The sequence below is a fragment of the Diplotaxodon limnothrissa genome, linkage group LG22 (assembly GCF_057381915.1).
Source record: "Diplotaxodon limnothrissa isolate DT_005_m linkage group LG22, D_limnothrissa_male_GT1.1, whole genome shotgun sequence".
NCBI classification, from domain to species: Eukaryota; Metazoa; Chordata; class Actinopteri; order Cichliformes; family Cichlidae; genus Diplotaxodon; species Diplotaxodon limnothrissa.
In genome coordinates, this window is record NC_140616.1 from 26650573 (window position 1) to 27227288 (window position 576716).

At 40.7% G+C, this 576716-nt stretch overlaps 6 protein-coding genes, 1 long non-coding RNA gene, 4 other non-coding genes and 1 pseudogene across 13 annotated transcripts; 6 read left to right on the top strand and 6 right to left on the bottom strand.

Annotated features, from left to right (window-relative positions):
* The first annotated feature begins 69066 nt into the window (after nt 1-69066).
* Nucleotides 69067-79204, top strand: ctps1a (CTP synthase 1a). 2 transcript variants are annotated; one of them, XM_085345773.1, is made up of 18 exons: nt 69067-69227; nt 71799-71981; nt 72060-72230; nt 72322-72422; nt 73692-73808; nt 74091-74174; nt 75090-75170; nt 75254-75405; nt 75505-75637; nt 75964-76052; nt 76156-76250; nt 76363-76425; nt 77305-77348; nt 77438-77534; nt 77614-77669; nt 77857-77953; nt 78052-78196; nt 78275-79204. In XM_085345773.1, the coding sequence occupies exons 2-18, from the start codon at nt 71813-71815 to the stop codon at nt 78357-78359; spliced, it is 1779 nt and encodes a 592-aa protein (XP_085201899.1). In that variant the 5' UTR covers nt 69067-69227; nt 71799-71812; the 3' UTR covers nt 78360-79204. The 2 variants fall into 2 exon arrangements, with proteins under 2 accessions (XP_085201899.1, XP_085201900.1); XM_085345774.1 differs by lacking the exon at nt 69067-69227 and adding an exon at nt 71654-71714.
* Nucleotides 79205-79260: 56 nt separating this feature from the next.
* LOC146610066 (uncharacterized) lies at nt 79261-81197 on the bottom strand. The gene is made up of 6 exons (XR_014905068.1): nt 81151-81197; nt 80466-80516; nt 80160-80218; nt 79941-79984; nt 79617-79685; nt 79261-79450 (listed from the first exon to the last, which is right to left on the bottom strand). It is a non-coding gene; the product is annotated as an uncharacterized LOC146610066 (long non-coding RNA).
* On the bottom strand, nt 79513-79584 carry LOC146610067 (small nucleolar RNA SNORD99). The gene has a single exon (XR_014905100.1). It is a non-coding gene; the product is annotated as a small nucleolar RNA SNORD99 (small nucleolar RNA).
* Nucleotides 79753-79883, bottom strand: LOC146610068 (small nucleolar RNA SNORA44). Its single transcript, XR_014905099.1, has one exon. It is a non-coding gene; the product is annotated as a small nucleolar RNA SNORA44 (small nucleolar RNA).
* LOC146610069 (small nucleolar RNA SNORA16B/SNORA16A family) lies at nt 80291-80428 on the bottom strand. Its single transcript, XR_014905095.1, has one exon. It is a non-coding gene; the product is annotated as a small nucleolar RNA SNORA16B/SNORA16A family (small nucleolar RNA).
* Nucleotides 81198-81833: 636 nt separating the features above from the next.
* On the top strand, nt 81834-84670 carry rab42a (RAB42, member RAS oncogene family a). The gene is made up of 2 exons (XM_085346030.1): nt 81834-82131; nt 83983-84670. The coding sequence occupies exons 1-2, from the start codon at nt 81917-81919 to the stop codon at nt 84419-84421; spliced, it is 654 nt and encodes a 217-aa protein (XP_085202156.1). The 5' UTR covers nt 81834-81916; the 3' UTR covers nt 84422-84670.
* Nucleotides 84671-90189: 5519 nt separating this feature from the next.
* Nucleotides 90190-90322, top strand: LOC146610071 (U11 spliceosomal RNA). The gene has a single exon (XR_014905104.1). It is a non-coding gene; the product is annotated as a U11 spliceosomal RNA (small nuclear RNA).
* Nucleotides 90323-90673: 351 nt separating this feature from the next.
* On the top strand, nt 90674-106748 carry gmeb1 (glucocorticoid modulatory element binding protein 1). 2 transcript variants are annotated; one of them, XM_085346308.1, is made up of 10 exons: nt 90674-90713; nt 94288-94487; nt 94627-94679; nt 95721-95836; nt 96578-96681; nt 99507-99655; nt 100743-100874; nt 101010-101147; nt 101427-101564; nt 104505-106748. In XM_085346308.1, exons 2-10 carry the CDS (start codon nt 94348-94350, stop codon nt 105359-105361), a joined length of 1827 nt encoding a protein of 608 aa, XP_085202434.1. In that variant the 5' UTR covers nt 90674-90713; nt 94288-94347; the 3' UTR covers nt 105362-106748. The 2 variants fall into 2 exon arrangements, with proteins under 2 accessions (XP_085202434.1, XP_085202435.1); XM_085346309.1 differs by having other exon boundaries at nt 100749-100874.
* Nucleotides 106749-136737: 29989 nt separating this feature from the next.
* LOC146610073 (receptor-type tyrosine-protein phosphatase U-like) lies at nt 136738-396381 on the top strand. The gene is made up of 30 exons (XM_085346904.1): nt 136738-136989; nt 217080-217208; nt 272369-272640; nt 287462-287543; nt 293718-293833; nt 299224-299395; nt 302938-303231; nt 312822-313142; nt 317816-317925; nt 327336-327537; nt 330858-330960; nt 333342-333621; nt 338797-338833; nt 345935-346073; nt 350028-350057; nt 350495-350655; nt 350989-351176; nt 355731-355803; nt 357524-357600; nt 363215-363251; nt 369717-369814; nt 375377-375493; nt 375654-375808; nt 378365-378500; nt 379989-380138; nt 381264-381578; nt 385250-385375; nt 393531-393688; nt 394861-394996; nt 395990-396381. Exons 1-30 carry the CDS (start codon nt 136920-136922, stop codon nt 396050-396052), a joined length of 4347 nt encoding a protein of 1448 aa, XP_085203030.1. The 5' UTR covers nt 136738-136919; the 3' UTR covers nt 396053-396381.
* LOC146610074 (uncharacterized) lies at nt 179773-182965 on the bottom strand. Its single transcript, XM_085346496.1, has 5 exons — nt 182687-182965; nt 181545-181795; nt 181210-181377; nt 180994-181089; nt 179773-180543 (listed from the first exon to the last, which is right to left on the bottom strand). Exons 2-5 carry the CDS (start codon nt 181686-181688, stop codon nt 180226-180228), a joined length of 726 nt encoding a protein of 241 aa, XP_085202622.1. The 5' UTR covers nt 181689-181795; nt 182687-182965; the 3' UTR covers nt 179773-180225.
* Nucleotides 396382-499896: 103515 nt separating the features above from the next.
* LOC146610075 (protein CFDP2-like) lies at nt 499897-501156 on the bottom strand (annotated as a pseudogene).
* A 37088-nt stretch (nt 501157-538244) lies between these two features.
* On the top strand, nt 538245-541368 carry LOC146610076 (zinc finger BED domain-containing protein 4-like). The gene is made up of 3 exons (XM_085346172.1): nt 538245-538417; nt 539429-540813; nt 540950-541368. Exons 1-3 carry the CDS (start codon nt 538245-538247, stop codon nt 541366-541368), a joined length of 1977 nt encoding a protein of 658 aa, XP_085202298.1.
* Nucleotides 541369-576716: the final 35348 nt, after the last annotated feature.

Sequence of the window (576716 nt, forward strand, 5' to 3'; positions counted from 1 at the left end):
GTTTAGTTGGGATCATTGAGAATAAATAGTTTCTTTTTGGTAAGACCATCATTTTTATAGCGGCAACCCTTCCTATGAGTGATATGGGTAGACATTTCCATCTAGCCAGATCATCTTCTACCTTCTTTAAAAGTGGGATATGGTTTAATTTAGTTAGATCTGCAAGCTTGGGAGAAACATTAATACCTAAATATTTTATATTTCCCGATTGCAGTGGTGTAGAAGAGGAATTATGGAGGGAGCAATTAATCAGAAGGACTGTAGATTTTGACCAGTTAATTGAGTAATCTGATATTCTTCCAAAAGAGTTTATCAATTCAATCACCTCAGAGATATTGGTTTGTGAATTTTGGAGAAAGAGTAACACATCATCCGCATAAAGGCTGATTTTATGTTCCACGTTCTTGCATTTTATGCCCTTAATTACTGAATTCTGTCTAATTGCTGCTGCTAGTGGCTCAATAAAAATTGCAAACAGTGAAGGGGAGAGTGGGCATCCCTGCCTGGTGCCCCTCAAGAGACAGAAGCTGGAGGATGTCTGGTCATTTTTTCTGACACAAGCTGTTGGGGAATTATATACTATTTTAACCAGTTTATGAAAGAGGATCCAAAACCAAATTTGTGTAAAGTTGCAAATAGAAATTTCCAGTTAACTCTGTCAAATGCTTTTTCTGCGTCTAAAGAGAATATTGTAGTTTCTAGGTTTTTACTGTATGAGTAGTCTATCAAATTAATTAATCTATGTGTATTTGTTGATGAGTGCCTACCTTTTATGAAACCAGTTTGGTCAGGATGAATAAAGAGGGGGGTTATTTTCTCCAGTCTCTTTGAGAGAGCAGATTATTTTAAGGTCTACATTTATAAGGGATATTGGACGATAGCTTGAGGGATATACAGGGTCTTTGCCTGATTTTAGCAGGAGATTAATGTTTGCAGATTTCATATTTGATGGAAGTCTGCTCTTTTCTTTAATTTCCAACAACGTTCTGTAGAAAACTGGTGCTAGAATCGACCAGAATTCTTTGTAGAATTCTGCAGGAAAGCCATCTGGACCTGGAGCCTTATTATTGTGCATACTTATCAGGGCTTCCTGGAGTTCACCTGGTGTCAGTGGTGAATCCAGTGCCATTGCTTGAGTGTCTAATAATTTTGGAAGAGTTATGTTGTCCAAAAACTAATCAATTTCTTCTTTAGATGGGTTTATTTGTGGTGAATACAATCTTTTATAGAAATCCCTGAAAATGTTGTTTATTTGTATCGGTTCATATATTGTGTTCCCAGATGAATCTTGAACAGCACATATAGTTGTTTTTTCTTTATTTATTTTTAGCTGGTTTGCTAGAAATTGACCGGATTTATTACCATGTTCATAATTTTGTAAGCGTAGTCTTTGTACTAAGAATTTTGTTTTTGTTTTTTATCAATTATCTCATTTAATTCTAGTTTTGTTTTGCGTATTTTGTTCAATGTTTCCTGATCTTGGTCGCACGCGTAGGCTTCTTCTAGTGATTTGATGTTTTTTTCTAATTCCTGAATATTTTTGTTTACTTTTTTCTTTTTATGTGATGAGAAAGAAATTATTTTACCTCTCATCACAGCTTTCCCTGCTTCCCATAGAACAGAAGCTGATGTTTCGGGAGTGTCATTATAGTCCAAATATGAAGTCCAAATTGAGCCTATCCATGTCTTCATTTAGTCCAAGGTTGAGGTTGCCTCCAAGAACAAGTGTGCCATCTAAGTGTTCAGAGAGTGCACTGAAAAAACCGTGAAAGAATGAGGGATCATCAACATTTGGACCATATACACTTGCAATACATAGCTTTTTATCAAGTATAGATAGTTTAATGATTAAGATTAACATTGCTTACCTTAGCAGTATAGTATTGCAACATGGGATTTGGGTTTTCTAACTAAAAAAGGAAAATAGGAACCTTTTAGCTGCCTCTTTTGTGCCATTTTTTAAAATTAATCAATTCATTTTTTATGATACCTACCTCTGGGGGAGTATAGCTACATTATACTCCCCAGATTTCTCGTAACCCTCAGAAAGCAATTCTTAGCTTCTGATAGTTCTTCACTTATCCAGTGAGCTCCTGTTGACATCTCACTGAACACTGAACTTTTCTTCCAAAAATTACAAGTTATAATGGTTTGAATAGTTTTTTTGTTTTGCTTCCTATAAACTAACCTCTTAAAACCTAGCCTGCCTGCTTCTTAATATCCCCTAAGCTTCTGCAGTAACATGACACACCATTTATTCTAGAAAAGTGAAGTTATCATGTCATACCCTACAAAGTCACAGTACTCAAATTAAGTCATTGCCATTTGAACAAGTTTATTGACTAAACCATAATGGAAGGGTTTGTTTTCTTGCCAGCCAATTGAATCTGGCTGGAAACAGACAGAAGGGATAGAGCAGATGCTGCTGAATAAAAGCCCTGTCAAAAACAGAAGTTTCAGACAGTCTCTCCTTTCTTATGTAGTCTCTGTGTTTCTTTGAGAGCCCTTCAGCCACACACAGTCTCTTCCACATCATCTGTTGGTAGCAGGCGCCAGGTCAGGCAGCAGGTGGTCTTTAGTGATCAACCTCAACTCCTCTGACTGCAAGAGTTGGCTTGACCCAAATTTTAAAAATCGGTTTATTGCAGTTAGCCTTTTTTCCTGTACTGCCACTGTAACAATAGTTAATCTAATTTGACAGCAGAAAGTCAATTGTCTTCAGTTAAACCAGCAAGAATGTTGTTAGTCATTAGAAACTAAAGCTGAGATTTTGCACTGAGATCTGAGTTTCATCACTCACAAAATATTCTGGGGTTTGTTTTTTTTTTTTGGTCCTATTGTGTGATTGGGCATTCAACTCAATTTCAACTGCAGATCGATTTCCTTTAAATGATCTTTTTGGAACAAAGAACCTATGGGAGAAGCTCGAAATTTTAAATGACAAGATCTGCTGCATCGATGAAACAGCATTTATGGTCATAATCAGAGATGGGCAGTAATGCGTTACTTGTAACACGTTACTGTAATATGATTACTTTTTTAAGTAACGAGTAAAGTAAGGGATTACTTTTGGCAAAAACGGTAATTAGATTGCCGTTACTTTCCCATAGGAACGCTGCGTTACTGCGTTACTAAAACCGTGATTTTTTTTTTTTTGCGAGAATGTCTCATGACAGTGACGTAAGCGAGTGCGACGTTCGTGACGACAGCTGTGTGCAGATCAAAAATGGATCATATATCGAGTGCGGGAGAGAGTATAAGCGTGCAGCGTTTAAAGCGTGGAAGTACTGACCTTATTTTGAATTTGATTCCATAAAGAGATACAAAAACATTAGTGTCCATTGTGCGTGGGAAGAAAACTTCTTTTTACACTGAAAAAAAACCCCTAAACAATGTAATGGGAAACTCACAGAGAAACTCGCGGATCCTTCCACTGACCGCTGCGGCACACCTGCACCAGGCAAACCTCCGCCTACCCCACTCCTGCTTTACAGGTGAAACTAGAGCAAAAGGACCGCTGAGTCTTTGACTTAATTTATTTTCTGCTGTGTTTCACTTGCATCTATTTGAAAGAGTGAGTGTAAACACAAAAAATATTTTATTTTATGTGCTGGAATGTGCAGAAAATAGCTTTAAATGTTAAACTAATTTCTTCAAGTCAGAGAATGGTGCATATAATTTAATTTTTACTTGATGCATAAAGTTAAAAGATTAAAACTGATAAAACAAGTTTAAAAAAGAGACTTTTCCATTTGATTACATTTTGTATGATGGATTATGCAGAAAAAGTAGAATTGGGCTGAAAGATCTATCGCTTTATCACCTATTCAGGTTGTAAAACGTGCTTTTAAAAAGTAACTAAGTAACTAAGTAATTAATTACTTTTGAAAATAAGTAATCAGTAAACTAACGGGATTACTTTTTTGGGGAAGTAATCAGTAATTAGTTACTGATTACTTTTTTCAAGTAACTTGACCAACACTGGTCATAATATACATCTATAGTCATAACCTTAAATCTATTGCCTAAAGGTCCAATCTCAGAGAATGAAACACTGATTCAGCAGGAAGAACTGTAATCTATTATTCTATGTAGACCCTATTGTTTATTCATGTTGGCACACTGTTGTTGATGAAGCCTTTGTCAGACACTACATTTATCGATACATCCATCTTCTTCCACTTATCCGAGGCCAGGTCGCTGGGGCAGCAGCCTAAGCAGAGAGCCCAGACCTCCCTCTCCCCAGCCACCTACTTCAGCTTATCTGGTTGAACACTAAGTCCTTCCCAGGCCAGCCGAGAGATATAATCTCTCCAGCAGGTCCTGGGTCTGCCCCATCCTTGTCAGATGCCTGAACCACCTCAACTTGTCAGGGATCTGGGTCTGAGTGACCTAGAGTCCCTGAACAGTTGTGGACTTATTATATTATATGTATGTGTTCTGTGCTGCTGCTGTCCTGTGTTCCATGGTTGTGTATTGGCAGGTGTGTGTGTGTGTGTGTGTGTGTGGGTGCGGTCATGACAGGCACCTTCAGGCCTGGTGGGTGTGGCCCTGCCACCTGACCGGTCACACCCAAGGATCTTCACACACACCTGGCGCTGATCAAGCCTCGTCGGAGGAGCTACAAAGCAGTGTGGGTGAGAGCTCCTTGACGCTGGATCGTTGAGTAACTAACTACCCGTCAGTATTTCCAGCAAAGTCAGTGCATGCTAAAGTCTATCGCTGTTGAGTTGTGGGTTAACGGCTGCCTTTGTGGTTTTCCAGCAGGAGTGCGGGAACGGGAGAGCAGCGAGCACAAGTTTCACGGGAGCAGAGACGTGGAGCACGGGCACTGAGAGGGAGACACAGCACGGGAGTTGGAGACACACGGGGAATTTATTGTGTACTATTTACTACACCGTAAATAAACGCACTGTTTGCATCATTTGAGTCCTGCATCTTGGGTCGTCCTTCCCCCCACACCCATGGTCTGCCACACAGACCATGACACAACGGGCTCCTTTCGATGTGGAGGAGCAGCAGCTCTACTCTGAGACCCTCTCGCATGACTAAACTTCTCACCTTATCTGTAAGGGCGAGGCCAGCCACCCAGCCAGGAAGCTCATTTTGTTCTTGTGGTCACTACAAACAGCTTGTGACCATAGGTGAGGGTAGGGATGTAGATCGACCGGTAAATTGAGAGCTTTGCTTTTACACTTAGCTCCCTCTTCACCATGAGAGAGAGTGCACTGCAGCCACAGCACCAATCTGTCTGTCAATCTCGTGCTCCCTTCTCTATTCAGTCGGAGTGACAACACATTTATTACCTTTATTTAATTGAACTTGTTCTTATTGGGATTTAAAAAGTCGTGTTTAATGTGTCTACAACCAAATAGCAAAGTTTGAGGTTTGCTCAATACTAAAGTAAGAATAACTTGAGTGTGCCAATATCCACAAACTCCAATCTCCCTAACTCTCTGCAAGCTGAAATAAATCTTCCTATTTTTCTTTTGGCTGGTCACTTTAGGTACTGCCACAGCAGATCAAGTCCTTCTATCTCACCCTATCCCTAGCATCTTCTTTCAAACCAACCATCTACTCTCCTACTTCCATCTACTACTTCTGACTTCCTCCTGTCTTTATCAGTGCCACTGTCTCTAAACCATAGATCATCGCAGCTCTCAGGACCAACTCGTAAACCTTCCTTTTACTCTTGCTGCTATCCTTCTGTCACAAATAACCCCTGATATTTGTCTCTATCCACTCCATCCTGCCTGAACTCTCTTCTTCCCTGCTCGTGTGCACTGTCCATTGCTTTGGATGACTGACCTCATCTACCTTCTCTGTTTCTATTTCTTGCATGTTTACCTTCCTACCTGCCTCCATCTCATTCACACACATATATTCTGTCTTGCTTCTGACCTTCATCCCTCTTTTCTCCAGTGTGTACCTCCAGGTCTCCTGACTCTCTTCCACCTGCTCGCTAATCTCACCACAGATCGCAATATTATCTGTAGGCATCATAGTCCACTGAGACTTCCTCCTGTCTTCCTCTGTTATCCTGTCCATTACCATAGCAAACAAGACTTTTAAATGCCTTTTAAAATTCTGTCTAGGCTCACAGTTGTCATTATTAGACAACTTCATTCAGTGAGTAGGTTTAACGACATCAGGATGGTTAACTGGATTGCTTGTCCATGTCTGTGGTGCTGGAGTCTTTTGGAGCATCATTAATGTAACTTCCTGACAAAGAATATGATGTGGCTTACTCTGTGATTAATTATCCTGGCAGGCTTATCTCACATGGAATGGCAGATATTTGTGTCTGTGGAATTCACCCATACGCACACTATATACTGCATTATTGAGCGACACCTCTGTTGATTTAGCAACTTACAGTTACAGACCCCTGTCTGTGACAGACTGGCAACCCGTTCAGGGTGTACCCTGCTTCTCACCATCTTCGGCAGATGGAATTGGCTCCAGCACTCCTTTCACAGTCAACAAGTAGATAATATGTGGGGGATGAATATCCAACTGACTCCCAAAAACAGAAAAAGGTGTGTCTTTTTTTTGCCCTTATTACCTGTCTCACATCAGGAGACAGGACAGGACAATCAGTATCACTGCAAACGCTGTCAGACATGAGATCCAAGGACAGATTCAACGTGAACACTAAATCACGTGAAATTAGTTTATTTACAGCAAACATGAGGGTTATATACAGTGACGGTGAAGAAGTGTGGGCTATATACAGAGGGGAGAACAGAAGGGTTTTTAACTATGCAGAGCACAAGCTGATTGGTGTAAAAGAATGATTAGACTAGTATGATTGTGTCAGTATTTAGTTTAACAGTTTGGGAAAGTGGTAGTGATGTAAAGAACAGACTATTAGGCCAATGAGTGATTACAGAGCTTCCTTTTTGAACTTACACATAAGCTGAATTTATACAGTGAGAATCTTGGTTTACTCAAATTCAAAATGAAACATTCAAAGAATCTGAGATATTGAAATGTCATGAATACACAACAGATCCACTGGTTGAGCTATGTATGTTCTAAATGCAATTTCTAAGGCTGAATTGGTGCCACAATTAAGTTCATGGCAAATTCTTTTAATTTTATTCCCAGCAAGTGTTCTTCTCACAAATACAAGGAGTGGGAACAATGTCAGCAGCCTATGGATAAGATATTGTGTATTGTAGTAGGTAGTCCACTGCCTGAGAGAAAAGAAAGTATTTGAGAGACTGTTGGATATGAGCTTCTTATCGTTATTCGATGGAAAGATTTGCTGGAGAAAGATTCTATTTCCTTTTGTTCCCTTGTAGGTGTCTGTTAAGCAGAGATACTTTAAGAAGGCTTATAGACAGCTTTCTTTTCTTCTTTGGTTATATTAGCAAATGAAGGCACGGCAGCTGGGAAGTTTGTAACCTAAGAAGAGGTGGATCCCTTGGGTGTTAAGTTTAGAAAGAGAACAAGATTAAAAGAGTAAAATGCAAGCATAGAGGGAGAGAGAGCATCTGAGGAAGAGCCAGAGAAAATTATCTGACTGGGTTTAAATGACAATGAGAAACTAGAACAAAAAGAGATGCTTAGCAAAACTCTGGCTAGACTTGAGGATTGGCTCTAAATCAATGATTACATTTCACACATATAATTACATGCAAATCTTAACCATGCAAGTCTTGCACAAATTGATGAGTATATCATGTCTGTACTAATACAGGGAGTGCAGAATTATTAGGCAAATGAGTATTTTGTCCACATCATCCTCTTCATGCATGTTGTCTTACTCCAAGCTGTATAGGCTCGAAAGCCTACTACCAATTAAGCATATTAGGTGATGTGCATCTCTGTAATGAGAAGGGGTGTGGTCTAATGACATCAACACCCTATATCAGGTGTGCATAATTATTAGGCAACGTCCTTTCCTTTGGCAAAATGGGTCAAAAGAAGGACTTGACAGGCTCAGAAAAGTCAAAAAAAGCTTCTGAAGCGTGATCATCGAACAATCAAGCGTTTCATTCAAAATAGTCAACAGGGTCGCAAGAAGCGTGTGGAAAAACCAAGGCGCAAAATAACTGCCCATGAACTGAGAAAAGTCAAGCATGCAGCTGCCAAGATGCCACTTGCCACCAGTTTGGCCATATTTCAGAGCTGCAACATCACTGGAGTGCCCAAAAGCACAAGGTGTGCAATACTCAGAGACATGGCCAAGGTAAGAAAGGCTGAAAGACGACCACCACTGAACAAGACACACAAGCTGAAACGTCAAGACTGGGCCAAGAAATATCTCAAGACTGGTTTTTCTAAGGTTTTATGGACTGATGAAATGAGAGTGAGTCTTGATGGGCCAGATGGATGGGCCCGTGGCTGGATTGGTAAAGGGCAGAGAGCTCCAGTACGACTCAGACGCCAGCAAGGTGGAGGTGGAGTACTGGTTTGGGCTGGTATCATCAAAGATGAGCTTGTGGGGCCTTTTCGGGTTGAGGATGGAGTCAAGCTCAACTCCCAGTCCTACTGCCAGTTTCTGGAAGACACCTTCTTCAAGCAGTGGTACAGGAAGAAGTCTGCATCCTTCAAGAAAAACATGATTTTCATGCAGGACAATGCTCCATCACACGCGTCCAAGTACTCCACAGCGTGGCTGGCAAGAAAGGGTATAAAAGAAGAAAAACTAATGACATGGCCACCTTGTTCACCTGATCTGAACCCCATTGAGAACCTGTGGTCCATCATCAAATGTGAGATTTACAAGGAGGGAAAACAGTACACCTCTCTGAACAGTGTCTGGGAGGCTGTGGTTGCTGCTGCATGCAATGTTGATGGTGAACAGATCAAAACACTGACAGAATCCATGGATGGCAGGCTTTTGAGTGTCCTTGCAAAGAAAGGTGGCTATATTGGTCGCTGGTTTGTTTTTGTTTTGTTTTTGAATGTCAGAAATGTATATTTGTGAATGTGGAGATGTTATATTGGTGTCACTGGTAAAAATAAATAATTGAAATGGGTATATATTTGTTTTTTGTTAAGTTGCCTAATAATCATGCACAGTAATAGCCACCTGCACACACAGATATCCCCCTAAAATAGCTAAAACTAAAAACAAACTAAAAACTACTTCCAAAAACATTCAGCTTTGATATTAATGAATTTTTTGGGTTCATTGAGAACATGGTTGTTGTTCAATAATAAAATTATTCCTCAGAAATACAACTTGCCTAATAATTCTGCACTCCCTGTACTGATCTCTCCAGAAATTAATCCCACTCAGGGCATTATACCATATTACAAAAGTAGGATTTAGTTAGCTTTCAGATTGTTCTAATAATTAATTTAATAAGAATTTACATTTTCTTTAGGGGGAATCGTGTATTGATCACATAGTATTAGTTAATGCCAACCAATGGGTTGACAAACCCTTAGCAGTCGAGCCCTTAATGAAAGTGGTATGTTGTTCTCTGTACATCCACATAATAATGCTACAGTCAAAATAGCAAGTGCATTCAGTCTATGAATCATTAACCATATTCTTGAGGAGGAGGGATGGCAGTGAGAAAGATGGAACACAGAACAAAGTCTGCTTTATTTTATTGCATCTTGAAGACACTAATCAAATAATCTGTTTAGTTGCAGCACCACAAGAATATCGAAAGGCATGAGTGTATATATATCATTTTTAACACCCTTTTACACCCTCCAGAAAAAGGAAAATCAGAGATGTCTTTAGTGACTAGCTGGATATAATTTAATATGCCAGGAGGAGAAGGGTTGGTGTGTAAACATGTAGTTTGGAAATGTTTAATTTAACACAAATCCTTAGAAAGAGAAAAAAAACACCTAAAATATGGCGTGCAAGTATTGGTGCATGGGATGCAGCCATCACATGGACCAATAACTGAAGTGACTTTACAACTACCATATGATGGAAATGTAAACCTTAAATTCATGAACCCTTAATAAACATGTCAAGCTCTAACAAAGTAAGTAAAGAGTCTGTTATTAAGATCAGGATATTCTGTAGAAATGGCTTGTAGGATGCACCCAGACAGCAGTAGTGATTGCAGTGGTAACACGATGCTAGACATGCAGCAGACGACATTCTGGAGGAAGAAGGATAAAGCTATCATCATAGCAGACTTAGAAATCTTTTTTAGTGGATTGATGTGTTGATTTGGCTTCTAAATTTCAGAAATCTCAATCCAGTCAAACATCTGTGGAATAATAATGTTGTGCCTAAGATCATTGAGAAGTTCCTCCCAAGTAGTTCTGGTTTCACACTATTCTCATTATGATTGAAACTCCACGAGGTGGGATCTTGCTTGGAGCTCCAGACCACTGGAGATCGCCAGATATTTTATGGTTCTTCCATTTGCAAATAATTGCACCAACTGTTGTCACCTTCAAATCCAGCTGCTTGCAGATAGTCTTGTAGCCCATTCCAGCCTTGTGTAGGTCCACAATGTCATCCCGGTCATCCTTGGAAAGCTCATTGGTCTTGGCCATGGTGCAGAGTGTGAAATCTGAATAGTTTGATTGCTTTTGTAGACAGCTCTCTTTAATGCAGGTAACAAGTTGAGAAGGCTCCCAATATCTGCTGGTTACCTATATAAAAGACACATGGGAGCCAGAAATCTTGCTGACTGATAGGGGATCAAATACCTATTTTCTTCATGAAAATGCAAATTAATTTCTTACTTTTTTTAAATGTATTTTTCTGGATTTTTGGTTATTTTTCTGTCTCTCACTGTTCAAATAAACCTACCACTGAAATTATAGATGGAACATTTTTCTGTCAGTGGACAAACTTACAAAATCTACAGGGGTTGAAATACATATTTTCCCTGACTGTACAACTGTGTAGAATTTTTTTTAAGTGTTGAGCTTTCAGTCGCAGCTGAGAGAAGCTTCAGTGAAAAAAACCTATTGATTCAGTTAGTGATAGTGATGATTCAGAATACTCCAAATTAAGACTCATTCATGTACTGAATCCCTCCAACTGCTATTCATTGAACTGAAGGTGTCATGATCCTGGGTCCTTTTGACCCAGCGTTTTGTGTTTTCTCTTCGCGATTTTGGTTCTGTTCTCTAATTGGTATTTACCCTGTTACCCCCCGTGTGTTCCTGTTTTATTGTGAAGGTCTGCGTCTTATGTGAGTGTTTTCAGTTTGCCTCCCTGGTCTCGTCATTTTAATCACTCCCAGCTGTGTCTCCCACCTGTGTGTAATCTCCCTGTGTTCTGAGTGTATTTAAGTTGTATTTTCTGTCTTAGTAATCGCTGGTTCGTCTGTGTTGTTTCCCCTCGGTCTCCCTGCGTCTTCCCGTATGTATTTCCCCGGACCTCCCTGCATCCTCGTTTCTGGTTTGTGTTATTAGTTCTACCCAGTTTAGGTTTTCCTGTTTCATGGTACCCACACCATTGCTGTTTGTATTTTCGGTTGTCAAATAAACACTCATCTGCACCAGAGCTGCCGCATTTTGGGTCCTATTTCATATTCCACACGGCTTGCCCCGGCAAACCGTGACAGTACGAACCAGCCACCATGGACCCAGCGGCAGTGAATCCGTCCGAGGAGCTCCAGGACGACATTGCGTACAATGTGGAGATTCTCCTCGGGCTATGGCTGGAGAACCCTCCAGAGGAGCTTCGTCGTGCCGTGGAAAGTCGGCTACAACGGCTCTTTTCTGGCCTGCCATGGCTTCTGCAGTCGCTTCCTCCGACCATGCAGGCTTTTCTCCGGCTCACACCGCACCTTCTCTCAGCCACTCCTGCCTCGCTGCCCGACTCGCCGGATGTGATCTTGCCCGGCCCGTCGGAGCCGTCTGCGGGGAGGAAACGCCGATCGCGCCGCAAGCGCGCCACCCCACAGCTGGACGTTCGGGCTTCTAAATCGCCGGCTGTGGTGAGTGAGGACTCTTTTTCATTTTCGGACTGCATGACTGTTCATGCAGGGGCTGCGTTTTGTGTGGCGGATGTCAACGCGAGCTGCTTATCGCCTGTGCAGCTACCGGCAGCTCAGTTAGCTCCCCCGCAGCCACTCTCAGCTCGGTTAGCTCCCCCGCAGCCACTCTCAGCTCGGTTAGCTCCCCCGCAGCCACTCTCAGCTCGGTTAGCTCCCCCGCAGCCACTCTCAGCTCGGTTAGCTCCCCCGCAGCCATTCTCAGCTCAGTTAGCTCCCCCGCAGCCATTCTCAGCTCAGTTAGCTCCCCCGCAGCCATTCTCAGCTCAGTTAGCTCCCCCGCAGCCATTCTCAGCTCAGTTAGCTCCCCCGCAGCCATTCTCAGCTCAGTTAGCTCCCCCGCAGCCATTCTCAGCTCAGTTAGCTCCCCCGCAGCCATTCTCAGCTCAGTTAGCTCCCCCGCAGCCATTCTCAGCTCAGTTAGCTCCCCCGCAGCCATTCTCAGCTCAGTCTCCTGTGCCCCCTTCAGTTCAGTCTCCAGTGCCACCCTCAGTTCAGTCTCCAGTAGCTCCAGTGCCGCCTGTAGCGCAGGCCCCAGTAGCTCCAGTGCCGCCTGTAGCGCAGGCCCCAGTAGCTCCAGTGCCCCCGCTACCCGTAGCTCTGGCTCCAGTATCACCGGTTTCACTCATTCACTCCATGCAGGGAGAAAGTCTAATTTCACCTCAAGGTGCTTTTCATGGTTCAGCCGCCATTGGCACAGTTTGCTGCTCCAGGGCTTCCCCAGAGGCTAGGTCTCAGTCCCCGGCTGATTCTGGACCCCTGAAGTTTATGCAGCCACCTGAGAACTGCACCATGTCAGCGTTGCCTGGGCAGAGCCAGTGCTCAGTGCATCGCCAGTTGCCTTCGTGTTTGCCAGAGGACTCCATGACTGCTGGCTTAGTGGTGACTTCTGCTGGAGGGTCCGTAGGACCGCTCCGGCCTTCGTCTCTAGTCTCCGCTGGAGGGTCCGAGGGACCGCTCCGGCCTTCGTCTCCTGTCTCCGCTGGAGGGTCCGAGGGGCCCGTTCAGCCTCCTGCCTCCGCTGGAGGGTCCGAGGGGCCCGTTCAGCCTCCTGCCTCCGCTGGAGGGTCCGAGGGGCCCGTTCAGCCTCCTGCCTCCGCTGGAGGGTCCGAGGGGCCCGTTCAGCCTCCTGCCTCCGCTGGAGGGTCCGAGGGGCCCGTTCAGCCCGTCCAGCCGCCTGCTGTAGCTCCATCATCATCCTCGCCTGCTGCAGCCTCCGTGCCTTCAGCCTCGCCTGGTCCAGCCTCAGAGCCTTCAGCCTCGCCTGGTCCGGCCTCTGCCTCCGTGCTTCGCCTGGTCCGGCCTGTGCTTCGCCTGGTCCGGCCTGTGCTTCGCCTGGTCCGGCCTGTGCTTCGCCTGGTCCGGCTTCAGCCTGTGCTTCGCCTAGTCCAGCCTCTGCAGCCTCGCCTGGTCCGGATCGCCATCGCCTGAGTCGCCGCCGTTGCCTTCCGCGCGGTCGGCCCCCTGAACTGCTCCGTCGTCTCCCTCGTCGCCGCCGTTGCCTTCCGCACGGCCGGCCCCCGGACCCTCTTCGCCTGAGTGGCCGCCGTTGCCTTCCGCACGGCCGGCCCCCGGACCGCCATCGCCTGAGTGGCCGCCGTTGCCTTCCGCACGGCCGGCCCCCGGACCGCCATCGCCTGAGTGGCCGCCGTTGCCGTCCGCACGGGCGGCCCCCCGAACTGTGTCCACGTCGCCGCCGTTGCCGTCCGCACGGTCGGCCCCCCGAACTGTGTCCACGTCGCCGCCGTCGCCGCCGTTGACGTCCGCACGGGCGGCCCCCCGAACTGTTTGGACTCCTGTGCTGTCGGCCCCCTGGCCGGCCCCCCGGACTGCTTGGACTCCTGTGCTGTCGGCCCCCTGGCCGGCCCCCTGCACTGTTTGGACTCCTGTGCTGTCGGGCCCTGGCCGGCCCCCTGGACTCTTCTATTTTGGACTCTGTTTTTCCTTTGTTCTGGTGTGCTTCGTTTCTTTTGGGTTTGGGCTCGTTTTTTGTTTTTGTCTTTTGGCCTTCTGGGGCCCGTTCTTCGTACGTCGCTTACTACATCCAAGATCAAATGACACATCCAAGATCAAATCATCGCGCTAACTCTGAGCTCGCTATTCCGGTTCCCCGAACACACCTGTTGTTGACGATTAGTATAGCTGGATGAAGTAATGTGAGATCACTGGGTGGCCCAACAGGGGCTACGCATCGATAGTAGAAACATTGATCGGCAACCCTTTGATTGGTCGGCGAAAATGTCGACGGAGCGCGCTCGGTATTCTTCGGCAGCAGAGCAAGAACTCTTGAGTGAGGGATTTCAGGAGTTTCAGAGTCTAATTAAAACGCAAGGGAACACTGCAAAGGCTGCAAAAGCAAGGAGAGAGGGCTGGCAGAAAGTTGCTGACAAATTAAACTCGTAAGTAATTTAATAATAACAATAATAATGGAGTGGATCTATATAGCGCTCTTCAAGGCACCCAAAGCGTTTTACAATGCCACTATTCAGTCACTCTCACATTCACACACTGGTAGCTGTCACAGCTGCCCTGGGACAGAAGCCAGGCTGCCATATTGCGCCATCGGCCCCTCTGGCCAACACCAGTAGGTGGTAGGGTAGATTTATCATATCACACCATATTATCCAATATTATATTACATTACATTATGTTATATTATATCCCCTTTCACATTAGAGCCACAACAGGACCCACTAGAACATGGGAACAAGTAAAAGTGAAATATAAGAATATTCTACAGAATGGTAATATTGATCACTTATATTGCTTTTCGTCTCTTGGACAGAGACCCTGAAATAATCTGTTTGTTTGTTTATAACAGCAACCAAGAAAAGGGGCAGCGCAAAAAAAGACAGGTGGTGGTCCTGCACCCCCTCGTCAACAAGTTGGTTAAGTGAATAATACCCTCACGGGAAAATCGATATCTCTCTATGAGCACACTGTCGCGCTGAGCTAAAGGATCCTGTCTATCCCGCAATATACGCTGAATTCTGAGGACTCTCCTTATCAATCTTGCACCTTCCGCAATGGGTGGCTCGCGTATACGGACAGGACATGGCTGCAACAGGCTTCCCAAATCCACCTTCGCTTTTATAGCCGTGGTCTCTCATCTTGATTACACGAAGTAATTTACAATTACTACTCTGAAATATGAATTACATCTGTAATAATCACATACATGTAATAGAATGTTAATAGTACATTTCCCTTTTTTAGGGAATGACCTGTATGTATCTGTGTGACATCAATAAAAGGATCAAGTGCTGCATTATCTTTAGTTACATTGATGTTATTTATTTATGGTACAACAGTGGTAAAATATCGCTGTTGCTTTCGTATACATGAAGCGGAAATACCTGAGTGGCCGCGATCTAATCCTGTTTACATAAAGTAAACCTGCTCCCGAGCAGGTTTACGCTTACGGCTCTGTTGCTATGACAGCAAGTCCCGGATGGGCTTCGAAGAACCGAACGATCCAGGATCACGCGAAATCGTCAACAGTCAAATCCGGCTAACTTACTTAGCGAGGTACGAAGAACGGGCCCCTGGTGCTCCGGTTTTGTTTTGCTTCATTGTTTTGCAAGTCTCAAGTAAGTCTCAAGTCTTTATCCTCAAGTCAAGTCTCAAGTAATGTCAGGCAAGTCAGAGTCGAGTCTCAAGTCACTGGTGTAAAAGTCCGAGTAAAGTCACAAGTCTGAAACTTTGAATCTCAAGTCCTTTCGAGTCTTAAAAAAAAAAAAAGAACAATGTTGCAGTTATATGCTAAATGTAAATATTAGACCATGTGATTTTTAAATCTGTGTTTTTCTCAACACATGACGAAATATACACAAATTATGAAATTGCACCTCTATAAAACCCAGCTCAATTAAACTTAGCTCCAAGAATAATTTTCACTGACAGTTCTGAGATAAGCTGCATGTTATTCTTGGATGCGCTTGTAGGACCGGCTTTAAAATCGCAGGACAAAAATATCATACACGTTAAAAAAAAAAACTGTATCGCCAACGGAACCTGGACAAGATTTGCTAGTTAGATGAAGTCAGCTATCTCATTGTAGCAAAAGAGAAGCACCACCTACTGTTCTTTATGCAACTTCAACTGTCGGAGAAAGTTGGAAGTTGTTCCATCTCTGTCTGTGATTCTCTTCTTGCATGTTTTGCATATTGCATTTTGGTTTTTTATTGACTACTTCATAGTTTATGTATCTGAAAAAAATAACTCCTTGCAGCATTTTTGAGCGTTTTTTTTTTTTTTTTTAGATCTGGTTAATTTGATTGGCTGTGCTACAGCTCACGCACACATACGTACAGAGTGTGGTTTGAATAAATGAATGAATGAATTGAATTAATGGTGCACACTTTCTATATAATATGCGTGTTAAATTTTATATTTGGGGTGAAATATCAAGTCTTTTCAAGTAAACCGGTTCAAGTCCAATTCAAGTCCCAGGTCATTGGTGTAAAAGTCCAAGTCAAGTCACAAGTCTTAGAACATTTTTTCAAGTCAAGTCTAAAGTCATAAAATTAATGACTCGAGTCTGACTCGAGTCCAAGTCATGTGACTCGAGTCCACACCTCTGGATCACAGACTACATTTATTTGATTTAGCCTGTATTGGGCAGGCTAAACGACTGTTAAGCTCTATGGTTAAATGTAAAAAACTATCATTTTTTCCAGACAGTCATGCAGTTACCACATACTGAAAACTGTGCAAAGTGCAGAAAAAAAAACATTTTAAAAAGCCACTAAAAATATGTTAATAACAAATGTAAAACACTCTTGGTGGTTTTGTTTGTCTGTGTGTCATTGTGCATGAGACACGGCATTCAAACTGTGTGCGTGTGTGTTACAACAAACAGCACTGTGTGGACGTAATGGCAGGGGGCAAGGATCGAGCATAGCTGCAAGCTGTCACACTCTTGACTTAAAGAGACAGTGTGCTAATTCCACATAAACACAGACAGCCAGTCGAAGACCAGCTACTATATCTGGGCAGCAAGTCTGAAGGAAATGAAGCACCACTGTTATATGAAAGCATACACACACATTACAGTTTTAAGTCTTTTCTTTTGTGGAATAGGACGACAAAAGAGTGGGGAACAATGAGAGGAGGTGATGGCTACCTTGGAGAAAAGAAATGAATGAAAGGAGAAGAGAAGGAGAAAGAGAACAGAGGCAGTGATAATGTGATGGACAGGTGAAGGCAGGCAGGGAAATGGATGAGCAAACGCTGTAAACATTTTCCACTGGCCTCTGTGTTAGTGTCGTTGTGTAGGGAATATTAAAGGAATACAAAATTTGGATATGCATAAGGTTACTTGCATGAAAGTAGCAGATGGCCATACAATAACCTTGTCTTTTTTTTTTTTTTTAATTGCTGATTTTTTTTTTAAGTTAACATCATTCAAATAAAGCCAGAGAGAGAATCTGTACCACAACAGCCATATTTCTTGGCTTTATCACAGCACAAGGTCATTAATATATCCTTCACTTTTAAGTCCCAGCATCCCCACTGAGATAGACTAAACATTCACGTCACACCAACATCTTTTAACCACCTGACGCACACAGCTGTGCATGTCCAGATACTGCTCCCTACCCACACACCATAGAAGAGCAGAGAGTATCTGTGGATGCCTGATAGCTCACTGTCAGTCAGAGCCCCGTGGCAGGAAAGTGGCTGATTGCATGTGCAAGGATGGGGGGTGGGACTACAGCTATTTAAAACTGTACGTGTCCATCTCTCTAGTCTTCAGCAGTGCCTGAACCGGCACCACTACCACTTTCTTTGATTTTCCTTTTTTCCACAGAAAGCATCCCACTCCCTACTGTGGCTCGGTAAAGCAGATGAACAGGCCTCTGTTCTTGGGTTCAGACAAATTATGTAACATCACCATTGGTTGAGAAGGAGCACTATCTGGGTCTGAGGCTACTGTACTCACTGTCCTTGATCTGTATGCATGACTTGGTGAGTTTGTGTAAAGTTGAGAGAAAATGTGTTGCTTCTAATAATCTGGTTTTGCAGTCAAATAATAAACAATGAAATATATCAATGTAATGCTACTTGTTTGTGTCAATGGCATGACAGGAGACAGTCAAGATGAATAGTGTTTCAATAGAAGAACAACTTAACAACAACTTTAGCAACTTTAACAACCACAACATTGCACATACCTGCACAGAATGTGAAGTTGTTGGTGATCAATATTTATTTTTGTGATGGACCAGCCTGGACTTGGGAACTGGAATAGCCTTCAGCCCTGAAAATGTATTATAGTGCTAAATAGTATATGACATAAAATAATGTAAAAATATAAAAATAATATATAAATAATATTATAATATTCATTCTAGTATTTCAGGGCTATGTATGTCACTTGACAGCATTAAAAAAGTGAAATTAAATGTTTAATAATTTTTTTAAAAAGTGGTCAACCAAACGGTTGATTTGTCACTTTATGGTGCTTCTGCTAACATAACCCAAATGTTATTAAAATTGATTATTTGCCATAGAATCAGACCACTAGACCCATTTTGTTTATCCATTGCTGTTGATAAATCACATTAAATGTTAGCACAGCAAGAATATGCTGAAATCAGTTCCTCAGTACGTCATTTTTGTAACTTTCTGAGTTAATATTAGTAAATATTGTAAAAATCAAGAATAACATGTGGAAATCACAAATATTACAACTGATTACCTTTTAATCAAATTACAGTAGCTGGTAAATTAATATTACTAAGTTGACAAAATTATATTATAATTTCATGTTTAACAAGTACGATATGGATGCTAAACAATTATATGGCTAAAAATCACATGGTCCTGTGTCATGATACTCATGATACCATCCACCTTCAACCACATTGTGTTTGAGGTCATGGTTTCATATGAAGCCACAAGGGCTGGCACTCTCCATCAGTATATTGCCAACAAACCAGATGAGTGGGGCTTTAAATTGTTCAGCCAAGCAAGTTCATCTGGCATCATCCACGACTTGCTGCTGTATCAAGGGGGATTGACATTCTTCAATGCTCCCCACAGTGAAAAGGAACAGAAGCTACCTCTAGGGGCCAAAGTTGTAAAAAACAAAACAAAAAAACACACTATGCAACCCCACAAAAGAACCTCAGCTCTTCACAAGTTTCAGCTTGGGCCAGAACTTGCACACCTCCTTGGGTGTCAGGTGCATTGGTACTGTATGACCAAACTGCACCGGTGGAGCTCCCCTGATAGCAGACAAAGACCTGATGAAGAAGGGCCATGGAGCCTGTAATCACAGGCTCCATGGCCCTTGACATCCTTGACTTGAATACCTGGTCTACGAGAGGGACTGTGCCCTACTGGACCAGAAACCGATGGCTCTCAAAAGGTTTCCACCTGGCTGTGTCTGAACCAAGTTAACAAGCCAGCATCTAGAGTTGGACAACCATGATTCAGCTCTCCAAGACCACGCTTATCCTTTTCAGGGTTGCGGGGGGCGCTGGAGCCTATCCCAGCTGTCATAGGGCGAGAGGCGGGGTACACCCTGGACAGGTCGCCAGTCTGTCGCAGGGCTAACACATAGGGACAGACAACCATTCACACTCACATTCACTCGCACATTCACACCTAGTGACAATTTGGATTAATCAATTAACCTATCCCCACAAGCTGCATGTCTTTGGACGGTGGGGGGAAGCCGGAGTACCCGGAGAGAACCCACGCAAACACGGGGAGAACATGCAAACTCCACACAGAAAGACCCCGGCCTGATGGTGGAATTGAACTCAGGACCTTCTTGCTGTGCGGCAACAGTGCTAACCACCGTGCTGTCCTATTTCAGAATAACATAAAAAGTCTTTTTTATTTTAATATCACTTACACATTTTATTATTAGATTATTGTGGTCTGATCTATCATTGATGTCACCTTGATGTGCCATTGATCAGTCAAGGCACCTGGTCTATAGTTGTCAATATATGAAGTCTGAGAGAGGTCCTGAAATTTTATGTGTCAGAAGTAAGAAAAATGAGTAAGGATTTGAGTGAATTTGATAAGGGCCAAATATGCAGCTTATGTGGGATGTATCTGATTTGCAGTGCTCAGTATCGGATAAAAGTGATCCAAGGAAGGAACAGTGGCAAATGAGTGGGCCACCAAGGCTCACTGATGCATAGGGAGCAAAGCAAAGGCTGGCCTGTGTGGTCTGAGCCAACAGACGAGCTACTGTAGCTCAAATTGCTATTGGTCCTGATAGAAAGATGCCAGAACACATAGTGCATAGTTTGCTTCATATGGGGATCCATAGCAGTAGACCAGTCAGGGTGCCTCTGTGGGATATGCTAGACAAACAGGTCCTATCCATGGAGGCCCCACCTCACAACTTGCAGGACCTAGAGGATTTGTTGCTAATGTGTTGGTGCTGTTATGACAGCAGTACAGCTTCCAACACTATATTATTGAGGTGGACAAAATGTTATGTCTGATCAGTGTACAGTACTGTGTAAAAGTCTTGAGAAACCACTCTATTTTTGCTTGGAAAATGGGAAATAGCTGGTGATTCATTGGAAAACATGCAAAGTTCCTATAAGTTGATATTTGGTATGATCACCTTTATTCTTTAACAGAGTGTAAAGTCTCTTAGTCTCTCTCCTCTGCAGCTCGCCTGGGATTACAGACCTCAAACCAGGCAGTAGAACTATCAGTGCTGATGAAGATTCTCCAATATCAAGAGAACGATAACCACTGCTGATGAAAAACTACTAGCTGATTTGTAAAACATGTCCTTATAAGACTTACACAAAAACAAAAAGTAATCATTTCTGTCTTCACATTAATCAGAGCGAGCAAGAAAAGTCAGAGTAATGAGATGGACATTAAAATTAAAACAAATCAAAAACAACTGCATATAGCTGCCACACAACATAGTGCCAAGCAACATAAGGATTGACCTGATGAACTTAGGAGAGATAATGTTTCATTTAGTGATCTGAAATGTTTGTTTGACCTTCTGAGTGTGAGACAAACTACATCACCACATTAAATGTTCTGAAAGCACCACTCATTGCCATTTATCCTGTAGTTGAAAGTTTTCCTTATGGAGAGGGAAAATGTGGCTTGTCATTAAATATTACCATCTTTTAAACTATATAATGTTTGATGCTGGGAAAACTTAGAGGCAGTGGAGCATGTCCTGCTAGGCTGCCACTAGACTGCAGCTGTGGCTCTAGTGACAAGAAAAATTAAATATATTTTATTAAACCCACAGTCACTTAAACATAAGTTTGAGAGAAAAATTCTCAACTGCAGACAAATAGTCCCTCTGGTTGTTTTTCTTAAATGTTGTTTTTTTATTTGCTCTGTTGAAGTTAATAATTTTTGCTCTGACTGCTGGACTATCAGTGTTAAATTCAAAAACATTAAAATATACTGGTGAGAACACACTTACATATATGGATGAGCTACAGTATAATTAGAGAAACTTTTAAACTTACAACAACTAAAATGCAATTATTGAGTATTTTTAGTATTTACATTTACAAGTATTCCAACTATCAATCAATCTAAACCTTGCCAGACTGAGAATTGAAATATCAGCTAGCAAAGATTGGTCATTGTATCCCTGTCCTTTTTATTTGTTGCATTTCTAGTTCTTATTCTGTTCTCTTTCCTTTTGACTGCGACCTACTCCCTTTAGCTCTCTGGATTTGTTTGTGTATTTGACCTACTTTTACACTGGTTTTTTTTTTGTTTGTTTGTTTGTTTTTTTCAGGGTCTTTTTTGATGAGAAGATCACTAATTCAGTGTCACATCTGCAGCTTTTAGCATGACTGTCATCATTCTTTGCTTATATGTATGATCAATTTAGATGGATGCAACAGCAGGAACTACTTCAAAGTTGTTGGTTTTTTGTTTTGTTTTTGCTTTGTTTTTACCTGAGACAGGAGGCCAGAGTACCCAAAGAGAATCCACACAGACATATGGAGAACATGCAAACTCCACACTGTTGACATGAAAGTGGAAATCCAAAAAAAGGAAAAGAAAACAGAAAGTAAATATTAATGAAATCTCTAGGTCTGTAACAGTTTGATAGTTAGATTTCCTGGTGTGCTTCGGATCATTGATCAACAGGATGATCATTAATCAAGCTAAGGTTTGACCCAATTTCAGTCAAGCTTTAGCTGTCAGGAAGATGGCCTCAGAATTTACAATATTTAAGTATACAGAGGAATTCACGGCTGACTCAGTGACTGCAAGGTACCAAGGTCTTGTGGTCACAAAACAAGCCCAAATCGTCACTTCTCCACCTTAACAGCTCGTATGAGGTATTTGTAAGTTGTGTTTGTTTTTTGGTTTGGTCAATTGTACTCTGCAACTGTGCAAATCTAAGCCATACCATGTTCTTGTTAGAGAAAGAAAACTTTCTCTTGGCAACCCTTCTGAACAAACCATCTTTTGTGTCTTTTTCAAACTGTACAGTGTGCACAAGGTGCGATAATAATAAAGCCCCACTTGTAACTGTAATTTGGCCTCCAAAACCCCAAAGCTCACATTGAAAATCTAAACATTATCCTGTGGACTCTTCACTGATAAATATAGTAGAAATAGCAAGATACTTAGTTTATTGTAGTAAAGCATACACACACAGTGGTCCCGCATAGGATCTGCATTAGCGTATTTCATTTGCAATCTTTCAGAGGCATTTAGAGCACAGGTCAAGCTGGTCATCTTCTCTCCAGTTTGCAAATATTTCCCCCCTGAGTTTTCTGTCTATGTTATTTTATGCCTCAGCAACTAAATGGCCTCACAGTTGATCTGCTGCAGGTTAAAAAAAAACTCTCAATAAGTGGTTTTAACAGAGGAAAGGGGCTACCAGAGAAGAAGTACTGTGTGAAACCCCTGTAGCCTCTATGCCCCTGCCCACCACTCACTCTATGATTCCTCCTCTTGTGCAGCCCAGCAGTAATGACCTCCCTCTGCTCTGCAGAGCACCTTCAGCCTGTCCATGGGCTGAGGCAATCTGTCGCTTGTTTGTGCTGGTGACATCTGCTCCCACAGGGACCCAGGAATATGCTTCTGTTCTCTTGCGAAGCTTGCGAATGTGAACTGTGTGTTTTTTTATCATATGCGGGGGTGTGATGGGTGAGACTGAGAAGAGCACTTACAGATATATTGCTGTTGTTGAGTGGAAATTATAGTTCGACCAGGATGGCTTTACTGATTTACTGCTTTACTGAATACTGATACTTTCACACTCATTTGAAAAACTAAATATCTGTTTACAAATTAGGATTCCATGCATAATTTAATAATTTCATTTCTTGACATGTGGAAAATTACAATTGCAGTTGCACTGCCCAAAAGTAGCAAGTTAATTTTTGTTGCTACTGTATAATGATAGTAAAGACATCCTTAAACTGTAAGAGATTGTTTGTATGTGCATCTTGTTGAATGCATTAGTTTAAAGATTAGTGTGTTGATACACAACACACTACAAACTACTTTAAACTACAAACCAAGTTTTACACACCATTTCAGTAGGAGCGTTTGCATACATTCTTATGAGTTGAATATAGCAGAAGTCAAGTCAGGCAAGACCAGATATGAGTAGGGATGGGTATCGTTTAGGTTTTATCCGATACCGGTGCCAAACCGGTACTTTTGAAACGGTGCCGGTGCTTAAACGGTGCTCAAACCGGTGCTTAAAGAATGGAGAACACAAACTTTGTCCAAAAACCTCTCATGTTTAACTGTTTTCCACTTTTTCTTTGGTCATTTTAGCCTTTTTGGCCAAGGTGAAGGGAGTATCTGCCATCAAACAAGAAGACAGCAGCATGTAGCTATGATGATGTTTGCTAGTTCACCTTACATGCATTAATGTAATAACGTGGTTAGCCTACTCAACGTAAATTACACACGAACAACATTAAGCTACTCACGCAGAGAAGAACGGCTGCTGGAATATTTCTAACATTTTGAGTTATTTTCCAGTGTTAGAAAATCAGCACTGCTCAGTGTTAGTCTTTGTTAATCTTCAAAACTGACTGGGTTACTTTTAAACATATAACACTGTCAAAAGTGTTAATTTAACACTCAACAGTGTTGTATTTAACACTCAGAGGTGTGGACCCATATAGACACTCTCTAGTGTTAATTTAACACTGGAGATTTTGTTGTGTATCTTCCCCAAGAATATTTGGCATGCTGACTGGAGCAGCCAGGGAACAAACTACCAAACTCCATCTTTATTTCACATCTTTAGCCTCTACTCTTAAAATTGTGAAAATAGTGACTGAGCTCATAAATTCATTAGGAGATTCTACTGAGGTCATAGAGAATCAAGACTACTTTTCCATATGTCTTTTTGTATCCCCAGAAAACACAATCAAGTAGGGGTGTCTATCCCTGCAGTAGCCCTAAACTGGTTCTGACTGATATTTTTATAACAATAAAAACCTCCTAATGTATCACTAAAAACAATATCATCTAAAGCAAACACAGTGAGGAGGAGGAAGACACTGAGCTACAATGTTACAACATTTGTCAGGGTGGGAAGGATAAATGTGTGAGTATGTATTAAAGTGTTTCGTATTCTTTGCAGAAATAAACACCAGCGTTCTGGACCTGAGAGCAACTCATTCTTAGTCAGCATTCTAACAACTCAACTGCTCCCTGCACAGCACATTCAAGCCGTCGGCTTATTGTGAATCAGAACCAATTATGTCTGATCACTGACGCAAATGGGAACCAAAGAGAGAGAGGGGAAATTGGGAGGAAAAGAGCATTTTAAAGGATCATTTAAGATTGTGACATTAAGCAACGATGCACTGTTAAGTCAAAGGTGGGTAAACCATTATCTCCAGTCAGTATTTATCTTGAATCCTAGACATTTATCAACCCAGGCTTTTCTCAGCAGGTGCGTCATTACACCCAAAACTGGGTCACAAATTGGAAAGCAATCAAAAACAAAGTCCCACAGTTCTGCAGAGTGCAGCCAGGTGCAGATGCAAATTATTGCTTCGACATGCTGGTACAGTCATTTTCCAGAAAAAGATAATACTATTTTTTTTGTAAAACTTTTTATTTTTGAATGGCCTTGTTTATAACATACTACATTTTAAAAAATAACTCTTGCCCTGTAATGGTAATCTCGTCCAAATGTAGCAGTCATGCTACATTTGGTATCTCTGCATTATTTGCAAAACCTAAGGTCACCATCTCAACAATTGTCAACACGATAATAGTTGAGCAATTTTTCTTTGTCAGTTACTGTCTTCTAGCATGTTAACTTGCTAACATTTGTTAATTAGCACAGAACTCAAATACAGCTGAGGGTGACTGGAACATCACTGGATCTGCAGGTATTTAGTCAGGAAAGTTAGATAAAGAAGTCAAGACATTACTAGTATTCACTTGTTTTCAAGGTGTCCCCAGGAGGCATTTAACCAGATACCTAAAAGAGCTGGCTCACAGAAGAAAGAGTATCTACTTCAAGATCATTCCAGATGTCTAAGCTTCACACCATGTGTCTCCTGGGCTGAGCCCATCAACCCTACACAGGAAACTCATTTTGGCTGCTTGCATTCAAAGGTTACTCTTTCATATGTTACTCTTCACCATAGATGAGCGTTGGGATGTTGAATGACTAGTGGTCCATGGTGGGAGTTACCTCAAGTATTCAGGCTCTGTCGTCTTCACATAGGATGCTTTGGTCAGGCTTAGGGGTTCCAAAGTGCTCTTTCCCCAAAAGTATCCCGACTCTAAATCAGTATTTCTCCTCCCAAACCGAGCACAATCAGAGCAATACCCTGCTTTTCCTTTTTGAGTTGCTGGATGCCTTGCCATAACTTCTTTGATGCCTTCCCAAACGTCTCTCACACCCAGCTTTTTGCTTCTCTAACTGGTAAAACCCCAGCCCTTTTGCCCCTTTTGTCCAAGCCCACCAAGCCTGGAAAGTATCCTTCTTCAGTTTGACAGGCTCCTTCACCACTGGTATTCACTAGTGTCCCTGTCATCATGACAGGGACTGGAGGGTCAATTACCAGGGTTTTTGAGCCTTTTGCATTGTATTCTGTGTTTGGTGTTCGTTGTTTTGTTTATTGATGTTTGTTTTAGTCAGCATTTTAGTGACTTCAGTTATTGATATAACCCAATCCTAGTTTTAGTGCTTGTTTTGTTCCCTCAGTGTTTCCTGTCAATTTCCCTAGCTTAAGTTCATTTATGTGTCTACATGGTCTCACTCATGATAGTTTCTCTACAGTTTTATTTTTCTTCTTGTCTCATTGTATCATACAGTAGGCAGGACTGGGTCCAGATACAGTTCTTGGGGGACAGAATGTGAACTCAAAACTCAGCTTTTATTTCTGGTAACTCACAGTAGAAAACAAAATATAATGCAGAGGAGGGCAGAAGCCAATTGGAAACACAGGAAACAGAACAGAGGAGGACACAGCATTCAAATTAAACCATGTAATTCTTTTCCCCCCTTTTTTGTTCATAATATATTTACATATCTTTTATTTACTAGTTTTATGCATTCTGTATTGTTCTATTGTAATAAAATAAAAAGAAAAGACTAGGCTTTTTATTAAACAAAAAAAAGCTTAGATATTACATTTCACAACTCACTGGAACTCTCCTCAGGCGGAGGAGTGTGTTTTTCTCTGCTGCTCTCATGCTGTGTATTTGTTTTCCCCTATTTTGATGACACAAGATTTACAGGAATTTGTATCGGAAGTAGAAAAGGAATACAACAGCATAATGAGTGTTTTTACATGCAAACCCAAAGCTTTATCAGCAGGCTCTGTGTGTTCCAAGTTAATGAAACATTTTGTTCTACAGAGTCATGTTGGGAGAAACAACTTGTCATCGTTTGGTACACAAAGTAGATTTGGAACCAATAGATCTGTCTGCCCATATCAAGCTAATGGTGACCTTTTAATAATTCACATGTGGCATGCCAGAAGCAGTCTTGACCAGTTTTTGTTTGTGCTTTAGTTACTGAGCCTTTGATGAGGATTGTCCTCACTTGAACTTAAAATGATTTTGTCAAACAAGCAGTCAGACATGTTCCAAGGAAAACCAGTGATGAGTCAGTTCAGCTCCCCACTTAGTTTACTGTAAACTATTATCTCATTCATATTCAGTTACAGAGATGTCAGGCCTTTCACTTGTAACTACTGGCCAATCAGAAGCTAGTTTCATTGATAAGATGTACTATAAGGCATCAGACAACTCTGTTTATCTTCTATCAGCAGTACATGTCATTGTCTTGATACAAAATGCATCCAGCACATGAACAAATGTTCTCAGGAGAATTTGTTATGTGCAATAACCACAGTGATTCTGATATGAAAGAGATCCTTATAAGTAAGGATGGGAATTGATAAGAATTTAGCGATTCCGATCCCGTTATCAATTCCCCTATTCATTCTCATTGGCTCTTCTTTGAGAGTCACCACCCTAAGCAGCATATCCAAGACATCACATTCATGCAAAATAATTAGATGCATCAAATGTTTGTGCATGTTGGAGGAATTTCCCCTCTTTCTTGTGATCAGTGTTGGGGTCATTACTCAAATAAAGTAATTATTACACATATTACACAGAACACTTTTCTTAAAAGTAATGCAATATGTTACTTAATTACAACCAGGAGAAAGACATTTGTTATACTACTTGTTATGTTACTTTCATGTTACTCTGTAAAATGATCTGAAACACACTGTCTCATAATTACCTTTTAACAATATAAACCTGAAGCTACAGCCCCACACACCAACACAAATCCCTATCCTAATGAGGACACACATGATCTTTCTCTTAGTCTTTAGGTATGAGCACAAAGTTGATAACACAAAGCAAAGGTGAAAACCAGTGCAAAGAGACTTTAACGTGGTGATTCTGCTTGAAATGGTAGAAATGGAGGCTTCGGTCTGACTGCTCATCGGTTTGTTACCTGTTGAAGTTCAGCGGCAGCTGACTTCACCACAAATGAGGGCTCTTTATTACGATGCTGGGCTGGTGTCAGCATTTATTCAGGTTTAGCATCACTCTGGGTTCTTGGCTTGCTTAGTGTTAGCTTGCTGTCTGTGCTTGCGAAGAGCTGAGTTGTGTTAACAGTATGATGCAGTTGTTTCTGTCCCTGAGCAGTCTTGACTTTATCATCATGCTCATGATCTTTTGTGCAACAGCGTCCATATCCACACTGCAGACTGCGCCAGTATTTTCCTCCTCCGGCAACAAACTGAAATCAGCTGACTGTAGCGAGAGTGTAAGAACAATAAGCAGATAGGCAGGTAGACTAACGATTCCAAGGAACTGGACTGCTGTGAGCGCATCCCTAATTATAAGTGGACAACTAGATCACATCATGTTTAAAATCACAGAGCTATGGGTTATCTCTAGTACATAATGGTCAAAAGAAGCCATAAATCTGATGTTGGTCTGATCTAGAGCAGTTTAAACTGTAAATGCCAATGTAGTAATAAGGCAGGAACATCCTAATTTTTGTGCTAATAGAACAAAGCTCAGTTGTTGTTTTTTTAATCAGCATTTAAAATGCTCAAATTCTTTGTCAAATTTTAATAAAATGACGGCAATGAGTGGATTTGGTTTTGGGAGGAAAAAAGAAAACTTAAACAGCACCATAGCTGAGTTAGGCTGCTGGTTAAATTTGTTATATGAATCAAGGTTAAGAAGTTGAATTCAAAAAAAAATTAAGCTTGATATGCAGTTGTTTGCTACCAAGATGGCAACAGTAGAAAACGGGTGAGAGATATTACATGTCCATCTTTTATGCTGTCTATGTTCTCAGCTGTCTGGAGTGGCCCACTATGTGGTCTCTGGTTGCTTCAGTCTGTCTTGCTCAAGGTTTGATTTAGAGATGCTCCTCTGATGCCCTAACTCTTAATTAAACTTAAAATTTGTTTTATGCCAAATATTTGGTTCTCTCCATCTGGACGTAGTGTTTTCAATGGGAGAAACGTTTCATCACTTATCAAGTGATGAAACGATATCAAGTGACTCCTTCAGGTTTCCCCAAACTTATGTCGCCCAGTCATAGGGAATGAGACAGGACACAGGAAATACTCTGCTGTGGGCTTTTTTATTCTCCGACTGTACTTGGAGGAGCACAGTTTTAATTGAAACGGCAAAATTTAACTATTCCACTGGCTCAGCCTAAAACTGTATTTCAGGGTCTGAGACAACTGTAACTATCATATGTACACGTTAAATTCAAACAGTATAGACAACAGTAGTGACCTGTCAAGAAACAAATACAAAAAAAAGAGAAAACAAAACAAATAAACACATTGTTTACATCCCACAACTTCACAGTTCAACTGGCAATAAAGTGCACTGTAAACTCTCCTTTAAACATACATTTCTATGGGAGAACATCATGAACTCACTTTGGTTTCTCCACACAACTACTTTGCTAGGACAAGTACACATGCAGGAATCACACAGCAAGCGATCTCCACTCTGAATCAAACAGAAACATACAGAGTTATGCAAAGTGAATAACAGTATAAACTTAACAACTTTGAAATCTGTTAGGACACTGTCACTACTCACACCAACCCGCTCTTCAGTCCCTTTCACAGCACGTGACCATTAAACATACACCCTAAGAACCTTAAGAACTCTACAGAAATGGTGACAAACATGGAGTCATCGCTAAAGAAACTTAGCTAATTACAGTCTACTACAACACTGGTGACAATATTTTGCAGTATGCTACACTTTTTAGCACATTTACCTCGTGTGTAGCTAGCCACAGAATCTTTTGCAGTGCTCCCGCTCACAACGCTCAGTGTGTGACGCAAACTTGAGTGCATGTGTACTCTGGCTTACGGCGGCTCTTAAAGGGACAGTATACCCCCAAAACACGAGGTCTAGTTATCACCATGGCAACTCTACAAAAGACCTGTGGTAGACAGGCGACCAGTAAAAAAAAAAAAATCCCCTCTTTTTAAACCCTTTCCATGCGTAGTATTAATTCACTTGGCTACACTTATAAACAGTACAAACAAATCAGGGATAACAAGACAAATGAAGTTACACTAAATACAAAGCACAAGAGACAAATGACCACCAAAGTAACACAGGAAGTAGCTAAACAGGAAACAGGACAACAAATAATAAAATTCCTGGGATCCAAACATGATGCGGAAAGACAACCAAGGAGAAAAGGCTAGGGAAACAGTGTTGGATCATAAAAGGGAACTAACAAACCTAATCTCATCAATAAGCTAGCAAAAAAAAACTACAGGCCACATGAAATACCATTAACATTAATGTGTAAAATCTATGCAAATATTTTGTGCATTAAAAATGTTTTTCAGACTCAATAGCTGTGTCACAATTCAGGGACTGCATCCTTTGGAGGACCCGGCCTTCGTGGTCTCCACATGGGCTGGGTTCTCCGAAGACCACGAAGGCCAGAAGTGCGAGACTGTGAAATTAGACGGTCTAGCCTTCAGATTTGCGTCACCAGCTGTCTCAGTGGAGTTTAATAAACTCAGCCGTCTGCTCTGTGCTATCTAAAATATAACAGGACACTGGAGTAAATTCTCTACCATCTCACACTTCTGTTTAATCAGTTTTCTGTTTGACGTTTATTCAGCTGTAATCTCAGCCCAACCGATTTACTCAGGAACAAATAAAACACTGAGAAAAGCCAAACAATATTTTTAAGTTATCTAAGTGACTTATTTATCATGTTTAACCTGAGTAGCGAAAGACTGTGGGGGGGTTGAAAACAATGTGCTAGGAGTTCGCTGTTCTAACCGGCTCTAGTGAGCCTTGATCTCCCAGCCAGCTATCGAGCTGGTGGGTAACAGACGTCTCCAAAAACATGGAAGCACTTTTGCAAATATGTGGTGATGTCTTGATAAATCGAGCAGATATTTGAAGTTTACACAGCTACAATCTTGCTTGAAAACTTGAAAAAGTTTCTTTTGTAACCCAGAAAGAGTAATATTAAAACTAGGTAGCTGCCGCCATAGTTGGAAACTGGAATTGGCTGGGCCGTGCTATGAATTCTGGAATAGGTTGGGCCACAAAGGATACACCCGACCCATCCATCAAATCTGGAGAAAAGGAGGACGCAGTTATCGGCTGCATTTGGAGGAGACTTTGAATTTGGACAGCCTTCGTCACGTCGCTGTGACATAATCAGCCTACAATTTGGACACAGCTAATGACTAAAAAATGGGCTGTGAGGTCAGTTTAACCAGTTTAACCAGAACAAAAGATATTTGTGACATCAGCAAATAATGTAAATAATATAAATAATATGAAATTGCTGCCTGTTTCTTAATTAGCTCATCAGCCAATTCAGTTCACCCCTCTGATACTATACCTTTCCAAATTGTTGAATAGTGATTTATGATCAACAATGTCAAAAGTTTCTTAGATCTATAAATAGTTTTGCTTGCATACCTTTTTTTTTTTTTTTTTTTTGCCTCAACAGTGTTAGATTTCAGCAATTAATTCCAGTAAAAGCTGAAGGTTTTCTAAATCCTTCCTGGCTGACAGTGAGCAGTTGTTGTTTTTTTAATTAAGTCATCTTATATGACTCTTTTCCAGTATCTTGGCTCTCTCTCAAGACAGAGTGAAATAAAAAAAGAGGCCTGTAATTGTAAAATGATGTCTGTAACCTGCTTTATATAAAAGTATTACTTTTACTATTTCGATTTTTGTTTGGAAATGTTCTTGGGTATAACGATTGGGCATTTGAGCTACTGGCCTTTTCTGTCAGTTCAAACCAGTGTGGTCAGTCTTCTCTAACTTCTGGGATTAATAAAGCATTTTCACCTAGTGAACTGCCACTCACTAGATATTTTCACTTTACTTTTCTGAACCATTCTCTCCCTAGACATGGTTGTGTGGGAAAGTCCCAGTAGATCAGCAATTACCCATATACTCATCAGCAGTTTCTGAAATACTCAAGTCTGTCTGGCATTGATCTTCCCCATTTTGATGCATGGTTTGATATTTCCATTAATGAACTGCTGAGCAAATGAACCTAATAAAGTCACTGGTGCGTGCGTGTTTGTGTGTGTTTGTGTGTGTGTGTGCGCGCGCGCGCATGTGTGTGTGTGTGCATGTGTGTGTGTTTCACGGGCTAAAAAACTGGTGGATGCAACTGTTTTTGTGAATCTGCACTATATAAATGAAACTGAATTAAATAAATTGCTTTAAAACGTGAAAATAATTTGAAAACATAGATTTCAGGGAGTTTTTTCTGGATCGTATTAGTAGTATTTTCAATTATTTTCACTCCTTAAATACAAAAGTGATGAACAATAGCTTGAATTGTATCAGCAGACATAAGAAATCATTTTTCTATGAGAATTATACAATCAATTAGTTTTCTATGAGGGAAATCTTCTCTTCCTTTGGTTTAAGTATGCATTCAGTTCTGCTGGGGAAATTAAACATTCTGGGCTCATTTACAACAACTATTAGCTACAGCATCATCATCATTATTATTCCCCCAACAAGACAGCCAGAAGTAGAACAGATGAGTCAACAGAACACTCACACATCTGGTGATAGGGTTACATCACCACACTGCATCATTTGCTCTTTAGTAATATGGGCTTGCTGATTTCAGAAATAATACCCGTTTTGCTCTACCAGCTGTAAACATGATGTGTCCAGATGTTTTTTGCTATACCTGTGAATGCTTTTCTACATCCAAGCAGCAGCAAAACAAAACACATTTGCTCATTTTGTTATGAAATTGGGCAACCAAGATAACCCATAATACGGGGCGATCGTGGCTCAAGAGTTGGGTGTTTGTCTTGTAATTGGAAGGTTGCCGGTTCGAGCCCCGACTCGGACAGTCTCGGTTGTTGTGTCCTTGGGCAAGACACTTCACCTACTGCCTACTGGTGATGGCCAGAGGGGCCGATGGCACAATATGGCAGCCTCGCTTCTGTCAGTCTGCCCCAAGGCAGCTGTGGCTACAACTGTAGCTGCCTTGGGGCAGTGTATGAATGTGAGAGTGAATGAATAGTGGAATTGTAAAGCGCTTTGAGGGGTCCCGAAAAGCGCTATATAAATGCAATCCATTATTATTATTATAAGTTTCCTGAATTCATCTAAAGCATGGACTAAGGGAAAGAGAAAGAGCTTGGGCTCTTGGGTATTTCAGTGGTATTGAGGGAGCCACAGAATAACATTGATGACACTTCATGTCACTATTTAGTCAGTATTTCTGGATACAGTTCCAGAAGTGAAATAGTGAAATGCTACCTTTTCCTGGCTTAGCTGATGATAGCGAACAGTCTGATGATGTTTTATCTCCAGATGCACAATGTTCTAGTGATCAGGACTTTGAAGAGCCATCTTCAATTGGTTCTGGGGCCCCCAATAATTTACTCAGCCAGAGTTAAGACTTAGTATTAGATTTAGGTCTGCCAAAGGAAGCACCTGAGTTGCGCCAGTCTAGGCTCAGTAAGAAAACCCTCCTGCCTTCAGGAACCAGATTTTCTTTTTATAGGCATCACAAGAAGGATCTTTTTCCATTCATTGCAGTGGGTCATGCCTTTGTCTTTTGTGTTGGTATTAAAGGTGTTTTTGATGCAATGGTTTGTGTGTACCAGTCAGCTCCAAAGCCAGCCATTGACCTCTGGGTGCACTATTTACTACAATGGAGTTTTTTCTTTTCTCATCTTGTTTTTTCGGAGGCCTACTGTGTACCCAGTGTAATTCTGTGGTTATTTTTGTTTGTTTTTTTGGTGATCTGTGTTGGGATATTCTGTTTTAGATGGGCAGTTTGGTAGGGACTCTCTGTCATTTTCTTTAAACTAGTTTTCTCCTAGTTAGGGCATTGTACTTTTGCTTTGTGGGATAAGAATTGTTTTTATTTTTTTAATCAGACAATGCTGAGCTGGATTTTGTTCAGTAGATTGAAGTTGTGGGTTGCTAGATTTACTTTATAGATTTTCTGTCACACCTTGTACCTCTTAGACTTCCACACTAAGGGTTTTAACGTAAGCGGGGGCTTATCCAAGATTGTTCTATTGAACATGGCAGAGTTTAATTTGGGGAATTTTGTTGTGAATCCTGCCAAAGAACAGGTTAATGTTTGTGGGAAGGATGATTTCTGTGCAATTGCTGCTCATTATAAAATTCTTATGTTGAAATAATTGCCCAAAAGAGAACTTAAATCTGTTGTGTTAAAGGGGTTGACTGAAAAAGGAGTGCTCTCTCTGGAAAGGGAAAATGAAGAAGCTGCTACCACCTCTGCTGCAGAAGCTCCTGCTCATCCTGATGTTACATCTGGGGATAGGATGAGTACACCCATTGTTGCCAAACCTGATGAGATAAAGCTACCTTCTGCTCTTCCTCGGTTTGAGCCATTTTATTCTGAAACTAGCAATCCATCTGCTGGAGCACCCCTAAAGGTACGCCTGTGTAACCCATGGTTATTTTATTGCCAATGGTATTTTATTTTAACATTTATTTTAGTGTTACTGTTTTGTTAAGTGTTGAGTTTTCCCATGTACCGTAAATACACCATAGCACTGCTCAAGGTGTGCAAAGCTGTTGTGGAACTTTCAGTCCTGTAACATGCTGAGCCACGGAGTTAATATATTCTGTGAAGAATATCCTGGCTGTTGGTTTTTTTTTATGCGGTAGAAATCTGCTGTTAAGGACAGAGTAGTGCCATCTAAGGACTGGATGCCATTGGAGATGCCTAGAAGGATGCTCTCAGTCTTAAGTCTCCAAGTATGCCGTAAGGTGGACAGCTACTGCCTTCTCAAGGAGTTTTGACATAAATGGGAGTTTGGAGATAGGTCTTAAATTTTGAAGTAGTGTTGGGTCCAGGTTGGGTTTTTTGAGCCTTGGTTCCACAATGGCATGTTTTTAAAAGCTGTTATTCGTCTCCTTTTTCTTATGTTGCGGCTTTTGAGCCGGGTCGTAACATAAGTGGGGGCTCGTCCGGGATCTTTGGACATTTTAGTGGAGACTGAATGTCAGTTTGTTTTGCTTTTAAGTGGGTGAGTGATGGTGGTCACTGTAATTGTGCAAACTCCCTTTAGTAAGTGTGTTTCAGCTGGGTGGCTGTGCTGCCCTTCCATCGAAGCACTTGTTTGTTGTTTTGCTTTATTGTTTTAGTTTATTGTGTTTGGTGGCTATCCTGGGTGGGGGTACGCTTCAGAGTTTGGTAGGAGACTGTATCTCTGGTCTGCTGCCTGCTCTCGAGTTCGCGTTTAAAGTTGCCTCGAGCCTGGTACACCACTGAAGACTAGGGTAGGAAAAGTAAGGGTTTTGTTGTTTTTAGTGTTTTAGGCTGGGAGTTGCACATAGTAAATCAGTGGCACCAAACTTGGTAGGAGGTTTGAGACTATTCATGATTATGGTCTGTAGCTGAGGCAGGTAGGCTGTTTTTAAGTTGGCATTGTGTGCACACCCTGTGTGTGCATATGTCAGTGTGGATGGATGCTAATGAGATCCTTGTGAGGTGAGTGTTTTGTGCTGTGACCTTTAGTGTTGTGGGGAATATGGCTATTTTGTTGGATCACTTGTGAGTGTTGTTGGCCAGGTGATGGCAATAACACTGTGGGGTGCTGAGCCACCCTTGATGTGATCATTGTGTGGCCATAGCTCTCCATTTTGCGGTTGGTCACTAGTATGCTTGATTTACTGAACTTTTTGGATTAAAGTAACTTGTTGTGGTATAGGGCCACTTGTATGTGACTGTTTGTGTGGTGGAGACAACAGATCACTTGTGATTATTTGTTGCTACATTTGGTTTTGTGTTGTAGCAGATCAGGTAATCATTTTGGGTTTGTGACTGTTGTGCTCCTTTGTGTTGGTCACATGTTACTTTTTGTCTGTTCAGTGTGGCAACTTCAAATCCTCATGCCCATCCATGCTTAGAGATGCCAACTATAACGTGAATACTGTGCTTCTGTTAGCTTTAACTTTTATTCCAGGTTTGTGGGTCAAGGAACTGAAGGCTTCAGAGGGGCTTTTAATAAATTTAAGGGTCCTAGAGGAACCCTTTTAAGGGAGGAGGTGTTACGTCCCTCTGCAGCTTCTAATCGTCTCAGTGTTTTCAGCTGGTGCTAATTGGCCACACCTAGTCAGGTGTGGATAAAAGCATACCTGAGGCAAGCTTTCCGGAGTGCACTAGTCTTTGCCTTGGTGGCACCAGCCATTTTAGCCAACCTGGTTTTCCATTTTAGGATGAAACCTCTTCTCACCCACACTCTGTTATTCGTCTCCTTTTTCTTATGTTGCGGCTTTTGAGCCGGGTCGTAACACACCCCAGTCTGAAGAGAAACATTAAAAAGGTTCACAACCCAAGGACCAATGGTGTCAAAGGCATTAATAAAAAGCTTAGTGGGGATAATGTCTGAGGGGCTTGAGGACGGCTTCATTTTGTCAACCAGGGCTGCTATTTCATCATATGTTACAGTTGCAAAAGTCGACCAGGAGTACAAAGGGAGTGCCTGACTCGGAGAACAAGAAAGCTTTGGGGAGATTTTAGCATTGATGTCATTAATCTTATCAACAAAAAATCGGAGGAGTTTATTACTATCTACTTTAGAGTGTACATCTAAAGGTACCACATCTGGGAAGACAATAGCACTAACTTTGTCAAAAAGAAACTTGGGATTTCTCTTGTTTTTTGTTATGAGTCTAGAAAAATTTTCAGATCTAACAGTTTTCACCGTGCCATTTAAGGAGAACATGAGATCTCGAAGATGGAGCCTGTGTACTTCAAGTTTGGTTTTCTTCCATAGTCGTTCTATTTTGCAGCATATTCTCCTTAAGTTTAAGATAGACTCATTTATTCAAGGGCATGTCTTCTTTTGTAAAGCCGAGCTTGTTTTAATAGGTGCCACTTGATCCAAAATGGATGTGCATTCCCTATTAAAAGACTGAATAAGAACATTTACATCGTTTCCAGTAAAAAGTGGAGACCTGTCAAACATAATGGAGAACCTCTCAGCAGTAGTCTCAGTTATTATGCGTCTATGAGTTTTTAACTTCACAGGCATCTGTTTAGAGCTAAAATTAAGTTCAACAAAGATACAGTTATGATCACTCAAATGTACATCCTCAGCAAACACATTGCCAATGTTGAGGCCCAAGGAAAAAACAAGGTCCAAGGTATGGCCAAGAATTAAAACTTTCTCCAACTTGATAATAGAAGATAAGAAGTCCATAAAATCCTTTAAGAACTCAGTAGCAGGGCCAGGAGGGCGATAGACTAAAACATAATAAAAGATGTTCGTAGAACCCACCTTAATTGTTTGCAACTCAAAGGAAGAATAGTTTTCAGTTTGCATACCTCTGCAGGTGAAACTGTCCTTAAAGACAACAGCAAGACCTCCACCACGGCGACCTAAACGGGGGGCGCCCAAGTAAGAGCAGTCTGCAGGACGCAATTCGTTTAGGTGAATAAATTCGCCATCCCTCTGCCATGTTTCGGTGAGAAACAGAAAGTCCAGGCTTTTCCTTGCGAAGAGCTCATTCAGAGAGAAGGATTTGTTTGCGATGGAGCGGGCATTCAAGAGTGCAATCCAATTAAAAGCTGGCAGCGCAGGTTTCCCATCAGCTTGTCGGAGTGGAATTGACAGCAAACACCGTGTCCGCACGCGAGATCTCCAGCAGCGCCACGGAACCAGCGGGGCCAACCACCGGTTGTGCGATGCGGGCTGTGAGGGCGCAGCAGTGGGGAGATAATCTGCAAAATCCAGAGCATCAGATGGGCAGGATCCACGCTGTAGTGGCTGCAAGTACATGTTTCCAATCAAATCCGGAAGGGTAACTGGCAGCAGAAACCGGGAACACCTCCAGACGAGTCGGGAGATCTTCGATCTGTAGGCTCGTCTGATGTGTACCTGGATGTCGGCCCTACAGCCTCTTTTCCTCGATTTCTTCTTGGAATTGCTTAGGGCACGTTTCGCCGGTAGCAAGAAGTAATCCGGTGAGGTGGAAGAGTGCACAAATGGTGGGGGGAAAGTTTTTCTATAACTGTCCCAGTCATCATAAAGATGTTCCATAGACTCTTTGATGTGGAGCAAGGCAGAACGATCTAATCTGATCATCGAACCCCTATTTCAGTAGCGGCCAGGCCGGAGAGGAGGACAGAGTGGCTGCAGCAGAGAACGGGAGCAGTAAGCACTGCAAAGTGTCAATGAGAAAAGTGAAATGAAAAACTGACAACACAGTCATTGTGAATAAAATAAAGAGCCAAAAGTGAGCATTCTGGGCTGTGTCAGGTCCTTCGAGGTTACAAGCAGAAATTGTGTGTTTGAAGTGCAATCTTCCAGCAGCCTGAAAGAGTTCCTTTACTCATTAGATGTACTCCTCTATTAAGGTAAGTTGTGTCATGGTCCTGGGCCATGTTGGCCCAGTGTTCTTAGTTTCCTTGTATGTTTGTATTTTGTTCCTTGCTTAGGCCATGTTTTCTGAGTTGCCCTGTTGTGTTGTTCCCTAAGTGTTTTCCCTTCATGACTCTTCCCCCTGTGTGCCCTCTATGTATTTATGAGCCCTCGTCTCCCTTTGTGGTTGTTTCATGTTTCCCCAGCCCGTTATGTCTGTGTTTTCCCCGTGCTCTCTCTCCTCCTGTCTGAACCTCTGTGCACTTCCTGTTTACTTTGTGACTCTCACGCCCGTACATGTCATGTTCAGTTCACCCCGCCCTGTCTCGTTATGATTATCAGTGTCACCTGTGTTCCCCGTGTGTTCCCACTTTCCTCGTTAACCCTCTGTGTATTTCTGTCTGCGTCTCCCTCTGTTCAGCGTGACGTCGTCCCTCATGCCGTGTGTGGATCTCCCTGTGTCTCTCTGTGAGTTCTTAGTTTGTGGTTTCCCAGTTTAGTTTAAGTTTGTATATTTGTTCTGCCAGCAAATAAAGCTGAGTTTTGAGTTCATTCCCTCGTGCCTGTGAGTCCTGCATTTTGGGTCCTACTCCTGCCTGCCGCACGGCGATTCGTGACAGTACGACGTCACCACAACATGGACCCAGCAGACTTACCCGGGGAGAGCGATCTGATACGTGTCCAACGCCTAGTCGAGTGGATAACCCACACTTCCAACACAAGGGCAAAGATTGTGGGGATAAATGCTATCGAAGCAATCCTCAAAGGAAATTCTCATCTCCACCAGGTCAGAGGATGTTTGGACTTATTGGCCAATTTGAATGAAGCCCGGGAGGCGGCGCGAACTCAGGAAATATCAGACTTGGCCCAGCAGCAACAGACAACAGCCACCCTGGAGCAGCCGCGTCAGTTTCACCGGCCGGATGAGGTTTTGCCCGGCCCTTTGGAGCTATCTGCGGGGAAGAAACGGCATTCACGCCGCCGACGCGCCACCCCACAGCCGGACATTCGGCCTTCTAATTCACCTGCTGTGCTACCAGAAGCTCAGTCGGCTCCCTCGCAGCTACTCACAGCTCAGTCAGCTCCCTCGCAGCCCTTCACAGCTCAGTCAGCTCCCTCGCAGCCCTTCACAGCTCAGCCATTAGCCTCACCAACCCCTGCTCAGCCATTAGCTTCGCCAGCCCAGTCAGTTAACTCTCCTACTGTTCAGTTTGCAGTCCAGTCTCCAGTCCTCCAGTCCCCTGTAGCTCCGTCGCCCTCAGTTCAGTGTGCCACTCTGTCGCCCATATCCCACTCTCCTCCCGTCCGGTCAGCCCAGTCTCCTCTTTCACCACCACCACCACTAGCTCAGTTTCCTGTGTCTCAGCTCCCTGTAGCACAGCCGTTTGCTCCATCATCAGCAGCTACGTTTGCAACAGAACCATTAGCTCGGTGTTCTGTGCAGTCACCTCTAGTTCATTCTCCTGTGCAGTCACCTACTCCACTCTCACCACAACCATTGCTACAACCATCAGTGCAGCCCCCTGTGCAGACTTCAGTGCAGCCCCCTGTGCAGACTTCAGTGCAGTCCCCTGTAGTAGTTCAGCACCGCAGTACAGCTGAGCTGGCTGCACCTGTAGGAGAGAGTGACTGTGAGTCACACACTCAGCCCAAGTTGTCTGGTCCCGGACCCCATGACTGTTCCACCACTGTGAGTAACTCTGTTTTGCCTGCCATTGTGTTACCTGACTTGGATAACTCCGCCACTGTGTGTTTGGACTCTAAAGACGTTATTCCGAGTGACACCTTGGTGCCAAATTATTCACCGACCGCCCTACCTAGCGATCTTTGTGTTCCAGAGCAATCAGGTTCTTGTAACGCTCGCAGCATTTCCTCTGAGTTAGCCAGTATGAACGTTTCACCCGTAGAGTTAGCGGAACCAAAGACTGTTATTCTACACCAGACTCACCGACATACTGCTACTAGCATTGCAGCACCGCAGAACCATTTTACTCAGCCTGTACGTTCTGAGGTTTCTCAGTCTGAGCTCAGCCACACACCCCCATCATCAGCTCAGGATGTAACAGTGCATGCTGAGGAGCACAAACCCCCTGAAACTGTGTGTTCCATTGCTGATGCTCCTTCTAGTGACTGTTTCATGTTCCAGCCTGTTTTGTCTTTAGACATTTCTGACGTTCCCCAGCCAACTCCTCAACCAGCCATTGCTCTCTCGGCTTCTCAAATAGTTACTGAGAACGAGACCTGTGTTGCTGAGCAAGCCAATGTAACATCCACTCCTAGTGTTCTGCCTGAGCCAGGCGACACAGAGACCATTATCCATTCCTCTGCTATGAACAGTTTAATCATTACACCAGCTCCTGTACCTGTGACTCCCAATGTTGCTTCGTCACTTTCTCAGGCTGTGGTTTTTTCTGTGCCACAACTCGAAAGAGCTAACTCAGACGCTGCCTGTGTAAACTCTGCTTTGCCCTTGCCTGCTAAACATAAGACTGCTTGCCCTGTGCAGCCACAGTTAGGGTCCCCTCAGCCAGAAGTCTCCGCACCTGCTGGCTCTGCATCCGTCTCCACTGTGGGTTCAGGAGAACCTCTCCAGCCACTCCTCGTCTCCGCTGGAGGGTCCGAGGGGCCCGTTCAGCCTCCTGTCTCCGCTGGAGGGTCCGAGGGGCCCGTTCAGCCTCCTGTCTCCGCTGGAGGGCCCGAGGAGCCCGTTCAGCCTCCTGTCTCCGCTGGAGGGCCCCAGGGGCCCGTTCAGCCTCCTGTCTCCGCTGGAGGGTCCGAGGGGCCCGTTCAGCCTCACGCCGCATCAGCTGGAGGGCCCGAGGAGCCTGTCCAGCCGCCATCTGCGACCGCTTCGTCATCGCCTGGTCCGGCTGCATCCGCCTGTGCTTCCGCTACGCCTGGGCCAGCCTCTGCCTGCGCTTCCGCTACGCCTGGGCCAGCCTCTGCCTGCGCTTCCGCTACGCCTGGGCCGGCCTCTGCCTGTGCTTCCGCTCCGCCTGGGCCGGCCTCTGCCTGTGCTTCCGCTCCGCCTGGTCCGGCCTCTGCCTGTGCTTCTGCTCCGCCTGGTCCGGCCTCGGCCTCTGCAGCTCCGCCTGGTCCGGCCTCGGCCTCTGCAGCTCCGTCTGGTCCTGCCTCCGAGTCTTCGTCCTCGTCTGGTCCTGCCTCCGAGTCTTCGTCCTCGTCTGGTCCTGCCTCGTCTGGTCCTGTGCCCACCAGGCCATGGCCAGCACGCCTGGGACTGGAGGGCCGCCGCCGCCTTCCGCGCGGTCGGCCCCCTGAACTGCTCCGTCGTCTCCTTCGGCGCCGCCGCCGCCGCCTTCCGCGCGGTCGGCCCCCTGAACTGCTCCGTCGTCTCCTTCGCCGCCGCCGTTGCCTTGCGCACGGCCGGCCTCCTGAACTGTTTCCACGTCGCCGCCGTTGCCTTGCGCACGGCCGGCCTCCTGAACTGTTTCCACGTCGCCGCCGTTGCCTTGCGCACGGCCGGCCTCCTGAATTGTTTCCACGTCTCCGCCGTTGCCTTCCGCATGGTCGGCCCCCTGAACTGCTCTGTGTTTGGGTTATTTTCTTGGGCTCCGGTGTTTGCTGTGCTCTTCTTTTGTTTTCTGTTCCGAGCCCTCCGTCCTGGGCCCCCGCCGCCCGCCCTGGGTTGTTTTCTGTTTGGTTTTGTTTTTCTGTGTTTGGGCTGTCTGGAGCCAGCCCTTGAGGGGGGGGTACTGTCATGGTCCTGGGCCATGTTGGCCCAGTGTTCTTAGTTTCCTTGTATGTTTGTATTTTGTTCCTTGCTTAGGCCATGTTTTCTGAGTTGCCCTGTTGTGTTGTTCCCTAAGTGTTTTCCCTTCATGACTCTTCCCCCTGTGTGCCCTCTATGTATTTATGAGCCCTCGTCTCCCTTTGTGGTTGTTTCATGTTTCCCCAGCCCGTTATGTCTGTGTTTTCCCCGTGCTCTCTCTCCTCCTGTCTGAACCTCTGTGCACTTCCTGTTTACTTTGTGACTCTCACGCCCGTACATGTCATGTTCAGTTCACCCCGCCCTGTCTCGTTATGATTATCAGTGTCACCTGTGTTCCCCGTGTGTTCCCACTTTCCTCGTTAACCCTCTGTGTATTTCTGTCTGCGTCTCCCTCTGTTCAGCGTGACGTCGTCCCTCATGCCGTGTGTGGATCTCCCTGTGTCTCTCTGTGAGTTCTTAGTTTGTGGTTTCCCAGTTTAGTTTAAGTTTGTATATTTGTTCTGCCAGCAAATAAAGCTGAGTTTTGAGTTCATTCCCTCGTGCCTGTGAGTCCTGCATTTTGGGTCCTACTCCTGCCTGCCGCACGGCGATTCGTGACAAGTTGTATGACAAAACCCATGCTTAGTTCTGATTAGACCATGAAGAGCACTTACTGATCTTCCTCTAGTACTTTGCAATCAGTATACAATCAGGATGAAGCATCCCAACTCTTCACTGACAGGTCTCATATTAGTAAGTGGCAGCTAAAATTCTCACATTACTTTACAACTTAATTTATGTATACTTTATTGATCCCCGTGGGGAAATTCCTCTCTGCATTTAACCCATTCACTCAGTGAAGCAGTGGGAAGCCTTTGGGCGCCCGGGGAGCAGTGTGTAGGGACAGTACCTTGCTCAGGGTACCTCAGGGTAGCTGTTCAGGGGAATCGAACCCCCGACCTTCTGATCATGGGGGGCCATCACGCTACCTACTGAGCTATCCCTGCCCTTCTGTATCTTGGGGTCTTGTTCATGAGAGAAGAGAGAGTGGACCGGGAGATCGACAGATGGAGTGGTGCTTCAGCTGCGGTAATGCAGACACTGTACCGATATGGCGTTTTTGTGCCACTATTCTGAGCACACGTCAAAATATTTTGAGCGCACGTAAAAAAAAAAATTGCAGGTGCAAGTGCGCATTCAACTCTTTCTGTACACTGTTATATTTGTGCCACAAAACCAGCCAATCACAGACTTGGATGCAAAAAAATCTGATTGGCTGTTTTGGTCTCCAATTAGCACGAAATGACACATTGCGAGCGAGCGCAAATGCAAAAACTGAGCGAGAGGGGCTCCTATTGTGTGTGTGTATCGATAATAGCAAACACTGAAATATATTTTTTGCACGCAGCAATGAATTTTGTTCACTCAAATTTAGCTTTTCTTCGCTGAAAATAAATTTCTCCTCAAAATGCAACACTTGCACCTGCAAATTTTTTTTTTTACGTGCGCTCAAAATTAGACCAAAAAGCAAAGCGTATAAGCAAAGCTCTTAATTTACTGGTCAATCTACATCCCTACCCTCAACTATAGTGACAGTCTTTGGTTTGTGACCGAAAGAACGAGATTGTGGATACAACTGTTGGAAGTGAGCTTTCTCCAAATGGTAGCTGCTGGTTGAGTAGTTGGGTCATCCGGGAGCGGCTCAGAGTAGAGTCGCTACTCCACATCAAAAGGAGCCAGCTGAGGTGGTTTGGGCATCTGACAAGGATACGTCTTGGCTGTGTTCCATGCATGTCCTACCAGGACAAGGCCCCGAGGCAGGACATGCTGGAGGAGGTGGCCAGGAAGAGAGAGGTCTGGGCTTCTCTGCTTAGGCTGCTTCTCCGACGACCTAGCCCCAGATAAGCGGAGGAAAATGGATGGATGTTAGAAAAACAGATTTAATTATATTTCCCTCTAACAGAAACTAGAAAAATGATGCACATGTAAGTATCCACATAACTGTTTAGGTTATTAAGTGAGTAAAATTTGCAAAAAAGAAATTCTGGGGGGGAGTTCACATGAATGAATTTCTGAATTTTGAGAGGCATATTGAAACTAAAGCAGCAATTATCTAAATATATTGGTTTATTTTTTTTAAATACAGACATTTTCTTCAGTGAGAAGCACTACCAACCTTATACTGGTCGCTCTTTGAACTTTATTTAAATTATTGTAATGTTAAATTGTGTAATACTTTTCCTGCTTACTGTTAGAGATTACAGACTTTACAAATGGAAGATTTATGAGCCATATCATCCCACACTCCATATTATCCATTATTGATCTACACACGTCTGCTGCTGCCACAGACGTCACACCCTTGTACATCATTGTCATGAGACACTCTCACAAACAAAATAACGCAGCGTTCTTATGGGAAAGTAACAGTAATCTAATTACTTTTTTTGCAATAGTAATACCTTACTTTACTTGTTACTTGAAAAAAATAATCGGATTAAGAAGTTTGCTTAGCAAGCAGTTGAAGAGGTTTGATGATGATGATCAATCTCTGTCTCTCTTCCACAGCATGTCTTTTGTCCTGTCTTCCTTCTCTCACTCTAACCAGTCACAGCAGATGGCCGCCCCTCCCTGAGCCTGGTTCTGCTGGTTTCTTCCTGTTACTACGGAGTTTTTCCTTCCCACTGTTGCCAAAGGGCTTGCTCATATGGGGTTTGTAAGATTGTTGGGTTTTTCTCTGTATGTATTATTTTAGGCTCTGCCTTACAGTATAAAGCGCCTTGAGGTGACTGTTGTTCTGATTTGGCACTTTATAAATAAAATTGAATTGATTTGAACGAGGAATAGCAAATTTGAGGAACAGCACATTTAACATACAGTCTTTTTGAGCCCCTGTGCCTCATGAACATACACTAAATTACAGCATGAGTAATAAAAACTCCAGTATGCAGTACACAATCCTACAGCTACTTTGACTGACAAGTGATCTTTAAGGATTAAAAAAAATCTAGGATTACCACTTTAAACAGTTTAACAGTAAAAGGTTCAGATACGCAGTCGGTTTGAGGGAGAGGGGCCTCTTCAGATTCAGGCCACACGTCCATCAGCTAAGTTGTGATGACTCATGCTGTTACACCATGCCTACGCATCTATGCCTCTGCTGCACTCCGCTTTATCTGTTTCTGCCTTTCCCTCCCCATCCTTCTCTGCTATTGTCTCTCTCACACACACGCACATTGACAGTGTATGTGTGTATGTGTTCAAACACAAACACACACATTTATGGACTAACCTTCCACCCCCTTTATACTGTGAGGCAAAAAGCTAGAACACAGTATTCTTCACTGCCACCAATCCATGCCCTCATTTTAAACATATCTCCTGCCTAATTCACCCAGTTACATAACAGACAATTACACAACCAATTCAGCACTTCTCAAAGACTAGCCTCACAAGGGCACTCCAAGCATAGCAGTAAGCAAAGCGCTGGCGATATGGGGAAGAGGAGAAAATGTGTAAGTAATTTTAATAAAGAGACGGAATACAGTTAAGACCCATCAAGCACTAATGATAGTAAATGAAAAATGGGGGAGGGAATGAACCAGTGTGAAATTGTCAATTAGGATTTTCTTCCTGTTGTGACTAGAGGGAATTTGATAAGCCAGAGGCAATAGAAAACTTCTTGTATATATGACGATCACGGAGGGCCTTTTCTCATTCTGTATATGAGCTGAAACTCTACAAGCTGAAGATTAGACAATCTTTTTCAGTGAATACAAAGTTATCACTGTAGAGGAAATGTCAATGTATAGGTAATTATCGCCCAAGTGATATCATCCACCTGTGCAGATTAAATGATAATATACTTATTTTTTTTATTAACCCTTTAAGACCTACTATAGAACCAAGTCCGCCAGAGCTTATATTATATTTTTACATGTTGCGGTGCCATTTTTGGGAGCATTTCAAGTTGCTATACATCAATACAACCATTACAGCCTAAATTTCAATAATATATATGCATTAAGTGCATAGTAATTACATAAATTGCAAAAAAGTGCAATAAACTACAAAAAAATTGAAAATCGTTTTTGTTTTTTTAACATATATTTCTAGTTAGAGAAATTTAAGAGGCTTACCCTCAAAACTGTGAATACAAAAAAGTTGCACAAAATAGTTTCCCACCACAGGAAATTTATTTTAAGTGTCTTCATAGTTTTATTTTTGAAATACACCAATTTTTATCTATAGGCTCATGAGGCCCTGTTGGTAAAAAACTACATTTCCGCGAAAATGACGTCACTTACGGTTCCAGGCAGGTAATGGCGGACATGCGATAGTTCGCGCTGACTTCTATTCCAACGTAGGAAGTGTTATGAACAGCTGATTGGATCGGCAAAGCGTGTTTCTGGAATATTATGTTTTTGTTGCTGCAAGTGCTTTTTATGCAGTTTTTGCAAAGCTATATGTGGAAGGAAACCGTGACCTAGGACAAGCTGATGGCATAAGGTGTAAGTACAACTTCTCCGGTTTCATATGCAAAAAAAATTATTGCGCTAGCTTACGTGGTTGCAGCGCTACCGGGATTTAAAAGTAGTTGCGCAAAACGGAGCGTGCCCGCTCTGACCGGTTTTAAAGGGTTAACCTTTTGCGTCTTTATACATATAAATTGACTCTAAAAAGAGTTTACATGTGATTATATTTTATAAAATGTAGCAGTCTTAGGTTACTCCATGTACATAGGAACCTAACCCTGAGGGTGAAAAGCTCTTTTGTGCTTTTTGAAATAAAGTATAGGTCAAAACATAAAAGCTTATTGCAGGGGAATTTGCCTTGCCACCCTTGACCACTGTTTCTGCGCTTGTGTTTGCTGCTCTTTTGTGATGAAGAGAAAACCAACTGAAGGTGAAGCTGACTACTTTACATTCCTAGCCTTACATATGATCAAGAGATGTGGGTAGTGACCAGAATAATAAGATTACAAATTGCTTCTTGTATCTTGTAAAGGGGTCCTGGCTCACCTTAGTGATAGAGTGAGGAACTCAGTCATTCAGGAGGGACGATAACAGCTACAAAAAAAACCAGTTAAGGTGGTTCAGGCATCTGATCAAGATGCCTCTTGAATGCCTTGAATGTCTTAAGGTAAGGAGTTGGTACGGACCCTTGACAAAGGAGCGTTTATGTGTCTTAGCTGACTTGGGAATGCCTCAGTATTCCCCGAGAGGAGAGTTGGCTCTCAATGCTTAGAGGTGTAGGAAGCAGGCAATGATGAAGGAGGCTGGCCAGTAACAAAGGACATTGACCCCCTTCTGGGGGCCAGAAAGGTGGCAGTTAATAGAAGATTGGATCCTTCCAGAGGCTTACCTTAAAGCCAGTAGTGGATGCTTACAAGGTGAGCAGAGGCAAAGGAGGCAGAGTTTCTCCGAAGACTTGGTTGGCAGCCAGCATTGACAGAGGGGATGGGATCCCCTCAAGAGGCTTGGCTAGAGGCCAGCAACAACAAAACTTTTCAAAGGGGCAGAAGTGTGGCACTGGAGAGGAATCTTAGGATTAGCATCTTGCCCAAAGGATATTTTGGCATGCAGGCTGAAATAGCCAGGGATCGAACCACCAAACCTTCCAATTAGTGGATGACCCGCTCTACCCATGAGGTACAGCCGGAAATGGTCTCTGTGATGTTCAAGCAGGACAGACTAGCGAAGTTGGAAGTGGAGGCCATCTGACTCAGAAGACAAGGGACTGTCAGAGGGTCTGTATATATTTTTTAACCTGTGGAATGATCAATTTGCTTGATAAGAAAAGATTATTTCTCCCACTCGTTAGAACCTTCAAGTTCGTTCAACCGATTGCCCTTGACAGTGGTACAACTTACATTTTCAAATAATATTAAATCATAATTTTGATATTTTGATTTACCATTTAGGCAGTGGTTATCCAACTTGTTAATGTTTGCTGGAATTCTTCAGAGACATGCTCCACCCTGTGTGCTGCATATTTTGTACAGAATGATTCATACGGAGTAACAATAATAAGTCTATTAGACCTCAGAACCAAGCAAGAACTACTATTATTGTATCTTTATTTCAGACATATACAGATGTCATAGACTTTCTACCACAGTTGCCTGACCTTACTGATTAAAGACTGAGAAAGTCAAGTATAGTAGACATCAACCCATATTGTTTTAAGCAGTGTGTGGGATGCTGTCATTACTGCAAAAGATGGTTAAAAGAAATTCCATATTAGATATTGTGAATGCCAGCTCTCTCCATTGTTTAGAACATTTTTGTGAGTGTGGCAACACAAATGGGGGAAATGATGAGGAAAACAGAAAGGGGAACCAAGGATGATGTCACACATGCAAAGATTGTAGTGTGTTGATTGGGAGCTTTTCAATTACAAGGAAAACCCAACAATGTCACCCTGGGAATTTCACCCAGATAATATCTAGTTTAAAACTATGCTAATTACCAAGAAGGCACTCAAGTCTGGTATACTTGAGACAGAGACGTGATATATAAAACATACATCAAATAGAAGACTCTGTAATTTAATTGCACATATACTGTTAAAATATATGCCAAAAAGGAAGACAAGTCCAGAGAATCACCAATTCTCATCTGCAGCTCACCTTTAAATACACTCATATTAAGGTGCCGCTCAAACCGGGGGTGTAAACCATTGACACACGGAAGATCCCACCACCAAGGCACCCAGCCACCTCCACTTTTGGCATTTAGCTGCTGAATAAAGTAAACGTATGTAATTAATAGATCCAAACCATGTAAACAATCAAATGCAGCCTCTGTAGTTACACCATAAAAAACACACTGGTGATCTGAAGCTACTGCTGTAGCCTATCCAAGCTGCCATAAGTTGAAAGGTCACCAGTCTGGTCGGCAATCTGACACAGGATTAACAAGAGAAACACAGACAAGCATTCACACTTATGGTCCATTTAGAGTCACTAATTTACCTGACTCCACTAACTGCACTACTTTGGATTGTGGGAGGAAGCCGAAGTACCTGGAGAGAACACACTCAAACACAGGAAGAACATGTAAAACTGTTCCTTTTGAAAACTGTTCCTGTTCCTCCATCCCAGATGGTGGAGTTGCACTCAGGACCTTCTTGCTGTGATGTAACAGTGCTAACCACTATATCACTGTGCTGCCCTATATTGGACTTGTATGTCTAATCATGAAAAATCATGTTCAGAGTACCCAGCCTTCTTGAAGTCATTCAGTGTGGTGCTCAAGCGTGCTCCATTTAGTGACTTCTTCTGGAACACTTCAGTGCTCATGTGGGCAATAACAGGAATAGAATAGCCTTTTATTGTCATTGTACAGAGTACAACGAAATTGGAGTGCCACTCCCTTGGTGCAAGTTTCAATAATAAATATAAATGTAAAATATAAAAAGTACAAAAAAAACAATCGTAAGTACTCAAACAATAGTATGTACAATATATACAGGATAGCAGCATTAATATGATGACAGTATGAATAGCAGCATAATATAATGACAGTGACGGTATGGAATAGGTTCAGTTGTTTTTGTGCTTATTTACTACGGTGATAGCTCTGGGAAAGAAGCTATCCCTGAATCTGTTTGTCCTGGTTTTATGTGACCTGTACCGTCGGCCTGACGGTAATAGTTCAAACAGTTGGTTGCTGGGGTGAGAGTGGTCCTTGATGATATTGCCAGCTCTGCTGAGGTACCGAGAGTTTGCAGTGACCTCCAGGCTGGGCAGAGAGCAGCCAGTGATCTTCTGGGCTGTGTTGATGACCCTCTGAAGACCTGGAGAGACTGGATTGGGAATAACGGCCTGCCTGATCTGAAGTGGTGTTCTACTATTGGACTTCTGTGCAAAACAACTTATCAATAACAAATGCCATGTTCGAATATAAGGATATTCATAAGCAGAGATGGGCAGTAACGCGTTACTGTAATCTGATTACTTTTTTCGAGTAACGAGTAAAGTAAGGGATTACTATTGCAAAAACGGTAATTAGATTACCGTTACTTTCCCGTAGGAACGCTGCGTTACTGCGTTACTAAAACCGTGATTTTTTGCGAGAATGGCTCACGACAGTGACGTAAGCGAGTGCGCCGTTAGTGACAACAGCTGTGTGCAGATCAACAATGGATCACATATCGATTGTGGGAGAGAGTATGAGCGTGCAGCGTGGAAGTACTGACCTTACTTTGAGTTTGATTCCATAAAAAGTGACAAAAACATTAGCGTCCATCGTGCGTGGGAAGAAAACTTCTTTTTACAGCGAAAAAAACCCCTAAACTTCCAAGCAAGCACCGAGTGCGCAACGACGTAATGGGAAACTCACAGAGACACTGCCGTATCCTTCCACTGACCGCTGCACACCTGCACCAGGGTAAACCTCCGCCTACCGCAGTCCTGCTTTACAGGTGAAAATAGAGCAACAGGACCGCTGAGTCTTTGACTTTATTTATGTTCTGCTGTGTTTTACTTGCATCTATTTGAAAGAGTGAGTGTAAACAAAAAAATATTTTATTTTATGTGCTGGAATGTGCAGAAAATAGGTTTAAATGTTAAACTCATTTATTCAACTCAGAGAATGTTGCATATAATTACATTTTTGCTTGATGCATAAAGTTAAAAGATTAAAACTGATAAAACAAGTTAAAAAAAAGAGACTTTTCCATTTGATTACATTTTGTATGATGGATTATGTAGAATTGGGCTGAAAGATCTATCGCTTTATCACCTCTTCAGGTTGTAAATCGTGTTTTTAAAAAGTAACTAAGTAACTAAGTAATTAATTACTTTTGAAAATAAGTAATCAGTAAACTAACGGGATTACTTTTTTGGGGAAGTAATCAGTAATTAGTTACTGATTACTTTTTTCAAGTAACTTGACCAAGTGCATGTTGCACCAGGAGACCCTATATCACAGGTCAGAGATCGATTTTGTAGTCATATCAGGTGATCTATGCAACCCATTTCTATTTTATTTATCCAGCGCCAAATCACAACAACAGTCGCCTCAAGGTGCTTTATATTGTAAGGTAGACCCTACAATAATAATAATGATCAATAAAAATGATCTGCAGCCATATGTTATGTTCTGGACCCTCAAGTGCATACAGGAGCTGAGCTATCAACTGATCACCGCCTGGTTAAGTGTTGAATCATTTGATAGGAGAAGATACTGGATAGACCTGGCACATCTAAATGTATTCTGACTATGCGCTGTGAATGCCTGGCAGAGGCCCTGGTCAGTTAGATCTTTATCTCCCACCATGACAGGGCTTCAACAGCATTCCAAGAGAGGCTTGGGACATTGAGTCCAAATGGACCATGTTTCACATCTCCATTGCTAAAGCTGCTGCAAGAAGCTGCAGCTGCAAGGTGGTTGGTGCCTGTTATAGTGTTAATCCCTGAACCAGGGAGTTGAAGGGAGATATCAAGCTGAAGAAGGTGTCCTTTCCAGCTTCTTTGGCCTGTTGTACTTTGAAAGCAGCTGATGTGTACCACGAGGCCAAGCACTATGCAGCCCTGGTGGTAGTTAAAGCAAAAACTGTGGTGTGGGAGCAGATAGGTGACATAGTTATTCAGTGTAAGGAATACTTCAAGGACCTCTGTTGGATGCCAGGGCGATCTGGGTACAACATCTGTCACTCAATTGATCACGAGGGCTGATTTGGCTAACTATGCGGATGTTCCCTTCTGAATCCCACTGACACATCTTCTGTAGAGGAAACAGGATCTAGGGACGAGGGGGGCAGCTTGCCCATCAGTGGGGTGAGGTCACCTGTTTGCTCTTTAAGAAGAGGTGCTGGAGGTTTATTCCAACTACCGAGCGATCGCACTTCACAGGCCAGGTAGCCAGGTGGAAGAAGGCTTCCACTTCAGGGAAAATGTGGAGGGCCTACTCCAGGTCAGGGGTCTGTACATGAGTGAGGAGAGAAAAATGGAGCTGCATCAGTCTGTTGTGGTAAAAGGAGAGCTGAGCATTAAAGCAAAGCTTTCAATTTACTGGTTGATGTATGTTCCTGCCCTGACCTATGGTCACAAGCTCTGGAATAACCTTGTGTTTTTAACTGATGTGTAGTTACAGCCTGTTGTTTTATGGTAAGATTTCATATGTTATAATCAGTATCATTATTCATCTTGCTGTGGATAAACAAGTACAATATTTCAATTAATATTAGCATTTTGCTATTTTTTATATCAGTAAAAACATTACTGTCCAGTTGATCTTTGCATGAATTTCCACATTGTATCGATATTAACCAAGGGTTAAAAAATAATCAAGAATCAATATCAAGAAATCAAGATACATAGCAGGATACATACAGGTCACCAATATCTTAAAGGCTAACACATGGAGTCGGATAATGTCTAATTCAGCTATCCATTCACATTGACAGCTACATTTTGTTTCAGTTTTGAGCATAAAAGCTGTTTATTTGTTTATCAAACAGCTAACTGATCATCTGCAGAGGAATGGTTTATTTGAAGAGTTTCAGTCAGGTTTCAGAGCTCATCACAGCACAGAAACAGCTTTAGTGAAGGTTACAAATGATCTTCTTATGGCCTCTGACAGTGGACTCATCTCTGTGCTTGTCCTGCTAGACCTCAGTGCAGCGTTCGATACTGTCGACCATAATATCCTATTAGAGCGATTAGAACATGCTGTAGGTATTACAGGTACTGTGCTGCAGTGGTTTGTATCATATCTATCTAATAGACTCCAATTTGTACATGTAAATGGAGATTCATCTTCACCCACTAAAGTTAATTATGGAGTTCCACAGGGTTCAGTGCTAGGACCAATTCTGTTTACACTATACATGCTTCCCCTAGGCAGCATCATTAGAAGACATAGCATACATTTTCACTGCTATGCAGATGACACGCAGCTCTATCTGTCCATGAAGCCAGATAACACACACCAATTAGTTAAACTGCAGGAATGTCTTAAAGACATAAAGACCTGAATGGCCGCTAACTTACTGCTTCTTAATTCAGATAAAACTGAGGTTATTGTATTCGGCCCTGAAAATCTTAGAAATATGGTATCTAACCAGATTCTTACTCTGGATGGCATTACCTTGGCCTCCAGTAACGCTGTGAGGAACCTTGGAGTCATTTTTGACCAGGATATGTCCTTCAACGCACATATTAAACAAATTTGTAAGACTGCTTTCTTCCATTTGCGCAACATCTCTAAAATTAGAAATATTAGCAGTCTCAGAGTGATGCTGAAAAACTAGTTCATGCATTTATTACTTCCAGGCTGGACTACTGCAATTCATTATTATCAGGATGTCCAAAAAACTCACTGAAAAGCCTTCAGCTAATCCAAAATGCTGCAGCAAGAGTGCTGACAGGGACTAGAAAGAGAGAGCATATTTCTCCTGTTTTGGCTTCCCTTCATTGGCTTCCTGTTAAATTCAGAATTGAATTCAAAATCCTGCTCCTCACATACAAGGTCTTAAATAATCAGGCCCCATCTTATCTTAATGACCTTGTAGTACCATATCGCCCTATTAGAGCACTTCGCTCTCGCTCTGCAGAACTACTTATTGTTCCTAGAGTATTTAAAAATAGAATGGGAGGGAGTGCATTGAATCATATCTGTTATTAACCTCTGTCTCTCTTCCACAGCATGTCTTTTATCCTGTCTTCCTTCTATCACCCCAAGCGATCCTAGCAGATTGCCGCCCCTCCCTGAGCCTGGTTCTGCCGGAGGTTTCTTCCTGTTAAAAGGGAGTTTTTCCTTCCCACTGTCGCCAAAGTGCTTGCTTAAAAGGGGTCATATGATTGTTGGGTTTTCCTCTGTATCTATGAAGCGCCTTGAGGCGACTTTTGTTGTGATTTGACGCTATATAAATAAAATTGAATTGAATTGAATTATTTTGCAATATGTATGAATCTCACAAACAACAACACTAATAACATATGATTTTAGAGAATATAATTGTAGATTAAACATAATATATAGTTTTGGGGGGTTTTTTTGTTTGGTTTTTTTGCCTGTCCCATTTGGTTCTTTAGCCGTCAGAATTGTTGTCTGAAGGCCAACAAGGATACCCAATGGATTAGTGATGGGATTTCCGGCTCTTTTTAGAAAACCGGCTCTTTCGGCTCGGCTCACTAAAAAGAGCCGGCTCTTCAGGTTGTTTTGTTGCTTTAATTAATTTATTATTAACAATAATATAAAATTATGCACAAAAGGAATCAGTAATGTAAAAAAAAGACGTGGTTTTATTTATATATGCTTATATATAAACATATGCGGTGGCCCCTAGAGACAAAGCACGTACAAACTCCAAAACACATTCCTAGAGTTAACTGAACTTCCAAAACAGAGCTACCTAGATCACTTAAATTACACAACTGAAAGCATATGTGTATTGTTTGTGTATTTATACACAAGCACTCATATATATTCAAATAATTTAAAAAAAAATGTTCATTTACCTGTTACTACCACACACCAAATCTGGTCGTTGGTACTTGCTGGCTTGTGTAGCCACTAGGTAACAAAAGCTCAACACTGCGTCCTAGCATCCTGGAGCACTTCTGTTGTGTTTTGGAGTTTGTACGTGCTTTGTCTCTAGGGGCCACCGTAAATATACTTTTATTTATTCACTCCACATAAAATGTAATAAATAAATCATATAATACAAAAGCCAACTATTCACATTTCAACTTTTAACTATTTAAATTTTCAGCTTTTTCCTTTTAAACAAATTTAAAGTGAAACAACACAAAACACTGCAAACCACAACACAATTAAATATAAATTCCATCCATCCATCCATCTTCATCCGCTTTATCCGAGGCCGGGTCGCGGGGGCAGCAGCCTAAGCAAAGAGGCCCAGACCTCCCTCTCCCCAGCCACCTCCTCCAGCTTATCCGGGGGAACGCCAAGGCGTTCCCAGGCCAGCCGAAAGATATAATCTCTCCAGCGTGTCCTGGGTCTGCCCCGGGGCCTCCTCCCGGTGGGACATGCCTGGAACACCTCACCCAGGAGGCGCCCAGGAGGCATCCTTGTCAGATGCCCGAACCACCTCAGCTGGCTCCTTTCGATGTGGAGCAGCAGCTGCTCTACTCTGAGCCCCTCCCGGATGGCCGAACTTCTCACCCTATCTCTAAGGGAGAGGCCAGCCACCCTTCGGAGGAAGCTCATTTCTGCCGCTTGTATCCGCAATCTCGTTCTTTCGGTCACTACCCACAGCTCGTGGCCATAGGTGAGGGTAGGGACGTAGATCGACCGGTAAATTGAGAGCTTCACTTTTACACTCAGCTCCCTCTTCACCACGACGGACCGGTGCAGCGTCTGCATTACTGCAGCTGCAGCCCCAATCCGTCTGTCGATCTCCGGCTCCCTTCTCCCATCACTCGCGAACAAGACCCCGAGATATTTGAACTCCTCCACTTGGGGCAGGAACTCATCCCCGACCCGGAGTGGGCACTCCACCCTTTTCCGACTGAGAACCATGGCCTCAGATTTGGAGGTGCTGATCCTCAGTCCCGCTGCTTCACACTCGGCTGCGAACCGTTCCAGTGCAAGCTGGAGGCCCTCACCCGATGAAGCCAACAGAACCACATCATCCGCAAAAATCAGAGATGAGATTCTGAGGCCACCAAAGCGAAAGCCCTCTGCCACTTGGCTGCACCTAGAAATCCTGTCCATAAAAATTATGAACAGAACCAGAGACAAAGGGCAGCCCTGGCGGAGCCCATCACCCACCGGGAACGAGTCCGACTTATTGCCGGCAATGCGAACCAAGCTCTTACAATGGTTGTATAGGGATCGAATGGCCCGTAGTAATGGGCCAGATACCCCATACTCCCGCAACACTTCCCACAGGACACCCCGAGGGACACGGTCGAATGCCTTCTCCAAGTCCACAAAACACATGTAGACTGGTTGGGCAAACTCCCATGCACCCTCAAGTATCCTCGAGAGGATAAAGAGCTGGTCCAGTGTTCCGCAACCAGGACGAAAACCGCATTGTTCCTCCTGTATCCGAGGTTCGACTAGCGGACGAACTCTCCTTTCCAGCACCCTGGCATAGACTTTCCCAGGGAGGCTGAGGAGTGTGATCCCCCTGTAGTTGGAACACACCCTCCGGTCCCCCTTCTTAAAGATGGGGACCACCACCCCGGTCTGCCAGTCCACAGGTACTGCCCCTGATCTCCACGCAACATTGCAGAGGCGTGTCAACCAGGACAGCCCTACAACGTCCAGAGCCTTCAGGAACTCGGGGCGGACCTCATCAACACCAGGGGCTCTGCCACCAAGGAGTTGTTTAACTGCCTCAGTGACCTCGCCCCCGGAAATTGGCGGGTCATTCCCCTCATCCCCAGACTCTGCTTCCTCCTCGGAAGACGTGTCAGTGGGATTAAGGAGGTCCTCGAAGTATTCCTTCCACCACCTGACAATTTTCTCAGTCGACGTCAGCAGCGCTCCGCCAGCACTATACACAGTGCAGGTAGAGCACCGCTTTCCCCTCCTGAGACGCCTGACGGTTTGCCAGAATCTTTTCGAGGCAGTCCGAAAGTCTTTTTCCATGGCCTCTCCGAACTCCTCCCACACCCGAGTTTTTGCTTCAGCCACTGCCCGAGCCGCATTTCGCTTGGCCTGTCGATACCTGTCGGCTGCCTCCGGAGTCCCACAGGCTAACCAAGCCCGATAGGACTCCTTCTTCAGCTTGGTGGCTCCCTTCACCTCTGGTGTCCACCATTTGGTTCGGGGATTACCACCACGGCAGGCACCAACCACCTTGCGGCCGCATAAATATAAATATAAATTAAAATATGAAAACAAAAAGAAGATGCATATTCTCTGTCATATGGGCATAATGATTTCCCCGTCCCCCAGGGCATGAAGCAGGCATGGAGGAGATCCAGGCCCCAGACATCCAGAGGCCCCAGAGTGCGAGAGCCCAAGGAGGACCCCCGGAGGGGCATCCGTGCCACCCTCCTGGGAAGCCTGACTGAGCAACAGGCGCCAGGCCCTGCCAAGTAGCCACCGGGAGTGAGCTGGTACATACATGAGCGCCCAGCCCTGGACACCAAGAACCACAAACGCACCGACCCCTGAGGGCATCAGCCACCGGCAGGGAGTGTGGTGAGGGGAGATAGGCCTCCGTACTTTGGAGGGCCTGGGAGTTCCCAGAGAGGTGGAGTCTAAGACCCGACCTGACATATAGACACATACAAACAGGCACACACAGACACAAACATGCATTCCCACCCTCATGCACACATATACAAATACTCAGCACTCACCCAACGTAAAGATAGACACAAATGGACATTGTACACACAATCACGCTCCCCAAACATACTCTATACCCCGGGTCCAGTTACCCTCTCCTCCAGAGGGGGAAACGGCACCTAGACCCAGGAGATGTTACCCTTTCCCCCGGGGTGGAGGCAAGCAGACCGCCCTGGCTCCACAGCAGAAGGGAGGCCCCACATCCCATATCCCAATCGGACGGCCAACACCTCCTCCCAGCCCCCCCATCCCGATGGCCAGCAGAGAACGGGGGTGTGTGAAGACCCCATACCTCTTATTGGTATGGGAGCTTAGTTAAAATATATAGTATTTTAAATAAGCTCAACCTTAAACACCTACAGCAGTAATATTAATCGACTTAACACTGGCGGAGAACATTTTTTTCATAATAATTACTTTTTGTTTTATTGATTTATGTAAAATTAGTGGGGTCTTTTCAAAATGATTTACTGGCACTTTTGCTAAAGCATTATTTTATTATTCCTCTACTACTCGTCATAGTCAGGAAGGAGTTTAAAAAGGTGTAGAAGATAAAGGACTAACACACAAGCAGCACAAAATGGTACGTTTTAATCTGCTCCGATCTGTCTTGAACACATTTAAGATTATTTTTAGGATGGCTTCAGATCGGAACAGGCAGTTTTGCATTTGTCAGCCCTGATTCCTGTTATTACACTGGAACCACCACTTGTGTTTCCAGGTAATCATCACATTACTTGAAGTTTGCTGTAATAGGTTATTTGCATCGAGCATGACTTTGATGTAGTTTTCACTTAGCTAGCCCTTGTATATTTCAAAATAATATGGTCTCAAATTATATATATATTTAAATCAATTTCTTAAGAGTAATAGTATGAGTGTAAAATTTGCATGACTTCATTAACTATGCTAAAGTCTGTTCATTCTTAGCAGACTGTAAACCTATCATCAGTGAGTCAAAGACAATACAGTATATTATCAAGACACAAATGTTGCTGCATTGGCAGCTTATTTTTAAGCATAGTGAAAAGTTCAGCAACATTATCCCTTTTTTTCAGCCTCAGCTTAACTGAGCTCCTCTCCTTTATTCTAATGGCTATGTGCTTCCTGCTGCTCATCCACAACAGAGCCGAACATTCCAGGGACCATGTGATTTTCCCCTCTGCTTCCCTCCCCCAATCTCTCAAAACCACCAAGCTATGTGACCACAGGGCTATGTCTCCCAGGGAAAATATAACAAACAGGCACTTAGGTGGTCTGCAGCAGCAGGAAGAACAACTCAGTGTGTTAAACAAGGGCCCGATTATACCTGCCGCATCACTTGTGATATCAGCAGGCACCTGCTGCACTTTTCTCCTGAATGATAGGTGTTGACACCCAGACAAAACCTCCACATCAGCAAGGGTACAGGAGGAAAAGAAGAAGTCCAGAAGCAAAGAATTCGTTTTTTCAACAAAGTCTCATCTTTACAAACTGTTTTTTTTTCTCCAAGTAGATGTGTTAGAAGCAGGAAAAATGGGTGCGTGTGACTCACTTACCTGGGGAACACCTGACACCTGGTCACTTTATACACTCTGGGCTTACTGATGTGCAAGTTTATGCTCTGAAGTGTAAATATTTTCTCAACATCCAGAGTCCTAACTGAAGTGTGAATTTGCCAAGAAGAAAGTATCTAATATCCTTTAAAACAATACAGTTTATTCTGAACCAGTAAAAATCTCTACACCTTTGCCAACTTGTCTTTTTATTACATGGAAGACCTGTGTGTGCTGCTACATACAAGAAAGTCCTGTTTTTCCGTAAATGACTTGGATTGAGCTAATAAACAGTGGTTTATGGAATATGGCTTGATGATTTCTGGCTTTTGCTTTTTAATGGTCAATAATGCTGGCACTGAACACTACACTGAGTATCTTCCCATTGCTTTCTCAGCACGCTATGATGCTAACAAGTGGGAACATAGCTCAACAGCTCAAATGGTACTGATCTTATTCTGATTGGCATACCATGGTCATCGTCATTCCTGTCCTCACAACTATAATACTTGATGACAAAATTCTTGAATTTTACTTTTTTCGGTTATGCCTAAGCCAGGTGTACATATGTGTATGTGCTCAATTCATGCACTGGCTACTAAGAAAGTCATAAGGGCAGTTCATAGAATAAAGACTGCTGGTTTTCTGACCAAGCATTGTGTAAAAAGATATAAAAGGCACAATTTATGCCACAAGACTTTATTGTAATTGATGAACAAGACTGATCCAATTTTGTGAGACAAATTAAAAAGTTTGCATTCATAAGTAAATAACAGTTCTTGTCAGGTGTTGTCAGGGCTGGACTAGGACAAACAATCCACCAAACAGACAAGCAAACAGGTTTTAATCAGGTTGGTAGTCGCTGATGGGTTAATCTTTAGTGTAGCATTTGACGAATATTAAAAGCTAAACTTTTGCTATCATCACTGGATCATGGTCAAAGCAGCTATTCATTTTACCTGAATCCTTGAATTTGTGACTTCCTAATTACTTCTTGTACTTGTATTTTCTTACCAAGTGAATTTCCCCTTCTTAGTTTCTTCCTCTCTTCTCCGCAGCTGGTGCCAGCAGCAACAGCCTCCTGTGACTGGGAGGCCCGGTTACTAATTGCTGCTGGTACTACTGTTCACAGTGCAGGAGCACTGACAGCTAACCTGTCGGTTAATTTTGTACATTTTGCTACATCTATTATTAGTTTCTTTTTATTGCTTTCTCTCAGCTTTCCAGCTCCACCTTTTCACCACTTCTTCCACACTAAACTTTTTCCCCAATCTACATGACGCACAACAAAGATAGGGTAGGGGCCAATCTCATTAAGAGATCTGATTGGGAAATCCAGCATCAGTCATGAAAATGAATGAAGGGGCTGCTGTCAATGCTTGCACACCCCGTTTGCAGTGGCCCTTCAGGCTGGCCCGTCAGTCCAAAAGTGTGTCAACCCACCAGAAAATTGCCCGGTATGCCAGATTATCAGTCCAGCCCTGAGTGCTGTGCTGGATCTGGTACCTTTGTTGTCTAAACAATGATATGACCAAATGTAGTATAAAATGGTCACAGTCAGGAGAGTCAAAATGAGATGTGATTAATAGACACTAACCCTTCTCTAAGCCAAGTTTAAAAAAAAAAAAAGTAATAAGACAATCAAGGACAGCATGTATGACTTGTTAACTATTCTCTCAATTTCTTTGAGGTCCTAAAATATAAGAAAAGATAACAAGAGGAGTGCTCACTTTTCCCTTCCCTGGGTCTTAGTTGATGGCAGCAGGAGAGGTTTTGATTTATGATTCCTAGGATTGGTGCTCTAGGAACAACCCCAGCTGTTTCATTGACACAGCTGAGGCCAGGAGAGAGATGAGTAATGTAATTAACAAGTGAATGAACGGAGGAAGATGGAGAAAGATCAGTCTGCATGAGAGGGGGGTATCGTTGCCCACTGATGTTCCCACACGACAGAGCTATATCTCAGTGTGTACTAATGTCCCACTCTGATGTCATCCTCTCAGCATAATTAAATGAGATAAATGTGAAAGAGAAGCAATAAGCCTTAAAGGGCAACAACCGCATCAGTGTGGTGCTGCTCTGTGGCTGGGCTTGTGTTTTCGTGGTACAAATATATTCTGTTACATCTCTGCTAGAGCAGCTCCACAGATTATGCGCATATTAAAGACAGGGATGGAGGAAGAAGAACATCTATATCTCCTTTTACCATGACTCTGGTCACCGTTTCATTTACAGTACTTAAATAAATTAAAGCTGACACAAACATGAAGGTGCAAGCTATGAGACGGACACTGCAAGCCCACGTGTAGCTACACCACAAAATAGCATAAATAAATCTAGTGGAATGACTGAATTTTATTCTCATAGACAGTATAGAATTATTGTGACTTTTAAGCTCAACGTTTCTAGGTTTAACTTTCACACTAGTTTAGATATAACAGTGGATTGTCTTCCAATTTTAAATAACCAGAATGAATAAACTCTGAGAACTTTAACAGCTGATAAATGTAATCACAACTGTTTCTTTACATAGCAATGAAACCGTGATTTTATATAGATAGATAGATAGTAGGGGTGCAACGATACACAAAATTCACGGTTCGGTTCGGTTCGATACTCTGGTGTCACGGTTCGATATTTTTTCGATACAAAAAAAAATGTTCATGCCTTTTTAATTTGTCATTTATGAAATTTTCACGGCACATTCCGCACCACATCTCTGTGCGTTCATCATTTGTTTGAAGCCAGCTCACCTCCTGCAACTACTTTTCCGAGAATACGCGCTTCTTTTGTGGTTCGGACTCCTAACATTTCTTTGGAGGTGGAGGAACACCAAAGTAATTGCTTAAAGGAGCTTCTTCGACATCTTTAAGAGTTCTAAACAAATGTCTGTCCTCCTCCTGAAAATCTTATGTACGCAAACACGCGTTGCAACTTCTTATCTTGTGCGCATTTTTTATTTTGACAGCGAATGCGCACCTGCGGACCACTTATGTGCAGCCCCGGTTATATAGCTCGTCATATTGCAGCCACAGAAATTCTTTTGTCCATGAAACCATAAAGATGCACTTTCTTTTTGCCTTATAGTCTGATTTGTCATAACTTTTCTGTTTTGTGGTAAGCTTTTCTTTGGCTGTCACTTCTTCACCCTGACCTGTCTTATTTGGCTCAGCAGAACTAAAATATATATCCTGCTGCTTTTACACACTCACTCACATAATGCTCAGCGATTCTCTGCGTGATCAACCTCTCACATGTTTAAGCTTGCTGCGGGAGATTTCACTTGTCATGTTAGCATAGTAAGCTAACGATTGATAAGACGATGTCAGAGGAATTGGTGCGCAAATGATCGTCACTCACCAATCAGTGCTGTCACTCTCTATACACAGTTCGCGCGATTGCAAAGTGAAAGCAAAAAAACAAGCGCAAATTCAAACGCGATTTCAATATGTCACATATTGACAGTGGCTCACCGATGCCAATGACATAATTACCCAGCTACATTTCTGAAAGAATGCAAAAGCATTGACATATATTTTTCCTTCCTACGATAGGCCGACGGGCAGGGGAGAGATAGATTTTGGTAGCCCGACTGGAAAAAATTTGCGAGCCCTGTATCTGATTGAGGAATCACTCATCTTTGGAAAAGAGAGTTTATTACAGAGAAATGTCCCTTTCCAAAATAAAAGCTATACTATACGCTTCTTCTGAGCTATATTCTCAGCAGCATATTAAACATATCAGGTCCCCATAAGGAGGATCATGTGCTAACGGCTGTCTAAATGACTCGGGTAAAGTTTGTAGCATGTGTGCTTGTTGTTTTTGTCGGCTTCCACTTGTCTTTGCACTAGGATGATGTCGGAGTAAATGTGCAGTCATATTCGTTGTGTTCCCCCTAGTGCTGTCAGCGTAAATCTCGTTGAAATGACGTTAACGCCACAACACGGCAAATCTCCGTTAACGAGCTACCGCGGATCGCCCTGAGCGTGGGGCTGGACGGCCAACACGTTAACGAGCTAACTGCGCTAACACACTAGCTCCCACCCATGTAATTGAGCATTGCGTGGCACATCCAACATACTGTTTTACTTTAGTCCATGACGCGCTTACCTTCAGGGTCATACGTCACATGAAAACCAAAATAATTCCAAACGCCAGATCTGAATGAGGGTGGGGGAGGTTCAATTTGCCATGTTGCAAGGAGAGCTTAACTTCTGTCTCGCTATATATATATATATAGCGATATATATATATATATATATATATATATATATATATATATATATATATATATCTTTGTTATCATCCGACTACATTTCTCCAGTCGGAATGACATCCCGACGTGCCTCAGGTATGGACAGCTTGCTGTATTTGTTATGCACCTTCTTTGTCGCACCTTTCTGCAACTCTGATAGATGGCTAACCTCCCTCCATGCTACTTTGATCTTGCCCTTATAACGAAATGTGCACAAAAATGTGAGGGCTGTACTAATTTTTGTGATATACTGTATCAGATTGATTGTACATATTTAAATTAGAAATCAGTTATGTGCAAACCCTAATAATAAGAGAGAAAAGTGTAGGACCAACAAGGAAAGTATCGATAGTATGTTAAAATATACACAATAAGTATTAAAAAATTTGCAGACAAAATGTTTTACATTTGTTAAATTGACTCAAAGTAACTGGGTAATTGCTAAATATCAATTAACTGGTATGAAATTATAAGCTGTAAATGCAACCAAGACAGAACAACCACAGAAAACTGCTTAACCACTGCAAATAGCAGAATAGAAAAGGTTGGTCTTCATAGATAATTCAGAGACACTCCACAATATAACACAGTACAACACACAAAACATGTGATCAGTATTTTAAATTGGCGGTAAATATCTGATTAAATGTTATTGATTTTGTTATGAAAAAATGTTATGTTCTTTGTGCCTCAGTGGACAATGCCTGGGAAACAAGTCAGCAATCAATATACAGTTTAAAATTCAGTGTATTCTAATTGGCAACATGTCTTTGCAAACAATTCAAAACAGTACAATGGAACACTGATCTCTGCAGTGTACACAAACTGGCTTGGAAACAGCCTCCACAGCAAGTCTCCACTGCACCTAAAGCAGTAAATTATTTTGATAATTAATGTTTACTCAATGTGATGGTGACAAATTGCATTAAATAAATAAATACTGCAAATTTACTATTAGTCTTGTTAACCTTAATAAATCACTTTTTAAGTATACACTCACTTCATGGGCATAAGTTGCTAGTGCTGTGTTGGCCCCTATTTTGCCTTGAGAACTCCCTTAATTCCTCATGGCATAGATTCGGCAAGGTGCTGGAAAGCTTCCTCAGAGACACAGGTCCATATTGATATCATAGCATCGCGCAGTTGCTGTAGTTATGTTGGCTGCATATGAGGTGACTCTACTGTTCCACCACAAACTCAAAGTTGTTCTGATGGATTGAGAACTGATGATTGCAGAGGCCATTTGAATGCAATGAAGTTACTTTTGTTATGTTCCAGAAGCCAGTTTAAGATGACTGGAACTTGTGACAAGATACATTATCACCCTGGAAGCACCCATCAGAAGATGTGTACACTGTAATAACAAAGGGATGGACACGGTCAGCAACAATACTCAGGTAGGTTGTGGTATTTAAAAGATGCGCAAAGCCTCGATTATACTAAAGCCTTGATTATGCTCCACTGCAGACATAGAAAGCTGGACTTACCTGATGACCAAATAATCATTCCTGTTAGACTGCCATCTGGAGTGCATGCTCAGTTGGTACACTGCAATGTAAATTCTTGGTGGACAAGTCTGGTCTGTGCAGTCAAAAAAAAAAAAATGGCCAGATACATGGATGTCCGCACAGATCGTCACACTCACTGCCTGATGGCAAAATTTAAGCCACTCAGACATGGGCACATCCAAGCAGAGTTATCGATGCTGAAAGTATAGTTGAGGCTTAAACAGTTCAAAATGTCCCAAGAAAATATTTCCCACGCCATTACACCATCACTACCAGCTTGAACCATTGATACAAGGCAGGATCAGTCCATGTTTTCATGTTACCAAATTCTACCCCAACCATCCGAATGTTGCAGCAGAAATTTAAAGGACTGGCAACATTTTATAATTTTCTGTTATCTAATTTGATGAGGATGTGTGAATTATGGCCAATGTTTCCTGTTTTAGCTGACTGTTGTGTAGCCCATATGGTTTAATGTTCAATGTGTTTTGCATTATGAAATACATTTCTACATACTTTGTAACAAGTAGTTATTGGAGTTATTGTTGTCATTCTATCAGCTTGAAGTAGTTTGACCATACTCCTCTGACTCCTGACATCAACAATGCATTTTTTCCCCCAATTAACTGCTGTTTACTGAATATTTTCACTTTTTTGAACCACTCTCTGTAAGCCCTAAAGATGGTTGCGCAGGAAAAACCCAATACATCAGCAGTTTCTCAAATATTCAGTCCAGTCCAGCTGACATCAAAAAACAAGTCACTTAAATAAGAATTTTCCATTATTCTAAGGCTCGGATTGAATTTCAGCAGCTCATCTTGACCATGTCTATATTTCTAAAGGCTTGGAGTTGCTGCAATGTGACTGGCTGATCAGATATTTCCATTAACACGCAAATGATCTGGTGTACCCAATAAAGTGACCTGTAATTGGATATATTTGAGGTAATAATCTATTACACGCAAGTGTTTTTTATTTGTTACATCAGATTTTTTCCCCCCATTGTTGAACTAGTCATAGAATGGTTTTTAATTAGCATTTTAACTAATGATTCTTCTTTTCTGAAGTAAAACTGGTTGGAAGGCTCTTAAGATGCTCATGAGTTTCTTAAGCAAAGCAGGAAGCGGAGCAGCAGGAAGATATGAAGTAGGAGAAATATTCTTGTGTGCCGAAAAGCAGTAAGTTAATAAAACATGACAGATTTTGAAAGGATAATGATTACGGCTGACCTTATTTGAGATACCCGGTAATATTGCTATATGGAAGAAATGAAAGTGGACATGGAAAAATTCAGCAGTGGAGCAAAAATAAAGGTGTGTCAACCTTCTATGAAACAAAGTAGTATAGATTTTTATATTTTTTTTCACCACAGACCCTAGTTTTACAGCAGATTCAGTATGACTTAATACTTTTAGTGAAGAAATTTTGTCTAATATTCCCACACTCAAATTTGTCAGCAGAAGAAATATCCCTCTCAGGTATAAGTACACAGTTGTAGGAATCACAACTTTAAAATTAAAGGTCATACATAGCCACGTAGTTTTGACTAGACATCTGTTTAGGTCACACATGAAGGTTAAGCAAAGAAAACACACAGTAATTAGTGATCTTCAATGTGATATACATTTTCACTTTGCACAAAGCAAGGTTGCTTGCCCCTTCTTCTACTCTTTATGTTATGTAATTACTGCTTGTATAACATAAAAATATATATTTCCTTCTTGGTGCAAAATTGCTCCAAGAACGGATGGAAGTCACAAAAAATAGCAAGCTAAACCTTAATATCCACCATCATAGAATAAGTGTGACTATATACATGGAGCACTAAAGAGAGTACAGAGTTGGAGTTTGTGTTGAGGCTAGCCTAGAGAAATGTGAACAGCTAGTCTGACTATGTTGGACTACAAAATACAACTGAAAGCACATTTTAAATGCAATGCTTTGGGCTTTGGGCAAATCAGAGTAGCTGTTAGACATTAAGAATGTGAAACAAGAAGACACAGGTCAGCTCTCTTTTCAGTAGAAACATGACCTCCTGGTCTTGGAGAAAAAAATCTAAATGGTTTTAAAATCTATGTATCTGTTCTGCCCTAATTATGTTACTGGTTGTATTTATTTAATTTCAACCACATTTAATTGTACCTGAGAGCAATAGCATGACGCTATTGAAGCTAATTCTGGTTAAGCTAACCTGGGCTAACCTGGGCAATATTTTGACAGAGGTTCAGTGATACATGTGGGGCAAACTAAATATTACAGCACTGTGCAAAAATCTTTAGCTATCTCTCATTTTGAGGTCTGGAGTCTCGAGGAGGCCAGTCCATGACTGATAGTCTCCCATTGTATGTTATGCTAGCTAGGTGTGGTTTTACTATATTTCCAGTGAGTTTTGGATCATTTTCATGCTGACAACTTAAGTTGTTGCCCATCACATTCTTTCCAGATGGTATTGCGTGGTGAATCAAACTCTGATGGTACTTCTCTATGCTCATAATTCCATCAGTTTTGGAAACATGTTTGGAAAGACAGAACTGACTGAAATACAACTCCAAACCATGCTAAGACATGCCAAGTTATAGGCTAACAGCTCTTTGACAGTAACTTTGTTGGTACAAAAATATTATTTTCTGCCTGTAAAAGAGTATAATCTTCAGTATTTTTGTGATTTGAAATGCAAATTATAAGGCATATTGAGAAAATATTAAAAGCTCAAAAAAGAGGGACAAAATTAAAATATTTAATCTTTTAAAAAATTACAAGATTAAAGATTAAAAGACCTTTAGAAAGCCCAGAGAACTATTGCTATTGTCAAACATGAAGATATGAGAGGTGGTTTTAGACTTTTGGACAGTATTGTATATTTAATATAATATTTGTGATGAAAACATTGGTCATTTCTTTTCCCGCATAATGAAAAGGTTCCTTAAAAATGTACAACAGAACACCATGCAGCTGCATCAACACATTAGCAGACCACAAGGTGAAGCTAGCAGCAGACACGTAAGCCCTGTTATATGTTTCCATAAAACACTACCCCCCAAAAAATACAGTCATATCAGACTGACCTGCCTCCCTGCCTGCTGCTTCTGTTACATCTCTAATAGGAGGAAATGGCTTGTGGTGAGGAGAGGATCCAGCCCTTCTGTGGGAGTTTAATTCAATCACAGCGCTGGTCAAAAATGAATTAAAACTCTCATTAAGCCCCCCTCCTGTGTTCCAGAGACTAAGCTGGCTGCTAAGGCTCACAAGTATGATTTGGGTGTTACACAGAAGCATCAGTCAGCTCTGGAGCTATCTGTCTGTGAGTCAGCCATCAGTCACTAAGTCCCTCATTTTTGTTATTTTAATTTGCAGCACTCACCCACACAGTGCACCCAATGAACCTAGTTGTGGATGATCCAAACAAGCTGTGGACATCTTGTTGTTCAACCTGAGTGAGTCACAGTGTGGCAAAATTGAGACTTCATATCTCATTGAGCACAATGAAGATTATACACCACGATTTACACCACAAGATCGTTGACCTTTCTGCAGCACACTGTAACTAACCACTTTGCACTCTGGCCATTTATTGTATAAAGTCTCATTCTGTGTCAGTGGGAGAAGGGGGAGCTGGTGTGCTGTAACCTCAACTCTGCCTCGAGCCATTTATGTGTTTCTGCTCCAGGACCAATTGAGCTTTGCTTTGTTGCTTCTGTGAAACATCCATTATCACTGGATTCACACTGATACACTGTTACGTCTATTGTCAGGACACCATAGCTTATTCTATTATTGAACAATGATTGTGCTGTACTTATTCTGGTGTAGTGTGCACTTAAAAGAATGAATGCGGTGTGAACAAATTTGTTTTCACATAAATTGTGCAAGACATTGAGATTCTCAGCTACTTAAAATATGCACAATGCAAGGGGACTCCAAGCAAGATGATATAAGGCAGATAGATGCCTGGTGTGTGTGAGGGGGGTGGGGGTGCCATCTTTTCCCTCTCCGCCCATTAACCATGAAACATGAGCTCCCCCTGCTGATCTAAAAATACAAACGGTGTTGCCTTCAAGGGCCAATGATATAAAACAACAACAAAGAACAAAAAGGTCATTGTAAATCTGAGGAATTGGACTTAATAAACATAAATACATTTTTTTAATCGCACAAAAAAAAACGACAAAAAAGTGGTTCTATAGACAATGTGATTAACAATTATTCTGTCTGGCCTCTCAGAAATAAAGTCCCCATTTTATTAATTAATTTGCATCAGGTAGGTTTTCTGTTTATTTTTCTTTTTTATTTAAGTATCAGCATTTTTCTATGATAATAGGTGTTTGTCTTTTGTCAGCTAGTCAGATTCCTCTGTGCTGAACTGCATACAGGGATGCATACAGGCTTTTATTTGGTCAACCTCGTGGAAACCAAAAACTCCCCCGAAGGCCGCAGTAGTTTCCGAGGCGTACCTGAAGGTAACATATCGTTGTCGTAAGTGTGTTGAATGACGTAGAACAGCCCTCAGTCGTGCTTCATACACGTGTGGGGCTAGTTTGTGGATAGATAGGATTTTAGGGAATCACAGTACCAAAATTCGAAATTTCGAAAGGTCCTGCTAACTGTTTGCGTCGCTGACGATCCTTTTACAGAGGAGTCTTTGGTTGCGGAATATTTCGGTGAGTTGAAATCTGATAGAGATACAGAGGTTGTGGTTGGCTAGGTAGAAAATTATGTCAAGGTAAACGAATACGTCTCGCTTCCGGTAAGAATAAAACAAAATAAAATTCTACTCGGAATTTCTTCTTAATATTATTGTAGAAATGATTGGTTATATTACGACTCACATTCTCGTAACAAGAAACATAGGGCTTAGTTTAGACTTGGATGGCAACGTTTAGAAATTTGAGAATATAAATTGTTATGTGCGCGTTTTTAAATACCCAACTTCGCTTTTATTTTGAAAGCCTTGTTGGGTATCGTAACAATTTGGCAGGCTTGATAGAAATGGAACATTAGCCACCCTTTGTAGTTAAAGAAACTAACGAAATTGGTACCTTGTTTAGCAAATCTTAAGCATCTCCTTTGTCTATGTTAGATACTAACGACCGCCTTGGTCTGCTGTAGCTGAAAATAACTCCCGTAACGATGTTGACCATTAGCTAAAAGCTAGTTGTACCGGCTGGTTTTCTTCAATTTGCAACTGTGCCGCGCGGTCTGCTCGTGCTCCCTAAGAGCCATGCTTCATGTATAAAAAAACCCGAAGTTTTTCAGGGTTGTAATACGACACAGTATGTTTTTAGACATACTTTGAAACACATTTAGTTGTCGACCTTCGAGCCTATGTAACGTTACTTTTATTTTTACTTAAGTTCTATTTACCTGAAAACAACAAAAGTGTGTTAGTGTGGGGTCCATTTTTTTGTACAAGGAGGAGGACATACGTGGTCTGGTCTGTTAACTTTACTGAGTTTTTCTTTGCTGAATACTGATTTGTTCATATTTAGCTTTCCTGTTAAACATTTGCACATCATACGTATATTGCAATGTAACGCAGCTCAATAGGCAGTATGACAATGTATGATAATGGCCGCAAAACTTTCTAACTCGAGGTTCACCAAATTCCAAAGCTTTTAACTACTTCATTCTTTAGCAAGTTGGCCTTTCCTTCATTCCAGTATTATTTTAATACACAATCAAGTTGAGTTTGGTATGAAAATGAAGAAAATGTTTTAAAATAGTTCTTATTTTTAGCAATGTATCTTGTTTTGACCAGCCACATGTCCCACATGGTTAAAGTTTACCTAAAAAGACAAAACCTTTTTTTTCCACTAAATTATTAGAACACAGACACACAACTGGTCTTATATATCAAAAACATTAAAATGGTACCATTAGATTATTCACTGTCATATATCCCACTGTATTAAGACTCAAGTTGAGGAAGAAAACAAAAAGGATTTTGCCATTAACTTGCAATATGGAAGTGACATCAGTTATTTTCATCCATTTTGCTCTGCATGTGGTATGTAATGTAACAAGTGCTTCAGCGACTCCCAGTGGAGTCATTTGTTTACAATGGGGTTACAATTATAATACACCAGCTACTAGCATCCCAGACTTTGCTGCCTGGTTGCACTTTATGTGTGATTGATGATTTTGCTATACCAATAATTTTTCAATACAACATTGTTATATAGCATAAAAATTTGTACAATATGATACAACACAGCCCTAGGAGGAAGGTAGCAATTTGCTTCACTTTATTTGATATGCTAAAGTTATTCTACAAAGAAGCCACACAGACGCACGCACACAAGTGAAGACACTCAGTGATTTTTTTGTTTTTGGTCATAGACTGAACAAAGGAGAATTTGGCTTGGTCACATGATAACTGTTTAAGGGAAACAAGATTGTAGTCACTCATGCTCAAAAGTAATGGCTAACCGCAACTAGAGGTTGAAGCCAATATATGCTAATACGCTACATCAGAATCAGAATACTTTATTGATCCCTGGGGGAAATTATTTTTTGTTACAGTGCTCCATTTTAAACCAACATTAAGACAAGACAGACAATACGCTAACTAAGAATAGTACAATATATACATATATATACATACATACATACATAAGTCACTTATAAATAAATAGTTGGAAAAGAAACATGTGTAGCTGTAGCAGCAAACAGTGTGTTAAGTGGATGCGTTGTACAGGGAGATGGCCACAGGCAGGAATGATTTCCTGTGTCGTTCAGTGGTGCTTTTCGGTAATCTCAGTCTCTCACTGAACGAGCTCCTGTGACTGACCAACATGTCATGGAGTGGGTGGGAGGTGTTATCCAACATTGTCTTTATCTTGGACAGCATCCGCCTCTCCGACACCACCTTGAGGGAGTCCAGCTCCATCCCATACATTGTTATAATCGTATCTTATCTTTGTTTTTGTCTGGCAATTCTGGTATTTCATCTTATCGCATGATATGATAATAGCCTATCTAGGAACCTTTACTTTGATAAGGTCTTAAGAGGAACAATGGTCAGTGAATGCATCAATAAGACCAAAGTGCCTGGAGAAAAGTGAACAGCAACTACAACTGAACAAATATGTTATCACAAACAAAGAATTATTAATTCACATTTAATGTGGGCCAATAAGTTACTGCAGGTAAGCTTCTGAAAATGACTATTTTAAATGTCTGACTAGTTATTAGTGGTTTCTGTTGCTTTCTAATCACTCATTTACCTCCAGGTATCAGAGCAACAATGATGAAGTACATCCTAGTAACTGGAGGAGTCATCTCAGGTATCGGCAAAGGCATCATTGCAAGCAGTGTGGGCACGATCCTCAAGTCATGTGGCCTGCATGTGACTGCAATTAAGATTGACCCTTACATCAACATAGATGCAGGCACTTTTTCGCCCTATGAGCACGGTATGTCAGCAGAGATATTCAGTATAAATGAACACGTGCAGGCTTGTCATCTAATTGTTTACCCCTCACTCTGTGCAGGTGAAGTATTTGTGCTGGATGATGGGGGCGAGGTTGATTTGGATCTGGGGAATTATGAACGCTTCCTCGACATCCGGCTGACAAGAGACAACAACCTAACCACGGGCAAGATCTACCAGTCAGTCATCAACAAGGAGAGGAGGGGAGACTACTTGGGCAAGACTGTGCAGGGTATGCAACGGTCAGGTCATTTAGAGAAGGATGGTAATGTCAAAGATGAGTCATTAACCGAACACGCATTTTATGCTTTGCTCTTTTCCAGTGGTGCCACACATCACAGATGCAATCCAGGAATGGGTTATGAAACAGGCACAAGTGCCAGTTGATGATGACGATATAGAACCTCAAGTGTGTGTAATTGAGGTAGGCTGGCTGCTCGAATGAAGTATGATTATATGAAAAAAGCATTTTTTTTCTATGCTGATTTGATTTCTTAATCCTAAAAACAGGTTTCTTTTCAATAACATGTATTATTACATTTGCATAATTACACGTTAGAATGGCGTGGTGGGTAATGCTAGCTAGCCAGGTAGGATAACCCGTGAAATACAGTGGCTTGCAAAAGTATTCGGCCCCCTTGAACTTTCCCACATTTTGTCACATTACAGCCATAAACATGAATCAATTTTATTGGAATTCCACGTGAAAGACCAATACAAAGTGGTGTTGGTCTTTCACGTTTGCACGTGAAAGCTAAACCAGTTCCACACCACTGAAGCTGCAGCATTTTTACAAACCAATTCTGGTTCATCCGTTTCATTCAACGATCCGCTTTCACTCTTCTCATTCTGCGTGCGTATGTAAACAAAGGCACTGCGCATGCGCATTTTACCCATATTCTATCGCGATATTTCATTTTCCTATCATTGCCCAAAATTACACCGGTATTACCGTGAACGGTATGATATAGCTCAGCCCTACTTCTGAGTATAAAACCACCACAACAACATCCAGTGTATTTTAGGGTTAACAGCTGGGAAGACCTCGTCTGCTACAGAACGTCCAAGAAGAGAAAATAGTAGCCGTGACGCATCAATCAGACTTTATGTTGCTTGGTGTTTGTTTACATAACTGTTTGGCTATACAGAGGGATGGATTGTGGGAATACAACTTGCTCAGGTGGTTGGGGGGGGTTTCAAATAGTTACGCAATCTCCCTCTGTATATCTCTGAGCTTCTGTGCTGGAATGTAATTAAAATGGCAGTAAAAACTGGCATGATAATACATTCGTGTCTTCAGCCCAGCTACGACAGCTCCAGCCAAATGTGCCAGGTTTCAAAAATCGAGAGGTGCACGACATATGCGTCAGGGATCACACTGTGAGCATAAAAAAAAACACCCTTACTATTCAGTATTGAAAGCCAATTATAGTCCACACCATCGGTCTGCAGGAGGGAAAACTCATGAGTGTGGTAGGATAACCTGCTCTGTTATAGTGTCTCACTTGGTACATTTTCAGGAGTGTGGTATGCCATAAAGCGTAATATCAATAGGCTGTTAAGGGCTGAATAACTGTCATTGATCACCAGAGATTCCCTGTATTTTGATTAAATGTCATTAGGGTCTAGCTCTATTATTTTGTGTAACCCCCCCCCGCCTTGATGGTCACTGCCAGTGTTTGTGTGTTTGTAGCTGGGAGGGACTGTCGGAGACATAGAGAGCATGCCATTCATCGAGGCCTTCAGGCAGTTCCAGTTTAAAGTGAAGAGGGAGAATTTCTGTAACATTCATGTCAGTTTGATACCACAGGTAAGACAGCCATACTTTTATATCTCACCTTACATTTAACGAACATGTGAAACTGCTGCATACCTGAATGTGGCTTTAATGCAAATATGCACTCTTATTCAGCCCTGTTCAAAAAAGGTGAGTATTTAGTAAGAAAAATACTGAAAGTTGTGCCCAGATTTTTGTTCTGCTTTAATGAGGTGTTGCTTAGATACTTCTAAGAAATGAAACTAGCTTTTAGAGGGTGATTGTTGTAGACTGTCTCATTATGTACCGGTTTGTTGTTTGCATGGTTGTGTCCAGCCCAGCGCAACAGGAGAGCAAAAGACCAAACCGACACAGAACAGTGTGAGAGAGCTGAGAGGCCTAGGCTTGTCTCCTGATCTGGTGAGTGAGTTGCTATTACATAAACATGTTTGATGCCTCATTTGCATTTAAATTACATTTCTGAATTAAAATGGATTTTTGAGTGGCATATTTTACATGTTGAAACCCAGATGTTTTATGTGCAAAAGATTCTTTGACTCCTAATTCATAATTTCACTATAGGCAACCAGGGATTGGAGTGCCATGAAAGTATTTGCCCTCTTTCCTGATTATCTGGGGTTTTTTGTTTTGTTTTTTGCATATTTGACACACTTCAGGTGCCTGAACTTTAAATGCTGCTCCAATCTGCTTCTTCAAATGAAAAATGGATTAACCATTTATTACCGCTGTATGGAAAAATTGTGCAAACTCTTTGTACAGTCACCATCAACCAACCACGGACCCTTAACTGTGATTAGTAATTGGAGTGCTAGCATTCTGATAATATTGCAAGCAGTTTTGTGTTTGTACATGATGTATTTGCACTAAAACATGACCCCGTTAAAGGATAAAGCAAGACTATTAGATCACTGGTATAGTGGGGTGATGCGTTCATGCTGGTACTCTGCATTGATGATATGATGGTTTTAACTTCCTGGGAAGCTTTTCTGAAACAGAATGGACATGATCCTGCTGAAACATTAAATCAAGGAAAAATTAAAGCCTCTTTGCCTACAAGTCACAGTACAAAAAAGAGAAATTTAGTCAGAATGGAGATGGAGGCCATTGCCAGCTTGCACATAATCAGGACTGTAAGATTAAGAAAGGTGCTCACACAGATTTCTATAAATTTAAAAAGAGAAGTCATGCAAGAGGACACATATTTTCTTACTTGAACCCAGCCTCATGTGTGCTACATGTGGCGAAGTTCAAATTTGGACAAACTCGGAATTGGATCTTTAAAGGTTTTTCTGATTGTTTGTTTTTCACTGGCAGATCATGTGCCGCTGTACAACTGCGCTGGAGAACTCTGTCAAGGAAAAGATCTCAATGTTCTGCCACGTGGAGCCTCAGCAGGTAGGTGAAGCACCTGTCAGGCTCGATTAAGCCATAAAGCTCTCTCCATAAACATCTAAAATGGATTACCTGTCTTCTTCCAGGTCATCTGTGTGCACGATGTGTCATCTATCTACAGAGTGCCATTACTGCTGGAAGATCAGGGTGTGGTGAGCTACTTGAGCAGGAGACTGAATATGCCAATAGAGACCAGACCAAGGAAGATGCTGACTAAATGGAAGGAGATGTCTGACAGGTGAGTGAGCACCTTTGTGGGTTGAACCTTTCCCATGAGAAGTCATTGTCCTCCAGAGAAGACCGAGAAATAAATGGATGCCCATATTTTTCCTCACAGGTCAGACAGACTGCTAGAGCACTGCTCTATCGCACTGGTGGGGAAGTACACAAAGTTCTCAGACTCCTATGCTTCTGTTATAAAGGCTCTCGAACACTCTGCACTCGCCATCAGCCACAAGTTGGAGGTTAAGGTATGTACACAGAATCATAGTCTTTAGTCTCAAATGATCTAGACATGGTTCAAAGTGAAGCCAGCTCCTCCTAGATTTAGTCCTTCCTCATTGTATTCCATGGCTATGACAGTCTTTGCAGTACCCTGAAGTTTAAAGGTATTACGGCTCTAGAGTAGGGGAAAGTGTTGATAGTTATGATTAGTGATTAAATAGTTGATTTTAGTTTGGGGTTTTTGTTTGGTTGTTTGTTTGTTTTTGGGAGGGGGGGGGGGGGGGTTGTTTTAAACAACTTGACTTGTGCCTTTAGACCAATCATGTAAGCTGTGAACATCTCTTCTTCTCAGTATATAGACTCTGCTAATTTGGAGCCAAGCACTCTGCAGGAGGACCCAGTGAAATACCACGAGGCGTGGCAAAAACTCTGCAGCTCTGAGTGAGTGCCCTGTAGGAGCACAATGTCCTGTCTCACTAGATAATCTAGCCTGAATATTAAAATGGAACTTTTATCAACATGACAATGTTTCCACTGTCCTCAGTGGCATCCTGGTTCCTGGAGGTTTTGGTGTGAGGGGAACTGAAGGAAAGATTCATGCCATCAACTGGGCCAGGAAACAGAAAAAACCCTTCCTCGGTACAAGAGTTTCTGTGGATCACATTACATGTTTTATTATCTTACTCCATATTTAATGTCAGTAAGTAGCAGCATCAGAAACACTACTTGACTGGTGTTCATATTTCTGCAGGTGTGTGTCTTGGAATGCAGCTGGCTGTATGCGAGTTTGCCAGGAACGTGCTCGGCTGGACAGGTAATGTTTTTGATATTATCTTCACAGTAAAGAAGAAGAAACAAAGCAGCATTACCTTTTAATGTGAATGCTGAGTGATGTAGGTAATTAATAAATGATTGAAATTTCATAGATGAAAAGTGTATATTGTTCCATGTATACAATAATTTTGGATGGATAGGTAATGAACATAGGATCTATATCTATGCTAAGTTTCATCATTGAGATTGTTTGTGGGTACGTATAGGTAGATCCAAAGAGGACCATTATAATCTGATTGTGTGTCCTTGTGTGTGGAGGAATAAAAAAGAACCACATTGCCTACTTCGTTTTTCAGTCAAAAGTCCCGATTTTCCTGCAATACCCTCGATCTCAATTGTTAAGGTTCGCCTGGAATTGGGCAAATTTTTTGTGCCAGTTGTGCCTGGAAATGTATTTGGGGGGGGGGGAAAAACAAGTACTTGTTTCTTTAGCAGCTTAACCAGCAAAGGTTCAGATGTCTGTTCCCGCTGTGCATCAGTCCAGTTCTTGTACATTTAGTTTTGTAAAGGCGGTTCCTATAATACTTAAACCTAGCCTTCTGATCTTCAAAAACGTTACTGCTAACTTCAATAAATTAATAAACTCACGCCATAAACACTGGTTCCAGCCAGTGTCCGCCTTCTTGTCAACTTTGCAGCAGCCGTAATGCTAACATTGAACCTTGAAAATACAGAAGATAGTCTGTCAAAACGTGTTTGTTACAGCATAGTTATTTGAGAGAGGTGTGGGAATGGGAGCTTTCTTCAAAGCATAGTCAGTTTTCAGCTTGAAATGCATCTCCTACTCATAAAAGGTGGGCACTGGTGGCTGACTGTTGATTAAAATAACTAATGGCATATTGTTCCGTTTCATACTTAGATGCCAACTCGACTGAATTTGACCCGGAAACAAAGCATCCTGTGGTAAGTTTTATGCATTGCACAAACAACCTGACTCCTGCATGCACTGTAACTGTATATTAAAATCCATCCTTTCATTTTAATCTTTGCAGGTGATTGATATGCCAGAACACAACCCCGGACAGATGGGTGGCACCATGAGGCTTGGGAAAAGACGGACCATTTTCCAAACCACCAACAGCACACTGCGTAAGAAAAGCTTTTAGTTCAACCTGGACCAGCCGGTGATGAACTGTTGCTCTGTGCTTACAGCGCTTCTGTATTCCAGGAAAGCTCTATGGAGATGCAGAGTATGTGGATGAAAGGCACAGACATCGATTTGAGGTAATGCTGAACTAATATTTCATCATCATTAAGTGTTCAGTGCAGAAACAGGAAATTGGATAGAGAGTTAGTGGGGGACAGACGTATAAGCAAAGGGCCAATCCGGGGTTGAACCCAAAGCGCCGCATTTAATCTTGGTCACCTGCTCAACCTGTGATCCAAATGTATACCTTGTTTTTGTGAACAGGTCAACCCTGAGCTTAAGAGCCACTTTGATGAGAAGGGCTTCCGGTTCGTAGGTCAGGATGTGGAAGGAGAGAGGATGGAGGTCATTGAGCTTGATGGTACAGAAAAGCAAACAGAATTATTTTCAGTTTTAATATATCAACCTTTTCTGTGAAACCTTCAACAGACTGTTTAAAATTGTTTTCTCCACTTCCAGATCACCCATATTTTATTGGTGTGCAGTACCATCCCGAGTTCACTTCACGTCCCATCAAGCCATCACCCCCCTACCTTGGTTTGTTGCTTGCTGCTGCGGGGAAGCTGCAGAGCTACTTACAGAAAGGCTGCCGTCTATCTCCACGGTAAATAGAGTGTATGTCTCAGTTTACTCATTTTCTAAAGGTATGCATACTAATTGAGACTGCTTCTGTGCCACACAGGGACACATACAGCGATCGGAGCGGCAGCAGCACACCAGACTCAGAGATATCAGAACTGAAACTTCCTTCACTCTCCAATGAATGACCCATCTGTGGAAGATATCTTAATTAAGTGTCCTACCATCAGTTGTCTCAAGTGTTGGAAAACTGTACTGTTCACAGATAGGGCTGGCATTTCCTAGAGTACAGAAGTGACTACAGGCAGCTGCAGATTAAGTTATGGGACTTTCAGCTCTAAACTACGCTCATGAAACAAACACCACTGAAAACCATAGTGTTTAAATAAAATTTAAACTGTTACTATTCATTTTTGCTCTTCCTATAAATGTTACAGAACTATGAATTGGAGTGGTTAACTTCAGTTGTCACTCATTTTCTACAACAGCACTTTAGAAACTGGTTTAACATGGGAGTTATGGGTTTCCAGATTATCTTGTAAGTTTAATTTACTTTAATGGATCATAGCTGAAGTTTAGCTTAACGTCGTCACATTTATTGCAACAAGTAAGCAATAATTGTGACTTTAGTCTACCTATTTTGCTTTTTGTACAACTCAAAGTCGAGAGGTCTCCAATTAGGTCACCTACTGCAGGCATACAACATGGTTTGTGATTAGCTTTCTACTCCTGCTTCATTGACTTTCACAGGGTTTGTCACCTGTGGCATACTGTTGTAAAGAAACTGTTACTTTTGTTTCTGATGCCACTCTACCACCACAGTACTGTTGTGGCCTTAATGTAAATAAATGTGCTACAAACGGTTTGTAGCATAGTTCAATGTCTCCATTCTTTTGATCATGTTACAGACAAGTTTCCAGAGGTAGTCAAGTCAGTTTTATTACAATCTGCAATTGTCACACACAGGGTTCATTTTCTTAGGTTCAGCCCTTAACCTCTTAGGACCTGGCGTCCACATATGTGGATTTCACATTTTTGGCTTATTTAGACCATTTAAAAAAAAAAAAAAAAAAAAAAAAAAAAAAAAAAAAACACGCATGCCATGGAAGAGTTCAGGTCTTAGGAGGTTAAAGAGCCAGGTCAACTCATTCATGCATTTCACAGCTGCAAGAAAGCTCCGATCCAAGTTGGTTTTCTTCAGTAGTGTTTGTGCCTAGCCGGAAAGTTGGCAGCAATTCTCTCATGGAAATATCACGTCACTCCCAACGTAGCACCATACCTGAAAAATAAACACCTCAGGTTAGCCAAATTCAGAAACTTTTTGTAAACATTCTCATTATGCACTGATCTCAGTCCCATATCCGCAAGCTTCATCCAGAAGTCAACAATGTATTAAGGTCATCATAGATCAAAATAACCACTGACCAATTTCAGCATCAACATACCTGTAAATTACAGATGTGAATGTACTTTGTTACAGCTCTGCAACACCAAGAGGTCAAGCGGATAGACGCCTAAAATTTAATAAAAAAAAGTGAGATCACAAGTTGCATGTTAGCTTAGTCTATTTTTCTAGCAGATGTCTGTTGGACAGCTGAGTGGCTGCTGATGGCACAGAGTGGCCACAGCAGTCAAAGACCACCCTGTTTTCTTGCATGCACTTGGAGAGCATGGAGCTACAAACAAGCACCGACCCTTAGGATAGCATGCTGGAACAGGGACATAAGTGGCCTTTTAATATTTAAAAAAAAAAAAAAGTGAACTCTTACCTGAATGAGCAGTTTTCATTTACAAATGACAGATCTCCATTCACCTAACAAGAAAATTTGGTTAGTCGTTTTGCCCCAACAAACATTGATTAAAGTCAGTCAATCCCATCAAGTTTTAATAAATGTGGCTCAGGAAGAATAAGTCTCAATCAAGACTAGATCAGTGAGGGCAAGTTTGTCATCACAGCCAGGATTGTCTGAATTATTTTGAAGAGTTACCTGCATGTTGTGTTCTCATTTGATGGTTTTGGTCTTGCACCTTTGGTGTCACCCAGTACCTATTGGAAGACAAGGCAAATCACTTACATTTCTTTGAAAGTTTGCATTTAATCCTGGGATAACTCACTGATCAATGTCCTTCCCCTAAATGTTGCTGTAGCAGTCATTTTCAAAACCGAACAGCGACCGTCGGTGAAAGTCTTCATGTCGGCTTCCTTTTGACCGTTCACTGCTACATGGGAGCATGAACGGCTTCGATAGGAGCCTTTTCACGATGGGACAGCTAGTTTTAATTTAAAGACTCACCTGCATTCTGCATATTGGGAAGCAAGGTTGAACTGCCATTTCAAATAGACCCTAGAGACAAAATAAAGATTAAAGATTAGTTATGTTGAAAACAGTTGCCTGTGCCATCACCTTTTATAACAAACTGCATTTAGTCTAATTTTGATTCTAAAGGTAGTTTAAGTTTGTTACAATGACATCAATGCTATTAACGTCAGAGGCCTTAAAGGCTAATGTTTATTAAAATGAGCTAGCATAAATGGCTTTGATTTTACCACCTAGTCTGATTTCCATGCCACCCTAAGAAAATTTCTCAAGATCCACCCCTGGCCACGTGGTACAAACCCATTAGCGTCCAAGCTAAGCTATCAGCAAGCTAAGCTATAGCTAACCCTTAGCATGGTCACTAAAGCCTAGGTATATCTACTGTCGAGTTCCCAGTTATATGACAAGTCAGCAAGAAGTGTTGATTATAAAAACAAGACTATACTACATACCCCAAAGTATTAACTAGTCAAGCATTATGGCTGTAGATACAAGCTAACGTAAGGTCGTTCACTCACTTACGCTAAAAGCACTATATTAATGTTATAAAAAAAATAATGAGTTCTGTGTCAAGGTGGACTGGATTTAAAAGCTGCGCATAATTAATGTAAATACCTGGACACATGACCTTAGTAATCGACAACACCAGCATAAAGCTTACCATAGCTCTTTCTTGGGGACTTCAGCTCACATGGAAGACTGCAGGAGGAAGAGAGAAAGCGGCAAGGCCCGCTGTTCTTATATACTCACTCTGATGTCCGGCAGCGGTGCGCTGATTGGCTCGCGTTACTCACGCGGACCGGTTGAATAGTGGGATATGTAGTATCACACTCCTCCTCCTTCTTCTGTTTTTTTAAGCAATGCCTGCTGTATTTATTGAAGTTTACTGAGACTCAGGCAATAGGGTTTTACACTTAACTAGCCACGCATTTTTCACAGAGTACAACGGCACAGAATAAACTGTGTGCAATTAGAGAAATATGCTGTAAATCCAGACCATCGTCGGAAGTGAATATAGGCTACTTCAGAACCACGGACAGCAACACACTGCGTGTTTTAGGTTTTGTGATATCAATAGCGGACGATATATTAAATAAATGGGGGTGGTTAAGGAAACTCTGTGCAAAACATGCCCAAGACGGACCTCATATAGATATATTGTTCTGTTTTTGCTGCTTTTAAACCCCCTATATGATTCTTTTACAACATACACAGGCCAGATGAGGTTGTAGCGGGTTTATTGGAGTGATATTCGACTAGTAGAGCATAGGTAAATCTATCACATGACTGCTGCGGCCGCTCTGTGCTCCGCGTCTCTTCCTGAACAGAAGGCAGTAGCAGCAGCTGGGGCTCCATGTAAACACGCCGCGCGCAGGGCTTTGTTTCACACACACTCACTCCGCAGGTATCTTCCCTCTAGTCATGCCATGGATATTTTGTGGCAATATCAGTTTCGAATCATTCTACTCGGGGATTCCACAGTGGGCAAGTCCTCGCTGTTGAAGCGTTTCACGGATGGAATTTACAGCGATGTGGCGGACCCGACGGTCGGGGTAGATTTTTATGCCCGCTCGCTTGACATCGAACCCGGGGTGAAAATAAAGCTCCAGCTCTGGGATACGGCTGGCCAGGAACGATTCAGGTATAGTGAGGTGAAATGTATCTTATATAGAATCTATCTGAGCTAAATATGTATACAACCATAGTCCTTCAAAGAGATTTTTAAATAAATAATTGCGAGCCCTCGGTTTAATGTCGTGTTTGGCTACTATTCTCAGTCCCTTTAAATTGAATATGGGCCATTTCCCCGTCTCGTTAGCATGTAATGAAATGAGTTTAGACAGCGGAGAAAGGAGGCCAATAGAAGATATTACGATGTCCTGACCTGTATAACAACAGGACACGGCGACTTACATCATGCTTTCATGGATGATGGGCAGCCTCCTCATATTTAGGCCCCAGTTTGATTCCCTCATATACAATTTCCAGGCCTTCGCGGGGATGACAAGTCCCGATCCAAATCTATTTGTTGTTGTTTTCATTCATCTATCCTGTTGCTTGCTCTGCTTTTCATGCCCACTGTCACGGATCATTTCCTTTAAAGAACTCCTGTGTCTGGAGAAGCTCTTAGATCTGCTTTCCCGTTTGAAGCCTCTGAGGGTGTTTTCCTCCAGGCTTCACTTCACTTGTCTTTCACTTCTGCCTATCTGCCTGTAGAATCTGTGGTTTTTAAAGCATCAAATGCAGAGATCAGAGTCTGTATGTGCATATATTTTTATAAATAGAATAGTATCATGCACCAGATGTTATGACCCAAAGGATCCTTTGTGTTTTTGTATTTTATTTCACTTGATGGCATTGTTTAGTTTCCATTTAATTAAGCACATTAATGTATGAAACGTTAAAAAAAAAAAGCATTCGCATTGCAAGTTTTGACTTCATAAAATTACAGAAATTGTTTTAAGAAGCCAAGAGAGACAGATCTTCCATAGCAATATGACTTGAATATATTTATTAGACCTGTACATTTCACAGACTTTGATCACAAAAAAGTACCAAATGTTGGGTGAGGTCCAACTTTATTATCAAATTATGTATTATGCCATTCAGTGATATATTACCATCATAAATGAGGTCCTGACACAATTCACTTAAGTACACAATTTACACAATTTATTAAGTATGCTTCAGTTTTAACATATTTAACTCCCCTCATATTGAGCACACTGTCTCAATAAGTAGTTTCATCTGAATGGCAAGGCCAGCTAAAGCACAGATGTAACTCCATGAGTCTTACTAATGTAAAACACCAGTAACACAGCTTTGAAAGGAAATTCTTGTGTCATTTAAGTGGTTAGCTTGCAAATAGACAGTTGAAAGACTTAAAAGAGAGCATGCAACCACATTCCTTGACTGACTTGGAAAACAGTGTGAAAATTGATTTGGGATTGTGTCAAATGGGACTTGATCTTATCTTAGTTTCCGCTGTCTTGACATTTGAGCTTCACTTTGGCTATAATATTTAAGTTTGTTTTCTATAAACTGATTAATGGGAACTATGACTACTCTTCTATTGTAACTGAGCACTCAAAGCGCTTTTTTATACATGTCCCATTCACCTACACACACTCACACACCGAAAAACGCATCAGGCAAGTTGGGTACAGTATCTTGCTCAACAATACTTTGACATGGAGACTGGAAGACCTGCTCTACCTCCTGAGCTACAGCCACCCCTTTTCTTCAAAGACTTGATTTGACTCAGGGTTTGACTTGACTTGCTTTGGCAGAGAGGACTTGGACTTACCTCAAGTGATATGAATTTTCCACCACAAAAATTAAACTCATATTGTGATGTTACAAACAGCAGTATAAGGGTAGTGAACTGGTAGGAACCATCCAAGTTCATAGAGCTGTCCAAGACATTTAGAAGTTATAAGTCTAGAGATGTTTGTCTTTGGTTTCTAACACCAGTAATGTGTCTTTCCACCAGGTCTATCACAACATCATATTACCGCAACTCTGTAGGTGGCCTGCTTGTCTTTGATCTCACCAATCGTAAAACCTTCGACCATGTGAGGGAATGGCACAAGGAGGTGAGTGAGCACATCCTGCCTCACCACATGGTCTACATCCTCATCGGCCATAAAAGTGATCTCAACAAGGACCGGAAGGTGAGCAGGGATGAGGCAGAGCAGCTGGCCGCTGAGCTGGGCATTCGCTATGTGGAGACATCAGCCAAGTGCAACAGCAATGTGGACCGGGCCTTTGAGCTGCTGACCAGGGACATCTACGAGCTGATGAAGATGGGGGAGATCGTCACCCGTGATGGGTGGGATGGCGTGAAGAGCGGCCTGACTGCCAAGGTTCTCTACTCTGCAGAGGATGAAGAGTTGGCCCCTCCATCAGCTGAAAAAAGCTGCCACTGCTGACTGAGAAGTCTTTGTGTTCCAACACTATCCTATCACACCAAGAGCTCACTTTGTCTCACAGCCGATCATCAAAACCAAATCACTGAGGCTTAGCACCCTGTGATATCACCATCCATCACTTCCTCACCTTGTGTTTTGTGACCTTTCTGTGTTGATTTTTCAGACCACTGGGATTATTTTCAATCAGGATGCGAGAGTAAATACCAATGTGTACCTGTTGGGAAAGTATTGTATTGTTAATTTGATATGATGTAGCATGAGTCGAGCTGTTTTGAGCCTCATCTTGCTCAAGAAAAAAAAAAGAAAGCATGCCAATGTGATCAGGTGTTGTTGCTTAAAGTGTAGCCAGTACTCCTTTTCATAGCAATGGAGCTAAAGGACTACTGAGCATACGAAAGTACAAATGGACTATTATGGTCTGGCATCATCCACATTTCATATGGTACTATTATGGGTTTCTACTTGTCAAAAGTTTGTGCAATGCTTTGCCTGCAGTCTTAAGTGGCTGTAACATTGTAAATAATAGTTAAATCTATAAAGATGAGAGCTAAAGGTGACTGAAAGCTATTTAATTCATAGTGTGAACAGTGCACTCTGCAATAAGTGTCACCATATTAAATCAATGTGCTCCTCCTGCTACTGTAAGCTGTGTGTGCACTTATGCCAAATTGACCTTTGACCATTCTGTGAATAGATTAATAATGTGTTTTTTTTTGTAAAAAAGTAGAGATTATTTGTAGTAAAAGTGTATACATAAACATAGATTATTGTAATTAGACTAAGTGTAACATACAACATTCACAATAGCAGTAAGTGGCAATGTGAGAAAAGGAAGTTTAAGGTCTAAATATGCCCCATTGATATAGACATAGATGATATGCACAGCAAAACCTAATGAGCTTTGATATGTTTATTGCAGGCCTCTAAACTGGCTTTAATTCAGCTTATCCGGGCCATCAGCCCAACAAATGTCATGTCATGAAACCATGACAAAGGATTTAGCTGCATTTTCTGCCTTTTTTGCTTTCATTTTCTTTTTGCTGTACAAATGAACCTGATAAAATTCTTTGTAGGGCCTTAAAAGTGCTTAGAGAATTAGAGAAAAGCTCCAGCTTAGCTTAGCATAAAGAATTGAGAGTAGTAACATGTTTAAGCAAATTAATTTTATGTTTACATTCATGGTTGCCAAAGTGCGGCCTGTGGGACAGTGGTGGCCCTTGGTAATGTTCTGTAGCTGGATCAAAACAGAATCAAACAAAGGGAGCATTTGTTGTCTGTTTTTGTTCTGGACAGCTTTATAAAACACAGTTACAGTTGTCAAAAAATGTAACAGACAAAATTGCAATTAACAACTTATAACCCCTCCCTCTGAACACCAACTAAAAGGGTTTGTGTGTATTTTTCCTGTACCTGTATCACTTGCCTACTGGTTCCCTAAACTGGCACTTTCTTGTTTAAACCATGTCTGAAAAGCCACTAAAACCTGTAGTTACCAAGTTTATCTATTACTCTTCAACAGCTGGAGGCACTCAACCAGTTAAGTTGTTAATACGCAACTGTTTTCCAAAGTCACTAATGTAAGTGTTCTGTTGTTATTGTGTTTTTTATGATGTTTTTAGACCTGTTATATAAATGTGACAAAGGAATTTCCCATTATTAATTTTCTCACGCTGATTTTACGCACATAAATATAATTCTAAAACAACAGTTTGGAGCTGCAATATACCTACACCCAAAGTCACTAAAATCCCTTGTTAGCTAACAAATGTGATAAAATCTTTGTTGTGACTTTAGTTTTTCTTTGCTGGCTGGAGACACTCAAAAACTCTCTCCAGAATCCCTGCTGAATTATTAATAAGAAAAATGATTTAGACTTTTTTAAACCACAGATTCAACAAGGAAGATAAGCTGTGCATTTTAGAGGCGCTAGTATCGCTAGCTATTGTGATAGCTGTCACTCCTGCTTCCAGTCTTCATGCTGAGTTAGCCTAGTTTGCCTCTTTGGCCCCCACATATCAGTATCTTTTCAGCAAAATCCTAAAGAATATTAAATGTTTTTTGTTTTTTTTAAGGGCTACAGTAGTAGGCTATTGTATTTTAGACCTGTTATATAAGTATAACAGAAGAAATCCCTTTTATCAGTGTTCAAAAGCAGAATTTTTACCAACCTATATATAGTTAAGAAGTGCAAGTTAATCTTGCTCACATTGTTTGTTAACTAACTAATGTACTGTAGATTTTATTCAGCTGTAATGGAGAATGATTGGGTGTCTGCACACATGACTTCCAAAACCTGCAGTGAATACCTTTAACAAAGAGGATCATGAATTCCTTTAAGGCTCTAGAGGCTAATAATTTGCTGCTTGCAAGCCTGGATCTTGTTGCGTACAGTTTGCTTTCCCTGGGGCTTCTACAACACACACTACACTGTAAACAGTAAGAAAATATGCATTCTAATGTTTTTACTTAGCATTCATGTGACCAGTCTGACACTTTTTTTTCATTTGTCTGAACCAGTTAATAAAATGTACATCATGTGGTTGCAGCTTAGTATTTGACAAGGAATGTATTCTAACTCATTTCTGCAATCCCTTTTCGTTTTTCATTTATTGTTTTGCACTAATTCAAACTGCATTTTTTCCCCTGGTGAAAGTCTGTGTTTGTTTGACAATCAAATGTTATCATTTTGAGTTCTTGGTATAGGTGAGGAATACAGTGTTGGGGTGGCAAGCCTTGAAAACGTGCTGAATGAAAACTAACAAGTCTGTACAACTACCTTTCTCACTTTTGCCTCTAAGGGTTACATTGTATTGTATGATACTGTGTGTTAGCACTGTGCTGTGAGCGTTACTGACGACTACAGACTCATGTAGTCGGGAGGAAAACACTGGAAAGACAGGAAGAAGTATTATTTTGAAAGATTGAATCTATGGGATAAAAAGACCAATTGAAAACTTATATATACATCAATCAACAACAGCACAAAAAATATGATTCATTTCCATCTTATTTGTAATCTTACAAGCTATACCAATACATCTGCAGTGACTGTAAGTAGTAATATTACTACAATGAAGGTGAATGACTAACTTTCAGTCCAACTCTAGCTTCTCTCTGTGTTCTTTGAAAACAATTTGTGGAAATATTCTTATTTGCTTTCTTTCCAATCTCTCTTTCCCAGTGAGATGACAAGACTGATGCGACATTATCTTCTAGTGTTCTGGAGTCAGGAGGCAGTTAGCATAGCTTAGGATAAGGACTGCCTCCATCTGACTTATTTCAACAAATGAACTGCAAAAACACCAAGCAGCGAACACTTCTGAGCAAACAGACTTCATAGTTTGAACACATTAAGCTGAATCGTGTAGCAGACATGCACTTAGTTTACAAAATCTTAATTTTTGTCTTTGACTTTTTCCAAACCCTGAAAAATGATTTAAATATTGGACTTTTGGTGCCAACCTAACGTGTTCCAGGGGATACACATGTAGACAAATAATCTTTAATTATTCTATCTTCAAATAGATATATTTCACTCTGCCAGTTTTGTTGAACGTATGATTTAAATGTAGCTTTGCTGTAAAAAATATACTTCCTATCGTTCCTTAAGCATCACTAGTTTATTGGTTTAGTATCACTTTTTACTATATTACACTTGGATTCAGCTTCAGCATTATTTGTATGATATAATAAACCGAAATCCAAAGCTATTCTAGCATCTTTTTTAATGCAAAAAGGAAAACGGTAGCTCTATTCAGTTTATCAAAACCTGTGTTACTAGTTTGTCTTGCTTTACAAACTGTGCATACCCTTGGCTGTGCTGTTTAACTCCTGTTTACTTTCCACAAATTATTTTTATGTTTTAAACATATCACCAAAATTCTGTTTAATTTTTCTATATAGGAACATAAATAGTAAAAGATCATTATTCAATTCTGGCCCAATAATTTAGCTTCATAAAGTTCACCAATATGTAAATGTTTCAGTTTGTATATGTAAGTGGAGTTATCGTTCTGGAACTATTTTTTGGTCAATCAAGCCAAAACCTAACATTTTTATATTTTAGTTTGTGAGCAGCTTTTTGGAATACAATATAAAGAGTACCTTTTTGAGCTAACAGCATGGCAGTTCAATCTCTTTACTGACCACAGAGAATGTGTATATCTGTGCTTTAGATTTTAACACCTGTAGAAAGAAAAGGTAAAAAGAAAATAACCTTTTTTTCTCCAGTATACACTTTTTCTTCTAACTGACTTAACCACTGCTGCTTTCTCTCTCTCGTCCCTCAAACTGGGCTTTAGAATCTGTAACCAACTATTTCCGTGGAACATAATAAACAAACATCTATTGCCAAGAGGAGCCAGAGGTGATTAACAGCATGATATGCTCCAAATATTCTATTTAACCAATCAGAAATGTCCTGCTCTAAAAGCCCGACCCCCTTGTAGCCCACTGAAACTTTGAAAAGTACTACCAAAGCTTTTTACATGCCTCTGTGTATGGACTTTTTGGTCGGTCAAATAATTCTTCCCTTTTCCTTACTTTGACAGCATAGCGAGTCCATCCAAAGGTCATAGTCACTGTTGTTCCTGTTGTGGAAAAGCAGCTATTGATACCAATTATCTCTCATCAGTCTTAGAAAGAAAACAAATAAGAACATTTAAAAAAAGAAAGAAAAAAGAAACAAATCACCCATGTAATTAATAGTGTCATATCCAGTGAACTGATCAAAATAATCACAGGTAGGGTTTCTCTACCATGTAACATCAACAGTACAGCTTCTGATCCCCCGATGGTCATGTTCCACAGTATTACTGAATAAATGTTATTTATTTTTATGTTATGTATAAGGGATATTGGTTATTAAATGAATAAATAGATGTACGTTGAATATTGTTTGGACTGGATGGTCTTCTTAACAAAGATTTGGCGCCCTCTTCTGACAGATTTAAGAAACATAATCGTTGCCTGGATTTGATTGATTTATGGTAGTTAGGTAAAAATTTGGACAAATGTTGTTGGTGAGGCCGATCCAAACCAAGAATTAGGACCTGTATTACACTAGGTTAGCTTTAGAATATTACTGATTTTCTTCAGCTATGAGAACATCATAAAAGATCATTGCAATACTTAAATGTATATGATCGTATATGCTACTATTCAGATAACTTAGTAAATGTCCTCAAGTTGCGCCTGGGAATCTGAGCAACAGAGAACACGAACACCGCACACACACACCACAGTATTATGATCTTTCTATTGATGTGTAATTCACTTTTAATTCAGCGTAAACAGTATATAATAAAATTAAATATAACAAAGTTTTATTTTTCAATTAAATTCGGTAATCTATGTAAGGCTCAGGGAGAGGTCGAAAAACTATCAAGATTCTGTAATCGCTCTTAAAGAATCTCACAGAATCTCACGATTACGATTGTAACCATGTAATCGACTTTCCCACATTGCCTGAATGCAACATTAATTCGAGTGCATGTAGCATCCAATGGCAGCATTCAATGTCAATTGCCCCGCCCTCTTTACCCATCATGCTTTTCGGTGTCCAAAACTAAATAGCCAAATACGGTCAAGTTTTTATTCCCGTTGACTATATAAATATATAAATGAAAGATAAAGGGTTGATTTGCCGTATTTAGTTATACAAAATATTGTGAAACTTTTCTGTGCCGACTTGAGGTTTATACATCATGAACCCTGAGTGAAGAACAGGTTACCTCTGGTCAGCTTGCAGGATGTCCGGCGTACATGGTAAAAAGGGCTTCTGCCATGCTTGGCACAGGAGAGGTGGGGTCTCCACTTCTCTTGCGGAATCGCCATCAAGAGATTTCGGAAGCATAATTTTTACTTCTTGGGCTGCCGATGATCACATATCTTGGCGCCCTAATTTCTATTGTCAACAAAAAGACCAGCCATGTCGGAATACACATAACTCCTGCGTTGCAGAAATAAGCATTTGTCTTCTTAAGTTTAATGCAAGTATAATAGTGCCAAAATGATCTATGTAGAGTACACACTGTCATAAATTAACATACAATTCTTTGAGATATGACCAGATAAAACATATATCAAGGTAATACCCACTTATTCTCGCCTGCATATATAGGTTCGCTAATAAGGAGTCACAGTGGTGGTTAAAAACCTGCGGTTTACACAGGGTTTACACGAGAGTGAAAACAGGGCGAGCGCTGTTCAGCAGGAAGTCGAACTATAGCTACTGAGTGCGCATGCTCCGCAGCTCTCCTCTATCTAGGGATGCGTTTGGCTTCTTAAAACGGTAAGAACGAGCTATTTTTTTTACTGTGTTTTTAAATATACACAACTGTAAAATAGCGACCGCTCTCGCCACACAAGCTGTAGTTTTAGCGGGGTGGTTTGGGTACATTGCGGAGGGGGTTCAGTCAGCCAGGCTCGAACTGAATGGAGGGGCAACGCCGTCGCCGTGCCGTTGTTTGCTGTACGTGCCGCCGCACAGGGAGACGTCATTTTGAGGGGGAGCGGAGAGTTAAAATGCAGAGTTACGAAGGGACGTACGGTTCATAGACAAGCGGCACGTAGCCGTCACACTGTAAATGCAAAGCTTTACCCGTCTCGGGCAGTGGAGTTCACGCTATTGTTTGGATTCCCACACATCAAGTTACGCCCTTGTGTTAGCCGTAATGGCTACCGTCGAGCCTGGTCTGAGGAGCTCCGACAGCGAAAAGTAGTCAGCTGGCTACAGCGGTAGCGATAACCAAGCCAACTTAGTAAAAGTAATTTATCTGCAGCAAAACGTAAAGGTGTAGTTTTAATTGAGCTGCGAATGGTTTTGTAGCCACTTGTTGGTTAGTAGCCCCCAAAACACGTAAAACTGCGGTTTCTAATGCCTAATGCGCGTGGGAAAAACCCACTCTTGCTGTATTCTACTAAGAAAATGTATCCGTTTAAAAAAATAAAAGCTTGCTTTTCTGGCTATCGTGGTTTCACATTTCGGCAAAACACAGCTTCTGAAAATTTACTAGCCTATATAATCTCGCGTGTAACCCTTACGTGCACACTAGCAAACCGTTACGTAAAAATGACTTATATTAATCCAGTTAATATTAGTCTCAAACAAGTGGACCAGTCAGGCCATTTACAAAACGCGGCATTCTTTGGTTTGAATTAGCTAAGCTCACCTTACTTGGAAACAGCACCTCAACATTGAAATAAGATTTATATTTTAATCTTGGCAGATATTTTTCCAATCCAATTTAAAGTAACATGAGTTCAACTAATGTCAATAGCAGAGTTTCGCAAAGAGTGGGCCATGAAGCCAGGAGCTCTCCTTCAAGAAGTGGTCTCTAAGAAGTCACTAACAATGAAGTAAAAGGAAACGAGTAGTTTTGTGTAATTTAGTTTTTAAATTGCATCAAATATTTACATTTAAACAAAGAGTTATTAATAATAATAATAACAGGATTTGAAAATTTCACATTACTCATCTTATGAGTATTCCTTGGGGCACAATTGTCAGATTTTGAAGCAGGCTACAATTTTCTGGATAATATATACAGGGTGAAACAAATAGTGTTAGGTTGTTTTTGTTGTTTATTTTTTAATCAGCTTGTATATAGCTGCAGAAATATTAGAGATGGCACGATACCACTTTTTTTTATGTCCGATACTATACCCTAAATTTGGATATCTGCGATCCCGATATAAATCCGATATAGCATATTTTATAATCAATAAAATGTTTTTTTTAAATATCTTGTTGCATTTTGTATAAGTTCATACTCAAGTTTAAAAAAACAAAACAAAACTAAAGCTATTCTGTTATACCTGTATGCAAAAAATACACTGTACCCCAAATATGTCATAGATCAGCAATACTGATCAATCTAATAAACTTAAACCCACACCATCCTCCCTATTCTGGTATTTTAAAGAGTACTTAGTGGAAATATTAAGCAACCTAACTAATAAGGTTGCCAACTCCGAACAAAAAAGGAAAAAAAAAATAGGGAACCACCCCCCACCCTCTGCCCTATAATGCTTAATTGATATAATCAACTCTAATTTAATGCACATGTAAAAGAAAACGCACAGAAATCAATAATTTTTCTATAATAATTAAATAGATTCAACATCCTCCTTCAGCAGAATTGCAGACTGCACAGATGGTACCTTCCCAAAGGAAAAAGTACTATAGCTTAGTAGGTTATAAATTTGACTTTATAGTTAATAATGGATTTCTATACATTTTACATCAGATGAAAACTTTGGTTGTAAGATTCAGATAATTATTTATTAAAAGCTAGACATGACAATAAGAAAGAAAAGTATGTCTTTGTGCCCTCCTTTTCCCTGTTAATGCCCTACCTGGCCCCCCTGGCAAAACTTTGCTAGACCCGCCCCTGCACAGTTACCAGCCGTCAGCTACGTAGAAAAGGATCCTGGTGTAGAAAGTAATATTAAATAAATTCTAACAACAGCTTGTCTTTGTGGCGCAAAGTGGGCGATACACTAACAAGAGAGACGGACTCGCGACAGAAAAGCCGATCAGCTGATCATTGATCAGTTTCATGATTGAAGTAGCAGCAGGAGAGGGAGAGAATGAGAGGCAGTCGCTCCCAGCATTCGCTGGGAATGCTTCACAAACATTCAGAGATGAACTTACACACATGCTTTACTCATCTGGGATAACTTTCTCGGAGATTAAATTCCGGTTTGGTAGCGAGGCTCCAAATCCTCAGCCAGACCACCGACAGGTCTCGCATGCCATAGCCGCTCTATCACAACGCATACTCCTCCGACGTGCTAAGGTTATGAGCTGGGTTACGCTATGTCGCAGGTTTTGTGAGGTGCTTTTGAGTGGATCGGATTACATTTTTTATTTCTCTCCGATATCCGATCCAGTAATTTAGGTCAGTATCGGACCGATACGTAATATCGGATCAGTCCATCTCTAATAAATATTTGAAACTTACCAGGATTTCTTTTATCTAAGCCACTACAATACAAAAACACAGCTGAAAGTGATGACTGACAAAAGCTTATTAGGATCTGGCCTTACACAGTAGTCAGCCACAGTAAAGAAGTCGATTGTAGTAACTAAGAAAATCTTTTTAGTTGGGTCAAACTTCATCAGGCGTTTCCTGTTCTCCAAGCACAGTGGTAAAGTTTTATGGAAAGAACAATGAAGGCCCCACAGTTCCTGTCAAAATAAATAAAGGTAGTCCAAATCTTCAGGTACAACTTCTGCTGTTTTAGCCAATACAGCTGACTAAATCTGAGTAAATCCAGCTGATGCCAATAAATGTCACATAACTAGTCTTTATTTGTAGGCACGTGTGCACTTACATTCTTATCTCAGCTGGAACGCCTCAATGAATTGAATGTAATCAGTGCAGAGGCTCACTAAATATTCAGGCTTTTTCTTTGTCCTTTGAGGACAAAGTTCGCTAACTCATCAGTCATCTTGGGATGCCTAGAGATACTTCAAGATGGGTTATCAAAGTTTTCTGACTTTAGCTCAAAAAAAGCTTTAAAATATTTTATCCCCTTGAGGTTATTTTGCTCCCACCCTCTTTGAGCTTTTTTTGGAATTCTGCTATAAATTGCATCTTAGTATTTTTGGAGTGTCATGTCTCTTTCTTATAATGTTATACAAGTCAGTTAGCTCACCCAATGTTAGCTAGCAGAAGTTAACTAATAATACCTATGGTGGGCTTTTAAAGATGAGTTAAGGGCTCAGATATTCAGCTATTTGTAGGTGAAGCATTTTTTTCTTAATTTCAGTTTGAACTGAAATGCAAACAATCAGAAAAATGTACAGCCTTTTATAACCATCATCTGCCTTTCTTTTTAATATATTTATGGCTTTTCAGATGAACAAACCCCTAGGTAGCTGTTGCACAGAAGTGGCCCCCTCCCTCTAGTCTACTTCAATGAGTGTGATGGCGACCACTGATGAGGTCACTGTACCTATGGGGGAAGTGGTGATGGTAAAGGACGACAGTGGTGAAGGTGACCCCGATGACCCTAATAAGACTCAGGTCATCCTCCAGCTCCAGCCAATCACCACTGGGTATGTACTGAGAAACTACAATTCACTTCAAAGTTGTATAACACCACAATCAGAGCTACAGAGATTCCAGATGGTCAGTCATTTCCCATGCTTACTCTGCTGTACCAGGAGAAAATGTCCCAACTATCTATCCTTTCAGAGACGAGTCTGCTGAAACAGATGCGGCTGTCATGGCTGTTGAATCTCATTCAGGTAAGTGGTTGTCACTAGAGCAGGGAGATGTGACCAAAAATATTTATCACAATATACATTTGAAAATTTGCGATAACGATATAACTGACGATATAATTGACACTAGACAAAATACTTTACAACTCCACAACTTTATTAGTGCAAAAAAAAAACATCACTGTATTTTCACATAAACAAGCAGCTGTTTTTATGTGCATTAAAGTTATATAAAGACGTAACAGTGCAAATTCCTTGCTGACAGTTTAACCAAAAGACATTTCCAGTGGAAATTGGCTGACATATCCTCAGCATAACCATGTATAATATCCACAACACTTAAAAAGAGGTTATACACACACAATACGGTAATATTATGTTGAAGCACAGTACGTATCACTCCGCGAGGCGCCTGCCTACAATAGCTGTAATGCTCCGACAATCCATCAAGCGGTGCGGGTTCGTAGCTTAGCAAAGTCGTACTAAAACATTTGACAGATTTTCGAGCGTCGTGTACGACATAAAATCGTTTCGAGGTCAGTAAACACAACCAGAATTCATACATAAGGCACACAGGATAATAAGGGGAACTGTCGATTTTCAGAAAAATCAAAGGATTGATTTCAAGTGTACCGTATTTTCCAACAAACACGGTAATAACGACGGCCCGCTAGCATGCTGTACCAAAAATAGTGCTTTGTTGTGTATCTGACGGACGAAAGCTAAACCTGTTCCACACCACTGAAGTTGCAGCATTTTTACAAACAAATTCTGGTTCATTTCCTTCAACGATCCGCTTTCGCCCTCCTCATTCTGCTTTTTCCTCCATGTGCGTATGAAAACAAAATCACTGCACATGCGCGTTTTACCCATATTCTATTGCGATATTTCATTTTCTTATCGTTGCCCAACATTATACCGGTGTTACCGTGAACGGTATGATATGTCCCAGCCCTAGTTGTCACAATGATTCAGACAACTTGAGGGATGTAACGATCCATGAGTTTTGCAGATTGCATTACATAAAGCTTGTTGGTAAATGTTGCATACATTTATTCCCTGTAGAGCAAACTGAGGGAGACGACGTTGAAATTGGCTGCCCTATAACGTGTGGTGACTGTAAAGCTGTGTTGCTAGTGAAAAAGTTTGTGTGCCCAGGAATCAATGTGAAATGTGTGAAGGTTAGTATCCCTTTTTTTCTTTTGGCTCACATGGAGTAAAATGACAAGTCATTAAAACATTGCCAAATATAGCAACGTGACAACTAGGTCATTCAATAGACTCTGAGCAGGAAATAAACATGTAGCACTGACAAGTGTCCCACTATATCTACAGAGTCATCCAGTTCATTTCTTCTCACTGCAAGTAGCAGGTTTCAAATAACCATGCTCCAAGCAGACATGGATGAAACGACCGAGCAGTTATGAGATAAATGTTCTCGTTCATGCTTTCACAACAATGCTCATTTTTTGATCGCAGTGTTATGAGTTGAATTACATAGGTCAGACTGTATTTGTAATGAACTACTAAGTCCATTCAATCTTCTGATCCACATGAAATTCTTTGTTGTCTTGTGAGCATCGAGCATACACTTCCATTAAATAGGAAGTGTAGCACTGAAAAAACAGAATTCAGTACATCACATGAAAATTATTATTTAAAGTTGAGAAAACTTATGCATATTTTATATTTTTTTCTCCTGATATAACACAGTAAAAAAATATTTCGCTATTCCACCTGCTACAATTGCTCATGGTTAGAAGTCTACCATGATTCTAGAACCACAGCATATCTATTACATTTTCATATTAAAGGCCAAAGACAAGACATATGATACTGTAATGTGTTGCTTTTAGTTATTTCTGTTGTTTCATCATTGCACTTATTGAACATATTTACTAAACTGGCAATCTCTCCACTAGTATGAAGACCAGTTGATCAGTCCCAAGCAGTTTGTGCACATTTCTGGAAAAGCTACTCTGAAAGACTGGAAGAGAGCCATCAGGATGGGGGGAGTCATGCTGAGGTGAGGGGATTTATTTTTGAGACAGAACACTGACATTCTATGGCCCTTAGATGAGCAAGTGCTGGTTGGTTGTGCTGCACCACATGGTAATGAGCTGAGATGTGACTCATCCATCTAGAATAAATATTCAAATGTTCTTCTGTGGCTCTGTGACAGGAAACTAACAAGCCACTGTTGCCTCACTTCTGAGTGTGAGTGAGATGATAACGATAAACCACGGGCCTTCCTGTCTCTTTGACTGGTCGAAATAGATTTTTCTATATCACGTTTAAGCTGCGCTAATCAGTATTACAATGAAATGTATGTTGCCTGTAGTGGAAAACCTGACTGTGATCATTGTGTCTTGCAGATAAATTCATGGATAATTATTTAGTTTCAGGGATACACTACCGTTTGGATGAGTAAAGTAGACTTATTTTATTAATGTAAAAAACCCTCTGTGTGTGCTGTGACTTAGCCGTATATTGCTTCAGTGATCACATGGCTTTTGGAAGACTGCACTGCAAATAATACAGTTTGCGTTATTATACACACTTTTCAGTTTCTTGGATTTATTTGACATCATTTGACAACAATATTTCATCTATGCTTTACATCTTGTGTAGTGATCAACTCAGTTTGACAGATATTGAATCATTTTCATGCCTTTGACATTTGTGTCTGGACTTGGATAAAATTAGTTGTTGGTTTCTAGCAGTGAAAGAATGAGCAAAGTGGGGTTTTTTCACATTGAGTTTTCTATTTCAAATTGATGAATTGTGTCACAGCTATTTTCAATCTCTCTTGCAGTCTAAAGGTTACTAGTCTGTCACCAACAATGTGCAGGGTTAAGATTCTCTTTACTGGGTAGAACATCTGTATATGCGCCTCTAATTAAAAGCACAGGAGAAGCAGAGGATTTTGACTATCCAAAAAAAAAAACTGCAGCTTTACATAGATGCAACAGTGTCTCCTTCTGACCAGTGACTCTTATATGGTTACTGGCAATGGCACAGCATCTCCTGTCATGTGGACGCACTGCAGGCAGTCAGAGCCAGAAGGTAGTAGCACTGGGTGATCCTAAGTCTCAAAAGCAAGAAAGCTGTGAGCCAACAGATTCTTTTTTTTTTTCTAGGTTTGAAGTGTTTGAGAAGTAATATAGCTTCTATAATATAGTTAATAATAAATTGTTTACTAAAAATAATCCCAAAATAGACATCCATAAAGAAATTACCCTTACTTTAAGCCCTGTACACATTTCAGGGGACCTGTTGTTTTCTGATCCAAACGAACTATTTGTCTCAACCTTGGTTCCAGAAATGGCAGATGTCCAAAGCTAAAGCTGTACATTATTTGCTGCATGTGAGAAGGCTAACTCTGAAGAACGTCTTAAACATTTAGGAGTGAAGATATTTTTCCTCATGTACCGGAGGAGAGCAGAAACAATCCAGATAAATGTTTCTACCTTCATCACAACAACAGCTTAGGCTAAAGTAACACGTGCCAGACGCTGAAGTGTATATGACAGTAAATATGTCATTTATAAGGATTTAAAATATGATTTTACATTTGACCTTTCGCCTCTGGTTCAAGAGCAAAATGTTAATCTGAAGGTCAAAGTGATAGTTACACTACATAGAGCTATTTAAACTCATTCTTACTGCCACTGTGTGTACTGACAAGATGTATGTATATAGGAAATATAAATATATGATATAAAACACATTATTTTATTATAACATTACAGTAACAGGTTAGATAACCACTGAAATATAAAACATGTGTATAATATTCCTTGTTGAGTATTGTTTTGTTTTGTTTGTTTTTTTTTTTGGGGGGGGGGATAAACTTGTGATCAAAACCTTTTTTTTTTATTTGGGTTTTTTTATTGAACATTTAAATAAATTTACTAAACAATGAAATGAAAGCTACACATTCGAAATAATACCAAAATAAGATTTCATTATATTAAGTAAATACAGAGAGTGAGCTGCCTTGGTAGAGGGTTGTGCTCTCGCAGTGCTTGTTGTTTTACAACTGTTTTGGCTGTAGATCAGTGAAATAATGCAGTCCAGCAAAACTGGCAACAATCAGCACTAAAACACAGCATTAAATTAACATGTGGAATAGCCCTGCAGCAATGTTAAAATAAGAAAGTGGAAATAAATGCAGGAATATGCACACACTTAAACCAAGACCAACATTTTTCATGTTCTTGTCTCATGTTCTTGTCTCATGTTCTTGGCATGAGACAAAATAGTTGGGACACATTTTATGAAGTGTCTTAAAGCAGTGGGCATAAAACTCCCTTTTTTTTTTTTTTTTTGAACTGTTGTCGTTCAACCAGGAAATACTTTTGAGAGATACACAAAGACAGAGAGACTGTCACACTAAAAAGCAGCAGCTTTAAAACATGCACCTTCTAAAGCTTCTATCAGCTGCACAGTAACTCTAGAATACAGGTTTGCACAGAACACCAACTGTGGATTTTGCCCTGCCAGTATGGAAAGGACTGCTGTAAGCAAAACTTGATTTAAATGCATACAGATATTGCATGTATTGCAGACGCACTGCTTAAGTCTGTTGCACATTTTATGTAAACCTCTTCTAATATTCTCTCCAGGATATCTGTGTGGGCAACTCTCAGACACGACTTAGTTGTTGCACTTTACACAGTTGCTCCTGTGGTTATTAGTTCCAAACAGAATAAGTGTACTGAAAGAAAGGCACTGCACTGGATCTTCACTTCTAAAAGATGCAAATGTTTTTGACAACGATGATAGCATCTCTGGTCAAACAAACATGTTTTCCCCTTTTTTATATATTTCCTCATTTCTGTTCTCCAGAAAAATGATGGATTCCGGTCAGCTGGACTTCTACCAGCACAGCACTCTGTGCACTAACACATGTCGCAGCACCAAGTTTGACCTTTTAATAAACAACACACGCTTCCCTCCTGATGGCACCGGACTTACCACACCTACATCCTCTCAAGGTAAAAATCTGAATATAGTGTATTATTGTGCCTTACAATATAAAGCGCCTTGAGGCAACTGTTGTTGTGATTTCATGCTGTATAAATACATTTGAATTGAACTGACTAGAAGGTGCAGTGAGTCCAGATTTGCTCATTTAAACAGCAGTGATGTTATAGTCCATAACTGAGTATTTTGTTATATTTGTTGTGTTTTTCAGTCAAAAGATAGGTTTAACATAAGGGCCACTGACTGTTTCTACTAGGCACAGTTACAAGTTTACTTCTAAACCCTTATTTAAAAGTCCTTTATGCGGTCTGCGTTTTTACAGAAAAGAAACATATGAGCTTGCTGAAAGAATGTGGAGGTTTTTTAGTGTCATGGAAAACAAAGCAGGAGGATGATGCTGGTGGTGGAGCTCTCCACAATACAAGCGTTTCTCTAGACTGAAAATAAATGTGTGCAAACTGCACAATGTGTTTAGGTGCACCTGTGCTCATGTAAACTATTATAAGAGTCAACAAAAGCTGCTTCTGCTTTTCTAAACAAAAATCTGATAACACAACAACAGTGAAGATGACATTGTCATTGCTGTTACCTTCATGGCTACAGAGCCAACAGCAGTATTATCAAACCACCTGTTCAACAAGCTTAGTGGTGAAGAAAAGCAATATTTTCACCTGCTTTCATCCAACACTGACATGTTTTACAGTGACAGCGCAGCTGAATGAAAGAATAATTAAAAAAAGAAAATCTGTCTGTCTGCAGACAAATTGCTTATTTAGTTTGGCTTGATCTTCTAAGTTTTTATAATTTCCTGCAAACTACTGCTGGGTGTTTAATACACTGCATATCATTTAATGCTTTAGGTGATAATTATTCAGCCCACACAGAGAAATGATATGATACAGAAAACTGCTAATTAACTGTGAGACATGATGAAAGCTTCCCAGCAGGATATAAGGTAAAATTAACAACAACAAAAAAAAGATCACTAAAGATAAAGAAGTGTGGTGGGGGAATGTGACACTGAAGTTTGGCTCCCTCTTAAATCCAGAATTGCATTTAAAATTCTTCTCCTCAGTCATGTCTGTTGTCTTGTACAAGTTACAGGTCAGGTGATCCTGGGTAATGGTGGGGCAGCTGCAGAAGACCGAGCAAAGGTCCTGAGCGGGAAGTTGGACTGGAGCTCAAGTTCATCGGAGTCTGCAGACAAAAAGGGATCAGCTGAGATCTCTGGTAACACTGAGCACACATCCAAACACAGATTAAGAGTATAATAACAGCACGGAGATGGAAATCATCTCCAACAGCATGGATATATGTAACACTGTGTGTGAGTAAGATTGCTCTGTGTTGTCTGTTTGTCTGCAGAGGACACACTGAACTTTTGGAAGGGCATTGCAGATGTGGGTTTGTTGGGTGAAGTGGTGACCAACATCAACACGGAGCTTGTGGAGCTGTTAAACAGCGTGCAGCAGCGCATGGATCCGGCCAGCCTACAGGACACAGGTGCAGAACGACGCCAACATGCACTGGGAAACTGCATCGCCAAAACAGAGGCGTTGTGTGGGACACACTCTGACCTATGTGAATAAGAAATGCATGGAAAGAAAGAGCAAATTCAGCTGCTGTTGGAAACTGAAAATGACTGTCCAACAGCAGAAAGCTTTTTAGAAAAGCTTCTTTTAGAGTAATACCACACTGATTTACTGTGCAAACAGCTGAATCTGTTCCTCCTTTCTGACTGACCAAGTAATTTTTTTTGATTGCTTGCTGCACTGATCCCAGATTCCTGTCTGGTAGAGGTGGCCGTGCTCAGTAACCTCGCCCAGGTCTTCGATCTGCTCGATGTGGTCAAGAAGATTGTGGAGAGGAGAAAGCAGCAGACGGATCCCAGTCAGGAGCAGGTGCTCAGCATGCTCACCAGTGAGTACAGAACACAAACAAGGCTCTACTTCAGGAGCTGCCACATAGAGCCGCTAAATTCATACGAATTTTATTTAAATCATTTTTATAGAGCCAATTGTTAAAAACAATCATGGCTTTACGTAATAAAGTAAAGGGAAATTGAATTAAACTGCAGTAATCATGTGAGTCTCAGTTAGCAAGCACTTTTGCAAGAGTGGGAAGGAAGATTTCTCTTTTAACGGGAAAGGAGGGGCAGCCTTCTGCTGATGGGGATTGAGGAGAGGAAGAAGGCAAAAAAAAAGAAAGAGCACAGAGAGTGACCCTGAATAGCTTATAGAAGACATGCTTAGCGGATCCTAGGAAATCCCCTAGCAGCCTGAGCCCAAAGTAGCATAACTAAGTGATGGTTAAGTGACAGTTGAGGTTTGAGGCTAAATTCAAAACCATCGAAAGATTGAATTTGTCTCCTGAATCCAAACTGGCAGCTGGTTCCACAGGGAGGGGCTTAACAGCTGAAGGCTCTGCCTTTCATTCTACTTTTGGAAATTAGGAAGTGTAAGTGTTGTACTGGGATAAATTGGTACTGTGAGGTCTTCGGGATATTTAAGGACAATCTTTTAGGACTTTGCACATGCCAATGAGAATGATCTTGAAGTAATTTCTGGTTGGAAGACATGTGGTCATATGGTACACTTGTGCTGGTGTCCTGGATGAATTGTAGCCTTTTCAGGGACCTTTTAGAGCACCCTGATAATCAGTAGTTACACTAGTCCAACCTCTATGTAACAAATGCATGAACTAGCATCCCTCTGAGTCAGGATGTTGTCATAGTGCAGAGATAAGTGAAGGTAATCCTAGATGTCTGTTTAATGTGTCAGTTAAAGAAAAACCCAATCAAAGATGACTCCAAGGCTCCTGACAGTGCTATTGAAGGTCAAGATAATGCCAATCATAGTAAATAGTTGTTTAGGCATGTTTCATGCATCAAATCTAGCAGCTTGGGTTTGAGTCCAACCTGCAGCCCCTTGCTGCATGTCTCCCCATGTGCACGCTCCCCATTTTTCCTGTCTACTCCTCAAAAAGGCAAAAAGCCAAAAGTCAATGGCTTTATTGTTACATATATGTGGGAAAACAAGTTACTTTTGTTTGTTATTGGTGAGAGACATGAGGTTTAAAAGAAAAAGACAAAAATAGAGAATCAAAATTTGGTTTCAGTCCATCTTGAGTTCCACTCTTTGATTAAGCAAAATTCTTCAGACAGTTGTTCTAATTTGCAATCTTTCAGTTCCTGATTGTGAGGCTTTTGCTCCCAAATGCACTACACCAGCGGTCCCCAACCCCCGGGCCTCGGACCGGTACCGGTCCGTGAGTCGTTTGGTGCCGGGCCGCGAGAGTTGATGCTCAGGTGTGAAATGTATAGTTTTCAGGGTTTTTATCGGTTTTCAGCGTTATTTTGTTATCCTTTTTATCGTTAACTCGGTTTTCCTGGGTCTTTTCACGTGTGTTATGAACAACTCTTCTATTTTTCAGTACCGGTACTAGTTTTATTTTGTTGTATTTATCCGCGACACCTTAAAGGCCGGTCCGTGAAAATATTGTCGGGCATAAACTGGTCCGTGGCCCAAAAAAGGTTGGAGACCGCTGCACTACACCATTACCCAGCAATAATTAAAAGGTTGTGTGCTGCAGATCATCATTATTATCACTATATCATTTTAAAAAATAAAATGCAGCCACAGTCACACTATAACTGTTCTCTTTACACATTTTTCTGATAAAATGAGCAGTGACACAGGTCAGTGACAGCAGCTGTGCTTTGAGTCTGACTATATTGATAATGAAAAAGAGTGATGACTCCCACTGCTCCCATCCGAGGTAATAACAGTCAAGATCATTTTCCCAGATGGTGTACAGTCTTGCTTCCTCCATGACTGGATATCATTTTTGGGTTCTTATTTTTTTATTTATTTACCTCTGTGTCCAACCTCCCTCCAAGGCATTTTTTATTTGTCAATTATGGTCCAAGTTTACGGAGAATTTAGGGGTATTTGTTTTAGTATTTTTTATTTTTTTATTTTTTTTACAAACAAGGTAGGATCATCGCTGTATAGAAATTAAATTAGATTTATCATTTGCCTGAACCAAGACAGTGATGGTCTCGGTTGGCCCTCCTTGAACCCAGAGGGAAGCAAATGGAAGCTTTGCTTTTATGCTGAACACTGATGGAGAGTTAACTGGCTACATAGAAAATAAGGAAAAAAAATAATTACGTGAATGCAGAAAGACGCAGACACAGTTTGTATAAAGGATCCAGAGAACACATAAGAGGTTTGGATATCTGGTTAATATTAGTCACTTTAGAATCACCAGTTAACCCAACTCCATATGTTCTCTTTGGACTGTGTGAGGAAGCCAAAGTCCCAGCAGACATGGAGGGAACATCCACACAGAAAGTCCGCGACTAGCTGGTGGATTAGAACCCAGTACCTTCATGCTGTGAGGCAACAGTGTTAACCACTACACCACTGTGTCACCCAATGTGACAAAGTTCACACTAAATACTTTCTGTTGCCAGTCAAAGTTAACAAATAACAGCTCTGGTGCGTAACGTCGTAAATCAATTCAGAATCCTAACAGATAGTTCATGACTTTTGACTCATAACAGTCAAAATTTCCGTGTGAATATATTTTTATTTCACACATCTATCATGTTACTCAAAACTGTTTTTGAATACTTAAAATGAAGAATGACGTTTTTATTGAGTTAGGGTTTTTGTTGTGAAATTAGATTTGACATTTGCTGGATTATACATGCCTAGCCTGTCTGACGAATATTGATATTAGAGATCAATATAAGAACGTGCACGTTGTAATCTTGTAAAAATCTGCCCGGCTGAAAATGAATGCATTCTTGTGGTTGACTCAGCCCTCACTGTCAGTCCTGTCATGTCTCTGCAGACCTGGAGGTGCAGCTGGAAGAACAGAAGAAGCAGCAGCAAGTACGAGCTCTTCTCACCTGCCCCCAGCCTGCCAAAAACAAAACTTCCACTAAACGCCCGACCAAGCGGCCTCGACTCCAGAGACCTGCCTCCACCACCACCCTCCTGACCACCCCTATAAACCAGCAAGCCACTCTGCAGCCTCAGCAATTCACCGTTCTTTCACCCATCTCTCTGTCCTCAGTGGGGCAGCCATTCACCGTGGCAGGCCTACCTATTGCCTCGCTGTCCCAGTCCTCCAACACAGTCACATTACTCCCTGCCGGCTCGCAGGTCTTCACCCGCTACATGGTGGCTGGAGATGGTAAGACAGAAACCATCACCCTGCATCCGTCCTCAGGTTTGACACTGGTTGGCACCACCGCTTTGCAGGACTCCAGCCAACTGGGCACAGTAATGAGCCCCATGGAGCTGGTGCAGCTAAGCCAGCAGGCCAGCGGTGCAGAGGTGGTGCCCATAGAAGGCCAAGTGGTAGACGGCACCATGCTAGTGCAACAGGAGGTGATGCAGGGGGAAGTGGAGGGCAGCCAGGAACACACGGTCATTGAGATCAATCCAACTCCTGTGGAGCAGGCAGTGGGAGTGATGGAGCTCCAGCTGACCGGGGAGTCAGGCAGAGAAGGGGCCACCATGGTGGTCCAGAGTGGGGTGGAGATGACCATGTCGGCAGAGACGGAGGAGGAGACTCAGCACCAGCTGCAGGAGGCACACACTGAAAGGGTTCAGGAGGTGCAACTGGATGCTAGCGGACACCTGTCGCACGTACAGATAGTGGTGATAGGAGAAAACACTCAGGAAGAAAACAAGGTCAAATAAGACACAACCATCTTTATCCAGCACAGCAGGTATGAACTCATGGACTGAGCCATCACGGACTCGACAAACTGTAAATACACAGGATTTCCAAATCCACAAATTGCCTTGGACTAAAACCAAGCTTTAGGGTAGCCATTTTTCCTTTTTTGTGTCTTTGTACATGCTCCGCTAAGCTTGTTCATTTTTATTGAAGCAAAGAGGGATCTGCAATATATGAAATGCTTATGTTTGTTTTCCAGTTGAAGGTTCGAGCATATAATGACTTGGCTCTAAAATTTATAGTTTTGGCCATTATTTCTGTTCTTTTTTTTATTTTAACCCTGTACTCACCAAAGTAACTGCTACTGAAATCTGGGAACACTGGGACTGTGACTTCAAAGAAACTTGTACGCTTTAAAATCCACAAATTTTTGATGTGATAATTATGAAGTTAAAGATAAATGTATTTAGAAGCTTAACACACACAGCAAAACATGACGCCTGCATGTGTTAGATGATGTTGAAGTGAAGCAAATGCTGTGTGAAATCCCCGCTTTTACTTTGATTACAATGTCTACATAGAGTTTGGGACAGCACATACTTTGATCTTAAATCGGTGCACATGTTTTGTTTATGAGCTGTTCCACACCATCAGTCCAGTTCACATCAAACTGTTTCACACAATGTCTTCATGTCTCTTTTTTCCCGATTAACCAGACAGGCACAGTAAAATATCCATCAAACATTGTTTTTCCTCAGTAAAAAGAAAAGTTAAATATTTCAAATCCTGACAGATAAGATAAGAGAATACTTGGATGTTTTACTTGAAAATGACCTGAATTATAAATATATTTATTCAATTTTCTGCTGATGGACTGATGGTCCCTGGGGGTCTAATAATAAGGAAAATAATGGCCAAAAGTATACAAATGGGATCATGTCTTTATGAACTATAATTTTACTTCAAGCCTCTGCGAACAACCTGAGGTCAGGAGAAAGCACTGTAACAGTAAAGTCAACATGGACGGCTTTAGAAAAGGTGCTGATGATCAGTCAGATTGGGCAGCGGCAGTCTGCAAGTCCCTTCTGTTCATCAGACTCGTTACCAGTAACAGTGTTGGTGTTACCTGAGGCTAGGAGGAATTGCACTCTGTTTTGCGTGGTAGTTTTGCAAACTGTTTTTGTTTTTGCACTGTGTGACATCCTCGTGGGACTATAGGAGGATGTTGGCAGTGATGCCTGCTCTCGCTCTCAACACTTCAGAGGAAACAGACTGAACTCCTTACTGGAGCGGTATCATTTATCCACATACTGTATTCTCATCAGTTTCATGCTGCCTGATAAATCTTCTCCACTCTTATCTTGGATAGTGTGAGCTACTGGACTGATTGTTCAACTGAGGATATAAAAGAACATAATATACTCAATGTCAGACTTGCCTGTATTTTACACTTGTCAAGTAGTATTTTATTTATTAGCTTTCAAAACTGAAGTTTAAGGAGCAGATATGGGTTCATTTGAGCTCTTGGTTAAAGCTCACATCAACAAAAACCTGTTCATGACTTGTGCTTTTTCCAATAATTTAATTTAAAAAGATAAGAGTATTTGCATACTGACTTTGTAATGTGTTTTAATATCAGATTAAAACAAACCAAAAAAAGATAAGTAGTATTTTTTTTTATTTCACCACCAGAGTGCGCTGTTTGATCACTCCACTACGGGCTTTAGACGATCTGCATTAGTAGATGGTGGAAATGGTCTGCTGCTATAATCTCCAACTCCATGTGTCAGACTTATTGTGGAGCATGACTTAATCTGGGCTGCTATGGACTGATGTGCAGGCCTTCTGGAGGATGAGTCGTGCTGACAGGGCACAGGGCTTCACTGGTTATTACGTTTCGCTGCTCTTGTAGCCCTTAACGCTCTCCGACAGGCTACATAAGGGGAAGGCGTGAGGATTTTGGTTGAGCGCAAAGACAGACAAATACACAACCACGAGGCTGAGAAAGACCTAGACGAACTTATTATATGTGGAGTACAAAAAGAGAAAAGGCATCAGTGGTTTGATTGTCGAGCAGCTGGGGGGCCCGGTTAATGCTAAAAGGCTGAGACACTGAAACAGTATAAACACTGTGTGGTGTGGAAAAGGAATAATCATGAAGTGTTCAACAGACTGCGTTGCATGTTTTGCACAAGACAAAGAAATCAGGCTGAGCGCAGGCATCAGTTGCATGTCTGAAATGTCTTAACGTCTCTGGAGGCGATAAAAGGTTGTTAAAAGAGAGGTTACCACGGCTGACATGTTGTCGGTATCACCTCGGCCTTAACAGCTTTAGCTGAGAATAAATCCTTGAACTTGACATCTGGTAGTCAGTGTGCCCTACAGGCAAGGTGGCTTCAAGCTATATCTATAACACCAGGGGAGGAAAAATCTGCCAGAACATATCGGACTTGGAATTTTGTAAAAATTTATTTATATGTGTTCTTAGTCATGAACAGGAATTTGTAACAAATATGTAACTGATGTAATTCAATATATTTCACACCATCAGCACATATTTTGACCAGAAAAGGGGAAAGATACATTGAGATCTTGAAAAAAATACATTAATTCGTAAAGTATTGAAAAAGTGACTGAACTGAAGTGTGACATGTGTTATCCAAACCTGGGTCTCTGGGTTAAGTGGCAAATTGAATAACCCCACCACTAAACCGTCCTTCAGACCTCCAAATGTCAGCTTTCTCGCCCTGTAAAAGAAAATCTGAATTACATGGACACAAATCAGTACGCATGAGACCAGAGAGATGAAAAATCATGTTCCAGGATAAGAATCAATAGATCAGAGGTCATTACTGCCTTGAGCCTATGTTGCGCAGTCTGTGTTTACATGTTAAAAAGAAGCTGACACTCGAGAATGAGAATCAGTTATACTGGAAAAGTACACTTAAGCCATAATAGCCCCCCAAAAATCTGTAAGATTCTCACCAGGAAGCCTGTTTAAAAAAATGTTTTAAATAATTTTTTAGGAGAGTCCACAGAGTCAACAAAGTGGTAGTACTGTTTTGTAAGAAGCTAAAGCCTGGCCATTTAGTATGTTAATACAAGAATTCTAAAACTAAAATATATCGGGGGAAAATTATAACAAGTAGAAGTAGAAAATAGAAGTGATTTGAGCTCACTTGCTAGAATGTTTTAATTGTCTGGCTGCAGCATTTTCTATAGCTTAGAGGCGTAAAAGAGACGATTTGTCCAACACAGTAAATACAGCACTGCAATAATCTAGACGCAATGACACAAATGTATGAGTAATTTTTTCCAGTTCAGTTGAGGAGACCATATATCACAATATAGAAATGTTCCTTTAATAAAAGACACACAAGTGAGACCCAGAGAAATATCAAATATTACACCAAGTAACAATAGGTATTGCTAGAGAGCCAGTTACTAACTTGGGTGAAAATAGTGGGCTAGGGCAGATAACCTATCCGCCTGAGGCTTAAAAGACATATACAGCTGAATGTCTTCACCATAGAAATGATAAAAAATGGCATTCAACGAAGGAATGATGCCAGATAAAGAAAGCATATAGAAGGAAAATAATATTGAACCCAAGACAGAACCTTGTGGAACCCCACAGGTTAAAGGGTTGGAGGCGAACTTGCTTGTTCTAACAGATAAAATCCTACCAGATAAGTAAGAAAACCAATCTAACGTAGAGCCAGCGATACCAGCTAAAACCGTAAGACTGTTAAGCACAATGTTATGTTCAATGGTATCAAAGGCTCCACTGAGATCAAGTATTTACCTATTTATTTAGGTAAATACAAGGTGAAACAAGTTTAATAGGCTGTAATTGTATCTAAACGTCTCTACCAGATTCTTTTCCAACAAGAGTTGTTTTTTTTCCACAAGCAAAACTTGACCAACTAGAAATTTTAAGGTTACAGGAAGTGTTTCCATTTCTCTTTCCACTGGATCTTTTCATAGTGTTGTAGTTATCTGGTCATCTTTGAAAAGCAAATTTCTGTTATTCCAAGGTTATGTGGGATTACTGGACAGCAAGTGCAGGCTAAATTGTGTTGCTAGCAGTACTGTAGTAAAGTTCACAGCAATGGAGTCTGCTGTACTGGTGTAGGACAAGCTGCAGTGATAATGGTCTCTAGTCTCACTTGCTATATTTATCATTGTACTAGCTTGCTAGCTACAGCAGGTTAACATACAGTAGAATGTAAACCCACAAAGAGAAGTCAACCTCAGAGCCAGCAACAGCAAATCTCAACAAAATATCTAACGGACAATCATTTTTCATTATTTTGTAAAAATATATTGTGACTTATTTCTAAACTAGTAATTTTCCAACACCGCATTGCTAGACAGGATCTTAGAACCCCCAAATTAGTAATTACCACTTTAACTATTGCTTACAAGTGACAAACATTTGGAGTCAATCCAGATCTGAACCAGAAATATTTATTCATTACCTTATTTAGATATGTTATATCTTGATTAAAACAAAACACATCACATTGGAAAAAGAACAAATGGGAGGCACTCTCTTGATGTTTTCAAAAATAAATATGACTAAATAATCCAGATGCAAATATTGTTTTGCATTCAGGCACCAATTTCATGTATGAAACCAATTTTCAGCATTTACAGAGGTATTCTGAGCCTTGTACCATCCCTCAGTGTCAAGATCCTCTGTTGGGTTGTTGTGATTGATATTTTATTGAATGCTATTTTATTTATCATACTTTATTGTTTATTTAGACAAAAAAGAAATAAGAAGACATCACCTAGGGCTGTGTGAACTTTCTGTGGGTATTTTTGCAGTTTGCTAATGTTTTAAAGAAAAACATTTACATGATTACTTGAAAACTAATCTTCAAACTGAGAATTTAACAAAAATAATTAGTTGCAGCTCTCATTTAAAGCCTACAAATTGAGCATTGTGGCTCGCAGCCTCGGCCTTCTTAAGCAGCACTTTAAAGCTTAACTAAGCAGGATTTAAACCTCCCTTATCAGCCTCAAGCCTCTTTCTATGCTGTGGTGTGCTGGGGGAGCAGCACAGCAAAGAAGGACTCATCCAGGCTGGAGAAACTGATCAGGAGGGCTAGCTCTGTGGTCGGCATGAAGCTGGACACTCTGGTGACAGTGGCAGAGAAAAGGACATTAAAGAAACTGATGGACATTATGGACAATGCCAGGCATCCTCTGCACACGGCCATAAACAATCAGAAGAGTCTGTTCAGTGACAGGTTGCTTCTCCCCAAGACAAGAACTAACAGACTTAAAAACTCCTTTGTCCCACACGCCATCAAACTGTTTAACTCCTCTCTGGAGGGGAGAGGGAGGGGAAACAGGAGGACAAAGGAGGGGGGGACAACTAAGCTGTAGTGCCTCTTCACCTCACTGTGCAATACCTTTTGTGCAATACTTTTGTAAATAGTCAACGGTGCAATAGACTCAATACTTGAAATGTGCAATTCACTTGTATTTTTATTTTTATTCCTATTTATTCTATTTATCCCCTTCGTATATTTTATTTATATTGTCTCTGTATTTATATATATGTGTGTGTGTATAACTCTGTAACTTCTGTCGGTGCTGTGCTTTTTTTGGAAATCGAATTTCCCAGAGGAACCCACCCGAGGGATTAATAAAGTTCTATCTTATCTTATCTTATCTTATCAAGTGGCAATTATGCAGACGAAGTGATGGCTGTTGCTGCTGCCAAAAGACTTGACAGAGCATCTTCACCCCTACTTTTGCTGCTTGTAGTATACAATTTAATAATGTCACATTAGCTCTATGTTTTCTGAGTGACATATTTTAAAAAAATCCTCATGAGGATCGGCCTTTCAGGACAGCCAGGTACAGCTCTGGGGGTAAGGTGAGGCGAGTGTCACAAGAATCTCAAGAGTTAAAAATTCATATCTGAACCAAGCTTTAGATGATGAAGTGCTCTGTATTCTAAAACGAATCCTGATCAAGCATGCTGTACCCAAAATCTCCTTGCTATTGTCTTGGTTGATGCAGATTGCTGCAGTGTCTTGTAAATGCATTGCTTACACCAGGGGTGTCCAAACTTACATAAAAATATAGGAGGGGCTGGGCCACTTACTAGAAATTAGGTATATAACCTTAACTTTACTGTATTAAAGTTAGAAAAATCACTTAAAAGTGGTCAAATGTGTTATATTGTTGAATATAATTAAAGACAAAACTGCCTTCATCACAGCTTTCCATAAATGGATCTTTATTGATTTATTCAGAAAAAGCTTTGGTTGCTCATTCTCAGAACAGCAGCCTCAGATTTCTTCTTAGAAGATTTACAGAGAAAAAACAATAAAGGGGAAAATGGGACGAGTACATTTCAAGCTTGTTATTTAAGTTATTAGGCTTAGCAAAACATCTATTAACGTCCGTTTGAAACAATTATCAACATTAGACTCCACCACACCTCTCACCCCCTTTTCCTCCTCCCTGAAACTCAGAATACACACTGAGGATGTGAGCCGACTATTCCAGAAACAGAAGCCCAGGAAAGCCCCCGGACCAGACGGCGTCTCACCCTCCTGCCTCAAAACCTGTGCTGAACAGCTGGCTCCCATCTTTACTCGCATCTTCAACAGATCCCTGGAGCTGTGTGAAGTTCCCTCCTGCTTCAAACGCTCCACCATCATCCCTGTTCCCAAGAAATCCACCATCACAGGACTGAATGACTACAGACCTGTCGCCTTGACGTCTGTGGTCATGAAATCCTTCGAACGACTGGTGTTAGCCCATCTGAAAGACATTACAGGCCACCAGCTGGACCCTCTGCAGTTTGCCTACCGGGCAAACAGGTCAGTGGATGATGCAGTGAACATGGGGCTGCATTACATCCTGCAACACCTTGACCGCCCGGGAACGTATGCCAGGGTCCTGTTTGTGGACTTTAGTTCGGCTTTTAACACCATTGTGCCTGAACTTCTCTCCTCCAAACTCTCCCAGCTCAGCATGTCACCAGCTACCTGACAGACAGAAAGCAACAAGTGAGACTGGGGGAGAGCACCTCTGAAACTCGGTCCCTCAGTATTGGTGCCCCTCATGGATGTGTCCTCTCGCCACTACTGTTCTCCCCCTACACTAACGATTGCACCTCCAAGAACTCGGCTGTTAAACTCCTGAAGTTTGCAGATGACACCACTGTCATTGGCCTCATTCAAGATGGTGATGAGTCTGCAGGAAGTTGAGCGGCTGGTGCAGTCAGCACAATCTCGAGCTGAACACTCTTAAAACTGTAGAGATGACAGTGGACTTCAGGAGACATCCCTCAACTCTGCTCCCCCTCACCATATCAGACAGCCCTGTGTCGACTGTGAAGATCTTCAAGTTCCTTGGTACCACCATCTCCCAGAACCTGAAGTGGGAGACCAACATCAACTCCATCCTCAAAAAGACCCAGCAGAGGATGTACTTCCTGAGACAACTGGGGAAGTACAGTCTTCCACAGGAGCTGCTGATCCAGTTCTACACTGCGGTCATTGAGTCTGTCCTGTGCTCCTCCATCACAGTCTGGTATGGAGCAGCCACTAAACAGGACAGGAGCAGACTGCAGCGGACTGTACGGGCAGCAGAAAGGATCATCGGCACGCCCCTGCCCTCCATCCAGGATCTGTACCTCTCAAGAACCAGGAAACGGGCAGGGAAAATCATCACAGACCCCTCACACCCTGGACACAGACTTTTTGATCTGCTGCCCTCTGGCAGACGGTACAGAAGCCTGCAGACCAGGACCACCCGACACAGGAATAGTTTCTTTCCCCTCGCCATCTCCCTCCTAAACAGTTGACCTGTCACACTGCTCCCACTGCCAGACTGCAGCTGCACCTTATGTACATTTTGTAGTATTCATTCCACCTCATTCATTTCTGTATTTTATGTATATAAGTTTAGATTCGTTATTTATAGTTGGTTTACACAACTTTGTGTATGTATGTGTATGCATGTGTAATGTGTGTGTGTGTGTGTGTGTGTGTGTGTGTGTGTGTGTGTGTGTGTGTGTGAGATTTACATTGCTGTGCTTGAGAGCCACCATCTACCGGAACCAAATTCCCTGTATGTGTCTGCACATATACTTGGCCAATAAACACGATTCTGATTCTGATTCTGATTAACAGCCTGAACTGGACTTAATAACAGGAGTCCATATAATTTTAGTAAATTATTCTGGTGAGTATCAGCTGCGCTGGGTATGTAAATCGGGCCATCCAGCTGCGGTGCTGATCGCCACTCGTGGCAAAAATCCAGACAAATGTCACTTGATCAAGGAGCAGATCTGCATCAGATGAGATCAGCTGACTACGTGTGCGTGCGCTGTGCATATAAAGAAAGTGGTGCGAAAAAGCAGGTTAGTGACATAATTGATGCGCATTATTGATATTTGAAGCATGTGTACCTGCACATGCATGCTTATTAACACATCGCATGCGATGGAGTAAAAATCGAAAGCACAGCTTTATCAGACAGTTGCAGTTTAATGTTGGCTGACAAGTCTTCAGTGCGTCGCACAACTGTATCTCTGGACATGCTGACCTTGTTGAAGTCCTGCACCGGGCACATTATTTCGGTGACTTTAACGAGGTCTCCATCTGAAAAAGGCTTGCCATGTCTTGCGATGAGTTGGGCGACCTCATAGCTGGCTATTGGAGCCTTTTCCTGGACAATTTGAGCACGAAAAAAAATACTGTTGAAGAATGTAACCCGCCTTAGGAGAAAACAAAAGCTTAAAGGTACAGTCAGTCAGTTTTTATTGTACTCACAAATATACATTGATTAGTGTGTAATTATGTCGTCCCAGAAACTGATGCATTCTCATAAACTTCGATTTAATCTATTAGAAATACATAGGAGTGGGTGCGGGTCTGTGAAACCTGCCATCATAAATGTATTGTGGCCAAGATGGACATCACCGTTCTGCCTAATTACGTTTTATGTATTTGAACCAGTAACAAGTCTAGGTAGTGTTTACGTGCCATAGAGGCAAATTTAAATTAATCAAGAGTTCTAAAAATCTGATAAACAGTTTGATTATAGTCTCACATCTTATGACAGTTTATTTACTAAGCATCCAAGTCCTCCACTTCAAAGAAAATTTCACTAACAGTGATTATCAGCAGCAAAAATAGCAGCACTTACTGAAAGTTTAAGACATCCTCAACCACCATAACCCCCCCAAAGAAATATCTAAGTCCTGATGTAGGTCGTAAGCAGGTCCACTTTTTTTTACAGCTGGGATTTAAGTTTCAGCCATAGCCGCTCTGAATTCTCTTTATGTGTTACTGGAACATAAGAAACCTCGTCTGAATCTTTTTTTGGAGTCGGGGGAACTAATAAAACTGTGGCAGCCTGTTCTGCCACATCGTTTCACTCTGGTTGGCACACGCCTTCAGCACAGGGTGCGACTTCTCTTCTCTCGACGAGGAGACGGGAGGGCCCCGGTGAGCGATGATGGCTGATGGACAGAGGTGTTAACCCCGTGGTCAGGCAGGGAGAGATAGTGGCGTTCTTGTTTACACAAACTGAGGCCGGATTGTCACCTTGTCTGTCAGTGAAAGAGCCTATCTGCCTCCTCTTATCTCGCTGTGAGACAGCCAGCAACTCAGCTGCAGAGACCTGATGTAGCTTCATCACCATAAATTATTTCCCTTAGCCATACCATTGCTGTTTTTCCTGTTATTTTTCTGTCCAGTCCGCTCAGCTCCTTTCAGCTCGTGGATTGTTTTCATATTTGGTTCATTACCACATGTTTTAGCCGACCATGACCCTTTGTTCCCGTGTGCCCATTGTGCATTGTGAGATTACAAAAATAATCAACAGCAACGACATGAACGACAAAACTTGTGGGATCACAGATATTTGTCTGATTCAAAAATTCTATGGAGCATTTATTTCAATGTTGAACATCAGCAAAAGTGAAAGGACATTGACAGTATGCTTTTCTTGTCCAATTAACATATACAGCTATTTGTCAGATTCAACATGGCCACTCAGGGAGAGTGATATCATCTGCAAGAAGTACGCTGGGCAGGTTAAAATGAATGACAAATAAAGCTCTACAGGAAGGAAGCACACAAGAGTAATGAAGCGCACACTGCATGAGAAGAGTTCAAAAAGCCTGAGGACATGAAGAGGCTGTGCGGATGTGCCATTTTAGTGATGGACAGCTACTCTAGATATAAATTTCAAGGACTGAGGGGGCGAGAGCAGCAGAGAGAGGAGAGAAGAGTAGTCCCAGGAGGTGAACATTTTCATAAATTGATGACTGCTATTGTAGGAAGCAAAAAGTAGAGGAGGAAAGTGTTGAGTAGAGAAAGATGAGGATTTTGCAAAATTGCTGAGGATTTTCCCTCTTATTTGTCCATTAAAAGAAACACAAGAAAAAATGTTGTCAACCACAGAGTGGGACTTCCCATTTGAAATTGAAAAGCTGTGTGCGTGTTTGTGTGCACATAGTGTCAAAAGATAAGACAGCAACACAATGCAGAAAGCAGAGAACAAGAAGAGTGTGCAGTCGAGCTTGTTTTGTTTGCGTTTCACAGGTGCTGGTTCGTCACTATGAAACTACTCAAACAAATATCGCAGCTTGCCTGTATATCACTAACAGCATACACCTATTATTTTGCTGTCACTTAAAAAGAATTTAAAAACAGAAGCAAAGACTGAGTTAGATACATACCTTCGTATGTCTTACTGACTAAAACTCAGTAAAAATAAAAATAAAAAATCAATTTTATGTCTTTTTCAAACATGAAGAGAAGCTGTATTGATTCTTGTTAGGAAAGCAGGACACAAACAGCAAATCGTTCAGCATGTTGCATTCTGACAGATTCAGCAAAGCAGACAAATGTAATGTGCCAAACTCCAGGTGTTCAAACTCTAGAGACAGCAACGCTTGCACCTCTGAGATTGTACATGTGGCTTGGAGCGAATGCAAACAACAGCATGGTAAAACAAATTTGCTAAAAATGCTAACGTGGGATTTCTGGAGCCACATAATGCAAATTCTCATGACCATTGATCAACAACCACTGACCACTGGTTGTTGATCAATAGTCATGAGAATTTGCATAATTACGATTAAGGAACTGACCTCCCAGCCCATTGTTCCTTCAGTGGGCTGGTTTCAGTCATTATGCAAATGTACTGTTTATAAGATTGGGGAAACCTGCAGTCAGCTGAGACTGAAGAAGTCACTTGGATGAGTGATGAAACGTTTCTCCCACAAAACGCTACGTCCAGATGAACAGAATCAAGATTTACTTTCCTGGATGATTGAGAATGCATCAAGACGTAATGTTAGAGACAAACTTTTAAAGACAAATCTCTATTTCAAACCTACACAATGCATAAGCTCTCCATCCCCAACTCTGTGAACTACAGTGCTATGATGAACACAAAAGTAGCAACCATGAGAGGCACCTACATAATTTATTTCTACTGGACATGGATTTAGAGTCTGAGTCAACAAAAAAGATGTATGCCTTTTACTACTTGTACTTATTTACGGATATAGTTTTCATTATGGCCTCCTACTAATATTTGGTGTTTCCCCATCGATGCTGTAACGCGGAATGGAACAAAAGGAAAGTTGATTTTGAGAAGGGAAACTGAGATTGAGAAGAACAATGGTCACACGGGTTGGATGCTTCTCTACCACTCTTCCATGTTTTCAAAAACTTCCACAGTGACTTTGAGCATGTCAGGTCTAAACCAGGTGCATCCATCAAAACCAACGTCAATGTCAGTCATTTGTCAGCTACGTGAAATATAAAATGATGTGCTGTTTTAAGTGGAAAAGATATGATTTACTGCCTGACACCCTGATGTGCTGCCTGATGTTTGAGCACAATGAATGTTGTTGGGCCTGAAATAGAGAATCCCGTCCACTTTCATTTAGTGAAACATTGGTATGTGGTGATCAGTAGGAAACGCTCTCCTCACACAGAACATGACAGTGACTTGAATGGAATTCCACCCGCTGTGGCTGACAATACACACCACGAACCAGCTTCCTACTGCTCCAGTCAAAGAACTCTACCTTCCAAAATAATTAAAATCAAATAAAATAGTGCCACTAGCTTAGAGGTAGGTATAATGTTAAAAGTCTGCCCCACCCCCCCACTGATATAAACCTGTGCTGGTGGTAGTTTAAAATCTTCAAAGTGCAAGTGAATGTACCATAATTTTAGTATGGCATTTCAAAGCATGAATTGATCTAGCCTCAACTCAAGATTGAACTTTGACATGTAAAATATAAAAAACTGTTAATGTCTGGCTGACTTTAAAACAAGGATGTGACCTGTTGTTCAAGAACTATTGATTGTAAGGAAGGTACAGGGAGTTAACAATATCCTTGTATAAGAAACAAAAACGCTATAGTGGAGCTTACCAGGTACAGTATTGTCTTTATCAGCTTCTTTTCACAACTAGCAGAAGTAAAATTACCATTGCCAATTTCTCCGTAAAGTTGCTTTCAGTTACTATTACATTTGCCACCTGGTCAGTCAGTGTTCTCAATTTAAAATGGGTCTATAAAAATCCAGTCATGTGATCATGTTTTAAATGTGACATTTAGAACGTTTTTGCTCAGAATGATAGAAAATGCTATGACTGCAGACTACGGAAAATGTGATGGTGGTAAAAAGCTTGATTGGCCTGTAATAGTCACTAATGATGCTGTAATTTGGCTCTTTTACAAACGAATTTACAAATATGTATAAAATTACTTTTCATGTTCCCAAGACCCTCAGAACATACCAACTCTGCTTTTTAAACTCTGCAACCTGAGTCTCGCTACTGAATACAGTAGGCCTAATATAGGAATTAGGTAATGGTTTAGCTAATTTAAATATGTAATTATATGGGCCAGATCATAAAGATCAGAATTTGTAAAGATGTGAAAAGTTTTGATCTGAAATATTGCGTGAGCAGAAAGTAACCTATCAAATAAGTAGGCTTTACAGTTTGAGATGAATAAATTATAGAAGTGCAAGCTTAAACCTTACATTAGTTTGATTAAAAAGAAAAAACAAGATAGGGATAATCAATTAAAGTTATGAGGAACTAAATGGAAGGCATTCTAAATAGAAAATAGAATGTGTTTGAATAGTGGGTCATATTAGAAAGGAGTAAAGCATCATAGGTCTGAAACCAAACATAGGATTCAAATGCAAAACTCACTCAGTTGAGTGCTTTTATTTACAGTGGAAAAACACTTCAAACAGAAGATCAACACTAGTGAAGGTCCTGGGATTTCTGCATGATAGAGTCATCCACAAATCCACACAGATCCAATGGTTCACTCCCAAGAACACAAAACAACTCAGTGTTCTTTGGTCAGGGTCTCTTCAGCAGAAGGAAACAACAGGTAAGACAAGAAGCACATACACAGAGATAAAAGAGCCACACTCACTGTTTTTAACCACAATGATCCAGGGAAGACTGAAGGTCTGCCCGTAGTTACCACAAATGAGAATATCGGGAACAGGTGTGTGATTGCACAAAGTGCGTGGAAGCAGAAGATGGGAACCAGTGGAAGGCCCTGCTTCTGAACCAAAACCAACACACACACACATGGTAGAGGAGAGAGAGACTGCTGAGAGGAGTGAAACACACAGAAAACGGTGAGCCAGCATGCTGAGGACAGAGGGATGATGACAGGCTGCCTGAATGACTGGACAACCAATTAGTTAGAAGAGAGGTTTTTGACGGGAAACTAAAACGAGTGTCTTTGCACACTGTCTTCCAGAAAGTTTTTTTTTTCTTTTGGTCCATGGCTATGTCAAAATAAACCTCTCTCCTCTTGACCACTGCCCCGTCTCTCTACAGCCTAGCTGTGAGCAGTGCAACACTGCAAAACACACACAGATACTGTTTTTACCTGTGGGCCAATGTGCATCATGTTTTAGCTGAGATGGCATTTACCCAGGTCCACAGGGTACTTGTGTTCTTGTTGCATGCTTCATGCCATCTCCATCACAAAACACAAGTGGGAGTTTTTCCCTGCTGCTCACCTGGGCACAACACTGGCCAATGAATACTTTCTGTCTTTGTCGACACTGCCCACTAAAGCCACAGGTGGGCAGTTAGACTCACCTTTTCCCAGCTGAGTGTCGAGGTGGCTGTTAATACATATGCCTCAAATGCCAACAAGTAGTATTTGGTGTATTATAGCTCTTAGTTTTAATCTTCAAAGTCTCCATCCAGTCCTTTTTTTTGTTGTTGTTTATTGCCCACAAACTTCCTGGCAGTTTAATAGCAGAATTTTTATTTTTCTCCCATCTTATTTTATCTCAAAAGCATAACCTTACATTACTGGGTAGTGTGAAACAGTTTCACCTTGTTACCTTGTTTACTTAGAAACTGTTTCACACAAGACAGTTTCCTTTAGCTTCTTGATGTACTACCTATAGATTTTTAGTTATGAATTGGGCTCAGTCAGCTGAGGATATGTCGGCCAATTTCCACTGGAAACTTTTGGTTAAACTGTCAGCAAGGAATTTGCATTTGCACTGTAAAATTTTTACATAACTTTAATGCACATAAAAAAATAGCTGCTTGTTTGTAAAGTTGTAAAGTAAAGTAATTTGTCTAGTGTCAATTACATCATCAGTTATATCGTTATCGCAAATTTTCAAATGTATATCGTGATAAATATTTTTGGTCATATCGCCCTGCTCTAATCTTGTGTACATTAGAAGTAACTGCCAGTAACTCTGGGATTACACCAGACACAGAGCAGGAGATCTTTTGTACTGAAAATCGACCTGATTCTCTATAGTGTCCCTTTTCATTTGCTCTATAAAATCTGGTGTGGCTTCCAAAAAAATGTTATCCTGAGACATTTTAACAACACGAAATGCACAGACAATTCTGTGATGTATCTGTAAAAACCATGTGATGCATGCAGTTTTATGCCAGCTCCAGTTCTGCACTGGCATCTGAGGACAGCACAGCCATGTTTGGTGTATTCCTAAGAGAAGCATATTTAAGTCACACCAAGTCCATGACTGACACATGGGCCACAAGCTGCAGCTTTAACAGTACTGCAGATTTAAAGGAGCTGCAGTATTTGTGATCTTGTTTTATATTTACCAGGAAAGTGTCAAACACTTCATCTTAAAATGAAAAATTGACAGAGATTTAAGGTGGAGGTGAAATTAAACAAATCACTTCAACCCCACAATATAATCCACATCTGTGTATTATGAGTGATTATTCGTGTACTATGTGAGAAAGACATACACCTGGTGTTCCCTCCACACACATACATACACATACACTGCCACAAGCAATTGATATTTTTAGTCATGCTATTCGATCAGCTTGGCTGGCCACTATAATGAGGCGAGGGAGATGGAGACTGATTCCTTTCATAGGTCAGCAGACTGACAAAACCCAGTGTCCCGGTCTGGAACTGGGGAACTGTCTGCTTGCTGTGGCTTGTGTGGGCTGCCTCTGCCTGTCTGGAAGTGATCTGTATTCACCTCGACGTTGCTGTGGCCGCTTCTGTTTAATATGGGCCTGCTGTAGTCTCCCCGCCATCACCTGGCATTGTAGAGTTGATTCTCAGCGTGTGTTTTTATCAACACCCCGAGGGGGACACGTAATTGCTCAGTGCTGATGAGAACAGCCCTGGCTCAGAGAACCATCTCATACCACAATTATGCCCATGGAAGTGCAGCTAAAAAAACAAAAACAAAAAAACAGTGAATATAAAGAAACTAACAGTGCGACATGGTGGGAGAAAGTCTATGGCCTTACCTCCTCCTGCTGAGCTGAGCCACGGCTGAAAGACGACAAAGTCAAACTCTTAAAAACTCTTGGGGATAAAGAGTTTTTAAGCTGCTAATCCTCTGTCTGTGGATGATTGAGGTGAATATCTGACATTTGAAGCCTTTTATGTTAAAGTTACCAAAGCTTACAGTTGTATGTGCATGTGTTCTGTGGCAGTGTAGCATTAACAAGACAATAAAGGTAGCAAACTTTCAAAGTGGAACTTCCTGTGTCCCGTGTGTTTGTGTGAGAGCTTTACACACATAAGGAGAAATGCGAGGGGCGCTCTCGCCAGGACAGTGACAGCTTGGCGCTCCTCTGCTTATGAAAATAAATGCTGACGAGTGTTGAACTGGCTGAGACACTGGGATGTCGGGCAGGGAAGAGAGATAGCTCTCTGGGCTGACAGGCCGACGCGCCTGGTTTGCATTGAGATGCATGACGCAGCCCTACGTCTCAGCCTTCCTATTCAGCTTCAGTGTCCCCCCCCAAAAGTTGCTCCCTCCTGGGGGGAGGTGACTGGTTCTTGGATCAGAGCTGAGGCCAGGGCAGACGAGGCTCAGAGCCAAGGCAACATGTCCCTAGTATTCCACTTTGACAACTGCTGATTTTCGGCCTCATGGTGGCTTTGCCTCCCTGTGAAGCTTCAGTCCATCTTTGTTTTGGTCAGTAATAGCATTTTCATCTGACATCTGTCGCTTTTGCTTTAAGGCTGTCTTTGCATGAGAGTGATGTTTTTTTCTATGTGACCTCAGCATTTGAATATTATGGAATATTTTAAGCGGCACACTGCCTGCTAGCTTCCTTAACATTCCCTTGAAATTTTGTTGACCCCTGGTAGTATTTATGTAAAACATAAAGTTATGCTACTAGTTCACAATCCAATTCTGCTGTTAACCAGTGATACAGTAAATATCACATTTAAAAACAAGAACACTGTTTAGCCTTTGTATCAGCAGAAACTGAACTATTTTAACAAAATGCATTATCTTATGAAGTCAGATACAGAGAAGCACTGTACTTTACTTTTGATTTGTATTTTTGCTTATATTTATTTATGGTTTATCAAGATTGTTTCATTGAAAGCATGCTGACTTAGTTATTTGCGGTTCGTGTTAGTACATACACATGGGTGAATGAATACGTAGGTCAGTGGATTGCTTTAACATTATCATTATGATTATTATGATTATTATGATTATTTTTATTACTACTTGCAAGTTTATTTCCAATCAAAAGACACCATTTCATAGTTTGCTTTTTTTTTTAGACTTCTTTAAAGTAGCTGTTTTATGACGATTGTGTTTATGTGGTTAATCATTCAAAGTGAGATCAAATTCACTTATGTAGAGAAAATAGTGGGTTTAAAGTTACTGGTCACTACAAGGTCCTTTTCTTTGACAGCACTGCACTTCTTTCAGGACTCATGCTATCTTTGGATTGCTACCTGGTGCATTCCAGTATCTGTAATGAGTGCTGAATGTCAAAAAACTCCCAAACAAAATTTCCAGTATCTAAAATTGTGACGTAGGCATAACAAAAATGTATGTTTTATCATGTCTCATTATGAATCCTGGTTGGAAAATTTGCATTCTTCTTGGGAGTCTCTCCTGCTCGTTGCTAATGCAGTTAAATTGGACTGCTGAAGGGTATTATCCTGATTTTACTGCATATTGTGCTTAAATGTATCCTGACAATTGTTGCCAATTCCTCATTGCAATATGGTAAAACTTTTATCATACTTTAGTGCATGTATGATTGTATCTTTTTCCAATACCCCTGGTTTAACCTTTGCTTTTCTGTTACTGGTTGGTTGGTTTAGCATCTAGAAATATTTGTTTGGGTTTTAAATGTCATAATTACTTGACGAAAAGAACTAAAAATCAGGAAAAGAGTGCCTGGGATTTAGGTAAGTATAAGCTGTGAGGCTTTTCAGCACAGACACTGAACAGTGGGGCACCAGAGGACTGGTTGGTGCAGTTTCACTTGAGTACTTGGCCACATATAAGGAACCTAATTACCACCACAAGGGTGACAACAACCTGCCAAAGAATGGGGATTTTAAATCCTGAGAGGTGTTGAGCTAATGGATAACAGGTGAGCTGGCTGGACCAGGAGGCTGGACCAGGAGGCAGGAGCGACGCCACCTGTGGGTGGGCCAGAGAGCCAGAGTCCTCCCTACTGTGGGAGTGTACAAATGCAGCCAACAGAAAATGTGGGAACAGGGAAAAGCTTCTTAGTGTGAGGCAACAGTGTACCACATTTTTCACCATTGATTTAGCAACAATTAGACACCAGGATAGCGCACCCATGAGCTAACTGCAGAGATTAGGATAACAACTGTGCATGCAGTAAATATTTTATTGACTGGTTTTGTTCATTCTTTCAAAATGTGTCACTCAGATCACCCCTATACACCCTGACATGTGCAACGCCTGCTTTACTCAAGCACCAATAAGCATCAGTACTCTTCTCACAGTGACTGCCTTTAACGCGTCATTCCCACCGCGTTTGTTTCCTGGCACAGCAGTTCCATTTCTTTTTTTCTTCCCCCTCAAATCTCTGTCAGGTTAATTGGAAAATTGATGCATGGGAATAAAAAACGTTGTCCACCAAATGCTCCATAATTACAGTGTTGAATCAATACAACAGAGTAATGAGAGGCTTTTTTTTACTTCTCACTAACTGAACTACACGACAAAAGGTTGGAATTGTGCCACACTCAAAAAAACCTCTACTACTTACTTTTAAATGTCCTCTTGACTTGGCCGTGATCTGAACTGAAGGCTGAGCGAAAGGTCAGCTCAGAGATGTCAGTTGTATTTGGAACTTTAAGAGCTTTGCTGGAGAAAAATCAAACATTTTTGGTGTAAAAGATCAAACTACAAGCATGTATTCTGAGGGCTACAGTAGACTGTGTTGAGTATGATAACACAGCTTTAGTGCAACAGCTATTGAACGTACACACTCTGCTACTATAAAAACATAAAAAACCAAAAATTATCTGTATAACATATTTCAGAATCTAACCAATGGATGTGACTTTTGACTTGTTTATGTAGGCCCGTTTACATCTGGACTCATGTGGTCATTTGCTATGACTTATATACACATTAAGGCTTAACAATTCACCAGACTGTTTATCCATTGAGACTTTGTACTGTTTAAAGAGTTTTGAGTCACCACATCCGTTTGGAATATGTAACTTGTGTATTTGTACTACCTGTATTCAAACACATACTGAGTGCAATCACTCTCAGACAGATTGACTAATGTTTGCAGGTAATTAGCGTCTAATTTAAAAATGCAGAGAGATTGCCAGTACGTTGTAATCAATGCCACTATGTGCAGATGATCCCAAGTCATCTGCCGGGCCTCTGTTTACCGTCACTATTTGTGGAGATATTTCACAATTTCATTCAAATTTCTGAATTTATATTTAAAGTGTATTTTTGTGTGTGTTGACAGCAACGTATTTGCAAAAAACTGCACCAAATTAGCAATTTTTGCTAATATATCAACATTTTATCATAAACAGATTGTATACATTTGTCAACTTGATCCCATTCAATTCCAAACTCATAGCAGACTGATCACAGGCAGACTTCATCTTATTGGACTAAAGTCGCTTTGAAGACCTCAACTGACTGTAAGTAGTTGCAGACTTGTCCTGCAAAGAAACCATTTCAGAGGCAATGAGACCGAGACTGCAACTTTTTTGCACATAGCTGCAATAATTTTGGTTTTGCCAAAATCTGCAACCATTGTTTTTCCGTAGTGTGACTGTTGCAAAGCCAGCAAGGCAAAAGATTATAATAGCAAAACGCAATTTTTTTTTCATAAATCAATACTAACTTGGGTTTATTCATCTGAATTATTTTAACAGCAAACATGTTCCATCTTTTTGCATCTTTGACAACAAAAGAAAAGCAAAGAACAAGCTGACTACCTTTAAAGCATGTTATGTTTAACTTGTTTTACTGTATCATTAGGATGATACTAGCATATAGTATAGATGCTGGATCCTCAGAGAAGTGTTGATCTTTAAACATGGCTGTTGTTTTAGTGTGTGTGTGTGTGTGTGTGTGTGTGTGTGTGTGTGTGTGTGTGTGTGTGTGTGTGTGTGTGTGTGTACATGTTTAGACATTTTTGTGAGGACAGAAAATTGGCATGTCACTATACTTGTGGGCACCAACAGTCACTTGTGGAGACAGACGTTTTGTCCCCACGAGTTTGTTTGTAGTCTAACTATAAAGATTTGTATGTTAAACAGAGGTTCTTTTAATGTATGCCAAGTTTGCCTTTGCCAGAATGCCGACTCTTCTATGTTGTTGTTGTTACAATTAAAAACGAGCAACAAGAGAAGTTACCAAATCACAGACTGAGAACATGAATGAGACATTTTGTAATTGGGTTCTATGGAAAATTCAACACATAAGAAACACTTTCACTGTTGTTGTTTTCAGGCACTGAAGGCTGATGCTAATGTAGCTGAAGGCCATGCTGCACAACACGACAAAGAAATAAGCTGTTTATATACGGGAAATCATGTGGGTCTCTTGACTGGTCATTGTTGCTCAGCTGGAGAAATGGAGGAGCCGGGTGACGCAGTGGCCATGAAAATGGAAAACAGATTATACTGTTTAATATCAAGCGCTAAACTCTATCAGCCCTTATTATTTGTGCTGGGTAAGTGCTACATTCAAAATAAATAAGTGGACGACTGTATTTTAAGGGTGTTTTGTTTTTGTTTTTTTTACTGCAGGGAATATTAGGATTTTAAAGGCCTGTAAATTGGGCCTTGGAAACTGCTGCTTTTATTACAAAAGATAAATTGTGTCTGTCTGACACTAACTTGATGAAATTGTCAGAATGCTTGTAGTGATGAAAATGAATACACTAGGACCAGTTTGTGGTTATTGACCTGCCTGATATGGGAAATTGAGAAACTGCTTTTGAAACTGTTTTTGGCATTTTTATGTTTTGTTTTGTTTTTAATTCTTATTTTTATATTTTACTTCTTTACTGTTGCCTTTTGATAGGCTCAACAAAATTTGTCATTGTGTTTATAGGTTTGTTTGCTGCCTTCATGTAGCCAAAGCTAATACTGCTAAACTAAGACTACACCTTTGAGGTTTCCTATTCTTTTCCTTAAGAATAAAAGATTTTGGAAACTGTTTTCAAAGCTTTTTCAACCACCTCAGTTTTTACAGCATGGATCAATTTTCTGTTGACTCTCTTTCTAACCTCTCTTGCTTTCTCTTTCCTGTCAGTTCTGACTGTAATAACTGAAAATAAAGAAAAATAAAAAATAAAGTTGGGGAAAGTAATAATTGGGGAAACTAAATTGCCCATAAGTGTGAATGTGAATGGTTGTCTGTGTCTGTGTTAGCCCTGCGATAGACTGGTGACCTGTCCAGCTATACTCTGCCTCCCCCCCCACTCCACTCTCCTCTGCAGCCTCTCGCGCACAGGGTAGGGTTTGCAGGTTTGCAGGGACAGATCCAGGAAAGATGCAGATTGCTCAATGATCCAGCGATGAGTAGCGTAGGACCGCTGTTTTAAGTAATGACAGCAAATTGTATCTATGAAGCACCTTGAGGCGACTTTTGTTGTGATTTGGTGCTATATAAATAAAATTGAATTAAATTGAATTGAAATTATTTCTCAAATCTCATCATGAGTCATAAGCATAACTCAAAACTCTTATTCAACACAGTGTCACAACTTACAGAGAGTAAGTCAACTCTCTGCTGCTCTAATTTGACAGCTCACGACTTTCTTATGTTTTTCAGAAACAGGGCTGAAACAGTTAGGACTCAGATTACTCCCTCCTCAAGCTGTTCGTCAGACTACTCAGCTGCTTTGCCTGTTGGTACTGATGAACTGTTCTCTGATTTCAAGGTTGTTTCCCTGTCCGTATTAACTAAGGTTGTAAAAGCAGCTCGATGTACAACCTGTTCTTTGGATCCTCTACCAGCCTGGGCTATAAAGAAGTTGTGGTCAGTATTGGGCACATCACCTGTTCTGAGATCTCTTCACTCAGGTTCGAGCAGATTTTAAGGTCCTGCTGCTCACCTACAAGGCTTTAAATGGATTGGCATTTTACACCTTTATGTTCCATCCCGTGCTCTACGATCTCAGGACTCTGGCCTTCTAGAGGTTCCTAGAGCCAGAAAAAAGACAGATGGAGAGCGTGCTTTTTCTTTTCGTGCCCCATTCTTGTGGAACAACCTCCCTCAAAATATTAGGCAGGCATGTTCTGTGGAGGCTTTTAAAACTAAGTTGAAGACACATCTGTTCACCCTGTCTTACATGTCTTAATTCTACGTCTTTTAGTTTTCAAATTCTTTTTGTTTTTAACTTGTATTGTGTTTTTACTTGTACTGCTATTTATCCCTTTTATTTATTCCTCTTTTTAGTTTCAAATAGCTGTACAGCACTTTGTTTAAAAGCGCTTTATAAATAAAGTTATTATTATTATTAAGTAGGACTTAGGAGTACTGGGGATCATCAGCAGGTGTGGTGACTGAACAAAGGGGCTTGGGCCATGGGCGGGAGCCAGTAATGAGCACTGCCCCAGCAGAGGAGAGAGAGACAGGGAGCAGAAAACAAAACATGTCACCTAGCGTGGGGTCAGCCGGCGAGACACGGGGACCATGACACTCTTTCTCTCTCTCTTTTTTTTTTTATTGAGCACATTAACCAATGCGTAGAGAGTATTGCATACACATTTTGTAAATGTTGCAGGTGTTGCTTACATTCCATTAGCAGAACAGCGGTTAAAATGTCAACCCACTGTAGACACTGTGATGTGACTGCAGTTAACGCTCCAAACTTTACTTCCCTGCATACCACCCCAGGCATTTGCATTGGTATTTCCCTCGCTAAAAACAGGTGCATGCAGAACTGTGCTGAATACCCAGTGCTTACATAACTGAGCCTATAATTTGTCACCATGCACTATAATAACTGTGAAAAATGAGTGGTCAAACTTTTTAAATGCATGAAAGTAAGTACTGTTTTTGTGGTGTGTTCTGTACCAATTCAGATTTGTCAAGCAGGCCGCTCTAAATAAAAAATCTGTTGGCTGTGGAGGAAAGCACAATCTGGTGTGAATATTTGACCACATGGCTGATTAAAAATAGGCCACCCTAACATTAAAAACAGGCTGTTTATACTAAAACGTTAGATGTAATTTATGCAGCGCAGTAACAAGTGGAAACACAGGCTATCTGCTCTGCTGCTCAGATAAATTATGAAACAGCCGAGACCTCATGTTGACCAGTGACTTATATCTACTGAGCTACTTGTATACAGAACATATTGTGAATAATAAGACCACAGCTAAAGGTCTGACTCAGGAAGCGTGTGATAAAAAGTGCTACCGCAGCAGCTTAGCATCCGCTTGCTCAAAAGCTTCCTCTGCAACCCTTCGTTTACCTTTCCATTCATATTAAATCACTTCAAATGTAACACAAACACCACAACAGCAGCAGCAGTGCACTCCTGGTAGGGTGTCCGTAGCTTTGTGCACCCAAACTAGAACACCATACACCAGGAGTGCACTGGTCTCGATGTACGATAGGATTTAATCTGTGTAATATGGTCCGGTGTTTAAGTAAAATTATAGGAAAACTGGCCAAGAATTCAGTATATACAGACGATCCTTGGTGTTTGTTTTGATTACTTATTATTTAGAACTAATTGACAAAAAACAGGATTTTAAAAGAATATTTTGCTCTGGCATAATAGTATGTAAGTGTTCTCCTGGGAGAATTTTCTATATCAACTTAAAATAATATTGCCACGATAACCAAAGTAGTAAATTGCATGCATATATGTTGCTGTGTGGTATTAAAGTCACCTTCCTTTTATTTCATAAATTCTTAGAGTAGTCACAAAACAACTACATGATCATCTGCAGAGAAATGGCTTATCTGAAGAGTTTCTGACAGGTTTCAGAGCTTGTCACAGAACAAAAACAGTGAAGGTTACAAATGATCTTCTAGCACTTTATATAGCCTCTGTAGGAATTATATCTCACTTATCTTAACTGCACTACTGTATAGCTCTGTATAAATAATCATTCTGTACATTCGATAATTTTTAATCCTACAACTGTTTACAACTTGCATAGTTCCCATTTCTGTATAGCTGTATATCTCAGATTCTGTAAAGTTATTTATTTCATATTCTGTATAGTTTTTCATATTTATATCCTGTACATAGCTTGTACTCACTACAGTCTGTACATACCTAGAGTTATAGAATATTCACAACATACCTCATACCGTGTACATTATATCATAATAGACCCATTTCTGTAATATACTTACATATCTATATTATTGCTAATATATATTGTAATATATCTATATCACTAAAGCACTTCTGGATGGATGCAAACTGCATTTCGTTGCCCTGTACCTGTGCATGTGCAATGACAATAAAGTTGAATTCTATTCTATTCTATTCTATTCTATTATGGCCCCTGACAGTAGACTTATCTCTGTGCTTGTCATTCTTAACCTCAGTGCAGCCTTCAGTACTGTTGACCACCTGTGATCAGTGCATGTTGTAGGTATTAAAGGTACTACGCTGCAGTGGTTTGAATCATATCTGTGTAGACTCCAATTTGTTCATGTAAATGGAGAGTTCCACATATGGAGCTCCACAGGGTTCAGTGCCAGGACCACTTCTCTTTACATTATACATGCTTGCCTTAGTATCATTAGAAGGCATGGCATACATTTTCACTTCTTTACAGATGATACCCAACTTTATCTATCCATGAAGGCAGTTATCTTCTTTATGCTGCAATAGGCCTAGGTTTCTGGGGGCTTCTCATGACGGACTGAGTGTTTCTTCCTTATTCACAGTTTTTCACTCACTACTTGTTTATACACGACTCTGCATTTAATCATTGGTTATTATTAATTTATGGCTCTCTTCCGCAGCAGGTCTTTGTCCAAGCCTGGTTCTGCCAGAGGTTTCCGTCCTGTTTAAAGAGAGTATTTCTTTCCCACTGTTGCCACAGCACTTGCTCATATTGAATCATCTGATTGTTAAGGTTTTCTCTGTATTATTGGTGGGTCTTTACCTAACTATATAAAGCACCTTGAGGTAAGTGATGCTGTGATTTGGTGCAAGAGAAATAAAATTGCATTATTAAATACTTTATTTATTAAAAAATGAAATTGTAAAATTGAATTGAATTGAAATTAAAGTTTCTCTTCACCAGCTAACATATTAAAGCTTGCACCTGTAAGAGTATATATAGCTAAAAAGAAACTTCTGAAATGTGTAGCCTGAGCATGTCAGGTAGAAACGGTGTTAACTCATTCACTGCCATTGACGTCTATAGACGTCAATTGAAAAACTTACGTTGACTGCCATTGACGTCTATAGACGTCAATGGCAGTCAACGTAAGTTGAACTGAAGCCCACCAGCAGTAAAAGTAGACCTGCAAGGAGGTGCAGGGTTTGCGCACGTAAGGGATTGCGCAGTGAGACAAAAATGTGGTGCAAGTCTTGTTTTGTTTCACTGCCAGCCATTTGAAAATGGCTGGCAGTGAATGAGTTAATAGCTGTCCCTAATGGCTCTCCATAAAAAATGAAAAAGAATATCTTACATGAACCAACCCATAGTTACATTTTATTAAGTGACCTCTACTGGTCTTAGCAGACATCATCAGTTATTTCACAAATTGCCTCAAAAATATGTTTGCCTTCAAGAAGGTCAGGGTCAATGGATAGGTCAATAAAATGTTGATGTAGAGGAAGAAAGATGTTCCTGTTGATCATTAGTTTTGTGTCTTAATTATGACTTATGATTAGTAGGTCACCACCACTGTAAATGATCCTCTGTATTGAAAGCACCCCTCTGAGGATTCTGGTGTTCAGTCAGGTCTGCTTTTGGCACCGATGATCATCACAGTAAAATATTTAAATGTTATATAACAGATGCTTTCCATCTCTACTGAAGACATTTTCCCCTTTAAAACTCTATTCAGAGGTTTAGTAAAAAACTAAACCAAACCAAAATGTAGGTAAGGACTGGAAACATATTATGTACTGATATGTAAAATCTTAAAATTAAGAGAATGTGTAGTCAAGCACCAACTCAAGGTGTTCATGCATATTCAAAGATGGTTTTATCCACTCTTTGAAAATCAAATATTATGCACAAAAATGGTGCAGAGTCACAGAAACTGTTTTCAAAAATCATCCCTTAGACTCCATCTACTTTACTGAGTTGAATAATTTGTCTAAACACGATACCCAAGTCCAGCGAGTGCCGTAGGAAGACAAACAATTAGCCAGTCAACACAATGTTTGGGACCAACAGTGTCATCAAGTTGTTTACAAGCTTTAGTCAGTGGTTAGGGGAAATCACATACTCTTCCCCACAGAAATTAAAGTGGAGACAATGTCTGGGAATGACTGGGAATACTCTGTAACAAGTAGACAATTCTCTCTGATAGAAGAAAAGTTCAAATTAAAATCAATTCATGTTTAAGCCCGACATGAGACTGCAACAGGCCGGAAGAAAGAAAGTGATGTAAACCCTAAAAATAGGTACTTTGGGCCATGTAAGAAGAATAACTCTGTGCTTCTCTGCAGATGTAACAAATTGCTATTTCTGCTGGTGGGTGTTTGCCTAATCATGATCACCAGCTGGGGCTCTGAGCTTACCGCCTTTATAGTTTCCAAGCTACAATACAGGTGACACAGCTGACATGAAATATAGCAGAATTACTGTGAACAAATTAACTGGTTATATAACATGTAATATAAGTACTTTATTGGCGAGCTGTTAACATGAACATGGAGGAAGTTATTAGACTTGAAGGGCATGTGGACCACTATATCACTCACACCAATATATCAATCTCTCCCAATAGTATAAAAAATTACATTGAATTATTACAGCCTAGCAAATGAAGCAGCTCCCCCGTCCTCCCTTCTCCTACTCTCGTCTTAAAATAAATATCTCCTAGACACAAGTTAAAAGCCTTGAGGCCACAAAATCAATTTTTCATAGGCAGGGGTAATAAAGAGTCTTGATCCTGCTTTTCCTGTCTTTGGAGCAGCAACATGGCTCACTACCATCTGAAGCTACAGCCAAGTGGATATGGGCCAGTGCACAAATCTAACAGGTATAGGGAAGAGTTGGCTGCACTTCGGCCTGCAGTTGGTTGGTAATTTTTCAAAATAAAAGGCTGAGTGACCATCACAGAGTTTGCATGGCTATTTATCCACCGACTCCCAAACTATGGCCCTGTCACTTTGGAATGGTCCTGCAGAGAATCAAAGACCAGAGGATAAAAGTACCTTTCACAGTCTGGGTCATTGCATTACTACTCAGCCTTTCTAGCTGTAAGGGCTTAGGACTACTTTACCCGAGCTCAAATCAATAAAAGGACCAACAGTCCATTTCACTTTCAGACCAAAAAATGTGAAGACAAGCAGGTATTATATTGTATGCTGTATATTGGGATCATTTTCTTGATGTTGCTACAAGGGTGGTACAACACCAGGTAATGTGAGTGTTTTTTCTAACTCATTTGTGTGGTTCTACTTAACACTGTTGGTAAATCTCGGTGCTGGCTTTATTGGCGATCCACGATGCTCCTGTGAGCAGGTTTTCAGAGTTTGTCTCAGAGACTTATGGACTGTGATGTGCTGAATTAAAATAGCAAGTTGTGGTTTCCAAGCTATTATATTATTCACATTTTACTTCTATGTATACACTTTAGATGTTTTAGTCTGTATTCTATTTTTTAAAATAATTTATAAATCAGAAAAGTCATATATAGAAAAACGTAATATTATATTAGAAACCGTAGTAGGATTATTCACAATAAAATAACTGTGGTGAACTTATTTTGAGAGCAGCCTTCAGAGCCATGTGCCCATTTTTAGCTTTGTGGCCTCTAAATGCTAGCTTCAGCTTGAAGAACTCTAGGGCTGCAAGAAAGGTCTACAGACTCTTCCAGTAGCCCTGTTGGTCTTTCCTCCTAAACTAGAGTGAACAAAGGGAGAAGTTTTCATGTACTTGGTAACTAAATGAAAGGATTATAGTCTGTCACACTTCGGGAATTGAATCCTCCGTGTACATCAAAAAAGAAAAGGGAACCCTCCCAAACAACCTGTAGGCTAAAACGGCATGTCAGCTATCACCACTGGGTTTTTTTTTTTGCCAGGTTCATCTAAAGCTCCATCTCACAGAGTGACCCTGCCTCAAAATCTGGGTATTATTCCAGCTGATATTACGTCTACTTCAGCAGTTTTCACCTGTTTTGTTCTGTTGGCTTGCAGAGCATAAAAGCCTGTCTGATTTTTTCTTTCATTCAATGGAAAGGGTCACAGGTAGTTCAGCAGTTAGATAAATTACTTATCTTGACATGAATTGCTGTTTTAAATCTGATTGGCCAAATCATATATCAAGCTTTGTATGTTGCTCGCTGAAAGCTATATGCACAAAATATTGGAATGAGCGTCCCCCCTCCCCTTCCATTGGATACTTGTGAAAAAATGAATTGCCATATCTCTACTTCTTCTTCTTCTTCTTCTTCTTTTTCTGACAGGTCCCTTTAGGTATTGCCACAGTTGATCATCCATCTACCTAGCATCCTCCTCTGTCACATCGAGCCCCTACATGTCCTCATTCACTACATCCATTCACCTTCTAGTTGGTCTTCCTCTTTTCCTCCCTCCTGGCAGCTTCATAGTCACCATTTTTTCACCTCTGCACACAAATCATCTCAACTTTGCCTGAAAACTGCTCAACCTGAGCTGCCCACCTGATATACTTGTTTCTAATCCTGGTCATGCCGAGTGAAAATCAAACCATCTTTAAATCTGTACCTCCAGCTCTTTCTATCTTAAAAGTCATAATGTAGATGAATGACAGTTTCAAGAAAAAAACGTGTCAGAACATTTTCAGTACACTTCTTTCTACAAGACTCTAAAATGCTGCTAAAGGCAATAATCATTTGCTCTCCAAAAGGCAGTCCCTCATTTGGTGTTTTGCTGATGGCAGTGGTTTAAATCTCACTTGTCAACACTATCAAGATCTGATTACTGTGACAGCGCTATCATCCTCCAATGGATCACTCCAAAGTGGGTAGAAATCTTGCCTTATAGGACAAACTTCAGAACTACTGGCCTAATTTCCAGTGACCCTTGCCATCAAATGGCACAAGTGGACCAAAACCATACCACAAAAATGCTTCTCAAAAACTGAGGAACTCATTGTTTGGGTTAAGAGTTGTTGTTTCTGACTTAAGTTGACTTAAATCTGAAAAGTGAGACTGGATCAAATCATCAAGACCAAAAAGACAAGAAGCAGAATGCATTCATAAAGAATGATCATTTATTTGTATCTAATATTTCAAAAATATTTCAAACAAGAAGCCGGTGATGTCTGCTAAGCAAACATTAATTAAAACAAACCCCAGAGGCAAAGTCAGAGGTCACCTGCAGAATGGCACTGCTGGAGCTGGAAAATGAGAATCAGCAGCTGACTTTGCCATCGGCTTTTCATCGGTGGCTTGAAACCAAGCTGTCCAGGTACAACACACTCACTTCATCACATCGCCACCCTGCTGCCACAAAGCAGCATGCTAGATATTGACAGAGAGAACAGCTCTTCCACATCATATTAATACACAATATATACAACCGCAGAGAGCAGACAGTGCTCGGGCAGCCTTTGGCAAGGTGTTAGTGCTTAAATATCTCACCACAAGTGAGTCAGAATTTAATCTGTTGCTTTTTAGCATAATAATGGAGAGCAAGGGCCAAGCTGGAATAAAGCTGCTTGGAAGCCAAAAATGCACTTAAAGGGAAGACTGAGGAAAAATATCCCCCTGAAATGTATGTTTAATATTGTGCTGATACAGCTCGCCCCCACAAACTTTGGAGGCTATGCTTTTTTTTTTTTAAAAAAAGAAAAGAAAGTCATATTCAAAACTGCAGTAAGAGCTGGAATTATTATTTAATATTTTAAACAATAACTTATGTATAAACTTTTTTTATATTTTTAAACTTGGACACCTGGACAAACCCTGACTCCCTTGACCAGCTGTTCTCTCCTGTTTGACTAAATGGCCATTGTAGCTTCAGATTTCATTTCACTTTTTAATCTCAAATAATCATTTTCCATTACCTGAAAATTTTCTTATTCAGAATTCAGATTTAATCGAAAATTGAATTTATTTTCATTTACACTAGCTCATGACTTTGACTTTTAAATCTGATATTTCTAGTATTTATCTTATCATTTCATCATCTGGGATTCCTAAAAATGAATTCTGCCTTTTATAATATTATATATAAAAACATCATGACTTTATTTTCTTTGTTTTCTTCATGGCTTATCTCCTTATTTTTGCATTCTTTTATTGAGTTAAACGTGATTCTTGAAGAAACTGACTGCCTCCGCGCAATTACAGTTTTTTCTGATTGCTTAAGCCCTTTTTTTGCAACTATTGGCTAATTTTGCAAAACTCTTCACACAAATAAGAAAACCTGTCACCCAATTATCAAAACATTGTAGTTCTCTTGCAAAAGCAAACACAGCTAGATTAACTCTACACACCTTCGTAAAAATGGTGTTTCTGTATCAAACAGTACACACAAGCCATCATCTACTAAGCACACAATGCGCCAACTGCACACTGATGGTATGAATACAAAACACATCTGGCTTTTGCTTTCTCTGTGCACAAGGTAGGCTATGTCAGTTTGAGCTCATACTTCTGTCATAGATCCATAAGCATAGAGGGATCCAAACTTCAAGTACTGGTGTTTATTCAAACACATCAAAACAAACACAAGTGTTTATTTCCAAGTATAGGATTATTTGCAATCGCCATAATGACTATATGGGTTACTTGGTCTGCAGTGAACATGCTTCCTCTGCCCCCTCCTCGTCTACCTCTTGCTCCTCCTTGTCCTTGTCGTCCTCTTCATCCTACTTCTTCACCTCCACGTCCTCTTCCTCGGCCTCCTCTACTTCTCACTCTTTCTGCTCCCTCCATTGTACTCCGCACACACAGCTTACCTGTATTATAGTGCTTAGGCTGATTGCAAATTGAACTAATTATCTAAGAAAGTCTTCACATGTGAAAGTGTGCCAGACAGTTGGCAAATTAGTGTTAATGATAGCCATACATGTGTGTACTTTTGCTAGGAGTGTGTTGGAAATTTGGAAATTGAGTGTTGTGCAGTGAATTGTGCCTACAGTTTTGCAAAGTGTGTGTTACGAAATTGCAAACTGAGTGCAAAGCAGTTTTTGTGCTTTTAGTTTTGCAAACTCAGTGAGTGGTTTTGCTATATGTCTGCATAGTTTTAGGAATTGTGCTACAGGAATCACAGTTTGGGTTTAAGCATTCAGAAAAAACTGTAAAACCAAGCGCTTGGCTTCGTGTGGCTCTCCGGCCGTGAGCTCCCCTTCCTCGCCACATGGAGGCGCCGCAGACCCGCATTCCTGCGTCCCGCTTGCTCGCAGTGCACACAGAAAAAAAAAGTAGCGGAGCCGTTACAGGAAAGGGGGGCTCTTTTGAACGCTTTAGCTTGAAATCAGATGCTCCCTGTGCGGGATGTGGAGGGATCAGTGCAGGCGGCGATGAATGGAGCTGAGCGCGCAACTTCTCTCCAGTCCTGCCGCTGTTGTTGCTCCTGCTGCTGGAGTTTCCTCTAGGATTTGCTTCTTGTGACGAGCTGGACTTTACTTCTTCTGCCAACATGTATTCAGCAGCATTGCTACTGATGCTGGCCATCAGGATCTACGCAGATAGCATGGAGGGACCAACAGGTAAAAGAAGAGAAAAGAGAAATACTTAGTTTGGGTATGGCGAGGCATAGTCCGAAGGCAAGAGTTACAGTCTTAAAGTTGACTGTGAGGGGTTAAAACCGCCATGTCCCTGCAATTTACAGATTTATGCTGAAGTCAAATTGTCTTCTGCTCCGACTGTGGTTCCCTAACTTGAAAAAAAAGTTGCCTCTGAGTGCGCGTTCAACTGTTTAAACGCGCTCCCGTCTCGCTTTCGGTGCTGTGAACTTTGTCCTTTGTCTAAACAGTGGCACGTTAATATTTCACTGGACATTAAACGTGACATTGCCTGCATCCTCACAGCATCATTTTATGACAGTGCTCAGTGGTGTGTGTGTGTGTGTGTGTGTGTGTGTGTGTGTTTTCAAGATCAAATATAAAAAGTCAAAAAGCTCGAAAACGAAAGAGGATTCAGCAGTGTCTGCCTGCGTTTGACGTTTACTGCTATTTTTCCAGTTGTTCAGGCTTCATTGGGTGTTTTTTTTTTCTAAACCAATGTGTCATCTCACAGAAAGTAAATCTCCTCTCAGTAATAAGTCATCCCTCATTGGATCTTATATTGCAGATGTTTAACTTTCTTGTGTGTTAATAGCTCTGATGGAACATCTTGCATGATTATGTTGCGGATGCATCGGGTGATTTGTTCACTTTGTAACACAGTCATCCCTCAGAGCTGTTTTGGAGTGTGTTGCCTGCTGCTACAAAGCAGCAACCATAGAGATGAATTAGTAATGTCAGTGTTTGTGCTCGGAATAACCGCACTGACAGCTGGTCCAGATATTCTCTGTGTGGATCAGTCAAACTCTTGATAGACAGTTTTGAAGTGTTCTCAGAGAGGAAAACACATTTTGAAGCTATATTACCTGAAAGCCACAGAGCCTGTCTGAGCTGTGAGTTCAAATCCTTTTCATTTTGCCTGTGGCTAGTTTAACACTTAAATGGCTGAAGTAGTGTGTGAAGACTCCTAAAGGCCGTGGGACGTTATCTTTTAAAGAATTTTGTGGAATAAGATTAGAAAGAGAAAAAAAACAGCCCGCAGTCAGCCCCTTATCAAGTTTGTCTCATGTGAAAGTGCAAGTTGACTTTTCTCAAATGCTTTTCAGCTTGTGTGAATGTTGGCAGTGCGATATAAATACTTTGGTACGTAGGTATCAGTTACACGATCACCAGAGCCAGTTGCTGAACAGCCGTGCACCGAGCCACTCCCTGCTCTCTAGGATCGAGTGGATTCTGTGGGCAAGATTTATTGTAATAAGCCACCTGTCTTCTGATCTCGCATGAAATAGCAGACAAAATGTTTCAACACCACTGATTCACATTCTTTTTATTCATATCACCAAGATTAGACACTGATTTCCATGGAGAAAGTCAAAGCTAGTTCTAATTGCATATGTCTTGGGTCATTGCGGTGGACCTCGGCCCTTTCTGTGACAGACTGAAGGCTGTTGTCACACAGTAGGAGTGAAAAAGTGTGTAAATTCACATTTAAATCAGATTCTGCTAAGTGCATTTTCACCTGCTGCTTCTCTTTTAAGTATATCCGTCAAAGAACGCTGTCATTGCAAAACTGCAATGCAGTATAGATGAATTTGTGAATTTCTATGGTGTGACTTTGTCATAAAATTGCAAAAAATGTCCAACGTGATTTTCTACAGCTCAATACATTTTCTTCAAATGTCAGTTCACTTCCAAACCCCAAAGATGATTGGACCCATATATCGAACAATATCAGTTATTTGCTGATCTATCGGCTTTAATAACAGTTGATACATGAAAAATGTAAAAAGTTATACGTTATGAGTAGTGGTTTGTCCACCAGAGGGCACTGAGCAGATTCTCTGTCGACAGCGTTCGTATTTGGAATGCCATCACCAAATGCGGATAAATCTTTTTTTAAAAATCCAACATTTTGAATATCTATATATGGATGTATATCAGAAAGAGTACCTACTTCTTGCTTCTGTCCAGATTGTTTGCAAATCCTTGATGTCCCTTGTTTAAGTCATTCTCATGCACTCTTAGACCTTCTGATTGGGTGCTGGAATTTTAAATCTTATCATTACTTGCCAACATTTTTTCCATGTGTTTATAACCTCGTTAAAGCATTTCGCACTACTGCATCATAACTTGAGATACTGCTCATGTTGTTTCACTGCTAAAGACAGCTCACCACCCATGATATTCACCGATTAGTTATCTTTGGATCAGATAATCAAATGATTGTCGCAAATTTTGCTGTTTTTTTCTATTGATACAAAAATCACGGTAGCAGCAACCTTAGCATGTTGAATAGCATCAGAAATAAAGACCTCTACATGTTGTTTAAAGTTGTCAACAATAGTATTAGAAAACACTGCATACATTTTCATTGCAGTGCAGATGAGACGCATCTTTATGTATCCATGAAGCCAGATAACTGCACCAATTAGTTAAACTGCAGAAAAGTAATAAAGACATAAAGACCTGGATGACCTCTACTTTTCCAATTCTAGATTCACACTAAACTACGGTTACTGTACTGCTGGCCTCCAGTAACACTGTGAAGAATTCAGAAGTCATTTTTGTCCAAGATATGTCCTTCAAAGTGCTCATTAAACAAATATGTTGGACTGTTTTCATCCATTCGTGCAATAAATCAAAAATTACCAACATCACGTGTCAGAGTGATGCTGAAAAGTTAGACTGGGACTGGCTTGAGAGACCATTTTTTTCCCCATATTAGCTTCTTCTCCTCATTGGCTTTAAAATCTTTATCCTTAAGAAGAAAATCTTGAATAATCAGGCTCTGTCATAACTTAACAACCTCATAGTATCTAATCATCCTAAAAGAGGGCTTCAGAGTCAGACTGCAGGCTTACTTTTGGTTCCTAGAGTTTTCAAAATTAGAACAGGTGTCAGGGCCCTCTACTCTGGAAACAGCTCCAAGTTTATATTCAGGAGACAGACTCTGTCTCTGCTTTCAAGATGAGGCTTAAAACTTTCCTTTTGATAAAGCGTATGGTTAGGGCTGGATCAGGTGACCCTGACGTTAGTTATGCTGCAATAGGCTTAGGCTGCTGGGGGACTTGCCATGATACACTGAGCATTCATTTTTCCCTCATCTCTTTTTGCTCTCTGTGTGTTTATACACCACTACTGCATTTAATCATTAGGAATTCTTAAATGCAGACTCTCTCTTCCACAGTTTGCCTGTTTTGTCCCATCTTTCTTTGCTTTCTTCTCTTTCCCTTCATCCCCAACTAGTCGTGGCAGATGGCCGCCCCTCCCTGAGCTCGGTCCTGCTAGAGGTTTCTTCCTGTTAAATGGGAGTTGTTCCTCCAACTGTCACCAAGTGCTTGCTCATAGTGGGCCATGTGATTGTTGAATTTTCTTTCTAATATTGTAAGTATATTGAGGTAGAAAGCTGAATTGAACTGAATGAAATGCAAGCAGAAGCGAACTTGGTAACATGCCTGTTCATTTTGAAATGTATTTTGGAGTATTTTATGCTTAAGACTCGAGGGGAGTGAAAGACTGTGAATTAATTCCCCAGCTGGATTCAAGTTAAGAGCCGTTATAGTTTGGGGTCAGCAACTTAATCTCTCAGTGACAACAGTGACCTAAAGATTAGGTGTCTGCGTGACAGGCTGCCTATGTGTTGCTAAGACACTAATGCTTTAACGTTTGGAAATAGGACTGTAATGCATCATCACGGTTACCACTTGTGGGTACACATTGAGATTTACATATAAATCAGATTGTTTCTATTTATGCCTCCTTGATATTCACAACTAGGCTTTGCAATCTACAGTAGATTCACACGAGGAAAGATTCTTCGAGAAAATTCTTTAAGGTGGAAGGAAAATGATTTGAGTTGTGTTTTACAGAGTTCGTTTGTCATTCATCTGACCAAGCTGTCACTGCAAACTTTTGCCAATTGTAGTTATGTGATGCTAAGAACACTTTTGGTTGGTACTTAAGGTTCCCCACACAGCTCTTGGAATAAATCATCAAAGACTGAGCCTGGCAGTTTGTTGTCGGATTTGCAGGTACTGAAGTTTTAACATATCCCTTTTGCTGCCTTTTTGAGGCTGCCAAGAAGTTGTGTCATGCAGCTTTAATGTTGATCGGAGCAAAAACACAAGAAGGTGCAGTGGCAGCACCACTTTATAATTCTGCCGAGTGTAGCTGTGTTTGCACCTCAGCTCCAAAGTCTGGCCTAGAGAACGTGTGATCGCTGAGGTGACACCTGGCGTGTTGTTTAAAGGTGCCCGGCCCCCTGTTAGCGGGGGCTCTGAGGAATAAAAGCAAGAATGTAATTTAATCTTGAAACGAAACCACGTGAGTGAGCTCCGACACTAAGCAGCGCTGACATGCGGCTCCAAGGATTCTGATATTGGAGGAAGTAAGCTGGAAAAGATCGCAACGAAAGTGAGCGCTGACACGAGAAGGTGCGCTTTCATGGTCTGTTGGGAGGATGTAAAGAGGGGAGTTCTTGGTGTGTAGTGGCGTGAATCCAGCTCAGTGCTAAAATAGTCCAACACACACACACAGCTCTCCTGGGGCAAATGTGAGGGCTGTAAATAGAGAAAATGGCGTGTGTGTTCACACAAAAAGCAATAATGAGATGTGATTTTTTACTGGGGGAAATAACAAAAGATTTTTTAATACAAAAGTTGTGAATTCCATAATAGCTGCACGTTTTTAAAGAAAATGAGTACAGCATAATTGCAGCTTGCAATAATGAGATGACAAAAGAGCAAGTGCTGTTTCAAACTGAAGAAGAAAAACCCAATGAATGTAGGGTATAGATTTAGTATAACCCATCCGCATATTCTACTGGACATTTAGAAGCCTTTTCAATTATGACCGTTAGATAGTTTGACTTTAATTATGTGTTTGGCTGAATAAAATGGATACAATGGCAAAAAAGATCAATTTGAAATGATAAAGCACAGCCAATGTTTCACTCTTAACCTTTCTGATGAGCACTATAGCATTAAGTGGGATAAATATTACAGAACACATGAGGGCTTCTTTTCCATTCAAATGGATAGGTCAAGCATCAGATGTGTAGACATATTCAGACAGTCAGTAGCAGGCTGACAGACAAATGAGTGCTAGCTAAGGAGCCCTGAATGAGGTGGAAGTCAGTGCAATCCTCCACTTTGATGGCTTTTGAGAAATTTTAATTGCCTTGGCTGTTAGTTATCACTCATGCTGTTCGTCTCTCAGACTTTCATTGGCAGCGTGGCGAAAGCAAACTTGTAAAGGTGTTTCACCAAATTAAAATTTTAGTTGTAATCATCACAGTGTGAAGACTTCATGGGCTTTTTGGAAGTTCTCAGACCTGCGAATGGCAGACCGAGTTCACAAACTTCAGTGGTTTTTTATACATATATAACTGCAGCATGATTACTTCAGTTTATCTCAAAATGATTTCCTCTTATCATGAAGGGAGAAGTCAGGCCTGCTGCTGTGGTACTGAAGGCAATTTTCTCTATGGAATTGGAGTTGATGAAATGCAGTTTCGCCGTCAACAAACTTCATTGTGCCCGTCTCGGTTGAACTCCGAGTTCTTGTGCTCCATCTATCTTTCAGTATGATGTATCTTCAGTAGTCATCAGTTGTATACAGTATTTTAGTCTTTTGCCACTTTGCTTTCTGTTTTAACACCGGACTACTCTTGGTGAATGTTTGAGCTGTTAACATATTAATAGGGGTGCAACGATACACAAAATTCACGGTTCGGTTCGGTTCGATACTTTGGTGTCACGGTTCGATATTTTTTCGATACAAAAAAATGTTCAAGCATTTTTAATTTGTCATTTATTAAAATTATAAATATATATTTTAACTCAAAAGTACAGTTTTTAAATTTAACCCTAACCCTTGTGCGTGTTTTTTATTTTGACAGCGAATGCGCACCTGCGGACCACTTATGTGCAGCCCTGGTTATTTAGCTCGTCATATTGCAGCCACAGAAATTCTTTTGTCCATGAAACCATAAAGCTGCACTTTCTTTTTGCCTTATAGTCTGATTTGTCATAACTTCTCCGTTTTGTGGTAAGCTTTTCTTTGGCTGTCACTTCTTCACCCTGACCTGTCTTATTTGGCTCAGCAGAACTGAAATGCTTTTACACACGGACTCACATAAGCTCAGCGATTCTCTGCGCGATCAACCTCTCACATGTTTAAGCTTGCTGCGGGAGATTTCACTTGTCATGTTTGCATAGTAAGCTAACGATTAATAAGACGATGTCAGAGGAATTGGTGCACAAATTATCATCACTCACAGATCAGTGCTGTCGCTCTCTATACACAGTTCGCACGATTGCAAAGTGAAAGCAAAAAAACAAGCGCAAATTCAAACGCGACTTCAATATGTCACATATTGACAGTGGCTCACCGATGCCAATGACATAATTACCCAGCTACATTTCCGAAAGAATGCAAAAGCATTGACATATATTTTTCCTACAATAGCCCGACGGGCAGGGAAGAGATAGATTTTGGTAGCCCGACTGAAAAAATCGCTAGCTCCGGGACGTCGGGCTAGCGATATTGCAAGCCCTGTATCTGATTGAGGAATCACTCATCTTTGGAAAAGAGAGTTTATTACAGAGAAATGTCTCTTTCCAAAATAAAAGCTATACTATCCGCTTCTTCTGGGCTATATTCTCAGCAGCATAAGGAGAATCATGTGCTAACAGCTGTCTAAATGACTCGGCTAAAGTTAGTAGCATGCTTGCTTTTTTTTGTCTGCTTCCACTTGTCTTTGCACTAGGACGATGTCGGCGTAAATGTGCAGTCATATTCGTTGTGTTCCCACTAGTGCTTTCAGGTTAATCTCGTTGAAATGACCATAACGCCACAACACGGCAAATCTCCGTTAACGAGCTACCGCCGATCGCTCCGTGCATGGGGCTAGACGGCCAACACGTTAACGAGCTAACTGCGCTAACACACTAGTTCACACCAATGTAATTGAGCATTGCATGGCACATCCAACATACTGTTTTACTTTAGTCCATGACTCGCTTACCTTCAGGGTCATACGTCACATGAAAACCAAAATAATTCCAAACGCCAGATCTGAATGAGAGTGCGGGAGGTCCATGTTAAAAGGAGAGCTTAACTTCTGTCTCGCTAGCTTGCCCTGCGCTCTTCCTTCTGATGATACTGTCTGTGTTGAGCGCTCAGTGGATCTGCGCTGGACAGTGCAGCCTAGGCGGAGTAGTCGAACACAGATTCACTGAGCGCTCAACACAGACAGCATCGTCAGAAGGAAAATTGATAAAATAAATTACAAATGTTGTATTGTTCGATACATATGCGTACCGAACCGAAAGCACTGTATCGAACGGTTCAATATCGATACGAATATCGTTGCACCCCTACATATTAACTAAGTTGGATAAAGCGTTCACATCACCCTCCAATTCATTAGAATTGCTATTAGTTGGCAGAATTGCTGCAGACTCACTATGCAGATGAATCTAAATCCAACTAGGGCTGGGCCATATCATACCGTTCACGGTAACACCGGTATAATGTTGGGCAACGATAAGAAAATGAAATATCGCAATAGAATATGGGTAAAACGCGCATGTGCAGTGCCTTTGTTTTCATACGCACATGGCGGAAAAAGCATGGCGGCGACGGAGAATGAGAAGGGTGAAAGCGGATCGTTGAATGAAACAGATGAATCAGAATTGGTTTGTAAAAATGCTGCAACTTCAGTGGTGTGGAACTGGTTTAGCTTTCGTCCGTCAGATACACAACAAAGCACTATTTTTGGTACAGCATGCTAGCGGGCCGTCGTTATTACCGTGTTTGTTGGAAAATACAACACACTTAAAATCAATCCTTTAAGCAGCATGTCTCTTTTCATTCCTTCTTTTCCAATCAACTACTGTCAGTGGTGACACACTACCTAATTCAAAGTGTGACTCTATTGCATCAAAGTGCCAGCAGCAGCACTATAGTGCAATAGTAGTGACTCCGCAATATATCCAGTGACACTGCATAAATCAGATGCAAGCACGAAGGTATCCTAGAAATCTTAAGTAAACAACAATAATAATAATAATAATAATAATAATAATAATAATAATAATAATAATAATAATAATAATAATAATAATAATAATAATAATATTAGCAGCTCGGTGGCACGGTGGTTAGCACTGTTCCCGCACAGCAAGAAGGTCCTGAGTTCAATTCCACCATCAGGCCGGGGTCTTTCTGTGTGGAGTTTGCATGTTCTCCCCGTGTTTGCGTGGGTTCCCTCCGGGTACTCCGGCTTCCTCCCACAGTCCAAAGACATGCAGTTTGTGGGGATAGGTTAACTGATTAATCCAAATTGTCCATAGGTCTGAATGTGTGAGTGAATGTGAGCGCAAATGGTTGTCTGTCTCTGTATGTTAGCCCTGCGACAGACTGGCGACCTGTCCAGGGTGTACCCTGCCTCTTGCCCTATGACAGGCTCCAGCATGTTTGCCTTTATTTATTGCAGAGAACTACCTGTGCAGTCTCATACCAACCTAGCTTTTTTTTAAAATATATAATCAGGCAGGGTTGTTTTATGTCAATGTAATGGGCAACTGCCTTTGCTAGTAATGAATCTGTACAGTAACCCTGTAGATTTTCAAACACACTTTTAAGCACATTTCACAACACAGGGTATCGTTTTTGTTAAATATGGTTCATTGGTGGTATGTAGACCATGGAAATATTATTGGCTGTTGCAGAAACCCTTAAGACAACAACCTACAATAAGCTGGCTCATGCCGGTAACTCCTGCATGTTATTATTGAAGCTGATACTGCTACCAGCCGGCCTTAGACTGGACCTGGGAGGCGTCATTGTGGAGAGATACGAGGCCAACTTCGACTCTCCAGGTGTTACAGTTGTGTTGAGTTTTTTCCCCATCTACAACAAATCATTATTGAGCAGATGAAGGAATGCCAGCAGGCACCATGCTGTCTGTCAAGCTGATCTCTAAACATGTTTAGACGCTGAAGTTAATTTGCTTACTTTTCTACGTCAGTAATGAATGCCTGCATTGGAGTTCACTTTAGATGACTTCAAAGGAAGCTGCTGGGTTTCTGATTGCCGTTGCTCAGTTTTTCCTCAGTGACTCATTTTACTGCATCTATATAATGATGCGCTAGATGAAATGTTTTGTGAAATCAGTAAAAGGTTGAAGATAATAAATCCGCATAGCATGAACACCTCAGCTGTGGGTGGAACGTGGATATTGGAGGCTGTTGTGTGTCACAGGTATGTAAAGTGATGTTAATTGTACAATTATTGAGTCTCAGGAGACTGAACTGTTGCCTGGGGCAACAAAAGCCAAGAAGCGTAAAGCATCCTGACTTTCTTACCTTCAGATGATAGACGTCAGTTTGTTTGTTTGCCAAATTTTGGGAAGTTCCAAGCACTGAGGATAATTTCTCTGCACTCCTCCAACCCCTCTTTTCTCCTGAGAGGCTGAGAGCTCGTCATTTGCCACAGATCATGTCTCAAATTGTCCACTAAGCATTGAGAGTGTGGCACTGATGGTTTGAAAGCAGTTGCAGAGGCAGCTTACCAGATCACGGTGCAGCAATTGCACTGACAACAATATCTGTCTCTGAAAACTTGACTACATTTTATGTCAGCAAAAGTGTCTCTTAATTCCTCAAACAGCCTTCAGAAAGGAAACATCACGCCAGGCAGCGACACTTACCTCGTCAAAAGTGACGAGTGAGCCTCGAACACTTGAAACCTTTTAAACACTGTTGGGTATCCCTTGATGGTGAGGCTTTTTTATGTTATTGCTTTTGTGATACGAAATGGAATTGGGCCATGCAAGTTAAGTATAACCAGTGATGGGTGGGTGCCAATTTTCAGGTTATTATTTTGACATCTTTCCAGTACTAGAGAACTTTTTCGGTTAAGTAAAAGAAGATCCTGTAACTCGCTGTAGTAACAAATTGTAATGTTATTTATTTTGTTCTGAAAATGAAATTATAGCATTGAAGAAAAGTTCAGTTTTGTTTTTAAACGCTGTCAGAGAAAAAACTCCGTATCGTCAGGTCACACTTAAATAATTGTAAATTGGAATCACCCAAGAATCTTGCAATTGGTGGAGCTCTAAAAAAAAATCTAAATTATACAGATGATGATTGACTCAATAAAAAACGCAAAAAAAAATTAAGAAGTAGCCTTAGCCATATATTTTCAAGAAAAAAATATTTCAATTAACTCAATAATTATTATTTTTTTATAGGTCAGTTATAATATTTCTTGTCTGTTGAATGTCAAAACTTGAGAGAACATTCTTTAAAGTAAAAAATGTACATATTATGATATTATAGAGGTGAGCACAGGTTTTAAAGCACATCAATCTACTCAGCAGACCTGGATGGAAATTATAAACAAGAGCACAATTGTTTTTTTGTTTTTTTTAAAATTTCAGCTTTAAACTTTGATATTCGTCCCAGAATTCCAAGCAATACCCAGCCCTACAAAGAGGAAGTAAAAAACAAATGTGAGGGAAAGTGGGTATAGCAGAAAAGTAAATTAGAGCACTTCGTCAAAAGTTAAACCCTAGAACGCTCTCACCATCACAGATTGATGGTGATAACATTGTGGAGAATTTGAGGGAGGATTTTTTTTCCTTTCAAGGATAATTTACCCCCTGGTTCTGGAAGCATTTGCTCTCAGCACACAGACGTGGCCAACTTGTTGGGAATGGCAGTTGAGACTGATGATGCAGTTGTTGCTACGACTGGGCACATGTATTAGGGATGAGGTGCACACAGAGAAGACATATGCAGGAGCATGACTGTTCTGCAGTGATGGCTGCCTGTCCATTTAGTCCAGTCCTGCTCTCCGTCAGATTTGGCTGCTGCTGCCATTACCTCCCAGATTTGTCACCGCTGCTGACAGCCAGCCATGAATAATCTTTATGAATATTCCTCTGTCACTTGTTCTGCCTAGCTGACAGTGTGTTTACTCTCTGCGGCTGAACCAATTGTCCAAGCTATTCCCCGGCCATGAAACCTCTGGTTGGAACTGTCAAGTCTGATGACAGGTCGATGCCAGCGGTGGTGCTGGCAGCAGAGTGGAAACTGTCGCTCGGTTATCGCTGCAGCGCGAGATGACCGAACAGCAGATTCAGCAGACGGGGTCAGAGTTCGGCTGCAGGATGATTTTGTGTCGGTGCTATCAGCAAATGTCACTTTAGATTGAAATGACATCTGAGGGCAAACTGCAGGAATGGCATTCCTCATGCTTCCTTTCCTTTCTGAAGCTTCTGGAGAAAAATAACCACATGATGCCAAAAGCTATTTCTTTTCAGCTCGGCTACCTTCTCCTCCAGCTCCTTATCTCCCACAGTTTTCCCTCTCGGGCTCACATGTTTAGTCCTCCGTGTCGTTAATGTAGTAAACCACAGCGCTGATAAACTCAAGTTAGATTAACTGCCAAACCACAAACTCACTTCTTCTTATATCTTACCCCTCACTTTTTGTAAGATAGCAAAAAAGAAAAAAGAAAATCACTGATATGGAGCAAGGTCCCAAGGTAGCTGTAGATATTACACTTTAAAAAGTAGGCATTTAAAGTTATCAAACTGGTGGGCCTCCCAGTGTCCCTGTGGCACATGAGAGATATTAAAAGTTGAAAGGAAACTTGTAAGGAAAAAAAAGTCAAATTATTAAATAAATAATATAACATGCCCTCACTGGAGCAAACAAGGGCATTGTGGCAATGCCTGCTCACCCCTGTCAGGGTTCCTGTGCACAGCATGGGAGGTTATGCAGTATGAGCAGCAACACCTGTGCACCTGCTATCACTGCGGGACGTCTTGGTCACCAGCTTCTTATTTCCTTCTCTGTCAGTAAAGCTTTAGCGTTGCCACGTTGTGTCTTGGTGTTGCTGTTTTCCATACATCTTTCCTCCTGTTGCACATGAAGCGTGAGACCCTCAAAGTGCAGGTCAAGGTAATGCTTTACCATTCAAATCCAGGTACGCCTCACATGCTTCATAAAACCAGACAAACTAGTTTGGCAGTTATAAGAAATAATTGCACCTGGGCCAGCATCTGCTGCGTGTGCCTTTCAAATGGCGTATGCATCAGTAGCAAGTACAGTGGGCTGCAGCCCCCCGTGACCTCCGAACTCAGAGAGATAAACATAAAGGATTACATTCATGCTCTGCATGGAAATGAGCAAGCTAAAGCATCTTTACATTCACAGAAGAACATGTTACTAAAGCCAAGGATGATTGGAAGCATATACCGCTAAAATCCTCATTCTGTTTTATGAGGATGTTTCGCTGCCAGCACACAGAGTGCGGTGTTGTGGGTTTTATAAGCTTGCCGTTCCAGGAGGCCCCGAATCATCGATTCAGTAAGCAAGGCCGTCAAGTGTTGGTACTGCATCTCAGGTGGAGGTGGTGGAAAATGAACCAGACAGTGAAGTGAAGGAAGTGGGAGAGGAGAGGAGCGTGTGGAGTACAGGAAGGGGGTATTGATTACACTGGTAGAAGCTGTATGGGGGAAAACAGCATGGAAATCAGCTGGTGGTTGGATTTCTGTCTGTGTCAAAACTTTGCGTATTAGCTTTCATCTTCCTACCACCTGATCTAACAGAGCAGCGCCTAGAAGAGGCATCTCAGCAACTAAACATGTGTGTCCCCTTACCCTCCTCTGGCCTGCACCCCTAATCTGAGCATCAGTAGACTCTGAGCAGATGGCTCTGTAGCTGGGGTCACTGAGCCCATACACAATAATAATAGGGCATTTGAGGATGATAGCGCTGGCCCAGACACTAGAGGGATAATTCAGGGATGACCCGAGTAGACATTAAAAACAGATCTACTTTGTTTGCCCTTGCATAAGGCAACAGTTGACATATGTTGTTTGTGAGTTGGTTTAAACACAGCATCCTGTACGCTGACCTAGAAAAGTGATGAGAATAGCAGAACGCTTGCCTTCAAAAAGCTTCACTGGGTGATTTTTTTCTGTTTCATGTGGAAGTTCTGTGCTAGTGTTAATGTATTATGAAACTAAAGAAGAATCTCTGCCAAGGGTGGAGCACTGGCTCTGTGCAGGAAATAGGTTACTCGTGAAGTTTAGCTGATATGGGTCTTTTGAAGATGACTCGCTCATTTAGGACAGATTGTTACTGGTCCATTCAGCTTCAATTCCAAAGTTGAAAGTTCAGCCTTGAGTAAATCCCTTTAAGGTAAATAAATTTTTTCTTAATTTAGAGAACAAAGAAAACGTTAACCACAGTTAATTCTTTAAGGTGAGAAGCTAATATGTTGCTCAAACTGATGATTTATGTCAAAAGTATTCACATACTATTAGGGTAGTTCAAGATAGTAATGTTTTTGCAGTCACAGAGCTAGTAAATAAAGCTTGGTGCTTTACTGTTGTATCAAGCTTTGTTATACATGGAATGCAAAAGCTTTGCTTTAGCCTTGAAGCAGGAGATTAGTAGATTGTTCAGATACAGCTACCAGAAAAAATTATCTTTTCAATTTAAAAAAAAAATGTTTTTACAATTCTTTACATACCATGTGCCCTGGTCTCTACAATTTTAACTTGTTGCTGAAGTGCAGGGAAGAGCTACAGAGACCCCCGTGTGGTTAGCTGAGTGGAGGGACACTCATGTAGAACAATGTGTGACATGTTCATTGTTCATTGTCATTCCTAAGAGATGATTTGGACATAATTTGCTCCTGCTTGAGTCTGTACCACGCCCACTGGGTTCTACAGCAAGCCCCAGACATCTCTAATTATATGCACACAAAAGTAGGCTATGCATTGTTTTCATATTTTCACCCCCCCCCTCCCCCAAACTCTGTCACCCACTTTCAGCGAGGACACTAGATTGTTAATTAAAGCTGCCAATCATAGTGACAGAAAGTGAGAACTGGGGAGGAAGAGGAAATGGAGAGTCCCTCACTTTTCCTAAGATTGTTTTATAGCGCTGACTACTTTTAGAGGTCGTGGTCAAGGATGGTAACAGTTCACTTAAAAAGTGATTGTGTATGAAGGCACGAGTGTGTTTTGGGAGGGTGGAACAATTAACAGAGGGTGCAGATCAGGACTCCTGTCAGAAGTGACGTCTCATTTTTAGCCCGTTTAAAGAGAAAGGCATACATTTTGGCTAATGAGCTCTGTTTACTTTGACATAGGTACAAGTCTCCTTTTGCCTCTATGTCCTTGCCTGGCAGCTGTCTTTGACCCACATGTGTTGTCTGTGTTTAATTAAAAATCCGCTGGAGAGGGATTACAGTACAAGGCAGGGTGAATCTGTGAAGGCGAAGAAATGAGAGCCTTAAGTCGATTCACTAATAGAAGGTTTAGTGTGGCTGGTTGGCTGGGCACAGAATTGATGGTGTTGGGTTTGGTTTGGGTTAGTATTGCAGACATCCTTTCCTGTGTGACTGAAGCCTAACAAGTTTGTGCTTTACATGGGTAGACCAGCATGCAAATCCTTACTTAAGTCCCCTGTCTAATTCTGTTGATTTGTTTGTATTCAACTAGGTTAGAGGCATGCTTGAATAGCTCACCTACTGGACTGCTTAATGTAGCACACATGTGAGAATGGCCTGCAACAATACTGCCCTCTCAGGAACAAATGGGGATAGACATGTTTAAAATGTGTCCTTTCGACATGTCACACAATAAACATTTTCTCACTTTTCACTTTTTAGGCCTAAATACAAAGTCTATTACTACTCCTGCTACATATGTGCACTGTGACTATTACTACTATTGACAAGCAGAAGGAATACGTGCTTTTAGTAATAGTTATTGCAATGCTGCTGCTGCTGCTGCTGCTAATGACTTAATTGCACTAATTTGCTTTATTACTGCTGACACAAAGCATTGACACCATTGCTACTGCTCCAACAAATATATGTTACCTAATGCTACTACTGCTTAGCAGTAAAGCTACTTTCAATGCTGCCAAATAGTCTCAGCTTTAACTAATGTTTCAGCTGTTGCTTACAACTAATCTGTCAAGGGATGTAATGGATCAGTGTAAAAAGAGGAAGAAATTCCCATCACAGCTTTGCTGAACCAAAGCTGGCATCAACTAAACGTGCAAAATCCAGCAGTTTATACAACATTTATTTTTTAGTGTTATATGAAAGCCATAAACAGTAGCCAATTGTCTTTGTTTTGCTTTCTTGTTTTTGTGAGATTGGGCAGTGCTCTGTCTTTGTTGACTGTTCTGTCCCTATTCCTGCTCACCTGGTACACCTGAGAATTTCAGTATAGCCCGTGATCCTGACATCTACATAAACAATTCTGCTGTGTTTGGGTAGAAGGACGGGAAAACTAAAGTGTGATATTGTTGAGTGGTCTGGGGAAAATATTCTGTTTCTGAATGTAAGTAAGACTAAAGGGATGGTCATGGACTTCAGAATAACATGGCCCGTGTCTATCTTGGAATAGTACAGATAGCCGGGTCCCCACATTGACAGGAGGCTGAACAGGAAGACAACACACAGGCTGTATCTAAGAAAGGGATAAGCAGGCTTTGTTTTCAAAGGAAGTCGAGAAAAATCTTGGAGCTTTTCTATCAGTCTGTTGGGGCAAATGCAGTGTGCTTTGCGGTGGTCTGCTCTGTGCGTAGCATTGGGTTCAGCTCCTCAACTTGTAGTGAGTCAGATGAGCACCTTCTCTAACAGATTGATTCTGCTTTGTTCCCTTAAGGACAAATCCAGAAAATCTTCACTACCACTTCCACTAACTCTTTATGACACTTTTATCATTATTTTGGCTTCAGAAATTATTTCATTAGCAAGCAATATTTTCTGCACTGAAACTAAGAGTAATTCAAAAGAAGAATCAAAAAATAATATTTACAATTTCTTATTTATGAAAAAGTAAAAAGGTTCAGGTTGGTATAACTATGCTAAGGCTACAGTTGATAATGCTGCTGACAGTGCTACTCATGTTTACTATCAGTAATCAGTCAACAACAGGGGGACTTTTGTGTTATTAAGTCTTCAGTTAATTTAAAACACTGTTTCATATTTTTGCCATAAATAGATTAAGATGGAAAATTTGGGTGCCTGTGATTGAAATTCCTGTTAGTGAAGTGTTCAGAATAAAAGAAAGGAAAGAAAAGCACCAGGATTCGTTGTGGCAAATAAGGACCAGAGCCTCCATTTTAATCCAGTGGACCGAGGAATATGAGCATGTCTCACTGCTGGCCATGATATTTAATGTGGAAATAAAGGAGCGGGGGAAGATGAGTCATTTTAATTAGCTGTGCCACCCTGCCATCATCACAGGCTGAACACATTTTGATAGAAAATATATAATTGTTTTTAATAATGTCTGTGTGAGCAGGAACAAACAGGGAACTGATCGAGGAATTCCAAAATGCTAGAAATGACCAGGAAGTGGATTAACAGGTAAACTGGGAGCAGGAGAACACAAAGTTCAAACAGTTATGTGGGACAATGAACAAGGGGAGGCCAAGACAATATACACACTCACATTATATCATGGAGAGAGAAAACAGATGGGATGGCTGGAGACAACAGACATAATGAGACGGGGAAGTAAACTCAACACAAAACACAGAGAACAACCATTACCAAATAAAACAGGAACGGCAGAAACAAGGATTAACCTGACACAGGGAAACCTGGAAAGACAAGTCAATACAGAAACTGAAGGGAAACACAAAAAGGAAAATAAACCAAACTAAAGGGGATAGGATTAGTAAAACCTTTATAAAATAAACAAGACTTGTAAACGCATGAGGACAAGACCTAACCAGGAAACTAAATACTGGCTAATCAAGAAATATTATCTGAAGGACTTCAGATAATAAGCAAAATACAAAAAGGCAGCAAACCCCTCCCTCCAAACTTGAACATGTATCACTTCAGAAAATCCAAAAGAAATAATAAACAGAAAACTCCAAACCCAGAGTCACGGCCATGAGAGTCTCCTGTCATCATTTACTCAACTTGAATTTTTAATAGACGAAGCTATTTTCATGTTTAACCTCCTAGGACCTGGCGTCCACATATGTGGACATCACGTTTTGGGACTTCTAGACCAAAATACTTAATTTTTCTCTACAAGGGCCTGATATCCACTTACGAGGACGTTATACTGCCACTGTTCTATCAAAATTTGAAACAAATGTCCTCATGTGTGGATCTCATTTTTCTCAAAAAACAAAAATGAGGTAAAAAATGTGGCAACATGAGCTGAAGATGAAATTGTAGAGATCAGACACAGTTTACCGATGGCCCCGTGATATCAGTCACCCAGACAGCAATAAACCCGGAGCGGATCTGCCCTCAAGAGAGTTTTTTATTAAATAAAATGTGTTTTTGCTACAGTTTATGATCATTTCATTGCTTGAATAATTATTCACTTAAAATGTAATCTAATGATGTGGAATGTAACAATCTTATTTTTTATAGAGGTTATTACTGCCATTACTGAATAAAAATCCTTAATGACATTTACGGAAAAACTCTGCTTTAATATTCCACTTTAAACATTTTAATCTGATTAATCTCAGCCTTTACTGATACATGATTGCTCTCTTACAGCCATAGCAGGGATTTTTTACTCATCTTCACTCAAACATCTGCAAAATGTCAGTTGTGACCAGTATTGGTCAAGTTACTTGAAAAAAGTAATCAGTAACTAATTACTGATTACTTCCCCAAAAAAGTAATCCCGTTACTTTACTGATTACTTATTTTCATAAGTAATTAATTACTTAGTTACTTAGTTACTTTTTAAAAACACGATTTACAATCTGAATAGGTGATAAAGTGATAGATCTTTCAGCCCAATTCTACTTTTTCTGCATAATCCATCATACAAAATGTAATCAAATGGAAAAGTCTCTTTTTAAAACTTGTTTTGTTAGTTTTAATCTTTTAACTTTATGCATCAAGCAAAAATGTAATTATATGCAACATTCTCTGACTTGAATAAATTAGTTTAACATTTAAACCTATTTTCTGCACATTCCAGCACATAAAATAAAATATTTTTTGTGTTTACACTCAGTCTTTCAAATAGATGCAAGTAAAACACAGCAGAAAATAAATAAAGTCAAAGACTCAGCGGTCCTGTTGCTCTATTTTCACCTGTAAAGCAGAAGTAGGGCAGGCGGAGGTTTACCCTGGTGCAGGTGTGCCGCAGCGGTCAGTGGAAGAATCCGCGAGTTTCTCTGTGAGTTTCCCATTACGTCATAGCGCACTCGGTGCTTGCTCGGAAGTTTAGGGGTTTTTTTCGCTGTAAAAAGAAGTTTTCTTCCCACGCACAACGGACACTAATGTGTTTGTCACTTTTTATGGAATCAAACTCAAAGTAAGGTCAGTACTTCCAAGCTTTAAACGCTGCATGCTCATACTCTCTCCCGCACTCGATATATGATCCATTGTTGATCTGCACACAGCTGTTGTCACGAACGTCGTACTCGCTTACGTCACTGTCATGAGACATTCTTGCAAAAAATCACGGTTTTAGTAACGCAGTAACGCAGCGTTCCTACGGGAAAGTAACGGTAATCTAATTACCGTTTTTGCAATAGTAATCCCTTACTTTACTCGTTACTTGAAAAAAGTAATCGGATTACTCTGGTTGTGACAGACATTCTGTCATCTGTGTGATTGATTACAGCACGACAGCTGATTGGTCACTGTGTTCTGTGTCTAAAGCTCCACACAGATCATTTTTATTTAAATAGTAATTAAAATAATTTTTGTCTTTATTTAAACTGTGATATCTAGTAACTGTTTGCAGTGTAGCTTTCAGCTGACAGGCTGACAGGTGCATCGCTGTCCACAGAATCACAGAGTAAGAAAGATGGAGAATATAGGTTTTCTTCTGAGCTCATTTTATGTCTGTTACATAATCTCCATCTTTCCCATGTAAAGTGCAAAAAATAGGAAACCAATATTTAACTGGCATTTCAGTGTTTGTAAAAATGTAACTGAATAAACGTGGAAATTAGTGGCAGGAGAGGAGGAGTCGTAGAGAAACTGTTGCCAGTGTAGTTCACTGAGTCGGTTACCCTGGTTACTGCTGAGAAAAGAAGTTAACTCTGTTTTGGGAACAGACAATCCAGGGTTAACAAACTCAGAGATGTTAGCTAAACCTGGCAACCTACTGAGGCACTTCCCAAATAGGTCCTTTGTAGACAACCTATTCAACATCAACACTCATGGTTCAACATGGTTGAAGGGTGTTTCTTCCATCCCTGCTTTACTTGCTTAGCTTTATTTTCATTTGTTGGCTGATAAATGAAATTATCAGCCGATACTGACGTATCTAATATCAGCTGATAATATTGGTCGGGCTCTAGCTGCTACCAGCAATACAGGAATCATTTCACTGATTGAGCCAAGAATTAGCTTAATTACAGCATCTGTTAAAATGCTGTAAAGAGGATGACTTCACCTCAAAAACCACAGGAGGTGTAGGCTTTCGTAGTCCCAGAATATACATATCTTTGAAAATATGAAACCTCAAACGAAAGAGTGCCTAAAATATTGCAGAACTAAAGGAACGGGCAAAATATCTTTAAGAACTGAAACTTACCAAAGAGGGTGTTACTACCTAACCTGACATTGCAGTGAGCCTAATCCTTTTTAAAATGTTAAGTCTGTAATAAATGGAAGAATTGCAAAGAACTGTGGCATCTTTAACTTTATTCCTTTATGAAATCAGGCCATATTTGTAGTAGCAGAAATTTTGAAAAAAACGTTTGCATGCTACTGTACCTTTCTAACCATAGTTTGAGGCCACAACTTTATATAAAAGTGTGTGCTGCTGTGTTAACACCCCTGTGGCTTCCCTCAGCTTTGACCTTAGCTATAAAGTCCTGTCAACGCCACCGAGTTGACAGGGGTACTGAACACCTGATTCAGGCCTGACCTCTAAGTTTTGCTGGCGCAACACAAAACTGCTGGGCTCAGGGGGATTTTGGCGATTGGATTTGCCCGAGGGCGCCGCGGCTGTACGCTCTGCCCAAAATCTCGTATCTCCTGCCGAAAAGAAAAGGGAATCTGCAAACGTGTGGGTGTATGTGCGCGTGTGAGTTCTGACCTAGCCAGGGGCGTGAATAAAATTGTCCAGTAATTGCCTGATTCTGTCACCGAGATCATTACCACAGGTGTTTGAGCCCTTGCAGGTGGAGGAGGGGATGTAAGCCTGCAGAGCTTTGACAGAAAAAAAACAACCTTTTTCTCCAGATTTTAAAAAAAAAAGACCTGGCATAAGGTTGTAATGATTGGGTAGGTAGAGGCCCTTTCACTGTCACTGACTTTGACAGTTGGTCTTAATGATGTTGGCATTTCAAATATGCTTGGGAGAAAATGTTGTTCAGAGCAATCGCCCTCTCCCTTCATGTAATGAAAAACAAAATCACTGGCATGTGAAATTTGCGTGGTAAAGGAGGAAGGGAGGGGAAGACGGGGGGAAGTGGTTGTAGCAGGAACTGGAAAGAGGGCACAAGTTTTTTTCTAGTTGATTAGGCAGCTGAAATCATCCTTTGTGAAAGCATGATTGGGAAGTGAGGGAGGGAAGCATAACCTCCCAAAGGAAGGCCTTTTGGGTTCATTGCTGTCGGATTGATGCGGGTGGATGTTTTGTTCTGGGCTCGGTTTCAGGGGTGTGGACCCATTCAGAGGCGAGACTGGAGGCTCCTGGATTTATTCCGGCCCAGTGGGCAGCTGCAGCAGCGCTGGTGGGCCCTGCCGGAGGATTTAAACCACTTTTGCGATGGCATAACAGCATGCAACTCACAGAGAAAATGAGAGCAGGGAAGCAAAACCATACACTCATTATCAGAGTCTACAGGAAACTGCAACATTGGGGATGGATGGAGAGAAAAGGCTCCGGAATAAAAACTGAAAGAACAAAGAGTCAAAATGATAGAAAAAGACTGAGAGCAGAATGTCAGGAAAGAGTAAAAGAGGTTAAGAAAGGAGGAATGTGAGAGGGCTGTCAGTGGAAAGGATAGAGAGCCTGTTGTCCACTGTTTGAACACAGCAGAGCCCCTGTTTGCAGCTGCATGGGCCCTGTGGCGGAGCTCCATTTCTGGGACGCCGTATCCAAACAAACAAGCTCACACACAAACGCACACACACAGAAAGAGGTTTCTCATTAATGTGCACAATGGCACAAGGCTCATTTTGGAGACCATTACGTCCTGCTAAGAACTGCTCGTTTATCAAGATAGTGCAGGGATTACGCCTTATTCGTCTTCTCCGTTGCGCTACACTTGATGCAAAGTCAGTCCACTGATAGTTTAAAACTGGGACTGGGACAATTTCCCTTGTGGAAAATAGTCACACTGAGTGCATTTACATAGACACACAGAACATCAAACTTGGTATATTTGTTCTCCTGGCCTTCTTTCAAAAGTGCGAAAAACCCAAGGGAGAATCTTCATTTTTGTAAAGCAGGTGTAAGAGACAGGGAGCAGTTCATGTGGTGTAACAGACTCTATCTGTAGCTGAAAATGCAGTTAACAACACTCCTACTTGGGGATGAGCTCAGCAGCTTTCTGGGGCATCTTCACTAAAGTATTGTCCTTCAAATAGCAGTGTGCCAAAAGTCAGTTTTAACTGTGGAAATGATGCAACAGTTGGGCTGTTTCACGGGGCTGTCTGCCTGCCTGTTACAGGGTTGGAGATGATGAATGTACAAACTCATCCTGACCTTGGGTCGAACGTGAAGAAGCTACCCAACTCCAGACTGATTGATGGTCTGTGGATGTGATCTGTTGCTTCCACTTTCACTAGATGCAATGAAGGGTGACATGCAGCAACTATTAGGGTGATGAATTGGCTCGCTTATACATACCTGTTATTAAAAGTATATTAGAGAGCTAGTGTCTCTTGTGGCATCCTGGATGCAATTCAATGCAAATCTCAATCCAGTGTCAAATCTCTTTTAGGTCTGCATCCTTTCAAAGTCCCTTTTTAACCTAATTTATTTCATAGAGAGGTGTATATTAAATTCTGCTGTTGTTTGTTTTGAAGAGAAAAGCCATACTTAAAGAATTTTACGGTCCTAACAAAATCGTTGTACCGTAGGTTCACCGTAGTTTGTTTAAATCTCATTTTTCATGAGATACTTTATTATATTTCCATCCTAGTAGCTTGACTTGAACCTTCTCATGAAAGAAATAAGTGTGGTCAGCTCATTGATGTTAGTTAGCCAATTAAACCACAGTCTATTTACAGCTATATATTGGTCTTTTTATCTAACTCTTAAACTCCCCTTAGACTTACTACCCAGTGGTGTTTTTAATTTGTTTAGCCATTGTAGTTAACAGATTGCACTTATAACGACAGATATAATCAGATCTAGTGGCAGCCGCTCTAGTCAGTGGTTAATAGATGGTGAAATTGTGAAATGATGAACAGCAGTGAATAGATGCAGAGTTTTTTCAGGGTTTGAATACTCTGATAATTTAGCAGGAAGTAGAAACTCATGCCATACCAGATGTAGCCACCATTCCATACCACTCAATGACTGCTTCCATTGTGTCTTTGATGCCAGTCTGTGTGCACATGGAATAAATGTAAGCTGTCACAACTGACAGCCTCGTGCATTATATATGAGCAGGAGGCTGAAAATATATCAGACAGGTTTATGTTGCATACGTGTCAGATTGGATTTACCGTAAATATAGACAAAAAGGTTGCTGGCAGTTCCATGGCAACGTCTGCTACACAAATGCTTCTAAATCAGAGCGCTGATGTCTCAGGTTCCCATTCTTTTGAATCAACCAAACCTTTTATAGCTTTGTTCATTTTCACAGGTTTTGCTGTGTTTCACTTGGCCAGCACAGGACGTTTTTTTTCCTGTAGATTTTCCATCATACCTGCTGCTGTGTCACTAACCAGACTCTGCTGATCACGGTGCAATAGGCTTGATTGCTGAAGCCAGTTACCACAAGCAGCGCTGATTGCAAAGACCCTCGGCCATGAATAAGAGTTATTACTGAAAACTTGTAAAACTGCTTTTGTTGGAGACGATATAATTCTTGGCTGTGATGCTTCATGTCATGTGCTGCTGATTGCCAAGTTTCTAGACTTGTGTTGAAATGGATCTTAATGCTGATAACGCTGCTTTGATGTAATATAGACTTTGCTTTATTGAGTGGAGAGTACAAAATAAGAAAATTGATGGTGTTTAGTTCCAAACAGCAGATTGTATTCCCCTAAAAATCATAAAATTTGCACTAGCAATCATTAACAAACCAATGATCAAGGCTTCTGTCAGAAGAGGTTACAGGAAAAGTTAGCATATCATCCGTCTTAGAAATAAATTACCCACTTTCCTGATGACTCATATACAATAGACTATGATTATAATCATTCTCAAGGGTTCAGAGAAATGTGTTATATGGCTAAGTGGGTTGGCTTTGCTGAGAAATGTCCTTAGACTCTTCATCAGTGAATGTTGCCTGTTGCTCTAGAGGCACTATGCATTGTTCGCTTTATTCGATTTATTCTAGTCAGTACTTTAAAGTAAAGACAGGTTTATGGGGAGGGGGGGGGGGGTGTTACTCCCTCTGATCTTCAAGTAAATTCAGCTGAATATCTTTAGAGTAGCTCCTCCTCTGAGGAACATGCTCCTCCACAGGGAGACTGGTGTATTTGTAGAAGCAATCTGTCTACTTGAAGAATGTGTCTCCAGAGTGTCTTAACTCTCATTTCTTCTTACTGCCAACGTGAAAGAAGACACACAGCACTGTCTGCCCATTATCCTCAGGGTTTAGACTCTCCTGTCTTTTTAGATGAGAAAGGATGTGAGTGTACACGTCTATCTTTTTGTCTGTAAGCAGTGCATGTTCCTGGCACTGAGATGGCATTCACACTCTGTGGATGTCTCAGAAAATCCCATTTCAAAACATTAATAAATAAAATAAAATAAGATTCATCCCGTTGGTGGATATTGGATGATATAAGTTAGAACCTGATGGGTACACTGACCTGCCCACCAGGTCAGCTTCATCACAGACATGTTGGTATACAGGAATTAAAATATGTTGGTTTATTCTGTAATCTTTTTTTTTTAATCTGTGAAAATCTGTTTAACTACTAATTAACAAGTAACATAAAAGAAATTATGAAACATGAAGAATGTGCAAAGAATGAAATTAATGCTTCAGTGCAGTAAAAATATTATTTTCAGTTCATTATAAATGTAAATGGGCCCATTAAAAAAATAATCAAGTATCTATTTTCAATCTATTGATGAAAAGCCATTCAGAGCTGACACGGCTGCCGTAGGTTGAGAGGCGGGTAACACTCTGAAGAGGTCAAGACAGAGACAGATTACAGTTCACCCTCGCATTCACTGTAGAATCACCAGTTAGCGTAATACACGGCTTCGAGCTGTGGGATGAAGCTGGAGGAACTGAAGAGACGACACGTAGACTCAATGAAAACATGTGGACAGATGACGTTCAAACCAGAGGCCAGGGAATGTTTGGAAATAATACAAACAAAAATAAGTAAACAATCAAATAGTAAATAAAACAGGTTGCTTCAGGAGATACATTTACTTAAAAATTTAAGGGATCTATAGTTTCATGGAAAAGGACAGAAAATTCATACAGAAAATTGAAACTGACAACTGTTTTTCTGCCTGTGAATAAAAGTTGTTGAGCATGAGATACATGAGATTAAAAAGGACAACTCTCCAGTGGATATACCACTGACACTGAGTGACATATCCGTCATACAGTGCAAGCTGCTGCAATGACACATCATATTTCATTTTATAAACTGTTTAATGCTTGTCAGGTAAGGGTCATAGTGTAACATTTAGCTACATTTTAAATGTGCTGTTTACAAAATATATATCCTTGCCGTGTCTTAACCTCATTGTAAAGGTCTGCAAAATGTTATTGAATATGATATGCAAAAACCCCCACCAAAAACATACATGCACTGAATCCAACCCCAGGAGCCGGGAAGTCCCAGATTTGATTTGTGTCACATGGTCTGCACAGGTATCGATTGGTCCTACGTTTCCACTTGTAAATGGTCTCAGTGTCAAAATGTTACCTTCTTTTAGGTCATTTATTGTAAAGTTTGTGTTGCTATATTGTGTTTCTGTGTTTCAAGTGATTCAAAGGTAAACTTCATGTTGTCATATTGTGTCGAACAAATATTTTCTTTGTTGCCAATTTAGAATTCAGTGTGTTAGTTCGGTTCAAGTGTTTAGGGAAATGATAAAAGTAATAAAAATGGTCAAATTCAGGGGCCCAGCAATAGTAGCTGAGTTTAGTAGCAGTAGTAGTTTATTCTGCGTGTAGCACACACAGCTGGATGCTTTGATTTACTCCTTTTTGGCAAACAAAGAAAACCCTTAACGGATACATCCATGGATACTTGCATTAGTCTCTGCTCAACACTTAATTATAATAACAATATTATAGTAAAATATAAATGAAATAACGTAAAAGGCTTACATAGTCTAGAGCCTCATAGTTCACAAATAAAAAAGGGGGCATGCTTATATTCAAATGAGCTAAAGTAAGGTGTATAAGATAATACATACAAAGCCAAAAAAAACAACATTTTTCAGCTCTATTGTAAAAAGCTGAATTTGTATATATTTTTAGGAGCTAGATTATTTTACTCTAACAGGATTAAGGTGCCACAAACTCTCTTACTGCTAATAGCAGTGACTTATTTTGAACATGTAAGCAGTATTCACAAACTCATTTAGGAGCGATTAAAAAAAGATGAAAGAATATATAACATGAAGCTAAGTATACTACAATATTGCCGCACATTTGTTGATTTAGTTCCCATACCTGAAAAGGAGTGGGAAGAAGCACACACTTATTTTATCTCACCCTTTCTCCATAAGTCATAAACTCTTTATAAATCTTTACATGCACTCATCAAAGACAAGTACCTCCAATTGTAGAATGTGGGTTGCAGAACTTTAATATACATAAAATAACAAATAAAGAGAGAAATTCATCAAAATGTAATATCTTTGTTTCTTCTTTATTCCTCTTTTTGAATTGCTTTACGTTTGTACTTCAGCCCCACTCTTAAACTATTCCACAATTTCACTCCACACACCAAACCTGTTCCTCTGAATATGCACATTATTAACAGTTTTGAAGTTGCAAAAACCCCTTAAATTATAATTTCCCCTCTTACCAAAAACTTGCTTTGAATATGTCCTATAGTTTATTTGTGCTTTTTGGAAATTCCCTGGATGTGTAAATTTCTATATTTCAAGATTTAGGAATAGTCAGTATGTACTGTATGATCCCTGTAACCCTCACTGTAAACGAACCAAGCTGAGTTTTTTGTTAAGAATTAACACATATAGCACTGACAATGTCCAGGATACTTTTCTGCTGTAGCATGATAGCAGACATTTCTTCTGCTTGGAATTCCAGTGACTTTTTAATGTCTTCAACTTCCTCAGCTGTTGGAATCCTCTTTGGCTCCATGCACGCAACTTGTTTTCACTGGTAAGCAAATTTAGTCAGCTGTTAACTGGTCAGCTGTCTGTTCTGCCAACTGTTAACTGCTTTTTGACTGGTGGGCAGTGAGCTCCGCTACTGTTTTTAGTCCAGTGTCCGATGTCAGAGTCGTAATCCAGGCGGGATCGTATCAAAGGTTTTCAGCAATTAATCCAATGCCTTTTTTTGTTCAATAATTTCAGAAAAAGCAGGGGAAAAAAATCAAAGTAGCCAAGCTTAACTCTTCACAGCTCCTCCAGCATTGATTGTGTTATGTGTGAGATTCAGTCATGAAGGTTACATTTCTTGTTCTTAAAGCTCAGAATTGTATCACAGTATTTATCCCAGTATTTTCAATATATACTCTTAAATGAGATGATTTCTTTTTATTTAATCTCAGCCAAAACTAGTTAGGGAACATATTGTTACATTGTTACTGGACTAATAGCACCTAGAGACACACTTTCCTTGCTTGACTTTGAGTCTTTCAACTATCAAACTCTTGTACAGAGTGGCTGTAAAACCTAATGTATAAGCGCTTTTTAGTTTTGAAAAGTGCAATATATTCTTTTTCACACATACAAATCCAGCAAATATGAAGTGCTAGTGCCCTGTATGTATGAAAAACACATGAACTCAGTGCTGGCTGTGCTGTATCCCACGCACGGCCCTCTGCTGCCAGTTTCCTCAAGGTTCAGCTGCTCATTAGAAGTGTGTTACTGCTAATTGTTCAGGGGCCTGGATGACCATGTCTCCCTGAAACCATATCTGGGTTTTGTTTTTTGTTTTTTTGGAAATCTGGCTGAAGTTGCAACATGATTCGAATCTCATGAAGTCTCAGAACTATGAGCCACAGAAGCAGACAAACAGGAATAGCTAAAGGCATCTCTCTTCCTCCCTTACATGCACAATCGCTGTGCTTCTACAAAGACTTTTTTCTTTCCTCTCTGTGCTTTCTAATGCACACATTGACAAATACGTGGGGGGTTTTTCTGCTCAGCTTTGCTTCTTACCCACTCACCAGCCCACACCTCTTACCTGTTTTGGCCATCAGTCAGCCTTCCTGCTGTTCTGCCGATGTGACAGAGGAGCCGTCAGAGCATCTCAGTCAGAGGCTCTGATGCTGAATCAGAGTGACAGAGCGACAGGGAGAAATGCGCCAAACAAACAGCAAGTAAGATTGCCCTGTCCTTTCACTAGCAGCGCTGTCATACCAAAGTGTTGACAGAGTGGGAAAAAGTACAAATACCCTTAAACATACAGACACCCAAGCAATATGTACCTTCCCACACACACGTATACATATAAGAGCAGCAAACACACAACTGTTTGCATTATAAATGGATCATTTCAAAACACTTTCTCACTGATGCATATTGAGTGACTTTCAATAGCTTTTTTCTGCAAAGCCTAACACAAGGATTCATGAATGCCAAAACTGTATCCCCCTCACTCAGTATGTGACTTTGCCGTCGTAGCCCCCCTCTGAGCCGAGCTGAGTTATTTACACAGCTTCGGGTAAGGATTATGTCCATGGGCCCTGATTGATTCCCATGCATGACTGGCATTAATGCATCTGGGTAGCTAAACAGGATGGGCGATGCACAGAGACACGGCTGGCTCTTACCTCAATCAGGGCCTGGATGATCCGGGATTATGGAGATCGCATCCATTCATTCCCTATGGACTGCGGTTTGGTGTGTCTCCAAGTTGCCCGCCTAGTGCTACATGCTAATCACTGCTGAGACACAGCATCTGCAAAACACTGTGTCTAGAGATTGTAGTAATGCTTACAAATGTACAGTCTTCTCACAGCGCTGTGTAAAAGCCTTGAGCCACCCCTCTTTTCTTTACATTTTGCGAGGAAAGTATTTTGCAGCGATTAATTAAAACATGCCCAAAAAACAAATAAAAATATAATATATGAGGCTAAATTCTAACATCCTCGAAGGCCAATATTTGGCAAGATCACCATTGTTCTTCAACACTCTCTTAAACTCTTAGGCAAGCTTTCTGTTAATTTCTTGACGCAGTCTCCAGGCTTCTTGGAGGATATTCCAAAGCTTGTCATTGGAATTTTCTTCCCTTTTGTTCCATTTTCTTTCAATGATCCCACACTGCTTCAAAAATGTCCAATAACGGTCCGGGCTCTGGGGAGGCCAATCCACGACTGATTGTCTTCCATTATTAGTCAAGTGTGTGTAGCATCGTTGTCATGCTTAAAAATGAAGCCATGCCAATTAGATGCTTTCTAGCTGAAACAGCAGGGAGGATCAGAAGGTGATACACTTCCCTACATTTGAAATGCCATCAGTTTTGATAAGATGTCCAACACTGCTGGCTGAAAACAGCCTCCAATGTTCATACTGACAGTGATTTTAACATGAAAGTTTACATTAGGATTCATCACCCCATGAAAGCTGTTGCTGCAGATGTACCTCAGCCTTTTCTTCCAGTTTCCCTGCCTTATTATCTGATTTTTGACAACCACCCTTCTACTGAAACCATTTTTGATGAGGCTTCAGTGTACAGTAGATGGATCAAGCAAAGGGCCAAATACATCTCTCAGGTCTTTTGTTGCATTTTTTTCCTATTTCTTCAGAAAGTTATTTTCTGATACTTTTCATCTGCTGTAGGTAGTTTTTTCTCTCGGCCGTCCATTTTTCTTTTGCCCTCCACTTCTCCAGTTACCTCAACTTTTTTAAGGACACGCTGGACAGATGTGCCAAGGTTTCCTCTAATAGCTCTTTGGGAATCACATTGTTGGTGGAAAAATACTATTTTATGCCTGTCAGACTCTGTTTTCTTTGGTATTTTTCACACATTCAACCAAAGAAATGGAAACAAATTGTGTGATTTTTGTGACAGGCTGCTTGGGCCTAAAGATACAATGTAAAAATGAGTCTTTGCTAAGTTGTCTATTATGTGTAAACACAAACTGGTTCATGCCTGAAGTTGGCTGCCTTTTTTTTTTTTTGCTTGAATGATTCATAGGTCAGTGTTAAGAGGCTTCACAAAAAAATTCCTCTGAAAATCATCAGGTACAAGAATTAGACTGCAAGTGATTGAAAATGAGGGCAGTATCTAAAGAAATACACCTGGAGCACTTTAAAAAGTCTGACTTTTTGGAAGCAAAAATACAAGCCTATGAGGGGTGGCTCAATACTTTTGCACACTATTGTATATCGGCAATAAAAGTAAAAAAAAAAAAAGGATTCGATTTGGTGCTTTTACATTCACTCCTAATGTTGCTGCAGAATAAATCTAAAAGCTTTGGTCATGTTTATGCATGTTTAGATTAAATGACAGATCTGCCCACTTACATTCAAACGTACCCTTTAATAAGCATATACTGCAGGATATGTGAGAACATTTTATCCTGTGTCCTCCTTGCCAGCTTTGACACTGGTTCATTTTTCTATCATTTAGGGCCCAAAATAATCAAACCATGGAGTACCATTATTGTATTTAATGTGGAAAATCAGTCCCTTTTTTCTCTGAAATAGTCATTGTCTCTTGGCTGAGTTCAGTGGAACAGTGACAAAAGAGATTAAGAGGCCCTAATTCTCCCTACTAGAGAATCTAGCCTGAGGGCTGCAGAAGGCTTTATAGCCCCTATCACCAGACTGGGCTCTTCTTAGCTTTATGTGTCCCTGGTCTCACTTTTGTTCAGCGATGACAGACACACCTGATCACCGGTGGCAAATAAGTGGCATTACCTCCTGGATTCTTGAAGACCTTTTGACCTTCAGTTGGACCCAGTGGGTTCTTGCTCATGAACAACACTTTTTATTTTTACACACACACACACACACACACACACACACATATATATATATATATATATATATATATATATATATATATATATATATATATATATATATATATATATATATATATATATATATATATATATATATATATATATATATATAGCGTAGCTGGATAGCGTAGTGGTTAAACTACATGCCTTTGGAACAGAGGATCGCAAGTTCGATTCCTGCCTGGGGCGTCTGTATCCAGTAAGGGTCCTAAGGCTAGACCCCCTATGCTAAGCAAGCCTACCGCAGACATGAGCGAGACAGATAAATATGAAGGCATGCCGGCTCGGACGTCGCCCGGATCAACAAGGTCCGCGTCAGGTGTTGAGGAACCAGGGCACCCTGACGAAAAGTGGGCTACTGGAACAAGAAGGCATCGGTGGGCAAGGGACGAAAACAGGGCGTTGTTGGAATGCTACTACGCAAGTAACCCCGGCGGAAGGGGCTACATGAATAGGATGAGGGACCTATGGATTCTTCGATACCCAACATCCACAATGACGGCGAAACAACTAGTAGCTCAGTGTTCCAACATTCGAAAGAAGGGACTGCTCTCACAGCTAGAGATTGACGAGGTACAACACAAATGCTACGGCAAGGAGGAGTCAGGACGCCAGGTCAGGGGGGAGATATCATCACCCCCACCCGAGATTGGGTACATAGCCCCAAGTGCGATAGGAGAAGGATCGTTGAGTGCGAGAGGAACTGACCTGAAAAATAGGATCATGGCCAAGCTTGAAACCTGGATCCCCCGTAGCCGGTTACCAAGATTACGTGAAGTACCCTCAGAAGGTCTGCTAGATGATGTTAATGCAGCACTACGGGCAATACCTACAACCACAATTACCGACACTAACAAGCTGATCTACAATACGGCAGCAGTGATCAGTGAGATGCTTGGTTACAAGTTGAACAGCCACAAGGGGCAGTACCCTCCATGGAGAAGGAGGCTAGAGGGCAAGATCAAAGTAGCACGGAGGGAGGTTAGCCAACTAACAGAGTTGCAGAAAGGTGCGACAAATAAGGTGCCTAAGAAATACAGCAAGCTGTCCATACCTGAGGCCTTGGAAACTGCCAAGCAAAGACTCACAGCCTTGGCCAGCCGCTTGAGGAGGTACACCAGAGAGATAGAAGGCAGGAGAATAAACCAGCTGTTCTCCACAGAACCAGCAAAGGTGTACTCTCAGTGGCAAGGGAACAATAAGAGAACAGCACCACCAAGGCTGGAGACGGAGCAATACTGGAAGAGCATATGGGAGAAGGATGCAACCCATAATGGCAATGCTCAGTGGCTAGTGGATCTGAGGGCAGACCACAGCGACCTCCCTGAACAGGGTCCAGTAACCATCACAGTGGCAGATATCCAAGAAAGGGTCTCCAGTATGAAGAGTTGGACAGCACCAGGGCCCGACATGGTTCACGCCTACTGGCTGAAGAAGCTGACTGCACTCCACGAGCGTCTGGCAGCACAAATGAACCAGCTGCTAGTTAACGAGAGACACCCGGAATGGCTAACTGAAGGCCGGACGGTCCTGATCCCCAAGGACCCCAAGAAGGGACCGGTCCCCTCCAACTACCGACCAATAACCTGCCTCAGTACTACATGGAAGCTCCTGTCAGGCATCATATCGGCTAAGATGAACAGGCACATGGGTCAATACATGAGCGGGACACAGAAAGGAATTGGCAAGAATACCAGAGGTGCAAAACACCAGCTACTGGTAGACAGAACAATCAGCCGAGACTGCAAGACCAGACTGACCAACCTGTGCACTGCCTGGATTGATTACAAGAAGGCCTATGACTCAATGCCCCACAGCTGGATACTGGAATGCCTAGAATTGTACAAGATCAATGGGACCCTAAGAGCCTTCATCAGGAACTCAATGGGGATGTGGCGTACAACACTAGAGGCCAACTCCAAGCCCATAGCACAAGTTACCATCAAGTGCGGGATCTACCAAGGAGATGCTCTGTCCCCACTGCTGTTCTGCATAGGCCTGAACCCCCTCAGTGAGATCATTAACAAGACTGGCTACGGATACCGACTACGGAACGGAGCAGTTGTCAGCCACCTCCTGTACATGGATGACATCAAGCTGTATGCCAAGAGTGAACGAGACATCGATTCACTGATCCACACTACCAGGCTATACAGCAATGACATTGGAATGTCGTTCGGACTGGAGAAGTGTAGTCGGATGGTAACAAAGAGAGGGAAGGTAGTCAGAACTGAGGGGATTGAACTACCAGAAGGCAACATTGCAGACATAGAGGACAGTTACAAGTACCTGGGGATCCCGCAGGCAAATGGGAACCATGAAGAGGCCGCTAGAAAGGCTGCAACCACCAAGTACCTGCAGAGGGTCAGGCAAGTCCTGAGGAGTCAGCTGAATGGTAAGAACAAGATCCGGGCCATCAACACATACGCCCTGCCCGTGATCAGGTACCCTGCTGGGGTAATAGGCTGGCCAAAGGAGGAGATAGAAGCCACTGACATAAAGACAAGAAAGCTCCTGACCATGCATGGAGGGTTTCACCCCAAGTCCAGCACCCTGAGGCTGTACGCTAAGCGGAAGGAAGGGGGCCGGGGACTGGTGAGTGTCAGCACCACAGTCCAGGATGAGACAAGGAACATCCAAGAATACATTGGGAAGATGGCCCCAACTGACCGAGTGCTCAGTGAATACCTCAGGCAGCAGAAACCCAAGAAAGAGGAGGGAGACGAGGAACCATCATGGAAGGACAGGCCCCTGCACGGTATGTACCACCGGCAGATAGAGGAGGTGGCTGATATCCAGAAATCCTACCAGTGGCTGGACAAAGCTGGACTGAAAGACAGCACAGAGGCACTAATCATGGCAGCACAAGAACAAGCTCTGAGTACAAGATCCATAGAGGCTGGGGTCTATCACACCAGGCAAGACCCCAGGTGCAGGCTGTGTAAAGATGCCCCAGAGACAATCCAGCACATAACAGCAGGGTGCAAGATGCTAGCAGGCAAGGCATACATGGAACGCCATAACCAAGTGGCCGGCATAGTGTACAGGAACATCTGTGCCGAGTATAACCTAGAAGTCCCGAGGTCAAAATGGGAGATGCCCCCAAGGGTGGTGGAGAATGACCGAGCTAAGATCCTGTGGGACTTCCAGATACAGACGGACAAAATGGTGGTGGCTAACCAACCGGACATAGTGGTGGTAGACAAACAGAAGAAGACGGCGGTAGTGATCGATGTAGCGGTTCCGAATGACAGCAATATCAGGAAGAAGGAACACGAGAAGCTGGAGAAATACCAAGGGCTCAGAGAAGAGCTCGAGAGGATGTGGAGGGTGAAGGTAACGGTGGTCCCCGTGGTAATCGGAGCACTAGGTGCGGTGACTCCCAAGCTAGGCGAGTGGCTCCAGCAGATCCCGGGAATAACATCGGAGATCTCTGTCCAGAAGAGCGCAGTCCTGGGAACAGCTAAGATACTGCGCAGGACCCTCAAGCTCCCAGGCCTCTGGTAGAGGACCCGAGCTTGAAGGATAAACCGCCCGCAGGGGCGTGCTGGAAAAAAAAAAAAAAAAAAAAAAAAAAAAAAAAATGTATATATATGACAGCACTAGTGGGAACACAACGAATATGACTGCACATTTACTCCGACATCATCCGAGTGCAAAGACAAGTGGGAGCAGACAAAACAACAAGCACGCATGCTACAAACTTTACACGAGTCATTTAGACAGCCGTTAGCACATGATTCTCCTTATGGGGACCTGATATGTTTAATATGCTGCTGAGAATATAGCCCAGAAGAAGCGGATAGTATAGCTTTTATTTTGGAAAGAGACATTTCTCCGTAATAAACTCTCTTTTCTCGATCAGATAGGTTTATTTATTTTTTTTACTTTGTTGTTTCAGCAACATTAAATTTAAAAACTTTACTTTTGACTTAAAATATATATTTATAATTTTAATAAATGACAAATTAAAAAGGCATGAACATTTTTTTGTATCGAAAAAATATCAAACTGTGACACCAAAGTATCGAACCGAACCGTGAATTTTGTGTATCGTTGCACCCCTAATGTGTGTATAAGTGTGTGGTGTAACTGGACCACATTCTTCTCAGTCCATTGTGGGGTGACCTTTAACCTGCACACCCAAGCAGATCTGGCAGCCAAAAGTTCAGCTAATAAGCTCTGACGACGCACTCCCAACCTGTCTTTGAAGAATTGTGCTTGTGTAAGTGAAAGTGTAATGCTAATGTCTTGCTCTCCAGAAAGTGACTCCCATGTTCATTGAATTAGAAATGAATTATTCTCCACTTAGCCTGGACAGAAAAGATGCTGCCCATCTTCAAATGGGATACACGGCTTGTGTCAACAGCGTCAGGGAGTGTCATAAATCACCTCTCAGATTTAGCTGCAAGTATGAATCTATCAATGATCTTGCTGCTCTTTGGGGCTTTTGGCCAGATGGAGCAGTTAACAGGTAGTTAATTTAGTCTGTGGCTACAGAACCTTGCTTGAGGTGAAGCAGCTGCTGGACATCCTGCAGCTAAAGTCATCTCCTTTTATTTCCTCCTCATCCTTGAACCTATGGATTTCAACACTGTGACCAATCTTGTTAGAGCCATGGTTGGTCAAGATGTATTTATGTGTTCCACCTCTCCCAGAATGAATGATTCATTTTGTTGTGTCAGTGCTCTCTGCCTGAATAAAGCATTAGCTGGCAGGTTAGCCTAATTCAGTGCTCCCTTCTGGAACTTCACTCTGTGATAGCCTAAGGGTGCAAACATAAGTGGATTAGAAAACTCACACATACAGAATCGACTGTCTGTTTTACAAAAACTGCACGTCCCTGCTTCTCTTTCTTTAACGCACACCAAACATGAGCTGTGAGTACCCGCATAAGCACGAAGGGACCCACATGCTGGAACATTATTCTGCACTTGCATCGATGATGGCTTTGCCCAGCTATGCCTCTTGTTTAAATGTTGCTGTGATGGTAACGCGAGATGAAGTGTGGCTTGCCCTCTGCAGGGTGGCGCAGCACCAACTGTGCAAACATGGACAGTGGGCGCAACCTCGAGCAAGGCACCAGGAGAGAGCACAATCCATAGACAGGAAGAGCGTTGTGTGTTGCCTCCATTTTTTAAATATATAATAATTATTTTTTTCTTTGCCATAGTTATGCTGCCTGCCTTGTGGCCTTTTGTACAGGCTGACCATTAGTGGGATGTGATGCTGTCCTAAGCATTCCTCAAGTCACAAACATGACTAAATTCTACTTTGTGTTGTATTTCCATTTGAAGAAAGGACTTTGTATTGATATGTCGCTACACTGCTGAAATGTGTGAGTGAAGTGTCCTCTGTTTGTCCTTGGCTGAGTTTCCACTGAGCTCCCAAGGGTCTATGTGATGTGTGAATTAGTTTAGAGCTGTAGTATACCTTCCACACACAAGGAAAGGAATATTCATTACTAAATAATTGCCAATGCGTACCATAAAACATGCAAAATATTTTAAAAGGTAAGCTGTCTTGTTTTTGTTAAAGCATGGGCTGAGCTGAAGATATTTAGACGGCATTAGAAAATGTAAGAACAACATGGGCTTCCTTTAATTCAGTGACCTCGTGTCTTGAGCTTATTTGTGTTTTTCCAGCTGTTTATAAGGCCACTTTAACGATGGCGGGGTGGTAGTATCGCACGGCATCTCGTGCTAATGTCTCTCAGAGGGTGGACGTGCCTGCTTTGAGGCTCAGGGAGATGAAGAGAAGAAAAAAATGTCGGGTTATTAAATTATTTCAAACATTATTTCAGCTCTCCTTTTCATCCTTGGCAGAGAAGAGACAGCGAAGCAGAAGAGTAATAGACTTTTAAACTAATTCTGTGAATGGCTGATGTAATGCATGTATTTCTGAAGGCTAAATCAATACTTTGCTCCACCTTCAGGCTCAGCACTGCAGCCTGCTATAGGATATCCATAAATTGAGTGGATGATGGCAACCACAGCAAAGCCACCTACACCCATTAAACTCCATCATGAGGTGGGACAGGTATAGGTCACATTGTCCAAGGACTGACAGAGATTAATTGAGGTCGTGTGACTTTGTGCATTCGCGGGGCCTCAGTGGGGGGCCTCTGCCTCCACCCTCAAATAACCTGGCGATGCCCAGCCACCTTCCCAATAGTAACAGGTTAATATTTTATGAACCGCAGGGATTTAAGAGAAACTGCTGCTGTTCTGCTGTAAGGTCTGAAATGTGGGATAGGGCAAGGATTGGTGTTTACCTTCACTCAAGTTGATTTGAAGATTTGACAGTCTTTTCCACAGACGGAGGCAGCCTTGATTGCATGGCACTGTCATTTTTTTTCCTGGGCGCTTTTCATTTTTGTTTTTAAAGCAAAGGCCAAAACTGCGTTAGGACATCTAGACGACACTTTGCAGGGAAGTGCTGAATTTAAGAATGGAACAGGAAGGAGAAGTAACGACACATTGCGATGAAGACTCTAGCTGTCATTTGTTTTTCAAATCTTCAGCTGCTTTCGACTGTCCCCATCTGCTAATGTTAACCTGTCTGGCTGGTACAAATGCGTGATTTCAACCACTTTTCGTATATTGGGTCTGTTTTGTTGTATGTGGGCACAAAGCATGCAGGACACTCATGATTGGACCGGTGATTTTCAGTCACTGGCTCATTTCTGAATACCTTCCTTCCACAGTGCACACACTGTGTGGTTTTAGTCTTGAAGATTCACAGTACTCCTCTTACAGCAATAATGCTCAAGACTTCTTCTTCTTTTTTTCGATTTACATTATTTTTGACTGCAGTTCCCTGAGATCAGCGTTCAGTTGTGTAATCGTTTTTTTCTCTTCCTTTGATTTTCTCTTGTAGGCGGTTTTATATTTAGTACAACTTAGGTTTTGACTTGTGCCTTATGCATTGCCAAAGCATAAATGAAGAAAGAGAATCAGTCTGAATTTTGCCAATGTGATGCAGAAATGCAAAAGAAAAAACAATCTTTATTAGTGGTAAAGATCTCTTCAAATGTCTTACTTAATACCACCACACAATTTCAGGTTGCAAACATGGAACCACTAAAATTAAGTTAAAGATTATTTGCATTCTGTATTTACTTCCAAGAAAATTCCTTCAACTTCCATGTCCTCACATCCTTCCTAACACATCCTTCTCAGACCTCTCAAACTTGTGGACAGGTTTAGTCACACTAAAGTAAAAATAGGCCACCAACCTCCTGGTGATTACAAAAAATTGATTGTAGTGATTTTTTTCATCAGGTAGTTGTGGAGACCAACTAGTTGGCCCGTGGTTGAGCATGCAAAACCCTCAATTTCACGAGGAGCGATACCTGTCTCAAAGCAATCATCTGCAATTGTTCTGTGTGCAATCACCAATTTCACAGATAAATCACTGATAATCAGAGATTTTTCAGTTAAGCACTCTGATTTAAAATTAATTGCTTCAACCAATTCCAGACTAACTACAAACACTTTTGGAGAAAGTTAGCAAATAATTACCTTTTATTGTAGCACACTGACAGCAGGTTGATTTTAGCATTTTGCCATTTTTATGTCTCGATGGACCAAAGTTCCTTTGAAGGTGGCAGCTGACTGTTAGTGGTTGCATACCCGGTCGTTGTCTTATGAGCAGCTATTTCAAAGACATTGGCATTAGTCTCCAGCCAATCTTTTCCCTAGTGTGACTGTGGCATAAGGCAGAACAGGCTCTGCACTGGCACCACCACCACCAACTGTGGAAAAAAGGTACTGGAGATCTTGCCACAACCGGTGTCATTGCCCTTTTCATGTAATGCCAGGTTGAATTAAGGCGATGTGGGGGCAGGAGCCTCTGTTGTTGGAGTCCTAGATGTTTTCTTGATCTTATTACATGTGTGATGAAAAACTAAACCTTCCTCTCTTCTGTAGCTTTAATTGCTAGTTCAATATGTTGAGGAAGTTGGACTGAAATGCATAAATGTTTGGTATTCCACACAAGCAATGCTCCAAAGTTTGACAACAATACTGTCCACTGCAGTAACGTCACTTAACTTGGTCATGTGTTCAGGAATTAGAGCACAACACATTTGTATTGTAGACCCTGCAGATCTGGATGTTAGTCTTTACTATTGCCTTGTCCTGGGACTTGATGATTTGATGACCTTGATGCTTGGGAATTGCTTGTTTTGATTCTACCCTGTGTGGTTTCACACAATAGCTCACATTATCGTTCCCGATTAACATCTACAGCTAAACTGAATAAACACGCACACATGTAACTGCAGCTGTATCAAAAGCCGAGTCAGCATACTGCATGTGACAGTAATCAGTAATCATGTAACAGTAAAGGTGATTAAATAGGCGTAGTACATGTTTCAAGCGGAACACATGCTATATATTAGGCACAATATATTAGGGGCAGGGATAGCTCAGTAGGTAGAGTGGTTGCCCCATGATCGGAAGGTCGGGGGTTCGATTCCCCTTAACAGCTACCCTGAGGTACCCCTGAGCAAGGTACCGTCCCTACACACTGCTCCCCGGGCACCCAATGGCTGCCCACTGCTTCACTGAGTGAATGGGTTAAATGCAGAGAGCAATTTCCCCACGGGGCTCAATAAAGTACAATAATGTACAAAGCAGCAAACACGCCTAAGAATTTACTGCATATTGGGAAAGCTCATAATGTTTTTGTAATGTAGTTGTGTCTGTGTTCCCAAAACAAAAGAAAACCCCTTACATTATGTCCTGTGAGGTCATCTCTGATCCCATCTCCAACTGAGCCTTAATTAATGCTGGAATATTAAAGTGACAGTTGTCACTTCTCAACTTTGTGTTGAGCGTTGCGCTTTTGTATTGTTTCAACTTGATGAGCAACTGAGAAGACATATGATGGTGACTTGCAAATTATAAGAGAGCTACACTGTATCATGCCCTGCTTTATTGTCTGTTTTACTGTAAATATGCCCGTAACTTACAAAATGAACATAATGCTTTAATCAGTGAGAAGTGAAACTACTACTGTGACAATAAACTAATCAGAAAAGTAATTACTGAGGAGCAGGTTCATTTTTTTTGTGCTGCCTCTTTAGAAAAAATGGCGACATCCATCTATTATATGGATGATATGTATTCAAATCACAACCCAGATTTTGATATATTTTGCATGAAACGTAAAATTAGGAGAGGCATGTGAGTATCTGCTGGAGTGCACAAAGAAAACTATGTCACGTGTTCCAATTATCCCCAAACTGTTATGTGCATTGTGAAAAATGAGCTGTAGAGTAAATGTAAGTTTACATCCTAGATGTCATTAGCAGGTAGTGATAAATTAGGCATGAGTTGGTTACCGTAACTCACTGGGCACCGCATATCATGTCCAAGAGCTGGGATTGGCACAACAATGACTTCCTCCTACCTCTGGATAAGAACACGAGCAGAATTATAATGGAGCAGAATCCTCCTTAAATCTCTGGGCCCTGGGTATTTACCGAGATCTATTTATTTTAAACATGAATTAAAATACACCGCTTCCTTTGGAACAGAGAATTTTCCCAGGAAAAAGCAGCCAGAAGCCAAGTGTTTGTTTTTTTTTATACAGAGCAGCATTGTTACCTTAATGAACCCGCTGTGAGCAATCTAAACCCGCCTTGATGTGGCTCACCCAGGTTTTTATTGAGCTCCATTAATGTTTGGACACAGGCTGCTCTTTTAGTTTGTTTTTTCCCCTCCGCGCTTTCTGGAAATGACTTGACACAGTAACTACAGCTATGGATTGTTTGCTTCATTTGGAAACCTTTTCAAAGTATCATCAGATCAATAGTTGCACAGTTTGAACATCCTCTTGCCATCTGAGGCTGCCAGACACTTGTATAATTTTGTGTGATACCGCGACACAGTTATGAACACATAAAATACTGTGGATTACTGCTTGTATTTATGTGTCAGTGCGCATATTAGCTGCCGAGTATTTTCAGTCTCTCCATGAAGGTGTATGAACACTCTTGCGTAGGTGATGATGTGCACATATGTGCCAATAAACAGCGCACGCTCTCACATTTTTGCTGTGCAGAAGTGTTGCTGTGTGATTCCATCTGTCTCTGCGTTTGGATAAATGCATGCTTTTTCAAATTGCTCTCCATACACGTCAAAGCAGAGTACATCAAAAGCCCCATTGCCTCCCCTCGCGGCCCTACCTGCTGAAATTGCATACCCTCCAAATTGTCAAAGGCTAAATTGCCTTTTGTACACAAAGATGCGGCGCGCCATTGCATGAAAAACATCTCAGGTTTCATCACTCTTTCCGACATCTCTGGTGCTCATCCTCACTCCTATCTTTTCCTGTTTTTTTTTTTTTTTTAATCTTCCCTTGTTCTGCTTGGATGCAGGGTGATGAAATCCGGAAGAAGAAAGTGGGTGGCTGGGTGTTGTCTAGATGCGCTGTTTTACAGTTGGGATGGGAGATGGTTTGGATAATTCTTCCACTGTGGGGGGTACAAGGGAAAGGAAGCCTCTGCTAGGCCTACAGGGATTTGTGGGGGGTAAATGGAGATAATTAGAGACTTTTGGAGGCGCAGAGGGGGTGCTGAATCATCAGAGGCTGCTCCTCCCCTTCATCCTTCTATTCCCTCACACATGTGATGAAATGTGGTGTTCGCCACCGAGAATTGTAACTTAAATGATAGCAGTGCAAATGCAAATAAGCCTGTGAAGCAAACACCTGCATCCTTGTGGGGCTGCTTTTTCAACTTGTCACATGACTAATTACCACTTGTGACTTAGACGAATGCTGCAGTGACGATAAGGAGTAAGTAAGGACGCGTCTCCTCCAGCAGGGGCAGTGTGAACTCCTGCGAGAGCAAAAAAGCAGGCAAGAACAGAAAACCTCAGAAGAACGAATAATGCTGTGTTTAGAGGACGCAGGAAATGGCAGCTTCTAAAACATAAGCAGTGTTTTGTTGAGGCAAATTACTAATACTCTTTAATTTTCTGCTCGATGTTAGTTTCTAATTAAAAGAAGTGCCAGCTTAGCAATGAGTGCAGGGTTGTGCAGTTTGTCTTTCCAATCTAATGCATAAATATAACTTACCCCAAAAGTAGGCCTGCAGCTCATGTGTATCAATTTATCTGCTGAAGAAAAGCAAACTATTACAGTCGTCCAGGTCCCAAAGTGATGCCTCCAGATTTCCTGCTTTTTCCCCAACCAACAGTCCAATATCCTGACAAATGATTAAATTTGCAGGCAGGAAAAAGAAAAGCTGCATGTTCTTCAGTAATTATGTTCTTTTTTTTTTTTACCATGATAATAATTTATAATATTCAGAGTTAATAAATTGTAAATTGATAAGTAATTAGTATTTTAGTAGTTAGTGAATTGAAATTTTACTGATGTTTACAAGTCATTAGAATGAATTTATATTTTTAAGTTCTGTAATAGATTACTAGTTTGTGATGGTGTTATGGAAAACACATCATTACTTTCTGTCTGATTACATGTTTGACACATGATAACAATTGTTGCTCTGATTTTTACTAATTGATGACAACATTCTCATTCCAAATGGATCAAATACCATTGTTCATTAAAAGTAAATTAAGTTAAACTAAACATTTGTTAGTGATTCTACCACACCACCTCTCTTATGTGAATCTAATGATGATTTATTATCCAGATTAATCCAAATGTGTTAAGAAATACACTGTAAAACCCAATAAGTTAATTTTACTCAAAACTTTTGGTGAAACTGATTACATAAAATATTTTAAGTAACTAAAACTTAAAAATAAAAGTTAAATAAACACACTTTATTTATTAGCTTTAGATAAATATTTTTAAGTACCATTGATAAATGTTTTTATGTTATATCCACATTTTTGGTTTAGTACTCTCTACTTGATATTTTGAGTTTCAAGTACAAATCTAGCTCAAGTAACTTTAAGGAATTAATTTTTAGTTTCAAAATGTTAACCATTTTAAGCTAATACAACTCAAAAATTTTAAATACAAATGCTTGTAATATCCAAATCTACTGTGTTTTGAATTTGATTAAAAAAAAAAAAGTGCCCAAAATAATTACACTTGTAAAAACATAAGACAGAAAATATAAATTCAAGTTACAGATTTATTGAGTTACTTTGACACAAAAAGCCCAAAGACATAAATCCACCACATTTTATAGGGAATAATGTCAGAAATTTTGGCACAAGGTTACAATATTAGAAATAAAGAATTTCACAACATGTTTTAAGAGCATTCAAATTTGATTAACACATGAGTATGGCCTTTTTATTAAAAAAACAAACAAAAGGAAAAGAAAATCCTGCATTATTAGGTGGGAAAACCGAATGAAAGTAATAGTATAGTGCAGCTAATACACTGAAATATAATTGGTAACCTTTTTAATATGCCAGTACTGTGGTTATGCAAAATGCACATTTGTAGAGTGCAATCACAGTCTCAACAACAAAGCAATAAAATTTTAAATAGAAAAATACTTCTTTAGAGACATAAACAAAGTGTTATAAACCTCCTTAGCGCCTTATGTCAGTTATGAGTAGTTCAGGAGGAACGTTCCTTAAGTGACATTCAAGATCCCACCTAGAAGCCAGAAATGAGATTGTCCTTCATTTTCTCTATAGATTTACAGTTATCTGACTAAAAACACAATCAAAATCAACTAAAACACAAGTGATGATGGGGGGAAAAAAATAAATAAAAATAATAAAATCACCCCTTTTACTTTGGATGTGGCTTTTAGATAATGAAGTATGAAACAGAGTCTGCAAAGATTTCTTTATTCTATTCTCTCTTTTTATAAAAAACTTATCCAGACTTGGAAACATGATAAACTGAATTACTTGCTTTAACAGGCACTTGAGGGCTGTGTAGGAATCCTGGACATTATTCTGCTGCCAAAAGATCATTTTTAAGACTCAGCACTTTGGGCTTCAACTTCCCACCCTTCAGACCCATCAAAACTTTCTGAATAAAGTCAAAAATGTTGGCCAAACATTTTGGGTAGCTTAGGTGCAGGACGTCAGTCAGTCCAAATATTACTAGAAATGCATCAGCCAGGGTGGTGAAAACAATGATCATGTTACCCTCGACCAAAACTGCAGTCTTCTCAGGGCAGAAGAATGTTGCATCGCTGGAATTGGCTCTGATCAGGAGGAGTCCAAGTGGCACTTCACTAATATCTGGTCTATCAGAATGCATCATCTACAGAAAACAAAATTACTACATGTTAGTGCATTCCTATTTCTCTTAGTTTCATCTATACAAGTCACATTTCTGGATTATTACTAGCTCAGAAATCAATTGTTTGAACAACAAAAAAGCCACAACACACCAAGATTTGAGAAAACAAACTGACAAAAATAGTACTTTTAGTAAAGCAAAGTCATACCTCTTCGTAGCAATAACAACAGAAAGTCAATAGGAGTTATATATTTTTTTCATTTGTACAGTGATGTATGGTTGGGCTAGGAACATTATAGAAGGTCTACGCACATTAAAAACATGTAGTGTTTCCATTATGTGACATGGACACTGTTGTAGACAGATCCAAGCATGGAGATGCTTCTCAAACTCTCAAAGTGTCATAATGTTTTGAGAAATCTAAACAAGGATGCTACTAAGATATTGTTCACAACTTTGTCCAAAACTTACATCCCATGTTTTGATGAAGGTAGAGGTGTCTTCGTACAAATAGGCAGAGAGGGCATGAAGCACACCAGCACTTTGGGCATGGATATCAGCTTGTTCCTACATCACAAGAAAATTTTTATTTTAAATTATTGGCTAACCTAGTCAAGAATGGTAATTAAAATTGAAAAATTGATCAAATCAAATGAAGCTCAAAAAACAAGACAAAAACTCACTAACCTGGAGATTATAGCTTCTGAAGAGCTGAGACAGGACATCAGACACGTTCCCTGTGCAAACAGCTTTCTTTCTGAATAAGCTCTGGAGCCGGGGAGCATGTTGGTCCAGCACAGCATAAAAGTGGTTCTTCAGGTGGAGGTTTGTAATCCTGTGGAATTCTGCACAGATCTGAACACACAGGATACATTTGTGTTTACAAGTTTCAATTAGTCTATAAATCTTTGCAAAATACATCAAAATCCTTACACTCCAAAGGCATAATTTGTTCAGACAGGCCAGATAACAGGGGTTGATATAAAATACATCTTGTTAGATACATCTATATACATTCTTACCTGGGACTGGGATTTCAGAGTAGGCCAGCAATCCAGGATCTGACCTACTGGTAGGTCATCATTGATGATCTCTTTGCATTGCAAGGCCAAAGTTGTGAGCATCAGCTTTGTAATCAGGATTCTTTTCACTTTTCTCGACTTCATCTACAATCTGTAGTCTTAGCTGGTCAAGGTAAACAGCATCTTCACCCCTGAAAATTTACTTCTGCCCTGGCATGGACATAACAGTAAAACACAGAAGACAAGACAGACTACACAGAGAACAGAAAAGACACACAACCAAGGAGACACAGATGAAACATAACCAGCCCAGAACTCAACTAAACCTTAACTAATAATAACAACAATACAAGAACTTCACCTCATTTCAATATAACATAAGAAAGCAAAACTACAAAATAAACTCAAAATGCTGGTTCACAGACCCAGCCCCTGACAGATAAAAAAAACTAAGTCTTTCACTAATGAACACTGGGCATCAGAATAAAATAAAACGAAAAAATAACTGTTTGGTAAATATATTATTGATGGATTCACCCTTAAGCTAACCTAAAATAGACCAGGCACAACAATTTTACAGTTCAGAAGATTCTACATTTCAACTTGGTATACATAACTATTTGCAATGTAAACCAAGTTCTACCGCGTAATTATGTAATGATTATTCACTGCTTTTGTAAGTATGTCCTGTGCCTACAATTTTGCTGCCCCAGTTTTAATATGTACAACTCCAGAGAACTAAACGTAAGTTTTAAGTTCCACTAGTTAGCAAATGGGCTAGCCAATATCAATATCCACGTATGCGCTAAGTGTGAAGCAGCGCAGCAGTGCATATTGATTCAACAATTTAACCACAAGGCAGTTTATAATCTGCAAATCCAGAAATGCCTTCTAAAGACTTCTTTTAAAATAGTAAGAGATTAGAAAAGTTATTAACACATTATTAGTCCCAGGGACTAATAATGTGTTATACTAAATATGAGCGTATTAGCATAATTCATGCAAACACTTTGGGGCCAAGCCGACATGGATAAAACGACGCATGCATGTAATTCTTAAATGCCTGCTAGAGTTGTACATTTATGACGATAAAAACCCATATTACAACGGAGAACTATAGTTTCAGAAAAAATAAAACTTACCACAAAGCGCTCCTGAAGATGCCGCGAAGGCGGTAAATGCAGCTAGCCAAGTGCAGAGGGTTAGCTGTTCCAGTTCAAAAGTCCGTAACATACCATAGCATGCCCTCCTTTATCCAGCGTCAAAGGCAATGCCGCAAAAAACCCGTTGACAAATGTTTTTATTTCTGTTCGGATATTAACGTTCCACAAGTTTCTTTCGGGGTAATGAGCGGGCATTCGCACTCGAAGCGAGGAATCCAAGATGGTTGCCAGCACTTCATAAAGAAACAGGTGGCGCACGTAGGTACGTACGTAGGCACGTAAGTGACGTCAGTGTTAAAACTCAAATTATTTGAGCGCAATGCTAGAAACTAATCAATATATTCAAGTACTGATAACTTGAAAAAACAAAATTGTTCAAACTACTCAAAAAAATAAAGGTGTATGAACTTATAACAGGTTTTTAAGTAGTTGGAACTCATTTCATTTATCAAACTATTACTATTCGGTCTTACAGTGTATATTAAAAATATCAAGTGTCATGAGTTGCAGCTCAAACAAATATGGTAGAAATATAATAGGTTGCTATATTAATCAAACTCAGACATAATATAATATAATATAATATAATATAATATGATATAAACAGATTGTTTATAAAAAGTTGCTGCTTCTTCACTCCTTGTGGTGGCTCTTATTGAATGAAGGTGAAGGAGAAGACACAAAGGGTAAACATATGATTTAAATTACATTAAGCACTGTTAATACAGCAGTACATCAACACCTCAGTTTATGTTCCTGCAGTTTTCATGCTGGTATGTTTTGACTTTGCATGCATATTGTGATATATTGTGCAGAATTGTCTTGCAGTGAATTACACAGTTTATTTAGTTGTCATATCATTGTTCTATATCCATCCATCCACCCATTCGCGTCCGCTTATCCTTTTCAGGGTCGCGGGGGGCGCTGGAGCCTATCCCAGCTGTCATAGGGCGAGAGGCAGGGTACACCCTGGACAGGTCGCCAGTCTGTCGCAGGGCCATTGTTCTATATGTTATACCGTATTTCCCGGACTACAAAGCGCACCTGAATATTAGCCGCACAAGCTAAAATCAGGGGAAAATCCTGTTTTGTACATACATTAGCCGCACCTGACTAAAAGCCGCAGGTGTTTCAATGTTGACTTATCATATGTAAGAGAATGTGCACAAAGGGAAAGAGATGGCTGTTTGGAGACACACCCCTTTTATTAATATTTTGAAAAACAAGTTATGGGTACATATTTGCACATGTAGTACATAACAGTAACCTACAGCACACCAGAAAAATAGATTCGGACTACCTTTTAGGCTCAGGTGCAGTGACACAGCTTTAACAAGAAGAAAAGTCAGTCATTCACCATCTTTCTCTTCTTCCTGTGCTCTAAAACCACCAAAGTCCTCTCCTCCAGTGTCGGAAACAAACAGGCTCAGGATGGCTTCGTCATCCACTCTCCGCTTCTCTCCTTCGTTGTCACTTTCAAAACCAAAGATAATCCTCATTGTCATTGTCAGTGTCAGAGTCGAACACCCTCAGAAGGGCCGTGGCGGTGTCCTCCTCTCCATCATGCAGCAGTCCAGCCCTTCAAAATCCGTTGGTGATCGTGGATGTTTTCGCACTTTTCCACGCTGTCAGAATCCACCGGTGGAGTTGGGCATAACTTGCTTTTCGCAAGTTTATCGCCGCTCGTCATCCACGCCTCCCGCTGAATGCGGAGCGCTACTTTGAAGTTTGTTTTTCGCGCTACTTCGTACGGCACTACGTTGCCTGGCGGACGGACATGTGACTAACATACCACTCTTGAACCCCGATCCTTCCGCCAGGCAACGTAGTGCCGTACAACAGCGGAACAAACAAAACAAATCGTCTTACGATATCACAAAAATCATGGAAAATCCATAGAAAAGCCGCACCTGACTAAAAGCCGCAGGGTTCAAAGCTTGTGCAAAAAGTAGCGGCTTATAGCCCGACAATTACGGTATATAAAATTTCTGGAACAAGAAATCTTGAGCATATTTGGTTGAAAATTACCCCAACACCTAATCAGTACTGATTTGTATCTCTGTATTTTTACACCAGGATGTTTCACCCATTCCCTGTTATTAAACTGAGCTGACTAATTGTAGTTTCACCTATTTGACAATCTGTAATTTTTTAATAGCCTTCAAATAAGCTTTGACTCTCAGCATCTGCAGGGCTGTAAAAACTGCTGGGAACAAAGGATAAAAGAGAAAAATGAGAGAAATGTGACCGGCAGGTGTTTTCTCTTTTTTTTTTTTTTTTTTTGCTGAGAGAGTTTTACTTTATAGCATCTAAAAAACCACCAGGTGTTTTCACTTTTCCTGCTGAACGAGGTGTTTAAATGTGCATAAGCACCATGGTGCATTATATTGCCACCTACTCTGCTCACAGAGTGTTGTGTTTTATGTGACAGAGCTGCTCTAAAAGCTGAACTAGAACTTGCATGTGCCACTTCAGAAGTGAAATGTTAAAAAACTGGGCAAGCAAGCTCTAGAGAACCCTTCACTCGGTGGCACTACAAACACACTTAAACACTTTTGTGGTGTTGTTTTTAACAATCAGGCCTTTCCAACAGAGATTCCCACATGAATGCAGCTTAGCTATGTTTCTTTCTTCACTTCCCCTCTTCTCCCCCTGTCTCATTTCTCACTTCAGACATTCTCGCCTCTTAAGCTCACTCGAGCCTTCCTGTCGTAAGCTCTCTTGAGCACCTATCTAGCCTGTTATACATTCGCACTCCCCTCTCCATGTGTGTGAGTGTGTATGTATGTATGATGGTCTGAGAGTGTTTTTATCATCTGCACAGATAATGAATCCAGTCCTCCTTTAAATCATACATCATCATATATTGACAGACCTGCATCTTGTTTATTTCCTACATGAGCGAATCCGTCTTGGGTTTGGCTCACAGAAACTGTTTCTTCTTCTTATGTACAAATTCTCCTGTACATAATATCACCGTGCTCTCAAGTGATTGACTGAAGTAGCATTTTGACCGATCAGAATACATATGTTGGAATAAGTTGAAGTCTGACTGTGGTCTGACCACCTTTTCAGATTGATGGTACAGACTCTATGCCACTATATTGCCAAATATGGCCGAAAGAATAGGACAAGGATTTCAGGGAAATGACAAAGCCTCCATATTCCCTGGATCCCATGTTTTGCACCAGGAGAAGCCCAATCCACACAACACATGTCCAATGTGAATGTCGTGATGGATGTGAAATTTTTTACTGCAAAAGTTATGGCTGATTAAACAATAGAAATATAATAAGTATATAATAATTACATATATCTAGCTACATTTACTATATAAATATGGGCCTTTCCTTAGTAACACTTTAGTATTCAGGTGTCTATTTGTTTAGTAAGTGACTGCATGTATGCAACATGCATACTGGAAGACAAACTGTCATTTGGGCATAAAAAGGAGATCTTCTCAGGGAGGAAGAACACTGTGCAGTACATGTATATGGCATTACCTCTGCACTACAGCCACTACAGTATTTTTAATAATCTGTATCAATTTATTCCACTCTTTTTCATAAATATATACTATGTTTATTTTATTTTCAAAGTATTACTTATGTGCATTTTTGCTTTCTTTTACATGTGATATTTAGGGGAGCTCAGAGCCTAAGGATGTCATTGCTGGGAGTGATGTGCCATTGTTACCTGCATATGACAAATTTGAAAACTTGAAAATGATACACAATAGCACAGCTGGCTCAATCAGAAAAATACATATAGCAGGGATATAGGATCATACACTATCCACTCTGAAAACCATACAGAAATACATTCCTTTCTATGCCAGCAGTGTCACCAGAAGTGATGCTTGCTATACCTTTCAATACTACAATTCTGAATTCATGACAGTACAGTTTTTTACTTTTACTTTTGTTTTAAATACGGCACACACTGCAGTTCTTCAAGCTTTCTACCCATTTTTATTTGTTTAAGAAGAAAAAGAAGACGAAAAATGATACCCACCCACAATGAATAACTATACCTGGCTCATTGGTTAGCAAGATAGTAGCTAATTGATTCACAAAGAATTCAAGGTGAAGGAGTTTTAGTTTGGCTCAACAGCATCTGATGTGTTCTGAAATACAAGTTACTATTTTGTTTGAGAAAAAACCAACAACGTTTCATTGGCTAAGATGTTTGTAATGGCTAATGTAATGAAAATGTTTAAGCTACTCTAAAATAGCAAACATTATACTTAATAGTAACATCAGTAGGCTGCTCAACAACCATTCTAACCATTCATTCATTCAGTCTGTGTAATATCAACACACTGTGTATAATTACACAGGGTTATCATTTTGTTTTGATATTGAATTACAGTAGGTATTCAGAAATCTACTAATATTGGTAAAAACTACTAAACATCCCAACTCTATTCGGTCATAAATACAAGATATCAAGTATGTAGCTGGTAGAGAAGGCATGTTGCTTTTCTCCTAAACTTAGTACAGAGGACCTCTGAACGGCCAGACAGATGCTGAGTCATTGCATATGTATGTATGCTACAGCAATGAGGTCTCACTGTTGAGTGAGTCTTGTAAGTGACCAGTGTGTGCTGACCTTACCTAAAGAGCTATTCATGGACTCTGGGAAATTGCAACTGGTGACATACACAATTTTGTTATGTCTTATAGACCAGTCAGTTGAAATAATGGGCAGATTTAAGGGCCTAATGCTTAATGGAATGCGGACGACATGCCCATTTACCTCAACCATAATTATTCAGGTAAGAAGCAAGTAGCTGATAAAATATAGGATCCTTTTAGTGATTCCCGCACTGATAGCAATTATGTAATTTGAACAATTTTCTTGACCTGTGTTTCACCTTTCAGACTACAGGGTGGCTACTTTGCTATTTGTTTTTATCTGCACAGTTTCAAACAGCTGGACGTGGTATTAGAAGTTAAAAATGAAAAGAAACGCTGAATGTCCAATTATACTCAATTTTCTTGTGGAAAAACAGTTAAATTGAACTTTATTAAAAAATTAAATGGTAAAGGATAGCGCTTTCCTTGTGCTTTTAATGAGCGACAACAATTAAGTAGAATATCTTTGTTAAAGAAAAACTAATAGGATTTTAATTATTGTTAGCGTTTTAATTACAGTGCTTTGAATGTAGCATTTGCACTGTTTATAACACTGTTTGCATTGCATTTCTCGGCACAGCTCCTGACGTGATGCCATACATTTCATCATAACGTAACACAGCCAGACTGTTGGCTCCAGGATGATTAAATCTTCCCTGTTTACCCCATGCTCAACCATACATCAATTCCCCATCATTCTTTTCCATTCTGTTTTTTGTTTCATTCCTTTGGTATTTTGTTACTGCAACAATTCAGTTTCCTCAGGGCAATAATGAATGTTTCATTTGATCTCATCCTCCTTTCTTTATTTTCCTCCAAAGTGTCTGCTGCATTCTTTTACTCTCCAAAGGGCTGCGCAGCTTTATAGTGCTGCTGCTACACAGTCAGCACCTGCTGTGTTCTTAGATCAATGCACAGGTGCTGCCTGGCAGAGCAAGGCTTTGGCCTGGTAGACACTAATGACTGTCTGGGGAAAATACTTTGAGTCCCGTGCAATTGTGTAGAGCAAAATAAAACACGTAGCATTGCATCATATAAGACTCAAGCAATGTCTTATTAAGCTCTCCTATTTAAACAGGAGAGCTTAAGGTGAACATGAAACATCACCTGCCTAATTTACACTATGGAGCCTGGGTTCTCTGGACTTATTTTTTTCAATAACATCTATTTTAATATGATATAATACAGAATATGACATGACCAGATTGGTTGGCTGATGCTAACCGTCCTACACTGGTTTATGGTATTAAAATAAGTCCATTATTTCATTTATCAAAATATGTAATGAGCAGTAAATTTTAGAAAGATTTGGAAATAAAAAAAACCCTCTTCACTCTACTAAACTCTATGCTGTAATGAAAACACAGAGTTTATGTTATCTCCGAGGCTAAATCTTTGATCTTTCTCTATTAAGAAGTCTTGAAATTTAGAGACTAATCTACTTCGATACCAGTATGTCGGTCGGCCTGAATTATCCACAGGGGACGACAGGTTCTATATCAATTACATGACTGGTAGAAAAGTAAATGGCAATTCCCCCTACACTTCACAGTCAAAACATTTCATTTTGTCTTGGGAGAGCAGAGAGCTTTGCTCTGTAAATCTCATCACAGGACATTTTATCCTGAAATGAGAAATGCCTTTGAAAGAGCCTGCTCATGCAAAACGGCTGTGATCAGACAGGAGTGCATTATAATTTTAAAATCACAAGTATTTTGTCTTTAATGGGATCAAGTGACAGACATATGTACTGAGACCATCACCAATATGATGTGGAGAAATCCAGTTAAATGGATTATTCCAAAGTATTGCTCTTTTGCTCTTGAGCTAGACGAAAGTTTCAGCACTTTTTGGAATACCGCTGCATGTTTGCCAGCTGAAATGCATTTATTTCTGTTTATATTTGCAGCAAGTATCCTACTTCAATTCTGTCTTTCCTGTGCTCATTAAATTTGCCATTTAATGTCATTTAATAGCAGCCCAGAGAGGGGGGGGGAAAGCAGTTAATGATTGTTTTCACAATCAGAAGACAGATTGTGCTGATATGAGGAAAAAATATAAAGAACAGCCTGGAGGCTTATGTTTATCTCACTCCATCCATTATGTTACTGCATCATTTTCCACAAAAATGGAAGTTCAAAGTATTTTCACTTGCACAGAGTCAGATGTGAGAAGTGCAAAGAAAGGCTGATAAAGTAAACACTTCCTTGTTCTCTTTTCATGCCTATTTGTACAGAAACTCGCTTTTACAAAACCGCTCTTTTTTCCATCCCCTTTGCTTTTGAATGAAGCCAAGAACACGGTCAATGGCTTCAGTGGAACCACTGCTGGGAGGGTTGGTGGGCTGATTAGCCTTTGTGCTAATGTGCTTTTTCATTACTCTCCAAGATTATCTAAAGCAGCTCTTCTCCAAGCACACGTGTTTCTTGTCCCATGTGTCACCCGTTCATTTGCAAATACAATAGAGGCCTCTCTTCACACTGTGGACACACTCACTTATGCCATATTTGACTGCCATGAGTTTATGCCTTTGGGCACTCACTGAGAGATTAGCAAGACACCAAGCAGAACAAGAGCTTTTGTGGATAATGAAGATGAAATTCGTGGAAGAAAGAAGGAAACAAGGGAATCTGCTATTGAAGGAAAAGCTAAACACCACCAGTGGTGATTATGAACACCGGGGGGAGACAGAAGTAGTGGAAAGACTTGGAGTTATTTTTCGTAGAACCCAGGACCAAAGCAATGTTGAAAGCTACCCAGTTCCTTTTCACCCTAGCTCACTCCTTCAATGGTTCAGCGTGCCTGGCTGCTTGTCCTCCCCATGATCTGCTCTTGAAGCCACACTCTACCACACAGAGCTGATGGTCATTATCGCCCATGAGTGCTCCGCAGGGTTTCGTGAGTCCTTTCTAACCATCTCCATGCATCAGTGTTTCAGTAATGCTTGGTTCTCATAGCTTCTCTGACTCCGAAGTTCCCTGGAGCTTTTCTGATGATGCGCAGCTCTTTCTGAAAAAAACAAAACAAAACCCATACACATTGATGTGTTTTCAGGACAATGACATGTAATGGCTTAAGTTATTGATGTTAGCTGATGCTGTTAAAGCAAGCGGATAATAGTGTTATCATTTTCCTCAGCTATATTATTTTTGTTGTCACAGTAGCAAGTATCTACTATACAAAGCTAAAGTAGTATAGGAAAATTTGGTTAATGAGTTTCATGAATCAATTTATGTTTTGGACATACCCTGAATTTAGCTTAGTGCGGATCAAACTTGTTGTCAATTAGGTTCACTGATAAAGGCAACAGATTTTGTTTGACCTTATTTCATATATGATTAGATTTTTATCATCACAGATACTAACGCTAAACATGGACAAAGTTTCAAATGACAATTAACTTAACAAAAGTCAAACATCAAATTTGAAAACTCAAAAACATTTCTCCCAAAACTTAAAAAAATTAAGTACGGCTACATTTGAAAAGAAGTACATTTCTTTAGTTCAGCAGTATTTTCGTGGCCTCCATCAATAACATACTGCACTGTCAATATTCAAGAAATATTAAAATAAATCATTTTAAAAAGAATATCAAATGCCCAGCGTGATTTGTACTTTTGAATATCTCAATAGCAGATTTGATTAATTACACTGTAAATTTCTTAAATGTACATATAGCACTGGTTCTGTTATTTGCTTGGTATTTTTAACATTTATATTGAAAATAATAATCAGAAATAATAAGAAATAATAGATAATCAAAAATGTCTTTTAATCCAGTTATTGCAACGAAAAAATTCAATAAAATAACAACAAAAAACAAAACAAGATACTGTGCTTTTATACAGTGACTCAGACTCCTGATTCTACCAGCATCCAGACTACTGTACTGTGAATGAATACAGTGTTATTCAGTCTCTTGGTATTAACTGCAGTAGTACATGTAGTGCATAGATCACTCAAACATTACCAAAACGCTCATCAGCAGTTTTTGGGAGACCTCCACAGAGGTTTCACAGGCTGGTAATGAACTGGGTCGTTGTCATGGATTGCTATAACCAGAGTCGCTGCCTCAGCTCAGATCTGGTTAAACAGACTTTTCCTGAATGAACGAGACAGAGTGATCACAAACTAATCCACTAACTCACAAGATGATTTTATGACAAATCATCTCCCCAATTCATCATCATTATCTTCAACAGAAAGGCGGTTTATACTAGTTCTGGTTCTGGAAATTGTCATATAATACTTTTATCTCTTTAACCGTCACCCAACAATTTTTGATGTGTAGGAATTATGTTTGTTATGTTTGAAAGCTTGGATTATTTTAGTTACAACTCTGTATCTTTGTAGCTGTTCTGAGTGCAAACTACATATGAGTATACCTGATAATATGTGTTCTAGACAATAGCTAGTTCTGAGGCTACTGAACCCAAGTGACCAATAGAGAGATGGTTATGTGCAGAGGAGGGATAGTGGATATAGTGGACAAAGGATGCTTAACATTGAGTTGAACGGCAAGAGAAAAGAAGGAGGAAAGCAATCATTTTAAACCAAGTGGGCTAGTTCTAGAATTGAAAATCACAGTGTGACATTCATGTTGAATCACTTTCTATTCCCAAGTTTTACATTTGAGCCAAAACCTTTGCTGTCTTATCTGTATTGGGAGCCTTGTACTTAAAAAAAGTAATCAGTTGAATAAGACAGCTGTCAAATTTGACGTAGAATGTGCTGGTCGTGCTCTGTTGGAGGTTGAAACTCTGAGTACTCCTACATTTGGGAGGGAGAAATAAAGAGTTCAATACAGCAAAACTGCTCATGGTCAGTTCTAATTTAATTGAAGTATAATGAAGTGATAATTATGGCTCTTCTCCATACACTGACATTTGTTTCTAGTAATATTAGATGTTTTATTCTAACTTTCAAAAGGCTGACATACAGCAACATATTCATCTCAAAAGGTTCAACCATTTTTCTACATGATCCTATGACACATGGTCTTCGCTTCTACCAGCTCATGTCACTTACCCAACAATTAATCCTTTCTTTTTTCATCAGTTCTGAAATCTTCATTAACGTCATCCCTTTTAAATGAGAAAGACTTTGTCATATTGTCTCTACAATTCAAAGCATTGTATCAAAAAAAGGCAAAAAAAATCAAATATCTCAGAATAACACACTGTCTGTAGTTTAAGAACATAGCAGTCTGTCTCAGGTACCGAGGTGAACGCCGCTTATTAGCTGCTAGCTTATAAACTGTTAGCTAACAGTACCACTGAAGGAGAATTGCTTTGTTGACATTTCACTAAAATGACTTGAAAAATGGGAAATCTAAAGAAAATTAGAATACTTACTCTGATACAGGCAATGCTGGTAACAGTCTACAGTGACACCTTACACCCGGTGTTTCTCTCTTTTTAATGAGTCTTCAGTCCCGGTCACATTTCAAAACCAAACAACTGCAGAGAAGTGGGCAGGCGTCCATATTTATCAGGAAATGACCTCAATAATGAAGTCTTTATTAGAAGAAAAAAAAACTATTAAAATCTAGATAAAAAGGTCAGTTGACTGTCATTAAAACTTACAGCTTATGCAGATTTTTTAAATGAACAATAGTATTTTTTATTTTCAGGAATCAAAACCTTCTAAACATGTCTGCCACATAATTTAAATATATGAGTAAAATTAAATGAGTAAAATCAATTTAATTAGCTGGTACTTAATATTCAAAATAGTTAAAGTTGATCAAAAATAAAAAGTTGAACTTACTCAAATGGAAGAAAATGTTTGATAAAAAACAGTTCTGTTGTCTCAAGTAGAAAAGTAGTTTGAGCGTTTGTTTACAGTGCAGTAATCTTGATGAGCCAGAAGCTCAGGCCACAGACTCCACTAAAAGATCAGTTCCCAAATTTTTTTTGTACTCTTTACGATGATTACTTCAAACACGCAGCTCTGGCTGTGAACACAGCAGCCTCACCTGCCTTCTGTTGAAACCCCATGATTGTAAGGAGCAGCAAAAGAGAATCAAGTTGGCTTAAAGAGGCATGGCCTTAATGGAGGAAGAGCTAAAACAGTGTGTTACACACAGTGGACAAAGGCTCAGAATAAGAAAAATATGGATTATTTTTTAACTGGAATTTGACATTGAGTATAATGGGCCCTTTAGGCCGTCATTGGACTAATTGCTTTTTCATGTAAGAGAGCGCTGCTTTGTGTCACAAAGCCAGATGAAAAAGGCAACGAGGGGAGTGGACTAATTTAAAAATTTGGACCCAGGCAAACAAACCATGCATCAACTGAAACTTGGCAGAACATGGTTTGGGAGACAAAACTGATTTCAGCTTGTGTCACTGGGATTGAAGCAATCAGGGAAAGCAGTGGTATCTGTAAAACTGACATGTAATATGTTTTACATGTCGCACCTCATTCAGTCAACTAGATAAAATGAGTTGCTACCTACAAGAGAGGCCAAAGCAATGGTCAATGCACCCAAATCCCCAAAACATTTTCTGTGTGGTCCCACACAATTACTCAGATGATGGCATTATCAGCAAATGTATCTATCCATCTTCACACTGTAGTTGTAATTACCACTATAAAGCGAATGTTTTCTTAGTCGTTAGCTTGATACAATGTTAATACTCTGTATGGAGTATGAGAGTTATTCTCTCTGTGTTCTGCCTGCTGACATAGCTGGCCTGATCAGTGGAAGACATATGGATTTTTCAGTTCATGACATTTTTCTTATACTGCCTGCTGAGGGAGTTTGCTGGCAGCACGCCCACTACCTCACCTTGAAAGGACGCAGTGTCTTCAAATGCGCACCAGTATCAGCTGATGTATCATGACCCAATTTTTTTATCAGTTGTGACAAACTTGAAATGATAACTCTATAAAATCATTACAGTTTGATGACATTAAATGGCCACTGGCAGCAAGCGACGTTCTCTGGAAGCCTGAACCACACAATAACCTCACTTTCAAACAAATTATTGCGGTCTGTTGACCCCAGAACTAAAGGTTATGTGGTGTGAACATGCTGTGATTGAAGATTAGCTTAAGCTTACACCGTTTTTCTTCTGTTTTCTCACTTTGTTATGTGAAAGTATCTCGTGTTGAAAAGGTCAGATGCCAAATTGTACATTTTAAAGAGCAAAACGAAATGTCTTCTTGGCCACCTTGCCTGGATGCAATGTAAAGTACTGACAGCTGTTTGAGAGCGATGTTAAATGAAGAATGGATCTGGGCTGTCAGGGGGTCTCACCGGGAGAGAGAGAGCTTTAAAATATTATCTGAACAGCGACTTAAGTGTCATAATGGCCATTAACACATCACAAGATTGCATTCCTTGCTTAATGTTCCAAAGACATTAGGCATAGGCCTATGCACATGGTTGCCAATGTGTACTATATCCCCATCCACATAAAGGTGTACACACACACACACACACACACACACACACACACACACACACACACACACACACACACACACACACACACACACACACACACGGGTTCTAGTTAGCCTCCACCAAGTCCCAGTTGCTCTCTATAGCTCAGCCCAGATGGCCATGTGGGCTGGGGGCACTGGTTTCTATATTGTCCACTATTAATATGCAACACTAATTCCCATCCCTTGTAATACTTTACCCTTGCTCTACACTCATTTAACTCTTCCCCAGTGACCTGACAGGCCTATATATCAGATCTGCACTTTTGCATGAGTTAAGCACCTAATTATCAGCTTATACTGCCCCCTGATGGAGGCTATTATCTGCCATACGGGAGGGTTGTGCAGCACGCCAGAAAAGGGGCAGTGCTGACATTGTCGTTTTGCTGTTGTGGTTTCTGAGGGCCCTTGTGAAGGTGTCAAGGCCAGCCCACTGAACACAAGAGAGGAAGTCGAGCTGGCCCCTGGCTGTGGTAATTACAGGCCCTGCTACAGAAGCTATATCTGAGACATAGTTTTCTTTTATTTTGTTCCGTTTGTGTGTGTCTGGAGCCTGGCTGCAATCTATGTAGTGCTAAAAAGGGGTTATGATGCTGCCTGGAAGGGAACATGAGAGTTAAAAATATTAAGTAATTTAGCACAAATGTTTGTAATATTTGGATGTTTCAGGCTTTAAGTAACATGCAAGCTAATTTTGAACATTTACACCAGAATATGGGGAGGCTGTGGTTTGATCCATGGCTCCTCTAGTCCCCATGTCCTCGGTCACATATTGACCTCTAAATTGTCCCTGAGGTGTGGATCTGACTGTGTGTGTAGGATTGTTCAAAGAACTCAATCAAAGCACTATATGAATGGGTCAATATGGTAAAAAGTACTTTAGTTAAAGTAGAAAGGTGCAATAATAGTATCAACAATGAAACCACTGTGCAGCACTACCTCGTACTGCCAACCACGCCACACCCAAAGATGCTCAGCTGGAACTGATCAGAGAATTTTGGAAACTGGTTCAGTGCCTTGGTGTTCTTGGAGCTTTGCATTATAAAGAGATGATCCATATTTTAGATAGTGTTACCGATCAGTGTATTTCTTTTGTGGCTCTTGAGAAATGAGATGCTTAAAATGACTGCTTCACACTGCTACACACTTTGTCAAGATACCAGAGGGTTCAGAACCAGAACGCCTTTTTATTTATTTATTTTTTCAAAATGTCATCCTAAATATTTTAGTATCTCAATTTCTGTACAACGTGACGGATTTATTGTGACCATGTGGAGTTGTATGGGTAATGGATGTTTTTTTTCTTGCCCAAGCATCAGCTGAAAAAAATTATTTCCAAGGTAAACGCAAACCAGCAGACTGCAGTCTGTTTTCTACTGATTTGATGATCCATTTAAAGTGAAATTGGCTACCTCTTCTTTGTTGGTGTGTTATAGATTTACCATTGTGTTGAACTATCATCATCAGTCCTAGATGAGGCTCTTTATAGAATATCTCTGTGTAGAATAGTTTAATGTGAACTGTTGTGTTTTTCGAAAGGTGCAATAAAGCTATCTTGCACTAGCTTGTATTAGCTAGTGTGCTTTGTGTAATCGTTTTACAGTTTCCACATAGTGTTGGATAAAAATGCTCAAACAGGAGCTTTTACACTGAGCTGCATAAGCGCCGTATATAAGCATCCAGTTCTGATGAAATTCTGTGTTATTGGGCAGTTATTAGTTTACTTGCTACAATTGTGTTAGAGCGGATTTCATATTTTCCAGTTTCAGAAATTACATTAGGCCTTTGAACCATCATTCTAGGTACAGGACCATGATTTGATCCTTCTCACGTCAGTGTGGACTGTCATTGTGGGAAAGCTTGAAACTTGAAAAAAATCTGGGGACTGTAATTTTACGCACCTTCTCCTTTCTTTATTGAGCTCGTGGCCAATACATAGTGGCTGCTTTGCACAATACCACAGATATTCTGCCCATCCTGACCTTCCCTGCTCAATACAATCTTGTAGCCTCAACCTTCGAACCTCTCCTGTTTTCCCCATGTTTTTAGAGCAGTTATATGATGCTGCCTTTGTGCGACCCACCTCCTTGTGTTGAAGAGAACATTTTCACCTCGGTGAAATCTGTATTTTTCCTCCAGTGTCAAACCCAAATAAAACAACTTGTGAAAGAAGAAGAAGCTCTGCTTGCGACTGAAAAGAAATGCAATAAATAACACCGTTGCTCAGCCAGTTTGACGGCCTTTTAGTCTGATTTGACCTAAAGCTTATGGTGAGTATATGAAAAATATTGCTGTGTGAGGCATTTAATTGACTTGTGCTGCTGGTGATTTTGTAATGATTCCATAGTTACTTGTCAACACAGTTGTCTATGTTAAAATACTCCAAGTGAAAGGTTTTCAGAGCAAAAGGCATGAAACTAGTGTTTAATGATATTTAATTCATATATAGTTTAGATATACAGGCTGGGACAAGTTGCTACCCTGTGAGTATTCTGCATCCCTGCTTCACGGTTAGGTTTGTCAGTGGCAAAAATGCTCAGCACAAGACTTCAAAGATTACATTTTCTAGCCAGTGATTGATATCATGGTGAGTATGTCCATATGCAGTCTGTGGCTGAGTAACAGGCTCTTGTTGAATAATGTGCAGCATTTAGATGCTTTTTCATGAGAAAGAAAAGTTTCTACTTCTACCTTATGCACAGAATTCAAAGTTACTCTGACAAACTGCAGGCACTTTTTGCTTTTGGTGGATGCAACTAGCTGACAGAGCTGATAAAATACTTCTAAAAACTCAAGAGCAGCTATTTGTACATTTTGGACGTTTGGGTAGGATTTTCCTATCATAATAAAGGACAGCATTCTCATGGCTAAGCCTCTTATTACAAGTGCTCATTTAAATGTGTATGTGCTAAAGGAAGCGCTCCTTATAATGTCATGTAAAGCTTCTTGTTATTCCATAACATTTTCTGTTCCCATGTCTTAGAGTTCTTACATCTGCAGCTGAATGGCATAACCTTTTGCCACTACAAGAAAGATGCTTGATACATCCTTGGTAAAGCGTGAAAAAAAAAAAAAAGTAGAACGTGAGCGCAAAGACAAAACTGCTTAGAAAAGTGACTAAATGATGCTACCGGAAGGAAAGGATCAAGTGTTCCACAGGGCATCAGAATCAAAGCCCTCTTTTCTCTCCTCTGCATAGTGAGAGGGGAGGTGTGAGCTGTAATTAAGTCGAAGCAAAAGACAGTGCGACTATCTCTGAGGAGCACTGATCTCTTTCATAAAGAGGCTCTCATCGCTGTGGTTGCTATTATGTCAGTTTAGCATATTGTTTGTGTGTGCAAATGAGTGTATCTGTGGATTTTTTTTTATCATGTGCTATTGTTACAACAGCTTTTTTGGGGGGCTTGTATATTTTCCTTAACGATTTAACAGTTGTTGTTTTTTTTTTAGCACAGCAGCATTTCCGCATATTTGTGATCATTTTAACCTGACAATGGTGCCAGGTGTTTTTTGATCTGTAATCAAGGCTGAATTATTTGGCCTAGATTCAACAGAGTCCTGGAAGTGCCCTACTCAAATCCTCCTATTCATGATTCCTTCTGGCATTAGTAACACATACACATTGTACAAAAGGGATAGGGCTGGTAATTGTTTGAAATTATTTCCAATACAATACACATTAACTTGTCAGAAATATGAATTTGATTGGCCAGTAAAAAACACAATGCATCACACAAATGTATTAGTAATGGGTGCATTTCCATCTAGCTTGTAGCTTGTTCGAGTTAGCATTTAAGCTAGCATAATGTAACCCTGGCAATAAAAAGGCAACTTGGTGTTGAGTTTCATCATGACAAACCAAATCTCCTTCCAGTTCTCTCCAAAAATCAAATGCCTTGCTGGTGTTGTAGTTGTTATAACTTTGGGCATGTTGAGATTTGTCCAGAAAGCCTTCACTTGTGTAGTTGGGTGTAGTGTTCTAAATAATTCCTTTGGCTAATATTAGCTAACTTTACCACAGTTGCGAAAACAGATGATCTGCTAGCTACCCCATTTAGCTACATTGTGGCTACATTGTGCTACATTTCCTCTGTACACCACCACAGTGGATTGTAAATCAAGCAATCAATTTGAGATTCAAGTACATGCTTTCAGCTTTATTTCAAAGAGCTTTAAGGCAATTTTGCAGGAACTGTTTAAAAATTACAGCCATTTTTATACATGTCAGTGATTAGTGGGCTTCTTTGATTAATGTCAAGTGGTGCTGTGCTCTTTTGACGCTACAAGGGTGGCGGAGAATTGAGGATTGGGAGGGAGCATATCCTGTCACACCCTCTGAATGTCCATGGAAATTATAAACAGGACAAAAAAACTGACATAGCTTACAGGTCAGAAAAATTGAACCAATGCAGAAGTGCCTTAAATCTGATTTCTAATTGAAGGCCATCAGGCAATAGCAGTGGTTGCAAAAAGAGGTGTTATCGAAGTCCATTTAAAAACACATTTCTGACTTTACCTCTTTAAATCCTTCCCAGCTGAATTTATGAGCTCTGTGAATTTATGAACTCTTGTGTCACATTGAATAAAAAAATCTGCTTTTTTTGTCACAAAGTACTTACACACAATAATGTCATAATATTCATTGTTGACTCTGACTTTTTGCTAACAGTTTTACTAGTGTGGGCCGCACAGTAAATATTGCTTATACTTAAGAAAAGGGTTTGAATTCTTAATATTTCCTCCTCCACTGATCACCTTAATGAACTGTAAAAGTAATCTGTGAAAATGCTGGTGCAGAAGTTTTTTTTGTAAGGTCTTCAATTTTTAAGGAGCGTCAACACTCTTTGGACCTGATATGCGAAATTACTTGTGGGAGCATACTGTTTGTATAAATGGAAAGAGGTGTGCTCAGGTGTATTGTCTAGCCATGTGCCTATTGGGACAGAGATGGCAGAGAGCCTGTGCAGTGCGGGCCCTGTCTTAGTAATTGGGGTCAGGGCCCTGCAGCTGCTTGTAGAGCCCACGGGACGATCTGCAGCAGTGGCATTGGGGCCTGTGGATCTCTGAAGAGAGAGGAGGAGGAGGGGGGAGTTGTCATCTAAATCCCTGCATTTCTTCGCTTGGTATTCTGGGCACATTTCCTTTTCTACTTTATTTTTCTTTTTTGGGTACAGTGTTTAATAAATAAATAAATAGTAAAAAATAAATAAATCCTGCTATTGTGGCCAACCACCCGCTGTGATTAGCAGGCCTGGGCGCATAAAATATTCTGCAGCCAGTATTAAAAAAAGCAACCTGCCAAAAAATAATCTTCCAAATCAGTGCTGGTGCAGTAGAAATCTTTGTTCATTTGTCGTTTCACATGACTGAGTTCACCCTCCTCAAAACCGGTGCGAGTGTTTATTTTTATCATTTGATTGTATGGAAATCAACATCGGAGCCGTCGGGCGGTTGGCTGTTGTAACATCGTGCACCATCTTGTGTAAATAAATCTATGCATGTGATGACATAAGTGCAAACAGCATTCAGCGGATAGATGCAGGCTATGTTTGCAGCCACTGCAGTTGAAGTCTTAAAGATTAGATGGGTTTGATTCTCAAGTGGAGCCACGCCTTCTCTGAACAGTGTTACATTCTTACCATTGATTAAAATGCACCTTCTAATTGGCGTGGAAGAATCCAAGCACAAAGCAGGAACACATCACTAATACACAGATATGTAAAGCATTCAACGAATGCATTTAGGTCGCTCTTTAAATGAATATTCTTGGTGCAGCTTTACACTCGAAGGGGAAACAGTGTCTCCTCCAGCGCTCCAGATTAAATTTTCATATGTAACAGTAGATGAGAGTATGTGTCATTTTCCTCCCTTTCTCCATCAGTTTAAACGAGCCAGCGCTGTAATGCAGGTGCTGAAGTATAAGCCCTCCGTCTTCTTAATTAGCGCGATTTGAGCCTCATCGGACAAGGTCTGTTTTTATTCATCAACCTCTATTCATGCAACCCTCTCCTCATGTCATCTCTAACAATGGCATTAACAGACTAAGCAGTTCCGATAGGTTTTAGGGCGCAGCTTCAGATTGCAGGAGATGGAGTTCTGTAACTGATGTCTCTGTGGAGAGTGTGGAGGAGAAGGACGGATTAAATAAGAAATGAAAGGAGTGCCTGGCCTAATGAAAAGTATCTGCTTTGTCCACAGTCTGTGCTTTGTCACTCTCTTCTCCTACCTAAATAAACTGTTGGCAGAAAATTTATACAGCTTCTCCATGCTGACAAAGGATGTTGTATATCTCCCAGCCACAACCGTTTCTCCCTCTCTATCTATCTGTTTTTCTAGTCGGTTGTTGGTGCATCATGGGGCCATTCCTTTAATCTCGCAGTGCACGGGCCGTTTCGTCTGTGCTGCAGTGTCAGTTCAGGTTAGAGTGATTCTTCAGGAACAAAACGGTGGAAACATTATTCTTCTTTTTCTGCCCAGGAATTTAGCCAAATTTAAAGCACATTAGGTAATCAATGTCCTTTATCAACCTTTAACAGGAGCTGCAGTTCTTTTGTGCAAATCACTGAGCTGTGTGTATCAACAGCTCCTTCAGTCCTTGCAGGCAGACTATTCTTACTTTGTGCTATGGGGTTCAAAAAAATAGCCATTACCTTCTCAAAGATATTAGATGATCTAAGAAAGCCTTGGCTTCTCTGTGTTGCAGTTAGTGACCGGACCCATCATGGACCAGCAATGAAACAATTTCACACAACAGCATATGCCCTGCAGTGCCAATCTTGCCATCCGCTCCCAACCCAAGCAGGAAAAGTGCAGCACTCAGTTAGAGGGAAATTAGATTTTTGCCATTCATTGCTTTGCTCATCGTGACTTCAGTCCAGTGCTGTGAGTCATAATATGTTAGGTTGGAAGAAGAACTTTAGCAAAATATGGATGATGAAGTGCTTAAGAAATGTGGACGCGGCATCGAAGAGACATGGGTGGTCCTCATTTAATGGAGACTTCTGGCCTGGTTTGTCTCAGGCTGGGCAGCCATATCACCATTACCAGATAATTTGCTCTACATTTACTGTCTTGTAAAGGTCACAAGAGCGCAGCGGTTTAGCTCATCAGTCATAACGTGATTGGATGCCACTAGTCGATGCCTCCATCATGATAAATGATGATAAATGCACCTGTAGCTTCCTCAAGTATACTTTGATTGATCTCTTCTCTCATATGCAGCTTTATACAGCTTTGTGCTCTAAAGAAGTCACCCACTTGATTCTGCCACATGTATGCTTTTAGTTAATATACATTGACACACCCTTAGTGACTTATTTGCATGTCAATACAGCTACACAAGTCTTTAGATCTGTTAGGGGGTGGAAAGGCAAAGAAAAATGATTTCACTGTGTTGTATTTGTGTGATTTGCCTTTTAATTCTTTATTAGATTACTTGAAAACCATAAATGGCAGTGATAAGTCAGTCATCATCAACTTCGTCATCGTTATAGTGATGATAATGGGCCCTGTACACTCTACGAATTAAGTGTCTGTGAAGTTTCTCAGTCATCCAGGTCATCGTAGTCAAAGGAGCTTGCAAAGAAAAGCGTCTGGACTTCTTTAAGTTGCTTGAAGACGTTTCACCTCTCATCCGAGAAGCTTCTTCAGTTCTAAGGGTCAAATGGTGGAGAGTCCCAGATATGAACCTAGTGGGAGAGACCCACCACAGAGGGACAAAAGGACCCCCTGATGATGGCTCAGGCGATTAGAGGATATCTGGGACTCTCCACCATTTGACCTTAGAACTGAAGAAGCTTCTCGGATGAGAGGTGAAACGTCTTCAAGCAACTTAAAGAAGTCCAGACGCTTTTCTTTGCAAGCTCCTTTCTCTACGAATTAAGGGAATACTTTTTTGACAGTTTTTTTTAACTCTGCATTTGGTCAGGGACAGTGTCACTACAGCCTACAGAGACTGCACAAATAGTTCTACTCCCGCAGGATGGCTCATCAATATTTGCCATTGCCAGAAGCAGGACCGGTATCTGCTCCTTTGTGCAAGGAGGAACATGCTGAGCACTGCCAGAGCCCTACAAATGTACCTCCAGCAGGCACTAGTGTGACTCTAATGGGCCTCTAATGGGCCCTGTGCTCAGTGCCAGGCACCAGGGCAACATATTTGCTACAGAATTAGCTGGTCCACCACTGGTGCCCTGTGCTTTTCACATATGTGAGTATGTTCACCCTGAACACATGCGACAGACGTGAAAGTGTCTGGAGAAGTTGTTGAGAATGTTGACCGGTTTGGCTGTAGGTCAGTGGTGGTATTCATGGAGGGACACACAGACATTTATAGGAGCCCCCATGCTGTTTTGGTCTCTGTGATGCTGCCAGGTTGCAGCTCAGACTGTCCAGGAGGTCAGTGATGCCATGGTCCAGATCATCACCCACGATGTCACTGCTTTCTTAAGGTTTTGAAAAAGGAGTGATGAGCTTAAGCTCAATCTGTCTGAGAAACAAACATAGATACCAAGTAATGAGTGCTTTATTATCCTTTTTGACTTTAACAGGGACCTTGATTGCAAAATGAATAAAATGTTGTATTCAGTAACACTTACAACAAGTGATTGAGACATTAAACACATCAGGAAAGTGTTTGCTGAGATCATAAATCAGTGGAGCCAGAGGGTTTGTTTTGTTATAGAAAATCTCACTTGTTGCAACCAGAATAGGCACTGCTGGCTGTAGGTGCTTTAATACACTAATGCATTGGCTTGACTTTTGTGGCCTGAAAGCTGCATCCATCATAATAAGTTAATGTTTAGCCATATAATCTCTGTTCCATATTTCTTATACGTAGGTACCACAGTCAGGAAATGTGGAAAAGTAGCTATGTGGTTACATTTTTTTCACTCCATATTCTCTAATCAAACTCAGTTCTTTCTCATTTGTCCTCCGTATTAGTTTCCTGAGGACAAATGTGCTACATCAGTGGGCTTGCAAGACTGATCCATTATTTTTCTTTTCAGTAGGAGGAACAGATGTCTTTGAAAAATGTATGGTGTTTTTAGAATTTTGGACTTGTCCAATTATATGGAGACTGACGGGTCTAACCACAAAAATTATAATATGTATGTAGAAGGACTTTATGCCAGTGGTCATACAGTATTAACTAAATGTTGTAGCTGAATTTTGTTGCAGCTACAAATTGCCAAAAAAGTAAAGTGTAAATTTTTCAATCAACAATTTAGAAACATAAAATAAAATCTTAAAAACAAAATGCTAACTCATCTGAATCTTAACACTTGGGGCCCTGAATGCGTTCAACATTCAACACATCACACAGCAATGAACTCGCAAAGCTGTAAATGACTCATTGTCATGGAATTAAAGATTATCTTAATACCAGGACTGTAACGTGCAACTTTTCATCAGCAGCATTGTTTTCCACTGCCATCTTTTTTTTTCTTGGATTTGAAACCCATAGCTGGACAGCTATTTAGCCCATGTTTACGGCTATAATACACAATTTAGTTGACCATTTAGGTTACACATTTTTACAACTGCAGGAAAAAATCATTTCTAAAAAATCCCGTCCGTATTGATATTCTTATAATTTATTTGTCGAACTCAAAGGAAGTCACAAGAGATACGCCAAAGAGCTGCGTATTCACGACCCCTGGATTGAGACATAAGAATTTTTTTTAAGTGGGATCACTTGTTAATTTAATTCTGTTTTCAAAAAGGTTGAATGTGCATGTGGGTGGGTGTGTGCTCAGGCTGTTATGCACTGAAACTATTGTCGTCATTTAAGTATAAAAAACCTTGGTTAAAGTGAATTTATATGCTGCCCTTGCTAGATTTTTATTTATTTAAGCTGGTAAATCTTCCTGGTAAAGTGTACTGAGTGTACAAAAATCCCAGAAACTGTTGAATTTACAAATACAGATTTGATCATTACCGTTCTGGACATAAAATGAAACCATTTTGTTCTCTGAGCCATTTGTCATAATTAAATTATTCACTCTCAAATTCTGGCCAAAAACAGGTCGCAGTGACCTTAATCTTTGACCATCCTTGAGCGCAAGAGGACAATTGTGCCAAATGTAATTATATCCCTTCCAAGCATTGTCTGATAAATCATATTTACAAAAAGTAGGATGGAAAGGGCTGACACAGAGGTACAAAAACACTCAAAGGCAACAAAACAAAGAGGAAAAAAGAAGAAATAGCACAAAAAATATCTTTATTGTTAATGTGTTTTATTCCCCCTAGCTTTTTAGTGTTTTAAAACTGGCACAAAGGTTGTTCTTTTCCCAGGTAATATTGAATGTCATGGGCTGACTGTGTAAAACAGCCAACACAGTTCGATTCTAAAACAATGCTTTCTTTCTGGATTGTGTCTCTCACACACTTCATTTCCCCTTTACTACAGTAACACCAGTTTATTGGAGAATACCATGTGTATATGTGAAATATTCTAGTTAAAGGTATCATGCAGTGTTTCTAATTACCAGCTTTATTATCAAATGTTTAGTTTTCTTTGGCTCATGCACAAGAATGGACGTTACAGCATGCAGGTAGCATTAATAAAAATCTGGCATTGCTAGTGTGTAAAAAGACATCACGTTACAGAAAAGCTGAGAAAAAAAAGCAGCTCCAAGTGAACAATTCATGATATTTAACATTTAATAAGACGACACAGAAACAAAGTTCTATGAAAAGGTATAACAGATTTACACATATTGGGTGCCATGTTCTTTGGCATTGTTGTCAGAAACCTATGTCGATCAAACAGCTGACAAAGATGATTGTGTGTCTGTCATACTGTGTGCTTTCGTTTTCTTTGGCCCTCTCTTGCACTGCCTCCAATCTTCCTCGTTGAGGCCTGTGAGAATGCAGTTGCAGTGCTTGTAAGAGTCTCCTGCTGGATGAGTATTGATGAGCTGTATTGCCCCTGTCCCCCCACTAAACTTGTCAGGTCTGATACATTGCCTACAAATGCTTAAATGGAAGTGGCAGAGCAGTGGCATAGCTTGATCTGATAGTTTTGAATGATCAGAATGATTGTTTTGGTCAGGCTGAACTAGTCCAGATGACAACAATAGCGGATCCTTTTTTTCAGTTTCAGTTCCTTGAAACTGAAAAAAGAGCAGCAATTCAGTTAATCTGGAAAGACGGAGGCAACAGTGTTGTTTTAATGGGGGTTTCAGTTCTATTTAAAGTTCATGTTCTTCAAACGAGCAGTGAAGGGCAATCTCACAGTTTGGCAGCCATCCATACTAGCTGGGATTTATGTTGGTGAGAAAAAGTCGCCACTCTGCCCTGTGCTGTGTAATCACTGTTATCCATGTAAGAGTAATTGCAAATGAATGTCCTTGTTAAATCTGTATATAGATGATTTAAGTCTGAGAACTGCACAGCTTGGAACAGTGTGATCAATCGAAAACCTTCCACATTTCAGATTTCTTTGATTACCTCTTGGCGTTTTATACCGTACGGCATCTGAGATGAAGAAACGTCTTGTTTTCCATGAATCCTCTTGTTCTACATGCTGTGCACCACATCTGATTTGTTCTCATTATCCTCACCCCTCTTTGGCTTTGCTCTTTCCCTCTCCTCTTTCAGTTTGAGGGCTCTTCACCCAGCTCACGTTTTCTGTCTCGCCCCTCTAATTTATTTCCAGGATAAATACTGTGTAAGAGGCTTGTGTTTTCCTCCCGCTCCATCACAACGTATTTATGATGGGCCTGCTGTGTGGGCTATTAGTCAGGGTCGTGTGTTCACTGTAGAAGTGTGCTAAGTTGGACAGTCATACCCGGGGTCCTTCACAGCCACTCTGGTTTGCACCTTCCTCCATTAATCTCGCTACACTGCCTCTCCTAGCTGTCTCACTGCAACTCAGAGCTCAACTCAGAGTTATGCGCCTCCTGTTACTTCCTGACATTAACCCTACACATGCCTGCTAATTCAGTTAACACTTTCTGTGGATGCTAAAAGCATAGTAAATCCAAAACACATTATTCGTCTTTTAGGGTAGCCATTGCCCCAAAAGAGTGTCCTATTTGCTACCTTATTGCTCTGATTAAAAAGTTTCTCATTCACCTCCATAGAGATGCTGGCAGAACCTTCAAGTACTGAAAGAAAAGATGCAAATAAAACAGGAAAAGAGGGTGTGATTTTGACCCCCTTATCTGCAACAATGGCCAGAATGACAAAGTCATTCAGTTATCAGTCATGCTGATAATTTTACCCCAATGTTTTCTAATTAAGAGCTAGATTTGACAAACCAAAATTTTAGATCAAGTTTTATGGGTGCATCAGTTTTCAAATCATTTAGATTATTTCATGTTATTTCATGTAAAGGAAAAAATATCTGTCACTCCTACCATACAACTCCCCACTGTCTCACTGTCCTCATTCCAACCTGTGTCTTGCTGCTGGGGGATTCCCATGATGCATTGAGTGTTTCTTCTTCAGTCACCTTTCTCACTCACTATGTGTTAATAGACCTCTCTGCATTGAATCATACTTGTTATTAATCTCTGGCTCTCTTCCACAGCATTTCTTTTGTCCTGTCTTCCTTCTCTCACCCCAACCGGTCACGGCAGATGGCCCCGCCCCTCCCTGAGCCTGGTTCTGCCGGAGGTTTCTTCCTGTTAAAAGGGAGTTTTTCCTTCCCACTGTCGCCAAAGTTCTTGCTCATAGGGAGTCATATGATTATTGTGTTTTTCTCTGTATGGTAAATGGTAAATGGCCTGTATTTGTATAGCGCTTTACTAGTCCCTAAGGACCCCAAAGCGCTTTACACATCCAGTCATCCACCCATTCACACACTGGTGATGGCAAGCTACGTTGTAGCCACAGCCACCCTGGGGCGCACTGACAGAGGCGAGGCTGCCGACACTGGCATCACCGGGCCCTCTGACTACCACCAGTAGGCAATGGGTGAAGTGTCTTGCCCAAGGACACAACCTTCCGATTACAAGGCGAACTCCCAAATCTTGAGCCATGTTGTGATTTGGCGCCGTATAAATAAAATTGAATTGAACTGAATACATGTCCTGCCCCAGCCTCACATACGGCACGAGAAAGTCATGGCACCCATTCACGTACCTTCTCTAGAGCCACAAAGACACAGTGAACCTTCTTCTGACCTTCTCTATACTTCCCCAACCCTCTCAAATCAATCTGTAGTACTCCCTTGGCATGAAGCCACACTGCTGCTCACTGATCGTCATCTCTTTTCTCAGCCTAGCTTCAACAACCCTTTCGCATATCTTCATGTTATGGCTCATCAGCTTTATCCCCGTGCAGTTGCTACAGCTCTGCACATCGCCCTTTCTCTTTAAAACTGGTGCCAATACACTTCTACTCCATTCCTCTCCAAGACTGTGTTAAACAGTCTGGTCAGAAACTTCACTGCTCGCTCTCCTGCACGTCTCTATACCTCCACAGATTTGTCATCTGAGGTGACTGCCTTTCCACCCAAACTTGCTACACATCTTGTCCAGCTCTCTACCTAGCAAATCAAAACAAGACCTATTTTTCCATTAGTGTCCAGTGCAAAAGTGACAAAAAACCTTAAAGTATGCAGTATGACAGACATACAACCATCTTTGTCAGCTGTTTAATCAACATGATGATAATACCAAAAAACACAGCACCCAGTGTCTAGAAGTCTATTTTCAGGATAGAAAAAAGTGTGAATTTCCTTCTTTCGTTTACCATAAGCCTTTCCCTTTGTCACTTCTTTGCCTCCAAGATGCTGGCTATCTTCATTCTGCACTGACATCACTTTGCAGTCTCCTATCTAAGACGAGTTAAGGTTTCGCCACTATTATATGTCACTATATGTTCTTCTCTCTTCTTAAAGTATGTGTTCATTATATCAACTGTTTTTTGCAAATTTCACTACCATCTGTCCGTATGTATTTCTCTCCTTAAAACCTCCTTAAAACCATGCCTTCTTGTCACCTGTGTTCCCTTCACCTACATGCCAATTAAAGTCTGCTCGAATCACCAATCACATTCCCCCTGGGGACACCCAGAGGTTCCCCTACTTCAGCTTACTCCAGAACTCACTCTTTCTTCTGACTGCCAACCTGTGGTATGACTGAAAACTTTGGACATCCCCCCTTCAATTTCCACCTTCAAAGTTATGATGTTGACACTCCTCACCTCCACAACACAATTTACATATTCTTCCTTCAAGTTACAAGTTTCTTCCTCACCATCAAATAAGCCAGCTCTCTGCCTTTACTGGTCATAGTCCCAACATCCATACAGTTAATGCAGCTTATTACCTTGATTGTACAACCTCAATTCCAATAAATTTAGGACGGCATGTAAAACATAAATAAAAATCAGTTTCAATCTATATTCAATTAAATACACTACAAAGACAAGATATCTAATGTTCAAACTGATAAATGTTATTGTTGTTTTGCAAACTTTCACTCATTTTGAATTTGATGCCTGTAGCATGTTCCAAAAAAGCTGGGACGGGGGCATATTTACCACTGTGCTATATCTCCTTTCCTTTTAACAACACTCAATAAGTGTTTGGAAACTCAGGACACTAATTGTTGAAGCTGTGTAGGTGGAATTCTTTCCCATTCTTGCTTGATCTACAACTTCAGTTGCTCAACAGTCCGGGGCCTCCATTGTCATATTTTGCACCTCTGATGTCTCCTTCCTCAATGAGCTCAACAACTTTTATGCTCGTTTTGAGCGAGGGAACCCCACAACCACAACCAAAGCAGACATGACGCCAGACCACCAACCTCTGACTCTCTCCCCCACCGATGTAGGAGCGGTGCTGAGCAGGATCAATGTCCACAAGGCTGCAGGCCCTGATGGCATCCCCGGGCGTGTTCTCAGAGCGTGTTCTGGGGAGCTTGCAGGAGTGCTCACAGACATATTCAATCTGTCCTTGTCCCACGCTGCGGTACCGGCCTGCTTCAAATCCACCTCCATCGTCCCGATACCCAAAAACTCCAACCCATCTTGCCTCAATGATTACCGCCCAGTAGCACTCACCCCCATCATCACTAAGTGCTTAGAGCAGCTGGTCCTAGCACACTTCAAATCCTGTCTCCCCCCCACCCTGGACCCCCACCAATTCGCATACCGCCAGAACAGGAGCACAGAGGATGCAGTCTCCATCGCACTGCACTCTGTCCTCTCACACCTGGACAACAACAACACCTACGCCAGAATGCTGTTTATAGACTTCAGTTCAGCGTTCAATACAATCCACCCCTCACAACTCATCAGGAAACTGACAGACATGGGCATCAGTTCCCTCATCTGCAAATGGTTACTGGACTTCCTGACCAACCGCCCCCAACATGTCCGGCTGGATAACCACTGCTCATCTACAATCACGATGAACACCGGTGTACCACAAGGCTGTGTGATGAGCCCTTTCCTCTACTCCCTCTTCACCCACGACTGCAGACCTGCTGATGATTCCAACACCATCATTAAGTTTGCAGATGACACCACGGTGATTGGCCTCATCAGTGACAACGATGAGGCCGCCTACAGGGAGGAGGTGGATTGTCTGGCTGAGTGGTGCGACACAAACAACCTGCTGCTTAACACCGAGAAGACCAAGGAGCTCATCGTGGACTACAGGAGGAATGCTGACCCACATCCACCCATCCACATTAAGGGGACGGCTGTGGAGCGTGTGAGCAGCTTCAAGTTCCTGGGAGTCCACATCTCCGAGGATCTCACCTGGACGACCAACTGCTCCAAGCTGGTCAAGAAGGCTCACCAGCGCCTCTTCTTCTTGAGGACTCTGAGGAAGAACCACCTGTCCTCAGACATCCTGGTGAACTTCTATCGCTGCACCATCGAGAGCATCCTGACCAACTGTATAACAGTCTGGTATGGGAACTGCTCTGCCTCGGACCGGAAGGCGTTGCAGAGGGTCGTGAAAACTGCCCAGCGCACCGCCGGAGCACCACTTCCTGCCATAAAAGACATCTACAGGAAGCGGTGTCTGAAAAGGGCTGGGAAAATCATCAAAGACCCCAGTCACCCATCACCCTCCTGCCCTCTGGGAGGCGCCACAGGAGCCTCCGGACTAAGACCACCAGGTACCGGAACAGCTTCTTCCCCACAGCTGTCAGACTCCTGAACTCTGCCTCCTGACATCTGACCCACGTTAACACATGGACTGGACATACACACACCCACAACCACCCACACACACACACACACACACACACACACACACACACACACACACACACACACACACACACACACACACAATGGACAACTGTACCCTCGAACACACAATAATAACATGGACTGAACCACCACTCACAACCACTAGCACTTTATATAGCCTCTGTAGAAACTATCTACACCCTCATTTATCTTAACTGCACTACTGTATAGCTCTGTGTAAATAATCATTCTGTACATTCGATAATCTTTAATCCTACAACTGTTTACAACTTGCATAGTTCCCATTTCTGTATAGCTGTATATCTCAGATTCTGTAAAGTTATTTATTTCATATTCTGTATAGTTTTTCATATTTATATCCTGTTCATAGCCTGTACATAGCTTGTACTCACTACAGCCTGTACATACTTATAGTTATAGAATATTCACAACATACTTCATACCGTGTACATTATAACATACCATAATAGACCCATTTCTGTAATATACTCACATGTCTATATTATTGCTAATATATATTGTAATATATCTATATCACTAAAGCACTTCTGGATGGATGCAAACTGCATTTCGTTGCCCTGTACCTGTGCATGTGCAATGACAATAAAGTTGAATTCTATTCTATTCTATTCTATTCTATATTGCGCCACACATTTTCAATGGGAGATAGGTCTGCACTACTGGCAGGCCATTTTAGTACCCACAATCTTTTACTATGAAGCCACTTTGTTGTAACACATGCAGAATATGGCTTTGCATTGTACTGCTGAGGGGACAAGCGGGGCTGTCCCTGAAAAAGACGTCGCTTGGATGGCAGCATATGTTGCTCCAAAACCTGTATGTACCGTTCAGCATGTATGTGCCTTCACAGATGTGCAAGTTACCAATGCCATGGGCACTAACACACCCCATACCATCACAGATACTGGCTTTTAAACTTTGCTGTAATAACAATCTGCAATCAATCTGCAAACAATCTGGTCCTTTTCCTCTTTTGTCTGGAAGACACAAAGTCCATGATTTCCAAAAACAATTTGAAATATGGACTCGTGAGACCACAGCACACTTTTCAGTCAGTCCATCTCAGATGAGCTCGGGCCCCATCCTTGCTTGTGAACGACTGGGCCATTTGGGGATGATTCTTTTATACCCAATCATGGCAAACTATTTCCAATCAAAATTTTCACCAGTGGAATGTTGAAAACAGGTGTTTTTTGAACATTCCTCAACTTTCTCAGTCTTGTGCTGCCTTGTCCCAGCTTTATTTTTTGGAACGTGTTGCAGGCATCAAATTCAAAATGAGAGATATATTTTCCTTGTAGTGTATTTAATTGAATATAGGTTGAAAACAAAGAAGAACAGATGTAAAAGTAAAATATGAATTTTCGATAACGTGTCAGTAAAAAAGGTGTAAAAATAGAGCTTAACTCAGATTGAAGACGTCATCACATACTTTTAAAAAATGACTTCACAATTGACAAAAAAAAATATGAAACACACTTTAATAAATCATTTAAAAGTAGAATATTGAAAATTCATCACATCTGGCCCCTTTTCACTGACTAGCCAAGGGAATCACATTTACACAGATCACACACGAGACAAGAGACTAGCAAAATAAATCAGGAAACTAAACATGGGAGCATCTAACACAGAAAGGCAAAACAGACACACAAGGACAAGAAAATTGAAGCTCAGGTAATAAACTTTAAAGAATAACTATAATTACAAATTCTGATAGCAAACACAGTCAAAAATGAGAATAAAATCATGGAAAACATATCAGGAAATGAAGCTACAATAAATGACAAAAACAAAGAAAAAACTAAGCAGATAATAAGAGATTTTATTTTATTTTATTTTACCACCTGTTTGGTGGTTCTAGCATAAATAAATACACACCCCAAAATTCACTGTTTGATGAATAAAATCTTTATTTTTTTTTTTACATTTTTTCTAGTATTAAAACCCAGTGAACTGAATACTAATCATCTTGTTACAATGCAATGTTTTTCTACTAACATTTGGGACATGGTATTCATTGTTGCTGAGCAGCCTCCTCCCTCAAGACAATCATCTCAACAAAACGCCTCAGGTACAACTTATCTCACTTCTGTTGCCAGGTTAAGAGCACAAGCCCTTTAGATCAGGGGAGTTTGGAGGCCAGGTTAACAGGATACACTGTAACAAGTCAAATCCGCGGAGGCCCCACTTGCAACGCAAAGGATCTGCTGCCAATTAAACTGGTGCTAGACAGGTGTCCACAGGTCAGAACGTTTTTGGGCAGCACAAGGTGAACCTTCCCTGGCTGCTTGTTGTGAATATTCAACGTGATGGCATTGTGATTACTATGTCCTGCTTCTGAAGCAATGCTAAATCATATGAAACCACAGGTGAATTACATATTTTATTTTACTGACATTCTGTGCATATTAGTTTGCTTTACACACACATAATGGCTTACTGTAGGTTATTGCATTCAACCAATGTAAAATAATGACAATGTTTGAAAATCATTACATTAAATAGGTTTTCAAATTTTGAAACAGGTGATACTTTATACTCCTGCTATTGTAAGCAAACCTCATGGTAAGATGAAAAAAAAAAACATATGGATTTCTTGTGTATTCTTTTGTCACATAAAGCTACAAAAACAGCAGAGTATTAATCCACTACTGAAAACAGTCCCTAGACAAAGTGTACCATTGCCAACATTTGGTAAAAACTACAACGCACGACTGTTTTTCTAAACCGCCACCTAAACAGAAAGAAGCCTGAACATGATATTTATTAACACATTTAAAAACACATAAGAAGGATTACTTTTATTGGAATTCAGGCAAAATCACACCATACAACACTAGGAGGATTTCTCTGAGCATCAGTCTCATACAAAACTAGTAAGAAAACACATTTCATGGCTTGCCAACGTGGGATCTGATGAAACACTGCAATCTATTTAAGCCTGGAGCAAAGGAGCGACTTCAAAATGAACCTCCAGCTTTGGATAATGGATGACTTGATAATTTAAATGTCTGCTTTAATAGGGTTATAACAGTCCATAGTTACGTTGGGTGTCCCTGAATACCTTTTCTAAGGGAAACCCAGACAGATAACATATTCTCTGTTTTGTATCTTTGAACAAGCTCAGGTCGTGTTTACCTCTCCTACCTTTTAAAAAGGCAACTGCCTTATTCTTGCATATTTTATTCATTTTTCCTTTTTATTGTTCTCCCCTTGAGGAGCTTGTCAGATGTGGCAATTCTTCACAAAGTTACCTCAGGGCCCACATCTCTAGGTGTTATTGGTGCTCTGCAAGGTCCTACGTTGCTCTGGGACTGTGCCTAAAAGAGCTGCGCTCACCTCTGATAAGCAATTAGCATTCTAAAGGCTGTTTTTTTTTCTCTCATATTCAAATTATTATTTGTAAAAAGCAGCAATCATGCACTCACTTTGGCCATATTCACCATTGCTGTGATGAACACAAATAATTCCCATTGATGTTACAGCTTCAGCCTGTGGGACATTGACAGATTCATTATAATTTTATTCATTTTTTAAGTAAACATCAAAACAGCCAACGCACCCAGCTAATGCGTGTGTCTGACGTGTGCGGTCCACACACAGACACATCACTATGAATTCAACAGAACGCATGTGGCTTTTCTAATTACATGGGCTCTCCCTCCTGCTGCCAGAGAAGCTCATTTGGGCATTGAGGGGAACGCGTGTGCTAAAAAGTAAAGGAGACTTGGAAGGATGAGCCTTAATGAGGGGAGTCAGTGAAACGTGCCTGATGGTGACGTTTCTTCCTGGAGCTGGAGGGCTTTCAATGAAAAGCAGGCCTCAACTGCAGACCCCGCTCCACTGCCCAGCCCTCTCATCCTCAGATAACCGGGCACGACGCAGCACAACAAGCAGCCCGTACTCAGGAGGCAATTAAGGCTCTGATATGCTTACACACCCGGAAACACTTGCTTGGCTGCAGGCAGAGGGGAAGAAGGCCGGGGCAGTGGGGAAGTTCACTGGTGGTGTGGTGGTGATATTTGTTTGTCAGCAGGAACAGAGAAAACAGCGGTCCAAAATTAGCTGCCTTGCTAGTTTAATGCAACATCCAATACTTCCTCTGACTTCAAAACATATACATTACTACAGAAAACAGATGGAGCTTCTACGCACAAGACAAAAGCAGTATTGAGGGAGCAAGCCAAACGGGATGCTATTAAGCTGAAGCTGGCACAGAGTCAGAGTAGCTCTTTAACACCAGCAGCATGGCTGCCAAGCCTTAATACGATCTGTTAGTGAAGAGGGTCCTGGGACCGCAGTGAGCTCAGGGTGTTTGTAGTTAGACAGAACAGCGTTAGGCCTGTCTTTAAGCCAGGGCCAGACTGAGAAATGGCTATTTCAGAGGATTGGTGACAGGCTGGTGCTGCACCGTATGTCTTATAAATGAGTATCTCCCCTGCATCCCACACCATTATTTCTAAGCTACCCTCTGGCAGCAGGTCCCATGCTACTACTCTCTGGGCAGGTGGAGCTGCACAGATCACACTTTGTTTTTAACCTGAGGAGACTCATTTGAGTCTGTAGAAGCACTGGTTAGATTCATTCCTGCTTTTTCCATTTGTGCTGAATTTGACTGCTCAGGCTGCAGAAACAAGGACCTTGTTGACAAAGTTACCTTAGGAAAGCTGTGGATTATTCCAAGTTAGGTTTTTTGTTATTGCTCCATTTATATGCCCTATTGATTACGATGCCATTATAAATAACGTGGAATTGAAAATTTCAAAACATAACGACATTGCCTGGGCAACTGGGCACAAGCAAACGGCTCAAGGTAGGTCATGAAAAATCAAATTTAGCCCAATTAGCTTTCTCTTTTTTTGAAGCTAAAAGCAAAGGTCATTGCTAGTACCAATTACTTGTAGCACAAGGAAACTGGAAGCGTGCACATCTAAAATCTTTTTTTTATCCTAACGCTCTCTGTTTTATTCTGCTTTCTTGTTTATGTGAATCTTCATACCTGTGCTGCACTCGAGAATTCTTGTTTCTTCATCATTCCTCTACCCCCAAGGAGCCACAGTTAATGATGAAGATCTGAGCAATTACTCAACCATTGTTTCCATATTGGAGACAACCAATGGCTACATAATGAAATGAAATGAAACCAATGCTTTTCTGCAAGTGATTCATCCACGAGTCGACCCACAGAAACAATTCTGATAATTAAGTCATTACATTGGCAGCAAACATTTTCTGGCCTCTCTGTTGTGAGTTTTCTGTCATTTTGAAACTATCTCGCTATTTAGACTGCTATTTGGGTACCACAAGCAATCTCACAGAGTCTCTGGGAAATTGTGATGCCGTTTACTGAATAAAGAATTGATAGAATAATCTAGAGAGAAATAAAAAAGATAATTGTTAGTTGTGACTCTTTATGGCTAACACGCATGTATGATCGCAAATTGGTCCTCCCAAGTCCAGAGTATTCATTTTTACATTTTCTCATGTGCACCTGTGTTTTCTGACCAGTTAAACTAGAACATGTCATTTTTTTGACCCCTCGTTTAACAGCCCGGCTTGTGCCTCTAAAAGCCTGTGGTTTGTGTGATAATGGCACAATGGTAAATGTGACCATTAGATGGCAGCTAGGGTTAGGTCACCTTCACAGGCTGAGAGCTGGGCTTGTTGTCCTCCATCAGCTGAAGAATCCCTTTCGCTGCTGTGGCACTGTTGCCCATTATTTGTGGCTTTGGGTGACCTGTGGCTACTGTGTCATTTTCACACCACAGGGCTAATTGCACCAAATGGTGATAGATTTTGAGGGAAAAGATGAGATAGGCATTTCATGCTGTGACCGCCTGGTGCCAAGCATTAGCTGCAATCTAGTTTACTGCTGCAGAGCTTCTACAGGAGCTGATGCATTTAGACATTTACAATGGGCCTGTGGTGATATAACTAACAATGGAGACTGTAATGCATTCCTTCACCAGTTTTCTTCTGGTAGCAAGTTGCAAAGGCACATTGCTGATAGCTACGAGTTTCATACTTTTTACTTCCTGTGAAACAGTTTGCTTTTTTTCTGCCCCTTGCTGTAGCTGGCTGCACCTTTGATGAGGACTCGGACCCTGGGCTGTGCGAATATCGACAGGGCCAAGAAGATGACTTTGACTGGCAGCTGATCAGGACCTACAACTGGCCACACCCAACTCCAGATCTTTTGCGAGGTAGGCTTCTGCAGGTGTCAGAGTTAAAGTCATTGACAGCAACACAATTTCCACAAGTCTGTTCACACATTCAGGCGGTGATTTAAAAACATGAACATACTCGTCTTCCCTCACACAGTTCCAACAAACAAACTAAAAACAAAAGAAACACCCTTTTATGCAGTACTTCTCCCAACATGACAGAGAAACGTTTCGTGAACCTTTGGACAATGCAAAAATTCAGGTCTTACAACCGCTGGTGTGTACAGGCAGATTGTTGCAGCAAGCCAAACCTGTTGCAGTCTTCTTATTGACACATGTTGTGTGTTTTAACAGAATTGTAAAACTGTGAATACAACATTTACCGCAGTACAGTGGCATAAATCCAGCTTTAGACTGACCCCAAAAACTCCATTGACAGGCAGGAGTGTAGTTGTGTTAGTGTCTCTGTGTCACTGATCACAATTTTATTGCACACCTGCCGCAGTGGAGCAGCTCAGTCCAGACCAGTTATAGAGTGTGCTCACACTGGGTAGCTCTCATGTGTGAAAAGCAGCAGCTGGAAAAGAACATCTGCTCTACACCGAGTACTTTGAGCTCTTCTAAAAAAGAATTGTATTATTTCTGCTGCAAATATACAGCATACCAATTTGTAAGTGAGCAATGGGCAGAGGAAAGCAGCAGGATGTTTTTGTATACCAGGTTTGAGGTTGGTAGAATTCATTTAGACATCATTGGCGTGGCTTTTTACTACTTAAGGGAAGTGTATTTGTCTGTAGATCCTCTCTAAAGCAATAAGCAATTCAAAGTAGTTCAGCAGAGACAGAAAAGGCTGAAAAGCTGAAAATTGTGTATAAGAAACAAGAAAGAGAAACGTGTAGCTGACTATAATTAACGGACTAACAATAATATAACAGATAAGAACACAAGTTTACATTTCAACCCAGTTTATAACAGCTGAGTGAGATAGGACACAGTAGGCAGATCTGTCCCAGACCACTGGAGATGTTTCTTAATGCACTTCAGAAGTGTATTTAGGTCCTAAACGGCTTCATAAACCAACAGAAGTATTCTTAAAATTAACAAGCCTAACCCGCTGGAGGTTCCTTTCTGTCATTTTAATGGCAGCTGTCTCCAAAGCCTGGAAGTGCTGACAGTCCATTGCTGGCTTTACTTACTGCCTTACAGCCACAGCGAGCCATGCAGCTTAATAATGCTTTAAACATTTTTTTCTTTTTTGCTTCAGTTTTGCTTCCCAGTTAAACCCTACCTTACGGCAACTTGTTGGTGCAGAAGACCTGCTGATCACAAGGTTTCGTTGAGCGAGGTGGCTTTTTCTTTTACACTTAAATTACTAATAGCTCAGTGTTATAGTTATGAAAAAATCCTCAGGACATTGGTTGCTTTTTCACTCATTTTCAGTTAATCCTAAATTCTTGTAACTGACATTTTTTTGAAGAAAAACTACAAAGCAGATGCAGGTGGTAAGACACAGATGACTTAAACTGCTGATTCAGGGACCAGCCTGAGAACTATTCCTCCAGACCACTTAAAAAATCAGAAAAAATTCGGGTTCTTTGGAGGTAAGGGTATATAAGGGTTCTAATGCAGTGTGGTGTCACATAATAGATCTAATGCGATTGGGTAAAATGGTTAAACAATGTGTTTTAGACACATTCTACATAGTATGTTATCAAAAGTAAAGTCTCATAACTTTCTTAGATTCTATCTTTTTTCTGTTAGAAGCTTTTTCATTTGGATGTTCTGAATATGTGAAAAATCTATGACAAACCCAAACTCTGCCCTTAAACCCGACCCCAGAGGTGCACTGATGTTAAGAGGTAAAATTATTGCTCATCAGTAGGAATGATAATCTGCAGTTCCTTGCAACACTATGTTATATATATCCCAAAGGCTGCTGAGGTAATTAATGAGTATTTGAACCAAGTAGGTGAAAAGCTGCAGGTGATCCCTGCAGGTCTTCCAGCTTCCACTGCCAGTCTCTTATTCACCATTAGCTTAGTCGCTGAAAGATTTCTGGCTTCAGCATGGACGTGCACTCCTCTGGCCTCTCATTAGTCTTATTTTTGGCACACCTCTGTGCCATAAGCCTTGAGAAAAATGTTTGTCTGTGCTGTACACAACCACAAAAAATGTGAAACCATCAAAGTAAAGTGAATCACGGTTGGAAGAATATAGTATATACTAACGAAAAAGGAAATGCTATGAAGGAAATGGCTATAAGTACAGCACCCACATTTAAAACTCCAATCTCATGGAAAAGCATCAATCAACCTACTTAGCTTTGCAGTCTCGTTCTTGATACTTGAGTTATTTATTTTGCAAAACCCAATGCGAGCCCCACAAGGCTCACATTGGGAGGCATTTACCATCTAGCCCAGATACCAAGTTATAAACAGTACTGTTGTTGTGCAAAAACACACAATGCAGAATAACCCACCATTCAGCTATAAAGCTGGCTTGCCACTGCTTTTATGTGCTGTGTTATTTTCCAGATGGTTCATTATACTCTGTGGATGTTCACACTAAAATAATGACATATTTAATGAAAACAAATTTCCCACGAATTAGTTTGAGGCATTCTGTCTTCTGGAGGGGAACTTCAGGTCCAAAACTCAAATCTTAATCCATTTCGGAGCAATCCTGACAGGATAACTCAATGGTTTCTCAACTGGGGAGGGTGTGAAGAAAAGGGAGCTACACTGATGTTGCTGCTAGTTTTATGACAGATATTTTCAAATGTTTTGCCAAAAACAACCACAAGATTTTGCAAGTAAATGTAGTTCTAGAATTGAATAAACAAAATATATATTTTAATGTGTATTTGTCTACAATGTTTATTACTTCAAAGTTATGTTATGTGGCAAATATTGCCAAATATTTTGTATTTACAGACTTTTCAAGCTGTCAGTTTGGTATAAAACAGGTTGCAAAGCTCACATCAAATAGCTAAATCTTCAGCTGCCAAATATCTGGCAGCAGGAGATTTAGCTATTTGATGTGTACGAGGCTTATATCAGAAAGATTTCTGATATAGTACAGTACTGCAGTATTTTAGAAACCTTATATGACATCTTATGGCTTAAGTCCTCTGAAAAACTTAATATGCCCTCAGTGCTTCATGAGGAAATGTGATGGTAAGTAGCAGCCAGGTGCTTCTAATCTTGTCCACTCGATTAACTGATCATCTGCAAGTGCAACCACCCGATAAAACCAGAGCTTCTTTCTGGTAGTTTTCTGGTCTAGAACATTCAGGTGTGTTAACAAAATGTCACAGTCTTCCTATAAGTGGACTTCATGTCAAAGTCATCCTAAGGTCAGACTGTGCAATGAGAGTCAAACATAGGAGAAATTGCAAAAAGCCCAAGAGCTACATTTCAGAATAAACATCCAATGCAATTACAAGAGAACTGAACAAATACTGCTTATTTGGAAGGTTTGCCAGGACAAAGTTATTTCCTCTAAAAAGAACAGCATGACAGGATGAACAAACCACAACACTTTTGGAAACATTTCCTTTGGACTGATTGGACATAAGTGGAGAAATAGTCCTAATGCACAGCACCACATTTAGCAACAACACCTCATACGAACCTCAACACCTCACAAACACCTTATACCAACTGTCAAGCATGGCAGTCCAACAAGGGCAAAAGGAAAAAATAATTAGATTAACATGGTTATCCATGGTCAGAGTTTGATTGAAATGCAGCAGAAACAACAAGTAAACCAGTAGCAGCAGTTGATTTAAATCATAAGCCGCAAACCTTTGATGCTGTTAAGCAGAAAAGCAGAATTTGTGCTTGGCCATGCCGCTGCAAACGATATTCAGATAGGCTGCTGCAAATGATAACTCGGGGATCAGTGACCTTCATCACCTTCTGTGAGCTGTATGGCAAATAGTGTGTTTTGACTGCCTTATACACACAGTGCACTACCTAGTTTTGCAAGTCAGTTAGGAAGAAATTTGATTTTACTGTATGCCATTCAAATGTGCTGTGAGGAATAGGGACCCAATGAATTCTTGTATTCTCGCTTCTTTCACACCTTTATTGAAAGCTATTCACTTTTGAATGAAATACCCAAAATGCCCCTTGGTGTGAAGAATAGAGGTTCTTAGATATGCTGCAGAACATTAAATGAGCATTTCTGACTGTGGCTCTAAATTCAAACTGATTTTCACAAGGTTTTTGTCATTTAGATTGAATGCAGGAAAGGTATATAGCTTTTTAAAGCTGCAGTAATGAATATTTTTATTAAACAATAGGACAAATGACTGTTTGTAATGTGAGCAAGGTTGCGCTCACACAGAAAATTATCGCCCACTCTTCTTCTTCTTCACTTGATTTAGGTGAAATAATTTCAGCTTATTAAGCTTACTGTTTTGGTAAATGTACAGTTTGGTTCAGTGTTGTAGGTCTTATTCACCCTGTTTTCAGTAGCAGGCAGGTGTTTCCAAACAAAAACACTAGGAGTCTTTAGCAACAAACATCTTCAGACTGCTGACTAAACAAGAACTGCTGCTGGTTTTCAGTTATGTCGGGTGATGTTAGACTTGAGTCCCGAACCTAACATTAAAATCACGCTTTCCCTGTGATAAAGATTCCAACAATTTAGATCCACTTCAATGATGGATCAGTCACTCTGGCTAACAGCAGCTAACAAAAAAGAAAAAAGGCAACGCTGAATCTTACTAATGAAAGGTTCAGGATATCCTCAACGACTCACCTTACCGAGGTAAACAGTGACTGACAGTCTACCTAGAGAGTGACAAACTGCAGGGCAAATCCAGTCCAGAATAACTTTGCTGTCTGAGTACAACTACTAAAGTTGAATTTGAGTTTTTGAAGGGACTCAAAGGAAAAACGAAAAAAAAAAACCCCAAAAACACAAGATATTGAATTGACACATATGTGTTTGTTGTTCCTGATTCGTTGCGTGTGTTGATATTATTTAAATGTTTTAAAATATAGAGGATATAAAAAAAAAATTTCAGATCAAACAAATTAAAAACAATTGAATGTTCTTGCTCTTTCTTGCCTGACTAAAACTTCAGCTAACTGCAATCTGCACTGACATCTTACGCACTGTATATTTAGTAAAAAGATTTTGGAAAAATCTTTCCTTAGAATACCTTAGAGGAGTGGGCACGACCAAAATGTTTCCAGATAATCAACCAAGATGTACATTAAAATTTATATTCGATTTTTAACAGATTTGTGAAGCTCTTATTTATTGGGATGCCTTTGTATCCAGAACAGACAATTTAAGTGTTTCTGGACTCTTCGACCACATAAACGAGCTTCTTAAATTGACTTTCAGAGCAATTTCCTCCCACAGCATTTTATGCTTTTTGTTTTCCCTTTCTTTTGATAATATTTTGCTATCTATAGACAAATTTTGTGAGACAACAACAGTCCAGACAATACTTACTACAAGCAAGTGGAAGCCAGCAAATAGTTCCCATGGAAACTGTAGAATATTACCATTAATGTTGCTCTATGCACGATGCTATAAAAAGTATTTGTCCACTTTCTTATATTTTTTCATATTTGTCACGCTTAAATGTTTCATTAGTCAAAGACAGCATGTATTAAGGGTAAACAGCTATCCAAAAAATTCTAAATTTCACTGGCACCAAGAGAAAAAGTAATCGTAATCATCTCCCTTGATGAATCATGAAATTATTGTGGTTAACCACAACTTTTGGAAAGCTGATTACAGATTCACTAGCCATACTGAGGCCTGATTACTGCCTCAGACCTGTTGAATCAAGAAATGACTTGACTAGAACCTAAGGACAAAGTGAAGTGAGCTAAAATATCTTAAAAAGCAAAACATGCCAGAATCTAAAGAGACTCCAGAACAGATGAAAATCAAAGTCATTCTCTTCTAAAAGGTTACAAAGCCATTTCTAAGGCTTTGGGACTCTAGCAAACCACACTTAGAGTCATTATCTACCGAACAATGTATGTACCTTCCCAGGAGTGGCCATCCTACCAAAATTACACCACGAGCACATCAACGACTCATCCTGGAGTTCACAAAAAACCCAGAGAAACGTCTAAAGAACTGCAGGCTTGACTTGCCAGTGTTCATGATTTAGCAATTAGAAAGGGACTGGGCAAAAATGGCATCCATGGGAGAGTTCTAAGGTGAAAGTTACCAATGACCCAAAAGAACAAAAGGCTCGCCTCACATTTGCCAACAGAGAACTTGTTGAGGTTTTATTTATTATTAGTTTTGGAGCATTTTTAGCTTCATTACATTGTGGAGCGGTGAACATAGGCAGGAAGTAGAGGGCTGCAGGTCACTGAGCTAAAGTGGCACCTAGAGTTTGTTGATCTCTAGGACTTTTAATGAAATAGTTTGCTGACAGGTTGATAAAGAAAAGAGAGCAAAGATGCACCAAAATATCCTTTAACCGAAATTTACTGGAACTTTTTCTAATTGTGGTTGGTTTTTCCCCAGTGCTCTCTTCCATTCTACAGCTGGTGGAGCTCAATTAACGTCATCCATACACAGCTACAGGGAACCAAATGTGTTACATAAAGCTAGCAGTTATTTTTTCCTGGTGGCTGAATGATTCACGCCAAAAGGACTGAAACTGCTCATATGGAACATAATGTGTTTTTGAACATAGTCTGTAATTTCTTGTTTTACCTCTGTTTTATGAAGGCAATTTTCTCTCTGACGTATAGAAAAATAAGTCACTCTAAACCTCTTTAATGACTATTATGCAGTGTAGCAATCAGAATCTCAAAAAGAAGCTTTTTAAGGACTAACATGTAACAAGTTACACAGGCCTAATGAACAGAACACTCTGTGTTAAAGTTGCGCCTTACCCTGAAACCAAAAGGTACACATTTTACTTTGAAGGCAAGCGGTCTCTGTTTTCAGTGTGTGCTGCAATTTTCCACTGTCTTTTAGTGAGTCGTTGGTAACAAGCTCCATCAACTACAATGCATTTTTCCCTTGTGACTGGTGACTACCAGGCCTTCATGATTGGAGCTTTAGAGGTTGACTACACAGTGACTATCAGCAACCTCCAGCAAAAACTCACAAGCCTTCGGTGTTTAACAACAGTTGCCAACCAGTCTCTAGGCCTGTGCTACAGGGGCCTAAGGAAAAAAACTTAGTGTTTTGGGAAACAACAATTAAAAAAAAATATTATGCCTCCTAAATATTTATATATAATTATTTTATTGCTATTTTCTTGAATAGTTATTTTTGTTATTACCGCTATTTTTGTGCATTTACAAAACAAAAACACTAAAAATAGCCACCAAATCATTCATTCTATCTTTCTGCAGTGACAAATAAATAATCTTAATCTTACTCTGGGATTTTTCACCCTTAGAATAAAAAGAAAAAAACATTATAGAGATAACCTTTTGTCTCATTTTTATTTATATTGCACCAAATCACAGCAGTCACCTCAACTATTTAATGTTTAAGCTATTTAAGCAAGATCACCCTAGAAGCTGAATTATTGCGCAGTGATCACCTTGCAGAAAAACTAATCATTCTCGCCAGTATTGAGACAGGTCTGAAGGAATGCTTGGACTGACAGACAAGGCCAGTTGATTGCTCACTAGGTTTCCTCAGTGATTTATGCAAAACAATCTGATTAACCTGCTGCAATCATCAACCTACTGACAGTTTGTTTCCCCACATTCAGTCTCTTGTTGCTTCTATTGCTCAAGTTTGTCACATGTCAGCCCCGGTGGCCGGGGCTCTTATCTCTCTTCACATATATGTTCATTTAAGGGGGACTTATCTTTTGGAACTCGTAGTAAAAGCACACATGTAAGAGGAAAACTTGTGGTGCCTGTTATAGGCTGCTGACTTAAAGTGGTCGGTTGTTGGCGATTTGTGAAAGGAGCTGGCAGATGTCCGGGATTTAATAATTCATTTGCTGTTGTCAAGTGCTTGTTCCGGTGTTCCGGGCATACCTCCCCTGGGCCAGAATGGGTATGTTAACGAACTCCCTGGGATTGGAGGAGTCTAGCATGGGTCATTGCTGATTACACTTCCTGGTGTTCCTCAGGGGGCAGCAGCGTCACAAAACTCGCTTTTCATCTTCCTTTGACCCATTAGAGAAGGTCGATTTCAGACGGGATGAGGACATGCTCGAATGAGTTGAATGTTCCTCTGCTAGATAAAAGATGAAGAGTTGATATAAAGCTGTGTGAGATCCTGTTAGAGGACCCTGTTGTGAGCCCACTTCTGGAGGTCATGCATAAAAAATGCACTGCGTTAAGGACTGTTGCCTTACAATGTAGAATAGCAGTAACCAAGCAAATAATGTTATTTTTGAGAGTGTAGCAGACATAGCCAACAGCCAACAACTCTACAGCAACCCTATGATGCTGTCACGTCAATGTACTTCAAAATACCTGCGGAATGGTATTGAAACAGTTAAGGCAAAAGGGCATCCAACACAGACCTAGCGAGTATGCCCAAAAAAGTGGCTATTGAGTTCATATATGTAATATAAATTTGTTTTCTTGCGTTCCAGCCTTGCCTCTGTTCAGTCACTTGTTTGTTATCTGGTAGAAAGTGGTACAGTGAGTTAATGTATTCCTGGAACAAAAGTTCAATGTGAATTTCAAAGGAACACTTCATTTTTAAATGCTGCATACTAATCAAAAATAGCCTTTCCAGCACAAGCCCTTGTAATCGCAACCAGAATAAGTGGTGCAGTGTAAGTACATTTACTCACAACCTCCATACTGTAGTGTTCCAGGTCTCACTTGTCATACTGGTACTTGGTCATAACAGAAGAAAGCAAAGTTAAATATCATACTTTTGAAGTTCTGTTCTTAACTTTACTGTCAGTTCAGGATTTAACATATATTCCTCTTAAAGCTCCTGCGGCAGGTTGGTGACCTGTCGGGTTTGTACCCTGCCCCTCGTCCTATGACAGCTGGGATTGGATAAACTTATTTGAATGAGCAGAAGAAAACGGACAGCTAAAATTTTTCTTTACTTTACTTATTGCACAATTTCTTTTGAAATTATTGAATTATGGCATAATGCATCTAATGGTGGTTCTTTTGATACTTAAAGGCAACCTAATATGCTAATTTCCACTAGAATAGCTTTGCATGATATACTGTTATCCACATTTATGTTATTAACCTATATATATTACTAGCCCATTCTGCAGGCCCTGTGTTCATCCTCTTAGCTCTTCCAGGCATCCCTCCCTGAAAGCCCACATTCTTCTGACTGGTTGCCCCTTTCCTGTTTACCACTGACACAAACTGGTGCTTGTCAGAATCACCTCTTTCTCTTGGAGTTACTTCACTGCACCCCCTTCTACTTTGATAAATCATCCATTAGTTAAGCAAACAAACAAACAAACAAACAAAAAACTGCTAAGTAGGTTTTATGAAGCCTCATTGGGCTACAATTAATTTTAATCACTCTTACACACACATAGAAACAGATTGCAAGAGTGTGTAAACTTCTGAAGAAACAGCCTAGCTACATTATACATGTAGATTATCTTGAGTAAAACTGTACTCACAAGCCATTTGGTGTGATTTTCAACACTAAACAAACATTTCAGTGATGCTTGTGGCTCTGAGTCCTTAACAATGCCTTTTATAGATGCAGCAGTACCTTTTTAGCATACCTTGTTGGCCAAAAATTGAACTCCCACACTTCTTGTGTCTTCTTGTTTAGGAAAACCAAATAAATGTAACTTTCCTTTACAATCAACCCCGGTAATGTGCACAGCAAACAGAGAAGATACTGTTTGAGTGTTTAAAACAGTCTGAGCCCTGAGCTTTAGGATCACTCTGCACGCTCATTATTTGAAACTGTGGCATTGTTGAATATGAACATACACCAGTCCCAGTACATGTATGACAGAAAATGAGGGAGCATTTACTTTAACTTGCATTTTAATAGCAATAACCGCTTTTATTTGACACATATTATTAATGCAGAACTTTTTATTAATGTATTTTTACCACTGCAACATCGGCATCACCAGCACTAGCAGCCATTAAAAATCAACAACCATTCCAAAGAGAAACATTTCTAAGGAAAGTTTCCCATACAATATCTTATAAAATATATAAAATAATTTAATTAAGCTCAATGAAAATAAAAGTTAGAATACATAGAGCTACATTCCTGCATTAGCCTTCATAAGCCTTTTTTTTTTAACAAAGCATCATTATGTAACACAGGAAGTGGAATAGATTTGCTGTCAAGCTGGCTGTCAGGCAGTCTGTTAAAGTAAAAACATGTTTGTCTGGGTTGTGTTGTGGGTTTTGGCTGTTGTTTTGATGCATCAGTAGAAAACCATCTGCCTGTCAAACCCTCTGGTCCATTCTGAAGCCCAGGGTAATTATGCACAGTTATAGCATTTGTCAAGACACCTTGTGTGATAACCCTGCAGATAGACATTTTACCTTGAATTTTTCCAAGGGCTTTAAATTCTCTCAGAGATGTTAAAGAGACTGCAATTGAGACAACAACTTAGTTTATTGGGCACCAGCAGCTCAATAGTATTGATTTGTGCCCACCAGCCAGTAGAATACCAATGACATGAAATATTGCAGCTAAAAAGGAACACGTTACGCCCTTCAGCTTTGCGGTTTTTTTCAGGATGGTGTTTCTTCTGAACCTTCCAGCATCATTGTAATGCAGGAAGTGAGATCCCAAGACTCAGTGTTGGAGCTATGTAGAAAAGGGGATGTGATTGGTGTGTATGAGAGAGTTTCTGCTGTTGTTTATATAATAAGGTGACATCTGCAGTTTAAATTTAGTTTAACTCTTATACAAAATGCTTAAATGTTCTTTATGTTGTCAAAATAAGTTTGAGTGGCTGTGTGCCTCCTTTGAGACCTGGCAACACAACAAGAGATGCGAGAGTTAAAAATGCTGTGTGAGGTATAAATGCCAGTTGTTCTACAGGTAACTGGAAGATATTTCTTGGTCAAGAGTAAAGTGGACTCCTTTTTGAGCCATAAACCAGGGTAATCCACACAGCTGGACGTGAAACATTTTGTTACCTACCTTTTCCTTTTTCATAGTTCTAATGTCCTTTGTGATAAATATTCATAAATCTTACTAGAAATCAAAAAAGACACTTCCTTTATTTCAGGTTGGTAGCAGAGAAATTGTTCAAAATTGTTCATTGGATTCCTTATATTTAATATAAAATATCCATCTGTAGTAACTGGTACAGCTACGGGTGCTGACCCCATTAGTAATTACTTGATTTTTGTGCATCATCTGTATCGTGCAGCATCTTGAGTGTGTTTTTGAAATGACAAGCTTTTGTCAGGTAATTTAATTACAGTTTAATGAACCACACCAAGTTGGCAGCTAGTCTGTTTTTCATAACAGTACACTTAATTACCTCATCTCATTGGGACAATCTTCTTGTGCTTGAAGAAGTACAGCCACACCTGTAAATCAAAGTCAGACACGCCCCACTGTGCTACATAATTTTTGTAACAGAGACCAGTCTGAAAAATGAGGGTAATCACCTAGACTTCAAGAACACATTAATTGAGTGTTGGCAGTTTGACAGATACTGTTGTTCAGTAGTTACAGCTTTCAAAATAAATATGAAAGAGGACATGTTTATATATTTTTTATTTGCATCAACTTTGAAATGCTTCTGGAAACACATAAGTGTTGAGCAGAGTAAACCTTGTCACAGTAAATGGGGGCCGTAAAAGCACAGGCGTCTATTCTGAGAATGCATCTGATTTTAGATTCCTTAAAACCCCAGCCTTTTTAGGCAGATGTAAAACAGTCGCTCAGTTAGAAGCAACCTCGATGCAGGATATATCATGTTTGAGAATATGAATGCCTTTGCAAAACATAGTCCATTATGAAGACAACTTGGGAAAAATCAAGTAAAACTAAGCAGACTTCTGTGGCTCTTCTGATTTGAAACCCTCCTCTTAGGGCTTTTCCTCCCTCTGCCCTCTTCCCTATCTCCGCTCTGCCGGGTTTTCTTCTGGCTCTGCTTGCTTTGATGATCCAGTGTGCAAAGTAGTAACACTAACTAGGGGAGGCGGAATGACTCTTTGCATTTAAATGGAGCATTAACAGAAAGCAGTTTCTCTTGATCCTGTTACTTATTTGAATTTATCTGCATTTGTCAGAGTCTGACAAATGATGCTGTGGAGGTACAGTAATGGTTCTACCAATCAGATATAAGTTAATCAGACATTAGCAACTGAAAAACTGTTATTACCGGCTTCTGTTGCCACACTGTAAAATCTAATTAGTTCCCAGAACTAAGCAGAGTTTACTAAAGATGGCTAAGTTAGGACAGCTTATTCATTTTGAGTATGAATTCTTTCTGAAGTGGAACTGAATCAAATTAATTTTCTTTGTTATCTTATTAATATGGAAAGCTACACTGTTGGTTAAGATAATCTGCAAGATTCTTGGTTTCTGGAGTTTCTTTGGGACTTGGCCATAATTGGTCATTGATATTGGTGTCATAACATCCGTGAAGTTTTTGTACTAGTGATAGTCAAAACCCATTTCATGCTTCTTTGGAAGATAATTTCATCAAAGAATATTTTAAGCTCTGCTTCTAAAAAAAATGTGGTGGTTACATCAGATTTAGCCTCTTATGAATTAGTGTCACGCTCTGCTGCATATTTTCTGAGGAACACATTTCTGATTATTCAGCATAGAACTCTTGACCTTTTTAGCCTCCTTTGAATAGTTACACTTTGCACTTGTTGCTCGCTCTGAAGTTCTAAATCCGCTTCTTTTGATCAAACTCAATCTTGCGTGTCTCTATCATTGATGAGAGAGACGGAGACCCATAAATATGACAAACAAACCATAGACAGAGTTGAGAAATGAAAGTAGGAGGAAAAAGGGTGATGGGTGGTGGGGTGGATAGACTCAGTCAAGGAACACGGTAAGATTTTTCCAAGTGGAACTTTTTACCGGTTACTCGGTCTTATCCTCTTGTGGTACATCAAATGATAAAGGTTCAGGACAAACAGTGAAATTGCACTTTGTGGTAGAAGAATACTGAAGATAACAAAGCCCTCTAAAAGCCTTGTCGTCTGTCCCTAAGCCACCGGTCCTGTGCACTACATCATGTCATCAAGTGGTAAAGGAATTTTTAGACTTGTGAATCAGTGGCATGATTCGAGAAATTATGTTGATGGTGCTTTTTGATTGTCTTATTATGCGCCTAGACAGAGATGTGATTAGGCTGCTTCCATCTGATTCAACATTGTTTATTTAAAGCTGACCACCATAATCGGCTGATTCTGACCCAGGTTTTTCCAGTGGCACATGCCGTAACACAACTATCCTTTGAAGTGATTAATATGTGTGGCAAAAATGTAATGATTATTTGCAGTTGAATCATTCTTTCCAAAAGTGCCCATCTTTGGTAAATTCATATACCAAATGAGATTCATTCTGCTAAATTCCACAGAGTCACACTGCAGCTGTATATGTTAGATAGTTTGGTCTTGACAATGACAGCTACTGACTGTGTGCTGAGCAAATTATTTCTTTTTTTTGTCCTCCCTCCATAGAACACCATGCCGTGTTCAATCTCAGGCATGGGTTAGCATTTTAAATTAAGGTGTCTATTTTGTCCTCACATATACAGGCGATTACTTTATCTCAGCAGCAGGTACGATAATATCCCTCTTGCTCTGTAATTATCATAACTGTAGTGATAGGCCTGTAAATAGACGCCAGTGTGAAACTGGCCACAACATTAGAACATCCCTTTTTGCTCCAATGGCTTGGCCATTATTTTGTTAGTGTGAAGACAATTTGAAGTGGGATGTCAGCCCTCTCTCATTTGTCTCTGGTGTTCAGATGGACCCCACGTGTTGGATTAGAGCAGGTATGTTATTTCAGAAAGCTGTTGTAGTGCAACATGGTGACATACATAGCCAGTGTACAGGAAATGGCTTTTTTCGGAATAAATATATATAGAATTTATAGCTTAACCAAAAACAGATTTTCTCATTTGATTTTCCAGAAAATCATGTGATTCACTGGTAATATTTAGATCCATCTATGCAGTCATTTCTTTTTCAATCATCTGATTCATCTGTTGCAAGGGGTTAGAGCCTATCCCAGCTGTCACAAATATTAAGATGATGATTCGTATTCTAATAAACAGTAACACTATATGCAGTTTGCAACTCTCAAGCTTCAGGTGTGTGACACGTGCATTTACCTTCAGTTAGTTTAATATTGTCTTTATACCAAACACAACACAAAATTTTGCCTGCATACAGTAGCTTTAAACACCCACTTGCTATTTTGCCATTTTGACAAGGAGGAAGCAGCTGCTGGATTTACAATACAAATATTCTTAGTACTTCCACAACCATCCGGTCTTTAAGTGATGACCTGATAAAACCTGCTTCCGGGTCCAAACTACGCGGCGTTTAATAAGGCTGTTATCTTTTTAACATGCTTTAATGCATGATATCTTGTTCCGTTTAATCTGAACAAGTCCCTAAAAAAGGCAGTGATCACTGTCGACCTCTCTCGGTTTTTATTTAAACTGAGCTTTAAAACATTGTTTGTTTTAAAGCTCAGTTTTAAAACCTTACAATGTATCGACAGCTCAGCTCATGCAGCAATAAACAAATAACTAACCTCGTATTGTGGATGGGTTATCTCAGTTGTTCTCCTGACTGAAGTTTGGTCAGTTTAAAGCATCCTGCCATGCAATTGTGTTTGTCCCTAACCACCGGGAACCCTCACGTTAACTTTTATTGAGTAGAAAAAAGCTAGCATTCATCCTCCAGGTTCACTGTGCTAATGTGTTTAGATTATGCTAACCATAGCTGTGTAGCTAGCGACCACGCAGCACATCATTAAATACCAGCTAGTCCAACTTCAATAATCCTACAATTGTCATTACTGTTTAGTTTTCCTGTCTTATGTCAGAAGTGATAGCAAAGCTGCATGTTTTGATTTTTTTCAGAAATTCCTCAGTCAGAACATGGTATATTATGTTTAGGTGGAAACTAGCAAGCTAACTCCCTGCTAACTTCTAACTGCCTGCATGTTAAACTTAATTGTTACATCTGGTAGAGCAGCCACACACTTTACTAAAACATTAAAGATTAAATTTAGACAGTTTGTAACTCTCAGTGATGCCACAGTGTTCCTTTGACTTTGGGACTTGAAGCGGAGTTCGGACACAGAAACGGCTAATGACGCTTTAGGGTTCCCTAAAGTGTACCCAAAATGATATTAGTGTACTCCACATAACAGTGGCAGCTTCATTAATTTTTCATTATCTATCATTTATTTTATACACATAATCAAGTTTTGCCAGGACAATAAAGTACAAACATGCATCTCTCTACCTTAAACAAAGGAGCTGTCATACACGTTCATGTCATGTCACATTAAATGTTTTGTCACACGATAGCCATCCTTAAGTTGTTTTATTTTGGTTTGCTAGCCTACCTTGATGAAATATGGCATAATTTTGCACTTTTTAAACATAAACAAGCAAAAGTTTTAATTTAATATTTTTCCTGAAATTGTTGTCTTTTTTCTGTTTTGCTAATGATTAGGTCTGTTAAATATAATAAGTTCACATTACTGCACAATAAGCAAGCTAATATGGAGAGAGTTAGCAATTGTATAACTTAAGATGTACAAAAATAATTTTTTAGACATGCTATTAATGACTTAGTTCAAAGTAAAATAGTCTCTTGACACTTAGATAATGCCTATAATCATAGAAAGTTTTCCATGACCAAAAGACCTCCAAAATGGTAATCAGTGTCCTTGTGTCCTTAGCAAAAATTTTTGTTTTTTATTCTTTAGCTTATGCCTTCAAATATGGCTCGTGAGTCCTATATGCTAACAAGGAGGTCATTGGCTATGCCCTGTCTGAGCTCTCTGCAGTTTATGAAAGGCATTTAAAGTGGATTTGCATTATTTATTAGCCTGTGCCTATGCCCTTCAATGTTTGCTTGAGCTTTTAATACCTGGTATTAACAGCACGTTGCAGTGCAAGCAACTCTTCCTACAAACAGGTCCCACTTCTTCAAATCAGCCTCTTTTCTCTATTACTACCACTGGTTATTATATGGCTGCTCATACTCCCTGCTGTCGTCTTTCTCTGTTCTTGCACTTCCGTTCACGCACTGCCACATACACCCACAGATGCATGTAAGCTACCACTGAGTGTTTGTAGTTGCTTTCATTATTTAACTAATGTAAACAGCCAAGAGAGTCACACATGAAAGATCCTGAAAACAGCAGCTGAAAAAAATTTGAAGCTAGATATGTATGTCAATCCAAAAATACAAACTACGTAGGCTTGTTGTTGAACTAAATTCCAGGTGGAGGAAGTTGATGCTCACCAGATATTTTTCCACATCCTGCATCATTCTAGGTTTATTTATGGCAACAATGTTCTGAAGCTAAGAGTACAGTATACATACAAATGGATCGCTATGTGGCATAAATCAGGAGCTTTGAGTACTCAGGCTTTTGCACAGCGTTGCGGCTTATGGCTCATATTCTTTCTCAGGTTAAGCTGATAATTTGCAAACATTTTCATATCCTGACCACCCATATCCCTGTATACCTGAACTGATACATTAATTCATATTTCACCTTTGATATATTATTTACACAGGCTATTAAAAAAAGACATTATAGTGTGTTGTGTTCACAACACACTAATGTCTATAACGAATAAGGGTAGTTCTGAAAGAAAGAATGGGTCATTTGCATAATTTGACTTTAACTATTTGACATTTTGCCATTCATGATTACATTTTACTTTTATTCTCTGTGGAAAATCATTGAAATGAAACAATGTATTACACATTTTCATTTTGTACAGTTATAATTATAGTAATTATCCCATTTAAATTGTAAGACTTGTTGCTGTACCATATATTAATATTTGTGTATGTAGTTTAGCATTATTATTTTTTCTTACAATGCAATGAGAATGGCTCTATTATTATTATTTTTCATAATTTTGAAAAGGTGCTGCTATGGGTCAAAGTAATGATAATTCTGATACATTTATTTATGCAAGACAGTTCACAAAGCAAGTGCAACTCATGCTTTACAGTAGAAGAGAAAATATTTCAAGAGAACATTACTAAAATTAGAAAAAAAAGATAAAACACTAATATATTTATTCCTAATTATTTCTTCCCTTATCCCAGCTTTTATCATCTCTTTTGGGTCTTTTGGTGTTGCTGAATTGTCCAGGTCATGACGTTTTTATGAGAATCTACCCGATTAGTAATTTGGCAATTTGTGAAGTGTTTTTTTTTTCTCTTTTTCTGGTTGCTTTATTGTGTTTTTTTTTTTTTCCAGATTACTGATGGTCTCCTCCTCCTCATATTGAGAGTTTTTATAAACAGTCTAGAAATCTGAACTTCTGTCAGATATTTGATTAAAAAGCCAAAAATCATGAAACTTATTATTTTCCAAATATTTCTGGACTTAACTTAATCTTATTTGCAAAGCTCTGATTTTTCAACATTTCCTTTTTTCCTCCCATCGCCTTTTTAGCCCTCCCTTTCCTCTCATCCTTCAGGTGCTGGCAGGCTATCTTTAGGAAATATTTCCATATCCCCTCACTGCTAACGTCTTGCCATCAGTGTAATTGATGCATTATATATTATACGTTCCACAGTTAGCATGAATCATTTACATATAATGGGTTGATAACTGATGTAATAATGAAAGCCCAGAGCCGCGTGCAGGAAAGATGAGGCTCCCAGGACTAATGACCATTTAAATAATGCACAATAAGTGATATTTTCCAGCCAGATCAAAACCTCAGGAGCTCTGTAGCTTGCAAAAAGAAAACACAGGAAATGCACAGCTCCACTGAACTCCAGAACAAAGTCAAAATCTTTCAGAGAACTTTGCCAACTCTGTAACTCCTGTAACTAGCGCCTGCTGAGACCACAGGGTCTGGCCTGTGGTCCAAAAGGGTCTGACACATTTAAAACTAGCAAAACTTTTGAGGAACTTTTTTTGAGTAAATGTTTAAGGCTCTAATGGAAGTTAACTGCATCGTAAACTTTTTTATTAGTAGAAAGTACAAGTAAAATTTGCAGTTGGATGACTGACGTAAGCCCTCGAATGTGATTATGGTATTTGTGGCCCACATCAGCTGCCACATGTATTTTGTACTCTGCCAGTTTATATTTTAGGCTACAACAACAATGAGCTCTAAAATGATTATGTTTTTTTCCATAGCAGGTTTTCGAATTCAATAAGGTTGCCAGCTTCTTCCAAAGCTGCAGCGTCTCATGCTCAGTCGCCCACTGTTCATCTCACACTGTGTGTTTTTCTCTAACAGAAATTAAATCAGACAAAACAAATACCTTTGCCAAAGCACTATGGCATTTAATGTACTGTAAAAGTCATGTTTTAGCACCAATAGCATGATTTTAATTGCATTGCACTTGGGCTCAGACTACATGTCTGCAGGGTGGGAGTGTGTGTGATTTAATGTTGACACTGTCTGGTAATTAAACAGATAAGCGTCTTTATTTTGAGTTTTGTTAACTCTGATTCAGTCTGCTCAGCTATTCCCACGGCTACCGCTAGCCTATCAGCTATTACACAGCAGGGCTTTATTCACCTAAGCCTCTAATTTCCTCTGACACTCACTTAGGGTATTCTGTGTTCCTACCATGTCACTGACTAAGATTCCATGAGTGCTATCTCATTTAGATGCTTTGTGTGACACTGTGGGAGCTTCCCCCTCCTCTTTGCATTCTCCTGATCCTCAAACTCTGATATTCATATCTGCCTGTGCTGCCTCCACAGAAATTCAGACCTATCCAATAAATGGGTGTCTTGTGTGTTACTGTCTCTTCTGGCCCCCTTGTTCACAGTGGGGACTGTTCCACGAAAAACACTTTGATTCATACAGTCTTTGTGGGAATGCACTGTGTATGAGAGGACCAACTCATTTCAGGCGTGGCGATCATAGCAGATCAGCGTGAGCGCTCTACACATTAGCTTTTGTTCAGATTCAAAATAGGTATCTAGCAGAATAATGCAAGGAGCCACACTGGTCAGAACGATGAACTTCTGACCCCCACTAACTCTGGCATTCTGTTTCTAAAAAGTTTTGAAAAAGTTGAAAAAGTCATTTCATTTGTATGGAATGTGAATGTGTTTATTTTCTGTATGTGGTTCTTTCACTCAGGAGTTGTCACTAAGAACGGATTGCTATGAGAGCAGATTCTGCTGCAAAAGGGTGATCCATCCCCATTTTTGGGGGGCCTTTCAGGGAGCAACGTCAGACCAGTAACAGTGTCAATATTGATAACTACAAGATCTGTACAGCCCAGTATTGGTATTAAGAAAACTCCACATATACCGGACAAGCAATGATTTGTCATTCATTAGTTAACCTACTCCTTTATTTTTCATTTTCTCTTTTCCAGGCTGCATAGTCTAGAAATAGTTGCACTATATATTCTGTTAACCAAGCTTATACTTAGGTTGGTAAATGGACTGGTTCTTATATAGTGCTCTTATATAGACACACATTCATACTCTGATGGATGCATCAGAGAATTAGTATCTTACCAAAGGATACTTGGCATGCAAACTGGAGCAGACTGGGATCGAACCATCAACCTTCCGGTTAGTAAGTGACCTGATGTTGGAACACAGCCATTATACCATAGTGCAAAAAAACCTGGGTATGTAAATTAGATCAAATGGAGACAGTTTGGTGATGGTATTATCTTTTATATTGTACAATGTACTATTCTTCAAGGTATAATGCACTTTGAGTACTCAAATATAGTATAAAGGTGCTATGTAACTATGAGTCTATTTACTATTTAGCATTTTGACACATTAGATCAGCTTAAAGCTACAAAGGTACACTTGATTTTTTTGTGTTCATTTCAGTGTGGATTTCATGCCAGCAGTCAATGCCGAACTTGTCTAAATGGCATTACACTGTACTGGGGCAAGCTAAAATTTTTATTCTTTTATACCAAAACCCTCTGGAGCGCCACCTTCCCAACAGATATTACATGTACTGTACAGCCATTACACCATACCACCAAAATGTTGGAAGGATTTTTGGAGGTAAATAATCAGCTCGTCAGCAGTTTAATTACTCTGGAGTAATTAAATATAATTAAATATTAAATTAAATATGAAATTAAATATTAAATAATTAAATATTCTCTTTCTTTTCATCTTTTGCATTTTTATTTGAAACAGCAATGAGATAAAAGTTTGTAATTGAGGCTGCATGTTTTCTTGGCCTTTTAGATGAAGCTCATAATTTTTGGTTTGGCTGCCATGGCACAAGAAATGTTATCCTGTTAAGACAAGTATATTCAGCAAATGTTTGCATTTCATTTCAGAAATAATAACTCAGAAAGTTATAACCTTGCTGATTGACAAACAACAAAACCATTATAGTGGTAAAGGCCAGATTCTTAATGCCTGTAACATTTGTTCCCTGCAGTCCTGCTTTCTCATAGCAAATTGTGTGCGATTAATCTCACACACATAGTAATTCCCACTACTCCATGTCCTTTCAGCTCATGTGTTGCATATTGGTTACCCTGTGGTTGCCTGACTCTCTTAATTCTTGGCTGAGGCTCTCGGCTCTCTTTTGCCACAGGTTGTTGCTGCCTTTGCTGTGACTGTCTTTTCCCTCCAAGCCCAAAGTGCTAGATAGAATACAGCTTGACACAGAGTGATATGGGGGGGGGGGGTTATCGGACACAGGCAGAACAGGCAGCCCATGCGCATCAGTTCCCTACAATCGGCTTCCCCACAAGGGTAATAGGCTTCTTCTTTTGCTCACCGTTGTTGTCATCTTCTTGCCTTCTGCTGACTGATGAGCACTCCCTCTCAAGCAAACGTATATTAAATCGGCTCAAATAAAAAAACTACCCAACACTGGACACACTTAGGTTGACAAAGCTATCTCCTAATTCAAATCAAACTAATGGCTCAGTCACATGAGTAAAAATAGGACATCAACCTCCTTGCATCCACAAAAACGAAATTAAAAATAAAAAGATGAAAGATGGCTGCCTGCTGATTGTATTGATTTTTTTCACATTCTACAAATGAAACTAAGTGGTTGCCCAGAGCTTGAGAGTGTTGCACATTCATGACCACTTTTGATCACGCAGGTTACAGGATAGGAGGCATTGTCAAAGGTTTGCAAATAATTGCTGTTTAATTTATAAATGCAGCAAGATTACCAATATTTTCTTCTTCTTTTTTTTTCAATTTTATTTATACAGTGCCAAATCACAACAACAGTCGCCTCAAGGCGCCTTTATATTGTAAGGTAGACCCTTCAATAATACATACAGAGAAAAACCCAACAATCATATGACCCCCTATGTGCAAGCACTTTGGTGACAGTGGGAAGGAAAAACTCTCCTTTAACAGGAAGAAACCTCAGGCAGAACCAGGCTCAGGGAGGGGCGGGGCTATCTGCTACGATGGGTTGGGTCCCCTGGTAACCTGTAAAAACAGTGTTCACAGTGTGTTCGTAACCTCAACCAAGCTGTCTGGTGACTAAACCAAACAAAAACCGAGAAAGAAAACATTGAGTGAAAAAAAGACTTCAAACCCAGTTTAATCAGCAAGGGTATCTGTACCAACATCATACCACCATGTAGATCCTGTAGCCCTTGAAACTGTAAAACAATCCTATATGTCAGAAACACTCTGATGGACAGTTTGCGATGGCTGAGAAAAAAGATGAACTTTTTGTGCACCAATTTGATGTCCATAATTTTCAGAGATTATCCTTTTTTATTTTTATTACACTGATGCAAAAAACACTGAACAGTACAAAGTTAGATGGAAGATGGGGATTCAGGAGTGAGATAATCCTGCAAGTTTATATTCAGGACTGTGAGGAAATATAGGAAGCTATGGCAATGCCGTGTTACCTATCTTTATATTATATGGTTAAGTCAGTGTGTGTAAAGGTGGTGGAAGGAAAACCAGTGATCTTACCCATTTGGACTATTATATTACTAATATATTACTATATTATAATGAAGCTTGTGCTGAGTTTTTTGGTCATTGCCAAAAGAAAAACAGCCAGTGAAGTAGCATTTGAAGAACTTTTGCTTGTAATAATTTTAAAGTTAAGGTTAACACTGTGTTGCTACAGTGGTAATTAAGTGGATTCTTTTGAGAATTTCTTATGCTTCTTTGCTGTTTTTCTATAGAAATAATGAAAAATTTGATTTATTATTATGGTCATTAATATTTACAATTATTTAAGGTTTTGTGCTAGGAGTGGTGAGAGTAGATACATTTAAAATAAGGAAAGCAAAGGTACAGTAGTTTAACAACTACTGGAAATATGCAGGCAGCTACTGGAACTAATGTTTGAATTGTACTTGGCAGCCCTAATTCAGACTCAGGGATTCACTATGGCAGACTGCTTGCTTTAACTGGGGACTGCAGCTCTCACGGAGAAGCATGGAAGACTTTGATTTGACTGCCCACACTAGTGCAAATTTTTTGGCAAGACCTGGGGGTTTAGCTGTATTATAGCTGTTGGTGTGCAGTTTTTGCTGCGAGCTAGAGTGAAGCAACGAATAGAAGGTTGTGACCTTGAAAATTGCCTTCGGCTTAGATAAGCACCGAGTTTTGTTTTCTGCACTCTCTGTGCTCTGTGAGGAGAACAAAGGCCTCAAAGAGTTGCTGCAAAAAGAAAAACCCCAAAATCTCAAACAGAAAAAAAAAACAAGTACACCACTTCATTAAACTGTAGAGATGGTCAAGAGAAATCTCTAAAATTCCTCACGAAACCAATTAGGCCTGCGTTATCACTTTTCAACAATAGCTTAGATGAATCCAAGCTTGGTAATTTATTCTGTACAGTTTTAATTGGATGTGGAACAATCCCTTCTGATTAGACCGTGTTGGAGTTGGTGGAGGTCTTTTCATCTGCTCTCCAATATTCTCTAGAGCTGGATTTGAAACTCTCCAGCCGTCAGAAAAAGGTGAATAGTTCCACAGCGAGGGCATAGGGAGATAAGAAGGGTTTATTCCCCAAACAGGTGGATAATTAATTGGACAAGAGAGGGTTGTGTAATCCAGTTTTCCGCAATCCAAAACAACCCTATTCCTGGGGCCAAAAAGTCATAGAAGAGAATGAGAATAGTCCACAACTCCAAAATAGATCACCTCGACCCATTCACTTTTCCTCCTTTGATTTCTTGCTCTTGGTCTATCTCATTTTCCTTTCTCTGGTTCACACTGAAATACTGTAAAGATAGAGGAAATGAGAGCGATAAAGTAATTAAAATTCAAGAAAGTTTCTCTCGGCGCTGCACATTGAATTAGTTTTTTGAGTAATTTCTGCCTGCGAGTGGTCTTTGAATGCCACATTAGCCGTATCTGTAAAGGAATTATAATGAATTAGTATTTAATTTGTGCAGGTTCTCATTTTCCTTGCTGCCTCTCATTTAATTGGGGTAAGGGCCAGAAAGATCAGGAAACTACTAAATACTTAGTGTAAGGTAAGGAAGCTCCGTTGTAGCAAAACCCATCCAGAAGTGATGAAATACGCCTTGTTTAAAGCCTGTAAAATGTTTCTTTTTTTCCCTCCAAATTCTCCATCTGCTGCTTCAGACTTCAGATTTACTTCAGATTGACTGAATCTCACTTCACATGCAACTCTCTTCAAGAATGTTGTTTTTTTTCCACAATCAGATACTGTTTCTTATTTAGCGTACTGTATAGAGGAGAGATGGTGACTTTAAATTATTAAAACCAACATTACACTGCTCCTTATTGCGACCATTGCAAGATTACTTTATTGTAAGATTATCAGTCACCTTGAAAACAATTTTACAGTTTTACGTGAGCCTGTATTAGACTGGCTTCTTTTAACAATGTTAATATGGTCACGTGAAACCATTCAAGCATTTTTTTTTTGTGAAATTAAACTATAAATTACTGGGCAATTACCTCTCTCATATAATTTGAATAATTTGCTGTCAATTAAATATCCTGTACCATTATCATTGTTTGATTGAAGCATATAAAAAAATTCACAATGGATTTTTATGTTGGATACAAATTTGGAAAGGAATATAACCAATTGTTTTGTAATATTTACATATAAATGTAAAAAGATGTATGTAGAAGTTGTAAAATACGCACTTACTCCTTAGAAGCTTACATTAATTCACCCTTTCTCAAAATCTTTTGTGTCTCAACTGGGATCATCCTTTTTTTTTTGTTTTCCCATCTTAGCTCAGCCAGGCCAGCCCTTTTTCATCTCAGCGTTTGCCAATGTTCAGAGTGCAGAACATGGTGAGGATTACTAGTCTGTAATTCTGCTTGGGTGTGTATGACAGTCCTTCAGTAGACATTGTAATGAATAAAACGAAAATGACAATACATGTGACCACCAAGTGCATTAAGAAATTTTATCATGAAGACAAATCAAATGGGATGTCGCTTGACTGAACCAAATCACTGTAAATGTCAAACTGAAACAATGAAATCAATCAACATGTAAAAATCCTCTAGTTGAAGATTGATGTATTTTTCCGATGATGCATGTTTCCTAGATTGTCATATGATTGTCTTGCCAACAAGAAAACTGTTCTTAAACATAAAATAATAATTGAAATAAATGTCAGAGGTATAAAAACTAGACAAAGAGTCAAGTCAAACACACCCTTGCAACACATAAAAAAGTAGTGTTATTGTGACTGGGGCTATACCCCTATTTAGTAGGGGTGCAACGATACACAAAATTCACGGTTCGGTTCGATACTTTGGTGTCACGGTTTGATATTTTTTCGATACAAAAAAATGTTCATGCCTTTTTAATTTATCATTTATTAAAATTATAAATATATATTTTAACTCAAAAGTACAGTTTTTAAATTTAATGTTGCTGAAACAACAAAGGGATAATAATTAATCTATCTGATCGAGAAATCACTCATCTTTGGAAAAGAGAGTTTATTGCAGAGAAATGGCTCTTTCCAAAATAAAAGCTATACTATACGCTTCTTCTGGGCTATATTCTTAGCAGCATATTAAACATATCAGGTCCCCATAAGGAGAATCATGTGCTAACGGCTGCCTAAATGACTCGGGTAAAATTTGTAGCATGCGTGCTTGTTGTTTTTGTCTGCTTCCACTTGTCTTTGCACTAGGATGATGTCGGAGTAAATGTGCAGTCATATTCGTTGTGTTCCCATTAGTGCTGTCAGCGTTAATCTCGTTGAAATGATGTTAACGCCACAACATGGCAAATCTCCGTTAACGAGCTACCGCGGATCGCCCCGTGCGTGGGGCTGGACGGCCAACACGTTAACGAGCAAGCTGCGCTAACGCACTAGTTCCCACCAATGTAATTGAGCATTGCGTGGCACATCCAACATACTGTTTTACTTTTGTCCATTACGCGCTTACCTTCAGGGTCATGCTTCACATGAAGACCAAAATAGTTCCAAACGACAGATCTGAATGAGGATGAGGGAGGTTCAATTTGCCATGTTGCAACGAGCTTAGCTTCTGTCTTGCTAGCTTGCGCTGCGCTCAGTGGATCTGCGCTCGACAGTGCAGCCTAGGCAGAGTAGTCCAACACAGACAGCATCGTCAGAAGAAAAGTTGATAAAATAAATTAAAAATGTTGTATTGTTCGATACATATGCGTACCGAACCGAAAGCACTGTATCGAACGGTTCAATATCGATACGAGTATTGTTGCACCCCTACTATTTAGCCCTTATCACACCAAATTGGTATACCAGTTATTTTGGGAACGTCCTCTGGAAAATATAAAGGTTACACAGAAATATAATCAGAAGTTGCCGACTCAGCATACATGCTCCTTGATCCTAGTGCATTTTAAGTTCCTATTTTGAAATAAATTGGCACTTATTCAAATTGCCTTAAGATTTGGGGCCGTAGGGCCTGCTGAGTCTGGTTTCCTGGGTAATTATAGGGTTAGTATGTTTGTAAATGTAATCTTTGTCATGGCTGGAAAGAAGTGCAAAAATACAAATAAATCACAAATATGTGCTGTTTTTACCTCTCACTAGCTTCTTAGATGGTTAAACTTGTACCACTTTTCAGCCTAAGTTCACCTTCAAATAACAAGTATGCAAGAGTTTTTAGATACACTCACTACTGTGCCTGTGTCTGACAGTAGCTCTGTAACTGCGTATGTATTAAATCCTCCTGTTCTCCTCCCACTCATTTTGTTATTGAGGAGTTGTGCTTGTTTTTAGACCTCGTTGTGTATCAACTAAACTTGAGTGGGATGTCATGAGAAGGCGTTCTCTTGCCAACTGGATCTCATTATTTTCAAGGTGCCCTGGTTCCACAGTAGCAGGAAGAGCAGCATTTTTCTGCTTAGCTGGGGACAAAGAAAAGTGCCACAGTAAGAATATTCTCAGAAACCACCTAAAGTGCATTCTATTTATTTTTTTTATTGGAGATTTAAATGTTTAGTGTAATGTTTAGGTAAAATATATGACTTTATTTTAACTAATTTTTGATGCAGATTGAGAAAACTGTCTCCATTTTTCACATTTACCTATACCTACCAAGCTATATTTTCTAACCGTTCTAAAATATATGTATATAAAAGTAAATTAAAAAAAGACAAATTGAAACTCAAGCTAGCCTCTAAAACACAAAGAGTATAGTTAAATCAGGGGGAACCTAACAGACAAAGGTTAGAAGAAGAGAAAAGGAGAAAAGGGGGGACAAAGCAAGATGAGATCATGCGACAGTTTATTATGCAGATGAGGAAAGCCAGTGACTCCTAAACTGTCTGAGCGTTTCCTAATTCATCACTGTCACTTTTAGGGGTTTTGTGTGTGTGTGTGTGTGTGTGTGTGTGTGTGTGTGTGTGTGTGTGTGTGTGTGTGTGTGTTAGTTACAGTGTAACAGAGCATCTGTGTGGCGACCACTAGCTCTGATTGATCACCCTTCTGCAGACATTCCTGGTGCCTTCTGCTGCACCCGTAGATGCCTCAGAGTTTTGATTAAGGCAGACGACACCAGAAATGAGTGTCACTAGAGGCTGCACCCTCTCAAAAATTGTTCTCTCTCTTTCATTGTCTCACTCCACATGTCCTTCTGCTCCTTAGATTAATCTATCCGCCCTCTCGTTCACCCATTTGGTTTCTTTCTTTTCCACTCCCCACCTCTCAAGCAAGCCATACTGGCATATCATCTTATTCACCTTTCTGTCTTTTAGTCACCTCCTGCTTTCTTCATTTTGTCAGGCTTTAATGTACTTATTTTTTATTTTGTCCTGTTTATTCTTTCACTTTGTTCATGTATGTTTAGAAAGTTAATACCTTCAAAATTTTTATAGATTTTTGCCAGACTCATTCCTGAGTTTGCTGCAAATGTTGTCTATGTTATACAGCCGAGGAAAGTCAAACATATTCCAGAGGCCAGAGCAGGTGACACCGAGGCAAATTTAAATCTGCATGCTAAGGATACACATAGATTCTGCAAGATTGATTTGGTAATATTGTAACCCACATTGACAGTAATGACACTCAGTTGCTTCGGTGGTCACTTTTCTTCGCCGGTCTGAGTAGTGATGACATGCATGACCACATATTGTCCTTAAACCGCTGACGGTGTAGGTCGTGTCTAGAAGATGATGTCGGCTTTATAGCAAATTGGGAACTTTCTGGGGAAAACCTGGTCTTGTCAAGACTGACGGCATCCGTCTCAGTTTAGCTAGTGTAGCTCTCATTTCTAGAACTCAGAGCTTCTAGAAATTTTGCTGAATTTATTAAAACCCCAAAACACAACTACACAGAGTTGAGACTAGGAAGCAGCATTACAGTCTTACACACCTCTTTGCAACTTCCCTTACACTGTCATTCCCCCAAGACCTCACCCTCATAGACACAATGTCTGCTCCCAGACAACCAAAAGACAAAAACATCTTGAAGTGTAAGAATTGACAAAGAAAACACAATATATTACCTTCAATGGTACCAAAGAGTAAATCAATTAGATGTGGACTATTAAACATGATGTCTGTTCCTCTTAGTAAATGTTTTAATAATTAATCAGCAGATTGGTTTATTCTGCCTCAGAGAAATATTATTATAGGGGGCTAAATCTTAGCTTAAAGGAATCAACACCCATGAATAATACGAACTGTCAAAATCCTGGGAGCACAGGCTGAGGAAGAGGAATTGCAGCCATCTTTCATTCGTTCTTATCAGTCAGCCAAAAACCTAGACAGAGTTTTAATTAATTTAAAAGACTTACCCTTGGCAACATTTTTTTTCGAGTCAATTGGCTTCTCTTAAAATGTATGTGGTCTTCATTTTAATCACACTCTCAATATTGTCTTGACATATGGCATACAAACTGAACTGAACAGTATCTCCTTAAAACCCTGTTTTGTCTTACCATCATTTGATAATATTCAGTTTTACAATAATGGACTACATAGCCCTACAAAAAATGTCATTACAGTAGATGTCTTTCTGAAAGTGCTGTAACAAAGTTTAAAGAAGTGAGAGAGAAGAGAGCATAGAGAAACAGGAGAGAAGGCAAAGGATTAATGGCGAATGGCTGCCCTTACCTGAGCCTGGTTCTCTCAGAGGTTTCATCCTGGTAAAAGGTAGCTTTTTCCCTTCCCACTGTTGCCACTCATGGGGGAGTCTGATTATTGGGGTTCCTTTCTAATATTGTAGGGTCTTTACCCTTCAATATAACGCACTGTGAGGTGCCTGTTTTTGTGAATTGGTGATATATAAATAAAATTAATTGAACCAAATTGAATGGAATTATTCCATTATGGAAAAGAAGGTATATGATATGATATGACACAATTTGCAATTCTCAAACAACTATGATCATTTATATATACATACCATCTAGTGCCATTAGTAAAAGCTTCAAATGACATTTAAAAGCTTTATAAGGCAACTCATTGCACAACCAATCCATCTTTACCAACAAGGGTAAGGTCAAGATGTAAAAGCTACTGAATTAGGACAAAGGATAAGTCATTCAGTATGCTCTATGCTTCTCTGAGCACAGATTGCTGGTAAATAGATTGAAGGAACTATTTATCTTTCTTTAAAATAACCTTCATGGTGGTCTGAACAAGAGGGGCAAGCCCAGATTTTGGCCATAGAGGTTATCATATTATCCCTGATATAAATAGGGTCTCCAGCAATGTGATAGAACAGACAGTGGTGCTTTCTGATCAGTAACATACAGTCTTAGAGCGCCTGGTGACAAATATCACAAGCCACCATTTGTGCACCTCTTGATTTTTGTAACCTGCGATATTGTGCAACTTTTATTGCTATTTTTCTATCAGCACAGAAGCTTAGATATTCACAGACTATACAGAATAAGATGTTGCAACAGTTATACAGGATAACAGGATAACTTCACCAAACCAGTGTAGACATAACATTTAAACATGCAGTAGATAATAGTGATACTCATTTGTATCTCACTCAATTGGAAAAACAATTTAGAGCTCACAGAAAATTTAGGGTTTACCTCCACAGAGAGGGTGTGGGGTCAAACAGGATATGTTAGGTAAACACCGAACAATAGTTATAAAACAGCATATCAAGTTTGTTGATTGGTAACCTGACCAGGGTCTTTAAACTTATTACGGTTTGTCTACTTTTTAGCATTACCTACTGATAATGATATTGCTCCTCATGGTTTAGTTTAGGTTGTCATTTATGCCATACGTAACAAAGTATTTGAGTGTTGTTGAGTGACACAAGACTCCAAGATGATTGAGTGATAGACTGACTGTCACCGGGGAGTGGCGGGGACACGTTTCTTTGTGACAGCTGACAAAATAATCCCAGTGAACGGGTCACCAGCATCATCGTGTTTCTGGTCATAGGCTTTAAGGTTAAATCTATACTGAATCCCAAAAAGCTACACATTTCATTTTACATGGGGAGCTGGGCTGACTAGAAACAGCATAATTTCCAGCATTCAGTGTAGATCTACTCTTTTAATGCTAAACTATCTGCTAAATGTTGATGTGTGCCTTTCGATCTCTTTCTTCTTCTTCCTTTTTCCTTTTCTGTTCTCCTTCATTTTTGTCTCTGTGGGCTACTGACTCTGGAAGCAGCAGCTGACGGGTGTGAATTTGTCTTCCATTAGAATGCAACATTCCCCAGGAGTGCCACTGGCTTGAATCATACAGCTGCTATTACATTCCACAGACATTACATTATTTATCTTCCCAGCTGACACCTATCACCCATAGTGACTGCTCCGCAGTCCTGCTGACATCCCTGCTGTCACCCAACTGCTGCAACCCATTCGTCCCACATTAACATGTCTAGATCCCCCTGGGGACCCAAACATGCACTTTCCCCTAACGGTTTCACCCAGTGTGAACAGCCTCAAAAGTTCCGCAGCCATGGCCTCCCAATGCTTTGGGGGTGGGATTTGTGTAAAGCTTTGGAAGGATTAGAAAAGACCGTTAGAGAATGTGGCTGTGGTAGGAGAAATAATGATCTCTGCAACTCAGTCAATCAGCTAAACAAAACACTGAAAGTCAGAGCTGCTTTTTTATGAACAGTTTGGGGTAGAATGGAAAATACCAACAGCTCTAGTACGTTATCTCCAGTTCTACTGTAGCCCTTCAGTTCTACATAACACAGTCTGTCTTTGATCAAACACACACACACACACACACACACACACACACACACACACACACACACACACACACACACACACACATACAGGTCAAGGGGCAGTGGTGTATTGTTTCCTATCTCTTGTGGCTTTCCTCCACCATCTATCTGGCTATCTTTCAAACCATCTCTCCTGTCATGGATTAATTGGATTTTTGACCCAGTTCCAGTTTGCTCTCCTCGTTCTCGTCGTGCTCCACTTGGGAACTGTCATGAGATTGTGTATAATAGTGTGTGTGTGTGTGTGTGTGTGTGTGTGTGTGTGTGTGTGTGTGTGTGTGCGTGTGCAAGGGAGACAGAGAGACAGTGTCATCAAATGTGTGTAGAGGATTTAATGTGTCAGTAGCTACCTCATTTCCAATCTGTTAGGAACCTTTGTCTCCTTGCCACCCCCCACCCCCACCCCCCCTCTTCCCATAGGAGGGCAAGAGCCGGCAAACAAAGCCGGAGTCCCTGCTGAACTCTGATACACACACGCACACACACAATGCAGTCGCCACCAGAGCTATTGTTCTGTGGCATTTTGGGACCACACTGGAGGGCTGTTGGTGTTAAGTTCATCTGTAGTGCGCAACAGATGAAGAGACAAGGAATTACCCAGACTGTAAGGCTGAAAACACATCTCCCCTCTGTCACCAAAGTCTGGTTCGCTGTAATAAAAGTGATAAGAGAGCTGTCTTGGGTTGTCTCCAATGCTTTTTGTATAGTGATCATGCTAAAATATTCTCTGTGTTTGGAGCTCATGGACTTGCACCCAACACACTGTGATCTCAGGGCAAAATAATGAATTTAAAGGTATTAAAAGGTGTTTATATGTCAATAGATTGCACATCGCAGTCAACTGAATTCTGTTTTTCTAGAGTGCATTCCGGATTAAGTCAGAATTTCTGGCTGATGAGGCTTTACCCAACATGCTATAGTGATGTTGTTGGGAACAGAAAATAGAATAAATATTGTGCTAGTGATGCATTAAGGACTCTACTTTCATAGAGTCAGCTGGTGATAGGTGAACCTTCCTTTGAAGAGTTCCCAACATTGTTGAAGATTTAATGAATTAACTCCCATTTGATGTGAAAATGTAATCAAACTATTTATCAAAGTGTTGTGTCGCACATCTAATATTCTGACAGTAAGTAAGTGTGACAATATCGGGACGAATAGGGATGTTTGGGCACTTCTTCATGTTTTAGAGCCCTGGCTTCAGGTCAGGAGATGGGGGTTAAGGAAGAAAAGGATGGGGATGAAATGAGGGATGAGAAAGCAGCAGTGAAGGAGACAGATTAAGAGGAGAAAGAGAAAGACATAATGAGAAACAGATGATGAAAATATACACGTACAAATGTTAAATGTTAAAGAGCTACTTGTGAACTTTGAATTAAAACCAAATTATCAGACGTACTATAATTGTGTCCAGTCACTAGACACGGGTAGGTGGAATGCCGATGCCCATCTTGGCCACTGTCTTTATTGTGGTGAAATGGTGGTTTCCATTAACCAGCACTCCCTCCTATGTATTTTTAATGGATTAATTACGTTTATGGGCTTGTTGGGAGAAGTAAAAACACACTAATCAATGTATATTTATGAGTGCCATATTTTTTTTCTGTTAAATAACCCCCCAAAATTACTTGCGGGACTTTTAATGTAACTTTGTGTGGATATTTTCATCGTGTGAACCTTCATCAGAGGATTTCATTTCTGTGTTTGCTTCTAATTACAGACCTGAGGCTACTGCTGATGCAGGGTCAGGGTTTGCTTCCCCTTTTATGGACGTCAATGGCTACGATTTGTAGTCTGTTGGACGGCTCTGCTCCGACAGTTAGTGGATTTGAGGATTAAGACTTCCCCTCATAAATGTCAAATGATAAATTTAAGAACAGTATGCGTTTTCCCTCCAACTTCAGCTGAGGTGCTTATTATGCTGATTTATTACTATTGATTTAAATTTCCATCCCCGTATTTGCTGGAAACTGTACCATTAAAACTGCAGCTTCGCAGGATATGAATTAAGATCCTGTGGATTACAAATGCCTTTCAATTGTGTCTGGCAGAACAATGACCTCTGAATGAACAACAGTGAGTGGTGTGCTCATCTGTGAGAACAAATGAACTGAAAGTGCTGGCTGCTTTTTGTTTGGCTCATTTGAATCCTGCAGCGGGTCTATTGGCTGGTTTTGTGTCTTCTTGCAGCCAACTGGGTTGAAGTGTGGGAGATTTTGAATAACTCACAGGCACACCATTGTGTGGGGTATGCTAAGCCGTTAGTCCGTTGCTTCAGTCCCAAAAGGGATTTGAAAGGGTTCCTGACAGTTAACGGTCTGCCTTTCACTGACACATTTAAAATTTAAAACACCCCGCTTTTTGTTTTTTTTTCCCAAGTCAACAGGCTTCCATGTCTTTTGGCTCGAGATTAGGGACACATGCACTCATTGTTGTTTTTAGAGCCTCAAGTGAATGTTGGATGCCAGCATTAGTGTGCCCCCTACTGCCAGAGTGTCATTTTTTCTTTTAATGCAGTAAATGGCGGGTTATTGAATTTTTGCGTATGTTCAGTGTGAATAGTGGTTTAATAGTAACTACAGTGCTGTATATTGCACAGCCTTTAAATAGCACTCACTGTACACACCATGCATCTAATGTTAGCTCTTCAAGATCTAGAATAAAATAATGATAATAAGAATAAAAATCACTACAAACTTCTTATCTCACAAGTGTAGACTATTTTAGATACTCTTAGATATTTCCTCAATTCTGTGTTAAAATAATGTCGTTATTATTATTTGGTTATAAATTATAGTCTGTCATTCATGTAACATTTCATTTCCTACAGCTTTTTATTTCATTCTTTGGTTCTGTGTATCAATGAATGAAGAAAATTCTTGTTGAAATATTTCATTTGGGATTTTTGTGAAGTCAAAGAGTTTTTGTGTGTGACACACACTCACAGCTGTCAGCAGTTTCAGTCAAAAAACATTTGTATCTGTGCTTGACTTCAAAACCTTGTATTGTGCAAAACTGCTTCTTTCAATTTCCTTGGCTTTGCTGCCGCTGTCCCACATTCAGTATTTCAGCACTTTCCTGCCCACGCTAACCATGGCTGACAGTATGTTGCTGGGGTCAGGGCTTTGTGGCTGGGCTATGGAAGGGGACAGGTGCAGAGAAAGACATGATTGGTCCTTGCAGCTTGAAGGTGATTTGGACCAGATGGTAGCCTCTCTCCTCCAGATGCACTTTACCTTGCCATATCTACTGCTGGCACTAGGGCTGCTCAATTAATCGAATTTTAATCACGATTACGATCTGGGCTTTCAACGATCATTAAAAATGACTGAGCCGATTATTAGCCCCTCCCTCATTTATCCGCGACACCTTAAAGGCCGGTCCGTGAAAATATTGTCGGGCATAAACCGTCCGTGGCGCAAAAAAGGTTGGAGACCGCTGATTAAGAAGACCCGAGGGAAGCTCGGAAAGCTAAGCAGAAGTTATTTGGAGAGGAGAGTGACTGCTGTTGGTTGAAAAGAGAGGTAAAAAAACTTCAGTGGTGTTGCACACTATTTTATATTATTTTTTTTAAAGTCATTGTTAACCCTTTAAAGCCGGTCAGAGCAGCACGCTCCGTTTTGCGTAACTATTTTTAAATCCCTGTAGAACCTGAACCGTGTAAGCTAGCACAATAATTTGTTTTGCATATGAAACCGGAGGAGGTGTACTTACATCTGATGCCATCAGCTTGTCCTCGGTCACGGTTTCCTTCCACATAAAGCTTTGCAAAAACTGCATAAAAAGCGCTTGCAGGAACAAAAACATAATATTCCAGAAACACGCTTTGCCGATCCATCAGCTGTTCGTAACACTTCCCACAGTGAAATGATGCACATGCTGTTTTCTTTGCAAATTTGCATCATAGGATTGTTTTTTGTTTTTCCTGCAGTATATAAAAACTGTATCTCCAAAATAAAACTATGAAGACACTCAAAATAAATTTCCTGTTGTTGTAAACTATTTTTTGCAACTTTATTGTATTTAAAGTTTTGAGGGATAAACCTCTTAAATTTCTCCAAGTAGAAATATATGTAAACAAAACAAAAGCGATTTTCAATATTTTTTGTAGTTTATTGCACTTTTTTGCAATTTATGTAATTACTATGGACTTAATGCATACATATTATTAAAATATGGGCTATAACAGTTGTATTGATGTATAGCAACTTGAAATGCTCCCACAAATGGCACTACAGCATGTAAAAAAATAATATAAGCTCTGGTGGACTTGGTTCTATAGTACCCGTTGCCTACTGGTGGTGGTCAGAGGGCCCGGTGGCGCCAGTGTCAGGCAGCCTCGCCTCTGTCAGTGCGCCCCAGGGTGGCTGTGGCTACAATGTAGCTTGCCATCACCAGTGTGTGAATGTGTGTGTGAATGGGTGGATGACTGGATATGTAAAGCGCTTTGGGGTCCTTAGGGACTAGTAAAGCGCTATATAAATACAGGCCATTTACCATTTACCATTTAGGTCTTAAAGGGTTAAATAAATATCGTCAAATAATCGTGATCTCAATTTCAGTGAAAATAATCGTGATTATCATTTTTGCCATAATCGAGCAGCCCTAGCTGGCACACTGTAGGACTGTAACTGATAGGGTCTTATCACAGCAGCTCTGAGTGTGGAGGTGGGTAGTAGAGGTAGGTGGGCAGTGGGACTTGCAGTGGGCTTTGATCCAACCTGGCAGATAACCCCTCCATCTCCTCCTCTACACAGATGCTGCAGCTCTGCAGTGCACCAACTGATGAAAATCAGATTTCAGGCTTAAAGTTCCCTCCCACTTCTCACCGTCCCTATCAGTGAAGGGCAAATACAGCCAAGGAAATGGTTTATCTTGAGAGGATAGGTTCAGGGAACAGAAAGCCTTGTTTGTCTTTGCCAAGCATCAAGAAATGCTGAGAACTTCAGACAGATCCGGCACAGAACCCAGTTTTATCGATTGGCTTCTTCCTTCCCTTTACCTCAGGTTACTCTACCTGAGAACTCACTCTCATGTTGCATTGTGTAATGTACCTTGCACTTAGGGGATGTTGTAAGTCTCCTCTTTCCTTCTTTGATGTTTGAGAGATTTCAGCTTCTAGTCTGAGATGAAGCCTCTCATATCGTAGCCTCCTAGACCTGTGTCTATTTTCTGCACCTCTACAAACCCTATTATACTCATCAAGAAAGTGATAATAGACTGAAGCATATGCTTTCTTTCTAAAGGATAGGCTTTTCTCACCTTTCTCACCTTAGTTGTATCCATTAGTTTTATAAAGAAAGTAATTATGTGGCATGCCAAGGCATATAAAAGAAATGCATAGGCTCAGACAGTGTGTTTTCTCCATTTTCCCCTTTAAGCCTTTTCTCTTATTTATTTTCATTTTCATTGGCAGAGAGTTAGTGTTTTAACTACGACATTAAAATGTGTCTATCAGGGTTGGTGAATTAGGTTAAACACAATCCATATATCACATGGTTCATAAAAAGTCGTGTTAACGCTTTACAGGAAGTTGTGTCTAATGATATAACATAACAGATGGCTATCACGTGCTAGGATTTCACAAAATTGACGTTTAATAAATGTTTCATAGCTTGAATACAACATACTGACATTTCTTTGACATTCAAAAGGATGAATGGACATCCAACATCCGGTGTAAAAATCAAAACAGAATCAAATACGAGCATCTGTCTGCATTTTATATATAAAGACTAGTAAAGTACAAACAACAACATTTATAATATATTATTATTATTACACATGTATCATTGGATGCCTAGCACCCACATTAATTTTTGATATTGTTAATGTTTGAATAACAGTTTCTTTTTTTACAACTCAGTAAGGGAGCAGCTAGGCTTCATATACTTGTTATTTCATTTAAATCCAAAAGTGGTGAGTACATTTTTTAATACAAAAAGAACAATTATACACTTGTTGTACATTTGATAATACCTTCAATATGTGTCATATTGAGGATCAAACGCAGACATGAGAAAGTCAAGGATGATTTCAAAGTGAGCTTTTATTTGCTGATACAAAAAATGCTCCAAAGGCAAAGAAAACTGAAATTTAAAATCCCAAAATCCAAAAGGAAAGGATTGGACACACATAAAAGTACAGAGATATCATGACAAAGGACAAGAAAAAGACTGTAAATGTACTGAGACCTGAATAGGAAGGCCAAACAGGTGAGAAATGAAAGATAGGTGAAAGTAATCAGGAAACCAGGAAAGGACAGACAGAAAGCAAAGCTAACACAAGACACAGGAAATAACCAATAGAGACTAACACAACATGAATACTAACACTTAACAAGAAGCACCAGACAAGGAAACATAAAATAACCAAGGCACAAAGGTGTAAAGACAAGATATGCTTTCTAGTGAATAGTTCAGTTTTGTGATGAGTAAAAACAGCATATATTATCATAAATTCTAAGTTCCTACAACTACACATCCAGACTGATTAAAAACAGGAGGATATGTACTGATTGTGCTGGATTTTTCCACATGAAATTGTACCCATATTGCTCCCAGTGTAAAGCAATATTGTCACCGTGTATCACATAACTTCAACAGTTTAGCTATTTAGGAGGTATTTTTCTAAAGGTTAAAGCTAGGAAGGACGTCTCTTTGCACAGAAAACACCACATATTGCATAGACCGTAACATGATTGAGTGCAGCCTTGCTTTGCAAGATGTGCACTGATGTGTCTGTGCCTATTTTTAGGTAAGTATACAGAAAACAGCTCCCCTGTGTCGAAGTGGGTATACATCGTATATCTATGTATACGCACCACTACACTGCTGCTCTCGAGTATTTCACAGGAAAAAAGGAGAAAGAAAAGGGGAACACTTTGTATTAGAATCATTGTAATCTCTTATAATCCCCCAAATAAATGTATATATGTTGTATGTTGATTGAAACCACAGTTCTTTTAGTCTCGCCATAAGATTTGTCCTATGTCACCTTTGCCTTTTGTGCTATCAAATGCATCTTCGATAGAGGTGGGGGGATTTCGATGACTGTGAGAGAAAAGACATGATTCCACATATTACATTAGCTGCAGCCTTGTCAAACTCCATGTATGGTGATGAATGTTCTCAGCGAGTATACATCATTCTTCGCCCCATGGGAGAGCTCCCTGCTGCTGAATCTGTTAGTCCACCATTTCCCTGCTCTGAGCCCTGATCCTGTAGCACAAGTGAGAGACTGAGCCTGGGAGATGACACGCTCTGCTTAGTAAATGGCCAGAGAAACCTAGAAGAAATAGGGCAGAGAGAGTGAGGAATACTGGCATAGAGAGCAGAGCAGAACAGCAGCAGCTCCCCCAAAGGCCTTCAGTATGCCGAGATGAAACAAACAGTAGATCACAGGAGTTAGATGAAGACGCTGAGGGCGGGTGGGATATATCAAGATGCAGCAGAGGGGTGGAGAGCTGGTAGTTGTATATGAGAAAGGATAGTCAGCCCACACGTTGTTGCTGGGCGGCTGCTAATGCACTATTGATTTCTGCCACTGAGAAGATTCCCCTGCATCGCAAGTCCACTTCCATTAACTCATGTCATTGTCAGATGTCCTGAACTCTGGCTGACTTAGGACCAATGTTTAGGGTTGAGTTTAGGATCAGGATTTATTCTTGGCGGAAGCAATAAATCCACGCTCCCAATGACTGCAAGAAGTCCATCTCTTATAACTAAGCACCTCTTCTAGGGAGAGTACACTGACATGTGGGTGGCCCATGAGCTTTTATGTTTGAGAAGTTGGAACCAGAGTGGTCATTGGCGTCAGGCTTCCTTGATCTGCTGCTGAAACAATGCTGCTATTACATTTTCTGAATAGTAGTTGAGCCATGCAAGGATGAAATAAACAAAATCTTGATTGCAGCTTTTCATATTTAAATTTTGAAAACATGTTTTCTTTTGAGGCTGCAGATATAATTGCCTCAAAAACAGTGCCTGCAAAATGATGAATGCTTTGTTCTTTCTTTACTTGATGCCACTGCTGAATTCCATGCTAAATTTCCTCCAACAGAGGTTATTCAGTGTCATTTTTTAAAATTCCATATCACTACCCTCATCCCACGCTGTTGGAACATCTTTATAAGCTAAACTACACTCATACTTTGTATTGGCATTAATAAGGGCTGCTCATATAGTACTGGAGCCATATGTCATGCATGTATTGAAAAGAACTGTGTACTAGAACAGCAGAATTCCTACATTTAATGAATTACATGTTGCATGGGCCACTGAACGAAATACATTGGTGTTGGATAGTCAGAAAACCTTCAGAAGACCTTGTTTGCTGATAGAAGTCTCCTCCTAAGAAATACTCTGGGATGAAAATAGTTCTTGAGCTGCTGTGGAGCTTTAATTGTAGCAAAAGCTGAGTGGCGTCACCGTATCAATCATCCACAATATACTGGTTTTATTAAGGCTGTTTGCACAAAGAAAATGTCAGGGGAATCCTGCAGATGCATTCTCACTACTATCCAAAACTCTGCCTTGTTTAGGCAAATTCAGCTCACTAAGTTTGGTGGGGTGTTTACAACTTGGCTGTGCATTTCTCAAATGCCTCATTGGACTTATTGTTGAGTGTGATGTTGACTTTGAGCTGGGTATAAAATCATGACAAGTATACCAAGAATGTCAGAAAACTTTACATCAACAGTGTTTTCTTTTTTATTCAAATCCTAGTTTGGACAGCTTGGGTAAATCTTATTTACCCTTCTATTGTTACAGTGCACCCTTAATACAGACACTTGATAAATACATTGCGTTACTTACATTTTATGCATTCAACTTTTCCCAGGTTATGGTTTCCTTTCACAAATGGCTTTGTAAAAAGTGCTGGTGACAACAAAAACATTACAACCCAGAAACACTGTTCATAGCAGTTCCTATGTTGGAATAAAAGTCATCACGTTGTTAGTGTGAACTATCGCATAAACTACCTGCAAAAATTGGAAGTGATGTCATTTTTCGTGGGAAAAGTAGTTTTGTTTTCCCTACAGGGTCTTTCAAAGATTTACTGGCGTTTTTGAAAGTCATGTTTGACTTTATGCTTTGACTTTATGTTTGTATAGTTTCTGGGATGCTTAGAGCTTAAATTGCACTGTTGGAAATAGTTTAAGGCCAGATATTATTTTAGAGGCACTAAAAAAAGTAAAATTAGCTGACTTAATTATTTATTAATCAACTGCATTGGAGAAGCAACCGAACACTAATGAATTTGACTTGTGCATCTTTTTAATCTGCTAGTAGATCAGGTGATGCAGCTACATGTGATGCGATGCAGCATTTGCATAGTCTAATGAAAGCACGCATTGTTGGCACATTTCACTCAGTATGTGGTGCTAATCAGCGCATCTTGGAAGTGTCAGCGTAGAAACACAGTAATGACTCTGTTGTTGTCAGCGGTCTCCAGGTTGTCTGCCTGGCTCTCGACTCTCACCTGTAGAATTCATTAGCTGGAGCCGTCAGCTGCACTCAGAGTTGTATTGTTTGCAGGGTGTTTAGGCTCTGCCAGTGTCGCATTCATGACCAGCTGCTGTTGGTTTGCAGATTTCCCATTTGTACGCAGCAAGCACTGTGTGACTTTGTAAGTGGTAAAATCTGCATTGTCTTTTGGCTCCAGTAAACAAGCCCCAGCTCCTCTGTCCCCGCCAGCCGAGCAGTTCACACACCACCTCCAGAGATACTTACTTACTTAGTACTTAGTTCCTCCTACGCCGAGCGGCGCATCGGGCAGCTAGTGATCTCCATCGATGTCGGTCAGCAGCGACTGCTTCAGCTTCGTCCCAGGCAATGTCGACAGTTCTCAGGTCGTCCATAAATGTTCGACGCCATGTGGTCTTTGGTCGGCCTTGCTTTCGCTTGCCAGTTCGTGGACGCCATGTCATGGCAATCTTAGCTGGGCGATGAGGGGGTAGGCGTAAAATATGTCCCGCAAAGCGAAAGCGTCTTTCTGCAACAACATCGGCTAATGGGCGGGTGCCTGCTCTTCGTAGGACCTCCTCATTTGTTATTCGGTCCCGGTAGGAAATTCTCAGGATTCGCCGCAAGCCACGTTGTTGAAGCACGTTCAGGTGTTGAATAGTTGCACTTGTTGAGCGCCAGGTTTCACTAGCGTAAAGTGCAGTAGGGAAGACGATAGAGTTCAGTAGTCTGATCTTGACCCTTACATTCAGGGAAGTCGAGTTCCAAATAGGTTGGAGACGTCGCAGGACACCAACTGCCTTCCCTACTCTGGCGTCGACATCCCGATCAGAGACCCCGTCATTCGAGATGATGCTGCCAAGATATGCCGCCAGAGATACAAAGAGCAGCAAACAGCGAGACCAATCTGCGCCCTCCTAATCATCTACACTGGCCGCACTTCACTCCTCTTGGGTGTGCAATATCATCTGTGGTCAGAGTAGCTCCAAGTTGCAATATCAGAAAAAAAAGAATAAAAGGCAGAAAGCAAATGGAGATCTGAAAGACCAAATTCAGAGTCCAAATTGAAAATCTTGAATGACCTTCTGCAGGTGTCCTGGAGGAGGGAGGGTTAATGAAGATCCTCCTCGGGCTTGTTCTCATCAATCACACAGTCAAAATGACGAGAAAGCAGGCTATAAACCGGCATTCACAGCGAGTCTACGTGGAGGCACAAGGAGGCAGAAAATGTTAGATAACAATTTGATTAAAATGCATCAGGTTTTGCTTGGCCTTTTTCAAGAAATGATGGTGTTGTCATTGTGTGGAATAGGCCTGCCTGAGTTGTACAAAGAGTTATTGATGGCAGCAGAGGGATGCTAACCAAAAATGACAGAGACAAACATAAAGATAAAAGCACCCCGCTATCGCTCCTTCTTTTCTTGCCGTACTCTCTCGCTCGTCCCTTCCACTTTCAGCTCCTCTCGTGTTTTTCTTGGTGTAAGTGTGATAAAAGCGGCCAGACCTATGACTCAGGTTTCCACCCCACATTCTGATATGAATTCAGGGAACCGAGGCCGTCCCCTAATCTCTTAATGCATGTTCCCTTGCCCTTGGCAGGGTCAGGGGAGAAATGGATGGAGCCTTATCAGCTTCTATGGATTTATGGAGAATTTCTCTGCATTGGGTGTTGTTTTTTTTTGTTGTTTTTTTTTACAGAAGCTTGTCTGTGCTTATACACTGTGTCTCTATTGATGTCTGTGTCCTCAAGGATGTTGAGTAAGGTTATCTGAGATTTTAATATCTTCATGAGTTTTATCAAATTTCTAATTACTGCATCAATCATGCTGACCTACTCCATCAACCTAAATTGAAAAGAGGTGCGATGAATGCTTTTGAGAAATTTGTGCTAGTGTACTAACCTTCAGGAGCTTGCTTCCTTTACTGCTGATATTTTATTAGGTCTTTAAATACGTTACTTATTAGATTGCTATTTATAAATTGAAGCTGCACTGTGGTACTAAAGTTAACCTTTGACCTTCTGGACAGTGAACTGTGCTTGTCCTGCTGGACCGCAGTGCAGCGTTTAATGCTATTTTATTACACTGATTAGAGCTTGCTGTAGATGTTAAAGGTACTGCGCTGCAGTGGTTTGAATCACATCTATCTAAAAGACTCCAATTTGGTCATGTAAATGTAGAGTTCTCCACACACTAATGTTAATTATGGACTTCCACAGGGTTACATGCTAGGACCACTTCTGTTTACAATATACATGCTTTCCTTAGGCCAGGGGTCGGCAACCTGCGGCTCTTTAGTCCTTATAGTGCGGCTCCGTGTGGTTTGAGAAAATATTTAGTATTTAGCTGAAGAGTATTTTATTTATGTTAGTTCTTTTTTAACTTGTAGTTCTACATTGGAAGATTATTGTGATATTGAAATATAAAAATAAAATTATATTTTATTATTTTTTCATCGCTCAAAATAAGCGTCACACTCGCGGAAGCCGGTGTACCCGCCGAAACGCCGTGCATTTATCGAGACTTTCAACCCCAGGTAGGCCAATTATGGATCTTTGGATCCACATTATGTCAGCAGCTATTCTCCACCGTGAACTATGTTAAAAACAAACGTCCTGTGTAAAGTTGAAAGTGACTTCGTACAGCCCCGATTTTCAGATGCTGTGCGCAGAGGTTCAGGAGCAGAAGTCCCATTGTAAACATATCACGGCAGACCCGACGATGTTTGCATCTCTTTTCAGCATCTCTTTATTGACCACTTTTCACACACGGTTGCTGTATGCATACAGCCGGCTGTAGCTTTTCAGCCCGACACACAAACAAACAAACAAACACAACAGCATAGATGACACAGACGTTAAGGCGATGAGGCGTGATTGCGGGTGCCGTTCAGGTGCGTCCGCCTCCCCTGCAGCGGCGCTGCAGATCACTCCCCGCCAAACACATTAACCAGGTAAAATACATATTTAAGCACAATTTTGCAAATATCTATTCTTAATTTTTTAGCAGCATAGTGCTTTTTTCCAATTATTTTTTAAAAGTCAGTTCAAGGCTCCAAAAGCCCAAAGGCGATATAAGGGTGGCGGCTCACAACAGTTGTTGTTTGCTACATGGATCATTTTAGTTCAGCTGGGTGTCTTTCCTTTTGTTATATTTCTTTAAGAGTTCAAAATGTGTTAATTACATAAATAAAATGTGATTTTCTCTGTAGCACTTCATGGATTTCATAAGCAACACACCTTAGTTGTTCACACAAAGCATAAAGGTAAAAAAAACAATACATACAGTGTTATCTTCATTTTAGATTTCAAAAGTATTTGCGGCTCCCAGTGTTTTCTTTTGCGGGGAAACCGGGTCCAAGTGGCTCTTTGGGTCTTAAAGGTTGCTGACCCCTGCCTTAGGCAGTATCATAAGAAGGCAGAGCATAGATTTGAACTACTATGCAAATGACAAATGCAAATGACTTCTATTCAAGAAGACATATAACGACTTACAGACCTGGATGGCCTCAAATTTTCTGCTTCTAAATTCAGATTTACGCTGAGTGTTTCTTCTTCAGTCACCTTTTTTTCCCCTCACTATGTGTTTATACACCATTCTGCTTTTGATTATTATTTACTATTACTCTCTGGCTGTCTTCCATGTTTTTGTCCTGTTTTCCTCCACTCACTCTAACCGGTCGTGGGCGATGGCCGCCCCTCCCTGAGTCTGGTTCTACTGGAGGTTTCTTCCTCTTAAAAGGGAGTTTTTTCTTCGCACTGTCACCAAAGCGCTTGCTTAACGGGTGGTCATATGATTTTTGGGGTTTTCTCTGTTTTCTTTATATTATTGTAGGGTCTTTACCTTACACTAAAAGTGCCTTGAGGCCACTTAGGTTTTGATTTTATTGCTATATAAATAAAGTGAATTGAACTGAACTGAATTTAAAATCTCTTTGGAACTCATATTGAGAGCACACTGAACAGCTATGAAATGCAAATTCAGTGCTTGACATAAACAGCAGATACACTATATTACCAAAAGTAATTGTTTGTCTGCTTTCAGACACCTATGAACTTGAGTGACATCAGATTCTAAAGTGTTTAATAATTTTAATATATGTGAGTTCAGTCTTTGCAGCTACAACAGCTTACACTTCTCTGGGAAGGCTCACGACTGGACTTGTTGCACTGGTAGCATCCTGTCACAGTATCACGATGGAATTCACCAGCTCCTGGGTGACTTTTTCTTTCACAAATGTTTGTAGAAGTAGTCTGCATGCCTAGGCTTAAACCTGTGTCCATGGAGGTGATTGAAACACCTGAATTTAACCATTTAGATGGGTGAGTGAATACCTTTTGCAATATAGTGTATTTTATCTGCTTAATTTGTCATGAAATAACAAGGCAACCGGTTTTACTGAACCGTGAAACTATTTCTCAGATAACTGTCCAAATATAGTCTCTGAAAGTGTTGGAATGTGTATAGATTTGGTCATAATTCTCTAACAATGAATGCAATGCCTTTGTTAACCCACTCAAATTAAAGTCTTCACTTAAATCATACCTTTATTGTTTGATTTAAAATGCACTGTGGTGGAGCACAAAGGCAAAATTTAAAAAAATATATATTTCTTTGTCCAAAAACTAAGACCTAACCTAGTTTGTTCAGGTTGAAGGACTTATTGTGTCCTTCACTCTTTTAACCACCAGATGGCTTCAGTACAATCAAATGGAGGCTGGAGCTTCAGTAACAAAGGAGACAAGTTGCTTAAAGATATTTCCGTAAAATGAGAGACAGAGCGTTGCTTGTAGCTGCTTCCTATGTAATTTCCGAGCGCCCACACTTCCCAGTGCAATCCTGTCATAAGGACAGTTGGAGACTTGCCCTCCAACAATGACAGGCTCCAGCTCTCATAGCTGAAGAAAAAGCAATTTAGCCAAAGAGCCCCGCCTGGAGAACTCGCACATCAAAGCAGCAGCAGCGGCGAGGGCTTAGCCAGAGCCTGCCCGGCCTTCGCCTGCAAGCAGGTGAAGCAGAGTAGAATTTCAGTGTCGTCCAAGAATACCATGAGTTCTCAAAGGAGAGCAGCTGCTTGTTATCACAGGATATTTCTGGCAGTTTGACGTCTTATCCGTGCTCTGGGGGCAGAGAAGAGGAGCCAAGGGAGGGAATGTACATTGGTCGACAATGCTTTGTGACATGCATGTTAAATCTCAAAGATATCCAGGTTGTCCGTGCATCTGTCTCACCCTTTGACCTGTTTCATTTTTATATTTCTCGAAAGAAAGCAGCTGATAAATGGAATTAAAAGCCCCTGACTGAGCAGGCTGAGCACACTCAAGGCTACGCATTATATCAGACTCCTGGTAATATGATTTTGAATTCCAAATGATGCCACTGTATCATGGGTGAGACATGGAAAATTACTTGATAACACAAACTACACTTAGTGTAATTGAGTTCATTTCACATTTGCCTTTGCCTAAATAAATAACTGCACTCAGTCGAAGATTTCTTCATTCAGAGCGCATTAAAGTGTAAATAGATTGTCTCTACTTTATCAGCACACTGCATTCTAAAGTCTGAAAGAATACCTACTGCATTCTGAAAAATGTCTCCTTTTTTAATGGAATGGAGTCCGTTCATGACGTGCCAATGATGTGATTTTGTTTTGTTTTTTTTACCTTAAAACAGATGGTGAATGTTATCTGAATATATGAACCACCTTGTCGTTTGTTCTTTTTTTAATACTGCATGTATTTGGGGAAATTAAAATATAGATCTGGCTTAAAATATAAAAGAATAAGAATGTAAGCTGGCAAAAGAAAGTAGAAGGACTGCTGGAAAAGTTAAAAGAAGAAGCCACTTTTCTCAAGGGAAGGTCAGTGTGACTAGGCCCCAGGTCTGCTTCTGATGCTGTAAACTATGTGTGTTTCAGCGAGGAGTGTGTGTGCTGATATGTGTCCTACACGTCAGCGTGCAAATATTACAGCCATCTCTCCGGTTTAAGCATTCCCTCGGTTGCCATTATGGCCTAATAACTATGTCAGTATGATTAATGGCAGGAGGCAGGCCTCTGATTGCACTCTCCCTAAACTACAGTACCTAAGCAACTACACTACCCATGTGCTTGTCTTCCCTGGCCATGTCAAGTAGCATCACCCGCCACAAGGTGCCATATGTGAAGGTTATCCGTTCAATTAGCATGCTTTCACCCTCCTGTGGGCGACATCAAAGAGTCCATCTGATGTTGATGATGACTGAAAGATTAGAAATTAAAGAGGAAACTATTTGATCTTTAAAGCCACTTTTAGCACTGCAAGGTAACAATTCTTACTTTCTGCATTATCTGTATGTGTCTTTTTTCGCTTTGTCTTCCTATCTTTTCAACATTTCTTTAATAAAACATCATTTTGAAAGTCAATGTAGTCATTAATGGTTTAAAAAACTTATAATTAGTGATAATTTATCTACACACACACATCTATATATATTAGGGGTGCAACGATATTCGTATCGATATTGAACCGTTCGATACAGTGCTTTCGGTTCGGTACGCATATGTATCGAACAATACAACATTTGTAATTTATTTTATCAACTTTCCTTCTGACGATGCTGTCTGTGTTGAGCGCTCAGTGAATCTGCGTTCGACTACTCCGCCTAGGCTGCACTGTCGAGCGCAGATCCACTGAGCGCTCAACACAGACAGCATAGTCAGAAGGAAGAGCGCAGGGCAAGCTAGCAAGACAGAAGTTAAGCTCTCCTTGCAACATGGACCTCCCCCACCCTCATTCAGATCTGGCGTTTGGAATTATTTTGGTTTCCATTTGACGTATGACCCTGAAGGTAAGCGAGTCATGGACTAAAGTAAAACAGTATGTTGGATGTGCCATGCAATGCTCAATTACATGGGTGGGAGCTAGTGTGTTAGCGCAGTTAGCTCGTTAACGTGTTGGCCGTCTAGCCCCATGCACGGGGCGATCGGCGGGAGATTTGCCGTGTTGTGGCGTTAAGGTCATTTTTAACGAGATTAACCTGAAAGCACTAGTGGGAACACAACGAATATGACTGCACATTTACGCCGACATCATCCTAGTGCAAAGACAAAAACAACAAGCATGCTACTAACTTTAGCCGAGTCATTTAGACAGCTGTTAGCACATGATTCTCCTTATGCTGCTGAGAATATAGCCCAGAAGAAGCGGATAGTATAGCTTTTATTTTGGAAAGAGACATTTCTCTGTAATAAACTCTCTTTTCCAAAGATGAGTGATTCCTCAATCAGATACAGGGCTTGCAATATCGCTAGCCTGACGTCCTGGGGCTAGCGATTTTTTCAGTCGGGCTACCAAAATCTATCTCTTCCCTGCCCGTCGGGCTATTGTAGGAAAAATATATGTCAATGCTTTTGCATTCTTTCAGAAATGTAGCTGGGTAATTATGTCATTGGCATCGGTGAGCCACTGTCAATATGTGACATATTGAAATCGCGTTTGAATTTGCGCTTGTTTTTTTGCTTTCACTTTGCAATCGTGCGAACTGTGTATAGAGAGCGACAGCACTGATCTGTGAGTGACGATAATTTGCGCACCAATTCCTCTGACATCGTCTTATTAATCATTAGCTTACTATGCAAACATGACAAGTGAAATCTCCCACAGCAAGCTTAAACATGTGAGAGGTTGATCGCGCAGAGAATCGCTGAGCTTATGTGAGTGCGTGTGTAAAAGCAGCAGGATATATATTTTAGTTCTGCTGAGCCAAATAAGACAGGTCAGGGAGAAGAAGTGACAGCCAAAGAAAAGCTTACGATGCCGATGTCCAAGAAAGGGTCTCCAGTATGAAGAGTTGGACAGCACCAGGCCCTGACATGGTTCACGCCTACTGGCTGAAGAAGCTGACTGCACTCCACGAGTGTCTGACAGCACAAATGAACCAGCTGCTAGTTGACGAGAGGAGGAGATTGAAGCCACTGACATCAAGACAAGACAGCTCCTTACCATGCATGCAAGTCCAGCACCCTGAGGCTGTACGCTAAGCGGAAGGAAGGGGGCCGGGGACTGGTGAGTGTCAGCACCACAGTCCAGGATGAGACAAGGAACATCCAAGAATACATTAGGAAGATGGCCCCAACTGACAGCGTGCTCAGTGAATACCTCAGGCAGCAGAAACCCAAGAAAGTGGAGGAAGACAAGGAACCATCATGGAAGACAGGCCCCTGCACGGTATGTAGAGGAGGTGGCTGATATCCAGAAATCCTACCAGTGGCTGGACAAAGTTGGACTGAAAGACAGCACGGAAGCACTAATCATGGCAGCACAGGAACAAGCATTAAGCACAAGATCCATTGAGGCTGGGGTCTATCACACCAGGCAAGACCCCAGGTGCAGGCTGTGTAAAGATGCCCCAGAGATAATCCAGCACATAACAGCAGGGTGCAAGATGCTAGCAGGCAAGGCATACATGGAACGCCCTAACCAAGTGGCCGGCATAGTGTACAGGAACATCTGTGCCGAGTATAACCTGGAAGTCCCAGGGTCAACATGGGAGATGCCCCCAAGGGTGGTGGAGAATGACCGAGCTAAGATCCTGTGGGACTTCCAGATACAGACGGACAAAATGGTGGTGGCTAACCAACCGGACATAGTGGTGGTAGACAAACAGAAGAAGACGGCCGTAGTGATCGATGTAGCGGTTCCGAATGACAGCAACATCAGGAAGAAGGAACACGAGAAGCTGGAGAAATACCAAGGACTCAGAGAAGAGCTCGAGAGGATGTGGAGGGTGAAGGTGACGGTGGTCCCCGTGGTAATCGGAGCACTAGGTGCGGTGACTCCCAAGCTAGGTAAGTGGCTCCAGCAGATCCCGGGAACAACATCGGAGATCTCTGTCCAGAAGAGCGCAGTCCTGGGAACAGCTAAGATACTGCGCAGGACCCTCAAGCTCCCAGGCCTCTGGTAGAGGACCCGAGCTTGAAGGATTGACCGCCCACAGGGGGCGAGTGGGGAACTTTTTTTTATGTGTATGTATATATTAGGGGTGCAACGATACACAAAATTCACGGTTCGGTTCGATACTTTGGTGTCACGGTTCGATATTTTTTCGATACAAAAAAAATGTTCATGCCTTTTTAATTTGTCATTTATTAAAATTATAAATATATATTTTAACTCAAAAGTACAGTTTTTAAATTTAACCCTAACCCTTGTGCGTGTTTTTTATTTTGACAGCGAATGCGCACCTGCGGACCACTTATGTGCAGCCCTGGTTATTTAGCTCGTCATATTGCAGCCACAGAAATTCTTTTGTCCATGAAGCCATAAAGCTGCACTTTCTTTTTGCCTTATAGTCTGATTTGTCATAACTTCTCCGTTTTGTGGTAAGCTTTTCTTTGGCTGTCACTTCTTCACCCTGACCTGTCTTATTTGGCTCAGAAAAACTGAAATATAAATCCTGCTGCTTTTACACACTCACTCACATAAGCTCAGCGATTCTCTGCGCGATCAACCTCTCACATGTTTAAGCTTGCTGCGGGAGATTTCACTTGTCATGTTTGCATAGTAAGCTAACGATTAATAAGACGATGTCAGAGGAATTGGTGCGCAAATTATCGTCACTCACAGATCAGTGCTGTCGCTCTCTATACACAGTTCGCACGATTGCAAAGTGAAAGCAAAAAAACAAGCGCAAATTCAAACGCGACTTCAATATGTCACATATTGACAGTGGCTCACCGATGCCAATGACATAATTACCCAGCTACATTTCTGAAAGAATGCAAAAGCATTGACATATTTTTCCTTCCTACAATAGCCCGACGGGCAGGGAAGAGATAGATTTTGGTAGCCCGACTGAAAAAATCGCTAGCCCCAGGACGTCAGGCTAGCGATATTGCAAGCCCTGTATCTGATTGAGGAATCACTCATCTTTGGAAAAGAGAGTTTATTACAGAGAAATGTCTCTTTCCAAAATAAAAGCTATACTATCCGCTTCTTCTGGGCTATATTCTCAGCAGCATAAGGAGAATCATGTGCTAACAGCTGTCTAAATGACTCGGCTAAAGTTAGTAGCATGTTTGTTGTTTTTGTCTTTGCACTAGGATGATGTCGGTGTAAATGTGCAGTCATATTCGTTGTGTTCCCACTAGTGCTTTCAGGTTAATCTCGTTGAAATGACCTTAACGCCACAACACGGCAAATCTCCCGCCGATCGCCCCGTGCATGGGGCTAGACGGCCAACACGTTAACAAGCTAACTGCGCTAACACACTAGCTCCCACCCATGTAATTGAGCATTGCATGGCACATCCAACATACTGTTTTACTTTAGTCCATGACTTGCTTACCTTCAGGGTCATACGTCACATGGAAACCAAAATAATTCCAAACGCCAGATCTGAATGAGGGTGGGGGAGGTCCATGTTGCAAGGAGAGCTTAACTTCTGTCTTGCTAGCTTGCCCTGCGCTCTTCCTTCTGACTATGCTGTCTGTGTTGAGCGCTCAGTGGATCTGCGCTCGACAGTGCAGCCTAGGCGGAGTAGAGTAGTCGAACGCAGATTCACTGAGCGCTCAACACAGACAGCATCGTCAGAAGGAAAGTTGATAAAATAAATTACAAATGTTGTATTGTTCGATACATATGCGTACCGAACCGAAAGCACTGTATCGAACGGTTCAATATCGATACGAATATCGTTGCACCCCTAGTATGTATATATATATATATATATATATATATATATATATATATATATATATATATGTATATATATGTATGTATATATATGTATATATATGTATGTATATATATGTATGTATATGTATATATATGTATGTATGTATATATATGTATATATATATATGTATGTATATATATGTATGTATGTATATATATGTATGTATGTATATATATGTATATATATGTATGTATATATATGTATATATATGTATATATATATATGTATGTATATGTATATATATGTATGTATGTATATATATGTATATATATATATGTATGTATATGTATATATATGTATGTATGTATATATATGTATATATATATATGTATGTATATATATGTATGTATATATATGTATGTATATATATGTATGTATGTATATATATGTATGTATGTATATGTATGTATGTATATATATGTATGTATGTATGTATATATATGTATGTATATATATATGTATATATATATATATATGTATATATATATACATGTATATGTATATATATATGTATATATATATATGTATATGTATGTATATGTGTATATATATATATATATGTATATATATATATATATATATATGTACTTTTCTTTGAAGATCACTCCAGTTTCCTCATCTAAACCAGCATGTTTAAGAATGTCCTCACAGCTTTTCACGGGACTCTAGGGGCTATTCTAAAAGTTTTTTTAAAGAATGTCTGATTTGAATATTTTCAAGATCTTGACAGAAACATCACAACCTGCTGATAGCTCTTTTCTGCTCTTTTCTATCATTTTTTCCCCACTGATTGCCACACCTCATCTCCTAAGCAAGACCTTCCCAAAGTGTGGGGCCTGCCCCCTAGGGGGGGCGCAGAGCCATTGCAGGGGGGCGCGGTATGAAAAGGGAAAAAAAACAAAAACAATGCTTGGACACTGCTAGCACGGGGCGCCTACACAAACGCAAAGCAGGAGATGAAGCATCGCTGAATATGTTTCCAAACCAACATCATTCTAAGCCAAAGACTAGAAAATATGGTGAAGCAAGTCTTCCCTTTGGTTTCACCTGCACAAGTGCCGAGGTAGGTCTCCCCTGCATAATTGGCTTTCCCTGCGTCAGGAGCAGCGCTGGGCTCTTCATATCACAGACAAACAGTATCCCACATTCTTGATTTTTAGTTCACAAACACTTGTTGTAATGACTAACTACTCCTGACATTTTGGAGATGTTAGCTCTTTATACAGTACAGTTACAGTGGGATACAAATAACATCAGGCTGATCCTGCCACGATTTGTTCCCCCTGTCTAAATCACGGACAAACAGTATCCCACAGCTGTTCATGTTTTTAAACCCATTTTGCACCGAGAGACATTTTTTGAAAAATGTATTGATAGCAATGTTGAATATTATTACACAGGAAAAAAACAACTACACGTAAAATAATCACACCGTGACGCCTCTGCCTTTCTAAATAGAGGGACAGTAACTGCGTGTTTATATGTAAGCCTGTAAATACTACAGATAGAGACAAAATACTGGTAATCTGACTATCTGCCATTCTGCAATTCATCTAATGTAAACAATAACTTGCTGCACAGCGTGACGTGAAAAAAGGCACATACCTTTGACATTGGCGCGAACATTTTTCTTGTAAAACAAAGGGGGCCTAGCAAAAAAAGTTTGGGAACCACTGTCCTAAGCTGTACATTTCCATTTAGATTATTTGATCCCCTGCTGAATTCATAAGTCTGCTCACTTTCAAAAAACAAACATAAAAATGTAATTTTAGGTTAGTTTCATTTTAATGGAAATAGAAAAAAATATCAACCAAAGATCTGGAAAAACAAGTTAGATAAAAGTTGATTGGCACGCCAGTGAGCGGAATAAGTATTTTATGTGTGTAAAGTACAGCTGTCCACAGAATCAATGTCTTCCAGCATCTCCACCGCCATTGGCAAGACCAAAGAGCTGTCAAATGATGTCAGGGACAAGATGATAGATCGGTGTAAAGCTGAAAAGGATTACAAAGCCATTCTTGATCTGGAGCATGAAAGGAAAGAAAGAAAGGTGGTGGATGAGCCTGAAACTACATGAGAAAAGCTTGTTAATGATCTGAAGGCAGTTGGGGGGACAGTCACTAAGAACACCACTGGTAACACGCTACGCCATAATGGTTTTAAATCTTGCAAGGTCCCTCTGCTTAAGAAGGCACATGTAGAGGCCCATCTTACGTTTTTCCCTCTAAATGATTCTGAGGAGGATTGGTAGAAAGTTCTGGGGTCAGATTTAAAATTAAGCTATCTTGCATCAACTGGGCCCGCCATGTTTGGTAAAAGAGAAATGCAGAGTATGACCCAATGAACATCGGCCCCACAATCAAGTATGAAACATTATGCTTTGGGGTTGCTTTTCTGCTAGAGGAACAGATTAACCGCCACAAAAAATAGAGACTGTTCTTTGTACGTCAGCAAACTTCGAAACAGAGGATCAAATAATTATATTTCCCACTGTACTGTATAGCTGTCATTCTTTTCTTCAGATTCTAGGTTTCTCTGTATCTCCAACGATTTTCCACCAGTGAAAGAGCTTGGTATTGTTTTTCATGGTGATAGTATAATAATAAGTAATTCATGAAATAAGATTCTAAGCGAGATATTCTAAGTGCACTGACCTTGGGACCTATAATTTCAACTGATTTAAAAATATGATATTACAATATCAAAACAAACAAATTTATTTAACATTAGTTATTAAGTATCTGTTTATATGTTAGAAATGCAGATACTGATACATATATCAGCCCAATAATAAACTGGCAAGGTTCTAGAAGTAATACAAAAACAAGTTCAGCTCAACAATTCTGATAAAAGAAGAGCTTTAGAAATTACTCAAGACATCTAAAAGCAACATTGCAAACTGCTTATGACTGATTTTTTGTGTAATTTGAACATTTATTGAGCCCAAATGCCACTGCCTATCCATCTTATAATCAGCTCTTACAGGATGAACAGCTTTTTAGAGGGTCTTAAACTACCGCTGCAGCTCAAACATGAAATGGGTTTTATGCATACCAAGAATGACCAAATATTTCAAAATTTCAATTTACTGATTTTAAATTCCATGGTTACCTGTTTACAGAACATGTTTATAAAACCACTCTTGCCACATAAGCTAGACCTTCCTGTATCTATATACTCCATATCCACACTCATCCCTAAATGTTATTTTAATTACTTTCTTTCAATGGAAATTTCAAACTCAAAGCTATTTGTCCTCCATATAATATTTCATCATCATTCATTCTAAAGTGAGTTTTTGACTGTTTTTGTTTTGATATATAGGGTTGGGCTTGTTAAAAAATGTTGGCCGTAGAAGTATTAAGATGTCATGTTGAAATGTTGCTGTTTTTGAATACTGAATAGGCATCTGCTTGTGGCAGAAAACACGGGTAAAAAAATAAATAAATAAAGATTGTATTTTCCATTCCATTTTCTCCCACTTTAAACTGACTTTATACTGTTTTGAAGGCCACAGTCAAAGGCAAGCCTCACCCTTTATTTTCCCCACTGTATAATGTGATGCTCTTCTCATGGCCAGGGAATCTCTGGTGTGCTGCCGGGATGAGAGAGCCAGCAGTGACTCTGTGAACCTCAGTCCAAAATGAAAGTCCAATCTGACATCCACTCTGTCCTTTTGAACACACCAGATCTGAGACAGTGCTGCAAAACTGATGGCCCTGTGAAAGCAGGTAGCAGAGACAGACCAAATACAGACAAATAGCCAGAGAGGATTTCACAGATATTCCGAGTAACAACCTTGAACCTGTCAACTTTAGCTCTCAGGTTCTTTTTTGGCAGTTTAAAAATAAGAAGAAGGCAGACATTCTTCAGCGGCTCAAAACTAACATATCTAGGGTTGACATACCTATCCGTGGCTGAGGTGTTACAGGTGAAGCCCAAAGACTTGGATCTTGTTATTTTTTTATATTTCAGGTTAGTTAGCTCAATATGGCAGGTGAAAATGCTGAAATGGCTGCTGTTTGTAAAGTGGGTGTAGGTGTAGCTGCCGCTTGTTTAGAAGATGAATCTGCTTGGCAAGGTCATTTAGTTTTATCAGCGCTAAACTTTCAAACTTCCCTTTCTCTGTCCAAGTGCTCTCGGTAGGCTCCCTGTGAGACTCTGCCGATAGTAAATGAAAACTATGAGTGCAGTCTTTTGTGATACCGAGAACTAAAGTTAAGAGAAAATAGGCTATTCTCTAATCAGTGTTAATTTTCTTTTTTTCATACCAGGGTCCTTCATGATGGTGAATTCTTCGCAGCATTATGGTGGCCAAAGGGCTCAGCTCCTTCTGCTCCCGCTCAGTGAGAACGACACTCATTGCATCCAGTTCAGCTACTTCCTATACAGCCGTGATGGCCACAGCCCCGGGGACCTCCAAGTCTATGTCCGGGTAAACTCGGGTCCCAAGGGCAGTGCAGTTTGGAATATCTCAGGCTCCCAGGGTCGCCAGTGGCACCAGGTGGAGCTTGCTGTGAGCACTTTCTGGCCCAGTGAATACCAGGTAAGAAACTGGTAACAAACACATAAACACATGAGGTTTCAGTAGTTATGTTGTTAAATACAACAATGAGCCAAAGAGTCCTGACAGCTGTCAGCTGAGGTGAATTATGTTTGGATATTTTATAAATTTATATAAGATGGTAGCTAACTGGAAATTTCTAATATTCAATCTTGTAAAAATTCTTGGTGATTCTACCCACTAATTTCCTAATTAGTGAAATGGGAGAAGAAAAAAGAGATTCGCTGACTACTTTAAAATGCGAAAGCATTCAGAAAGCTTGGCCACAGTTTTTTTTGCTGTGGTTAAACATGTTTCATAAATGGCAAATATATTGTGGCTGATGTCCGTCCAGGTAAATGGCCTGTATTTGTATAGCACTTTACTTGGTCCTAAAGACCCCAAAGCACTTTACACTATACACAATCATCCACACATCCACACATTGGTGATGGCAAGCTAGATTACAAGACAAGACAAACGCCCAACTCTTGAGCCACGATCGCCCCCAGGTATTGCCTGGACGCTTTTTGCTGCTTTGTCTTCCGTTCTCTGTAAAAAGCCGGTGTGCTCTGGCTTTCTTATGTTTTCCAAGTATGTTCATGGAAGGGCAGTGAAGTCCCAGAACAAAGTACTTTTGTAGTTAAAAATACTTCTGAACCGAGCTGGTTTGAGGTGCAGTCTTCTGTTCTGTCTTGCTTGTTTACAACTTCCCATCAAAGAGAGAGGAGAGCTGTTGCTTTTTTCTTTTTCTTTTTCATATTCTCGTATTTCTGGTAGTGTTTAACTGTCAGGTTGACTAAACATGAACAACCCCACCTGTGAACGTCAGCTTTGATAACAAAGGACATTTTTCATGGTCAGACAACTGAATATGAGCAAAACTGCAGGACTTGTGGTATGATGTGGTGAGTGCCAACCACTAGTGGTGATGATTACAGTTATCACGATGATGATGATGATGATGAGATATTGTCTTGTCTGGGCCAGGGAAGACTGGGCACAAGAAACAAAAATATTTAAGCACAACTAAATAATAAATATGTAACGTACAGTACATACATGTACCATACATTTAACATACCATTACAGCAACAAAATAGTACAATATGCAATCATATTCATTTACATTTTATTTGGGATTATTTTATGAACTACAACTACACAAGACTCCTTCAGTCTATCATATTCATCGTATCCTGTTGAACAGTTACAGTTTGTATTCCCTGTTCTAGATCATATCTGGAACGAGGAAATTCATACGTCCGCATATGTCATATGCAACCACAGTCAGCCATATGCAACCATGGAAGGCTGATTAATGCAGTTTGTCAAGGGGCTGCTCAGCTACAGTCTTGGTGAGATGTTTTACGGCAGAACAGTTCTGACATTAATGGCTGAGTCGCAAAACAGTAAAAATAGAACTCGTGACTAGAAAATATCAGTGGTTGCCCAGTCATTGCAAATAGTCGCAATCACCAATTTCAATAACACACAATACTGAAATCCCCCTCCCACTCATGCTATTTAGCTAAATGTGCCATATAACCTTAGTATTTAATATAAGTATGTCAATTATAATGGAAAAAAAACAACAACAAATAAATATTCTACTATAGTAGATTCCTACATGACAAATTTAGAAAACAGTCTGCTTTCGTGTCAGACTGTGCATCACCCACATCTGCAGATCTTTGTAGAGATCAGCAGCATACAGTTGATATGTGAAAATGACCCAGGTCTGTTACATGTTCTATTGCAGGTTCTAATTTGTAGGCAAAGTTCATCCAGTTCATTTCTACTTCACTTCTATATGAACTTTTTGGCTTAATGAAAAGTTGGAATGGAATAAATTTTGCTCATGCAGAAAACAGAATTAAACTCTAATCTATAGTTTTTCCCTAATTCATTCTAAACATGGTGGAAAATGAGCAAAAATCAGCATTTGGATGAATTTCAGCACACCCTGTATCTTTATCTTCTCGGTGGCTCCATTGCTACCCCTTGTACTTTTAAAGCTCCCCGTTCTGTTAAACCAAAAGTCCTTCCACATTTGATCTTTGAGAAGTACACAAAACTGCAGGGAGCCGAATCTAGCAAGTGGTCCAAGTGGTGAGAAGAGATTATGTTTGTGTGTCCAGAAATCTCTCGTGTTTTCAATGCATTTAGAATCAGCATCGGATGGCACTATCACGCACTTCAAATTGCTTGCCCCAAATGACACAGGAAAAACCTTAATTTTGAAAGTTACAACCAGGGTTGAAAAATGCACACGGCACAGCTGATACATGTTGGGAAAAAAACACAAAGGCAAACATGGCCTTTGCCTGACTCCTCCATTGATGCTGTGCCTTCCCTAAAACTGCTGAAGATTGCTTAGCTGTGGAAAGAGCCCCAGCTCTCATTAGCAGTGGCGATTCTCCATACTAAATTTGAGTTGGTTTAAAAGAGTATTCTTTCTGATTTGAGGTTAAATGACAGTAAACAGTGTAACTGGTCAGAATTGGACTTCCATCTAAAATTAGCTTCTCCATCAACTCATCATCGGTTTTGCTACAATGAAAAAGTTTAGCTTGTTTTACAGATGTGAATTCCCTTATTTGTGATGTTACTTACTTACCTGCACCAATCAGAATTCATTAATCTCTTGAATTAAATACGATGACTGCGTCTCTTGTCCTAGTATGCCTGGCTGCTCTCAATCAAAAATCTCTTATCACGAAGCAGAAGCAGGTGAACATAATGGCTTTAAACATAAAGTCATATTTGCAGGAGCGATAATTCATTTGATCTTAGTAATATGTGACTATAAAAAAGATGATTTGTATTCCTGCCGTATTCTGCTTGGAAAAAGAAATTAGCAAGTTGGAGCCTAACAATGGAGATGTCCGCATTTACCAACCACATTTTTACAGGAGTCAAAAACTGTTAGTGTAAAAACACCGCCAAGAGCCCCGACTGTTTTTTGATGCATTTTAATACATGGAAGGGGAGCAACATTTAAGCTTGAAGATGGTTCAATCTAGCAATGTTGTGCTTCTAGGTAATCCATGTAAATAAATGTAAATTTGACATAAACACAGGAGCCCCTCACAGAGCTGTGACTCACTTTTTGTTAAAGCGTTGCAGATCTGATTTTACCATGAAGCTCAGCTCTTCAAGGCTGCTGCAGTTCTCTTCTGTGGTTTCCTGTTACTCTGACTTTATGGATGTACAAAATAGAACCACTGTATTCCCGTGAGTGGCACTGATGTTAAATACAAATATCACACATCTTGATGCATTCTCAATCATCCAGGAAAGTAAATCCCCAAAAGTTGATTCTGTTCATCTGGACGTAGCGTTTTATGGGAGAAACGTTTCGTCACTCATCCAAGTGACTTCTTCAGTCTCAGCTGACTGCAGGTTTCCCCAATCTTATAAACAGTACATTTGCATAATGACTGAAACTAGCCCACTGAAGGTACAATGGGCTGGGAGGTCTCCTTCATCATAATTATGCAAATTCTCATGACCATTGATCAACAACCACTGATCAAAGACGACTGATCAACGGCCACGAGTACCATTCACAGAGAGTTGGGGAATGGCTGCAATCACAGCATTGTAAGATGGTGAAAGATGTACCCTTAGGCCCCTCCTCGATTCAGAGATGGACTTTCCCTTTTCACATAAATGGCCTCCTTGACTCCGCGCTCAAACCAGCGTTCCTCCCTGTCCAGGATGTGTACATCCTCATCCTTGAAAGAGTGTCCACTGGCCTGTAGGTGTAAATAGACTGCAGAGTCCTGGCCTGACGAGGTAGCTCTTCTGTGTTGTGCCATCCGCTTTGCCAGAGGTTGTTTGGTTTCCCCGATGTATAAATCCTGGCAATCCTCCTGGCACCTAACAGCGTACACTATGTTACTCTGTGTCGGGGGACCCGATCCTTGGGGTGGACCAATTTTTGGCGCAGCGTGTTTTGGGGTTTAAAAGCCACAGAGACCTGGTGTTTAGGAAAAATGCGTCTCAACTTTTCCGATACTCCAGACACATACGGGATCACTACAGGTTTTCGCTTAGTCTCTGTCTCTGTGGCTTTTAACATCCATAGAGGAAGGAAGTGACTTGAAGAAGTCCCTTGAATGAACCGTTTCTCCCACTGAAAACGCTACGTCCAGATGAACAGAATCAACTTTTGGACAAATATCACACGTACTAATATAATAAAAACAGTTTCAGGAATAGATACACACAGTTTGTTTTTCATGCCCCATTTTGCATTTTTTTAGTGGCAGTTATATCAATATTTTTTAACACTGATGTCATATATACACTGTGTTTTCCAGTGCAGATTAGTTTTAGCGTATTTATTTAGTCATAAGGTTTTCTTTCCTTCCTTAGGATGTCAGTGGAAACAAGGTGAGGTTTTGTCAGCCTTTGGCATTATCAGCTCGTCTTCAGCTTTAGTCTTTTAAGCCAATTTCTCATCCATCCCTCCCTCCATCCATCCATTCAACCATGGAGGTGTTGGACCCTATCTTAGAGGTCATAGGGCAAGGGGTACTCCCTGGACTCCCTGGTCTATCATAGGGCTAACATAGAGAAACTGACAACCATTCACGCACACATTCACACCTGCGCTATAGCTATTAAAACATGGCTGCTGTCAGTTGTAACAGCATTATTATCGCGCTCCCAATTACTCAAACCATATGCAACAAATAGCAAATTGCCTCTGTCATATATCACAGTGGCTCAATAGCTGTATAATTACAGTGGGTGTGTGTTTGGGTTGTATCTTTATTTATTGGTCAATTTACCTGTGTGCTGCAGTGTAATCAATAGCTCTGTTTGATGCCTGTATTGTCGGTGCTGCATTATTAGCACTGTTGTGTAGCTTGTAAGATTCTGATGACTGGATCCAGTCCTGCCTCACCTCATTAGGGCTGATAATTTATCCCCTAATGCTCTCTTTCTTCCCACTAAGCCTGTCGCCTCCAACACCATTCACCTCGCCCCACCCCCAAATTGCCGTTAATGAGAAGGCAATAGCTGGTGTAAGGGATTGTGGGAGCGTGGGTGCAGCGAATAGTCAATTGACCTCAATTCCATGCGACCCTCAGCGCGGGGGAGCAGTCCGGGTGTTTGCTTCCATAACCTTGATGCACTCTGAGCCCCATCTCAATAAATCAAGAGCCAGTTAATGAGATTAGAGGGTTGCACAGATCAATGAGGACAGCCTGAGCTTTACCATCCTCAGCTCTTCTGTCCTGAGCGACTCTCACAACAGCCAAAATGATTTAAAGTAATGATTTTCTTCCTTTCTCTATGGATGTTAGAAGTTTGCATGCCACGGACTGTAGCAAAGGGGAAGGTGGAGGCAGGAGGGGGGAGCTAACGAGAACAATCAGACAAGTGAGACCAGATGGGGAGTTTGCTTAGCACTGCAGTGTTTACCATTCATGCAGGCATGCATAAGCAATGTAATCTACTACCTCGGTGACGTATGTTCAAGATGTGTGAGTGATGAGAAGGCACTGCTCTCTAAAGTCCTTCCACCAGGCATGTAGACACAGGACAGATTGCTTTATTTGTCCTATAAACCTGGATGATTGGCACCAGGTAATGGAGCAGGTAAATGTGTGCAGAAGAGTGAAGAGGCTTAAAAAAAGGAACCAAGTGTGTCTATCTGTTGCGCGAAGGGCTGAGCCTAGAGAGAGGCTCTGTGCCTCTTTTTAGTATTCTCCAGAGGCCCCACAGGGGTCCACACATCCATCTGCTCAGTGCTATTGATAAAGATCACTGTCCAGCACTGCCAGCCAACAGATTAGCCACAGCAGGCCACAGAGCAGCAGCTCCACACAGGGGTAGGACCACCATATCAGAGGACTCGGGGGAGAAAGTGCGTCCCTAAGCAGCTGCTGGTGGTACTGGTGGTGGAGATTAAATAGATTAAATTCAAAGCATACTCAATAAACATTGGGTGTCAACACCTCCTGAGGGAAGACAGGCTGCTTCAGAGATATGTTGGATCGTGATCTGAGGTGCTCTTGGCCTTCAGCATTTAGGCTTTTACTGATATAAGATTTTAAATTTCGTGGCCAATAGTTCCGGATTCTACATGTCCATTGTTAATATAATGTTAACATATTTTGTCCTTGAAAATAGGATATTTTCTGATGTATCCAACTTTTTGGCAGGAAGTCCTCTTAGAAGATGATACACATCTATTTAGAGACAGGACAACTTATCCAAACTATGAGCTGTCCAACTCTGTGGGCTAAAGTAGCTGTAGTAGAGGAAATGTAGTTTTAGAAAAAAAAAATCAATCTAGGAAACTGTATGATAATCTTTTGTGCTCCATACCAACAGTTTCTTATATAAAAATCAAGGTTTAAGTTAGCATGGCTTTGTTTTATTATTTTGGATAAGGGCACAGCCACATTAAAAAAGACTATATCAAAAATGACAATAAAAAAGATCCAGTTTTAATTCAAACTGTGAAAGTATGTTTAATCAAATATTGTAATTAAGGAGTCTAGGAGACAAGTACTTAGAGTCCTGGAGAGTCTAAAATATATTCTTCTGCATCATGAGCACACATACATTTTAGAAGTACTTTGTTTCTCATATTAAGAAGTGATTCTTCAACCACTCGTCCAGAAGCAGGAAACAGACTAGCCCAGTAATGCATGAAACAATAATAATTGCTGTGTGTGCTTTTATGTCTTTTTTATATCTATTTTTATTTCTATTGTATCCTTTCATTTGAAATAGAATGAATCACCACCTTATCTTGCAGAGGGATTGGTGTACCCTGGTGATACTAGAAGCAGTGTTGTCGTTGGCCCTGTAGGGTCTCCCAAGGTAAATGTGTTCTAGGTGAAGGGCCAGGCTAAATGTGCTTTACAAACATTTTATGGACAAAACACCCCTATAAGGGCGATTGCTACCATGCAGTAAGGTTACTGCAACTCTGGCAGTAGCCAAAGCAAGGAGGGCTGATGGGACTCTGCTGACCTCTGCTGAACTGAGGACATGATAGAAGAACTACTTTGAAGAGCTCCTCAATCCCCCTGACATGCCTTCTATAGTCGACAGAGAGCATAGGAACAAATCACTCGGGGTGAGGTCACTGAGGTAAATAATCAGCTCCTTAGTGGCAGATCTTCTTGGGTGGGTGAGATTCTCTCTGAGTTTATTAGGGCCCTGGATATCGTGATGCTGTTGTGGCTGACACCACTCTACAACACTGTGTGTTAGTCGGTGACAGGGCCTCTGGATTAGCAGACTGTGGTTCTACTTCCTCTTTTCATGAAGGGGGGCTGGCGAGTGTGTTCAAACTTCAGGGGTTTCTCAGCTTTACTGGGTAGGCCCATGCCAGGAGGAGGTGAGTGTGTCTGTTAGTTGAAACCTCAGATTCTGAAGGAACATTGTGGTTTTTGTCCTGGTCATGGAACACTGGAGTATTCCCTCAAGGGTATTTGAAGGTGTATCAGGGTTTGCCCAACAAGTCTACACGTGTAAACTGTACAGTAGGTATTGAACCTCGTCCCTCAGGGTGTCCTGTGGAAGCTCCTTCTGGAGTTTGGGGTATCTGTCTTGTTGCTGTGAGGTATCTGGTCCCCGTACAACCGTTGCCAGATCTTGGTCCTCATTGCTGAGAATAAATTGGACTTTTGCCCTTTGTCACTAATTCTGTGTATATTTTGTTTAATTCAGACTTTGTATATAGTTTTTTTTTAACACTCAGGTGTCCTAAACATGCAGCCTTATCAGTCAATTAATATCCATTAATAACAGGTCCTTCCTCTTGCAGCTTAAAAGATGAAGACTATAGCCGTGTTTCACAAGAGTTCATTGCACCTGTAATGGAAGATAAACCTGCACTGCTGAGTCTCTGATTAAATCATTAGGTGTCATTTGACTGAGTTCATGACCCTCTGCCTGACTCTGCTTGGCTCTGGTGAAGAGACTTGCTGTTTGAGAGTGGACTTTGAGGGACAGAGAGGAAATGAGTTCAGACAGGTTCACTCATTCTCTGTCATCTTGGTGCTCTTTGAAAAAAAAAACGTTTTTTCTTTGTAACACTCTTTAAAAAAATTCACCCTTTATTTTTTTTACTCTTTGTCCTCTTGATCACATTGCCTTAATCCTGAATGTATCTCAGTATTACACCCTTACCATACCCCTATAAATTTCCTTCTCTCCTTCGTTACTTACTTCTCTTACTTAGTAGCTGCAAAAGGTCACCCTCTCAATTTTTGTTGTTTTGTTTTAGACACTTTTAAAACAAAATTTGTAAAAGTTGGACTCCTGGAAAAATGTCTTGATGTTCTAAAGCCAGTTTATAGAAGAGCTTATGTAAATTGGATTTTTTTTTAAAAAAGAAAAGAAAACAGACCAGACAAGAATTGTCTTTCCAACATTTCTTTATTTCTGCAATAGTCATTCAATGTATTTGCATTAAGCTATTACCTCTCATAGTTGTTTTTATTGGTAGTGGCAAGGTCTGCCATCGGATTGCTTACCTAAGCATGAGGGATTCACTCCAAATCTAGCCCAGCACAATTTTATCTCACTGATAACAGCTCCATATTCCCCAGCGTATCAAAGCTTTATTCATTTAATGCTGACTGAAACAGAGCACCATATTGCTTCTTTTTCATATTATAAGCATCCTCCTGAAACTTGTATTACTGCAAAGAACTGATACAACTGCAACTGCAGTTAGCATTAACAGCAACAGACATTGTTAACTTGACTGTATTAATTCATATCTGACATATAAGAGGTTAAGTAAGAGGTTAAGTAAGAGGTTAAGTAAGAATTTCTCTTCTAGTTATCTGTAGAATTATATTCATGTAATTACAAAATTATTCAGCTCACACAAGTTTTATTCATATAGTGCCATTTTACAACAGTTCACTCTGAAGGTTTATGTTAATGATGTTAAAATGACCAATTTTTTGCATTTATGCACCTACAATGCCTTATGAAAGGATCCCATTGTTTTAATCATCATATCTTATTTATGTGTTCAAAAGTTGAGCTATACATGATATATGACTACACAGTCTTGTCGCCTAGTAACCACCTAGCAATGGGCTAAAATATGTTTTTACAGTTTTTGCAGCGTCTTTTGGCATTTTTGCACCTACAACACTTTTTAAAAGCACTGTAATTTTCATTTCATTTCTCAGCCAACAGGAAAAACAGACCAAACTATATTTCAGCATGAGCATGTACTGCTAGTGAATAATGACCCAGAATATGCCACAAAAGCAGTTCTAGGACTTCTAGATGGATAGAGCCTAACTAGATGTGCATTCCATTTACTGAAGACAAAACTGAAGGTAGAATGATCTACAAACAATCAGCCACAAGAAGCGACTGCCTGGGTCTCAAAAAGTATCTCAGGGTGAGACAGAGCAGTTGGTGATTCCCATTGTGACAATAATGTTACTGTCCAAATTATTATGCACCAAACCGTGTGGAACATTTTCAGTTTTTATCAGTTTGTTCTGAAAAGTAGAATGATTAGATTTTTGAAGACTAAATATTTGGAAAATGTAACACACGCACAGTTCAATTTTCATCATTTCAAAAGAACATAGACTTACCTGAACCTAACAGTAACCTTACTTTAACATTAAACAAAGTTTTCCCTTTAAAATTTCATGATTTATATCGTGGGTTCTTTCTTTGTGTCCCTTCAAGTCCCTTCAATGTGACTGCATAAACACATTTAAGTACACACACAGAAGGAAAGAAAGCCTTCAGCATATGCTGTCTGGTCCTTTATATCACACTGCAGTGGAGGCACTGTACTCATCCTCAGCCTGTTAAAGGAACGTGGCAGGGCCACTTGCTTCTCATATATTTATGTTTTAATGCGACAAAGCCAATATAGATCAGTAGTGTTAGTTTAAGTTTACTTGAAGAAGTCAATTAACAGGACATCCTTCTCATTTTTATTCAACACATTCATCAAAAATTCTAATAACTGGTTAAATTAAATAAATTCATGAAGAATGTTGGTGTCTGTGTCAAATGATAGCTTCTTTATTAGTGTGCACACAAAAATGTTTCCTGCAATTCTGCAATAAAAACTAAAAGCTAAAAATATTAATTACTGTGCAAATCTTGTTTTTATTGCAATCTAGTTTACAGCTTCCACTCTTCATTTTATGTATTCATAGCGAAGGATTTTGTTAGTCTACTATCAATGTGTTATTTGTTAGTCTGCTATCAATTCTCTAGCATTGAATTTTATGAGCCAAACACGATGCCACAGGAGGTGCATATTAAAATTCTTGCATGATTTTTTACCTCAAATGTAACTGCCCTTGTGCAGCACTGTTCTCAACTGTCTCCACTGGCTTGTAGCTGAGCTTGCTTTCTGATTTGGATGTGCTTCTCATGTCATTTCCTTTGGTTGCTGACAATGACACAGGGCTCCTTCCTGAGAGATGGCACCCTGCTGCTTGCAGTGCACCAAACCTTTATTCACACATCACAGGTGTGTTTGCAGCGTTAGTTTTTGGTTGTTTTGTGTTTTTTGGGGGGGTGGGGGTGGGTGGCCATGGCCTGTTTTTGTCATAACAAAGAAGACAGAAACGAAGCTGAGAGAAGGCTGGAGAATGACCTTGAATTTGAGATTTTCAGTTGGACAAATCCATCTTTTATACTGCTTGTTGAAATAGATTTTGCTTTGTGCATACATATATGAGTATTATATGTTTTCTCTCTATTCATTGTTTCTGTCTTTTAATACAGCTTACATAGAGTAGCTTATACAGTGGGGCAAAAAAGTATTTAGTCAGCCACCGATTGTGCAAGTTCCCCCACCTAAAATGATGACAGAGGTCAGTAACTTGCACCAGAGGTACACTTCAACTGTGAGAGACAGAATGTGAAAAAAATATCCATGAATCCACATGGTAGGATTTGTAAAGAATTTATTCGTAAATCAGGGTGGAAAATAAGTATTTGGTCAATAACAAAAATACAACTCAATACTTTGTAACATAACCTTTGTTGGCAATAACAGAGGTCAAACGTTTACTATAGGTCTTTACCAGGTTTGCACACACAGTAGCTGGTATTTTGGCCCATTCCTCCATGCAGATCTTCTCGAGAGCAGTGATGTTTTGGGGCTGTCGCCGAGCAACACGGACTTTCAACTCCCGCCACAGATTTTCTATGGGGTTGAGGTCTGGAGACTGGCTAGGCCACTCCAGGACTTTCAAATGCTTCTTACGGAGCCACTCCTTTGTTGGTGTGTTTTGGATCATTGTCATGTTGGAAGACCCAGCCTCGTTTCATCTTCAAAGTTCACACTGATGGAAGGAGGTTTTGGCCCAAAATCTCACGATACATGGCCCCATTCATTCTGTCCTTAACACGGATCAGTCGTCCTGTCTCCTTGGCAGAAAAACAGCCCCATAGCATGATGTTTCCACCCCCATGCTTCACAGTAGGTATGGTGTTCTTAGGATGCAACTCAGTATTCTTCTTCCTCCAAACACGACGAGTTGAGTTTATACCAAAAAGTTCTACTTTGGTTTCATCTGACCACATGACATTCTCCCAATCCTCTGCTGTATCATCCATGTGCTCTCTGGCAAACTTCAGACGGGCCTGGACATGCACTGGCTTCAGCAGCGGAACACGTCTGGCACTGCGGGATTTGATTCCCTGCCGTTGTAGTGTGTTACTGATGGTGACCTTTGTTACTTTGGTCCCAGCTCTCTGCAGGTCATTCACCAGGTCCCCCCGTGTGGTTCTGGGATCTTTGCTCACCGTTCTCATGATCATTTTGACCCCACGGGATGAGATCTTGCGTGGAGCCCCAGATCGAGGGAGATTATCAGTGGTCTTGTATGTCTTCCATTTTCTGATGATTGCTCCCGCAGTTGATTTTTTCACACCAAGCTGCTTGCCTATTGTAGATTCACTCTTCCCAGTCTGGTGCAGGTCTACAATACTTTTCCTGGTGTCCTTCGAAAGCTCTTTGGTCTTGGCCATGGCGGAGTTTGGAGTCTGACTGTTTGAGGCTGTGGACAGGTGTCTTTTATACAGATGATGAGTTCAAACAGGTGCCATTCATACAGGTAACGAGTGGGGGACAGAAAAGCTTCTTACAGAAGACGTTACAGGTCTGTGAGAGCCAGAGATTTTCCTTGTTTGAGGTGACCAAATACTTATTTTCCACCCTGATTTACGAATAAATTCTTCACAAATCCTACCATGTGGATTCATGGATTTTTTTTTTTTTTTTTTTTTTCACATTCTGTCTCTCACAGTTGAAGTGTACCTCTGGTGCAACTTACTGACCTCTGTCATCATTTTAAGTGGGGGAACTTGCACAATCGGTGGCTGACTAAATACTTTCTTGCCCCACTGTACATAATATTTGCAATCGTATATAAAACCCGATGCAATGCATCGCAGGTCTAAATTAGATAGATAGATAGATAGATAGATAGATAGATAGATAGATAGATAGATAGATAGATAGATAGATAGATAGATTTGGCAATGGCACAAATTTTGATTTTCATACAGTCTGCTTCAGTTTTGATATATTTTATTTTATTTTTTTAACATGTTTGTTTATAGCTTTGATAGTGGCGCCAAGCTTCTGGCCACCTGTAGTGTTTCTCTGTCAGTCCTTATCATTGGTATTATTATATTATTTGTAAATAGTGCAAGGGGATTCTACTGTAACGTTTGTATAATGACTTGTGTGAATATGCATAGCTACTGTATGCCAACATTATTCCTCAGCGTCTGACACAGTCATAGCGAAACACACTCGTCTATAAGTGAGGGCAGATGTGGAGGGGCTTAATGATGGCTCAAAGCATGGGGCTGAGTGAATCGATGGTGGTGGGTGTGTTGACGCGTGATGAATTGTAGAGTTAATCGGTCAGACGTCTCTAATGGCCTGACATAGGAATGAAAAATAAAAATAAATTAGTGGAAAGAAAGCCTTAGTCTGTATCCATCTGCCAAAGCCTTTTGTGCTATTGATTTGCCTCAGGCACTTAAAGCCTGATGTATTGTCAACATTGCACTCTATTGCCTGTCTAAGTACACGGTCACAGTCTGACTTCCACCGGACTTTAGCATAGACAACTAGCAGTATTAAGTGTGGGTGAATGTCTGAATCAGGGCACAGCTACATCTTTCATCTTACCAGGTGTTAATGCACTCAGTCCCCAAGTTCAGAGTTTGTCATACTGTAGTACAAAGTGAAGAGTTGCTTGCGGCGGGAATGATTTGTGATCTGTTGACTGTAATTACTACTCGGAAACGTAGAATGACTTTGTTGCATGCTGGGAGGCCTGCACGTTCACTCCGAGTCGCTGCGTGTGGCTGGCTCATTTAGATGACTGACTGAATATTTAGGCTGTGTTTAAGAACTCCTGCAGATGATTTAATAAAAGGGCCAACGGGGAACGGAAAGAGATCTTTAGTCATATAAGGATTCATGGGGGGTTTTGTCTACATTTATAACATATCAAATTGTACAGCACCTGAACCTTGAACGTTTGGGCTTAGTAGATCACAAATTGCTGTGTCGTCTTAACAGTAATCAAGTAAATGTACCTGCTCACCAGTATATGACAACAGAGGAGACATGGTGATGCATTTTGCTGAACAAAAGTGTTTTGACGTCTGTCATTTAGATTTTAAGGCAGCAAGATTGCGTTAACTTTGCATTTATGGTGGAATGTTTGTAGGTACATGTACATGAGCAGTTCCTACTTCTGGCATTACTATTATTCAGAATGACAGCTATTAGTGGCTAAGTCCCCCCCTCCACCTGTTCTGTAGTGCTGGCTACCTTTTGTTTGTGACAGAGAAATCCTAACTCAGAGATCCACTTGTTGCTTTTCAGGATTTTCAACGTCATTTACCTTTTTTGTTTGTTGTTTTTTATCTGGAGGCACGTGCTTTGGCAGTTTCCAACAACAGGAGCATGTTCCAAAGCTCTGTCCAAGACAGCAGATTAATAAAATGGGCACTGGAGATGCAGCATTTGTGTGTTTATTGTAAACCATTATATCCCCATGACTTCACCACCACCGGGTGCCAGAACCACTCTGCTGGACAAGCTACTATATGATGACACCATGCAACATGTTCTATAAAGATAGTAGCATACATTATAAGTGACAACATGCATGTTTATGTTTAAAAAAATCAAGTGGCTACCAGTAGCAGTGCTCTGCATTGTACATTAGGCATATATACATACATTTCATTCAATTTAATTAATTTTTATTTATACAGCGCCAAATCACAACAACAGTCGCCTCAAGGTGCTTCACATTGTAAGGTAGACCCTACATAATACTTTTAGGCATAGATATTGTATCTCTGCAAAAAGCTGTTTTGTAGCTGCCTTACATTCAGAAGTGTTTAGGTCTCAAATGGATATCTTTGCCGCTTGTTTGACCTTTTAATACAAAAAGAGGCTCTAGAGGGCTCTGGCGTCTTTATTCTGAAGGGCTTACACTAAAGCCTGACATTTCCCTGTTGGTGTTTTAAAGAGATGAAAAGGTTCTGCTAATAACTAATGCTAATTTAGCTGTGATTAAATTGCTGCTTTTGAAAAATACCACACAACGGATATGAAACATTCTTGATTATGGTGTAATGCCAGGGTAAAACTTTACAATTAAGATTCCCCTTTAAATTTGTAGTAAGTGAAACAAAACATGTGAATTTTCTGTTCTTGCCGGGCGTTTAGATATTAATTTTACCCAATCTATTTGCCATTCAGCATGCAGCGGGGTGTAGTCATTTACTTTACCCTTTGTCTTCACAGGTCATCTTTGAAGCGACTGTTTCTGAAGAGCGGCAGGGTTATATTGCCTTGGACGACATAGTGCTGCTCAATTACCCCTGTTGTAAGTACCCACTTCTCTACAACTCATAATAATGGTGGTCCAGGCCACAGAACTCAACAGCTTCTGAAAAGTGATTGAAGACTATGAAACCATTCTGGTGACAGGGGGCAACCGCGGCACACATACCTGGTACATGCCCAAATGTCAGACCCACAATAACACAGCGGGAGGTGTCCCTTTTGTCCTGGAAGAACAGCCGACCTTTTCCACTGATCGCTATGCTCCCAGCCGGGTGCTTTTAAAGCTAATGTGATGTTACAGGCAGGAAAAGGACAGCTAGTGTTTGTACTTTGATCCTCTCTGGGAGATGTTTTTTCTTTGGCATCACTGGGATATCGGGAGGCTGGTGGTTTACGGGTGTTATTGAAAATTCTGTTATGTTCTGTTAAATTACTATTACACTCCCTGACTGTGTTTTAGTGTGTACAGTAGTTGATGTTGGATCCATCATATGAGACCTTTTTCTTCACAGCTGTGCCATTACCAAGATGATTAGCTCTATTGGGCATCATAGACAAAAGCTTAATGTGAACTGAGTGGTCTGCCTGGAAGCAGAGGTCATTGCAAAAGCTTCAATAAGGCATGCTGACTTCCAGAACAGATAACGTGGAGCCAAAACAGCAAGTACTGAGAATCAACTGATAATGGGCTCGGTGTTAGTGTTTTATTAAATAATTGTTTCAGTCATTTAAATGCTGTAATTTCGACCAATTATTATTGGCCAGTTGTGATATGATGCAGAGTGTTAGATTACATAATTACTCTGTAATAAGCCATTTCTGCACTGGGTGTTGGTATATCTTTAAACTAAATCAAGCATATATAAATATTATATGACTAATTGTTGGCAGTTAAGTGCGCTTATTCTTCAACTTATTCAGTTACAGTAGCTTTTCAGTGAATGAAAATATAAAACTAGTGCTAAATTTTAAAGCATAATTGTTTTGTATTTCACTAATATCTCATTTACTGCCATCAAACTCCATTCTTTTGATGAGACTGTAGTTGGCTACTTGTCTACCAGTAACCCTGTTCAGAGAAGCAAAAAGACAAAGCCCTTAATGATATTACCAGATGCGCTGTAATGTGTTGTATTCTAGATCAGCGGTCCCCAACCCCCGGGCCTCGGACCGGTGTCTGTGAGTCGTTTGGTACCGGCCGCGAGAGTTGAGGCTCAGGTGTGAAATGTATAGTTTTCAGGGTTTTTTTCGGTTTTCAGCGTTATTTTGTTATCGTTTTTATCGTTTACTCGGTTTTCCTGGGTCTTTTCACGTGTGTTATGAATAAATTTTCTTTTTTTCGGTACCGGTACTGGTTATATTTTGTTGTATTTATCCGCGACACCTTAAAGGCCGTGAAAATATTGCCGGGCATAAACCAGTCCGTGGCGCATATAAGGTTGGGGACCGCTGTTCTAGACTGTTTCACTGCCCCCTTGTGGTCAAAAATCTCTTCATGCGGCTTTAAATAGAATAGTCAAGTCATGCTTGAACGACCCCGAAATACCGCCATTCGTACTGTTCAGAAACCAAGTACTTCTGTATTCCAATCTTTATAACTAACATCCAGTCTGGCTTTCAGTAAGAAGGGAGCGAGAATGGAAATATTGTTTTTAGCTGCTTAAATGTGGGAAAATGCTAATGAATGATAATGTGGAGTATTTATGAGCTCATGAAATTCAGATCTCGTTTTCTAGGGCTACTGGCACTGATAAAAATCAGCGAGGCCACATTATATAATTCATTGAATCCACACTGGGAAACCGACAGAGGAGCTAAAACCCTTTCTTAAACCAGCATGCAGATTCTTTTTTTTTTCCAAATCGAAGCTCTGCTCAGACTTTAGCACTTGCCCTCTGTGACCCTGTCCTGAGAGGAGTAGGATACTTGTCCATGGTGATTAGTGATGGAGTGGTGGTAGGTGCCTTTGCCAAGGCCCCTCAATATGTGAGCCAGGCTGAGTTTAGCTTTCGTGCAGATGGTGGCGTTTGGATCCTCAACATGCCTCTAAGCTCACATTAGGGGACAATGTCCCTGCAAGGCACTGCAACATATTATATGTGCAGCATAAACACATGAATCATGAAGCACATGATTCATGCGTTTCATCTGTGCTCAACCAAGCATATCCACACACACACATAAATCTAGAACAGAAAAACGCATACACGTGCAGAGTTTTGCACTTGGTGTATAGCTGCAACAGCAAATGCACACACACACACTCAAACAAAGATGTAAGTAAACATTAGTAAGGCAGTGCAAATTTCCCTGCAGGCAACAAGAATAATAGTATGCCCCTTTAGGAAAGCTTCAGCTCAAAAGCAACCGCTACTCAGTTTACATTCCCACTCATTTGACATTTGTCTTGTTTTCCCCTGGAGTCCCCTGAAACACGTGTTTAGAATATAGATTCTAAACACGTGTTTCAGTCAAACCAATCTCTCCTGCATCATGGAGGCAGAGGCAGCATCACTAATTTAAAAAGCCAGCATTTCAGACAGACAGAATACATTTGAGACTCAATTTACCTTGGCTCTTTTTATGTTTAACACTATTAATTAAGGCTCACCAAGTCACATATCCAACCTACTAGGCTTTTAGATTTAAATTTAATTTTCTCTGTCACTATTAATGCAACTGCCTCATCCTCAAATGACTCCTTCTATAATTGGCCCTGAGACTGTTAGTCTTTTAGAGAAGACTTTAAAGTTGGCTTGTTTTCTCCATACAAAATACTCAGGGTGGCACAACAACAAAAGTCCATTGGGTATCCATTCTGTTAATTTTTCATTCTTTTAATGCCACATTAGCCATCTTCCCAATTTATCACTTATGGTGTGAAATGAGCTAGTTGTGGTTTGAGATATGCACCTGAAATTACTTACTGTTACTATGCTGATTGAATGGACGGAGCACCAAAAGGCCCAGAGAAGGAAAGAGAAACATGAGCAAAAAGGAAAAATTTTCGATGCAGTTTCTATCATCCCATTCTCTGCAGATGTTGCTGTTAGTTGCCGTGGAAACCAGGCATGAAAGTGTCTGAATTACATTTTGCCCATCACATTGGTTAGCCAGTAGAAATAATTCCCACAGTACATATCCTGCTAACGCCACAGAAGGAATCTCTCAGTATGCTCTGTGTCTTATATAATGTAGGTTATTATTTTCTCATTATATTCAGAATGTTGTTCATTAGTGTTGTTTTAAGGGGGTAGCTATGTTACCCATTCTCATTGTTTAAAGAGTGTTTGGAAGCGTGAAAACCTAAATGAATGCTTGCTCAGGCCAAAATTAGTCTAGAAATGTTTCCAGCACTCTATTCTAACAGCCTGCAGAAACAAGCAAAGAGAAATTAGATTGGCTGTTGGGTGGGTCTGTGATATATTGCGTATTTTTAATAGTATTTTTAAGATACTATATTGTATTTCCTGTAATGGAAATGCACCAATCTATGCAAATGTTGAAATATGCCACTGTTCAGCATCTTTGCGGCTAAGATCAACTCATGTATGGCTCAGTACATGAGCGGGGCGCAGAAAGAGCAGGAATACCAGAGGAGCGAAACACCAGCCAGTAGACAGCGCAGTCGCCCAAGACTGCAAGAGCAGACTGACTAACCTGTGCACCGCCTGGATTGACTACAACAGCGGTTCCCAAACTTTTTTTGCTAGGCCCCCCTTTGTTTTACAAGAAAAATGTTTGCGCAAACACATCCTCCAACCACACACACCCATATTTTGCTCCATTGCAATTTATTTCACACCTCAAACATTTAGTAAACAATAAGCAAATACAAGCAATCTCAAATAAATTACAGGTAGTAAGAAAATAAACTACTAACTCTTTTACGCTACGTCCACACCTGTAGGATACTGTTTGTCTGTGATTTGAACAGCCCAGTATGTGCTCCCAACAAAGGGAAAGCCAATTACAGTATGCAGGGGAGACCTACCTCTGCACTTGTGCAGGTGAAACCAAAGGGAAGACTTGCTTCACCATATTTTCTAGTCTTTGGCTTAGAATGAAGTTGGTTTGGAAACATATTCAGCGATGCTTCATCTCCTGCTTTGCGTTTGTGTGGGAGCCCTGTGCTAGCAGTGTCCAAGCATTGTTTTTTTGGTTTTTTTTCCCTTTTCATACTGCGCCCCCCCTGCAATGGCTCTGCGCCCCCCCTAGGGGAAGGTCTGGACAACAAGAAGGCCTATGACTCGATGCCCCACACGTGGATCCTCTAATGCCTAGAACTATATGAGATCAACAGATGTCATTCTATAGATGGCATCAAGCTGTATGCCAAGAGTGAATGGGACATTGATTCACTGATCCACAGCACCAGGATATACAGCAAGGACATAGGAATGTGATTCGGACTGAAGAAGTGTCGGCTGGTAACAAAGAGAGGGAAAGTAGTCAGAACTGACGGGATCGAACCAGAAGGCAACATTACAGACACTGAGGACAGCTACAAGTAGCTGGGGAATCCCATAGGCAAATGGGAACCACGAAGAGGCTGGGAACCATTGGAACCACAAACAGTTGTTGTAGTTATATTAAATTCAGTTAACAAGAGGCTCTTTTAATTCATTAATGATCATTTAGACACTTTTACTTCATGATTACGCTCAGCTTTGGTCCAAAATTATCAACATACTGCATCAAATGAGGTGATGGACCTCACTATTCACCATTATGAAGTCAAATTGGTCAAATACTTTTTTAAAAAAAAATCAGCAATCAGTAACACACAGCATTTCAAACTTGAGCCTTCAAAATGATCCAGGAGTAGCAGAACTCTTGTGTTAAACAGTGTTTAGTTAAGTTAGGTTTATCTAATAAACTATAACTCACCTGTTGCATTAATCTAATGTGTAGAGCATATTAGAAAGTCACCAAAACAAAGAAATGTTACATCAGTGCCTGTTTCCTTTCTCTACCACTACTAAGCTATTGCAGAAAGAGTTTAAAGTCAGTTTTAAAAATTATATATTTCCCATAAATATATTTCCTGAAATAAAAAAACATCAAATGTTTAAACTGAAACATTTTTAATAAAATGCCTATTTTGATTGTGCATCAATATTTATTCTTTTCTTTATTTATTCATCAGGATTTGAACTTGCAGTTGTCAACAAAGTGTCAACAGATGGAAATATTGATAAAAAACAATTCAGTTATCATTTTTGAATTAATTTTTATGAGAAAGATTGCGGTGAACCTCTGTTACAGAAACACCAAATGCATTTTCTTTCATAAATATACAAGGTAGCTTAAAGAAAGGACCTGAAAATGTGGTTCAAAATAGCAGAAGGCAGTATAGATGTATTAGCAATATGCAGATGCAGTGTTCCACACATTACAGTGAACGGACATACTTGTGTTTTATATACTGGCAGAGAGTACTGTGACTGACCGTAGGTGTACAGCACAATGCAGACGCTTTTCAAACTGCCTCTTATGAATTCCTTCATGTAACCATGTAAACAGCAGCAGGTAAGAAAAGCCTTGTTTTTGAAATTTGGCTTTACTGTTTTGCATTTTACTTTATTCCATTGAATATTATTAGGTTATTACTACCATTATTCTTAATTTGGCGTTAAAAAGAGCAGTTGAAGTTAAGGAAGTAGCAAAAACATTTGATCTCGCAGAAATACAGCTTTCCAAAAATGGTTTGCCTTCAGTCTTAGCTGCATCCTTTATGCTCTCAAATGCTGACATGGTGGCAATGGCAGTCCATAAAAGTAAAGCCCATCATTTTGTTTTTTTCTAAAACCCAATGGTACAAAAGCATTTTTCATATTTTTCCAGGGACACATGGATCGTTTTCTTTCACCTATTTCATGTTTTTGCCACATAACTGCCATGTCACAGCTGTGATGTCCATTCCAAACGGATCAACGGAGCTTTTGTTGTTTTTGTGGTTAAATATTTTTGAAAAGTGCTTTGGACAATGCTCATGTGAACCATTTATAGTTGTTTAGAAAAGTGAACAGAAGCCAGCAGTGATGTTTGTGAGCCTCTATCTATATCTAGGTGTATATTTAATGTACAGGCTCTAAATAAATTGCACTTAGCATCTGTGTTTTCAGTATATTTAGACAGCAAAGCTCAGCTCCAGATGTGGCACTTTCATCACTGTGTATCTCTGTGTGTGTGTTTTGTCCTCCTACCACAGACAAGGTGGCTCATTTCTCTCGGCTGGGTGACGTGGAGGTGAATGCCGGGCAGAATGCCTCGTTCCAGTGTGTCGCCACGGGAAAAGTTTCTGAGGCTGAGCCCTTCCTGCTGGAGGTGAGACCGAGGGATTGTGCACATTAGCGTGTTTGTGTTTTCTTTGTATTAATTATCTTCGCTCGCAAACATCATCATAGCTACATGCGGCTGTCCTCTTGTTTGATGGCAGATACTCCCTTCACCCTGGACAAAAAGGCTAAAATGACCAAAGAAAAAGTGGGAAACAGTTAAACATGAGAGGTTTTTGGACAAAGTTTGTGTTTTTTCCATTGTTTAAGCACTGCTTCCAGCCAAGAGTGATACCATATATGCCCCATAGCTGCAGAAAAGGCTAACATTGTTATCTTTTTACAAAAAACAGCTGAACATGAGAGGTTTTTGGACAAAGTTTGTGTTCTCCATTCTTTAAGCACCGGTTTGAGCACCGTTTCAAAAGTACCGATTTGGCACCGGTATCGGATAAAACCTAAACGATACCCATCCCTAGTCAAGGCCACAGCTAAGCTTCTACATAACACCTAAAATGAGGCCCACCTCCTCCTGAAATTCTGATACATAATTTTCTCCAATTAAATCTACACTTTTTATTGAATAGTTGTTTTTCTTTAACAAAAACTAGAGAGTATCTAGATTTAAGATATATGATATAAGTAGGGTTGTCTTTTTAAATGAATTGTGATGATGTATGAAAATTTCACAAATGTTGTTGTGATTTAATGTAAATCTATGTGTTACCGAAAAGTCTTGAGACTCGATGCCCTAGCTGCAAGCAGGGACAAAACAGTGGTATCTGTGATTATCCTTCATTATTCCAGTTGTGCATTGGCATTTATATTAGTTCAGTCCACCAGAGCACAAAACCTTGAAAGAAGTGAATGAGATTTTTTCCGATTGGGTTGATGTGGAGTTTTGAAACGCACCATTAAACATTTGCTCACAGTGAATTTAGGGATACTGAGGACTGCAGTGCAGTGTAGACTGTATCATTGTTCCTTTTCAATATGGTGATTGTTTCAGATTTAGAGATTTGTTTGTGATTTGGCTTTCAAACATAGCAGAATACAAACCAGAGCCTAAAAAAATGTCAATTAATTCTCCCAAATGCAGCAATTTTCCTCATTCCAGATCTTCTTCTTGTGCATCTCTTGGTTTCTTAATGCTGCTGGTGCTTTTAGATTGCTCCATGAAAGTCACGCTCTGACCTTGCACTGTGCACGGTGCAGTGGACTTAAAACTTGCTTGAAGCACAGAAATCAGTGTCTCTTTCAAACTGCTCCAATTGCCAGATTGTCAATCTGAATTTCATTGTGTGATCGTGTGCCAGCATACAACACACTGAAAACACACCAGCACAATCTGTGGGACTTCCAATGAGAAATCTAATAATAGAACCTGCAAAGAAACAGATGTAAGGATGCACAAGGAGATGACTTTAAAGGGGAAATTAGTCTAGGTCAGGGATAGTTTGGGACTTTTAAGGGAAAATTATTTTTATTTACACACCATACTAGCTTTTCAAGTGGACAGGGGCTTTGTATCATGAGATTGACATATTGGGTATTTAATCACCACTTATTGTGTTCCAATGGCGGGCCTATTTTCAGATTGACACAACACAGCTTAACAAACACAACCACATTTTCACCCTTAGCTGAAGAACATCAAACATCATTTCTAATCAGAAGCAATAGCAATCCTGGATTTTCAATTAAAGTCTGGATGTGGTAGAGGGGTGTTGAACTTGAATGACTTAAGTGTCCACAAGGTTTTAAACATTTAAAACCTGTTGTGTTACATCACAGCAGGTGACTGAGATGAACTGTGTCCAACTTTCTCTAATGACGTGAAAATGCAACTTATACAGTTAGCACGGTGTGTTGGGTTCTCACCAGGTACTCTGGCTTCCTCCCACAGTCTAAAGACATGTAGTTAGTGGGGATAGGTTAATTGGAAAGTCTAAATTGTCCAAAAGTGTGAATCGTTTTCTGTGTCTGTGTGTTAGCCCTGTGACAGACTGGCGACCTGTCCATGGTGTAGCCTGCCTCTCCCCCTAAGATAGCTGGGATAGGCTCCAGCCTCCCTGCGACCCTGAAAAAGGGATAAACGAATGGATGGAAGTTAAATAAACTTAAACTTAAAGCGTGTGTACCATTTTGACTATCATTGAGCCCCAAAGTACAGATATACAATCTTATGTTTTAGTACTGATACAGCTCAATACTGCTAAGTGGATCAGAGAGATGATCATCATGGAGACTGCTCTTAGTGCTGCAATGATTGAATCCCATGTTTGCAAATTATTTATTGGTGCTTAAAATAAATTTGGAGCGTTTACTGATAATGAATAAATAATAGACTTTTGGCCCCTTTACATGCTATTAGTTTAGCATTTTTTTAAATATAAGATATTGATATCTGTATTAATATTTGATGACTGTGGCCACAGATGTTACTTATATTGCAGATTTTGGACAGATAGTTCTGAACCAGCAGTCTGTCAACACAGTCTATTTAGCCATTTTAATGTCTAATATGAAACAATGGTAATGGATGGGTGGTTATGAAACTGGAATCGGGTATTTTGTAGGGTACAGTACAAATATATATTTCTTTTCTGAAGATACTGCAGAAAAGAAATGCAGTTTTTATTTATTTATTTATTTACTTACTTACTTACTTACTTATTTGTTTATTTATTTATTTCCTTTTTAACCATATCACATCTGTTCGCACAGCCAGTTTTCTTCATCATATCTGTTTACTTCAAACTACAGAAGGGTCTCAAGAGTCTTAACCATCAAACACCACATGCTTGGAAGCCTGTTAAAATCATCACCCTCCAGAGGCTTGATTATTAAGTTTATTGAACTCCCAACAGTATATTCAGTATATGAATTCAGCTCATCACTTCAGAAGACTTCAAACCAAAACCGCTTGAAATTTTAAATAGATTTTTCAAACTTGATTGATCTGACACAACATTAAAAGTACCCCTGCAAAATATGTGGTTAGTCATTTGCATCCTACCAAAACTTCTCTGGCCTGGCGTTGCACGGACTCTGCAGGACTTCTGAAGGTGCCCTTAGTATCTGGCATCAAGAAGTTAGCAGCAGATTTTATAAGAGATGGCGAAGCCACTGTGACACAAGCGGCCCAGCACCCTGTTGCTAGTTTTTGATTCGTCCACATTTCACTGCCAGCATGTACTTGCCACTGCTGCACCTTACAGGAGCAGACGTGCTCTGACCGAGGCGTCTAGCCATAAGCATATGGCTCTCGTCAAACTTTGTCAGGCTTTTGCACAGAATCCTCCCGTGTCCAAAACTCATTGGCGTCTGAAGTTCTCTTATGCAGTATCCCTGCTTTGGAGCTCTAAGAAAGAAAAATGCTAACAAATGCAAATTTTTTTGCTTTAAAATTTCAAGTCCTCTAACTTCATGGAAGGTCAATACGGTTGTCTCTTAATTGTCAATCGCAGAATTACCTGGTGGCAAAGACGTGAAGCCACCTCTTCTGACCTCGTAATTAACTGTGCAGTAGTCGTTAAAGAAAATGGGAGCCATTATCTTTTATGTCAGTAATAGTAGTGCGATTTAGCATTCTTACATAATTCAGAAAGTTTGTGATTCAGAGTTTTTGCCTTTTAATGCTTGTGTTGTGCGCAGAGCCGTTTGACAGTTTGTGCCTCTGCTTTTCTAGCTTTTTGATTGGGATGGCATTTAGTTTACAAAAGCCCCTAAAGTCATTTCTCTCATGCAACTGAAAATAGTTTTCATAGTTTGAATATGAGCTAATATTAGTCTTCATAAATCCATCCTTGAATGCCTCCACTCCTTCTTTTTGGCCTTGAAGCCTGCACATCTAAGTGCTTTTGAAATGATAGCAGCAGGGAGAAGACACTTTGCAAATGAGATCTCTGTATACTTGGTGATCCATCCCCTGTGTTTCCACTCAATTTTATTTCACCCCCACCCTCTCTTCTTTGTATCGAAGCCTTTGAAGATCATCGGTGTATGAAAGAGCCATTTTTTTAAATCACTTTCAAACTTTGCAAATTTGTTGACTGAGCTATACACACATGTGAAAATTCAAACAATAGAAGGCTTGTCTTCTGTAATTTGACAAAGTGCTGCAACTTCTCAGCCCATGTCAGCACATGTTACACTCCTCCCTGCTCCTCTCATTTAGTGGAAACAAACCCAAAAACTGGTAACAACAGAGAGTGGAGATATATCATAAGCCATTACCACCTTCTGTTCCTCCATTTGTTGTTCAGGGCCTGTTTGATCGTCAGCACCGAGACTGCTAATTGCTGTTTTCTCTTTGATCTCCCTGCCAATGCAGAGGTCCTCTCTGGACCAATCTGGAGCTGCTCTCCTCCACTCTTTCTTCTGTTTAGCTAGTCCAAACAAATTGTTAGCATAATGTTTCTTAATCCATTTACATCATATTTCCTCTGCTGTCCATGAGCCCAAAAATCGCAGACGGCACTCTCAGATGCTATTTATTTAATATCAACATGTGCCGAATCCAAACCTGAGTTAGTCATTATACAAACTCTTAATTGCATTATGACGCAGGGCTTGCTGCCAGACAGGAAGAATGGCAGCACACTTGGCAAACAGAAGCATTTTTGCTTTAAAAGCCTGCAGGTGGGATTTAAAGTTTACATAAAAAGCAAGCAAACAAACAACAACAAAATAAACTGCATGTATGCTCTACATTAAAAAGTCATGTTAAACTGATGAAAAAGGGTGTTTTTTTTTTTTAAACCAAAAAAGTAGGAAACAAATTTAAACAGAGATTACATAAAAGAAGATTGCAGATTTTATTGATACCAAGGCTAAAGTTAAATTGAAGTATAATCTGTAGCTGTAGGCAGTACTCTGGCACTATATATCTAATTTCATATTTTCTAACAGCAATGTATTTTCCCCCCATCCTCCTAAACCAATTCAAACATGCGGATGTCAAACCCACTTACTGGTGAAAAATGTAAGCAGGCGACAGCTTACATAATAATCTACTTATACTGTGCGAGAGGCTGTATATATTGTATCTCGCACCTGGAACAGCTCATTCCGAGTGCTGGCCTCTGATTTCCTGTTCCACCGCTTAAGCCAATTTCCAGTATGCCTGGAGCACTGACACATTAGCATGGTAGGAGACGTCAGCTCGAGCCCCGGTGCTGGAAACAACAGCAACCCGGGAGGCCTGTGTCACTGGTCTTGAAAGCGAACAAACGATTGTGACCAGTGACATTTATCACATTTATTATCTTGCCCTCCCATGTGGTTAATTCCAGCCCTGTTTTGTCTTCCTGTCTGCTTCTCAGATGCTTACCTATTTTTAATGACTTGGACAGATGCAGGTAAACACATACGGTTGGGTCGGTGCACTCAATGCTCTCTCTCTCTCTCTCTCTGTGGACCTTTTCTGGTTGTCAGCGGAGAAACGGCGTGCTGCTGGACACGTCCATGCTGACTCGGTTGAGTCACAAGCGGCTGATGGCGACTTTCCAGGTGGAGGCACAGCGTGGAGAGCAGGACCTCTACCGCTGCATCACCCTGTCCCCCAGAGGTGCCGCCGTGTCCAACTTTGGAGAACTAATCGTCAGAGGTAAACTGTAAACATTTTCATGCACAATAATACAGGGAAAACCACAACAACTTGATGACAGTAGAAAGTGATAACTTCCTTTAAACAGGAACAAACCTCCGGCAGAATCAGAATCCAAACACGTTTGATATCCTGTGGGTATGGCCATCGTTTATGTACAGTATATGAGATTTGCTGACTTTGCCTCAAAATAAGTTTTTAATGAGCTTTTTAGTTTTACTTTGCCTTCATCTTTGCTGTTAAGAAGAGGGCCGTATGTCTTCCTTGTGTCTCTGGTAAGAGCAATTTATGTGATGGATGTCTCATCATAAGCTCTGCAGCAACAACACATGCTAAATAGAAAGACATCCACAACCTCAGATGGGTCACCTAACGCACTGGGATTAGGTCAGTGAGAACTGTAGGGTATTTACTTTGTAATATAAAGTGGCTTAAGAAGACTGTTTTTTTGTTATATGGTGTCATGTATATAAAATTGAAATTAAAGAAAGTGTCTGCAACAGAGATCCATACTTCAGACAGCAAAAATCATTCGCCTCCCATTTCTGTTCACATTCAGCCAGAAAAATGTTGAAGCTACACGTAGATTATCCTTTTTTCTCCAGCAAATGCTCACTTGTGCAATCCAAACAGCTGCAATAGCCACAATAATGGGAAATATCCGAGGATGAAATACAATGCTTTGAGTGGATTTTTAAGAGAAATAAACAAAGAGTTTGGTTCTGTTGGGTCTCCTCGGTTTTTCTGCAGCAGTTGTGTTACTTTCACTGTGCATTATGTGTTTAGCTGCTTCATCTATTTCTGATATCATAGTTTTGTCTCTGCAAAATCAGCTGTTCTGAGTGTGTTACTTATTTCTCTCATTTATTCAACACATTTGCCTGTCCAGATGGGCATAAATCATTAGATTTGTTCTCTGAGCTCTTAAGAAAGCTGGGAGGAAACTAAAAGGAAACTTTGGTATTTTTTTCCCATCTTGTGGGGTCTAAATTATTAATGGGGAAGGAAAGCTTTGTCAGTCCAGTACTGTGTGAGGACACTATTATTCTGTGTTGTAAAGCACTTTGTGATTTTTATCTGTGAAAAGCGCTATATAAATAAATTTTACTTACTTACTTACCGGCAGCTGCAAAAAAACTCGAGTGTAATCCAGCTGGGCAATTGAATGTGTCAAAGTAAAAGTGTTTTGTGTGTATTTCTACCGAGAAGCTGTAGATTGTTGTATAACTGAATGTAAAGTAGCTGCCTGGCACAGATCTCAAGGATACCTGCTGGCTGACCCAATCGCTGACATGTTCTTTTGCTTATTTTGCTTTGTTGACCGTGGGTAGCCCTCTGTTCAGCTTGTCTTTTTACTGGAGACGTAGCAGCACACCAGATGAAATAGTTTGAGTTTGCAAGTTCCCCCCTGCACGAATAAGATGACAACATGCAGCGTTACTATATTTAGAGCAACGCCATCAGTCTGGGCGGTCTTGGTCTTTTCTTCTGGTTGATTTTGTGCAGGTGAAACACCATCTCCAGGAGGGCAATTTTTATTCAAGCCATGGATTCTTGGAGTTGCACAGCAGGGATTTCTCTCATCAGTTGACACATGGAAATTTTTCATACCTGGTATCTACAGGTCCCACTCTTTGCAGAGAGAATTTTCTTTCTCACTGAGCAGCCGAGAAATGAATGCAGAAGCACTTCCAGCTTCCTGAGAAATGGTCTTTCTTTCTCTTCCTTCACCCACTGAGTCCCAGCTTCTCTTTCATTTAGCTCCTTGTCTGTGCACTCAAATAAATAGCAGTGATCATCAAGCTGAAAAGACTGACAGCATCCTTGTCATGGTCCACATCTGCCATTACATGTAACTACTGATTTGTTGAAAGTCCGTCTGTAGACAAACTGAACTGCGGAGATGGGTGTGATATTATAAATATGTCACTTATTATGTCAATTGTATGAATTCAGCTACCAAGTATCCCAAATGGAGAGATGTGCCAGGTGCTTAATTTCAATTTTTTGTCCTAAGTCACAGAACTATTGAGCCTGTCAGTGGAAAAATCTCTCTTACTCTGGAAACAGTGCAGTATTGAATCTCAATGCTGTAACTGGCAACCACAAAATGTGCTATTGCCATATAGCAGCTGTGAAGCATTTTTGTCCCAATTAATAAGCTAGACCAAAGTCATACCTTATAAAAAGCTATGATTTTGGATTACCTTGGATTCTGATTACCTAGATGTGCCCCAGCCAGCACTATACATCCGCAGATGTTGTTGATGTGGGTAAATGTGCTGGCCAGTCAGAGCTCAGTCGTAGCCTTTGAAGATGTCAGATCTAAATCTGGTTCAGAAGAAAAAGGTTTAGAGATCCTTTAGAGGATTTGGGGAAAATACCCTAAAATGGTTTGATCTAATTTTATCTGTTTACTGACATTGAATTTTGTTGTTAAGTGGTTGTGATCAGACCGTCACGCAGTGTCCACTCTGACCCACAGACTGGTCTTTCTGTGTGGCTGTTATTTAAAGTGGTAAGCGGTGCTGCCTTGCAAGAAACAAGAAGAGCCTGGCTTCAAATCTGCTGGTCTCTGTAGAGTTTGCAGAGGTTTTGTGCTTTAGTTTCCTTTTTGACAAAATTGAAACACATGTATTTATCGTTTTCTAGCCTTCTTACCTTTTACGATTTTCAGTGTTCAACATCTGACATGGTCACCTTTTCAACAAGCTTTTTCAGTGTTGGGTGAATTCAGCTGCACAGATCTACACGTGATGGAGCAAAATAACAAGTCTTTCCAAAATAACGGTTATTTTACACTTTCATTGTCACTGACATTTGCTAATGAGTGAGCAGAACAGAAACATCATTGACACTGTCTGTCAAAATAAAATAGGTGTGTTTTGAAAGGTGCGGAATTGTTTGTTGAAACACCGTCTCGTTCTTTACGCCCCAATATGTCACGTCATAAAACATCTTTAGGCAGGTGTTATAACCTTGCGATATGTCAGTCAGAATCACTGCACACCCAGTTCCTCACCCACACCATCGTGTGATGAATTAATTTGATGTTCGCCTGGTTGATGAGGGTCATATTATCTATCAAGGCTGTAGGTTTTTATGCGCATAGAGTACTGAATTAGTTATGCAATTATTCATGCAAATAAGCTCTTATTCAGCATCATTAGAGTGAAAATTACGATTTTTCAGCATTCAAGAGCCTCTCACACTCTTGCTCTATCTATCTTTCTCCTAGTACTGATGTGATTAAAAGATTTTTATGACTAAATGCTCCAGTAGAGCAGAAATAATGTTATTGAAACTGTAAAATAAAAAGAGAAAATCCATGTCAGAGATCCTTCACTTCTCCTTTCCTATTTTTCGACTTTTCCTTTCTGCTGAAAAAAATGAAACTTGTTTTCCATCAGACGCACTCGCATTTTTTAATTGAGTTTTTCCTGTTTCTAATTTTGCCTCCAAAACCTGATTCTAATATGAATTTAAAATAATTAGTACTTTAAAAAAATGCACAGGAAATTATTTTGGTTTCTGCCTTTCAGTGCCACCAACACCGATTGCACCCCCCCAGCTTTTGCGGGCAGGTCCCACCTATCTGATCATCCAGCTCAACACTAACTCCATCGTGGGGGATGGACCGGTCATTCGGCGGGAAATCCAGTACCGGGCTAGCCAGTCCACTTGGACAGAGACTCATGGTGTGGGTTCGCTTACATACAAGGTCTGGCACCTGGAGCCAGACACAGAGTATCACATCAGTGTCCTGCTAACCCGGCCTGGGGAAGGAGGCACCGGAGCACCCGGGCCCCCACTGAGCAGCAGGACAAAGTGTGCAGGTAAGTCACTTTAAAGGTCACAGTGTCCTCAAAAAAGAGTACACAACATCAAAGTTAATTAGGCTTCAATTTCAGACAGAAAGAAAGCCGCTCTGGCATCAAGAGATTATCTCATTAGTTAAAATAAACCTCAATAGGTGGGACAATATATATTAAGACCCTTACATTTTAGAATGTGTGGTTGATAGAAATAATGGACATTAAATTTAGACATTAAATTTACGCAGCTGAAAAGAGCAGCAAATTCTTACACTTTTGATAATGGGAAATGCTCAAAATATGACCTTGAATCAAAAGACTATGCTTCTTTTTGTCTGTCAGGTAAAACCTAACACTTATTGGTGCAGCATTACTTCCTCTTACATAATGTCCATTTCACTAGCTGGGCCCACATCCTCATCTAAGTTTGACAGCGTTTTAGTAGGTAAAAGTGAATGCTTTGACATGAATTGAGCTGCGGTTTGGGGAAGGCCTCGAAGGGGACTGGCGATGGCTCAAGGGCCTGGCAGATCCCCGTGTACTAAATAGAAATGAAGAAGTTGAAGAATGGAGAAGAAGGAGGAAGGGTGGGGCACGTAAACGAGAATGATCAGCTTGCAGAACTAGGGGAACCTATATAGATGACAACCGGAAGGAGCGTGTTTGGAGGAGTGGTCCTGCTCCTGAAATTCTGATACATAATCTCATAATTATTGAATATCCAAGGTCACAGTGCAAAGAGGAAATGCTAAAAGCTAATGTAGCATGAGTTGAGATTTGTTAGAATATAAAGCAACATAGGTATACACTCACCCACTCAATTCTGCACTTTTTTGGCAAGCATTTTTGGGACGTTAGCATCATCGTGGCATTTTTCTGGTGGAAGATAAAGTTTTGAAACAATGCACAGCCACAGCTCACCCTGGGTCAGCCCACCTGAATCAAATGATTAGTTTGTTACCAGGCCTCTGGAGACATGTTGAGGAGGTCATTGAGCCATTTAAATTAGCTGTGTTGGCTCAAGGACACATCTAAAACCTAGTACCATAGTACCTGCAGAATTAACCCACATCATCTTGAACTTTGCTGTGATTAGCTATTGTTAGCACACTGAAATGCTGATCATGGTAACTATTACACATGCTTAGGATTAGCTTGTTAGCATTTGTGACTATGTGCCATATCTAATAAAATGCTAGAGGTTGAGGAACTGTAACTACACATCTGACAGCTGATGAGTTGCTATGACACATACAGAAAACAAAAGACTTTCTTGTGCTGATGCTTTCACAAGCTTCTGTGGTAATATGACATACTGTATCACTTAACTTGTACTTCGCCTGCAGCCACAAAAGAACTAAAGGTGTTTCTGTTGTTATAGAAGGTGTCAGATGCTTTCTACTTAACTGTGGCTCATAATGAAAACACAAATGTAAATGAGGATCTAGCCATGCTTTCATCAGTACTGTGCATGATTAGAGTTCAGTGAGAAGGGGATGATGTGTACAGAAATCAGGCTGAAGCACCAGATTCTTTGGTTTAGGACCGGTCTACGCCCAGCCGTCAACTACAGTGTAGCACAAGTGGTTGTGTAGTATAAAGGTTCTCCATTTTTTTCATGTTACGCCATGCAAAGCAGAGGGCAGAGACTTTTCTCTCCCTCTCATCTGTGTTTTAACTGCAGTGCTGCTCATCTTGGTGAAAAAGACACCCTGCTGCTCTGTCAAGTAGATGGCATGACGTCCCTGTCACCTGCCACACTCTTTGATCCGCTCTCGTCACTGTCTTTCACTTGCCCACCTCCTGTCGGCTCCCATTGCTCACATCTGAAGCTTTATCCCCAGGGAGAAAGCGGCAGACAGCAGAGGCCCGGTGACACCAAACTCTGGATGAATTTTTCTTCCTAATGTGTCTCCGGGAGTCATTTCTTTTTAGCAGAGAGCATTTCATTTTTGGACACTGGTCAATTCCATCCTTGCTGGTGCAGAGTATTAAAATCCCATGGGGCTATTGTTCAGAATTGCTGACCACACAGACCTCCAGTTCAAATGCTAAGTGAATGATGTGCCCATCTGCTTTAGCTTCAGGTCTAAATGTGTCCTGTATGGCTGCAGAAGGGAGATCTTGGCATGAATGCAGATGTGCCATGTACTCCAGCATTAATATCTTCTTTCCTTTTCTTGTTTAAGGCAGCATATGTTCAAGTTTTATCTTTGGGAGAAAGAGATTAACCTATTAATACTTGATGGAGTACATTGCTTCTAGCTGATACATCTCAAATGCCTAAAATAAAGTGTTTGTCAGATCACCCAAAGCTTTCTAATCCAACTTGGAATTCTGGGGTCTTCATCTACAAAAGAAAATCCTCCCTCCACTTCATCTGCCACAGTGATTGTCTAGCAGCGCAGACACCTGTGTATGTAAAAACAGATGTAACACGTCCTCTACAAGGATTCTTCCAAAATAGTGTGTTATTTTTTACCATTCATGCAATTCAACAAAAGCATATAAAATGTACACAGAACAATCAGAGCCAGCATCAGAGAGAGCGGGCTTCTGGAAAAGGATGCACTTACTGTCATCAATAACCTTTTGCCCCTTCTTACACAAATATATGTTATCTGGAGTCTAGTGTTATCATAACTAATAAATATGATGGCCAAAGCTATTATCATATAAGTGTTGAAATAAGAGTGTCGCAAATGGGTTCCAAAGGTAAATTTTATTCACATCTTTTAAATTTTTAGCTGTTTGATGGCTTTTCAAATAAGTCATTTTACCAGTAATGGCAGTATTTTTATGACCTACACTCCATTACCCACATTTTTTATATATTTTTTTTTTGCAAAACATCAACAAGCTGTCATGAAGCTATAGAACATCAATGCACTTTAAATATCAGTAGTTAGATTTCTAGATGCCAACGTCTATAGAAACCATTCAAAGATGTCAGCAGTCTAAAGCTCATGTGGTTTCACTGTTAAGTACGAGGGTGTTAACTGATAGTCCATCATAATTTTAACATAGCTGCTGGGAAGAGGGACAGACCTCAGTGGCAGCTCACAGAGGCAGCTGTTAAAGATGAGGACAATGGCATGAAATGTGCAGATCCACTGGGACTCTCCCCCATTCATCATTTCCTCTTCCAGTGCTCATCTCTTGTCCAGCCCCTCAATCCCTCCATCACTCCCTCTGCCTCTGGCTAATCCCTCTGATTAGACTAATCAAGCAGAATGTCGATTTGGGGCAGGATTGGCTGAGGACAGGCGGGTGGAGAGGACAGGACAGTGACTGCTGTGGTGATGCTCTAATGATGAGTAATGGTGTCTGGAGCAGAAGGTGAACATTCAGTCAGTGAGCTGCTGGTGGCAGACGTGGTTTTAACAGGATTGGGCTGCTACACGGGGCTGATATTAGGGCTGAACGATATATCGCATTTGCGATAATATCGCGACATGATCAAGTGCAATTTTCTAACCGCAAAGGCTGCGATTATACTGCGATTATATTATACAATTCATGGGCTGCATCCTCCTGAGGCCGCATTTGTAGACCGATTACGTCACAGCGACGCGCCGAAGGCTGTCCAAATTACTACCATATCCCAGAATTCATAGCGCGGCCCAGCCAAACTCCAGTTTCCAGCAATGGCGGCCGCTACTAAGTTTTAAAATTACTCATACTAATCTTTCTGGGTCACAAAATAAACTTTTAACATATTTTCAGGCGAGAAAGTAGTTGTGTAAACATCAAATATCTGCTCGGTTTATCAAGATATCCCATATTTGCAAAAGTGCTTCGACGTTTTCAGAGGCGTCTGCTACCCACCAGCTCGACAGCTAGCCGGGAGCTCGAGGGTTACTGATGCGGCCGAGAACGGCACAACTCCCGGCACATCATTTTCAGATCACCGCGGAGTTTCGCTGCTCGGGTTAAACGTAATATATAAGTCACTTAGACAACCTAAAAATGTTATTGTTGGGCTTTTTTCAGTGTTTTGTTTGTTCGTGAGTAAATCGGTTTGGCTGAGATTAAAGTTATTAGATTAGATAAAATAAAACTTTATTAATCCCCCGGGTGGGTTCCTCCTTGGTTTTCACACAGCTGACTAAACGTCAAACAGAAAACTTATTAAACAGAAGTATGAGACAGTCGAGAATTTACACCAGTGTCTGGTTATATTTTAGATAGCAAGAAGCAGACGGCCGAGTTTATTAAACTCCACCGAGACAGCGGTGACGCTAATCAGAAGGCTAGACCGTCCAATTTCACGCCTTTAAATTTTAAAGGCGTGTTTGTGTGTGTGTTTATACAATTGCTATTATGTTTGCACTTTATGTGTAATGTTACTGACTGCAGAGATCAGTAAGATGTGTGTATTTTTTATTTATTAGTTTTATTTATTTAATATTATTTTTTAATTGAATGACTGTCTAGTAGTTCACAGATGTCGAAAAACTGAGTGTGGTAAAGCCACTGATTTTTTTTATGTATATTTCTGCAATCTGCACATTGTACTGACTTTCATTTTAATGTTTACACCAGGGTTCCTTGTCAGCACTTTATGCTCAGATGTTTGTAAGCTAAAAATAAACTATTGTGTATGTTCAAATATACTGTTGTGATTGAAGAAGTTAAATAAAAATGTCAGTCATCAATTCATGCATCACCTCATGTCATCATAACAGAGGTCTGTCTTCCAGGAAAGAACAGTTTAAAATTAATGTAATATAGTATTGGCCATACTATATGATGTATTGCTTGTCTTTGTTTAATAATACAGAAGACAAATACCTTAAAAAATAATCGCATATCGCATCGCAATCGCAATATTGGGGCAAAAAATCGCAATTAGATTATTTTCCATAATCGTTCAGCCCTAGCTGATATTGTTAAAAAAAATCTATCAATCCAGTTATACTCAGCCACCCTTGATATGACGGGCCTGATACATATTTTTGGAATTAAATTTCTTTGTTATGATTGATTGTTGCTATTCTATGGGGACGTTTTAGCTTATATCAGCTGTCAGAGAACAAAGCAATCTAAATCGGTACATTTTGCCCTTTTGGGAAGAACATCTTTTAAATCGCAAGGTCTCTCAGGAGTTTTCCTTCTCTGTCTTGTTTCTGTCCCCTCAAAGCTGATGTCTCCTCCGTGACATTGGTTATTCTTTTACGTCTCAGCTTCTGATCTATGTTTAGTGAAGCAGCAGCAGCAGGGCTATAGCTGTTACTTCCCCTGTCTGCAGCTCTGTACTGCCTTGCCACTATGTGCTGAGGGCATTGCCCTCATCTTGGTTTATCTAACGTCTCAGCGGTACACTTGGAGATTCAGGCCAACCTTGGAGACAGAAATAACCTCTTTGTGCTTGAAACTGGACGTTCTGCGTCACAGGGACGAGAAGAACTGCAATCACAGTGTTCACACATGACAGCAGTAATTAGGCTTTATCGTTCTTATGTGATTCTCTGCAAGGGCTGAACCTCATTTGTGTTACAAGCGATGCGGAGTTGTTTTGCAAGCTTCTTCTTAAGGCAGCTACATTTTCCTTCCATTGTTTCACTAACCTTTTAGTGTAAGTTTGAAAAGTCAGCAGCAAAGGTTGCTGTCTCCATTTAACAAACACTATTCTTCTTATGTGAATTCTTCTTGGAGTGGTTCTAAATTATCCAAATGATGATTTTGCGTGGCTGCTTCTAGGCCATCTTTCACGTTTCTTCCCTATGGTATGCATTAGGGTTCTGTTTTGGGGCATATACTGTTTCTGTTATATTTGTTCCCTCGTCAGAACTTTTAAATACATTTTTATCACTGCATTGCAGATGAAATTCAATTGTATATCTCTTTTAAGCCCCAAGATTCTTTTAGCTACACATCCTACATAAATGCTTAGACTCTGGTAAAAGTTGGATGACTGACAATTTTCTCCATCTTAATGAAGAGAGAACAGAAGTCCTGTTTTTTGCCCCTGACAGATTTGTACCTTAGATAATGGAAATTCTAGGTCCCATTTCCACATTTGCTAAATCGTCTTCTGTCAGGAACCTTGAGGTGACTTCTGATGCAGCGTTCACTCACTCACGCTCATGTTTAATCTTTGGTTTGCTCTTTCTTTTATGACTTAAAAATATTCTCAAGTTGAGTGCCATCGTGTCATACTCTAAATTATTATTCTTGCATCTATTTCATCACGTCTGGATTATTCTAATTCATTGTTCACCTGTCTTAATAAAACATCCCTGTAGTGTCTCCAGGTTCTTCAGAATGCTGAGGCTTCTGACTAAGTCTCCGAAGTTTATTCATTTCAAACTCTTGCTTATTCAGTTACACTGGCTCCCCATCAACTTTAGAGTTCACTTTAAGAGTCTGGTTCTGACTTTTTCCCACTGTGTGGAAAAGCACCAGCGTAAATCAGACAAATTTACATCCATGTGTCCCCATCACATCCCTGAGGCTATGTGAGTTAAAAAAATACTAGTCTTGACTGACTTACACCTGTGAACTTCCTTGGGTCAAAACTGATGACTGAAGGAGAAGATTGATGTGAAACTGACGGTTCGGTTCGGTTCGATACTTTTGTGTCACGGTTCGATATTTTTTCGATACAAAAAAAATGTTCATGCCTTTTTAATTTGTCATTTATTAAAATTATAAATATATATTTTAACTCAAAAGTACAGTTTTTAAATTTAACCCTAACCCTTGTGCGTGTTTTTTATTTTGACAGCGAATGCGCACCTGCGGACCACTTATGTGCAGCCCTGGTTATATAGCTCGTCATATTGCAGCCACAGAAATTCTTTTGTCCATGAAACCATAAAGCTGCACTTTCTTTTTGCCTTATAGTCTGATTTGTCATAACTTCTCTGTTTTGTGGTAAGCTTTTCTTTGGCTGTCACTTCTTCACCCTGACCTGTCTTATTTGGCTCAGCAGAACTGAAATGCTTTTACACACGGACTCACATAAGCTCAGCGATTCTCTGCGCGATCAACCTCTCACATGTTTAAGCTGCGGGAGATTTCACTTGTCATGTTTGCATAGTAAGCTAACGATTGATAAGACGATGTCAGAGGAATTGGTGCACAAATTATCGTCACTCACAGATCAGTGCTGTCGCTCTCTATACACAGTTCGCACGATTGCAAAGTGAAAGCAAAAAAACAAGCGCAAATTCAAACGCGACTTCAATATGTCACATATTGACAGTGGCTCACAGATGCCAATGACATAATTACCCAGCTACATTTCTGAAAGAATGCAAAAGCATTGACATATATTTTTCCTTCCTACAATAGCCCGACGGGCAGGGCAGAGATAGATTTTGGTAGCCCGACTGAAAAAAATCGCTAGCTCCAGGACGTCGGGCTAGCGATATTGCAAGCCCTGTATCTGATTGAGGAATCACTCATCTTTGGAAAAGAGAGTTTATTACAGAGAAATGTCTCTTTCCAAAATAAAAGCTATACTATCCGCTTCTTCTGGGCTATATTCTCAGCAGCATAAGGAGAATCATGTGCTAACAGCTGTCTAAATGACTCGGCTAAAGTTAGTAGCATGCTTGTTGTTTTGGTCTTTGCACTAGGATGATGTCTGCGTAAATGTGCAGTCATATTCGTTGTGTTCCCACTAGTGCTTTCAGGTTAATCTCGTTGAAATGACCTTAACGCCACAACACGGCAAATCTCCGTTAACGAGCTACCGCCGATCGCCCCGTGTGTGGGGCTAGACGGCCAACACGTTAACGAGCTAACTGCGCTAACACACTAGTTCCCACCCATGTAATTGAGCATTGCATGGCACATCCAACATACTGTTTTACTTTAGTCCATGACTCGCTTACCTTCAGGGTCATACGTCACATGAAAACCAAAATAATTCCAAACGCCAGATCTGAATGAGGGTGGGGGAGGTCCATGTGTCTTGCTAGCTTGCCCTGCGCTCTTCCTTCTGACTATGCTGTCTGTGTTGAGTGCTCAGTGGATCTGCGCTCGACAGTGCAGCCTAGGCGGAGTAGTCGAACGCAGATTCACTGAGCGCTCAACACAGACAGCATCGTCGGAAGGAAAGTTGATAAAATAAATTACAAATGTTGTATTGTTCGATACATATGCGTACCGAACCGAAAGCACTGTATCGAACGGTTCAATATCGATACGAATATCGTTGCACCCCTAATATATATATACACACATTGGGAAGATGGCCCCAACTGACCGAGTGCTCAGTGAATACCTCAGGCAGCAGAAACCCAAGAAAGAGGAGGGAGACGAGGAACCATCATGGAAGGACAGACCCCTGCACGGTATGTACCACCGGCAGATAGAGGAGGTGGCTGATATCCAGAAATCCTACCAGTGGCTGGACAAAGCTGGACTGAAAGACAGCACAGAGGCACTAATCATGGCAGCACAAGAACAAGCTCTGAGCACAAGATCCATAGAGGCTGGGGTCTATCACACCAGGCAAGACCCCAGGTGCAGGTTGTGTAAAGATGCCCCAGAGACAATCCAGCACATAACAGCAGGGTGCAAGATGCTAGCAGGCAAGGCATACATGCAACGCCATAACCAAGTGGCCGGCATAGTGTACAGGAACATCTGTGCCGAGTATAACCTGGAAGTCCCGAGGTCAAAATGGGAGATGCCCCCAAGGGTGGTGGAGAATGACCGAGCTAAGATCCTGTGGGACTTCCAGATACAGACGGACAAAATGGTGGTGGCTAACCAACCGGACATAGTGGTGGTAGACAAACAGAAGAAGACGGCCGTAGTGATCGATGTAGCGGTTCCGAATGACAGCAATATCAGGAAGAAGGAACACGAGAAGCTGGAGAAATACCAAGGGCTCAGAGAAGAGCTCGAGAGGATGTGGAGGGTGAAGGTGACGGTGGTCCCCGTGGTAATCGGAGCACTAGGTGCGGTGACTCCCAAGCTAGGCGAGTGGCTCCAGCAGATCCCGGGAATAACATCGGAGATCTCTGTCCAGAAGAGCGCAGTCCTGGGAACAGCTAAGATACTGCGCAGGACCCTCAAGCTCCCAGGCCTCTGGTAGAGGACCCGAGCTTGAAGGATAAACCGCCCGCAGGGGCGTGCTGGGTGTTTTTTATATATATATATATATATATATATATATATATATATATATATATATATATATATATATATAACCACAGCATGCCATGGTTCGAGGAACCACGTGGAAAATATATAGTGGCCTATAACTCTTATGTTAAAGGAGTGCATTGTAAGTAAACTGGGAGGAACAGGTGGAGCTAATGATCACAACTGAAAGCAACAGGGCTGGGGCAGGCAATTATAAAAGAGGAACAAGGGTGGGAAGTAAAGTTACGAAGCATGAGCAGGGAAAGCTAAATACAAAACTAACAATAAAGACAGAAAAGAAGATGATTTACACACAATGAAACACGTTTATCAAGGGGAAGCTATGAGCATAGCACACTGGTCAGTTAGAGTAGAAATGTGAAATATAAGATCTAGTCCAGCTGGTTCTATCACTTAAAAAATGCTTCATTGTGCTTTTGGGTTTTAAACTGGTAAATGTGACCACAGTGTTGGCTTTTTAACTTCCTTCTCCTTACCACTTTCAGAGCCCATGCGTGCCTTGCGTGGTCTGACAGCCACAGAGATCCAGCCCCGGCAGCTGACCCTCCAGTGGGAGCCACTGGGATACAACCTCACCCGCTGTCACACCTACACCTTGTCGCTGTGCTACCGCTACTCAATGCCAACAGGGGGCAGTGGAGGAAACAACGCGACCGTCAGGGAATGCCTGTCTGTGGATCGCAACACTTCTCACTTTACCCTGAGAGACCTGCCACCCTTTCGTGCGGTACACGTTCGGCTAGCGCTCGCCAACCCAGAGGGCAAGAAGGAGAGCAGAGAGGTCACCTTTCAGACTGAAGAAGACAGTGAGTGGGCAGCTTCATTTTTGCCTTGTGAATGCTCGCACTCACATATGCAGGGCTTTGCTGAAATGGCTTGCATTTGTTAACTGCACCATCATTATGGGAGACAGTGATGCTTTTTTATGCATGCACTGAAGTTCTTTATTGTCATTGTTACTTAGCTCTGGCTTCAGAACCTCTTGAATGTGCAGTTGCTCCTTCATGCTCAGATAATTATTGTGCACTTCTTACACAAATGTATGCCTTTAGTCATTCAGTAACAACAAACAACAGAAACACACACACACACACATACTGACTCACAGAATAGGCTGGATCAGCATAAGTAAATGGAGGATCAGCCTTTTAAATGGAGACCAGTGGAACATTAATCAGCTTGAGCCATGGCCGGCAGAAAAAATGGTAAAATGATTTTGCTTATCTTTGTATTAATATTTTCCTGTGTACATCAGCAGATTAAGTATATTCTAATGCAAATTGCTGGTAGAAGTACAGAAGGTCAAACACGCATTGTTATGGAGTGAAAGCAAGATTTTCAGTGTAATAGAAAGCCACTCAGGGATAGCTTTGACCCTGTGGAGAGAGTAAGAGGGGATGATGAGCAACTGGCAGGATTTTCTTAATGCATCTTAAAAATGCATTTAAGCAGCCTGTAAAATGTACTATTGATTTGCATTACTTTATTATATCAGCACCTAAAAACACAAAGCGTTTGAGGAGATATGAAGCAAACAGACAGCGCTCCTAATTACCGACTCCTACACGTTGCTTCTCGAAGGCAGGAGGAAATGCATTTACATAAATGAAGAAAAAACGTACAGACAGGAGCATGGTGTTGTGATTTTGTTTGTGGGATTTGACTGGTTTCAAAGTGACAAGTTAAAACACGCGTGTCAGAAAAAACAAGCTATGATTGTTTTAGAGGGTTTTTTTCTTCATACTTTACTTGATATTTTGAATGCCAGCACCAATGGAAAGTTTTGCTTTTGAGCCACTGAATGGCAGACTGACAGTGTGACAGTCCCCAATCCCCTTGTCATCCCCCGAGCTGCCATCACCCTCCACAACTACAGTAATTGAGCCACAGCTGGTGACAGTTCCTCCTGCCTGTTTCCTGTTGGGCTCGACAATCAAACGCTGGCGTAGCGCTTTTCTCGCACTGCGTCTCTGCCGCTCGGAGGAAGGAGATTTTCCTGTCAGAGATACAGCAGGAATTTCATGTGTGGTGCTTCGCCTTCCTCGGCTTCAGCTTTTTCTCTCAGGGAAACAGACAGCTCGAAGAAGTTTGCTATTGCTGCAGAATTGCTTTCGGTAATTCAGTCATAGCTGATGCACAAACAGAAGAAGCCATTTCTGAGAACCTTTTATCAAATTGCATTAAATCGCATTTACCTCTGAAGCACTTTTTCGGATCAACACAAATACAGATAAGCAAGTGATAACAGGATAAAAAGGCCTAAGATTAAATGATAAAATAAAATAACTACCTAATGCTCAAATGTCAAGACCATGAAGGGCAAAGAAAGACCAATGAAAGAATGTACATCTCTCTTTTTTTCTCTGAAGTGCCAGAAGAGGCTGAACATGTTATTGTGAGAGGACTTTAGAGGCACAGCTGCTAAAGCACAGTATTCTTTACCCCCTAACCTCAATCGTGAAACAGTTAAAGCAGTTATTCTGAGGATCTAAGAGTCCCAGTGGTGCAGTAGGAGCATAGAAGCTCTGATATGTTCCCAGGTGCCAACCCAGGCATGGCTTTATAGACAAATAACAAAGACATTCAAATCCATCCTGTATTTGTCGGGAAGCCATTGCAGGGAAGTTTGCACAGGTATAACAATTTTTCTCTTTCTGTACTAGTTAGGAGTAGTGCCGCATCATTTTAAATACAAAATAATCTGTAGTTCATGTTAAAATCCTGAGAAGTTCCACACCCGTGAAGTCTAAGTCATCACTGGTGATGATCCCAACGCTAACCTCTAACCCCATGCACCCTTGTACCTTCCTGATTTTGCTAGAGCTCATTTAAAGTACATTTCAACATCTGAACTTGAGTCGCTTTCAGCAAGACATTCACACTGATGTCAACCAGAATGGGTCTTTTGGCTTAAAGCGTGGAAGCACCCTCAACTTCACCCCGCAATAACGAAGTAGCGCCTGGAGATTTGACACTGTGTAGAACAACGCATGGGACAGAAACCTCGTACCTCCTAAAGCAACAATAAAATGATTTTACTTTATAAAGGTGTGGGTGTCACCTGGGGCCAGACAACAGATTAGCTTAGCACCATAATCAGCTTCTCTCTCTGCCTACGTTATTATTATTTTTAACATAAACTCAGTCATTACTCTGACAGTTTTGCAGGAGTACACAATTAAATCGGTAGAGTGCTTGTGCTGTGATACTAGCCATAACTTTGGACAATGAGCAATTGTTTTGGTCTCTCAGGGGCACACTGAGAGGTCTAAACAATAAATGACTATTTTGAGCCTTCAATATAAAATGGATTAGATAATTGTTTATTTTGTGATAGCTTATTTTCCTCTGCTGTCTTTTTGGAGGGGAAAATGTATTTTCATCATAACTGATAGAAACAGAACTTATACTTTATTGTTATTGAAAGTAATGTGAGATTTTTCACAAAAAAATAACTGAAGTTTTGAGTTCTGTAAAATGATAGTAGTGGTGTTTCAGTTGTTGTCAAGTGGGTCTTTCATATGTCATTACCAAAAACACAAGATTTTTAAACAATAGTAAAAATGTACTTAGCTTATATTTATACTTATTAAAAGACTTAATAGGTTCTTTACTGTTAATCTATCACATCACTCCAGGGTGAGGCGTGTAGTACTGTGCTCAGTCACTGGGTAACAACAATGGCACTCATGCCAGCCTTACGAGAGGAAAGCGCTTCTCTCTGCAGAGAACACTGCTGACCATCTGCACTTCACTAAACCTCTGATGGAGAATCCAGTTGGAGTAATGTTTTTGTTTTTTTGTTCTTTAATGAGACCAAACACACTTTTTTGGGTGAAGCATTAGAACTTGATGCCATCTGTGAAACATGACAGTGATAGTTTCATACTTTGGTCAAGTTTTACTGCATTTGAAATACGATGGCCTGCTGCCATAGATGGACCAATGAATTTAAAATTATACGAGCAAATCATCAAGCCTTCTGACAGCTGACTGAATCTGAAGAGCAAATAAGGCATGCACCAAGAAAATAACCCTGAGCGTAAAAGTCATTCTACCAAATAACTTTAAAAAGAAACAAGAAGCACCCTGAGAAAGCAGACCCCCGCCAAGACAGATCACTCTGGGCAGCATTTACTTTAAAGGGAACAGCATTTTGTGCACATTCATTCTGTTGTTTTTTCTTCTTTAAATGTACTTTAAAAAGTTTTAGTGCAGTAAAAATAAAGCATTTTGGGGTCAATTAGAAAGAAACGTAGATGTGAAATTTAAACGTCAGCTTAGAGGTCAAATCTGACATGATCTTTGGATTCAAACTATGATGTGATCTTTTCAATCCCCATATAACAGTATCATTTCCTAAATGTTGCCAATACAAACAAGGACATACAGTGGCTTGCAAAAGTATTCGGCCCCCTTGAACTTTCCCACATTTTGTCACATTACAGCCACAAACATGAATCAATTTTATTGGAATTGACAGACCAATACAAAGTGGTGTACACGTGAGAAGTGGAACGAAAATCATACATGATTCCAAATATTTTTTTACAAATGAATAACTGCAAAGTGGGGTGTGTGTAATTATTCAGCCCCCTGAGTCAATACTTTGTAGAACCACCTTTTGCTGCAATTACAGCAGCCAGTCTTTTAGGGTCTGTCTCTACCAGCTTTGCACATCTAGAGCCTGAAATCTTTGCCCATTCTTCTTTGCAAAACAGCTCCAGCTCAGTCAGATTAGATGGACAGCGTTTGTGAACAGCAGTTTTCAGATCTGCCACTGTAGCTTTAGCATTTAGCAAATGCTAACCTCACAGAGGAAGTAGGTGCAGAGAGGTTCTTTTTTAAAGCTCTCTCATCACCTATTTCAACATCACTGACTGCAGAACCAGAAAGCACAGTGCTGAATATTTTTTTTCACTTCTAGATGTGACTTTACTCTTTCAGCAAGCACCCTTTTAGTGGCTGTCAATGCCAAAGGGTTTCTTTGGACATTCATTTATTCTCAGAACCTAAACTGGCCAGCTCAACACCTGCCTAAAAAATATCTATATAGCACAAAAAATAAATAAAAAAGATACATATAGATGTAGATGCATCTCATTAAACCACAACATGCAGAGGGGTACTCAGGCAGTTGGATTACTTTACTGTTTCTCTGTCGGTACGGTGCTAAAGAAGAAAAATCTGCTGTCATCCTCTGAGACACGGTGCTCTGTTATCAGACAGTATTAGCCAGAATCTCAATTCATCCTGAGGGCTGGGAGCAAGCTGCTTCAGAGTTTTCTTTTCATCACCCCCTTCTGCTCTGTCTCTGTGTTCCCTTCCCTGTCCTCCTCCTCCATCCCTCCTTGGCCCTGTGCCTTTTCACTCTGTCAAAGGTGTTTTTAGCCCCCGGCATGCCTGCTCAGGAGTCTATTAACTCGAGACCCGAGTGGACTGTTTGTTTCAAAGAAGGTTGTTTTCTCTCCTGCCGTAGTTCCTGGCGGCATCGCTCCAGAGTCCCTGACCTTCACCCCGCTCGACGACATGATATTCCTCAAGTGGGAGGAACCCATAGAGCCAAACGGTCTCATCACACAGTATGAGGTAAGCTAACCTCATTACTAACGCAAAAAAGTCCACAACAATGACAACAACTGAATTCACATAACACACACTTATCCTCACTGGGGGTCGGATGTTATTTTTGCCTTGTATATATCTAGTTTTATTCGTCCTCCTTCAGCAAAATGACTCAGATCAATGAGAAGTCTCTTCTGTGGGCTTTAAAGACTCCACTGCTCCCCCTCTTTGATTTCCTCCAGGCCTGTTTTTGTGTGTCTTGCCTAAACCCCGATAGCACACACGAGGCTGAGTTTCTGGAGTAGGTAGGACTCACTTTTCACAGTTCATAGGATTTACTGTACGTGTTCATATGGTAATGAAGCTGCGGCCCAGACTTCAGGCTGTAATTACATGTGGGACAACCATTCTAATTACTTATTTGCCTAAGAGATGCCTCCACAAGGGGGCAACTTTAAATGTTTCTAATTAATTATTGATGGCCCCATATCAACTACAGACCTTTGTAGCACAGGCTTCGGAGCTTTTTTTGTGTAAGTACATGTGAAGACCCACTGTGGCTTAACACATGGTCACCGGTCAGGGAGAGAAAACGAGTTTCTTTTCACAAGCAGAGGCCTGAAAAGTGAGGAGCCAGGCAGAGAATCGAGTGCTGCGGTAACCTTGGTGTGCATACAGATGATTCGCCTTCGCCCCAAACCTCCAAACTGCTAGTGCAGTGAATTTAAACTTCTGGATTTATGAGGCTGAAACCAAAATGTGAAAACAATATATTTGTTTGCTGTTACACAGTTGCTTAGAAATTGCTTATTTTGTGATAAGAAAGCTCCAAATGAGAACAATAAATGCCTGCCTTTACTGTTGCTTCTTGCTGCCTTTAACGTTCTGAATTTCACATTGTATTCGGTGATTCCACAGAAGTCTCGCCCTCTAAAAATCAATAAAAACCTCTGCGGTTTACTCAGAAATAACTGCTAGCAATATTTGTTTTTGTATTTTTTGTCAAAGGAACGTTGAACAGTAAAATGAATTTTTCTGAAGATTTGACCACAGGAATGTTTTTCAGTCCTTGTGAATTTTCCCCAAACAGCCAGTGCACCATCTGTGCAGACTTTAGCCATTCAAACGAAGCACATCTGTTATTTCCACCTAGTCACTCTTATTATTTCTCTTATCTCTGTATCTTTGAAGCACTATCGTAAAGCAACAGAATAAGCAGAAATTCCTCCAGAAATGTCCATTTATACCATCCGGTGATGTAAAAGTCATCGGTTATATTCAGTGACTTTGTATGGAACTGCCTCAAGCCTGTAATTTGCTTTTTGCATCCATGCAAATTGAACTTCTTTTTTCTTTCATCAATAAAAGTATTTTTTTGTTTTGTTTTTAATTTTAACTTTGCCTTCTCTCATTCTTGCTTTATGCACACAGAGACTAGTATGTTAACTGTTTTTGAGCTTACTTGAGAGGGATTTGGTTCAATTCAGTTTCATTTATACAGCGCCAAATCACAACAACAGTCACCTCAAGGCGCTTTATATTGTAAGGTAGACCCTACAACAACATCCAACAATCATATGACCCCCTATCAGTAAGCACTTTGGCAACAGTGGGAAGGGAAAACTCCCTTTTAACAGGAAGAAACCTCCAGAAGAACCAGGCTCAGGGAGGGGCGGGGCCATCTGCCGCGACCGGTTATGGAGAGAGAAGGAAGACGGGATGAAAGGCATGCTGTGGAAGAGAGCCAGCGATTAATAACCAGTATAATTCAATGTAGAGAGGTCTAAAGTAGTTGATTTACCGTAATTGTCGGGCTATAAGCCGCTACTTTTTGCACAATCTTTGAACCCTGCGGCTTTTAGTCAGGTGCGGCTTTTCTATGGATTATCCATGATTTTCGTCATATCGTAAGACGATTTGTTTTGTTTGTTCCGCTGTTGTACGGCACTACGTTGCCTGGCGGAAGGGCATGTGATCAGACACACAGTATCGGGGTTCAAGAGTGGTATGTTGGTCACATGTCCATCCGCCAGGCAACATAGTGCCGTACAAGTAGCGCGAAAAACAAACTTCAAAGTAGCGCTACACATTCAGCGGGAGTCGTGGATGATGTGCGGCAATAAACTTTCGAAAAGCAAGTTGTGCTCAACTCCACCGGTGGAATCTGACAGCGTGGAAAAGTGTGAAAACATCCACGATCACCAACGGATTTCGAAGGGCTGGACTGCTGCATGATGGAGAGGAGGACACCGCCACGGCCCTTCTGAGGGTGTTCGACTCCGACACTGACAACGAGGATTTCTTTGGTTTTGTAAGTGACAACGAAGGAAAGAAGCTGAGAGTGGATGACGAAGCCATCCTGAGCCTGTTCGTTTCCGACACTGGAGAAGAGGACTTTGGTGGTTTTAGTGCGCAGGAAGAAGAGAAAGATGGTGGTGAATGACTGACTTTTCTTCTTGTTGAAGCCGTGTCACTGCACCTGAGCCTAAAAGGTAGTCCGAATCTATTTTTCTGGTGTGCTGTAGGTTATTGTTATGTACTACATTTGTTACTCATTTATGAAGCAAAGTACATGTTTCGTACTTGTAATTACCGCTACTTGTACATATACCTAAAAAGTTGTGCAAATATGTACCCATAACTTGTTTTTCAAAATATTAATAAAAGGGGTGTGTCTCCAAACAGCCATCTCTTTCCTGACAATTCCCTTTGTGCATATTCTCTTACATATGATAAGTCAACATTGAAACACCTGCGGCTTTTAGTCAGGTGCGGCTAATGTATGTACAAAACAGGATTTTCCCCTGATTTTAGCTTGTGCGGCTAATATTCAGGTGCGCTTTGTAGTCCGGGAAATACGGTATTTCTCCCAAAAGAAATTGTATATCTTTTTTCTAGCTCCGACTGCTTATATATCCACAAAGTCTTGGTTGCATTAAAATTCCTATAAACAGGTAAGCATGGCTTTAGCAAAAACACATTTAGTTCAATAAGATGTTTCCTATTATGAGGGCACTGTTGCTAATTTTCTGATTTTAACCGCAATTCAGAACCACAGATACAGTCCGTACAGACAGCATGAAAAGAGACTATAATACTCATTGAAGTTTTTTTAAAAAAACTGCTCGCGATAAGGAGCTGGCTCGCGCCGTTCACGCAGTGTTGCCAACTTAGCGACTTTGTCGCTATATTTAGCGAGTTTTCAGACCCCCTTAGCGACCTTTTTTTTCTAAAAAACGACTAGCGACAAATCCGGCGACTTTTTCTGGTGTTATGGGAGACTTATTTATGACGACTTTTTGACGTGAAAGCAGGTATCGCTTTTACTCTCAACAAGCAGCGGGTGCTGCCGTGGGTACCTCGCCCGTTCCAAAGCGCTCACGGGTGGAGGATAGTCCTCCCCCAGCTGCTATCAGGGCAGCAGATGTTCACACCTATGCGTCACAACTGCAAATGAATCGCGCATGAGCAAAGCCGCTGCTCCTGCACTGACTGTAACGCAGTCAGTTCTTCTTTTACTGTTATGCTGTTTTGTGGATCACAAAACTACTTATAAACACACACTCTCACACACAAAGTAACTCCACCAGAGTGCCTATTTCGGGTCACTTTTGCTGGTCCAAGCCTGGATAAAGGAGCAGGGTTGGAATTGTGACATTAAAAAAAACAATAACTGCTAAAATAAATTTTATTTGTAGTTCTAAATAAACTAACTGCATTTAGGACGTTTTTTACTCACTTTATGTCTCTTCCACAATGTTATTTCTCTCTCCAACAACGTAGGTTACAATTATATTAGCATGACCAATTATGCAAATTAGGCAATGACATCATTTAGCGACTTCTAGCGACTTTTAGGACAGCCAATAGCGATTTTCCTTACTGAGGAGTTTCCAACACTGTGTTAACGTCAAAGATCTGGCTCTAAGAGCCATTTCGTTCGTGACCGACACATCACTAGAGCTTTGGGTTGCACTGCCAACTGCCCCGAGGTAAAGTGTTAACATTTCAGTGTCAAGATACTGTCAGGTAGAAGGAAGAGGCTCTTTTACAGCCAACCTGAGTTCCTCAGTTTTATGTCTCTTGATTTACAGACTTACACACATTCATCAAACAGCAACAAGGAAACAACCTCATACTGCTTTTAATTCATACTTGTCATCTTTAGTATGTGTTATTTTTCTCTGGTTTTTACCCTAATCCTGAATGCTGTGTAAAATCAGCCTGCGAGTGCTATAGAACGTAGATATGACACTAAGTCTACCTGATTATCTGTGGCTAACTTTAGCACAAGATTTATTAGACCTGCACCGTGAGTCGACATCTTTTTGCTGTAGCCTTAAGATTAATTGAGAGGCATTTCTGTGAGAAGGATTTCAAATAAAATGCCATCTAAATTTAATCTTTTACCTGTGTGAGTAACAAGCTAAGGATTCTGTAAAGAATATCAGACAAGCTGTATGAGCTTATACGGTCTGATCTGGTCTGACCTAGGAATGTTATCACTGCCACACCGCTTTTCCCTTATATGAACACTTGCTTAACAGCAGCTAAAAATCCAACTGTTATGTAAAAATGTTATGTAAATGTCATAACTGCAAAGCTGTTATGTGTCACATTCATTTTTAATTTTGCATCCAACAGTATGTGGGTCTATAAATCTTTCCTGTGTTCCAGACATTAGATATTCATGCTCCCTAGAGGCTTAAAACTAACTTTAACTAGCTAACTTATAACGCTTCTTATTTCTCGAGTGTTTCTCTGGCACATCAGAGTTTTCAAATATCATGGGAATTACAGTACTTAGTAGTTAATTCTTCTGCCACTCCACATTTCTTTGCATGTTGCTAGGAAAATGGGCAATAGAGCAGTTTATTGAAACATGTGCAAACATACATGCAGACCTTCCCAAAGTGTGGGGCCGCTCCCCCATTGCAGGGGGGCGCGGTATGAAAAGGGGAAAAAAAGCAAAAAAACAAGCTTAGACACTGCCAGCATAATGGACAGGTTTTTTTTACAGGGATCCCACACAAACGCAAAGCAGGAGATGAAGCATCGCTGAATATGTTTCCAAACCAACTTCATTCTAAGCCAAAGACTAGAAAATATGGTGAAGCATATCTTCCCTTTGGCTTCACCTGCACAAGTGCCGAGGTAGGTCTCCCCTACAGAATTGGACTTCCCTGCGTCGGGAGCAGCGCTGGGCTCTCCAAATCACAGACAAACAGTATCCCACATTCTTTTTAGTTCACAAACACTTCTTGTAATGACTAACTACTCCTGACATTTTGGAGATGTTAGCTCTTTATACAGTAAAGTTACAGTGGGATACAAATAACATCAGGCTGATCCTGCCACGATTTGTTCCCCCGGTTCAAATCCCGGACAAACAGTATCCCACAGCTGTTTATGTTTTTAAACCAATTTCCACAGAGAGGCATTTTTTGAAAAATGTATTGATAGCAATGTTGAATATTATTACACAGGAAAAAAAAAACACGTAAAATAATCACACCGTGACGCCTCTGCCTTTCTAAATAGAGGGACAGTAAGTGTGTGTGTATATAAGCGTGTAAAACCTGAAGATAGAGACAAAATACTGCTAATCTGAATATCTGCCATTCTACAATTCATCTCACATAAACAATAACGTGGCGCACAGCGTGACATAAAAATAGGCACATACCTTTGACGTGTGACGAACTCTGTATTCCTCGCCCACACATAAACACAAAAAAGGAGTTTTAAAAAATCTCCGTTTTCGGTGATTGCAAATGCCGTTTACATGTGGATGAAACAGCTGCGTTTTCAAAAATACCCCTGTAGGTGTGCAGGTAGTGTAAAAAAGTTAGTAGTTTATTTTCTTACTACCTGTAATTTATTGCAGATTACTTGTATTTACTTACTTGTTTACTAAATGTTTGAGGTGTGAAATAAACGGCAATGGAGCAAAATATGGGTGTGTGGTTGGAAGATGTGTTAGTGCGCGAACATTTTTCTTGTAAAACAAAGGGGGGCCCAGCAAAAAAAGGTTTTTGAGCTTGAAAATCTGTGTTTTGTATAATCACGCACAGCCTGACAGCGAACAGATACATGCATCAGGTCCTGTGTTGGGTCTTTGCTGTTTTGTTCCTTCTTCTTAAGGTCATGGCTTTCACGTTTGCCTGCTGTAGGTACAGCCCCTTCTTCTTTTGTCCTCCACTTGTTCTGTTTCCTCAGTTTTTTTAAGGGCACACTGGAGTTTGGCTAACAGCTCTTTGGGAATCATCTTATTGGGACAAAAATACTATTGTATGCCTGTCACACTGTGTTATCTTTGGCATTTTTCATAGATGTCTCTAAAGAAATTGGAACAAATTATGTGTTTTTGTGGGAAAGGATTTGTAACAAAATGTGTCAAAATGTAAAAGTGGTTCTTTTCTAAGTTGTCTGTATTGACTGTACTAGTTCATCCTTTGAATTAGGTGCATTTTTTTTTTTTTTTTTAAATGACATCAGAAACAGCAGTATGCGACATTACGTGATGGCAGAGCTTCAGTTCATCCTTTGTCATTTTTTTTTTTTTTTTTTTTTTAATAAATAGGACAGGGGGAATGAATGAGAGAAAGAGGGGGAGAGAAAGAAAGAAAACCAAAGGGGAGAAGAGACGGTGAGAAGGGGGGGGAAGAGAGAGAGAAAAAAAAAAAAAAAGAACTCCTGGGTCACCTGTATGGAGAAAAAAAAAACAAACAAACAAAAAAAACAAACAGAGGAGACAGCAAACAACAAAGAGCAACATAATAATAGAGAAAACAAAGCACCATCACAATAAACTAGCTAGTCATAGATATCAATATTTACTAAATAATAAACGATATTGTGCAGCATGCAAGATAGACAGCGCACAGTGTGCTTTGAGCGCATGCATGTCTTAAAGCCAATTAGGTGCATTTTTAATGCTTGAATGATTCATAGGTCGATATTAAGAGGCTGAACAATTTTTTTTTAAAAGAACATTCCTCTGAAGTCTTTCCTCTGAGAAAGACTTTCTAAAGGCCTGGAAAAAAGTTTCTCAAGACCACTTGAAAAAAATGAAAAAGTCTCATCTCCAAAAGTTGATTCTGTTCATCTGGATGTAGCATTTTGTGGGAGAAACGCTACATCACTCATCCAAGTGACTTCTTCAGTCTCTGCTGACTGCAGGTTCTCCAATATTCTAAACAGTAGATTTGCATAATGACCGAAACCAACCCACTGAAGGCTGGTTTTGTCACTACTCAGGGATGAAAATGCTTATGAGCCCCTGAAAGGAGACCCAGGAGGTGGTTACAGGAAGAGGGTGATAGATTGTCTGGTCTGAAGCAGTTAGACCAAGACAAGGCTATTGACCGGACCTCATACCACAGGCTGTACTCAGGGGAGTCTACACAAAGTCTGTATGGTTTACTGAAGATACATAAACAGGGTGCACCTTTAAGACCGATTGTCTGCATGATCAATTCCGTCACCTATAACATCTCCGAGTTTTTGGCTTCAATCCTCTACCAGGTAGGCAGCTCTGAACACCACGTCCAGAACACTTTGGATTTTGTTGAGAAGGTGAGAGACGTCATTATGGAAGCAGATGAAACCATGGTCTCATATGACGTTACATCTCTCTTCACTTGCATCCCAAGCGTTGGAGGTAGTGCGTAAGAGATTACAGGATGACACCAACCTCAACAACAGGACCACTTTCAGCATCGACCAAGTGTGTTTGCTTTTGGAGCTGTGTCTTCATTCCACCTACTTCTCATACAAGGGTCAGTTCTACAGGCAGAAACATGGGTGTGCCATGGGCTCCCCAGTTTCACCCATCGTGGCCAATTTGTACATGGAAGAAGTAGAAAAGAGGGCTTTGCTATCCTACCCTGGAACACCACCAAGCCATTGGTTCAGATATGTGGATGTCACCTGGGTGAAAATCAGGTCTCAGGACGTTCCACATTTTACGGATCACATTAACTCGGTGGACCAACACATCATGTTCACCAGGGAGGATATGAAAAATGGCAAGTTGGCCTTCTTAGACTGTGCGATTTCCATCAGTAATGGGGGAGTGGTTATCCCAGCTGGACGTTTGTCAAAGCTGGGATGGCGCCAAAAGAAAGCTCCAGCCAATCCAGCAGAGAAGGACAACTGCTGCCTAAGCGAAAACCTGTAGTGATCCCGTATCTGTCAGGAGTATCGGAGCAGTTGAGACGCATTTTTTCTAAACACCAGGTCTCTGTGGCTTTTAAACCCCAAAACACGCTGCGCCAAAAATTGGTCCACCCCAAGGATCGGGTCCCCGACACAAACAGAGTAACATAGTGTACGCTGTTAAGTGCCAGGAGGATTGCCAGGATTTATACATCGGGGAAACCAAACAACCTCTGGTGAAGCGGATGGCACAACACAGAAGAGCTACCTCGTCAGGCCAGGACTCTGCAGTCTATTTACACCTACAGGCCAGTGGACACTCTTTCAAGGATGAGGATGTACACATCCTGGACAGGGAGGAACGCTGGTTTGAGCGCGGAGTCAAGGAGGCCATTTACGTGAAAAGGGAAAGACCATCTCTGAATCGAGGAAGGGGCCTAAGGGTACATCTTTCACCATCTTACAATGCTGTGATTGCAGCCATTCCCCAACTCTCTGTGAATGGTACTCGTGGCCATTGATCAGTGGTCTTTGATCAGTGGTTGTTGATCAATGGTCATGAGAATTTGCATAATTAAGATTAATGAACTGACCTCCCAGCCCATTGTTCCTTCAGTGGGCTGGTTTCAGTCATTATGCAAATGTACTGTTTATAAGATTGGGGAAACCTGCAGTCAGCTGAGACTGAAGAAGTCACTTGGATGAGTGACGAAACGTTTCTCCCACAAACCGCTACGTCCAGATGAACAGAATCAACTTTTGGAGATTTACTTACCTGGATGATTGAGAATGCATCAAGACGAAAAAGTCTCATATAACAAAATGAGGGGTGTCTCAAGACTTTTGCATATTAGTGTATCTAAGAAGTTTCATAGTTTGCGATTCACTGATGGAAACCACAAAATGACAAGCTTAGTGGGTTTTGTGATCAACTAAGCTTTATTTGTCATCACTTCTATTTTTAGGTGAAATTACTTGATAGTGGATCGATCACACCATTTTCCCCCAGGCTTACATGCTCCGTCTTAATTGCTATGAGTTGTCATAGTGGTATATTAATATGCTTACATTATTATCCCTTCTCTTAATTGCTTATCCAGTTCAGGGTCACAAGGGGGATAAAGCATGAAAAGAACATCATATCCTGTTAAAAAGATCAAAAAGAGCCTGAACCTTTCTGGTAGAAAAGCAAGAACAGACTTGCACAGGTCTGGATTAGATTAGATAAGGTTTGGACCATTTTAATACAGTATCTTCATTTACTCTATTTTCAGATCAGTTACCAGAGTATTGAGTCATCAGATCCAGGTATTAATGTGCCAGGTCCTCGCCGTACAGTGTCCAAGCTGAGAAATGAGACCTACCACATGTTCTCCGGCCTCCATCCTGGAACCACCTACCTGGTGTCTGTCCGGGCCAGAACTGCCAAGGGCTTTGGCCAGACTGCACTCACTGAGATCACCACCAACATTTCTGGTGAGTCTTTGCACTGACTGCTGTATGTGTGTCTACATGTGCGTAAGAGATTTTCTCTTGACTGGTATTTAATGATAAATTCAGATTTTCAGTGGCTGTAACAGGACAAGTCTAAAGAAAAAAAAACATGTTTTTTTTAATGATAGGAGACTATGTCATGATATGTAATTCCCTCCCTTTGAAGAGCTTTGGTTGAATTGCACATTTAATTTTAAACTGTACAAATTATTTTCATTCTGTACACCTTTCAGATGCACACTGGCTTAGTTTGATAGAATAACAGCAGCGCAAATTATAGCCAAGTACAAATGTTCAGCTTGAATGGTTTGGGTGAAAACAGCTTTGTTCACATCACCGCGGCCTGCGTTTTCCATTCAAAGGACACGCAGCTGTTCAGAAATTAGAGAAGCGGTGTTTGTCAGGGAAGAGGTTACCGCTATGGATCTCAAGATTCTGTTCTGTCTGTGGGGATTGTGAAACACTCCCCCCCTGATTGGTGTCTGCAGGCCATTTTCACTAATGGTGTTTACTCTGATGAAACATCACTTGCTATTGTTGTGTCTCCCTCATACAGCAAGTGGGGGGTAAATGGAGTGTGTGGATGATTTAGATTCATTCAGGAATCCACACAAAAGCAGTTAAAGGAAATAAAGCTTCCTCAAAAGGTCTGCAGTTATTGCGTTTTCCTTCTTTCTGGAGATGTATCTGTATAAAATCTCCTGATGCAGGCTTTAATAATGTTTCAGGCTTCTTCTTGTTAAAATGATCTGATTATGTTAATCCGAACAGCAAAACAAAAAGACATTTTCTTCTGTCAAATTACATATTGAGCTCCTAAAAACAATTAACTGTGTGCCAAATCTAGAACTAAACAAGACTGTTTAGCTAATGATGTTGACTTTTTGTGTGACAGCAGTGTATTTCAAGGTCTAGGTAGCAAGTCAGATAATTAGGTAGTATTTCTGAAACAGCTTGAGGGCTGCAGCGGTCAGCGATGGGACCTCACGACAGATCATGGTCCAACAACAGGATGGTTAGAAATGTTCCAGAACAAACTGATCTATGCAGGATCTTTGTCCAGAGATATGTGCATTCTAAATCCTACCAAATCCTACCCAAACATGTCCTGCTTGATAAACCACAAGGAAATTATAAATAATGGCGAGACGTGCCATTATATTTACTGCACCTCTCTTAGTTTGCATCCAAATATCAAATATAAATGTAACATTTCACTTTTACATGACTTTGTTGCAAGTTGACCCCAAAATATGTCATATCTTTAAAAAACAGTACTGTCAAGAGAACACGAATGTATCCATATACACTCAAAATTAAGTTAAAAAGCCTGCTTTTTGTACTTTTTACTCCACTACAAACTCCTTAAAGTATTTTCTTAAAAAGAACAAAGAAAATAAAATGAAACTATACAAAATACAACACTATTCCTTTAAAGTCACTACTGCCCAGAGAGTGAGTTGCCTTGCGGAGGGTTGCGCTCTCTGAGTGCTTCTTGTTAACTTCAGAATTTGGGAAAGTCAAACATGTTTATGGTTGTTCTGAACAGCCTAATGCAGAGTCGAAAACCTGCTTTTGAGGGGACACATTACTGTTTAATTTTGGGGTTAAAGGCGCACATTTTCAGGAAGACTGAATGACTTTTGGATTGTCTAGTGCGGTATAGGTGTCCCGTATTTGTGAAAAAGTCACTCTAGATCCAACCTTGAGCTATTGCAGTGCACTTTCAATTCAATTCAATTCAATTTTATTTATATAGCGCCAAATCACAACAAAAGTTGCCTTAAGGCGCTTCATAGATACAGAGAAAAACCCAACAATCATATGACCCCCTATGAGCAAGCACTTTGGCGACAGTGGGAAGGAAAAACTCCCTTTTAACAGGAAGAAACCTCCGGCAGAACCAGGCTCAGGGAGGGGCGGGGCCATCTGCTGCGACCGGTTGGGGTGAGAGAAGGAAGACAGGATAAAAGACATGCATTCAAATTTTGAATGTAACTCCTTTACATTAAATACATTAAATATTATACATTAAAGTAATAGAATCAGTGCATTCAAGTAAAATATAAAAAAAATGCTCATTTTTAAAGTTTTATTAATTAGTTCTTTTATGGTTTAATGGTTTACAGCAGTTTCTCTTTTTAAAGTTGTTGCTTCTTTTCCTTTTCATTTCTCCTCTGATTCAAGTGTGCTTGTTTCATGTCTATTTATTATTACTGTCTCCTAAAGCAGACAATGACATAACTTTATCCCTAGGCACGCAGAATATATTGAACATTTTGATTTTAGTCTAGTGTTTTCTGATGCCGAACAGGGAGATTGGTGGATTGTAAACGTTATTGTCTTAATAAAAATACCTTTTGGTTCTGCTGGATCTTGGTGCTTTTTATATTCCAGGAGAATTCTTTGACCCCCACACTGTATGTAATACAGCATCCATCTCTATTATCTGTACCTGTTCCATTCGGTTTAGAAAGTGGCTTATGTGGGCTTGCAGATGTCAGAGTGTACAATTAAATCTATAGTATCACATGCTCCCACCTGGCTGCGCTGTCACGAGCTCTGGGCAGCCAGCTCCTGTTCCAGTTTAGTACCACACATGCAAGTGTAATGCTGTACTCGTTAGTTTTTTCATTATTCATTGGCTTTAACCACCTAACACACACTGGCTCAAACACTCCTGAGCACGACTGCATATAATGCAGACCTCAGATGTTTGCGTGCAAGCATGAGTGTGTGTTTTTTCGGATGACAGGTTACACAAGCAGGTTTTTACGACGGGCATTAATGCCTTGCCTCAGCAGAAACATTTTCCACTTCCATTACAGAAACCTTTTTGTTTTGGCTTATCTGTTGTACCAGGATAACCATTTGCTTCACTACGTACTCCAATTAATTCACTCCCTGTAGTAAACAGAGATGGGAACACTCAACCCCTTTGTCCCCAGAGCTTTGCTGAGGTTGTGCAGCATTGAGATCTGTCCTAATTATATTATAAGAGCCTCTTATTTTCTCTGTAGTTGGCTGCTGTTACTAGTCATCATCAGTCAATGGCACTGTGTGGGAGGCCTGCACACACTAGTACGCTGGGGACAAGATGGTACACTCTTATCTTTTAATGTAGGGGAGAAAACATTACTAAAATATCGAGCAGTGGAGCCACGTGTCTGTTGAAGCTCCCAAATCTAAGCAAAGTATATTTCATCTTTGCAAAAAGAGTACGGAAAATCATCCTGCTCTTTTTCTACACATGTTAGCCCTTTTTTGACACATTTTTTTCCCACTTTTCTTTCTGCCCTCAGCTCCGGTGTTTGACTATGAAGACATCCCTTCTCCACTGAGTGAGTCGGAGAGCACCATCACCGTGCTGCTGCGCCCAGCCCTGGGGAGAGGGGCTCCTGTCAGGTACAATGCATGCTTCACTCCTACACCGACATTCATTTGGTGCTCTTCCAGGCTCTGATATTTATAGCTGCAGTAAAAGCGAGCTCTGTGAAGCACTAGAAAATTGTTCTTTAGTCTTGAAGCATAGCAGACACCATTTCAAGTAAAATGCATGAAGTCCCAGAAAGTGGGTCTTCACAGAAACATGATGATTTTGCAAAGTTCACAAAGCGTTCAAAATTAAATGCAAGCCATTAATATTAGGTTTCCTCATTAATGTTTGCCCAGTGGTCAAGGACATCGGAACGTTATGATGTGTTGGCAGTAGCAACAGGAAAAAGGGAATAAAAAATGGGCCGTTATTCCGTCCTGAAGCCTAATTCACCATTTCACACAGCTTTAGAATGACGCACCATGTCAACCTATCGTATGCTGACTGTTAGACATTGTGTCACCATAATAGGCCCTTGCCCCTGCCCCCGGTCCAATTTCAATTTTTTCTCAAAACCTGAGGTTTTCTCAGGTTTTGAGAAAAAATTGAAGCACCAGGCTTTCAACTAGAAAAGCGCATCCAATCCTTCATGGAGTGCATGTCTCTGGGAGAGATATAACAGTGCAATAGAAAAATATTCATCACATGGTGAGGTTCTGTTAAAGCCAAGCAAGAGAATGTCGTGACAATATTGCTTCTTCATTGTGGCCATGAGTAGTAAAAACATTTTTTCATAACTGAAATTAATAATCAAACAAACACAGTTTGGTAAATGGTGACTGCTGATATACAATTTGGGACATATCTTTCAATTCAATTGTATTTATATAGCGCCAAATCACAACAACAGTCACCTCAATGTGCTTTATATTGTAAGGTAGATCATACAATAATACATACAGAGAAAACCCCAACAATCATATGAGCCCCTATGAGTAAGCACCTTGGTGACAGTGGGAAGGAAAAACTCCCTTTTAACAGGAAGAACCTCTGGCAGAAACAGGCTCAGGGAGGGGCGGCTATCAGCCAAAATTCATTCATTTTCCTGTCTGGAGTAAATGGACTTGTTCTTATATAGCGCTTTTCTACTCTTCTGATCACTGAAAGCACTTTACACAACTTGTGCATTCACCCATTCGCACATTGTTCTAAGTGCTTTTTAAGTAGCATTCACACCCCGATGGATGCATCGGAGAGCAATTTGGGGTTAATATCTTGCCCAAGAATATTTGGCATTGAGGGAAACCAAGAATCGAACCACCAACCTTCCAATCAGTAGATGACCTGCTCTACCGCCTGAGCTACAGCCATACTTTACACAGTAGTCAGACTTTTTTGGAACCAGGGTTGGGGAGTCACATGCTCATGCGCTTTCACTAGCTTATGAGCTACTCAAAGGATCTAGTTAGCACCTGTTAGCTAAAGCAACAGCAACTAAAGTAATCCTTTTACTCTAAATAAACACTTGCGTTTGGAGCCTTACAGACCTGCATATGATACCTACTTACCATGCAGTCTTTTTAAAGTTTAGCATGAGTTCTCTGGATGACTAATCATGCTACTTTTGCATATAATTACTGCTTGTACTTTCTTTACTTTCACCTGGTAGGCTGATTTGGAAAGAGTTAACTGGCAGAGCGCGGATGAAAAACATAAAAAAACATTGATGAAAATTGTTAAAACAAAACATCACATAATTAAAAGTGGTGTTATTCAATAAATATACATATCCAATAAAGATCAATTATAATAAAAAATAGCTGAAATTCAATAATAGCAAGTTTTTCTTGTATTTTGATATAATTTATGAATTTGGGTTTCAGTTGGGTGAAATCTTCAAATGAACACTGTAGTCCAAACTGTTTAATTTAAAAAAATAAATCATGAACACTGTAGATGGCATAGTCAAATCTGTGTGTATATGAAGTTCAACATTAATGAGTTAAAAGCAACAATTTATTGGAGGTAAATTACAAAAAGTAAACAATGCCAATGAAATAATTAACAAAGAAACCAGAAATATTAAACAAGACAACTGAAAACAATGGCCACACATTACAGGATTTCAAAAGGAAACATAACATGAAGTAATATCAGGTAAAAGTCAATTTATAAAAACTTGTTTTAAGAAGGAATTTAAAGGTCACTGGCTCTGTGGGCCTGAATCTCCTCAGCCAGATCATTCCAAAGTTAATCCATTTTATGTATCGAAAACTCTGGAGTAATATTACTTTTCCGACTGGATATATGATGATGATGCTACAATTTAAGGACAAGGGCAACAAACACAGTGTGATCTGAATGGTATGTTCCTGGCATTATGACTATTGACAGCGATATTATATACTATTAGAATGATATTTAAATGATAGGTTTTTGGGGCACTAAGGTCCACATTGTCCTGTCCCAGTGCCTACCAGGTAGTGGTGGTGGAAGAGGATGGGTCCCGTCATGTGAAGAGGAGGGAGCTGGGTACCGTGGACTGTTTCCCTACTCCAAATTCCCACAACGAGGCTCAGGCCAAAGGGGCTCCACATTACTACACAGCTGAGCTGGCTCCCAGCAGTCTGCCGGAGGCCACGCCTTTCACAGTGGGTGATAATCACACCTACAATGGCTACTGGAACAGTCCTTTGGACCCAACCAAGAACTACCTCATCTACTTCCAGGCCACCAGCAACTTCAGAGGGGTAAGAACCATTACAATGTCTTTTTTTCCTCTGCTACTCGGACACTATTTTGCAAAAAATATTCACTCACCTATCCAAATCATTGAATTCAGGTGTTTTAATCCCTTCCATGGCTACATGTAGACTCCATCTACAAATATTTGTGAAAGAATTTGTTGCTTTCAGGAGCTCTGTCAATTCCAGCATGGTACAGTGATAGCCACCTGCGCAATAAGCCATGAAATTTCCTCGCTACCAAAGATTCCAGCCTGTTCTCACTCCCAATGCGTAACATCCCAACGATTTGTCATGTCCCACGGCATTCCTGAGAAACGCGAAAGGTCACCTTTCGCGTTTTTATGCTGCGTGCCGGGTTATGGGTGAAATCTAGTAGAATGACGGTCCCGCGGTAATACATGTTCCAGCTAGAGCAGGGCGATATGACCAAAAATATTTATCACGATATGCATTTGAAAATTTGCGATAACGATATAACTGACGATATAATTCCAACAAACACGGTAATAATGACGGCCCGCTAGCATGCTGTACCAAAAATAGTGCTTTGTTGTGTATCTGGCGGACGAAAGCTAAACCAGTGCCACACCACTGAAGTTGCAGCATTTTTACAAACCAATTCTGGTTCATCTGTTTCCTTCAACGATCCGCTCTCGCCCTTCTCATTCTCCGTCGCTGCCGTGGTTTTTCCGCCATGTGCGTATGAAAACAAAAGCACTGCGCATGCGCGTTTTACCCATATTCTATCGCGATATTTCATTTTCTTATCGTTGCCCAACATTATACCGGTATTACCGTGAACGGTATAATGTGGCCCAGCCATAGTTCCAGCCATGTATTCCAGCCCGAACCCTAACCATGTCCCTATCCCTAACCGTAACCAGCTCTTTAACAACGTAAAATAGTGTTTTCCAAAGCAATTAAAGTAAAATGAATGAACATGTGTAGATTAATTCCAAACGGTTCTCACGTTTCCTCGTTTTTCCAATCTCGTCATTTAGGGACGTGTTGGGTGCCTGGAAGCGTAATATGTTGACGATTTATCACCTACCGTAAAATATTATGCTTTGGGAGCAAGAACGTGTGGCAGCCCATTGAATATTCCGCCGTCAACTGTTATTGGTATTGTAACAAAGAGCAAGTGATTAAGAACAACATCAACTCACAGCAGGGTCAGAGGATGCTGAGGAACATAGTGAGTAGTTGCCAACCTTCTGCAGAGGTCAGTCGCTATAGACTTCCAAACCTCACGTGGCCTTCAGATTAGCATAAGAACAGTGAGAGCAACGTAGAGAGCTGCATCCAAGCCTTACATCACCAAGTGCAATGTAAAGCACTAGTGTAAAGCACACCGAAACTGGACTCTAGAGAAGTGGAGATGTTCTTGTCTATGCATCTCTATCTGGCAATCTGATGGATGAGTCTGGGTTTGGCTGTTGTCAGGCAAACAGTACTTGTCTCACAGCATTGTGCCAAGTCTGAAGTTTTCTGGAGGAGGGGGCTTATGGTGTGCAGTTGCTTTTTGAGAAGTTGGCCTCTGCCTTAATTAAAATTAAAAGAACTCTTGATAATTCTAGATAAGAAGATATTTAGACAATTTTAAGCTCCTGGCTTAGTGGGAGAAGTTTGGGAATGGCCGCTTCCTCGTGCAATGACCAGTCCACAAAGCAAGGTCCATAAAGACATGGATGAGCGACTCCAGTGTGGAAGAACTTGACTGGCCTTGAGTCCTGACCTCAACCTAAAAGAACACTTTTGGGACAAATTAGAGCGGAGACTGCAAGACAGGCCTTCTTGTCCAATATCACAAATATTTCTCCGAAAGAGAGGTCAAAAAATTCCCATAATCATGCTCTTAAACCTTGTGGAAAGCCTTTCCAGAAGAGTTGAAGCTGATATAGCTGCAAAAGGTGGGCCATGATCACATTAAACCCAATGGATTAAGAATTGAATGCACTCAAGTTTATATGTGTGTGCAGGCAGATGAACAAATACTTTTGGAAATATAGTGCATAAAGCAAGGATTGGACTAAAACTGAATGAAAAGCAGACAGTGTTGAAAGGAAAAATTTGAAAGATATTCAGAAAGACTAGAAAACTATTGCTCAAAAGTACTTTAAAAATGTAAATAAAGTTTGGAAGCAGAATATAAAGAGGGGTGACTCAAGAATTTGGCACATTACTGTATGATCTGCTTTTTAGAAAGCCTAAATTAGCCCCTATTTTTAGACTTGTTAATCTTACATTATTTCTCATTGAAAATGGAAAGGCAAACCTTTTTCTACCTAAAACACTTAAAGACATTACATGAGCAAAGTGGCTGAATTTTTTTACAAGATAATTACTTGTGGAATAGAGTTTGCACCTTTTCTTGTCATTAGTAATCTTTCAGTTGCCAGATTGCCTCATATTTAAGCTCTTTAAAAGTCAATTTTCTGTGGGGAAAAAAAGTCAAACACTCTCCCCCAGACTTAAAGTGATCGGAAAAGAAATTCCTCAAGCTATTGAAAAAATTACTGAAGCATTAACAAGGAAAGTGCTGGACAGCAGCCACAGAAACACTGAAAGCAAATGCTCTTTAAATCATTAGGCACATATGGCTGTTATGCATGCCCACCTGTCTCCACCATCTCAGCTATACGCTTGTCCAGCTATCTCAGTCCTCACAGGATGCAACCAGTGTTTGTCTCATTGGGTGGACCTCAAGAGCTTAAAAGAATAAATGAATACAGTCAGTGTCTGGTCCTGGTGAAAAACAAGATGTTGCCTGTCCAAGTGAAATCACTGATGTCAACAGTTAGCTTCTCTCATTGTGACCTGGCATTTGAGATGATTCTGTCTCTAAAATCAATCGAAAGCGTCTTTTGGCACAGCAGCTTTTAGAAATCCGAATATTATAATTCATCTTTGCACTTTTCTTTTTTGTCCTGCAAAATAAATATATATCTCAAGTCTGTTTTCTAAATTGTAGCTGTGTTTGGGCAGCTCTGAGAGAAAGAGGGAAAAAACCTAATTATTTTGACAATTACTCTGGATAAATTAGATGTACGGGGCATACTGTGGACCATGAGCTGCCATTGAATTGAAACTGTAATTGCTTTGGCAGATATGCTGTCAGTGGGGCTTGAAAGATGCATGACTGGTGTTGCCAGTTTATTGCGAAACACATTACCAGGAAACAAACACACTTTTCCAAGTGTTTTTTCCCCGTCTGTTATTTTTGTAGGAGCCACTTTAGAAAAATCTTGATTACTGCCAAAATATCTGTGACTTGAAACATGAAAACATCAGCATGCTGAGATCTCAGAATAGAATAGAATGGAGTAGAATAGAATAGCCGTTTATGGTCATGTACAACGAAATCTCCCCCTGTTAAATGTGTTTATGTGGGGTTACGTTTCACTTATACTGATATTTATATGGACAGATGTAGCCTTCTGGCTTAATCTGGCATATTTACATGGATATATGTTAACTAATATGTCCCTTTTAAATAAATACATTCAAAAAATAAAAAAAAAATAGCTAGCATTGCTAAGCTAAAGGATGTATTTCTTTTTACATTTTTATTATCACTTTTGATCACTTCAGCAAATATTATTGCGCAAAAGAAAGGTTGGGAGCCTTTCTTTTCTAGACGGTGCTGACTTCAGTTTCTTGGTTAAATGTCAACTATACGTGTCTCCAGTTTATGCAAGCTATTACTCATTAGCTCTATATGTAACTTGCCTGCTAACCAGTCTGTTCCAAAAGTCATGCACTGTCAAGGAACCTCTGTGACGCCACTCTTTGACTGCCATCATTTTGTTATTGCAGTTTTAGTACTATTAATTATGCTGTTAAAACTGAAATAATCCTCTATTTCATTCTTGATTTTAACACATTATTAAGTACTACTAATAAGTCATATGAGAGTTATTATCCACAGTAAACAACCCGTGGGAGCTTGTAACTAATATAATTTTCTTTCAACCGTTAAAGGCTTTAGCACCTTTATGCTTATTTTTTGGGTTTTAGGATCAACATTCAGCACCATGTGTTTAGCATCAGGCATCTGTTTTCAGTTAAGAGGTTTAATAAATTAATAAAGAGATTATAAAAATTAATGCATTAATAAATAAATAAATCAGTGTGCAAAGTTCAAATGTTATAGAAAACAAAAGTAACAACTATCCTATGAACACAGGGAAGCATATAATGGCTAAAGAAACAAATCGAGAACTAAATGGAGAGTAGATATTGAGATATATCAGGCTAAAACTGGATGGATTTATTTGCTTTTAATCTCAGAGTAGGTTAAGATTGGACTTAACCTATGCAGATTAAGATATGCAGGAGGCCAACGCCAGCATCAGTGTATAAATGCATATACAGAGTCTGCATTGCTCTCCCATTACACCACAAGACCACCAGCTGACACTGAGTTTAGTATGCTCCAGAGTTTTCTTTATGTTAATGATATGTTATTAATAACATGGCTAACTTGGCAGAATACTTGTATCTTGCAAGCCAAATACATGTTTTTTGTCCACTAAGTATGAAGAAAAAGTGTTAGGGTCAGGGTCATCGCACATGATGACTTAGAGCTCATATCAATCAATTACTTTGCTTGCATGTTGTTTGCATTTTTGTTTCAGAAGACCTACATCCCATCTTGACAGAGGATAGGCTAACTCATGACATACTACCTTTCGCTGCTTTAATAACCCCTGGGAGGAAGTAAATATAACTTATCTGTCACTATAAAAGATGGAAGAAGATGAGAATCCACTTGAAACAAATTTCCAATTATAAAAGGCAATTTGGCAAACGTTTTAGGTGAAAGGGTCAGAATCCAATCTTAGAGCACAGATTAGCATAATTGCCCATAAAGGCTAATTTAGCTTCCTTAAATCTTAATTTGGAAACTTGCGCCTCTGTCTCTGGGACAGAGATGGCTGTTTTGGGAAGGAGTGGCTTCACATTGTGAAGGGGAGCAGAGGTTGCTCACATCACAGGGAGCTGTCATGCACTTGGAAATTTCAATTCTTTTCTCCACACAGCAGTGGTTTGGGCTGCATGTGTTTTACATTTTACACAAGGTGGTTGTTTTTAACAGAATGACTCATAATTAAGAAGCAATGTGATGTGTGTGAGTGTGTGTCTTTATGATTTACTCAGCTTTTTCTTTATCCACAGGAGACCAGAATAAACTGCATTCGGATTGCTCGCAAAGGTAAAACTTACATTTTCACATCAAATAAGCTATAATATCACACATTAGTTATCACTTCAGAATTACTTAAATAAAGAAATAATTATTTACAGCCATAAATGCTGTTTGATGTACTCCATGACATACATGGTCCCAGTGGTTGACCTCTAAAGACTTTGGTGAGCCTCTGGCTCTTTCTATGACGACATCCGTGGTTCCTAGAGATCGATAATAAGTGCATGTAGCCACTTTAAGGCCATCCATATGTTACGCAGCAGTGCTAATATACTCACTTCCCATTTCACCAGCACATCATATTCATCAGCTGCACATCAATAACTTTAATCTTCTGTTCTGCCACATCCCAAAGATGCTCTATTCAATTGAGATCTGGTGTTTGTGGAGGCCACTAGAGTACAGATAAGCGCAACTAATTGTCATGTCAACCCCAACCGGTCGCGGCAGATGGCCCCGCCCCTCCCTGAGCCTGGTTCTGCCAGAGGTTTCTTCCTTTTAAAAGGGAGTTTCTCCTTCCCACTGTCACCAAAGCGCTTGCTCATAGGGGGTCATATGATTGTTGGGGTTTTCTATGTATGTATTGTTGTAGGGTCTACCTTACAATATAAAGCACCTTGAGTGACTGTTGTTGTGCTTTGGCGCTGTATAAATATAATTGAGCTGAATGTTCAAGAAACCAGTATGAGATGATTAAAGCTTTGTGACATACCATGTCATGCTGTTGGAAGCAGCCATTAGAAAATGGGTGATGTGGTGATGAAGAGATGGACATCACTTGCAGTTCAGTTTAAGGTTATTTACAAATCAATTAAAATGTAATTTCAAGCTGTCCAATAATTACAAATATCAGATAAAACACTTAAAAATACAAATGTATCATTTCAAACATCATTATAATACTGTACGTTCTCAAAAATGTCCTAAAATTAGTTTAAAGATCTTACAGTACAATAATACTAATCAAGACACTGACACATGGAAATCGTATTGTGAATAAATTAGAAAGTATACTTTACATGTGACACTATAGTAGATTTTGAAAATGCCAGCCATGTAGAGTTCCTGTTCAGCTGTTCCTGAAGACAGAGAAAGATTTTTTTAATGAGCTCATTCTAGACGTGGACCTCTACAGGTCACAATAAAACTTGTACATATGAGTTTGTTTCTTTCCTTCAAGAAATGTTTTCCCTCTTTATTTATGTGTGAAACGAATTGACAAATACTTTAGGACAAGATCTCAAAGTTTGTCTTGGGTACTACGTTATATATTACATAGGAATTGTTGCTGACCACCCCCTAAAGTTGCCGGCCCCGCCATTGAATCAATCAGTCACTTTAAAGAAAGATTATTATTGATTTCAAAATCTTATTTGGTTGTCATATGTATCTGTTTTCAGTGATATCAATTTTAATATCAGGAAATTAACTAGTCATATCATTCTTTTCTTTCTCTCTTTTTTGTCATACTTTTCAAGTAATCTATATTTGACAGCAAAATAGCAAAATAGTAAAATAAAATGGGAAATTCTGTTTTTGGTGTGCCACCATTTTTAGTGGCCTCCATATGAAAACATTTCTGCACCTGTGCAGACACCAAGAGTCATCAGATTAGGCAACGTTTTTGCAATCTTCTCTCGCCCAAATTTCGTGAGCCAAATTGCAGCAACACCCCGTACAGTCTGCTGCTGTACTGATCAGCTTCAGGGTTTGGCTTGCTATGCACTCAGGTGCTTTTTTTTAAATTTTTTAACCTTGGTTATAATGAGCGGTTATTTGAGTTACTGTTGCTTTCCTATCTGCTCAAAGCGGTATGGCCATTGTCCTTGTCTCCTCCTAGAGAATTGCTGCTCACTGGATACGTTCTCTTTCTGCAAAAAATTCCAGTAGATCAGTAATATCTAGTGTGATTGCTGATCTAGTGCTCTAATAGACAGACTGGTCCACAACATTCAAGCCACTGTGTCTGGTGTCAGGCTGCATACATTCAGATTCACTTAAATCGCTTTTCTTCCCCACCATGATCGTGATCATGTATACATGCCTGAACATGTTGATTTGCTGTCTTATAATTGGCTGATATTTGTGTCAGCGAGCAGTTGTACCTATTTGTATTGAAGAATTCAGCAAATCATCTGAAAACCTTGTTTTTCTACTTCAGTGTGTCAGCTTTTGTACAAATTTATATCAAGTTGAAGCCAAACCATGTAAAGGAAATTCTAAATTTACAGTTGTCAGCATATTAATATTTGCAAATACACTATTTATGTATTTATGTTGCTCTTTATTTGCTCACACATACACAGTTATTTGTGGAATTCATCATTATGACTATAAGCAGTAAATGTTAAAGCGGAAAATTATATCAGAAGCAGTTTATATAAACATTAGCAGCACCACTGAGGGGACTCAGAGGGTGCCAGTCATCTTTTTCTTATCACCATAATGTTGAATAAGTCAAAGTAAATCTCTAGGTAAACGTAACCACTACTACCACTACATCCTTTGTGCTTCAGTGGTGCAGGGTGCATGTCAGGGAGTTTGTCAGTTGTTCTGGATCAGGCTTAGGATATTTGACACGGCCTTAGTGTTGCTTTGGGTGTTGCAGGGAGGAAGCTCTCTTGCCAATCTGCCCGCAGCCCCGAGACAGTGGAGAAAAGGTGAAAGCAAACATGCATCATTGTTCTCACTCAGTACCTCTTGAATCACTGACACTGACATTTTGGGCTCCTCCTTGGGCTTTGACGGCTTTGAAATCCACAGTGCAACAAGGTTCCCTCCCCCCACCCGCCCCTTGTGCCTGAGAGAGGAAGCGACCAGGAGTGTTTGCTTGACAGGCAGACACTGATAGAAGCCTTTCAGTTCAAACAATCAGGGGATGGGAGAGATACAGCAGGTGAAATTAACTTTTTCCAGCCTTCTTCCCTGCTGAATTATGCTTCAAGTTAGTAATGCTCTAGAGAACGGTGGCAGTTAAATTGCATTATCTTCCCTGTGAACTCTTTCATATGAGAAGTGACATTAAGACATCAAAGAATTCTGCCAGCTTGCCACTTAAGCAGAAGAGGTGGGTTGGAGGCATATTTTGTACTGTATTTGTGCATATATGACTGTGGTAGAGAACCTGCTGATATTACTAAACCTCTCTTGGAGGTCCCTGTAAGACCATTTCTGCAGGTTCTTATGTCACCAAGACACCAATTATAGGGTGTGTGTGTTTTTTTTAACCTCCTGGTGTTTTGGTGCTTTTCTCTTCTTTTTTTGTCCCCAGAAATATGCCATTGGCCAACTGTACAGAACAATAACATTTTCATTAAACATCAAGTTGTCTCAAGAAGACACCTTATTCTGTGACAAGAGGAGGTGTTTATTCACCTCAGCTCAGCCACAAGAAAGGCATGAATCTTACATTTAGAATGGAATCACATCACACCATAAATTCTTAAATAACTTTTTTTCTTATTTACCGCAGGTATCGAGAGACGCAGATCTTTTTTTAAAAACAACAACTTCTTTTTTTTTTTTATCTGGCAGCTTCAAGTAATATGTGACCAGGAAAGTGTGTATTTTGTCACATGAGGGTCTCTGATTTTCTCCCTTTTTAAGCTGCTGCTGATGTTGTTTTGCTGTTAATGCAGAGTCGACACTTCCTACATCTCCTGATGATCTGCTTCAGCATTCAGCATTCAGTCTAATAACATTTGTCATTCTTCTGCTCTGGCTTCTTATTGGCTAACTTATTCCAATTTGTTCTATGCTGAATTTTCTTCCAGTCTGTATTAAGGCAATGCAGTGTGTTGACACTATGCATAAGTGCTTTTCGTTCCCTCTCTGAGTTTATCTCCTGGAGATAAAAGTTCTTACTAACTGGTTGCGGTTCATTTTGCAATTATGTTTTTTCCCACTAATCGGAAGGTTGGTACTGTTGTACTGTTGTGATGTTTTCTAGTCACCGCCTCCAAGGGTTATGTTTTAGGTAGTGTCAGACAGTGTCATTCTGTCTGTCTTCAGAAAGTTTTAGTTGAATTCTGATAAAAAAATTGTAGTGGCTGTAAAGTGGAGTCATGGTAACAATCCATTTAAACTTGACTTATATTCTTACAAGTGTGGTGGTTATTGTCAACATATAGAAAGTGCAGTACAAAGATTTTAAACATCATGTCACATCTGACCTTTGACCTCTCCTTTAAGGTCAACAGATTGATCTTAAGATATGCTATATAAAGATATTTTTCCTTAATGCCATTGTTTTTATTGGCAACATATGGAGAATGGTATATGGAGAGCTTAAATATCAAGTTACTTTGGGCCTCTGACATCCTCTTTAGGGTCAAATGAGGAAACAAATTTGATAAACTGTCTCTTATCTTTAACACAACGCTTAAAGTTCTGCTGCCTGTCTTTGTATTGGCAGCATTTAGGAAATGATAATGGTATATGAGGATTCTAAATATCACGTTATAGATTGTCACATTTGACCGCTGATGTGCAGAATGATGAATGATGTGCCTCGTTAGCTGCCCAGTATGTTAACGGAAGTGAGCTGCCTTGGCACAGGTTTGCACCCTGAGTGCTTCTTCTTAAATTTGTTTCTGCACTTTTTGTTACATTTTTGTTTCATAACTTATTTCCGACAAATAATGTAAGTTACAAAAGAAGAATTTCCTTGACTGTGTCTTAACATTGACTGAAAACAGAGCAAAGCACAAGAGTTTGGATAGTTCAGCGAAGGAGAATAGCAACGAATTTTATGAAAGCGTCTTTGCAAAAAGTGGAGACTGTGACATTTGCTGTTGTACTGAATTTACCTGCACGCTATAGTCCATTGCAGTCTTTTTCCAGTTTGTTGGATTTACATTATGTGCATACTAAATCCTAGCCAAATGCGTCCTTCCTGATAAACAGTAAACCGACACAAGGAAATTAGAAATGATGGCGAGACGTGCCATTTACTGCACCCATGGTTTTCTGTTGATGACCACTGCCATGAATTCAACCATGCTAGCCATTTTCTAAATATGCCTCTAAAGACAGAATGACTCACCCAGTGTGATTTGCGTGATTATGGCAAGTCTGTCAGGCTGCTGTATTCTCTGCCAGGAGCTATAGTCACCACCAATCCACAGCTTATCAAGCCAAACTCAGCATCCTGCCTCGCTGCAAACACCCCCACCGCACTCCACACACGCATACACACAAGTCTTTTCGGTAGAAGGCACTAACTTCAATTTGAAACATCTTTGCTTTGTTGAGCCTTTATCCTGCTCTGCCAAGCACGCTGAGACAGGCCCAGGACCCCGTGATGATTACATTTCTCTGTATTTTCTCTCATTCCCAACTCTATTTGTTTTCTCATCAGCAAGAGGTGGCTTGTTAATAATGAGCTTGCTGTCACGAGTGCAATAATACTTCAATATTTCACCTTTTGATAAAACACCACAGGGAGCTCTGCTGATTCACGGAGAGAGAAGAATCCCGCTCTGTTGTCTAGCTCAGATGGCAGCACAGACAGACATGTGAATGTGACATATGGCTTGGAAGGAAATAGCAGCCTGATTGAGAGCTTGCATCAGCTCAGTGAGATAACCGACCCCGCATCCTTTCTCCCAAGCCAAGTATGTTTAGCTTCTCTTTGTAGAGAAGCTGAGTATTCACGACACTGATGTCAGCGCATGAGAACGCTGTTCAAGCCTTTCCAAATATCTTCTAGTAAGGGCTTTATTTTTGGGCAGCCTCTAGCGATTAAGTACAACAAGTCATTTGAATGGTGAGACACTGGCTTGCTTGTTTACGACCGTGCATGTTAGCCCGAGACAGTCTTGCATAACTTTGAACTTCCCTCAATACTCAGCTTTGCTTATATCAGCCTTTCGAATAGTTTCTTTAATCTTTCTAGCATGGCCATAATGTTTGAATACATAACTGAACATATTATATGAATTAGTTCATATTGGGCCATCTTTGAAGCATTTAATGCAGATTCTTTGAAGCTGTTCTCAGCAGGCTGCTCAACCAAAATTAATCTGAAATGCATACAATTAGGATAGGATGCCATATCAGGTAAATCTTGCTTTGCATTTCCCTCTAGCAACCCTCCATAATTAGATGATTTTTTTTATGTGAAACACTACCCCAGTCATTAATCTAGATTCAATAAAGAGTGACGACTTTGTTTACTCAAATGTACTCTTTCACCTATAGAAGACGTACTGTTGAATTTTAAATCAAACAATGGCACAAAAAATGTGTCAACTCAAGTTAATTGCAGGGGCGGGAATATTATCCGTATGTGATGTTTTTCAGAAGCTGTCGAGTGAGAAAGACCCTAAGGAATCCATCTCTCTGTTATTTGAATCTTCTGAGCGTCATATTTGATAGCATGACATTTTCAAGAACAACTCCATCACCCTAACTAATACACAGAAAAGAGAAAGCTTTTATAAAGATATGGAGCAAAAAGATCAACAGCAACATTAAGTGCACGATCGCATTAATGTTATCCTGTAAAATGTTATCTTTTCAAAATCCAAGAAAAAAATTAAAAAGTTAAAAATCTAATATTTCCATCTCATGAACAGAAATCTGCTACTCCGCGACTTTAGCTATACAACGTCATGTACCACACACCTTCATTTCCCATCCCTCCCTCACTCTGTGTTGTCATAACCCCTCCACCACCCCAACATCTCCCTGTAGGCTCTGCGAGATACTTTACTTATCACTTCCAGATTTGTAGCAAATTTGAGCTCAGAGCCAGAACAGTCCACTCCATCCTTCTGCTGTTATAAATCAGTCATTTCAAGCTTGAGTTGTATGAGTAAATTATGTTTTCTTGGTCATTGCGGTGAGTCAACATTTACGTTCTGTTTGTGATAATAATCCTGTGGTGTGCCAAAAATCAATACAAGATTCCAGCAGATTGAGAAAGCCAATTGTGTTTACAGTTTTGTTTGTTTATGGTAATGATCCAAAATCGATCCTTTATTGACACTGAATTACTAACTGTTGCGCGTGGAGTTTGCATTTAGAAATGAATAATCATTGATAGTGGAGGCTGTCTTTGTAACTTTCTCGCTTCCTCACCTGTCCATCACGACTAATTTGCAGCTGCTTGTAAGGATTCGAAGAGGGCTCTGGAGGTATCCCAGCATGCTGAGGACATGGGTCTGATCCTGGGAGCCTGCGCCGGCGGCCTCGTGGTCCTCATTCTACTGCTGGGGGCCATCGTCATTATCGTCAAGAAGGGGTGAGTGGCTGCGAAAATGTTTGTCTGCTGGCCAGTCGACATGAGATGGGTTAGAGCTTTTCACGGTTAAACATTTATGGTTTGAAGTCTTATTGTTCCTGCATAGGCCATCCAGAGGAGTAAATTTATCTCTATCCCACTTGGCAGCTAGGGTCTATTGAGGAAAGCATTTGGCAGTGAGAGTGAATTACAACCAGAGTTAGTGGAATGGTAGAGCATTAATCCTAAACTCTCCCACTGCTGCCTCAGCCGAGCTTTTGTGTTTCTCATCTCATCTTTTAATTTCAAGGTCTGCGTGTTGGCTGAACACATTCAAATGCAGCCTGTTCGCACTGGAATCGCTGGCTGCTTTCCACCTGCAAATTACCTCTGTCGTCGATCGCACCTGCAGTGTATTCTTCCTTTGCTCGCTGGGCAATAGTGGAACACTCATCTGAGTGTGAAATATTTCATCAAGGGGCATGTTATTCCATTGCCCACTCAATTACATGAGGCAAGCAGCTGTGAGGTGCCAGTGGATGGGCTAGTAATTGGTTAGGAAGGTTGTTTTTTTGCTTGTTTTTGTTGAGGCAGTGGGTAGGGGTGGGCTCCTCAGCCCTGAGGAATTTTCTTTGCTGTGAATAGAGGGAGAATGAATGGGGATGTCTGGAGGAAGGCGGTGACTGATAAGATTCACTGGGCCAATCTAGCCACCACAATAGAAACTAGACAGCCGCACGGGTGCAATGGGAGCAGACCTGTTTATATTTAGGCACACGATATTATCTCTCTGCATGTACAAAGAGAGACTGTATACATTAATGTTTTCAGTTATCATTCGGAATATCAGAGATCCCTGCATAGTGGCATATTCAGGAGGGTGCTAGTTAAATGCAGACAGGAGTGAAAAACAAAGGATGTGCTTGCTGCATGCCAAATTTCAGCTTTAAACCAACTTTAAACTTTGTGATATTAATGGTAGGGGTGCAACGATACACAAAATTCACGGTTCGGTTCGGTTCGATACTTTGGTGTCACGGTTTGATATTTTTTCGATACAAAAAAAATGTTCATGCCTTTTTAATTTTTCATTTATTAAAATTATAAATATATATTTTAACTCAAAAGTACAGTTTTTAAATTTAACCCTAACCCTTGTGCGTGTTTTTTATTTTGACAGCGAATGCGCACCTGCGGACCACTTATGTGCAGCCCTGGTTATATAGTTCGTCATATTGCAGCCACAGAAATTCTTTTGTCCATGAAACCATAAAGCTGCACTTTCTTTTTGCCTTATAGTCTGATTTGTCATAACTTCTCCGTTTTGTGGTAAGCTTTTCTTTGGCTGTCACTTCTTCACCCTGACCTGTCTTATTTGGCTCAGCAGAACTAAAATATATATCCTGCTGCTTTTACACACGCACTCACATAAGCTCAGCGATTCTCTGCGCAATCAACCTCTCACATGTTTAAGCTGTGGGAGATTTCACTTGTCATGTTTGCATAGTAAGCTAAAGATTAATAAGACGATGTCAGAGGAATTGGTGCACAAATTATCATCACTCACAGATCAGTGCTGTCGCTCTCTATACACAGTTCGCACGATTGCAAAGTGAAAGCAAAAAAACAAGCGCAAATTCAAACGCGATTTCAATATGTCACATATTGACAGTGGCTCACAGATGCCAATGACATAATTACCCAGCTACATTTCTGAAAGAATGCAAAAGCATTGACATATATTTTTCCTTCCTACAATAGCCCGACGGGCAGGGCAGAGATAGATTTTGGTAGCCCGACTGAAAAAATCGCTAGCGATATTGCAAGCCCTGTATCTGATTGAGGAATCACTCATCTTTGGAAAAGAGAGTTTATTACAGAGAAATGTCTCTTTCCAAAATAAAAGCTATACTATCCGCTTCTTCTGGGCTATATTCTCAGCAGCATAAGGAGAATCATGTGCTAACAGCTGTCTAAATGACTCGGCTAAAGTTAGTAGCATGCTTGTTGTTTTGGTCTTTGCACTAGGATGATGTCGGTGTAAATGTGCAGTCATATTCGTTGTGTTCCCACTAGTGCTTTCAGGTTAATCTCGTTGAAATGACCTTAACGCCACAACACGGCAAATCTCCGTTAACGAGCTACCGCCGATTGCCCCGTGTGTGGGGCTAGACGGCCAACACGTTAACGAGCTAACTGCGCTAACACACTAGCTCCCACCCATGTAATTGAGCATTGCATGGCACATCCAACATACTGTTTTACTTTAGTCCATGACTCGCTTACCTTCAGGGTCATACGTCACATGAAAACCAAAATAATTCCAAACGCCAGATCTGAATGAGGGTGGGGGAGGTCCATGTGTCTTGCTAGCTTGCCCTGCGCTCTTCCTTCTGACTATGCTGTCTGTGTTGAGCGCTCAGTGGATCTGCGCTCGACAGTGCAGCCTAGGCGGAGTAGTCGAACGCAGATTCACTGAGCGCTCAACACAGACAGCATCGTCGGAAGGAAAGTTGATAAAATAAATTACAAATGTTGTATTGTTCGATACATATGCGTACCGAACCGAAAGCACTGTATCGAACGGTTCAATATCGATACGAATATCGTTGCACCCCTAATTAATGGGAACACTTGTGACGTGAAGGTGGAGGAGTCAACAGCTTATTATGTTTCATCAGGCTCACTCAAAGCTAATGAACCTAAGAGCAAAATAAACAAGTGTTAAAAAAATGAATCCATCATTTAAGGATGAAATCAACTTAAATATTAAGCTAAAATATATGAAAAATGTTAAAGTCTTGATAGATTTAGATGCCACAGTCAGGTAGATTAGATTAGATTACATGTTTTTTGAGCATACAATTTAAAATACACACTACTTGCTTTTTATATCTCATAGATTAAGTCAGTTGTTTTTGGATAGTTGTGATTCTTCTTATTGTAACTTCATGGAAAATGAGTCATTCGGTTCTTGGGGTTCAAATTTTATATTTTGTTTTTTGCAACACTACTTAACTGTTAGATCAGTTTCACACGAACTAAAACAAATCAATCAAATCAACAATCTAACACACGAAGCGAAACTGAACATGATGGCCACCAGACAGGAGACTATCAAAGTAAAACAGGAAGTACAGGGAGCACACACACTGAGACGCAGACTGACGGAACCCAGAGAACAGAGGGAGGAAAGAGAGAGTGAGGGACAAAAGGGACAAATGACGAGAAAGGGTGAGAAAAACCAGACACACCCACACAGACATGATTGGACGATCATGAAGACCTAACTGGGGGAATGCTGAGGGAAGGACACGGAGACATGAATGGAACCAAATAACAACCAAGACATCCTGAACTAGAAACACTGAATAAAGTCAAGGGTGTAAGCAAACTAAACTAGGAAATATAAAATACACAGAGAACATAACAAATAAATAAGACTCCGAAAACACAAAGTAAACCCAAAGCACTGGGTCTGCTTATAAACACAACACAGACCCGCAAAGGAAATCCTGTGATTAACAAAGCAGTGATGGAATACAGATTTTTTTTAAAGCTAGCTTTGTTGATTTTTAAAATGTGATATGATTAATCTTTCCTTTAGAAAAAAAACCCTCTTAGTTCCCTAAAATGTTCCCAAACGGCAAACATAAGGCACCTTCAATGTATTTAATAAGATTAATCCAAATGAAAGATGCACACACACCTCTATACTATCAGTTTTATTTATGATGATTTTGTTCTTAGACCTCCCTTAGTTGAAATTTTTAAAAATCTTTTGTTGGTCCCAATGTGAGTTTTGTTATGAGGTGAGCCTGTCTTCTGCCTCACGATGGCCAGCCAGGAACATTCCAACACACTGAGCATCTTCATTTATCTTTCTGATGTCCATCTTGATAAACCATAGTCACCTCTCTTTTTTTTCTCCTCACTCTCTGTCTCTCTCCTTTCCTCCTCCTTCATGCTAATCAGAAGGGACTTCTATTCTTACCCTTACTACCCGTAAGTTACTCCTTTCTCCATCTTCCACCCTGATGCCATTTTCCCCTTGCTTTGTAGACCCAGGATTACTAGAGTGGAAATAAGCATTGCTATCTCCACCACATTCTCAAATCAACCCCTCACCCCACCACCAAACACACACACACATACACAAACAAGCACATATACACACACACCACTTCAGCAGAACCTTACTGCAACCCATGACACACTCTTGCTATCACCAGATCTCACTTTTCCCCTCGTCCAGTTTCAATCTTGTGGCCCTTATATTTCCCTTTCACTCCAATTTCTCATCTCCTCACCCACCCTCTTTTCCTTTATTCCTTATCTCTTTGCCTGTCTTTCTCTCACTTCTCACCTTCTCTGCCATCCTCTGTCTGTATTTGCTCCCTGCCTTTCTCTATCCTCCCACCTCTCTTCCTGCCTCTCTACAGTAGGAAGAAGGTGGCCATAAACAAGGCAGCCATGTCCTACAGGCAGGAGAAGAGTCGGAAGCTGAGCTCTCTGGATTGCAGCATGACAGAGCAGAGCACTCTCCAGCAAGATGAGAGGATGGCCCACTCCTTCATGGATGCCCACAGCTGCAATGCTCGAAGTAAGGCAGCAAGGACCACATGAGTACTTTTGAGAAAGTGTCTAGAGAGAGTGCAGCTTCCTGCTTTCTGACCTTCAGCCATGTTTGCAAACATATATCCAATCTGTCCTGTCAAAACGTAAGATGCTTTGGACAGAGAAATCTCCTGAAAGGCTCTTGTCTGTTTGAATATTCTGCAGCACCAGTCAGCACTCACATCTCTGCAGAAATGCTGACTTTTTCCTTTAAGCTGCCCCCTAGACTTTTTTACATTAATAAAAAAGAACAGAGCATGTGCCGCAGAATCCTCAGTGTCAGCTGGATGCCTTGAACTGTATCTGTTTGTGTTCCCAGATGAGCAGCGTAGCTCTGTCAATGAGTCTAGCAGTTTACTGGGAGGCTCACCCCAACGTCACTGTCGGAGGAAAAGCTCGCCATATCACACGGGTCAGCTCCATCCTGCTGTAAGGGTGGCTGACCTCCTCCAGCACATCAACCAGATGAAGACAGCTGAGGGATATGGTTTCAAACAAGAGTATGAGGTAAGGCATGTATGAAAAACACACAATTTCATTTGTGCTTTTTTTTCCCATTAGGTTTAGCTAAAAATTTAGTTTTTTGTTATGTTGCAATTTTAATTGTCTATCTGTAAATGTATGTAGTTATTTAAATTGTTAATCCACTTTGTTAGCTTAATGGTATCCACATAGTCCAATGTGTCTCAATCCCTGTTTTGAGTATGTACACCCACACTAACAAATATGACTACACAATATAAGCCACGAGTATGTCAGTTTTCCAGTATTTAACAGTCAAAGGTATATAGTGTGCAACTCTGTATACTTCTCTCTCTAAGCATACAGTGTTATTGCAAAGGTTTGAAACTACCCCTCATTTATTCATATTTTCCTTCCAAAAAGCCAGACCTTCTTATAAAATTTTAAAGTGATCTTGTGGTTCTTCCGGGTTTCTCAAGGTCTTTCAAAGTTTTTCTTTGGACTTTGGCTTTTTTATATTCAGTCCTGTTAGATTGGCACATTACACAAGAACTTGACTGAAAATCAGTGGCAACAATTCGATGATGAATCCAAAAGTGACATTTTGAGATAAAATTGTTGTCAGTATATATGGAAATGTCAGGAATAAGGTGCAACAGTGAGTGTCAACAACCGTCTGTAAAACATGGTGGCGACGCAGTCATGTTTTTTGGCTGCATTTGAGCCGAGGTGTTGGGGACCTTGTCAAAATTAATGGAATTAAAATTGCCAAAAAATACTGTCAGATTTTGATCTACCATGGTAATACCATCTGGAAAGCATTTGATTGGCTTCATCTTTTAGTATGATATTCATCCCAATGGAGTAAAAGTCACTGGATAAAAAAACAAAGATTGGAACTCTATCAGTTATGGATCGGCCTTATAGACACAAAAGATCAAAGAAGAGGGTTGTCCCTCAAAAAGCAATGTAAGAATGAGGGGTAGCACAAGACTTTTTTATGTAACTAGAGGGGAAGTCCTACCACGAAATTTGTAAATGAAATGTTAATGCAAAATTCTGTGACTATTAGCCAACTAGCCTAAAGTTAGGGGTTTTTCTTGGGGGGGCAATGACATTGCCTGTGTTTGTCGTAGTCTGATATTCATGTCTGGTTTGCTGTCATCTTTACCTATAAGACTTTAGTATTATGTTTGGTCAAGGACTTGACAAGTTCACAAAATGGGCCTACTAGCAAGACATGGAAAATGTTGTAGTTCACTTTTGAAGTAAGTAAAATGTTGATCATTTTTGACAGGTATTTTAAGAGTTTATCTTATATTCTAGAAAATTAGCTATCAAATTCAATGGTTTATTCAGACGTTAGAAATTACTTATGTAGTTTTGATTATTTATTCTACTAGCTAGAAAATTTCTACTGCTAGCTAGCCCAATCATTAGTTTGCTCTCATGCATCTAATTATTACTTTACATCTAATTATTACTCAATTTATCTATTAAATTAGTTCCAAACTACTCAGTTCTGTATTCAAGTTTGTGTTTTTTTTGTTTGTTTTAATTAGTTGAGCTATTTTTGCCAGATGCTCTCTAGCTACCGTTTGCTGTAACCTGTCGCTAGTCCTGGTGCTAGCTGCCAAGCCATATGTACCTTTGGTCTTGGCTGTTTTTGTTTGGTTTTTTCTTTTTTGATTTGACAAAGTTACAGTCTTTCAAAGTGTTGAATCATATTATGCTTCCGTATTTGTTTTATTGGTTTGCTGTCAACTTCTAGTATACAAAGCCAGTTCCATGACAAATTGATTTTGTTAGCTTGAAGTTGAAGAACCTGCACAGAGCAAAAGTCACTGGTCAACACACCTCTTTAAAGAACATTACACCTAAGGGCCTCATACCCGTGAAATTTCATTTATTTCTTTGTAGCTGAAAAAATAGGTGAATCATTTGTCAGATAGCATCAAGTCAAAATTCCCAATATGTTACAGTGTACAGACCCATCTGTATAATATTCCAGACCAGTGCTGTCTGTTTTGAAGCATTTTAAAAGGGGTCTTGAATATTCATGAGCATGAGCAGTAAAATATGTTTTTGACTTCATTTGCATTACAGAGTTAATGCATATATACTGAACATTCTTCTTATAAGAGCACTAATTACTATTTCCAAAGTTACGCCACTCAGAGTTCTGGTTAATATAATATAAAATTCTCAACATCATCCAGTTGTGATAGGAATTTTTTTTATCTGCACCTACAGCTGCAGGAAGCCAGATGCACTTTTTCAATTCATTAAGCTATCACCTGAGGGGCCAACAAATCCCCCCCCCCTCCTCCAAAATCAATATATGGGTTGCTTTTTCACTCCTCAGTCTGGCTCCTCATCGCCTGGAGAAATAAACAAGATGAAGGGGATCAGCCTGCACTCTGCTGTCAGACTTCATAACCCTTATTTCCCACAGGGTCACACTGCTGCTGCCATTGATCAGACATGTTGCAAGGCATTGTGGGGGGGTTATGAATGAGTCAGGCCCTGGGGTAGGTGGGGTACAGTATGTGTTGTGAAAGTCAACATCTGGAGCAAGAGTCAGTGAATACACTAGAGGATAGAACCTCTGCCCCTTCACCAGGATGTGGCTACTTAAAAGTGATGTTGTGTCATTTTGTTATCTCTTGGAAGACTAGTGAACCTGAGAGAGCTGTATATATTAAATGAAGGCCCGCAAACCTCAGCGACCTCTGCTCACAATGTGAGAGACTGATAAAGCCATACAAAAACAGTTACTTCAAGTTCTGCTGCTAAAGGTGGCACTACAAGCTATTGCATCTTTGGGTGAACTTAGTTGTTTAGACTGCAGAAAGTCCTGTGAAAACTTTCACGGCTGTAGTTCCATTTCAAGGAAATTCAAAGTGTCAGGATTACAGGTAAATAAATAAATAGAATAACTCCATAGGTGGAACAAAGAGTGTGTGTCCTACGTACAGATAAGTAAAAAAAAGAAAAAAACTAAAGATACAGTGAGAATAATTCTGTTTGACAGGTCATTGTTTTATCCCCCATCTAATATTTAAAAACTATTCATGATTAATCTAAAATGACACAAACATACTTAGTTGTTCAATCTTAAACAACAAGTATGGATTAATCTTGTGTACTTGTGTGTCATATGGTACGCTCGGTGCTAAAGGCTGTTTGCAGAGGCCTGGGTTTGAGTTCATCATTTACATCAAGTCATCCACCCACTCTCACCCTTCACTTTCCTGTCATCATATATACCCAAATAAATGTACATTAAATATTGCCAAAAGTTTTGACAGGAACTTCTAACTACTGGAGATAAAGTAAACTCATATGAGAATCAGAAGATGAAAGAAATACTGCAGCAGGATGTCTCACTTATCTTTCACTGTTGGAGGTTTATTGGTTTTTAACGTGGAAACCCAAAATGTTTCCATTTTGAAGGAACTTTTCAGTTTATTTCCAGAACTCATATAGTCAGGGGAAACTACTTTCAAGGAAGAAAGGCTCCCATTTCCCACGTAGTTGCCATACAGTGCCATGAGATTATGGGTTAGTAACAGGAGGTTTAATCCCAAGTCTGTCCTTTAATGTCTTTTTGCAGTTTTTCAAAATATATATTTTATTGAAAATTACATGGAAGATTAGAGTCATTTGCGCTTGTTGCGCTGGCAGAGTCAGTGAAAACTGATATAATGGCATTTCCGAGCATTATCTTTTTTTTTTCTTTAGTCCAGAATCCTTAATGTCCCAAACGAATACTTTCAGAAATGAATAAATCTCCACGAAGGTCAACAGAATGTTGTTTCCAAAATCGACAAGGAGTTTTGGACAAATACAGGTTTGTTAAGCAGGATTAAATCAGGCATTACCAGCGCTGATGTCAGTGACTGATATAATCCTCCGATTATCTTTCCTTCTCCTGCTCGCCTCGGATGTCAGGTGGTACCAATTCAACACCCGTTGCCCGGGAGAGATTGGTCTGCTGTAGACGAGCGACAGCGTGCCTCAGTATGAGAGCCTGGATGTGCCCACCGATACAGCAGAGAGATCAGGCTGGTTTTTAAACTGCAAAAGAATACGACACCACTCATGTCAGGCCCATGCTTTATTTATTTATTTTTTTTCATCTTGCTCGCTTATAGTATTGATTCAGATTCAATGACTCATCTCACTGCACCAACAGATTTAGTCGATGGGTGTCATAAACAGCTGTCACAAGTTTGGCAGTTTAACACCGAGGTATTATATAGCAACCGCTTCTGCAAGCAGCGAGTCCCACACTGTGTTCAGAATGAGAATGACTGCAGAGGGCCACCTTCTCCTTTCCAAGGCCGCAGCCATCTCTCAGCGCCGTCTGCATGTCGTCTCTCAGCCTCAGTCGCTCCCCGCTATGTTGTGGCAGATGTCTCTTGATGACTTGGCAAGATGCTATAACACTGAAGCTACTAAGACGACCTTAGGGTAACACTTTGGAGTGCATTAGCAAAGTTGTTCCCATTCTGAGTGTCAAGAAGCACAAAAGACGCATCGTCCCTGCCTGTTGTTTCTGTTTCTGAAAACTTTTTGGTTCTCTTTAATCTGCAGAGTTTTTTCGACGGCTGGGATGTCACAAAAAAGAAGGACAAGACCAAAGGGAGGCACGATAGCCTGCTAAGCCGTGAGTATTTGTGTACTGAGCCATGTGTTGAGTTGTGTTTGCGCCGTGGCTTGGGTGTGTTCCACTTTTTTTTCCTTACTGTAAGTTACAGCATACCTTACCATTTCTTTTTATATGCACACTGTAAAGTAAATCACCATTTTACAATGCCACTGCCTGTATCCTGTGAGCCAGAGGTGCCCAGTAATTGCTTTTACTCCCAATGGAATGGCTGTTGATTCTTGTTAAATATGTGATTAAGGTATGATTAATTAAAATTGATTGTTTAACCGTGTGTTTAATGATGTTTTTGAAATGTTTGCCTCTATAGGAGGAATACTAAATGCCTTACTTATTGTATTTTTCAGAGCCCTTATACAAAAGTGTCAGAAATTACTTTTGTGTCATAAAGCTTTTCAATGGAGGAAACTGCAATCTGCAGGAGTCACGACTGCTTTTGCTTTTCCTCCTAATCCTTCTCTGTTATTTTTCAATCGTTTTCAGAATCCGCCTGATCCAGGTAAACCATTGCTTTAGTGGTAGAGTTTAGTTCTGTTAAAACAATAGTTCAGGTAAAGGAGGCATACTGCATATTGTTCCTCTTTGTGAAAGAAAGAGTACACAGCGACTCACTGTGAGCACAGCAGCAGCATCTCTATCTCACTATGGCAGATGAGTCAAAATATATTACCAGGCAATGCAAATGTAATCATGGGGAATGGGAAAGTAGTCCAGAAAAATATATGCAGAGCATTTGATCATCAATCGGTCCTAAAACAGTAATTACCACTGTTGTTGTTGAATCAGTTATTAATCTTTAACTGTTTAATATTTGTCCAAATGTCTGTGCCCTACATGGCCAGAGTCCTGCATATATATAGCTGAGCTACTGAGAGCTTATAATTGTAGGCGGCCTCTCCAGCTTCTCTTCGACTCAGGCTCGGTTGGCTGTTGACTGCTGACGCTCGCTTAACTGTAACTGTGTGTTTTAAAAATGCTATAGAAATAAAGTTATTAATACCTTTATTATTAGCTAACCGATACCCAACACCAGTGGCTTGTTTGACCCAGCAAAGGTAAATCTGAACCCCGACAGTTTATTAATTGTATAAATCATTGTTCAAAAAGGATGAATGTACTATGAATAACAAGCAAGGAATGCTCAAATTTAGAACATGATGACGTCAGCTTGCTATGGTGTTACTGGCTCATAGGGGATCATACTGAAAATAAGTTTGTTCTACAGCTCTCTCCGTGCCCTTTGATATGGTATATTACCAGATATAGTTTCTTGACATTTTTTTTTTGAAGGTCACCTTTGACCTTGAGTGCTAACAATGAAGGTCAAGGTCAAATGCTTACCCACCCTACAGACTCATGCCTCCCAAGGCCTGGTATATTGCTCTGAAGTTTGAAGGTGATCCATAAAAAAATGTGGGTAATATAAAGTTTTTACTGATTTTCACATTTGGTGTGATCTCGACCTTTGACTTGAATTTGGTTTCTACCATCACACTAACTTTGGAAATGACAAAAACTCTGGATGTTAGGCTGCTAGCAAACATGCAAACAGACAGTCAGACGAACCAATAAACACCCTCCCTTCCTTCAGGTGGAGAATCAGTACTCTAGTATTTTGGAAATGGACAGACTGAGATAATAATCAAACACTAAAATACTTATATATATACTGGATGCAAATACCTCTACATACTGATAAGTGATGTTTTATGCGTTGTAGATGACCGTCATCGAGTCAAGCTCCACTCCCTCCTTGCAGATCCCAGCTCCGATTATGTCAATGCCAACTACATAGACGTAAGTTACCTTTACTTTTATTTTTCCTTCTGCGTCACCTCATACTCCCACATCTCTGGCCTTGCTGATCATACAGCTCTGCCTTAAGAGCTCATATTAGTTGTCTTTTATTGTTTTTGTTAACCTGGCGCTTGACCAGCAGTCACCTCCCCATGCTGTCAGCTAAATCCGAACTATCATTTAATGACTACATCCACAGCGTACCATAATATCTATGTGTGTTAGTACATGTAGGCTTTGAAATGAGATTTTATCGCTATATCTCTAAAGTTCCAGCAAGAGCCTATAAGCTCTGAGCAGCAGGCCTTGCCCAAGTGCTTTTGTAAGGCAATATTGACCATTGAAATTGGACCCAATATAACTCAGTTGATCCTTTCATATACTTTCAGATTTTGTGATCTCACCTACAGTTCAGCTCGAATGAGTGTCTCAGGGAGCCTCTCCAGTCCCAGCAGCAGTTTGCTCTCCCTTGAGATGCAATCTCTGCAGCTTTGCATTAGATGGAGCAACAGTGTCTGAAGGACTTTTCCTTCAGCGCAGGTCAGGCTGTGAGCTCTGCCGCTCACTCATAAATAGAAGGGTCACTTCAAGGGGACTCTGAAAAAGCTCTCCACAGTCTTCCCTTCATGTAGTCTGCTGAAGTATTAATCTCAGGTTTAATATGAGCCCGTATAATAGGCTGATTGCTCTGTCGCACCCTTTGTTTTAGCAATTGTTTTGTGAACAAAAGAAAACGTAAGGGGCAGATTTGTGGTTGTGGTCGCCTGACTCAGCATACGCGAGTCCCATCGGGTAGAACTGTGTGTGGCCACTTCATCCCCTTTAGTGCTCCATGATGGCTCCATTAGAACGAGTGCTCCAAGGACCTTTGTGCCATTAACTGTGCAGGCTACAGCACCACTTGCATGTCATGCCAAGACCCTTGGCTCAAAATACTGCAGTGAAATGATTCCAAATGATTCATGGAGGAGGCCAAGGCTGGAATAATGGAACATTGCTTTTTTTAAAGGTTAAACTGAAAAGTTTAGTAGTCTTCTCACTCATTCACGTGCACATTTGCATGTCTTTCATTTTGCAGGGGTAGCAAGACATGACATTATTTTGTAAAATCTTTAGATGAACCTTGTTTTTGCCATCTAGGCTGACAGATGTAACTCCAAAAGATGCAATTAAATTTCAGCGGACTTTGATATTCTGTTAGGCACTCGGGAAGTGATGCCAGCTTTCGATTAAATGGAAGTTTGAGAATGACTGAGCAAACCAATCAAAAAGCTCGAGATAAAATTCTGGTTTAGCAAAAAGCTCAATATACCATATTTATCATTGTCTCGCTTGTCATTGTGTGTCACCTGGGGAAGGCAATCTGACCAAGATTATTTTGCATGGTACTCAAAGCACCATTAAAGAACAATTCCAGTTTCATCAGCTTAGTTTATTCAACTTTCAGCTGCATTTAGAATGTAATTTAGTTTTTGGCTTTCTCGATTTGCAATAAAGCTGCAAATAGTAACACAGTACATGCAGTGTTTAGCAAATGTATTAAAACCACCATCCAATGTACGGTTTATGGAACAGTTGCCCAAAATTAATAATATTGGTAATTACTATTATTTAATATTTCTGCAATGGTTAATCCACCAGTATGCACAAGCCCTTTAATCAAAATGATATTTTTAACCTGTAAAGATTATTTTGGCCAAATGCTTAGTTTTATTATAAACTGTGACTTTCAGACTAGTTTTGTTGCTCAAACTTTTTTTGCAGTGTCTCTGTGTTCCCAGATCTCAGCTTAGTTCACCATAAAATTAACACAGAAACTATTTTCTGCCTTAAAAAACCTGGTATCTTTGTTACGTTAGACTGTCAAAAAGTCAACACAATTTTATTAATTTAAGGCAAAACTGTGGTTATGGTATATATACCACTCCACCCTCTTCATTTGTTTTCTCACACAAATTTTAAATAAGAATTTATCCAGACTGGACATAACTTCTATGGAATCTCTAAATTCACTGCAATTTTATGAACAATTCATAGCATGTATTGAGTAACATTGTGTAGTTCCTAAGGCACCATGTTCCCTCCTTCTCTGCAGAACCTATTAAAGTGTCATTGATGTTATTAAGAGCTTGGATAATGCTGGGTTTTTACTGCTCTCGGATGATGACCTGCTGCTGCACTCTTTTATCTTTTTTGCCCGTCTTTAACAATCTAAGTAAAGACATATGATTGAACTTCCCATTCTCTTCCTGCAAGACAAATGACTAAAGGACTGCGGTTGCTATATAACAAGAGTTGGCCTTTATCGCAAAAACATGGAAATGAAAGATTTCTGGACATTATTCTCTCCACAGGTTTCCAGTGCAAACTGCTTTCTAACCATTTCATAACCCTTTTCTTCTGGTCTTTAATCACATTAACTAGCTCTTATTTCCTCCCCTACTTTCCTTCTATATCTCTCTCTGTTCCCCACCCTCCCTTGTTTTCAACCTTTTGGCATCTCTTAGATTCGGATAAACAGGGAAGTAAGTATCTTGCTTCTCTTCTGCTTTCCATCTTCTTCTTTTCATGCCGCCTCCTCTGGCTCTCCCTGCCAGCCCTCCACGGCTTTTCTTCTTCTTTTCTGGCAGATCCTCCTTTGCTTTTCCTCTCTGAGCTGCTGAGCCTTTCCACTTTTAGCCCTCACTGTTCCTCTGAGTTTTAACTTTTTTCTCCCAAACTGACCGTAGCAGTCTCATCCATAGTCAAATGCTCACCTGGAGTTTTTGCTTAACATCAGTCTCAGTTTTTTTGTATAAAATGGCTGATAGAATACTACAGAGGAAAAGAGACGAGGTCAAAGCTCATGTTTATACACACACAGTATGACAGGAGGCATTATAAATATATACAGTGACAGTGAAAAGTAAAGAAAACCCTGCTTTTCCAGTGGTATGAGAGCCCATATTTATCAGGCATCTCAGCGTAAGATAGTAGGTGCAAGATCACACTAGAAAACAAAAAAACACAATTATCTTCACAAAATACATGTCATCGTCGGCTCGACTAAAAGCTAACCTGGTAGTAAGCCACAAAAGCACACCAAAATAACAAGCTTTCTAACTGCCTGTCATAGATATGCACATGTTGATGAAACAGCTGAGCTTGATGCATCTCTGCTGTCGCAGCCTCGCGGGCTGTCTGGCTCTGGGCTCTGACCCGTTTCTATATAAAATCTCAGACTTTTGTTAATTTACGATATCTGACTGCTGCGACCTTGTTTCATATCACAGCAGGTCATCTTTGGGTTAATTAATCACACAGGAGAAGAAAAAAGATGAATATTGTAATTAAAGATGTGAAAATGTTATTTGACAGTTGTGTGTGTTGTGTCAAGTAGTCTTAAATCATCCATATTAGCTAAATGTCAAATCTATTTCATGGCAATAAGCAAACAGTTTACTTCCTGAACTATACCTGAAGTATAGCTACAAAAGCATCTGAAGCTGCACGTCTTCAGAAATCAAAACGCTAAATGACACGTCTGTCAAATCAAACGCTGACAGAACAATGAGTTCGCTGAAGTGGTGACGAGAACTTATCTGAATTACATTTTGCAGGCAGTTTTTACCTGAAAGCAGCAGAGAACTGCTTTTTAAAGTATTTATTTAGAGAATTTATTGCAGTGGAGAAGATACTTCAGTGGAGTCAGGACAGATAGAACAGATGGGCAACATTATAGTTTGATCCAATTTTAGACTCCTCACCCCGAAATTCAGTCATATATCATCAATGTTATGATAGTCTGCAGTTAATAAGGGCAGTTCTGTCCAAATTTTCAACCATGTATGAAAGCTCTGCATGAATTGATGGGCAGATGCTGTTTTGCTGTTCGAAGTACTACTGAGAGCAGGACACACATGCAACAGTAGGAGATGACTTCCAACAAAGCGATTCACATTTTGCTGCTTCCTACATGATTCGAGTAAAAAGAAATAGATTTTCTAGGAAAGGCTTTCTATTTACCAATACCAGCATGAGGAAAATGATTTTAACGGGAGTGTACATATTAGGAGCTGTTTCTTTTTTTAAGATAATAATAAGATTGGTGCAAACATCTTGTAGCAGCTTTTGAGTGGGATGTACTGTAATTGTTCCATTTACACAAAGAACTCCACAGGATGTTTCTCTCTGGTTTTCTTTCAAACAGGAATAATTTGTGTCCCCTAGAATCTAAAATACAATAGCAAAGTATTGAATATAATATGAGTAAGATTTGCTAAAATATATACTTAGCCTTTTTTTTATGATTAAGTAGCTCGTCGTACACCCGCTGTTATTTTGTTTCTCATGCAACTGCTTTACAAATGCAGGCCGTGGTTCTCGGCTGAATTGCTTATTCTCACTGTTTTGCAAGGAGGACACAAAAATGTCTCTGATGTCCTTGACTGCTATCAGCGAGGATGATTAAAGTTCCTACGGGATTCTGATATGCAGTTCTGAGATGCATGATGAGTATGAGTTCATTTCACGAAGGCCTGGTTTTCCTTGTCACAGGTTGTAGTTGGAACGAGCCAAATTTGTCAAAGCAAAACAAACTGAGAATCGTTTTTTCGTCTTATTGTGATGGAATTGATACGCGTTCCACGTCTGCATGTCTTTACTTTTTCTTTTCAATCCATTGTGAATTCACATCGCTTCGTGTTTTTCTGCTTGCCTGCTGTTGGAAACTGTGGTTGCCAAGGTGACAGACAGGAAACCGGTCAGCTCAGGGGAAACTCGGCAACAGAGGCTCATGGGAATGGGTTCGCTGCAGTCTTTCGTAGCGATGACCATCCATCTCGGCATTGCTCTCCGGCATGACAGTTATGGAATGTAATTTGTGTTCCTGCTTGCTCAGTAGTGCATACATGTATATGAGCTCGAGGGGCTACAGGGACTGCGCTCTGTGTGTGTCTGTACAGTATTTTTACAAATGTTTACTGAATACAGCGGCTGCAATCACTTTACCTGCGATTCATGAGAGAGCGCACTAATCTTAATTCTGGGGATCTATCATGCTCGACTACTTTGCATTCAGCACACAGGTCTTTGCCTGGTGGAGGGCCAGAACGCCACTAATAGCCTTCCAGGCCGTGCACACTGTATCATAACTGCACTAATGCCAAGCAGAGCAGAAAGGAGACAGCCAGATCAGTCAGTGTCACTCAGGTAGAATTACTCCCAGAGCTGAAGATCGCTCACTTGTCAATCTACCTTTGATCAGCAGCCCAGGCTGCATGCAAAGCAGCACACACTAGGCTGCCTTTGAAATGCAGCTCCCTTGCTCTGGAATGAATGACCTGGCTCGGAGACAGGCAGAGAGAAACTTGAATCAATGCCATTTCTTCCTGCATTATAATTCAAGTGAGATTCTTCACCCAGAGCTAGGGCCCAAAAACAGTCCAAAGAATCTTTGGCTGGTCAAACACACACATACAGATTAGTTCTCAGAAAGATCTTCAGTCAAAGGTGGAGCATACCGCGTCCCACCAAGGCCCGAGCTGGTCCCAGAGTTCACGTTATCATGTATCCCTGTAATTATTAACCCTCTGTCTGATTTCGTTTTTTCTTATCTCCACTCTCTGTCCCACAGGGCTACCAGCGATCAAACCACTTCATTGCCACTCAAGGTGAGTGTACGGCACGAAACCCAGCAGCAGTGTGTCACCGCTGGTATTTCAGATTGTTTGCAGCGCACTTTGCACAACAGCAGCCCAGCTGACAATATGAAAATGAGTTAGCTGAATTAATAATGTGTAAACAACAAGGAGCCCGTGTTGCATCACGTTCACATCTGGATTTCCACCACAAACAAGCCTTTTCCTCCATCTGTGAGAAACGCTCTCGGAGCAGCCGACTGTACCCGTCAGTCAGCCGACACTGTAAACTGCTGAGTGTCGCTGTGTCTGAAGTTCTGCTTCCGTCTCTCTCCTCCCTGCCATCTGCATGTGTGGCACAACATCTCTCTGATGTAGTTTTGATTCACTATATAGGCTGCATTTCCCAAGCGGCACACTCAGGCACACCCTCACTCAGAGCGAGACAGAATGAAAGAGAGACATGCACTGAGCGAGAGAGCAAGACGTTTTCTCTGTTCTCTGCCGACTCTGATCCTGTTTATTCACTGAATGTGTTTTTCACTCTGTAATCCCCCTCTGATTTCTTCCCATCTTTCACTTTGCTCTCAGTTCTGCCGCTTCTCAAAAGTAACCTCTGAAAATTTCTCTCCTTCTCTTTCTTTAACGTTTTGCTCTTCGTGCACACACGGGCGCAGGCGGGAGGTGGAAGGGGTGCCAGTGTGACTTTCAAGTAGAAGTAAAAATTTACTTTGGGTTAAGATGTGGTTGAAAATCAGTTCACAAAATGAGAATGAATTGAAGAATGAGACAGAGGAGTTCCTTTATTTTGGAAATGAATGCTCCGTGCTCATTTCCTGTGTGTCCATTCACCCACTCTCCCTCCGTTCAAGTCTGCTCTACTGTCCTGCTGTAAAATCAAAGCTAAATGCCCCAAAATAAATCTTTTAAAACAACTATGAGTTTATTAAAACAGCTGGGCAGACCAATAAGCACCTTTACTTTAACACTTTCACTTTACAGATGCAAATATGCAGAGTTTTTCACTGCAATTCCCCTCACAGGGGCATCATGTCACAACAAAATCCCAGGAATTGCCAAATATAATCATAGCCAGTTCAGTGGGCTTTCCTTTTTTAAACCAAGTCAAATGTACAGCATCTCCAAAGTCACACATTTACCACTCCCTGTGCTGAATACGGGACAGTTCACATTTCACTGAATGTTGACCAGAAAATGAGATTTGTCGTGACTGCTGAAAAATGTGGAGCTACATGTTGTATTATTCTTAGAAAGAACTTTTTGTTCCAATGTAGAATTTTTGAAGACACTATAGAATAATATTAATAATCCTGATAAATGTACCCTAAAATTGGGCACTCCTATAGTGTTATAAATGTCTATAAGGCAGTAAATACACAGCTGTCTTTACGTAGCATTTTGGGAGCGATTTTGGACTCGGAAATATTTTCTGCTCTGAGTTTTCTGTTCAGTAGAAGGATGGTTCTGTCAGGACTGTTACAATCCTGACATGTTAACAAAAGGACATTTTCCACCAACTCCTGTTGATCCAGAGAATAGAGAGTAGTGATGTAATGAGGCAACTGTTGTTGTGATTTGGGACTGTACAAATAAAACTGAATTGAAATTGAATTAAATGTACTTTGGTACAGGATATTATCAAAACTCTGTCCCGCATAGATAAGGTTGTGTCGCCCTCTGCCTCATACACAGATCAGGACTCTCACTCTTACCTGTAACTGTTTCTGTGTCTTCACCTTGACTTGACTTACACTGCAGCTCTGCAAGTAGTGAGCCACAACAGATAAAACTAGTTTGTCGGAGCATCTTTGCAACACTGGTTTAACACATAACTGTTCTATATTGTGGAAAAAAGCAGTAAAAAGAATAATCGAGCCATTTTTTCAAAAACATTATTAAGCTCAATTGAATCCATTAAACTATGATCAGCTCTTATTTGTTTCCCTGCTCTAACCTAACATGAGTTAATTTGACTTTCCAGTCTCGCACAAATATGATGCACTTTTAAAATTCTTTTTTTTTCTGTTGTCATTGATGGAGAAATAAAAAAATAGCTCCAAACTCTGTAGTTGATGCTCAAATTCAATTAATTAATTTAAAATGGAAAATAACTGATTATTCTCTGATATCCAGCCTTAGGTCTGACAACCTTAGACTTTATCTTTACCTCAGACTTTATCAGCGCTTTACATTGTAAGTTGTTAAATGCAACTTACAGCACAAAGCGAGACATATTTTTGTTGAGAAAATTACTTTTTGAATATATTAAATATAAGTTTAATGAAAACTAGCTGCTATAATTGCCTGTGTCACTATTAACTTAGTGGAACTAAGTTTAATCATGCATAACTTCAAGCAATAATTCAATTTAAATGGTTGTTATATAAAAATATAATTTCTTATTGTTTTTCTCTTCTCCTATAGAGTTGTGATGAAGGCATGAAGAAAGAAATTAGCGATAGACATCAACACTTTTTTTTTAAGCAGGTCTTAAAGTTTTGTTTCCTGGACACTTTCAGCATCACTCAGTGGGGACTCAGTTCTGAAACACATTTGCTCTTTAATGATCAGAAGGTTGCTGCTTTATTTGCTGTTTGCTGAAAGTCTATTTTATCTCCGTTTTCAATTGCAGTCTAATATATTCATGAGTTTGGGTTCCTAAGTTACCATATGTTTGATTTTTTGGAGATCTGAATCTATCTGAATTTCAGGAGCAGGACCACGCCTCCAAACACGCCCCTTCCGGTTCTTATCTATATATGACACCCCCCCTTACCCCCCTTATTCTACAAGCTGTTCGCTCTTGTTTTTGGGCCCTACCCTTCCTCCCCTTTATCAATTCATTCACTTCTCATTAGTACATAGGGAACTGCCGCCAGTCCCCTCCGAGGCCTTCCCCAAACCGCAGCTCAATTCATGTTTAAGCCTTTTTCTACTAAAAAAATGCCATCAACCTAAACTGAGGACTTGGGCCCAGGTAGTACATACACAATCATAATCAATTCATTAATATGTAAAATGTAAAACTAGCTGAAATTATAAATAACACTATGGAAATAAGTTATAGTTGAGGAGGTAACAGCATTACTTTAGCTGTGAGACTCATGTACTGCAGAGCAGCGGTCCCCAACCCCCGGGCCTCGGACCGGTCCGTGAGTCGTTTGGTACCGGGCCGCGAGAGTTGAGGCTCAGGTGTGAAATGTATAGTTTTCAGGGTTTTTATCAGTTTTCAGCGTTATTTTGTTATCGTTTTTATCGTTTACTCGGTTTTCCTGGGTCTTTTCGGTACCGGTACTGGTTTTATTTTGTTGTATTTATCCGCGACACCTTAAAGGCCGGTCCGTGAAAATATTGCCGGGCATAAACCGGTCCGTGGCGCAAAAAAAGGTTGGGGACCGCTGCTGTAGAGTGTACGTACAGTGACTCATCATTAAAGCTGCAATTTGCCCCTCACACTCTGCACACTCCTAGCATCATGCTGTGCATACGTGTGCCGTGAGCCCCGGGTGGTCAGCTGTGGTGATGTGTTGGGTTTGATTTGTTGTATCTTAGATGAGTCGTAAGACAGCTGAGCTCTTGCAGCAGGTGCTTTGGGCTAGCTCTCTATTATGTCCAGGGGAGCGGGAGGAGACGGGTGATAGGAGAGGCAGACAGGGAGGAGAAATGCTAAGTGTACTCCACAAACTCCGGTCCACAGTGGCAGTAAGTTATGCCGTGCATACAGATTTACCCAGCTGCTGGGCTCAAACATGATCCATCTCTCGCCTGACTGTCCCCTCCCTCTGGTGATGTATTAGTGCGCTTCTGCTGAAAAATTATCATCTCGCATATCTAATACACATAAAATAAGACTGCAGCAATCGCTAACAGGGGGGCGAGCCATGAATAACCCGTGAGGAGGAGGAAAAACAGTGGTTAAAGTAGCTGCCCACGTGCGCACTTTAAAACGTACTCAGGCTGGAGCTGACTCACCTTGGGTTGACTGGAATCAATACAGACCAGTACACGGCTGTTACGAAAGCCAGAGCTCTTGTCATGCTCTGATTTTAACAGGCAAGTAACGCTGTTCCTCCTCCTGTTGTCTTTGCATGTTTGCCCTGGGGCATGTAGTCAAAGGCATGCTTTTTGATTCCACAACTGTGCAAATAAAAGCTGTGAAAACAAGCACTGCTTTATATCTCTTTCTATTTATTTACCTGTTGAAACACAAAGCCTCAGAAACCCTGTATTGCCTTTCTCATTTAATTTTTACACAAATTAGAGTTATTAAAAAAAAAGAAAAACACCTGAAGCTCTCTGCCCTCTCTCTCCTTTGGCAGGACAGACTTTTGAAGTGCCTTTTTGGTAGCCAGTGTGTACAAGCATTCATTGTTTCAGCTCTTTCAGATATAAACTTTAAGGGTCACTGGACTTCTTGAAGTTTGTGGAAAAAACTTCACTGTGTTCCTTGAACTCTACCTCAGCAGTTTCTCCACTATGTGAGGGGCACATTGCTCTGCTGGGAGGGTTCTGCTGCCGACAAGTCATTGATCCAGGGGGTGGAGCTCAGGTGGGAGGGTTGTATGGAATTATGCTTGCAGGAATACCAGGACCCAAGGCTTCCAACCAGAACATTGCATTCTAAGCAAGCGATTAAGTGATCAATGTTTTTTCACATCACACACTGTTGTTTCTCACACAGTTGACTTTAAACAGTCAGGCTGCTCTTTTTAATCTCAGTGTCAGGACATGAAACTACCTGACATATCTACGTTTGGAGATCACAGTCAAAGGGGAATATTTGAATTCGTTTGCAGGAGTTTATTAAAAGGATTTGGAGGCTTAATCAATATGACCATTACAGAAAGTTAATTTCTGACCACCCGCACGTACAGTGCATCTATATTTCTATTTCCCAGTAAATCTGTGAATCTGCTGAGACAAACACTGGTGAACTGTGGCCAGTGAGTTTGCACGGACGGACTGGAAGGTCAGATAAGATAAGATATTAGAGAAGATAAAATAATATAAGATAAACCTTTGTTAGTCCCACACGTGGGAAATTTGTTTGGCCACGGCAGAAAGTGGGTAGTACAAAGTTAAGAGCATCACACACAATCTTGAAGTCCATTATCATATGTGCCTCAGTGGAAGTTTTTGTGTTAGTCCCAGCTTTGAGAGGATTTTTTTTCACTTCGTGTGTGCTTGTTCTTTCCTACATATATCTCAAGATTTGAATAATATGTACTTAATATGTATGTACACATATTACAGCTTAATAATATGTATACAGCTGACACAGATAATCGTAACGAGACAGGGCAGGAGCAACACAACATGACGCATACTGACGGGAGACTGTCAAAGTAAAACAGGAAGTACACAGAGGCGCAGACAGGAGGAGAGAGGGAGCACGGGGAGAGCACAGACATAACGGGCTGGGGGAAAACATGGAATAAAACACGGGGGAAACGAGGGCTCACAGATACACAGAGGGGCACACAGGGGGTAAAAGTCACAAGGGGAAGTCAAATAAGGAACAAAATACAAATATACATGAAACTAAGAATGCTGGGCCAACATGGCCCAGGATCATGACAACTTTATCAAGGAAATAATTGCATTTTAAGGGTATTTCCAGTAGCTTTTTTTAAAAAAATGTATTTGCTGCTTTAAAGAGAATTTCAAGCAGTGTGTAGTTTGTGGTTTTTTTGTTAACCGCTGCCAAAGTGTGGCCCACTCATGTTTTGTAACATTTTCTGGACAGCAGTGAAGCTCCATGCAAAGAGGACTAAGATGTGTAAGAATCTGATTATGCAGTCATAGCTTAGTAGTAGTGACTCTTCATTTCGTACAGAAAATGTCAAATATCATCAGCCTGATGATTTAAGTGTCTGTGAGGTTCAGTTGTGATCTCGGGCCCAGATTTACACAGGAAAAATTACTATGTGGATGTTTTTGCATACAAAGACATTTAGAGCAGTTACATGAAAGAAGATGATATTTCTGTTAGACAAACTGTGTGGGCTGAAATGAATCCATACTTCGTTCGCTGAAATACATGTAGTGCGTTTGGCAGAGAAGTCAGTATGAAGGAGGACCTTGTGATATTATTAACACAACAGTGTAATGAAATCAATGAAAGTGTCATCTTCTCCTGGAAGCTGTGATTTGTGTCAGCCACTGGTGCCTGGGAAAGGCAACACAGAAGCTTATTTGCACAATGGCGGAGGATTTGTGGGTGTATTGAAATGACATTTCTCCGTAGTATTAGAACAGAGAGCGGGCAATAGTTCATGAATGACACATTGTTACTCTATTCCCTGGCATGGATTACACACTGCCTGTACATTGATGGTTATTGCTGCTATTTTCTCTGACTTATTATCATCTCTCTTCCTTCCATATCGTCCTCTCTCCTTCTGTAACTTCTCTTCCTCTTCCTCCCTGTTTCCACTCTTCCACTTGTAACTCTGTTGTGTATCTCCTCCTCCACAGGCCCCAAGCAAGAGATGATCTACGATTTCTGGCGGATGGTTTGGCAGGAGAACTGCTTCAGCATTGTCATGATCACCAAGCTGGTGGAGGTGGGCAGGGTAGGTTTCCCTCGCCTTTGTCCTGTGACCTCTTTAGCCGCCTGTGAAGATGAATGGAGAGATGGATTCTGAAGTTCCCTTTATCAGGGGCTATATATTAGAAGAGCTGCTCCACTCTGTTTTTGTGGGAGGAAATGGCAGCAGCTGTCTGATCATGAGGGATCACCTTTTACTTTGGTGGCTGTGGTCCAAGGTCAGAGCTTTGAATTTGATGAAGGCCTATGGTGAAGTACTGGAATACAGTAGACGCTTATACTCTTCCTATCTGCTGAATGCAGAAAGCTACAGTTTGTACTCAAAATGTATACAAAAGCAACTGTACAATTCCTAAAATATCATAACTAAGAAATATACCTCAGTTAGGGAAGCATTATTAGTAGTGAACAGAAAAGGGCATACTGTTGGGATACCACAAACTGTTATACTACAGTCACACCAGCAAAAACAGCCCACAACACAACCAAACTTACTGCAAAATGTTTGCAGTGATCTCTTTGCCTTTGAAACGGTTCCTCGGGCACATGATCTACATCTTCAGAGCAGCTTTGGTGCATGAGGACATGTCGGTTTGCAGTTGAATGAGAACAAATTGCTGATTACATGCAATTTGGTTTGTTGTAATACAACAGTGAACTGTAATAATTTGGCATCTGTTGCAAACATGTTGCAATCTACACAGAAATTCACATTAACTGTATACATTCAGAAGCTCATACAGTTGAGAGAGAACTTCAGAAACTCTTCCACAAAGAATGACACACTTGCTGCAGGACAACTGCAAAATGGCATAAGTGCAGACAGTTGCTCCACAACTTTGCCTTTATATAGGAATGCGACCAGAATACAAACAGCTGGCAACCAGTTAAGTTGAGTCCCCAATTTTAATGTTGCAGTGATCAGCAGAGACTGGCTCAGACTGGTTTGTCTGATTTTATAAATTAGAAGGCAGTCCAAGTGGCACTGCAAGTAGCACTGTCACTCACCTTGCAATCGAAAGTGGTTACCCAGAAGTTGAGGGTGCCGCATGCTCAGGCTTTGGGCAACCATTTGGTCACAGAAATTACTTGCAATTGTTTGCTGAATGTGAAAAAAATCAATGCAATTTCTGGGCAGCAATTTGTCCCTAATTGCAGGGAGGTTGCCATCCCATTTTTACTCTCATGTGACTGAGCTTTTAGGTAGTTTTCTAAGTAGTTTCTTGGGTTGCTCTAATGAAACCTAAGAAATATCTTAACCAGTAAAGTAATTGACTGTTTGCGGTTGTTAAATATTTTGTGTGTAACTATTTTATATTAATATGTATTTCACCCTAAATATGATTGAGTCTGTAGCAAATCTTACTATGCTTAGTTAAAACGAACATTTAGATTGACATTGCTTTAGTGTAATGTTTTACTTCAGTACATAGTAAACAAAAATCTTGTGTCAGCTCAGGTTAGTGATCGTATTTAAGTTTTCATTTTTTCTTAACTTTACAGTCTCTGGATTCTAAATTAGCTAGCAAGTTTTGTTAGTTAAATTAGCTGTGTTTAGTAATGTGTACATTTCAATAGACTGTTGGCATGACAGATTACTGGAAATAATGCTTTGAATCATGAAAATAAATGAAAGGCCTGCACCTCACAATCTTCTCCACAGATTGCTTCTCACTCATTTTAAACTGCAATACATTTCAAGCAGGCTTTTAGAATAGAAGTTACAGTTTAGCAGTTGTTTCCCTTCCAGAAGCATAAATGAAACATAAAGCATGGAACGGCATCTCTTTTTGTGAAATTCAAATAACTTTCCAATCACACGTCGAAGCAAGTGTCGGCCAGGGTCACATATTAACAGGGACAAAAAAATATAAAAGCCTGAACTGTGAAATAATTAATCAATTTTAAATTTCTTTTATGAAACCTTCTGTCAATTAAAAGAATTAAGAAATATAAATGTGATTTTTATTTTAAGAACTTGTTCTACATCCAGCACTTTTGTACAATTCAAAATACATTGTGCTTAGAGCAGGGCGATATGGCCAAAAATATTTATCACGATATATATTTGAAAATTTGCGATAACGATATAACCGACGATATAATTGATGCGAGACAAAATACAACTCCACAACATTACTAGCGCAAAAAGACAACCTTCCATTTATTTTCACTTAAACAAGAAGCTGGTTTTTATGTACATTAAAGCTTTATAAAAATGTAACAGTGCAAATGCAAATTCCTTGCTGAAAGTTTAACCAAAAGGCATTTCCAGTAGAAATGGGCTGACATATCCTGAGCATAACCATGTATAATATCCACTGAAGTTAAAAAGAGGTGCTTTGCAACATTAAACTGCAGTGTGCAGTACGCATTTTTCGGACCATAAGGTGCACGGGATTATAAGGCACATTAAGCGAAACAAAGCAGTCAGATAAATCAAACTTTATTAAACTCATTCTTCTTGCTTCCTCCACTTCTGTACCATTGATTCATTAATATTGAATTCTCTGCAGCTGCTCTATTCCCATGTTGTTGCAGTATATTAATGACTAACCTCGTATTGTGGATGGATTATCTCAGTTTTTCTCCTGACTGAAGTTTGGTCCGTTTACAGCATCCTGCCATGCGATTGCATTTGTCTCTAACCATGAAGAACCTTCACGTTAACTTTTATAAGTGGAAAAGTGTTAGTGTTCGTCCTCCAGCTTCACTGTTTATGTTATGCTAACATAGCTGTGTCGCTAGCGATCACGTAGCACATCATTATATACCAGCTAGGGTTGCCAACCGTCCCTTAAAATACGGAATCGTCCCGTATTTCGAAACAAAAGTACACGTCCCGTATTGAGCTAATAAGGGACGCACTTTGTCCCGTAATACAGTGAGAATCAAAAGTAGTCTATAAATGTTTATGGAATTAACACTTTGTTTGAAAACATAATTCCCAGCCCCTCTCCTGCTTTGTGACCAATGAGCTGACAGCACACTTATGACAATTCGAGTATGACAATTCAGATTACCGCTCATCTCATTGGTCGAGGAAAGGTCGCTTGCGGAGAAAATACCGGAAGACAACAGATGACCACAACAAGAAGCATGGCCAACAGGGGAACAAACGCCGACTCTGCGGTGCAAGTCTCGGACGACAGTACACCTAAAGCTGGGCAGACACTGTGCGATTTTTTTCAGTCACGTTATTCAGCTCCTGCTCAAACTGCACGATTGACTCGCAGGGGTTAGAAGTTCGTATGCCACGATGTACTCTCACACTATACCGCCCGATGCTCTGATGCGACCTGAGTGCTCACACTGTGCCTCCATAACATGAAGGTTATAACAGAAAATCTGTCGCTCTCTCTCTCTGTCTCTCACTCACACAGACACACCACCACCATCAACTTTGCTAAATTGCTAATGAAAAACATGATCAGGCAGCTGTGATTGAGCAGCAGTGTAAATCCAACTATTTTCACGGTTGTTGTGGTCGTGATAATTTTGTGATGCCACATCGAAAAGGCTCGGATGAGCTTTCCAAAGTTGTGCCTCCATCGCTTGTGTCCAGATCACACGCTGCACAGCCGTGCTGCAACGTCTTTTTCACCAACGTTTACGTTTGCGCGTGAGCAGTGTGAGCGCCTGTGGTGACACCCTCACGAGCGATTGATGATCGGGAGCTGGTCGTGAGGTGTTAATCACTTCTCGTTACCCCACGTATACTACACGACGCACGATGAAGGCCAAAATCGGTCCGATCACTCAAAAATCGGCTCAAAATGGGCCAAAAATCGCACAGTGTGAGCCCAGCACTAGAGCAGCAATGTTTGTTCCCCTCAGAGAAAGGGAAGAATGGGAAAAGGAAAACACCTGGCTGGAAAAAGTTAATATGGGCATGTGCAATGAATATCAGCGCTATGTGGCCAGAAGTGTGATAATATAATTTATTTTGTGTAATAAACAACTGCAAGGATAGATGATTACAACAAATTGATGACTAATACATAAAAGTAATACATAGATGAATAATGATGATGAGTTATGATGCGTAATCATGGGAACAAGCGGGTTTACAAACAGGAGCAGCTGATTAGCATTAGAAAAGCTGAAATAATACCTCAACTGAAGCCAATTGTACTAAATGCACTAAATGTGCACTGTTACAAGAATATTTTTCTTTCTATTGTTTTCTATTATTTTAAGTTAAGCAGGACAGAGTTCTTTTAAAGAAAGATTTACTTATATTCTCAAAAGTTAAGCATGACAGGCTTCTGTTTAAGAAAGAGACCTGTTTTACTGTGTTAATGTTGTCATTTTGAGCTAAAAATAAATGGCTAAATGATCATTTGTTTCCCATGTGTTCATATCACAAAGAATAGAATATGCATCTACTTAAATCAACTTCAAGTCAAATGGTTAAAAAAATAATTTCACACACAAAAAAAGAGCTAGAAAATTCACCACACTGGGAAGGGTGAAGACAACTGGGTCGCCCGGCCCTGGCCACGAGGTGTCCCTTATTTATTTTTCAGGGAGTTGGCAACCCTAATACCAGCTAGCCCAATTTCAGTAACCCTACAAACGTCACTGCTGTTTAGTTTCCTGTCTTCATTTATGTTGGAAGTGATAGCAGAGCTGTACGTTTGATTTTTTTCAGAAATCTCTCCGTCAGAACGTGCTATATCATGCTTAGGTAACTAGCGAAACTAGCGAGCTAACTTCCGCTAGCTTCCTGCTAACTTCTAACTCTGTTAAATGTAATACATTTTGTTTTCATGGATGCCTGGAAGTTAAACTTTATAGTTACACCTGGTAAAGCAGCAATGCTGATCGTTTTATTAAAGATGAAAGAATTTAGACAGTTTTTAATTCTAAGTGATGCTGCAGTGTTGTTTGACCTGAAACATACGGAGTTTAGGACCCAGATTACTCCCAGATTTAAGAGCATCTTAGTCCGACAAATACGACAATAACAACGGCCGCTTGCATGTTCTGCAAAAAAATGTGCTTTGTTGTGTATCTGACGGACAAACACCAAACCAGTTCCACATCACTGAAGTTGCACCATTTTTACAAACCAATTCTGGTTCATCTGTTTCACTCAACAATCGGCCATGTGCGTATGAAAACAAAGGCACTGCGCATGCGCGTTTTACTCCCATTCTATCGCGATATTTCATTTTCCTATCGTTGCCTAACATTATACCGGTATTACCGTGAACGGTATAATATGGCCCAGCCCTAATTGTGCTATTTATTTAGTGTTTTTTTAAGAAATAAAATCACATTGATGATGTAGAGGGCAACGCCCCCATCGGTCACAGCAGATGGCCGCCCCTGTCTTTCCTGATTCTGCTGGAGGTTTCTTCCTGTAAGAACGGAGGTTTTTCTTCCCACTTTCGCCAAGTGTTCATTCATAGAGGACGTCGTCTGATTATTAAGATTTTCACTGTCACTGTAGCTTCCTTACCTTATGATATAAAGCACTGTGACGTGATTATAACTGAGCTGAGCTGAATTAATACCTGGTTATATTAATTCAGCCATACATTAACTGTATTTAACCTGTAACTGAACTTTCTTTGTTCAGATGAAGTGCTGTAAGTATTGGCCCGATGACACAGAGCTCTACGGTGACATCAAGATAACACTGCTGAAGACTGAAACACTTGCAGAGTACACTGTGCGCACCTTTGCCATGGAGAGGGTGAGTCATACTCTTGCATTATTTTTATATCAAACCTGTGAGCGTGGCCGGTGTGCGTCATTTGTACCCAGCAGCTCAGCTCTCATGTCTTTTTTATTTCAGCTATTTCACTTCTTATAATCATCACTTCACATTACACCTGACTCATTGTTTGTTTTAGAGAGGTTACCCTGCCAAACACGAAGTGTGCCAGTTCCACTTCACCTCTTGGCCTGAGCACGGCGTGCCGTACCACGCTACGGGCCTGTTGGCTTTCCTGCGCCGGGTCAAGGCCTCGACTCCTCCTGATGCTGGACCTGTGGTGGTCCACTGCAGGTAACATCCCTTCTGTCCTGATAATAAGCAAATTGCCTAACAGATATGGTGGCTGTAAATACTCCCTCCTATAAATACGCCATGTTCAACATGTTCCAGTGCGCTTAGATAGCACTTAGCACTGCGTTTTTTTAGCTTCAGTTTGTGTTTTTCTGCATTTCTCAAAATAACTGTCAGCTTCTCTGTTCTGTGTTTGTGTTGTGGAGAGCACAAAAGTGTTGATAAAATAAAATGCTTCACACATACCCAGAAAACATTCACAAAGACGCAGGTGGTAGGATTTTTCACAACGGGCAAGGACAGCCTCTGGCTTTTCAGGGAAGAATTTTTTTAAGCTGTCTGTTGACTAATAATTGTTATTAGACCTGCAGCAGAAGCTTTTGCTCACAGATTTCTTTTTGATCCATTTGGGCATTTTTTTCAACATAGAAAATATAGAAAGAAATATAGAACAAGTTTTCATGCTACAATCACGATTAACTTACTTCTACTGTAGAGAAATTGCTAATATAACACTGCCAACAGTTTGTTAGGGCTGCTGTGAAAGCTGTGAATTGAACTCTGGTGCATTCTAAGGAGCTTGGAAAGAAAAGCGTCTGGATTTCCAGACGCTTTTCTTTCCAAGCTCCTTAGACTACGATGACCTGGATGACTGAGAACCTTCACAGACAACTCTGGTGCATCTTATAATAAGCCATCTGTATAAGTGACATAGCTTCTGTTCGTGCAAATCATTTGGTAACTATGGTAACACCCTGTCAGCTTATTAAGTCCATTAGAGAACTTGACAACAGCAAACCTGTGCCAACACTTCACAGCGAAACCAAGTTTGAAAATGCATTTATTTCATTCTGTCTCTACCTCTTTGTCATAACATACAATGATGTGCAGGATAACTGTTCCTACAGCCTTCACTTTAAAGTGGAGCATGACTTGCTGTGCTCCAGTGAAATTTATTTTATTTCAACACCTGGGATCCCTAAAGTGCTTAAGATGCTGGATGAAAGTCAAAAAAATGTCATATGAATCAATTAAATGCCAGTTTGAGTAACAAACAGCTTTACAACAAACAAGTCTGAATGCAAAAATCCAGTGTGTGTACACAAGTAGCTGCCGTATGTAATCACTCACAACAGAAAAACTAATGAGAAACACAAATGAAATGAATGAATGTTTTAAAGCCTAATGTTAGTGTTTTGACCATCACATCTTAGTTCTTCTTTAACCTCAAGTGATCATATTTGGGTGATAAGGTGGTTTTAAATATTATTTATACAATAAAAATTCACACTATATTTTGCACCTTCAGGAACTGAGAGAAATGTCGATGCAACAGGGTCAGTCACAAAAATCTCTGAGTTTCCACTGCACACAAACTTTTCATTGCACTCTTTTTGTAAATACAGGGTGGGCCATTTATATGGATACACCGTAATAAAATGGGAATGGTTGGTGATATTAAAGTCCTGTTTGTGGCACATTAGTATATGTGAGGGGACAAACTCCTCAAGATGGGTGTGACCATGGCGGGCATTTAGAAGTCGGCCATCTTGGATACAACTTTTGTTTTTTCAATAGAAAGAGGGCCATGTGACACATCAAACTTATTGGTAATGTCACAAGAAAAACAATGGTGTGCTTGGTTTCAACCTAACTTTATTCTTTCATGACTTATTTACAAGTTTCTCTTTGTTCACAGCCATTGGCATGTTGAAGAGGTTAACACGTGAGGAGCAGATCGAAATTGTGTTGATATCTGGTGAACGCAGTAACCGGGTCATTGCAGCAGATTTAAATGCAAGAGTTTGTGATTAGTTCAATAATATGGAAAAACAGCTACTTTTATTTTTGTGCTGTCTGCCTTTTATAACCTGATCGTACTGTGTATTATATGGCACCAAGTCAGTCCAAAAAACTCAACTGTCAAAATAGCAGCACCGTATAGTAGGTCAACTGTGAGAAATATAAGCAGGGGTAAATATCACTGAGTCACTTTGGATTTGTAATAATCACCAACATGCTGAGATCTGTTCTTGGTGTTTGTTTTTATTTCAGCCCAGTCTGCCAGTGTACACCCTCTCTTGGATTTCAGATTCTGATCAAGCTGTGATGCTTTTCCGTTTTATCATAAGTGATACTTTTTTAACAACACTGGCGCACCGCTGAGAGTGTTTTTTCCTTTCAGTGGAAGAGCAATGGCTATATGAAGACAAATATTTCTTTGGGTATAAGATATCCCAGCGTTATAGGATATCCCAGTGCAGGCACAGTTTTAAAGTAACTAAGCCTTACCTAGAAAGAGCTGAAGCATTCACAGACATCTGAACATCTTTACAGCAGTGTTAAAGCAAAGCATAGGACAGAGCAGAGAAACTTCAAGCTATGATAGAAGATAGAAGGTTCGTGTATCTACTGTCTTTATTTGCAGGACAAAAGCTCCATTTGTACACGAGTTAAAGAATCTCATTTATTAATGAAAGGATCCCCATTGAGTTTTTTTTCTTTTCAGTGGTATATTCAGGCCTTCTAATCCATCTCCCCTCTCCTCTGTGACAGCATGGGGGCAGGCAGGACCGGCTGCTACATCGTTCTAGATGTCATGTTGGATATGGCTGAGTGTGAAGGAGTGGTGGACATCTACAACTGTGTTAAGACCCTCTGCTCACGTCGCATCAACATGATCCAGACTGAGGTGAGTGGGAGAGTGGAAATGTGGTTAGAGATGCCATGCTGATGGCTTTAACAGAAGCTCACAGGTTTAGCCTTAACAGCAGGTATTAGTTCATAAACATAAATCATTTTTGTTTCAACTGTAATATTAGTTATTGATAGAACATTGTAAAGCTGCCTAACTTTACAATTTACAAATAGTTTTTTCATTTCATTTCCTTTTTTTTTTTTCTACAATAGTGCTGATTGAGGCCAAACTGACAAAAAAAGTAGCATGGATAAAGGCGATGGGTCATGGGTTTTAATCTTTGAATTCAGGTGTTTTCAGTCATTGAAACACCTCAAATTAAGTGATTAATCGTGCTGTCTGACTTTTATAAAAATATGGGGAAGAATTAGTTTTTAAAGAAGAAAGAAAAAATGTAAATGATTGTTAATATGAAGAAGTAAAGTAAGTAAAAAGCCACCTTCAAGGCATTGCTGTATATATATTATAGCTCTGATTTATTTCTATAAAATACTGTCTATCCAACTTTTGACGGAGCCAAATGTAGGGAAATGATGTATACACATATACACCCATCTGTTTATACATGTATTTAATTATGTAAATGTACAATATTGTCTTTAACTAATTATATTATCTGTAACTGTTTCATGCAAAAACGATTCTACACTGAATATATATTTAAAAATGTAATTATGTTGAATTAGCAAAGAAGCAGCTACATTAGTGTAGAAGACCAGTGTCAGACTTCTTTTATTAAAGACAAATATCATTCATTCATTTGATAAAATCCTTGCTTTAATTGTATAAATAAACTCACAACTCACAGTTTTTTTATTCAAAGTGTGCTTAGAGTGAACTCACAATCTTCAAATAAATAAGCGGGAGAAAGACATTAATTACCGCAATAAATAAAACTATTAAAAGTTGGAATGTCATTCTTTTCTTAATAAGTCGGGAATAGGAGACGGCACAGTAAATACACAAACAATAGTATTTATTTCCCTTTAATTTCATCTCTTCTCTTAGCTGCAGCTTGTCTACCAGTTAAATATGAGTACAATTATAGAGCATATTAAAAATGATAAATAAGTTGGAAGAGGGACAGTTTTATGTCTGTAATTATGAATGTATCCTCAGCTCTTTGATCTGTTGTTTTGTTGAACATCAAAACAGATTTCCTAGTTTCCTCGTTAATTGCACAGCTCGTGACTTTTTTAAATGGTGCGTGTGGGCAGTGTTTAGCTCCTCTGATGTGTGTTTGCTGGACTTTTTTACCCCATTTTATGGACACTTTTTTCTGCTTGGAAACAATACCCGAGTGTCGGCATGGTAATGTGAAGAGTATTGAACAGCTCTGACTGTTAGTCAACAGCATTAATTAAATTCAGCATTGTTTTTGACGAGTGGGCAATTAACAGTGAGGCCGCTCTTTGGTGAGACGGAGGGGTTTTATGTGACTTGGGAAAAGTGGGAATGCGTTACCCTCTGTGTGTGTTTCAGGAACAGTATGTTTTCATCCACGATGCCATTCTGGAGGCTTGTCTGTGTGGAGAGACTGCCATCCCTGTGACTGAGTTTGCTCTCACTTACAAAGAAATGCTAAAGGTCGACTCACAGAGCAACAGTTCGCAGCTGAAGGAGGAGTTTCAGGTAATACTGAGAGACGATGACGTCATTTTTCATTTCAAACTGGGGTAGAGTTAAAAATTCACATGTTATGCATGTTGTGAAATCAGCTGAATCACAGCAAATCAGCACTTTTTACTTTTTTGTTGTCTACAGAGGCACATATTTGTTGAATCTGTGTTCTGGATCCTTTTCTCACCTAAATCGGTTCAGCAAATGAATATTCAAAAGGAAAAAAAAAACACCCATAAAGATTTAAACCCACTTAGAAGTTGGAAAAAAAGACACTTCTGAACTTGCCTGAGGATCTTCGCACTTTAAATTACTTATTAAAAGTTAAAAGTATCACAATCTCCAACGGAGGTGTCTGAACACTCACTACCACATTCCCAAACAGAAAACACTTGATTTTTGTATCAGTCGAACAAACAGCTCGTATGCATCCTCGATCGTCCAGGTGAGGGAATCCCAGAAAGTCAGTTCTGTTCATCTGGACGTCATGTTGATGCGCGAAATCACTCAGTCATCACTAGAAGCTTTACGTTAGAGATTGAAATCCACATTGTGTATTTGTTCTTTATGTAGTATTGTTGCTTTTCTTTATACATGTGTTATTGATTGGTGACCTTTGTGTAGCGGCTCCCCGCTCATAACGGCAACTTGTTCCCCAAATGCAATATTATGGTTACAAGTTCTGTTCATTTTATCTAAACCAATGGGGCATCATTCACAATGCTATCTGGCAGCTTAGATAATCGTTCCCTTTCAATTTCCAATTCCTTGATAATATGCTTTTTGTAGTGTATTAGATTGCAATAAATGTGTTTTTATCTATTAAACCCTGTGGGGGTTTAAACTGATAATGAATGTGTTTTAAAGTTTTCTAAGATAGGTATGCTTGTCAGGTATTGACAGTGAAGCTGCTTGAGCAGAGAACATTTTCATTGCCTCTGTCAATCCCTCTTTGATCCCATTTCTGTTTTGCTGCGTCTGTCTCCTCTTATCACAATCTTTATTCTTAGTGTTTCATTTTATCTCCCAATCTAGAATGTGGAAACATTCTCAAACACACGCCCGTCTTTCTAATTATCTTCTCTGCACACTCCTTTCTCCTTTACCTTCCCCGGTCCTCCTCCTCCTCCTCCCCAGACTCTGAACTCTGTGACTCCTCACCTGGATGTGGAGGAGTGCAGCATCTCCCTGATGCCCCGAAACCGTGAGAAGAACCGCAGCATGGATGTGCTGCCCCCGGACCGCTCGCTGGCCTTTCTCGTCACCACAGAAGGAGAGAGCAGCAACTACATCAATGCAGCGCTCGCAGACAGCTTCCTCCGGCCTGCTGCCTTTGTGGTGACGCCACACCCACTGCCCGGCACAACCACCGACTTCTGGAGGCTCGTGTATGACTACGGCTGCACCTCTGTGGTGATGCTCAATCAGCTCAACCAGTCCAACTCAGCCTGGGTAAGAGAAAAGGGACTGAGACTGAATTTTATTATTAACTTAAGTTCTAATATCTAACTCATCAGCTTACAACTTATAATTCAGCCATGGGCGATTAAGTCTCACTATCTGAGAACATCTGCAATACAGCAGGATTTTGATTAATCCATACAGTTGCATACTCTCAAATATACATATTACTCCAATACTGAATTTTCTTTTTACCTGAATACAAAAAAACCCCTTTATGTCCAAAAACAGAGGCATTTGGCTTTATTTTGTATCTATATAATTTATCTTATGTTTTCTGTTATTCAGCACAGTCAGGTTTAACTGCTGCCACCAGTGCAGCTTTTACCCTGTGAAATGTATTTATTATCTAAAGAAGATGCAGGGTCAGAAGAATGCCAGGACCAATTTTCTACCACTTCCAAGCACTGCAAGGCAAGCACTAAGTTGAAGAGCAGAGAAAAAGAACAGAAAAAAGCAACATAACTAAAGCGCTGTCAAGCTCCCTTTTAAGTCTGCTTGCAAGGAGCATTTCCTCCAACCTCAGAAATCAAGCAGCAGAGATGAGGAGCACTTTTACTGTTATATATAAGAGAGAAACATTTCTATTTCAGATACTGCAATTCAAGGACCTTGGTGACCTTGTTTTCCAAACGAAATGTTTAAAAGATGCATCAAAATTTAAAACATTTACATCATTCAGAAAAATAAAGCAATGGATGAACTTAATTTGGGTTGTGAAAAGCATTTTTGCTTTGATAAATAATTCTAACAGACACTCTTGTCAAAATTCAAGCATATCAGTGTCCAGCAAGTGCATGCAAACTGTCATTCCCAATTTTATTGGATTGGGCTTTTTAGCGAGCCAAGGCTGCCGTAAAAAATTTTTAAACTCTTTCATGTCACTGTAATGTCATCAATTGTATTTAAAGCTGATCACACCATGAATAAAAAGCTACGTGTAGAGCTAAAACAACCTGAGGTATCCTGGAGATTGGAGCAGCACATCCAGTTTCTTTCCGCTGGGAGCTTTTGAAGAGATCATTTTACCCTACAAAGAAATTAGTGCTCGTGGGGTTTAGAAACTTTTAGGGTGGCCTTTGAAGTAGTATGCAAGACGTTTCTGCTCTGTGCTGTGCCTATATTAGGTTCACCATACGACAACAAGGATAGGCTACAGCCCCCTGTGACCCTGAATTAGATAAGAAAGTGGATGAATTGTTTCTCAAAGGGTTTCCAGTCTTAACGTTCTAAGACCCAAACCCTTTCATGGCATGCATTTTTAATTTTTCTTTGCTATTTGGGCTGATTGGGACCTGATGAATGTAAAAACAAAGAATTACCTGATTATTTTCTTTTACCTGATTTTTGTTTCTGAGAAAAATTAGATCCACATATAAGAACATTCATTTTAAATTTTGATAGAACAGTGGCAGAATATTGTCCTTGTAAGTGGATATCAGGCCCTTGTAGAGCAAAATTTAGTATTTTGGTCTAGACAACCCAAAATGTGATGTCCACATATGTGGACGCCAGGTCCTAGGAGGTTAAGAGCAGGTTCCCCCCAATGCAATATAAGACAAGCTGAGGAAAAAACTGTTTGATCAATGGCTCAGTAACACTAGAAAAAAATAGAATGTGCATCTAGAAACAATTGGTTGTTACACTGAATTTCTTTGCTGTCAGAGACCAATTGCAAGTAGTTGCAGTGTCCAGATATGGAGGGTTTTGCCCGCTCAAACTCTGGGCAACCATTTTCGATTGTAAGGTAACTGCACAGTTTACCTGGTGGGAGGCCGTCTGACTCTAAAGAATCCAACTTGACTGACTGAAATTACTTTCAAGCAGGTTTGCAAATAATTATCATCTAGTTTAGAAATGCAGACAGACTGCAGTCATTCTGAGTTCATCTGCACTGATGAGTACAACTCATCTGCAACACGTCTCTTTGCAGCAGCAGACTTGACTCAACTGGTTGCCAGATTTTTGTTTTCCAGTGAAAGCGAGGTTGCCTGCTGCCTGTGTCATTTTGCAGTTAAATCAGTCCCACAGCACTGATATTATGATTTGCGGAGGAAATTCGGAGTGTAGCATCAGGGGAGCATGAATTGCAGGAAGTGCCCCTTTTCAGACCTCTTTCAGGACCTTTTAGTTTTTCCTACTCTTTTGTATTTCCTTCTGAGCGGACCTGAAAAACTGCTGGCCATAGCTCATTCGTTTAATGGTATAATGTGTCACTTTGAAATAAAATGAATAAATAGATAAAAAACAATAAAGTCACCAGTCAAAAGAAAGACGAAATATTCTATCTGAGTAGCATTCAGATAAATACAATAAACAGGAATGCTGCAATCAGCTCTATCAATTCCATTTGGAAATGACATCACAAACTAAAACTCGATGATTGCTTATATCGAATATAATGATTTTTTTTACTGTTTAAAAATGAGCACTGCTAAAACTGAAATCACAGAAATAGAGTGTTTGTCATTTGCCATGCTGACACTCCTTATATTGTCAGCTAATAAATAAAAAGAACATGTATCCATAAAACAGGCTCCAGCACTACTTGTAGTCACAGCTGGGAAGCCTGTATTTAAAAATCTTAGCAAAACAAAGATTACTGCTTACAAGGCTTTCTTTTTAATATAGTGCATGGACACTAACAGCGTCAACATGTCATTCTTATCCTCTTTTCCTTTAAAAGAAGATATGAATGTGAGTCACACACAGTTTGGAGAGGTCATCTGCACAAAGCTTCAATCCTCTGTTCATGCCATCCAATTCATTTACACAGCCCGTCACTGCATTAACACGTTCTTATCGTTTGGGCCCATGTTTGCTCATGCGTGGGTTTGTTCTGCTGTCTCGCTATCGCTCCTCTGTCACCGTGTCATGTCTTGTTCCTGCTCACCATTTCCACTATGCCTGTCAGCTGCAACCTGTCCTTTTTTCTCTGTCACTCTCTTCTTCTTCTTCGTCTTCCTCCTTGTCTCACTACCAGTGGATTAACAGTTTGACCCTCCAACACACACTCACTCAATTTGTCCTCTTAACTTGGAGCTGCCTGTCTCCTGCCTGGATGTATAAATATTTATCGCCCCTCCTGCCCAATGTCACCGGTTAATACCCTTCTGTCAGTGTGAAATGTCGTTATCACTTCCTACTCTAAGGATCTGCTCAACCCCAAAGTCACTGCAGAATACGTCCATATGACAGCGCTTGCTCCCCTGTGTGTGCCCCCCCCCCCTCCACTCCCACTTGGCCAGGGGATGCGCTTTTGAAGTGGCAGTGATAGGAGACCTTGTCTTTTGTGAGCGTCCAACCTCTCAGCTAACTTCCTGTTTATCTCTCCCGAGCACAGCCAAGGTCTCTTACTCCATTAATTTATAATGTACTAATGGTAATGATTGGGACTCATGAATAATTCAAGCTAGGTGACCGCTGCTTATGTGAAGGATTGTTCCCGCTGACGAGTGGTTTGTTTTTTTGCTCATTTAATTCACAGTTGCCATTTGTAGATAATCATTGTCATTTAGGCTAATTGTCTCTCCTGTCAATACTCAGGTGTCTTGTTACTGGCTTCACCATCACTGGGTGCTGACATAATTATTTGCACTGCCTCAAGCAAGTGTGGGCTAATGACCTGCTCCCTTCTCTTCTTGCCTCCTTTCTCGTCTCAGCCTTGTCTGCAGTACTGGCCTGAACCTGGGCTGCAGCAGTTTGGACCCATGACCGTGGAGCTTCTGTCCAGGACAGCTGACGATGATGTTATAATCCGTCTCTTCCGGGTTCAGAATATAACTCGGGTAGGTGGAACCACCATAACAAAAAACATCATAGTGATGCCCAGGCCTACTCGGTGATATTTGAATGAGTATGGTGAATCAGGAGACAGATTATACTAAGAAAACTAAGTCTAGCTATGAAAAATCAATAACGTGGAAACAGCAAACTGTGTTTGCAACAGTTTTGCAAATCAGCTTAGGAAAAAAAGAATCTTAACATTTTAGACCAATTTCAGCTTCTTACCTGGGAAACTGCTATAAAGTCAGTATATTAATATTTAGTTTGAGGAGCACATTTCTGCTCTTCTACAATTATAGGAGTTCTGATATTGTTCCTGCTTTACATGAGCAAACATGACACAGTAATGCACAACAATGGGAGCCACATTCCATAAGTTGATGTTAGGACTTGCATTACATGCACTATTCCCACATAGCAGTAAGGTCTGGCCCGGATCTGGTGTCAAGCCGGCACTGCTGGCTGACTTCTGGCATGGTAAGTGGTATGTCATCCAGATATGGGCCAGGCCTGGCATAAATGGCACTGTCTATGTGATGGCATGCCACATCTGGCCCAATTATGCTTTGGTTTATGTGGCCCAGGCTCATAGAAAACAGGCCTGCCCAAGCTGGCACTTCTGACTGACTGGTGTCATGGCAGGGTGTGTGTCAACCAGATGTGGGCCAGGTCTGGCAATGATGGCACTATTTATGTTCCTATTTTCCTGTTTTAGTTAGAAGATCCAAATGCCATGTTGCAATACTATACTGCTATAGTAGCCAACGTTTCAAATGCAGGTTTGACAGGTTTGTGAGTGTACACTTTATCCAAAACCTCGTGAAGGTTTAGTCATGTTTACCACTGGGTGGCTGTAGCTCAGGAAGTAGAGCAGGTCACCTACTGATTGGAAGGTTAGCTAGTTCGATCCCTGGCTCCTCCAATCTGCATGTCAAGAGTGTGACTGAATGTGAATGTAGTTAGGAAGCGCTCAGTTTAGAGAAAGTGTGAGATTGGGTGAATGTGGCATGTTGTATAGAGCACTGTGAGTAATCCAGGAGAGTAGAAAAGCACTACATTAGAATCAGTCCATTCACTGTCTCAAGGGAGATTTGTCATGTTACTTTTGCACTATTTTGTTCCAGCACATGTTGTTATTATATGTGTGGTACACATTAGGCTGACATTTGGGGCCAGAGCTGAAACTGTTCTGGGCCAGCACAGGGCCGTCAGTGTGTCTGCAACTGGCCTTGTGCTGGCCCATGTGTGGGCCAACCCTGGCAAACCAGATCTGGACCACCAAAGGGCCGTCATTCTTTGCGGTATGTGGGCCATGTGTAAACACATTGTGTTGGCCAGATCCGAGCCATAACAATTTTGCTATGTGGGTTGGAGGGACCATGTTGAAGTTTTCAAGAATCTCTAACAACCACCTTTGTGTCGAGAGCCATTTACTGATGACAAGAATCCAGTATACCAGTACAGTTTGTTTTGTTCAACTTCCAAAGGCCTATATCTGATAGTCAGTGCAAAGCTGTTCTGTAACATCCTGTTCCATCATGACAAAAATCCCACACACAGGGATGCATATACTCACTTTTCAAGTTCAGGTTTATTTCTGGGTCAGTATCAGGGTGGCTCACTTCTTACCAGGTTGCATTACCATGGTAACTTACACTCCACACCAAACCTGCTTTGGAGCAGGTTAATTTTGAGGTAAGAGATCAGTGGGTATGAAATCACCGCCTACTGATTTTTTTTTTTTTTATGTTTTTAAAAAGCAGCTGCAGCAACCTTTGAAGCAATTTTTATATTCTTTAGTATGTGATCTTAAAAGTGGTCGCGTACATTGTAATTGTGGATGCTATATATTCAATTTGTGCATAAGCTAATTCTACGCTAATTGTGCTATCAATGAAATGAATGTTGTTTCCCTGAACCAGCTGAAGAAGCTGATGAGCCTCAACTTTCACAAACATTTCTGAAAAACATGGCAGTTTGGAAATGGGCCTGTAAATCTGTAAATTAGTGGCGTCTATGAAGGGTTTTTTAAGCAGAGGGAAGACACTGGCAGGGTTAAAGTAGTCTGGATTGCAGCCAGATAAAAGGGAATTGTTTATAATAGAGAGAAGTCAAGCGGAGATGACAGGTAAAACCTCTTTAATCAATTTAGGAGGGATAATGTCAGCTGGGCCGGAAGAAGTGTGCATGTGTGTGACTATATCAATGAGATCTGTTGTGAAAATCAGATAAAACCTGAAAAACAGAAGTGGGTAGTGGGTAACTGTTGGGCAGGTTGCACAAAAACAGAACTAAACTGTGACTTGCTACAGTTAATCTTGGTAACAAAAACGTTCAGAATTTTTTTTCATAGATAGAAAATATAAAAATGTGTCATTGTGTTGAACAAGAACCTTGGATTGTGCATATTATTGTTAATCAAACTACAGGGAGTGCAGAATTATTAGGCAAGTTGTATTTTTGAGGAATAATTTTATTATTGAACAACAACCATGTTCTCAATGAACCCAAAAAACTCATTAATATCAAAGCTGAATGTTTTTGGAAGTAGTTTTTAGTTTGTTTTTAGTTTTAGCTATTTTAGGGGGATATCTGTGTGTGCAGGTGGCTATTACTGTGCATAATTATTAGGCAACTTAACAAAAAACAAATATATACCCATTTCAATTATTTATTTTTACCAGTGAAACCAATATAACTCCACATTATCTCCACATTCACAAATATACATTTCTGACATTCAAAAACAAAACAAAAACAAATCAGCGACCAATATAGCCACCTTTCTTTGCAAGGACACTCAAAAGCCTGCCATCCATGGATTCTGTCAGTGTTTTGATCTGTTCACCATCAACATTGCGTGCAGCAGCAACCACAGCCTCCCAGACACTGTTCAGAGAGGTGTACTGTTTTCCCTCCTTGTAAATCTCACATTTGATGATGGACCACAGGTTCTCAATGGGGTTCAGATCAGGTGAACAAGGTGGCCATGTCATTAGTTTTTCTTCTTTTATACCCTTTCTTGCCAGCCACGCTGTGGAGTACTTGGACGCATGTGATGGAGCATTGTCCTGCATGAAAATCATGTTTTTCTTGAAGGATGCAGACTTCTTCCTGTACCACTGCTTGAAGAAGGTGTCTTCCAGAAACTGGCAGTAGGACTGGGAGTTGAGCTTGACTCCATCCTCAACCCGAAAAGGCCCCACAAGCTCATCTTTGATGATACCAGCCCAAACCAGTACTCCACCTCCACCTTGCTGGCGTCTGAGTCGGACTGGAGCTCTCTGCCCTTTACCAATCCAGCCACGGGCCCATCCATCTGGCCCATCAAGACTCACTCTCATTTCATCAGTCCATAAAACCTTAGAAAAACCAGTCTTGAGATATTTCTTGGCCCAGTCTTGACGTTTCAGCTTGTATGTCTTGTTCAGTGGTGGTCGTCTTTCAGCCTTTCTTACCTTGGCCATGTCTCTGAGTATTGCACACCTTGTGCTTTTGGGCACTCCAGTGATGTTGCAGCTCTGAAATATGGCCAAACTGGTGGCAAGTGGCATCTTGGCAGCTGCACGCTTGACTTTTCTCAGTTCATGGGCAGTTATTTGGCGCCTTGGTTTTTCCACACACTTCTTGCGACCCTGTTGACTATTTTGAATGAAACGCTTGATTGTTCGATGATCACGCTTCAGAAGCTTTGCAATTTTGAGACTGCTGCATCCCTCTGCAAGATATCTCACTATTTTTGACTTTTCTGAGCCTGTCAAGTCCTTCTTTTGACCCATTTTGCCAAAGGAAAGGACGTTGCCTAATAATTATGCACACCTGATATAGGGTGTTGATGTCATTAGACCACACCCCTTCTCATTACGGAGATGCACATCACCTAATATGCTTAATTGGTAGTAGGCTTTCGAGCCTATACAGCTTGGAGTAAGACAACATGCATGAAGAGGATGATGTGGACAAAATACTCATTTGCCTAATAATTCTGCACTCCCTGTAGCAAAATGTTCTGGGAAGACAAGACTGACTGTAAAAGTGTCAGAAATTATACATTTGTGATCAGACAATGATTCAGACACTCTCAGGGAGTTTATTGATATAATGAGAGTAAAGACCAGATCCAGTGTATGTCCACCATTATGTCCTTATTAGTCATTTAACTGATGTGCTAAGTTAAATGACTTTGAAATATTGAGAAAATCTCTGGCAGTGCAGTTACAGGGATCATCAATGTGTAAATTAATCACACCTAACAAAATATATTTTTCTTAAATTTAACAGCAACAGATGCAAGCAGATTAGAGAATTAATTCAGAAATATTACCAGATTTAAGAGTTTGGTAGATAACAATAAGGCAAAATGGATATTCACACTGAATTTTGAAAAGCAGTGACTTGGCAAGTGTGAAATGAATCATGAGTAAAATTAAATACAGTTTAAATTATTCTTGTAAACTAATGCTCTTAGTTTACAAGAGCATTAGTTTGCCTGACAGTCTCAGAATCAAGAATTCAAGAATTTGTAGTTGGGTGACTAAAATTCCCTGAAACCAGCAGGGCCCTGGTTTAAACCAACTGAAACAGATACTGCAGGCCACAAACCCATTATAAACAAATGATTTACTAGTTAAGATATCTATTTTTACAAAAACCGATAACTGCAGGAGAGACGAGCTTCAGTGGCTGACACTTACATGGTACAGTAAGATTATTAAACCTGGCTGTAGAAATATGGTCAATGTGGGTTTTTCCATCTGTGCCTTATAATCACAGGCATTGGTGAAGTTGAAGTGGCTGACCTTGAGACCTAAAAACTTGGTGTTGTAGTGGTAGAACAGCAGATGTGCAATTTATCTGGTGAAAATCTATCTAATATTAATGGTAAGAAAATAACTGTACCTGTAATGGAGCAGGGGTTAGCAGGAGTCTTCCACCGTCATGCTGTAGAAGTCACAAGTGAAGGCTTAGATCAATATTTGTGGTCAGAATACTTGAATCCCCGTCATTTGGGTGAAGATCATTTTGCTTTAACCCTTGTGTGGTGTTCGTATTTTTGTTACTCAGCCAGTGTTCATGGGTCTGGTGGACCCGCTAGAGTTTTGGCTTTCCAAATTAACACTATCAAACAATTTTATGTTAAATTACTCAACAGATGTTTACTTCATCCCAATTACAAGACATATGAACAGCAAACATGGTTAATTTTTTCCCTTTACCTTTGTTAGATCACATTTATGAATTAATGTGCTTCTCGTTTTTCTTTTATATAAAATGTTATAAATAAATCAGTTATAATCAAGTGGAGTGAGTGGAAAGACACAACACATTTACACGTGAAAAAATAATTAATTGTTTAATTTTTCTTTTGAAAAAAACTGAACACGGGTCTCACAGACCCGAACACCATACAAGGGTTAAAAGGTTCACGTAGGTTGAGGAATGATGTGAAGTTGTCCACAAAGGGGATGTCATTATTCCTGCAGAAGCCCTTAAGCCAGATGTGAAACTCACACAGACAGCTGAACTTCACAACACTAATAGGGGGGTGTCAGCAAACAGATGATACGCTGCTTTCAAGTGGCCATAGAAGGCCCACAAGTCTTTTTTGAGGGTCTCTGATTAATGATATTTTAAGTCATGAGTTTGGATGTGGACAACTGTTGTAGAGGCTTTGTGGTAGGTTTTCCACAGCTGTAGAGCTTTTAGAGCGATGCCATTCACACAGTCTGGGATAGCTAAGCATAGGGGGAACCCTGGGTTAACATAGTGAGCTGGTCACCAGGTTTGTGTGACCACTTATCCTAATAAACACCAGTGTTATGTTAAGTGAATCCAGATAAAGAAACATACTCTGGGCATGTTGAAATCACTAGTACAGGGTTCACAGCATGTACTCCACTAAGCTTAACTCTCTTTCAGGAACAGAAAATTCAAAGTTCTCCTCATTTGGGGTCACCAAGCTTGGAGCTGTTAGTTAAACCTACTTCTTGGAATAGGGCCCTGAGTAAGGAATATACAACGGATGAGTTTACAAAGTGGAACACAGGACTAGAGTTTACATACACTGGGAGTGACAAACAGAGTGAGAATGAGATGCAGGTGGAGGTAACAGAGAAACACGGGGAAAGCTACAGATATATACCTGATATTGCAAATCAACAACTGTCCTCCTGTTTTGGTTCTTCTAGAAGTCCACAATGAGGCTAAATGCCAGTGGTTTTCTTCAGTCACTACATTATAGAATCAAGACTTATAGATATATTAGGTTAGATTAGGTATATGTGTCGATCATTAGAGTAAAAAACCTGCATTTTATTATCTTGAGAAAGACTTAGAATTTCCACTCAGGCAGCCCACCTTTCCTATAAGCCCTGTATTTCTACATGCACACAACTGAGTGGCATCAGGCAGGCCTTACATAAATCTCTAAAGGTTTTTGGGTTTGAGATTTCAAATATGTTTCTGTTATTTTGTATGTCATGAATTACCATGACAAGGCAGCAACAGAATGGAGAGATACTGCTGGTTCCTACAATTCCAAACTATTTAACTTCTCCCCAGTGTCCAAACTATTTTCTCTGACTTGACTTAATGAATGGGTTTAATTGCTTTCCCTCCGTTTTCTTTCCTGTACAGAATCAGAAACATTAAGATCCAAGTGTAAACCCTGCATGTCTCTCGGTTCCCTTGATATGTCATTTTGACAGACTTAATTTCTAAAATTGCTGTTTAAACATCTAATTTTCTTATCAAATGACATGTTTTTACTTTAACATTGAACATGGACAAAAACACTTGATCCAGCCCTACCTCAGCAGACAACTTTTTTTGCAGCTGTAGTTCCTGGCACCCAATCAATTCATTTATTTTCAAGAGGATAACTGAAGCCTGACACACATATAATAATTCTGAACGGTGACCTAGGTCCCAGCTTGATTTTGTTCTTCTCAGCGGTCGGAGTAATTTGCTGCATGTGGTCCTGAGACCTATTTAATAAGCAGTTTTTGTTTTATTTGAGCAATTATACAATATCAAATATTACTTTAAAAAAGTTTTTTATTTTTATTTTGACCATATCCAACATTTGAGTATGAATGAAATATTTGTGTTACCAGTAGTGAGTCTTTGTGTTTGCTCATGTGCATGAGTGTTGTCTGAGTAGCTTAGCATGACCTGTAGCAGCAGTTGCACCTCCTATCCTTTGACCTCAGTAGATCCTCAACAATCCTCTGTAGGTGCTTTCAGAAGCAGATGTGTCTCTTGTCTTTAGCTCACAGTAGTGTTAACCTCCCCTGTTACTTCAGTATCCCACTCGGCCCCTCAATTATCTTAACATCATGTCAGAAACTGTTCCCACATGCGCTCCACAGGATCCGGAGAAGACAGAAACACCAGAGCAAGACACCATTAAACTCTGTCCTAAGAAGGTATTCTATTGTCCAGTAGATAGCACAGGTCCTACATGTTACCAAACATGATCTTATTTGTGATGCGCTTCTACCTCACAACAGAGGCATCGTTACTTCTTGCATTCCTTAAAATTAAAGGTTCCTTATGGAGTTCTTCTTCACTAAAAACACTATAAAGCAATGTTTTAGTATCCGCTACATTTTCTTTAATTTTTAAAAAAAGGTTGTGTACAATTTCAGTTAAACACACCTTTGACCCTGAAATGTTGAAACTGTATTTTTGGACATAGCCTGGGCTTTGGTGAGGTCAAACATTCAAGTAGCCATCAAATACGCTAATAAAATATGCTTTTAAAGCTGCACCAATCAATATTTTTATATTAATGGATCAAGTGACCGTTTGTGATTTTACTAACAGCCTCAGAGATAATTAAAACCAAAAACGTTTGCATATTTTATTTAGGTGCAAATGTAACTTTAAATTCAAAAGATTTGGTTAGTGCTGCTTGGTAGGAATGTATTGAATATATGAAATCTGATGGCTTCTAAACTATGTTTACATTTTTGTTGATAACTGAGTTTGATGTGTTTTTAACAACCTCCTAATAGAAAAGTACAGAAGCAGAACAGGTCTGAGAGCTGACAGAATTGCCTCTGGCTGATAAGCACATATGTTTCTGAATGGGTTTGTAGTGTGTGAAGCATGCATGATGAAGCTTTTTCCTTTTTCTGCTTCTCTCCTGTGCAGCTTCAGGAGGGCCAGCTTGTTGTGCGTCACTTCCAGTTCCTGCGCTGGTCTCCATACCGTGATGTGCCCGACTCCAAGAAAGCCTTCCTTAGCCTTTTGGCTCAGGTTCACAACTGGCAGAGGGAGTGTGGGGAAGGACGCACCATTGTTCATTGCCTGTGAGTCTGCTTACATACACCTGCACCATCCATTCTGTTTCTTTAATTTAGCTATCATTGCTACAATAAGCACTTGGGGTTGTTTGCTTTGTACCAGCACTGGGTAGAAAGATAGTGAAGGTTGCATCACAGCACCACAGTTCCTGGTTAAAACGCCTGCTGTGTGAAGTTTGTATGTTCACCATGCAGGTGCTTTAGCTTCCTCCCATAGTCCAAAGATACGCATGTTAGGTTAACTAATTTTAAATTGGCCATGGATGTAGAGTACACAGTACGCTCTGAATATATGTACAATGACTAGCAAAGCGCTAAATAAAGGCACCATGTGAGTACCTGCTTTAGGACCTGGATCACTTGCAATGTGAAAGACTCATTGTCACAAACAGGGAGTAATTCTTTTTAATTTAATTTTTTTTAATTTAAATCTAATATTGCATTTGTTTTATTACAAAAAATTTACAAAAATTAAATGAAATAAATTAGGGAGAGGGTGAACACTTTTTCACAGTGCTGTGCATGTAATTTGCATCATGCAAAAGGAAATTTTACTTCATTTATTTGTCTATGCACTTTTAAAGTATTTACTGGATTCAAGCATTCGCATTATGAGTACAGCAGGTCTAAGTTTTCATGTCTAAAAGGCTGAGGTTCTCAGTCTCTTTCAGACTCTGTTGAAGGCTGAATTTCTGAATGTTTGACCTTAAGTAGTCTGTACTGCGAGTAATGACAGCTTACATTCACATTGTTCGCCTTGCTACTTTTTCTTTAAATGGTTACAGAAAGTTCTTTTCTTAACAGTTAAATTTCAGTTTTGCTGAAGAAATATTATCCAATAAATATGGCAGCAGCGCCGCATAATTACTGTCCCCTATCCTCATGTCAGGGCCTTTGTTCTCTGGAGATCAGGCTATGTGTAAGACATTTAATATCTGATTAAATCCCAGCTCCTGTATTTTAATGAGAACTTTACTCAGATATTCATCTTGCATGACTGCCGGCTGGCCTTTTTCTGGCAGCATGCTTGATCTGCGGTCAGTCAAACTGTGACATTTCACTCTGTAGCTCCCCCTCTGAGAGGCTGTGTGAGCTGCTCTACCACATCTTTATTAGGTCACTCATGTCTTTATGCTTCTATTTTCTGTGTGTGTCTTTGTTCATTCCTTCTGGAGTAGGAATGGCGGCGGTCGAAGCGGTACTTTCTGTGCTTGCACCATGATCCTGGAAATGATTCGACACCACAGCATTGTGGATGTGTTCTTTGCTGCCAAAACGCTGCGCAACTCTAAGCCAAACATGGTGGAGACAATGGTAAGCAACAAGGAGGAGACTTTGGGACTATTCTAGGAAGGTTTAGCTAATAGCTCTGATTTTGTTAACCCTGAGATGAGGGGAAACTCCTACTTTTCTGTTCTGGAAAGAGTTCACTTAAACTCTCTCTGTTACCGGGGTAACAGACTCTATAAAGAAAACCTGTTGATGGGCATCGGTGAGGGGTTGGGGCTAAAAGCATTTTTAACCAGTGAGGGAAGAAATAATGACATTTCGTATTGGAAAAGAAAGAAAAACATTAGGTTACTACATTACCATCAGTGCTTTAGATTTCTACTGAAGAATTATAAAGAAAAAACATAAACACGTTTGAATTTAAAAATGTCTTTGTGGCAGGTTCACTCTGGTAACTAAAACCACAGATTTATAAATAAACTTTGTCTGATCTGTTTCTCCTGATTTTTATCTTCTGTTTCCGTCGCCTACATGTTGTTCCTATTGGATCATAGCTTTCAATTCAAAATTCAACCCTAACCCTAAATGATAACTAAAAACAGTATAAAAATATGTATATTTTATATCAAAATTTTATTCTCTCTTTAATGATGACAGAGTGGACCAAACTGATTAAAATCTCTCCTGTTTTTCATGATCACTGGATTATATTGGCCAGTCTGGTTTTTATTTACATGTTACTGTGGTAAATCACAGTGTCATTGATGATGACTTACTTTGTCTACTCATGCACGTGCCTATCTCAAGTTGAACGTAGTCTGAGTTGATTGGAAATGCATACATTCCCAACTTGTTTCAGCTAATTTGTTTGTAAAATAACTTTTCAAACAGTATGTTTACAGAGAAATATGATAAGAATAACACGTTATTGAGTTATCACATTACTGTATGTTTGACATGGCCAAGCACTGTTTATCTCATTCAGTGCAAGAAAATAGTCTAGATGTAACCACTTTAATTGCATAACAATATTTAATAATCATGATATGAAAAAACAAGCCTCTGTTTTGTTTCCAGGAACAGTACCGGTTCTGCTATGACCTGGCCCAGGAGTACCTGGACTGTTTGGAAGTCAGATAGCATCTATCCCTTTCATCTCGTCAATCCTCAAGTAGACGGTCCAGATCCTGGACCCTGCATCTTGGATCTTTGCTCCTGCCTCCTTAGTCCGTGTAAGCAGCTCTGTTTTTCTCGTTCGCAACGCCTGGATGAAACATCGGCCATAAAGGCTGATAGAGAAAGTTCCCGGGAAAATTTGTAATATACTACTGACACCCTTCTTGGCTTTTCCTCTGCGCTCTGATCCAACCCGTACTCTTTTTTTTGCCACTCTACATCTGCCAAAATGTTGAACACTACAGGAGTGGAGTTTACTTTATAAAACCACTGTCAACACAAGCCGGACTACCTGTTGTACAACTCACTGACTGGATACAAAGATCTCTGCTGTATCCTGCCTTACTATGAACGCTGAACACTGATAGGCCAGGCACTAGATGATATTTTGTGTTTGTTTGTAACATTGTAAATGGTGCAATCTGCTGTTGGTGAACATCCCATGTTGTACTATATTATATTTGAATTTATCGTGGGTGGGGCTGATGGTCAAAGGGTTACGTGAGGCTGAGCTGGAAAGAGGTTGGTCACATCCAGTGGACATATCTGTACAGTGAAGTTGTGTTGGACCTAATTTCTCTTTATTTATTCTTTGTGTATATAGATATTTCTTTTCCTTCCCTCGGGTGTTTCTAGATGTTCTTAACGTCTCTCAGTGTGCCAATCCATTCTCTCTGTGTCTGTAAAAGGGGTAGGGTTCAACATCTGCATGCCCAGTCTTAAGTGTTCCATTGCAGTGTGTGGCTCAAGTCTGCTTTAGGGTGGGTTCTGCAAAAACGAATCCCTCTGCTAGTCCTGAGAGAGCTCCATAAAAGTAACCATGTGTTGCTGTGAGAATACAGTGAAAATCTGTTGCTTTCTAAATTTGTATTTATTCAATGTGTTTTCTTTTCAAAATAGTGTATAAAAGAGGAAATGAAATAAAATATGCTGTTGCCTCATAGCCACACTTTTTGAAGAGGTTTTTATTAGTGCATTTCACAGACGCAAGCAGAACAACTCGGGCTGAATCTTGGCATCCTCTATGACCTACACTTCCAGAATGAAAAAACGGATTCTCTTGTTAGCATCACGGATATGTTACGCAATGTGTAAGCTCCACCCATCAACTGGACACATCCATGCCGTGCAGTAAGATGAGTTACAAAATCCCAAAGAGGAAGGTAAACTGTCGACAGCGTAACTACAAAGACATTCAAAACAATCACAAAGAGATGCAAAGTGATCATGTGTTACGGCCGAGAGGGCCAGGCAGTGGGTGTGGACTCAAATGTAGACACAGAGGGAGGCAAAACGGGCGTGAGCACAGAGTTTATTTACAGAGCTGAGCGAAGTTACAAAACAGAAAACTAAGAATGCTATAACCTATGCATGCTATGAACTGTGAAAGCTATGAGCGGAAAACTGTGAGGCAAAACTGTGAACGAGAAACTCTGAGGGCTGGATTCCACAGAGGGATCCGGGGAATGGAGAAAGGGGGCAGCGGCTTGGAGGGAGGTGTGAAGTCACTATGATGAGAGGAGGAAAGTAGTCAGTGGTAGTCTCAATGAATCACAGCTGGAGGATTAGGCTATGGTGGTTTGGGCTTACGCGTTGCAGATTTGAAGTGTCAATCGAGGAGGGAGTGTCCAGGGGGTTCCGGGTGAGGAGTGTCCAAAGCAGATCCAGAATAGGCTTGGAGTGGGGAGCTGAGCAGGGAGGCAGGCAGATGGGTCCTATGGCGAAAAAGGAAAGAAAACACGGTGAGGAGAAAAAACTGTAATCCAGAGTTCTCGCAAGTGCTTGGCGGCCTAGCACTAACATGTGTTAGCAGAAGATCTGGCAGGGGTCTGTCGTGAACGCTGGTCTTATATGCAGGTGACTTGATTGGAACCAGGTGTGGAAGCTGATTGGAGTCTCCGTCTGAAGGTGGAGCCCAGCAGAGTGGAAACACCCCGTATTCACCCGGACCATGACAATCATGACTACAAAGAAACACAAAAAACTACAGAGAAACTTAGAGAAGCCACAGACTATAAACAACCACAATAAGATGCAAACTGACAACAACATGACTATAAAGACGCATAAAACAAGTGCAAACAGAATTAGAATGGGGGGTGTCCTTTGCATATCTGGCTGTGTACACAACCCAGTGGCTGTTAATGTGTCCAGGACTGGAGGCTATCTTGAGCCACAAATAGGAATTTCTCATTAATATTGTATCACAATATTCGGTTTTTACATCTTGAATTAATAATAATGCAGATTTATTACTGCAAAGAAGAAAACTTGAGCTTCAACACATTTTTACACACCCGCCTTCTCATTTCATGCCCCAGTTCCCCTCCCCCACGGAGTCCTACATGGATGTGCGGCAGACGCTTAAGTCCAAAAAGGCATTTTTAAACACTTTTGCATTTGTGATTTAAAAAAAAACAAACAAGATTGTCGCCTCCCCCAACCAGCAGCACCAGAAAAAAATCCCTCACTAGCCCCGCCTCATACATCCAAGAGATATTGGTGCTAACAAAAAAGCACCAGACAGTTCACTCTCTTGACCTGTGTTTTAATTTACGCTTATCATTTAATTAGCAACTTTAATGGACTTTTTTTTTATCACTACCACCAAACAGACCCTCTAGTATTAAACCACCTCTTTAATTGGAGAGTCCTGATGATCCCATTGATCAAGGGCCCGGCACACTTAATCTGCATGTGGCGCTTCACATGTGATGTCACATCTAGTTTTTCCTTTTTTCCCTCTAAATGAGTGGATAAAAAAGCTTCACTGATTCACTGTTTGACCCTCTGCTACCCTCCAAGCTCAATATACTGTACTCCCACTGCGCCTTGAAAGGAGAGGAAGGACACTGACAGGATTTCTAACACAGCAGGTGCATGAACTCCAGAAACAGTGAAAAAATGTGAACACAGGTCAGAGGTCACACTGAGCTGTCTGGTTGGCCTGTCCTTATTTTGTGTTCCTTGTTCAATTGCATTCGCTGCTTGTGTTTTCAAATGAATCTATCTGCCTTCCCTGCATTTAAAAATGATGAAAAGCTGCATAATGCATGTTGGATGAAAAACACAGTTGCCATTGTGTGCAGCACACAAAAGGATGGGGATGACGCGCTCCTCAAAGCATCTGTTTATGTCAGATTACAATTCACAAACCTGGAAATGTGTGTTTTTTTTCCTTATTTACCTCCACTGCTATTGCCTTTTTTCTTTTTACCACTGATCTGATTCAGAGAACAGTGCGAGACTCATTGTTGCAGCAGCGTTTACTGTAATTACTATAGGAGCCATTGTCTCACACTGAAAGGCTGTGTTCAAGTGGTGGAACTCAATTAAAAAGGAGGCTCTGTAGATATGTGGAGCTGCTTATCTTGAGGTTTTGAGTCATCTCGGGGCTTTTTTACACATATAGTTACAGGAAACTGTTCTCGGGCAGATTATCAGCTTGTTATGTAAAGGGAGCGGACTAAGGTTTAAACCTGAATTACCTGCAGTAATGACTAAAGCTAGCCACATTAATAACATAGTTTAGTATTTTTTATATTGTTTTGCTTTTTTCATCATCACACCCTCGTGCTAACAGCGATGACAACAGGCTCATACAAGCCTTCTGACTGTTCAAATTCTCACTCATAAGTTATTTATATCCACATTAAAGTGCAGACACATTGAGCCGCTGTTGCATGCTCTAAGCCAATAATAATGCCAGGCTGATTTCCATGACTGATCTGATGGCGGTGGCTTACAGCTCATCTTTGGATGAGTTCATCAGGATTTGTAGAGCTGGCTTTTTTCCTTATCTCACGCTGTGTTAGGTCCATAGCTTTTACATTTCTGTAATCAAATGGCATTTTGTTTTCCAAGAGCCAAATGAGCCGGCAGGAGGGGCTGTTTGGAGGGTAGCACACCCTGGCATCACGAATCTGCAGAAGGCAAGCTGTGCAAACACAAACACAAAAGATCCATCTCATCCCCCCTGCTGGCTTTCTGTTAAGGTTAAAGCCATGTGATGTGAAGCCACATGAATTAATTAATATTGTTTTCAGTTTTTTTGGCAGATTGATCACGGAGAGAGAGGGTGACTGGAGATGTATGCTCTGCTCTCTACTGGGAGATTCCATCTGAGTTTGCTTTATCTCCAAATCCATAACATAGATTCATCTTATGCTGGACACAATGTTACATTACAGTATATTAAATTAGATTAGACAAGGAAATGGACCCAAAGCTCTGTCTATACATTAGAAAAAAGGTCTGTGCAACATACTTCAAGATGCTAGGTTTGCCAATGCTAAAAAGCTGGTGTGTTTGTGTGTGCGTGTGTGTGTATTTTACAATGTCTTATTCAGTGTGGTAATCATTGATTATGTCAGGTGAGGATAACAGAATGTCTATGAAGGTCGGCAAATATGTCGTTTGGTAAGAAGATACTACATCAGTCAGGGTAGCCTGTGGCAGTGCAGGGCAAAACTGATGAGACTGTTCCCCCATCCTCAGAGGGGGAGGGAAGATGTGAAGCGATGGCCGAGGGCGAGTCAATAATGAACTTGCTTTATCCCAGTGGCTCACAGTGCATAGGACGTGCATCTTCATCCTCAGCTCTCTGTGGAACAATAAGCTCCCAGAGAGGCTGGTGCTGTCAGAGGTTGCGTGACCTGGTCACACGAGACTCATATGAGCACTTCTGCACACACTGACCTGCACATAGACCTCAGTTCTGATAACGCCACAACTGTCACAGTTCCATGCCCTGCACTGTAAAGCACTATACATACAGTCAAAGAAACCACTCAATCTGAGCTATCCCACTAACGTGTTCATTTCTAATCATGTTCACTCTTCAACTCTGCTACCTCCACCTCCTGTCTTTTTGTTAATGCAGACCATACATCAAAGCAGGGCTATTGTCAAGACTTCTATCTTGTAAAGCTTCTCGTTCTTGCTGCTATTCTTCTGTCATGTGAACGTTGGCATCCTCGAAAGAGTGACCTTTGCCCTTTAGATGCAGATGGACAGCCAAGTCTTGTCCCGTCGAGGTGGCTCTTCTTCTCGGATGAGAGGTGAAACGTCTTCAAGCAACTTAAAGAAGTCCAGACGCTTTTCTTTCCAAGCTCCTTGGACTACGACGACCTGGACGACTGAGAACCTTCACAGACATAGAGCACAAGTACTACAAATACTATTCAGTAACAAGTTCTTTTTATGTTTTCTGAACACTTATATGTTTTAACAGAAACGGCTGTACTTTCTGCTCCTTACATTTTCAAAACAAGCTTGTTAACTTCATGTCACTGACCCTTCAAAAATCAACTGGATTTGAGCACAAGTGGAGGTAATGCAGAAAGGACCATCTTATTGGTGTGTCCATCACCAAGACTTATTTGCATACTAAGAGAGGAAAAACAACATAATTTTACAAAATCTTTTATTGTGCTATACAGAGGGGTTAAAGTGAGCCAGAACCATTTGGAACAGTGTTTTCTGTGCAGATGCCCATGAACTGCGGTCAGTGTACTTCAGCATAACACTTTAATGTGGAAGGTCATTTTAAATTAAACATTTCCATCAGCTCAACAAATATCATCAAACACACAACTGTTTGTCACACACTGTGTCTGCTAGCTACAGCTGCTGTATTTTCCAGAATTAGATCCTGGGTCCACCCAGTCTACATATCACAGTGACCCTGGGCAAGACACTGAAAACCAAATTGAAATGAAACCATTAGAATGTGAAAGCATTAGGGATGGGTATTGATAAGATTTTCACGATTCAGATTCCATTTTCGATTCTGTTTAACGATTCGATTCTTTATCGATTCTCTTATCGATTCTTTTTAAAAAAGGAGAACACTAAGGTCGATTAGCTTAGAACTTTGTTTTATCTTCTCTTTGAACAAGATAGAAATTTAGGAGTAACATGGCCTTACAAACCCAGCAGTGAGATCTTAAGAGATCCAGCTTACGGCTCTTCAATGGGGTGTCACAGGGTCCCCAGGGAAAAAAATTGTAAATGTAAAATAATAAAATAAATATTCTCCTGTAGCAATAACAAAGTATAGCATAAATTATTCTGTAGCAATTACACAAGAATATCCAGTAATGTCCCTGCCTACAATTAAACACATTCACTTACTGAAAATCATCTGCTGTGGCAAATGGGTTCAAGCCTTTTACCACAAACTTAGTCACTGCTCAGTGACATTCGTCTATCCTGGCCTGAAAGGAGACGCTACCGATAGACTGCAGCGAGAACTGCCAGCATCTGAGCCAGACTCTGTCCGTCTCTCTCATCATGGTCACTTAAATGCACAGTAATGGCAGGTTTTGTAATAAGGCAGATCGTGCTAACATAATATGCACTGTTGTTGATTATTTACCTGCCGCATTAACGGGAGAGGACGTGCAAACGTTACCGCTGCTGCTGGGTTGAGATTCACGAGTCCGGAGCGGAATTAAAAACACGACATTCATTTAAGGTCATCACGTGTTTTGTGAGTAAATGCTTTTGCATATTCGTAGTGTTTCCTCCCTTAAATGAAATATCTACTTTGCAAGTATTGCAAGTTGCCCTGTTGTCATCCGTTCTCGTAAAGTATAACCAAACTTTTTAGCGTTTGAGCTGCTTAGGCGCCGTGTTTCCTGCCAGGTAAATGACGCTCCGCAACGTGGTGACGTCATTCGGGGCGACTGGAATCGATAAGGGAATCGTTTGCAAAAATGGCAAACAATTCCAAGGAATTGAAACAGTGGGAACCGGTTCTCAACAAGAACCGGTTTTCGATACCCATCCCTAGAAAGCATACATGACAGATTACAAAGCACTTAAAGCACAAAGAATAAAGTGCTATATGAATGTATTTGAACATAGCTTGTTGTAAAAAACAAAACAAAAAACCCCCACTTTCACTGGTCAGTAAGAATAGAACTGCATTATAAAAACACAAGGCCATTTTTAAACTCTGTTTTAACATGACAGCATAACATGTTCTGGTATAGAGAAACAGGGGTTTTGGTACACTTATACCATTTTGTACCATCATAATCATGCATAGTTATATAGTTACATACGAATCTGACATCACAATGATTTACTGTATTTGTGCTTCATTAATTTAAACTCTTTACCTTTATAAAGTACCTTTATGTTTAAATACAGCATTTCCCACTGCTCCGACACTGTATATATTCCACGGGAAGCCATCTTTCCAGCTCCTTCCCTTCCTGACTCCAGGCACTAAAAAGGGCAGAGTTCATTAGTTGTAATCCCTCTCACCTGTCCCCTTCATTCTCCCGGGGCAGCCCTGTGAGCTCACCCGACCATCCCTCCATTGCAGCAGAGTCAGAGACCACACCCCTGCCACAATCACTATTAGGTGAGTATACACTGAGATTTTGCACTGATCCAGATGAAAGATGACCGATGTGAAAGAATCTGTGAGAGACTTGCAAAACTGACACATGTAACAGTCTGGTGACCCACCATAGCCTGGGAGTATAAAAGATGGACACAGCTTCTGGATCTGAAAAATAAAGCCGATGTGGACATGCCTTCATCCTACATTGTTTTTAATTGTCAGCAGCTGGATATTCATATGACTTCAAAAATACTCCCAGTTGTATAGAAGACCTCATTACATGCTATTCATTACTCAATCACTAGTTTAAAATTGAATTCGAAAGGATATTTTGGTCAATTTATAAGTGAGAAAGAAGGATTATCAGTGATCCATGATGACTTACCTCTTGGCTTCGTAACAGATAGTTACTAACTAATGGGTGGCTACATCCATCTTTTATACTGGCTACGCCTGGGACAACTTTCTGAATGTCTCAGAATATGTGCAGAAATGCTCTTACCTTTAAATATGCGCACATGCAAAATTACTAAAAGGTTCATGAAAAGTGCACACTAGCTGATTTTGTTATTACCATCTTTTGAATGTTAGTGAATCTGAATCATTTTAAATTAACAAGGCTGTGCAGTCAGCATATTATCCCCTATGTCTTTCTACAAGGAAACATGTTGTGTTATCCCATATCTTGTGGTGAAGCAGAGAAAATACTGAATGCTGTAAGAGAGAAGCGTGCACCACCAAGGCAACAAAGCAGAGAAAGTCTGACTGCAGAAACTGAAACAACAAGAAGACCTTGAGGCCCAATAAATATACACAGTGTGAACACTCGTTTCCTACATTCACAGTCTATAAAACCTTTTGATACATGGTTTCCTGATAGACATGTTTTGATGCTTACATCAACAAGATCAGTCATCACTTGTATGCAGGTGTTCAGTGTAGTTTTTAAACTTTGCGTGCTTAATTAGTGCAAACATCACATTCTTTTAGTCGTCAGCAGGTGAAAAAGTGAAGTGATAATTTCTTTTTATGATCTTGTGAAAAAACATAATAGAACACACGTCAGATGGGGAGGCATTAATCACATTTAGAAAGAATTCAGAGAAGATTAAACATATAAGAGCTGCACAATCAACTGAAATGGGAAACCAGAGTATCACACTCAATGCCAGTTTACAAATAGTACGTTTATTAATGTGAGATCTGGTGAGTAGAGGCCATTTGAGCACAGTTAACTCAAATTCATCTTAAAAAAGAAAAAACAGTCTGAGATGATCAGCAATGCCACATTCTGATACAAGCGGGCATCAGAAGATGAACATAGGAAGGAATGGACAAAGTTGGCAACAATACTTAGGTAGACTGTGGCATTTAAATGATGCTCAGGTGGTACTGCAAAGAAAATATCCCCCATACCATCAAACCACCACTGTCAAGAAGAACTGTTAATACGAGACAGAATGGATCCAAGTTTTCATGTTTTATTAGAGCCAAATTCTGACCCTACCATGCAAAAATTGCATCAGAAATCGAGTCTTATCAGACCAGCAAATGTTTTTCCAGTATTCTGTTGTTCAATTTTGGTGCTTCTGTATGAAGGGTTGCCTCAGTTTCTTGTTCTTAGCTTACAGGAATTAGAGCTGGTGTGGTCATATGCTGCTCATCTGTGCAGGCTGTGCATTCAAAGATGCTTTTCTGCATATTTCAGTTATAATGAGTGGTTATTTAGAGTGCCTGTTTCTTTCTTATCAGCTCAAAGCTCTCTGGCCATTCTCCTCTGACCCCTGGCATCAACAAGGTATTTTCAACCAGAGCACTGCCACTCCCTGGATGTGTTCTGACTGTTCTCTGTAAACCCTAGAGATGATGGTGGCCAAGGTCTGAGTAACTGCCAATCAACAGTTTTTTTTTCTCACACAAACAATAAGGCCATTGTGAATTAGCTTTCTTTCTCAGACAAAGAGATCTTCCTCCAATATTTAACAATTTAATATGATAAATTGGATCAGATTGAAACATTTGTGCTGCTTGTCTGCATATTATTACTTCTATAGTTAAATAAATATCTACTATATTACCATAAAGTATTTATTATTAGTGGACTTTGACAAGTGGTGGAGGAAATTTTCTTTCAGGAGAAGAAGCAATAAAGCACAATGGAAGACACCTCACTGCTCCTAAAATTGTATTACTGGAAAATTGTGCATACAATATCAAAAGTAAAAATGACTATTCTGCAGAAAAACGTTCCCCATCAGCATTAAACGGATTAATATTACTGCTGCATATGTTTAAGGTTGAGCGCATTTTAAATACTTCATATTTTGTTTAATGTTCAGCATCATAATCTATAAGCCAAACGTTTGTAGTGGCTGACCTGTGTGAAAAAACTGAAAACAGTTTTTCATGGGCTAAGAAACACAAGATTCCATATTAATTAAAAAGAAAAAGCATATTAAAATATATTAATAACAAAAAAATCAACTGAAAGGTTTAAGCAGTGTGTGACATTGTTTACTGTCAATATCTACAGGGGGAATGAAAACAATAAAAAATGAAGGTGAAGTGTTTTCAACTCATTACATTCAGTCAAACATCTGAAAGCTCTGGCAGGGACTGCACCTTAATAACTGGGTGTTTTATTAGACCAGACATGGTCAGAATTACAGTCCCCTCAGCATTATTGTCCAAGCGTTGCTTGGTAATGTACAGAAGGGGTTATTAACATCTTTTACATATTCCATTTTCTTTACATCACACATGTTGGTGAGCAAAAGGAAAGCAGCAAAAGGTTACGAAGATAAATCACTGAAGCTTTTTAATTGCTAATGATAAGTGAGGACTCAGGGTGACCTGATCCAACCTTACTATATACCCTTTTGAAAAGGAACGTTTTAAGCCTCATCTATCTCCCAGTTCCAAACTGGAAGTTGATTCCACAGAAGAGGGGCCTGAAAGCTCCCATTCTGCTTTTAAATACCCTAGGAACTGCAAGCAAGCCCGCAATGTGAGAGTGGAGATTTTTAATGGGATGATATGGAACTATAGGGTCATAAAGATAAGATGGGGCCTGATTATTCAAGACCTTATATGTGAGGAGCAAGATTTGAAATTCGTTTATGGATTTAACAGGGAGCCAATGAAGTACCGGGCAGTACTTTTGTTACGGCATTTTGGATCAACTGAAGACTTTTCAGGGAGTTTTTAGGACACCCTGATAAAAAATGAATTACAATAGTACAGCCTAGAAGTAATAAATGCATGAACTAGTTTTTCAGCGTCACTCTGAAACAGGATATTTCTAATTTTAGAGATATTGTGGAAATCAAAGAAAGCAGTTCTACATATTTGTTTAATATGTGCTTTAAAGGACACCATGGTCATAAACAACTCCAGTAGGAGTACCAGAGATGGTATCCATCCTCCTAATAAGACCAGGTTTCAAACAAAACAAAAAACAAACAAACCTAGCAGAGACAGCAAGAGCTTTAGGAGCGACCAAATCAACAACGACACACAAACAATCTTCAACTTAAAGTCGATGCTGAAAATACCTAGCAAAGTGTCTCAAGTGAAGAAACCATTTGATTTTGTTGGTTTTTCTTTGTTTTTTTTAAATGAAACACATCTGTTGTGATTACTGGAATTAGAGATGTGGCCACTTAGTGCCATTAGCTCTTTGCTTTCTCACCTCTGCTAATTTGATTAACTTAACTGACTGATCTCTCCAACTTGTTTATTCTGTTGGTGCCTTTTGGAAAATTTAAATGGAATTATTTAATCAATAAAAATTTCTTTGTCTGGTTCATAAGATGTTTGTGTTTCAGTCTTTCAGGTTGCTAATCAGCCTTGCTTAGGTTACTTAGGCCTAAGCCATCTCTTTGAAATGAACCTTTTGCCATTGAGAAAAACAAAAATCCAGCACAAACCTTTCAAAGTATTAAAATGTCCCACACCGGTGGTTGATTATGGGAGCATCTGTGGTCCACTGAATTTGTTCAAGCTGAGCACAATCATAGAATGTAGAAAAATTACTTTCTAAACAATTTTAAATACACAAAGTGGTTTAAATGTAACATCTTGCAAGATATATTCAGCTGATGTGCATCTTTGCTTGGAGCTGGCCTGTGGTAACCAAGGAATGATTGGTGCAATGTATAAAATTACCAGTGTAAGGGCAGATCCTAGCTTATCTTAATGGATCAGTATGGTCTAAAATTAAGATGATTAAAATCTGATTCTTTCTCTGTTGTAATTTCATTCAAGTTAGGCTGCTGGTGTTGAAACACTATCCTTTACCCTTGCTGAGCTTTATGCTGCAAGCATTTCACTGCATACAAGCTGTAATTGAAGTTTGATTATGGAAATTTTTTGGGATGCATAGGTGAGTTTTGATCTTCAGGCTTGCAAATATATTCTCTAAACAGTGCTGCTACTTATCATTATCAAAGATCAGTGTATGGAACATTGACAGCAGCTTACCACATTCATCTGTCTCTAATCGTCGCTTTCACTGATTAAAATGGCAAATGCTACCAGTGGTGGCTCATATCAGCTGTTACTAATTAATGCTCATTCTGTGGGTAACTTGATAACAGGCTCGCATTAATCTTTCTGTTGTCTTGTTAAAGTTCTCTGTGCATGCACAAGGAATGAGGGAGCGGCACTCTATCAATGCTGAAGTGTTTCAGGAGTTTCAACAACACCAGAGTAACTTACTAACTTACTTATTTCAGAAGTCATTTTCTCTCGATTTACGTTTAGTTATCATTTCTCCACTTATTTCAGTTGAACCTTAAAATCAGCAGTTATATTACAAGTCAATATCAATTAAGTTGCTGGCAATGTTCCCTCTAATTTTTCATGTGTCTGAGTGAACACACAAACTCCCTGAGCGATCTCGTGGACCCATGTGAGCGACAGCAGACGTGTGCACTGTGGTCACGCCAGCGTCGAATCCATCCAAGTTACATGGTTTATTAAAATAATAAAATTACAGCATTTACATTTCTGTTGTAGACTACTTTTAGTTAACTGCTTTAGCCCATTTACAATGAAAATTTAAAAAAAAAAAATCTTGTTCATGATCTGTGTAGCATGTTAACACTATTGGAAGTAAAAATAACTTGAACTCCAATTTTGAAAACACAACTTTCTTCTTCTTCTTCTTTTTTTTTTTAAATAAAGCTCTGACTTGTATTATGAGTCTGTGGTCTGGGAGAGGGTCCTGTAACTCTGTCTGCAAAATACAGAATATAATGACCAATGTTGGGCAATTAATTATATAGTTACTTGTTCAAAAAAGTAACTCAGTTTTGCAAACAACAAAGTTTTTTGCAGCTGTTTACCTAAAAATGCAGCCAAGGCGTTTTTTTTTAAAATAAACATTTCAAACTATTTTCAGAACAATCAGCTGTTCTGCATCAAATCTGATGCCAAACAAATTATTTGTGCCACTCCAAAAAATAATTTCTGTCCACTATGAGATAAAGGAGAACAACAGCCTGATACTTGCAGGCCTGACAGCAGGAGATGTATCACTGTTGCCTCATTGTTCTGACACACACAACAAAACTATTGACTACACTACACACTAACTACACAAGATTTGTGCTAAACGTTGCAAATCTCTCACATCTCAAAACACCGCATCACTCCTAAAACTTCCTCCCGTTTCTTAACAACTAAATGCCATGTTTTGATTGGTCGACATGGTACATTTTTCGACCAATGGGAAAGGGTGGGGGTGCTTTGGTTTCGTCTTTGCTCACAGGCAGAGAGTGCTTTCAAGCGTTTTCCTTATAAAACGCCGTTTTTACCGTTTCTTCCTGCAGTAAATATAAACAACGATAATATTCAGGAAGAAAACCAAACATTGCATTTTTTTTTTATCATAACTCTGGTTTTACGTGGCCTATCAACACAATTTAAAAACTGGTATAAAGTCCACAGTTACTTCTTCCGTCTGTCCTGCTCACATCTCCATAGGTTGTACACGTTGTCATTAATGTGGCTTCACTCCACATCAGCCATGCCGCTTTGCTAGCTAAAACACCGGTGTTGGCACATATTTACTTTAATTTAAATTCAGGTTAGAATTTTTTTGTGTGCGCAACGCAGATTTTCTGTGCGCAGAGACCGTGCCAACAGTGCGCAATTGCACACGTGCGCAGCTTAGAGGGAACATTGGTTGCTGGTGACAAATATTCTTATTTGATTAAGTGCCATTAATTTCACCAAATATAAATTAACTGGCAATATAATGTATTCTGTATTTGTTGCACTACCTGGTTGTGCCAACAGGTGAAGTTAGTGAAATTGTACTCCACAATCTGTTTCATTAACAAGGAAATAATTTCTCTTTTAGCACAGATATACACGTGATCAGTATAAGGACCTATAAGACTTTATTCTCAAAATTGTATTTTGACTTCAATCTCAAAAGAACTTTTAAATTTGGAATTACTTTTGAGTACTGTATTTGTGGCTCATTGTGGCTCACCTCATTTTGTGTATGCAACCTATGCAGACATCCTTCAGTGCTGTGCTCGACAAAATCGACAGCACATAGTCCAAAAGGAATAAGGCTGTGTAGGAAGAATACTGACTGGCTGAAAAGTGAGCTTGAAAGCGTACAAAAACAAAGGCAATGACTGCGGTGCAGAGCACTCTCTTTTCAACTAATAATGTCAACTATATCTTTTGATTTTTATTTCTATAAGTAGCTAAAGTCTTTTGTGGTAAAATGGTTATATGAAGAAAACAATCCACTAATGTATTCATCCATCCAGTCCATTCATCATTAAACTTTTGGTTAGGAAATTCGTATAAGAAATTTGGTAATTATTTGAACAATTGTCCTACCAAGTCTTCTCAATCGGGAAAAAAGAAAATGTGATAAATATCTAAAGTAATTTACAAAAACAGTCAGTTTTGCATTTGCATTTGTCTAAAATATAGCTTTAGAATATGCCCTTCAATGCACATGCTAAACAAATATACAGAAATGCTTTCTTGCATTTACCCATTGTCTCTAAAATTAGAAACATCCTGTCTCAGAGTGACGGTAAAAAACTTGTTCATGCATTTATTACTTCAAGACTGGATTATTGTAATTCATCATTAGCAGGTTGTCCTAAAAGCTCCCTAAAAAAGCCCTCAGTTGATCCTGAATACTGCAGCGACCACTGACAGAGACTAGAAAGAGAGAGGGCATGTTTATCCCATATTGGCTTCTCTTCATTGGGTCTCTGTTGAATCCAGAATCAAATTTAAGATAATTCCCCACATCTAATGAAGCCCAATCTTAAAGACCTCATAGTACCATATCACCGTATTAGAGCACTTAGACCTCAGGCTTACTTCCTTATTTCCAAGACTTACTTTTTAAAGGGCTTGAGTAACCTTGGATTTTTATTTTTACTGTTTCACAAAAGGGTTAAAAAGGGAATGTTCACAATTTAGACATTAATTGCAGGTTATTTTATTAAGCAGCTGAATCAAATAATAATAATAATTATAAAATTAATATAAAATTTTAAAATCACCTGAACTATGCTTATCTCATTAACCTACTGTGAGAAAATCCAAATCCTCTTGATTCTATAATATAACATGACACAAATAAGCAGAAAAAAAGCAGAAAACTACCAGTTTGCAGGTTCACAGTTTGAGCCGTAGTTGATTCTTCTGGTGTCTCTGCTGTAATTCTGACCTGCTCATCTTGCAGAAGTTAAAGGGGAGAACCACTTTTATACCTGGTCATCCTTTCTCCCTAATTTATTACTGGCTGTCACATCACCTGTTACCATTAGTGAGGCCAGACGTCATCTCATCCAATCATGTGTTAGCATCTAATCACCTGATGTTTAGCCACACCTTATCAATCTCTCTGTAGCTATCTGACGTTTTAAATTGTATGTTGAAACCACATTAAACCTCAAAAGCACTTCATTACATGTTCTTTTTTATTTTATGTTATTCTTAACATAGACAATTCCATTACATATGAACATTTAGTCACATATGAATATACTTCACTTCCTGTTTCATTCAGCTCATACAATTTATCATTGGTTAGATTTATCCTCAGTTCATTCTCACATGAGCATCTATTTCTATATAATCTCCTTTTAATCCAGTTGTGTAAGAGTACTTTATTTTTCTTCTTCTCTTTAAAACTCTGGTTTTGCTGATCACCCTCAATACAATTTATTTTATTAAATCGTACATTTAAAAAGTCTGACATTCTTTTAGATTAGTGGCTCCTTGGAAAAACATTTCCATTACTCATCTAATTTCTCATTTAACATATTATTCAGGCTTATATTTTGCTTTATATCACAGATTAAGAATGAAGATAATTTACTATTAGCAATAGCACATATAGACAAGCTCTGTTATAGCACTCTGTATTATTTTAAACATAAAAGGCTGGACATTAAGACCTTTTACCCTCTCTCAGAAGTCTGAGAAGTATGTTCGGGGGTCTTCAGTCTCTCTCTTAATCCCACCTTACTAGATAAGGGGTATAAATTTTCTATAATTTACACATTATTAAAGCAGTAGGCAAACATTTCAACTTATCAGTGTAAGGTGACCCCTTGAAAACGACTCAGTTTTAGAAAACAGTCATTCTAGAGGGTATGTGACTTAAACTCCAAATCTGAACTCAGCTTGATGTCATCACCCTCTGAAGACCTTCCATTTTTTTGTGCAAACAGAGTCTGGCAGATGACTAGAGTGAGAAAGCAAACGCGACACCATAGAAGATTTTTGGCGCACAGCAAAAATGATAATCTAGAGAAGAAGCAGCGACTTGGTTCCTCTAACTCTCTGCCCTGTTCTTTCACTTGCTTTTGCTCGGTGGCAGATGAAAGGCCTCTGTGCCTCTCCGGTGCTCTTTTGATTTCTCTGTGTCATTCAAATGGAGAGGGAAGAGAGCCTACAAAGAAGCCAGTTTGTCTGCACACGGTGAATACTAATGCTGCATCACTATTCATTAAACACACTGAGCTCCAGTCTTACCTTGCTTCAGTATCTTTAGTGCTCCTGAATAGCTGAGGTAGAGAGTACACAGTATCTGTGTGTAGCCTATGTAACATTAATGCTGGACAGCCATTTTACTGAGTAATACTGGAGAAAGTCTTGCAGTCAATACCTCTATAGTAATGTGCTACATATCATTACACCTCTGAAATGATTATTGAACTATTGAGCTATTGCATCGATTTCACACACTGATGCGGTGTTGTGTTTAAACACGACAGCCCATGAAGTGTAGTTAATAAGTTCCTTCACACTACTGGTCCTGGTTTTCTCCTCTGACTCACTGTTAGACAAAACCCAAGGACCGGTGGTCTACACAGAAGGCAGTGATAGCTCAGCAGGTAGAGTGGTGGCCACATGATCGGAAGGTCGGGGGTTTGACTCCACTAAACGGCTACCCTGAGGTACCCTGAGCAAGGTACCATCCCTACAAAGTGGCTACTCACTGCTTCACTGAGTGAATGGGTTAAATGCAGAGAGGAATTTCCCCACGGGGATCAATAAAGTATACATTATTATTAAGGAGCATAAATTATCTCTCTGAGCAGAGACGAGAATTGGTGCACATGTATAGTTAACTAAGTTATGATCAAAAGTATCAGTTATTTGTTGGAAAGATGTCTTTATTACTATCTTCATTGAACTTTTAATATGTGTGTGTGTATGTGTGTGTGTTTATATGTGTGTACAATTTCAAGAAATTTCAGTGCCCGTGAGATGGACCTGAGGGAACGATAGTGAATAATGGCACACAGTAGTATGATCAATGGTTTCTTTCACTTTTATGCCAGATGTATGAAAGCACTCTGCATCTTGGTGCTGTAGGCTTCACTTTGAAACTGTGGACGTGGGTTAGCACTGAGATAAAAGCAGAGAAGAAATAGCAAAGGCTGGGTTTTTACTATTGTTATTCTCGCTCAGTGTATCACACACTCCACTAGTCTGCGGATACTGAGTGTAACATGGTCATTTCACCTGCTACACAGGATCATTATTAACCATCTGTTCAGGAAAACACAGAAAACTCTTAAAAAGGAGATATGTTGTTGCTACACTATATTGCCAAATGTATTCACTCGTATGCCTTCACATGCATATGAACTTAAGTGACATCCCATTCTTAATCCATAGGTTTCATCATGATCTCAGCCGACCATTTGCAGCTACAAAATGTTTCAACTCTTCAGGGAAGGCTTTCCACAAGGTTTATGAATGTGTTTATGGAAATTTTTGATCATTCTTACAGAAGCACATTTGTGAGATTGACACTGATGTCGAATGAGAAGGCCTGGGTTGCAGTCTCTGCTCCAATTCATCCTAAAGCTCTTCTGTTGGGTTGAGGTCAAGACAGTGCAGGCCAGTCAAGTTCTTTCACATCAAACTTGCTCATCCATGTCTTTATGGACCTTACTTTGCACATATTCCAGTTGAAGCAGGCGGGGGGTTTCCCCAAACTGTTCCCACAAAGTTGGGAAATTGCATGCTGAAGTGGAAAGAACTCAAAAAGGACTCTACACCATAACCCACCCTCTAAAAAACTTCGGAGAAACACAGGTTTGTCTATCCATTAAGCCAGATGACTCACACCAATTAAAGACCTATTAAAGACCTGGTTGACCTTTAATTTCCTACTTTTAAATTCAGATAAAACTGAGGTTATTGTACTACACCCTAAAACCTTAGAACCATTGCATTTAACATGATACTTACTCTGGATGCCATTACCTTGGAGTCACCTGATTGTTTCATTGTAGGGTCTGTAGGGTCTATATTGTATATTTCCAATATAAAGTGGCTTCTGTACTTCTGTACTAATACAGGTGTTGAAAGAACAGTTGCCAGTTAAGTTAAGTGAGATATAGAGCTGTAGTCACTAACTGTATTCATATAAATCCCCAGCCTGTCACATGTACATATTATAAGTTAATGCAATCTTTACTGCATTCTTTCCTGTATTCAATCCTTCCCCAGATTAGAGCTGGGCGATATGAGATTTTTTCATATCACGATATGTTTTTTTCATTTCAGGCGATAACGATATCTATCACGATATAAGCCAAATAACTATATTTGTAAGATTTAAATGTGCCGTTGCTCACAAGTAAAATGTGAAATAATCAGCAGCTTGTTTTTATTTAAATATTTATTTCCCATAATAAGTTCAACAGGGTAGATGTACTTAAGGAACATGAGACTTTTTCAGATAAATAAAGGCAAATATTGCAAACTACACAAAAGGCAGCCGCTAAAGCGTTTAAGTTTCAAAATAGAACAAACGAAACAGACTAAATTGTCAATTCCACTTAGAAACAAAATATTAATTCTAAAAATAAATCTTAGTTTGTTTTACAGAAGATCAGACAAAACTGACTAACTTTTGTCAATATCAAATAAACTGAGAACTAAAAGGAAATTCTCAATCTCTCCTTGTTGTATAGCTGAGCTTTTCAAACAGTTTTAACAGTTACTTTAGTCTGACAAAAGCCGAATGACGAATTAGCGCTTCCAGTCAGAGACTGAGGCTACGTCCACACGTACACGGGTATTTTTGAAAACGGAGATTTTCCGTTTTTGTTTTAAAAAATAATCCCGTCCACACGTAAAGGCAGAAATGAAGGAAAACGCTGCTATGAACATGCCAAAGCAGCAGGTGGCGCTAGATTCCTAACCATGCAGAAATGTTGGCCAATCAGAAGTCTAGAAGCCTCGGTGGGAAAAAGTAAACAAAGCTGGGGCATAGAAGCAGAACCGAGTCGTATGTGTGGAGGGACAGTAACTGTGTGTATATGTAAGCATTTAAACACTGCAGAGAGTAGAATTAACAGTATTGTAGAAATTCATTTCACCGAAACAATAACGTGGCGCACAGTGTGACGCATGCACCAGTTTATTGTATTTCCAGACTTGCTTTCGGCACAATTTACAGTGCATGCTACTCTGTTTTTTGTCAGACTTGAAATAGCCGAAATACCTTCACACTACGGAACTTCTATGGCTCTTCCGTTCGACAATCTCTCCGGCGTTGGAACCATTATCTGTTTTCTCTTCGGTCACGCTCGGTTGATTTTTCTAGTCGGCACACTCATTTCCTCCATTACCCGCTGGCTGCTTCCCAAACAAACACACGTGCGGCTTGGCACTTGTGCTGTACGTTACAAGTCACGCGACGTGACGCTGCGGCTGTGATTGGTTCGGCTCTGCGCTACTTAATTTGGATTGGCTGATCTTTTTTTTTTTTTTTTTTTAAGAGGACAAGAGCGGCGAGGTCTATCGCGATAGCTTAATTTCTCTATCGAGTAAAAGTTATATCGCGATACATATCGTTATCGTTCTATCGCCCAGCTCTACCTCAGATTTACACTTAACCTCTCTGTGAAGCCTGGCTACAGCTGTGTCCGCTAAAAAATATTGCAAAAACATCACTTACCTGAGTTACACACTGAGTGTGGCCTCAGAGTGTAACATAAATTCTTGTTTTCCACAATACTGTGGATGCAAGTCTTTGGACATAAAGTGATGTGTTGTGTAATATTTTTAGGTGGCTTTGAATTGGGAGTTAGCTTTGTCAGGATAAGTGTATTCAACATTGGTTGGTTTTTAAGTTTCTCTGCTTTGCCTCAGCTATTGTCATCTCAGAAATGTGGTGTCAAAGCCCTAAAAGGAGATATTTGTAGTATCGTCATATGTGTCGTATTTTATTTTCATATAATCTAACATATCATCACACCAGCATTTAAACGTAGTGGCAGTGTGATGTTCTGGGACTGTTTTGCTGCTTTAGGACATACATAACAATATGCATCAGGACAGTGATCTGAAACACATTACCAAGTTCACCTCTGGCTTAAAAAAAGACAAAATGAAGGTTTCAGAATATCCTAGAGTATCCTAATTCAAGTCTTAAATCTATTTGAGATGCTTTGGGAGGACCTTAAACAGCCAATCATGCTTAATAACCCACCAATGTGGCTAAATTAAAACAATTCCACAAAGAAGAGAGCACCAAAGTGGCACAACCTCTTATTAGGTTAAGAGGGCAATTACTTAAAGCATAGGATGGTTTTGGATTGCTTTTTGCCTCTTACGATGTGACACCATCATTTAAAAAACTTGACTTTGTATTTACAGAATCAAGCTTGTAAATACTTGATTTTGTAATCATAAAATGTGTTTGATGATCTGAAATATGCAAGTGTGAGAAATGCAAAATAACAAGAAATCAGCCAGCGGGCAACTGCTCCCTTGTTGGCAGTTTTTTTTTTGTAGTCATCAAGCATTACCCAACGACTCTGGCTTCATCTGTGGGACAAGTCAGTTACTGGTATTTTTGAAATATGTTCCTGGCATATTTATTTCTTTTAATTTTGTTGAATTAATTATTTGCTGTTAGGATAGTTTTTTTGGTTTTTATTAAACTATCCCATGCATTCTTTTTTTTTTTTTTTTTTTTTACTGTCTTTATCTGATTAAAGCACAACCCCCAACCTGCATTGGCTGATGTAATGGGCTCAAATGCTTTCTACTCCCTGCAGAGGAATAGATAGAGAGGAAAGGCAGATAGAAACCAAGAAGAAGCAAGATAGAGATTAAGAGGCTTTATCTGGAGATTTGTGAATCTTCACCTCAAACATTGGCTAAACTAGATCACCAGTGGTGTCCCAGTATCTCAAGTTCAGTGTTCCCAGCAACCTCCTCCGATCCTGCTGATCTGAGTGGTTTAATTTGCTTATCTGAGGTTTCAGCAGTACGTGAAAGTGACTTCAAGGTGCTCTGGGAGGGAATCAGTCAGCTATCTTTTTACAGAGAACTGCAACACTAACATTACACTCCATAATTAAAGTAGATCTGGGAGGGAAATCAATGCCAGCATGTTCATTTCCAACTAATTGCCAGTAAATCTTTGTTTTCTTTTTAGAACTGAACCACTCATTGCCTAGCAACCACATTGCAACATCTACTAAAATACAATGTTGAAATGTGCATGTAAGCTGAGTAAAAACATGTATGTGTTTTGTATAATGATTGGAGAGTATCATACACACAACTCCTGGGACATAAACCAGTGCTAACATCTGCATATTAGCATAAAATCTAGCTGTTTTTTCTATCTTTTTTTACTTTGCTTCAAATCATTTGTAAACTTTATCATTATTTGTTACCCTCAGCTGTTGATTTATTTGATAATGAAGTGGGCATTGGAGCTTGTCATTAAACTAACCTGGAACATAAGTTTTCTCGCTCTACTCAGGTTCTCTAAAAATGTATGCATAGCATCAGAAAGTGCTTCCCAACTTGTCAGACTATAAAGCACACTAATGTGCCAGGGCAGAGGGTCTTTGTCCTGCACTCCTAATCATGCACTACACTAGTTCATTAAAACTAAACTTAATGAGTCATACGCTATGGACTTGCCCTCCACAACACCAATTAGTTTCTGTTTCGGCTAGATACTGTCCTCCTGAAGGGTCTGGGGCTCTTAGCAAAGATGAGAGTTTTACTCACACAACTGAGCAGTAAACAGTAGGAACAGCTGTAACACCTATTTTGCTTCCTATGCAGCTGCTATTGTATATGCTCTACAATAAAAAGGATCAGGTTCAAGGATCAGATATTTAAATGCTCCTCAATCCCTAAATTGGCAAAATTACATGGTAATTTTGTTAGTATAGTCATTACTGCTCATCCTCATCTAAAAAAATAAATAATTTCAAAGCAACTGATTATGTTAAATCAATGCATAGAAAATAATTCCATAAATGAAAAATATGTGGAAGACAGTGGATGTGCAGCATCATACTTATGCATGATCCAGTATTTTTTGACATTAACTGGGATCTGAAGTATCATCCGTGGAGGTTGGATGGAATAAAGAGGACCTAAATGCAGGAAGGAAAATGGATTAAACAAAAAGCAAGCTGATGCAAACAGTCCACAAAACAGAGTTCAGGGTCAAGATCAAAATGCTATGTGATGTCCAAAGCAGGCATGAAGAACAAGCATTTAACCACAAACAAGGAAGCACCACAAGGAACATAAACAGGTGATTTGGCATCTACACAGGGGACTGATCACATAATGAGGGAACACTGGGGAGACCAGAATAAGGATGAAATCCAAACATGTACTAAAATTCAACATCAAAATCAGGACAGCCTTCCTCTCAGTAACTGTATTTTAATCACACATTACTTTACCAACATGCGAGCTAACCATCCCCTTTTATAAATGAATAAATATAACCTTTATAATTAATGCTAACGTTAAAATACTTCCTCCAATTTGAAATTTAATTTAATAAAATAAAATAACCTTTGTTTAAGCATCCCAACACCAATATTTGAGATTCAAAAAAGCAACAAGAGACATCTTGTAGGTTGATTTGGCACTTTAAGTAAAAGACTCCTTTATTTTTTCCAACCTTTTTGAAATTTTACTTGGTTACAGCAAATGTATTCTGTGTTCATGCAACACCGTGCCACCTTGAGCTACAGTGGCAAATGCGTGTAGCATGGCATCACGCACAGAAGCAGCTTCATTGTGTATGGAATACATAAACAGCTTCCAGAAATTATGCCAATAAATATTAGGTTTTCTCAACATGAATACAGTATCCTCTTGGCTTCCCTCTGAATGTTGTTTCAGTAGCATGTCAATGGATGAATGGGGCTGGGTGGTGGGTAGTTTTTTTTTTTTTTTAGTTATATGCAGAATAATTGTATCTTCCCAAATTATAAAAAGTTGTTTACCTCAACCAAGCTCCAAGCAGAGCAAGGATGCCAAAGGTTCCAGCAAAATATATTTCCAATTATTATTCGGTTCATGTAAGAATCCACTTATGGATTACAGGGACTGTTGTTTTTATACATATTTTTAAATTAGTGCCTGAATGTTGTGCTTGTGTTACCAAATCAGGATGCACAGAAATAACATAAATGTTTAAAAATACTTAAAATAAAATCATAGGATCTCTGCAAGGTCTCCAAAAAGTGATTAAAAGATACTCTGCATAAATGAATGGTCATCTCCTTGCCTGGCATTCACTTTTTCATGCAAGAACATTCTGAAATTGTTAAAACTCTTGTTGATATATTTTCCCAAAGCGCCTGAGGGAAACTTCCAGTGAATGAAAAATATAAGTTAACCAACTGGAAAATGTAACTTGAAAGATTTATTTATACACAGCAGCTCATAAAGCAAACTTAGCTGCATGGAATAGATAGACCAATTTTTCTTCTTCTTCTTTTTTGATTGAGTAATCCTGCACCGTTCTACACTAGATAAGACTATTCTAAAGCCAAAATATTGTGAAAACATTTTGTTTTTGTCTTATCTTTATTTATTTATTTCTGCCCTAGTCGTGGATGGTTCTGTTTAATTTAGACACTGACTGAACACTTTTTTTAAAATCCAGCATACGACCATTGTACTTTATGCTATACAGGGAGTGCAGAATTATTAGGTAAATGAGTATTTTGTCCACATCATCCTCTTCATGCATGTTGTCTTACTCCAAGCTGTATAGGCTCGAAAGCCTACTACCAATTAAGCATATTAGGTGATGTGCATCTCTGTAATGAGAAGGGGTGTGGTCTAATGACATCAACACCCTATATCAGGTGTGCATAATTGTTAGGCAACGTCCTTTCCTTTGGCAAAATGGGTCAAAAGAAGGACTTGACAGGCTCAGAAAAGTCAAAAATAGTGAGATATCTTGCAGAGGGATGCAGCAGTCTCAAAATTGCAAAGCTTCTGAAGCCTGATCATCGAACAATCAAGCATTTCATTCAAAATAGTCAACAGGGTCGCAAGAAGCGTGTGGAAAAACCAAGGTGCAAAATAACTGCCCATGAACTGAGAAAAGTCAAGCGTGCAGCTGCCAAGATGCCACTTGCCACCAGTTTGGCCATATTTCAGAGCTGCAACATCACTGGAGTGCCCAAAAGCACAAGGTGTGCAATACTCAGAGACATGGCCAAGGTAAGAAAGGCTGAATGACGACCACCACTGAACAAGACACACAAGCTGAAACGTCAAGACTGGGCCAAGAAATATCTCAATACTGGTTTTTCTAAGGTTTTATGGACTGATGAAATGAGAGTGAGTCTTGATGGGCCAGATGGATGGGCCCGTGGCTGGATTGGTAAAGGGCAGAGAGCTCCAGTCCGACTCAGACGCCAGCAAGGTGGAGGTGGAGTACTGGTTTGGGCTGGTATCATCAAAGATGAGCTTGTGGGGCCTTTTTGGGTTGAGGATGGAGTCAAGCTCAACTCCCAGTCCTACTGCCAGTTCCTGGAAGACACCTTCTTCAAGCAGTGGTACAGGAAGAAGTCTGCATCCTTCAAGAAAAACATGATTTTCATGCAGGACAATGCTCCATCACACGCGTCCAAGTACTCCACAGTGTGGCTGGCAAGAAAGGGTATAAAAGAAGAAAAACTAATGACATGGCCACCTTGTTCACCTGATCTGAACCCCATTGAGAACCTGTGGTCCATCATCAAATGTGAGATTTACAAGGAGGGAAAACAGTACACCTCTCTGAACAGTGTCTGGGAGGCTGTGGTTGCTGCTGCACGCAATGTTGATGCACAGTAATAGTCACCTGCACACACAGATATCCCCCTAAAATAGCTAAAACTAAAAACTACTTCCAAAAACATTCAGCTTTGATATTAATGAGTTTTTGGGTTCATTGAGAACATGGTTGTTGTTCAATAATAAAATTATTCCTCAAAAATACAACTTGCCTAATAATTCTGCTCGCCCTGTAGTCACACTAGGGAAAAGAGTGGTTGAAACCACAGCACCAAAATCACTGTGACTATATGCAGTGAATCTTTGATCTAGTGGCCTTGAAGATGTTGAAAGGGTCTGCAACCACTTGCAATCTGTTGTCCTCTTCAAAGGGACTTTAGTATGTTTTAAGACTGATAAAATGGCAAACTCAATCTATTTGTCAGCTTTCAGTTTGGAATAAGAGGGGGTCAGGTTGCCAATTGCATGCAGTCTGTTTGTGATAATATCGTAATTAACTGTGATAAATTTTTGAACGTTGCAAATCTGTTCCTGTCTGCATGCAGGAAAATTCACATTATCTATTTACAGCCACAATCTAGACAGAACCTCACAGTTTTGAACAAGAAATTCAGAAATTCCTTCACAAATAACTGCCAAATGACATAGGTGCTCCACAACCTTGTTTCTTTGTTGAAACAGAGTATAACAAGAATACAACTGCTCTGTTAAGGATTACCAATGACCTTCTGATGGCAGCTGATTCTGATCTCCTATCCATGGCGCTGTCACTTGGTGTTCGCTCGCTCTGCGGTAGAGTATCACTTCCTGTTCCTGCTCAAACACAGTGGTGTTTCTGAGTAGCTTATTTGCTTAGCAATTTAATTAACAACTTTTAAATACATTCTTTTTCATAGTATAATCTTCACGTGCTTCATCCGAAGCACACTTTCTGTGTACTCACTACCTAATTTATAGCCAAAGTATTCACTCACTGTCTCTGTACTGTTTCGCTAGCTTAGCTTAGCTCGTAGCCGACTCGTTAGCACCATGGCTACTTCACCTGTCCCTCCTGCACTTTCTTGCTCATTGTGTCAGATGTTTAGTTACTCCTCGGCCTCCTTTACCAGTAATGATATCTGTAACAAATGTAGCATATTTGCAGCTCTGGAGGCCAGGATTACTGAATTGGAGACTCGGCTTCGCACCCTTCATTCACCCATGGCTAGCCAGGCCCCTGTAGCTGGTGCAGCCGAAGATAGCGTAGCTGTTCCCCGGCAGACCCCAAGCAGCTGGGGAAAGAGGGCGGCTGGGTGACGGTGAGGAGGAAGCATAGTCCTAAACAGAAGCCCCAGGTACACCACCAACCCGTTCATGTGTCTAACCGTTTTTCCCCACTCGGCGGCACACCCGCCGGGGGTCAAACTCTGGTAATTGGTGATTCTGTTCTCAGACATGTGAAGCTAGAGACACCGGCAACCATAGTCAATTGTCTTCCAGGGACCAGTGCAGGCGACATTGAAGGAAATTTAAAACTGCTGGCTAAGGGTAAACGTAAATTCAGTAAGATCATAATTCATGTCGGCAGTAATGACACCCGGTTACGCCAATCGGAGGTCACTAAAATCAATATTGAATCAGTGTGCAACTTTGCCAAAACAATGTCGGACTCTGTAGTTTTCTCTGGTCCCCTCCCCATGTTTAGCCGCATGTTCTCCTTAAATTGCTGGCTGTCTGAGTGGTGTCCCAGAAACGATGTGGGCTTCATAGATAATTGGCAAACCTTCTGGAGGAAACCTGGTCTTGTTAGGAGAGACGGCATCCATCCCACTTTGGATGGAGCAGCTCTCATTTCTAGAAATATGGACAAATTTATTAAACCCCCCAAAATATGACTATCCAGAGTTGGGACCAGGAAGCAGAGTTGCAGTCTTACACGCCTCTCTGCAGCTTCTCTCCTCCTGCTACCCCCCCAAAAAACCCATCTCCATAGAGACTGTGTCAGCTCCCAAACAGACAAAAAACAAACTAAAAACCAGCAACAAACAACTTAAACATAAACAATTACAAAGAAAGAACAATAAAGTATCCACATCTGAACCAAAGAGTAAAACAGTGAAATGTGGATTATTAAATATTAGGTCTCTCTCCTCCAAGTCTCTGTTAGTACATGACTTAATAATTGATCAACAAATTGATTTACTCTGCCTTACAGAAACCTGGTTGCAGCAGGATGATTATGTTAGTTTAAATGAATCAACACCCCCGAGTCATTCTAACTACCAGAAATCTCGAAGCACAGGCCGAGGGGGCGGTGTGGCAGCAATTTTTCACACCAGCCTATTAATTAATGAAAGACCAAGACAGACTTTTAATTCATTTGAAAGCCTGATGCTTAGCCTCGTCCACCCCAGCTGTAAAACTCAGAAACCAGTCTTACTTGTTATCATCTATCGTCCACCTGGGCCTTACACAGAGTTTCTGTCTGATTTAGTTCTGAGCTCAGATAAAATAATTATTGTGGGTGATTTTAACATCCATGTAGATGCTAAAAATGACAGCCTCAACATGGCATTTAATCTGTTATTAGACTCAATTGGTTTCTCTCAAAATGTAAAAGAACCCACCCACCACTTTAATCACACTTTAGATCTTGTTTTAACATATGGCATAGAAACTGAACATTTAACAGTGTTTCCTGAAAACCCTCTCCTGTCTGATCATTTCCTGATAACATTTACATTTACAATAATTGATTACACATCAAAGTAGATGTCTTTCTGAAAGCGCTGTAACTAAGTTTAAGACTATAATCCACCCACTGTTATCATCTTCAATGCCCTGTACCAACACAGAGCAGAGCAGCTATCTGAACGCTACCCCAACAGAGGTCGATTATCTTGTTAATAATTTCACCTCCTCACTACGTACGACTCTGGATACTGTAGCTCCTGTGAAAACTAAGGTCTCTAATCAGAAGTACCTGACTCCGTGGTATAATTCTCAAACACGTACCCTAAAGCAGATGACTCGTAATCTGGAGAGGAAATGGCGTGTCACAAATTTAGAGGATTATCATTTAGCCTGGAGAAATAGTTTGCTGCTTTATAAGAAAGCCCTCCGCAAAGCCAGAACATCTTACTATTCATCACTGATTGAAGAAAATAAGAACAACCCCAGGTTTCTCTTCAGCACTGTAGCCAGGCTGACAAAAAGTCAGAGCTCTTTTGAGCCAACAATCCCTTTAACGTTAACTAGTAATGACTTCATGAACTTCTTCACAAATAAAATTTTTATCATTAGAGAAAAAATTACCAGTAATCATCCCACAGATGTAATATTATCTACAGCTACTCTTAGTACCATCGATGTTAAGTTAGACTCTTTTTCTCTAATTGATCTTTCTGAGTTAACTTCAATAATTACTTCCTCCAAGCCATCAACATGTCTTTTAGACCCCATTCCTACAAAACTGCTCAAAGAAGTCCTGCCATTAATTAATTCTTCGATCTTAAATATGATCAACCTATCTCTAATGATCGGCTATGTACCACAGGCCTTCAAGCTAGCTGTAGTTAAACCTTTACTCAAAAAGCCATCTCTAGACCCAGCAGTCTTAGCTAATTATAGGCCAATCTCCAACCTTCCTTTCATATCAAAAATCCTTGAAAGAGTAGTTGTCAAACAGCTAACACATCATCTGCAGAGGAATGGCTTATTTGAAGAATTTCAGTCAGGTTTCAGAGCTCATCACAGCACAGAAACAGCTTTAGTGAAGGTTACAAATGATCTTCTTATGGCCTCTGACAGTGGACTCATCTCTGTGCTTGTCCTGCTAGACCTCAGTGCAGCGTTCGATACTGTCGACCATAATATCCTATTAGAGCGATTAGAACATGCTGTAGGTATTACAGGTACTGCACTGCAGTGGTTTGTATCATATCTATCTAATAGACTCCAGTTTGTGCATGTAAATGGAGAGTCCTCTTCACACACTGAGGTTAATTATGGGGTTCCACAGGGTTCAGTGCTAGGACCAATTCTGTTTACATTATACATGCTTCCCCTAGGCAGCATCATTAGAAGACATAGTGTAACCCACCTAAAATCTGCCTCATGAAAATGAACTGCTGTTCCCCAAGAATGTCAGTAGGTGGCACTATGAGATTGTTTAGTGCTTGTGAACTTGAGTTGGCCATTGAATGATTTGACAGCTGGTTATGTCCCTGCCAGGAAGCTGAAACACCACAAATCACCGTCAAACGGCGACTTGAACAGTCCTTTTAATGAGAAATGGACTCCCTCATGTGAGGAAGCTTTCACGACCCTCATTGAGAAGTTGACATCTGCACCAGTGCTTGGGTTTGCTGACCCCAGAAAAGCCTATGTTTTACACACCGATGCCAGTTCACATGGACTTGGTGCAGCCCTATACCAGGAAGAAGATGGTCGGTTAAGAGTCATTGCCTATGCTAGCAGAGGGCTGTCTAACTGTGAAAGAAGGTACCCCACTCACAAACTTGAATTTCTTGCGTTGAAGTGGGCAGTTACTGACAAGTTTGCTGATTATTTGTATGGAGCTGACTTCACTGTCATGACTGACAATAACCCACTGACCTACGTGTTAACATCTGCTAAACTTGATGCAACTGGACATCGATGGCTTGCTGCTTTGTCGAATTTCAATTTCAACATACAGTACAGAGCCGGAAAAAGAAATCAGGATGCGGATGGATTATCGAGACGGCCGCATGTTTCTGTTGAAACTGATGACAGTACAACTGCTGAGGATGAGAGAGTAAAGCAATTCATTGCAAAGTTTACGGAAGAGGGAAATAGTGCAACATTTCCAAAGGATGCTCTAAAAGCTGTATGCGAGAAGCACCAAGTACACATATCTCCTGACACTACTTACCACTACTGCCACTACTTACCTGCTGCAGTGGAGTGTTTGGCAGTGGATGCAAGTGCGATACCTGACGAGTTTGTTCAAGCCGACATTCTGACTGGTACTAGCACTCTTCCTCAACTCTCCCAACAAGATTGGGATGCAGAACAAAGGCGTGACCCTATAATAAGCAGAGTCATAGACCTTGTCCATACAGGAAAACGCCTTTCCTATCGTCTTAGGCAAAAGGAGGAAATGGAAGTCCAACTCATGCAGGGATAGCTCAGTAGGTAAAGTGGTCGCCCCATGATCGGAAGGTCGGCGGTTCGAATCCACTTAACGGCTACCCTGAGGTACCCCTGAGCAAGGTACCGTCCCTACACACTGCTCCCCGGGCGCCTGCTTAGTGGGCTGCCCACTGCTTCACTGAGTGAATGGGTCAAATGCAGAGAAAAACAAGTAATTTCCCCATGGGGATCAATAAAGTATCCATTATTATTATTATTATTATTATTATGTTAAGAGTACAGGATCAGTTGTCCCTAATAGATAATGTCTTGTACCGGAAACGAGTGAGCCAGGGCCAGACTCTTTTTCAACTAGTGCTTCCGAAGGAGTACAGGGAAGTAGCTCTTGAAAGTCTTCATGATGCAGTAGGTCACATGGGATTGGAAAGAACTGTTGACCTTGTGAGAACACGTTTCTTTTGGCCCCGAATGTTCCTAGATGTTGAAATGAAAATCAGAACATGTGAAAGGTGCATCCGCCGCAAGGCTAGAGCTGAGAAATCTGCCCCACTGGTAAATATTAAAACCAGTCGACCACTTGAGTTGGTGTGCATGGACTATTTGTCTCTAGAACCTGATAGCCGAGGAACAAAGAATATTCTGGTGATAACGGATCACTTTACGAAGTTTGCTGTTGCAGTGCCAACTCCAGACCAGAAGGAAAAGACCGTTGCCAAGGCCCTGTGGGACAAATTCATCATTCACTATGGCATACCAGAGCGGTTGCATAGTGATCAGGGCCGTAATTTTGAATCTGCAGTCATCAAAAACTTATGCCAAATGTTAGGCATAAAAAAATCAAGAACAACCCCCTATCATCCCCGTGGTAATCCAGTAGAACGGTTTAACCGTACACTGCTAGGGATGCTTGGAACACTCCAAGAAGACGACAAACTAAAATGGCGTGATCATGTGCAGCCATTGGCTCACGCCTACAATTGCACAAAAAATGACACAACTGGGTATTCACCCTATCAGCTCATGTTTGGGAGACAGCCAAATCTTCCAATTGATGTGGCTTTTGGACTTAATGTGAGTAGGCAGGACAGTGTAACTCACAGTGAATATGTGAAGAAGCTCAGGGAAAGCCTACAGGAAAGTTATAAACTTGCTGTGGAACATAGCGAGAAAGCTGCCCTACGCAATAAGTCAAGATATGATCTAAAAGTGAGAGAATCCACCTTGGAGGTTGGAGATCGTGTTCTTGTCAAGAATGTTGGAATACGAGGGAAACACAAACTAGCTGACAGATGGAGTCAGACGGTCTACAAAGTTGTAAAACAGCTCAATGACTCTCCTGTATATGTTGTTGCTCCACTCAAGTCAGATGGGCCTGAGAGGACACTGCATAGAGACTTACTGTTACCGTGTGGGTTTCTGTCATGCTCAGCGCCAATCGAACCCAGTCATGGAAGCCAAGAGAAAGAGACACCCAAAGGCGACACCTCCAAAGAGAATCCATTTTCTGAAGTTGAAGGAGACTATCATTATCTGGGTGATAATGACATTGTGGATTATGACTTTCCAGTAGTTTACGAAGAAGTCAATTACCCGGCTTTCATTACTGTCAGTGAAATCCCCAAAGCAACTGAGTCTGTGTCAGAACAAAGTGTGGACCGGGACGAGTCTGATCTAAACCCTGCAGTAAAGGAGTTTCATTCTGCACCCGTGGAGCTGGATGAGGGCGATGGTTCACTTCAAGGTTCTAGTGGAAATGACATTGGAAATGACCCTCCAATGAAAGAAACAGGTGTTATTGTTAATGAGGAATATTCATCTGTTCATGATTCATGTGCTGATATAGATCCAGCTACAGAAAATGATGTTGAACCTTTGGAAAAGGTTATTGACGTAACTCAGGAGCAGTACCAAACTGAAACAACCGGGTTGTCGGATGGAAAAGAGGGGAGTGATAGATATGGATTGGAGGCAGAAGTTGCTAAAGATGAAAAACCTCCAGAAACAAGAGAAATCAGGCGGTCAACTAGGAACAGGACTGAACCTAGCAGACTAACCTACAACACCTTGGGAAATCCCTTAACATTAGTGATGCATTCTCTTTTAAACAGTCTTGATCAGGTTTTTTCACATGCCCTTGACTCAAACCCTTCCCCATGTGTTGGTAGAGTAAAAACCATTTAAAGTGACTGCTGTCATGCAGGGATGCATGCCCATTTAGGGGGGGAGGGATGTAACCCACCTAAAATCTGCCTCATGAAAATGAACTGCTGTTCCCCAAGAATGTCAGTAGGTGGCACTATGAGATTGTTTAGTGCTTGTGAACTTGAGTTGAGAACTATAGAGAAGGAGAATAGCGCTAAGGCTACGTATGCTGGTCGGAGCTACTCACAGAGTTTTTCCTTAACCTTTTTCTTGAACAAGGATTGTGTGTGAAGACACAAATTGGATTTTACTTTTCCGCTTGTTGGGAAACGCGGACACTTTTTGTTGATGCTGATGTACCTCTGTTTTTGTGTTTTTTGTTCATTTCCGGTGAGTTGACTAACTGTGCTAGCATAGCAAGCTAATAGTTAGCTCAGTATAATGTAAATTTCATGTGTTCCTTTTAAGTGCTGTATTATCTTTTTATTTCTTCACTTGTGAATGTTTTAAGCCAATCGGAAATATTTCTTTGGAAGCTAGTAGGTAAGTTTTATTTATTGTAATGAGATGATAAATATGAGCAGTCTTTGGCTAAATAGTACTGCGACCACGTTTTGCACTTTCCTCGTGCATCAGTAATGTACATTCTCTCAATTCATTGGATTGATGTGACTGCTGTTCACAAAATATGAGATTTGAGTTAAATTTGTATGATGTGGAAATTGTTTTAAGGTTCTTTGATTAATTTTATTATTGATTGCATTAAGTCGTTATATACAAAGAGTGAGAGACATTTGGTCACTAGTGTTGATTAAGTTGTTATATGATATTCATGTAAAATATGTTCACTGCCCTGTGCAGGTTGGTTTTTTTGTTGGAGTCTAAAGTTGCGAGCCAGGATTCCGGATCCCCAGCTGCGATGCAGGAAAGATTTCCAGCCTACTTAGAAGTGACAACTGCGTTGCTTCTTGACAGATAAGCTTATGAGATCTCAGAACAATACACTACCCGGGTAGTAGTACTAACATTAACACTATACACACACACTCACACACCTGAACTGAAAAGACTGAAAAGAACTCTGAACACTGAACTCTGAACTCTAAAACTGAATACACAGACTGACAAATATGGACAATTGGAACTGTTGTGAACTGTTGAATGACTGTTTTTGGTTTTGTTTTGAATAAATGTTGACTGTTCTTTTAGCTGTGTGTCATTCGCTCCTTAGTCGATTCCTAGAGACCATAAGCCTAAGATCCTAACTTTCTCTACATTCAGTAGTGGTAAAGTATCGTGTGTTACAATAGCATACATTTTCACTGCTATGCAGATGACACCCAACTCTATCTGTCCATGAAGCCAGATAACACACACCAATTAGTTAAACTGCAGGAATGTCTTAAAGACATAAAGACCTGGATGGCCGCTAACTTTCTGCTTCTTAATTCAGATAAAACTGAGGTTATTGCACTCGGCCCTGAAAATCTTAGAAATATGGTATCTAACCAGACTCTTACTCTGGATGGCATTACCTTGACCTCCAGTAATGCTGTGAGGAACCTTGGAGTCATTTTTGACCAGGATATGTCCTTCAATGCACATATTAAACAAATATGTAAGACTGCTTTCTTCCATTTGCGCAACATCTCTAAAATTAGAAATATCCTGTCTCAGAGTGACGCTGAAAAACTAGTTCATGTATTTATTACTTCCAGGCTGGACTACTGCAATTCATTATTATCAGGATGTCCAAAAAACTCACTGAAAAGCCTTCAGCTAATCCAAAATGCTGCAGCAAGAGTACTGACAGGGACTAGAAAGAGAGAGCATATTTCTCCTGTTTTGGCTTCCCTACATTGGCTTCCTGTTAAATCCAGAATTGAATTCAAAATCCTGCTCCTCACATACAAGGTCTTAAATAATCAGGCCCCATCTTATCTTAATGACCTTGTAGTACCATATCACCCTATTAGAGCACTTCGCTCTCGCTCTGCAGGCCTACTTGTTGTTCCTAGAGTATTTAAAAGTAGAATGGGAGGGGAGAGCCTTCAGTTTTCAGGCCCCTCTTCTGTGGAACCAGCTTCCAGTTTGGATTCGGGAGACAGACACTATCTCTACTTTCAAGATTAGGCTTAAAACTTTCCTTTTTGCTAAAGCATATAGTTAGGGCTGGACCAGGTGACCCTGAATCCTCCCTTAGTTATGCTGCAATAGACGTAGGCTGCCGGGGGATTCCCATGATGCATTGAGTTTTTCCTTTCCAGTCACCTTTCTCGCTCACTATGTATTAACAGACCTCTCTGCATTGAATCATATCTGTTATTAACCTCTGTCTCTCTTCCACAGCATGTCTTTTATCCTGTCTTCCTTCTCTCACCCTAACCGGTCACAGCAGATGGCCGCCCCTCCCTGAGCCTGGTTCTGCCGGAGGTTTCTTCCTGTTAAAAGGGAGTTTTTCCTTCCCACTGTTGCCAAAGTGCTTGCTCATAGGGGGTCATATGATTGTTGGGTTTTTCTCTGTATCTATGAAGCGCCCTGAGGCGACTTATGTTGTGATTTGGCGCTATATAAATAAAATTGAATTGAATTGAATCCTCATCCTTCTTGATCTTAGTACGGCGTTTGATACCATTTCTCACAATATTCTCCTGAACCGGTTAGCATCCATTGGCATTAGTCATACCCCCCTTGCCTGGTTCACCTCCTATCTCTCAGACCGCACTCAGTTTATCCAACTTAAATCCCATTCTTCAAGTCTCTATCCTGTTTCTGCTGGTGTGCCCCAGGGTTCAGTATTAGGGCCTCTTATTCATTATTTATATGCTCCCTCTTGGTCATATATTCCAAAAATATAGTATACATTTTCACTGTTATGCTGATGACACCCAGCTCTACATTTCTTCTAAACCCAATTCATCTCTCCCACCTCCCTCCCTCTCAAACTGTCTTATTGAGATTAGATCCTGGTTCTCCTCCAATTTTCACAAACCTAACAGTAATAAAACTGAGGTTTTACTTGTTGGTACACCATCTATCTTAACCAAATCCCACAGTTTTTCCATTAACATGGAAAATTCTCCCACCCTTCCCTCCCCTCAGGTTAAGAGTTTGGGTGTCATTCTTGATAATACTCTTTCATTCCAGTCTCACATTAATTACATAACCCGATCTGCTTACTTCCACTTATGTAATATTAACCGACTCCGTCCCTTCCTTACTCCCCATGCTGCTGCCATCCTTGTCCATAGTCTTATTACATCCCATATTGATTACTGCAATTACCTCCTATTGGGTCTCCCTAAAAGGTCCCTTCATAAACTCCAACTTCTTTAAAATTCTGCAGCTCGGGTCATAACTCGTACTCTGTTAAGTGCTCATATTACCCCAGTTCTTCAGCAGCTTCACTGGTTGCCAATAGAAGCCAGGCTAAATTTTAAAATCTTACTTCTTACATACAAGTGCATCCATAAATCTGCTCCTTCATATTTGTGTGACCTGCTCCATATCACTACTGTTTCCCGCCCTCTCAGATCATCATCTGCTATTCATCTTACTGTTCTGTCCTCACGCCTTATCACTATGGGGAACAGCGCTTTCAGTCGCTCTGCTCCTCGGCTCTGGAACTCTCTTCCTCCAGTCATAAGAAATATCGACTCCCTTTCCGTATTTAAGACACAGCTCAAAACACATCTGTTTAAACTGGCTTATTCGCTCTAGTGCTGATTTTATCTGTTGTCAAGCTCTGTTTTGCAATTTTAACTTATTTTATGTATTTTATGACTACTGTTAATCTTATTAATTTTGTTCTTTGTAAGGTGACCTTGGGTTTCTGAAAGGCGCCCTCAAATAAAATGCATTATTATTATTATTATTATTATTATTATTATTATTATTATTATTATTATTATTATTATTACAACCATTTTTCAACAAACTGAGTTGAGCCCCATATTGCAAAGACATATGTTACAGATTTGTTGTGCTCATTAGTTCAGACTGATTCATATTGATTGCAGTGTGTTGGCAATTTGCCTGCGTTTAGAAATGAAATTAAACAGCCTGAGTGACTAGAGTCAGTGATTGCTTCGAGACGGGTTGCCTCCGACCAGATGATTTGTGCATTGTCTTGTGATCAAAGCTAGTCACCCAAGGATTGAGATTGTTATATGCTCAAAATCTGGATGGCCAGTTGGTCAACTATTCCAACTACTTGCAGGTGTGGTTGCTGTAAATATAATTCAGTGGTGCCACTGGAAAGCTAGTTTGTTAACTTGTCAGCAGTATATTTCAGAATAGTCTGCACTTTACAGTAAAGACAGCACTTGACACAACTGTCTGCACGGCTGTTCTGACACATGTCCTGAGAGTTTGGAAAAATGATTCATAGTGATTCTGCTCGACAGATCATGTGATCACCATTCCCTCTGTAGGCCTATCCAAAGCATTCGATTCTACTGTGAAGCCTATCAGACAAAATATGCACCAACACTGATGTGTTTAGCAGCCAGTAATTCTTACCAGGCTGTACAGTAAGTTTTTAAAAAGCTTATTAATGTGTTTTTTGTAAAATTGTGATCAAATGATACTTTGCAGTACTTAGGTTCTTAAGCTAATTAGCAGCTCCACAGAGGTTTTTGGGCCATTCATTTCACACAAACAGCTGTTCTCAGAATCCTGAGTCAGCAGCAGTTTCTGAAGGTGAGCCAAATTGCTTGTATGTTATTGATCATCACCAAAACCAACATTTTTAAGTGACAAATTACACAAACAGCTGTGTGTTGTGATCCTGCTTATGTAAGTACCACCTAAGGTGGAAAAAATAGAAAGAGAACATGAAAAAAAAAAACATGTAGGGGGATCATATACATGTGATAAAGAAATTAAAGCATGAGACAAGTGAGTGATAGAAGACCCTTATAAAAATGACTTTATGTTGATTAGTCTGTAGTGATTGGAAGCCCTCTGGACTGCCTCTGTCTGTCAGACTTTGGAGATCATTTAGCACTTTGGGCTCATGCAACACCCAAAAAAATGGGGAGCCTCTTTTTGCCTCAGGATGTTTTGCAAATATCGTCTCAGATCCTGAGGGCTTGAAAAGCTATGTGGAATTTCAAATGTAATTTAGTGTAAATGTGATGAAGAAGTTGCACTGTATGACATAACATAATCTTAAGACATAAGATTTGGACTTTTCTGAAGTTGTTGTAAGCTGTTAAATGTAAATGTTGTGTTGACAGAACAGTTGTAAAAGAAGGAATAAAGTTACTTGTTACATTTCCTTTGGTCATATGGATATGATAGCATTACACAGTTGGTGTACTTAAACCTAAAAAACCTTAGAATAAAAAGGGGTTGTAACACTTATCCTGGTTATGGAGTCCAGCACATGCAGACTGGCGCAACTGATGTGTTTAAGTGTCTTTATTTACAAAGTGGAACTTGTTTACACAGTTTGCCTGTAGGCTATTGTGTGACTCCAGCCATCCTGCCCAGCGTCAGCTCTCGGACCACTCTCTTCCCTCGGGTTCTGCCGTGCTACTAAAATACAGGAGGCAGCATCGCTTTCAGCTGTGTCCACCCACCTCCCCTGGCACCACCCCTGAACCCACTGCACCACCCCTTCCCTGCAGCTGAGCAGGACGATCTACAGGAGATTCTTTTATACCCATATTTTGATGTTTGTCTGATATTAAATAGTTTATTATAGCTCCTTAAATACCCAAAAGGACTGCACATGATCAACAATCAGTGCTGATAATCAAATACATGTGATTACCAGCATTGCTGACTGCTCTTAATTCCTATGGAAGCAATAAAGATATACTTTTATACTTTTACTCATGACTGTATCTCAAGGCAACATAAAATACTAGAATCGTCTGAGGAGACAAAGTGCATCCAGTGTACTAATGTTCTCCCTAAATTGGCAACTTTGACAAGCTCTGCTTTAAGAGTCATTTTGTTTCCCAGGCAAAAACATTTGGTTTTAAAACTGTTTTTCACTACTAATATACTAAACCTTAAATGCACCTTGTTAATCAGCTGAGCTATCCATACCTAATGTTAGCTTGTCACATCCTGGCTCTGCACTCCCATTTCTAGCTTTGAAGAACAACAACAACAAAAAAAAAACAACCCCTTTTTTGTTCCAATCATTGCCAATGATGAGGCTTCAAAACTGAGGTCAAAAGAAATGTCAACAATGCAATCGTTTCAATCTTCCAGGAGTACATTGAACAGTTTTAGACTCCTGGCTGGAGATAACATGCCTGTAGACTTTTTATTTTTTATTTTTTTATTTTTTAGCTTTGACAGTAATCAGCTTATTAATCAAAGCTGAAAATAATGTTTTGCAGCCTGAGGTATGTAGTATAGTAATTGGAGATGGTACTGCTGAGCAAATTGTCAGATTCAGTGAAAAACACTTTCAGCAGTTAGGGATCATTTTACTCTTGACTTCCTTTTGTTTAGCTGCTCAAACACATCCCATTTCCTAATGAGAGGCTGTAGATTCTGTGGCAAAGGTTAAAACCTTGTTACAAATAGACTAGAGATTATAGAAATGTTGCATTTACCATGGGTAGTCTTGGTAGTTTACCAAGCTTAGAGGAATTTACCCTCGGGTGCATTATTTCCATCATAAATCTTGTGTTCATCCATTGTTTCTTCAGTGGATTTTAGGTTTTGAGTACAGCAGATCTCACATGATAACTCTTAATAATTGTAAGGCTCAGAGTTGAGACAAACACCTAACTAGTTTTTTTGTTTTTTTTTTTTAATCCTAATTGGGAACATTTAGCAGTTCTCCCATTCTGTGATCTACCCATTTGACCTCAGCATGTGAGCCTATTATTAATATTATTATTATTTATTTTATCTATTTTTTAGTGAGTGTGTTGAGGCACACAGTAAGGAAGTCCAGGAAAATAAGTGTCGAGCCTTTTGGTGACTGTCAAATGAAAATCTCCCCCTACACAGCCTTTTGACATCTCTCAGTAGCACTATAGGCAGGTTTTTAGCCACATTCTGTCAGTGTTTGGCAGTTGGTAGCCCTAGAATTTTGGAATAAAGTGAGGTTTCCCCCCCACTGAAATATTAACAGTTTATATCATTATTGCTGAGCTATGATATTATACAGGGTGAGAGAGAAACAAGCCACAAAGAGGATAAAAAAAAGTATGAGTTTCTGTGGAAACCGGCAGCGAGGGGGAAATGTGCAAGATTGCCAGACAATTACAGATGTCTCCGATTTTTCATCTCTGGCCAGGTGGAATGAGCCGATGAACATCCAACCCAAACAAACTTACTTTAGAACTAGCCATCACTGTAGAGCAGTGAACTGTGCTGAACTTTTAACTTCAATATTTATCAGATTGCTAAACCCATATCTCAGACATCCCACAGGTCTGGAATGCTTTATCAAAGCACTGGCCCTCGCTTGGAGTAGCCAGTAGTCATCTGGCATGACTGAGTTTAAGTTAATACATGAAAGCTCGCCCCGAGGCAAAATTCTGGACTCTTCTGTTGTACTGACTCTGCTGGGCACATGTTTGTCTGAGTTTGCAGTGATGCTAAGGAACCTCTGTGGAGACACTGGGATGTAGTACTCTGACAGCAAGCCAGTGGTGCATTTGAATGTTTGAGTGCTTAGACTGAAGTTGAGGGCTACAGTCAATATATCCAAGGGATGGCATAAATTGCTCCAAAACATTAGGATTCAGAGTGACCAAAAAAGTGAAATTAGACCATGATGAATCATTTTATGCCACCCACTCATCTGTCCCTTATCGTTTCATTCTGCTGACTGTGTAATGCTGTTCTGAAGAGTTAAAACAAAATGAAATACTCTCGGGGCCTTTCAGCATGGATTTCATGTGCTTCCATCAGAACTCTTTAACCAGTAGGCTCAATGTGAATGGGCTTGATAATGTTATATTGAAACTAAATAACACAAAATATGAAAGAAAACTCAGACTACGCTTTGAAAAAATGTTGCTTCTGTTCATATCTACAGGTCTTGCAAGCCAGGTAAGAATACTATATGCGGCACAATATCTCCTCTCTGAATATTATGGATAGTGCACGAGTGCGAGGGCTGACAGATTTTATTAGAATTTTTTTTCACAAATAAAAGCTATTCAAAGTTTAATATCTTTTCACTTCAAAATATACAGTCTGTGATGGTGTCTGACCAGTACTTTGCACTCAGCATCTGTGTGGAAATATTTGGGTTCTTTACTGTTGATGCCAAGGAGCCATTTGCTTGCTATGTAAAGAGAAATGTCTGCTTCACAACAGAAAACTGTGAACTTACAACCATAATGAGAGAGTGTAGGGATCAGAAATCAGTGAAGCCACATAAAACTCCAAAATTACAAACCGCAAACTATCCATACTATGCACCATAGTCATCTTCAGTTGTCTTGCCAGAATCCCGTACAAAGGATGTCTATAGTAATATAGCAAGCATGGAGAAGATGACAATGTTTATATGCAGGTGTGTGATTCTTTATGTTAAACTATAGATGGATCACAAATTCAGGAAAACACCAACATAAAGTATCTTAGCAAAGTCTTGGATGATCAAGTGAGAATGCATCTAGGCACTGATTCAGAGATTTGCTGCTTTAATGTTGGTTGTGGAGCGTGCCGCCACTGGTCTAAAATCTGTGGCTATTCATCAATAGTCCATATTGATATACAGATCCACTACAATAGATATGTACCTCTGTGCAGGGTTATGTGAGATTGTGTTTCAGTTTCTGTGTGTGGCACAGTGCATTTCCCCATCATTTACTTCTTGTGCTTCTCAATCCATAAATAGAAGAAGATAGACACAATATTGGCTGTGGTTACCGAGGTGTTATGAAAGGATGCTGGAATGAAACTCGAAGCTTTCTGAAGTGTGACAATTGGCTTCTGACACTGCTCAGTGACAAGGAAGAGTCACTAGCTAGATATGGTGGTAGCCAACAAGTAAAAGTCAGATTTCTTGAAATGGAAAGTAGCCTGTTGTGTTCTTTTGGAAGTAAGATATGTAAAGGAAGAGAATGAGTTAGTTGAAAGGGGATCATTTAGCAGCACTGACCTCATGTAATAGAAGCTGCTCCAGTTTAATACCTCATGACGGCACAGTAGACAAATGGGACGGAAAGCTGTTGGATGGTAATCTTGTGAAAAACTGCTCATTGTAAAACAGAAGGGAACTTTGTGCTTAGAATCTAAGAGCAAATGTTAAAAGGAACAATTACATTTCTTTAATAAAACATCTCTGCAGTGGCCTATCAAGTCATGGTTGTGTCCCTTTTGTCCTGTCATAACTGTTATCCTCCTTCCTCTTCAGATCATTAACCAGCGATTTGTTTTCTCAGCAGGATCCTCTGAACAATCTAATATAATATCTTATATCTCTCGGGCGGGATTGAAAAGATTAACAAACAGTGCAAGGAAGCAGATTGCCAGCACGTCAAGCTCTTTCTTTCAAGTGACCCCCACCCCCGTGCCTTGACTGACATGCATTATCAGTTGAATAACCAAGCTTTTACTACACACCAGAGGGCATTTCACTGAGAAATGTAGCCCTAAGAAGTACACATGTTCCAGCTGGCCAACCCATTACATTCAGATTGCAGAATGTGCCCTGTATTGTGAGAAGGGAGGCAACATTTAAAGTAATTTACATACAGTTTCCTTCATGAGTCAAGAAGTGCCACCAGTACCCTTTGTTGATGATCTCTGCTGCTGATGGGGTGAATTAAAGGTCCAGAAAACTACAGTAAAAATGAAATCATAAATAAAGAGATGACTGCATAATTTTCAGGGTCAGACTCTAGCGTATTGCTTTGCAGACAAGGACTTCTAGGCTGAAATGTCCCACAAATCCTTAGGGATTAACAAGAATGTCGTTCATGAAATTTGTTTTCCTCATGCAACTTTTAGAAAGCTGAAATAGTTTTATATTCCTGCTCTATGGACAATGCTGTGGATTCCTTGAGTTTAAACAGATAATATTCTGCTGTTAGGCAGCGCTTCTGCCCACATAGTAGATTATTCATGGGAATTTAAAATGGCAAAAACTGATACATTTTAAATCTCAGAAATACCATTCACCACCATGCACCACAAGCAGGGCTATTATTTTCTTACAGATTCTAAATAGTGGAAGCAAAAAGCAATGCAAAGCAAAAATGAGAATGAGAAAATAATACTTTATTTTTTCTTATTTTATTTTTTATTTATTACAAAGTTGGGGGAAGACTGTGTTACAGCAGCTAAAAACCTTATTTAAATGTATGCAAAATAAAATAACTTGGGAAGCTAGAAGACTACACTAAAGGAAGAGGTCAAATAAAAACAATTACTGAGGAGCTTAACTCTAAAGAGAATGCTGGCATTCTGGTATGAGGGTGTAAAGATTTTTTTTTAAAATTGTGCTTATAGAAGTGGAACTAAAAATATGTTTGAGAAAGTGTTTGCCTGCAAGGCCAGGAAGGGGTGCAGCAGGTAGTCAGGCTCCACTAAGTCACCACAGCTACAGTCACTCGGATGACTTCTGCACACGCTGATGAAGGATTCCAAACACTGTGTTGATCCAAACTGGACTCCAACAGTAACACAAGTTATATGGACACATTCCAGCGGCTAGCACTTCAATATTTAGGGCACAGAAACATCTTCTGTCAACATGTCCAGCATTACACTTTTTTTCACTCACAAATAGGAAAATGCCTTCACACTTCTTCTTACATCTCAGATGAAGGTCTCTGCACACCCACAAGGTCAGAACGCTAAGTACAGTCACACTGTGGTCTGAGAAGTGTGAATGTGGTAACGTCTTCTTGCAGAGTTTTATGAAGGACATCAAACTACACTCACAGTGCTCCCTGTGTTTTAAGTTTATTATTGTTCAAACACCTGAATATTCTTTTGTATTTCTTCTTAGATTTGTAACACCTGGCGTTTCAAGGATTGTGAAAGAAAAAGTAGCCCTTTCATGTTGGCATTAAACACAATGAAAAAGAAAAGTGAGCGTTTTGAACAAAAAGAAAAACTGCAACAGGCTGCCTTGACAAAATATTTGGTTTATATTTGGCATCATTTGTATCCTAGGGATTTGAGCCATAATAATAGGTAGGTTAAGCCCATTCTGTTGTAATTTTCTTGAACGAGTGGCTTGCCCTCCTCTTAGAAAGTGAGAAATATGCATGAGATTATTGCAAAAATGGAGGAAAATGCATTTGTCTTTAAAAAAACAAAGAAAAAAAACAACAGCAGCTAATCTGGTTAGTGTATGGTTATAAACCGTCTTTTCCACCAATGCAGACTACTGTTATTAAAGTAAAAAAACCATCAATACTTTAAAATTATTTATTGTGTTGCACATCCAGATTCAATTTCATTGTTTCATTGTTTCTTTTTGACGTTTTTTTGTCCACCCTGAGGAAAATTCATCATATGCAACTAAGCCTGAAATTAGTGGACAATCTTTCCCACTTAAACTGCACATCACTTTCAAAATAATCTTGTGCATGTGCACCCCTTAAACCTTAAAATTTGCAGCAGCAAGTTTCCTATTGTTGTTGCATCCTCAAAAACCTAAGCAATCAGCAACCCATCTTGAGAAGCTGGTCATAAATAGTAATCACGTCAGAGAAGTGAAATAATTTCAGTCATCAGGGAACGGCATTGAAACCAGCTCTGTGGGAATATTTGACGGCCCCTACGATGAAGGGACGCGAGTGAATGGCAAAAGAATCAAGCAACAACTCCGAACGGGCACGTTCAGCATTCCCTTTCTCTCTCTCTTTTTTTTAGATCTCTGCAGACTGTGGCTGAAAATGGGACATTATGCAGGCTTAAGTGGGATTGATCTGGCAAGAAAATTATTGCCAGATCATTGCAGCACTTGAGTGGTAGGTATGTTATTGTCTGCCATCACAGCCTATTCAGAAAAGATGACAGACTATTTCACTGATAATTTAGGACTGTGTCAAAAGCCTTTGTACTCGGTGATTTCAGAGCAGAAACCCCAGCTATGCTGCATTTTTAGGAAGGCAAGGGGAATTTTAAAAGTAGGTCTTAAAACTTGATGCTACTACAGAGTGACCGCAAAGACACAAGGCAAAATCTTTGAGGCATAGAATAATGTAATCAAAACCTTGAAATAATAGAGTTTATCAGAGAGCTGCAGAACCACATCATTTCATGCACTTGATGTGTGATGCTGCTTGTGAGGGCCTCTGAGAGTTCTTTTGGCTCTGCTGAGCTGTGATGGGGAGGGTGATGTGGCACCGCACTATCTCTATTGACACCACATTTATCACACTTTGTCTCTGATAGCATTCATTTGCATGGGCCCATCTCCAGCCATGTTGCTGGAGGTTGGTGTGACATTATGTTCATTTTTGTCCTAAAGCTGCAAATATACAAACATTTTTAAGGTGCCAAACAGGAAGCCTGAGCGCTATTATACACAGCTGAAAAAGCCTTTATTGCTCATTCGCATGATTTATTCTTGGCAAATGTTTACCATGCATTGTCACCTCAGCTTCATATCATGGTTCACAGCACATGGCACGACAGCACTTCATGGCTTTGATTATGATGATAGATTTGCATAAAACTACTATTTAAAAAACTTGCAAAAAAATTAAACATGTTAACAAAATATGAAAAATAGCAAATACAAGTAAAGGAAAAATGTAAAAAGTGAAAATCTAAGCATTGCAAAGGGAAACAGTTATTAATATTTATAAAGCTAAAAATGAGAAATAGGGAAATGGGTGCAATGGTTAAGAAACATCTGCAAACATACACAGAAATACAGCATAAGTATCAGAATTTGTACATTGGTATGATTACTTGCATAACATAGCCTGAACTCTCTTAAACAAGCATTCTTATAATTTTTTAAAAGTATTCTTCTGGAATAGACTTTTTGAAGGACATTCAAAGCTCTTCTTTGGATGAATCCTCTGGATTCTCTGTCAAGATGATCCCACACTCCATCAGTAATGCTGAGACCTGGGCTCTGGGAAGGCCAGTCCATGTCTGATAGTATTCCAGTGTGTGTGTGTGTGTGTGTGTGTGTGTGTGTGTGTGTGTGTGTGTGTGTGTGTGTGTGTGTGTGTGTGTGTGTGTGTGTGTGTGTGTGGCACCTCAGAACCATGAAAGACAGTGAGTGTCTCGAGATGATGGTAGATACTTATGACAGCCACCCCTCTACTGAGACCATTTCAGATGAAGCTTTGGCAAGAAGTAGATGGATCAGCTGAAGTGTGAACGAATAATGCGCTTTTGCAACAGGCTGTTAATAACAAAATATCTAAAGAAAAATTCCTCTGAAAATGAGTGAGAAAGCAATCCAAAGAGAACTACAAAAACATAGACTACTTTTAAAATTCCAACAAAGGCTGGCTCATTGGAATCTAAATATTAAAAGACCCCCAATCAAATTCATTCATAATTTGAAACTGGTACTGTACCTGTCATCCCAGTAAAAGTGTTTATTTCAGTCTTCACATTAAATGCCATTCACACTAAACTCAGTAGTGCTGAATTATAATCACTTTACTTAAGGCTTATTAAAAGGAGATTCTGTTCTCTTCCCAAAGACTTCCTTGTTACCTTTTCAGAAAGACCTAACTGGTCAACCAAAAAAAAAACCCCTTTGAAAACAGTTTGGCTAAGCTTCCTGAAACAGTCTGTACTTTTAATTTACTGAGGCACTGGAACTTTAAAGATCACAATTATTTCCATATCTATTTGAAATACTGCTTATCTACATGTCTATTTAAATCATTGACTGTAGAAAATTTAAATCTCATATTAAGTAAAATGTGTAAAAGTACACGCTGAAACAATTTCTATTTGATATTATAGAATTAAATATGAATAATTTCTCAGTGGTTCCACTAATGTGAAACACTCAAACTCATTCCATTCATAAATTTAATGATTTTACAGTGGGGCAAAAAAGTATTTAGTCAGCCACCGATTGTGCAAGTTCCCCCACTTAAAATGATGACAGAGGTCAGTAATTTGCACCAGAGGTACACTTCAACTGTGAGAGACAGAATGTGAAAAAAAAAATCCATGAATCCACATGGTAGGATTTGTAAAGAATTTATTTGTAAATCAGGGTGGAAAATAAGTATTTGGTCAATAACAAAAATACAACTCAATACTTTGTAACATAACCTTTGTTGGCAATAACAGAGGTCAAACGTTTACTATAGGTCTTTACCAGGTTTGCACACACAGTAGCTGGTATTTTGGCCCATTCCTCCATGCAGATCTTCTCGAGAGCAGTGATGTTTTGGGGCTGTCGCCGAGCAACACGGACTTTCAACTCCCGCCACAGATTTTCTATGGGGTTGAGGTCTGGAGACTGGCTAGGCCACTCCAGGACTTTCAAATGCTTCTTACGGAGCCACTCCTTTGTTGCCCGGGCGGTGTGTTTTGGATCATTGTCATGTTGGAAGACCCAGCCTCGTTTCATCTTCAAAGTTCTCACTGATGGAAGGAGGTTTTGGCTCAAAATCTCACGATACATGGCCCCATTCATTCTGTCCTTAACACGGATCAGTCGTCCTGTCCCCTTGGCAGAAAAACAGCCCCATAGCATGATGTTTCCACCCCCATGCTTCACAGTAGGTATGGTGTTCTTGGGATGCAACTCAGTATTCTTCTTCCTCCAAACACGACGAGTTGAGTTTATACCAAAAAGTTCTACTTTGGTTTCATCTGACCACATGACATTCTCCCAATCCTCTGCTGTATCATCCATGTGCTCTCTGGCAAACTTCAGACGGGCCTGGACATGCACTGGCTTCAGCAGCGGAACACGTCTGGCACTGCGGGATTTGATTCCCTGCCGTTGTAGTGTGTTACTGATGGTGACCTTTGTTACTTTGGTCCCAGCTCTCTGCAGGTCATTCACCAGGTCCCCCCGTGTGGTTCTGGGATCTTTGCTCACCGTTCTCATGATCATTTTGACCCCACGGGATGAGATCTTGCGTGGAGCCCCAGATCGAGGGAGATTATCAGTGGTCTTGTATGTCTTCCATTTTCTGATGATTGCTCCCACAGTTGATTTTTTCACACCAAGCTGCTTGCCTATTGTAGATTCACTCTTCCCAGTCTGGTGCAGGTCTACAATACTTTTCCTGGTGTCCTTCGAAAGCTCTTTGGTCTTGGCCATGGCGGAGTTTGGAGTCTGACTGTTTGAGGCTGTGGACAGGTGTCTTTTATACAGATGATGAGTTCAAACAGGTGCCATTCATACAGGTAACGAGTGGGGGACAGAAAAGCTTCTTACAGAAGACGTTACAGGTCTGTGAGAGCCAGAGATTTTCCTTGTTTGAGGTGACCAAATACTTATTTTCCACCCTAATTTACGAATAAATTCTTTACAAATCCTACCATGTGAATTCATGGACTTTTTTTTCACATTCTGTCTCTCACAGTTGAAGTGTACCTCTGGTGCAAATTACTGACCTCTGTCATCATTTTAAGTGGGGGAACTTGCACAATCGGTGGCTGACTAAATACTTTTTTGCCCCACTGTATATTCATAAAACATCATAATCGAACTCTATGAAAGAAATTAATTCAAAGGACAAGTCTACCCTGCTTGGGTTACTGGGACTCCATACTGGAGCCAAACTTGTGAGGGAAATCAAGGGAGAACATCTTGTGGCTGGGGCTTAGCCAATAGAGGCCCAGCCAGGCACAACCTGAAGAGACGATGTTGGCCTGCCTTCCTGTATGCCCACTGTCTGCAGGGGGCGCCGTAGTGTTTGGATGCAATGGATTTCAGGTAGTGCTCAGGGATGGAACCCCTAGCGGTTAGATCCCCAGCTATCGAGGTTGGCTATTGGGACCACCTCTCTAGCGGAAAGGAACTTAAGCTAGTGCGTGAGCTTGACAGATACTGGCTCGATATAGCCGGACTGACATTAACAGAATGAACGCCAGGCCTCTGGAACCAGTCTCCTAGAGGGGGACTGGACACTGACATGGAATTGCTCTTGGTGAGAGGTGTTTTCATCCTAGCTGCGCAACACTGGATCAAGGATTAGTCGCACGTGCATGGGCCAAGGGCAAGCGAGAGAGAGAGCAAGAGAGAGCGAGAACAAAACAAAAACACATGAAGCCTTGTCAGGCCAACCGATTAGGCACAGGGACCATAACGCTCAGTGAATCACTCACTGCGTAATAGTGCAAAAGAGATGTGGCGCTGCAGTGTAAAATATAAAAATATGCATATGGAGATCCTTTTTAATAGCACTGTGCCAGAAGATAATTAGGGGTCAAAAACTCTATGATGCCTTTGAAACTGTTTGTGTGGCAGTCAGCTACAACACTGGCAAAAATCATTTCACTGTGAGACAGAGCTTACACTTCTGAAACATGAGCTTCCCAAACATGAGCTTTTACATGTTTGTAAATGCTCATGTTTGCATTTCCAAAAACATACTCAGTAATGTTCTGACTCTGGACTACTGAAGAAGCTTCTCATAGTGAATTCAAAGGGTTATTCAGATTCACAGAGAGAAGATCAGAAAAAGTGGGAGAGATGTAAGTGCAAAATGATTAAAGCATTGCTGTCTCTATGTACCTGGTGAAATGAAGTTCTTGATTATGTTTTTGCTTTTTCCCCATTATATAACCAAAATCAGAGCATGCAATGTATAAACATTCCGATCTGTCTTTACGTATAGCTGCACTAGAGTAATGAATGCACACAAAGGCACAAAGAACATCCTTAAAAAATACAGTGTAGACAACATAGTTGGCTTCATAAGTCAGAAAAAAAGATTGTTATCCATTTGAAGAAGTAAAATAAACTTCAGAATCTACAGTCATGTGAAAAAGAAAGTGCACATTCACACAGATTTTATGTATCAGGACATTATAAAAAATATCTTGTCATTACCAAGTTCTAAAATTTGATGAAAACAACCTAATACGAAAAATGTTGTCATTTATTGAGAATGCAAATACAGTGTGTGTGAAGATGTGCATCCTTCTTCTTCTATTAAATTAAAAGGGTTTCACCAGATACTGAAAATCAAATGCACTTAAAAACTGATAATCAGCAACTAGACTCTTAACTCTTTAATATAATAAATCTTTGCAGTTTGCTGATCTGGAGCATTCAGATGTGAGTAGCTTAATGCCAAGGAGAGAAGACCATTTATCTAGTAACGTTTAAAAAGCCTTTTCCAGACAATTTGAAATCCATCAGTCTACACTGAGGAAGATTATTCAAAAGTAGAAAACATTCAAGAGAGTTTCCAGTCTTCCCAGGAGTGGACGCTCCAGTAAATTCATTCCAAATCGGACTGTGCGATGCTTAGAAAAACTGCATAAAGCCCATAAGTTACATTTCAGTTACTCCACAGTTAGCATAGTGCAAAATCTTAAAATTAACAACACAAACAATGCTCCAAGAATATTGTGTCTTAAGCAGGTGAGAGCAAAGTAGAGATTTTGGGCCATGTTGCACAGTGCCACTTTTGGCAACAAACAGTATAGAAGCACCAACATGTCATGCCAGCCTTCAAGCACAGAGGTGGAGGGGTGCTGATTTAGGCTTGTTTTGCAGCTGCAGAACCTGGATGCTAGTACTGTGCCATACTGCATTTACTGTATTTACTGCCAAGTAAATACAGGGCCAGTATTGCCAATACTTTTAAGTTATAAATGCATGGAGTGTACTTATGAGAGATATAGTGCATACATAAAATAAACATGGCAATCAACACAAAAAGGTTCAAGGTTCATTTTTCATAGAGCATGTTTGAGGTATATGTTTTTAATTTACAAAAAATAATTAATTGAACACAATTCAGTGGGCTAAAAAATACTAAACATAGAGGATAAAAACAGTGTATAGAAATTGTGTCAAGCAGATTGTTTTGGGGTTTTTTCCGCCTGTCCCGTTTGGTTCTTTTGCCATCAGAATTATTGTCTAAAAGGCAAAGAAAGATGGCCAATAGATTTACTTTACAAAATGGACCATCCCGGCCTTGCCGTATTGTTTTATTTGATTCACCTTTTCTTTTATAGTTAATTTTATTTTATTTTCACTTGCTACACACAGTACAGACATGACTGGGGGAAAGAAAGAGGGAAAGAAAAACAGCGGGGAAGAGGAACGGTGATAAAGGGCAAAAAACAAAAACCAACAAAACAAACAGACAAAAAATACATATATCAATCACCTGGATCACCTGTTGAGAAAGAAAAAAGAGAAAACAAGCAAAAAAAGAGAGCAATATAATAAACAACATCATGACGATGATCTATGTGAATATAACAGTAAATACTAAATAATGAATATTATTGTGCTGCACGCAGGATCGACAGCGCACAGTGTGCTTTGAGGTAGGAGCCAAAAAGGGTGTAGTTTGTGGGTGTGATCACCCATGTGTGCACCTGTGAGCATGAGCGCGCTTGTATTTAAAAGGTTCCTTCATGTAATGATCTGCTAGAGGGAGTGTGAGAGCCACAGCCCCGTCCACCAGGGCATGAAGCAGGTATGGAGGAGATCAGACATACAGAGACCCTCAGAACACAAGAGACCAAGGAAGACCAACAGAGGGGCAGCCGCGCCACTATCCCAGAATGAGCTGAGGAGAGTCCCAGATGAGGGCTCACTCAGCAGCAGAAGGAGGAGCAGAAGCCAGGGGGGGTTGCAGTGATGCGCCCGTGAGCTCCGCCGGCAGCCAGCTGTGCCAGAGTGACCGAGCCCCAGGCCCAGAGGCCGAGGGCACCCCACCCCCGAAGGAGCCCGAGCAAGCTCCAGGCTCCAGGCCCCCGACAAGCAGCCACCAGGAGTGAGCCGGTGCGTACCTGGACGCCCATCCCCGGACACAAAGAACCACCAATGAACCGATGTCTGAGGGAGTCCGCCACTGGCAGGGGAAGTGGTGGTGGGTGGAGATAGGCCTCCATACCTTGGAGGGCCTGAGATGTCCCCAGAGAGGTGGCGTCTGATACCCAACCTGACATATAGACACAGACATACAGGCACACACAGGTACAAACATTCATTCCCACCCTCATGCTCTCATATGCAATTACTCAGCACTCACCAAACGTGGAGACAGACATAAAGAGACACTGTACACACACAATCACACTCCCCAAGCGTACTCTAAGAACCGGGTCTAGGTACCCTTGCCCCTGGAGGGGGAAACTGCACCCAGACCCAGGTAGTATTACCCTTTTCCCTGGGGTGGAGAGAAGCAGACCGCCCCGACTCCGCAGCAGCAGGGAGGCCCCACATTCCAGACCCCAATCGGATGGCCAGGCAGAAGTGGACAAGCAGATTGTTTTAAGTCATTTTAGAACCCAGTAACAGGCCAAAGGATATTTTATATCCTAATATGCAAAACCTTAAAAATTAAAGAGAGTATTTTTTTTGCATGACTATATGTAAATATGAAAACTTTTTCCATCATGTAAAACTGATTGAAAAAAAATGGTATGTTAGATCATTACTTACTCTTAGCATGTCACCAAATACAACACAATTTAACATACTGTTACCTTTAAATCTCAAAATGTTGTTTTATTGTAGTCTGACCACTAAAAATGTCTTAGCTGTGTAATCAGAATGAAAAACAATATAAAACAGACACAGAGTTCTTGGTGATATCACAGTCTGCAGGCAGACGGTATGGAGCGTGAGTGGAGGACCCAAATGCGGACACGGGAGAAAAGAACTTGAGCTTGAACAAAAGGGGAGCCTTTATTGGGCTGATACAAGAGAAACATAAATACAAGGCAAGATCAATGTGGAGCAAAACTAAAACTAAACATAAACTGGGAAAAACTAAATAACTGACAAGCTGTGACGAGACTGAAACAGAGAAACAACTATGAACGCTATGATACCTATGAAACTATGAGAACTATAACGAGGTACATGACTAGATGAGAAGAACAGACATCCTGACAAAGACTGCATGACCACACATTGACTAAATACACACAGGAGGTAATTAGGGGAAGTGGAAACACATGGGGACACAGCTGACACAAATGAATGTCATGACACCACAGGGAACGTGAAGCTAAAACAATGAACATAGAACACAAGACGTCTACAAAACAGGAAACAAGGAGAGACCTAGACATGACACAGGCTTGACAACAGGAAACCACACAGACATGACACAGAAGACCAGAACAGACTTACACCAGGGGACATGAAGAGACTCATAACTAAGGAGACATGAAAGGGCCTAAACCAGACTACAACTCAAGGCAATTAATAATAATACTAAGACTTAATATTATCTCATAAATAATCCCAAAATACAAAATAACTCAAGTAAACCCTTAACTTAAGAAAAGCACATGGTAATATAAGCAAAAAGAGAAGGTTATTACTTTTGATAAAGCATAAATTTGTGGTAAATGGTAAAAAGGAGTGTGTAGTTCCAAACACTTAACAGCCATTGAGTTAATGTTGACGTGACTTAATGCTTTGGACATTTTGCTGTAGCTTTTAGATTTAATGTTTCCTTTTTGCAATGTGACTCATCAGAGTGACTCATCAAAAGTTTTTTGGCCAACTCTATCACTCCAATCACTTCATGTCATTCTTCATAATGTGCCTAAAGTTTTTCACTTAACAGTAGGGCTTTGGTTGTTTGCTTGACTTTTGTAAAGATATGAAGGTTTTCTAATGAAGGCTTATGAGACTATTATGTCAAAATAACACGTTTCGAATATATTTATTACTAGTTTGTAACAGATTTGCCCCAGTAAACCTAAAGATTTTGACAAGAATTCCAAATAAAGTTCTCAGCTGTCAGTTGTCCATGGAGTTGAACAGTTTTACTCACATAAGACATTAGGCTCTCTCCAGCACACATAACAGTCCTCTGGGAAAGAATTTAAAGCTCTATTTTGCACACAGCAAAGTCACACTGCACTGCAGGAGTTGAACAGATGCAAGCAGGTGCTCCTGATTCACTTCTCCACTGCCACTTAGAAAACAGGACCAAAAGCCAGAAACAATGTTTGCAAATGTCTCACATGCTAAGAGCTTTTGTTCAGAATCAGTGCACCACTTGCATTTTTACTTTATGAGACATTTGCTAAAAACACAGAGCTCTAAAAATCCACTGCATCCAGCAGGTATGAAGGCAGCATATGTTTGATTTTATTACACTGGAATTTCAAGGCTGTAAAAGTCTTTAAGAAATGCATGAACAGTTTAATCAGGTTCCCACAATACTGCTATGTTGAGTTATGCCGAGCACAAAAGACTTGAGCCCACTAGCTATGTAAAAGGTGGTTATAAAAGATACAGCAAAACTTTACAGTCCAGGTGAATTAAATGACGCCTGTGAAATAAAAGCCAGGGTGTTAATTCAGAGATTTGTAAATTGCACACCAAAATTAAAAGATGTGCTGATATTGGAGCCCATATTGAGTGACTGACACGAATGCTACAATAATATTTATTTTCCTGTGTCCTTCTACCCAGGACAAGGTGGAAACATTGGATTTTCGTAGCAGCAGAGCTGCAGTGATGTCTGTGTAAAACTCAGAGCTGATAGATGGATTTAAGTCTCTCATTTCATAAAACTGGCATGCTATGTAAAATCACACAAAGCACAATATTTCACCTGCTTGGTTCAGTTCACACAAACAGTACAGATATAAGAGGTACAGATTCATCAGATGTGTGTCAAATAGTTCATCGCTACCAGCATGTCTCCCATTAAGTATAAATTCAGTGATGCTGCTGTCTTGTGTGTGATGCACATTTGGATGGGATGTTGATGGGATGTCATACATTTGTATGATTGAACAGGTGACCATTAAATATAGCATTGTCTTTAAATCAGCTTATTTATTTTTCTTCCATAAAGAATTAGATGTTTTTTCTGCGACAAAAAGGGGAAGAAATATAGGACAATAAATAAATAAATAAATGAGTAAAAATCAGTACCGGAATCAGTTATGTCCCAAAATTTTACTTTAAATTGAAGCATCGACCCTGAGTTTCACAGTGAGTATATCCCTAAAGTAAAGACATCAAATTAAAGGGTATTCTGAACATCATTATCATGAAATGACCGTATAAAACGGGCTATTGATGGTTTATGGAGCTGAGTAGTACTAGCAATTCACCGATGTTACTGCATTTGGGTTTGAACATCTCTACATATATGTATACAGCAGAGCTGGATACTAAAAAAAAAGAAGGCAAGTTTAAAGGAGTGCACAGAAAGCTTGATGCCAATGTTAACACATATAGGCGCTTCAGTTTTGCAGTTGTTTGCAGGAAAGGCCATTGTCAAAACAGCCTAAATGAATTAATTTTATGGGCTGCACAAATGAAGAAATAGTAAGGGGAACTAACAGAAAGATAGTTAATTGGTTATGGTTAATTTATCAGTTGTAATAGATCAAATTGACAAAGATCTCCCTCTGTTCATCAAAACAGTTTATTTAGAGGTTTAGAAATAATCATTTTTTATGCCTAAAGTTATGGTAAATGGTGAATGGACTGATTCTTATATAGTGTCTTTCTGCTCTCTCACTTTATCCAACATGGAGCAGCCTGCAGACCACTAACCTTCTAATCAATAGATGACCTGCTCTGCCCCCCTGAGCTACAGCCATCCCATAAGGTGGGTTAATTTAACCCACCTTAAGGTTGCTTATGTTGAGTTATCATTGTTCCCACACTCTTTGTCAAGTTAGCCACACCCTTCAAATAGAACTGGTTCCTTGGTTTTGATATGTAGCACTGTACCGTTAGTTTCTAAGAAGAAATTCCATATATGTCTTTCAGCATATGAAATGAAACTGACAAACAATATGGAAATATTAACATTTTTCTTTAGAGGGAGTCTTTGAGCAGACTTAACTTTTTCTCCTTAAAGTATGTAAGATTGAAAAGTCTATCTGTCAACTCAAAAAACATGATGTCTCACCAGGAGATTTTCCTTGTCACTATAAGAGCACTGATGTATATCCTATGAACATATATCAGCATTCTCCTGAACAAAGTTACAAATCTGTGAGGCTAACATTTAGTATACTTTAATGACAATGTTTGTGTTTACTAACTGCTCCTAGGAACTCACATTAAAAACTAGACGTATGCTAATAAAGTCCCTCATTTTAGTCCCAAAATATCTGACTGTCAACATCACAGAGAAGCTATAGACTGCCTTCTCAAGGCTCACAGCAAAGGATTTTCTCTATTTTTAACAATAGTTTATATCGATGAGTTTTAACTAAGCACTAAACAGGAAAAAATATAAAGCATAAAGTTCTGCTGTGCTGTTCCACTTTCTTGTTGGATATGGCTGCACATCACTGCTAGTTGGTGACTCAAAGGTTGGAGATAAATAGGATGAATGTCAAATCACTACATTATTAGTGGTTTACACAGATCCTATACATCAGTGATATGAATGTCCTGCTCCACCAAAGGTGCCGTATTTAATTAAAACGGTATGTTTGAGATGATTTGAGCTTTAGAAGATGAGTACATGGTCAGCAAGGTTCATTTCTGAATGACGCTTAGTTGGTAGTAAGGGGCCCAAAGAGTGGCAAAACATATCGTTATACTGTTACTAGCCTCAATACGTTACATATTTTTTCAGATCAGTTCGATTTTGCTCATATAGTGCCTAATCACAGAAACAGTTGCCTCAAAATGCTTTATTTTATAGGTTAAAGAACCTACAATAACAGAGAGAAAACCCAAATAATTAAACGACTCCTCTGAGCAATCACTTGTCGACAGCGGGAAGGAAAAACTCCCTTTTTACAGCAAGAAACCTGTAGCAGAAACAGGCTCAGGGGCAGCCATCTGCTGCAACCTGATGCTGTCATCTCAGTGTCACAGCAGGAATTAAGACTCATCAGAGCAGGCATTATATTTTCAATGACCTTTTGTGTAATTTTGGTGAGTCCGTGGGAATTGTAGCCTCAGTTTTGTGTTGTTAGCCGAGTGGCACTTCTGTGGCTGTTGCCCAATGTTGTCACGGCGGGGTGCGCCGGTGTGATGAAAGAGGTAGACCCAGATGCAGACACGGTGGAGACTAAACTTAGTTTCAAAAATAAAGCGAGCCTTTATTGGCTGATTGCAGAAGAAAAACAAGGAACTAGGGAAACTAAGGAGGCTATGAACACTGTGTTAACAAAAAGGCTGTGACACTCAGTGAAAAACTATGACAAACTACACTCAACAAAAATATAAACGCAACACCTTTGTTACTGCTCCCATTCCCCATGGGATGGACTTAGAGACCTAAAATTCATTCCAGATACACAATATAACCATCCCTCCCAAACAGTGGTCACAAATCAGTCCAAATGTGTGGTAGTGGGCACATCTGCTATATTGAGATAATCCATCCCACCTCACAGGTGTGCCACATCAGGATGCTGATCTGACATCATGAGTAGTGCACAGGTGTACCTCAGACTGCCCACAACAAAAGGGTACCCTGGAATGTGCAGTTTTGTCTCACAGCAAAATGCCACAGATGCCACAAGCAATGAGGGAGCGTGCAATTGGCATGCTGACAGCAGGAATGTCAACCAGATCTGTCGCCCGTGCATTGAATGTTCATTTCTCAACCATAAGCCGTCTCCACAGGCGTTTCAGAGAATATGGCAGCACATCCAACCGGCCTCACAACCGCAGACCTCGTGTAACCACACCAGCCCAGGACCTCCACATCCAGCAGGTTCACCTCCAAGATCGTCTGAGACCAGCCACCCAGACAGCTGCTGGAACAATTGGTTTGCACAACCAAACAATTTCTGCACAAACTGTCAGAAACCGTCTCAGGGACGCTCAACTGCATGCCCGTCGTCCTCATCGGGGTCTTGACCTGACTCCAGCTCGTCGCCGTAACAGACTTGTGTGGGCAAATGCTCACATTCGATGGCGTCTGGCACGTTGGAGAGGTGTGCGCTTCACGGATGAATCATGGTTCACATTGTTCAGGGCAGATGGCAGCTGAGAATGTCCCAGTTCTTGCATGCCCAGCATACTCACCGGACATGTCACCCATTGAGCATGTTCGGGATGTGCTTGACCGGCGTATACGACAGCGTGTACCAGTTCCCATGAATATCCAACAACCTCGCACAGCCATTGAAGTGGAGTGGACCAACATTCCACAGGCCACAATTGACAATCTGATAGACTCCATGCGACGATGTGTTGCACTGCATGAGGCAAATGGTGGTCACACCAGATACTGACCGGTTCTGGGTCCCCAGACCCCAATAGAACAAAAAACTGTAAACTTCCAGGGTGGCCTTTTGTTGTGGGCAGTCTGAGGTACACCTGTGCACTACTCATGATGTCAGATCAGCATCCTGATGTGGCACACCTGTGAGGTGGGATGGATTATCTCAATATAGCAGATGTGCCCACTACCACACATTTGGACTGATTTGTGACCACTGTTTGGGAGGGATGGTTATATTGTGTATCTGGAATGAATTTTAGGTCTCTACGTCCATCCCATGGGGAATGGGAGCAAAAACAAAAGTGTTGCGTTTATATTTTTGTTCAGTGTATGAACACTGAATAAACTAGAAGACACAGACAAACAATGGAGTAACCCTATGAAAACTGTGGTGAGGTTAACAGACGATCTGACACTGACTGAGTGGAACACACAGACTAAATACACATAAGGAATGATCAAAGGAAGTAGAATCACATGGGGAAAACAGCTGACAACAATTAACATAATGACAGGACACGTGAAACTAAACATAATAAACACAAAGCTCTTTCAAAATAAAACAGGAAACATAAAGAGACACAGACATGACTTGAACTTGACAAACAAAGAAAACTTGGACATGAAACATGGCAGAATGTAACTAGATAAACCGAAATGAAACTAGACTAAAAAGAATAACAAAAACACCAAGAAACTCAGGGCCAGGGCCATGACAACTGTGGGTCATTTCTCTTACTCTCCCACTGCTCATCTGTCACTTTGGAGGTGGTCATACAGATCTTTTAATCCCATGAAACTTTAATTGTTCAATAGAAATAGAGAAAAGACAATAAACACATTATCAAAGGTCAGAAACATCAGGAAAATGCATCATTGTCCCAACTTTATGCTATACCAGTTATGGTTCTTTGTGTAGTTATCCCCCAAACAAGTATGAATACATACAAGTTATTTCTCTGTGGGATGACCCTCCTTTTCAGCTCCCTCAGTAAGGCAGAGGGGATATACAAGTGTTGTATTTATTTTTACTAGTGACATCTCTGTCTCATGGGCCATTATTAAACGAGCTGTGTGGCATTTGTGTTGTAAATATAGTGTGATGTGAAGTCCCCATGTTGGTGTGATCAGTGGGCTGAACCTTTTGGTTACCCAGCAACAATCACATGACAAAGATGTCATTAATGTACTTGTCTTTCCTAGTAACGCTTGTTGCCTTTTGGTTAGTAGCAAGGAGAACATTAACACCTGGGTGATTTCCTGACCTGAGTGTCTACCCAGTGAACTAAGGATACGTTCACATTGCAGGTCTTATTGCTCAATTCTGATTTTATTTTATTTTTTTGCCATGTGTTTTATTGTGTGATGTTATTGGTGGATTTTGATTGTTTTAAATTTTGCATGATATTATTTTATTGTAATCTTTGCATACTTTTATTTTAAAAATTGTTATTCAGTGTTTTGCATCCAAACCACAACTGCCCCAAACGATGCAAAATCAATCACACCTGCCCAGTCCACTCTTTTTTCTTTTTTCTTTTTTTGTGTCCCGTTTGGATCTTTAGCCATCAGAATTGTTGTCTTGAGGCCAAGAAAGATGCCAAGCGGATTTATTTTACCAAGTGGATCATCATGGCCTTGCCATATTGGTCCATTTGATTGACCTTCATTATAATCATGAATTTATTTTATTTTCAGTTGCTACAAACGGGACAGACATGACTGGGGGATGGACAGGGTGAAAGAATGAAAGAAAGAGAGGGAGAGAAAGAAAACCAAAGGGGAGAAGAGACGGTGAGAAGGGGGGGAAGAAAAAAAAAAAAAGAAAAACAAACAAAACACCTGGGTCACCTGTATGGAGAAAAAAAACAGAAGAGAAAGCAAACAACAAAGAGCAACATAATAAAAAAAAACGGCACCATCACAATAAACTAGCTAGCAGTAGATAACAGTAGATGCTAAATAATAAACGATATTGTGCAGCACGCAAGATAGACAGCGCACAATGTGCTTTGAGGCAGCAGCCAAGAAAGCTGTAGTCCGCGTCTGTGAACACCCGTGTGTACACCTGTGTGGATCAGCATCCTTGTATTCCAAAGGTTTCTCCATGTAATGATCTGCTAGGGAGTGTGGGGAGCCATAGCCCCGTCCACCAGGGTATGAAGCAGGTATGGAGGAGATCCAGGCCCCAGATATCCAGAGGCCCCAGAGTACAAGGACCAGAGGAGGACCACCAAAGGGGGGGGGGGGGGGGGGGGGGAACCGTGCCACCCTCCTGGGAAGAGCTGAGTAGAGCCCCAAAGGAGAGGTCACCCCGCAGCTACGGAGCAGAGGCCAGAGGGGGTTGCAGTGGCGTGCCCGCGGGCTCTGCCGGCAGCCAGCTGTGCCAGAGAGGACCGAGCTTCAGGCCCAGAGGCCAGAGGCCTGAGGGCATCCTACCCCCCGGAAGGAGCCCAGCTGGGCCACAGGCGCCCGGCCACGCCAATCGGCCACCAGGAGTGAGCCGGTACATACATGAGCGCCCAGCCCCAGACGACAAGGACCACCAACACACCAACGTCTGAGGGCATCAGCCACCGGCAGGGAGTGTGGTGAGGGGAGATAGGCCTCCGTACTTTAGAGGGCCTGAGATGTACCCAGAGAGGTTGCTCAATTCTGATTTTTTGATCAAACACGATTTTTTTTGTCTGGTTGTTCAAACTACAAATAAAATGCGCTGTAGTGTGAACGGTTCATGGCACTCAAAGTGGCTCGCATGCGCAAAAGAAGACGTCACACACAACTCGCTCTGTTTACGGAAGTAAAAATGGCGGCTACAGAGCTAGTAGGTGTTGTTGCAGCAGTCTATCAATTTCTGCACAGTCGTAACCGACAGAATTTTGACAAATTAATTAGAGAAAGAAGGACACTGAGAAAAAAAGAGAGCCCGTGCTTTAACAATGGCCGCCATGATTTCTCGTTCGTCTTCTCTGGCGCTGATAATTGGCGTCTGTCTTGTGTCAGTGACGTAAAAGATGGATTTAATGCGACATGACCATTAAACCGCAGTCGCTTTCTAAAACATCAGATATTATAACGGATTCAGTACCACATACGAAAGTGACCTAGGTTGGATTTGAAAATATCGGATTTGGGCTGTTCACACTGTCATACCATGATCTGATATGGGTCGCATAGGGTCAAAAAAGTTGGATTTGCTGCGGTTTCGCCTGCAGTGTGAACGTAGCCTAATTGATCTTTAATTCTGACTTTTCTTTATTCAGCTAATTACAGACATCAGTGTTGCTCCAGTATTCATGATGTGTCGCACAACCGTCATCTCAAACACGATTATAGCAATTTAACTTCAATATGGCTATTTCCGTAAAAGGTAAGCCCCTGTATCATCTCACTACTGAATGCAGGACATCAGCAACAAAAAACAAGGACTACTTTTATTTCCTGTTGTCTTTAATATTTCATTCTAAAGCTTTGCTAATGGCTAACCTCCATTTCTTGTTCTTTTGTTCACTGTGCAGTCACTTCACTAATGGCTCTGAAAGCTACTATTCTAAACACATAACAGCTCTCTGATGTTATTGTTATTGATTGTTGTATCCAGAGTATGTTTTCTGTCATCTTCTTTCAATAGATAATTTTGCTTGACTCCAGCTGATGAAAGAAAGAAAGCTGGAAAAAGCTGGAAACTGTGGCGTGATTGTAAAACTAGTACTCCATGGTGGAAAATGAAAATGTCACACCAAATTGAAATATTGCTCAAAGTGCTGCTAGGATGGAAGTCCAAGTGCAAACGCCTTCAGAATACAAGTGTGTGTACGTGTGTAGGCATGTGTATATGTGCTTGTCTGCAGCATCCATGGGGAGTCTTTACTCATCTAATCACTTCACTCCCCTGAGTTAGTGTGCTAATTAGGTCTAAAATATACATCATAGTTTCCCTCATCTCTTTAATTAAAAGTTGATGGTAGTTATTCAAGCTATCAAGTAATATGACACTTTTTCATGCTTGGAAAAGTGTTCAAAAAGTGTGGCTTCAGTAACAGTATAAAGACTGGAGTGAAAAGAAAAATTTTAAAAAGCAGTTTTATGGGACTACTATGTGCCCTTTATGTTCTCTGAAAATGTGCATCATTGCCTTTTTAACTGAGCATATGAATAAGAAGAAAAAGGTATGAAACTGAAAATGATGAAATGATTCAGAAAAGAAAAGAGATCTGGCAAGGGGTAATTATTTCAGGCACTGAGTGGTGGAGTACATTTTCAGCATTCAGCTCTGAATTCAAATAAGCAGAAGCAGGGAATGAGCAGAGTTTCTCCTATATGACTCGCACTAAACCAGGTAATGAGAAGGATGTGAAAGTGAGCTCAGGAAATGTTTCCAAGGCATGCAACCAGTCATGATGTGATAGGTGAAAAGGTGGGCAAACTCGTTCGTATTCATCATTATCATCGTCCTAAATCTAAGATAATTTTTCCTCCACAGGATTTTCATAAAAATCCTTCTCACTTTGGTACTGCTCTTCAGCAAAAGTAATGATAATATATTTAGATAGATGATACCTACTAATGTGTAATCATATGTTTGTGAATTAATGTATACTTAATGTATACTTTTGTTGTTTTACTACAAATATAGAAGTTATTGACATTTAAAAATGCCCCAAATTAACTGGTTTCTAAACCAGAAGACCGTAGCTAACATCTTTGTACCAATAGGTGGCAGTATACAACATGGTTTGACCTGACGAAGTCCACATTTTTATCACAATGGTTTTCAGTTTATCTTGATTACAGAGCAGATGACACCTCTTGCAAATGCGCCAACGCTTTCTTCTTATATTGACACATTTTCCCCACCCTTTTGCAAAACAACTTAAACGGATGTCATTCAAGCAGTCCAAAGCCCACTGTTTTAGCTATGGTAACCAAACAGAGGTCATCTATTCCTGACTATTAGAAACTACCTAGGTCAGTATGAAATCACTGAAGCACCTGTTTGACACTCCTTCACAATAATCTTCAGTCGGCAATCAGTTTGCAGGCCGTAAAAGGTGCCACGTCTGTGTTGTTCTTTACCAACATGAATGCAGGAGGTCTAAGGCAGATGAGAGTGAGAGGAAGAGATAGAAGAGTCAGAGGAAAAGGAATCTGTGTGTGAGGTGGAGGTGTAGATGGAAAGGCTTAAGTTTGAGAAGAAATTCTGGCAACTGTTATCGAGCACATTACCAAACATGGCTTTTTACTTAGAGAGGCTGGACAAAGAGTACAACCTGTTCTAAACAGAAACACCGTTGCATCCATTGTCAGAATTTTTCAACAGGAGAACAGATAATGCTGCTATGCAGTATATACAGAAATATCATCAGTGATGATATGTAATTATTTCCTCCTTCCCATTACGTGTGTTCTTCATAGAACCCAAAGGCTGCCATTCTCTCGTGTAGAGGATACATTTTCAGTGCTGAGCAGGAGGCAGCTGTTGTGAGCATGATTGTTGCAAACAATGTCATAAGGCTCCATCAAATCGGGGAATTTTCAGAAACATCAACAGTGAGCCTGACCGCCATTGACTGCTTCCTAAAAAGTCAATGGCCATGAAGCAGCTCTTCTGAGTTCCATTTCAAAGGAAGGAGCCCAGAAGTCAATATGTGGAAACATTACTTTACTGTAATGCTTTGTCATATCATACATCTAGAATCAACTGGAGAAAGTTTTCATTGGTATTTTGCCCTTTTTTACTTTAACAATAATAGCGCTTGAGGCTGAGGGAGCACATCATGTCTTCATTTATGTTGATGAAGCCGGCTTCAATCTCTGTAAAGTGAGGAGACATGGTAAGAACCTCACTGGGTATAGGACCACTTTCACAGTTTCAGGACAGAGGGGCGCCAACATAACCATGTGTGTTGCCATCTCCAATGATGGTGTTCCATGCTATATCCCCACCACTGACCCCTACAATGCCGAACACCTCATAACATTCCTGATTGCACTTCATGAGGCTGATCTCACCTAAGGAGAGACGGATGTTGAGGCCTGGCATGACACTCTTGACATTATCTGGGATAATGTGGCATTCCATCACTCTCACCTTGTCAATAACTGGTTTGCAGTACAGCTTTTTACAATGATGCAGTTCCTCCCAGCATATTCCCCATTTTTGAATCAAACATTTCTGATTCTGCATCCAATTCATTGCGAGACGGCAAATTTGACGCAGCCTATGTAGAAAGATAACGAATGGCACTGGCATGAAGGCTATGTAATGGGCTATAATGACAAGCAATGCTGCACTGATTTGCATTGAAGGCTGTATTTTGTCTTTTGCTGTCCATTGTGTAATGATTAATTGGAAGAGCTCATACACTTGTTCACAAGTTGCATTGTTTGAAAGCAAAATTTGCTTTTGTTTCATATTTTAATTGTTTTGGCACAGTTGGAACCTCTTGCAAACAAAATGTGCCACTTTCACCACGGGTGCCTCTGTTTAGACCTCTGTGTTAACTGGTTGGAAAAATGGGGAGTTTGCTGTCATGCAGCAGTCAACTCAATCAAGAGTATTCAGTAGTGCTCACGTCTCCCTGTCTAATCATTTCTCTTGTGTTTTTAGGTTAATATTTGTCCAAAAACAAAAACTTAAAGAGGTAATATTTGTCTGTTGTGTAGACTTGTCATTTAAGGATGGAAACGGAAAGAGCAGAACATAGTTTTGGTTTTCTGACTGACTTTTACTTAGGCTAAATGTTTCCTTCAGACTTTAAGCATGTTACTTTGGATCAACATTTCAAACATTCTGTAGTGTTACTGGCTCACTGCACAACTGTGTATTGTTTTAGTTGCTATCTAAGTGTTTTTTAAACACTCACTGAAGTTGTGCAATGCAAATTAATTACAATGAGATTTTTCTCCACATTAACCTGATAGCATCAGATAGTTATGGCTGATTCGTCAGCTGTTCATCCAGATTCCCTTTTGACCACATCCCAAAAGCACACCACTTGACTGCTGTGACTGTGGATGGCACTGGAGTTCAGTGTCGTCCAATTTTGGTGAGTTTGTGTGAGATTTGGCCTCAGTTTCCTCCTGTAAACTGACAGAAGTGGCACCTGATGTGGTGCCTCTCCTACTTTGATAATAATAATTGGTGTTTACAGTAGCTCAAAGACAGTAAGGACAGTAACTAACTAAACTAAATAAATACTAAAATATATTGCAAAGTTACCAAATATAACAAAATAGCTCTGATAGATAGGAAGTATATTACACAAATTAAATATAAGTGGTTGACATTAAGGTGCTTCTCTAGAAAAATGTAATGTGACATAGGACAAAAGAATGACTATAGGAGAGAGCCCCAGAGTTTAATAACTGCTACTGATCTAAAACAGCAACGGCATATAAGCACACAGAGAGTGAAATGATGAGTGAAAAAGAAATACCGTTGCATCATGGGAAGTCTGCCAGCTGAACTAAGTCATGGTTCATGGTTTCCTGACCAAGCCCTAACTATAAGATTTATCAGAAAAGGAGAGTTTACATTTGAGTGTCTGTTTCCAGAATAGAGCGGCCTGACAGCTACAGCCTCCCATTCTACTTTACAGAACTGTAGGAACCATAACCGTGAAAACTAGTCCTCTCCTAAAATAATAAGGTACTATAAGGTTTTTAAGACATGATGGAACCTGAGACCTAATCATTCAAGATTTTGTATGTGAAGTAAATAACGTTTAATTCAGTTCTGAGTGAAGAGATGCTAATATGGAAGAAATACGGTCTTTGCTTCTAGTCCTAGTTAGAACTTTCATTTTAGTGTTCTGGATCAACTAAATGCTTTTCAGGGAGCTTTTGGTCTGACATAATAATCAGTTATGTAATGAGGTACAATTGTTCAGCCTAGAAGCAATAAATGCATGAACTAGCTTTCTGTCATAGTCCCGAGTCTGACGACTCAGCGTTTTGTGTTTCGTTATATTATATATGTTCTTGTTTATTCTGTTATGTCTTTTGTTTAGGTTTGCTATGTGTTAGAGTTTTGTTTTATGCCTGCCTATGTTCCCTCTGTCTGTCCATGGTGTCACTGTGTCTGCTCGTGAGTCTGTCTGTTAAGTTCAGTGTCTTGTCTGGTCCTCTGTGTCTGTTAGTTTCCTGTTTTATTCTGAAGGTCCTTGTCTTATGCGAGTGTTCAGTTTACGTTTCCCCTGTCTCGTCAGCTGTGATTTCTCCCGGTGTGTTCCCCTCCTGTCTCCCATCCCTTGATTATTGCTAAAGTGAAATGACTTCGGGTAATGATGTCCAAAGCGGAGAGTGAATGCAGGTTGGGATATTTGAGCGGGTCGTGAGCGGTGGTCAGAGAGACTGCAATAGAGGACAGGTATATCAGTGTGGAGTATCAATAAGTTGCAGGGAACTATCAAGTGAAACTGATTTTATGGCTTACTTGTCCGTAGGCAGAGGCACATGGAAGGTGGAGGTAAGTTCAGAGGAGATCTGGGTGAGTTGAAGTTGTCTGATCTGAGAGAATCTTACTATGGAAGCAGGGAGGCAGGCAGGCGAGAAGAGAGAATGAGGCCATACGGGAGGGAAGGTGATGAAGGCTGCAGTGAAGTCCAGCGACCGAGTGGAGAGAAGGGTGGAATGAGTGTTCCGTGGACAGAATTAGGCACAAGAGGAGACAAGGTAAGGAATAGTGTGAGATCTAACAAGACATGTGAATTGGCAGACGCTAACGCTGGTTAGACGATGTCCTGGCTGAGAGTTGTTGTCACGGCTGGACCAAAAATCCTGCAGCGTAAATCGTCACCAGGTGCGGCTCCTGAGAAAGACACCTCCATCTCTGCCCAGAGGAGGCGTAACACTGGGGAAAAACACTGGCACTCACCCGGTCCATGACAGTTTTGACTTGTCAGACTTATCCATTTATCCATCCATTCTCTTCCCATATCAGGGTCGCAGGGGTGCTGGAGCCTATCCCAGCTAACATAGGGTGAGAAGCAGGGAACACTCCAGACAGGTGACCAATCTAACGTAGGAGTAACACAGAGACGGACCATCATTCACATTCACACTTCGTTAAACTTATTATTAAATATGACTGATTCTTTTCTTGTATGTTTTATGTTTTTCATCTTTGTGCTTTTCGTTAATTTTTATCTGTAGTACATTTTAGCAGTTGCTTTTTGTAGTGGAGTTAATACTTTTTCAGAGTATTGATTTCCTTTTATTCATTATACTAATGCGTTTGTAGCTCCAGGTGCTGATTGTTTGAGTATGTGCTCTCAATATGAATGCTCATGATTTTTAGACTTGGAGCAGGCGATTGCTAATGATTTTTATTCAAGTATTAAAAATGTATATTATAAATTAAAAATTGTTTCCAATTATTCCACAGTCACTATTGAGACAAGGTTGTGTTTTCTAATTTAATCAAAACATATTTCCAGTTTCAATTTAAATGATCCATCATGAGGAGGATGAAGAATATTTTGATATGGTGCTTTACAAACACCATTTGGAAATGAGCTTGCATACATTGGCATTATCCAACACTAGTAATTGGTGCATCCAATTTAACAACTATAAACATGAGCTAAAACAAACCTGAAAAGTTTTGGGAAGCCCTGCTTTAGCCACAAGGTAGACATTTCTATAATGATGCACTCTCATGTAAAAGCTGAGAGAAGCACAGAAACTACTACAGTGTTGTTTCAGTGTACATCATTACAGCCAAGTCAAAGAACAGATAGCAACATGAAAGCAGATTTTAAAAGTTGTGAGTTTTTAATGAGCTCTGTCTACTCTGATGGGTCTTGGGTCTATCTTAACCTTAAAAAAACAGTCACTAATCTGGATGCCTTCACACCAAACAAGCAGACAGGCACTAACTGTGGCTTGCAGCTGTGTGTGTGTGTTTTGATAATAACCAACAACATTCAAAGTGAGTGCTGTACTAAAATACACATTACTGTTTCAAAACGAGGACAGCTACAGTGCTGTAAGGTCTCAGATTTTTGCATGTTTGTCACACATTTCAGATTGTCAAACCAATTTTAAAATCAGAAAAAGACAACCCACTTAAATACAAAATGCTGTTTTTCATATTATGATTTATTTGAGGGAACAAAGCTACTCAAACCTACCTGAGCTTAAGTGAAAAAGTAATTGCCAAGTAAAACTAATAACTGATTGCACAAGTACTGCAAACACGTGTTTGCGATAACTGGCAGGAAATCAACCCCAAACTATTAAACTATCACCACTTTTCACTGTTGGTATGATATTCTTTTTATGAAATGTTGTTAGTTTTGATGTAACAGGACCCAAAACCTTAGTTCAACCTTCTTCTCTGTCACGGTTTGCCGGGGGCAAGCCGTGTGGAGTTGTAGAAAAGGACCCAAAAGGCGGCAGCTCTGGTGCAGGTGAATATTTATTTACCACGGTGGGTACAAAACAGCACTGGTGGAAAAACAAGAAACCGGAAACCTAAACTGGGTAAGCTAATAACACAAACCAGAAACGAGGATGCAGGGAGGTCCGGGGAAATACATACGGAGAGACGCAGGGAGACCGAGGGGAAACAACACAGACGAACCAGCAATTACTATGACAGAAGACACAACTTAAATACACTCAGAGAACACAGGGAGATTACATACAGGTGGGAACACAGCTGGGAGTGATTAACAAGACGAGACTAGGGAGGCAAACTGAAAACACTCACATAAGACACAGACCTTCACAATAAAACAGGAACTTACACAAGAAAAGACACAAACTAAGAAACGCGGACTAGATACAGGAACACACGGGCAGAACAGAGTAAACACTAACCAGAGGAATAACAGAACCACAATCACGAAGAGAAAACACAAAACGCTGGGTCAAAAGGACCCAGGATCATGACAGTACCCCCCCGTCAAGGGCTGGCCCCAGACAGCCCAACACAAGAACACCAAAACAAAAAAACGAAAACCGCCCAAAGCAGAAAACAACCCGACCAGGGCGGGCGGCGGGGGACCCAGGAAGGAGGGCTCGAGGCAAAACAAAACAGGAGCACCAGAAGGCCAAAAGACAAAAAGAAAAACAAAACACGAGGCCAAAGACCAAAAGAAAAGAAGCACACCAAAGCACAGGAAAACAGAGACCAAAACCAAAAAAAGACCAATAAAACAAAACACACTATAGCCCAAGGAAAATGGAGTCCAAAACAGAAAGGTCCAGGGGGCCGGCCAGGGGGCCGACAGCACAGGAGTCCAAAACAGAAAGGTCCAGGGGGCCGACAGCACAGGAGTCCAAAACAGAAAGGTCCAGGAGGCCGGCCAGGAGGCCGACAGCACAGGAGTCCAAAACAGAAAGGTCCAGGGGGCCGACAGCACAGGAGTCCAAAACAGAAAGGTCCAGGGGGCCGGCCAGGAGGCCGACAGCACAGGAGTCCAGAACAGAAAGGTCCAGGGGGCTGGCCAGGAGGCTGACAGCACAGGAGTCCAAGACAAAAGAGTTCAGGGGGCCGGCCGTGCGGACGGCAACGGCGGCGACGTGGATACAGTTCGGGAGGCCGGCCGTGCGGACGGCAACGGCGGTCCGGGGGCCGGCCGTGCGGAAGGCAGCGGCGGCCACTCAGGCGATGGCGGTCCGGGGGCCGGCCGTGCGGAAGGCAGCGGCGGCCACTCAGGCGAAGAGGGTCCGGGGGCCGGCCGTGCGGAAGGCAGCGGCGGCCACTCAGGCGAAGAGGGTCCGGGGGCCGGCCGTGCGGAAGGCAGCGGCGGCCACTCAGGCGAAGGAGACGACGGAGCAGTTCAGGGGGCCGACCGCGCGGAAGGCAGCGGCGGCGACGAAGGAGACGACGGCGCAGTTCAGGGGGCCGGCCGCGCGGAAGGCAGCGGTGGCGCTCCAGTGTCAAGCGTACTGGCCGAGGCCCAGTGGGCACAGGACCAGACGAGGCAGGCGATGACGGGGCCGGACCAGGCGGGGCTGCAGAGGCCGAGGCCGGACCAGGCGAGGCTGCAGAGGCTGGACCAGGCGAAGCACAGGCTGGAGCCGGACCAGGCGAAGCACAGGCCGGAGCCAGACCAGGCGAAGCACAGGCGGAGGCTGGACCAGACGAGGACGAAGACTCGGATGAAACCGGACCAGGCGAAGCACAGGCGGAGGCTGGACCAGACGAGGACGAAGACTCTGATGAAGCCGGACCAGGCGAAGCACAGGCGGAGGCTGGACCAGACGAGGACGAAGACTCTGATGAAGCCGGACCAGGCGAAGCACAGGCGGAGGCTGGACCAGACGAGGACGAAGACTCTGATGAAGCCGGACCAGGCGAAGCACAGGCGGAGGCTGGACCAGACGAGGACGAAGACTCTGATGAAGCCGGACCAGGCGAAGCACAGGCGGAGGCTGGACCAGACGAGGCTGAAGGCTCGGAGGCTGGACCAGACGAGGCTGAAGGCTCGGAGGCTGGGCCAGGCGAGGCGGAAGACTCGGCGGCTGGACCAGGCGAGGATGATGATGAAGCTGCAGCCGGCGGCTGGACGGGCTCCTCGGGCCCCCCAGCTGATGAGGCAGGAAGCTGGAGCGGTCCTTTGGACCCTCCAGCGGAGACAGGAGACGAAGGCCGGAGCGGTCCCTCGGACCCTCCAGCGGAGACAGGAGACGAAGGCCGGAGCGGTCCCTCGGACCCTCCAGCAGAAGTCATCACTAAGCCAGCAGTCATGGAGTCCTCTGGCAAACACGAAGGCAACTGGCAATGCACTGAGCACGGGCTCTGCACAGGCAATGCTGACACGGCGCAGTTCTCAGGTAGTTGCTTAGACTTCAGGGGTCCAGAATCAGCCGGGGACTGAGACCTAGCCTCTGGGGAAGCCCTGGAGCGGCAAACTGTGCCAATGGCGGCTGAACCATGAAAAGCACCTTGAGGTGAAATTAGACTTTCTCCCTGCATGGAGTGAATGAGTGAAACCGGTGATACTGGAGCCAGAGCTACGGGTAGCGGGGGCACTGGAGCTACTGGGGCCTGCGCTACAGGCGGCACTGGAGCTACTGGGGCCTGCGCCACAGGCGGCACTGGAGCTACGGGGGCCTGCGCTACAGGCGGCACTGGAGCTACGGGGGCCTGAGCTACGGGTTGCGCTGGAGCTACGGGGGCCTGAACTGAAAGTGGCACTGGGGGCTTTGGAAACTGAACTGAGGGTGGCTGCGGGGGAGCTAACTGAGCTGGGAGTAGCTGCGGGGGAGCTAACTGAGCTGGGAGTAGCTGCGGGGGAGCTAACTGAGCTGAGAATGGCTGCGGGGGAGCTAACTGAGCAGGTGATATGCTGTTCACAATATCATATGCTGCACAGAACATCGTCCCTGAATGAACAGTCATACAGTCCGAAAACGAAAAAGAGTCCTCACTCACCACAGCCGGCGATTTAGAAGCCCGAACGTCCGGCTGTGGGGTGGCGCGCTTGCGGCGCGATCGGCGTTTCCTCCCTGCAGACGGCTCCGACGGGCCGGGCAAGATCACATCCGGCGAGTCGGGCAGCGAGGCAGGAGTGGCTGAGAGATGGTGCAGTGTGAGCCGGAGAAAAGCCTGCATGGTCGGAGGAAGCAACTGCAGAAGCCATGGCAGGCCAGAAAAGAGCCGTTGTAGCCGACTTTCCACGGCACGACGAAGCTCCTCTGGAGGGTTCTCTAGCCATAGCCCGAGGAGAATCTCCACATTGTACGCAATGTCGTCCTGGAGCTCCTCGGACGGATTTACTGCCGCTGGGTCCATGGTGGCTGGTTCGTACTGTCACGGTTTGCCGGGGGCAAGCCGTGTGGAGTTGTAGAAAAGGACCCAAAAGGCGGCAGCTCTGGTGCAGGTGAATATTTATTTACCACGGTGAGTACAAAACAGCACTGGTGGAAAAACAAGAAACCGGAAACCTAAACTGGGTAAGCTAATAACACAAACCAGAAACGAGGATGCAGGGAGGTCCGGGGAAATACATACGGAGAGACGCAGGGAGACCGAGGGGAAACAACACAGACGAACCAGCGATTACTAAGACAGAAGACACAACTTAAATACACTCAGAGAACACAGGGAGATTACATACAGGTGGGAACACAGCTGGGAGTGATTAACAAGACGAGACTAGGGAGGCAAACTGAAAACACTCACATAAGACACAGACCTTCACAATAAAACAGGAACTTACACAAGAAAAGACACAAACTAAGAAACGCGGACTAGATACAGGAACACACGGGCAGAACAGAGTAAACACTAACCAGCGGAATAACAGAACCACAATCACGAAGAGAAAACACAAAACGCTGGGTCAAAAGGACCCAGGATCATGACATTCTCGTCAGTACGCAGAATATTTTACCAAATATCTTGGTGAACATCACAATGGTTCTTTTGTCAAATGAGTTCTTTTTGGTCAGCATTGGTTTTCACCATCCACACGGATGCACTTTTTGCCCAGTCTTTTTCTTATTGTTAAATCATGAACACTAATCTTAACTAAGACAAGTGAGGCCTTTAGTTTTTTTTCAGTGTTATTCAGGGTCATTTTGTGATCTCTTGGATGAGTCTTTGATTTGTTCTTGGAGTAATTTTAGTAGTCTGGGCACTTTTGGAAAGGTTTACTACTGTTCCAAGTTTCCTCCATTGTGTTTAATGGCTAGAGTCCCGTAGCCTCTATCAGTCAGGAAATGGCTTTGTAACCCTTGTAACTAGAGATGGCACGATACCACTTTTTTATGTCCGATACCAATATCATAAATTTGGATATCTGCCGATACCGATATGAATCCGATATAGTGTTTTTTAATCAACAAAACTTTTTTTTTTTAATATCTTGCTGCATTTTGTATAAGTTCATACTCAAGTTTAAAACAACAACTACACTAAAGTTATTCTGTTATACCTGTATGCAAAAATATATATATATATTTCATAGTTCAGCAATACTGATCAATCTAATAAACTTAAACCTACACCATCCTCCCTATTCTGGTATTTTAAAGAGTACTTAGCGTAAATATTGAGCAATCTAACTAATAGGGTTCCAACTCCCAGCAACAACAAAAATAAATAAATAAAAAATAGGGAACCACCCCTCACGCTCCACCTCATGATGCTTAATCGACGTAATCAACCTTAATTTGATGCAGTGTGGAAAAAAAATGCATAGAAATCAATTATTTTTCAAGAAATATTAAATACATTCAACATCTTTCTTCAACAAAATTGCAGACTGCACAGATGGTACCTTCCCAAAGGAAAAAGTACTATAGCTTACTAGGGTATATATATTAGACTTAATAGTCACTATATACAGTAATTGACTTCTATTCATTTTACATCAAATTAAAACTTTGGGTTTAAGATTTGGATAATTATTCATTAAAAGCTAGACATTTTAAATGAGAATAAGAAAGAAAAGTATGTCTTTGTGCCCCCTTTTCCCTGTTAATGCCCTATCGTCCCCCCTGGCTAAACTTTGCTAGATCCGCCCCTGCACAGTTACCAGCTGTCAGCTACGTAGAAAAAGATCCTCGAGTAGAAAGTAATATTAAATAAATTCTAACAACAGCTGATCAAGCTTAAACGTGCTGCTGTTGTTCAGCTGCTGGTTTCCTCTTTCTGGCGCAAAGTGGGCCAAAAACAAACCAGAGAGACGGACTCGCGACAGAAAAGCCGATCAGCTGATCATTAAGCAGTTTCATGATTGAAGTAGCGGCAAGAGGAGGCAGTCGCTTGTTAATCTTAACGCAGGAATGCTTTACAAACATTCAGAGATGGAATTACACACTTGCTTTACTTCTCTCGGGATAACTTTGTCGGAGATGAAATGCCGGGTTGCTAGCGAAGCTCCAAATGCTATCCAGACCACCGACAGGTCCTGCATGCCACAGCCGCTCTATCACGTGATGCATACTGCTCCGACGTGCTAACGTTCCGAGGCGAGTTACGGCGTGTTGCAAGTTTTGTGAGGTGCTTTCGTGATATTTAATGGATCGATTACATTTTTTATTTTTCTCCGATATCCGATCCAGTAATTTAGGTCAGTATCGGACCGATACCGATACGTAATATCGGATCGGTCCATCTCTACTTGCAACCCTAATTTTGTTTCTTGTTTCTCTCTAGGATTGTGTGTGTGTGTGTGGTTGTTGTTTGTTTGTTTTTTAGCCCTTTTAGCCTATTTCAGTATGTGTGCATGACACACAAACATAGACATTGAGAGAGATTTTAAAGAGAACTAATGTTTGAGGTCACTTCATCTTATAACCTTTCCCTTTCTTTATGTACCAATTTAAAACATCGGAAAAGTATTCATATATGAGAGATATTAGAAAGTATGACAGTGTTAGTCCACCTTAGTGGAGACAGACAGACAGACAGACACACACACACACACAAACACACTCTGAAGTGATTTAGCAGAATATTATAAGTGATGGTTTCATCATATTCATAGAGAGACTCATGTCTGTAACCAGTCATTTAATTATTTAAAAAAAGAAAACAAAGGCTATCAGCATATATGCAAATTATATTCTCAGTTAAACGCACCCACAGATCTCCAGCTCTGTAACAGAGTACAGACACAAACTACTTTGTGTTTTAGTCTCTTAGGGTGTCGGTGGCTGATGTCAAAATGCCTTAGTGCAAATGGATCCTGAAAGCACCAAATATGTGTTCCTTGATGCTATCACCAGGGGACATCAAAGTTGAACATTTCTAATTGTACGTATATTAACTTATTTCTTGTGACATTACCAATAAGTTTGATGTGTCACATGGCCCTCTTCCTATTGAAAAAAACAAAAGTTGTATCCAAGATGGCCGACTTCTAAATGGCCACCATGGTCACCACCCATCTTGAAGAGTTTGCCCCCTCACATATACTAATGTACATTCAACACTGCACTTTATGCCTGCTTGTAGTCTGGGCCTCTTCTAACCTTTCCCAGGGTCCTTTGCTCTGAACATTGACCTGCTTATTTTAATTATGACTTTTTCTGTTTCCGATTTTTTTTGTATTTAAATGATGAAATAAATGGTTACTTACAATCCTGTGAAAAAGTATCTGCCCCCTTTCTGATCTTATTTATTTGCATATTTGTCACAATTATGTTTCATATCAAACATATCATTGTTTGATATGAAACAAATGAAAGAATAAATAAAATAAACATAGTAAATATAAAATGCAGTATTTGAATGATTTTGTTTATTAACTAATTTATTAAGGCCATGGATGTATTTATCCCTACTCTTTTAAAAAATGTAAAAAATAAATTGCAAACTATAGGGAACCCATAGTGACACCATCTGCTTTTATGGTTTATAGTATGCATGCAAATGTGAATTGTGATTATTTATAATGCTGGAATGCAAAAATAATCTTTGCAGGAATGCTAATAACCAATCTTCACCATATGCTGTATGGTCATTAGCAAAAATATTTCCCACAAATGGGACCCAGACCACTCACATACAACAGATGCATGCTCATCACCATTTCTAGTATATGAAGGTAAACACAATGGCTACACAAAGTTCAGTGCTTATCACATAATCATGAGCATTGTATGAAGCAATGGTTTGCTTTGGTGTAAGTGCAATAACTGATGGATAAGTAAACATCAAGGAACGTAGCATGGTTGCTGAAAAAATGTAAATGTTTCATAAAATGGAGCTTCCTTTTAAGTTTCAGACAACTGTAACCAATGTAAAGTGGCAGGTTTAAGAGGTTACTGATAGTAGGTCACATCAGGCCACAACTGAATAGGTATATAAACATGAAGAGAGCTGATGTGTCAAACTCGGGTCACAGAGCAGAGAGTCTCAATTTGTCATGGCTGAACTAAGCAGAAAACTTATTTTTCCTCATCACACTAGCAGTTCAGATGACCTGCTGTTTATTCCTCTTCTGTACAGAGCTTCACAAATCGCTCCCAGCACATAGGTTTTTCTCTATATATATTTCTTTTATTTTTTTGGGCATCTGTGAGGGGAAAAAAAAACACAAGCGTTCAGAAACAAACACGGTTGTTAGCTCAGGTCGAATAAAGACAGTTCACAGAACACCTGCAGTGACAGTAGCTAAGAGGGGTAAAAGAGGCTCTCACTGTGCACACTGTGCCCAGATTCCATCAGAGCCTTTCGTGGTTCACATTAACACCCCTGGAGACCCTTTCTGGCTTACACTCTGCAGCCTCAAACACTTGACCCAGCCATGATTGATTAGACAGTGGCCACAGGGCAACCAACCACCTTGCACTTCATCAGATGGATGCACAGGCGATAAGGGATTACAGTAGAACCACCAAAATCCTAAATTGTTCCCTACACCCATGGCTGCATATAGTTTGATTGTGATCAATTCATTACCCAACATCATTCATCATGGCAGGGACAGTTCCAATCAACTTGAAATCAATTAGTGGTACTTGAAGCATTTGTCCCACATGAATCTATGGACCTTGCATACAGACAATTTAAAATTTCATTTTCTGCGCACTGTTGGTCCCCAAGTTTTTACTCATTTGTCCAGAGCATGTTGTTCTTATCAGTCCGAGAATTGTGCATGTACACATGCAAACAGCACACGAAATAATCCTGTCCATTGGGCTAACAAATTACATGGCACTGATTGCTGCACGCAAATATAATTTTCTCACATACCTTCCAGATGTGATTAAAAAAAGATAGGAATGTAATGTTGTGGCTTCAAGCGGTATGTTCACATTGGGTGGCATCTATAAATTCCAAAGGCACTGATGCCACCACGACAAGGTAATCTTGCAGCAGTAATCAGCAAAGTATAAGAGTATTTTCAACATCAGAGATGAAAAGACTGTTTACATTCATATAGCAGTTTTATTAGGAATACCATACTAATAGCAGAGGTTGGATTTCTGTTGCTCTCAAAACAGCTTTAGTCCTTGGTGTCATGGATTCCACAGGATACTGAAAAATGTTTTTCAAGTTCTGCTTCATCTTAATGTAACTGCATCACATCATCTTTCACACCAGATGGCAATAGGATGGCTCTTGTGTATAATATGAAGTAGATTTAGGCTTTAGCCTAAAAGTAGGCTAGAAGCAAGTAGTAGCCATGACATTTTCATTAGACTGTCTTCTTTAGTCCAGTATTCGATTTTACTGAGTAAGTGTCCACAGCACCCTTGGGTTTTATGTTCTTGATGGACTGGATTTGATTCTACTGCTGGTGAGATTTAAATTTGGTCTTCTGATAGAGATGTTGATTATGAATGTTTGACAGCTGACAGAAATGGTACGCACTGCTGAGTTTGTCCTGGTGGATCATCAGGGGTGCAAAGTCTCACAGATGATGTGCAGCAGTGGGTCCCTCAGTCTGTCCTCACTCTGGACACTTGCAGTTGTCACACATGGAAATCAAATGTGTGATAAGCTGCAGGATTCAAACACAAGTGTAACTTATAAATACATGTTCATACTTTTATTACACAATCAGAGAGAAAGAAAGAGAGAGAGAGTGCAGGACAGACAGACAGGTGACAGTCTCAGGTGTACACACTGCTACAAAACAGCACAAGAGAAGGAGGATTTAGTGTTTGTGTTATTACGAGTGCTAAACAAGAAGAGTTCCCAGATGGTACAGTGGACACATGTGTGACTGCTGTGATTAAAGCATCTTTCTTTCAGCTTAACGAGTGAACCGTCAGCTCGTTCAAACATACGTTAAAGTCCGTTTGGCTCGACACCACCGAACAGAGGCAGCAATATAACATAGCTAACATTAACAGTGTAGTGAATCCTGCTTGTGCCGTGATATTCAGGACTGCAAACCGAGCAGCATCACTGACTTTCAGCTTGTTGTGTTTGTGGATATATGACTGACTTTAATTATCCATAAAATCATCACATTCTCTGTAAGATTAAAGTCAACTATTGAACGGCGAATATTTTGAAGTAAAGGCTTTAAAACCAAGTTAGTACAAACACCGCTAATGTCACATGACTTTCCTGACATGTGGCCAACAGTAATGTTTTAATGTTCTTCATTATAAAACACTTGCGCATAAATAAGTGACATAATATTTCAAATCAAATCAAATCAAATCACTTTTATTGTCACATCACATGTGCAGGCACACTGGCACAGCACATGCGAGTGAAATTCTTGTGTGCGAACCCCACAAGCAACAGAGATGTGCAAACACAACAACACAAACGAGCAAAATACAAGAATGGCCAACCTGAAACTAATAAATATATGTACAATATATAATAGTGTATGCATTTCTGGATGTGTATACTAAATATTTTCCTACGTGTGTGTGTGTGTGTGTGTGTGTGTGTGTGTGTGTATACACATTTTTACAAATTAAATAGTAAAAAAATAAATAAACAAATAAATAAATAATAATAATAATAATAATAATAATAATAAAATATATAAAATATACAGAGTTGAATATGTGCAAAACAAGTGGCATTTATATACAGTGTGGAGTGCATAATGTTGAAGTTCCAGTAGTGAAGCTGAGGTGTCTATGACGTGTTCAGCAGTCTGATGGCCTGATGGAAAAAGCTGTCTCTCAGTCTGCTGGTACGGGACCGGATGCTGCAGAACCTCCTTCCTGATGGAAGCAGTCTGAACAGTTTATGGCTGGGGTGACTGGAGTCCTTGATGATCCTCCCCGCTTTCCTCAGGCACTGCTTCCTGTAGATGTCTTGGAGGGAGGGAAGCTCACCTCCAATTATCCGTTCAGAGCACCGCACTACTCGCTGGAGAGCTTTGCAGTTGTAGGCGGTGCTGTTGCCATACCAGGTGGTGATGCATCCAGTGAGGATGCTCTCAATGGCACAGTGATAGAAGGTCCTGAGGATGCGGGGGCTCATGCCGAATCTTTTCAGTCTCCTGAGAAAGAAGAGGCGCTGCTGCGCCTTCTTCACTGTTTTGTTTGTGTGTACTGACCACGTAAGATCCTCAGCCAGATGTACGCCAAGGAACCGGAAGCTGCTCACTCTCTCCACAGCAGCGCCGTTGATGGTGATGGGGGTGTGTACTTCTCTGCACCTCCGGAAGTCCACTATCAACTCCTTTGTCTTTGCGACGTTGAGGGTGAGATGGTTGTCTTGACACCAGTGGGTCAGGGCGCTGACCTCCTCCCTGTAAGCTGTCTCATCACCGTTGGTGATAAGACCCACCACTGTAGTGTCGTCCGCAAACTTCACAATGATGTTGGAGTTGTTAGTGGACATGCAGTCGTAGGTGTAGAGTGAGTATAGGAGAGGGCTCAGTACACACCCCTGTGGAGCACCAGTGTTCAGTGTGATGGGGGATGAGGTGATGCTGCCCAGTCTGACCACCTGGCGTCTGTCAGACAGGAAGCTAAGGATCCAGCTGCAGAGGGAGCTGCTCAGTCCTAGATCCTGCAGTTTCCTGTCCAGCTTCGAGGGAACGATGGTATTGAATGCTGAGCTGTAATCTACAAACAGCATCCTCAGTACTTACTTCTGAAAGTTTACTCTTTGTCCGCTCCGCTTCCGCCGTGTTTTTTCGGCAAAAATATCCACATCACCGCCGCGCTATGAAGTCTGGGATATGTTGGGCCATGAAGGCTACACCGACCCATCCTTAAAATTCAGGGGAATTTAGGACGCATTTGAGGGCCGCATTTCGAGCAGCGTTTGAATTGGGACAGCCTTTGTCGTGTCGCTATGACGTAATCGGCCTTAAAATGCGGCCTTTAAGGCTGCAAACCCCAAATCCGGTCATTGGTACTTCCTGGCTTGTGTAGTTACTAGGTAACAAAAGCTCAACACTACCCCTAGCATCCTGGAGCACTTCCGTTGTGTTTTGGATTTTGCAAGTGTTTTGGGGTTTGCATGTGTTTTGGGGTTTGCACGAGTTTTGGAGTTTGTACGTGCTTTGTCTCTAGCCGCCACTGTACTGAACACCTTAGCGTGGTAACTCTATAGGCATTGGGTGCATTGCAGTTGAGGGTGGAGGCCCTGGCAATCATATCTCCAGCTGTCGAAACTTGCTCTTGGCACACGGCATGTCACCTCTTTGGTGGGAAAGGATTCCATTCTAGTGTGTAGGGGTGAGCAATACCAGCTAGATGAAGATTATTCTTAAATTCAATAAGAAATATCTATAGCCATAATCTGTCAGCTTTCTTAGGTGTTAGGGTGCTTTCCTGTTCTTCATATCATTACCACTTCTCCATGCTGTCAGTATCAATACTTGCAAGTCACTCTAGTCCAGTCATTTTCTTTCCCACCTTCTTTGAACCAATGAGCCTCCACTTTGTGTGGTTTAAATCTGTGCTCTCTGGCATTCTCATTTTCATCCGTGCAGCCCGCCTCCTCCCCATCTCCACCACACAGACACCATAGTAAGAGCTCCATCCAAATCTCAGTCTTTATCTTCACCAACACCAATGTTTTGATTCTGGGGAGTCCTGTCACAAATCCTACAGCCTTTCTCCAGGTGATCTCTTCTTATGGAAATGGAGCTGGGTTCATCTCAGTGGATAGTCAGTCTTTTGGAGAGGGCTGAGGCTCTATTCAAATCTGGAGCTGCATTCTGTGTGAGGTGACCTGCTTGCATTTTCCTGGTTCAGTTGCAGGGACAAGTTGCGGTCCCAAGTGCAGGAATTTTAGTATCTCAGGGCCTTGTTCCTAAGAGAGGTGGGAATGGAGTGGAAGCTTGATGGATTGATGCCACATATGTGTTTATGTAAATGTTATATCCATCTGTTGTGGTGAAGAAAGAGCTGACTTTGAAAATGAAGCTGTTGATTTATCAGTGGATCTATGTTCCTACCCTCACCTATGGCCATGAGCATTTGTTAGTGAAAGAATGAGATCATGGAAACAATCAGCAGACTGAGCTTCTTTTATTCAAGAAGGACTTAGCATAGAATTGTTACTTGTCCACATTGAAAGGAGCGAGATGAGGTCCTTCAGACATCTGATTTGGTTGTCTGGAATTGTACAGCGCTTTGAGGGCCCAGAAAAGTGCTATATAAATGCAATCCATTATTATTATTATTATTATTATTATTATTATTATTATTATTATTATAAATGGATCTGTTAAGTCAGGTGATTTTAAGGACAAGCTTATGAAAAAACCTGGCTACTACTATGTTAAGTCTTTTTTTTCCCCTTTGAACCGCATTAATTCTTCATGGTACAAATTCACCAAGGTGCTGGAAACATTCATCAGAGATGTTTGTCCATAATTAAAGATAGCATTATGTAAATGCTGCAGATTTATCAACTCCACATCCATGATGCCAGGCTGCTGTTCCACCACATCACAAATAGGATCTATTAAAACTCCAATTCCACACGGTAAACACTGATTTTGTTCCACCAAACTTTTATATTGGCTATTAATTATTCTTTCACAGTACTTGTTACTAAAATCAAATTAACTATTTGAACTATTTGGCTGAAATTTGCAGTGACTGATCATGTTAAGTGAAGATAACTGATTATATTAAATTTCAGTAAGGAGGGGGAGAGGTTAATTCTAAATGTTATACTGGTTTGAGCTCAAACATGAGTTCATGCAAAGTAAAGCAAGAAACTTTATACCATGGGTAAAGGTGAATGTGAGTAAAAAGTTAGTAAGCATTTCTTAAATAAACATTCACATCTTTAATGAAAACACTGATAAGTAATGGATATTCAATCAAGGCTAATGAGTTTTTGACAAACTTATTTATGCTAGCATGATTAATGCATAGAGAGAATGTTACGTGGTCTCTAATCACTCAGTCTTATTGTGCAATGACTGGTTGGTGATTGGTCACACTTGTAGTTGATTGCATATCTAACTAATGTTCAGCTTTGTTCATGTTTGAAACTCTCCTCTGGCTGAACTGTATTGCTTAACTTATGGGTTTTTAATAAAAAATATCATGATTGTGTTCTTAGGACTCTAATAACTCATTTTACCACACTGATATTGGGATCCTTCTTGTTAAAGCATGAATGTGCTGTGCTCCAGTCTTCACCACATCGCAGTCCAGCCTCACCATTTGGGATAAGTTGTGATAGACAGCACTGAAGGTTTGAAAAAGGCTAGATGGATTTTATTGATACTTTCATATTCACTGCATATCAACTATCTGAAGTCTATGAAGAAAATATTACAGTTCATCCAGCAAGTACTTTTCACATTAGGCCACAGTGGACTAAAACCCTTGTTATAAACCCTATATAAACTCTACTGTGAAAAACCGTGGTTGGTTGGATTCCTCCTTCTCTGAACTTGGTCCTTATTGTGGGTGTTGACATAAAACACTCCCGTGCAACAAAATCACTGTGAAACAATGGTTCCTCATAAAGCCACAGGCCAGGTCTAGGGTCAGGATCACGGAAAATCTTCAAGATTTTCCAAGCATCCAACACTGAATGATAAGATGGTATTAAACCTGTCAAATCGGCGTATTATGCAAAAACAGATGCTTATCCAGTCCTAGACGTCCAGCTTTCTGGAGAAGCAGCCGAGCTAAAGGCAGCCAACAGTAACTACATCCATAAAGCAGCTTCTGAGTGGTGTGTAATCTGAATGCAGAGGTCTTGGTCCTTGTCCCCCCTGTGATACAGGAAAAAAAAGAGTACAGATGCCTTTAGGCAGTGCTGCCCAGATCATTTAGACCAGCGGTCCCCAATCCCCGGGCCTCGGACTGGTATCGGTCCGTGAGTCGTTTGGTACCGGGCTGCGAGAGTTGAGGCTCAGGTGTGACATGTATAGTTTTCAGGGTTTTTATCGGTTTTCAGCGTTATTTTATCGTTTACTCGGTTTTCCTGGGTCTTTTCACGTGTGTTATGAATAAATTTTCTTTTTTTCAGTACCGGTACTAGTTTTATTTTGTTGTATTTATCCGCGACACCTTAAAGGCCGGTCCGTGAAAATATTGTCGGGCATAAACCGGTCCGTGGCGCAAAAAAGGTTGGGGACCGCTGTTTTAGACAACTTGGACTCAACTTTTTCCCTGTATACCTTACAGTTCTTTTTCTGAAATTGGTCATTACCTTTAAATAACCCCAATGTCTTAATATCATTCCTTCCCCAACAGAAATTTCCTGGCAGGATTGTAATGTTCTCTGAACACCATTTACCCACCAATAAGGCCTCACTTTTGTCTCAGTAAACTTTGGCTGAACAAGCCTTTTTATACAAAGCTGAGCTCTCACTCATACTAGACTTGTAGTCAAGACCGCCTAAACCAAGACCAAGACAATACCAAGACCAGAGGGTATCGAGACCAAGACAAAGACCGAGACGAGACCAAGACTGAGTTACATGGTTTATTAAAATAATAAAATTACAGCATTTACATTTCTGTTAGACTACTTTTAATTAACTGCTTTAGCCCACTTACGGTGAAAATTAAAAAAAAAAAATCTTGTTCATGACCTGTGTAGTATGTTAACACTATTGGAAGTAAAAATAACTTGAACTCCAATTTTGAAAACACAACTTTCTTCTTCTTCTTCTTTTTTTAAAATAAAGCTCTGACTTGTATTATGAGTCTGTAACTCTCTGTCTGCAAAATACAGAATATAATGATCAATGTTGGACAATTAATTATATAGTTACTTGTTCAAAAAAGTTACTGAGTTTTGCAAACAACAAAATTTTTCGCAGCTTTTTTTTTTTAATGCAGCCAAGGCGTTTTTTTTAAACAAACATTTCAAACTATTTACAGAACAATCAGCTGTTCTGCATCAAATCTGATGCCAAACAAATTATTTGTGCCACTCCAAAAATAATTTCTGTCCACTATGAGATAAAGGAGAACAACAGCCTGATACTTGCAGGCCTGACAGCAGGAGATGTATCACTGTCGCCTCATTGTTCTGACACACACAACAAAACTATTGACTACACTACACACTAACTACACAAGATTTGTGCTAAACGTTGCAAATCTCTCACATCTCAAAACACCGCACCACTCCTAAAACTTCCTCCCGTTTCTTAACAACTAAATGCCATGTTTTGATTGGTCGACATGGTACATTTTTCGACCAATGGGAAAGGGTGGGGATGCTTTGGTTTCGTCTTTGCTCACAGGCAGAGAGTGCTTTCAAGCGTTTTCCTTATAAAACGCAGTTTTTACCGTTTCTTCCTGCAGTAAATATAAACAACGATAATATTCAGGAAGAAAACCAAACATTGCATATTTTTTTTATCATAACTCTGGTTTTACGTGGCCTATCAACACAATTTAAAAACTGGTATAAAGTCCACAGTTTTTCCGTTACTTCTTCTCTCCCTCTTTGTGCTGACAATCAAGCCAAACACCAACATCATCAAATATTCAATTCAATTCAATTTTATTTATATAGCGCCAAATCACAACAAAAGTCGTCTCAAGGTGATAACCAGATATTTACATACTCTTCAGATAAAAACACAAACACTTTTTTAATTGTAACATCAAATCAGACTAAATGTTTATTTTTTTAGATTGATTAATATAAAAAACTAATTCAAAAGATATTCCATCCATCCATCTTCATCCACTTTATCCGGGGCCGGGTCGCGGGGGCAGCAGCCTAAGCAAAGAGGCCCAGACCTCCCTCTCCCCAGCCACCTCCTCCAGCTTATCCGGGGGAATACCAAGACGTTCCCAGGCCAGCCGAGAGATATAATCTCTCCAGCGTGTCCTGGGTCTGCCCCGGGGCCTCCTCCCGGTGGGACATGCCTGGAACACCTCGCCCAGGAGGCATCCTTGTCAGATGGCCGAACCACCTCAGCTGGCTCCTTTCGATGTGGAGCAGCAGCTGCTCTACTCTGAGCCCCTCCCGGATGGCTGAACTTCTCACCCTATCTCTAAGGGAGAGGCCAGCCTTCGGAGGAAGCTCATGTCTGCCGCTTGTATCCGCGATCTCGTTCTTTCTGTCACTACCCACAGCTCGTGGCCATAGGTGAGGGTAGGGACATAGATCGACCGGTAAATTGAGAGCTTCGCTTTTACACTCAGCTCCCTCTTCACCACGACGGACCGGTGCAGCGTCTGCATTACTGCAGCTGCAGCCCCAATCCGTCTGTCGATCTCCGGCTCCCTTCTCCCATCACTCGCGAACAAGACCCCGAGATACTTGAACTCCTCCACTTGGGGCAGGAACTCATCCCCGACCCGAAGTGGGCACTCCACCCTTTTCCGGCTGAGAACCATGGCCTCAGATTTGGAGGTGCTGATCCTCATTCCCGCTGCTTCACACTCGGCTGCGAACCGTTCCAGTGCGAGCTGGAGGCCCTCACCCCATGAAGCCAACAGAACCACATCATCCGCAAAAATCAGAGATGAGATTCTGAGGCCACCAAAGCGAAAGCCCTCCGCCACTTGGCTGCGCCTAGAAATCCTGTCCATAAAAATTATGAACAGAACCGGAGACAAAGGGCAGCCCTGGCGGAGCCCATCACCCACCGGGAACGAGTCCGACTTATTGCCGGCAATGCGAACCAAGCTCTTGCAACGGTTGTATAGGGAATTCAAAAGATATTTCAATATTTATTTATCTAAAACAAAACAAGTTTAACAGAAAAAAAAACGTTTTTTCCCTAAAGTGTATGTAAATATCTGGTATCAACTGTGAACAAACTGCTGTGTATTTTTTTTTTTTTTTTTTTTTTTTGCCTGTCCCATTTGGTTCTTTAGCCATCAGAATTGTTGTCTGAAGACCAACAAGGATACCCAATGGATTTACTTTGCCAAATGGATCATCGTGGCATTGCCGTATTGGTCCATTTGGTCGATCTTTGTTTTTATTATTTATTATATTTTATTTTCAGATGTTACAGACGGGACAGACATGAGTGAGGGATAGGAAAGGGAGAAAGAAAGAGGAAGGAAAGGAAAAACAGAAGGGGAGAGGGACAGTGAGAAAGGGGGGGAGAAAAAAAATAAAAATCTCCTGGATCACCTGTTGAGAGAAGAATAGAAAACAAGCAAAAAAAACAAAGCAACATACTAAACACAACATCATCGCATTACTCTAGCTAAGTGTAAACAGCAGTAAATACTAAATATTCAATGTTGTTGTGCAGCACGCAGGACAGATGTGCTTCGAAGTAGCAGCCAAGAAAGGTGTAATTTGGGTCTACGAGCAGTGAACACCTGTGTGCATACCTGTGTGGATCAGCGCGCTTGTATTCCAAAGGTTTCTCCATGTAACGATCTGCTAGGGAGTGTGGGGGGGCCACAGCCCCGTCCTCCAGGGTGTGAAGCGGGTATGGAGGAGATCAAAACTCCAGACATCCAGAGGCCCCCAGAACACAAGAGACCATGGAAGACCAACAGAGGGGCAGCCGCGCCACTGTTCCAGTAAGAGCTGAGGAGAGTCCCAGATGAGGGCTCACTCAGCAGCCGCGGAGCAGAAGCCAGGGGGAGTTGCAGTGACGCGCCCGTGAGCTCTGCCGGCAGCCAGCCGTGCCTGAGTGACCGAGCCCCAGGCCGAGAGGCCGAGGGCACCCCACCTCCGAAGTGGCCCGAGCGAGCCCCAGGCTCCAGGCCCCGATAAGCGGCCGCCAAGGAGTGAGCCGGTGTGTACCTGGACGCCCATCCCCGGACACAAAGAACCACCAACGCACCAATGTCTGAGGGAATCCGCCACTGGCAGGGGAAGTGGTGGTAGGGGGAGATAGGCCTCCAAACCTTGGAGGGCCTGAGATGTCCCCAGAGAGGTGGCGCCTGACACCCAACCTGACATATAGATACAGAAATACAGGCACACACAGATACAAACATCCATTCCCACCCTCATGCTCTCATATGCACTTACTCCACACTAAACCAACGTGGAGACAGACATAAAGAGACGCTGTACACACGATCACACTCCCCAAGCGTACTCTACAAACCGGGTCTAGGTACCCTTGCCCCTGGAGGGGGGAACTGCACCCAGACCCAGGTGGTGTTACCCTTTTCCCTGAGGTGGGGAGAGGCAGACCGCCCCGACTCCGCAGCAGCAGGGAGGCCCCACACTCCAGACCGCAGTCGGACGGCCAACTCCTCCTCCTAGCCCCCCCGCTCCAGCAGGCCGCAGAGAATGGGGGTGAGAGAAGACTCCAAACCTCCCTCCACCCGCTCATTGTAGTGTTGATGCATGTGTGTTCTAAGGTGCATTTAAAACCCAGGAGGGCATGGAGCTACCTGCCAGAGAGCAGCAGGTAAGCGCATGGTCCCTCATGCTAGCCCTCAACGTCTACGTGTATTTAAAATTGAGAGGTGGGCAACGACGCCAGGGGTGAGGTCGTACACCCTGATGGTACTTTGGATTCCGTGTATCGTGCCCACCCCCAAGATCCTATATGTATGTGTAATGAGAGTGTGAGTAATGTGAATGTCTAAGTTGTGGGATAAAATTGAGGCAGAGGCAGCCCGAAGGGGACGGGGGGGGGGGGGGGGGGGGGTAGCCTCCTCTGCACCCTGGTGACATACCCCTACTCCAAGGCCCTGCATGTGTGGGTGGTTGTGGTGGAGCGGGAAGAGGGAGGCAGCTGGAGATGGGGAGGGAAGGAAGGGAGGGGCAAGTGACCCCTCCCTGGGGCCAGTTCCCCCGCTGACCCCAGTAGGCACCTCCATACTCCGCGACCCGCCAGGGAAAGGGGGCCCAGGCCCATCCAGACCGGGGCCCAGTGCAGCAGCGCCTCCCGGCCCCACAGAGCCCGGGACAGTCCACCCAACCCCACCACAGAGAAAACTGCACCCACCCCACCATCCACTCATCTTCCAGACTACATAAGACAATAAACACCCAGGCTGAGATCTTCCTCCACCTCTCCTGTATCTCCCCCTCCTGCAGAGAGAGCCCCTGAAGAGAGGAAAGCTCCTGCATCTCAATCTCAATATGACCACCTCCTCTCTCCTGCTCCTTCCAGTGGTCCTCATTTCTCCTACCCCCCTTTGTATTGTATACAACCACCGTCCACTCCTTTCCTCCTCCCACTGCTTTTGCCATCTACCCCTCATTTCTTGCCGTATGATACTCTTCACTTCAGCTTGACCAAAACTAACAGCCTGACATGTCCCATGTTTTGTGGCTTGCTTCGCCACTCTGTCTGCCATTTCATTCCCCATTATTCCATAATGGCTGGAATCCATAGAAACACAACTGTAAGACCCATCATGTTTATCCTGAATAGTGTCTGCCGAATTTCTGCTAGAATATCTGTTCTCGCATCTGAGTGACTACACTGTAAACTAAGCAATGATGCTCTCAAGTCTGAACAAACAATAGCTTGTAATGGCCTGATATCTTCCACCCAATGAACCGCCAACAGAATTGCAAGCAGTTCTCCAGTGAATACTGACAGTCTATCAGTTTCTTATTCTTATTTTATTTCTTATTTTAACCCTGAACTCTGGGACCACAACTGCTACACCAATTTGACTGGCTGAATCCTTCGACGCATCCGCATATAATTGAACATAACCATAAAACTGGTCCTGGACCAGAGCTCACCTGTCCCTGAGCTTAAATCCCTTTAATTACTGATGTGAGTCAGCTGTGTAAAAGAGAAAGGTGGCATCTCAGGCAGAAGAGATTGAAGGACACGCCCACACAGGCACCTTCAGGAGGAGGCCCTGCTAGGGCCGTAACACGTGCCAGCAAAAAAGTTGAGTTTTTTTTTTTTTTGGTTTACTTTTGCTTCCTGCACTTGGGTCTATCATCCTGCCTGCCTGGACACAGCCATGACAACATCATGTTGGCTTCTAGTTAGATTTCTACTTGATCGTATACAGTGAGCTTTTTAGCTAACTGCTTCAGCTAGCTCCTTTCTGTCACTTGACCTCCACTTTGACATTGGATGTAAGAGCTTTCTGAGTAACCTTGAATGGAACAGCTGTTGCTACTTGAGGAGAACATTTTATTTTTTACCAAGCTCCAATACTTATGACAACTACTGAAAAAATATAAATATGTATCATGGCATGTGATAAATTCATTCATCTATCTGAATCTGCCTTGCTTTGGCAAAACCACCAGTACTGCTAGTCATCTACTGTCATGCTTGAAGACTGAGTAACATGCCACCTGATGCTACATATCGAGCAAGAGACAGCTTGAATCTGTGAGCCTGAGCTCAGGGTTAAGGAACCTTTGACTTACAGAAACTCTCCACACACTTGTAGATTTGCCACTGCACAAATGTTGCAAGAGTCTTGCGTAAACAGACAATTTTTTTGTGGAAATTATTTTGTGGGCTCCACTTGACTTTTTTTGTTCCATAACCCTCAGGATCATTTAAGAAATTCCAAATCACTGTTTTTCTGTGTCCCACCTTGGTGCTGCTTATGCAGTTCAACAATCCGACTACGTTCAAAAGGGGAAAGTTTTTTTGCCTTTGCCATCAGAACGGCATGACAGTGTGTCTATCTGACAGAAAATTACAACGATTACTCGTTTTTGCACAGATTTGGCCTTTTAAAGGCGTGTGGTCCTTGGCCAGGTCAAACACATCAAGGATGCTAACCATCAAACCCTCCACGACCCGTCCGCCATCCTCAATCGCTGGAGCGAGTATTTCTCCGATATCTGCAACGTGGAGTTCCCTCACCAGCCAATCCACAGTGCCCCGCCCGTCCCAGGACCTGTCCCGCCAATCACCATCAAGGAAGTGGAAACAGCCGTTAAAAATATGAAGAATGGCAAAGCGACCGGACCAGACGACATACCAGCCGAAGTCTGGAAGCTGCTCGGGCGCCAAGGCGCCTTAGTCCTCGCCAGCCTGTTCAATAGCATCATCAGAGACGGGACCGTCCCAGCAGCCTGGTCAACCAGCATAACGGTGCCCATCTGGAAAGGGAAAGGCGATGTGGCCGAATGCTCCAACTACCGCCCGATCCGACTCCTAAGCCATACCATGAAGGTTTTCGAACGGATCATCGACGCCAGGATGCGAGAAATCGTCAACTTAACGCCCAACCAATGTGGCTTCATCAGGGGGCGTGGCACGATGGACGCCATCCATGCTGCCCGCCTGCTTTTGGAGAAGCACCGAGAGAAGTCCAAGACCATCCACATGGCCTTCCTCGACTTGGAAAAGGCGTTTGACCGTGTCCCACACGACCTCATCTGGCACTCCCTGCGATCACATGGAGTTCCTGAAGCCTACGTCAACTGGACAAAGCTCCTCTACCGACAAGTCACCAGCGTGGTCAGAAGCCCAGTGGGAACATCGCCGCCCTTTAACATCAATGTGGGCGTCCACCAAGGCTGCTCTTCATCCTTTGCATGGACACTGCGACGGCGGATCTCCAGTCACCCCATCCCTGGACACTTCTCTACGCCGACGATGTCTTCCTGGCCGATGAATCGCGAATAGAACTGCAATACCAAACGCAGCAGTGGAAGACTCGCCTAGCTGACTTCGGCCTGAGGCTCAACACCAACAAATACCTCGGATCGATGATCAGCAATGACGGCAATATCCTACTAGATGTACGAGCCAGGATCAACGCAGCGTGGATGAAATGGCGCCAAGTCACCGGCGTCCTGTGTGACCGAAGAATGCCCAATCGCCTCAAGTCAAAGATCTACAAGAGTGTAGTGCGCCCCGTCGCCCTCTATGGATCCGAGTGCTGGCCAGCCACCGCAAAGCACGAACAAGCCCTTCACACGATGGAAATGCGGATGCTGCGATGGTGCCTAGGCCTGAGACGATGGGACCACGTCATGAACACCGACGTTAGAAAGAGGATGGGAATCGCGCCAATCACAGATAAGATGCAAGAAGCGAGGCTGCGGTGGTACGGACATGTGGTACGGAGCGATGAGAACTCAGTGATTAGAACAGCACTGCGGCTCAGCCCCCAAGGACGTCGACCTAGAGGCAGACCAAAGCGGAGATGGATGGACCGAATCAAGGACGACGTGAAGAAGATCGAAGCCGATCGAAGCCGATCTGACCGACGCCCTTGACCGACCCAAGTGGAGACGACTTTGCAGAAAAGCGGACCCTGCAACCGAGCGGGAAAAACGCTAGGAGGAAGAAAAGGCGTGTGGTCCAAAACTTTTGATCAGCTGAACAGCCTGTTTCAGTTTAAGCGTTGTTTTCAATAAATTGCATGCTCAAAAATGTTTTGACTCACTCCCATTTCTTGTTGCATGTTGAAGCTTTACTTGGAACCTTGTTAAGATCCAACCATGCAAAATATGATTGTTTGCCATTTTTCAAGTGGTCTTCAACTTTTGATCAGGACTGTATTAGTAGATGACCTGCTCTACCTGGTTAACTACATCCACCTGTCTGAGGATGTCCTACTACACGCACTCTGAGTAACTAATACAGAGGTATTGGCTTATATCACCAGCTAGCACATACAATGCAGTCTTGGATCTCTTCCCAAAGATTTTAACCCTCACTCACACCTTACATAATGTGACTGCAATCAGGGGTGGTACTAGCCTGTTTGTTGCCCCAGGGGCATCTTGTACTACTGTGTCCCACAATGTCTCATAGGTTTCATCTCTATGAGACATTGAGATGAGACATAGTAACCATGTAAAAACTGGTATTCAACAAATATCGGTTACAAATATTGCCCATTCAGGATTGTTTTAATGGGTCAGATGGAAGTCGGATGAAAATCTCCATACGGAGTATCATTTCTTAGTGGCAGCCCAATCAGTGTTCACAACCTGTAGTCACAGTCTGGAAATTGTGTAAATACATAAAAATAGCAGCAGGCGATATCAAATGTTGTATATATTCATATACTGAAATCATGTTAGCCTACTGACCTATTTGCTTTTTTGAAATTTGATATGCATAACATCTTCACTACAAAAGTTATGCACTTGACATGATCAATGAGCTTGTGGTTAAATGAAACGAGACATTTCACAGCAGGGGCAATTCTAGAATCAGAGCTTTGAGGGTGCTGAGAGCTGCCCAGCCAGGAAAGATAAACTTTACTCGTCATGATGAGATGTCATCCCTGTCTGTTTGTCCCTGCATCCTTAAATGTCTCCAGTTGTCCCGAGGTCTCTCTGACTGTCTCCTTGGAGCATTTAAACCCCTGTTCCTCCCTGTCCTCGTCGTCTGTCGTCTTCATCTCCGTTATCAGTCATCATAATTTTACCATCTCTGTGCAAGTCTGCAAATTTCTTTATTAAATCATAAGATTCTTAAATTCATCAAGTCTCTCTGTGCCTGGGTCCTCGTCACAAAACATGACATCGCTGTTTTGTACATTTTAACTCAATTTGATACCCACATTTGTGAAAGAAAAGCAAAACACTTTTTTTGAAAAGTCTGTAACAAAACCATCAAATCTGATAAAGGTTATTTAAATGCTGCTAAAGACTACTACTGCCAAAGAAGAATGGATTGGAATAAAAAAAACAAACATATCCTAACCTTAATTACTGGGGGAGAATAATGAGTAAAAAGTAAACTGAGTGCATTTTTTGGACAGAGATTCACTTTTAATGCGTATGTGTAATATAATACAGATACATAAAAAATACACTCCAAAAATAGAAGAGTCCTTGAAATGTACAAATGTACAAAATATTAATAAAAAAATTAGAAAAATTGAGACACCTTGGCCTATGGTACAATGTATACAATGTATGAAACAATCTTTGCTGCAGATACTACTATGGCTCTGCAGATTTTTTCTTTTCTTTTAACCTATGTCGCCTCACCTTGAGGTTGGCAAATCTGTCTATCACATTTTGGTGGTCAAGTCTCTCAAGCATCTCTTTCTCAACTGACATCACAGCCAGGTGCTGGAGTCTGCTTTGACCCATGGTCCTTCTCAGCCAGGTATGGAGCTGATGAAAGACACTAAAAGACCTTTCACAGCTACAGCTGCTAACTGGGTTTGTTAGGGCAACCGGAATAAGAGTTGTCAGTGTGGGGAAGATCTGATTATCCAGAAGATTGTACAATGTCAACATATCTGGAATGGCACCTGCCTCACAATTGCGCTTCAAAAAGTTTTTGGCAACCATGACTTCCTCTGACTGAAGCTCAATATGGTAATGCAGTGCCAGGGCTGACAACCCAGTTTGTTTTGCAGATTCTGTATAGCAGCTTTAATATAGGGAGAACACAACTTCCAGATTAGATGAGTAAAATTACAGTAGTTTGTTTGTTTTTTCTTTGCCAGTTTAACAGTTACTGTTTTGCCTGTTAGTACTCCCTGTCTGTTTTCTTACCTGGTTCTCCCTGACCTTGTACTTTCTCCTCCTCTTTCCTCTCTCCCTCTTTGGACTGACAATCATACACAAATAGATTGTAAATGGTAAATGGCCTGTATTTATATAGCGCTTTACTAGTCCCTAAGGACCCCAAAGCGCTTTACATATCCAGTCATCCACCCATTCACACTCACATTCACACACAGATTGTATTCAATTAGATTTAAAAATTACATTAATATGAAAAAATACTATTAAGATCACTAATAAAAAAAGTCCTCTCTCAGAGTACTTTCAACCAAAAGGCAAATAACCACGTGTACATCTAATAAAAGATATAGATATTGAAACACTGATCCAACATTATCCTTTATTGATGGATCATTTGATCTTACTGTTTTACCTGAATGTGGCTCCTTTTTTGAAAAAACTTCCTTATATCCATTATGAGCCTGGCTGTCTCTCTGTGTACACACCACACACACACACACACACACAACAGGAGTTATAAGGTTAATGGGCATTCAGTCAGTTAGCTAGTACCTTGGGTTCAATATCGGCACATGCACATATGACAAAATAAGCAGCTTCTCTCATTCCATTTCAAACAGGACAGTGGTAACAACAGCAGGCTACGGACAATTTTAAGTTTTTGACTTTAAATAGGCTGTATACATTTCAATGGGAGCAACAGGACGGTCAAATGTCGCTGATTTTACTACAGAGCAGGACGGATTGTAGGGTAGCAAACATAGTCGGGAAACACATTTTCAACACAGCAGGTTACCTGGGTGTAATATTTTTCAGCTAAATAGAAACATGGTCTGACTCCTACCTAACTATATAAAGAGTAACTGAAGGTTAAATGCAGCTAATATGTCCCGTTTTAAGCCAGGCACTTACACCTCCGCTCCGCTGCATCTCAGCCACCATCGCTCTGGCAGAAAGGGCGCTAGAGCCAGAGCAGGGGAGAGCCGAGCTGGAACAAACCATTTTGGGAGGGGGGAGGGGTTATCTATACTTTTGTTGTTAAAATGTTACGTCTCAATTAAGTACTGTATGCTTTTTATATTTTTAGGAGTGTGTCACACAAACAGCAAATATTGTCAAAAAAGTAATCTTTGGGGGTGCTTTGATTCATTTTATATCAAAGCAAAGGAAGCTTTGGAGCACACTTGTAATTTTACACTGTCGGAAGATAAACAAATAGAGAATGGTAAATTTACATGAACCTCACTCTAAATGGGTTTATATAAATACCATATCTACTATGGCAATGACAAAGCAGACTCTGTGGGTCCAGCTTGCGCAGTGAAGCACGAACGATTTGCTACTGCACTGGGCATTCCAATGTCCTCCTCTACCCACACAGTGCCATCTTTTGCCGTCTGGCTCTGGCTGGGCTTTCCAGTACCACGGGCCTCTGCCGTGGAGGCATGTTGGGTTCTTGTTCCGTCTCCTTTTCAGATTCTTCTGAGGAGGTATCAGTGGCCTGCTGGACAAATGAAACCGCTCCTCCATCAGAGTCTGCTTCGTCCATTTCCTGAAGTAAGGCCAAAGGTTTAGTAAATCTAGTGATGTCAGACAGCCTGTTGTTGCTCCAATACTCACACTAAAAGTGTGTCACTGTGTACACTGAAGCTCTATCACTCTTTGAATAAGAAAGCGATGGACAGATAAACAGAGCAGCAATAAACTATTACAGTGTTTTAACTTTATTGATGGTGTCCTACATGACAACTGAGAACACATGGAGGAGGTGGGTGATGTTTGCAGACTGATGTTGTTTTACAGATAGGACAGCAGATACAGACCATTCTGTCATCTTAGATGCTTCATTGGTTTTTTTGTTTGTTTGTTTTTTTTAAACTATTATAAGAAGATGGATTTTATTTCAGGGCAATTTTCAGTGTTGTGCATTCATGATTTTCTCAGGTCTGCCTGATGTCTGCATTTTTTGTGCAAGAAACAAAAGAATGTTCCTGGGGAGAAAGAAACAAAAATGTCTTGGGGAAAAAAAGAGAGATTTGTGCAACAAAACACTGTCTGAATGAAACAGAGCTCTCAAAATGTCAGAACAAAGTCATTTCCGTGACATTTATTCAAACAGCAAATCCACTTGCTTTCATGGGATTTCAGCAGGACAGCTTTGAGTGCCCTCACTTGGTATTTGATACTGAATTCTAATATTTGTTTATACCACCTTTAACTACCACAGACTTTTCTGACATTAAGCTCTTAAATGATATACATTAAGTAAAAATCACACCATGTCAGCAATACAAAACGGAAAAAGAAAACTATGAACAAAGCAGAAAAAAAATTCTGAGAGCTTTTTTCATGGCATGAAGTTATTTTCCACATGTACACCAAGCTGATACTCACACACAGACACACACGCACATATGCACACACACAACACAGACACATAGAGCTCAAAAAATAAGCAGATTTCCTGAGAGCTGTAGAAAATATATAATTTTTCTACTTGGGTTTCCTTCTTTTGGCAAATTAATCTCACTCTGGGCATTAACACCATAGTACACATTAAATATAGTCTGCATAGGCCTTGTTTGATCATACTGTCTACCTGCAAAGCGTGTTTGTGGATTTGCAGTGTGCTTATATTAATGTTTGATAGATGTCTCCCCTATTAATTTGCACGCTGGAATTTAGCGTGTGGGTGGCTCTGCCCCCGAGGATCCATGGGTCGAAAGTTGAACTTCATTTTCAGCCAGGAAACTTAATAGCTCTCAAAAACAATCTGTGGACTTTTTGTATATGCCCACATGTTAATTAAACTGGATGCTGGCATCAGTGCACCTCACCTCCTTTAAAACACCTCTTCAAAAGAGTGAATGTAAGTCTTTTGGATGATGGCTGCAGAGATGGAGAATCAAGCTTGGGATGAATCTGGTGGCTGTTATTGCTCAGTGATGTGCTTGTCATTCTCACGTTACAGAGACCTGCAGTACCAAGTGCATGCTTAATATTCATTCTTTCCTTTGTTGTACAGATTTTGTGTGTAGTAGGCATATCTCTATTTCATGGTTACATGCTCTGTGACCACAGCTCAGATATATGAGCTTCATAAATATTTATCATTCTTCTGTGCAAGGGACAAAAGGGGAATATTTACTTATATATTAAATCAGAAAACGTAAGAAAAGCAAAAAAATCTTTGCTGTAAGCCCTTGGCTATAAATTCCATCATACAAGTGAATAACACAAAGGTGTATAACAATCTCTAGCTCTTTAAGTGCCTTAAATACCAAGAGCATTTTCTTCCTGTCAACAAAAGACAAATAAATACACAAATATTGTAATAACTATTATTTGCATACAAACTTGTATTTTGTTGCTCTGTGTTACAGTGCTCAAAAATAACCTGCCAAAATATATCGAGGAGTCACACTATGTGGACATCACATTTTGGGTTGTGTTAGGAAATAAAATATATAATCTGTAGTTGTCTAGACCAAAATACTAAATTTTGCTCTACAAGGGCCACTGTTCTATCAAAATTTAAAACGAATGCGTCACGACCCGCAGAATCAGCAAGGCGCTGATCGTCATGTTCCTGTCTCTTGCTCTCTCTTTCTCTCTCTTTCTCTCTCTGTCTCTCCTGTTTTGCCGCGGTGGAACTCATGGTGGGTTAGGGTTACCTGGACCTCATCAAGACCAGCTCTTACTTAAGAGGGAAGAGATCTGCTGTTCGGCGCTGGATCGTTGTTAAACTCTCGTCAGTACCAAGTTCAAGCCTAGGTTTCTCGTGCCTGCGTGCTAGATATTAAGGTGTGTATCTTTGTACCTAGATTCCCTGGGCCCATCCCTGTGTTTCCCCAAGCGGTGTGTGGAAGGAGTGACTGGTCACTAGTGGAGAGAGATGTCAGAGTGGAGCGTGTGTGTGATTCCCCTTTTCCCCCAGAGCCCTGTCCCCCTCACATCTTGTATATAGCACTATCCCTGCACAGCCTGTAAATACACTTGGTGAAGAAATTGTAAATAAACTTTCATTGCTAACTCGCAACTCCGGAGTCCTGCATGTGGATCCTCAAGGTCAACCTGTGACAGAATGTCCTCATATGTGGATCTCTTTTTTTTAAGAAACAAAAATCAGGTAAAAAAAAACAACATAAAAATCTGGTAATTCTTTGTTTTTACATTCATCAGGTCCCAAATAGCAGAGAGAAATTAAAAATGCATGCCATGGAAGTATTCGGGTCTTAGAAGGTTAACCCAAAGTAAATGAATGTATACAGCATTGAAATATTGACTGCCCCCTCAGCCCTTTCATCATTTTGAACCCCCATCTATGGGGTTCAAAATGTCATTGAACTTAATGCTAAGTTCAACAACTTGAAGGATTTTTATATATTATTATTATCATATTATTATTATTATTTTTAATACTATTTTATGTTTTTGTTTTGTTTTATTTTTATTATTTTATTTGTCTTATTAGTATACATATTAATAGAATTTACAGAGCACTGAGGAAAAAATATTAAAGTCTCATCAAAAAGTGTATATTTTGTGGCAAAATATGAAGCCCAAAGTAAACTAAAGATGGCCTCCTTTGTCAGTAAAAGCTCTTGTATAAAGAATAGGTGGCTCAGTATAGATAGTGTAGCTAACAAAAGGCAGGATATGTTTGCCTCAGCTGGCTTGACAAAACCTAAATCACCAGTTGGACATAATTGACATCACATGGCTAAAGCCAGAAATAAATATTTTTAAACTGAAATATTTTTGAAGAAGATGTGGAGATTATTTTAATGTTAAGTGGCCAATCAAAGTAAATTTCCTTGAAATGTATCAAATGGTTATTCTTAGTAATAAATAATAGTTGAGTAATAATGATCTAACCTGAAATACCAGTGGTGCAAATCAGTCCCAGTGTAAGAAGGATATCAAGAAGGATCACAACATGTAATATTCCAAAGTTTCTATTATGACTGTAGAGTTTACTGCAGAGCTTTGTTCATTTCTATTATTAAATTACAATTCAGCAGCTTTACATAAAAAAGTATTACCTCAGCAGAACATGTATACTGCCCTTAGAATATATCATCAGGAAAAGAAATGTAGCCCTTGATTTTGAATCCAAAACATAACCTACTTGTGAAAAGGTTAGGTGTAAAGAATAGGTTAAAAGAAATCTGCCTTGACAGTGAAAACTTGAACATATCATACCAATATTCAATCGTTTTTACACACAAAACTACTCTTTGTATTATGTAGCCTTTGTCCACTAATCATGATGTCTTCTTACTTTTAATCCAAAAAAAGGCAAACAAACACCAATCAAAACATGCCTTTAACAAGACTATCTTTTATATTATCTTTTGATAAGACATAAATGTTAATACTTTCTCTGTTGCTCAAGGCCTTAACATTAGTGGTTTGCGTTAGTGAAATATTCTAATTTTCTTGGCTGGAGCAGTATCTCACAAGTGCAGATTGGCTCAACATAACTTCTTAGTGCAACTGACAGCTGATAACAGATAATTAAAGTTGCCATTGTTTTTGTGAAACAGTGCCACAGATTTGCTCAGACTTCCAAAACAAATACAGGTACATAAATTTCTTTGACTAACATTTGATGATTACGTTATTTGCTAAAATGCAAAACTAATTCATATGTAGAGATAAGATTTCTCCCTTTGTTTCTCAGTGCAACTGTTAACATGGAAGTGTAGTTGTGAACTGACAAAACTTTGTTATTTTTACTTAGAGCGCGTGACAAAGAGATAAATGGATTTCTTATCAAATATAAACAGGTTAATGTCTGTGCCAAAGTCTGTTATGTATTTAGTAAGTTTTGCCTGCAGACAAACAAAAACAATAACAGTGGTTTAGAATTCACAGGGCTGTTATTGTTAAACTTGAATCTGAAAGCTTGAAGTAATGTACCATTTGTTCTCACATTTGTTCACGTTGAATATTTAATTTGGAAGCACTTTTGGGACAGAGGTTGGATGAAAAAGCATTGCAAAGCTGATATCACAGGTGGCAGTATATTTCAGAGTGCACACAGACATCCTAATTTGCATTCAAATCACCACAGCAACTCATGAGAAATGTGTTTGCTTTGCAGCAGGTTGGTAATCCTTCTGTGCACCACAATTCCCCAACTTCCTTGTCAAAGCCAAGACAGAACAGGGGGGAAAAAGCAGATGCACTGGCTCTCTTCTAAAAGCAGAGTCACCAACCTCTGTTTCCCTCATTTGCCTCTCCTAACTGAGCATACACTAGATAGTATGTGTTCACTTATACACAGTTGTTGTCCTAGATCATTCATATAGTTCTTGTCCCCTTCATGGTTTGGTGTTGGCTTAGGGTTCTTTTCTGTTGCTCCTCTTCCCACCTACATATCTGTACAGCTTGGCCCAGCAGGGGAGACACACAACATGTCATGTCTATAAATTTCTTTGACTATTGTCGCAATTTGCCTTTGTAGAGTAAAAAAGGAAAAAGAAATTGGCTTGACCAAATAACTGAAAAAAATAAGTATCCTCTCCAACTGATAAGTCTGCCTTTGAACCTCTGTCTTTGTCCATCACTTGTTCTTCCTAGCGGTTTATATCCCACGACGCAGGGTCCGCTATCTTGCATGCCTTCCTCCACTTCCGATCAAGGGCGTCTTCTGGTGTAACATTCACAGCCTTCATATCATCCTTGACTGGGTCCATCCAGCGCTTTTTTGGTCTTCCTTGTGGCCTGTTTCCATCCAGATCTAATTGCTGGGCTGTCTTTGCGATAGAATTTTTATCGCTACGGAAAAGATGGCCGTACCATCGGAGCCTCGCCTCTCGCATCTTGTCTGTGATCGGTGTCATTCCCCATTGTTTCCTGACATCTTCGTTCCTCGCTCGGTCAAGTCGTGTGAGACCCAGAGGCCACCTCAGCATCTCCATGGTGTGAAGAGCTTGTTCGTGTTTGGTCGTTGCTGGCCAGCACTCTGACCCGTAGAGTGCCACTGGGCGCACAATCGACTTATAGACTTTCGCCTTAAGATAGATTGGCATTCTCTTGTCACATAAGACTCCACTCACCTGATGCCACTTCCTCCACGCTGTGTTGACACGGAGTCTGGTGTCTGGTAGAGTTTCTCAGTCTGAGGTGACAAGGGACCTGAGGTACTTGGATTGGGCAACTTTAGTCAGCGGCTCGCCGTCGATAGTGATGGTACTGTTGGTCTGGGGGCCGCATTCAAGGTACTCAGTCTTCTTGATGTTCAGGCGCATGCCGTCTTTCCATCCTTGTGTTTGGGTTTGCAGGGCTAGGCAGTTTTCTGTTTCTGATAGGCACACATCATCTGCATACAGGAGGCTGGTGATTGCAGATCAGCCATCGCGGTGTCCATACAGAGGGTGAACAGCAGGGGCTAGAGGGCCGAGCCCTGGTGGACGCCAACGGTAATTGGGAAGGCTGGTGATGTTTCCGCTGAACATCGGACCTCGCTTGTGACATTACGGTAGAGCAGCTGAGTCCATTTCACATAGGCTTCCGGGGCACCATGAGTTCGTAATGATCGCTAAATCAGCTTGTGGGGGACCCTATTGAATGCCTTTTCCAGATCCAGGAAGACCATGTGCACTGTCTTGTTCTTTTCCCGGTGCTTTTCCATCAGCAAACGGGCTGCGTTTCTGCTTGTGTGTATGATTTTGTATGTTTCCTTTTGCAGTGTTTCAGACTCCTTCACAATTTTCCCACTTAAGCAGTCAGTTTTCTTTTCCCCAGGTTTGCTAACCCAAATTTTGATTTCCCACATTAAACAACAGCATTCCTCTGTGTTCTCACCTGCTCCTTTCACTCCATTCTCGTCTCCCACTTCAACAGTCCAATAGCCGGCAGTTCTCTTTCAGCTTTGTCCTGTATTCTTGAATTCTCTCAAAACTGGCAAATGTCAAACTCCAACAGTCTCCTCAAAAGTTCTCGTCACAGCATAGTGAATTTGAAGTTTGCTGGAAACACAGTGCCATTCATCCAATCAGTCAGGATGATGGGTTTGCTCTTCTTCTCCGATGCTGTTTGTCCACACTGCTGCTGCTTGTTGGGTCTCTTTGCTCAGGACTCTGCTGCTGTATCTTTATCTGTCATGTTTTTGCTCTTTGGAACTGCATTCCTAGTCTTCAGGGAGGAGTGAGAGCTCGCTTGTGTTGTGAGGTTGAGGGACACATGGTGCTGTAAATAATTCAGCCAGAAACTTGGACTGAACGTTTCCAATGATGTTAAACTATAACTTTCTGCCGACCGCTGCATGTGGAAAATTGATTCAGGTCTGTTTTTCACCTGAAAGTGACAAAACTAAGACATTTTCATTATTATCATCACTGCTTAACCAACACACACATCTCTCTCTGTTTTTTGAACTCTCCTTTCTTAAAAGCAGAAAATGAGATTGTAGTTGTTCTTGGCTGATAAACACAAAACCTTTTTCCTATGATTATTTTTCATCTACAATGTAAATTTTGTCTCTTTTTTTCCTTTACGATAGCTGGTGACCTGCAGAATCAACGGTCTCACAATTAGAGACAATGATGTTTACACAACGCACACACACGTCAGGCACATTGACACTCACTTTTTTCATCTGCGTAAATAAATCATATGGCTGGTGATATGTGCCATGGTGATCTATAAGTATGACCACAAGTTTATATAGTTATTTTTCAACCCAAGAAACAGAAACAGAAACATGATGCTGATGCTATGAACACTCTACACACATAAGTCAAGATCCAGGAAAACTGCTGCGCATATGAAAGACAAACTCACGGATACGCTACATACTCGAGTTATAGAGAGCATCCTGGCGGGAAACATCTTAACCTGGTTCGGGAACAGCACCATGCAGGACAGACGAGCTCTAGAGAGGGTTGTGCGGTCAGCTGAGCGCACCATCCGCTCCGAGCTCCCTGACCTGCACTCAATCTACAGCAGGCGGTGCTGGACCAAGGCCAGGAAGATCGTGAAGGACCTCAGCCATCCCAACAACAGACTGTTCTCTCTGCTGAGGTCAGGAAAGCGATTCCGCTCCCTGAAGACCAACACAGAGAGACTGAGGAGGAGCTTCTTCCCGCAGGCGATACGGTCTCTCAATCACACCACCACACAGTACTGACCCACACATACAGTTCTTACACACACACTGGACTTTCTGGACTTTGGTTTTGCACAACACTGGTCACTATATTCTTCATTTCCGGTTAATACTTGTACAGCTGCTGTTATTGTGTATATATTTATTTATATTTAGATTTCTTCATACATTCTTATATAGTTCTATATTGTGTATTTTGTTGTACAGTTATTTTATTTTCAACTTTAATTTATATATTTTATCTTATTCTTCCCAGTTAAATTTACCCTTCATTCTAATTTGTGTTGTACAGTTATTTCATTTTTAACCTTAATTTATATTTTATTCCTTCCTAGTTAAATTTACCCTTTTTAATTTTTCATATTTATTTCCTATCTTATTCATAGCCTTTTCCTTTTTTGTTTTCTTTAGGTCACGAGCAGTTGTCCAAGCATTTCACTACATATCGTACTGTGTATGACTGTGTACGTGACAAATAAAAATTTGAATTTGAATTTCATACTTCTATTTCCCTCTCTTTGATAAGTTCTCAGCCAGCTCCCGATCTAATAATGTGCAGCTTGCGATGAGCTACACATCAGAAGAGACCGCAACGCAACCTCACACAGTGGTTGCGTGCTTTGCCCCACAGTGGCAAAGACTTCCACTTTCATATTCAATTCAGCTTCTCCATCATGTAGTAATCAGCTGTTTCATACAGGTTTCAGCATATTAGGTGTTTTCATAGGTATGCTCTATATCTCAGAAATGGCTCATATTAGGATGACAGTTTTTCAAACAGGTCAAGTGCCTCTATGCACGTCATTAGTTAAAATATTTACCTATATCACTTCACCTCATATGTCATTGTACCGAATTTGAGCAACCCTAAGCTTAATGCAGATTACTTTTAACAATTATCCACCTCAATTAAATCTATGGTCTGGAACACAGGCTGTTGTTGATCAGGGCAAGCTAAAGAATAATCTAAACATTTTGTGTCAGCAAGGGGTGGGGGAAAGCCATTCACCAGAGCATATTTTAACTGCTGCTGATGTGGGCTGGCCTTCTCCACACGCTCTTCAAGGCTGCTGTGTTTTCTGAAAACTTCTAACATTTGAATCTAAACATTTTACAGCAACCAATTTACCCTCAAAATCACAGGTTTGTATGAGAATATAAATATTTCGCGCTGCCGGGAGTGAATTCTTGCATGAATGTGCGGTCTCCCTGTGATGCAGTCTTACTTGCTCGGGAACCCATGATAACAACAACAGTTGGCCTCACAGACCACGTGCCTGACACAGACGTACACAAACAACACAAAATAGGCCTATAACTTTCCCCAGCCTGTGTGAACCCGCACGGCTGTTGAGCTCCTGGACTCGTGTGTACCCGCGCAGTCACCGAGCTGCACCTGCCTGCGTGAAACCGCACGGCATAGGCCCGCGTCAAACCGTGTGGCCGTACTCGCGTGAACCCGCGCAGCTACAGCGCTCTTCTTTGTACAGTACTTACTTGGTGTTGTTCTTGCATTAATCTCGAATCCCGTCAATCATCATCCAGCGAGGAGAAAAAAACAGACAGCTAATCCACCGGCCCGATGACGAATTTTCACGTCTCGGGACTTTACTGCAGGAACTTCTATAAGTCCTGGCTGACGTCTTTCGGCGTGTCTCTTTTTCTCCTCGGTGAATGTCAATTCTAGCGATCCGGTGTCGAAGGACCAATTAATGATAGGTTTGTAGTTTGAACCTATTCGCTGGAACGTTCAAGACAATTTAATTACACAGCAAAAGCAAGACACAAGTAGGCAAAGTTCTTCGTGTTACTCATGCATGAGGGAGAGAACCACGACAAGCGCCGTACCTTCGCTTGCCACCAGTTGCTCTCGTCCGCTCCCCCATAACATTGTTCTTTTATTGAGCTCATATGAATATACTTAGGTTCATTAACATAAGACGTCTACATACACACAAAGAGTACCTTGCCTGTGCGTTGTGTAAGTGTGTGTGTGTGTGTGTGTGTGCCATCCGCCTATCCCGCCTATTCGTCATTACTGATTCCAGCGAAGTAATCTGACCAGCGCTGAAGGATGTCTCGGGGGTCTCACAGAACCTGCCCATCGGCTCCTTTGATTTGGACAACATGGTTTGTATCAAAGTCCTGCTTTCCGCGGTGGCAGGCTTTGGCAAGTCGATAGATGTTATTGGCCCCCTCTGCGGTTTGGAGCTGGTCATAAAGATTTTGGTAGTGTCATCTTTTCACGGAGGCCACTGCCCTTTTTGCTGCCGATTTCAGCGAGCGCTATCGGGTGAGATCTTCATGCACTCGCAATCACCAAGTCTTATAGGCCAGCTATAAGGCCAGCCATTCCACCACCAGACCTGTTTCTCAATGTATTTTCTGCCCGGTTTTGTTGAACTAACGGTGTCCTGCGCAATGTTGTGGCTGTGCTCCCCCACTTCAGTCCACATCTTCTCAACAGGTTGGTCAGTGTTTACTGCAAGTGAGAGGAGCATAGTTGTCAGTTTCTCCTTGTGCTCCTTCACCTTCCACCATTTGAATCGTTTTGGTCCTGTCCGGAATCTGGGCAGCTTTGGCTTGACAATCTTCATATCCATGACAAATAGATGGTGCTGGGCGGCCACGGATTCATATGGAATTACTTTGGTGTCCGTGACCTGTTTGAGGTCGCCGAACCATCCAATAGTCGATCTGAGTTGCATGTCTGCCGCTGGTGTAGGTGGCTAGGTGCGATGGCCGCTTCTTAAAGAATGTGTTGGTAACGGCCAGATTGTGCGCCGCCGCAAAATCAAAGATACGTATTCTGTCGTCGTTCTTCACGCCGAGGCCTTGTCCCCCATGGCACTGTGGGTAGCCGCCCCTGTTTGATCCCACGTGGCTGTTCAGATCGCCTCCGATTAGAATGTGTTCATCTGGGGCAATGGTCGGTATGATCCTGTCCAACTTGTCCCAAAATTCATTTATTGTTTCATCGCTGCATCCAGTCTGTGGTGCATAGAAGGTCACAACATTAACGTCAGCTGTTCCTAGTTCGATTCTGATAGACGTTAATCGATCAGATGTTCACTCAATCTTATACGGGGATTGGAGCAGGTGTTTGCTGAGTGCGATGGCCACTCCATTCTTAGTGGCTCTCTCTCCGCAGTAGAAGAGCTTATATCCCTCTCCAATCTCTGCCGCTTTGCTTCCGGTCCATTTGCATTCTTGAACACAGGCTACGTCGATGTTCCTCTTCTTGAGTACCTGGGCCAGCTCTCGGCTGCATCCAGTCAGAGTTCCAATGTTGATTGTTCCGAATTGTAGATGAGCTGGCTTCTTTTGGTAGAAGTTTCTGGCTGGCATGTCTCTGTCTAGTTACCATTAGTTACCATCCTGCTTCCAGTAATCTTGAACCTGCTCTCTCCAGCCAGTATGCTCCCAAAGAAGAGAACTGAAACCCAGAAACCATTCTGTTCCCTTCCTGCATTGAAGATTGAGGAGCAACCCTCCTGAGGAGAGCCTGACCCTGGTGGCGGCCCCACCAACTGGGGTGAGTAGAATGGTGTCCTTTTTAAAGAGTTTTTTCTGGTGGCTTTCTCTTTCAACATGTCAGATAGTATGTAGCAGCTTGCACAGTTTATGCCAAAAACAAAAGCAGTTCAAGATCTCACACTGGACTGTGTCACCCTTTAACTGTTACTCTCAGGCTGTAGTCACACATAACTTTAGACTTTGTCACGGAGCTTCCCTCCATGAATGGGAAAAAAGTTATTCTCACTGTAATTGATTAAAAACTGCAAATATTGTAGTTCAAGTTTAACCTAGTTTGGGGTTTTCACTCTCAAACCAGTGGTCAGACAGAGAAAATGAACCATGAATTATAAGCCTCTCTTTGTTATATCGTCAAACTTGGCCAGTTCTCAGTTGTCTTGGGTATATTTGGCCCAAGGCTCACAACACTTTGACTTCCTCCGCCACAAGATTGTCTCCCTTTGAGGCTTCTTTAGGCTACGAACCTCCACTGATTCCAGTCCTGCTCCTTTATAAAACATCACCTCAGGTGATGTTGACAAATTTGAAGACGGGCAAAGGCTCGCTCTGCACCATGGACCAGAACCACGTGCACAGTAGGGCTGCCACGATTAGTCGACTAGTCACGATTATGTCGACTATTAAAATCGTCGACGACTAATTTAATAGTCGACGCATCGTTTGAAGCTTTGTAAGATCACAAAGGACGCAGGAATGAGTAGTAGGATTTAAGAGTGTAATAACGGACTGAAACAGAAGATGGCAGCACTGCATGTACAAGGATGCCAGCTGCCGTTAAACCCCGAAGAAGAAGAAGCTGTGTCCCAGAATTCATAGCGCAGCCCAGCGCAGTTGTCAACAATGGCGGCAGCTAGTTAGTTTTAACTTTACTCTTATTATTCTTTCTGGGTCACAAAATAAACATTTAACATATTTTCAGGCGAGAATGTAGCTGTGTAAACCTCAAATATCTGCTCAGTTTATCAAGACACCACATATTTTCAAAAGCGCTCCGACGTTTTCGGAGACGTCTGTTACCCACTAGCTCGTTAGCTAGGCGGGGGCAAGGCTAACTAGAGCCGTGAGAACACCGGACTCCCGGCAAATCGTTTTCAAACCCACCGCCGTCTTTTGCTAGTCAGGTTAAACATATATATAAGTCACTTAGATAACTTAAAAATGTTATTGTTTGGCTTTCTTTAGTATTTTATTTGTTCCTGAGTAAATCGGTTTGGCTGAGATTAAAGTTATAGTTTTTGCACAGCTAAAACTGTCAAGCAGACAGCTGATTATCAGAAGTGTGAGACGCTGGAGAATATACTCCGGTGTCCTGTTATATTTTAGAAAGCAAGGAGTTTATTAAACTTCACCGAAACAATCTGCAAATTTCATTAAAAATTAATAAACTACCATCTTGTCTTTATTTTTAGTTAGCACAAACACTTCAAGTTGTAAGCTAATGATAGTTATATAAGACCAGATGCTGCTGGTGCAATAAGCTGTATGCTGTACGTCCAATGGATGATGATCTGATTAGTCGACTAATCGCAAAAATAATCGGTGACTAGTCGACTATCAAAATAATCGTTTGTGGCAGCCCTAGTGCACAGTCAAGGCCACCAGACCAAGCCTTATTAAATCCCAGTGATATCACTAGCCACAAGTCCTTGCTGTTTTTTGAACCTTGTGTAAATAAAAGTACTGAACTGCACTCAGTAAGTTATTTGGTTGTGAATTCAAAATCCAAATCTTTTGACCTAAATTCAGCTCATAACAGTCCCTGTAAACTAGCCGTGTATTGGTCCCTTACTAGCTTTCCAAGATTGTGTAATGAAGTGGCGACAGTTTCCATTATGAGTCAGTTAACACGCCTGCATTCAGGTTGTGTCTGGAAATTCTCTCTTGATTGTTTGTTTCAACTCTCTGCATTTTCGTTGTCATTTAAGAGGAGTAATTCATTGAAGTGCAACAAAGAAATAAGGAAAGAATGCAAGGTTACTGAGAATGTAAACCTTGGCAAACTATACTAGAAAAGGGATTAAATAAATCATTTAAAGCTAAATATGCATAATCTTGAGGTTGTGGTTTTAACAGACATGTGAATTCTTTTTTTTTGAATTGCGTAAAATTGCTGCAATTACCCTGTAAAAGTTCAGTGTATATATTGTTCATATGCATTATTCATTAGGATAAATACGAGTATGCAAAATTTTGAAAAACACATTTTTTAGTTGTCTCTTCTTTGTCATTTATACACAGTAAGAAGAAAATAAGCATGTTTGAACAACACATACTATAAATTAGTGTATAAATGTTGATGTGATGCTGTCAAGTACAGTAGCATTGAAGTACCTGCATACTTATGCTGTATCCGTAGGGTGTTGTTACCACTATGTCTTAAGTAAGCTAGTAAGCTTTAGGGTTGCACTATTTCTGATTTCCGCTATGATAACAATACATAGGCTATATATTGATACAGAGTACTTTCAGAATACTGTCCTGATGCCAGTGATAAATTATAGAAAATATACCAAGGGTTTAAACTAAGATTACTGCCATTTTAAGAAAATAATTAGCTCATTTTAAATTGATGACAGCAACAGGTCTCAAAAAAGTTGGGACGAGGCCATGCTTATCAATTTATAGCATTTGCTTTTGTCTACTATGTTGTATCTTTTGTTTCATGATCCACCAGATATTTTTAACTGGTGAAAGGGCTACCAGCCTCTGCTGTTTTCAGTCTAGAAGGACCGATCACTGCATACTGTGTTCAAGATCACTTCAGGAGATGTCAGAGAATTTTGAGACAAAGAAGAAACTGTCAACCTCAGATAAGAAGAAATTGGTTAAGATGTTCAGCAATAACCTAGGTTCAGGTGTTTCACAGAATTATCTGTGCAGCTTTACTTACTGTTTCCTGACTCACTTACTCCTAATTTCTCATATGGTCAAAATCGCTGATTCATACCACCAGAAAAAGTTATCATAGTTCTAATCTAGGGGATCTCCAGGGGATAAAAAAAATCACATTCTGACTCCAGCTTGTCGGTCCAGGTGAACCACCTCTCACCTAACTTAGACAGGCTGTCCTCCACACAGTCCGCATTCATAAAGTGCTTTACAAACCTGAACATTAAAACTAACAAGTGTTTCCTCCCGTTTAAGTGCAGCTAGCAGAACAACATAGAACAACTTAAGGCTAAAGAAACAGTGTTAAAAGGATAGTGTTACATCTATGTCCATTTTTGAGAACAGGATTCCATAATGTTTGCATTTACAATTTTATAAATTTTTATACAAATGCATTTACAATGCATTTATGTTTAGTGTTTCATTTCCTCATTAATACATTCCTGCAGTTTAAGTAAATGATAAATTTACACACACACACGTGCTTACACACACACATATGTGTGTGTAAGCGTGTGTGTGTGTGTGTGCAATATGTTGTTTCCATGACAATCAAACCATCAACAAAAATAGGCTTGGAGTGGTTCTAAGAGAGAAAGACAGAAAGTCAAACAGACAGAGGGAGCATCTCAGCATTCAGTGCTTGCTGTCACCACCATTAGAGTAAGACCAAACTTGCCTTCCCTGCAGTGCGGCACTGAAGGTTGCAGTCACCGACATGCTCTCGAAAGTTGCTCCCACCCCCCCCAATAACTCCCACAGGCCATATCCTAATACTATGTTGTGCCTTTTATCTCCACCCCCCACCAACTATTTTGCCATTCCCATTCTGTTGACTGTGACCTCCTCCCTCTTCCGCCTGCTTTTTACTGTGAAACAGAGCCCTTCTCAATCATACAGCGCTGTTGGCCTGCTCTTTATTTCACTCGTCTTTTTTTGTTCCCTCTCTTTCTCTCTGGCTGGAAGCTTATCTGAGAGGCTCAGCTGCTGGTCGACTGTCCACAGAGAACCCCGAACCACAACAGCAAGAATAACAAAAATAAATAAATAAAATACAGCAAATATAGCTACTCTTTGGCATGGCTTTATGGTAAATACTGAGACACTTCAACTATTTACCATAAACTGAATTTGAAATGTGAGACATAAGAAGTCCCCACTTTTTCCTCACATTTTTAATCAAATTGAGTCAAGGAGTGAGTTGAATGCTATATTTTGTTTTTTTATGGTGGGGAATAAAAGATTGCATCTGGCTGTTCAATAAAAACAAACACTTCATTTCTTTTTTTTTTAGCCATTGACAATTTGTTGCTATAGCACTTTATAACACTTTCAATTGTATTATAGTTAGAACTGATTCAATTCATAGTTAAACATTTAAACCTAAAAACATATCACATTTGTGACAGGCATGGGTTGTGAAAAACTGCAACCCCCCCCCCCCCCCCCCCCCCAAACAAAAAAAAAAAAAAGAGAAAAGACCCCCACAAAACCTGGATTTTTGACTGGATTTGAGTTTTGACTGGCTGTACATAGAAAAACATATTTGTAAAAGTCTAGATATTATTTCATTCAAAAAAAGTTTGTGCATGCTCTAAGACCACTGAATGGTCTTATGGACCTTGCTTTGTGCACTGGTGTCATGTTTGACCTGTGATCAAAAAAAGGAGGTTGTACCATTCCCTGCCCCACTCCTTGTACGATTCACTACTAAAGTCAGGTGATGATAATGGAGTAAAATGAGAGCATGTAAGACTTTGCCTGAAGCTCAGAAAACATCTGTAAAACTGCTTTTGTGATATTTCTTCTATAACTGTGCCAAACGCTTTCTGATGACATTATACCATAGCGGTTAGCACTGTTGCCGCACAGCAATATGGTTCTGAGTTCAATTCCACCATCAGGCCGGGGTGTTTCTGTGTGGAGTTTGCATGTTCTCCCCGTGTTTGCATGGGTTCTCTCAGGGTACTCAGGGTCCCAGCTCCCACAGTCCAAAGACATGCAGTTATTGGGCATAGGTTGATTGGAAACTCTAAAATTGCCCATAGGTATAAATGTGAGTGTGAATGGTTGTCTGTGCTGTGTATGTGTTAGCCCTGCGACAGACTGGTGACCTGTACAAGGTGTAACCTGCATCTTGCCTTAAGACAGGGTAGGGATAGGCTCTAGCCTCCCCGTGTAGCCTGGTCTCAAATATCTATTTTAGACCCTACAGGTTAAAAGGATATAAATATTGTCATGTAAAGACTTTATTGTAAATATTTCATAAATGTATTTTAAAAAACGAGTTCAGAAGCATTAAAAAAGTGTTTAAAATCACAATAAATGGAAGTCAATCATAATTTAAGCATTCATGGAGTTAAAAGTTACAAGTAAACCAAAGATTTGTTATCTAATGTGAAACAAGGGAAAAAAAAACTTTGTATTTGCTGCAAGTTGTTTTACAAGTTCATTTTGGGTTGTCAATCTTGTATTTTCTTTTATCCCATTGGTTGATGTAAACCTATTGTCCAATCAGACGTAAGGAAGGCGGGATCTAAGCGAGCCGAAAGAAAAAAACACTAACTAAGCTAGTGAGAGTCGGCAGCGGCACATTACCGGAGGAGGTTGTATACCAGAGCTAATAGGAGAATAGTCAAACAATAGCCGTGGATGCAGTGTCTACGTTCCTGTTATGGACTGTTTTACCCTGTGACGATGGACCGAGAGGAATTCTCTGGGTCCTTCTGCTGTGGATAGGATTTCTGTGGGTTCGTCCCAGTGTACTCAGCAACCTGGGTATGCCGCTAATTCCAACCACGTTGCCGAGTGGAGGCCGCATGGTCACAAATCAAGCCTGCCCCTCAGCTTGCCCTTGCACTTAGCCCAGAGGATTTGTGAGTAGACCTGATCAGGTGCATTTTGTTTTCTGCTCGTTTAACAAGTGAAGCGGCCATTTGTGTGTTTTCAAAGGGACTGGGGTGTTTTTAAAGTAAGGACAGAGAAAAATTTTTTACAAAAACTTTAAGTTAAAGCTATGGAATGATTGATGAATGTAAATCTAAATAGACTTGAGTGTCTCAGACAATGCTATTCAAGCTGATGAGACAGGTATATTGATTTAATTTTATTGCAGACATGTTCTTTTATACCTTGAAGAGTCTGACCCAGTTTATAACTTTGTATAAAAGGCTGAGGATAAACTCATAGTAGTCCATTTATTGATGTAGATGCAGACTAAAAAAAAATTATAAATAAAAACACCAGCTTACTGCCTCTGTATTTTTTGACCCTGTAATTTCCTTCTCTGCGTCTCCTTCTCTGTTAGTCAATGTTATTGATGGTCCATTCGATGCCACAAAGGCACCGGGGAGGCTTTTTCATTACCATGCATTCAATATGTCATCAGGACAAAGACTTTTCTGAGAGATGATCCAGCCAGCACACCCACAGCTGTTTGGAATCTCTGAGGTGGTAGGTAGATCACCCTGCTTGTGTCATTTATTATAGTATATTTCACAGATATCATTATGAAAAATATGCAAAGTTTGCAGCAAATTGCAATTTAAGAATCATCTTTGGCATTTTATATTTGATTCAGCTAAAGGAATGCTTTTGTGACAGGTTTCTTGTAAGGAAATGCTTAAAATTTAACATTGGCTGTTTGATAAGGTGTTTCTTATTTGTAGATACAGTACTTGTACTGCGATTATGTTTTTATGACTCTTCCTTAATGTTCTATGTCTTCTATCTGTGACACCAAATATACCCATAGCTTTATCGGGTTGAAGCTCAACATTCAATGCTTCGGACAATGTTTTGAAAATTGTTGACCAGTAGGCTTTTAAAGTTGGACATGACCAAAACATATGTGTTAAATCTGCAGAGGGATTTCTACATCTCTCACAGCTTGCATCTATGTTTGGAAATATTTTAGTCAGCCACACATGGGTGTGCAGAAGTGAGACGGAAGTGAAGGTAAGTGACGGAAGTGACGGACGAGGTAAGCAACTCATGTTGTAACTGATGTCAGATGCCAGAGATTTTGGCAGAAATTTAAAGCGAATGGTAGTTTACATTTGAACAAATTCCTTTAAGCTTCAGTATTACCAAATACACTTATCAATTGTCTTATAACTAACAACATTTGTCTAAATCATCTCCAACACCCTGGAGAACAATGGGGAGAGTTTAGAGGCTCTCCAAGTTTACATTGATCAGTGCTTCCAGGATCTCGTGATGAAGAAGGCCCAGAGTGCAGCTTCCCCGGCCAAACCTGACACGCCGTCGTCGAAAAGACTTCGCCCAGCAGATTCCCCCAGCACAACATTGGCAGCCGGCAAAGATATTGTCGACATACTGGAGTCAATCGACCAACGATTGTCCAGTTTCGATGAAAGGCTGTCCTTGGTGGAGATTCTTCACCGGGAATTTAAATCCTTGCGACAATCCCTGGAGTTCAGCCAGCAGCAGGTGGAAACGCTCACTGCTGAAAATGCCACGCTAAGGGAGTCGGTGAAATGTCTCACAGACAATGCTTACTCAGCTAACTACGGATAAAAAGCTTAATCAAAACCCACCTGAAGCGGCTTCATCCAGAAGGGCTCCTGCGCTGTCATTGCTGTGTATTAACTTTAGACCAGATAAAAATCTGCTACACACTTTTCATATCCACTCACACTAACTTGCATTAACATCTGTTTAACTTACCAGTATCATATCGCATCTTAAATGTAATATCATAGCAAAATTTACGCCGTCACTCTCCGCCAATCGTTTAATTGGAATGTTTCCGTTTTTTTTCTTCTCGTTTTTTCCCCCTCTTGTTTTTATGCCGCTCACCCTTGTCCTTGGTTTTTTTTCTTTTTTCTTTTCTTTCTCTGCTTCGATCACCTGCTTCCACACTCATCCACAAATAACATCCTTTATTTCGACACATATGCACAGCACGATCATGCACAATCATGCGCTCAACGGCAGCACATTTGCATCAGTCAGACAGTGCACACAGACCTATAGGATACACACACTTAAGCCAAGCGTACTCATATTAGTAAATATGCACACACATAGTCAAACTCAGGGAGCATCTCGCCACACATTTTTTCTCTCTTTATTTACAAAAAAGTGATGTATTCTCTCCACCTGTCTAAGCGACACACACAGCGTACACCCCTAGTTATACACAGACATCTATGGGTGCACTAAGGTTTGTTACATGGAATATAAATGGAGCTAGCTCCAGAGAAAAGAGGTTAAAAATATTTAACCAACTCAAAAAACTACAGGCAGATGTTGTCCTTTTACAAGAGACCCACAGACCACTTAGAGGTTCAAATGAACTTAAAACACCTGCGTTTCCTAATGTGTTCTTAGCTTGTTATAATTCTAGACAAAGGGGAGTAGCAATTTTAATACATAAAAATATTAATTTCACAGTACTCGATACAGTTATAGATCCAGAGGGCAGATTTTTAATCATTCAACTTTCATGGTTTTTTCAGTACACTCTCTGAACACTAAGATGGCACACTTGTTCTTGGAGGCGACCTCAACCTTGGACTAAACGAAGAAATGGATAGGCTCAATACAGCGGGAACTCAGCGCAATTGGCAGTCCACAAATATAATCAAACAGTATATGAGCGACTTTGGTCTTTGCGATGCATGGCGCTCCCTTCACCCCACCAGTAAGGAATATACTTTTTTCTCACATGTTCATCACTCCTACTCTCGTCTGGATTATTTTTTGGTCAGCAGCTCACTGCTGAACGACATTTCAGACACTGAGATTCACCCTATAGCTGTCAGCGATCATGGTCCTGTATCTTTAACACTAATGCACAAGAATAATACTACGCCAAGTAAAAACTGGAGATGAAGACTTTATTAAATATTTTTAAAAAGAGTGGACTTCATATTTATAATGACAGTCCCGGAACTTCAGCATCTGTTCTATGGGAAGCAGGGAAAGCTGTGATGAGAGGTAAAATAATTTCTTTCTCATCACATAAAAAGAAAGAAGAAAACAAAAATATTCAGGAATTAGAAAAAAATATTAAATCACTAGAAGAAGCCGACGCGTCCCACCAAGATCAGGAAACATTGAACAAAATACGCAAAACAAAACTAGAATTAAATGAGATAATTGATAAAAAAACAAAATTCTTAGTACAAAGACTACGCTTACAAAATTATGAACATGGTAATAAATCCGGTCAATTTCTAGCAAACCAGCTAAAAATAAATAAAGAAAAAACAACTATATGTGCTGTTCAAGATTCATCTGGGAACACAGTATATGACCCGAAACAAACAAACAACATTTTCAGGGATTTCTATAAAAGATTGTATTCACCACAAATAAACCCATCTAAAAAGGAAATTGATCAGTTTTTAGACAACATAACTCTTCCAAAATTAGACACTCAAGCAATGGCAATAGATTCGCCACTGACATCAGGTGAACTCCAGGAAGCCCTGATAAGTATGCCCAATAATAAGGCTCCAGGTCCAGACGGCTTTCCTGCAGAATTCTACAAAGAATTCTGGACGATTCCAGCACCAGTTTTTTACAGAACGTTGTTGGAAATCAAAGAAAAGGGCAGACTTTCATCAAATATGAATTCTGCAAACATTAATCTCCTGCTAAAACCAGGCAAAGACCCTGTATATCCCTCAAGCTATCGTCCAATATCCCTTATAAATGTAGACCTTAAAATAATCTGCAAAGCTCTCTCAAAGAGACTAGAGAAAATAACCCCCCTCTTAATTCATCCTGACCAAACTGGTTTCATAAAAGGTAGGCACTCATCAACAAATACACGTAGATTACTTAATTTGATAGACTACTCATATAGTAAAAACCTTGAAACTACAATATTTTCTTTAGATGCAGAAAAAGCATTTGACAGAGTTAACTGGAAATTTCTATTTGCAACTTTACACAAATCTGGTTTTGGATCCTCTTTAACTGGTTAAAAATATTATATAATTCTGCAACAGCTTGTGTCAAAACAAATGACCAAAAATGCTTCAGCTTCTGTCTCCTGAGGGGCACCAGGCAGGGATGCCCACTTTCCCTTTCACTGTTTGCAATTTTTATTGAACCACTAGCAGCAGCAATTAGACAGAATTCAGTAATTAAGGGCATAAAATGCAAGAACGTGGAACATAAAATCAGCCTTTATGCGGATGATGTGTTACTCTTTCTCCAAAACTCACAAACCAATATCTCTGAGGTGATATGATATGTCCAAATTCCTTTGGAAAGATAAACCCCCACAAATAAGCTTAAAAACACTACAAAATACCAAGGATAAAGGAGGATTAGAACTACCTAACTTTCAGCACTACTTCTTAGCCAGGCTTCAGTTTATCTCAGGATGGCTAAAACATACCTTATTAGATGAACCTTGGCTAGATGTCGAACAAGCACTTTGCAATAATCTAGAGATTTCAGATCTACCATTTATCAGCTTAAACATCCAACGACATGAATCCTTCAAAAGCGTCAACATCAGCTCTTCTCTGACAGCATGGTGGGAGTTTCTAAAATTGACGGAGTCTTCATTAATCCCATGCAAACGTACACCTATCTGGAACAACCCTGACATATTACAAAACAATAATATGATAAACTTTTCAGGTTGGAGTGGTAAAGGAATCAAATATTTAGAACATATATTAGAAGGAACAGAATTTATTTCATTTGACAGACTAGTTACACAATATGGGATCAACAAGAAAAGATTTTTAGAATATCAACGAATTAAATCCATAGTAAAAAATAAATTTAAACCGGGTCAAGTTGAACTACAAACACCACCAAGTGTGGTTCAATTTCTTACTCTTAATACTCCCAATTACTTTCCAAAATATACAGAATGCTTTCTAAAACAGATGAATCAATATCACTTTCTATTGCAAAATGGGAAGCGGATTTATCAGTTAATTTAGACCAAAACTTCTGGTCTCAGATTTGCTTAAAAACCTTTCATCTAATTAGAAATCCCAGTCTTCAATTAATTCAATACAAAATACTACATAGAGTGCACTAAACAGGTCATCGGATGTTCAAGATGCGCTTTACGTCTACCAACAACTGCTCACACTGCCAAACCAATTCACCGGACAATTATATCCACGCTCTTTGGTTCTGTCCATCTCGCGCCAAGTTTTGGCGCGAGATGTGAAGACTTATCAAAGTGTGTGAAATGTAACATTCCAACTTCCCCTTTAGTGTGTTTGTTGGGCAGCTTAGATAATGTCACTACAGATAAGAATATAGCCCATATGGTTTTCACTGCCCTATGCATAGCCAAGAAAACAGTCCTCATGAACTGGTAAAATAATAATAATCTTAATTCCAACCAATAAAGAAATTATCTATTAGATTACATTAGTCTTGATACAGCCTCTGCCACCACATCAGATCAATTGCTCTGGGTTCCTTTGATCAGCTCCATCACCTAGTGGGGGTGGGGGGTCATAGTTTAGTCCCACCTTCGCTGTTGTGATTGGTGTGGGGGTAGGGACAGGCTTAGGGCGTCGGGGGGTTCCCCAGGAGCATCTTCCTTGGAGGGCTCAACCCGGGGTAGCGGTCATGGCCTATTAAGGGCTCTGTTGGCTCTTAGGTGGCGGTTTCCTCGTGGCTGCGTGCAGCGGGGCAAGGGGAGGGTCTGTGCTGACGGACGTGGGTTACTGACCTGGTAGCCTGGCTGCCCCTGGGTGGGTCCGGGACGGGCGTGAGGCGCTCTTGGGGCGCTCCGTCTCTGGGCTGGGGCCCTGGCTGGGCCTCGGGGGCTTGGGTCCTGGTTGGTGTGTTGCTGGGGTTATGGGCGGGTGGGTGTATGGGGGCCCAGTCCTGGCGCAGGGTGCCGCCGGTGCATCGAGCCACCTGGGGGGCTCTTCAACTGGTGGGGGAGGTTGTTACATCTTGCAGGAGCGCTCCTCTCTTCAGGAACTCACTCTGCAGGAGGGGGAGATACAGGAGAGGTGGAGGAAGATCTCAGCCTGGGCGTCTGTTGTCTTGTGTAGTCTGGAAGATGAGTGGATGACGGGGTGGGTGCAGTTTTCTCTGAGGTGGGGTCGGGCGGCGCTGCTGTACTGGGCCCCGGTCCAGATGGGTCTGGGCCCCCTTTCCCTGGCGGGTTGCAGAGTATGGGGTGCCTACTGGGGTCAGCGGGGGAGCTGGCCCCAGGGAGGGGTCACTTGCCCCTCCCTTCCTTCCCTCCCCATCTCCAGCTGCCTCCCTCTTCCCGCTCCATCACAATCACCCACACATGCAGGGCCTTGGGGTAAAGATGTGTCACCAGGGTGCAGGGGAGGCATCCCCCTTCTGTCTCCTTCTGGCTCCCTGTGCCTCAATTTTATCTCACAACTTAGACATTCACATTACTCACACTCTCATAACACGTACATATAGAGCAGGGCGATATGGCCAAAAATATTTATCACGATATATATTTGAAAATTTGCGATAACGATATAACTGACGATATAATTGATGCGAGACAAAATACAACTCCACAACATTACTAGCGCAAAAAGACAACCTTCCATTTATTTTCACTTAAACAAGAAGCTGGTTTTTATGTACATTAAAGCTTTATAAAAATGTAACAGTGCAAATGCAAATTCCTTGCTGAAAGTTTAACCAAAAGGCATTTCCAGTAGAAATGGGCTGACATATCCTGAGCATAACCATGTATAATATCCACTGAAGTTAAAAAGAGGTGCTTTGCAACATTAAACTGCAGTGTGCAATACGTATTTTTCGTACCATAAGGATTATAAGGCACATTAAGCGAAACAAAGCAGTCAGATAAATCAAACTTTATTAAACTCATTCTTCTTGCTTCCTCCACTTCTGTACCACTGATTCATTAATGTTGAATTCTCTGGCAGCTGCTCTATTCCCATGTTGTTGCAGTATATTAATGACTAACCTTGTATTGTGGATGGATTATCTCAGTTGTTCTCCTGACTGAAGTTTGGTCCGTTTACAGCATCCTGCCATGCCATTCCATTTGTCTCTAACCATGAGGAACCTTCACGTTAACTTTTATAAGTGGAAAAGTGTTAGTGTTCGTCCTCCAGCTTCACTGTTTATGTTATGCTAACATAGCTGTGTTGCTAGCGATTACGTAGCACATCATTATATAGCAGCTAGCCCAACTTCAGTAACCCTACAAACGTCACTGCTGTTTAGTTTCCTGTCTTCATTTATGTTGGAAGTGATAGCAGAGCTGTACGTTTGAATTTTTTCAGAAATCTCTCAGTCAGAACATGCAATATCATGCTTAGGTAACTAGCGAAACTAGCGAGCTAACTTCCGCTAACTTCTAACTCCGTTAAATGTAATAAATTTTGTTTTCATGGATGCCTCGAAGTTAAACTTCATAGTTACACCTGGTAAAGCAGCAATGCTGATCGTTTTATTAAAGATGAAAGAATTTAGACAGTTTTTAACTCTCAGTGATGCTGCAGTGTTCGTTTGACCTGAAGCATACGGAGTTAAGGACCCAGATTACTCCCAGATTTAAGAGCATCTTAGTCCGAAAAAAACGACAATAACGACGGCCGCTTGCATGTTCTGCAAAAAAATGTGCTTTGTCGTGTATCTGACGGACAAACACCAAACCAGTTCCACATCACTGAAGTTGCACCATTTTTACAAACCAATTCTGGTTCATCTGTTTCACTCAACAATCGACCATGTGCGTATGAAAACAAAGGCACTGCGCATGCGCGTTTTACTTATATTCTATCGCGATATTTCATTTTTCTATTGTTGCCTAACATTATACCGGTATTACCGTGAACGGTATAATATGGCCCAGCCCTACATACATATAGGATCTTGGGAGTTGGCACGCTACACGGAATCCAAAAGACCATCAGGGTGTACAGCCTCACCCCCGGCCTCGTTGCCCACCTCTCAATTTTAAATACATGTAGACATTGAGGGCTAGCAAGAGGGGCTATGCGCTTACCTGCTGCGCTTGGGCAGGTAGCTCCATGCCCTCCTGGGTTTTAAAGGCACCTTAGAACACACATGCATCAACACTACATATGAGCGGGCAGAGGGAGGTTTGGAGTCTTCACACACCCCCGTTCTCTGCGGCCTGCTGGAGCGGGGGGGCTAGGAGGAAAAGTTGGCCGTCCGACTGGGGTCTGGAATGTGTGGCTTCCCTGCTGCTGTGGAGTCGGGGCGGTCTGCTTCTCCCCACCAAAGGGAAAAGGGTAACACCACCTGGGTCTGGGTGCAGTTTCCCCCTCCAGGGGCAAGGGTACCTAGACCCGGGGCTTAGAGTACGGTTGCGGAGTGTGATTGTGTGTGTACAGTGTCTCTTTATGTCTGTCTCCACGTTGGGTGAGTGTTGAGTAATTGCATATGAGAGCATGAGGGTGGGAATGAATGTTTGTATCTGTGTGTGCCTGTTTGTCTGTGTCCATATGTCAGGTCGGGTATCAGACGCCACCTCTCTGGGGACATCCCAGGTCCTCCAAGATATGGAGGCCTATCTCCCCCACCACTTCCCTTACAAGTGGCAGACGCCCTCAGACATCGGTGCGTTGTTGGTTCTTGGTGTCCGGGGATGGGCGTCCAGGTACACACCGGCTCACTCCTTGGTGGCTGCTTATTGGGGCCTGGACCCTGGGGCTCGCTCGGGCCACTTCGGGGGTGGGGTGCCCTCGGCCTCTGGGCCTGGGGCTCGGTCACTCTGGCACAGCTGGCTGCCAGCGGAGCTCACGGGCACATCACTGCAACCCCCCCTGGCTTCTGCTCCGCGGCTGCTGAGTGACCCCTCATCTGGGACTCTCGTCAGCTCTTTCTGGGACAGTGGCGCGGCTGCCCCTCTGTTGGTCTTCCTTGGTCTTTTGTGTTCTGAGGGCCTCTGGATGTCTGGAGTTTTGATCTCCTCCATACCTGCTTCATGCCCTGGTGGACGGGGTTGTGGCTCCCCACACCCTCTAGCAGATCATTACATGAAGGAACCTTTTAAATACAAGCACGTTCATGCTCACAGGTGTACACACGGGTGCTCACACACACAAACGACACCCTTTTTGGATCCTACCTCAAACCACACTGTGCGCTGTCGATCCTATGTGCTGCACAATAATGTTTAATATTTAGTATTTACAGTTATATTCCCATTGTCATGATCCTGGGTCTTTTGACCCAGCGTTTTAAGTTTGAGTTTATTTTGTTCATTAGGTTATCTAAGTTCATTCGTTTAATAGATTCCCCTTGTGTTTCCAACCCCTGTTAAGTCTCCCTTGTCTTTCATGTGCTTCTTGTCTGTGTTTCTTATGTTGTCATATTTGCGTTTCATTATGTTTCCCATTTTATTTTGAAAGAGGTCCTGTGTTCCTGCATTTTGTTTTACTCTTCCCCTGTGGAATTGTTATTTGTTGTGTCTACTGTGCCTTTCTGTTCCATGTTTGAGGTCCCTATGTTCTGTCTCCCCAGTCTGTTAGGTTTACATGTCTTGAGTTCCGTCAGTGTGTTTCCTGTTTTACTTTCACAGTCTGTCCTATGTTAATGGTTCTAGTTTTGCTTCCCTTGTCTCGTCCTGCCTAATTACTCCCAGCTGTGCTCTCCTCCTGTGGATCATTCCCCCTCGTTATCTTTCAGTGTATTTAAGCCCCATGTTTCTCTTTGTCAGTGTTGCGTCCTCCCTCATAGCTGTGTGATTTTTCCCTGTGGCTCCTTGTGCTTTAGTTTTCCCAGTTTAGTTTTGTATTGTTTTTTGTGTCCCACTCCACGCCAGCAATAAAGCTGTGTTTTTTGAGTTTACTTTTTGTCTCTAGGAGTTTGCGTTTGGGTCCTACTCTTGCCTGCACACAGCCGTATTGTGACACCCATATATCATCCTGATGTTGTTTATTCTATTGCTCTCGATTTCTTCTGCTTGTTTTCTTTTTTCATTCTCAACAGGTGAAATTAAAAAAGTATCTACCGCTATCTATTGTTAGCTAGTTTATTGTGATGGTGTTATTTTTATTATGTTGCTCTTTGTTGTTTGTTTTCTCTTCTGGTTTTTTATCTCCATGCAGGTGATCCAGGTGTTTTGTTTGTTTTTCTCTCTCTCCCCCCCCCAATCTCCTCTCCCCTCTATTTTTCTTTCTCTCCCTCCCTCCCTTTCTTTCATTCTTTCTCCCTGTCCTATCCCCCAGTCATGTCTGTCCTGTCTTTAAAAAAATGAGAAAAAAAAAAAAGGAAATATTTTAGCCAGTCTTGCCTTGGAGTAATGAATGCGATGTAGAATCTTGAACTGTATGATGTTTAATTTAGCACAAAAAGTGGTGTTGTTTACTCTTAAAAGAGCACTCTCCCAGTCCACCCCCAGCTCATTATCCCAGTCTGCTTTGATCTTTGGTATTGTTATATTCTTAAAGCAGGCTATACAATTACTAAGTCTTGAGATAAGGCCTTTAGGCTTAAATGTCAGTTTCAACAGATCATCTACAGCAGTAAATGGAGTTATATTTGGAAAGTCAGGGTTGTGATGCTGAAGAAAGTGGCGAACTTGAAAGTATCTAAATAAGCTGGACCAAGGGAGGTCAAATTTGTGTGACAAATCCTGAAAACTTGCCAAGACACCGTCTATGTACATGTCAGAAAAGTTATGGAGGCCTCGTCTCTGCCAAAGAGCAGATTCAGAGTCTAATCTGGCGGGAAGGAAAAGGTGATTATTGTGTATAGGGGTTAAATGAAGAAGATTTTCAAACCCAAAGTTCTGAAAGAAACTCTTAATGCTTCAGCATACCAAGACATTTTTAACTTTGTGGGAACAATTTGGGGATAGCCCCTTCCTGTTCTAACATGACTAACATGACACGATTGCAGTTGTCGAGGTTTTGGCGAGTTTGTACGAGATGTAGCCTCAGTTTCCTGTTTTTAGCTGACAGGAGTGAGGTCTACTGCTGCTGTATCAAGGTGCAATGTGTTGTCACATTTTTGTCCCCATTCCGACGCTTGGTTTAAACTTTAGGAGGCTGTCTTGACCATGTCAACATGTCTGAATGCTAAATAAATAAATGGTGATAGGCTGATTAGATATGTGCACTAAGCACATAGCTGAACAAGAGAACCTAATAAAGTGGCTGCTGAATGTATGCACTGTGCTTTTACTTGATTATACAGTAACTGGTCATATGTTCTCATGTTATATATATTTTCTTTGTTTTCTCATGTATATAGATTCACATGTATCACCTTTTCACCTTTCCCTTTTGTGTATGAATAATTTCTCTTTTACATTAGGTCAAAATTTTTATATTACTCTTTACAAAGTCAGTAAGATTTTAAGAAAAACCTAAGTCTTAAAATTGCAGCAAAAAGTTTTTATTTGGTGGTTAAAGAATTGAAGTGCATATTCATATTCATATGTGAAAGAAGTGTTGATGAAAAAATGCTTTAATTGCTTTCAAACTGAATTAAAGGTGATGAAAATAACAGAGGTCAGATGGCCCAGGATGTGAGTGGGCGTTAAGGCGTCTGGGAAGGGATCTCAAAACTGGATTATAGATGGCAGACAGTTGGTGTCGTAAACCACCGCCTCTGTTCAAAGATGGTCGCTCACAGTGGACATAGATGGCTTCTTTCACTCCTCTTTCAAACCATCTGTCCTCTCTGTCCAAAATGTGAACATTGGCATCCTTGAAAGAGTGTCCTTTATCCTTAAGATGCAGATGGACAGCTGAGTCTTGTCCTGTGGAGGTGGCTCTTCTACGTTGTGCCATGCGCTTGTGAAGTGGCTGTTTGGTCTCTCCAATGTAGCGGTCTAGGCATTCCTCGCTGCACTGTACAGCATACACCACATTGTTAAGTCTGCGTTTTGGAGTTTTGTCTTTCAGGTGAACCAGTTTTTGTCTGAGCGTGTTGCTGGGTCTAAAATGCACCGGGATGTCATGCTTGGAAAAAACTCTCCCGAGTTTTTCTGATACACTGGCTACATAGGGGATGACAATGTTGTTGCGTCTGTCCTTCTTATCCTCCCTCGCTGGTGTTTGATCTTCTTTTCTGTACCTCTTTGCTGACTTTAAGAACGCCCATTTAGGATAGCCGCATAATGCTAATAGCTAAAGGACTCAATTTTGCCATTTCTCCACAACAGTTGCCCATAGTGGACCTCATCACAGCCACAGAAACCGCCATACGGATTAATAAATTATCACAGACAGAAGCAGAGCAAATCAGGATGAAAGTCTCAGCCACCCTCTCCAGTGCCAAAGTCTCTCCATCCAACCTCACAATACAAGAAAAGAAGGCCGTCGCTTCTCTGAGCAAAGACCACAACATCACTGTTTTTCCAGCTGATAAGGAAAGATGCACCGTGGTCCTAAACACTACAGATTGCCATACAAAGATCACTACTCTCCCCAGTGACAACAATACCTACGAAGCCTTAAAGCGAGACCCCACAAGCAGCTACAAAAAGAAAGTTATAGCTTGCCTTCAAGACTTTGAAAGGACAAAATCATTGACCGCCTTACATATCACCGCCTTTACCCATGGAATGCCATACCCTGTATTTACGGACTTCCTAAAATCCACAAGGAAGCTGTCCCACTCAGACCCATAGTCAGTAGCATAAACTCAGCCACTTATAACATTGCAAAACACCTTGCTACCATCCTTGCTCCTCTCATGGGGAACACCCCACACCACATCAAGAACTCCACCGACTTCACTGACAAGGTCCAGAAACTTACCCTGGATCCAGATGAAACGATGGTGTCCTTTGATGTAGTCTCTCTCTTCACTTGCATACCCACCATGGAGGCCGTGGAGACTGTCAGAAAACGACTACAAGAAGACAGCTCCTTGGAGGACAGGACCAACTTCACACCCGATCAGATTTGCACACTGTTAGACCTCTGCCTTACCACAACATACTTCAAATACAACGAAGGCTTCTACAAACAAAAACATGGCTGTGCCATGGGCTCCCCCGTGTCACCTATTGTAGCCAACCTTTACATGGAGGAAGTGGAAAGGAAGGCTCTTGGCTCTTTCAAAGGAAGAGTACCCAGCCACTGGTACAGATATGTAGACGACACCTGGGTCAAAATCAAGACACAAGAAGTGGAATCCTTCACTGCGCACATTAACGCTGTGGATAAAAACATCAAGTTCACCAGGGAAGACACAAAGGATAACTGTTTGCCTTTCCTGTGCATATGGAAGAGAATGGCAACCTCAATGGCAACCTCAACATCGAAGTTTACCGGAAGCCCACACACACGGACCAGTACCTCCTCTTTGACTCCCATCACCCTCTGGAACATAAACTTGGAGTAATTAGGACCCTACACCACCGGGCAGAACATGTTCCCTCTAAGCCTGAAGGAAAAAAGAAGGAACACACGCATGTAAAGGAAGCACTCAAAATGTGCGGCTATCCTAAATGGGCGTTCTTAAAGTCAGCAAAGAGGCACAGAAAAGAGGATCAGACACCAGCGAGGGAGGATAAGAAGGACAGACGCAACAACATTGTCATCCCCTATGTAGCCAGTGTATCAGAAAAACTCAGGAGAGTTTTCTCTAAGCATGACATCCCGGTGCATTTCAGACCCAGCAACACGCTCAGACAAAAACTGGTTCACCCGAAAGACAAAACTCCAAAACACAAACTTAACAATGTGGTGTATGCTGTACAGTGCAGCGAGGAATGCTCAGACCGCTACATTGGAGAGACCAAACAGCCACTTCATAAGCGCATGGCACAACATAGAAGAGCCACCTCCACAGGACAAGACTCAGCAGTCCATCTGCATCTTAAGGATAAAGGACACTCTTTCGAGAATGCCAATGTTCACATTTTGGACAGAGAGGACAGATGGTTTGAAAGAAGAGTGAAAGAAGCCATCTATGTCCACTGTGAGCGACCATCTTTGAACAGAGGCGGTGGTTTACGACTCCCACTAGGTTTAAATCTGGGACTCCCCACCATTTGACCTTAGAACTGAAGAAGCTTCTCGGATGAGAGGTGAAACGTCTTCAAGCAACTTAAAGAAGTCCAGACGCTTTTCTTTGCAGGCTCCTTTGACTACGATGACCTGGATGACTGAGAATCTTCACAGACATGTATAGCATATGGATCACCTAAACAAGGTGTGCTCCGTAAGGATAATGTGCTATTTTAAATGTGTGTGAGAGGATATACTCTTCTGATGCACGTCTGCCACGACTGGTTGGAGAGAGAGAAGGAAGACAAGATAAACGACATGCTGTGGAAGAGAGCCAGACATTAATAACAAGTATGATTCAATGAAGAGAGGTCTATTAACACATAGTGAGAAAGGTGACTGAAGAGGAAGTACTCAATACATCATGGGAATCCCCCCAGCAGTCTACACCTATTGCAGTATAATTAAGGGAGATTTCAGGGTCACCTGATCCAGCCCTAACTATATGCTTTATCAAAAAGTAACATTTTAAACCTTATCATAAAAGTAGAGATAGTGAAGGTGTTCTTGTAAAAACAAGAACTACAAGAGATCACTTTATGAAATCCATTTCAGATGCTGACCTCCTTGGCATTCAGTAGGCAGCTCCAATTGAAGAAAAATGAAAATAATTAAGAACCAAAGCTTCCTTTTGCTGTTGGTAGAATGGACTATAATTGAATGGAGAAAATTACATGCAGCAGGAGGTGCAGTTGTTTATGGTACATCCAATTTGATTAAAATAAAGGTAATTCGGGGATAATAGAGTCCTCCTTGCTATCGAATAGTCTCAACTTTAACTTCAAAATCTTCCCCTTTAATAAAAGTTTCTCGCAGCTAATCTAGAAAAACAACCCAAACTGCTAGATAGAAAGAACCAAATAAAGTATAAGGCATGCGTTTGTTGTATTTCCCTAAGACATGGACCACTAGATGAAAAGCAGGAGGTATTGACTGTTGTGCCTGTAGCTGGATACAAAAGGCTTTTTGGAAGCTTACTGATTTCTTTTGAAGAATTCTCAAACGCAAACACATTTGTGTTTGTGCTACATTTTATTGTCTGTATAGTGCAAGATGAACAACAAACAGCTACAGCCTGATATCATTTAATCCTTAGGATCACCAGATGATGTGCTGGTAAATGAGACTAATTCCGAAGCAAGCATTGAGAGGAAAGAGATGAGATACAAGGCCTAATACCAATCTAATGGAGTGTTACAAGCAGATGTTGCAACAAAGTTGGACTAGAATAAAAGTAAACTAAACGGGCATGTGTGGTGAGAGAGACACACTCTTGTGGTAATGAATAAAGCCCAAGCAATAAGTTTTAAATAGGAAGACTTAGTGCAGTCATGGGAATCATTTTGTCTTGCTATTTACTTTTATGCTTTCAGAAGTGCCTCATCTAAGCTCCGCTCACATCCATCTCTTCCAATTAGTCTTAGTCCTGCTGAAATATGGCTTTCTGCAACCTTCTCTCAGTTATCGTGGTTGATGTTGGGATTTAGTTGAAGCAGGGAGATTTTAATGTGCTAGTTTGTCATCAAATTAGCAGGCTAAAATGCAGCCATCCATGTTAATTACTAGTCACTGCATGACTGGAATCTGGCAGCTGGTGTCCACTACTTGAAAGAGAAAGCTTATATGATAGCTTTGTGAATGTTTCAAGCTCTAGTTCTCTGGCATTTTTCATCTTACATGAGCAGTTCAGATCATCATTTCCCAAAAGGAAAAAAAATATTATTCTAAATACTGTGGTATACCATCAAATTCATCAATAATGGTGGTATGCATCCCCTGTCACTAACCTATTTGTAATAAAAAAAATCTCAACTTTAAATATAGTTCTCAAATACACAGTTTTTCTTTAATTTTCATTTTGTTAAGAATCTAATCAGCTGCAAGCAAATACTTCTTAAACAAAAAGATTTGACTGAGACTCTTTTTCAGTGGGGTAATACATATTTTATCCTGAAATGCATATTTAGAATAGCAGGAGTCTATATGGAATTGAATAAAAATCTAAAAAACTTCATGTTTATGGAAATGCAGGGATAGATTAAGATTTATAGTATCCTAGTAGCATACACAGAAAAGTAACCAGATTTTTGAAGTCTGAGCTCGGACTAAATATTTTTGGATCTTGAACAACAGAAAATAACAGCAAAAGAGTGTCAGTGCACATAAATCACAAATTGTATGGAATATATATAAATATATGTTGTACAATAATATACTCTGTCTGTCTACAGAAAACTGCATTTTGGGGAAACTGTTCATGGAGTATTAAAAGTAAAAGCACTTAGACTCAGTAGTTGTATATTACTGATGCAGATGTTTTAGCTTGAGCTAATCTTAAATACTTGAAATTCTGTTTAATCTACAGTAATGCATCATTGTATAAAACTATGTTTGTAGTCACTGTCCTATGAAGACAGTGTCACTGACACTATTAAAACACTGACAAGGGACATTTAACCAAATAATACTATACTTATTTATTTATTACTGTGTGTGTGTGTGTGTGTATCTCTCTCCCTCTCTCTCTCTCTTTCTCTCTCTCTCTATGTATAAAAACACCCAGCACGCCCCTGCGGGCGGTTTATCCTTCAAGCTCGGGTCCTCTACCAGAGGCCTGGGAGCTTGAGGGTCCTGCGCAGTATCTTAGCTGTTCCCAGGACTGCGCTCTTCTGGACAGAGATCTCCGATGTTGTTCCTGGGATCTGCTGGAGCCACTCGCCTAGCTTGGGAGTCACCGCACCTAGTGCTCCGATTACCACGGGGACCACCGTTACCTTCACCCTCCACATCCTCTCGAGCTCTTCTCTGAGCCCTTGGTATTTCTCCAGCTTCTCGTGTTCCTTCTTCCTGATATTGCTGTCATTCGGAACCGCTACATCGATCACTACGGCCATCTTCTTCTGTTTGTCTACCACCACTATGTCCGGTTGGTTAGCCACCACCATTTTGTCCGTCTGTATCTGGAAGTCCCACAGGATCTTAGCTCGGTCATTCTCCACCACCCTTGGGGGCATCTCCCATTTTGACCTCGGGACTTCCAGGTTATACTCGGCACAGATGTTCCTGTACACTATGCCGGCCACTTGGTTATGGCGTTCCATGTATGCCTTGCCTGCTAGCATCTTGCACCCTGCTGTTATGTGCTGGATTGTCTCTAGGGCATCTTTACACAGCCTGCACCTGGGGTCTTGCCTGGTGTGATAGACCCCAGCCTCTATGGATCTTGTGCTCAGAGCTTGTTCTTGTGCTGCCATGATTAGTGCCTCTGTGCTGTCTTTCAGTCCAGCTTTGTCCAGCCACTGGTAGGATTTCTGGATATCAGCCACCTCCTCTATCTGCCGGTGGTACATACCGTGCAGGGGCCTGTCCTTCCATGATGATTCCTCGTCTCCCTCCTCTTTCTTGGGTTTCTGCTGCCTGAGGTATTCACTGAGCACTCGGTCAGTTGGGGCCATCTTCCTAATGTATTCTTGGATGTTCGTTGTCTCATCCTGGACTGTGGTGCTGACACTCACCAGTCCCCGGCCCCCTTCCTTCCGCTTAGCGTACAGCCTCAGGGTGCTGGATTTGGGGTGAAACCCTCCATGCATGGTAAGGAGCTTTCTTGTCTTTATGTCAGTGGCTTCTATCTCCTCCTTTGGCCAGCCTATTACCCCAGCAGGGTACCTGATCACGGGCAGGGCGTACGTGTTGATGGCCCGGATCTTGTTCTTACCATTCAGCTGACTCCTCAGGACTTGCCTGACCCTCTGCAGGTACTTGGTGGTTGCAGCTTTTCTAGCGGCCTCTTCATGGTTCCCATTCGCCTGTGGGATCCCCAAGTACTTGTAACTGTCCTCTATGTCTGCAATGTTGCCTTCTGGTAGTTCAATCCCCTCAGTTCTGACTACCTTCCCTCTCTTTGTTACCATCCGACTACACTTCTCCAGTCCGAACGACATTCCAATGTCATTGCTGTATAGCCTGGTAGTGTGGATCAGTGAATCGATGTCTCGTTCACTCTTGGCATACAGCTTGATGTCATCCATGTACAGGAGGTGGCTGACAACTGCTCCGTTCTGTAGTCGGTATCCGTAGCCAGTCTTGTTAATGATCTCACTGAGGGGGTTCAGGCCTATGCAGAACAGCAGTGGGGACAGAGCATCTCCTTGGTAGATCCCGCACTTGATGGTGACTTGTGCTATGGGCTTGGAGTTGGCCTCTAGTGTTGTACGCCACATCCCCATTGAGTTCCTGATGAAGGCTCTTAGGGTCCCATTGATCTTGTACAATTCTAGGCATTCCAGTATCCAGCTGTGGGGCATTGAGTCATAGGCCTTCTTGTAATCAATCCAGGCAGTGCACAGGTTGGTCAGTCTGGTTGCCGTATTGTAGATCAGCTTGTTAGTGTCGGTAATCGTGGTTGTAGGTATTGTCCGTAGTGCTGCATTAACATCATCTAGCAGACCTTCTGAGGGAACTTCACGTAATCTTGGTAACCGGCTACGCGGGATCCAAGTTTCAAGCTTGGCCATGATCCTATTTTTCAGGTCAGTTCCTCTCGCACTCAACGATCCTTCTCCTATCGCACTTGGGGCTATGTACCCAATCTCGGGTGGGGGTGATGATATCTCCCCCCTGACCTGGCGTCCTGACTCCTCCTTGCCGTAGCATTTGTGTTGTACCTCGTCAATCTCTAGCTGTGAGAGCAGTCCCTTCTTCTACTAGTTGTTTCGCCGTCATTGTGGATGTTGGGTATCGAAGAATCCATAGGTCCCTCATCCTATTCATGTAGCCCCTTCCGCCGGGGTTACTTGCATAGTAGCATTCCAACAACACCCTGTTTTCGTCTCTTGCCCACCGATGCCTTCTTGTTCCAGTAGCCCACTTTTCGTCAGGGTGCCCTGGTTCCTCAACACCTGACGCGGACCTTGTTGATCCGGGCGACGTCCGAGCCGGCATGCCTTCATATTTATCTGTCTCGCTCATGTCTGCGGTAGGCTTGCTTAGCATAGGGGGTCTAGCCTTAGGACCCTTACTGGATACAGACGCCCCAGGCAGGAATCGAACTTGCGATCCTCTGTTCCAAAGGCGTGTAGTCTAACCACTACGCTATCCAGCTGCTATATATACATATATATATATATATATATATATGCAACACTTTTGTTTTTGCTCCCATTCCCCATGGGATGGACGTAGAGACCTAAAATTCATTCCAGATACACAATATAACCATCCCTCCCAAACAGTGGTCACAAATCAGTCCAAATGTGTGGTAGTGGGCACATCTGCTATATTGAGATAATCCATCCCACCTCACAGGTGTGCCACATCAGGATGCTGATCTGACATCATGAATAGTGCACAGGTGTACCTCAGACGGCCCACAACAAAAGGCCACCCTGGAATGTGCAGTTTTTTGCGCTATTGGGGGTCTGGGGACCCAGAACCGGTCAGTATCTGGTGTGACCACCATTTGCCTCATGCAGTGCAACACATCGTCGCATGGAGTCTATCAGATTGTCAATTGTGGCCTGTGGAATGTCGGTCCACTCCACTTCAATGGCTGTGCGAGGTTGTTGGATATTCGTGGGAACTGGTACACGCTGTCGTATACGCCGGTCAAGCACATCCCGAACATGCTCAATGGGTGACATGTCCGGTGAGTATGCTGGGCATGCAAGAACTGGGACATTCTCAGCTGCCATCTGCCCTGAACAATGTGAACCATGATTCATCCGTGAAGCGCACACCTCTCCAACGTGCCAGACGCCATCGAATGTGAGCATTTGCCCACACAAGTCTGTTACGGCGACGAGCTGGAGTCAGGTCAAGACCCCGATGAGGACGACGGGCATGCAGTTGAGCGTCCCTGAGACGGTTTCTGACAGTTTGTGCAGAAATTGTTTGGTTGTGCAAACCAATTGTTCCAGCAGCTGTCTGGGTGGCTGGTCTCAGACGATCTTGGAGGTGAACCTGCTGGATGTGGAGGTCCTGGGCTGGTGTGGTTACACGAGGTCTGCGGTTGTGAGGCCGGTTGGATGTGCTGCCATATCCTCTGAAACGCCTGTGGAGACGGCTTATGGTTGAGAAATGAACATTCAATGCACGGGCGACAGATCTGGTTGACATTCCTGCTGTCAGCATGCCAATTGCACGCTCCCTCATTGCTTGTGGCATCTGTGGCATTTTGCTGTGAGACAAAACTGCACATTCCAGGGTACCCTTTTGTTGTGGGCAGTCTGAGGTACACCTGTGCACTATTCATGATGTCAGATTAGCATCCTGATGTGGCACACCTGTGAGGTGGGATGGATTATCTCAATATAGCAGATGTGCCCATTACCACACATTTGGACTGATTTGTGACCACTGTTTGGGAGGGATGGTTATATTGTGTATCTGGAATGAATTTTAGGTCTCTACGTCCATCCCATGGGGAATGGGAGCAGTAACAAAGGTGTTGCGTTTATATTTTTGTTGAGTGTATATTAGGGGTGCAACGATATTCATATCGATATTGAACCGTTCGATACAGTGCTTTCGGTTCGGTACACATATGTATCGAACAATACAACATTTGTAATTTATTTTATCAACTTTCCTTCTGACGATGCTGTCTGTGTGGAGCGCTCAGTGAATCTGCGTTCGACTACTCCGCCTAGGCTGCACTGTCGAGCGCAGATCCACTGAGCGCTCCACACAGACAGCATAGTCAGAATGAAGAGCGCAGGGCAAGCTAGCGAGACAGAAGTTAAGCTCTCCTTGCAACATGGCAAATTGAACCTCCCCCACCCTCATTCAGATCTGGCGTTTGGAATTATTTTGGTTTTCATGTGACGTATGACCCTGAAGGTAAGCGCGTCATGGACTAAAGTAAAACAGTATGTTGGATGTGCCACGCAATGCTCAATTACATGGGTGGGAGCTAGTGTGTTAGCGCAGTTAGCTCGTTAACGTGTTGGCCGTCTAGCCCCATGCACGGGGCTATCAGGGGTAAGTCGTTAACGGAGGTTTGCCGTGTTGTGGCGTCAAGGTCATTTTAACGAGGTTAACCTGAAAGCACTACTGGGAACACAACGAATATGACTGCACATTTACGCCAACATCATCCTAGTGCAAAGACAAAAACAACAAGCATGCATGCTACAAACTTTACCCGAGTCATTTAGACAGCCGTTAGCACATGAGTCTCCTTATGGGGACCTGATATGTTTAATATACTGCTGAGAATATAGCCCAGAAGAAGCTGATAGTATAGCTTTTATTTTGGAAAGAGCCATTTCTCTGTAATAAACTCTCTTTTCCAAAGATGAGTGATTCCTCAATCAGATACAGGGCTCGCAAAATCGCTAGCCCGAGCCCGAGCGACAGTACTGATTGGTGAGTGATGATAATTTGTGCACCAATTCCTCTGACATTGTCTTATTAATCGTTAGCTTACTACGCAAACATGACAAGTGAAATCTCCCGCAGCAAGCTTAAACTTGTGAGAGGTTGATCGCGCAGAGAATCGCTGAGCTTATGTGAGTGCGTGTGTAAAAGCAGCAGGATATATATTTCAGTTCTGCTGAGCCAAATAAGACAGGTCAGGGTGAAGAAGTGACAGCCAAAGAAAAGCTTACCACAAAACGGAAAAGTTATGACAAATCAGACTATAAGGCAAAAAGAAAGTGCAGCTTTATGGTTTCATGGACAAAATAATTTCTGTGGCTGCAATATGACGAGCTAAATAACCAGGGGTGCACATAAGTGGTCCGCAGGTGTGCATTCGCTGTCAAAATAAAAAACACGCACAAGGGTTAGGGTTAGGGTTAAATTTAAAAACTGTACTTTTGAGTTAAAATATATATTTATAATTTTAATAAATGACAAATTAAAAAGGCATGAACATTTCTTTTGTATCGAAAAAATATCGAACCGTGACACCAAAATATCGAACCGAACCGAACCGTGAATTTTGTGTATCGTTGCACCCCTAATATATATATATATATTAGGGGTGAATTTTGTGTATCGTTGCACCCCTACTATATATATATATTAGGGGTGAATTTTGTGTATCGTTGCACCCCTAAAAAGTGGGCAATAAACAAACAAGAGAGGCGGACTCGCGACAGAAAAGCCGATCAGCTGATCATTAATCAGTTTCATGATTGAAGTAGCGGCAGGAGAGGGAGAGAGAAGAGGCAGTCGCTCCATATAAGTTCCAACGCGGGAATGCTTTACAAACATTCAGAGATGAACTTACACACTTGCTTTACTTCTCTCTTGGATAACTTCCTCGGAGATGAAATGCCGGATTGCTAGCGAGGCTCCAAATACACACAACTGCTCTATCACGTGACGCATACTGCTCCGATGTGCTACGGTTATGAGCTGAGTTACGCCATGTCGCAATTTTTTTGAGGTGCTTTTTGATATTTAATGGATCGGATTACATTTTTTATTTCGCTCCGATATCCAATCCAGTAATTACTAGAGATGGACCGATCCGATATTACGTATCGGTATCGGTCCGATACTGACCTAAATTACTGGATCGGATATCGTAGAAAAATAAAAAATGTAATCGATCCATTAAATATCACGAAAGCACCTCACAAAACTTGCAACACGCCGTACCTCACCTCAGAACGTTAGCACGTCGGAGCAGTATGCATCACGTGAAAGAGCGGCTGTGGCATGCGGGACCTGTCGGTGGTCTGGATAGCATTTGGAGCTTCGCTAGCAACCCGGCATTTCATCTCCGACAAAGTTATCCCGAGAGAAGTAAAGCAAGTGTGTAAGTCCATCTCTGAATGTTTGTAAAGCATTCCTGCGTTAAGCTTAACAAGCGATATATGGAGCGACTGCCTCTCCTGCTGCTACTTCAATCATGAAACTGCTTAACGATCAGCTGATCGGCTTTTCTGTCGCGAGTCTGTGTCTCTAGTTTGCTTTTGGCCCACTTTGCACCAGAAAGAGGAAACCAGCGGCTGAACAACAGCAGCACGTTTAAGCTTGATCAGCTATTGTTAGAATGTATTTAATATTACTTTCTACTCCAGGATCTTTTTCTACGTAGCTGACGCTGGTAACTGTGCAGGGGCGGATCTAGCAAAGTTTAGCCAGGGAGGCCGATAGGGCATTAACAGGGAAAAGGGGGCACAAAGACATACTTTTCTTTCTTATTCTCATTTAAAATGTCTAGCTTTTAATAAATAATTATCCAAATCTTAAACCCAAAGTTTTAATTTGATGTAAAATGAATAGAAGTCAATTACTGTATATAGTAACTATTAAGTCTAATATATATACCCTAGTAAGCTATAGTACTTTTTCCTTTGGGAAGGTACCATCTGTGCAGTCTGCAATTTTGTTGAAGAAAGATGTTGAATCTATTTAATATTTCTTGAAAAATAATTGATTTCTGTGCATTTTTTTTTCACACTGCATCAAATTAAGGTTGATTACGTCGATTAAGCATCATGAGGTGGAGCGTGAGGGGTGGTTCCCTATTTTTTATTTATTTATTTTTGTTGTTGCTGGGAGTTGGAACCCTATTAGTTAGGTTGCTTAATATTTATGCTAAGTACTCTTTAAAATACCAGAATAGGGAGGATGGTGTAGGTTTAAGTTTATTAGATTGATCAGTATTGCTGAACTATGAAATATTTTTTTTTGCATACAGGTATAACAGAATAGCTTTAGTGTAGTTGTTGTTTTAAACTTGAGTATGAACTTATACAAAATGCAGCAAGATATTTAAAAAACAGTTTTGTTGATTAAAAAACACTATATCGGATTCATATCGGTATCGGCAGATATCCAAATTTATGATATCGGTATCGGTATCGGACATAAAAAAGTGGTATCGGTCCATCTCTAGTAATTACAAACTTTTTTAGATGATAGATCTCATTACAATTTGGATGGCAGAACTGTTTTTTCATGCAGTAGGAGGTCTTAACACCTCAGCTTGCCATGGACCAGAGAACTGTTATTTCACTTCAGGAGGCCAGGAAATGTAATTTTCTCCAGCATAATTTCTTGTAGAAGTTCATGCCCATGGGCCCATGGTGCTGTCCCAGATAGCAAGGAAACATTGTTTCAATTAGTCAATATCAGGCGATGTCATTGAATCAACGTTGAGGTCAATGTCACTCTTGCACCCTTTTTTAATATTGAAACAACGTCAGGTTTTGATATTGAATCAATGTTGAAACGTGACATTGATTCGGCGTTATATTTTCTAATACTGTTGACATTGAAACAATGTCAGATTCTGATATTGAAACACTGTTGAGTTATGGTGTTAATTTTCCACCTCTTTCGCAGTTGCTTTTTATTAAAACAACTGTAAAATCATGACTGGAAATCTACCTTTCTTTATAGGTATTTTAACCAATACTAAACTACTGCATGTTTCCATCAATACTTAAACCACCTAAACACATAATTGTACTTATTCCTCAAATTGGACACCCTTTTAAAAAAAATGTCTCACAATGTATCATGTCAATATTAATATCCTAAAATAAGAAAGCATTGCATGTAATGTAAGTTTGTAATTTTTACTCTGGGATGGGGATGGATGATGTGCATCCTGCGCCACCCATACGATCTGGGGCGTATCGGAGCCATTTCTGGACTGCTTGTGCAAAGACAAACTCGGACATAGAGTTCGCCCCTAACTGCTGCATCAGGCCATCTAGGACAAAAATACACACACACGCACACACACACAAACAAAAAAAGTGAATTAGAGCACATGAATAAGCTCTTGTTAACTGTCTTCAGCGGGGAGAAAGTATGTAATCTCCTAGGCTGATAAACATGAAAGTCACCAGGCGTAAATCTGCAAACTAAAGGACTAAACAAGCTGAAGACCAAAGACTCCATCTCCAGATTAACCGGACATGAAAGTCTTGTTATTAAGAAAGACAAAGTAATATAGCAAAAACCGGACATAGGAAATGTGAAACACACCCAGCAGATGAATTGATCCCTTTATTGTTCACTTTAGGCTCATAAAACTACAATAAATGGTAAAACTTACCAAATATGCATCTGCACAGTGCTGTATCTTTAAATGCCTTTTTTGCTTTGTCTGGTCCTTGGTTTTTTTCCCTGCCCAGTTGAGTACCGAGGCCAGCTCGTTTGTAATGGCATAAGCCATTACACGGCGGACTCGCACCTCCAGTGTGGTCCCTCCAATCAAGGCAAAGCGTCTCACCTATAGACACATTTTAAGAGATGGAATTAGCGTGTCTCGTGTCTTAAATGTGTATGCAAGTGCTTGTGTGTATAATCAACATGCCGTCGTTATGTATTTAAATCACATCTGACAGCTATTACACTTTATAGTTACAAAGTGTACATAACCTTTATATACTTACCATTGCCTTATTTGCCTCTTGTGATTGAAGAGCTGCCTCTGCATTGTTTAGCTCCTCAATGTTGTGCAAGGGCAAATCCAGAGGCAGTACCCCAGCATCTACCGATTCATTGCAGCAGGGATGGCGGATGGCTCTGACCTCCTCACGGAGTTCATTAACTGCTCTGGTCCGGTCAGACAGCATAGTTAACATCTTTTGTGAAGTTGCATCTGTTTCAAAGAACAATTCTAGAAAGATTAATGGCTTAAGCAGTGAGAGGCGAAAAACGAATATATCCATAAGTGATGGCGTAACATTCTGCATTCAAGTATAAGTTGTTCTAACTGCTAAAAGTGTTTGTTTTTGCCTGTCACATATATTTGATATTTGTATATGTAGCTTGCCATCACCAGTGTGTGAATTGTGTGTGAATGGGTGGATGACTAAATGTGTAAAGCGCTTTGGGGTCCTTAGGGACTTAAAACGCTGTACAAATATAGGCCATTTACCATTTATACCATGTAAAATCTGAAATTCCAAGATTTTCGAACTTGCCTTGTAATAGTGGCCTCACAGAGTCTCTGGAATCTACAGAAAAAAAAATCACAACAAGATGACATTCAGGAGTATGAATTGGTGTTTTGAAGATAAGAGTACAATGACATTGTGATTCAGCTTTAAAACAATTTTAAAAGCATACCATCTATAGGGAGGCCTCGACATCAGACTCTGCATGCTGGGGAGATCACAAAGATGTGTCGTTTTGTGTGTTCTGCCGGAGTGGCGAAAGGTGCCGGAAGCTGGGCGGGGCATTATGATGCCTGCGGGCTGGGGGGAATACTGCGGAGTGGTGAGGGCTGTTTAGACAAAGATCATTTTTTTAAGTATTTAAGAATACAGACAACTTGTTAAAAAAGTTTCCTTGTGTCACGCACAGATATGTACACAGACACTAGGCAGTATTTTATTACCTGGTATTGTCACTTGAGGGGCCTAGGGAAACCGTTTTTTTGTGGGCTGCTCATCCTCTGAGTCAGTATACGTGTACAGGGGATTTGGTCTAAAGGAAAGAAGTTAAAAACGGTCAAAAATAATTACAAATGTGCTTTTGGCATATTTTTTCCTAAATTTACAGTTTGATTTATAACAACACACACAGGAAACGGAGATGTGCAAGAAGGTACAGTATACAAGGAATTTTTGAAGTGCACACGGCTTTGCATTTTTAAAAAGTTTACAAACTTCCACTTTTTGGACTATATTATGTGGTGATATTGCTGTATGTAAGCATCACAGATATGTACAAAAAACAAGATCATAAATTCTGAACAATCAAAGATATGTTTGTGAATGTTGCACCAGGATGAACTCTCCTCTTTACTGCGGTGTGGATCCTGAATGTGTCTCGCGGAGGATATGGAGGCCATGACAATTTCTCCCCATTTATCCATGAACTAGGGACTATTTCTGTACCACCAGTGCTGAACTGCACAATGCACCAGTCTTTCATTTTTATCTTTTTTTTTAATTTGGAGTCTTTTTTGCCCTGTTTAGGATAAACAGGAAACAGATAATTACAATATATTTCATAGTCACTACAAAATTTGATCTATTGACTGAACTAAATAATAAATAATAGCTTAAAATGTATATAGGCAACTCCATTTTCCTCGTCCACACGTAAATGCTAAAACGGAGTTTTCAAAAATATCAGTTCTCAGTTTTCAGTTAACGAAAACGCAGTTTACGTGTGGACAAAAGGTGCAAACGCAAGGTAGGTGAGCGTGCAACGTAAACTTAGGTGAGCGTGCAACGTAAAGTTTGAATTGAGTGCGAATTGAAGCGGGTGCTCTCCAATCATTAAAAGTAACAAAGTCATTGAACACATTTATACAGTTACCTTTATGTTTATCAATCATATATCACAGATTTACAAATTTTTGTAGTACTATGCTAAAAAGCAACTACAGAGCGAAAGTCTGGGTCAAGCGCCGAGGCGACGGCCCTCGAAGCGTTAGGCTAGCTTTGTAAGGGAATATAACGGAAAAGTATGAAACGAAAATGTTTTCTTTGTTGATAGACTTTGTTCGCAGTGCAGTTTATTTGTTGCCGGATCGTAAGATGAAAGTAGACACAATTTCGGGCTCCCATTTTGTCCGAAACTGAACATTAACAAGTTTTTTTTTTTTACCATTATTCAGACGTAACAGTGGAAATAATGAATAGAAGAAAATTAATTCATTCCTACCTAGGGATGGGTATCGTTTAGGTTTTATCCGATACCAGTACCAAACCGGTACTTTTGAAACTGTGCCGGTGCTTAAACGGTGCTCGAACCGGTGCTTAAAGAATGGAGAACACAAACTTTGTCCAAAAACCTCTCATGTTTAGCGGTTTTTTTGTAAAAAAGATAACAATGTTAGCCTTTTCTGCAGCTATAGGGGATTTATGGCATCACTCTTGGCTGGAAGCAGTGTTTAAACAATGGAAAAAAACACAAACTTTATCCAAAAACCTCTCATGTTTAGCTGTTTCCCACTTTTTCTTTGGTCATTTTAGCCTTTTTGGCCAGGGTGAAGGGAGTATCTGCCATCAAACAACAAGACAGCCGCATGTAACTACGACGGTGTTTGCTAGTTCACCTTATATGCATTAATGTAATAACGTGGTTAGCCAACTCAACGTAAATTACACACGAACAACATTAAGGGACTCACCCAGAGAAGAATGGCTGCTGCTGCCATCATCATCCGTCATCATTTCTGCTACACTGGCAGGGCTAGGGGCCAGGAGTCTAATCTACGGGTTCTTGGGGGATGTTGCTAACTCCGGGTCTGATAACAGGCACCACACCCGCAGTAGATGTGCTCGGTGTGAGCTCTTGCAGCAAGCTATCAAATACGGTGCATTTCTCGGCTTTTAAAAAAACGCTATGCGTCGCCAGGTGTTTCATCAGAGTCGAGGTGTTACCTCCTTTGCACAGTATCACCTTAAAGCACTTGTTGCAGGCTGCTGAGTTTGCATCTTTTGCTGTGAAGTAGAGCCAGACTTTTGACCGCTTCGCCTTGGGCATTTTAAATCTGTAGCTCTGCTCTAAAAGAACGTACGTACCTGGGCCCGCCTACTATCCTTGGAAAGGTAAAATGATTGGCTAAATTTTAAAGTGTGTGACATCTCAGGGAAAAAAAGCACCGAAATAAAGCACCAAAATGTGCGCTGCTTTTCGGTCTGGTTACTACCGTTTATGTCAGAACCGGTGCCATAATGGCACCGGATACTGGTACCCATCCCTATTCTTACCTTATACTAATCGTGGTGCAGGCCAGTGCAGTGCATGAACTGATGCCTTCTCCGGTCAATTCCGCTGGGAGTAGGGCTGTATCCCAATTCAGGGTCTGCAGCCTTAAAGTACGCAGCCTCAACGATCCTCAAGGGCCGCGTACTCAAAGACAGCTAAGGCGGGAAGTGCGAGGCTTGTGAAATGGGACGGTCTAGCCTCCGTTGCGCTGCCCAGGTTGCCTAGCAACCATGATACTAACAGCTGGAAACGTGTCATACAGCTTTGTTTGACAGAAATGAAGGAGAAAATCTTTGTTTGTTTCTACATGAGCTTTGATCATTCTCTGTAAGATTAAGCTCAGCTATTGAACGGCGTATATTTTAAAGTAAAGGCTTTAAAACCAAGTTAGTACAAACGTCACTAATGTCACATAACTTTGCCGACATGTGGCCAACAGTAATGTTTTAATGTTCTTCGTTATTAAACATTTGCACATAAATAAGTGACATAATATTCAGTACTTACTTAAAGTTTACTCTTCGGGTGCCCCTCATCCGCCGTTTTTTTTCGGCAAAATTATTCACACCCACCGCCGCGCTATGCATTCTGGGATATGTTGGGCCACGAAGTCTACACTGCCACAGCCTTAAAATTCAGGGAAATGAAGGATGCATTTCGAGCAGTGCGCTGCTTTTCGGTCTGGTTACTACTGTTTATGTCAGAACCGGTGCCTTCTCCGGTCAATTCCGCTGAGAGTAAATCGAATGTCCCGCTCTACTGTACAAGACAATGGTTATCTGGAGGGATGTACCACTGTGAGAGGGGTGCTGCGGAATAGTCCAATTGATCGCTGCTTTAATTTTTCGGTCAACTATACATAAATTGCACGTCGACACGATTTTTTTAAAGCTGGTGAACTAGACCAAAGTCTTTGATAACAAAAAACAATAAATCTACTTTCTCCGGTACTTTATACCCGCTCAGTTCCAATGCAATTTAACGCTCAACTACAAATCGATAGCTTTTTGATGGTGACCGGCGCCGAATGATGGTCAACTATAAATAGACGTTTTCTCGACGTTATTGTTGTCACCTGGTCGACTACAAATAGATCAAATATCAATGACAAAAAAACAACGGTAAATCAACATCATTTCAATGTCCCTATAGTAAGACCGTCGGTTTACCACAGTATTTCAATGTTGTTACATCAGTGGCATTTCAACCCTGACCATAACGACGGATCGGATGAAAAATCAACATCAATTCAATGTCGTCTTGCTATCTGGGGTTGTTGCAGTAATATGTTATTTTGCTTTTCCAACTTTTTTTGAATGGAACATGAAATTTGATGAAATAGAAAAATAAAACAAAAGAAAGGGGGGGGGGGGGGGGGACCAGTATGGCCCCAATGCACCTGAGAGTGGTCCCAGAAGTAAAAGTCAAACATTTGAAGCTTGAAAAGACAGTTATTCCCACAACACAAAGGTAATTATCAGGTAAGCACTGTCTTTTGGATTATTAAGGCCCTTAGTACCTGTCAGCCAACTAGTTCTTATTATGTACTGAGGAGCTTTATTTAACTTCAAAAATAAATCAATAAATGAGTAAAAACAAACAAACAATAACTCCCCAAAATGTTTCCACCCCAAAAGCTGTGAATGAATAAATAATGTTAAGGTTGGCTTAACCATGGATGAGGAAAAACCCAAGTGCAGTAAGATAAATATAAGACAGCTACTACTGAAGATGGAGATCAGCACAATAGGAACAGTAGGGAGCATTATGGATGTAATGAGCCTATGTTGGTAGACAAGATAATGGACATCCACCTGCAATGACAGATGTATGTACTCAGTTGAGGATAAAGATTGTGGCTAAACTCAAGGTAACCACCCAACCAAGAACATGATTCTCCCTGAATTAGAGTTGGATGTCTCGAGACCACTTTTACGTGGTCTTGGTCTCGTCTTGGTCTCGACGGACTTTTGTCTCGGTCTTGTCTTGGTCTCGACGTACTTTTGTCTCGGTCTTGTCTTGGTCTCGACGTACTTTGGTCTCGGTCTTGTCTTGGTCTCGCTGTCTCGGGTCAACATAGTGGTCGGGAGATTTGGAGTCAACAGTATCCATGACACACAGCGTAACGTTCGATAATGTATCATGCGCAAAAGCTTTAGCTCTGAGAGCCGTGCTTAGAGAGTGCTTTGTAGTGAATCAGAATAGTCGACTCCCATTGAGCGAGAGCCGGCTCCTCAATTAATTTCCTTTCGCTGCTCAGCTGTCACACAGCGACACACAGTGGCTCAGCCATGCTCAAATCCCTCCACATTGTGGCATTTTATTATTTCGCCTTTCGCGCCCTTCAAACACAACTAAATGCAACCCGTTAGATTGAGCAGTATGCCCGGTCAGTAAGTTACAGAAATGTCAGCGACTTCGTCTGTCATAAAGTTTGCGTTCATAGAACACAAAGAGTTTTTGGTAAATGCAAAAAAGAAGCATTCGGCAAAGTGCAGGTTTTGCAAAGTCTCCTTGACCGAGACAGCCGGGACTACCTCAACCTTCACCAGGCACCTGGAGCGCAAACACCCTCAAAGGTAAGCTAGCCAGTAACCATCTATCCATCTTCAAACTCTTCTAACTACCTTTCCAACCTCAGATGACCAGGTCATGTTTATGTAATATTGTTATTTATAATGTGTTCTTCAAACATTATAAATTATGTAGGGACAGTTTTTTTTGCAACCGTCCCTGCAGACTTAACTTTAACTTAACGTTACGTTACATGCTATGTACAGGTAGCTAGCGCTAGCAGTGGCTATCAGCTACTTAAACAATTTACATTAACTTTAGGTAATTTGGTGAATTCGTTGAGCAGAAATATATCGAAACCATTTCAGTGAGCACTCTAAGGGCTGGTATGGTGTGGTTTGTTGTGGACTTTATTGGGCATATTTATGTGGTTGCTGACTCGTAAGTAAGGACGGGCGTTTCAAGAGTGTCCCTATAACATTGCTCGGCTAACAGCGGCGTTCTCGACAGTGAAGCCCAGATCAGAGCGGTCTATGGCTCTGGTCCAGATAGCATGGATCGCAAAACTGAGTCCTAAGGTTCTTAAATCGAACTTAAGGACCTTTGACTATGACTTTCTTAGGTGTTTTCTACTATGTTGCCCTACTAAACCAGTCCAGTGTGTAGGGGCTATTTTAGCATTATTAGACAGTTATTTTGTATTGGTGTAACTTCAGACTTTATTGAGTAGTTCATTTCTTGTCAATACAGCTGTGTCTGATAGCTGACTGGCAGGAGGAGGCTTAATGCAACCTGCAAAGTTAATGCACAGACATTTTGTCTTTTGTAGATTCCATTCAACTGTTTTTCTGTTCTTGTTATTTAAGGTCTTGCAACCCTGAACACTCCAGTATTTTTATTATTACTAGTTGTGCCTAATGATCTATATGTGTCACACTGGATTAGATTAGGTTATTTTGTATGCAAAGGTCTGCCCTCATTGATAGGTTTAAAATTACTGTGCTTGTAAGATACAGTAGTTTTTGTGGTTGAATAGAAACTGATGTTTTACAGATTCCTATTTCCCTGTTTTGTAGGTACTTGGAGTACAAAGCAGGATCTGCAACATCAGTGATAGCGGTCAATCCCACACAGCCTCAATTATCATTGTTTGCTCCAAGCATCCACTTATTTTCCCCAAATTCACCCAGGCAACAGGCCATCACCCAGTCCATCCTCCAGGACCTTATAGTTGGATGCTCTCTCCCCCTGTCTATCGTTGAGAATCCACATTTTAGACACTTCCTGAATGTCTTGGATAGCAAATACACTCCTGTGTCTAGAACCACCTTGACAGAGAAGCTGATACCTCACCTTGTCACTAAATTGAAGGGTGACATAATCAAAGCCCTGGAAGTCCAGCCAAATGTAGCAATAACAACAGACCTCTGGTCTGACCGGAGGCTTCGTACTTTCCTGGGAGTTACTGCTCATGCTGCCTGCAAGAACAAGGACTCTTACAGTTTACAATCATTTTTGCTTGACTGTAGGCGTTTCACAGGGAAGCACTGCGGCGAACGAATCGCCTCAGCATTTGACAGAATAGTTGAGGAGTATGGCATTGGCCATAAAATAACCTACATTCTGACGGATAATGCATCCAATATGAAGCGGGCCTTTAAAGTCAGGATGCCAGAAGTAGAGCACCCTGAAGGTGACAGCAGTGATGACCTCGATGATGAAACAATGTGGGAGGATGCAGAAGGTTCTGATCCATGGTCAACGGGTGAACGTCTTTCTTGCTTCGCCCACTCGCTGCAACTTGTAATCAGTGATGGGATGAAAGAGGTAAAGGCAATAGCTAGAGCCATAGCCAAAGCCAGCAAGTTTACAAACCTGCTGCACAGCAGTAGTAACCACAAAGACTTGTTTGAGGCACACTTTGGCTCCAATAAGTCCATCCCAGCAGGAAACAACACCCGCTGGAATAGCACCTACAGACAGTTAAAGGCTCTGATCACACTTGACCACGGGGCCATCACTGAAATGTGCAGCAATACAGAGAATTTAGTGTTTTCAACCCGAGAGTGGGCTCAGCTGAAAGACCTTTGTGCTTTGCTTGAGCCTTTTTCTGATGCAACAGACCTTACAGAAGGTGATCATCAGGTGACTATTAGCATGGTGGTCCCCACTGTTCTGGACTTGAAGAATCAACTTATAAAGATGGAAGTACAAATGCCCCAGGCCATAACTATAGTCAGGGCACTGAAAAGATCCTTAGAGAAACGGTTCTCTGGAATTTTCAGGCAGATTTGCATGGACGAAAAGGATCCAGAAGAGCCGTTTAGCTATCGGATCTACTTCCTTGCCACCATGCTCGACCCCCAGTTTGGACTGACCTGGGTAGATTTAGATGTCCAAAATGGTGAAACCGGACCAGCACTGAAGAGGTTCAGAGATGACCTTAAAAAGTCATTAATAGGTGACTGTATAATAATAATTTATTGTTATTGTTGTTTTTGTTGTTTCACTTATTATCACTGTCTTTGGTTTTATAGCATCATTAGAAGCATCCTGTCTAATCCTGTCTTTGTGTGTGTGTGTGCACCCTTTTCCAGACCTTTTGATCACAGAAATAGACAGAGACGGACCTGCAGCACCAACAGAAGAACACACAGAATTATCAGATAGTGACTCAGCGCCACCCCCAAAACAACGTCTTCTTTCACGCTACAAGGCATTTAGGTTGCAACGCAGCACAAGCCAGGACTCGAGCACTGATGCACAAATAAGCAAGTACCTAGACAGCATAAATGACTCTGACTGTGATGCACTCACCTTTTGGTCAAAAAACAAAGAGCGTTTCCCCAGTCCACACAGTGTTGCCTTGAAGGTCCTCTCTGTCCCTGCCTCTTCTGCCCCAGTTGAGAGGGTTTTTAGTAGAGGAGGCATTCTAATGAGACCCCACCGCGCACGGCTAGGCTATAAGATGTTGCAGTCTTTAGTTTTCTTGAAGTGCAATCAATCACTGTTTTAAAATGTGAACTGTTTTCTCTCCCTCCTCTCTGAAAATATGCTGTTTCTTCATTATATATTTGTTCATAAGATATTTGTTATTTGTTCATAATGTCTGTGTTCTATTGTTCCTGCCCTACTGAACAACAGGCTTGATTTCATTGGCCAGTGTGTTGTAATCTCATGCCACTGAAGACATCAAGATGCCAGAATCTTTTAAGCACTTGTTCTTATTCTTATTAATGCACAATTTGTATTGGTATGTAATATTTGTAGTTTGCATCTGATTCATGTGAGGTATGCACATGTCTTTATATTGTTTGATTACAGAATTTTACTTAAAATGGTGTTGTTTGACTAAATAAATGTGACCATTGACTTTTAAATAACATCTGCATATCACTTTGTGTTGACAGGCCTTATCAATTTTAGGGAAGTTGATATCATACAGTGTAATTTGGCTAGTACTACTACAATAGGACATGATGCAATTTCAAGTTTATAATCTTCAGTTTGATGTTACAATTTTATCTATATATAAAGTATAACTGAAACCAGTTACATATTTCATATTTTACAGTTGTTGGAGGTGATCGCTGTTTTGTCAGATCACTTTGGGGCCAGTCAGTACCATCATGTCAGCCCTTAAAAGCACACAAAAGTTAGTCTTTTTTGTCCCGGTCTTGGTCTCGGTCTTGGTCTCGTCTCGACTTGGTCTCGGTCTTGTCTTGGTCTCGATACCCTCTGGTCTTGGTCTTGTCTTGGTCTCGGATTAGGCGGTCTTGACTACAAGTCTACCCTGAATCACTGACACCAGTGAGCTCATATCACAGTCATCCTAGAAACACTTGGAGAAGGTCAGAGTCACACTGTCTTTGTGGATGTAGAGATTAGGACAGTAAAAAAAGATGTGTTACAGTTAAGTGTAAAAGTAAAATGCTGTTGAGATTGTGAAGGCAGATAAGTTTATATACCAAAAAACGACATAACTGGGTGGATTACAATCTAAGAAATAAAATGTTGTATTTAATCCACCCAGTTATGTCAACTGGTTCCACTCAACTGGGTTAGTGAAATGTAAAATGTATGATACTTTTAATTTGAACAAGATATTTTAAGTACATCTGATAACATTTGGATAATTAAATGCAAATCAAATCAATTAATTAAATTAATTAAATGCTTGGAGACAAAATTAGAGGGCAAGACTAAGAGGGGGTAAACATGGGCAGAGGATGGATGGTGGAAATACTGGACAAAGAGGAGGACCAAGATTTTCAGGTAAAATATTTCCAAGTACATGTTCCACATTTCTCAGAATTCCATAATAACAAAACTAAAATGATAGAAAAGTCCAACTTGTATATTAATTTTTGTCAAATTTCTTATCCATGTCAAACTCAGATACCACAAAGGGCATGAAAACCAAATCAAGGATGCAAGGATGTCATACATACCTTAAAGGACATGATTGGGGAGTCTTTACAGTCTTCCCAATGTATTATTTAAATTTAAATCATTTAAATAATATACTGTTTGTGGCTGATCATCCACACTTAGTCCTATCACATATCACACATAAATCTACTTTTAACTTGTTATTCACTGAGGATGTTGTCTCCTTTTAAAGATAATACTATTATTGCAGTAATATTTCAGGTTCAGTAAATATGATCAGTGAGTGTATGTATTTATAGGGATGCAAATGTGACCTTGTTAAAATACTCACAACACATCTTCCTTTACGGTCCATGCAAACACCAGACTGTGAGGTTTACTTTAGAAAAAAAAAGTGACGGAGGAAATAACATTCATTTTGCCTTAGAAGATTGGAAAATAAGAAAAATCTATCCTAATTTGCACTGAAACATTAAGCACATTCCTGGCTATCCAAGTGCAGAAAAATCAGTGAATAAAAATCATAAAATTCGTAAAGCATGCTATGATGACCAAGCTCCTTTTCAGCAGTGAACATGTGTATTTGTTCCCCATTTTGCATTTCAAGTGATCCTCACAATATGTGTAATGAGTAGCCATTATAACAGAGCTACAAATTGCATATCTGTTCATTTCTTCTGGTAGGATGTCAATTGCAGCAGGGCCACCTCCAGTCCAAATCACCTCCACTGTCATTTGAGGACCTCTAATCAGTGAGGGCAGACCAGTGTTACCATTGAGCATGTCCAGGAAAGGAAATTTCAAAACCCTGTCTTCAGGGAATAGTAAAATATGTGTCATTGAGGCACATCACACTGGTTACACTTAATTCTAACCAGAATTGCAATTATAAGCTTTTGTTCTGTCTGCTTGACTGAGGTGTTCCATTCAGAATGCTAAAATATAGCACACTCAGAAATGTTTTACACCTTTTGTTATGCTTTAAACTCCACTCATCTTAAAATGAGATCGGATTCCACTTGTCTCTTATCAATAAATACACTATACTCCACAGTGATTTTCACTTTGTTTATATGACTGAAATATAAATACCCAGTTTTCATAAATATTCAGACCCTAAATGTTGTGCTTCATTATAGCACCAATGACAGTTTCAGATTTTACTGGGAATAATTCTACAAGCTGTTTCAACTTTCCTTTGATAGTGTGTTTCAAATAGCGGTTTAGCTACTAACCTAGCCTGACCTGTCTCCCCAATGTGATGTTTGTGTATTGTATTGTATCTTGGTTGTGAGCAACTGCAACTGACAAATAAAGGCTACCCCATCATCATCATCATCTCATCTCAAAGACTTCCACAGAGTTCCTTCAAAGCCAATCCTGTGTTTTCATTGTGGTATGCTTCAGGTCATTGTCTTTTCTAAACTTTTGCCCAAACCTGAGATCAGTGCTGGGGGAATAATAATATTAGTCATTTCAACTATGTTAACGCAAAAATTGATAACAGAAAGAAAGTTAGAAGTTATTATCAATCCATGATTCTCTTTCAGTGTGTTTTCCATCCTGTCTCCTTTTTCTCATCACTAACTGGTCACATCAGATGGTTGCTCCTCCCTGAGCCTGGATTTGCTGGAGGTTTCTTCCTGTTAAAAGGGAGATTTTCCTTCTCACTGTCTCCAGGTGCTTACTCATAGGTGGTTGTGTGATTATTGGGGTTTTCAGCTGTTGGCAACTGTTGCTGTGAACGGGCAGTATATAAATAAAATTGAATTATAAGATTCAATTCACAACATCTTCACAAGGTGCTTTAGATAAAGATCTTACAGTGTTGAAAAGAAAACCTCAACCATCTGAAGAACTCCCTTAAAAGTAACCTATGGCAGACAGTCATCTACAATAATTAGTGATAAATGGACTGATTCTTATATAGCACTTTTCTACTCTCCCAGAGTACTCAAAGTGCTCTATATATTTTCTGCTATACATTCCTGACACTGTACCAGAACCTGAAGAAACAGGTGAGTCTTTTTTTTGTGTCAAAAAATGTTTCTTATTGCAGGAGGACCCTCATATTTTAGACATATTTTAGTTGGCTATACATTGCTTGAAAATTTATATATAAAGGATTGATTAAGCTTCTTGATGCATAATCATTGCTATTTAGCTGACAATCACACAGACACAGGCCGATGGATGCATCAGAGAGCAACTGTGGATTAGTATTTTCGCCAAGGATATTTGGTATGCATACTAGGGGGAGCCAGGGATCGAACCACCAACATTCCAATCAGTAGCTGACGTACTCTACCACCTGAGCTACAGTCACCCTGGAAGGGTGAAAGGAAAGAAAAAAGAGAAAGTAAATGGCAAGCAGTTGCTGTATAGCAATGCATGGGATATAAAAGAAGGTGAATGGAGGAAAGGTGTTCACTTTAAATACTGGTTTAGCTAAACCAAATGACACACACGGGGGAAAACAAAATGGCTGCCATATAACCAACTAATACAAAACAATTAAACAAACTTGAAACATCCCCCAGGTAATGAAGCATGTAGTTTCATCCAATTAGGCTGTCAATGGTACTTCAGCTCTCCCAACCCTTTGCTAGACAGGAAAGAGAAGCCAAACCTCAGGTAGCTCAAACAAAGAAAGATGTATTAATATAACATAAAACAGAACTTTGACCTTGCAGTTTAATCTGTGCACGCTATATAAACATTGGAAGGTGTAATAAAAAAAAATCTAATAAAGAGACAATATTTGACGATATTTAAAGCAGTAACTGCAAAGTAAAGTAAAGTGAATCAAATGGTGGGAAGATGTGGCGCTTACCATGTGTGGCTTGCCATCACAATGAGAATGATGTCAGACAAACAACCTTTGATGATACATTTTTTACATTTAATTTTTTTTAAATCCCCAAATTCAGAATGCTGTTTAGCTGTTTTCTTGTGACAGTACAAACTTGTTCATAGAAACTTCACATTACCATGCACCAACTGTGTGTAATGGTATAATAAAAGTAGAAATAGCATAATAGTACTAGAAAAGTGCAAAAAAATAACAACAAACTTTTGAGGACTTTCTTTTTCTACAAACCTGTGTTGCTTGTCTACAAACAGTTCTCTAACCCTCATGGCAATTTTTCTTTCTGATATCCTTCATATGCTGGGATATTCTATTAACATTTTCTTCAAAACCAATTTTATTCTGACCAGATGAAATGGAGGCAGGATATAATTCAGTTCATTTAAAATTAACAATGAGAGAAATTGCAAGGAAATAAGTCTTTATCTAGATGGCTAAAAAATGGCCTATATTGTAACCTAATACATGACTGTAGAGCTGAATCTACACCTGTTTGGTAAAAGTCCCAGCAGAAAATAGATACAAATCCAATTCCATGAATGTCACTGTAATTTTTTTTTCTTCTGCAATTTCCGTAGAATTATATTTCCTTCACAGCAGAAAATAAAACATATTTTTGAACTGGGAAAATGTACCACTTTGAGAAATAAGATTAGTTTTAATTTGGCAGCAACATGTCTCAGACAAGAAAGGAGAGAATATTCCTCCCCCAAAAGTTCCTGCTCCCAGGCCAAACAGATAATGATGCATAATCAATCATCAAGGTAAGTAAATCCCCAAAAGTTGATTCTGTTCAAAAATAATCCTTTTCCTATCAGACCCCGCCCGCAACAGCAAAGCTACCCCACACCTTGCAGTTCTGCCCACCAAACAGCAACAGGCAGCAGTGACAAACTCAAGCATCAGAAGAAGAAGCTCTTGTTCCTTCGAGCCATCAGCCTCTCAAAATCCATCCATCACTCCACACAGTTGCTTCCAACCACCATATCATGCATTCTTTGAAGGGTTATTTCAGTTCCATTCTCAGCTGCTCCTCCATTACAGTCCTCTGCACCTGGCACCAGTTTGTCTCACTTCAGTTCCTCTTCTACACGATACTTAAGCTAACATTCTTACAACTGCATATCCAGCTATACATTCATCTAACTTAGAATCTTTTCCTCCTCACATCAGCTTCAAGCTGCATGTGGCAAAGTTTTATAGCTTAGGCCCCTTCTTTCCAATCAAATACTGCTCAGTTATGCTGGCTACATCAATTCCTCCTTCCAACCCAATGGATAAAAACCTCCCCCAGTATGCGCTCATCTTTGTTTTGCATTGCTGGTAAATGGATAGAGCTCATTCTTCCACCACTTAACCAGCCCGCACCACTCAGAGTGATTGACAGCCACGTGGGTCTTATCATATTCCATGGTTCGGTCTCATGTCAGGCTAATGGGCTCACTCTTCTGGAGTTAGGCATTTTACTGTATGGAGATCTCTTTTACACTGCTTTTCCCTCCTCAAGACACGAACGTGACAACTACATGACTATCATATTTGATCTTCCTCAGTGATTCAGTGGGAATGACTTTTACAAGTAGCACATCCAGTTGACTGCTGAAGCTGAAGCCTGTGTTAGGTTCTATCCGACAACCATAAGCTACTATATTTAATCCATCTTCTTGATGATTACCTGGTCATATCTGCTCCCGTGTCACCTCCGGCTCGTGGGTTATCCAACCTTAAATCAGTGTTCTCTCGGGTTAACCTTCGACATCATGAGGTGGTTGAGGTGCAAATAAAGGAGCTGCTAACATCAGAGTTCCAGACAGAGAAGCAGCTGCTGACCAACCAACTAGACACAGTAGTAGCTGACAAGTAGCAGACGACTGCAGAAAAAAGAAGCAGGAGAAAATACAGATGCAATTCTTACCAGGGAACGATGGAACAACCGGAGTTGATGTATAAGATCTTCAACGTAGTCTCAACAGTAATAGAAGCATTAAGAACTGTAAGCATTCGTTTGGGAATGGCTTCATTTTTCAGCATAACAATGATCCTAAAAAGACAAACACTGCCCATGCAGACAGTGTACAGAATGGACACAATGGAACACTATCAGTCATGGATTGGCCTCCCAAGAAGCTGGACCTCTAAAATGATTAAAGATATCAACAATACTATAATATAAATAATCATATCAGTAACTGGGATATAGAAAGATAGAGGTTTAGCTCAGTACTTTCACTATGGTTTTGTAAGCGACAGATTGCAGCCATTGCATGTTCCTGTATATCTATCTGCCATCAGCTGGAGTAGCCAAGTTTGTTTTCTACAAATCACATTTGTTCAGTCACTCATTTCTAGAAAATAAAGGAACTTTGAAGTTCATCTGTGAAATTTTACATTCTAGATGCACTTTCTTTAAGTGCAGAAAAACTAATATCTGAGCATGTAATTTCTGAAGACAGCTTGCTGATTTTTTTTAATACTGCAAATGTGGAAATCATTTAACATAGTAGGCAAGCTTGGAAAACAAACTAGCAATTATCTGTGGAAAGTTTGATGTTGGTGGGATTTTTTTTTCCTCTAAGGGGACAACACATGAAAGAGTGTGTGAATGTGTGTGTGAATGGGTGGATGATTGTGTATAGTGTAAAGCGCTTTGGGGTCCTTAGGACCAAGTAAAGCGCTATACAAATACAGGCCAATTACCATTTTACCATTTATCTCACCCCCAGTGGATCGTGTTAGAGCTGCAGCTTAGTGTCCCAGCTTAGCTTTTTTTCCTTTTCAGCTGGTCATTTGTGATGCATATAGAGAAGAAATTTCACTTTAGCAAAAGAATATTTGCTCAGACATATGTCTGGCTGCCCTTGCTTTGTAGGATTTGTGAGCATGTGAAAAAACATGCATTCAAGTGCCTTGAATATCCAAAAAAACTTAATATTGAGAAGTTACATCGGTGCTACAATTTTAGGCATGCAATCACAATGTTGGCAAGCCACAGTAAATGTGCTTTTTTTTCAATCATCCATCCATCCATTCATGTTTTACCACTATTCTGTGACTGGGTTGCAGGAAGCCTTAGCAGAGAAGCCTGGGTTTCCCTTTCCCCAGCCACCTACTCCAGCACACATAGAACATAGACGCATTCCTGGGCCAGGCAATAATCTCTCCAGCAGATATTCTAGTCAAATGTCTAACCATGTCAATTGGCTACTTTTCATGTAGAGAAGTAGTGGCTCTACTCTGAGATCCTCCCAAGTAACTGAAATCATTCAATTCAATTCAATTCAATTTTATTTATATAGCGCCAAATCATAACAACAGTCACCTCAAGACACTTTATATTGTAAGGTAGACCTTACAATAATACATACAGAGAAAAAAAACAACAACAATCATTTGACCCCCTATGAGCAAGCACTTTGGCGACAGTAGGAAGGAAAAACTCCCTTTTAACAGGAAGAAACCTTCAGCAGAACCAGGCTCAGAATCATGAAGTTTGTATCCATGATCTTATTCCTTTAGTCATTATCAAGAGCTTATGACAATAGATGAGGGTAGGAACGTATATCAATTATAAACTGGCAGCTTGACTTTTATGCTCAGTTCACTCTTCACCACAAAACACTGGTAAAGTGTCAGGATCACTGCAGATATGACCCCAATCTATCTTCAGTCTACCGCCCCACTGTCCTGTCACTGATGAAGATTCCAAGATTTTTTAACTTCTCCACTTCGGGCAACAACTCATCCCTGACCCTGTGGGCAATCCCTCCTTTTCCTCCTGAGAACCATGGCCTCAGACTTGGAAGACATAACTTCAATTCATCCCAACCCCTTTACACACAGCTGCGAACCACTCCGTTGTAAGCTGGAGGGCATCACCTCATGAAGGCAACAGAACCATATCGACATCGATTAGATCCTAAGGATTCCAGCCCCTCTCCAAGCGGAGCATGACGTCCGAGCGGCACTGAGGAGAGTGAACACAAGGAAAGTGGCGGGGCCAGACGGCATCACCGGCCGTCTGCTGCGCTGCTGTGCTGACCAGCTAGCAGGTGTGTTCACTTACATCTTCAACGAGTCCCTGGCGAAGTCTGTGGTCCCCACATGCTTCAAAAGATCCACCATCATCCCTGTGCCCAAGAACAGCAAACCCTCATCCCTGAACGATTACCGGCCAGTTGCACTGACCTCGGTAGTAATGAAGGTGTTTGAGAGGCTGCTGAAGAACATCATCTCCTCCTCCATCCCAGACACCACAGATCCGCTGCAGTTCGCCTACAGATCCAACAGATCCACAGAGGATGCCATCGCCCACGTCCTACACACCACTCTCAGCCATGTGGACAAGAAACAGGGTAACTATGTGCGAATGCTGTTTGTTGATTACAGTTCAGCGTTTAACACAATAGTGCCCTGCAGACTGTTCACAAAGCTCAGGGATCTGGGACTTAACAGCCGTCTGTGTGCATGGGTGTTGGACTTCCTCACTGGCAGAACTCAGGTGGGCAGGTGCTTCTCCAACAGCATCACCATCAATACAGGAGCACCTCAGGGATGTGTCCTCTCGCCACTGCTCTACTCCCTCTACACTTCAGACTGTGTGGCCACCCATGGCTCCAACACCATTGTGAAGTTTGCTGACGACACAGTGGTGTTGGGTGCCATCTCCAACAACGATGAGGTGGCCTACATGGATGAAGTGAAGAATCTGGCATCATGGTGCCAGGACAACCACCTCCAGCTGAACGTCAGCAAGACCAAGGAGCTGGTGGTGGACTTCAGAAGGGGTCAGCACAGAGACTACAAGCCCATTATCATCAATGGAGCTCCAGTGGAGAGGGTGCAGTCCTTCAAGTATCTTGGTGTCCACATCTCCTCAGACCTGACATGGGCTGCCCACATTCAGGTCCAGACCAAAAAGGCTAGGCAGCGCCTGTATCACCTACGACAACTGAAGAAGTTCAGGGTCTCTCCAAAGATCCTCAGGATTTTCTATACAGGCGCTGTGGAGAGCATCCTCACACAGAACATGACATCGTGGTTCGGGAACAGCTGTGTGAAGGACCAAAAAGCTCTCCAGAGAGTGATCCGTACAGCAGAACGCTGCTGCAGGATTGCTCTCCCCCCGCTTCAGGACACCTACACCAGGAGATGCCGGACTAGAGCAGCGCAGATACTGAAGGACCCGTCCCATCCTGGCAACAAACTGTTCCAACTTCTGCAATCTGGTAGAAGGTTCCGCATCTTCCGGGCAAGGACAGAGAGACTCAAGAGGAGCTTCTATCCCCAAGCCATCCGTGCCCTAAACACACACACCCGCCCTCTCACATCATCTATAATTGACTGAGTCAGGACTCTTCCAGACACTAAACCAAGGCACAATGTACATTTCAATTCCTTTAATTTTAAATATGTTTATATTGTCTATCCTGTAAAATAGTCAGATGTCTATTCATATTAATGTACAGAATTCACCTGCTTGCTGCTACTACTGCACATTCACCCAATGTATATACTACATATATATGTATATATAATGTTCTTCCTCTACACCCCCCCCCCCCCCCCCCAATTTTTTTGCACATGTCGAGGAGCGTGTCAGGCTACATTTCACTGTGTGTTATACTTGTATAACTATGCATGTGACAAATAAAGAACCTTGAACCTTGAACCAAGAGACTGGCACCAGAGCCCTGTGCATTGAGCTGAGCTCAAATGAAGCTTACGCGTAAGTTCAATAAGGAAGTTCTATGGTCTCACATCTGTCCGCTCTCAGGTACTGCCAGCTAAATCTAAACTTTATCACTTATACTTTTCCATGCTTTCAAGCTGTTTGTGTCATCACTGGTCTAGTCCAATCACCTTCTCCTGCCCTTCTCCAGGCCAATCAGCACTCATGCCACGTACTTTAAATTTCTCTGCGCATCTGTCTTTTCCATCACAGACGCCGTTGTGCAACCCACTTCCTCCCCATCTCCACCTCTCATCCTCAAGCTCCATTCAAGCCACCACCTTGAGCAGCTGGATAGTGTAGTGGTAAGGCTACACGTCTTTGGAGTGAGAGTTACAAGTTCAATTGCCACACAGTATCCAGTAAGGGTTCTGGCTTAGACACCTCACACTAACCAAAAAGTCCTGGAGTGACGCGGATTTGTCTGCAACGTGTCTGCAGCACGGACACAAGAACGCTTCACTACACATTATACTCTGTATGATACTGAATGTGCCAAATAATAAAGCTTGTTTGTTTTGTTTCTCCACAACCAGCGTCTAGGCTCTGGCAGGTCCTGCTCTAATCCCTTTCACAGATGGGGTTCCGTTCTGTTCATTTTTTCTAATAATTGAACCATATCTCGCCAATATTTCTCAACCTCACACGCTAGATGAGGCTTCTTCCCTGACACTATACAACTCTACACAGATTCAACACTGGATAGATAATTTTTTTATGTACAAAAAATATATGACTCAAAATGAAAGGACTTTTAATGAATAAAAAAATAGTGTGAACCACATTTTACAGCAACAGCCTTTCTAAACCTTGAAGTGTCGTCTTGATTCTGAGCTTGAAAAGGTTTTCCATGTGCTACTTTGGTTATTTACAGAGAGAAAAGTTGACTGAAACAGCTTGACTTGACGACTGATTTAATGCAAGTTTTAATGCACTTTTCTTTTAACTTTTTCTACCAGTTGGGAAAACACACATTATACTAAGATTATTTTTTTGTTGTAAAGATTTATGTGTGGTCAACAGACTGGCAAGGCCAAAGTGCTTTTATTTTTTGATATTGTGAAGGATATGGAATTGGTATTACTTTGGGTATGACTAGAGGAGGATTACAAGCAGAAAACAATGGATTTTACTTGAAGAATACAAGGAGAGGAAGCCTTTGACAAGAGAGTAACAATTTTACCCACTGGTATCTCTCCAAAATAATAATAGATCAACTGAAGGCCCAGATGCGTGTCTCAGCTCCTGCTTTAGGTCTTTTTAAAATAATAATAATAATAATAATAATTTAAGGCAGGGGCGGTCCTGGCCTGTTTGGTGCCCTGGGCTAACACTCCCTCTGCCCCTAGCGCTCCCTAGGGGCAGTTGGTGGTTCGATCCCTGGCTCCCCCTAGTCTGCATGTCAAACATCCTTGGGCAAGATATTAACCCCCAGTTGCTCTCCAGTGCATCCATCTGAGCGTGAATGTTGATGCATGTTGTATAGAGCGCTTTGAGTACTCCGGGAGAGTAGAAAAGCGCTATCAGTCCATTTACACACATAATATATTCATATAAATATTTTATAGTGAGAGGGAGAGAGAGAGTATACAAATGGCTAACAAACAGCCATTATAATTTGCCATACATAAGAATAGGAGACAAATCAACAATACACCTCTACCAATTAATGGCTAATAATATTATGCTGAACACACTCCAAAAGAATCAGTAAGCCACATCACTGTCTACTGTCTGTCTGCTGTTTACTATCATAGCCAAGTGGCAGCAAAGGTAAACAGAAGTTTTCCCAAACCATGTTAATGAATGTTGTCTTGTTTCATGATACATAATACCTGCCATTATCCAAAGATACATCTGCTTACCTGTATCTTTTGCTTGTTTGTCCTCCTTTTCTCCTTTTTCTAAACTGAGGATATGATTGCTTTGATCTTTTCTTGTCCATCTTCCATCAGTAATTTTGCACTCCAGTATCAACACCCAACCTCACAACATAAACTAACAGACTAATAGACCTACGTCAGTGTTTTTTTCTAGGATTTCACACAACCCAGGAATGATAATTAATACATAATGGGCTTAGATTGACAATATTATGAATGAAATGTGCACTATTTGGAAGCAGCCCGTCCCCTCCCCTTTTGACAGGTTGTGTGTGAGCAACACACACAACCACACAAATGGGCAATAGAAAACCGATCTGTGCCCATACAATCCCCAAAATGCGCTGGCATGATTCAGCATGGGTGGAAGCAACTTTTTTTTTTGCCGATGCCATGATGCCGCCTGGGCAACCAGCCCTGTGTCGCCCATCAAAAAACTACTACTGATTTAAGGACATGACTTTTCATATGCTGTCGATAGGCTTCTTCTTTTATCCTTCACTTGTCCAATTACCTCAATATTTTTAGGGATTCCCTTCACACCATGTCAAGATCTGCCAAATTTTTATTTAGTTCTTCGGGACTCACCTTGTTAGTGCAGAAATATTATTTTACTCCTGTCACACAGTGTCCTCTTTGGCTTTTCTTCAAAGTTTCTATGAAAGACACAGGAATAAAATGTATTCACTTTTCTTTAATTGTATTTTTGTGACAGTAATGCATATTTTTAAGGTGTAGCTTCAGATGCTTTGTTCCTAACAGCAGATTTCTGTCCTGTGTAGACACAACACTGGTTTATTCTTTGAATTTGGCACCTTTTCAGTGCTTGGATATTTCATAGCTCACGGTTATGTGGCTTGACCCTAGACTGATAACAGACAAACTCTGTGGTTGCAAACCTGGTTCCTGACTTCAAAGCAATTGTTTCAAAGGCAAGGAGATTGCAAGCTCATTGCACAAGTTGCAATAATTTTGGTTGTGCCACATTCTGCAACCACTGCTTTCCCTAGTGTCAAAGACATGTTATCTCAACTTGTGATAGAGTGTCATTTAGGTTTAGAAATGTATTTTGCCCTCTGCTATATTTTTCATGTAAGAACAAAGGAAGAATCAGTTTTTTGTTTCATCTTTTTTCTAGGAAGATCTAGTCACTATTCTTCCTACAACTAACTCTTACACAGATATTATTATCTAATCCTAATTTGCTAACCAGAACCCTAACCTCACAGACATTCCTTTCCAATAACGCACACTGTAGTAGCAAAGGTTTACCTGATGATTTCAGGTATTCAAGCATTCTTCTTTTTTTCCTCCTCAAATAAAAGTTATCCCAGACACTTCCTTTTCAGGAAAATAAATGTAATAATGCTAGTGACAGCAATAAAATGTACTGGACATATTCTGAATATGATCATTTTTAACATTTACATGTTGATTGGGTTTATTATGATACAGAAATATCATCCACTGACTAATTAAACCAGAGATATTTCTGAAAATACAGAAACTACATTCAACAGTTTATCTCATCATGCTGATTTAAGTCTGATATTCTGAGACAAGTAATTTTAGTTATATCCTTTTGCTAACACATTTAATTAGGATTTTGGCAACAAATTTTTGCACAAGCATGTGTTTTGCAAACTGTCACATTTTTTTCCTTTTACCAACCTTAAGTGAGTGGGTAAAGCATGTAACTTATTTTTTCTGTCCACTCCTTTTTGTATTATCTTGTTGAAACACATATCTCTAGACAGACAGACAGACAGACAGACAGACAGACACACACACACACACACACACACACACACACACACAGTGTTGGGGAGTAACGGAATACATGTATCGCCATTACGTATTTAAAATACAAAATATGAGTAACTGTATTCCGTTACAGTTACCGTTTAAAAAGGTGGTATTTAGAATACAGTTACTTTGTTGAAATAAATGGATTACACGGCGGTACTTCCCTGTTTCATATTGTGGCGGGTCAGGACTGTTTGGGTTTTGTTTGACAGCTATGTTCTGTTGTTCCAGGTGGCAGCGTTACGGTTGCCATGGTTACAGGGTGACGCTCTCTCTCTGCGTGTTTCCTGGGTGAGAGAGCGCCTTTTTGTTGTTGTTGTTGTTGTGCTAAGCTAATAGGCAGAATGCTACAGGCATAACTCTAAAGAATGTAGCCTGATGGGCAGTGTAGTCCGTGCTGCAGGGAGAATGGACTGCCATACTCGTTATGTGTCTGTGAGCGCGAGGAGGGAGAAAAAGGCGAGTGGAAAAGTACGAGTTATCATTGAGCAGCAACGGGAGCTGGAAGCATGTAAATATAATAATAACCACTGCAGGCAAGAAGAGTGCCTGACGAGCCCAGTTGTAAGTAAGCTATTAAGACTCGACTGTACACCGTGTTCGTGTTTTCCTCCGAAACAATAAGTTCCGTTGGAGCAGCCTTTCAACGCCTCTCTCTGTCTCTCGCAAGCAAAGTTGATCCACACAACAAAGTAAAGCTATTTTTCGGCTAAGAGCCCGACACGGAACCGACGTATTAGCCAGAGGTCCCTTCACTACGGTTCGGAGCCGCGGACCTTCAGTAATAGTAATAAATCACATAGCAATAGTACATTCAGGTAGTTGTAAAAAGCATGATAATATATTAAGTAATCCAAAGTATTCAGAATACATTACTCTCATTGAGTAACGTAACGGAATACGTTACCGAATACATTTTGGGGCATGTATTCTGTAATCTGTAATGGAATACATTTTAAAAGTAATCTTCCCAACACTGCACACACACACACACACACACACACACACACACACACACACACACACACACACACACACACACACAAAAGCTGCATGCAAAAGCACAACAGTACTGAAAAGCATACTGTAAATAAAACACTGACGAGAGTGACCAACGATTCAAACAGAGGGCTGGGGGCCATCTGGTCCAGGAGGTAATGGGGGTTAATTGCTCTGTTGAGTCCAGCAGGAAACTGTCAGGGCGAGCAGCCTGGTACCGCACTGTAGAAAAAGAGTGCCTTGCAACCCAGTGGGCAGTTGAATCTCTTTGTTTTTACCTCCTGGGCCGCCCTAGGGGTAGGCTTGGCTGGATGGCTCACTGGTCTAGGTGGGAAAGGATGAAATTTATTCTCTTGACAGCTGTGCTTTATACACAAAAGCTAAGATCAGAAGTATCTGTAACTGACTAACCGCTGTGTGTTATTTGGCTTCATGGATAGATAAAGCTGGGTATCATCAGCATAGCAGTTAAAGTGTATGCTAGGTCTTCCAATGATGCTGCCTAAGGGAAGCATGTATAATGTAAAAAGAATTGGTCCTAGCACAGATCCCTGTGGAAGTCCATAATTAACTCTACATGAATAAACCAGTCTATTAGATAAATATGAAACCACTGCACTTGTACCTGTAATGGTCTAGCAGGATAGTGATGAGTCCACTGTCAGAGGCCATAAGAAAATAATTTGTAACCTTCACTAAAGCCGTTGCTGTGCTGTGATGGGCTGTGAAACATAACTGAAACTCTTCAAATGAGCCATTCCTCTGAAGATGATCTGTTAGATGTTTGACAACTACTCAATTGAGAATTTGAGATAAAAGGAAGGTTGGAGATTAGCCTATGATTAGCTAAGACCGCTGGGTCATGAGATAGCTTTTAAGGTAATGGAGTCCAGCTTGGAGTCATGTGGTATAGCCGCTTATTAGAGACAGGTTGCTCATATTTAAGATTGAATCATTAATTAATGCTTCTTTGACTTCTTTAAACAGTCTTGTAGGAATGGGGTCCAAAAACACATTGATAGTTTGGCAGAAGTAATTATTGAAGTGAAATCAGAAAGATCAATTGGAGAAAAACACTCTAAATAAATATCAATGGTACTGAAAGTAGCTGTATGTAATGTTACATCTGTGGGATGATTATGAGTAATTTTTTCTCAAATGGTTAAAATTTTCTTTATGAAGAAATTCATGAAGTCATTACTAGTTAACGTTAAAGGAATGGTTGGCTCAACAGTGCCTGGCTACAGTGCTTTAGACAAACTTTTCATCACTCAATATTCATCACTAATTAAAGAAAATAAGATGTTCTAGCTTTACTAAGGGTTTTTTGTTGTTGTTGTTGTTGTTGTTGTTGTTTTTTTTATAAAGCAACAAGCTATTTTTCCAGGCTAAATGATGATTTTCTAAATTTGTGAGAAGCCATTTTCTCTCCAGCTTACAAGTTATCCGTTTTCAGGTGCAAGAATGATACCAGGGAGTCGTGTACTTCTGATTTGAGGCTTTTTTCACAGGAACTACAACATCCAGAGTCCAGAGCCCCTGCTCACCAGTCCAAAACAGTGCATTACGGAAAATTAAACACAGTACTCCAAGCTAACCTTGTAGTCCTGCTCTAAGTTGAGTATTTTCATGCAACCTTTGAATAACACTTTTTTTTTTTAACATGCTTCAAAGTACTACGTGACTCTAACAGACATGGATATACACTGCAACCTACCAGCATGACAAAAGCATACACCTGCAATGTGGTAATTCTAGTCAATTTATATAATTAATTTTACACTAAAAGAGCATGGTATATCTTGGCGACCCCAGTCAGCACTCTGATGAATCAATAACTGCAGAGTTCAGAGTTTCTTGGCATTAACATCAACACAAACACTGAGCTGAGTTTAATGAAAGCTTCTCTAGCAGTAATGTTTTTTTTGGCCTAATACTTTTGTCCATATAGTGTGCATTAAGTTGAGACATTAAGATGTCAACACATTAATAGAAAGTCTGAAAGGGACTAAAAATTCCTAAACCTTGTTTTATATGCAATGACATCATCACAGCCCTGGTATTTGTTTTATGTTTGTTGTCCATCATTGTCACTGGAGATATCTTAAAATTGCTGGTGTACAATGTAATCTCATTATCACAATCAAGCAAGCGTCGATAAAATAAAATTGTGATTCCTTTTCATTTTGATACAAACTCATTTCCATTCTATAAACAAAAGAAATTGCAGTCTTTGGGAAATAAATTGACTCATATATAGAAGTACAGGTAAAATGGTAAATGGCCTGCATTTGTATAGCGCTTTTCTAGTCCATAGGACCCCAAAGCGCTTTACACTACATTCAGTCATTCACCCATTCACACACACATTCACACACACATTCACACGCTGGCGATAGCAGCTACATTGTAGCCACAGCTGCCCTGGGGCGCACTGACAGAGGCGAGGCTGCCGGACACAGGCGCCACCGGGCCCTCTGACCACTGTAATAAGCCACAATGTGATTCACAGATGAGACAAACTGCTTTTAACAGTCAATTATAGAAGAATGGCAGGTGCTATTGAAAAAAGTACAAAAAAGAAGGTAAACTTTTGTTGAGGAACTGATATATCCTCAAGTTACTTTGTTGTTGAGTAATTTGATGCATACCCATACCTCATTCACTTTGAGTTTTGCATAAGCTGTCCAGTCATTTTGTTCTAAGTGGAAGATGCACTGAGCAGTACATTCATTACTCTGGTTTTGCTTTGAGTTAGGATTTAACTACGTCAAGGTAATTATATTTTCAGAATTATGCAACTGGATAAAATGTTTGGTAACAAAAAGTTTTTTTCACCGTAAAATACATCAAATATTAGTATGGACACACATTAAACCGCTGAAATAAAACGCTCAGGGATGAATAAACACCATGACTTTGTTGTTGATTGATAGGTGTGGGCCTAAATTTAAAATGTGTTAGATTATCCCATGGGACTCCTTACCAAACCAAATATTTTTAGAGCTAAATAATTCTCTACTACAGATGGTCTTGAAAATAGTTGTTTGCCTAGCAACAACAAGGATACAAGCAAGGTGCAATGTGTAACAAAAAGAAAAAAGAAAAAAAAAAGAGGGAAATGGTCTAAGAGGCTTGGAAGAAAGCAGCTAGACTAATTTTATATGTATATGTATGTATATATATATATATATATATATATATATATATATTAGGGGTGCAACGATACACAAAATTCACGGTTTGGTTCGGTTCGATACGTTGGTGTCACGGTTCGATATTTTTTCGATACAAAAAAAACCCGTTTATGCCTTTTTAATTTGTCATTTATTAAATTTTCACGGCACATTCCGCACCACATCTCTGTGCGTTCATCATTTGTTTGAAGCCAGCTCACCTCCTGCAACTGACATTTCTTTGGAGGTGGAGGAACACCAAAGTAATTGCTTAAAGGAGCTTCTTCGACATTTAAGAGTTGCAACTTCTTATCTTGTGCGCGTTTTTTATTTTGACAGCGAATGCGCAGCTGCAGACCACTTATGTGCAGCCCTGGTTATTTAGCTCGTCATATTGCAGCCACAGAAATTATTTTGTCCATGAAACCACAAAGCTGCACTTTCTTTTTGCCTTATAGTCTGATTTGTCATAACTTTTCCGTTTTGTGGTAAGCTTTTCTTTGGCTGTCACTTCTTCACCCTGACCTGTCTTATTTGGCTCAGCAGAACTAAAATATATATCCTGCTGCTTTTACACACGCACTCACATAACGCTCAGCGATTCTCTGCGCGATCAACCTCTCACATGTTTAAGCTTGCTGCGGGAGATTTCACTTGTCATGTTTGCGTAGTAAGCTAACGATTGATAAGACGATGTCAGAGGAATTGGTGCACAAATTATCATCACTCACAGATCAGTGCTGTCGCTCTCTATACACAGTTCGCGCGATTGCAAAGTGAAAGCAAAAAAACAAGCGCAAATTCAAACGCGATTTCAATATGTCACATATTGACAGTGGCTCACCGATGCCAATGACATAATTACCCAGCTACATTTCCGAAAGAATGCAAAAGCATTGACATATATTTTTCCTTCCTTCGATAGGCCGACGGGCAGGGGAGAGATAGATTTTGGTAGCCTGACTGGAAAAATTGCTAGCCCCGGGACGTCGGGATAAAAGCTATTGTCACTCATTTTCTCACCTTTCCAGTTTGTTCTCTTTGTATCGGCTGATCTCGTTCTCTCTCTCACTTGTCTCCCTCTCTTCTGTTCCTGTGTTTGTGTTGGGTCTGTAACCCATCTCCACTCCTTCCTGCTTTGTGCAGACCAATTTGGTGCAGGCACTAAGACATCAGTACATGTCATGTAGTTAACTTCAACAGAAAAAAATAGAGAGGAAAAAAAACAAAAAGCATCTCCGGCTCCAAGGCAGGAACCAGATCCCATTGTTCACTTCAAAGAGCTGGCTGTAAGACTTGTTTCGTTCCTGACCGACATCACTAAACACAAGGCAAGCCATTTATGTAGGCTGATCAACCCATGATAACAAAAGTTGAAAGCAGAGACAAAAAATGGAAACTAAAAACCAAGGTTAGCAGTAGATGTTAAAAAAATACAAAACACAGGCAGACAAACAGCCTAAAAACAGGGTCAGGGTAACAAAGAATACAGGCAAACTAAGACTACATGGAAACATCAGAGTAACAACACATAGCCGAAGTAATCTAGATGATGAGAAATGGGGAAATAGAACTAAATGCAAAACACAGGAGTTAACTAACAAAGTAAAACAGGACATGAATAACAATAACTGAAACAGAGAAACATGGTGAACATGAAGGATAAAACACAGGAGGATGAAACAGAAGTAAACACTGAAGGAACTAAATAAACTCCATAAACAGACTAGGACTAAAATTCATCAACTAGTATGCACAAAAATGAACCAGAGAATTCAAGATGTTTAGATGTTCAGCCAAATGGCAGATGGCATAATGTGACACCTGACAGAAGTTTGTTTCAGCTAATGATTCATTAAATCATTGTCAGCAATAACAGGTTATGATTCATTTTTATGGGTTATGCAATGCATTTGGAAAACTGTACAGTGTTTTCAGAAAAAAAAATCTAAACAAAAACAAAAAACAAAAACTCAGTTTTTATAGATTGAAATTACACATTTGAGCAAACACAGCCTCTAGGTAATGATTTGAAACATTTTTCTTTTTCCCGTTGAGCCACAAATCTCCATCTTCGTCGACTTTCATCTATATAAATTGATTTCTGTCACATGGTATGAGCTATCCAGTAATTTGAAGGTCACAGACTTTCAGAAAGACTCTTGCATGTCTCTCTTCCCTCCTCTTTTTTCTCCCCCTCACGCTGTGGGCGATATTGATTTGTTCCAAGTCAGTTAATCATGACAAGAATGTTGTTCTCTGAAAAATGCATCTCTAAATGTGACCTCCCTGAAGAAAAGTGCTGAACTGTACAAAACACTGTATACAGAATAGTTTTAGAGGGGGATTATACCTCATGGTTGTTAACAAAAGTGAGAAAAGCTTTTTGAAATGCATTTTCTGGAAGCAAAATAGTGCATTTTAAAAATGACATGATAGGTTTCAGACAACAGGCAGAGCTGAGACACTAAAAGGATAAAATTATAAATATTATAATAATATCTACTTGAAAGCATTTTTTTGACACCAGGCTCTTTCTTAGAAGTGAATAATTTAAACAAGAATATGTATTTTTATTTTTTATGTAGTAAAGAATACGTAGAAAATTTATGAGTAGTTTTTGTCTGGTCGTACAGTAATTCTCATTCATTCATTCAAAAACAATCTAAAACATGTAATTACTATTCCATCACAGAATTAAACGGATGAGGTGGAATAGATTTGTGCGTGTGTGAGTGAGAGAGAGACCAGTCATCCACCATGCTTTTTATTTCTTTCTAGACACTTGCATTAAACATGTATTATTCCCCCCCAAAAAAGGTTCTGTAATTTAGATATGTGGCTACAGAACAGATCTTTTGAAGAAAACATGTTAGTGACAGATTCACTCATTAATCTCTTCATTTACTCATACATTTCCTCCTGTAATAATCTGAATCTGAAATGCTAATATGAAACACAGTCATAAAGACCATATAATATATAAAAGAAATGCCATTGTTGGTTATGTGTTTACTTTTTGTTCTTGTTTTTTTCTTTGTTTATTTGTTTGGGGTTTTTTGTTTGGTTTTTTTTGGAATCATAGCCACTGTGACAGACCTGTCCTTTCAATCTTTTGAAGTAATCTAAAGAGCCAACTTAAGTGGTTTGTTGTGTTCCATGAGCTGTTCTTTATGGAGAACCAATAGAGTTGCACTGAAATGAAATGTTTCCTGATTTGATAGTGAATTAAAGAAAAATATGTGCAAGAAAACATCTTTTATTTAAATTAATGTATAATTTACCTTTTAATGTTATCTGTTTATTTAATCATTTATAAGTTGGATAAGAGGACTTAGTAAAAAAAAATACAAAATCTCAATTAAACATTTAAAACATTGTTGAAATCTAAAAAAAAAAATCAATATCTTTTGAAAATGCAAATCCCCTAATCCTACTGCTACACTTTTTTAAACATGTTTGATTTTATTTTTTGTTTATGCTATTTGTATGTACAGCACTTTGTGAACCTTGGTTTTTTGTTAAAGTGCTTTATAAATACAGGGAGTGCAGAATTATTAGGCAAATGAGTATTTTGTCCACATCATCCTCTTCATGCATGTTGTCTTACTCCAAGCTATAGGCTGGAAAGCCTACTACCAATTAAGCATATTAGGTGATGTGCATCTCTGTAATGAGAAGGGGTGTGGTCTAATGACATCAACACCCTATATCAGGTGTGCATAATTATTAGGCAACTTCCTTTCCTTTGGCAAAATGGGTCAAAAGAAGGACTTGACAGGCTCAGAAAAGTCAAAAATAGTGAGATATCTTGCAGAGGGATGCAGCAGTCTCAAAATTGCAAAGCTTTTGAAGCGTGATCATCGAACAATCAAGCGTTTCATTCAAAATAGTCAACAGGGTCGCAAGAAGCGTGTGGAAAAACCAAGGTGCAAAATAACTGCCCATGAACTGAGAAAAGTCAAGCGTGCAGCTGCCAAGATGCCACTTGCCACCAGTTTGGCCATATTTCAGAGCTGCAACATCACTGGAGTGCCCAAAAGCACGAGGTGTGCAATACTCAGAGACATGGCCAAGGTAAGAAAGGCTGAAAGACGACCACCACTGAACAAGACACACAAGCTGAAACGTCAAGACTGGGCCAAGGAATATCTCAAGACTGATTTTTTTAAGGTTTTATGGACTGATGAAATGAGAGTGAGTCTTGATGGGCCAGATGGATGGGCCCGTGGCTGGATTGGTAAAGGGCAGAGAGCTCCAGTCCGACTCAGACGCCAGCAAGGTGGAGGTGGAGTACTGGTTTGGACTGGTATCATCAAAGATGAGCTTGTGGGGCCTTTTCGGGTTGAGGATGGAGTCAAGCTCAACTCCCAGTCCTACTGCCAGTTTCTGGAAGACACCATCTTCAAGCAGTGGTACAGGAAGAAGTCTGCATCCTTCAAGAAAAACATGATTTTCATGCAGGACAATGCTCCATCACACGCGTCCAAGTACTCCACAGCGTGGCTGGCAAGAAAGGGTATAAAAGAAGAAAAACTAATGACATGGCCACCTTGTTCACCTGATCTGAACCCCATTGAGAACCTGTGGTCCATCATCAAATGTGAGATTTACAAGGAGGGAAAACAGTACACCTCTCTGAACAGTGTCTGGGAGGCTGTGGTTGCTGCTGCACGCAATGTTGATGGTGAACAGATCAAAACACTGACAGAATCCATGGATGGCAGGCTTTTGAGTGTCCTTGCAAAGAAAGGTGGCTATATTGGTCGCTGATTTGTTTTTGTTTTGTTTTTGAATGTCAGAAATGTATATTTGTGAATGTGGAGATGTTATATTGGTGTCACTGGTAAAAAAATAAATAATTGAAATGGGTATATATTTGTTTTTTGTTAAGTTGCCTAATAATTATGCACAGTAATAGTCACCTCCACACACAGATATCCCCCTAAAATAGCTAAAACTAAAAACAAACTAAAAACTACTTCCAAAAACATTCAGCTTTGATATTAATGAGTTTTTTTGGGTTCATTGAGAACATGGTTGTTGTTCAATAATAAAATTATTCCTCAAAAATACAACTTGCCTAATAATTCTGCACTCCCTGTAAAGGTGGTATGGTACTGTAAACTAAAACTCGTGCATTTAAATCTGGTAATTTTATTGTTCATATTCTTACTTATCAAGGATACAATCTGTGATGGTTTTAGCTTTATACTAGATTTACTTTTACTAAATTGTCTACGGTACAACTGATCGTTTTTGACTACAATTTTGCGTAGAGATCAGGGGCAGTACCTCTGGACTGGCAGGCTTAGGAGGTGATTCCCATCTTTAAGAAGGGGGACCAGAGGGTACGTTCCAAGTGTAGGGGGATTACACTCCTCGCATCTGTAATTTTTATGGACAGAATTTCTAGGCATAGCCCAGTAGCTTTCACTAGGGTGGTCTCAGAATCTCATCTCTGCTTTTCGCAGATTATGCGGTTCTATTCAATTCAGTTCAATTCAATTCAATTCAATTTTATTTATATAGCGCCAAATCACAACAACAGTCACCTCAAGGCACTTTATATTGTACAGTTTTGTTGGCTTTATTGGGTGATGGCCTCCAGCTCGCACAGGAACTGTTCGCAGCCAAGTGTGAAACGGTGGAAATGAGAATCAGCACCTCCAAATCTGTTCATGGTCCTCAGCCGGAAAAGGGTAGAGTCCCAAATTTGGGTCAGTGACAAGTTCCTGCCCCAAGTGGAGGAGTTTAAGTATCTCGGGGTCTTGTTCACAAGTGATGGGAGAAGGGAGTGGGAGATTGACAGATGGATTGGTGCTGCGGCTGTGATGCGGACGTTGTACCGGTCCATCGTGGTGAAGAGAGAGCTGAGTGTAAAAGCGAAGCTCAGTCTACGTCTCTACCCTCACCTATGGTCACAAGCTGTGGGTAGTGACTGAAAAAATGAGATTGAGAATACAAGAGGTGTAAATGGGCTTCCTCTGAAGGGTGGCTAGCCTCTCTCTTAGAGATAGGGTTCAGCCACCTAGGAGGGGCTCTGAGTAGAGCCACTGCTCCTCCACATCGAAAGGAGCCAGTTGAGGTGATTCAGGCATCTGATAAGGATGCATCCTGGGTGAGGTGTTCCAGGCTCCAGTGTGTCCCGGGGCAGACCCAGGACACACTGGACGGATTATATTTCTTGGCTTTATATCTCTCGGCTGGCCAGTGGATGCCTTGGTGTTCCCCGGACAAGCTGGAGGAGGTAGTCCAGGGAGAGGAAGGTCTGGACTTCTCTGCTTAGGCTATGTCCACACTGATGCATTTTGGTTTGAAGACGCATCTTTTTCTCTCCGTTTTGGCCTTCCGTCCACACAGAGACAGTGCTTTGGTCAAGGAAAACTGATCTTTCTGAAAACGCTCTCTAAAGTGGATAAATTTGAAAACGCGGTTTTTGCGTTGCTGTGTGGACTGCGAAAACGATGACACATTTTAGTCATATGATGCAGTCATGTCACCAATTCAGGTTAAGATGGTGGATGACAGCAGTTGTTTCGTTTGTTGTCAATTTTGACAGCTCTATTATAGATTAATATCAGTTTGTACATGCTCCAGATAAAACTCTGCACTTTTCCTTGACATTTTGCGCAACTTTTCAAAGAGCCGGAAAGTAAATAAATGGCAGATGGAAGTGACGCAGGTCAATCGTCTTGCATTTCACGCATGCACGGTACAGGAACGTAGTGTATTCAGTATGGATGAAAACGATTGAACACGACAGTGTGGATGCGGACCGTTTTTAGAGCATTTTTTTCAAATTTATCCGGATTAGTGTAGACGTAGCCTTAGGCTGTTGCCCTCACAACCCAGCACTTGATAAGCATTAGAAGATGGATGGATGTTTTCCTTGCCTATTTTGGTACCATTCTTTTCAGCACAAGATACCACGTCTGATTTAGTTTTTTTTTTTTTCATTTTGACATGCTGTAACTAAAAAAACAAAACTGACCTCATAAGTCGCACAAAAAACATAAAATAAGAGTAGGGAAAAGTACGATTTTATCAAGAAAAGCACCATATAATTTTTTTTGTTCCTTCTGCATTTTGTGTACTTTCAGCTGATGGTGTGATAATTAGTAAATTTGTTCTGTAAAGTCTTATGTTATCTTCTGGTCCAAGTGGTTTTTGCACAATAGCTATACGAAAGCACAGACAGTGCTTTTCTTTCCTCATCTAATCCTACACAATAGTTTACATGTTGCTTAGTGAATGAGAAGGACTTTGTGGAGCTATTTTGCAAAGCAATTCAAGGTAGAACTAAAGCGAAAAGATTTATTGAATTTTAGATGGTAAAAGGTAAATGGTCCTAAGATAAGGACTTAGAATTGAATCAAACTGAGTTGCCTCAGTGTGTGGGTGTACAGAATGCATAGATGGGACCATTGCCATGACCAGTAAACAATGCATTGATAGAGGTTATGCCGCTTCTCAGAAACACTTCCAGACTGTGTTGAGAGTCACTTGAGGCAAAGAAAATTTGTGACAAATATAACCAACAACCTAAGGAACTTAGAAAAGAGATTTGTCCATGAGAAGCAAACAGCTAAGCAGCACAAATTAAAGATGTGCTGCATCTAAAAACACCTTCTAAAAACACTTTGAAATGTGTCCCCATTTATAACCACTCACATCTGTGGCTGCAGAGCTGCCATAAGGACTTTGGCACCAAAGCTATCAGAGAGACTGAATAACAAGGAAATTTTAAGTTTTAACACTGTACACCACCCAAGTTTGTTTTACATCAAGCAATTGAGATTTGATTGTTTGGTTTCAGCTTTAATTCAAGGTGTTTAATAAAATGACTGCATTAACTGTTTAGAAATTAAAATTGTTTTTATACAAAATATGAAATTCAGAGGCTAAAAAAGTATTTGTTAAACTAGCAGCATTTTAGATATGAGGATTATACAGTCAATAAGTCTAGAACCTGTGAACATGACCAACATGCTCTGCTATCCTTTTACTACTTTCTGTGTCTTTTTACCTTCAGTCTTCAAAATTAAATGCATGCTCTCTGAAATCAGGACACAAGTTTTTTTTTAATCCTCTGTGGTAGTAAAACAGGCAAATTTACAAAAATGGTTTGTTCTTTCGTATCTTTTATGTTTTTTTCCTTCTTCTCACAGTAGAATTTTTAAGGGTATGAAAAACTGAGTTTTTTTCTTGAATCTCTACACCAGGGTGACGATGCCACAACTGAGATCACGCAGCGTGAAAAATTGCTTTCCCACTGTTTCTTGCCCAGACCTTTCCATCTACATGTACACATTATTCATCAAAACATGGGTACCGTTCACCCTCTTGTTGTTACAGGACCACCTTGGGTCTGGGTAATGTAAACTTTGTCGTTAGACAATGAGTCTGAGGCTTGGCTCTAGTATCACAATAGACCAACTATTCATTTTTTACTTTAAGCAGACTTCAATCAAACTTTGAGTTGATTTTTTGTCCCCTCTTTTACACACTATGTGCTAATCTCTGAATCAGTTCTACAGTGTGTCTATTCTCCTCCCTCCCTTCACCCCAACTAGCCCCTTCCTGACTCTGGTTCTGCCAGAGGTTTCTTCTTGTTAAAGGGAGTTTTTCCTTCACACTGTTGCCAAAGTGTTTGCTCATAGGAGGTATTCTTCTTGTTGGCGTTCTCTCTGTATTATTCTAAGGTCTTTACCTTACAAAATAAAGCAGCTGGAGGTGACTGTTGTTGTGATTTTGTGCTATATAATTAAACCTTAATTAAATAGAATTTCATTCAATTCAGTTTTAAAGAAGTATAACAGGAATCACAACTTTATAAAAGTGTCTTCAGCTGCTGATCTATGCATCTGTATCCCCACATTGGGGGAAGTTTGAGAGAGCTGATTCAGCCCACCGTTCATCAACCTACATTGTTATTTGTGTAAAGGTGCTATAATGTGTGTACAATGATCCAGTTGAATAAATCCAGAATAAACAAATCTGTGTATGGGATGCACCACACTTTCTCCTCTCTGGTATTATCAAGATATCTTTTTTTTTCTTATATCATTTTAATGACATATCTTGTATAACATTTAAATACAATACCAGAAAAGACATTAGCACTATCCATCTATCCTCTTATCCTAATCAGGGCTGTAGGGGGGCTGGAGTCTATCTCAGCTACCACAAGGCAGGAGGGGTTACACCCTGGACAAGTCACCAGTTTGCCGCAGGGCTAATACAAAGAGACAGACAACCATTCACAGTCACATTCACATCTATGGGTATAATTTAGAGTTACCTAACCCTAGTAACTGCATGTCCTTGGACTGTGGGAGGAAGCCTGAGTAGCTAAAGAGGACCCACGCAAAAACAGGGAAAACATGCAAACTCCATACAGATTGAACCCAGGACCTTTTTGCTGTGAGGCAACAGTGCAAACCACCTCATTAGCGATACTTCAGTGGATTTTTTATGTCCAATATAGTACAATATCAAGTTTTATTGCTCAGCTTTAGATGCAAATAGTGTTCCAATCAACAGAAAGGAGGCATTTATAGGGTGACAGATGAATCCTCCCTCAAGCCCAAACACCAAAAGGTCATTTTGGTGTTTGAAGATAAATGACAGACATAGAGAACAAGAGGAAATCCCTGCGAAGATTAAGTGCTATGATCACCTTTCCATTTGTCTGCATTACAAGAAAATAGGCCCCTCCACGAGCAGATGAGGGATTATGATCTACATAATAAAAAGGATGGTGGTCTAAGAGACCTTGAAGCTTGGATGCTATTTAAAGGTGATGAGTAATTTCAGAATCCTGAGCTGGCCACTCTTCGTGTGTGTGATAACCATACCTTAATTTTCTGAAGTGGAAATGGAGATGGGCGAATACAACAGCATACAACAACTGCTTTTAAGAATTGTCATTTCTGATGTTGTGCAACCTTCTATTGTGTTGTATCTTTTTGGAATAACCCACCTGGGACTGCAGGGTTCACAAACAAACACAGAAAAATTTCTTGACTAAATTATCAAGAGTCTCAGGAGATGGAAAGGATGGAGTGAATGCATTCAAATCATAACTCCAGTCTCAGTTTGAAGTTTGAGTTGCTCTCATCTGATTTTCATGTTGTGACTTGTGTCAGTTTAAAATGGAATATGAGCACAGCGAATAAAGGAATAACCTTGAAGACAACAAACAGGAGCACACTTCAGCACTTTTTTCCTGCGATTTACCATCCAAGGAGACATTTCTACGCATGGCTCATGGTAGAATATTGAATTTCTTAATTTCAATTCTTCTTTTAACTCTTAGATCAGTGGTTCCCAACCTTTTTTTGCTAGGCCCCCCTTTGTTTTACAAGAAAAATTTTGCGCTCCCCACCACCTAACACCCCCCCTCCAACCACACACACCCATATTTTGTTTTCAAACTCCATTGCGGTTTATTTCACACCTCAAACATTTAGTAAACAATTAAGTAAATACAAGTAATCTTCAATAAATTACAGGTAGTAATAAAATACACTACTAACTCTTTTACGCTACGTGCACACCTGCACGGGTATTTTTGAAAATGCAGCTGTGTTTGGGCCTTTCGTCCACACGTAAACGGCGTTTCGAATCACCGAAAACTGAGATTTTTTAAAACACCCCATTCGTGTCTATTGTTGTGCCATGCAATAATGGTTTCTAGCTGCTTAGCACGGAGTACTCATGCATACTGCGGTCAAAGTTCAACCATGGTTTACCTTCAATAGAATTGAAAGCTGTAGCTCCTCTGAGTTAAACCACATGACTAAGGAAAAGGTTCTGTGCATTTTGTTTGTTCGGTGAACTTTTTGTCACAGGTTAATGTGCATGTATCCCGCTCCAGGCGGGATAGTTAGAAAGCTTTCTTCTATTTGAATGAGTGATTCTGTTTTTTTAACATATGAACATAATACAACACAAACTCTCAGAGAGGATATGAAGTCAGAAAGATACATGTTTCGAAATGACAAGCAGCAGGTGCATCTAGTACACGTAGAGCAGCCACAAAAAAATGACTTACAAACAGAGCACAGCGACCAGTGCAACACAAATTTTGGGCCCTTCACTTAGTTAGCGGTGAGTGCCGCACATTCAGTGTCCAATGAAAGGGCCTTAATTTGGAAAAACGTGAGCTAACCTGGATTTCTGTTATTGCAAGCCCATATTCCTGACTTGAGTCTTGAAAAAAGGCTTGCCAAATTGTCCAAGGTTAAGCAGAGGTCTTTTTGCCCATAAAAGGCTCATGCATTTAGGTTGACTTTGTTACTCCTGTTACTTAGTATCCCTCCTGTTGTGTTCACCTCTCGCCCCTTACTACTTTTTTTTTTTTAACTGCTCTTAAATTAGCACAAAAGCAACTTTTCACCACCAAATTTTTATTCAAACATTCTTTAGCTTTGAACAATGTCTCAAAGTAGTGTTTAACATTAATTAATAGAATTAGACATAAAATAACTGCAGTGAAAATACAAATAGGCAATACAAATGTATTACAAAATGAACATGACATGTAAAAAATTCATGGAAAACCAAACACCAAACTCAACATGAAGTGTGTGTGTGTGTGTGTGTGTGTGTGTATTCATGCACATGAGTGGCATGTGACACTCAGGTGAGAGTGGGCCTTGCAAACATAGGCATCACATTTGCAGCATCTCAGGCTTGTTTTGTTGTCTCTAGGGGCACAGAGCTCACAGCGCTTCCTTTTCTGCCCACGTCCTTGTTGGGGGAGAGTCAGGGCAGCGGCTGGGGCTTGCACACTCTTAACCAGACTGGCAGAGGCTGGTGTGCAGGGAATGTACTGGTGCTGTTGAATAAGAGGAATCACCAAAGTTTTCCCCAGCTCTGCTAGGAAAAGTCTCCTCTTGAAACTCCTCCCCTGATTCCAGGTTGGGTCGATGGCTGTCCGCACCACATATGCGTTGAAAGCAGACACATCAAGGATGTTGTGGAACAGTGCCACAGGCCAGCGGGCTGTCATTCACTTGCAGGTGTATGCAGGGCTGGAATGGGACAAAAAAAAAAAAAAAAAAAAAAAATCGGCCCAGGCATTTTGACTAGAGACCGGCCCACCAGGTATTATAGGAAAAACCATAAAGCTTTTGAATGAAAACAAACTCTGTTGTGACAGTGATGTACACTGTCTTGTTGGTAAATATGTTTCTAATAAACTTAAACCTACACCATTCTCCCTATTCTGGTATTCTAAACAGTACTTAGCCGAAACCCAAAGACTGCTTGGTTGAGTTAACCTCCTGAACTATCTACAACACATGGTGGAAACCTGACATTAAGACAGAGAAGACTACAGGTGAGACATGATCATTACTGAATATTAAAAATAATAAATGAACGATTTAGTGATATTTTCATAAATGATTTATTTACCACATCAATAAACAGCATGGCAGGGCAAAAATATTTTTTCTAACATGGCAACCTTTATCATGACGGTCATGATATCGGTTTGGATATGTGGTGAGAGGGAAACATGAAGATGAAACCAGGAGATGTCCATACTGAATCATCTGAACAGGTGATTGAGAAACAGGTTTACCTTTTAGGTGACATGTATTAGTTGAAGGGAACCTATGGACTGTTTCTCAGAGACAAATAACACCAGGATCCTTTTCTACGTAGCTGACAGCTGGTAACTGTGCAGGGGCGGGTCTAGCATAGTTTTGCCAGGGGGCCAGGTAGGGCATTAACAGGGAAAAGGGAGCACAAAGAAGTACTTTTCTTCCTTATTCTCATTTCAAATGTCTAGCTTTTAATAAGTAATTATCTGAATCTTACAACCAAAGTTTTTATCTGGTATAAAATCTATAGACATCATACATATACCAACAAGACAGTGTACATCACTGTCACAACAGCGTACACCTAAACTTGGTTTATATCTGACCCAGATAGACTGCAGATCATAACTTCTTACCTGAAGTTCAGTTCCCCTGATACTCGGACCGGCGGCCGCCCCGGGTCTCTCCTGCCTCCCCTTTCCCTCATCCACCTGCTGGCCTCCACCACTTGCTAATGTTACTGAATCTGTGGAAGCTCCGCCATAGCCACCACCAACCAATTGAGTTATTCTTACACATCTGCCAGCATCTGGCCAATCCACTACCTTTAATTGTTTATACCTTTACGAAAAAACAAAACAAAAAAAAAAAAACACATCGGCCTATAAAATACAAAAAAATCACCAATGGCCCACTGGGCAAATGCCTGATGGCCAGTCCAGCTATGGGTGTATGTACCAATAAGCTGCAATAAAAGGAACAATAAATATGAGATTGGGAACAATATTGAATCTGTAGTATACAAAATGCTATGATTGACATAAATAAAAATAAAATTAAATGCATGATGGATGAAACTTTACATTACCTTATCAAGGCAGTCAATGCCTCCTTTGTTCTTGTTAAAGTCCTGGATCATAAGGGGCTTCCTGTCCTCTGTGGTGCTGACAGCAACGTCTTTGTGCAGCATGCTCATCAGAATGACATTTCTATTCTTCTTGGGAACATATGACACAAGAGTGTGTGTGTCAGTGAAAGCAAATTTTGATGAGAGTGCCTCTCTTCCTCCATAACAGTGCAGGGGGAAGTTCAGGCTTGTTCTTCCTCACTGCCCCTACGATGCTTTCTTCTCAGCAGCTTCTGACCAAGAGCATATGATGTGAATCAGTTGTCACAAGTGATATTATGCCCTTGGAGGCTGGTTGGCATGTCCAGCACAACATGCATAGCCTGGTTTTCTTCTGGCCTTCCAGTACTGGGTTTCCACGTGTAGACCTGCATATTCCAGGCATAGCTGCTTCTGGCATCACACGCTACCCAGATCTTTATACCACATTTCCCTGGTTTGCTTGGAATGTACACCCTGAGGAACACCGACCTCTGAAAGGAACCAGGCACTCGTCAACTGTCACCTCAGGGCCTGGATTGTACATAAGTGGTAGGCACCACCACTGGGTGAAAAACTGGCTGCTGTCATGAACTGGCTGTGTGGAGGCAGAAGAGGACCCAAACGCAAAACTCACGGAGACAAAAAGCTGAACTCAAAATCACTGCTTTATTGCAGGCTTCACAAAGAAACAGAACTAAACTGGGAATGCTAACAGAAGACCGAGGGAACACAGAAAGACACACAGGTTCGGGGAGGAGACATTGACAACGCGACACTGAACTGAGGGAGACATGCACATAAATACACAGAGGGTTAACGAGGGAAGTGGGAGCACACGGGGAACACAGCTGACACAGATAATCATAACGAGACAGGGCAGGAGTGAACACAACATGACGCATACTGACGAGAGACTGTCAAAGTAAAACAGGAAGTACACAGAGGTTCAGACAGGAGGAGAGAGAGCACAGACATAACGGGCTGGGGAAAACATTAAATGAAACACGAGGGGAAACGAGGGCTCACGGATACACAGAGGGGCACACAGGGGGTAATCAAATAAGGAACATCTTTAACAGAACCTAGGAACCACAGCATACGGAACAAAATACAAAAATACAAGAAAACTAAGAATGCTGGGCCAACATGGCCCAGGACCATGACAGCTGCCTGATGGTTGTATTTTACGTTTTGCCAAATGTTTTTCATTTGAAAAGGCTGGACTAGAGGCAGGCCACTTCAGCACCCTAACTCTTCTACTGCGAAGCCATGTTGTAATAGTTGGAGTGTGCAGTTTAGCATTGGCTTGCTGAAACATGCAAGGCCTGCTGCGGGCTTTTGAGCTGAGCACAGATAAGGCAGATGGTCTCACTTTCCTCTTTAATCTGGAGAGGCCATATTCTTCCAGAAGTTCTGAGATTATGACTATACTTTTTTGTTTTGGATGCAGTTCTGTTTGAGGAAAGATCATGGTACCTTTCAAAAATCTGAAAATGAAGTGTTTAATATGTTCTATTTTCTGCATTTAATGTGAACTTGGATAAATGAAAAATATTTTGACCTTTTTACTGAAAAAAGGAAAAGAGACTCAGGCGCAGACTCACTTAAAGTCAAAACAGTACATTTATGTGTAAAAAACTGTGCAACTATATACAGCATAGTATGCACAGTGGTGAAGGTCCCAGTTCCCATGTCTTTTTTTTTTTTTTTTTTTTTTTTGCCTGTCCCGTTTGGCTCTTTTGCCATCAGAATTGTTGTCTAAAGGCAAAGAAAGATGCCCAACGGATTTACTTTACCAAATTGACCATCCCAGCCTTGCCATAATGGTCCATTTGATTCACCTTTTATTGTTTATCTTATTTTCACTTACTGAATATGGGACAGACTTGACTGGGGGAAAGAAGGGGAGAAAGAAAGAGGGAAAGAGAAACAGCTGAGAAGAGGGACGGGGGAGAAGGGCAAAAAACAAAAACCAACAGAATGAGCAGAAAAAGAAAAAAAAAGAAGAAAAAAAGAAAAAAAAATGCATATATCAATCACCTGGGTCACCTGCTGAGAAAGAAAAAAGAAAACAAGCAGAAGAGAACAAGAGTAATAGAATAAACAACATCACAATGATATATGGGAATGTGACAGTAAATACTAAATATTAAACATTATTGTGCAGCACGTAGGATCGACAGAACACAGTGTGCTTTGAGGTAGCAGCCAAAAAGGGTGTAGTTTGTGGGTGTGATCACCCGTGTGTACACCTGTGAGCATGGACGCGCTTGTTTTTTTAAAAGGTTCCTTCATGTAATGATCTGCTAGAGGGTGTGGGGGGGCTTCCCATGTCAAGGGATTCTCCATGCTCGATTCTCTTTATAAACACCCCCTCTAAACTCAACAGAAGGATTATCCAGCTCCTGCACAAAGAAGACACAGGTAAGTTTTCCACAGAAGTTACACAACTGACTAGCAAGCATCAGAGCCAGGAGCTTCACTAACTGTAAATAGTGCAACAATACAGCAATGACTGAAGTTCAGCTACTCCCTTAAGTAGTGGCTAAGGAATCAGGAGGAATCAGAAGCACACATGCTCCTCCATAATCATGGCTCAAGAGTGATCGTGGCTCAAGAGTTGGGAATTCGCCTTGTAATCGGAGGGTTGCCGGTTCGAGCCCCGGCTTGGACAGTCTCTATCGTTGTGTCCTTGGGCTACTGGTGGTGGTCAGAGGGCCTGGTGGCGCCAGTGTCCGGCAGCCTTGCCTCTGTCAGTGCTCCCCAGGGTGGCTGTGGCTACAACGTAGCTTGCCATCACCAGTGTGTGAATGGGTGAATGACAGGATGTGTTGTGCTGGGCAGACACTGTGCGATTTTTTCAGTCGCGCGATTCAGCTCCTGCTCAAACTGCACGATTGACTTGCAGGGGTTAGAAGTTCATAGGTCACGATGCAGGGTCTCACACTATACGGCCCGATGCTCCGATGTGACCTGAGTGCTCACACTGTGCGTCCATAAAATGAAGGTTATAACAGAAATTCTGTCGCTCTCCCTCTCTGTCTTTCACTCACACAGACACACCACCACCATCAACTTTGCTAAATTGCTAATGAAAAACATTGATCAGGCAGCTGTGATTGAGCAGCAATGTAGATCCAACTATTTTCACGGTTGTTGTGGTCGTGATAATTTTGTGAGGCCACATCGAAAAGGCTCGGATGAGCTTGCCATAGTTCTACAAGTTGTGCCTCCATCGCTTGTGTCCAGATCACACGCTGCACTGCCGTGCTGCGCCGTCTTTTTCGCTGACATTTGTGTTTGCACGTGCGCAGTGTGAAAAACTACAGTGACACCCTCACGACCAAGCGATTGATGATCGGGAGCTGGTCGTGAGGTGTTAATCGCTTCTTGTTACCCCACGTATACTACACTATGCACGACGCACGATGAAGGCCAAACTCGGGCCGATCGCCAAAACGGTCGCATGACTCAAAAATCGGCTCAAAACGGGCCAAAAATCGCACAGTGTGAGCCCAGCATAAAGTGCTTTGGGGTCCTTAGGGACTAGTAAAGCGCTATATAAATACAGGCCATTTATTAACAGCAGAATAGCAGGAGTCCTGCCCAGACACAAAAACAGGCACACTGGTACTCTCTCTTTCACACACAGACACACAGGGGAGAAAGGAGAAACAATGTATAGAACCAGAAGAGGGAAAATAGACAGAAATGGCAGGACAGCCCAACAAGAACTTAGGGACCAATACTGTACACTAATTGAACAAAGGGCTACTTTCATGTATCCTTATATTACCTATTGAAAAGTTATTTCTCCAAGTGTTGTACTGTCTAAATTTTGGCACACTTTAATCATGCTGCTATCCACAAATTTCATGCTTTTCAGTTTTATATCTCCGCATAATTCTCTCTGACCTAATTTCCCAAAGGGGATTGTTTAAATTTCATTATATCTATCGTTACATCTATGTCTTATCTTAAGCTTTTTGTGATTGGAGTGCCCTGAAATCTGTTCTCTATCAGTCGTCTGGGCTGCATGTGTGGGAGCGTAACTGAGTTTCTCTC

Excerpts from the sequence above, each read along its gene's own strand:
- ctps1a (XM_085345773.1), top strand. The coding sequence starts at position 71,813 with ATGATGAAGTACATCCTAGTAACTGGAGGAGTCATCTCAGGTATCGGC. Across the intron at positions 75,171-75,253 it reads GCCACGTGGAGCCTCAGCAG|GTCATCTGTGTGCACGATGT; the intron begins GTAGGTGAAGCA and ends GTCTTCTTCCAG. Across the intron at positions 76,251-76,362 it reads ACAGAAAAAACCCTTCCTCG|GTGTGTGTCTTGGAATGCAG; the intron begins GTACAAGAGTTT and ends ATATTTCTGCAG.
- rab42a (XM_085346030.1), top strand. The coding sequence starts at position 81,917 with ATGGATATTTTGTGGCAATATCAGTTTCGAATCATTCTACTCGGGGAT. Across the intron at positions 82,132-83,982 it reads GCTGGCCAGGAACGATTCAG|GTCTATCACAACATCATATT; the intron begins GTATAGTGAGGT and ends TCTTTCCACCAG.
- gmeb1 (XM_085346308.1), top strand. The coding sequence starts at position 94,348 with ATGAGTGTGATGGCGACCACTGATGAGGTCACTGTACCTATGGGGGAA. Across the intron at positions 96,682-99,506 it reads ATGGGGGGAGTCATGCTGAG|AAAAATGATGGATTCCGGTC; the intron begins GTGAGGGGATTT and ends TCTGTTCTCCAG. Across the intron at positions 101,148-101,426 it reads GGCCAGCCTACAGGACACAG|ATTCCTGTCTGGTAGAGGTG; the intron begins GTGCAGAACGAC and ends CACTGATCCCAG.
- LOC146610073 (XM_085346904.1), top strand. The coding sequence starts at position 136,920 with ATGTATTCAGCAGCATTGCTACTGATGCTGGCCATCAGGATCTACGCA. Across the intron at positions 303,232-312,821 it reads CAGCAGGACAAAGTGTGCAG|AGCCCATGCGTGCCTTGCGT; the intron begins GTAAGTCACTTT and ends TACCACTTTCAG. Across the intron at positions 327,538-330,857 it reads GATCACCACCAACATTTCTG|CTCCGGTGTTTGACTATGAA; the intron begins GTGAGTCTTTGC and ends TTCTGCCCTCAG.
- LOC146610074 (XM_085346496.1), bottom strand. The coding sequence starts at position 181,688 with ATGAAGTCGAGAAAAGTGAAAAGAATCCTGATTACAAAGCTGATGCTC. Across the intron at positions 181,378-181,544 it reads CTCTGAAATCCCAGTCCCAG|ATCTGTGCAGAATTCCACAG; the intron begins GTAAGAATGTAT and ends CTGTGTGTTCAG. Across the intron at positions 180,544-180,993 it reads CCTTCATCAAAACATGGGAT|ATGATGCATTCTGATAGACC; the intron begins GTAAGTTTTGGA and ends TGTTTTCTGTAG.
- LOC146610076 (XM_085346172.1), top strand. The coding sequence starts at position 538,245 with ATGTCAGCGACTTCGTCTGTCATAAAGTTTGCGTTCATAGAACACAAA. Across the intron at positions 538,418-539,428 it reads GAGCGCAAACACCCTCAAAG|GTACTTGGAGTACAAAGCAG; the intron begins GTAAGCTAGCCA and ends CCTGTTTTGTAG. Across the intron at positions 540,814-540,949 it reads CCTTAAAAAGTCATTAATAG|ACCTTTTGATCACAGAAATA; the intron begins GTGACTGTATAA and ends ACCCTTTTCCAG.